At 40.1% G+C, this 576,716-nt stretch overlaps 11 protein-coding genes and 1 long non-coding RNA gene across 16 annotated transcripts; 5 read left to right on the top strand and 7 right to left on the bottom strand.

The window, feature by feature from the left end:
- Positions 1 to 20,163: 20,163 nt before the first annotated feature.
- On the bottom strand, positions 20,164 to 55,798 carry LOC124158002 (ras-like protein family member 12). Its single transcript, XM_046533142.1, has 6 exons — positions 55,565 to 55,798; positions 34,707 to 34,763; positions 31,459 to 31,532; positions 27,829 to 28,007; positions 22,062 to 22,243; positions 20,164 to 20,439 (listed from the first exon to the last, which is right to left on the bottom strand). Exons 1-6 carry the CDS (start codon positions 55,653 to 55,655, stop codon positions 20,225 to 20,227), a joined length of 798 nt encoding a protein of 265 aa, XP_046389098.1. The 5' UTR covers positions 55,656 to 55,798; the 3' UTR covers positions 20,164 to 20,224.
- A 4,061-nt stretch (positions 55,799 to 59,859) lies between these two features.
- Positions 59,860 to 92,329, top strand: LOC124158001 (golgin-84). The gene is made up of 12 exons (XM_046533141.1): positions 59,860 to 60,342; positions 60,497 to 60,701; positions 61,181 to 61,306; positions 69,019 to 69,178; positions 70,735 to 70,882; positions 72,540 to 72,659; positions 76,153 to 76,341; positions 80,013 to 80,181; positions 81,417 to 81,683; positions 88,186 to 88,264; positions 89,563 to 89,723; positions 91,655 to 92,329. The coding sequence occupies exons 1-12, from the start codon at positions 60,182 to 60,184 to the stop codon at positions 91,712 to 91,714; spliced, it is 1,845 nt and encodes a 614-aa protein (XP_046389097.1). The 5' UTR covers positions 59,860 to 60,181; the 3' UTR covers positions 91,715 to 92,329.
- A 21,884-nt stretch (positions 92,330 to 114,213) lies between these two features.
- LOC124156924 (putative nuclease HARBI1) lies at positions 114,214 to 115,367 on the bottom strand. The gene is made up of 2 exons (XM_046531399.1): positions 115,074 to 115,367; positions 114,214 to 114,968 (listed from the first exon to the last, which is right to left on the bottom strand). The coding sequence occupies exons 1-2, from the start codon at positions 115,253 to 115,255 to the stop codon at positions 114,686 to 114,688; spliced, it is 465 nt and encodes a 154-aa protein (XP_046387355.1). The 5' UTR covers positions 115,256 to 115,367; the 3' UTR covers positions 114,214 to 114,685.
- A 17,916-nt stretch (positions 115,368 to 133,283) lies between these two features.
- On the bottom strand, positions 133,284 to 134,267 carry LOC124156923. The gene is made up of 3 exons (XM_046531398.1): positions 133,986 to 134,267; positions 133,669 to 133,843; positions 133,284 to 133,558 (listed from the first exon to the last, which is right to left on the bottom strand). The coding sequence occupies exons 1-3, from the start codon at positions 134,202 to 134,204 to the stop codon at positions 133,440 to 133,442; spliced, it is 513 nt and encodes a 170-aa protein (XP_046387354.1). The 5' UTR covers positions 134,205 to 134,267; the 3' UTR covers positions 133,284 to 133,439.
- Positions 134,268 to 134,745: 478 nt separating this feature from the next.
- LOC124156922 lies at positions 134,746 to 135,425 on the bottom strand. Its single transcript, XM_046531397.1, has 3 exons — positions 135,267 to 135,425; positions 135,024 to 135,149; positions 134,746 to 134,925 (listed from the first exon to the last, which is right to left on the bottom strand). Exons 1-3 carry the CDS (start codon positions 135,388 to 135,390, stop codon positions 134,855 to 134,857), a joined length of 321 nt encoding a protein of 106 aa, XP_046387353.1. The 5' UTR covers positions 135,391 to 135,425; the 3' UTR covers positions 134,746 to 134,854.
- A 56,865-nt stretch (positions 135,426 to 192,290) lies between these two features.
- On the bottom strand, positions 192,291 to 193,201 carry LOC124156921. Its single transcript, XR_006864436.1, has 3 exons — positions 193,178 to 193,201; positions 192,936 to 193,017; positions 192,291 to 192,820 (listed from the first exon to the last, which is right to left on the bottom strand). It is a non-coding gene; the product is annotated as an uncharacterized LOC124156921 (long non-coding RNA).
- A 32,833-nt stretch (positions 193,202 to 226,034) lies between these two features.
- On the bottom strand, positions 226,035 to 410,326 carry LOC124158000. The gene is made up of 4 exons (XM_046533140.1): positions 410,077 to 410,326; positions 343,475 to 343,663; positions 245,858 to 246,012; positions 226,035 to 231,054 (listed from the first exon to the last, which is right to left on the bottom strand). The coding sequence occupies exons 2-4, from the start codon at positions 343,629 to 343,631 to the stop codon at positions 230,605 to 230,607; spliced, it is 762 nt and encodes a 253-aa protein (XP_046389096.1). The 5' UTR covers positions 343,632 to 343,663; positions 410,077 to 410,326; the 3' UTR covers positions 226,035 to 230,604.
- Positions 410,327 to 411,333: 1,007 nt separating this feature from the next.
- Positions 411,334 to 467,126, top strand: LOC124157999. Of its 2 annotated transcripts, none has more exons than XM_046533137.1 (5): positions 411,334 to 411,424; positions 418,244 to 418,476; positions 425,157 to 425,469; positions 436,379 to 436,534; positions 464,867 to 467,126. In XM_046533137.1, the coding sequence occupies exons 1-5, from the start codon at positions 411,340 to 411,342 to the stop codon at positions 465,031 to 465,033; spliced, it is 954 nt and encodes a 317-aa protein (XP_046389093.1). In that variant the 5' UTR covers positions 411,334 to 411,339; the 3' UTR covers positions 465,034 to 467,126. The 2 variants fall into 2 exon arrangements, with proteins under 2 accessions (XP_046389093.1, XP_046389095.1); XM_046533139.1 differs by lacking the exon at positions 464,867 to 467,126 and adding an exon at positions 451,895 to 452,538.
- A 15,429-nt stretch (positions 467,127 to 482,555) lies between these two features.
- On the top strand, positions 482,556 to 531,792 carry LOC124157998. Of its 3 annotated transcripts, none has more exons than XM_046533136.1 (6): positions 482,556 to 482,751; positions 485,576 to 485,805; positions 497,444 to 497,756; positions 504,337 to 504,492; positions 508,748 to 508,934; positions 530,028 to 531,792. In XM_046533136.1, exons 1-5 carry the CDS (start codon positions 482,658 to 482,660, stop codon positions 508,921 to 508,923), a joined length of 969 nt encoding a protein of 322 aa, XP_046389092.1. In that variant the 5' UTR covers positions 482,556 to 482,657; the 3' UTR covers positions 508,924 to 508,934; positions 530,028 to 531,792. The 3 variants fall into 3 exon arrangements, 2 of the variants coding, with proteins under 2 accessions (XP_046389092.1, XP_046389091.1); XR_006864673.1 differs by having other exon boundaries at positions 482,559 to 482,751; positions 508,748 to 508,980; XM_046533135.1 differs by having other exon boundaries at positions 482,560 to 482,751; positions 508,748 to 508,956.
- Positions 512,475 to 521,188, top strand: LOC124157996. Its single transcript, XM_046533134.1, has 3 exons — positions 512,475 to 512,872; positions 519,951 to 520,516; positions 520,930 to 521,188. Exons 1-3 carry the CDS (start codon positions 512,673 to 512,675, stop codon positions 521,142 to 521,144), a joined length of 981 nt encoding a protein of 326 aa, XP_046389090.1. The 5' UTR covers positions 512,475 to 512,672; the 3' UTR covers positions 521,145 to 521,188.
- LOC124158238 (putative nuclease HARBI1) lies at positions 524,996 to 527,322 on the bottom strand. Its single transcript, XM_046533427.1, has 4 exons — positions 526,888 to 527,322; positions 526,508 to 526,783; positions 526,111 to 526,411; positions 524,996 to 525,006 (listed from the first exon to the last, which is right to left on the bottom strand). Exons 1-4 carry the CDS (start codon positions 527,164 to 527,166, stop codon positions 524,996 to 524,998), a joined length of 867 nt encoding a protein of 288 aa, XP_046389383.1. The 5' UTR covers positions 527,167 to 527,322.
- Positions 531,793 to 542,145: 10,353 nt separating the features above from the next.
- LOC124157995 (vicilin-like seed storage protein At2g18540) lies at positions 542,146 to 576,466 on the top strand. 2 transcript variants are annotated; one of them, XM_046533132.1, is made up of 4 exons: positions 542,146 to 542,239; positions 556,990 to 557,064; positions 559,441 to 559,515; positions 574,987 to 576,466. In XM_046533132.1, exons 2-4 carry the CDS (start codon positions 556,991 to 556,993, stop codon positions 576,230 to 576,232), a joined length of 1,395 nt encoding a protein of 464 aa, XP_046389088.1. In that variant the 5' UTR covers positions 542,146 to 542,239; position 556,990; the 3' UTR covers positions 576,233 to 576,466. The 2 variants fall into 2 exon arrangements, with proteins under 2 accessions (XP_046389088.1, XP_046389089.1); XM_046533133.1 differs by lacking the exon at positions 556,990 to 557,064.
- The last annotated feature ends 250 nt before the right edge of the window (positions 576,467 to 576,716 follow it).

Genomic DNA, 576,716 nt, shown 5'->3' with positions numbered 1-576,716 from the left:
TAAGAATCAAAAAGCAATTACCTGTGCCTTCGCTATTCTTCGATTAACGTGGCTAGTAGTATTGCTTCCTCTTCAATATCAGAACTATTATTCACCTCCATTGTACATGTGACTTGCTGGATAAATATCTACCTCTACAATGGTCGGAGTTCGTCGGTTTTTCGCTCTCGGTATAAGTGCAACATTTCCCTAGTCGTGGCCGCTTAGGTGTGTGCACAGCGGTGCCCGCGCAGCGGGCGTATCTACCGCGCGGCCTAGTCCGCCACCGCGGCCGCTTAGGTGTGTGGGAGCCTTAAACGTGCAGTAGTCGCGATCAACGTCGCGACGATCGTGGTGTAAACGGGGTATCACATATGCCCGTTGATGCCAAATCGCATGTGTTATAGCATTTCGATATATTTTAAGAAAACGCAGATTCGATATATATCGAATATGGGACTACTGGCAAAACATATTCGCATTAGAAATTTTAAGCAATATCAATATGTACCCATTCACCAAATTTCATTGCTCCAACGGTAATACTTATCAAGATATGCCAATTTACGTATTCGGTAAAATAATCGAATCGATCATTCGATTATACTGACACCGGTACTATGAAGTACGCAAGTCAATTGGTTCATTTTACATATGTTGGTCGCTCTTCATTTTATGCCGGCACAATTATCCACCGAGATGAGTATTCAAAATAGTTATTAGCTTTCGATAAAATTAAAGAAAACGTAGTTTCGATATATATCGAAAGTAATGGTGATCTACGGAGTACATTTTACATAGTAATATTACGAATACAATAATATATCTACTTGGTAAATTTTATAGGCCTCGGTGTAATACTTTGCAAGTTATGCTCATTTCCGTTTCACCATTGCAGCAAAGCCACCTTCTAAGGCATGGGCCCATGTCAATGCAAAATCCGTATACATAACAAATGAGTGTCGCCTATGCGATACTGGTTTCGTAATGAAAAAATCAATACTTTAAAAAGTTATGCCGTGAGGCTTTACTGGGTATAGTCCTATGTTAGCCCTCCGCAAATTTCACCCGCCTAAATACATGAATGGGATAGGGAAATGCGTGTATTACTTCCGGGGACCGACCACCGCCCGTTTGGCGGGGAGGAATGGCGGCGCTTGCCGCGGGCTCAAAAAAATAATTTGGGAAAATTTCAAAATAAAATTATTCATTTACTATTACGAAACCGAATTAAAAAAGAAAATCCAAAAGGCTTGTTCCAACAACTTCGCGAGCTAGATAGCTTAATTTTCGTTCGCCAGCTCTCAAATCGAAATTTTTCGATTGTCCTATCTCGACCATGTTATTTCGATAATGCTAATAACTCGGAATCTATTCGACATACGAAAATTCCGAGATAGTAAAAAAATCAGGCTAAAAATTAGTAACAATGTATTAGGCGGCGAACGTCCAACCACTTTTGCAAGTTGGTCAAAAAAAATTCCAAAGTCGGTCCATAAGAAAAAAAATTGTCGATTTTTAAAAATTATTTCGACAGTGATCGAGAAAGATCGACGAAAAACTTAGGTATTAAAAAATCGAGCAAAAAATCTAGTTTACGTCAATGGGAGAAGATGTCTCTGAAACTTTTATTTACGACGATATTTAGGAAATAGTTTTAGTCCCATAAGGCTGCCATGTTAATTCAACTCGATATATATCGAAAAGTATCGAACATTTTCGAATTTTGAGATTTTTCCTCCCGATGAATTTTTTTTTAGTTTTACCACCGAAATTTTCATCTCGATCGGCCCGGTAGTTTGGGCTGTGAATTTGTATCAATCAGTCAGTCATCAATGAATTTGCTCTGAGATAATCCGCCCCTACAGAATTAGCAAAGGAAATCAAGTCCAGGCTCGTGGCAACTAATAGCATTTTACTTTCAGACATTTGGAAGAATGATCCAATAGCTCCAACTACATGCAATTTGCTTCATCAGGTAACTCATGCATGGGTATTTTTGATGGCTTCCTACTTCTTCAAGTTTAAATAACTTCATTTGCTGAATATGTCCAGAAGGTATTTAAATTCTTTTTAAAAATAGATATAAGAAAAAAACGATAAAATGAAAACATTTTCTACTTGCAACAAAAAAATAAAGAATAGGGTAGTTTCCTTCATCAAAGAAAACGAAAGGCATTGATTGCGATTCGTTACCCACCATTAGTGTATTCATAATATACAAATTATTTGGTTTTTGAAATACCGGTTTAGACGAATGGCAAGGGTCAAATTTTATCCTCATTTGAAAAAGGCCAGATTGGCGCCCATGCGATTCCACTCCACATGACGTCACAGGGACCTAGTTTCTACACGAGAGGATAGGAGTTATACATCGTCTGAGGTTACCATTGCATGCATGAGGCACAGAGCTCAGGGAAACATGTCTTAATAATCACCTATTAAAACTGGCTAAGGCCGGAAAGTTTTCTTCGTTTGATAAGGTATTGATAAACCTTTTTTAAGCCAAGCGCTACCATCCAGCAAGGTACTCAGCTACCCCTTAGCAGCCTGCGACGTATCACCGTTAAGCCTCGCCTCAAGGTCACCTCACCGGGCGGGAGGGGGAACCAGAAATACGACGTACGGAGATATTTCCCGGCATTCATACTTAAGCGTCGTGTTTTCGCGCGCTTGAAAATTTTCAATTTTCATTTAATCGCGAAAAATAGATATTGTCATTTAAAAATCTAAAAGTGTGAAATGCGTACTCTAGGAGTAATAATCTTTCGATTAAGGCATTAAAAAATAATAGGAAACCACCCTATTAGCAAATGATGAAAGAAATTAAATAAAATAATAACGAATAAAATATGAATTAACTTGTGAATAATACACTGTATGCAATTGCTAAAAAAACGATCAATATTTTCAACGTTTAACTTCAATTGCTAACGCGCACAACATAGACAAATACACAAAAAATATTGTATTGCCAACTGGCTGGTTGTGGCGAGCATTGGTTTGGCGTTGCAGCATCTGATCGCGCCTTCGACGCAATAAGCAATGAGGAGCATCCATCACCATTGAGCCCTGAGGACGATTGAAAGTTATTCTATTGAAACATCGCGATAGAAATTGGAACCCGGAGAAAGATTTATCGCAAAGAATGCCAAATTCGATGCCTCATAAAACACTCAAAATGTCAAAGGTAAGAAGTAATTGACCATTAAGCCTCTGATCAATGTCTGGCACAATAGGGTGATTTCCTATTATTTTTTTATTGCCTAAATCGAATGATTATTACTCCTGGAGTACGTATTTCACGCTTTTAGATTTTTAAATGACGATATCTATTTTTCGCGATTAAATGAAAAGTGAAAAATTTCAAGCGCGCGAAAACGCCACAGCTAAACATGAATGCTGGGAAAACTCCGTGTGACGTCGTTCTGGTTCCCGCTGCCGCAAGTGAGGTGACATTGGGGCGAGGCTTTGAGCGCTGATACGACGCAGGATGCAAGCAGGTTGTAGAGTACCCTGCTAGCTGGTTGCTCTTGGCTTAAAGAAGGATTATTAATACCTTATCAAACGAAGAAAACTTTCCGACCTTAGGCAGTTTTAATAGGTGATTATTAAGACACGTTTCCTTGAGCTCTGTGCCTCATGCATGCATTGGTCATCTCAGACGATGTAAAACTCCTATCTATTCGTATAGAAACTAGGTCCCTGTGACGTTACGTGGAGTGGCATCGCATGGGCGCCAAACTGGCCTTTCTCAAATGAGGATAAAATTGACCATTGCCATTCGTCTAAACCGATATTTCTAAAACCAAATAATTCGTATATTATGAGTAGCAATCAATGCCTTTCGTTTTCTTTGATGAAGGAAACTACCCTATTACCCCCGTATCCTACAGTACGGAACAGCCACAGTTAATATTCATTGTAGAAACTCAGTAGTTTTCTTCCAACATTTTATTCAACTATGCAACTCACCAATCAGCGGGGTACTCATATACTTACAATTGTTGGTGAAAATATTGTTCTTACTGTCCACGACAATGGTGTTGAGTGGTGAATTTAGTGGCGGAGGTAAATAAAATATCTGCGAAGAAGTGATACAAGTTTTACAACGAGAATAATTATTCAAGTGAGATAGTTGGCTAATTTGGTTGACTATATATTTGGAAAGATGGTGGAAGTAACCCCATAAGTTTCAATAGTAAGAGCAAACCACGCACCAAAGTACTTCATTATCTCTACTAACCGCTTGTTTATCACGTCCGCCAATCAGGGGCGGAATAAGGTCGTTGTTTTGGGGGTGGGAGGATCACTTTTCTTGGCGCCAATGTGGTATGCAATGACTCTCGGCATTAAATGCGTCTGAGGTCTGATGCACGCAGAAATAAGTCTTTTACGTACCTATTCATCAATTATTTTTAAACATTGTTTGTTACGCAAGTGAAATAAAACTTTTGATCCGTATGTTGTATATGTTTCCAAAATTTCCAGAAATCGCCCATTTAATACGACAGTGCCAGTGACAATGAACTGTGAAAGTGACGATAGTGCCGTTGTTTCCTGAACTCATTGTTGGTCAAGGCAAGTGCTGGCACCGGATCCAACACAGGCTTTGCCGTCGTTTGATAACAGCCAATCGCTGCCGGCAATCGTCGGTATTGTCCACAGCCATCCTTCCTCTCTTCTTGAAAAAGAAAATTCCCTTTCAGTAACAGAGACATTGGATCTTCATCTCCGATTCCGAAATTTCCAATTCAAATGGTCACACCGGGGCGATTGCCACGCCGCAAAACTAGTACTAAAAACATCGTCTTAATGTGTTCATGCCTCCTTGTTGATAGGCAATCAAATTCCGGACTGCCAAAGTTAATTATTATTCCTTCCAACTGATTATTTTTTCTTCTTAAATACCTAATAAATTTGACTTTTTCCAGCAAAGGACTTAGTTTATATGGTCCAAGGCAAATGACATGAGGCGCGCGAAGGCCGCGAGAACGTACGAGACATCAACAAGGAGTAGACATTTCCTGGATATAGACAGTTACTTATACCACTTATTTTATGAGAGCGCGACCCGGGTTTCAATAAAACCCGGGTCGCGCTCTTATAAAATAAGTGGTATAAGTAACTGTCTATATCCAGGAAATAATGGAATACCACATAGTTAACCAAGAGTTTGTGAAGGAGTAGACAGCTTTGAATTAGCCGCTCTTGCGCGGGATCCTTTTTCAGGACGAAGTTCCAGTGTTTGTAATTTTTAATCTATTTGTATCAAATCCAAAAACGTTCGAGAAGACCTTTTAAATTGAATTCATAAACAAATGGTAAAATAATAAATCGCAGCAAAGAAATATAACGACATGAATATAATTGGACAAATATAATGTCCGAAACGTTGGCAAAGTTTGGAAAAAATAAATAATATTTACAATTGACCCACATCTCGTGATCTAAAAAAATATATATATTAAATAAACTCAAATATCACGTATTATATCACTAACACGACCGCCCCATCCTCTCTCTTGGTAATTTAGGAAGGGAGAGTGAATAACAGAGGAAGTCCTCTGATGGCGGTCGTATAAGATGACATTTACGATGTTATATCAACAAAAAGAATTTTGATGGATTTATAGGTAAGAGGTAGTCGGTGGGTAAGGAATCTCGGAGTCGCAGATTGTAGGATAGATGGAAAATAGACGAGTTCCGTGTTTTACGGGAGGGAGAACAGTGATTGGGAGAATGTCGTTAGAACTGAAGTGGCTAGTAAAACCGGCGATCACCCATCGTCGCAAAGGAACGAACAATCTCAGGGGAAGTTCCCTTGTCTGGACCTCCCCTCGGGAAGACGGGGCTGGCCTTCCCCTACCGCCTCCCTTCCCCACCAACGTCCCCTGCGTTGGGGGCTTCCGATGTCTTTCCGTCTACCTTTTGAGCTGCTTGTCGTCCCTCCGGGTGATGTTGTGGTGTGTGTTGAATTCGCGGGTGATGGCGACCCAAGCCCTCTTCTTCGCCTCGCAAGACGCTGTGTCCGTCCGCTTGTTCAGCACGACGTCCTTGTACTTGCGCACCGAATCACAGAGTATTTGTTTCTCCACTTCGGAAAAAGACGCGGATCTCGACATGGCTGCACGGCTAAGATAGCGGGCGAGCGAAAGGCAGTCAGTCTCTTCGTCGTTGCTTCGCACTGTTGCCACATTTCCCCTCGCCAGCCCCCTGCCGGGGGAAGGCGATGGAGGGGCGGAACTCTCAGCAGCCTCACGGAAAGGCGACCGTTTGGGAGACTCCCGGGCGGACGGTCGTTATGTGCGCGATCTATATACATGCGCGCCATGGCTGCGGCCAGCGGCACCTGAGCGTACTCCCCGCTGCTCGTGGTTGGCGCCGCTGCACAGTGGGATGAAATCGAAAAAAGCTGGCAAGAAATCAAAACATGTATCGACTTTTTCATTAAGCACCGGAAGTGGTACATCATCATTTTAGAATGTCCAGGGCATGTAAAACTGAATTTAATATTTTTTCAAAATAATTTGTTTAACCTACGTATATAGCTGGCCAAAAAATCAATAAAAATCTATAAATTCTGAGTGCGCGATTTTTATGAAAAAGTTCTGTTTGTTCCCCAAGCAATGAAATACGATTAATAATTCGGAATTTTAAGGTTATTCATAGACATTACTTTTTCTTAACTAATTAAAAGCGAAATTTTGTTAAAGTCAATTGTTTATTTATTAAATTTATGATTTGTTTAAAATATCACCGTTTTTCGTTAATGTTTTATCTAAAGCTAGGATGAAGTATTTATCGCCGCTATTGTAAGTATTGTAAATTTACATATAGGAATAAATATACAATATGATGCGAATTAGAACTGCAATAGACTTGTAAAGAACATTCCAGATTATTTAAAAATACATGTTTTATTTACACGTCAATGCAGGCTTGATTTACTTCGTATTAGGTAAAGCTGTACGGTAAAGCCATGTTTAACGTTTATCCCAAGCAGCCAGTGGACATAACAATGAATTTTTTGCGTACACGTTTAGTTCAGTGCAGATCATCATTGGTCGCGTGAATTTGCTGTACCGGTGGGAACAAACTCACCACAACCCGTTTTGATCGTCTTTTATATACATCCGTCAGAGATAGGCGTCTTCTCATTGGTTATTATAGGAGGCCGGAGTCTTCTCATTGGTCAGTCTTACTGTCAGTGGGGGCATGCCCAAAGGACTCTCGGACGGCGCCCCTCCCAAAGATTTGAAAAAGAAAAAAAAAGAAATACCCATTCAATTATAATTATGCATCTAACGAACCAAAATATTTTTTTTTCAATCGCATACATCGAAAATGTAGGAGAAACACGCAAAAATAGCGCGAGATTTGTAGCCGTTGGGCGCTGGTCAGTTATATGAAGAGTGGTAGTGGTGGGGGCTGCTGGTGCTATGACGCGTCTAAGCTTGTGCTTTATGGAAGTCTTGGGACGCCGTCCGAGCATGCGCAGAACGACTACAGTGAGATGACATCGCCGCGCCGGCCGGCGGTATTATAATCTGGCGTCCACTTGGTGCTGCTGCAGTGTTGCAGAATACCTTGTTTTGCTTTAAATTTTATTATTATAAATATTTAAATTATAATGTTTTGAATTAAACAAATAGCTAGATAGCCTTAAAAACTCACTAAAATACACAAAATATAAAAAAATGTTGACCCTCCCGGTGAAGTGAGCCCCCCCCCGAGCATTTGACTCACGAGCCGCCACTGCTTACAGTTGCAATGCCGGTAAAACTGACGTTTTCAAAGATGGACTCAAGCGGTGCTTATTCCGTAGACCTCTCTGCTGAACCTTAACCGCACCGCGAAAGCATACGAAAGGATATTTAAGAGCGGTTATCTGCGCCTGCGATCAACATTGAAATGGCGAAATCCGAGATCAAGTAAAATGTCTTACCCATTGAGTTACGCCCACCTTAGTTGCCTGACCAGCTGATTACGTCGATTGTTTTCCTATTATTTATTTAGAATGGGATTTACTCCTCCATAAAATGTGAATATTCGCAGCGGAGAGGAAGCGTCAGTATTTTGATAACATCTTTGAGTGATTCGTTCAATAACTTTTTCCATTTCCCATGATGTTATCTATTATTCTCTCGTGAGACCTATTTGGTGCAGGCCGTTAGTGTAGGGGGTCCAGCGTGAAAAAGAACTGATATCGCATATAGACAGATTACAGAGGGGAGCAGCAAGAGTCGTAAGCAATAGTGTAGTTTCCTTCATCAAAGAAAACGAAAGGCATTGATTGCGATTCGTTCCCCACCATTAGTGTATTCATAATATACAAATCATTTGGTTTTAGAAATACCGGTTTAGACGAATGGCAAGGGTCAATTTTATCCTCATTTGAAGAAGGCCAGATTGGCGCCCATGCGATGCCACTCCACGTGATGTCATAGGGACCTAGTTTCTATACGAATAGATAGGAGTTTTACTTCGTCTGAGATTACCAATGCATGCATGAGGCACAGAGCTCAAGGAAACATGTCTTAATAATCACCTACTGAAACTGGCTAAGGTCGGAAAGTTTTCTTCGTTTGATAAGGTATTAATAATCCTTATTTAAGCCATGCGCTATCTGCTAGCAGGGTGCTTTGACACCTGCTAGCAGGCTGCATCGCAGCAGCGCACATATACTCGCTCCAAGGTCACATGACGACAGCGGGAACCAGAATGACGTCACGCGGGATTTTCCCAGCATTCATACTTAGCCGTCGCGTTTTCGCGCGCTTGAAAATTTTCACTTTTCCTTTAATCGCGTAAAATAGATATCGTCATTAGAAAATCTAAAAGCGTGAAATACGTACTCCAGGAGTAATAATCATTCGATTTAGGCAATAAAAAAAACAATAAGAAAGCACCCAATTCTTTCGATAAACGTAGCAGAGTAACTGAATTAGGTGATTCGGAATTTTGAATGGGAAAGTCTTGCTGATTGAAGGGAAATCTTTAGATGAAATTTTTTGCGGAAATTTCAAATAAAATAAATTTTTCCTCATGTTCAATATAATTTGAAAGAGCCTAATTACTATTACTGAAAGTATCACATGGATAAGATTAGAGAAATGGAGAGCAGAATCAATTGATTTAAAATGCCGTTTTTACGCTTTCAGCAGGGGGAAAAATAATAGAGATAGTTGAGCTCTAGGATATCTTAACCTGGTCTTTGTTATATAGGCTTTGTATGTGTAGTTAATGACTTATTATATTTTAAAATACTATTTACATGAATTTTTTGCCATTTTATTACTCTTGCACGAGTCACTTATAACGCTAACTTTTCGTTTATCAATTAGGAGCCAGTTATTACTATTATTTGCATGATACCATTTTAGTGTCCTTAGCACCCTCCTAGTTTCATGTCTGTCGTTGTCCTGACCTGGTACACAGTTGATGCTAAATAATTTTACGGAAAATATTTATGGGTATCTAGTTTAAAGTATACCGGGAGTAGGCGCGGTGATTACTTTTACGGGAGTCACCCGCAATGCACAATCGTGCGAAAGATCCACAGAGAAAAAATCATTCGCCTTGACCGGGATTCAAATCGGGGGATCCGGGATCGAATTCCGGTCAAGGCGAATGATTTTTTCTCTGTGGATCTTTCGCACGATTTATGGGTAACTCATCACATGAAAATTATTTTTCTCATATGGATTTTTCTTATTAATAAGTTATAGATTAAACTGGATTAAGCGTCCAATTGGTACCAAACAATAGCCTGGTTTGTAAAAAATGAAGCCATGAGAAAAATAGCTGCTGCATCATGTATCATCAGTATTGGTCACAAATGTAATTTGTTGTTAACCCGAATATATATATATGCCGGGTTAATATGCACACCTAATTTTTCTCGAGTGTTCCTAGGCATTTTAATTTCTTGCGATAAATTGCTGTCATTAAGCTCAGTACTGAACTTAATGGCTCTACTTAGTAATCAATGAAAGGTTACAAGAAAACAGTAATATAACTCAGAAAACAAAAGAAATGGTCGATTTGGTGATATATTGCCCACCAGATGCTTATGAGGAAAGAGGATACTGTTTGAGCGACCATTTCATTAGTTTAAAATTACACCGTAGTTACGTTTGGGAATTCATAAATTTATTGGAGGTATCACTCCCCAAGTTAAGTATTTGTATTGGTGGAGTCCCTGAAGTGCCTACAATGAACTCACCCGATGGAAAACCCGAGCAGACCACCAGCATCATACGCCGGGATAGAAAAAGCTCTTAAATAAGCCTTTGCGTATTTATATTTATCTCCTTGGAATGATTTGTTATTTTTATAAGAAACAAATCCAATGGCTTAACCAGAATATCAGCCTGCCTATATTCTCCCTTAAAGCACTGTCCTCTGCGGGTGATCATCCCTTCATTACGTTGGGAATAGGTATATCAGAAGGTTAAAAATAGATATCGTCATCTTTAAATCTAAAAGCGTGAAATACGTACTCCAGGAGTAATAATCTTTCGATTTGGGCAATTAAAAAAAAAATAGGAAACCACCCTATTATGGCCACAGTGTGGCCGAATTGTAGTTCATGTGGACTGAATTTATTTGTACTCAAGTGAGAATAGTTGATATTAGGCAGTATTTTTGAAAATTCAATTAGTTTTTTATTTGACTTATTTAGTCGATATTGCTCCCATTTGTCGCTCATATTGTGCAATCGAAGAATGATGGAGAGGAAATGGATCGAGCGTGTAAATAGTGAGGAAATTCTAAGAAGAGTGGGAGAAAAGAGAAATCTTCAAAAAACCTTAAGGAGAAGACGCGACAACTTAGTTGGCCACATTATGAGACATGTGATGGCCTGATGAAGACGATCGCAGGACAGGTGGAAGGGAAGAAGGGCAAGGGACGGCCTCGAATGAGTTACGTGGGACAAAGGGTTATAATGGAGGTGAAAGAGAAGAAATACGTCGCTATGAAAAGGCAAATGGATAGGAGGGAGGAATGGAGAGCTAAGTCAAAGCAATCTTAGGATTGTTTATTGACAAGTCTCCATTGTAAATTGCATAATAATCTCCATCTTTCATACCAAGTGATATTTTCTGCCATTTATCCGACCGACATGATTTCGGAGGAGGCACTAAGCTAGGTTATTTGAATGCATCTGAACGGCTATTCTAGATCCTATTAAGCGACCATGGAACACATTACATCTAACCATAGAGTAAGTATATACTTACTCTATGATCTAACTTGAGCTAGTCATAACCCAAGCCATTGATAGATAAGACCTTATAAACACTGCAGGGAAGCGAATTTGCTTGCCAAAAGATTTTCTATCTGTACTCTAACAACCTGAAATTAACGAGTAGTTGGAAGGTGATGGCTAAGTGACAATGAATTCATGTATTTTTGTGAGAGTCGAATTAATATGATTCCAATTTCTCACGCATACATAATTTAAACCGCGATTGTCAATTATTTCAATCATTAACTGACTTAGCGTAGCTGACTATAACTTTTTTTATTTCACCATTGCTCCAAATCCCAGAAAGCGTGGTTCTTTTTCATTTATTATAAAAAATCAGTAAAATAACCCTCAAACAAAATTAATGCGTGCCATTTGTAAAATAATGAGTATATTTATGTTGAGTGATTGAGTCGCGATGGAAACTCTGAATTGCTGCCTCAAAGGTACTTGGTGATACCGACCAAAGATAAAGAAATTTTTCGGTGGAGAATGTGACCGAGTCATTGCTGAAGGAAATGAATCGGGGAACAAAATATTGGAGATGAATAGTTGGGAGGGCCGCTGAACAAAAGAGGAGTGATACTCAGTGCAGGCAGTAAAACCAAAAGCAAATAACCGAGATTCTCGGTTATGAATTGCCATTTAAAAATCTAAAAGCGTGACATGCCTACCCCAGGAGTAATAATCTTTCGATTTAGGCAATTTAAAAAAATTGGAAACCACCCTATTGTGGCCACAGTGTAGCCGAATTGTGGTTCATATGTGGCAGTTATGGCTACGGTTAGTTTCAGCTTGACATATTATGGCCTGACTGTTGGTGCCATCCGGCAAGCCGTAGTTTGGCTTGCGAAACACATATGCAGCTATGGCAACAGTTTGAATTGTCCCAGGAAAGCCACGGGCTGTGCTACGGGCGATAAGTTTGGTTACGGTTGCTATTGATACAGGTTTGTTGATGAGTTATCAAAATGAGAGCTGGTTGATTTTATTGATATAAAGAAAGTGTCTTAAAGAAAGAAGACTGTATTTATTTGAAGAGAAAAGGCTTCCACAATATTTATTGATTTCATCAATTTCGGCGTATTTACGTGAGTTTACTGTGAGTACTGTGATGTTGAAACGTGGAGAAGATTAGATAGGCTACCGTCAGTAGCGTAGCGAAAAGAAAAACGCAATTTCTTTCCTTCAATAAAGAAAACTAAATATTGAAAAATCATAAATTTATAAAAGTTTTCTTTTACAAATGAAATTGTTTCTTAATGAAAAGTGTTAAAATTAGTTTAAAATCCTCTACTTAGTACCCTATTTTTTTAAGTCCACACTGGTTTTGGGCCTCTCTTGAAAGAAATTCCTGGCTACGCCACTAGCTACTGTAAATGTTGTAATGATTAAATATGTGATTTTAACTGTTAAAGTTGGTTATTTTTGCCATATTGACCTATAAGCCTAGTTAAATATCTGGAGGTGGACGTTTACCATGTTCCTGTCTCAAGTCCAAGGCAATATTGTAATTCTAGCCTATCGGTAATTGTTTTTTTATAGAAAGTAATCTGGACGATCATTGGTTATATTCTGTTATTTATGGTCTGTTTACTGCAATAATAAAGTACTTACAAACATATACATTTACTAAGTACTTTTCTTTGCATTTACCTTTCTGATACTCTATATCGCTAATCGAAAAATAGTTGGGGGTAAGGGGTGCCAACCAGAGGGCATTCTACCATATGTATTATTTAAATTGATTGTAAATAAAAATATTAATTTTTCATAACTTATTATTTTTGTGTTGAATGGTGGCCTTGATAGGCATAGCAAGGATTTAATGAGGTATTATATTAATATTAAAAAGGAATTATTATATTAGTATTTATAATTTGGGGTGGATCATTGTGGCTAGCCAAAATGTGGCCATCGTGTGGCTATCCACACTAAAGCCACATTATGGCAAGCGACACTTTGGCCGCAGTATGACCAGGGGTCAATACCATTAAGGTGCCATAATGGCAACCCACTATGGCCATAATGGCGTGCCACAGTACGGCCACATTGTGACCATAATTTGAACTTGGAGTTACATTTCGCAAATGTTAAAGGAAAAATTCAAATGAGATGGGAAATGGCGGCAGGCGTTGTGATCACATGCTTCAACCGGAGATCTGAAATAAGGTGAGGAAGCCGTAGACGTATTCAAGTTCTATGGCTTCAGCACCCTGCCCAACTCACCTATACAAAACCACGCTGTGCAAAATGCTCATGGTGCGGTTATTCCACAGCGAATGTGTGAAGTTCACTCATTCAGGGTAAGGCGATTGATTTTGACATATATTCATTGTGGGCTCTGCTCTTACCGAAGTGGGGTGTGAGTAAAGCATGAATCACACGATCATTTTTTTCGTCGCGAAAGTGATCACTCGCAAAATGATCGTCGCCGGCAATTGTTTTTCGCGATCACGATCGCGATGAGGATTCCCATTGCTATTTTTCATCACTCGTCCGGTCGCTTTTTCCGTCGCTAAAACCGTCCCTGAAACCCCATATCAGCCAATTGGAACGCATTCCCGTATGGAGCGATTGCAGCGCAACGTTTGACAATTGTGGGAACGACATAGATAAACAAACACGCTGTATATTTTCGTGGTGCGGGTCCTATGACAACGAGCTGTGGTATCGGAAGTGATGCGAAAGGCGACGGCGGGAGGGACCGTCTGATTCAGAAAAATGATCACTAGAGCGATCACTTTTCGCGACGAAAAAAATGATCGTTTGATTCTGGTTTAAGATAAATCACATGACCTAGCATGCATTAAAAAAAATTACCAGCAAAAAAAAAACAAATATGTCGTCATAAAAGATTTATTTTATGATCAGCAAAGAACATTCATGTGCTAAATGTACATTTGCTATTTATATAGAATTATCGGCATAGTTACTGATATTGATTGGCAGTATTAGTTATTTTTTTGAGCCATGATTTATTTATTTAATTAACATTTTCTCACTTTTTTATGCTTCAATAGGTTCGTCATTATTGAGCTGGAAGAATTAAGATTATTGTGAGTATGTTATGATGTTCTAATATCATTCCTCCTGGAATTTTTTAGTAGTTTTTATGCGATCGGTGTTGTGAGGTCCTTCATCTTTAATATTGTGTCGCTAAATTTCATTGACTTTGAAACAGCACATATTTTCGAATGAAAAATATTCCTTCTCAAATAAGTGGAATTTGGACTCTGACGTGTGTCAGCTGACAATTTGTCATCTCTCCAGCATCACCACAACACAGTCTCAAAACAGGAGTGTAATCGTGTTCCGTACTTAATTACCTGCCGTTAGAAGGAAGTGATGTTGAAATTCATATTGTTGCACTCCATCAGCAATCACTCCGACAATGGAAAGGATCTGTCTCTTGTGTAATTGAAGTTGGTAACCCAAACTGTTGAATTGATCTCTTCAATTTTATCCTGTGTGAGATTTGGCCTGCCCAATGATTGTTGTAACGCGTGTATCAAATGAAAACGTGAATTTCAATGGTTTCATTGACTGGAGGAATCTCTGCTGGGAGTTGTCGTTATGAAGTTTTGAGACCTCAGAATATCCAGAACCAGAATCCTTTGAATACCATCCATGCCTGTGGGAGATATATTATATGACTTATTAAATCGTTCCTTTATTACAACCGGATACCGGAACTTTTGCGATAGAGTCACGGATCAATCAATTCCATCTTCACGTATCTTCGATTGATATGTTGGTATCGTTTAGCCTGGCTCTGATCACCAGTTCAAGATAAAGTGCCGATCACAAAGGACAGATGCGAAGCAGTTATCCTTCTTGAATAGGACCATAAGGGACAGGAACGACCTACCAGCAAAACTATTTGAGCCCTTCCCGAAAAATATACACAGTTTTAAGAAGCGGTTGAAGAAGTAGAGACCAAGGGCTTCTTATAATGTTTTCTATTGTTTTTGCAAATGTTTTTCTATTGTTTTTTCAATGTTTTCTATTGTTTTCTGTCATCATATCTACATGTTACCACCAGGCCAATGGCCTACTTGTAACAATTTTAATTATAATAATAATAATGATATCTAACGATATGTAGCGATATCTAAGAGGTTACCTCGTCGGAAATCCGAAAAATTGAATTCTTTCAACACCACTTGTAAGAGTGAGGTATGTTCGGAGTGATGGTCATGTGGTCTAGCCTTACATTTTAACAAATTAAGAACATATATCCTTCAGATAGAAATTAAAAACAGAATTGGGCCAGGAAAAAACAGCATTTAGCAAGTTTAAGGAACTGGTGACAGCAAGGAACAGCTAGATGGATGTTAGGGAAAGATTTGCAAAATGCTATTTATGGAGTATCATATTGTATGGATGCGAAACGTGGACGTCGAAGAAGAGAGAGGAAAAATACTTGGAAAGCTTTGAAATATGGCTATGGCGACGAATGGAGCAGATTGAATGGAAGTATAAAATTACGAACGAAGAAGTACAAAGGAGAATAGTAGAAGAAAGAAGTAGGTACACTGAGAGAAATTAAAAAGAGAATGGCAAAATGGATAGGAAATATTTTAAGGAGTGACTGCGTGCAGAAATTAATTGTTGAAGGGAAGAGAGGAGAAGGCCCGTAATGCTAACGAAGACACACCTAGCCCATATACCTGCCATACCCGAAGCTATACCTGTCCCAGAAAAATAAAGGATTAAAATAACCTATGATGATCCTTCAGATAGACACGACGAACATCCTATTAGAATCCCAGTATGTTTCTAGGTCCGTCAGAAAGAATAAAACGAGAGAGATACTTTTCGTAACTGGAAGTTACAGAAGCTATATCAGTCCCTGAATAATAAAGTACGAGCGTGCTGCGTCCGCACCCAGCGGGCTTCCCCCGCTCTTTTCTATGCAGGTCCACAGAGGGATAGGCGCGTTTCTAATTTAAAAAAACGCAGAAAAAAAGGCAGGGTCTTATGTACAAATTTAATTGGAATGTTCATGTACAAATTGAGGTCAGAGGACCTCTTTAAACACAACATTGGAAGTAATTACACTATCCTCTGTTAAACCCACATGGTGACTCATACTTACGTATCAACAGGAGACTTGAATGTGGAATCAGCCTCATTTTGATAAAAGTTATTTAAAGAATGCGAGATATTGTTGCAAATGAACAAATGTATCAGTTTGTGCGCCGTTAACGTCAGGAATATTTACCGGTTTTTTTGTTTTTTTTTTCAATTATTATTTAAAAACCAATTTTAGGAAACAATTGCAATATTTAGGAAGTAAGATATTCCGTCGCATGTTCTCTGGTAAATTCTGTGCATTTTGGTACCTCATTTGTAGAGTTTATTGTGTATAAGTTGAGAAAAAGGTATCTATACAGTAGATATAATATAGAATAAAATCACCTATGATGTGATCCTTCAGATAGACACCACGAACATCCTCTTAGAATCCCAGTATGTTTCTAGGTCCGTCAGAAAGGATGAAATAAGAGAGATATTTTTTCGAACTGGAAGGTACAGGAGCTCATTGGCGGATTAAATGGGGGGTACAGGGGCACGTGCCCCCCCAACCCCTCAGACGCTTAAAAAAAGAAAATATTTTTAATACGGTTATCATTACGTTCGTTTTAGTTTGTGTATCACGGAGCCTCAATCGTTTAATTCAATATTAATAACTTTCAAATCAAAATATTTAGTGAATATATGTTCTACAGTATTTGTTGTATTTTGTTTTTAATCCCAAATAAGATACCTGCGAGACCCTTGTGCTCCTCCCAGAAAAAAATCCTAGATCCAATTCTGCAGGAGCTATGTCTGCCCCCGAATAGTGAAGGACTTAAATCACCAATGATGATCCTTCAGATAGAAATGACGAACATCCTCCTAGATTCCCAGTATGTTTCTGGGTCCGTAAGAAAGGATTATATAAGAGAGATATTTTTCTGAAAGGAAAGGCATCGTAAATATTTTTGTCCCCGAACAATAAAGGGCTTTCATTAAATTATAAGTGGAAATCGGTTGCCAAATTAATCCAACGCTTGCCTTCTTTTCTTTTTTTGTAACCGTCTGGTGACTTATAAAATCCCAAAACCGCCCGCCGCGGCGCGCCTCTCGCCTATGGAGACGTCTTGCGGGGTAGTTAGTTTGTATGTTTGATATGGTAACAGTGCTTGCCTACTGATCGAACATCCGTTGTTTCGTTGTTTGCATCCGGGTGAAGCCTTTGGATATCTGCAAATTATGATTTTCTCAATGAGAGAAGGCCACAGAGTAGGAAAAGAAGTACAAATAAAGCAAAATTTATTTTTATTTAATAAATAAACATTGGTTGGTAACTATGGCATGCACTAGCTTAGTTACATCAATAATAAGCTCTCATAAAAATTTTTTTTTTTAAAACCAGCCTTTTTATTTAGATTACAGGGGATGAGCAACGTTTATATATGACACAAAGCAAAAAAACTCAGTGACCCCGAAAAACCAAAAGTGACGTATTAAAAAAGTCACTATATTTATTAAATTTTCAGTGAATGGTAAGCCCCCTATGTTTCAAAATGCCACCCCTATGCTTTTAAATGCCTACTATGTGGATATGCCTAAAGTGGATAACTTTTACTGTGGTCGCAAAACACGAAAATCGACCATTTGGAACTTCTTAGATCAAAAACATGTTTTGGGGGGCTATAGGTTGACTGGGGGGGTGGTTAAAGGGGGGTTGGAGAGAAAAAGTTATATTTTCATGTATTGTCATCGGAAATGAAGAAGTGTGCAAAATTTCAGCGTTTTTGCTTCACAGGAAGTGAGTCAAATTTGAGTTACAAGATTTGTACCAGACAAACAGACAAACAAACAGACAGGTTGGTGAGTTGATATAAAGGCTGGAAAAAAATCAATTCATTGCAAAAATGGTTTTGTCAAAATTCGTGTCTCATCTTTTCAAGCAATTGACAGTTAAATATATTTATTTTTATTTTATTGTTGTAAAAAACATTTTAATAACCTTTCATACCTTTATGCATCAAATTTATGTAATCATATCCATCCATAGCCCTGAAGAAGGTATAAAAATATACGGAGACATTGGAAAAATGGCTTGATTTCTTAAAGACCTACACTGAAGACACCAATCAACGTACGTAGTACAGTGCAATACCTACCTATCCTAAGTGCGAGATATACTCGCCTTCAGGTGGCTACGCCGGGGTGAGCTCTACCCTCACCTATACTAACAAAATTTTGAGTTGAATGCGGCCAGATTTGTGATGAGTTGCGACGATGTAAAGTGCAGCGTTTCCAGTATGTTAGGCGAGTTAGGATTTGAGCCTTTCATAGAAGCGTTGAGCAAAGTCTAGGGTGAATTCACTCAGTAAATTCTGAGATTTTTTTCTTCGTCAACGCGAAACATATCCTTCGTTTACCGTCGTACCATGGTAGACGTGATCGCGAAAATAAAATTAATGAAGTTGACAGTAAAATAGAAATATTTAAAATGTCATTCTATCCTCGTGCATAATATCATGGATGAAAACGGTGCCTCGATAAATGAAATTAATGTTGTCACTATCTATGAACACTCATTGCATGTTTTTATTTTCCATTGTTCTAAACTTGCATGGGTTTGCTTTAGGAATTACTAGCCGTTGTCAAATTTTACCTTTTCATGAATGTGGACGCATATTTTTTTATAATGCGTAATATTTACATTGCCGTGTGGTGAGCATGTGGGAATCCTCTTGCATGCTGCGTGCGGTTGATTTATCAAACACCCTAGGGGTGGCTCGCAGGGCATTATGCAGATGTAGTTATGAAAAGATGCATGGAAAATTCACGTCACTCAATATTTGTTCTTCCAAGTTGACTCCAGATTACAGGACGCGACGCAATGCCGTTCGCAGAGGCTTTGGCATCACCTTGTGCTATTCACTTCTCACGATTTCTATAAACGTAGCAAGCCCGTTGGACCAAAATCGAGCCTCCGAAGTACCGTAAAACAATTATTATTCTGTCCAAAATTCCCGATGTGGTAAGTCGCACTCTAGTACTTTATCTTTACAGAATCGCATTTTCTGGGTTGAAAGACTAAAGTTAAACTCCAGTTTCGTGCTTAGAGATCAGAGGAAAACGTCATTGGACGCGAATGAATCACCTTCCTCAAACATCCCCAACAAGCACCCTACATTCCTTATTCCCAATGTCCTCTCAGAATTATATTTTCGTATCCCTAAACGTTTCTTATCTCTTATTGTGCCCAGTCTGAAATTTTATGGGTTTTCAACACTAGCTCTGTGCTTGGTCTTACGGGAATGTGACGCCAATTATTTTCTTTGGAAATCTTTTATGGTATGGTATTTGGAGGAGGCGACCGACAGCTTAGGTCATTTGCGCCATGAGGGAAGGGTGTGGAAGGGAGGGTGGAGAGAAACCGGGCGTCGGCATTAGCCTGCTCTTAACGAAGGGAGCCAAGGGGACCACGGCTTAACGTCCCATCCGACGGACGGAGTGTTGAGCTTAAAATGTCCTCCACACAATATTCAAGCAGGGATCCGGCAGTCTCTGAAAATTTTCTCTCTCACCACCTGGATTTGAACTCGGATCGCCTGCGTGGTAAGCCAACACTATAGCCGCCTCATCAACCCGATCCAATCGAAATATCGCTCCAATCCCATTCTTACCTCGGGGTGGAGTCATGCTGAATAAGCGAAATATCTAAGGGTATATCTGGCGCTCACTCTGCGTGTCCTTAATCCTTGCAGGGGTCGTAGCCAGCGGGGTAAGAGGGAGATCAGGGGATCCTAATCCCCCATCACGATATGTTCGATGCAGTCTTATTATGTGAGTTCCCCTCGAATTGAACCAGTATGTGCTGACGTTTACGCACAGAGCCCATCACTGATTTTTAAGTAGTCCGGGCCATTTGAGGGGGCGCCTCTGTTGTCTTCGGCAGTGTCCTTGCGGGGGGTGGGGGTGGCCTCAGGAAGGCGTCGGTGGCGAGGGCGGAGACGCCGGGGGCTGCGACGCGCCGCCGTTGGACGAGGACTGGAAGATTCCCTTGAGCGGGGCGATTCCCTTGAGGAAGGAGAAGCGGGGCCCGGCGTGGGAGGGCGAGAGGCCGCCCCCGGGGGCAGACTCGCATCTGCTCTCCTTCCGCCCCTTCTCCACCGCCGCCCGCCTGCGCTGATCACCACCTGCCACCGCGAAACAACACACAAGGCCAAAGTGAGAATTCCCTGATCGAAACAATCTCTTCCGTGGTGGGTAGGCCTACCCTCCGTTGTGGACATTGATACACACCGCATTCAGCAAGGGTATGCGGAGCGTATTTTAAAGTATCGGAGGGTAGACGAAGGGTAGGGTTACCCTTCCCTTAATGGAGGGTATACGGATGGTAAGAGGAGTTCCCCGGAATGATAGAAGAAGGGTGTAGATAGTGCTACCCTTCACAGAGTGTGGAGCGAGGGTTGTCGGAGGGTAACTACCCACCACGGTTGAGAGTTTCTTTATTAGGGAAAATTAATGTGCATTTGAAAGATCCATTTTCTCCAACGAGTTGGACCTCGGAACGATGGATAAAATAGCCACTCTCACCCGAAAAAATCTTATCCAATAGGTATATTTATAATTTAGATTCCGGTCGACTGGGCAACCGAATATTAGGAAAACTCGTTTTACGAGTACAATTCTCCACCCATTTGAAGAATAAACTTGAGTTTTCTTCGGTTTATTGGGACATTTCTATTATTAACTATTAGTTTCACTTTTTGGTAGTATGTTCGTATCCTTAACACTCTTCTCGTTTCTGGTCTAACCGCTTATTAAAGTAAATAAAAATAGCTATTTCGTAAAAAAATACTGAGCATGAAAATCAATAATTTCACAGCTAATACAATATAGTAATGTATCATGGTTTTATCATCCATTCAGGGAATTTGTTCCTTGAAATTGCCCTGAAATGTAAAAAAAACTCTAAATTAACCTTTTAGAATAACCCTTTCGGAAAAGCATCAGGTTACCTTTTCCCTTTTACACCTTTAATCATGTTTTAATATTACTCTTTTACACCGAATATGTTGTAAATAAAGCTACTTACGAAAACGTAGAATTTCATCATAGCGAGAAAACTTTGCTTCAAGTAATCGGAATCTTTCTTTTTAATTACACCTTTCATATACACACCTTTCAGTACAAATATCAATACGTTTAAACATAGCACATATGGGTATCTGAAGAATGCCTCCTTAACCTTAAGTTGAAATTCTTTTGTTTATATTCATGTTTAGCCTAATTCTTATTATAATTGTTATTTTTATTGATACACATGTGAATAAATGGTCAACTAAATTTATAATTGTGCCAAATCACAGTGTTTTCCTAATGTAAAAAATTAAAAAAATTTAAAAAAATGTTTGTTTGACATAATTGTCATTACGTATTATCACCTTAAATTCTTGTAATTAGTATGTTATATCTAAATGCGATTATTTATTTTTTTGTTGAAAATATTGTATTGTTTTTTTTCATGATCTTGGCGATTTGCACTGGTTGCATTTGTCTGTAATTATATTTATTTACTTTTTTACTTCTATTTATCTACCAAGTTGGAAATGTAGAAAGTGTAATTTTATTTTCTCATGGGTCCCAGTGCCTACGAAAAAAAAAAAACGACATTATTATAATTATTATACGCTTCACGATAAACGCGAGCGTTGTGGGGGGGGGGGCTCACAGGCTCGGGGCCCTCGACCTGGCCAGACCACCCCTGACTATGATATTCAAGTTGGACGCTTTAAGCCCAGCTGAAGCCACTGACCGTGGTTCTCCTCTATATGAAGCGACGAGTGTTGGAGATGCGGCGTCTGCTCCTGGGCGTGGCGTGCCGCTTCCCGGAACACGGATGCCACGGACTCCCACGAGCCCTCGGCCGCCGACGTCTCGAAGAACGGCGCCTCGTGGCGCTGCGCCAGGCGCCGCCCCTCCCAGGCGCTCACCTGCCTGCAACAAGGGGGAGGTCTGCCATTTGCAACGGTACCTATACCATTGGGGGTCACTCACAGCGATCAGAAGCAGTGGCGAAGCGAGGGGAGGGGGAGTTTGGGGTATAACCCCGCCCCACCCCCCTAGAGCTCAGAGAAATTTTTAAGTTTAATCCATTTTACTTAATAGGGTAGTTTCCTTCATCAAAGAAAACGAAAGGCATTTATTACGATTCGTTACCCACCATTAGTGTATTCATAATATACAAATTATTTGGTTTTAGAAATACCGGTTTAAAAATACCGGAATGGCAAGGGTCAATTTTATCCTCATTTGAAAAAGCCCAGATTGGCGCCCATGCGATTCCACTCCACGTGACGTCACAGGGACCTAGTTTCTATTCGAGTAGATAGGAGTTTTACATCGTCTGAGATTACCAATGCATGCATGAGGCACAGAGCTCAGGGAAACATGCCTTAATAACCACCTATTAAAACTGCCTAAGGTCGGAAAGTTTCCTTCGTTTGATAAGGTATTAATAATCCTTATTTCAGCCCAGCGATACCAGCTAGCAGGCTACTCTGATACCTGCTAGCAGCCTGCATCGTATCAGCGCTCACAGCCTCGCTCCAAGGTCACCTCACTTGCGGCAGCGGGAACCAGAACGACGTCACACGGTAGTTTTCCCGGCTTTCATACTTATCCGTCGCGTTTTCGCGCGCTTGAAAATGTTCACTTTCCATTCAATCGCGAAAAATAGATATCGTCATTTAAAAATCTAAAAGCGTGAAATACGTACTCCAGGAGTACTCTTTCGATTTAGGCAATAAAAAATTAATAGGAAACCACCCTATTGGATCACTATTACTTATATAATAGTGTTAGGATTAGGGATGGACGGATCCAGGATTTTTTTTCGGATACGGATTCGGATCGGATCCTTGATTTTCGGAGCCGGATCTTTCGGGTCGGATATTTTCGGATCCAAATGTATTTTCTAGTGATGGGTCGATTCCAAAATTTTATCGATTCCGATCCCGATTCCGATTCTGACATTTCGATTCCGATTCTACCGATACCGATTCCATCGATTCTGATGCCATAGGCTCCAAGAAAAATATCATTTAATTCCAGGCAACAAGAAAACCACTTTTAAAAATATTACTCTATGAAAGAGTCAGTTGACAAAAGCATCTTTCATATCATTACTATGTAATTAAAATATAATAGGTAGCTAAATTTCAAAACAGAACATACCTGAAAAGTGGTGCTACATGATAGGTATTACTTTAGAATATTGGCACTCATAATATGTCGACAATATATATATATCCAAACTACAAGGGAGAGCCCTGAGTACAGAAATTTTCATAGCTGTTATAAAGATTACCTACTACGTATATGAATCATGTAATATTTGGCCTTTTCAAATTCTCAAGCAGAAAAACCAATTATTCTACATGCTCAGCCAGCAGGTTTTGACGTCTCCATGTTACAGTATTACTGCCTGCAGAAAATTGCCTTTTGCTACACATGTGTGTTATTGAGGCAGTACTTTCCCACCAAAATTGCAAGATTTCGGAGACTTTGGAATTTTCATTAAAAATTATATCAACGATTTTTTTGGATCTTGAATCTTCATGGAATTCAAGTGGACGAAGTGAACAACTATAAAACTAAACTTTAGTTTTGTAGAGCCAAAAAAATGCTATACTTCAAGTCATTAAATCAACATTAAAATCTATTACTTTTTTTAAGTTCAAGAAAGAAACTAAACGCTACAGATGAATATCACATCGGACGGACGCAGTAATAAAAAAGGCTAAAAGAGCCTTGTGGTGTGAAAACTCCCCCTACCCCGCGGCTCACCTCGGCGAAGGTGGAAAGGGAAAAAGGGTATCGGTTGTTGCCTTTCATGGAAACAGTTCATTTTTCTCTCTCGTAAGCATGCTGACTTAATCTCTTCACTTTACTTCAATACCCGAGGCATATTTCTTACGCGTGGGATGATTCCGAAAAATATCCAATCCTTATAGTATTTTCACTCGAGTAATGCGCTAAATTGTCTAGTCGATCTATACATAATCCTTTTTAACATCCTCAGTTTAGTGTTTTAAGTCAACGAAGACGATTATCCATGCTTTAAATGACGATTTTCAAGACTAATGTTTTTAAAAACTTGAAAAATCGGCCTCAGCTACCGAGCCTCAGAGTTCTGCGGCGTGTAGCTCAGCCTTGACGCGCGATTGAAAAATCGCTCTTATTTCCTTCGTCGCAAACTTTTTTTTCAAGATTTCTACTTAGTACTCTTTAGAAATCTCTACTTTATGTTGTGGTTCACATTTTCCGAGCTATATTTTTCGTAAACGAAAGATAATGTCTACTTTACGTCAAATTTCACGTGAAAAACGGGTCGGCCATTTTGCGTTGTAAAACCAGACAGATGAGAGCCAAAATCTTCAAAAGTCATTGAAAGTACAGGCAAAGCACCAGATCAAAGGATTATTGCGTTTTTTATTCCACAAAACTCATACCAACGCAAAACCACTTGGATAAATTCAAAGATTTGTTGAGGAAAAACGATATCTCGCGTGGCATTGAAAAATTGGTCATGTTTGGGCCTCTGTATCTCACTTAAGGTTCGTATTTATGTAAAATGGCATATAAATCAATATTTGGTAATGATTTATGAGTATTTACGCTGAGTTTCAAGTCTCTATCCCCAAAAATGTCATTTTGGACTTTATTCCAGCTTTTTCCGATTTCGGATCAGTGTGCGCGGGGTAGGAAGACGATCGGCCGCCGCGGCTGGCGTAAAGGTATTCGGCGCCCACGTCGACAACTATAGTGTATTCGGCAAGCTGAAACTACCAGGCCAAGGCATTAGAATGACTTATCGGCTTTAAAAACTGCATTATTACATGAGTTCATGATAGCGCTTCCTGTCGGCAGATTGCTGGACCTACTAGCCTCGAAAGCTCTGTAACCTTAACTACTCGACTCGACATTCGTAATGCTACTCGAAACGCTCGAGTCGAGTACCAACTACTCGATTGACTTCAATTTTCGAGTACTCGCACATCCTAAGAAGATATGTGTTTTGTTATTACGATTACGTGGCGCGAAAATTCAAATGACTGTTGGAAACGCGGTCGTATATTTTGTTGTTTGAAGTACTACTGGAATCGGAATCGATTTTTCGCCTTGGCAAGTACTCGTTTTCGATTCCGGTTCTTGGCCGAGAATCGAGGAATCGAAGAATCGAGGAATCGAACCGACCCATCACTAGTATTTTCAAATTCCTTACGCTGAGATTCCCCCGATGATTGTTCAATCTCTTGGGAAGAGTCACACTTTGTGCCAGTCGTATTTTGCCTTTTTTATTTTCCACGGCTGAAATTCTCCTGCGTAACCTCTGCGAGAGCTTTCAAACAAAACGGTTCATGAGTAGGAAAAGAATCGCATGCGACGGCGCATTCGAAGAGAGAATCGGAACTCTTTCCACCCTTATGGAGCGTTGCATTCACTGAAGCTATTATTTAAAATTTCGGATCCAGATCCGATGTCTTCCCCGACTTTGGATCCGATGTATCCGATGAAGGGGAATATCCCCGGATATTTGGATCCGAGGTATCCGATCCGACCATCCCTAGTTAGGATTAATCAAATATCCCTCAGAAAGCCGTAAAACTCGCAATTTTGAACCATTGATCTTAAAATTTTTCTTAGAATTAAAGAAGGCCCCCGCAACTCCTGCTTACCCTGGCGAGTGTGCAATACCCCCAAAACCCCGAAGTAAACCCCCCCCCCCTAGCCTGCTGCACTCTTTTTAGCTGCGCCCCTGATTCAAAGTTTTCTTATCACTTTGATTCTTCAAAATTAAGTGTAATAATGTGCATGCTAGGGCGCATTATTTTAGCATGGAAAATATTGTTTTTAATAAGTAGTGGGATTGTTTCAATTTATTTCATATGTTTGGACATTTTTTACGGATGGATTACCGGGTATCCATCCGCACTAGGGATGCAAGTGCGTGTTATGTTTCGTAAAGGTATATATCTTTTTTTTTCTTCTTTTCTTTTTTCCCTTTTTTCTCCGTATATGCATCTATTGTGCCTTGTTGTCGTGTTTTTTTTACATTATTTTCATTTACAGTATTTCACGCTTTTAGATTTTTAAATGACGATATCTATTTTTCGCGATTAAATGAAAAGTGAAAATTTTCAAGCGCACGAAAACGCGACGGCTAAGTATGAATGCTGGGAAAACTCCCGTGTGACGTCGTTCTGGTTCCCGCTGCCGCAAGTGAGGTGACCTTGGGGCGAGGCTTAGAGCGCTGATACGACGCAGGATCCTAGCAGGTAGCCGAGTACCCTGCTAGCTGGTAGCGCTTGGCTTAAATAAGGATTATTAATACCTTATCAAACGAAGGAAACTTTCCGACCTTAGGCAGTTTTAATAGGTGGTTATTAAGGCATGTTTCCCTGAGCTCTGTGCCTCATGCATGCATTTGTAATCTCAGACGATGTAAAACTCCTATCTACTCGAATAGAAACTAGGTCCCTGTGACGTCACGTGGAGTGGAATCGCATGGGCGCCAATCTGGGCTTTTTCAAATGAGGATAAAATTGACCATTGCCATTCGTCTAAACCATGGTCGGTAGTGGAGTTTTATATGAAAGTGTGAAATTACCATTTGTAGTTTTTTTGTTATATATTTTCCATCTAAAGCGTGAATCACACACCATCATTTGATCCGTCCCTCTGAGTGATCGCTCGAGTGATCATTTTTCTGAATCACACGGTCCCTCCCGTCGTCGCTTTTTGCAGCATTTCCGATAACACCGCTCGTTGTCATAGATACCGCATCACGAAAATATATAGCGTTTTTTAATATAAGACACGGTCTCTGGCGTTACTTTATGGAACTGCTTCATCATAAAATAAAATTACTTTAAAATAAAATGTTCTATTCCACTTTTTATTTTAAATAGTACGACCCGGGTTTCTGCTTATCATGAAAAATAAAACAGCTTTACCCGTCATCAATATTCCTTCCTACCCCTCTATTTTCATATCCCCCCCTCCACCCAAGGTTACCTATTTAAGTGCAAGCCACCCACTGAATTGTACCTGATATTAGCATGATATGCAGAAACCCGGTATGTACTATCTTAAGTAAAGTGTGGAACAGAACAAAGATTAGAACAAAGTATTTTTATTTTATGATATATAGCGTGTTTATTTTTTCCTATGTCTCGTTCCCAAGATTGTCAAACGCGCGCTGCAATCGCTCCATACGGACATGCGTTCTGATTGGCTGATATGGGGTTTTAGTGACGGTTTTAGCGACGGAAAAACTAAGACGAGTGATGAAAAATAGTGATGGGAATCCTCATCATTGGAGTTATCGCGAAAAACAATTGCGCGCGACGATCATTTCCGAGTGTTCACTCGAAAATGACGAAAAAAATGGTCGTGTGATTATAAGGCTTATTCCTAAGGGGCAGGTAAGTATGTCTCTTTAACCCTCTCAGGGACTTGTGTCGTGGCTGGCACTCCCTGAGTGGGGATCGCCCTCACTCCTCTTCAGTGTCACTCGCCTGTATCTTTCGAGGTCCGACTTGTTTCCGACGAGCACCATGGGGGCCGCCTCTCCCTGGTGGCCCGCGATGGCGTCCATGTATCCCGCGGCCGTCTCGAAGCTCTCGGGGTCCGTGATGGAGTAGACGATCAGGTAGGCGTGCGCCCAGCGAAGGTAGCGCTCCGGGTCGGCGCCTCCCTGCCGGCCGAAGGCTCTCGTTAGATTCTCCGATCGGTGGGTATCTTTGTAGGACTTTGTTGGGCGTGGCAGTTGCGGATCCGAGATAGGTACAAAGGGGGATACGGGGGGGGGGGGGGGGGGGGGGGCTCGGTGAGGGGCCTGGGGGGTAACCTCCCAGTAGTAGATTACTAAAGAGATTACTAAAATTTTGAGAATTTCGAAGCTTATGACAACACTTTAAGGTTGTCTCATTACTAATTTTACGAAGAATAAAGTTTGTAAACCAAACATTTATGCTTTGGAACATAGGCTTCCGCAGCGAGATGCGTTGTTGTCGATGGCTTTCGGGAGCAGCTGCGTGTTGCGCTTTGTCATGCAGAGTGCAACACGCAGCTGCATTTCTATAATGCAACACGGGTTTACATTCGTCAACCGAACAAAATTACCATTTTATCTAGTGTAAATTAGACACCCCAGGGGGGAGGGGCAAACCCCCACAGCCCTCTCTGGATCCGTCACTGAGGTTAGGGTAGAGATCACCCCGGACTATGCCACAGGCGTGTGAACTTTACACATTCAGGGTAGTGGGGCCAAATTCCTTTCCCTGGGCCTCGTTGCACTTCGAGGATTTTGATTTGGGGTGTCCAGAAGCTTCCCCTGGGATTAGAATGCGGGACACTTCGATCAGCAGCCAAGTACTCGACCCCTGGACCGAAATTACGAGTTTTGTCAGGGGGAGCAAACCGGTTGGTACCAAAGTTTGCAACTCCCCTCAACTGATCCCCACAACTAAAATATGATACCTCTGTGAGCCATTTTTCGAGATGCAGTAGGTGAAATTACACACCGTATGTTGCTGTTATGATGTTTTATTTACTAAAAACACTTGTTAATAACATTAATATCAATACACAGCAATACACTTATGTAAGACTAATACAATTGATATGTTTATATTGTAACTAGTTGTAAATAAATCTTTATACTGAGTTATTGTAATAAGGTTTATTAAAATGAACAATAAAATCAAGCAATGTTTTAGTGGCATTATAATTTTGAAAAAATTACATAACTTTTTTTTAATAAGCTTATGCCGGCCCCTGAAATCTGTCGCCCGGGGCACGAGCCCCCTCTAATTCACCTTAGTAACGTAGCCTTCATTAAGCACTATGGGTTACCACGCTTTGAAAATGAAATTATTAAGACCGTATCTTGAAAAAAGCTACTTGGAATCAACTTGCTTTTAGTGATTAATTCAAGAGTGCTTGTATCGTACGGATTGACGGACAAGCATCAGACAGAGATCCTCTAGGTGTAGCAACATTATGAATTTTAACATATTCCATTTGTTACAGTCTGAACTTTAAATGCAGTGGCGAAATTTCAGTCTGGAACCATCGAGACATGGACTACTCAGGGGAGCCCTTCGAGGATACAACACACCGGGGCCGGGACCCACTAATTCAACTGATACGCCCGATCACCCGGGGAGGGGTTTGGATGGGAAGGAACAAGGAAAGAGGCGCCGCCGCGATAGGAGCCCGTCGACGCCTCTAGGGTAAGGAAAGGGTTGGGAGGGATGGGACGGGGTAAAATACCTGAACGCTATAGAAGCGGAAAGGGCCCACTAACTAGCATCAGCCATTAATGTGCCAACGATTTTGGAGGATTTTCGTATTAAAGAGAAAAACCCAGCGATCAAATCGTTGGATGCCAAATAGGGATACTGGGTTTTCGAAGGTCCTATTTTTTTATCATTAGGAATTAAATTCCATTTTTAAAGGTTGATGCATATTTTTCCGTCTCAACGTAAGTGATAAAACTATCCATTTTCCCAAGGATATTTCATCTCTTGGGGTTACGCATAATTGATCACAGTATTTAAGGGTCACATTATACTTGGATAGACAACTCTAGGGTGGAAACTGCCTTCTTTGAGGCACTACTGTGTTTTAATCTCTGCTTAAAAATTTACCCTCTTCTGTGGTTGACATTGGTAAATATCCAACTTTTAGGTTCAATGCAATCTTGAAAGAAGATGAAGTTGTTGAAACTTTCGCGGTCCACAAGTTGTCAATTGATAAAAATGTTTGGGTTAACTCGCGTCTGGTTGATTAAAAGTCAACGTTTCCTTCCCTCGGCCTCCTCGGATTTAATGTGACATTCCTGTGGCGTGCCTTCTTTAGGGTCGAGCTCTACCCTTATCAACTAAAGTCAACATTCGGTTTGGAGTGTCGAGTGATTAAATGTCAATAACGTAATCTAGTGGGATATCACATTAGTTATATCCTATTAGTTTTTATCCAAAGCATGGGCGTACCCAGCGAGGGGCAGGAGGGGGCAGCTTACCACATAGAAGCAAAAATCGCAAGTGTCTTTAAGGAAAATAATGTTTTTTCAAGCAAATAATTTTAAAAACTAATAAAGAGCTGTTACAGTATCCTTAAAATGTTGATTTCATTCACCTTTTCCATGCTTAAATCTTACCTACAGCTTGAACAACCACGGCTTGCACCCCCCCTTTAGTTTTGATCCTGGGCATGCCCTTGATACATAGGTTTTATCAATCAACAACATCTTGAAAGAAATTCAGTGGAATATCATGATATGCCAAATAATATTACGCTAATAAGCACATTTGTGTCAAGAAGATTATGAAGAGATTGTCACTGCAGTAGGGAATATTCAAGATAGTGCTTTTTCTGATGGAGTGAAGATAAAATTGAATTCGAGATCGAATCCATTCCTTTCAGCATTGGAGAGGAGTGGTGGCCTAAAAGGTAGGTTAATTGGCTGCTGATCGATGAGTCCCGGATTCAAATCACGGTCGGAGTCTTTTGACAGTCGCAAAAATAAATCCTTGATGTGCGAGGTAGCCAAGAGAAAGAATCTTCTTCCCCCACCCCGAATGTGTGAAATTCATACGTCTGTGGCGTGGCTTGGTTAGGATCGAGCTCAACTCAAGTCAACATTCGGGTTGAAGTTACGAGTGACTGTGTGTCAATTACTCAACATAGTGGGATTTTTAATTTTATCACTCTAGTACAGTAACAAAAGTCACTTTTTTTTAGAAAATTTGAACATCTTTAGCGCACGCACGTATTTTTAACCATAATATTGCGTGGCTGTTTTAGTACCGATAATAATTTTTGTCAAATTAAAAAGAACTTTTTTTAACGCGAATAACCATACCCAAGTTATGAATGAATTTTGGATATCATTTTATATATTTTAATGGAAATGTAGAATCAGTTAAATTATCCTAATCATTGAAGAGATGCTGTGGACACTGAATTAATATGTGTTTAGCAGTTGGAAAACTGCACAAGCATCGAAAGTTCGCAAAATTTAGACCATTACGACTTTCGCCATTGTGTATCACACTGGGATGGATCCCTCAAACCGCATTTACCTCCGGCCGTGACGTAATTTCATTCAGGCGGCGTCGTGTAACAAACTCCGAACTCACCTTATCGCAAGTGTCCATGACGCGAACGCACACCTCCTGGTCTTCGAGCACTTCATATTTGGCATAAGTGTCCTCTGGGAAGAAAAAACAATTTGACTAATTAATATGACGAAGATGTGTATATTATCCCTGGCATATTGGCAGTACCACAACAAATGTCCAGTCACAGAGCAGAGATGCGAGAACCTTCCTATTTTTTGCTACGTACAACCCAAAGCTTTGCGACTTTTCTTTCTAATTTTCAATTGGTTAACTCTGATAATGAATTTACTTAGCGCTGATAGTCAAAATGAAAGGGAGATTGATACCCAGTACCGCATTACTTGAGCTGAGATTATTGTACTTATACTCCCACTTGTCACTGTGCGCATTAAAATTATCTTAGTATAATGGATTCAAGTATTTACTTTGAGCTTAAGGCTGAATCTCACGCCCATTTTTTTAGTGCCACAGAGCGATAGTATCAGCGATAGTCAGATCCGGAGAAAACAGCAGACCTTATTCAGGACCACCTGGATCACTCCGGGGACTGGGCAAACGACTGGAAACTTCCAGTGAATGCTGAGAAATGCGAGCATGTCTGCTTTTCAAGACGTTCAAAAGCCGGTGATGGACCGCAACTATTCTACGGCAACAAATTGATCCCGAAAAGACTATCTGCCCGATATTTGGGTGCCGCTTTGGATAAACGCTTAACTTGGGCAACTCACATCTCTAATACCATAAAGAAAGCCACAACGCTTCCCTTTTTCGTCTCCTACTATCGAAATCTCCGCTGCCCACCAAGACGAAACTTCTGCTGCACATACAACGCCACTATTAAACCGCTCCTCAGCTAGGCCTCGCCCGTTTCGCTACACTCAGCCGCTACGCATCAGAAGAAGATCCAGGCGACGGAGAACGAATTGCTTCGAAAAATAATTGGCGCGCCGTGGTTCATCCAAAATCAAAACATCCGAAAAGATTTAAAAATCACTCCAATCCCAGCTAAACTCAAAACTGCACTGGAAAAATTCTCCCTTTCACTCAATAGAACTGATAGTGCACTTTTAAAAAACCTCTGGGGCTATCAACCTCCACTAAAACCTGAACACCGCCTACCCAAACGTGCCCATCTAATGTAATAATACAATAATAAATTTATTCCAACCATAATTTTAGACAATTAAAAAGTATTACAGGTATTTGATTGGAATGTAGGTGCCCCATTGGGAAAATAACTCGCTTTGGGGCCACCGAGTCCGAGCCACCTTCTCAAAAATAGAGTTCAATTGCACAGAAGAATTCTAGTTGCTGTTTTCGTCGATATAAATACCCAGATATTTTATATGGCTAACCAATTAAATCGAGAAACACTGACCACAAGACAAATAATTAACATTAATACAGTTAGTAAATCTATAATTTATCGAACTGTCAGATTCATCAGTTGGTTAGGCGAATGAAGTTGCTGTGTCGACAGCATAACACAGAATTGCTTCATTGAATATGGAGATATTCCAATAACAAAAATTGAAAAAAATTCTGTTATAGTTACCAGTAAATTTCTATAACTGAGGACATATTTTATGCGCCACGCCTACAAAACCACCCGGCAAATACAAAAAGTAAAAAAAAGAGACAGGGGAAAATACCTCTCTGGCTTTCTATATTCCCTCACCCCCATTCCACTCTTCCCCCTCCCCTTTTCATTCAACCTTTATCACCACCTGACATGAATTCTGGTTGCAGTGTTTATTGATATAAATACCCAGATATTTTACTTGGCTTACTCTTTCAATCAAAATGCACTGGCCACAAGGCAAAGAATTGACATTAAGTCTAAGACATACAGTTTGCGCATCTGTAATATATCAAACTGTCAGATTCACTATTTTTGCACAGAAATATACCCAGCATAACACAGAATTGCTTCACTGAAGTTGGAAATATTCCAAAAAACAAAAATTGAAAATTTTCATATTTATAATTACCAGTAAATATCTATAACTGAGGACATATTTCATGCGTCACGCACACAACCCAGTTAATACAAAACGAAAGAAGAAAATTAAAAAAACAGAGAAAAATGCTCTTGTCACTTGTTCAGAAGATCTGCCGTTGTTTGCACCCATACCTTTAAAATAGCAATTCTTAGGCAACCTTTGCAAGCAGCTGCTTTACATCCTAAATACCAAGAAGCCAATACGGTAGTTTCCTTCATCAAAGAAAACGAAAGGCATTAATTGCGCTTCGTTACCCACCATTACTGTATTCATAATATAAAAACGTACTGTAAACATAATATAATGTAGAAACGTTTCCCCTTCTTACAATTGACGCGGGGAGATCAAAACATTGTTATGCTTTACGTATTGTTGATAGCGTTTTAAAATGCACATTTAAAACACAATGATTTGTGACCCGTTCGTAGGATTTCTGCCCCAATTAACCAAAGAAGAGTCATGGTAATTCTTCAATCATGTTCTCTTCTTGGGGATCTGTCCAAAATTAGCGGCTGACCCGTATTATCCGTTGACTCGAATCGCCGCAGTCTGCTGTAACTACGACGATAGTGGTGGGTTTGGACCTCTGGGATGATGTCGCCCGTGGCACGAGCACCGAAAGAGTGATTTGAATTCCTTAATTTCATTAGTTAATATTGCTTATCTTCTATATTATTTCTACTGTATAGATACCTTTTTCTCAACTTATACGCAACCAAACTCTACAAATGAGGTACCAAAATGTACAAAATTTGTCAGAGAACATGCGACGGCATATCTTACTTCCTAAATGTTGCTATTGTTTCCTAAAATTGGTTTTTAAATAATTAAAAAAACACAAAAAAACGAAAACCGGTAAGTATTCCTGGCGTCAACGGCGCACAAACTGATGCATTCATTTGCAACAATACCTCACATTCTTTAAATAACTTTTATCAAAATTCGGCTGATTCCACATTCAAGTCCCCTGTTGATACGTAAGTATGAGTCATCATGTGCGTTTAACAGAGGATGGTGTAATTACTTCCAATGTTGTGTTTAAAGAGGTCCTATGACCTCAATTTGTACATGAACATTCCAATTAAATGTGTACATAAGACCCTGCCTTTTTTTCTACATTTTATAATTAGAAACGCGCCTATTCCTCTGTGAACCTGCATTGAAAAGAGCGGGGGAAGTCCGATGGGAGCGGGCGCATCACGCTCGTCTTTTATTAAAATTAGCCAGCGGCAGATCAATTATTGGATTTAAAAACTTACTCACCTAGGTATGGGTCGTACTCGTTGATGAATCTCTTCGTGATGTACCTGACGGTGAGCGCTGTAGATAGAAGAAGGAAAAAGAATTAATTTATAATTTAAAAGTGAAAATAATTCTGATGATGGACTGCCCAACTATGGAATTTACTACACGTATGGGGTCACAAATCCAAGGCTCATGGGCCATATGCGGCCCCTGGAGGAGTCAATTGCGGCCCCCGAAAATATCGGTGTATAAAAGTAATGACTTAGAGAATGAAAGCTCTAAATTCTATTTTATGGGACCAACATACCGGCAGAGAAACAAAAATTAAGAATATGCGAAACAATAGTGCGAAATAACTCGCTTTGGAATGTTCCAAAAAACTTCATGATATAGTGACTATCTCGAAGTTGAAACCTAGGGTCGGAATAATGAAGTTTGGTGGAACATCACAAAGTGAGTTATTTCGCACTTTATATATGTGGTTTTCCCAAGTGAAGCCTGAACACTCGATATATTAAAAAAAAAACAATGGTGGAAAGTATGATAATATGTGGGAAGAGAAATTCGACATTTATGATAAAAACATAAAAAGTTTATTCGAGACTGATAGTGATTACGTGAGTAGAAGGTGCAGAAAGAAAAATAAGGAACTTGATAATGTTAGAAAAGACAAAATCATGATGAATTGGAAAATTCCATCAAAATTTTGAAAAACACAAAAAAATGCCATCTTATGATATAAAAGAGTTGTGTGTATAAAACAATTGTAGTTGTGCAATATTAGGCAATGCCGGCGGCTCCGCAAAGGGGGAGGGGGGGCCCCCAAATGTCTCTACGTTCAACGCACCTACTCGATCCCCGACAATACCGAAAAAAATGGTTAACTAGTCCACAATAAAAGCATTCTATGAAATTATAGTGTTGTGGAGTACTCTCCCTAAATAAATTGGTAGATGTTCCCTCAAGATGACATTCAAGCGGCCGCAGCTGTTCGGGTTGCCTCGCCCTCTCAGCCTTGACGACGAGTGAATCGCGACATGTCTTATCCCGCCATCTCCTCTTCTCTAAATATAAATACGGCCGTCACTTGCCGCCTCGAGATGGCCGAGTGGGGGTAGCGGCTCCCCCTATTTTTATTCTAGGGCAGCGGATTGCAAGAGAGGGGAGATTTGGAGGAATGCGAGCAAAAGACTTCCGATTGCACTCCCTTCCCTCTTTCTCTCTCTCTCTACATCGAGAGCGACATATAGCGTGAATAGCGTTTCTCCCGCGGGGAGCTTTACTCAAGCCCAGTCTCACATGGGCGTTATTTAAATGAATGCCCTAAGAGTATGGATCATAATATATTGTAATTTGGATCTAGATTCCGGCAGGTCTTTGAAGAAACATGTGCATTCACCCATTTATTAGGATTTTAGTTAAATAAGACACTGAATTATATCCACGCGTTTCGCTGTAACTACATTTAAAAAAATTATCGTAGCGTCGCGTCGTGCGAAAATAAATTCAGTAGAAATATTTCGATGCCTTATTATAAATAAAATTATTAACTTCCACAACATCGTGCCACATATCATACCAGATACATGAATCGTAAATTTAACAAAAGTGACCAAGGTAAAAAATGAGATTGACTGTTACGAAACAAATGCGGTAGTCAACGATGAAGGAAGAGAAAAACGTCAAACGCGACGGAAAATGAAGAAGAGGAATATTATAAAATAACACTCGTTATGAAATGCTTGGAAAAAATGAATGCTGTCACCGAAATGGATTTTTTGTAGTCTTTTAATTTGAGCCTCCAATCGTTATAAAATCCCTTTCGGCGTGGATTTAAAGCATAGTTATATTTCGCAGCACATAAGTAAATAGAAAACAACTAATCATAACGAAGTCTGTCAAAATATCAAGAAATATCATATTTTTACAATATGTGTCCAAGAAATAACCATGTGATTCACATGCATTTAAGATAATGCGGACTTTTTTCCGACATTTTTTGGGACCGCAGGCGGCCGTGTCCGCGTTCTTTTAACAATCGATAAAGAAATACTATTCAAAGATTGAGACCTGCCGTTTACTCCTAATGGTAAAGGAAACCGTATTCATTGTATACTGAGTGAAACATTTTGCAAACAACACAGTACACATACAACACAGACAAATGCGCAAAATCATTATTCCGTTTTGGGGAATATTGGTTTACTGGTAGAGCTTCTGTGCGGGCCTTTAGCGCGGGCATTAATGAAGAGACGGGCGAAATTATCATTATCCCTGACGAGGTCCCCGGCTGAAGTTAAGAAAAATTGCCCCTTCTTACTATTGACGCGGGGAGATCAAAACATTGTTATGTTTTACATATTGTTGAAAGCGTTTTAAAATACACATTCTCTAGTAAGTGTTTGACAAAGACAATGATTTGTGACTCGTGTGTAGGCTTTTTACCCCCATTAACCAAAGAAGGGTCATGGTAATTTTTCAATCAGGTTCTCTTTTAGGGTATCTGTCCAAAATTAGCGGCTGGCCTGTGTTATCCGGTGAATCGAATCACCGCAGTCTCAGCGGTATCTATGGCTGCCCTGTGATTCCTCTGATTTTTTTTGGGGAGGAAACAGCAAATTTTGCTAATGACTGCTTTTGCGTCTCGGAAAATTCAGTGTTATTTAACGTTGTAACTTATTTCCAATTCATCTACCGAATTATCTTATCAAGTTACGACTTCGGGTGTGAGTGAACGAGGCCAATGTACTGCATCGACCGACTTCCAAAAACACAGCTCTTCGTAGCAAGATTTTTCTCTGAGCAATGTGTTCCATAAGAGTGTAGCATCCAGTGGTGTAGCCAGGAAATTCGTTCGGGTCCTCAAGCAGGGGCAAAATATTTGAAAAACAGGGTACTGAGTCGAGGGTTTTAAACAAATTTCCACAATTTTCATACTCGAAAAACCTTCATTTTTCAACGAAGTCTTTCGTAAATTCATGGTCTTTCAATTTTTTGTTTTCTTTCATGATGAAGCAAAGTAATTGTTTTTATATATTCTGTCCGGACTCCCCGGATACGCCACTGATAGCGTCTAATGATTTGACTCCTCACTTCTGTACTACTACTTTCTTTTTGTAGAGAGCCCTCCTCTCGCCTGTGCTATTCCTAATTATTTATTGATTCGTCCCTCGTTGGTAAGCCTTCAAAAATGCAAAACTTCCGGAAGGAATTTTACCTAGATGACGATGAGACCCAATTCGGTGGGGGAGAGGGGTGTTCGGCATAGCTACCTACGTCCCCCTTTCCTCGCTAAGGCCACTGGAAACCACCCCGAAATCATAACTATAAAAATCACTTCTGCCCGAAGACAGCTTCGTAAATTGAGCCGGAATCGTTGTCCTCTGGAGTCAACCCACTCAACGAGAACTCGGAAGATAGGAACTCTCTCTGCATCTGGACTGCGTCACGGATGTCTTCGCTGAGACCGTAAGATTCTCTGGTAGTGATCACCAAGCACTGCTCTCGAGAGGCCTTTTTCATAATCCGTAGATTATTTTTCTGCGTTCTCGGATCTAAAAATATTTCTACACTTCTCTAAAAGTTGGTAACATCGATTTGTTTAACGCCGACGAGGCGTCAAATAAGAGACAAGTCGTCCCTTTTACGCATCCTTTTTTACCTTCCACCATCTTCCGATTTATATTATCAAAGATGAACGCCCTCCTAGCTGCACACGTGGGATGCATTTTGCTGTATTCGAGGCGTGGGAGGGGGTGAAGCAAGCGGGGAGGGGAAGGGATCGGCCTACCGCTCTTGTATCCGCCACGCTGCGTGGGCGTTGGAATATTTTCTTACCAGGCATATTAATGATAAGTGAAAAATTTCAAGCGCGCGAAAACGCGGCGGCTAAGTATGAATGCCGGGAAAACTCCGTGTGACGTCGTTCTGGTTCCCTCTGCCGCAAGTTAGGTGGCCTTGGGGCGAGGCTTTGAGCGCTGATACGACGCAGGATGCTAGCAGGTAGCATAGTACCATGCTAGCTGGTAGCTCTTGGCTTAAAAACGGATTATTAATACCCAATCAAACGAAGATAACTTTCCGACCTTAGCCAGTTTTAATAGGAGATTATTAAGACATGTTTCCCTGAGCTCTGTGCCTCATGCATGCATTGGTAATCTCAGACGACGTAAAACTCCTATTCACTCGTATAGAAACTAGGTTCCTGTGACGTCACGTGGAGTGGCATCGCATGGGCGCCAATCTGGTCTTTTTCAAATGCAGTTAAAACTGACCATTGCCATTCGTCTAAACTGGGATTTCTAAAAGCAAATAATTTGTATATTATGAATACACTAATGATGGGTAACGCATCGCAATCAATGCCTTTCGTTTTCTTTGATGATGGAAACTACCCTATTCGCCCGTCTTCAAGCCATCACGGCAACGTTCTCCTCAGCCTTCCTCGAGTGAGTGTGTATACCACATGTCCATCTCTTATCTGTTCTGTTTGAAATAGCGTTCATTTGTTCCAATCCTCGATTTTTTTCTCCACGCGAAGCAGCTGCAGCAGGAGCGGCGCGAAAGACGCACGAAAAACAGAAGCAGAAGAAAACGCTTTCTTCGAGCGAAGCGCTTTCCGTCTTTCAGCAGTTCGAGAGGAAACCGACTGAAATGAATAGATCAAGTCACGGCAAATAGGCTAGCTCAATTATAGACATGAAGTCGGATTCAATCTGTAAACGAGTTTTTTGGTGTCCGCAATACGCACCTATTTCACCAATTTCCGAAACATTCCGTTTTGCGACTGTGAAGATATTTAGCAACGTTTTTCCAAGAGTCGTCTTTTCGTTGATCCAGTGAAATATTTTGGCAGTACATCAACGTATTTCTTCAGAATGACCAGAAGCCATAAAGCCACACTGACAACACTGCGAGAGGTAAAGAGTAAAGCCTATTATGTTGTTCAATCACTACGAATGACCTTGGTAGAATGGATGAAACATCAGGGGAAGCAAATTTTGGGATGAAGGACGGTGAGAATTATCTATACAATGCCACCTCCCATGGGCGTACCCAGCGGGGGGCAGCTTCCCCCCCCTCTTGGAAGCAAAAGTAAATTTAGATAAAAACGAAAGTTTTTAACAAATTCTCTTTAAATCCAAGAAAAGTGATATTAGTATAAAATATGAAATTAAAATAAAAACTTTTTTTCGGGGGAATTAATTTTAAAAACTAATAAAGCGTTGTTCTAATTTTCTTGAAATTTTGGTTTCCATTAGCTTTTCTGTGATGCTACTTGAACCACCCCGGCTTGCCCCCATCTAGTTTTTTTCCTGGGCACGTCCTTTCCTGTTTGCTTTTATGATACTTGCATGCGCTATTTAAAAACAATCGTCGTCCATATCGAATTTCCGTTTCGAACTCCTCCGTGAATGGGCTTATTTCAACTGTATTCATAAATGAAATAGTTAGTGGATATATCCTCCTGAGGTAACAGTATTTGCCTTTCGGTTTTACCACTCTCCAGCTGTATTGTTCGCAGCATATCTGTGCCTGCATCACACTGTTTGAACCAGGAGACAATGGACTTCATTGGAGAGATCCTTCCTGGTAGACCTCCTGTCGACCCAATGGCTTTGCTGGGAACAAATTTCAAAGCGTGCGCAAAACACGGAAAATTCTTTTCGTGTCACATACACCTTTTACAGTGTTTGCTCCATTTCCAGTGACAATGGCTGTCACTTTTTCATGACCAATGTTCCATTGTTCACTAACACTCAATAGCACCCAGGATAAATATTCTGAAGTGTGACTTTCTTTCAATCTCTATACACCTATTGTTGCATATACAATTTAAGTAGTGTACTGTTATGCCTTATTAGGTATTTGTGTACTGTCCACTCCACATGCCTATTGGCATTGCGATATTTTCGTAGAAGCTAAGAGCTCTTCTGTACATCAATGCCATGCATTCAAATTTTTCATCTATCATCATGATTTTTGTTCTGTTGGGAATCGAATATAGTGACACGGTAACTTACATAAGATATCCTTCATTCTCTGCATAAGATAAGGGTAAAAGGTCTTTGTAGATGATATAAGTTACGGCGTTGGTAATTTTCCCATTTTTTACTACCACCGTCTAGTTAAACAGAAGAATAGGTGTCTTCTAATAATTTCTATGGAAATTAACATATCAGGCATTGAAATTTGAAAAATTATTTTGCATCTTGAGTAGATGACAAGGTTATTTACAGAAAAAATAAGTCATAATATATTAGTTGAATTGTGTAAAAATTTAATAGTTGAGTCATGGAGGGGCCGGTAAAAAAATCACTTTAGTGCTAGAAGTTTTTAATGATGAGGATGAAAATCATCTATGGATAGTATTTAATAATTTTTAGACAAATGAATACTAAGGTTTACTAGAATATGAATTTGTTATGCAATCTATATACCTGAATAGGATTGGATTTACTTGAATGACCATTTAATTTGCTTTTGATGTGCTTGAGTATCAGATAAAGAGGACATTTCAATAGTTTATGGAGTCCTCCCTCGAACAAAAGCATTTTTGATGGTGCACTCCATAGGTTTCTCCACTTGCTTACAAAAATAATTTCATCTATGAGTCAAAGCTCCTGCTCTCAAGTTCCTGGCCTGTGAGAGACGATTGGATTTAAAAGTATACTAGAATACAATGGGGAACATACATATTTTTTCAAAAGTATAAATACTTACTAAAGTATACATAAGTACTAGAATAAGTAGGACCCTACCTCAAATGAACTCGATGAAAACCTTATTTACATATGCAATGGATATCATCTGCTGCTTGGGGGATGCAAACGACAGGCAGTAAATTGCGTTTTCCAGGTCTTAGTAAAAGAGACGGGTACAGGACCAGGGTGGGAACGGCCTCGGCGGGAGTGAGGGGGGGGAGAAGTTCCAATAGAGTGGTTTCCTATAATTTTTTTATTGTGTAAATCGAAAGATTATTACACCTGGGGTACGTATTTCACGCTTTTAGATTTTTTAATGACGGTATCTATTTTTCACGATTAAATGAAAAGTGAACATTTTCAAGCGCGCGAGAACGCAACGGCTAAGTATGAATGCTGGGAAAACACCGTGTGACGTCATTTTGGTTCCCGCTGTCGCCGTGTGAGCGGGCGAGGCTTTGAACGCTGATACGATGCAGGCTGCTAGCAGGTAGCAGATTTGGCTATTTTCTAGCGTCTGGGGGGGCACGTGCCCCCGTCCCCCATCCCTTAATACGCCTAAGTGACCAATTATTAGGGATGAGTGGAGTGCAAAGGGGTATATTTGACTTACGGAGCTAATGCAAACAAATGGTGGCCACGAAAATGACTTCATCACCTCGAACATAATTGCAGATTTTTATGCGACTTTTTTTTGGCAAAATTAAGCACTTTTTTCTCCGCTCTAGTCATGGAAATGGAAGGATAAAAAAAAACCATCGTCGTTCATTTCACAATTTCGTAGTAATGCTCTTGGTGTGAAAAGGATGAAAAATCCGAACCTAAGTGCATTCCATAATATAATATCGCGAATGAAAGGAGTAGATTTGAAAGTCCAAAAGCTTCGTTCAAAATTATGATAATTATAAAAGCGTAAAAACACTTATATAAGATGTGTTTAATTTCGGTTTAAATCATTCAAGCGGTTATTGAACGATGCCGTACATATTGTACTTGAAAATGATAATATAAAATTGCTGTAAAAATATGGTAGGTCATCTATAACTTTCCCCTGAGACCATTTCAACTGCTCCTTGAAAAATGTGGGACTATTCCAAACCCTTCAACTGCTTGGAGATCGCCCAAAAAAGAAACCGTCACCACGCTTTTTAGTAGTCGAGCGGCACTTCATTGAAAAGATACCGCCGACCTCGAAGAAGCCTCAAAGGAGATGGGAAGTGCGTTCTCCTTGCCATCAAAAATCATTGCCATGGAAAAGGAGTGATGCTATTATTGCCTACTGGAGACGGCCAATGTCGTTCTTTGCATAGATTCGATCTTTATGAATCAATTCTCTTGGGTGATTCGAGCAATTGATTCTGTCACTTCTGCATTTTGATTCTCGGTGAATCATTGAATGGAAAGAATTGCAGACTCACTAATAAGCGAGAGCGACTCACTCTTTTCTCAACAGAGACATTCAGACAATAAATAATCATGGTATTCTGATAACTGGAATAAACGATGGCCATAATTAACTGGGTAACCGTTTCTTTGAAGAAATTAAGAAGTTGGGTAAAATAAAGGAAGAATCTGAAATGGATTCCTGGGTCCTGTTAAAGATATCTTTTGACGGTAGTTTATCATACTTGTAGTAAACCTCGGAAGTTTGATTGGCGAGACTGCATATTTCAAAGCCAATACAATTAAATAAGAGTATAACAGTGTATCGTCTAGTCCACCGAGTAAACATCACTTTCTGAGTAAACCGGCAGTCGCAATGATCGAGTTGACGAAAACAGAAGTACAACTGATTGACTATCGATTTGTATTTGCTCAACGAATCATGAGTCTTTTGATTAACTCGATGATTCAATCATTGAGAACGGAACGATCGTGAATGACCCGTCATTGCTGACTCCTTGATCCCAGAACGCGATGTGTGTCTGTTTTTAGAGGATTGTTTTTAAAAAAATGCGTCACACTAATTTCGGAACAAAGATACAAATTCAGGAGTGATAAATGTGACGTAACGATGGTTTAAATTTCATCAATCCCATAATAGTTTTGGGCTGCTGAATCTGAATATGAGGTTTTTCAACAAAGTTTCGTGACGCAATATTACAAAAAATGACCAAAAACTGTTTCTTTTGGAATAAATTTTCGGTTCAAAATTAAGGTGCATAAAATTTTTAACAAATTTTATCCCTACGACTTTTTCCCAAAAACCCGTTTGAACTCCAATGTCTTTTGAAAATTGGCATTTTTTACTTGTCTCTGCAAAAAAACAGTTTCCCCGCAAATAATTAAACAATCCTTCGATTTTTGTATTTTAGTAGAAAATTATTGATTCCTAGTTTCTGTTTTTCGGCGATGATTGCAAATATATCCTTCAATGTCCAATAATTTTTCAAAGGACTCATTTCCTCTTTTTAGAAAACTAGATATCCTCCCTTGGAGGCATCTCTTCATTTATAAATTCTTTAGAGCTTTCTATAACTGTAGCGGTGAAAAGACCAAGCCACAAACTTATTACATCAGATCTTGGAAAAAAGTTGATATACTTAGGCCAATGACTTAAATTTATCGACAGTCATATCAATATTTGGGGCCAAAATTATTTATTATGTTGCCAATCAGTGTAGTAAAGAAGGGGAAAAGATGGGGATTTACATCCGCTGTTAAAATATTGCTTATGCGCTATGAGGATGTAGAGTTTTTGCTAAGAAAGGTAGCATAAAATGTTCTCAATACAAGGTATATTGTACGCATGCATATAATTGTTATGCGTTTCTAAAAGCAATTTAGTTACCACGTGTATTAGTATTGTGTGCATGTACATTACTGGTAGGTATATCACAATTGAATGCAAACGATAAGAAAAAAATCACTGAATTCACTGATAGCTGCATTCATTGATAGCAATAGTCCTGTATAAACTGTGATTGATGGTGGTCCCAAAACAATTTCACAAGGGGTACCTTTATATTCTGAAATGGTTTTTTGTTGTAATATAATTGCATAATAATGGAATAAATTTATATTATTTTTATAAAAAATACAAATTTCACATTTATAAATTTGTATAAAGTCGAACAGTTAATCATTTTTCCAACTGCCAAGAGTACGAAAAGCTTCTATTCATTCGACAATATATTCGGGTGTTATCTTATACGTACATTCTTATCGTCAAATGTTTGAAAAGCCTTAAGAAAGTTGGGGGTAGGGGTGGCTTGTTGAAACCTTAATTACGAATTAATTGTCAAAAATTAGCGGAAACTTGTTTTTAAGTCCAAATTTCAATCTATACTTATAATTTTGTCTACAAAACTCGAGTGTCGGATTAAGCAGCTCAAAATTCATAAAGAATAGATAAATGAAAACAACCCCAAACTTTCCTCTGAAAAGTACATCGTGGCTAAACTTAAAGTAATTATTTTTAATGCAAGAAGTCAACAAACAGCTGTGGAATGCATTTTATTTTCAAATTTAGGAATGAAACGGAGGCATTTATTTCTGATTTTTGGTAGAGATACGCAATAGAAGAAATTTTTAGAATATAAAAACCTTTAGAAAGGCAGAGGCATTTAAATTTTATCTCCGATTTGAAGAGCTAATATTGCCAAAAATTCAAAGCTAAACTTTCTTTACTATGGAGATCCTTAATGAGTATTGTACAAAACTACTCAGCAATTTTTTTTATTATCATTATATTATTTATCCTTACTATGAGCTTCCGTTATTGGTATCTAAGAAATCGTATCTTCACAAAAATATTCCTACTGGGGAAAAAATTTAGCCTGCCCCGAGATGTGCGCGGCCAGCAAACTTATTACTTCTTACTGTTGATTAACATTGCTAACTATTATATTTACCCTATTTTTTGTTTTCTGACCTACCGTTTTACTCTTCAACATTTTATTTGCTCAATTGTATCCATCATGCTGCGTGAGATGAGATGAATTACTCAGGCTTGAATAACTGCTAGAATGACGATTTTTCCAAATGGCACATAAAAATTTCAGCGATCTCTTCTTACATGAAAATGAAATCAATATAGACGGCGATGGCACAAAAGAGCGTGCTCCCATCTTAGTGACTACCCTTGACATTTTAAGACATGATTTCCACGTTTTTGATGGAAAATGCCTCTATTTGGCGTCATTTATCGCATGAAAAGCGTTTAATGAGGTGGTGTGTCGCGGGTTGCCTACAGTACAAATAATAATATTTTTTTCCGGGGACACGATAAAATGTCATTTTCTCGGTAGTTAAAAGACATATAGCCGACGTATTTGGTCTAAAATATCGATTAAAGTCCAAAGTTATACTCCATTGCAAAAAAATGAATGATTGCTCAAACCAAACTTAAATTATTTACATTTTTTAACATTTTTTGTCAAAAATTTCGAAATTTCAAGTCAAAATGGCGAATAGATGTTATAAAACTATTTGGAAAAAAATCATATTTGTAATACCCATCCGGGTACGCAACTTTTGCCGACTATTACGATTTGCTCCTAAAAAAAATTGGCAAAACGAGGTACCCTAATGTGTATTCACCCTCTGCAAAACACCATTGCTGTGGCTCGCAGGGTATTATGTAGATTAGATTTAGGGACCATGGTTACGTCATTCCCGTTGTCCGTGCATTGGGTGTATTCAAGGATGTTGTGGATATCTGGAGGCGCTGTTTCCGAGTTTTTATAGTGGTCAAATTTCCGCCATCTTGGTTTGACAATATTTGGACTTAGTCTGATTTTTGATGTGGATAAGTTTTGTCCTGAAAATGAACTACATTTAGTGAAAAATGCTGCCATAATCACCAGTACATAGCCAGTGATTGTAATCGCATTTTCCTCATCATTCGCGATACTTCTGTTAAAGTATAAACTCAGTCTCTTAGCCACTTTACTGGTGGGGATATCGTTGAAAGCATACGTTATTTCTGCAATCGCTTAAATACCACTATAAGTGCAGGTAAAAGACTAGTTTACTCTCGTAAATTTTATTTTCGGCCGAGCTGGTTGAAGAACGTAACCGTGGTGATTGATAATAATTTTTCCCTGAGAAAAGATGTTTCAGGCATAACTCCCCGATGCCTACTAATGAAGTAAGAAAAAAGGTTTTCATATCGTGCGTTCCATAGGTTATTTTAATGTATATTAATGAGTTACGACCAAAAATTTCACCAAATAGAAAGCATTGACCCTTATGGGATTGTGAGTGTTTTGGTCAAAGTGTGCGTGGCTTGTCCTACCCCAGCACCCCCATTCCGGCAACACTTCGCTCCACGCTCGAAACCAGTAGTAGTAACCTCCACATATTTACAACCTCCTTGGGTGCAGGGGTGCAGCTAGGAATTATGGCTGGGGGGGGGGGGGGGGGTTAGGTGCAACGGGTGCAACTAATACCGGTGTGTGTGGGGGTATGGAATACCCACCAGGATAAGCGGTAGGTGCGAGATTAATAAATTGAGGAATTTATAAGATAAATGGTTCAAATTGGTGAGTTTTACGGCTTTCTGAGGAATATTTTATTAACCTTTACACTATTCTATTAGTAATATCCAATAAGTGTGGTTTTGGCTTCTAAGATGGAAATAGTGCAAAAAAAAAGCACGCCAAAAACAAGGAAAAACAGCAAAGCTTTCACCTTCAATTCATCGTGGCTAAAATATATATCCAATATATCCAAATATCCAATAATATCCAATTAAGTAAAATGAATTAAACTTAAAATTTCTCTGAGCTCTCGGGGGGTTTTATCCCCCAAACCCCCCCCCCCCCCTCGCTGCGCAACTGCTTGGGTGCATCCCATAATACTGAAGAGGTGGAAATGTTCGCACTGGAGCAGTGCACGGAAGATACGGGCCCAAGGCAATGTGAGTGAGTCTCCCCCGAGTCGCGGTTTTGAATTTCCTCCGAGGTGAGCCGGAGAGTGACCGCTGCGCGTGTCCCGTGTCGCCCTTGCGTCCGTGACGACTCGAGGCGCGTGGCGCGCTTTTGCCCAGACCCCGTGACGTCACCCTCCCGTAACCATGCCGCCTACTACCGGCGGAAACGGGTAAAATCACGATTAACGCGGGGAAGGAATTTGGAACTCTAACATACTGTAAGTAAAAAATTGGAAAGTTTTCACCTATCATTTAATTCACACGACCTGCGATAGTAATTCCACATCTGCATAATATCCTTCGAGCAACCTGAAGGGTGAAGTATCTAAGGTTTTCCCGGCGAATATACTGGAAGAAGAGTTCTCGGGTTTCCTGCCGGGTTTTTCCAAGGGTTTGTCAGCACCAATGTTTTGAGGGCGAAGTCTTTTTCCGCAATTAAGGATGCAAGACAACCCCCACATGCACACCACACGGTCATAAAAAATTTTTACACTTGATAACAAAAAATACGTGCGAATTCACGCAAAGGCAAAACCTTCCAAAGGTTAGTAATGACTACAGAAATCCATGCTAGGTTAGAGCAAGAGAAAAATACAAAAATCCAGTGAGTCGTTCTAGCGAGTGACCCCATTAATCTTATTTATTGAGATACCCACGTTATTCTTAATATTATGAGCATAGGCGGATCCAGGGGGGGGGGGCACGGGGGCACGTGCCCCCCCCCCCCCCCCCCAGACCCTCAAAAATATGCAAGATTTTTAATACGGTCCCATTATCATTGCGTTCGTTTTGTATTACGAGGTATCCTTGTGCCCCACCCAGAACAAAATCCTGGATACGGCCTTGCTTGTGCCCCTCCCAGAAAAAAATCCTGGATCCGCCCCTGATTATGAGGATAGAATGACATTTTAAATTTTTCTGGTTTGCAGTATATTTCCTTTAGTTTCTTCCCGTGATCACGCCTATTGTAGTATGACAATAAACGAAGGATATTTTTCACGTCGTCAGAGAAATTACTGGTAAGAACTAGCATGGAATTTTAGCAGCGTCAGATTTCCATTGGCATGAAAGTCTGACGCTGCCAAATTGAGGTTCTCAATATATCACTTTGATTCTTTTTAATTTGCACAATATTAATTCCTCAAAATGTGTTCAGATGTATTTTTTTCAATTCTCGGTCGCATTAGGAAAAGAAACTGCGGGAAAACGTTTTAGCTGTGGCCAAAATGTTTAATCGTTCCTCTTTAATTGTTTTGACGGAGAAAACGACATGCAAATATGTCCTTCGTGCAGTAATAAAGTTAACGGATTCAGAGATAGTGACATATTTTTTAGCCATAATGAATTGAAGATGAAAGCTTTGCTGTTTTTCCTTGTTTTTGGCGTGTTTTTTTTGGACTATCTTAGAAGCTTAAACCACACGTTTTCAAGTTTTTTTTTAACGCTTGCTTTTTGTACGCAAACAAGGTATAAACACTTTATGATAAAGATATGATAGATTTTCATAAAAATACGAACTTAGGTCACCGTGTTGCCTTTATTGGCGCCGATATTAACCCATAAGATATCAGAATTCACTCACCCATTGTTAACTGTGGGGTATTACATTATAAGGCTTCTTGGTCTGTTAACTTTTACTTGCACCACTTCTTTTTTACTCAAAGAATAGTTTTTTTTTCTTCTTTTTTTCTGGCGTCGGTTTTAAAATTCATCCCTTCCTCCGTTAGGTAACTAGGTTACATAAATAAATAAGATAAATAAATAATATTTTACGCCTGATGATGATCATCATCACTGGTCAACAATACTAGGATTGGTTTGACGCAGCTCTCCACTCAGTTCTCCTATCAGCTAATCTTTTCACTCCTACGTATTTCTTCTCTTTCACATCTCTCTTTACTTGTTCCATATATTTTGTTCGAGGTCTTCCTTTTCCATTCTTGCCTTCCACCTGTCCTTCGACGATTGTCTTCATCAGGCCATCATGTCTCAAGATGTGGCCTATAAGGTTGTTCCGTCTTCTTATTAAGGTTTTCATGAGGCTTCTCTTCTCTCCTACCCTTCTTAGGACTTCCTCGTTACTAACTCGGTCGATCCATTTGATTTTCATCATTCTTCTGTAGCACCACATTTCAAAGGCCTCTATCCTTGCTTTCTCCGCTGCGGTCATTGTCCATGCCTCACTTCCGTATAGGAGCATACTCCAGATGTAGGTTCTTATAAATTGTTTCTTTACATCCATATTTAAGTTTCCCGCTGTTAGCAGATCTCTCTTTTGGTGGAATGCTCTCTTCGCCTGGGCTATTCTGCTGATAATTTCTTTCTTGCTTCTCCCGTCACTAGTTATCTTGCTTCCCAAATAACAGAATTCATCCACTTCTATCAGTTTTTGCCTCCCTATTTTGATGTTGGTCTTGACTTCCTCCCTTCTGCTGCATACTATGATCTTGGTTTTCTTCGTGCTTATTTTCAGTTGATATCTACTCATTACCCTACCCATATTAATCAGAATATTTTTCAAATCCTTCTCTATTTCTGCTATAACGGCTATGTCATCGGCAAATCTTAGCATGCTTATTTTTTCTCCATGGATATTCACTCCCAATGCCTTTTCTTTGATTTCCTTAATGGCTTTTTCAATGTAAACGTTGAAAATTACGGGTGACAATGTACAGCCTTGTCGCACTCCTTTCTTAATTCTTGCTTCTTCATAGCTGGGCCCTGATTTTATCACGGCTACTTGGTTTTTGTATAAACTGCGGATGATTCTTCTGTCATTATAAAGAACCCCAATTCCCTTTAGGATTCCAAGCATTGTTCTCCAATCCACGTTATCAAATGCTTTCTCTAAGTCCACAAACGCAACGAATGTTGGCTTGTTCTTTTCCATTCTTTTTTCTATGAGCAGTCTTAGGGCCAATATTGCTTCCCTCGTGCCTTTGTTTTTTCTGAATCCAAATTGGTCCTCATCCAAGTACTCTTCTGCTTTTCGTTCTATTCTTCTATAGATGATCCTTGTCAGTATCTTTGATGCATGTGTAGTAAGGCTTATGGTCCTAAAATCTTCGCACTTCTCCGCTCGTTTCTTCTTAGGAATAGGGATTATAATGTTCCTCTCGAAATCCTTTGGTATCTCACCTGTCGTATACATTTCACTTATGATTTTGTATAGCTGGTTCAACGTCTTCTCTCCTGAATTTTTGATTAGTTCTGCAGGAATGTCATCAATGCCCGACGCTTTATTTATCCTGAGGTCTCTTACAGCCGCATCAAATTCCGATCTTAAAATTGGGGCTCCCATGTCATCGGCATCCACTTCCCTCTCGTTTTCGATAGAATTCGTTCTGAGGCGACTTCCTTTGTACAAATCTTCCAGATATTCCTTCCATCTCTTCCCTTTTTCTTCGTTTTCAATCAATAGTTCTCCGTTTTTGTCCCTAAGGGTATTACATCTTACGCCCCTTTCCTTAAAGTGGTTCCTCACTATCCTATAAGCGGCCTCTACTTTTCCATGTTTAAGATTGTTTTGCACGTCTTCGCAAATGCTTTTCATCCACGTTTCTCTAGCCTTCCGCGCTTTACGACATATTTCGTTCCTTATCCTCTTGTAACGATTCTGTCCTTCCTCTGTTTTCGCAGCCTTGTATTTTCTTCTTTCTTCGATGAGATCTAATACTTCCTGCGTGATCCATGATTTTTTCATAACGACTCTTCTTTTACCAAGAACTTCCTCAGCTGCCGCCAGCAGACCACTTCTAATGGTTTTCCAACTCTCTTCCATTGGTTTGTTGGTCGGATCCTCCCCTATTTTATTTTCTACAGCCTCTTTAAAAGCCAGTCGATGCTGAACCTCCCTCAATTTTTCAACCTGCCATATGTTTTTCACGGCTTTCTTCAACTTTTTAAATTTAAGGTGGCATTTCATCATAACTAGGTTATGGTCACTATCGATATCTGCCCCTGGATAGCTTTTGCAGTCCTTCACCTAGTTCCTGAATCTTTGTTTCACTAGAATGTAGTCGATTTGGAATCTTCTGCGGTCTCCTGGCATCTTCCACGTGTATCTTCTTCGCAGGGGATTTTTGAATAAAGTGTTGGCAACCACTAGCCTGTGCTCCGTGCAGAATTCAAGTAGCCTTTCTCCTCTTTCATTTCGGTTACCCAACCCATATTTTCCAGTTATTATTCCGTCTTGACCTTCGCCGACGACAGCGTTCCAGTCCCCTAAAATAATAAGATTTTCTTCCCCTCTTACCTGCTTGATAACTTCCGCTATATCTTGGTAGACATGGTAGACATCTTCTACTTCTTCGTCTTCATAATCTGACGTAGGCATGTAAACCTGTACCACTACAGTAGCTACGGGTTTAGTATCTATCTTCACCATTACTATCCTTTCATTAAACTGCAGGTAGCTTTTAACACACATCCCGGCGCTCTTTCTAAGCATTATGCCTACTCCAGCATTACCATTTAGCGATCCCGTGTGTATCATTCTGTAGCTTCCACTCCAAAAGTCACCTTCCTGGGGCCACTTCATTTCGCTGATGCCTAATACATCGAGGTTCATTCTTCGCATCTCCACCTTCAAGTTCCCTAGCTTACCGCAGGTACGAAGTGATCTGACGTTTCATGTTCCTATCCGTAACATTCTATCTCGTTTGACCGATGTACCCTCTCGAGTAGTCCCCGCCCGGAGATCCGAATGGGGGACTAGTTTACCTCCGGAATATTTTACCCGAGAGAATTCCATCATGTCATTATATAAATTGAGTGGAGTAGCTACGACTCCTCGGGATGATAATGTGGTGGTTTCCCCTTGCCTTCCACATCGCAGTACTACAGCCGTTAAAGTAAATGCTACCACGCCCGTAGTGGAATGTGTGTCGCTGTACCGACCAGTATGGTCTCCACCATCGCACATGTGAAGAAGAGCTGCTGCCCTCTCCCCTGGGTGATTAGAGGCATAATTATTGGCGGCCCCCAGTCGCCAAGTCACGGTATCTTCACAGGTTTTCGTTTTTTTTAATGGCCTACCTTACCCAAGGGTAGCCCAATACCCCCTCAGAATACCGCCGCTTTTTGTCCACGACTGCTTATTCGACGAGAGAACTCGCTTATCTCGCAGCTAACCTCTATATCTAAAGGTCGACCCACCATCCGCAACCCGGTGGACGCACTCGGTGGCTTTAAGCCCAGCCGCGAGCTGATGATGAAAATGATAATAATAATATATTTATTTAACGGATCGATAGAAAACCCTTTATATAGTTGTACACTGATTACAAGTACTTAAAGTAAGAAAGACGCATCAAGGGTATAATGGAGAGCTTCAAAATAAAAATACCATAGTAATAGCAAAAAATGAATAGGACAAATTTTAAATAAGAATACAGATATGGCATTATAAATAGGCAAACAGTCAAGAAACATTACTTCTCACATATATTTCGAAGGTACTTGAAGAAGAAACAAAAAATTCTATGTCCCTTGAGATTTCATGAGCATCTCTCATTGCACGGTAAAGTGGCATGATGATTACTCATCGAAGCCCGGGTCGCTTTATATAAAAAATAATTGATATAAGTAAAAGTTAACTAACCAAGTTATGACCAATACGTTTTTCAAGATGAAGGTCAGTTTAAGCCAGTGTACAATTGAAGAAGGAAAATTATTAAGTCGTCACTCCTTCTGTGTTCCTTTTCGTTATTAAGTCATTGGTTTCCAAACTCGATAATTGAAAATTTCTGCGCCGACAGGCCAGCTCTCCGCGTCTGTCCTTTACCTCCGCCCGACCGCCGCAATTCAAGCTCACGCGATGAGCCCGGGATGACCGCGCGGGTGGCCCGCTCTATTTTTGACCAAGCGTCACGGGAATAAAGGTTCAACCTGAAGAAACACATTGTGCTTTCCCTACGCATGATATCAGTGAATCATATGCAGATTCTCTAACGGATGTCGATTCCTACATTTCGGTGGTAGAGTCGCCATCTTTTGGTATGTTATGGTATTTGGATGAGGCGACCGACAGCTTAGGTCATTTGCGAAATGAAGAAAGGGAAGGAAGGGTCGAGAGAAACTCGTCGACGGAACTAGACTGCCGTCAACGAAAGCGCCAATGGGACCACCGCTTGATGTCCCATCCGACAGACTGACTGAAGCACGCTAGCAGGGATCGGGCAGAGTCTTTGAAAAATCTCCGCAAATTTTAAGGGCTTCTAGTCGTACGCTAGGGAGGTTCAGGGAAATAGCACTCAAGCCTATTCTCTTATAAAAGACCGAGGGGATGGAGTGACCAAAAATCTAGATATAGCGAATGTCTTATATTCCTTTTTTCATGTCGTCTTCATTAATTTCACGCCGAACATGTTAACGCCTTTACCTCTACTATTACCAAGAAAAAAAATGCCAACTCGATAGCCGAAATCTATTAGCAAAATAACGGATTTAGAAGAGGGAGATATTGTGAAACCCAGCTAACCCTCTTTCTTCATGATATCATAGACGCGGATGACATAGTACATGTTCAAGTTGAAGCTATGTTTTTAGACTCCCGAAAGGCATTCGATAAGGTTCCGCATTCAAATTTGATCCATATATTGGAAGCATACAGAATAGATAAGAAAGTAATAGGATGGATTAAGGATTTCTTAAAGGATCGCCAACAAAGGGTTGTTTTGGGTGCAGTTAGCTCGGATACTACCCAAGTTACCTCAGGTGTACCCCAAGGAAGTGCTATAGTTCCTCTTTTGTCCCTTCTTACCACCACGGCCGCGAGAAAAATCCGCCTCTTCTCAGATGGTGTGGTTGTTAACAGAGGAATTGATGGCCATTGAGATTGTTGGGCATTAGAAACGGACCTCGCTGCCTTAAATGGATGGTGCAGTACTTGGGGGTTACAATTAAATTGTTACATTGACGCGACGACATAGCCCATAAGGTTTTAACTACCATGTCGTTTCCAATATGTTAGGCGAGTTACGATGGGATTCTTTACAGAGGCGAAGAGAAAACTATTGGCTAAATTTACTAACATAAGTAACTTCAGAGCAGAGTTTTTCTTTGATGGCGTTAAAACTGAAGAATATAAATGGAAGCAGCTCGACTCAATTGCAGTACCTCATTTACCTTACGCTTATGTTTTTTTTATGAAGCCGTGATGCTATTTTTTCTGTAAATTGGAGGAATGTGAGTGACATTACCGCAACACGGGCGTCGTGATCAAAACCGCCCCCACTGCCGAGACCAACACCGTTGGAGACGACGCGTCATGGAGAGCCTGTCGACCGACGAAAACAGTCGCTCCCGACGCGGCGGTCGTGCGGTCGGTCGTCCTGGACCATACTCTGCATTTCCCAAGCCTACCGCCGCGCCATCCAGGTGATAACGCTGCACCACAGTGCGCCGTGTGAAAAGCGATTCCGGCTGACGTCCAGCCCGCACTCGACTCACTCGGTTTGAGGAAGGTGCAGTGAGTGTGGGCGTCATATTTCGGGGGTGCATTTATAGAGAAACATTATACAAGTCTCCCAAATATTTCGGAAGGGGAGGGATTTGATTTAACTCCCCCCCCCCCCTCAAAAACGTTCCCACGCGTTGCGGAATTGGTCACATTACAAAACAGAAATCACTCGTTATATTGGGTGCATTCAGCCGCACTGACGGTTCACCGTGCAAGTGAGCGATCTGACGTCATGGGACAGAGCAGAGTGACGTCACTACCCTAAATATTCACCAATTTATTGACGGTAGAAACACCGCGATCACTTCCGATTACTGCGGATAAGCAGGGAGGAAAACAAGTGAGAGTCTGGGTACGTACTATTGCATTCGGCATGCACTCACCGAAGCATCTTTACGTCATGATCATTCGCTGAGAACGCACCAAATGCGACGGTACATAGCCTTACTCTCACTTGCTTTCCTCCTTGCTCTTAGACCATATAAACTACAGTATATACATCATATGGTCCCTGCTGTTCCGTGGCGATCGGAAGAAAGCGCGGTGTCTCTACCATTAGTAAAATGGTTACTCGTGGCGTCACTCTGCTAAGTCCCATAACGTCAGAGCGCTCATATGCTCAATAAGCGAAGGTGAGCGCCGAATGCACCCATTGTCTTATTATAGTGTATTTTTTTGGCTCGGATGGCACCGACGAATTATTTGATTTTTTCGGGATGTTAGTAGAGATTGATCCGACAGGGGCAGACCAGCACTGCGGTCGGGACGTGTTTAGCGTGTGCGCGGTCCCCCGCAGACGCAGCGGGGCGCTCCCTCCTCTCACTCGCTTCCTCGCCTGATTTGCCGCACCCGATGGCACCCACGAGCGCCACGTTGACTGCAGACGGCGCCTCCTGCTCCGGTTGCCGCGGCCCGCGCCGAGACATCCCGCTCCAAACTCAGGCTGCCACCGCACTTCTCCGCGAGACGAGACGGCTGAGGCGATATACTCGTCCGACTCCCTACTCGCGGGTTTTTGTTCGCTAAAAAAATTTCGTCACGGCCGACGTCAGCTCCACTCGTGGGAACGGCAAAGGAGGGAAACTTCGCCCCCTTGCTACGAGTTCAGAGACGGTAGAAACCTCCGATAAAACCAGCAACTTAGATGTAAGCGCTAACCAGGGGCGGTCCGCCCAGGTCGGCTGGTCAGCGATCGCCCACGGCCCCGAGCTCAGATATCCACAACGCTCGCGTCTATCGCGAAGTTTATAGATATGAAAGGTGTTGCGAAAAAAGAATAAGATTCTCAGAACAAAAGTTTTTTTTGTAATTGCAAATGTCTAAGTTTTCATTTGTAGCTTTATTTACCACATACTAAGTGAGCAAATGTCATTAAAAAAATAAATAAAATAAAGGTGTTAGAAGATTAATGAGAACTTGGCGCTTATTTGAAAGGGCTGTTCGAAAAGGTCATTTAGAGATACATTATTACTAGAACCACTAAATAATTAATAGAACCATAATACATTATTACAGTTTATAAGCTGTGAAATATTATTTTTCATAACTTTTATCTAGTTTTTAAGAGCCAGAATAGCGTCAAAATCCATTCCCGGGCATTCGATTTCCTAAAATTTTCCAGGGGAGTCTCGGGATTAGGAGGGGGGCCCTAAAATGAGTCCCATCTGAGGGCCCCCAATCACCCCAGACCGCCCCTGGCGCTAACTGCTTGATAGAACTTACAATTAGCCTCAAGCAAAGCTTCTTCGTTAGGATTTCTTGGGGAAGTACTTTAGCCTCCCACCTTGGAGTTGCCTCTGATTTCATTTTCCTGACGTATTACAGTCATGTCTTTGTGTTCAAAGACGAAAAAAGATGCTGATAAACCAGGGCGATGTTTCACCTTATTTACCATCGCGATATCGCAATTTTAATGTAGTGTGATGGTGGCGCTTTATCGTGCATGCGATAATATCACAACAATCGTGGCCATAGCTCATCGATATGCCACGACTATCTCTATAATACGGTGGTTTCCTAATTTTTTATTGGCTAATGTGAAAGATTATTACTCCTGGAGTACGCATTCCACGCTTTTAGATTTTTAAATGACGATATCTATTTTTCGCGATTAAATGAAAAGTGAAAATTTTCAGGTGGCCTCACACGGCGGCAGCCGCAACCAGATTGACGTCACACGGTCTTTTCCCAGCATTCATACTTAGCCTTCGCGTTTTCGCTTGCTTGAAAATTTTCACTTTTCATTTCATCATCATCACTGGTCAACAATCCTTGGATTGGTTTGACGCAGCTCTCCACTCACAATCAGTTCTCCTATCAGCTAATCTATTCACACCTACGTATTTCTTCTCTTTCACATCCTTCTTCACTTGTTCCATATCACTTTTCATTTAGTCGCGACAAATAGATACCGTCATTTAAAAATCTAAAAGGGTGAAATACGTACTCCAGGAGTAATAATCTTTCGATTTAGGCAATAAAAAATAATAGGAAACCACCTTATGTTACTGTCAATCACTTTCTGCTCCCTACGGAGGGCAAGAGAGGAGAACTTTCTTTCTTCCAAGATTTCAGGGTATGGAGCCTCCTGTCTCGTAGGGTGTCATGGCCTCCGTGAGAGCTCCCCGTTCGTATCAACTACAGGAAGTACATGCAGGGCCGGTATAAGCGGTAAGCAAAGTGCGCGACCGCGTAGGGCGCCAAGCAAAAACCAAAGCACCGGTTTTTAAGCCCTAAATATATCACCTTCAATATATAATAGCAAGCACGTTTTGAGTTCTCGCTGATATTTAAGTCTCGACCCTTATTCCTAAAGAAAAATTCCTATTTTTATTTATTGAAAAATATATGCAGAGAGAATTTCTACTACCTCTACGGTTATTTGTCAGAATGTTGTCCGCATGCACTAGAAAAATGTCTAGAACCGGCCCTGGAAGTAAGCGAATCTGTGAGCAATATAAATGCCGGGTGTGACTGTCAAAGGTTATCACTAGGTGCCTTTTACCGTTAAGTCCTCGAGTCACCACATTTTGTATTATGTCGAGAGAGAGTGTGAGGAAGGAATGGGGCAGCAGATAAGCTATTTTTTTCGATGTGAAATAACCATGGTCCTTAGGACCTTGGAAATAACCCAAGTGTGCGAACTTTTAGCTACAGTTTGATTTCAAAGTTACACCCAGGTGTGGATCTAAATGGGTTTGTGCGAAGAAACTTTCCACTCGCCTCATCCCAAAAAATTATCCCAGCAAATCGACATGAATGAAAGCTTTTATCGTGATTATTACAATAAAGGATTCTCAACCTGGCCTCCAAGTGTTTTACACCCACCTCGCATTTAAATTGGTTTACAGAATTCGCCACTCGCGTCGTTGACGTGCTAAGCGATCCGCATTTAATGGAGAAAAAAGCTATAATCTGGGCTGTTATAAAAAATTCGGATTCTTAATGATATGAACTATTTTTGTCTGTAACTTGTCCACGCCGTTCTCCGCAATGGCAAGTTCTATTCTTCTAAATATTGGAAAAAAGGTGGATTGCACGTAACTCTTCGCCGCACCCTTGAAAACCGATAAAAAAACGATCGAAGTGGCTGTAGAAGACAACTTCCTCTCTGGTGGAATGTAAAAGTGTCCATGGGCGGATTTAGGGGGGGAGGGGACACGGGGGCATGTGCCCTCCCCCTCAGACGCTTGAAAAATTGACTAGATTTTTAATACGGTTATCATTACGTTCGTTTTGTTTCGTGTACGGAGCTTCAATAATTTAATTTTATATTAATACATTTTATATTAAAATAAAGAGTAATTGTTGCAATAAAGAGTGCAGTAATTGTTGTATGTTGTTTTTAATTTCAAATATGGGAAGACCGTTAATTGCTTGTCAGACCCTTGTGGCACCCCAGAATAAAATCCTGGATCCGCCTTTGTAAGTGCCATTGTGTTTTCTGGTGTAAGTGAGCATCACAAGATTCTCAGGTGGTGCCGTGAGAGTGTATATTACTAGTATACAGTCTTTATGGGTGGTGCATTCGGTTTCGGAGATCATCTTAGCCATCGATCCAAAACCAATCCATTTTCGCCTTCATGTCAGAGGCGATAAACCAGAAACACCACTGCCCAAAAGACGGCTCTCGAGTACGTAATCAATGTCGAAAAATGGGTACCGATGTATACTGTGACGCGGTGTACTACTGCAGAAGAGTCTGATAAAAAAACCCAGAAAATTATTGTTAGATGTAAGCGCTAATAGTTTGATAAGGCCTGTTTACACGATACATTAACACGTACGAGTTAATGTACGTTTGCGTGAATGATTTTTGTGGACCGGAACGGAACATAAACGAATGCATGAACCAAATTAGAACAGGTTCTATTTTCTGTGCATGCATTTGCACAAGTTGGGTGGTTACACGGTGCATTTTGGCGTTCATTCTCGCGTTCATACATTTAGACATTAACCCGTACGTGTTAATGTACCGTGTAAACAGGCCTATAGAGTTGGTGTCAAGCAGAGCTTATTCGTCAGAATTTCTTGGGGAAGTATTTTACCCTCCCTCCCTGGAGGTACCTTTGATTGCATTTTACTGACGTACCATACTCATTTGCTTGTGTTAATTAGTTAAAGAATCTGCACAAATTAGGGTGGGATGGGAGGGTGAGTTATTTGACTGCATGGGAGGGAGATAGGACGGCCATGGATACACTTGGGTAGGACACTGCAGAAGTGTAAACTCAAAATCCAAAGAGAAGTTACAGTTAGCGCGTCGTTAAGAAGCCTTTATTTGACGTTTTATAAAGCTGAATCCATCTATGAAAAGCTTACGCTGGCGCAAGTTTTAGACCATACCACTATTAACCCTGTTTCAAAAGTCGTTCATAGTACATCAACAAGATTTTTTGTGAAAGCATGTGATAGCAATTACATCATGCTATACTCTTATTTCTGTGATTAATCTCAGTACTCATGCTAAAAGTGTATTTCAGTCATTTCAAATGTCGTCCATTTTCCTCCAAATAGCATGCTAACATCAGAATAATTACCATTCGTTCTCGACCACCTTCCGAGCAATAATTCAAACCTTCCGCCGCAGTATTGTGTCCAACAAAACCGGTGGTAACGGCAATCACGAGATTTAACGAGATAGGTGAAATTGAAATGGCCGCCAATAAGTGTTAAACGTGGTCGTGGTACAATGACAGAGGAAGTTAGTTGAATTTTTTGGTGCAATGGAACTGATACAATGTAGTCTTGAATCCAGAAAACCTACGCTCCAATCTCCAGCGTTTAAGAAGTTTTGTTGGGACTGTTATTCCTTCGTACCATTTTGTCCAAGTCCTTTCTCGTGACTAGGGATGTGGAAACTATTAACAAGAAGTTGAAAACCTAATGAGAGGCAAAGAAACGGCATTCAATTACATCTTTGCTATAAAAATCAGCTCTTTACCGTGTCATCATGTCGTGGTTGACTGGACTTGCAGGGAAGGCGGAGGATCTGTTGAACAAAATTGATCAGAATGCTGCTATTGCCCTTCAAAAGGGTGCTAGGTCACAAACTCCTGTCAATGATGCCTTGTTGTTAGAAGTTAGCAGCCAAGAGTACTGTGTACCTGAAAGGTAGTATTTTTTTATCAGTGATTATAATTACACTTGTATTTTTTCTTTATAATTTTTAAAGGGCTACTAAATGATAATCGTGCGATGTTTTGGTTTTATATAGATACGTTCAGAAGTGTCTATGTAGTGAGTGATACTCTGATTTAATTTATAGGGCGCCAGTGACGAGTAATTCTGCTCCACATCACAACGTGAGAAAATCACTACCAGCAGTGAAATCGTACCCTGTCCTCCCTTCATCTGGCGGCTCTGGAATTAGTACTGAAAGCAGTGGTAAACTTAAAAGCTCGACCGATGACGATGAACTGATGAGGTTTTTGAATTCACCTAAATTGGAGAGTAAACCAAGGAAGAAAAAGGTAAGACGCTTAAACATATCTACGTTAACGTAAGGTGGAGAATGGAACATTTTTATTTCATTTTATTTGTCCTACGATTTGCAGAAGCAAGTGAATCTATAAACACAAAAATAATGAATGACTATTTGCATTCTTCAATGAATTCATTCACACTTATAGTTCGATTGCGATTGAGTTTGCGTCAAAATACATTATATTCTTTTAAGGACTTGAGGGCGAAAGACAAATTATTATACAATGTAATTAATAATTACCAATGGCTATGGAACTGTTGATATTAATTTTGAGAGATAATGGTTCTGTGAATTATGGTCATAAGAGCGGGTGAAATGATTATGGAGATAGGCATTTAGTTCAACAATGCTGCGATGGCTTCTTTATCGTTTAATTAATGGGAGTAGCAATGGGATTTTTGAATTGAATTTGTTAATGCCACTGTGAGTTATTTTATAACTTTGTTGTATTGTTGTATCCTTAAGGAACCCATGGGAAGCAGTAGAAATGAGGGATTTCCATCGGCATCAGTTTCACAACCACCCCCTTTAGCAATTAATACTGTATCGGACTCCAAAGGACCCTTAGAAGTCAACGTGGACTCGAGCCTTGTAAGTCCAATTTGCAAATTATTTACTCATTTGCTATTATGTATCATTATTATTCATAGAATAAATTGTAAATAAGTGTTGGCAAATCATGAAGTAGATTAGGTGTCAGCTTTACTGGTTTACCTCTCAATTTATCCTCAATTTTATTTCATTATTTGGAAATGGTAGTAGCATCTAGTGGTGACATATAGAATGCTTTTTTTAATGATGCGGTATAGATGATTTTTGATGAAGTTAAATTGAACATGAAATCGAATCATCAAAGTTTGTAAGAAAAGTTATTCAAAGCAGGTATTCTTGGTGTAGCATTTGACTGGTTTAAAACTTATATATGCAACTGCTATTAATGTTTGAGAGGTATAGATTAATCCAGTGAAATTAAATGTATTACTGCTGGTGAATCACAAGGATCTTTTTGCGGTCCACTAATTCTATTAATTTATTTTAGTTCTTTATGTAATTTTAAATTTAAAAGATTAATCCAGTGAATTTAAATGCAATACTGCTGGTGTATCACAAGGATCTTTTTGCGGTCCACTAATTTTATTAATTTATTTTAGTTCATTATGTAATTTTAAATTTAGCTGGGACCTAACAGCAATTGCTGCTGGCAATTCCCAAAGCTATGGAGTTACTTGAAAAGAGGTAAAATATAAAATGCTTGTGACGCTTTAATAACTGGTTCACGTATAAACAACTAAATCTGAGTGATAAGACAAAATATATGTGCTATGATCTCAGCCATTTTTATTCATTACAATGGGATATAAGTACACCCATGTCTCGTATAGCGCAATTTCGATTAGCGCAATTTCGATATAGCGCAAATTCGTTCCTCGGGGAAACATTGCAACGCAGTGTAGCCTAATCAAAAATTTTAAACGCTCTCGTGATAAAACGTGAACTTGCGCTAAGTACACACGTAACTTCTATCAATTTACGCATATTAATATTATTTCTTGCCTCAAATCTTCTTTTTTGTTTATATATTAATCGAAATTCATTGCTGTGCAATTGCCAAAAGTATTACTTGTCATTGGGTCCAGATAGCCGGCCTACCGAAGATTTATCTCGTCTCCTTAACAGAATGATAATAAATAATTTAGATCGTTAATTAAGCGTGGGGCTAGTGGAAATGAATTTTTTTCAGCAATACGGTTTGAGACGAAATTTTTGCCGTCGTAGGTTACCGGGCAATTGACTTCCAGGTAGAGGGTCTACACTAAAGCCTTCAAGGTCATTGGTATTCACGGGGGAGAAATGGAGCAGTGGCCGAGTTGCGCATGAATAGCATCAACACATAAAAGGGTCCGCTATAGAGTCTCAAACACAATGGCTTCGTTCCCTCCCCGCAGTCATAGGCCTTCTGCGTCTCAGGAATACAGTTCAGCAGAAGAAGGTGATTTAGATAGAGCCATACAGAGTAAAAACCAAGAGAATATGGCAAAAAATAGGAATGCGTGTAGAAAAATCAAGAATTTATCAAGAAAAACCATAAACCTAGAAGAGGACTTGAGAGAGGTCAATTGCTTTGAAAATGGAGAGCGTCAAAGCGATATTGCGTGGAAGTTTAAACTCACGATGCCTTATTTTGAATAAAGACGAAGCTAAAATATCAGTGACCTCAGCCGCACCAACTTCAACCAAGCGGTCTACACATACGGAAAGTTCATGGTGAATCAGTACAAAAAGACGAGAGTGGTAATCGCTCCGAGACATTTAGTGAAAGCTCCGGTTGGTTCCAGAATTTAAAAGGCAAGCAGGTATTTTCAGTGCGGCGATATCAGGTGAATCTGCAAGTGTTGATAGCACAGTCACCGCAACATTTTCTGATGAACTCCAAGCTGTTATTGAAAGTGGCTCCTTTCCCCCTCAACTAGATCTAGTGTTGACGAGACGATATTCTTTTGGAAAAGAATGCATTCTCGTTCATTCATTTTCAGGGAAGGAAAACCTGGGTCAGGTTTCAAGGCATTTAAAGACTGTTTCACGTAGCTGCTAATGACTCGGAGGACTTCAAATTAAAATGATTTATCATTCATAAACTCCGCTAGCTATGAAATGGCATTTAAAGTAGCATTTTCCTGTCATTTCGATGAGCTACAAAAGGGCCTGGGTGACACAACAGTTGTTTTTAGACTAGTTTTAAAAATCGTCAACTGCCGGCAACGCATTACGATCCCCTGAGATAGCAGATGTTAGCCCACCCGCACGACAGGATGGAATTTCGAAAGCACGTAAGAATTTTTTTAACGTGAATAAAAGTCTTTGAATGCGTGAATACTATCTTTAAATATGTTTTAAACTATAAATATTTATAGAAATAATGTTTTCTAAGGCTTTTTATGGGAATATAGAGGTTTTAGAGGAAATTCAATATCAAAGACCTATGCTACCAGGAACGCATCCCTATCTTCCCTATGTTAAAACGCTCTCGTATAACGCAAATTCGTATAGCGCAAAGACCCCAAGGAACGCATCCCTTGCGCTATGCGAGACATGGGTGTATACTCTTTTATCATTCACCAAATAGCTCAATGATATCTTCCAAAAACTGTTAGGTATTATACGGATTGCTGAATGTAAGCACCTAAGAATATTTATTGTTAGCTGGGTAAAGTGGCATTTACGCATAAAAATGTTAATTATAGTTTGTCAAAGATCTTCTGTATTTAAAATAAATATACCATAAAATTCTTTCATACGATATATAATGCACTGGTTTAATCTAGAATAAGTTATGGCAATGTACTCTAAGCAAAATAGTTAGAACCATGATCAGTAGAAAAAATGTGTCCCCTCCTTCCTGTTATTCCAAAAGCATGAAATACTCCCTTTTTGACTCTTGTATTTTCATTAAATAATCAAGTTATTTAATATTAAGTGTAGAAAAGTCATTACAGTCAGTGATGATAGGCCACCCTACAGTTTACAAAGAAATTATTTTACAAAGCCTAGGCTGAACTTAACAATATTCAAATGAAGTTACACATGGGATCAAAAGTGTTCAAAAAGTTACTGAAAGATGTACAGAACGCTAATGGCTTTAGGGGCTTATTACGTAAGTCATAACTCCGGAGCTATGGAGCTATAAGAGTTATGATGGCTGCCATAGCTTAATTTGCGATTACAGTAGTCAAAATAACTCCGATAGGAGTTGCGAACTGGAGCTATCTCGGGGCTGGAATAACGCAGGCTTCTGACCCGTCCTTATGATAACTCCAGCCCGATTTCCTTCGCTTCTCAACTGTCATTTGTTGATTTCTGCCGTCGGAAGGTCGGAATCTGAAGGATTTGGCAATGGATGGACCAATAAACATATTTGGGGGAGGATGATGAGGGTGTTTGCGGAGTATGTAAGAAGAAGGAGGCATCTGACATTAGAAATGAGACGAATAAGGGGTTCCCACTATCCGATCGAATTATATGAAGACCATTTTCGAATGTTTTTCAGAGTGTCGAAAGACATTTTTCAATATCTCTGCCGGTCTCTGGGACCCACTCTAAGGAAACGCAGAATATCTGGACTAAGCGTGGAAAAACAGATAAATATTATTAAAGAATTTTCATTATACCACTATGGGCGTGTGTAATGTTGAATCTTCTTATTCTGCATCTGAGATATTCTGTGTTTCCTTCCTTACTGCGTGTAGTGTGGGTCCCAGAGACCGGCAGAGATATTGAAAAATGTTTTTCGACACTCTGAAAAACATTCGAAAATGGTCTTCATCTAATTCAATCGGATTGTGGGAACCCCTTACTCGTCTCCTTTCTAATGTCAGATGCCTCCTTCTTCTTACATACTCCGCAAACACCCTCATTATCCTTCCCCAATATATGTTTATTGGTTAATCCATTGCCAAATCCTTCAGATTCCGACGGCAGACATCAACAAATGACAGTAGAGAAGCGAAGGAAATCGGGCTGGAGTTATCATAAGGCATTTTCATTTTCATTATTGGTATTAAAAAAATGTGTCGGTGTGTGTGCAATTATATCTTCGTTCTGTGTAGGCATCTGTCGATCTCACTAGCACATTATTGTTGATTGTCAATGAAATATTAAGGTTTATCACCCCACATTTTATTAATTGTTGCCTCCCCGTTTATTCCTTGGTATACGCCAAGGGCAAAGCTTCTGTGGTCACTCATAAAATTAGTGAGCACCACGCACTGCTTCCTGCTCATTTTCTCCGACCTTTGCGGGTATATAAAATTGTATTCATTGCCATAATATAAACATGGGCAGAGAATAGGTTTGCATTCGACGATAAATGAATGACTGTATACAATGGATGACATTTAACTGTATATGAATAAGCTTTAAAGTATAAACATTTCAACGATGTAGTTTATATTAATTATTTCACGTTAACTTACGAAATACAAGTTTGGGACTCCATTCCGAAATTCACGTTAAACCCGTCTGCTCAGAAACATTTACTATCGAATACCTAAGCTCCTATTGGTTGACTCATTTCTGGAGATTTGCTTTCCGAATTTTCCATAGCCACTGTAGCTCCGCATTCTTTCGGAGACTTCTCGTAACTCCTGCCGTTACGTAATAGGGTTGGAGCTACAAATCAAAACAAATCCGGGCGGAGTTACAGATAGCTCTAGCTCCGAGTCAAAGTTACGTAATAGGCCCCTAAGGCTGTTCTCTAAGAATTTGAATATCTGGCTAAAAGAATTAGAATGTTTTGAAAACCACTTGTAATTCCAGGGGGGTGTTTCAGAGTCTCCCTTTCCGAGCGGATCGGGAGACTTGACGCGGATTCTATTCTAGTCACTTACTATCGGCCAGGCAATCCGTGCTTTTCAGACTGGCTTCCTATCGACTCAAGGCCGGCTTTCCTATCGGATAGAAGTCGAGTGGGCTAGAGGTGCCGGAAACTCATTCCCGTGGCGAGTGGAGATATGTTATATTGCTGTTTTTTATTAAGTATTTGGCTATAATAAAATCATACCACTTTATTTCATGAGTGCTGATATATGTGGATATTATGATAGAGTAATATAAGTGCAAGTGACTTTAATTCTCGTGTAAATTAGGCGATAAATAGGCAGACTGTATCACTGACGGTACAAGTTCGTTTGCGTTGTTATTTGGACGAGTAATTGGGCCAAAAGAACGTGAAACAAGTTGGAATGCATGGCGTAATGACTTACAAATATGCAGGTAGCATAATGCATTGAATACGTGTCCGTGGGTTAGGAAGTATAACAATTTGTATCGTTTGAAATGATTGTGTGTATGACTTGGCATCGTAGTCACATCGAAATTAGACGTGGTTATGTACCTAATTCAGTTGATTCCATGGTACATGGTATCAGTACATTCCATGTACATTCTAAATATTCATTTTAATACGAAATATTAGTTCAAGCATAACGGGAATAGCCACGATAACAGCTATACCGAAGCTCCCTCATGCCATCCTTTTCTTTATAGATTACAAATTTCGGCCCTCTATCAACAATTGACGGTGGCGCAGCGGGTTAAGGCAGTATGCAGCGAGGTAAAGATTATGGGTTCGATTCCCTTTTGCAGCGAATATTTTTTTCTTTGTGGAATTATCGCTCACTGAAATATAATTTTGAAGGTGTATTTCAAGGTGCATCAATAGCAACAATTTGTCATTTTCGTACCAAATAAGATAGTGTTATAGAAATAACCGAGGATGTGCAAAACAGATAACAAACTAACAAAATTATTTTGCGTCATTTTAGCGTACATAACTCGAGCCATTACTATTAATGGACACTATTCAACCTAATGTAATCACTGTATTTTCTTCCAGCGTAGCTCCACTTTCACGGAAAATTTGTAAGACGTTTACGGCATATCATGAAGGCCATAACATCATTTATGATGATCAATATTCATATTTATTTGAGATACTGAATGAAATTATGACAATTTGGTTAAACAATTGAGTAAGTAAACCATATGTTGTTGGAAAAAATAATGGATTTCGTGACTGCCTGTAGTTTAGTTCTTAAAAACAATCAACTATGCTCTCACGAGAATGACAGAACAAACTCGTTCCAAATTTTCCTTCATTCCCGTAATTTGCTCAAAACGACAGGGTATTACGTTAAAAAAAATTACATACGAACAATTCTAAAATTATTTTACCCGGCAACAGCGTCAATTATGTGACAATGTATCAATTAGCACGTATTTATGCCCGTATATACCTTTCGCCTCCCTTGTGAAGTATCAAATCTTGCGGGAGGTTATTTTCGCTGCTCACTTGTCACTTGAAAATTGTGACGTTTTCTCGTTTCCCGGAGGAGGATGACTGTTGACGTCATACCAAAAGCGGAACGCTTTCCGATAGTATGTGTGAAACGCACGGAAGACGAGCGTAGGATAGGTTCCCGATCGACTCGGAATGAATCCGTTTCCGACGCCGCCAATCCTACGAGACTCTGAAACACCCCCCTGGTGTGGAATCAAAGGTTACTATTTTCTTGCTACCAAATTTATCGCATTTATTATTTATGTAACTTATATAAATATACCAAATTGATGTTATAAATTTTATTGTATTTCCTGCAAATTTCTGATGTTATTATTAATGAAAATAAGTGTTATGAAGATTCTTGTGTAATTAAGATTCCCCAAAAACAAGCAAGACCAGGGCACATGTTACTTCCCCTAGTCTTACTTAGTACTTCCCCACATACTTCCCTTAGTCAACGGACTGTGCCCAAGAGAATCGTTATTCCCATCAGCCTTCCAAGTACTCTGATTAGTCCTCCTGGATCTCTTAATCCTCCTTTCAAATCCACTTTCCATTCTCCCCAATTTCTCCCTTCGTTTTACTCCTCCCACATTGAGTTTATTAGCCTAGGAATTTTATGGAATTTAGCATGTTCAATGAGGGAGTCAGAAAGGGTGAAACAAGTTAAAACTCATGTTGGAAGATACATATCAAGTTCAATAGGGTGGTTTCCTAGTATTTTTTTATTGCCTACATCTAAAGATTATTGAAAACCACTTGTAATTCCATGTGTGCATTCAAAGGTTACTATTTTCTTGCTACTAAATTTATCACATTAGTACTGGAGTGAAAGGTTACTATTTTCTTGCTACCAAATTTATCGCATTACTCCTGGAGTACAATTTCACGCATTTAGATTTTAAATGACGATATATATTTTTTATGATTAAGTGAAAAGTGAAAATTTTTAAGTGCACTAAAACATGACGGCTAAGTATGAATGCTAGGAAAAGTGACGGCGAAGTACGACATCATTCTTGTTCTGGCTGCCACCGTGCGAGGCCACCTTGGTGTGATGCTATGAGAGCCGCTACGATGTAGGCTGCTAGGAGGTAGCGCATGGCTTAAATAAGTATTATTAATACCCAAAGGAAACTTTCTGACCTTTGGCATTTTAATAGGTGACTATTAAGAGATGTTTCCCTGAGCTCTGTGCCACATGCATGCGTTGGTAATCTCAGATGATGTAAAACTCCTGACTTCATGTGTAGCATCTAGGTCCTTGTGACGTCATGTGGAGTGGCATCACATGGGTGCCAATCTGGCCTTTTTCAAATGGGGTTAAAATTGGCATTTGACATTCGTCTGATCTGGTATTTCAAAACCAAATAATTTGTATAAATTATGAATACACTAATGGTGGGTAGTGAGTTTGTCTATTGTCTTATTTCCAATTTCATATGGGTGACCATGTTCTTCGCAGGTGCAATCAAAAGATGTCATGTCAATTGCTGTTCCCATTGGGAGTGATGCATTTGAGGACTTCGGCATGATGCCATCTGGTGACACTAAGAGTAGTGAGCAGCTGGACCAGGATGAGGAAGCTTTCTCTGCTCGGATGAAGCTGAATGAGTCTCAGCAAGGTAAGTGGAAAATGTATATTGTTCTCTCAAATAAAGTTATTTAAATATGCGGTCCAATTGAGAGGGTGCTGAGGCCAACTGCCCACTTCGAAGGGGTCCTGAAACTGCCATTTTCCTTTGCTGGAGACATCCGGTGGTGATGGGACGTACATGGAACAAATGAATGTTGAATCTTAAGCTCTTCCCCCTCTCCCCTATTCATTATGATCAAGTCAACTATCCAAATACTGGTTTGATTCAGCTCTCCACTTTGATCTCTTATCCACTAGCCTTTTCATAGTGACGTATTTCTTCTCTTGTATGTACATCCTTAATAACCTGTCGTATGTAACTTATTTGGGGACGTCTCTAGCTCTTCTACCTGTGTGGCTGTCCTCCTACGATTGATTTCATCGGGAATAATGCCTCTTAATGTAGCCAAAGTTTTTCCGTCTTCTCCTTAAGGTTTTTAGAAGACTTCTCTTTTCTCCCCCTCTTATTGGCTCTTTCTCATTACTTGGTCAAACCATTTTATCTTCTTCGTTCTTTGGTAGTGCCACGTTTTTATTGCTTCCATCTCCCCTGATAACTTTTCAAAGTAGCAGAAAGCACAACGAGAAGAGGATGAAAATGTGTAACGTCTGGTGTGTACTTCTGATTTAGAGGTAGAGAATGGTATTTCTCTTATGTGCCCTTTAGGACACGCAAGATGGAGGACCTAGCTAGGTGGCAGTTGGTGTACAGTACATATAGGTAATTGTTTTGGTAAAAGGCACATTGAAGGGAAAAATTGTTTCTTTGAGTTGGGTTTGGGCTCCATACCGGTAGAATTTGCACCTTTTAGGTGTTTAGTGTACTGCTAATGTTTTTTTTACTTCATTTCTGTTGATTGTTTTGGCTATTGTGGACTCCGCTCAATCGAATTCCAACTTAGACGTGTGTTTTTTATAAGTGTTTCCAGTGGGGGCAAGATTTCTCACTTTGAGCCTACAGAAAAAAAATGATATTATGCCGTTTGTATGCTGTTATGTACACAAGGGGCAAATGTAAATCAAATGTGTTGTTAAAATAATTACTAAATTATGCCATGAGCTCAATGAAAGTCTCCATATTATTGGCTTCTCATAAACATCTTTGAAAATTCTTAGTGAAAAATGTGTGAAAATGTAATTAGGCAATGATAATTGGCTAATATGTGATGCATTATACTTCTCCAACGTACATTTACTTTTTATTAATCAACTGCTAACCTTTTCAGAATTTGAAATTGACCATTTATATTGATAATGAATTTTTACTGTATTTAATTGAAATACTGCATTCCTCCTAGTATGGTCCCCCTCTGAATGTATTCCCCCCCCCCCCCTAATTTTGGGGCTTGAGTTTCGGGAAAAAATTTAAAAAATGTGTTTGAATATAGTCCCCCCCTTAACTTTTACCACAGGCATTTTTGGAAAAAAAGGGGGGACTATATTCAGACATGTATGGTAGTTGAATTTTTCAAGTTCATTCCCACCTAATTTGATTGTGGTGTTGTCCTTCTATAGTTATCAGCATCTGACCTTACCTTTTCACAGAAATTGAGCGGCTCCGAAAGAGGCTGACTAGTATGGAAGTGCACACATCTGAGATGCAGGACATGTACTCCCGGGCAATTGAGGACAGCAAGAAGATTGCTGAGGCTGCGATTGCTGCACGCTTTCAGGCAGAGAGTGAATTGGACAGGTAACTAAAATAGTTTTGCTGGAAGGAACCTCTGCTCTCCTCTTTGATACGTCAGTCTTGACTTTAATATTTTTGAGTCGATAAACTCTTTTTAAAACGAAATCCTCGACTGGCCTTGACATGTTTTGAACTTAAGAATGTGGTTCCCAGGGATTGTTTTTGGGCATAATCACGTGATGTGTACGGCATACTCCCTATTATCCTAATGGCCAATGATGGGCAGAGGTGGCACGAATAATTGGAAAACACGAATAATCCAAAATTTCACTTTAATTTCATGTAGTTTTCATAATTCATGTTAATCAAACAATTAATAATTATTTACGCGTATTGTCTGTTATTTTAGGTTTGGAATTCTGGATTCTTTCTGGAATCATTTACTGCTATATTTTCCCGACTGCGATCTTATTAGCATGCTCGTGATGTACTAGTATTCCTACTGCTCCATGTAATACCTGGTTTCCGAAAACCGCACACCTGTGTCTGCGAGATCAAGCATTCAGAAAATTGGGTTGCACGAATGCTTAAAAACCGCCGCGTCACGTTGGAAACTGCTCTGTCAGGCACCATTCCGCATAGTTATGCCTTGCCCAAGTTGCCCGACATGCAACTGCTGCATCACGCAGTTCCTTGATCCCTGAACGCAATCGCACAGCGTGATGTTCGTATAACTTTAATTCGAATGAGCGTCTATGAAGGTAATGGATGATCACCCCATCGTGCAGCAGCGGTTATAGGAAACTAGGACTTTTGTCAACGCAGGCAAGTGCCTGGCTATGACTCATACTTTCTCTACTTCCACTTCCCTTGGTGGCTTCCATTCTACTATTCCCTTCCTCTCCAGTTTGACCTTGAGTAGTCACGGCGTAAATATGTCCGAGTGCGACGAAACTCCCAATTCTTTGGGGCATATTCAACGGAATGCGAGGCCGCGGCCATAATTGTGCATTTGCGATATGAAATACATACACAATTGTAGATGTTTGACAATATTTCTTTCAATTTGCGATTGGTTAACCATTAAAGAATCTTCTAAAATCAATCAAGAGTTTTTTCCCGCCCCTGATCATTGTCTGCATGCTAGAGCAGATATAAAAGTTAATTTGAAACATTCCCTGTCAGAAAGTAAATAAAATAATTCCCTTTTACAAAGAGGATTGTAATGGAAGTTATGAGGTCAGTTTAGCCTTGCATTAAAATGCAAACATCCTGGTGCTTTTGTATCCGATTAATTTTTTTTGTAAAGATCGTGGAAAACATCGAAGAAGAGTATAACTCATGTACGGGTAAGCCGCAACACGGATATACCACAGCCAGATAATAGGAAGTCTGCTGTATATGCATTATTTAAAATATTATCAATCATTGGGAAGTAATTTCTAGCCTCTTAATAAAGTTGAGTTGATGTTGTCTGTCACTGAGGTATGAATGCTAACTTTACGATCATACTTGATCATAATGTAATCCTTAAGGAAAATTTTCTGAAAATGTTTTTCCATTTTATGATCTCAAGTTCAGTGGTCCCAAGGTTGTAGCTGTTTTTAGTTTTTGCATCTCTCCTGCTAGGTTATGGTATGGATGTGAAACAGAGCACATGTTTCTATCTTAGCTTTGATATTGTGCGTGACTTTTTCATTTGTGCCATTGTTTGTTACAGATTGAAGAAGGAGTTTTCATATTCCATGGATGACAAAACTCGTGCCTTGGAAGGTCTCAAATCAAAGATGGAAGGAGAACTTGTGGCTGCTAACAACAAGACGAGCTCATTGCAAAGAAGGTATGGCTACATGAATTTATGAATTGATGTGGCTGAGTTATTGTCAAAGTTTTAACCGTCATATGATCTAATATACTTCATGAACACTTGTAGTCTTCCTTATATGATTTGAAGTGAAAACCAAAAGTTGGCTAAAATGTTACTGGGAACTGAAGATGATTGGAAGCACGCCTTTTTTATGAAGACAATGAGATTTTAAAACAATAGGAAGAGGAATTCTCTTTGTATGCTACAGAGAAGCATATTTGGGATTAAAGATGAAAAGAAATTAAAGATTAAACTCGATCTTTAATGACGTAGTTTACTGTTTAATTTTATTTTTACTTTTTTAAAATTTAGCATTTAACTATTTTGTTAAAATTCAACATAGTTTTATTCATTGCATTTATTTGAATTCCAACCCGTTCAAAATTATCACTAATGAAGAGGAAAATGAAATGGTATCTAAGAATGCAATATAGCAGGGTAATTGTTCAAGAATGTACACCCATGTCTCGTATAGAGCAAGGGATGCATTCCTTGGGGTCTTTGCGCTATACGAATTTGCCTTATACGAGAGCGTTTAAACATTGGGAAGATGGGGATGCGTTCCTGGTAGCATAGGTCTTGGGTATTGAATTTCCTCTAAAACATATATATTCCCATAAATAGCCTTAGAAAACATTATTTATATAAATTTTTATAGTTTAAAGCATCTTTAAAGATAGTATGCACGCATTTTAAGACTTTTATTCACGTTAAAAAAAATTCTTACGTGCTTTTGAAATCCCCTCCTGTCGTGCGGGTGGGCTAACATCTGCTATCTCAGGGGTTCGTAATGCATTGCAGGCAGTTGACGATTTTTCAAACCAGTCTAAAAACAACTATTGCGTCACCCAGGCCCTTTTGTCGCTCATCGAAATGACAGGCAAATGCTACTTTGAATGCCATTTCATAGCTAGCGGAGTTTATGAATGATAAATCATCTTAATTTGAAGTTATCCGAGTCATTAGCAGCTATGTGAAACAGTCTTCAAATGCCTTGAAATCTGACCCAGGTTTTCCTTCCCTGAAAATGAATGAACGAGAATGCATTCTTTTCCAAAAGAATATCGTCTCGTCAACACTAAAAACTAGTTGAGGGGGAAAGGAGCCACTTTCAATCACAGCTTGGAGTTCATCAGAAAATGTTGCGGTGACTGTGCTATCAACACTTGCAGATTCACCTGATATCGCCGCACTGAAAATACCTGCTTGCCTTTTAAATTCTGGAACCAACCGGAGCTTTCACTAAATGTCTCGGAGCGATTACCACTCTCGTCTTTTTGTACTGATTCACTATGAACTTTCCGTATGTGTAGACCGCTTGGTTGAAGTTGGTGCGGCTGAGGTCACAGATGTTTTAACTTCGTCTTTATTCAGAATAAGGCATCGTGCGTTTAAACTTCCCCGCAATATCGCTTTGACGCTCTCCATTTTCAAAGCCATTGACCTATATCAATTTGTCTTCTAGGTTTATGGTTTTTCTTGATAAATTCTTGATTTTTCTACCCGCATTCCTATATTTTGCCATTTTCTCTTGGTTTTTACTCTGCATGGCTCTATCGAAATCACCTTCTACTGCTGAACTGTATTCTTGAGACGCAGAGGGCCTAAGACTGCGGGGAGGGAACGAAGCTATTGTGTTTTAGACTCTATAACGGACCCTCTTATATGTTGATGCTATTCATGCGCAACTCGGCCACCACTCCATATCTCCCCCGTGAATACCGATGGCATTGAAGGCTTTAGCGTAGACCCTCTACCTGGAAGTCAATCGCCCGATAACCTATGACGGCAAAAATTACGTCTCAACCAGTATTGCTTAAAAAATAACTCATTTCCACTAGCCCCACGCTTAATTAATGATCTAAATTAATTCATTCTGTTAAGGAGACGAGATAAATTACTTCGGTAGGCCGGCTATCTGGACCCAATGACGAGTAATACTTTTGGCCATTGCACAGCAATGGATTTCGATTAATATATAAACAGAAAAGAAAATTTGAGGCAAGCAATAATATTAATATGCGTAAAATGATAGAAATTTCGTGTGTACTTAGCGCCAGTTCACGTTTTATCACGAGAGCGTTTAAAATTTTTGATTAGGCTACACTGCGTTGCAATGTTTCCCCGAGGAACGAATTTGCGCTATATCGAAATTGCGCTATACGAGACATGGGTGTAATGTGTAGGCCAAGACAAATTCATTCAAGCAAAAGTAGAGTTGAGTGGATTGCCCACTCTAATGACTGCTCTGCATTTTCCCCACCTCTCGCCGACTTCCGATCGTCGCTCGCTGTTGTTAACGCGCAATCCCACAGTAAAAGCGACCGCTCAACTGTGGGGGTGATGTGTCCGCATGCACGAGGTAATGGCGGTTGGACGATCGGGAGGTGCGTGGAGGAGGCGACAGTCGGTTTGTGGAGCGTAATAAAGCATGTCGTAGAATGTACTACTGACTCCTTAATTCATCATCCCGTTCCCTTGATGCGTCTCCAACGAACCCCCAATAGTCAATCGATTTACACCGCCCTATTTTCTATTTGTACCCTCAGATGACAATACAAACAGAAAGAAATATTCACCGGTGATATACTCTCAAGCAATTTTAGAAATATCTTTATTGAGTATTACATTGGTATTCCTTTATAAGCACAATGAGAAAGGGTGTTTAGTGCTACAGGACTTTAAACTTAAGCGGTCACTTTTTATGAGAAATAGTTTTATATCAAGGTTAATGTAAACCTTATTCAGTTTATATTTATGGAGAATTTCCCTACCCAGCAGAGAAGATTGAATGTTCAGTTTAAATATGGGGTAAAAAGTGAAATACAAAAAGAAGAAATTGGAGAATTTAATTGTTTAATAAGCAATATAAGTACTTATGCTATTTGTACCTGTGAAAGTCATTTGTCTCTACATCTGAATTTCAAGTTTTCATATGTAAGTCATCTTTCTTTAGCATGGAATTGGTGATGAAGAGTGGCTTTTAATATCATTAATGTATTTTTCCGTGGCAATTATGATCATGTTGCCAATTGTTGAATGTATAGAATATTTAGAATGCATGTACTTGACTGTCCTCCAGAATTCCCATCTGGAATCATTCAGACTCAACTTAATGCAAAAGTATTTTCATTGCAATAAGAAGATTATCTCACAGATTTGGTACAACTCTTTCAAATTTTTTATTTGCAATGATACCATTTTATCTGCCTCTGAAGACAATCAGTATTATTTAAATTCTTTCAAATACCATTTTGCAGCTACAGTGTTGTACAACACAGCATGTATAACCGTGGGATCAAGTTCAGGGGGAAAGTTTTGCTTAAGAATGTAGTTAAAAATAAAATATAATGGCATGAAAACCGGGAGTGGAAGAACAAAGTCTTGGTTTTTTTCAAAACCTTGTAGACACGCTGTTTTCATTTCAAGAAGCTGCTGCATCCGTCCTGTTTTTATTGTTCTACAGATATGAAGCTGTTGTTGAGGAGTTGCAGGCTGAGCGAGCGGAGCAGGAGCGCTACCGAGCAAGGGCTCAAGCGGTGCTGGCTGGCCGTGACCGTGAAATTGCGGAGTTGAGAGCAAGGGGTTCGGTGACGGAGCATGCCGCTTCGGAAAGTGAAACCTTTGAGAGGGAACATGAAGAGGAACGGCAGATGTAAGTTTCACTCTGGAAGTCTTTCACCGTTTTTGTGGTGCTCTTGGCAGTGCCAGTGTATTTAACGATACAAATGTCTTCCTACCATCTGTACAACCTCACTTTCCAACTCTACGAGCAAATTCACTGCATTGGTTAGTCAAAGTACTAACTCCATCCACATTTGTCTAGAGGCAAATTATTTTGATCTCTTACTGTTGTTTTCATTATGATGAAATTGTGTTAAATTTTTTGTTGCTAGATAATAATATCTTTTTTTTTCTTTTTAAATACTGGAAATGTCAATATTTCATTTAGATCTTGCTTCAAGTAGGAGAAAAGGAGTAAACCACGTATTGATATCACAATTAGTTAATTTGAGATATTAAATCACACATTCCTGAAGAGGTATACATGGAACCATTGTATTTCTAGAGATATATCCTAGGTTTTCAAAAAATATTATAAGATTAGATACTAAATAGCCAAGCTATCTAAGTAGTCATATTTATGAGGGTGCTAATGGAATCCAAGGGCATATGCCCATAGCTTTGCCATTTTTCATGAATTTCTGCCACAACAGAGGCTTCTAAGTTTTTATAACTTCAGCTGACATCACTGCAAATGTTTGACTTGGCCTCCTGTTTTTGAGCTTCTGAAATTGCATTTTTTTCAGGGCATATTATAACCTTTTCTTTACTAAAGACGAAAATATGCGTCTGGACGTTTCTTGTCCCGGTAGACGAAAGCAGCAAATTTTTGTCAGGGATTTTTCAATGCAGGTGAACGAATGCCTAATATATGTTTCCTAGCTCTCCCCCTTTTACAACAGTCGCGGGTGTGCGATGTCTTTGATTCGGGACCCAACACAGTGGGGCTTAGGCTTTACCCTCGAAATCCGGGAGCAGGTACCCAGACCCCTCGTATTATATTACCCCTCTTAGCAGTAAGGGACCATGGTCATATAATGGGGAACTTGCATGAATTTTTTTTATTTCATAGGCGGACAGAAAATTATTTTCTGAATACAACAAAGAAAACCGCATGTAAATCTGAGTTTTCCTTCGCGAGATATTTAATGATAAATATAACGAATTTTAAAGCGCGGGAAAAACTCCCTCACCCCCCAAGCCACTGCCGACGAAGCCTCGATGACGTCAAAGGTGCCTAAACATCACGCGAAGCTATTGTTGTGATTGTTTGTAATAGTTGCCAGCAGTTGTGAGAGCTTCGTTTGTTAGACGTGTTGATTATTTTATATTTAAAGATAAATATCCGACGATAGAGGCTTGGAAGCCCTCGTATTTTGCATTATTTGTAATATTAATATCTGAGTAAGGGCATAAAATATAAAACTGGAGCAGTTAAACCAAAAATTTGATAATACCTAAATAACATCGTTGTAGGAGTCTGAGCCACGGCCATTGGAAGGGGGATACGTTAATTGTAAGTTGATGTTATCGACGGCATATCATTCATTTAAGTATGTAATTAGAACGATTTTGATGTTCACTAATGTCCGCTTAACTTTTATATACAATAACTTCATCCGTTTATTCGTAGGTACCGGAGAATTCGTCGTTTAGGACTGTCTGTGCTTGTGTTATGGGGTGAATTCCAGTCAATGCAACTTTTGCTCGCTGATTGGAGACATCTAGGAACATTTTTGTGCCAAAATAGTGTTATTTTCAACGTGACATCTCCCGTTAAGCTACTGCTAATAATCACAGTGCCAGTGGTTGTAATGCACAAAGTTTGACAAGGTTGAAAAATATCGGCCATGAGTTATCAGTGTTCCATCGTGATTGAATTGTATAAAGTGCTACTACGCTATCGATAAATGTCTAACAGTAGTGTAAAAATTGTCAGTGGCGTGCTAATCTCCGTTGTTCACCGTAGATATGACATTTCACGAACACGCTATTGAAATAAAAACTGTGTCTGAAGTTTGTTATTCCATTATTTCAACGAATAGTAGTGAGAAATGTCACCTGTGTCACTTGTGTGGTATAATTTAAGGGTTTAAATCAGTGAATAAATAGTTGTATTCATCATAAGGAGTTCTGTTATTGTAAGTTGTACTTGATGAATATAAGAATGTGATAGTGACATCCAGTTTTTGATAAGAGTATTTGCCTATTTCCCACTATATTATTATGGTATATGCTAGTATATTGTTTATGGATTTACCTATATTATTGAAATAGGTTGTAGCTTGTGTGTGTGTTGGCAGCGGAACCGATTCGCGATCTCACATGTGGATTGTGTGCAGACTGTTTTGCTGTGAATTCGTACCGTAGGACGGATAGGACTACCTTCTCCGTTAATCCGGCGTTGCCAAATGCAACAGCACAGCTTACTCTTATGTCAACAGCACAGCTTACGATCGTTATCCTCCAGTATTACAAGTTTCTTTTACAACTCGATTTGCCGCGGACGTATAGCAATAATTTGTCTTAACAAATTCCATGAGGGTCGTGGCATCAATTTTTGGTGTCCTAAAAAAAGGCTGGTGTCCTAACACCCCATGCCACACGCCTTTTAGGCGGCTTGCGGGGTATTATGTAGACGTAGATGAATTTCGTGTGTACTATTCGAACGAGTGGCAACTTTATCATCCATTTTTCTGATTACCAAAACACACGAAGTGAAACGCTTGTACTTCATCATCCCGATGCCGCATTATTAATATCCCTAGTAATAATATAGGCACAATAGCAATAGGAAAACTTGCCCAAGAATAACAGAACAAAATAAAGTGACGATGAGCGGCTAAATACTCCCTCAAAACAAATTTTACACCATGCGCTCAGCGTATTTCCCTACTCCCTACGGTTGTTTAGGCACCTATGACGTCACGACTGGCCTCGGCAACGCTCGGGTGTCTTCGCGCAGTGGTCGGCTCAGAGAAATTTTTCTCGATTTTAAATGCAATTTTTTAATTTCTTTTGATGTTGAATGGAGAAACTGAAGGTATTTTTGCGAGCTAATGTATCCATTTGACTTATTCAAAATAGTTTTTAGAGCAATCTACGACCCATGCAAGTTCCTCATTGTTTATCCAGTCATTTTGCGAAATAAATATTTGTTCCTTTCTCAAAAAATACAGAGTGAGAATTGAATTATTTGACTTTTGAGCAGCATTTACAAATTTTAAACGAAATTCTACGATAAATATTAACTTATATATCGATTTCAGTATAAACATCAACATGGAAATTGTTGCTGCATTAAATGCATTAATATTGACGGTAGAGCTTCATTCAAAATTGGACAATTCTCAAAATAAAACGATGAATTCAATTCCAAGTCCACAAATTACATTCAAGCAACAATTATCCATTTAGCTAATTCACATAAACAAAGCATGATTGACCGAGTACCAATCCCACTGGTAGGGTAATAAATGTGGAAAGGAGGAAGCCCAACTACCCTCGGAGTCCGAGATAATGGGGGTCCCCGCTAGGAAGGGTTGAAAAAACTTGGTGCTGAGAGTGTGATTTTATCTGTGACACCCCATGACTAAGGCTCCTGCTCTCACCAACTCTTAAAACTATGAAAGATGGCAAGGCAGGTTTTCTAGCTGGAATAAATGAAACCTTACTTGAGAAAACTATGAACCTTTTCTCCCTTTGGGACTGTTTGTATTTGTGGGTGCATTGTGTGATTTGTGTTTTTTTGTATTGTGTCAGGTGGGAGGAGGAGGCTGTGAAGCTTCGCGAAGAAGTTGCCCGCTTGCGCGGCATGGCAGAAGAGGCCCGCAGGGAGTGGGAAGGGGAGCGCGAGCGGATGGAGGATGATTTGCTGATGGAAAGGGGTCGCAGGGAGGCTGCCGAGGAGCAGGAGAAGGCTATGCTGCAGGTATGTACATGCATGTAATGTGGGCTGTTTGGTCAGTGGATAGGTGGTGATTTTATTCGATCTTCTAAACGAAGAGATGCTTTTTTCCTTGGTGACGAATCTGTTTAATGATGTGGGGAGTCTTTTTTGAAACTTGACAACTTGCATTTATGAAATAAAAATGCTTGGGCCTGATGTGCAATGGTTTCCTTTTATTTAATATGAACAGGGTGAGCAGGTGAGATAAATCGAACTAAATAACAAAAAAACTGCCCAACTCTTATTGGGGTCATCAATTGATTATGTGGAGTACCAGCCTGTAGATTCTGTGACATTTCTTAGGGTATAATGATGATTGAGGGACTTGGACAAATGTGGTATTATTTGTGTGCTTGTTAGTGATTCCTGTTGATATCATGTTGTTTTCCTCATCAACCTTATGAATGGGTCAGAACTTGGGCGCCCTCGAAAATCTCGAGGGCACCCAAGTTCTGATCCCTCGTGTAATATTATCTGCTGTTAACAGATCGACAGATTTCCCTCTTGATATCTGTTTTATCAGAAAAATAGCAATTAACTATAAATAAGCATTAATTAATAAATAAACATTGAATGGAATTGTTTCTTAGCTTCATCAATGTCTTTTCTGGATGAATTTACTTCTCAATTTCATTGTATACTAACATTATTTTTCATTCCAAAGCGAGTTCTTCCACAAAATTTGGTTAGAAATAACAAAACACAGATATGCAAAGTGCATGAAAAAAATTATTACAGCACAGTACATTCCGTAATGTCTTAACCAATTTTCCATTTAATTCTAAACAACCAAACCTCACACTAATTTCTCCAGGCTCAGTGCTAAATTTTTCATTTATGTAGTGGTAGTGTAATCTCATGCTAAGTGCTCTGTTGCGATAATGTATTGCTAATTTTTTCTTTAACATGCTGTGTACCAGGGTATTCAAATGTAGAGGAATGATGTAAGTGGGTGGAGATGCTGAGATTTAATATATTTGGGCAAACTATGCTCTAGAAAAAAGTGGTGAGAATTCTCGCCATCCGTAATTAACATGTAAATATTGTGACCCTGGGTGTGGAGAACATATTTTTATAAATTTTTATAATTTTCAGGTTTTGATTTATTTTTTTCATTTATTGCTTGAGTTTTATTCATGGATGTGGTAATTGAGTCATAGTACGTAAAACGTTGCCATGTTTTTGGTTCCCGTCTCACTCTGGTCCTCCGTCATCAGGAGCTGAGGGGCGTTCGAGCTGAAATGGAGAGGCTGCATCAGGGGGAGATGGAGCTGCGTCAGAAGTTGAGCAAAGAGGAGGAGCGCAAGGGGCGGGGCAGCGATTGGCAGGGGGGTGGCCGGGCCTCGATGGTGCGTGATGCGGTGGACGACAGCGTCAGCGAGCGCATTGCGGCCCTGACGTCTACTCTTGTTGAGAAGCAGATACGAGTGGAATCCCTTACAGCCGAGAGGAATGCCCTCCGCCTGCAGCTGGAGAAGACTGATGTGAGTCTTTCAAATTATTTCTCTCTAACCTCTAAATGGGTGACTTTTGTGTAAACAGGCTGGGGCTTGTTCATTTGTGAAATTTTCTTCATTAATCTTGATTCTATTTTAACTTTGTACATGCTAATGCGTGGTGATAATTGCATCAGGATTCAATTATTTAATGCAAGTGATTGAATTTTCACCTTGTACTTCCCATCCTTTTCATTCAACTCAAATGGTGTCCATGCCTTTGTAGCATATTCAAGAAGAAATGGGAATACTAAAGTGGTATTCCGACAGTTATGTTTAAAAGTGACATTTGTGCTGGGTATATGCTAGGGATGATCGGATCGGATACTTCGGATCCAAATTTGCTGAAGACATCGGATCTGGATCCGAAATTTTAAATTTGTAATTCAGTGAATGCAGCGTCCCATCTGAGGGAGTGGAAGGATTTTCGATTTTACCTTTGCATGCCCCATTGCACTGCGATGCTTGGCCTACTCAATTGGTTTTTTAAGTAAGGTAAACATTTTTATTGACATAAAGGGACAGTGACATCATGTGCATTGACTGTGAGGTGAAACTAGGAGGAAGTGGAAAATCCACCTCACCCCAACTGAAACATTTGCTGGTGAAACACTAGTCAGTATGCGATGAGAAAGTGATAAAATTCTGGGGAAACTTATGTGAGAAATATCAAAAAAAAGTCAAGGGTTTATCCAAAGATTGAAACCTATTTTCATTTCCAAACGCAAGTGTAACAGTTTACATCCTGAGCGTGTAAAGATATCTTTATTAAAAAATAATTTGAAAGCTTATAAAAACGATTTTTAATCAGTAAAAATAATTAGACGTGTTTGTAAATCTAAATAGCATTCCTTGGATTGTATTTACCCAGAAGAAACTTGAATAATTTATTAGTTTAAAGCAAAATTCAATAGGATCTGAAAATATCCGAAGATCCGGCTCCGAAAATCAAGGATCCTATCCTGATCTGGGTCCGAAAAAAATCCCGGAATCGTCCATCCCGAGTATATGCCCAAATGTGTGGCTGTAGTAGGACAAAATCCCCTGCTCAAATATTTCCTTGTATGTGCTGTACTGCAACAATGGGGACATGCATTAAATTTGTTCATCGAGCTAGTAAGTCTCATCGAATAGCTAGTGTTCTCTTGAGTCCTAATATATGAGCCAAAACTCTTGTAGTACTCCACGAACGTTGTTAAATGCTTATTAAAAGTGCTCAAACATCACTTCAAAAATCGTGCATATTCCCCATTGATGCTGCATCAGAGTTCACACCTTTCAAACAGCCTTAACCCATCAGTAATGGCATTTGTATCTTCCATTCTGTGTGAGATATATTATTATAAATAGGGATAAAATAAGTAATAAGCCATATCCTTTTAAGGGGGAGAGTAGGCAGAAATGACATTGGTAGGTAGACCCTTGGAAACCCCCTTTGGACCCATTGGTCTGAGTGCCATGAAGAGGGCTGTTGGAATGAGTTGACTAACTAGTGAAACTTCTTATCACTATCTCAAATTATTTGCCTTTAGATGTATAAAAAATTATATGTTTAGAGTATTTTTTTTTTAATTTTCTGATTGGTTGGATTCCAAATGTGTCCCATGGTTAATATTTATTCACTTAGAGTTAGACTGCTTGAGCACATAGAAGATGATAGAAAAGTTGATAACTCATGGCGATGGGTTGTGGCCACATAGGTCTAGGGAAGGGGTAATTGTGAAAAGAAGGGGGGGGGGGGTGCCAGTTGTGTCTTTCAAGAAAGAAAGATTTTCAGTAGACTCTCGTTTATACGAACAATGGTATTACTAAGTTCTCGTTATTACGAAGCAAATCATTGGTCCAGACGAAAAGGCCTATCCAATCTATAGTAAAAGAAACGTTATTACGAAATGGCGAACCTCAGTCCTGGCCCCGGCAGTTACAAAATTAACCTTATTACGAAGTGCCGTGAAAAAGCAACGGCATTTAGGTATGCTATGTTACCATCATTGATGTATGTGTAAGTTCTCTTCTTGTACTGTGCCCAACAGCATCAATGGTGGTTCTTTCTTCAGTAGGAGATTCTTCAATGTGCACGCATCATCATATACAGTAAACTCTTGATTTTACGAAGTCAGTGGGACCGGAAAATTGGCACATCGTAAAATCGAGTTTCGTAAATTCAAACCTTTTTCATAAGTCACGAAAAAAATGTTCGCTTTTGTTTCTTCCGCCGTTTTTTGTCTTTAGTGGTCTTATTTAAATGTTTTCGGTGGTTATTTTCGGTATAATTCATAGAAAAGGCTTTTTGCTATCGATTTATGATGTGAAAAATCGTTAAATAATTATACCACCATAAAATTCCCATTTCTTGTTCATACTTCAACATCAACGATCGCTAAAGAAATTCCCGACCAGTTTAGAAAACGTAATCAAATAATGAATTGCAATGTTTATTATAAGAATTAACAGTAATAAATTTGTGGTTAGGAGCCAATAGCTACTATTAAGTATGCAAAAGATAGATATTTGTTTCTGACACCCACGGAATTTTAGCGGCAGCCGGCCTAACCGCCATTTATGTCGCCCTCTATCGCTCAGTGACGAGAAAAAAAGAAAAACAAGGGTCTTAGCCCGTTTCCAAAATAACCTTCGTAAGTTAATATTTCGAGTTACTTCGTATTTTCAGCAGAATGTGCTCTATTTTCACTGAGATTCAATTACGATCATAAATAACGTAGGATGTGATTATCTTCTGGCGAATATTTGAAGTAAGTTCTGTTTGAGTTCTCCGTCCGACTACTGTGTTCCATCATCTTCGCAGACGTTGCCATAAAATACTTAATTCTTCATCAGGACTGTATTCTTCTTACCGGGTTTGAGGTGACCTGTTCATATAGTATGTTTCTCTCCCTTTATGCCGACAGGAGCAAGGTTCCAACCGGAAAACGACAGGAGAAACATCTTACAGTATCGGAGAAATACAGATAGAAACGTTATTATCCACATTGATTGTTTTCCTACAAGAGACGTTTTATCATTTCTCAACGTGGTTAAGTATTGGTTCGCTAGCGTGAATTCCCAAAAAATGACACGCAAAAACCTGTACCGTCACCTCATTTAGTTTTCGTGTTCCTTTCTCCGCCGTATTGAAAGTTAGGCAAAGGATCATTGACATAGAGAAAAGATTTTCTTAGTTTTAGCACTAAAAAATAGTCGCGCCATAATCGTAAATAAATATAGTGTGGAAAGAGCAAAGAAATTAATTTCAATTGAAAAGTCAGCTGAGAAGAAGAGAGACAATTATAAGCGCGGCACCATTTTCCCGATAGTGGAAGATACTTCTTCCGCCTCTCTCCGGTTAATAACTTCCCCCCGTTGCAGGTAAAGATGAACCATGCCCTTCTCCACAATCGGGGAACGTTCCCAGTGGGTGGGGTGAATAAGAGTGGGATGGGGATTGCCTGAGGGAAGAAGTGTGGTCAGTACAAGCACTGGTGAAGGGGGCAGGACAAAGAAGGGTGGGGAAATGGCCTTCAGCTCTGCCTCAGTCTACTTTTGGGGGCCGTATTTTTTTGCGACGCACACAAGCACAGTCTCCTTAGGGAGGGAGTGAATGGGAAATGCTGGGGAAGGAGGGGTTTGGGATGCGTAAGGTGGGTGTCAGCAAGATCAGCCAAAGGCGGCAGGAGGGAAGGGACGGCTTTGGAAAGACAGAACCCCAGCATGGGAGAACGGGGAAGCGCGTGAGAAGAAAGTTCATGGTTAGACTTGGAAGTGCGTCTTCATTACGAGAAGCCTGAAATATAAATTGGCGGTAAATAGAGCCCAGTACTTAAGATATTTAAGTTGTTCATTCACAAAGGCCAATATATACACGAAAAGATATTATGGCGCGGATTGCATGTATCAACGTCCATTTCGGGATGTTATTAATTTCTGTTCCCATTTATAAAAGTAGCAAATAGATTTGAAAGAATGATAATCATGAATAAAAATATCTAAATCGATATCCAAACGCACATGAGCAAAATAGATGAATGTATACATACCGATCCATCGCAAGTAATACCGCTCAAGCTTCTTCCGGTATAGGACTTTAAAATCCTGGATAATGCCTTGGTCCAAGGGCTGGGACTTGCTAGTCGAGTTCGGGGGTAAAAAGAGGACTCGAACATTAGCCAATTTTAGATCTTCCACGTATTTATGAACGGTGGCATTATCCATTATTAAAACAATTTTGCTGTTCTCTCCAGCAATTTTTCTCTGTAGACGTATAACCGTTTGCTGGAAAATTTCTCGGGTCATCCAGCTGTTTTTATTTGCATGGTAAAAAATGGGGAGGGCTTCCAATTTTACATGTTTTAAGCACCGTGGCCTTTCAAATTTCCCAATGACAACGGGCTTATTTTGTCCGTGCCCGTTTGGTTGACGCACAGCCCCACAGTAACACGCACTTTACTCTTTTTCCCCCCATGGCACCTTTGCCCTTTGAAACCCAGGGTTGCGTCAGGTAATGCATTAAAAAATAGCCCAGTTTCAGGGGCCAGCGAGGGTGAGCTCGTCGAGGAAAGGGTCCCGGATTAGGGACCCTTCGAAGTGCTTCGGCGAAAAGTAGTCAAGTAGTCTTCGAAGTACGTTCACAGCAGTGCAAAGGGTTAATTAGGGGTGTACGAAATACTCCGCGCGACCTTCCTGACATGTTAAACTACGAATTATTGTCGATGCTATGTTTACGAACAGGCACTTAAATAGGGGCATAATGTCAGCCGCGATATTTTAACTGAACTCCTACTCCCCCTAAATTCCCACAGTGAGGTTTTTGGCGACCCATTTCTCTCCAAAGTTGCATTATCATTTACGATTTCGCACTTTTGATGGACCACAGTTGGAAGCGCTGATTTTTTAGCTGCTTACGCCGGCGTAACTAGTTTTGTTGACAAATTTTTCGCCGTAGTTCGTATAAACGAATGCCATTTGCTCCTAGGGACCGAGCCGAGGTTCGTAAATTCAAAAAATTTCGTATAATCGAAACTTCGTATAATCGAATAGCGCCATGTAATTAGCATAGGCTTTTCACCGGGACCGCAATATCACTTCGTATAATCGAAAACTTCGTAAAATCCTGCTTTGTAAAATCAAGAGTTTACTGTAATAAGCTTCATTCCTGTGAAATTATGGTGACCCACTCATTAACGCTTTTAAATTACAATCAGTATATCCTCTTCCAATGCACATTGGATATACGAACTTTCATAGATACAAACGTGCCAAAAATTAAAGCATGCCAGAAATTTCAAATTTGGCGCCTTTAGAGTTTGCCAATGCGACACGGCGTGGCATAGAGGAAGGAACTCACACTTAGGGCCCCCGCGCACTGGCAACTTTTACAAAGCAACTATTTAGTTGCTTTGAGGAAGTCCCTATGGAACACACGGCAGTTGCGGCAACTAAAAAGTTGCCCGTGCGCGGGGCCTCAGTCAATTTCGTGTGTTTCATTTGAACATCCACAAAGCAACTAAATAGTTGCTTTGTAAAAGTTGCCAGTGCGTGGGGGCCCTTAGGGCATAATCTGAACAAATTTTCATTTAATATGGTGTGAAGTCAGGAACTGTTCAGTGTTTCGCCAATTCTTTCTTTCCGCGGATGGCAATTATTTTTTGGCTCCGGCTACATTGCAAGCTAGATCAGCTTGTCACAGTCGTGAGCTAACGCACGATTGTGATGCACTGTTGCATTATGCAGGATAACCACTCTCCTCGATACCTTGTATAGGTTTAGCAACTTACGAGCATTGTCTCGGAACACATCTTCTTCGTATATCGAGGACTTGCTCATAGTTTGATTGCATATATTATGACTTGACTTTGAAGATTATATGTGCTGGAGATTGAAGGGACAAGAAATTTTGACAGTGTATGTTTTTTTTTCTTTCGATGATTCCTAAAAGAAACGTTCATAGGAACTTCGTTATTACGAACCTCCGGTTTTTCGGTCCCCTTAAACTTCGTAATAATGCGAGTCTACAGTAATACCATGTGGATATGTAAGTGGATGAGCCACTGAGAAGTGGGGATTGAGCACGCAAGTAGAGATTTATGGCAGTGGCTAGCACATGGGTAAATATACATGCCTGGCCATTTGTCGGTGCAAGGGGTGGTTGAGCAGGAGTTAAAGGAAAGGAGTTATTTTCTTTGTCGATTTGGATTTCACCTTATTTTTGTCACCCTAACTCTGCCTCACTGATTTTTGATATTCAGTCGAGCGTGTGTTTTTACTGTAAAATATTATTTGGTTTCAAGTTTCTTTCTATGACTAGAATAAATGTTTAAACAAAATTAAATATTCAACCATTGAGGCAATGCACTACAATGCAATAATTGGTGGTTGTCAAGTCATTGATGCCCTTCATTAATACATGAATGTAATATTCCTCTGGGTGTTCTTATTTATGAGATATGATCGATTAGTTAAAATCGAATTATCCTATTGTTTTCCTACTTTTCAGCACCTGTATAGAGATGCAGTGGCTCATCTTGGTCAAGGTTCAAGCAGCTCATTACCTGGACAAAATGACACAGATGATGGTGAGTAGAGGTCATACAAGGTCTGTCCCAAAAGTAAGGTAAATAATTCCAGGAAAAAAGATTAATTCCCGAGTAATGTGAAAGTGACTTGTAATGTGAAAGTCTTCAAAGTGGCTTTCTTCTGAGCTGGAACGCTGGCAGCAGTGCATTTCCCAGTTGCCAAAGGCACCGCTGAAAGTTTCCGTGGGGACCTTCTCTGAGCCCCATTTATTTGATTCTTTGATATCTTCTGGTCCCAAAATAGTGGCTCTGTCTTCCAGTTCCTCAGAAACAAGAAGACGCCCAAATCACATACGAAATAATCCCATCACTTCCACTCTGCTCTAAAAGATCATGTAAGATCATCATCAGTTGTCTGCTGACTGTGGTAGTGCCTTAGGGACCATTTTAATGCAGATCTTCTACATCCTGCAAATCTTATGTAACAATGATATATGCAGTACTTTTAGGGATATTATACTCATCTGCTTAAATTTTAACACTTGGGGATCAATCACAGTTCACGTCCCTTACTTTCCCCACATGTTAATGGGACATCGACGTTGAAGTTGACATTGTGAGCGTCCCCTCTGCCCTCCTGGAACATTCTGTCTCTGTGGTAAGGCATTTTTTTGGGACATGGTATCACCTCTAAAAGTTTCACTGAAATAGGCAACGTTCTCGGCATAAAGGAGCAAAAATCTTTATTGTCTAACACTGGTCTTTGAAATGTAGCATCTTAAAATTCCGACACTTCCCTAAAACAAGAGTTTGCACTAGAAGCAATTCAATCAAAGGCCTGCAGGCGACTGATGTGGGTATTTTAAAAATTCCTGCCACATTTCCACTCACAATCCACACCTAACTAGCAGACTTTCTTAAAATTGCAATTCATTTAACAACTCTTGTTATAGACGTGGTGTATGGTGATGTTGTTAGCTGTACTCATTGAGTCTTTTGAGTGTAGACTCTTCTCTGACTGCTAATTCTTGACTTTGAAAGTTATTTCTGAATATGATGACTGGTAGCACTTGTTTATGGAAACGACTTAAGTTTTTTTTTCTTCAAAATATGTTCTGTAAGAAGGAAATAATATGGAGCCTGGGAATATTTTGGTCTTTACACAAATGCCTAGGAAGCATTGAGAAATTAAATCGTGTAACTGGTAAATTATTTCCTTCTTGATCTGGCTATCACTCTTTTACTCATGTTTCATCACAGCTTTTGACTCTTATCTTTCAACTTAGGATGTTTAATAAGTGGTGAGGAGCTTAAGATCATGATTTGGTCCAAATGGGTGTTTTGTCTTGTCTTTCTAGTGAAGGCAAGGATCCCAGCTTTCCTATTGGAATCCCCTTTTGACACTGCTGTTGCGCGTAAGGTGAAGCGTGCGTATTCCAGCCTGGATTCAGTTGGTGTCCGTGTTGGCATATTTCTGAGGAGGTATCCGCTGGCAAGGACCTTGCTACTATCATATACAGTATGTATCAATACCCCTCAATCAGCTAATAACTTCTCCCTCCCCTAGTTAAGTTTCTGGTTGCACTGGTGGAAAAGGTAACTAAAGCTATGTATTTCCCTGATAAGGAGATTATTTGAATAAACTAAAATAAAGAAGTCACTCTTTATAACTCATTTTTGATAAATTGATTTTTTTGAATTGCTGGGTTAAATTCCTGGAAAATTAAAGGTGCAGTTAGATATTTAAAAAATTAGGTTCCATGGTAGATAAGTCATGTAGGGTGTCCTCTGACGAGGAAAACCAGGAACACTGGTGAAATTTTGGTCTTCTGGATTAACTGGCAAATTTCTTGGAAAAATGTGTTTGTGAAACATGCTGCATCTGGTGGAAAATACCACAAGTTACCATCTGAGATGAATTCTTGCGGCCTACTCAAAGTGATGCAGAGTTCTGCATAAATTTTATTAGAAATTTATTCTAATTTTCTGAGAAATTTAAATTCCATAAATTGGATCTTCTTCCTGTATCTTTCCTGATAAAGAATTTCTTAGGATATTTGCTTCTTTGTATTCATTTTCCGCATGATTTGAACTTTAAATTAATTATCAGTATTCTTTGTGCACGGGACTTCAATTCTGGGTCACGGCATCTTTTATATGGGCTATTTCACCTTCATGTTGAGAACATTTAAGGGAGCAATCTTTGGGATAAGGTGGGAAGGAGTGTCTGCCATTCCATTATTTGTAAAGATCAGGATAATGTGGTAATGCCTGTGCTGTTTTTTTCCCATGTGCTAATTTTTGAGCTGAAGTTCTATAGAATGTAATGACAGTTTATTTAACCTCGGCTAATTGAAGAATTTTGCTGGTGTAGATTAGTTTCCATTATCTCAAGAGGTAACTCTCAGCATTAAAATATTGTGACAAGTCACAACCTTTGGTCAGTAAAGTCCACACCATAAGCAATATTTCTGCAGAAATTTATGTTTCAGAGTGGATAGGGCTCAGGAAAACATAGGAATTCTCGTGGAAATCTCAGGGAACTTTATAGCATAGAATTTTTTGTGGAATCACTTTGAGCCTAATGTTTATTCCATAAAAGTTTTGGCACAGAGTAAACCACGTATTCATTATTGAGTGCAGGAACATTTCTAGGTGACTGGCATTGCCTCTTTCCGGGCCATTATTCTCTTAAAAGCACTTTCTGCTGCAAGATCTTGCATGGAAATTCTTGCTTGCAAATGGCGCGTAGGTAATTTATTTAGGAATACTGAAGAGTAAATGCTTATAGATTACAAATGCTTACAGATTATAAATGCTTATAGATTACTAAAGATGTGTGCTAGCAGTCTGTGGTCAGTCTTCATCGTGAGTTTTCCTCCATTATGCCGAATCCAGCTTTTCACCACTCTTCATTTAATAATACCTCGGTGCTAATACAGAAAGTTATAATTTTTCTTTTTTAAGTGAGATAGCCAAGAACTGTTGATGGCTAGTTTTTTTTTTAACGAGTACTATGCGTTAGATAATTTTGATTTTTCAAAAAAGTGCTGAGAGAGAAGATTAAATCATATGAAACCGTAGTAAATTGGTCTCTTTGTTTTGGTTAGTTTCTTGAAAACAAATGCGTTGAGGTACTAATTTTATTTTACCATTGGAAAGAGGAAACTTTTTCTTTTGAATAAGATCAATAAAATCGATTTGTGTGCTTAATTAAATCTTACTCAAATTACCTTACGGGAATTGAAAGGGTCCTTTTCATTCCATGTCATTCCAATCTTAACTTTTGTGGACATTTTAGAAGTAATGCTGATGCAGTGGCTGTTCTGACTCATTTCAAATCATTTAAGTATTTGGATCAATGATGCATTGGACTCTTTACAATTGCTTTATATGCAATCTTCATTTATTATTTTGTGTTGATAAGCATGGGGCCTATATCAATTACAGGTAATCCTCCATCTGTGGGTTGTGATAGTCCTGTTGACGTATACTCCAGACGTGCATTAAGCTGAGAGAGTGCCTATGGAAAGATATGAAGATGGCCCAATGAAGTTGATCTCACTCAAGTCCCGAGTGTTCTACGTTCGTGAGCCGTCTCTGGTTGTGATGATAACTATGATGACCCTTGAATTCAGCTGAAGGTACCTCGGCTCCTGTGTTTAATTTACACAATGTTGATCTGTGATCATGTTGATTCCTTATATCCATTTGTTCTCTAAATTTTGATTAGCACATGACCAATCAAGTTTGACTGGCATGATGCAATCCCTTGATTCCAAAAGAAGGATAGAAAGCTGTGAAATGAGGGAGAAGACCGATGTTATTGTGATGTGGTAGTGATGCACTAATTCCATCAAGTAAACTGTGAACATTGGGTTGAAATTTTGTACCTTAATGATCTATAAATTGGCTTAAATAAGCTGTATATTTTGTTAGCATTTTGTTAAGTAGCTGCGGGTTGTATTATGAAGCCTCGCAGAAAAATTTATTCTCAAATGTATTTACTGATAATCGTGGATGTAAATTACCCATATGTATATATTTATATTATTTATCATCAAATCTTTGTAAAAATGTGTGATATGTTTGCTTTACCTCTACATATATCTCCATCATTTATTCTGTTTTTGTTTTTATTGTGTAATGCATATTGATTGTTTATTTTCCATTTTATTACCAAGAAGTTTTATGAAAATTTTAAACACTGGAATCTGTATTTTTTGTTGTTGTATTATTTGCCCTAAACACTTCAGGAAGAAGTAACTTTGTATGCAGACACATGCAGTGGTGCTAAGCTCCATTCACCAATTGTGAAATTTGCCAAGAAAAAATAATTTGGGTTGGCTGAGATTTGAACATGGATCTCCTGATCGCCTATCAGGTATGGTATCAGCTACAACACTTAGTGCTTTTTATGCTACTGTGCTTTCTGGTATAACTGTTAGCACACCTGTCCGGCAATCAGGTTTTGAGTTTGATCCTGGTTAAGCCAATTGATTTTTTTCATTCCAAAGTTCATTCTTTGTGTTATGGTATGTTATTTGCCTTAAATTGTTTCGACATAGCACAGAGAAACATTAGGTTGGCCAGCACAACTGTAAACACTTGAAACCTGTGTAGTGCTTAATTGCCTCTCAAGAAGTCCCACCCCTGCGGTTAGGGGGTTGAAGAATACAACCGCAGTATCCCTGCTTGTCGTATGAGCCGACTAAAAGGGTGGATAAAAAAGGACACTTATCTGTTAGGCTTAGCTATAATAGCGTACTCTGTGTGTTTATTTACCAAACCCTGAATTTACTTTGTGAACTTTTGACTGAAGACTACGGTTGCATGAAATAGAGCAAGATCATGGCTAGGTAGTTATTCTTGTATATTATCATACTCCATGGGGCTTGAAGAAGATGCAAGTTCTGTGGTGGAAGAAGAGAAATTCAATGGAAAGGCGTTTGGATTAAATATGGTTGGAGATTTTTATCAGATATGGATGCTTTACAGGGAATGTGCATTGTGTATCTTTGTATGACTCAAATGCTTCTAGTTCATTAGAAAGTATCTTTGCCTAATATTTTCTATCTTAACCACTGTTCCTCAAGACAATTTTGTTTTATTTTTCATTCCAATTAATTCTGAAGACCGTTATTTGAAAATCTCTCCACTTTCCTCGCACGGGGGAAGAGGGTGATCTCTTCCCCCTGGAGCCCACCGAAGAGAACCTCTTAAAAAAACCTGATACGACTAGGGTAGCATCTGGACAGTCTTGTGGGCCTAAATGTCTGTGAGAGGTGATAACATCTAGCCTTAGCCCACGCATGTGTTAGCCGCGCATGGCGACCCGTGACGCAGGGAACGGGTATCTGGTGAAGTAGAATATGCAAAAAAAGAGATGTATCACTTAATTAAAGCTAGTAAGGGAACAAAAAGCGAAGAGCTATTGAACATTGTAAAATTTAACGAGCTACCTTGTAAGATCCTGGTGCACCGCACACTCAATGGTGAGCTGATCAACAGCACGTTCGTCATCCTCACTTTCTGTCGTGACAATCTCCCTGACAAGGTCTATGTGGGATACGAATCTGTCTCTGTCCGACTATCAACCCTTGTCTCATGCGGTGCCGTCAATGCCAGCGTTTCGGCCACATCGCTACTAGATGTGAGGACAAGGCCTACATATGACACGAAATGCCTAGCAACGCCTCACTTGGTGAAACACCTGTTCGGAGTAACATTTTTCTAGCCACATTGTGTTTCTCTTATATACTTTGCTAATCAAGAAATACGGGAGCTTCATAATATAACACACCCAAGCAACATATCCCGCGAGCTACGGGATGCCAAGCGCGCGGAGGCGCGGGATAATCTTGATGGCTAAGTGGAGCCTGGACAGGGTCCCCGGTGTCAGGCGGACTGTTGAGGCCGCGGTGTCAATTCGCACTCCAAGGTATGGTAACACTTGCACAGGGGACAACACACTTTTTACAATTGAAACTGATGCCTAACTCTTCTTCTAAAAATTTCACAATGTCAAACACTAAGATGCAGGCCGTAGGCCGATCACACGTGAACACTAAGAGCCAGTCGTCTAAATATGGAATGAGTACAGTTTGAAATTTGGTGAACACTTCTCGAGCCACTGCCCGCGCCCACCGCTGCATAATGGCGGGCGCGAGGCAGTGACCTATCGGTAAGCGCGTAAAACAATATTTGTCATCACACACTATCCCATAGAATCTAGCATGCTCCGGTTTGATAGACAATTGATAAAAAGCATCCTTAAGATCTAGTTTACATAGGAATGAGCCCGCGGGGATCATGCTGACAGCTTGGACCGCATCATTGAGCCGAAACTAAGCCTTATTCTAAAATTCCGTCCAAGGACCTTGGTCGTGAATGAGTCTATAACCGCCTGATGACTTTGGAATTAAATATGCTTTGAAAGCACAGTGGTTTTTCTCTCACGAGAATACGCGTAGCAACCATGCACTAATGTTTCTACTAGTTCGTCTGAAGGCGTAGAACGAAGGAATACATAAGGGGCGTTGGTGGGTTTGGGTATATTGGCACCAGTCAATACTAAGTCCAGTACAGACTCATCGTCGTAAGGGTAGACGCGGGGGAGTATCTCAAATTCTGGACTCACCGCGATTTGTTCAGAAGGCGGTCGTTGCAGGAGCTCGTGAAGGGGCAGCATATCCATGCCATCTAACGGGGGAATGTACCCGAATCCGGGTCCCCCGGTAACCGTGTCCTCTGGGGAGTCGACATCCTCGGTGTCTGAGGTCTCAAGGGTCTGGCTGTGCTGCGACGCGACGGAGGCGGTGTCGTCGTCGTCACTCCCTGAAGTTTCCTCAGAGTCGGCGACCGACAGGGAGAGGCTGAGGGCGACCGGGGCATCGGGCTCACCTGAGTCGTGCCAGCGGAGGAGATCGCCGTCCTCAGCGGAGGAGGGTCGTCCTCAGCCTCCCTGTCCACGTGTTCCGGTGGGCCCGGAGCCGGAGAGCCCGGCAGGTGTAACGCGGGCGGTGACGAGGGCTGCGCAGGAGGCACGGCCGTCGTTTCAGCGGCGTCTGGAGGCGAGGCTCGACCCGCCGCGTCGTCGACCTCGGAATCGGGAGGGCTGGCTTTGATTCCGTGCGAAGGACGTGGTGCTTGGTGCCCGTTCCCGTATCACTTCTCGTGGTCGGTGGAGCTGCCGTGGGCGGCAGCCGTAGCAGCTCGTGTGAGGCCAATAGCCGAGCTGCGGTGTCCGAGCCGTGAGTTGCAGCTATGGTGAGGATGCGTGCGCGGTTGTACACTAGGAAGCGTACGGCGGCAGGGAGGACTTCCCAGTCGGCCGCTATGCCGAGGAGCAGCGAGACCTCGTGGCCGTCTCGTTTTGTCAGTTTAACAGATGCGGAGTTATTACTTAATAGGTACAGTAACTCCAGACATTCCTGCTCATGGGGTAGTTCTATTGTATTTGGTGGCCTCTCTGGTCTAAGGTCTCAGAATCGGCGGTCCTCCGGGACAGCCTGCGTGGCGGGTGTACATGGCCGTACCTGTTGAGAGCTTGGGGAGGAGAGCATGGATTGAGTTGGTTCCGGCATCAGTGCCAATTGAGTGAGCGGTATGCCTCTGCTGGTGCTGGGGACAGGGTCCACGGGATGCGGCTGTTGGACGCTGACCGTCCCGGGGGCCCTGGTCTCACAATCAGTAATGGCTTTTAGGAGAATCGGCAACCAAGAAGGAGGCTCCTCTGCCGCAGCTGGTTGTTGCCAGGCTCCAAGAAGGCTTGAGGGCTCCGATGAAACGTGGGACCCCGTGGGCGAGGTATTTGGAGTCGGCGACGGGGATGCGTGCCGTGGTGAGCGGGAGCGCGAGCGGCCTCTACCGGCTCTGCTGCGGCCCCCCGGTGAGACGGGAGGGTTCGCTGACCCCTTCTTGACTTTAGGAGGCATGCTTCGCACGTACTAGCCGCTAGAGCTAGTGCCGCGAGCCATAGAGGAAGGTGCGTAGCACAGAGAGACCCAAGTCTGTCCCAAGCCCGAAACCATCTGCAAGTCACGACTGTCAAAGACAGCTTTCCTCGGCCACATATAGCCCAAACCGACCAAGATGGCCTGCCTAGGCTAGATTGGCAGCAGGGAGAACTGTCTTAGAAGGACGGTCGGCCAGATTGGCTTCGGTAGAAACAAACCTCCAGGACGCACTCCGCGTCGCATTCTTTATTAAATCCAGCATAAGGGTACAATACATTTGAGTCCAGAACCTTTCCTTACGGCATGCAACACCGCCTGGTTATCGATATACAATGTAACATCTTTAAAATCAAACTTGTCTAGCCACCGGTTGGGGAGACCGGTATAGAGCGCAGAGAGAGACTGGGCGCTTGTCCCAACCGCTGCCAACCCTTTAATCACGACTGTCAAGTCCAGCTTTCCCCGGCCTTATATAGCCCAAACCGACCAAGATGGCTAGATTGGTTGCAGGGAGAATTGTCCTTTGAAGGACGGTCGGCCAGGTTGGCTTCGGTTGGAACAAACATCCAGGACGCACCACGCGTCGCATTCTTTATTAAATTCAAGTACATTTCACTAAAGTAATAGTCTTCGAATATCCAGAACCCTTGCGGACCGCGTGCAGTACCGCTTGATTATCGATGCACAAGATCAAGTCTGAAAAGTCGGGTACGTTATTAAACATTACATTCATACCCTTGAGGGCTGCTGTACCTTCAGCATAATAAATGGGTTTCGAAGGCTTCAATGTACTCGAGCCCCAGCTGTTGGGACACTACTGCCCATTGGAACGGGGTAGCGTCCGCAAAATTTCTTTTACATACATTCATGACCAAAACAAATTTTATAATAAAATTTAAAGAATAACTAGCAATGAAAACAGTAATAATTCTTAAAAAAATGAACGAAAGTGCGTTCCGGCAGCACTCATTTTAGCAAGACGTAACTGATGTACATCATTAAATTGTAATAGCTCTCCTACACAATATGAGCATGTATGTAGATGTATATATGAACATGTAGATATATGTATATGTTTAAAGATGGATACAATAATAACATAGGAGCTTCATTTTATATACTTTGACAAAATGTGTATGTAGCGAAAGAGATTTTTCAGGTTAAATTCCAGGTAAGATGCTCCATGTCTCCTTCCAACATTTTTATGGGCAACTCATCCATTGCCCTCAGGGATTCAGGATCCAATGCCATTCTGATTCTCAAGATGCTGATAGGGCAACCACGGCAATCTGTATATAAATCTGGGGCACAAACAGATTGGCATTGGATCCTGAATCCCTGAGGACAATGGACGAGTTGCACATCGAAATACTGAAAGGAGATATGGAGCACACTACTCAGTTTGAAACCTAAGAATTATTAACAGCCATTATACATAGGAAAAAACTAAACATTACTTCAAATGTGCATCTATTGACCATCCAAATTAGTTCACCATGGAAACTATGGAATTCTGTGCTTCATATACAGCATGCACAGCAAAATATTAATTGTAATGGAGCTTCAGTGGAAACCCTCAACTGGTGAAAGTAAGCAAAACCTTGGAATGAAACATACACAGTAGCACTTTCAATATAATATTGCATGCCAACAGTATGACATGCAGAAAGCTGAAAACTAGGATCCCATGCAGTGACACTGTTTTGACACACGTTCATCACACTGAAAAGACCCCAATTTCCACAAGAGATCCCCAGCCGATTTGTCCTATATGGTAGAATCCACAGTTGAGGGAGCTGTGAATGCCATTGATTCATTGATGACACCTCCACAATCAGAGTTATCAATAGAACCAGGCAAAGATGATGTGCTAGGACCGGATGAGACTGAAGGGAAAAGTTAATTCTTCAGGTTATTCAACACCTCGCAATCATCTTCTTCATAATTTGCTCCCACAGAGTGAGACGCTACCATATCATTAAAAAATCAGGGACTTGAAAGCCCCCACAAAGTTGGTGCACGTTGGAGAATTATTTCGGAATCCATGGGAACTAATACACCCAAACTTATTCTCCAACGGGTCCTGATTCAAGTTTCCGAGGCTAAGATATTTCATCCCTTGTCTCCTTAAATTGACCCACAAATTCCGATAGTTACGCAATGTCCTCACCCAATTAACAAGGGAAGGTGGCCTCCTTTCCTTGGAGGTTAGGTCCTTACCGCTGCAAGTATATTCCATGGATTCCAAAGCCTGTATTGCCTTGGCCCAGAATTCCTGCGTCCCGAAGAAGATGATACTGCACACAGGAGAGGCTTCTTAGGAGGTGGTGCTCTCGACCTTCCATTGACACTGTCAAAGAGTTGGTCAAAAAATGACAGTAACTCTGAAGTGTCGGCTGCCTGGGGTTCAACACCACTACCAGCTGAAAATAATTAATTTATCTTGTTGTATTTTAATAAAGTGGTACGCGTACAGCAGGACTGCCAATTTGAAGTGCGCATATAACGACTAAGAATTAAATAAATAAATTATTAATTACAATTTTAAATAAAACAAAAACGCAAGAACCAACAATTATCCATCATATATTGTCATTCATGCGTTAAATATTTTAATGCCAGGTGAGTAAAAATTTTAATCGTCAATGAAAACGGATCAATATCACCTGGGAGAGAATTTATGAGAAAAGAGAGTCTATGGAATAGAGATCACTTAAAGATCAGAATTATCAGCTATTCACCAAGTGTGTTTATTTACGCACATCATATCAATAAAGTTTATTCAGGAATGACATGTCCCATAACAGTCAGCCCAAAAACTAAGGACTGACATAACTCTTTTCATCTATGGTACTCACATATCGCAGGTGACAGCCGCATTACAACTGAGAGCCGGTCGCTGAACACCTGTGTGCAGTATTTCACCTTCATCTTCTTTATATTATCAGGGACCACATGGAAGTCTGTTGGCTTTGGCAGATATCGCTTCTGACGTCAATCCATGGAAGATACTTGCGGCACATGACGCCAGGAAGCAATTTCAGTGACACCTTGGAGAGAAAATTTCAAATCTTTGGTGAGGAGGCCATTTCTAATCCCCTTCAGATAAACAGATAAGGAGGGTCATACAAAGAGATTATTTTCATGTCATTGACACAAAAATGAGGCCTGTATTCCTCTCCACGCCTGAGGACAGCTGTTTTTGTGTTCTCACATAGAATGTTCACTAGGGAACAGTTAGTGGGTACTTGGTCGCAAATTGTTGCGTGCACCGTGAGTCCACAATCCAACACTCGGCCTAGAACATCCGAGAGTAGCTCGGACAATGCCAGAGTATTCGCACTACCAGAATGAAAAACATAAGCCACAGGCTGCCTATACTTCCTATTCAGACCTCTCACCATGTACACTAAGGCCTTATCAGCGAATGCCCTAGACCTCTTCCCCCACCTAAATCCACTAACCCCTCGATAGAGTCAGGATGTTACTGGAAATCTAGATGGGGAGTCAAGGCCATCTCATCGAACATTAAGATACAATGCTTATCATTAATATTCACCTTCTTCTTCACCACCACATACAAATGATTAAACATTGCATCTTTAATGCCAGTTGAGATAGACAAATGTGATAGCAGCCTCAGTCGTGTCCTCCGAGAAGGAAGTATAAACACTTTAGACAGAAAGTCGTAGGCTCTTCCACTTCTTTTCAAAAGAGCAAGAGACCAAACTTTATAGTCTAAAGGAAACCTTCGTACTTTGTCTTTCCTCTGATACTGCATTACCTGACATTGTAAAAAGTTGGATACAGTCTGCGGGAGATTATCTATGAACCCCCAAGATCGCTTGTTTATATAGTAACGGCGAATGCGAGCGCCGCGCTGAAAGTTCTTGGAACATTCCCGATTTTCTCTACTGCGTGTTGTGGCGGATATTGGGCCACAAACTAATGGTAATCATTAATACAATCAGAAATAAGTGCATGTAGGTAACCATATGAATGACACATACCGTTGTACTTCCTTAAAAGTAGAAGGTAGCGCCAATGGTGTCTCAAATGAAGACGTTGAGTCTCACCGCCACTCACTGTTGGTGGACTCGGTGACATTATATTGGGAAGTGTGGTCGGACACAACTCTTCCGTCTCCTAAGCATCCACTTCCACTGATGCATCGTGCTCTTAAGGTTGGCAAACATGAAAAGAGAAATATATTAAATTTATTTTACAAATGGCTTATCTGGAAACGTACTAGGATAAAAAAGAATAGGTAGGTACCAATTATTGAAAATTAATGACATTTGCAATACCAAGGTGCCAGTGACATAGCGAGGAAAGAGCGTACAAACTGATTATTGAGAAATTTAGATTTAGCCGCATTTCCTGGATTATTTAAGAACCAAAATTTTTTTAGTACCGACAAAATGACCAAGAAAAAATGGATATCACTAAATAAATAAGAAAATTACCACGCGAAGTGGAGGCTCCAACTACTTCTGCCACCACAACATTGGGGTTGCACACTGCAACTGCAGGGGCTCTAGGAAGTCTAGATGGCAGGGCATCCTTTGTTGAGGAACTATTTCTTTTGTTTGTATCCATGCGCTCACTCCGGCCGGCCAAGGCAGTCAGTCAGCCTCGCGCAATCGTCTCGGAGACCATGTGCATTGAAATGATCTGCAGTATCTCCTGAATATGGGGCACCAACTTCATATTCTTTATTACCGTGTCTCCCCATTTATTTTGATAGGGAGGTTATGATTTCTTGAACATGATCAAAGCAGTAAGTGACCCCACGCTTTGCGCCATAGATGACCTCTTCTCCAGCCCTCACAAAGCACTCTGTGTCTGGGTGCCAACCCGAACATGGCGATTGGAATCCCCTTGGGTTGATCACCTGTCACCAATGCCAAGGTATCTGTTCCGAGACGTATCTCGTTCCTCCTCAAGTTGAAGGCTAACATCAACAATATTAATGGATTGGCTGTCCCTATCCATTCGTTGTCCCTATCCATTCGTTTGAAAATTTCCCACTTATATATTCCAAACCATAAAACCTAAATGAGGCTTGTACGATCTCCATGGTCCTCACAACTGGCAGCTCATGATTTCCTGGTAAGGTGCGCACCATGGTGGACTTATCTTTGACCTTCATAATAAATGCATTATTTTCGCCTCTTGTGCATTTCTGCCTAAGGGCACTGTGGGCCGTCCATAACATATTCATAACCTGGCAACTGGCAACAAGGTCAGTGAGCTCTTCTGGGAGTTTCAGTTCTCTCTTTAAGTACACATAAGCATGGAGGATTGCAGACATTACATTATTACGTTCCTCCTTGTTCGAACTGAATTTTTGTCTTTTAGCACTTGACAAAAGAATATTTGTATCAGGGTCCACATATTCTATATACCTCTTGTTAGTTCGATCGGGAACAGTCTTATCTATTTCCATGATTCCCTGTGACGTACCGGCCATTCTCAACTTATGATTTCTTTTGAAGCTGTTATTACTTTTGCGTCTGGGAGACCCTTTTTGGTGGGCGGCATGTTGAGGAACTATTTCTTTTGTTTGTATCCATGCGCTCACTCCGGCCGGCCAAGGCAATCCGTCAGCCTCGCGCAAGCGTCTCTGGTGGACGCGTGGGACAGTTCCCAATCCTTTCAAGATCCTTTTTTACTTTTTGCTCTTCTTACTAGTGTAATTTCATTAAAAGAATCCTGATAACAAACCAGCATTTAAATTAATACAGTCCATTATAATTCAATAACCAAACATCCTTCCTTAAATAATGTGTACCTTGCATGTAGTCCTCAATGAAGAAATGCCGAAAGCAAATTCTTTTGTTTTCGTAGACATTCATGGGATCCATCTCCATTAGATCCCTATCCCCATTCCTCCGCAGCCATTCTCCAAACCTATTGTGGCGGTCGGAATACGGATGAGGAAACCTAAGTACAATAAAAAATACATGATCATTTCAAACATGCAATTGCTGGGATAGTGCCCATTCCTATACTTCCATTAATGCTAACGATAAGACAATCTATTTTTATTATTCACTTTGGTGATAACCTGATGATCAAAAACTAAGTCAATGAAAGCAAAATTTGATAGAAATATGAATAAGCTCAATGCAGACCAGGCAATCACTTTCTAATGCAATTAGGTGTACGAATTCGATAACTATTTACGTGATAGTGATGTTCGGAAGTTTATTTACCGATGTAATTTTCTGAAATGATTCTCAAAATTTAAATAAAGAGTCAATGCTTCCTTCCCCAGAGAGCCGGGATGGAGAAATAATGCAACAATTGACGCAATATTAGCACCTTAAGATAACAATCGCCGTAACTTTTAAGGCGCACGGCCTATCACCCTCACACGGGTGCCTGAGGTTTGAGCCCCACGGAAGCCGAATTCAATTCAATCTTATGATTTTAGGGGTCTCTGTTACAACCCAACGCGATTCATTTAGGTCAGTCGCATCAGTAATTTTTTTCTCTTCTTATCTTGACATTATTTTATACATTTTATATAATATTTCGTGGAGTTTAGGTCAATGTAAAACAAGTTATAGCCAACGTTTCGATTTATTTTAAATCATCAGGGCTATGAAAGAAAAAACATGAACACTATAAAGTACAAAGATAACTACGATATACAATATTTTTACATAAAAATGTTACGATCGCGTTTTTTTAATTATACAATAATATAATTTTATATATATTGTGACAGTACCAATCGAGCCGCGAGTTGGGCGCCATTTATGTGACAGAGCGCGTCGTCACATACGTGATTTGGAGGGAGATAATCACGATCTTCTCGAGCAAAGGAATACTGGAGTCAAATCATCACTCATAAACATACAAGATATATTTTACCCTTCATGAATTGTTACATTTTTCACAGAAAAAAAAGAATAATACCCTGATGAGTATGATATGATTGAAATGATCCCTCTTCGCAACAAAAACAAAATAATGACGATGATGAGAACGTGATGCTTCCCACCCTCCAAAATAGTACAAGTTACAAAACAACAACAAAAATCTAATGTGAATTATTTGGGCCACTATCAACTTGTATCCTTGGATAAAGTTTTTTGAACTTGACTTTTCTGAGCACTTCTTAAAGTTATTTGAAAAGACGCGATGCACTATGGTCTTGGAGAAAACAATTTCTCTCTTCTGATTAGGGGAAATGAACGGTCGTCTGACCTTAAACAGATGATATAAGAATCGCGACTGCGACTTTCTTACAGTTTTCTGTTGAGGCTGGAACGGAGAAATGGTTTGTAGCACAAGAAGGTGAATCAGATGATCCACGGCACCGAGGTAACTCCTCTCGCACCGGGCGTGGGACACTGCCGTAACTCGTCCGGGCTGATGCCAGCGTTGGCCACCAAAAATACTCCGCTCTCAGCTATGATGGCGATCACGCACATCAATACTTTCCCCTAAGTCGTCCAGTCAATTATGCTCTCGATTCCTTCCCTTCACGGGCATTTATACTCCTCGGGAGGGGAAAAATCACAGGTGGAATTGTTTGCCGGGAGGGAGGGTGATTCCACTGGGGCCGGAAATAAGTGGGTCACTAGCTGGTCCTAGATAACTGGGGCCAACACACCGGCCACCACACACCTGACTCATTCACTCTCTCACATACTCACGTCGCAGGACGCTATGTCCGACCCCATGACTAACCCTTGCTCGAGTCGTCACGCTAACGTGAGCAAATACTAAAAATGCCCATTCGGCGTATAATAAGAAAAAAAATTACTTTCTGTACGGTACGCTACAATATATATATATTGTGACGGAGCATGAAAACGCCACATATTTTACTGGGTGGGGAGGGCATCAATAGTCCCGAGTACGGAATGATCGAACCATTATTGAGTACTTTGAGACACAAAAAATATATTTTCCACTTCAGACATAGCATACACACACATTTATCGAAATTAAATACCCTGATGAAGATGAGGTGAACGAAAAATGCACAATATGATATGATTCAATTGCCCCCCCCCCTCCAAAAGAATACAAAAAGAAACAATTTGTGATTTGTAGAATTCGTGGGCTGTTTACAATTTGCCCAAATTAAGTTTTTAGGCTGCTTTCGTGGTAACACTGAATCAGATTTCTGACAAGGAGTCTACAGTTTGGTGATTAGATACGGCGCACCGGGATAGAGAGAAAGAACCCAAATGTTTTGGCTACACAATTTGGGGATTAAATCGGGTCTGCGCTCGTCCCGCTAAACAGCACTCTCTGGTCACACCCAGAAAAATGACGACCATCAGGCACGTCACCAATCCTGTTCTCTCTCCGTCGATCAGGCTAGCGTTCTCACCCCGTCGACCAAACTAGCATTTCTCGCCTCGAGGCTCCCCTCTCCGCGGATTTATACTGATCTGGAGGGGGATGATACACAGGGGATGGGTTTTTTTTTTGGGACAAGAGGGGTTTCACTCGTGCCTCACTGTTGAGTGGGGCAACCACCGGTCCGTGCTGACCAACACAAAACACTTGTGAGTCACTTGTACCTCATGCCCGGGACATGACAATCTTTGTAGAAATGGGATGCAACGTAGCACATAATATGAAGGTTCAAATCACAGTCACTAAACATAGACACTTAAAAAGGAAACACTCACACGAAAAATATAACTGGGAGACTTTCGTAGCTGTAGCCACTTCTTCAGCCAAGGAGAAAATGAGTAGCTACTACTGCTACGAAAATGAGTAACTACACCGAGCTATCCAGGCTAATCTAATCTCCAGTGTTTTCGGCGGGGGTTTATACAACCAAATCCCCCTAGGGGTAGCCCCATGTAGGTTGGCCAAGAGATGGTTCTGGGCAGAGGTCCCGCCACGGACGAAGAATTCAACGCACACAGAAGAAGAAATGGAATTAAAGATGGTCACAGTCACACATACAGTAGGATAAATATAGCACGTGCGTTTCGGGGAACGCTGATCCCAACAAGAGGAAACGAACAATAGTGGTCATATACATTTCAAATTCACATTCACACAGGTCGCCACAGGCGAATATACAATCATAATAACATATAATAGAAATTGAAACAAAGAGATAGAAACATAAATACAGGACGATGACACTGTGGCGTGGAGATGGAATGAAGGCCGAAAACACATGGAAAAAAGTTCACCTGAACCGGGAATTGAACCACGGACCTTCTGCTTTCCGGGCAGATGCTCAGACCACCGAGCTATCCAGGCTAATATAATCTCCAGTGTTTTTCCGTGGTTCGATTCCCGGTTCAGGTGAACTTTTTTCCATGTGTTTTCGGCCAATACACAAAGAAATGCAAGGACCTTTTCATTCAGCATTCGCTCAAATATATTCAAAAATAAGAAACATCTTACATGAAATTTTTAACCTGATGAGTGAAAATGATTGGGTTAGTGATGAATGGATGAAATAATAAATGATATATGCAATGGGCATTTGAAATTACCATGAAACAATTAAAAAAAAAAATATCTAACAAAAGCCAAAATGTATGCCGTTAAGCGGACTTATTTCAATTATTAGACTTCGTTACACTTTTTATATCTGGGAAGTAATAAAGTCTGTCCCAATTACACATTTAAGTTCCGTTGCTGACTAAGTCCGAGCATAATGAGAAAAATCACCTAAGCGTCGAATAAATTGCACAAGGTGCCTTAACAGTGGCGTTTTGCTGCATACGGGGACAAGTACTCGGACACAGGGGTGGTATCACTGGGGTCAGGGCAATATAACTTTACGTGACCTGGATGACCGCCGGATGACTCCAGTCCTTGGTGCCGTGGTTCGGGATGGACGCAGGCTCGTCTATCTTTGTGCGGTCTCCTATTTTCTCGGAGACGGCAATTTGCGCGGCCTGGCTACCCCTGGAACCTCCATGGCGACCAACCTTTGGATTCCGGAGTAGATCGTCCGACTTGGTTTCCCGTCGTACACCGCTCGCTGCCTTATGTCCTCGGCCTCGTAATTTCACTTTTCTCTTAGTGCAACCACTTTCTGGATATCGCACAGTCAGTAACACCATTAAGAATTCTCCCCTTTTTCTTTATACATAGGAATGACCGCGCTGTAGGCGCGAACTTGACAGCTGTGCCGGTGAGATATTTCTCACCCTAACCAGCCAGTTAACAAATAAATACAGTAAATGGCGTGCGTGTACCGTTGTCGGTGTAGTGATTTGTTCGCGAGAAAGAGAAACTTAAAATTAGTCTAAACTCAGACAATTACACTATAATCTAAACAATAATAATAGACATGGCATTGCTTTGAGAAATCGATGAGTACAATGTTACATTGATTTTTTTCCCCTGCAGTGGTTTAATTCTTTTTTATTTTTATTTTTTATATATATTTTTTTCGATTTTTTATAGTATAGTATGTACTATCTTTTGTCATTTTTTTTGATTGGTTATAATTTTTTATTTATATTATTAGTTATTCTTCGTTAAAACTTTCGCGGGTGCTCGTCATGTTGAATTAAAACTTTTGGGCTATATCTGACGCGGCGACATAGCCCAAAAGTTTTAATTCAACATATTATTAGTTGTTTTTTTAAATGTTTTTTTGTATAATAATTTATATAAATTTTTTCAGGATTATTTTTTACCACTGCGGTATATATATTTTCTTTTGGACATATGCATACTAGAATTTTATGAAAGAGAGCCAGTTAAGGACAGTTAGCTGTAGAACAAATAGATTTAAATGCAGTTACGGAATAAGTTCATAATTAATTAAAGTGCTTAAAAATTAGTAATAGATATCGGTCTAAGGCTATAAGATTTGCAAGAAGATAGGAAAGACTCATAGAAGAGTGATTTGGTGAGGCAGTGTATACTTTGTCGGGATACTTGGGTCGTAATCCCATATGTCTGTAAGTAGTGTGTTATTCGTGCTCTTCAGCCTGGACTTGAAATTATTTACAAGGGCGGAAATGAAGTCGTTCATAGTGGGAATGTTGTGAGCGGAGAGGACGTCAGACATACGAATGAGTCGACTGATACGGAGAAGGTGCCGGAGAGACTTATTTTGGAAAGTTTCCAGTTTCTGACGGATGCTCTTATTTTTCGCATAGATCTCGCACGCGTATAGTACAATTGGGCGAACGATTGATGTATACAATCTGGCTATTGACTGATGGGAAAGGGGAGAGGTGGGGGAGCAGAGGCAAGAGATTGCCTGCCGGACTCCGATGGCTTTGGAGATAACGGATTTTAGGTGTTTGGTAAAGGTAAGCTTGTCGTCAAGAATGACGCCGAGAAATTTGTGCGTGGTAGCTCTTGGAATCTTTAGCTTGTTGATGTGTAGTGTGGTTTGCGGGAAGTGTTTTCGTCGACGTGAGAAGTGTAGATGTGTGCTTTTTGTTGCGTTTATTGTGATTTTCCAGGTTTTTGTCAAAGTATGCATAAGGTTTAAGTGTCTGTTGAGTTTCCTGACGTTTTCGTCTCCTGTACGTGACGACGCTGCGATGGCAGTGCCGTCAGCGTACATGTGTAGTGAGGTTCTGGGTGTACTTGGCATGTCGTTGACGTATAGTGTGAAGAGCAGCGGACTCAGCAATGAGCCCTGAGGGACGCCTGCTTCCATAGGCCGGAGGGAAGAGTTGACCATACCTTCGGCGACACAGAATTTTCTATTGTGGAGGTAGTCGGCGAGGAAATGAATGTCGGAGGGAGGGAATTGGAGAAGGTTTAGTTTGTAGAGAAGTCCCTTGTGCCATACTCGATCAAATGCGCGCGCAACATCGAGAAATACCGCGTCCGTCGTGAGTCCGCGATTGAATGCATGACTTATTTTCTCCACCAATCTCAGGATTTGGTGAGTAGCCGACATTTTTCGTCGAAAACCAAGTTGGTCTGGACGAATGATTTTTTCTGTGTGACAAAGGATTCCAGTCTTGCCAGGATAAGAGCTTCAAATACTTTGGATAAATTGGACAGAAATAGGTCGGCTGTTGCCTGGAATTTTGGGATCTTTACCAGTTTTCGGAATTAGAATTACTCTCGCGTGTTTCCATTTCGAGGGGAAATGGGTGAGAGAGTAGATGTTATTGAAGAGATCAGAAAGGAGAGCATTGAAATGGTTGCTGCGGCTGGCAAATCTCAACTGGAGGTTATTTATTTGATCTAGGCCAGGGGCCTTTTTGGCAGGGAGAGAGGCAAGAAGAGTACGGACAGATGAAGGGGAGGAAATTAAAATGTTATCGTTAATTACTGGGAGGCGATCACAAAACCAATTTACTTTGAATTCAATGGGGGAACGTGTGGAATCTATTGTAGTGACTGTTTGTAAGTGATCGGCTTGGATTTCTACTTTTACTACAGGATCAAAAATTAGGCCTTGGTCTGTGGAGATCGGCGCGTGTGGATTTTTTTGTTTATTTTTTAAGCCTTTGATAGTTCTCCAGATTGGGATAGAATCGTGAAATGAGTTATCAGAGTTTTCTGGTTTTTTATTTTCAAAAGTTAGTTTGGAAATATGATTTTCCCAGTATTGTTGATTGAGTTTAGCTATGGAGTTTTTGACGGAGTTGGCAAGTTTGTTATATGCTGCTTTGTCGATTTTGCTTCGGGACATTTGCCAGACACGACGAGCGGAGTTGCGGCGCTTGATAAGTGACACTAGGTACTCAGGGAATCTGCGGGATTTATGAACACGGGCAGGGAAGGAATTGGTGGCACGCTCTTTGGCAGAGGTGAGAGCGGAAGTAATGAATTCAGTTCGTTTCTCGATTACTTCGGGGGAGGGTTCGGAGATGAATGGTTGGTTTTCGAGAGATTGGTCTAGAACTGAGAGGAATTTATCCCAGTCAGTAACAGCAACATAACGAGGCGGAGAATTTAATTTAGAGAGAGAGAGTGAGAAGAGTAGAGGCATATGATCAGAAGTGAAAGAATAAACAATTGACGGATGGAAAAGAAAAGGAAGATTGAAAGAAATACCGAAATCTATTACGTCACACGTGGGGCGTAATGAGATTGTTGTAAAGGAGCGAGAATTGCAAAATCCTTTTTACGAATGAAAGAATAGAGAGTTTTACCGTTCGCGTTCGTTTTGTTGCTGTTCCAACTGGGATGTTTGCAATTCCAGTCGCCGAAGAACAGCCCATTAGGACTAGTAGAAAACAGGCGCTCAAGAGACTCAATGCTGATTCTTTTGCTGGGCATATGGTAGACAGAGTAGATGACCGGCTTTGGTGTTAATTTTGACTCCCAAGAGCTTCAAAGACTTCGGGATTGGGGGAATTGAGAAGGGAATGGGTTTGGTTTTTGCTGACTAGAACTGACACTCCGCCGCCCCTGGTGATGCGGTCCAATCTGTAGATGTGATAGTGTGGTGAATAAAAAGAATTATGCGGTTTCAAGTGAGTTTCTTGCAAAAGGATTATGTCGATGTTGTTGTCGACGGCATATTGAAAGAGTTCGAGTTTTTTTATTCAATATGCCGTTACAGTTCCATGAAATGACTTTAAGCTCGTTAGTTTGCGTGAGGTGTGTGTTCATTGTACGGATTGGAGAAGCATAAGTTCCTTGAGTAGAAAGATTTTCTTCTAATTGTCAGTGGTGAAGGAGGAAAGGGAAGACATGATTCCAGTGAACCACGTGAGTAGATCACTGTTGTCATTGGCGGCTGCAATGGTAGGAGCGGAAGTTTGAGGCTGGGAAGAGAGAGGAGGATATTCCGCGTTGGAGTTGACAGTGGCGGCGAACGAACGGGAAAGAGGCGGAGGAGGGATGGAAGTTTGGTTGTTGGCAGTCTTGCGGCGCGCGAAGAAGGCAGCCTTGGCTTCCTTATAATTCTCACAGCTGCGGTAAGTGGCAGGATGCGGACCGTCACATAAAGCGCATTTGGCCGGTTCTGAAGTTGGCTTGGTGCATTCACGCAGAAGTGAGTGAGCCCGCATTTGTGGCATCGGGCTGGCATTGAACAGTGGTTTTTAGAATGTCCAAATCCCTGACAGCGATGGCATTGCAGAGGCTGAGCCGGCTTTTTGTAATCAGTGATGGTGACACTAAGGTCAGTGACGTATTTAACTTCCATAAAAAGGGTGACATTGATTGCGGGATCTGTGGTGATGTGGCAGACATTGGTTTTGTAGCGGGCCACGGCGTTGAGTCCGTTTTGCCGCTGAGCGGGGGAAGGTCGGGTGGAGGTAATACGGGTCACGGATAGCACAGGAAAGCCTTGATTCTGAAGGTCTTTAAGGATTCGTTCATCCGCCACTGATGGGAAGACGCCACGCAGGGCAAATTCTCGGCGCTGGTTTTCGGCAAGTAGATAGGTGGAGAAAGGAATGTTTAGTCCAGTGAGAGCCGATTTAGTTTTGACAAAAGTCGTCGATGGACTGACATTTGATAATCGCCGGATTTAAACCGGTCGCGTGTGAGATCGGTGGCGAGGTGCAGATTGAGTTAATATTCCTATGTATTTCCGGCCATCTTTCCGTATCAGCAACCTTGATCGGAGGTATCTTAGGGAGCCTAGGAGCAGTAGGTGAAGCAGGTTGGGCAGTTGGAGGACTCGGCTCTGAAGGAGCGTTGTCAGAAGTAGGTTCGGTGGAGAGAATTTCATATTGATTCGAGATCGGAACGGTTGCAGAATAATTTTTTTTTTGAAATCAGTGGCGTAACAATGCGTGATTTGCTAGTCTGTTTTGTCCAAATTTAAACAGGAGGGACTTTAGGTACAGAATCGTCCAGGCTGTTACAAATAGCAGAATGCTGGCTGGCAGGGGGAGATTTGCCCAATGGGACTGACGAGACTGAGAGGTTGTCATCGGCGTCGGATGAAGGGCCGTCTTTGATAGAGTACTTTGTGATTCGCGGAAGGGCTCTGGTGAGCACTCCTGCAGCTCTCGCTGATCTCGCCGCAAGCTTCTCGGAAATGGAACGGAGTTCGGCGATTATTCGCGCTGTCTCGGGATCTTCCGGCGCCTCGGGTTCCGAGAGGGAGCCCTTGGCTACGGAATTGGCCGCCATAGCGGCCTTTTTGACGTTGGAGGGCAGGGGAGGGGCCTATTTCCCTAACCTCGGGACCCGGCCGTTTCCCCCGGACTGTGCAATGAGCGATTCTAACGGCTCTAATTCGTTCTAATGGTTGCCGTGCACAGGGGACGACACCCGAGGGTGAGAACCGCAGTGACCGAGCTTGAAATTAGGTACAAACTCGGCCAACCGCGGCCGAGCCCCGGTTGACCCCTGATCGCAACGGGAAGGGACTGAAGTTCTCTCCGAAGATTTTCGCCGAAGTCCGGAAATGGCCCTCTTAGCGACCGTGGAGTGCAGATCGCATTCAGTGAAGGTTCAGTGAAGTCCAAAAAAGGTCCTCTTTGGGTCCTAATTCCTTTCCTGATGACGCCTCTTTCGCCGTTGACGCGGCAGGACAACGCGCAGAGCGTGCCTGAGTGCCAGCCGAAGTCCCGTATGCGCCGCGTGCGGCCTCAGTGGCCCGGACGACTCAGCGCCGGTTGCCGCGGCTCCCTCGACGATGTCCCTCGGTGCGCTCACTCCCACGTTGGCGGCGTGCCGCGTCTAAGTGCACCAAGGTGCGACCAAGCAATGGAGAATAGTCAATTGGTGCAGCCCAACAAGTTAGCAAAGGAGAAGGGAATCATTCAGAATGAATCCCCCTTTTTCTTGCGGTGCATTCGGCTTATATACGTCTCCGAGGGAAAATAGGGGGTTCCGACGCACACGCATACACAAAAAATGAAAGGGGGATACCTTGGGCATTCCTCATAGCTGACCTTCACTCACACCGACTCACATTCACTCCACCTTGCATACTAGGGTAAAAACGGGGGGAGAGGATAGGAAACGGGTGAGGATGGTGAACGAGGGGGTGAAGGCCAGGGTTGGGACGGCCGCGACCGTCACAATATATAAATATATGTATATATAAAGTCTTGAGGAAAGCGCACTACGCGATAGTATAAATATGTAACGGACAAAATAAACACTAATAAAAACATAGGAACACATAGAAAAGGACACTCACAAATATATAAACAAATGTATATATATATATATTTATTTATTTTAAATGATATTATTGTATAAGAAAAAAACGCGATCGTAACATTTTTATTTAATAATATTGTATATCGTTGTTATCTTTGTATTTTATATCGCTCATGTTTTTTCTTTCATAGATGATGATTTAAAATAAATCGAAACGTTGGCTATAACTTGTTTGACATTGACCTAAACTCCACGAAATATTATAAAAATCAGTAAATTTACCATTTTCATATTATTTTATGGATTTGCAATACACTTCCAAATGAGTATGAACGACGCGAGTTAAGGGATTTCATTTCCCCACGCCGTCGTAGGCTTTTGTCTTGCGTCGTAGGTAGGAGCTTGAAGGTCCGTGAATTCATATACGAATACCAAGCGCTTCAATTATTCGCTGGAGCACCCTAAGACCGAATACAATGAACTAAAAGTTAATTACACTTCGAAGTTTATTCTCGTAAACTCCTCGACACAGCCCCAGAATTTTGTTTACGGTTATCGCTTATTTTTCCTTTAAATAGCATGAAATGGAAGGGCACGCGAAAGATATTTACAAGATTTTCTCTAGGAACAACATATTTTATTGACCTGAATCCTCTCTCATGGACGAAGGGAAGGTTTTTAATTCCTAAACAAAAAATACGAATGGTTCTTAAGTACCCAATGTTTAATTTCAGTTCCAAGACTTTAAATTTTCATTCCTGGCGTGCAATTGCATATTTTTTATCATTTACATAGATAAAATGTTTGAAGTAAGCAATATTCCTTCATATAGGGAATATATTCCCAATACTATAGTTGAGACCTACCAAATCCCATTTATTAACAGTTGCTTGAAACAGGCTAAAAAGACAGCCCAGCTGTCATGCGCTGCTGTAGGTGAAACAAACCCATCCCAGCACTGAAAACGGTGTCTCAAACCGAGATTTTCCGACTTCCAATAGTGCAACGACCCTGCATTCAGTAATCTGCTAAAGGCGTTCTCGATATCCTCTGTCTGTACTGTACCAGTTTAGAAATTTCGCTGTAACTTTATAATTTTTTCAATGAACAATGAACTTAGAAAAAAATTTAAATTTTAAATAAAATAAAAAAATCAAAATTGCGAACTCTCAACTTTTTCACGGCAACGAAAACACAGCTTATTTGAGCTTTCGAGAAATGTTGGTGCTTTGAATTCAAAACACATGTATTATATATTTTCGGCTCTTACTGCATGTGCAACTTGAACAATTTTTGTTGACTGTGCTGTGCGACTGTGAGACCTTTGATAGGGAATCATACTGAAATAACTCTTCTTCCTCGGTCTCCTCACACTGAAATACCGAGATAAAGATTATTTTATCTTCTAATGATAACTCTTTGTCTCCACTTAAATTTGAGGAAACAATATTGTGGGATGATGAATTCTGTTTATTGCTCACCGAAGTTCTCTCTTTGCATTCAGAATCGGCAGCGCAACTCTCTCCCAAACATTATCTAACCCAATGTCTGACTCCATATAGCTAAATTTGTCGTTCTGTAGGTTATAGTCGTCTGACCGATCGTTCTCCAACCAATTTGCGATGGATTCATCATTTAGAGCCATTCTTCACTAAAACAATGAAGAATAAATAATTTAAGAAAAATCACATAACCACCTAGCATGGGTCTCTCATACCCGGGGTAGTAGTGTTTTGCTAACCCGTGTCAAACGCGCGCACGTCCTACCCCGGTGAGCCAGAATATGTAGCAATACAGCCTCTGCACATGTAAACCCATAGTCTTCATTAGGTTGTAAATTATGAATGGATTTGAAATGAAAATGGAGAGCAACTATGGAAGGCAGAGTCAAACCAAAAGTGAAACAGGTAGGCATTGTGCTTTCAACCCACATACCAAAAAAACAAACACACGAGAGCAAAAAAATTACACAAAAGTTTAAAGGTAAAAAAGTTCACCTTACACTCTTAACACAGAAATTAGGCGTTTCACCTCCGGTATTTTTGAGATTGCTTGCGATTGAGGGTCCTTTACCTCTTCCATCCCGAACAAGGCCTTCTCAACTATTACCCACTGGCGGGCTTTGATGTGGGTATCTACGGTAAAGAGTAGTGATATGCGTAGAAAGTAGCAGCAAACAAATCTCTTGTGGTGGGCAGCGTTATGGGAGTTTTGTGAATAACAAAATAATGGGTGTGTATATTTCCCAAAGATTCGCCAATAATCATGGAAAAGGGCTGCACTGTTGAACCTCGTGCTCTATATCGCTCCTCCAGCCCATCACAGTGTTTTATTAAGTCATCAGTCTGAAATAGAAAAGCATTACTTAATTTCTTCCTGGTAACTTAATTTTTGACATTCAGTATAGGTCAGAAAGACAATCCCTCAATTTAGCAAAAAAAATTCAATTGTGATCGAAGATCTACCAAAATCTGGTAATTAATTATACAGATATTCCATAGTTAATAACCTCACAGAAAAGTCATCATACCTGGCCAAAGTGCCGCTGAATAAAAGCAGCGCGTTCAGCAGCTCCTCTTCGGTTTCTCATATTTGCTGCAACATCAGGGACATCATTCACAGCAATATCTGGTAAATCGTCCCTTTGCAATCTAGCAATATTGTGGAGGATGGCACAAGCTGAAACAATTTTCACCGTCGTTTGTAGTTTTGTCCTGAGTTTCATGGACAGGCAAGGGAATCCCCTCTTCCACACCCCGAAAGTTCTTTCCACAATACATCTGGTGGCAATGTGTGCCACGTTATACCTGTAGTAATTGGATGCAGTCAGTTAAATAGTAGCAGATGAAATTTTACCCTATAGCAATATTGATACAAATTTCTTGTTTGCAAAAATACCGGAAAGCATATACCGTCTTTCAGGAGCAGTCATTGGATTTGCCAATGGTGTGTATAAATAAGGTAGCTGAGGGTAGCCTCTGTCTCCCAACAAAAATCCTTTTAACTCCCTTCTTTCTAGCATCAATTTCAGTCTGCGGTTATGAAAGATGCGGGCATCGTGTGTGGAACCAGGCCATCTGGTTACTATGTCCATTATTTCCACGTTGGGTCCGACAACAACCTTGAGGTAATAAAAAGTATTTTATTTCAACATTAACCTTTTTTTCTACTATACAAGCATTAATGTAATAGTGATGGTATTCTCAATAAACGCATCACACCTATTTCTATGTTATTTATTTAATAATATTTATGGTAAAAGTTACAGGCTATATATATAATGAATTGTTCTATTTTTTTAAAGACGTACCTGGACATTCAGGGAGAACCAACCCTTTCTGTTCCTGAACCCTTCAGCATTATCTCCACCAGGGCTCATTATGGGTACATGGGTGAAATCTATGCACCCAGTAACTCCAGGGAATTGCCTCACTGCATAGAACCGCTGCTGGTAATCAGCTGTTTCTTGTTCAGTGCGTGGAGTAAAATCCATTCTCTTAGGTGGCTTACTATTTCAGTGGAGACAATCTACAATGTGTAAAGCGAGAATAATACCATCATGGCTGAAACATGCATAACTGTTCATTCATCTTCAATCTTAAATACTTAGTTAATTAAAAAACATTTTTATATAGAATGGACATAGAAACACAAAAAATGTAATTCAAATAATGACTTGGCAGATCGTCGGGCCAAGTGAAATGTTAAGGTGAATATAATAATGTTGAAACAACCAACCCACCTTAATGAGACGGGAGACAGATGGTTGAGAAACATTGGAAAGATCACCGCACACAACCTGAAAGTGAAAAATATTATTCAAATAATACAAATGGTATTTAAGCAGGCAACGATTAGAGTCTGGCATTCATGAAAACTGTTGAAGTATCCCATTAATTTAAAAATTAAATTTAAATGATTAGTTTTAGCAATCGTTGGATACAGCCTTATAAATCAAACAGGAGCTGGGAGAGTGGCAGATATCTTACTGCCTAATTACTAGATACTCATTAATGTGGAGAGAACACATACCTGAAAACTGCCGGTGGCATAAAATCTCAAACAAGTGACTCTCCTCAAAGAAGAGAGAGACTGGGCGCTCGTCCCGGTCACAGCCAATTTCCAACTCAACCGAGTCCCTTACCGTAACCTGCCTATATATGCCCAAGCAGCCAAGATGGCCGGCCTAGGCATATATTAGAGGAGTACGGTCCGGGATGGACGGTCGGCGAGATTGGCTGCAGACGGGACGAACCTCCAGGACACATTGCGTGTCGGATCCTTTATTATGGTTACAAACATATTGCAATATTCGTCATTTTGAAATAAAAGGCCTGTGCCCTTGCGGAGACAGGCTAATACAGATTGGTTGTCAACATACATAGTAAGTTCTACAAAGTCAGGTAACATAGGCAAAAGAAACAGAACCCCCCGCAAAGCAGCTTCCCCTTCAGCGTAATAAATAGGTAATTGATGTTGAAAGGGAATAATCCTTTCGTAGTCCAGTGCAGGGCAGACAACTGCACCCTGGAATGGGGTGGCGTCAGTATAGGCCCTGTAGTGGATCCCGTACGGAGAACATTTCCGTACCTTCTGGAAGATGCCATCTTCCCAGCATCGGAGGAGCCAGTCGGTCCGCCGGGCATAGCAGTGATTAATCAGGAAATACGGCAACTTCAGGATGTAAGCAATCCACGCGACATATCCCGCCAGTTTAGGAATGTCAAGTGTTCTAAGACGAGGAAGAATATTGATGGCTAAGTGCAGCCGAGTGAGAGAAGACGGAGTGAGCTGAAGGGTAGAAGAGATGGTGTCGATTCGAACACCTAGGTACATAAGGCGATGCGTGGGTCGTAAAATACATTTCTTAATATTCAAGGAAACACCTAAGGTCACTGTTAAAAATTCAACAATTTCTATGACAAGAACACGAGCATTTACAAAATCACAGTTCAGGACTAGCAACCAGTCGTCCAAGTAAGGGATCATACACACTTTGAATTTGTTGTAAATTTCCCGCGACACTGCGCGGGCCCAGCGCTGCATTATGGCGGGTGAAAGACAATGGCCCATGGGAAGGCGTTTAAAAGAGAAATATTGACCGCCACAGTAGACACCGTAGAATTTTATATGTGGTTCAGAAATTGGAAGTTGGTGAAAGGCATCGCGGAGATCAAGTTTACATAATAGCGATCCTTCCGGAATAGCACTAACGGCCATGGCCGCATCTTTAAGGCGAAACTTGGGCTTCCTATAGTGGGGAGTCCACGGAGACAGGTCATGAATGAGGCGATGGCCCCCGGAGGACTTAGGAATGAGGAATGTGCGGAAGGCACAGACGGGTTTCCTTCGGCACAGGACTCCCTGGAGCACTAGGGAATGGAGCACACGGAGAATGTCCGGGTCAGCACCGGGGTCATGGAAAACAAAGGGGAGCCGCGTCCGGCTTCGGCACATTGGCACCCAAGAGTGCGAGTTCGGTGACCGAGGGGTCATCGTATGGGAACGGGAGAATAGAAGGGAGCACTTCGTGGGAAACAGCCACTGGGAGTGGGGTATCCACAGTACCTTCAAGAATATCCGTTATAGGCCGCATGTCCGGGCCGTCGTCGGGGATTTCTCGCCATCCGCCAAAGCCTGGGCCCTGGGATGGAGTGTCCAAGGCGGGGTCCTCCTCTAGGTCTGGTCTGGTGGAGGCCGGTGAGGGCGGAGAGCCCGGAACCGTGTCTGCATCGTCGGAGACGGAGGTGGAGTCGTCGGAGAGGACTGTCGACTCCTGGTCGGAGTCGGAATCCGGGTGCCAATCAACCGGGTCTCCGGGCTCACCGGAGTCGTGCCATCTGAGCAATTCGCCAACGAGGATGTCGTCCTCCGCGTCAGCCTCCATTGATTCTGGTGGGCCCGGAGACGGCGGCCCCGGCAGGTGGAGCAAGGGCGGTGAGTTACTATGTGTTGCGCCGGCGGTGGTTGGGACCGCGGGCAGCGGCTGGTCTGCGGCCCCGATAACTGGTGGGCTGGAATCTGGAGGTCGGTCTGGCTGTTGCGGAGGGAGCCCGCTCTCGGATCACCTCGCGGATTATTTGCGGCCCCGGGAGAGATGCCGGGAGCCGCAGGACCTCGTTTGGGGCCGAGACGTGGGCGGCGGTTTGCCATCCGTGCGTAGCCGCAATGGCGAGAATCCTCGCGCGGTTATAAGAGAGCGTGCGAATGGCAGGTGACAGGCTGGGCCATTCTGCGGCAAGAGTAAGAACAAGATGGATTTCATGGCTGTCCCGGCGGGTCAGCTTGTTGGACTCACGATTGTTGGAGAGAAGCGTGAAGAGCTCCAAGACTTCCTGGTCTGGTGGAGTGGCTAGCATTCCGGGCGCGGGGGCCGGGAGAAGCTGCCGGAACGCCAGGTCGAGGGCTATTGGCTGCGTGCCGAGGATAGAAGAATTGGCCTGGGACGGCTGAGGCTGTGACCCCGGAAGAGGCGGTGGATCCTGGGAAGGAGGCAGAGTGACGATCGGTTGGAGCCCGATCTGCGTGAGCGGCACCGTAGAAGAGGTAGAAGGTCCCGCAAGTGCGCCTGCCCGGGTTTGCTGTTCCAAGAGCCGGATCAGGTTTGTCATGAGGGCATTGGCGTCCGAAGGCTGCGGAGAAGATCCTATCAAGGAAGGTGACGCTTGCCCCTGGTTTCGGAGTGGAGAAGAGGGCGGAATAGGCGAGGATCCCGGCGAGCGGGACTGCGATCGCGAGCGTCTCGTGGGCGATTGCCGCTGTAGGGTTTTCTTTCCCTTGCCCTTGGTTGCCATGGTACGTTCGTATCTTCCGCGTGGGAAAGATGCCGAGAAAAAGAAGAGAGAGACTGGGCGCTCGTCCCGGTCACAGCCAATTTCCAACTCACTTAAAGCATCGGCGGCAGGGGCAGCCCCCTAAGATGTATATTCTCCGGTGAAACGAGGGGTAGAATGGTGTCTCACAGTTTCCTTTGAAAAGCGGTATCTGACCCGAAATTCTTCTGCGGAAAACAGCTCCATCGGGTTTTCTCTCTCTCTTACATACCTCCTCGGAATGGGGATGTCAGCATCCAAGACATGTTGAATAAATTCATTGAAATCATCGTCTACTACCTGCTCGTTCATATTGGCAAAACTTGCTATTGGCTGTATTATAAAAATAATACTTGTTATTTCAGAACGACCTTTTCGCCCGCAAGGTGAAAAAGACAATGCTCGAAAGATGTTGGAGTAGGTAATTCGATGTAATAATGGGCTGAGGTTAATGAGTTAGCAAAATTCTCCCAACAAAAGAAAACGTAATCACTTTTAATTTATTTGCTAGTCCATTGTAGCAGACGCCAAACTGAAATTGTCGTCGAAGTACGTATCGCGGTGCCGTTGCAGACGAAACCGTACCGGGAAATCAGACGTAAAAATAATTATAAATCTATTGTCGTTAAGAATATAACGAACGTGTACGACTAATTGCGACTCTTGAATAATAAAATATGTGTTAACGAACCGAGAAATACGTGACATTGGTTCTATTACGTTTATAATTCTACATTTTATCATTTGGAAGAAAGCATTGCTTCTATAAGGAGGTAAAATTCCTTCGTACTTACCCATCACATCATCGCGGAGTCAATAATTGTTTGTAATCACATTCATAACTTTTATGAATTAAAGTAAATAGTTTTCAGAGGCATGGAATCACTCGAGCATAAAGTAAAAGTGATTATAGATGGTAGTTGCTGGAGCTGCAATACGACTCGCTTGACGAATGGTTAATTGCGAGTATTTATGGTTGAATACTCTCAATGCAGGTGTTAAAATTACATATGATAGTTTACTAAATAAACATAAATAGCCATCATTTGCTTAAATGGCTCATTTCGTAAAATATCTGCGATAATAAATTTGAATCGGTCAGCAGACGAAATCAAGCGGCCATGTTTTGTTGATGTAGCGAGCAAGTAGCATGGTGTGCAGGACACTACACAGTTATAGCGGACGGATGTACCGTTCCTCGGCTGCTACAGCATTGTTAGCAGCAGTGCTAGCGCTGCATCCATCCATTGATGACGTATGCAGCGGATCTTCTGCTATAGCGACGACTAAGAATACGGCCCTAAGACTCCCGTTAAGGACAACTGCGGGAAAGTGCTTACGTTATTGCAGTTTCTATTCTAAGGCAGCAGCATTTTTAATTCTGCAACACTAGTACCCATAATTAAATAACTTGGCTGCGAATGGCAATAGACTCCCAACGTGAGAAATCTTATCCTCAATAACAGCATACCTTAGCATAGCAAAGGAAGCCATCCAAAATATCCTTCCGTGAAGGCTTCCACGCTTTTCCCTTGGGGACTTTTAATGGAACTGTCGTCACCAACCCAGCAAATAAATGCAGAAGTTCAGCATCAGAGCACCGAGCTGCAATACATAATTCATTTTAATCACAAATAATCGTGCATAATATTGTATAAGGAAACTAGTGTAGGAAGCTCTTGCTGTTAGCCTACCTGGTATTGAAATGTTTTCAATTCTAAGCTGCTCTTTGACCTTCTCAGCAAATGGCTCCCAGTGGGTAGCAATTCTACTATATGCCTGAGGGAACAACTTTCTAAAATCACTCTGGAGCTGGAAAAATAAAAATTATGGCATTAATATTATGGCATTGAGGCAGATGCTGGAGCTAGCATATTTTTGAAAGATAATGAAAATTGAAAGATAATGAAAATTGAAAGAATTTTCAAGTTTTTTTTTTATGGGGTAAAGGTCATGGATGGTACCAACCAATTTGTAGCCTTCTGGTTGTTTCAGCACCGGATATATGTTTAAATATTCATATGTGGCCTCATATGCAGTGTCAGACCTTAATTTGGCCTGCCGGTGTCTCACAGTTTCCTGCCAGTATTTGTTGATGGTTTCCCATTCATTTAATTCAGTCTGCTGCAACTGTAATCTTTCTTCAACATCTAAAACATGACAAAGCACATATTACTGAGAATGAATTAACTACCTACCAAGAAATTTTAATCTCTTAATGTGGTCCAAAAATTGTTATCATTCATACCTTCATTACTAAGGGTGCATGGAAGGAGTCTTGCCAAATCCTCACTACCATCACAGGCTGCATCTTCCCCAGGTCTCTCAACCCCTCGTCTCGACTCCCTTAAGCCAAACTTTCGCAACTCCTTAGAAATATTGGTGTACTGGTCATACCGTTTCCCTGATGGAAGAGATGTTTTACCATCACTTGTTCGAGATGGGTTCTACCACAGCTCCTGCAAGCAATGCCATGGTACATGATATATGAAATTCATGATGGTAGTTTGAAGTTGAAGTAAATGAGAAATGAGTGAACTTACACAATCTTCGTTAAATTCTTGCCCCACACAGTCTGCCCAGAACCGAAAGCGATTAGGGGTTATGCTACACAACAACAAAAAATGTTAAAAGATTTTTTTTAATAAAAAATAAAGATTCAATAAAATAGCATTCACATTTAACTTACTCCTGGTTAGTGTCTAGCCCTACCTCATGCAAAACAATGGCTTTTGCCAATTTAAATTTCAGGGCCTGCTCCAGCTGATTTTTATTTTCATATGCAGCCAGAACAATTAGTCCATCAACGGACTTTTCATCAAGATTTCTTATATACTGAAACAGAATAAAAATACTTAATCAAACCAAAGATACTTCGAGGTCACTTTGAGGTACTGGGTGGAAAACATGTTACTTTCTCCAATTTTTTCGAAACCGAAAGCCAACAACACGATGACTCAGAAATAGTGCCCATGTCATTCACTTAATCACAGTTATATTCAATAACAACAAGATACCTAAGTGACTGGCTAGTATTGCTTGTTGTGCCTCTTCATAATACACAAGTATAAAACTATGGGCACATATAAAAAAATGCTGTTTCTATAATTGTAGAAGGAATGGTGACAAGACTATTACAATATTACACACTTACCGTGCTTTTTGCCTGGTTAACAGGGTGTGTTTGCGCTATTGCGCGATCGAAGTCAATGGTGTTGGTTAAAAATTCCTGAGCTGATTCAACCGTTTTTTCAGCATATTGATTTAACGCCAGATCAACAACCACGGAAGTATTCAGTGGATACGAAGTCGATTCAGATGGTGCCGACTTGCTGGAGGTCTCACTGTTTCCCTACAACAAATAGAAAATAATCTGAAAACTGTATTCTACTGAACTTTCATACACTTACCAAACTTGGTCCCTTAAGGAGATCATACATCAACAACATCGCTGCTCAATGCTTCCATGTACTTAATACGGTGGCCTGCCTTAGGAATGAGCTCTGGCAGCACCGAGGGAGCCACAGATGGCAGAGTGGAAAGCTGATCCGAACTTATCTCACTATCTGCACAAGACGGAAAACGAAACGATGAGAATCAACAAAAATGGCCGTAAGAATTGACACAAAATCGCAATTTCAAATCAACTCACCAGCAAACACCTGGATATAGGCTCCAAGTCCAGCCTTCAATAAAAATTTCTTCGTCCCGTCGTCCATTTTCACGAGAAGCAGGAACAGTGAAGACGATGTGGCACCTGAATCTCGAAAGAGTTCGCCCTTTTCGCGCCCAAGCCCGAACGTGTTGATGGCTCCTACGGCTGAACACAGAATGGTGGGTGCTATAGTGCTTCCTGAGAGCGCCACCAGTGATCGCAACTAACCCAGCAGAGTGCACCAACTACAACTTTGGTTATCCCACCCAAACTACCTTGACTGTACATGTTTTGTGTGACGCTCCGTACCTCTGGTTCTCACATCCAAATAATTAGTTCTGACGTCGTATCATTCTTGATGGCGCATCCAAACCTCCACGCCCAAAAGGGTTTAGGGTGTATCACCCAAACTTGTTTTCTCAGTGTAGGACCATCGATGTCTGGAAAGAATTCGTACGAAATGCGTCCCTTTTGGCTCGAGTCCCATCTGACTTGCCAATTTCCGATGGTTTGAGTTCTCAGTTCTTTTCTCTTCTCATCCCAGTCTGCATGCTGTTCTTTTAATTTTTGTACTTTTAATTTTTCTTCAATCATTAAATCAACTGGAATGGATCCCGTTAGTACACATAAAGCATCAGTGGAAGTTGTCCTGTATGCTTTAGCTAATGGAAGTATTTTAATTTCTCTGCACCCTTTTGATCATGTTTAGCGATTTCGTTCTGATATTTAATTCATCACCCCATGCTTCACAGCCATACGTTATTATGGGCAGTGCGACCCCATTGTATAATCTTAGCATTATTCTATTTTTTTTGACCATGTACATTCTTAGCCAGTTGTGTTATGGGAAGGAAAGTCTTTTTCATTTTGCCAGCTATTTCCCTGCAATGTGGGCTGAAATTCAGTCCTTCTTCGATATGTATTCCTAGGTACTTTACCACGTGTCACTATTTGATGTTTCTCTTATTCATCTTTACTATTGGAGGCCGTTTGAATTTTCCTTTTAGGAGCATCATGATAGTTTTATTCTCGGAAAACTATCCTGACAGGCAATGCTACTCTGTGTTCGTTTGCGGAGTAGCCTTGTTCAAGAAAGACAGTATGTTGTAGTACACATACGGTGTTTTCCTAGAAGCAGCCGAACCGCTTTTAATCCTTCTTTTTTCTTGACAAGAAGAGTTTTAAATGACGCCATTTCTTCTGAAAATTAGACCCTGAAAAACAAAAAAAAATATTGCACATATTGTGGGTCATAGTAAAGCAACAACTTTTGTTAATACTTTTATTATCATTAAGTAATCATTTTTTAAGTGTTAACTTTGTTACAAAAACTGAACGCGACATTATGCAACTTACAATCAGCAAATTTAAAACAATATATTCATATGATACCATGAATTAAATAAAACATACACTTACCATTTTGCGCTCGTTCATCATCGGCTGGAGAAACTTTTCGCCACTACAGACTTCCCACCGAGAGGGTCTTCGAAACGTACTTCCACTAATTCGAAAGAGGCCGCCATATTTTCCGTGTCTGTGTTGGTTTTCGTACACAACGACATGGCAACGAGCGTTCGGGGAGCCAGTAAGAGCAATTTGGCGCCGGTAGCATCTTGTGCCTCACCTATCTGGCGATGGCATCCAAAGCGTGGAGTAATGACGTCGGCGCCACCAAATGATGGCGTCACGACCTCGCTCACAGCGCTGTCAGCTAGAACAGCGATAGCGCGCTGTCAGCGCTATGTGCGTGGCCATATATTGATGAAAGGTTTTGAAAAAGGAAAGTCACTACAAACATTTCACTACTGTTCTATTTAATTAAAAAAGATCTTTACAGAATATTATTTTAAAAGGTAGCTGGTTACACAGATTATTAAATATAGGGATATAATAGAGAATATTAGGACAGATTATGTGATTACAGATGTGTAAAATTATTGATTTTCATTTGTTTCAATGTTTTATTCGTCCTTTGCATCTATTTCATAGGAACTATGCAATATTCCTTTAATAAGTTAACATGGAAAGGAATCAATATCACAGCCTGTCTCAAAAATGGATATTATTGTAGCGAAGACATTTATGAAGGTAAAGATAATTGAAGCCTGAAGCCATCTTTCCATTGATGTTAAAACATTAAGTTCACAACATACATTAGCAAAGGTTTTGAGGAACAAAATTTTCATTCTAGTTCCTTTAAAATTTGTTTTAAAACACCTTACAGAAATCATTACCCTGACAACTTCTAGCACTAATTACAAAACAAAATATGGTAAAGCAAACCATCATCTGGCGCAACTCCTGCTCTTTAAACTTTATTTGAATGTCATCCATTCTTTTTTGGTGCGCCAGAGCCTGCTCCTGCTGCATCCTTTGCAGTCTCAAGACCTCCAACTTCAGATCCTGTGTCTCTTCGTCTCGCTTCACTTTCCGCAGTTGGAAGTCATGGACCAGCTTTGCTGTGGCCAGCTCCACTTGTGCTGTCTCTTGCCTGAGGGCTTGAATCTTATCGCGGTGTGCGTTATAGGATTTCAAGCCCTCAAGCCGGTCCTGCAACTCTCTCTCTACAGCAGCTCCTCTGGTCATGCCACCAGAGGAGGATTGGTGTCCTTATCGGATCTCCCATCACTGTCGTGGCACACGGAATATCTGACGGTGGCGCCTCGACTACTTTGAAAAGAAAAAAGAAAAATTTATTGTATAATTTTCTGTGATAAATACATCCTTGTCTCTCTCACAGTTACCTTTTGGGCTATTAATGCAGAGCCTATTCACAATCTATTCTTTTAGAGCTGAGGGGACTCCACTTTGAAGTGACTTTATTGGCTCTTTAGGTTAAAAGTGACTAATACTTAGTGTTTGTTAGTGTTCTTCCGAAGGGTTACTAATGGCATAAAAGTACCTCATATGTGGGTGTGTTATCGCATTCTAAAAACAGTAACTACTCGTGGAAGCCATTCCATCTGGCCTTTCCATGTCCCCAGCCTAAAATCTAATTAGAGACCACCTCATTCGAGCGAGTTAAAGGTGTACCTAAAACCTCAACGCGTTATCATGGAAGCCATGGGAGGTGTTACCGCATTCAAGCAACAATACTCACTACAGGTATCCTCTCCGGCATTTCCATGTACCGACTCCGCAGTGTTCTCGGCGACCAACTCATTCAAACGAGGTTAAGGTCACTCAAGCACCTCAGTGCGTAATCATGGAATGCAGAATCTCATTTTACAAATTCTTCTTTCTACGCAGCTATATGCAGTACGTAACAATAAATGTTGAGCGAGAAGGATGAATCCGGGATTGGCGATCTTCTGTATTCATTTTATTAATTCTTCTGACACGATGTTGGCAGAATGGCGGCAGTGCAATATTCTTTCTCCTGGGACCAACACTGACATCTAATGCTCTTCGAAACCTTCCCAAGGACACAAAAAGTTTCCCGTGGGAGAAAACATCACTCGTGAGATCCAGGCCTATTTTATGCTAGGTTTGACCCTGGAGATTTATTTATTGTCATGCAGTACGCTACATTCAAGGGAAATTATCTCCTGATCATTTCAATTCCGGAGTTGGAGACTCGGAACTTATCCATGATACTCATATGAGCAGTTTCGGGTCGACCAGGTATCCTTGCCTCTATGAATCTTCTCGATATTTTCTCCACGAATAATTTGGTTCCATTAACCAATCCGTCTGTGAAACTAATATTTCTTATTAAGATGACCATACATCCAACTTTCAATTCTGGAATATGGTCCGGGACTCCTGTATGTGACACGTTATTCAACACATCCGTGTGAATGTGCACGTTATCTTCAGCCCCCGCGCATGAAGTACTGTCTGCGCTGCTTAAGCGCACTGCCTCGTTCGGCAACATTCTTAATACTGCAGCATTTATCTCTGCAATGGTTAGGTTAGTCCCGGATAGAATGGCTCTGCTGCAGCATTGCTCCGGATTGAGCAGCACATCACGTGGGTACACGAAATTCATAAGGTCTTCCAGTGACGCGGCGTTATTAATCTTTTTCAGCGGAATGGGACGATAAAATCCTATGCAAATGGATGAGAACTTGTTCTCGCCAACTGCCAGTACGAATGCTGTGTATTCTTGGCCCTCTTTAGAGCGGAGAATGGTACCGAGTCGTTTTTTGATGATGTTGGGCCAGAGTTGATAAGACTTGAGCGATGCCTCAATTATGTCGACCTTTGAACCATCGGGGATTATTGGTGCAACCTGCCTAAAGTCTCCGGCTAATACTATCACCTTGCCCCGAAAGCTTGTCGATTCTGACATACGTCTCTTAATACCTGTTTCTGTGCTATTAACACTTAGAAGCCCGGGGTATTTTCATATGCGGGTTGCCAGAAATCCGGGGGTTTTGTTTTTTTTTTTATAAAATCATGGTTTATTTGGATAACTGGATAAATTGCACGAACTGGATCATGCAACTGAACTGAACATACTAGATCTGGCACGAATTATATAGAAGAAATCCTATATTTTAATGTAAAAAAAGATCGAACTTCCTGTAACATAAATAAAAATGATTATGACTTATACAATACAACCACTTTTTGAAGAAAAATACGAAGTCCTGACATTGATTTCACTGTGTCTTGTAAAGTTATTCATTCATATCCAAGATATAATTTGCTTTTGTGTGGTAAAGTTTGAAGCAATCTGGCATGCATAATGCCACACCACAACAGGAACACCACCAAATTGTTTCTCTCCTAGTCACTTTTCCTGCACCCCGCACGGGGGGAGGAGAGTTATCTCTTCCTTTGGGGAGCCGCGCCCCCACGGACCCGAGCCCACCGAGGAGAAAAGCTCGTTAAAAAACCCCGTCGCTCGCTCGGATAGTGTCCAGACAGCATGTGACTCTGCTGCTCTGAGTAGCCGTAAGATCTGGCGTCCAGAATCACCCACGTGTTTGCCGTGCGTGGAGACCCGTACAAGGGGGAGAAGGGGATCCTGGTGCGTGAGTTCTCCGGCACCCAGCTGGGCGTCGGATACCCGGTATGGGCCGGAGTTCAACACCCCACTTCGGCCCTGGATTCCCCGCAAAACGGGCGGCCGAGAAGAGCCCAGCTCGGTCAATCGGCTCCTGGCGGCTGGGGAGCTTGGCGGCTCCTTCCGAGCGTACGCCAGGACGGGTTAGTGCTGGAGATATGGGGGTCTCCGTAGGGCGGCTGAAGGCGTGTGGGTTCGGAGGGCCCCCGCGCTGGAGGTTCTAACCCGAAAGAGACCCCTTTCGAAGGTTCCTATATCCCTTGGGTAGCCCTGGCGACCACACCGAATCTCGGTGTGGCGTCCCGAATGTGTGGCTCCGTGGTGGGTGGGGAGCCCAGGGGATGAAATATAACGTAGCATGGAGTCTGAAATTCTTCCTCCACCAAAGAGATCCCGCCCGGACACGGGCGGAGGAGAACAGTTATTCGAAAGAGCAAAACGGTTTCTGTCATTGAAATGCTCCAAGGACGGCGAAAATTTGAAAAAGGTTTCTCCCTCGGGGTTGCATTTTCTCCACTTGGCAAGGGGCCTCTTGCCTCTGTTGTGGGGTCATTGTAGCTTCCTTTAGTAGCTTAGAGGTGGCCTTCTTCCCTTAAATTCATATCTGCTAAAAATGAAAGAACTTCAGGGGAACGTAAGGATCTGAGACCTTTCGTTTTCCTCCTTTGTCTCGCTACAACCATGAAAACTTATGACTGGACGTTCACCTGCACTGGCTAAACTAAAAAAAACATGTACATTATGCTGCTTAAGGAATAGTTAGAGGTTACTTAAAATCAAGGATATAAACCTAATAAACTCACTGGATAAGGATGATATACCCTGCAAGCACTCAAGAAAGTTCTTCGGAAAATCAATTACTGTCTTGAGCCATTTTCCATCACGTTTTAGGGATTCTATTGTTCACTTTTGAACATTCTTTCCATTTCCTCACGTATTAAAAAAATCCTTTCAGGAATGCACACGTATTCCCATGGTAGAGAATACCTTCTCTAAGTTGGCATGCCCTCCTTCTGTTGACATAAACCCCCACACTGCACTGTCTGCAATTTTTAGGAAGTATTTAAGATTTCCCCGATCGTTTCCTCATTTTCCACACCTTAGTGATTGGGTTCGCTTATCATTGTTCTTTTCAATTTAAAAAAAAGGACACTAAAAATCCAAGCGCCAAACCAGAGATTTTGTGGATGTAGACAATAGCCTGAAATATCCATTATTGCTTTGTAGGCACGTTGTTCGATGGAATTCAAGAGATCGAATTTCTCTCAAGACATGCTGCCCGTCAACGATAAATCTCCCATTAATCAGGCTGATTGCTGCCTCAAGACCCGGATTATGCACTTCTTCTGTACTTAAGACCAATTTTTTCCCTGAAATACAAAACAAATCCATAGGTATTAAAGCATTAGTACAATATAAAACAATAACATCGTATTAAGCAACTTCGAAAATTGTAAATTAAGGGCGTGCTGCCATTCCCAGGTGGAATTATATCATTGCATTTGCGTAATTAATTAAATGAGTTCAGTATGCCGAATGCTCAAAGCTACAGCGAACGTGAACGGATTCAAGCTATTTATTTTCCTGGGGTACAAGTATTCTTGTTCCGAAGGTGATGTATCCCGAGAGTATTCTGCCCATCGTGCAGCGAAACTATACGAACTTTCGTCTCAGATAACCGCTGGGGAAAAGCTTCCATTGCATCTGGAGCCAAACAATACTTCCTGCGTCTACAAGGCTTCTAGGATGGGATTGAATTGAATTGAAAGTGAATTGTACTTAATCGCCTAATTTTTAGCCTTAATGAATAAGGGATACCTACGTTATTTTTTAGCAATGTCCTTTGTGCATGATTGCGTCTGCCAAAAACGGAATCTGTATCACACAGAAAATAAGGATTCTTCATTGCGTTTCATGGGTAGAGGAGAACACGGTAACTTATGGATTGTTTGTATGGAAAATCTAACAAAGGTAAGCGTGATTAGGATGCTGCAGGCTTATTAAAATATAATTTTGCATTCATTTGATGGCAGCGTTGACCTGTGAACTATACAAATATTAACCGGTGATTTATGGTCGATGGTATCTCAGCATCGATATTCTAGCTTCCACGGTCCATCGTTGTTAACAATAGATGCTCATCCCTACTACTGTTAGTGCGGCGGAAACTGAGTTTTCGTTGACCTCAGGGTAAGGATACACGCATGTATACCAGCTGGGTTCTTGCACGAGACCAACGCCAAATGAATTGGTCGTGTACTGTTCCCGGATACTCACTTACATCCATTACTCTCAAAGAGTAATCTCAAATCTTAAAGGAAGAAATGGTACTTGGTATATGGTGAAAAGTTTTATGAGTAACTGTAGGATTAAGAGTTAAAAAAGAGGAGGAACATATGAGATGAAATTATCTGAGCCTCATGCTCTGCAAAAATGAATTAATTAGGTATAGTTTTTTCGTAAGAAAACTGACCTCTATTGCACTCAAAATGGCATAATTGATAAAACTTCCCTTACAAAGTCTAAGCTCTTTTTCCCTAATTTAATGCTTTAATGTAAGACAGGAAACACCAAAGACTTATTAAAAAATCATCATATTAAAACATAGCATCAGGTTTCTGGATTTTATGAGATCAAAGAGAGTTCCAATATTGCTTTAGTGAATATCTTACGTGTAATAACATACATATGTAGCTCAACACCGTATAGCACTCATGTACTAACAATTAGGTATAGCTCATCAAAAGTGAAGGCATATGCCAATGTTAGGATAAATTGTTCGGCTGACTAACCATCGTCGGTATGCGATTGCAAGCAGTCTTGTGATGTTTTCTTTTAATATCTTACAATCTGAAACTTCAATGAATAAAATCCCTTATGATTCTTTTTCCCTTCCCTTCCTTCCAATGGCAACATGGAATGGCTATTACGACATGAGTGCAATCTATCGCCCACAAAACCCCAGGGAATCCAGCTAACGGACGAAATCTAAATATCAAATTGAAACTTAAAGTTAATTTACCAATTTAATTATCAAAAACCAATACTTAGGTCCTGTATAAAATTGTAACCTCAGTTGGATATCGTTCTTCTCTTGATTATTAGACGGCTTTTTCGCCCAAACATTATACAGGCGGTTACAAATGGCCATAGTGACGTTCTTCACACATCGGCATGCAGATGGTTGACTAACAGCCAAAAAGAAGTCCTGCGCTATGGCTCTTTGGTATCCTCCTCCGGCCAAGAATCGTTACCCCAGGTAGCACAGGGCGAACCGTCTCCCCCGAATCCTTAGAGACTGCCTACAGAAATCAAAGAGACCGTCTCCGGAGACGACAAGAAGACGCCGGGAAGATACGATGAAGAACCCGTGAAGAAATGTCAGCGCCGGCCAGGAGACGGTCTCTTTTACCGATCGACGCGCTACCATGGGATAACTTTGCGCACTACGTGAATAGTGAACCGGTAGCGCCATCTAGTGGCGTATCTAAGTACTACTGGCGTCCAGCTCCGGCGACCCGCCCATTTCAATTAGTTTACCCGGGAAATGGGTAACCAGACGACTTATAAACCGTGGTTCATGCAAACTCAACCTGAAAAATAAGCATATTACTTACGAAATTGGTAACACACGGCAGCTTTCAGCGTTGATGAGAATTGAGAAACAAAAATAACAACATACAATTAGCATAGGAAAAGGCAAAAAAAATTCTATATTTTCAAATATTGGTTTATTTACAAAAGAAATCACAAGAAGCCATATCAGATCATGACGGATATCCCCTATCTTTTGTTTAATGAAAGAAGTCCCGAGGCATGATGCTACTGAACCTGAGTGAACCCATGTCCACCTGAGTTCAGTAAGCAGTTGAATCTTGACGTTGGCATGCAAAGTGTCTTTCAATTTGACTGCCATTAATGTCAGATTATGTAAGTGAAGCTTGAAATATATCTCCCAATTGGATATCAATTGCATTTCACCAGTAAACTGAACATCAAGGGATTAAATCAAGGCCTGAAAAGTAAAAGCATAATACCAGAATTAAGAAACTCGATGACATGTATTCCCTCAGGTCAGCAAAAAAATCATGCAATGCTCACTAAATATAGCTAATCCATTTTGAAAAAAGTTTGATGCACAAGGAAAGGCAGAGATTTTTGGAGCTAAAAGGAATCACATAAAAGGATCATTCCGTGTCAGTACACCTAGGTCATGGCACTCACCGACTCCGATTTTTATGACATTGTTGTCACTAGCTACTACTACCTACTTAATGAACCATGTAAAATATTTCCTCCCTTACTCTCATACTTTGCAGGATATGAGGGGCCGAAGATTGAGATGTTTGCTCAGAAGTGGCGGTGGTGGGATTTAAATTCCTGAGTGCAGGGCACAAGGTAAAAAATTCATAACTCAGAAACCACACCACATTTGAATGAAATTTGGACTCCTTGTCTATCCAAGCAGGTAGCTTCCATATGACGTTTTTCATTCCCCATGCGTTGCTACTTAAGCCAAAATAATGTCAAAATTTGTTACTTAACAGATTTTTTGAGATGAAAAACATTACTTCATATTTTCAGAATTACCACCAAAAGGCAGAGTAGTTAACTCATCCAATTTTATTTTGAAATTGCAGATAAATATGTGCTCCATTATCCTGTGAAATAAAAATGGTATTGTTTTGGCTGCCACTAAGTATTTTACTGTTTTGTCTCCATGAAGGGGGATTATGGACACATACTTTAAGGTAATAAATATAAGTGTATCCATACTTTTAAGAGGATGCATTTGAAATAATGGTCAGCATATCATAGACCAAAGATGTAGCTTTGGTGAATGTGGCTCTAGTTCATATAATTTGTTGAGAACAACACTCGGCTTGCAGCAGCAGGGGAAAAGACTCGTGCACTGAAATTACGCTCTTTTCTTGGAATTTGCCTATTTTTTAGGAATTTACTTCGTGGAAAAAATGGTATAACCATACATAGGACTCTTACTGTGTATTGAAAGATAAATGACAATACTAATTTCGACAAAATTACTCAAAAAATACTCTTCAATCATTAAACTTACTTTTAAAGAGCGGTGAAATGAGTCCACCTGAACTGGTGTTTCACAAAGTAAGCCTCGCTTTCACTGAAGAAGTACATTGTTCCAGAACCCTTGGTGATGTCAGGGCTGACAGAGTCGATGTTCCCTGTAAACATAAATAGCTGCTCAAGCGCAGCAGCAGCGCTACATCGTAGTAATATAATAGTTTAAAATAATAATGCAGACTACATGTAAAGTAATGCATGCTGGAAGCGTCGGCAGAATCGATAGCAATGGAACAAAATTGCAACACAAGTGCAACAAATTAAGCACACAGAATGAAGGTTACGAATACATTCTAATCCTCTCTCACATGATCAAGTGATAGTACCCCAGCGGGAAATTGAATAACATAATGTGTATGGGCAGTCTGCATGCTCTCATCAATAGGCAAAGTTTAAAATAATAATGCAGACTACATGTAAAGTAATGCATGCTAGAAGCGTGAGCAGAATCGATAGCAATGGAACAAAATTGCAACACAAGTGCAACAAATTAAGCACACAGGATGAAGGTTACGAATACATTGTAATCCTCTCTCACATGATCAAGTGATAGTACCCCAGCGGGAAATTTACATTGAACAGCAAACAGCCATGTTGTTATGCATTCCTTGAAATGGAAGTGTATAGTGAACAAATTCTATGTAAAGTAAGTAATTTGAAAACCAACATAACATTATGATATTATAACATCGAATCATTCAGTCCGTCCCAGGGATCTCCTCATCCTGGTGCCAGTTTGACGGAACCACTCTCCGATTTTCTTATTTATCTTGTCTACACCCACATGTGCCAGAGCAGGTTTCTTACCAGCATCTGAAGAAATATGGAAGAACATACATATAACACCAATGGATGCAAAATATGTTATGCGTACGAGATCAATTTAATGAAGGAAGGAATAAATGGCAAGAGGATAAATGTACCTAGTATTGCTTTGTGCAATTTGGTATCACAAAACCTTTTTTTCATCACCCCGTCAGCTCCTACTTTTCCTGTAAGGCTGTACTCTTTGGCCACAGAATCCTTCAGCAGAAAGTACAGAAGTTTATAAACAAAGGACGCATCTTCCTCACTGGAGCGACGAGCAAGTTCTTTCACCTGAGAAGGAAGAGTTTTCATAAAAGTTAAAACTCTTGACAGATGAAGGAACTCTGTAGAGAGGATGCTTCAAAGACCACTTTGAATGGTGCACCTTCAAAATCATGGGTATTCTAAGGAAATAGCTTTATGTGTAACTCACCAATGCTTTATATAAAGAGTAATTACTCTGAAGCTGCTCCTCCAATTCTTCAAATTCCTCAATTGAGGACAAGGGGAACTTCTCTATGAAGGAAGGCGCCTCTTCACTACTGCTCAGATTGACTAGCAGCTTATTCCCTGTTTCCGCCATACTGGTGAGGGCATTAATTTTTTCCTCCAGCCTCATGTGCCTCCTTTCCCACACCACCTCTCTAATCATTAGTTTTTCTACAACAAAGGAATTCCAAAATTATATATATGAAAAGCAACAATAAAAGTCATGGTGAAAGAAACATTTCCTGACAACTGCTCTACAGATTTCTCGAGAGCAGACACTGACGCCACACAGTGATTTGATTTGCATGACACTCCTGCAAAGAAAACAAGGCTATAAATTTTCTCTCAATTACCATTAATAAAAACACCATGATATAGGTAGACAAAACTTCAGATACTCAATGTTAAATCACAATTCGTTGAGTCTTACTGCACCCAAAGTATAACTAAGGCCATTGTAAGTATTAGGAAATTTGCTGTGTTTAATTTATGATATTTAATGTATCACCAATTGCGTTAAGGTACTAATAACCTTCAAATGTTCAGCACATGACAACTAAAAACATACAATAAAATTAATGAATATTTCCAGCTTTGTGATTAAGAGAAGTGGCAGCAATAACGTATGTAACAAAAATTACCAAGTCAACAATTATTGGTGGATAACAATAAGAAACCAAAATTTAAGAAACATTTTACTTTCCCAAAATCCTATGGCCATGAAAAATCACACTTTACCTCAATACCAATGGTACATCATTCAAATTCTTCATCAGGACCCAAAACACTTACCACTTGTCTCCCCAACCAATTCTAAGTCACATCTAGTGGTGACAGATCTTCCTTCCCAGGAAATTTGGAGGTGGTGCCTGAGTTATCTATGTCTGAATCAACCAAAGAAAAATTGAAAATTAGTAAATTATGTTCATAGCTCTGTCCAGACAATCCATAAGTCACTTTGAAAGATATGACTAAACTTTACCAGCACTAGGGATATTAGGCCGTACTATATTTCCCTTTTCACGCCGAGGTACCTCAGACGGCAATGGAGGAGGAGACTGTATCCTACACGATGCACCACGAACATCCTCATCAGAACTGCTATAAGCTATCAAGGTAAAATAAACCAGGAAATAGTTTTAAAATGCACACCGACTGATTCATCCACAATAATTATAGCAATAGACAATATCACTACAGAGCTGAATAAAACATCAAACATTACATGAATGAGCCATCGCATGTAGAGATGGAAAAGTCTCCACATGCCCAACGATTTTCTCTGGGCGCCTCTTCCTGCGTAAACCCCTTCCCAAAGGTTTGGAGGCATCAATCTCCGATGACTCCATACATTCCTTTTCTAGCTGTGTTGCTAGCTCATATTTTCCTGAAAAGAATGAACAAATAGTTATTTTACCACAAAGTTTACTACTGACTTTCATGTTCAATAAACCTTGAAAGACTACCTTTCATCTAATATAAATACCTGTCCGAGATTTTTCGAACACTCGACAAATGTGTCTCTCCTAAGTGTCCGTTGGCTCTTCCCCAGTCCTTAGCCAGGAAGTCATCATCTTATATGAAGTACTGTGTGGAGGATAGAAGTATATATCCTCCTCTTCCCCAGGTACAACCCAGGTAACTGGTACTGCCTTGCACTCCCTCGTCTGAGTGAACTCCACAACTACCCACTCCATTCCTGTAAAAGATGTATATTCATCAATATATTATTCTCGAAAGCCAAAAATTCAAATCCAAACATGTTTATTGTAGTACCATGTTTCAAATTTGGTGCAATACTGTAGCAATGTAGTGCCGAGAATCCTCAATGGGAATGTTGACCACTTTGCATTCAATATCTTCTTCACGAAGTAGGACCTCCACATCACACAAGTTGCTTGCAAGCATGACCCCAACATCAATTGATGGAGATGGGGAGTCAAAATATGATCCCACAGACAAGAACTTTTTAAATATGAAGCTACGGTCACCAGCTTCGCAATATATACCATTTAATAGCCCTACATCACCACTTACTGTTTTTATACAGTTGTCGGGACTTTTGACACTTAACCTCCCAACCTTGGTTTGAACATAGCGGTAGCTTTCCTCATAGCTTGCAGACTTACTGCCACCACCCTTAACTTTGAAGTCACCACCAACACTGTCACGCTTCAATGTTTGTTGCCTTTCCTCAATAATCCTACGCACAACTGTTTGCATGGGAAGACGAGCAAGTGAGATTTTCTTCTTCAGCACCTGGAGGTAATTTTCATACTTAAATGCACTGTAAGAGTCCATGGCACCAAATTTCCTTACATCTGCAACCACATGTAACAAACAATGAACATTGTATGAGCAATAAGCTTGCCCATAAACTGTAGGAAACACTTGCACAAAGTACCTCAGTAAGGTGTCTGCATAGCTCAAAAATCTCTCACTTTTGCACAGAGAGCCACAAGCCAGTATTCTGAGGGCATAGAAGTATGACATGACATGCTTCTGTGCTGCTTCATTAGGGAAAAAGCGGGCAATCAATGGAATTAAATATAGTGTGATGTAGCGGAGCTCTGCTGCTTTCCAGCGTAACAGCTCACTTAATGGCCGTGGTTTACTATGAAAGCAATGGGGAGTAAACTTCGCTACACGAACTAACTCATTGTCCATGGCTATCCTCATTCTTGCTCTCAGCTTTGCCACACTTGCACCCTGAGTTAAGCACGTTAGCATTTTTCGAGTAACACCCAAACAAATTAAATGCATGTACTCAAATGGCACAATATGTACAATGTCAAAAGCTCTGAGGTGACACAATGGGGACTGTCCTGCATGGTGGTCCTCATCCTCCAACTTTCGGAATGTGTCATCATTCCTTAGCTCACTGTCCAACGTCAAGAAAACCATCCTACCTTCAATCCTTTCTCCCTTCACATAACATCGATGGCATGGATAATAAGAGTTATGGCCTTTTATCTGGAGCAGGAAAGCACGGGCAGGTGCATCACATATAAAAGAAGTCACATTCACTTTCACTCTTCTACCATCGAAAATCATGCCCTCATTCATAAGCACAACAAGTTCATTGATGAGGGGGCCGAGATAATCTTCCACAGATACTGGCTTAACTAAACTCCAGTATATGCCGACAAAGAAAGGATCACCGATGAAATTAGTAACAGAAGCCAAGATAGGCCAAAACTGACTTCCAGAACTCTTGGTTATTGGTATACCATCAATGTTGAACTGTAAATCAATTGAGTCTAAGGTGTGTTCCCTGGTTAACTGAGTCTTCAATGATTCAGCCACCCCAAAGTAGAAGAATTCCCCAGAACCAACTTTGCTTACAGCTAAGGACAGTGGAGTTTTTGTCACAGTCCTAACATCAGAAGGAAGGTCCTTGAAGCAGGAATGCTTTCTCAATATTTTCAGCAGAGAGGTGACTTTATGACGCGGAACATCCGCAGCCCATGCTGAAATTTCCTCCCTTAAATCACTGCATGACAAGCTTTCATCACAACTGTCATCAAATGAAGAGCTGGGGACAGGTGAATCAGATAATTCATGCGGAGAGGTTATTCCATTGTCAGAATCAGCTTCAAAAGAAACTGCTGGGCCTGTCATGACATCAGTTATGGCATCAAGACTCCCCAAAATCATCCTGATGGAGAAACTCAGCTCGCACTCTATTTCTTTGCTGTCGCTTTGACAGCAAGTGAAAGCTCTTGTAGCCTCCTTTAGGCATTCTTAAATGAATGAGCAAAAGAACTGCAAGTAAATGAACAGTAACAATAATGGTAATATTCATCTGACAATGAAAACATCAAGAATAAAACAGTGGTTATGCATCAGACAACTGAACAACTAAGTTTTGCATAGTATAGCTTACAATAAAAATATTGAAATCATTTCTTACTGAGTAGAGGAGCAATAACCTATGAAAAATGCCTAATTGTTAATAAATGTAGAATTATATACAGGCCTTCCAAAAAGTTGACTCACAAAGAATGCCTTCTACAAAATGAAAGACTTACGCCATCCCCACCATCACTTGGGAGACAACAATAAAAATTCATCCTTGAAGTCTCATTACATCCTATCACCATGAGTATACTGTCTTAGAATGCAAAGAAACTGCTCTTAAGTGGTTATTATTAGAAATAACCTTTATTAAGTCTTATATGAATTCGCTGGAATAGAGGGATCAACAACTTTGGCATTTCCACATAGTAAGGTATTGACACCGACCATGGTTTCGTTACAGAGTAACATTATCAAGGCGATAATGTTACTCTGTAACTTTGATAATGATAATGTTACTCTGTAACTGTAGAAACACCTTGATGTTACTCTGTAGTGAAACCATGGTCAGTTTCAATAAATTACTATGTAGAAATAGCAAAGTAGTTTATCCTAATTCTACTCCTTTGATTATGGATTTCCGCCAAGTTACGCCCGCTACCTTTAATTAAATGAATTCGTATTAAGGAGTATCTACATTCTCCATTATATGTGCATCATGTACTAATTTAATACTGTATAGGTCCATAATTCTACGAACAGCACCACACATTTCCACTGGGAAATGTCATTCATTTCAATATTTCTCTTCCTAATCCTCCCATAACCGTACCTTGCCAAACACCACTTAAGAGTACCTTCAATTAATAATAAAAAAAAGAGTACCTTCACAAAGAAATGAAGCAAAAGTTACTATGCATAAAAGTTTCAGCTTAACGTAACATTTTACCAGATTGGTTTCACTTAAACTGTCACGGGTAGAAACTTGCTGAATTAAATGCTGGTGAACGACTCATCACGGGTGAAGGGATAGACTCATAACTGAGCAGAATCATTCAACATCTACATTGTAGCCTTTAAATAACCTCTGATGGCATGGAGGTCAATCACAAGCATGCAAGCGGATTCCCACATACACACCACACGGTCACAAAAATGTTACATACACCAGAAAACTTCCACACTCCATACAACTTACACAGCCATTAAAAGGCAAAACTTGCCAACCACTCAAAGTGATTCGCCCATAAAGCTAAGACATTAGAAACATTGTCAGCACTATCGAATGAGATAACTGAATGCTTAGAGAACACACTAATGTATGAATATAATAAATTGGCTTTATCGGAACTGTCTAGTAATACTTCACTATCGTATCTCAGCGAACTACATATATTTTACCTTTAACTTCCTTCACATCAGACCAAAAATGATTTAGAGTTACCCCCTAACCGTCCAACAAGTGTTTCACTTTTAAAATTCGTGAATGCATTTTTGAACGCTTCCTTTTTGGCGGCTTTAGACAACTTACATTATTTAATAACTAACTCGATATAATCAGCATACAAATCAGTGCCGATTCTTACCAATTTAGCATGGAACTATGTAACCTTTTTGATTTTATCACATCCAGGTCATATAATCTCGGCGGGCTACCTTTATTTTATTGGCGACATAAATTTTCATTCCTGAAGTTATAAGCTATGGAAAAGCCCTTCCTTGTACATGAAGCATGTACCCCTTACATTTAACCCTATATTTATTCTTGAAGCGCTAGGAAAGCATTCCCCAAACAATCCTTGAACCAATCATATAATCAGCTCTTCCAATAATGAAAAATTAGTTCTTGTTATAAAAACGAGATATTGAAAGATGACTTAGCTGCTATAACCCAACGGTCACAGATTCCCTCGACCGTGCTCACGTTTATTACCTCATGTGGTATATTTATCGCTAATAAATCAAGAATACTTTCTACACTTAAAGGCAGACAAGCTATTGAAAGTCATGCATTTCATGAGAAAGCGTGAACATAGATTTAAGACCAGTGGTTCAACTATTCCTGTAACGTGCGTAACAAATTTCCTATTTCACCATTACTAAAAACAATGTACTCAACATTTTAAAGCTTATTCTCAAAGATTCTACGCTACGACCCCGTGGGTAAACAAAACCAAAACTTCATAAAACGCGTCTAGATTCACCATGTCAGAATACCAATTTCGACAAAAGCTTTCCAAGTACCCATCTAATTTACCCCTTTTAATGATTCTGAAACTGGGAAAGCATTCCTCAGATGCCCCTTCATCAAAATCGGCTCTTCAGCAATTAAAACTTGCCGTTCCGGAGAAATAATTTTCACAATATATAAAGAAACCTTTGCTATTATATTCCCCTGTCAAACACTAGAGAGGTAGCTAGCAAGCCATTACGAAGACTAACCCTATGGTCACAGATTCTTCGACCGTGCAAACGTTTACTACCTACCTCATGTGGTAAATTTACCGCTAATAAATCGAGAATATTTTCTCCTCTTTTAGTTAAAGAGACTATTTCAAACGACGCCTTTTACGAGAAAGCATGAGCAGCACAGATTTAAGATGAACAGTAGTTCTTTAAAAAAACTTAAAAACAGCAAAATTTTCCTCAGATGCGTTGCAAATTTCCTATTTCACTATTAAAAGCCATCGTTATCCGCATATAAGAGCTTATTCCCAATGGTTCCCAATCATAACTACGACCACGTGGGTATAAATACCACCACTTAAAACGCGTCTAGATTCACCAAGCAAGAATACATATTTCAAGGATAATAAAATTTAAAATACATAAATGTTATATTTTTAAAAACGAGATGATAAAATTCTTACCTAATGAGAATTCTCGAGAACGAAAGTAGCACTCAGCAACTCCACAAGGTAAGCCGCCTCAGCCAGTAGCTCAGGGATCTCTTTCCAAAGAACTAGGTAACCAGACAACCGCACCAGTACCGCGTCGACAAGAAAGTGAACGAGGGTTGCTGAAACTCGCTTTAGCAGCGTCCCAGCAGCGTGCTGCAGGCATGCTATGCGCATGCGCTGTTGATGCGCTGCAATTGTATGTTTCGCGAGCGCGTTGCGAAAAAGCGCTATAACCGCGCTTCATTCAAACGGAAACGAACTTGCAGCTGTGAAACCCCCGTGCAGCGCTGCTGCAGCTATTTATGTTTACAGGGTATGTTCGTTCTTTGATCTCGCGTATGAGATTGAAAATTCTAATATCATATCCAACAAATCGGTATCCAAAAACAATTGAAATGTTTCAAATGGCGTGATATTACCGAAATAGTTTTTCAAACGCTCTTGTAAATGTGCTCGGTGTTTTGAGGTTTCGTCTGATAGATGGGAGAAGAATTTTTTACCCATTTTATTTCCTCCGTGTTTTTTCTGCGCTTTTTCCCTTTGTTCGTGTTCAGTAGAGGCTGAGTTGGTTCTTCCATTCCGGGGATGGTTTTTGAATTATGAATTTCCAGCTTACCTACGATGTCTCTCGGTGTTGTCTGGTCGGTGTCGTTCAAAAGCATGACATCGTCGTTGATGTCTTCCTCGTCGGACAAAGGATCAGCATCTGGAGGTAGGACCACAACGTCAGTTGGAGATTCATCGTTCGCTTCGTCAGTTGCCCCAATTTCCTCTAAAACTGACACGATTTCTTCCACAGTAGTGAATGTCTTAGAAAAACTCATTTGTAGAAAAGTAACAGGAATCAGAGTATGTCAACCGAAAGGCTGGTCTGTGACAAGTGAATACTTCAAATATACTTTAAATAACGCAAATGCTAAAATACGAAAAACAATCATAATAATCCAAGAAAATCAACTTATGTACGTACCTTGAACACACTCGGAAAGAAATTATGTTCACAGGAGGTATCGATATGCAACCCGGGAATAAGATAAGGGAAAATGCAAGGATAAAACACGAGGATATCCAATGCCAAATAACTGGAAAATGGTAACACATATGCAGGCAAACTCTAGAGAGAGACTAAAAGCCAAGCGCGGCAGAAAGAAACAGACGGTGTCTCGCTCGAAGTTCCTCACGCAGATAAGCTTGTAGAACAATGTAGCAGCCCTTCTGCCCAACGTTGCGAAAAAGCAACATTATTTTCAACTCTGAAAATTGATACTTAGTAACTAATTTTATCATCGAAAATTATTCTCATGATCATTTACAAAGATTAAACTGTTATTATCAAAGCAGTGAATAGAAACAATGTTGGATAGGGCTTAGAAATTTTTTTTTCGTCTCAAAAAAAGTGCTCGGAGTAGCCATATTTGAAAAATCATAACAAAAAATAAAAAAATCTTAGAACCACAAATGACCAATTATTACGTAAAGTAAGTGAACTACATAGAAAAAAGATTGAGCTGCCTAAACAAATGTAAGATTCTAACTGTTCTCCATCAAAATTAATGTTGCGTTTTCGCAACGTTGGGCAGAAATGGGTTAAGCAAAACCACTAAAATATAACTCCAACGAATGATTTACAATGAACTTGAAGATTAGAGAACTAAGAAAGTGTTCACAAATGAATTTACCTAACACCGCGCTGGTTTTTTTATCCATGGTCATAGTTTGAAACTTAATAAATTCATTAATTCAGTCCTTCGAAGAATCTTGGTCATCACTACAATCTGATTCTTCTCCTTCACTTTCCTCTAAAACCAAAAGTTCCCTCAGTTCTTAAGGCATCTTCCTTGTTATTTTTGGCTTTGAATTCACGGTAGACGGAATATATGGATCTGACGTAATCAAAAGTCTTTGAAAGATGTCGTGATTTGTGACCACTCTTGAGTGCTTCCTGGTGAACCTTTGTCGAAATTTTCTGGTGTCCTTATTTCTTGCTTCTAATGCCTCTTCGGAAAGTTGCCCCAGTGGGAGAATTGCCTCCTTTGCAATTTCTCCTCCATGCATCAGTACTTAATGAACTGTGGTTGGCATAGAGTACCACGGGTGCAGCTCCACGTACAGTTCCGCCGTTCTCTGGCAGTATTGCGAGAATGCTGTATATTTTAGGCTTATTCCACAGGATATTGCCCTTAGAATGATTGCAAATTTTGATATAAGGTCAATATTTACTCCTGTATTAAAAAAATGAATAACTTCGCATTAACATCTACGGCACATTCTAAAACAGAAAAAAATATTTTTTAATTCCAGTTTAAGCGTTACTATTTCTCTGAAGTGATTTTCGTATAATACAATACCTGTTATATCAGCGGCCAGCTCTGGAGTATCGAAAAAACGTCTTGCTGTGTTGCCATCGTTTGTGTTTCCTGAGCCAGGCCTAGGCACATCCACAATCAGGCCCATTCTTTCCCTAAATGCCTTCTGAATACTAATCTTTTTGTTTTTCAGCTGTATTTTAAGATTTCCGCGGGCCTGAAAATATATATTTATTAGTATTTATTCATAAATCAGAAATATATTTTACTATTAACACATTTTTCGGCCAGTTTTGATGATTTCTCACCTGCCACTGTTTGAATTCAAGTCTATACGATATGTGCAATACGCACTCGAAAAACCGAATGTAACAGTGTAAAGTTGACAGGCCAAAGGAATACTTAGTCTCATCTATTGGTAGATCTTTTATTGTTTTTAAGTCATTCATCTGAGTGGATTTCCCCCCGCAAATGTAGCACCTCATTGTACCAGTTTCAGTTAAGGCATAACATACCTGAAATTTTTTTTTGTTTTTAAATCAGCAATATCTAACACTGTCCATTTTTCATGAAATTCTAAATAAGCATGAGTCTTACCTTCCCATCAATCATGGTTAGAACTAAGTTGAAATGAACAGAATAATTTCCCTATTTCCAATTATCTAAGGCATCTATCTGGCTTTGGATGTAATTTTTTTTCCGTCTTTGCAACTTCTTTGGTTTCCTTTAACTTTAACTCACTGAAGGCGAATGGGTCGGCAAAATCTGGTTGACGACGGGCGAGGATTTTTCCAGATAATCTCACCTATAATAGGGCATATACCATTATGCAAAAATTGTGCGGAAACCATATTGGCAAAAAAAGAAAAAAAGGTATGATACAAAAAACACATCAAACTCGTACCAGTTGAGTCATTCAGCAAGCGAAGAGCAACCATGGAGCTCATAAATAAATACTCATCTGAAGAAGTTGCCTCTTCCCACATCTGTTTGTACTGAGCATGGCCTGAACTTCCATCAAATCCATATTTGCAAATTAATGTGCAATTCGCTTCATTGCTGGATGGTAGAGCGGTGGAAACGCATGACAATATCCGCGATGCCGTATGATTTAATAAATCTTGTAATCTGACTTCGCACTTGCTTTCTGTAATGCGTATTTCCTCGGGATATGCAGCTTGTTTTGCGTTTAATACTCGTGCATAGCTGGGATATAGGTTGTGACCGTAACTAAGAGCGGCGCTTCTAATTGAATTATACTGATTCTTGGTCAGCTCAGTTGTGATGATCAAAGATAGAGCATCCTCAGGTGACATCTCCGAATGCGTCTCTTCTCTTTTCCTCCACTTAGTCATAACTCTTTTTGCTCTTGTGGGAGAAGATGTTATGATTTCTGTTATGAGTTTAGCGGCAGCACTATCCCCTTCCTCTTTCAGACTTAAGGGTGCTGCCAATGCAAGTTCAGCAGCAGAGGAAGAACTTCTAATACTTTGTACTTTTCTTCTTTTAGACCTATCGGAGGAAGTGCTAAAATCTTTTTTTTGGTCGCCCCACTGAACCTAATGAAACAATAATATAAATATATGAATTCCAAGTATAACCTTTGCCCGTATTATAGCGCAAAAATTGAATCATAAAATACATACCGGTCGTTGAAGAAGTACCTGGTAGATACTGATGGAGCGCGTCCGGGAAAATAATTTGCTCTTTGAGCCATGCATTATTGTGAGCTAGAAACCGCTCATTTTTTCTATGAGATTCTTCGCACCTTTTTTGGTAATGCATTAAGAACCTCCTTAGAAATTCCTGGAGACTTTCACGCGCTTCGATATGTTCCTCCAAATTCAAGCTTCTAGATAAAAAATCCAGCAGGTGTAATTTTTTATCGTAAAGTGACTTTCCCTTCATCTCGATTATCTTTTTATGTATCTCCAAACGAGTTATCTGATATGATTCCATATCAGTGCTGGACAACACCAAAAACCTGAGCATGGATCCGACAGTTAATAAATAATATGTAACAAAAGGTACACGATGAACAACATTCATAATTATAGTGCCAGAATATAAAAATGGCGAAAAAAGGCCAAGTTAGTCAAAGGAATATTATAACCTTCGGAATGAAATACGGAAAATTAGGAAGCGATAATTATGTACGGAATGGATGAATAGAGAAAAATAACTCACCTTGAGAATTGAAACTGTTGAGAAAATCAACAACACACGCCGCTGACCAAAAACGGAAGTACGACGGGATGTGAACAGGAAGCACTCCAATCCCAACGGGTCGCCGCATGCAGTTCTACGCGAAATATGACTTCCTTGTCATGTTTGCAGGTCCTTCCCCTTCGCATCGCTTAAATAATACCAATTAGCAACCTTATTACTGGCACAGCACCCATTCTTGATGGACGTCCCGATTGTTACTCCCACTTAGCGCGAACTGCGGTCTGTCATTAAGTTTTGCGTCTGGTCTGTCAAAAATGTGAAGAATGTTGCTCCGATTGATATTTAGCGTTAATTGAAAGAAGTGTATGGCTCAAAGTGCGGGGGCAGTGGAATGACGAAAAACTGGAAGATCTGTGTAGCGGAGACTATATTTTGGCATAAAAAAAGCATGTTTACCAGATTTACGCGTTCAGTAACATAGTATATCGATCCAATATCTTAGCAGTATCTTCAATTAAGTATTTAGGGTCAATGGAGACTATTTACTGTGCATAAAACGACGGACTTTAAATAATTAAGTTCCAAAGAAAGTGAAATATCCAACAGTGTCTCAGAGTCTCTAAGCCCCCGCGTCGCGGAGCCGGGACGTGAAGTGCGACAAAAAAGTTGCGCTCATTTCCGCAGCTGCAAACTTTTTTCCAAGATGTTTGCTTTATACACTTAAGCTATCTCTACTAAATACTCTCAGTAAAAATTGGAGAACTATTATTTGTCAAACTAAAGATAATGTCTACTTTATGTCAGGTTTTGCCGTAAAAATTGAGCAGCCTTTTGCGACATTATACCACATCGATATCAACCAAAATGTTTTAAAATAATGGAAAATGTGGAGAAAGTATCATATTACTGGAATATAATTTTTTTACTGCATTAAAATCCTTCCAAAACTCTACGAGCAGCTTAACTTCTAAGTTTTTCGAAGAAAAATGAGATCGGGCGTGTTTTTGGAAATTTGGTCGTGTTTGGTCCTCTGCATCTTAGCAACGGATGAGATCTATGAAAAACGACTTATTGTTTCATGATCACCTATCATTTTTGAGCATATGCGTCAAATTTCAAGTCTCTACCTCAAAAAACGCTATTTTGGAAATTTGTCCGGCTTTTTCCGATTTCGGACCACTGTGCGCTGTTTCCTTTGCTTGATTCTGGCCTGAAACACTTCTGTGTCCGAGACACAAGAGGTCTTCTTCCATGGCCTCAGATTGTGCATCGTTGGATGTGGGTGGGAGTGTATTATCCTACTTTTTCCCAGCATCCTCAGAAGTAGATTTTGGGGGTTTCTTAGGGGAAACCGCCTTAGAATTACTTTTCCTGTCTGTGACTTTACGAATTTGTTTTTTCTTTTTTTGTTCTCTTATGGGCATCTTCGTGCTCTCAATATGAAAATTATTATCAGTCTGCGTAGAGATGGTACATGTAGTTTTTTTTTGTGGTTGCGACTATTTGCGAAAATGATTTGGAGAATGTTGGGGCCATCTGTGATCGGTATTTCATTCGTGCCTCGGAATAGGGAATTCTTTCCAGGATCTTGATTTCCATTATCTTCCTTTCATCTTTCACTCCCAAAAACATCTCCCGACTGATAGCATTCCTACACTCAACTCGACTTTTCAATAAAATATAAAAATGTAAATGATACCTCTTGTAAATTATTGACACGTTAATGTAAGAACGGGCCTATTCCCCTTTATCAATTCCAGTCAGTGAGTGGTGCAAAATGGCCTTAGCCTCCGACGCACCCTATAAAATAAACTACTACTACCACAAACATTTATCCATCTATATAGTCATTCATACGTTAGATATTTTGATGCCAGATGAGTAAAATTTTTAATCGTCAATGAAAACGGATCAATATCACCTGGGAGAGAATTTATGAGAAAAGAAAGTCTGGAATAAAGATCACTTAAAGATCAGAGTTATCAGCTATTCACCAAGTGTATTTATTTACACACATCATATCACGAAAGCTTATTCAGGAATGACGTGTCCCTAAACAATCAGCCCAAAAACCAAGGACTGACATAACTTTTTTCATCTATGGTACTACGTATCGCAGATGACAGCCACAAAACAACTGAGAGCCGGTCGCTGAACACCTGTGTGCAGTATTTCACCTTCATCTTCTTTATCTTCTCAGGGACCACATGGAAGTCTGTTAGCTTTGGCAGATATCGCTTCTGACCTCAATCCATGGAATATACTTGCAGCACATGACGCCAGGAAGCAATTTCAGTGACACCTTGGAGAGAAAATTTCAAATCTTTGGTGAGGAGGCCATTTCTAATCCCCTTCAACAAATGAGGAGGGTCATACAAAGGGATTATTTTCATGCCATTGACACAAATATAATAACCCCTGTATTCCTCTCCACGCCTGAGGACAGCTGCTTTTGTGTTCTCGCATAGAATGTTCACCAGGGAACAGTTAGTGGGTGCTTGGTCGCAAATTGTTGCGTGCACCGTGAGTCCACAATCCAACACTCGGCCTAGAACATCCGAGAGTAGCTCGGACAATGCCTGAGTATTCGCACTACCAGAATGAAAAACATGAGCCACAGGCTGCTTATACTTCCTATTCAGACCTCTCACCATGTACACTAAGGCCTTATCAGCGAATGCGCTAGACCGTCTTCCCCCCACCTTAATCCACAAACACCTCGGTATAGTCAAGATGTTCATGGAAATCTAGATGGGGAGTCAAGGCCATCTCATCGAACATTAAGATACAATGCTTATCATTAATATTCACCTTCTTCTTCACCACCACAGACAAATGATTAAACATAGCATCATTAATGCCAGTTGAGAAGGACAAACGTGATAGCAGCTTCAGTAGTGTCCTCCGAGAAGGAAGTATAAACACTTTAGACAGAAAGTCGTAGGCTCTTCCACTTCTTTTCAAAAGAGCAGGAGGCCAAACTTTATAGTCTAAAGGAAACCTTCGACCTTTGTTTTTCCTCTGATACTGCATTACCTGACATTGTAAAAAGTTGGATACAGTCTGCGGGAGATTATCTATGAACCCCACACCACGATTTAAACCTTGATCTGCAGCTTGCAACCGTTGTAAGCTTTTTAGAGGATCGAGAAACTGCCTTCTTCAAAAGCTTATTAATCTTATACAAAGATTTAGCCTTGGGTGTCAATGACTTCGCTTTCCTGACACCAATTCGCTGGAGGACACCTTCCCTAATAAATAAAAGCGAACAGACTATGTATAAATCCACCAATTTATTTATAGGGTCATTCCATGTCAAGTGGTCTAATTTTCAGAAAGTGCCCCGCGCGACCATCACGGATTTTGATGAAATTTTGTGGTACTAATCCCTCATGTTCCAAACAGACACTGCTAAAATTTTATGTTCGTCGGTGCAAAATTTGTTGAGATACGACTGTCTGATTGATCCCATACCTCGATTTCGTACAGTATGACTGAGATTTTAGCAATTTTGAATATTATTATCTCCGCTATTATTTTTTCAAAAGAAACGAAACTAGGCTACTTTGTAGAACTTTTGGTGCTCTATTCAACGCAACTATTTAAAACTTTTGGTGAATCATTAGGACATGACTAATTTCCCACAAAATTTGACAAAAAAAATTGTTTGAGAAAAAAATTAAAATGTTGACACTGTACAGTTCCGACAATATTCAAGCCATGAAGATGAAACTTGGTGCACGATATCTTTACATAACATAGTTTTTAAAGCAAAAATTTTAAGCCTATAGGTCTTTGCATAATTTAATAAATTAAGTGTAAAGTTGCCGGTTTTTGTAAATTGGTCAAAAATAGGGTACCTTAAATCCACTGTTACAAAAATAGACCCTCTAGAAACGCTTTGAAACTAGTCTCATTAGAAAGAGCATGTTTTAAAGTCCCTAAAACACTGGGTCTGGTTTTTCATCGCGGACAAATAAGACTGGAAAAATTGAGACAAAGTTGATGGCGTTGCCATGGCAACGTCTTATTTTTTAAACCTGCAATTTGTGTTTTTTATTATCCTTATTCGTTTTTACAGGTTTACGTCGGCTTTATTATGACTTATTTTATTGTGTTGGTCCATGGTGACTTTGTCACTACCAGTTCAGATGGCTGATCTGGCAACCCCATCGCCAAGGGGCCACGCCCGATAGCCGTACAATACCAGCCACGGGTGGGTTTCTTTGTTCAGGATCCCAAGCCTGTAGCTGGTTGGGTTTTTCATATAGGTTCCAAAGCCTTGTGTGGGTATCTTTCCGGTTCCCAAGCCGTATATAATTGGGCAGCTTTTCCTAGGTTCCCAAGCCTAAAGTGGGCATCTTTTAGGGTTCCCAAGCTAAGAAAACTAAGAAAAACTAAGTCTATACAGTTCGATTTTATAACAATCTTCTTCATGTTCTATTGCATTCACGGTTGACTTTCTTTAACATTATTTCTGGGAATTTGTATTGTCGACCAGATGATGTTACTGAAGGTGCAGGAAGCAGAGTAATGAGGTGTTGTTCTGGAACCCAGCAAACGTCTTGCCTTGCAGGCCAAAAAAACGAATGAGCAGGACCTTGAGGATGCATAAATTTGATCAATGCGTCGTTTTGTTCGATAGAGACTTCAACAACATTGCCGACCCACCATTTCTTGTCATACATACATGCAACATAACATCCGGGAACTAGTTCAGACAATTTTAAATGCAAAGTGGCGGTATCAGAAATTTTCGCGACAAAATTGATTGTGTCATTTGAAACTTTGCTGACACAAATCGACTTTGAGTCAACTGGTACAAACTGGTGATGATCTCTTGTACCAGCAATTGTGCTGCTTCCTTGCCATCTGTCTTCTTGAAATTTCTTGCTTTTTTCGACCTCTTCTTTTGAAACATATATATATTTGATTCCGTTGATATGCTGCTGACAAAAATTAAATAGGTCTGTCGGCGTCAATATTTGATCTTCTAATGGTCTTTGCAAGCTTGCTCGGGCGGCCAGTCGCTTAGTCGTACCACCAACGCCGTCGCACGGCGACTTTCCATGGCTCGTGCCAAAAAAGTTCCATTCAGCTTTAATTTCAAAATCATTTTTGTGGTTGCACAAATTGACAAAATTTTTATAATTTTTGTACTGTGCTGCAGAGCCATCACTGAAGTAGTATATTTTTGTAACGTTCGTTTTAGAAGTCAAAAACTCGATAAATTTTTCGATAAACACGTGTACAGATACCGTATCATGTTGCATACAATCGGAAATAATACAACAGCTGATAATTTGCAGCGTGTCTGCTTCACCAAAATAATAAGCAACAAATGGATGTAATGTTGCTTGTGAATTCTCCCAGTGAAAGCCTTGGGCAGCGTCCTGGACAATGAATGAATAATTCTCTGCAAAATCCATTTAAACGATCACGTCTGTTTTCTTTAAATCTGCTTTCAACGACTTCAAATATTCGCTTTGATGCTTTGAAACGAAGTGGTGACTTGTTAGTTTCCAAATCTTGCTTACAAGTTTTTCGATGAAGCTGTCCAAAGGTAGAATGCTTGTTTCTAGCGTTTCACAGTCGGTGTGGACCCACTGTTTAAATTTGATCGATTCTTCGTAGTCCCTGTCCTTGAATATTTCTTCCAAGTACGCTATCAGCGCTTCTTCACCAGGGCACTTTTGGCATCGCTGTAACATACAGTCTCTAGCACTCAAGTCACACACTACCTTTTCCATAAGCATTTTATAGTCCTCTTTTACATTAGCGCCTTGTAGCATAAGCTTCACATTCTGATGTATTGTGCAAACACATACGGAATGTGTGCCTGAAGCACCGATGGTTACGCACCACTTTGGCCTGAGTTCACAGAATTTGGAGAAACCAACTTCAGTACCGTATTTGTTACGGTATGCCGCATATAGCTCCTTCAGATTACGCAGCAACAAGCGTTTTTGTTTTTGCACTTTAGCACCATCAAGTCGGACGGAAACAAAATCTTTTTTGCCGGGGCACATTCTGCTGAATTCGTCATCTTGGTAAAAATCGTGAATTCTATCAGCAACTTCTTTTGGCAGTGACTTGCCGACTTTCGCATCGGGTGTTTCACAAATGCCTTTTTCTTTCTTTATTTTTCGAGCCGTTTTAATCATTCGCTCTGAAACGCCAAATTTATTTGCTGTTTTTTCTATTGACCAACTCTTAGGAGCCAGAGTCAATAGTTTAACTTTCGTGGATCTGTCGGATATTTCGATTTTTGTTTTTATTTCTTCAATTAGGTCGACATAATCTTCGCACAATTTGCATTCTGTAGATCGACTAGGTTGTTCAACATCTTTAGCGACTACACCAGTAGCGGACGTTATTTTTTCTACTATCACATTCTGCACACGTTCAATTTTTCGTTTTACATAGCCAGCTTTATCTCTTCTGCTTATCCTTCGAATTTTCAATGGCGAAGTGCCTAAAGCTGTCAAACTTTGATTAATAGTATCTGATATATTTTATCTAAATCCTCCGACGACGAAGATGTTACAGTGGTTTCAATCATTGAGGCATACTGGGCTTTACACTTGGAGCAAATTTTTTGGCCGGGTTTAATATTAATTTTTGTTACTTTTTTGAAACCATCTGACAAGGCAAGGTCGATTTTTACAAGTCCTTGTTTAACAATGTGACCTTGTTTTCCGAACGGGTTGCAACAGGACTTTTGCTTAATTTCGTATTTGTCCAAATACATTGCTTGGTGATGCAAGCAGATTTGGTCATCGTCTACAAGTTCAACTTCTGACCGCCGAGCAATGAGTGTCTTTTCATCGGCGGAAAAATTGCGTACGTAATTGAGTCCTATTTCGAATGAATAAAATGAGCCCTGATGACACTTCGATGACAATATTTGTCCAACAGCACATTCGGGCATGCTATCAACAGATTTATCGACATCCATTTCGAATTAAATTACTTATAAATTCTAATATTGCAATTGTAACTGTAGCTAAGAACTATATGTATATAGTTGTAATTGTCATTGATCATAAAGTAATACGAATCTGAAAAAAAGATTATCTACATTAGTAATGCAATGTCACAGAATTATATCTCACAACACTACCTAAATGTCAATCATTGATAAAATAACTAACGTACTAAATGTCGGGCTTCAGATGTGACTACAATCATGTACGGGTGAACCGGAGTTTAAGCCCCTTGTTGCATTGGTGGCGATTTCTAGAACTATTTAGGAAAAATAAAATATATAAATATAATAATATATATATTCAATATAAAATATCTATCCACGTAAGATCGCCCGGGCGGGTTGGGTAGGACGGGTTGCACTAAAAGGAACGGGAAATCGTTTTATCAATGGTTTCGATAATGTTTTTTCGCAATAAATAGTTCCAGAAACCGCCGCCAATGCGACAAGGGGCTTAACCCTTTGAGTGCCACCGGCTTTTTGGTGGGTACTCCCAGAAGTGCCATGGGTATTTTGCTAATTTTGTAGGCCTTTTTTCAAAACTTAATAATTTGCTTATTTATAGCTATTTTTGCATAATTCTTTTTGTATTTAGGAGTAAATTCTTTCTTAAAAATAAAAAAATATTGCCCGTTTTTTCTTGGTCAAACGCAATTGTTGTAGCTTAATCTTGATTTTACGAGATTGAATTATTTAATTTTTCACTTTTGACCCAAAAATCGAGACGTAAAATCCCTTCTACATCAACAAAACGAGAGTTGACATAAAATTTCATTGTTTTTCTAGAAAACTGTCACATAATCGCAAAGAAAATTGCTCAAATTTTCAGTTTTTTTACATTATATTCTTGCAATGACAGTTGCATAAAATTCAGGAGATATCAAGAAAATTATAATACGAATATTTTCTCACCCATGAGTCTTAAACATGTGAAAACTGTATGACAGAGATATCTGGATAATAATGGCAAAACTTTGCGGTAATTATTACAAAAAAATTATTCACAGTTACACTAAAAGTTATTAAACATATGTTAGTTGACATTCATACAAAAAATTGCAACATTTCAAACTTACTTCCAAATGAAATAAATGAATGTAACGTTATTCACAAATATGATAGGAAACACACAGTCCATGTAGACTTTTCTACATTTAACACAAACTGTTCTAGATCTGTGGACGGGGCCGCCATCTTTCCTACTGCATACTACACAAACTTTTTCCCTCCTCCCTGGCAATTTCCGTATCCCGCATATTCCCGTTGACACTGTGTTGGGAGTTGACAGATTTGGCTTATTCTTTGTGAGAAACCATTCACCCTCAATGCTGTCTATTATTTCAGACATAAATTGCAATCTTGAAATTTTTTTCCAGGATTGCTTGATTTATAGATGATATAGGCATTCAGTACCATTCTAGAAACTACATTGAAAACTACTTTCTTCCAGTATTTCATTGATCTTATCTCATCTAAATAACCATAAAGCATCATATCCGAAGTATCAATCCCACCCATATACCGATTGTACTGCTCAATGTATTGTGGCCTTTCCTTTGGCAATGTTTGACCCTTTCGAACAACGTAATTGCTTTTGGCTATCGAGTTAGTTGAAAGTAATAACACTGGATTTTTCTGTGATTTTTTTTCTCGGTATCCAAGGAGGAGAAGCTCTTCCCATCTAACATACTTTTTTTCACCCACGCTGAATTTTTCTTTGAGGGGTCGAGGAATTCCTTTCCTATTACGTCTCAACGTACCAGCTAAAAATGTTCTTTTTTTGAACAAATCACGAGCTAAATCTATACTTGTGAAAAAATTGTCCACTACAACATGATACCCTTTCAAAAATAGTTTCCAGCAATCAGCAAATTGTTTACTACTACATGCCCTAAGCCGTGTTTTTTTATTTTTTCGCTGTCTTCTTTGGTTTTTGCCCCTTTATAACAATAAAATGCCAGACAATAATTCACCACAGAATCGCATAGCATCCAGAATTTTATTCCCCATTTATGATGGTGCTTGTTAGGCAAATACTGCAATAGCTGGGAGTGATTTTTAGTGCCTACTAATGACTCATCTATGCTTAGGTACTGATGAGGGGTAAAGTGGTGGCGAAAAACATAGTTAGCATGATCAACAATGGGAAGAAATTTAGCACAGGGATCGTAGAGTTTATGACCAGATGGAAATAGTTTCGTATTGTCTGTCAAATGGAAAAATTTCAGAATCAGTTGAAACCTATTTCTGGAAAACATCTTTCCAAACCAAGGGATAAAGCGAGAGTTAGTAGACCAGTAGGAAAAAATGGATGTTCTTCTCGTGATACCCATTTCCATGAACACCGCTATAAAAGCCCTCATTTCCTCCACTGTGACTGGACGCCATTTCTGCATTCTCGAATTTGGTGACAGTCCATCATGTGAAGCCAAAAACTGTTCAGCGTACCTGTTAGTCTCCTTCACAACCAAGTTCCAGAATGCTCTTGTAAAGAAGAGGTCGAAGTACGCGATTGGAGGAGAATTTTGAGGCGGAAGACGTTTGGGCCCAGGAGTTTCCAAGAATTCAAAATCTGGAGCCTGAGGTAAATCACAATTGTCCTGAACTGCAACAAATTCAGGAGAACGATCACTGCTTCCACCTCCACTTTCAAGTTCATCAGAACTGTCACTATCATCACTATAATCAATTCTTGCCGGTCTCTTCTTAGCAAATAATATCACACTTTCATCTGAGTCTGATGTCAGTTCCTCTTCACTCTTGTTTCGACGAGAATGGGCGCTGTCCTCACTTAGCACAGAGTTGTCGTCACCATCACTTAGCGAATTTATATATTCAACTAGTCGGTCATCATCGATACCAAGCGTAAATTCATTTCTCGACGTTGACGCCATTTACTGAATCAATGGGCTACTTCAATTTCGAGGAGGCAAAATGCGAACATAAACCCGCTCGTCGCAGAAGAATACTGGCTACGCAAACAGAACTCTGAGCTTTATATAGGTGGGGAAATGTCATTGTGTAGAAGATAGCAAAAGACGGCACACAATGTATTCTTTTATGCTCACCATCATCATATTTCAATTACTAGTGTCTTAGATGCCATGAAAACGAGGTTGGAAATCGGAGTCACATTGTCGACTCAGCGCTCCAGCTGACCGATACACATGCTGCGAGAGATAGCACGATATCAATTACATAGTATCTTCTCTTCTCTCTTTCGGTGCTAAATATCAAAAAAACGATTGAAATGGCACATTTAGCTACAAATGACCTGTTTGGAAGTAACTGAGCAGAGATATACCTCGTGTCTTCTTGTAACGATCATATATCGTTGCGCTGTGAAAAAGAATGCGACGCGCTTCGCAGGGGAGAACATTTTTCAAATAAGTTAAAAAGAAATAGGTGTTCGCAAAAAATAAAACAACTGGTAGGACTACAAAATAGGGTGTATAAGATGGTAGTCAATTGATTTTAGGTGACCAAACAATGTGGCTTATGAAGTACAACATCAAGAAGCTGTTTCGTAAAGACCTAAAATGGTCCTCGGAAATTTCCATCCGTCATATGGTCATAAAAATTTAAAAATATGTTGATCGTTGCAATTAACAATTCAAATTATAATGCAACGCGATAAAAAAGAAACCATTCTGGTATTATGTACAATAAAACATATTGATTGTTTGAAAAAAATATTGTTTTAGCGAGCTTCATAATAGACGACGATATATCGTCGTTGGCACTTCTGGCGCATTCTGCAAACGACGATATATCGTTGCGTGGCACTCAAAGGGTTAAACTCCGGTCGCGCCTCATGTACATATATTAATACACATTTCGAATCAAGTAGTATCAGAAGATTGAAACATTCATATGAGGCAAGAAGCACAATATCAATAACTTCATCTGAATGAACGGGAAAGACAATCATGTTGAAAATTTAAATTAGATGTTGCCATGGCAACGCCGTCAACTTTGCCTAAATTTTTCTAGTCTTATTTGCCCGCGATGAAAAACCAGACCCAGTGTTTTAGAGACTTTAAAACATGCTCTTTCTAATTAGATTAGTTTCAAAGCGTTTCTAGAGGGTCTATTTTTGTAACAGTTGATTTAAGGTACCCTATTTTTGACCAATTTACAAAAACCTGCAACTTTACACTTAATTTATTAAATTATGCAATGACCTATAGGCTTCCAATTTTTGCTTTAAAAACTATGTTATGTAAAGATATCGTGCACCAAGTTTCATCTTCATCGCTTGAATATTGTCGGAACTGTACAGTGTCACCATTTTAATTTTTTTCTCAAAAAACATTTTTCGTCAAATTTTGTGAGAAATTTGTTCAGTCCTAATGATTAACTAAAATTTTTAAATTGTTGCGTTGAATAGAACACCAAAAGTTGTACCAAGTAGCCGTGTTTCGTTTCTTTTGAAAAAATAATAGCGGAGATAATGATATTTAAAATTGCGAAAATTTCAGTCATACTGTAGGAAGTCGAGGTATGGGGTCAATCAAACTCCTATATCTCCGCAAATATTGCACCGCCGAGCCTAAAACTTTACCAGCATTTGTTTGGGACATGTGGGACTGTTCATACAAAATTTCATCAAAATCGGTGATGGTCGCGCGGGGAGCCCTAGACCACTTGACATGGAATGACCCCTAAGTGACTGGCTAGTATTGCTTGTTGTGCCTCTTCATAATACACTAGTATAAAACTATGGGCACATATAGAAAATGCTGTTTCTATAATTGTAGAAGGAATGGTGACAAGACTATTACAATATTACACACTTACCGTGCTTTTTGCCTGGTTAACAGGGTGTGTTTGCGCTATTGCGCGATCGAAGTCAATAGTGTTGGTTAAAAATTCCTGAGCTGATACAACAGTTTTTCCAGCATATTGATTTAACGCCAGATCAACAACCACGGAAGTATTCAGTGGATACGAAGTCGAATCAGATGGTGCTGACTTGCTGGAGGTCTCACTGTTTCCCTGCAACAAATAGAAAATAATCTGAAAACTGTATTCTACTGAACTTTCATACACTTACCAAACTTGGTCCCTTAAGGAGATCATACATCAACAACATCGCTGCTCAATGCTTCCATGTACTTAATACGGTGGCCTGCCTTAGGAATGAGCTCTGGCAGCACCGAGGGAGCCACAGATGGCAGAGTGGAAAGCTGATACGAACATATCTCACTATCTGCACAAGACGGAAAAAGAAACGAGTATTGAGCGATAGCATGGAAACAAGACGAATAAATTCTTCAGCCATACACCTTAGAGGTGGCTTGCAGGCCATTGCGCAGATATGCATACACGATTTCTACAGTTTCGACATTAAGGACTTAAGGATTAAGGACAACTGCGGGAAAGTGCTTACGTTATTGCAGTTTCTATTCTAAGGCAGCAGCATTTTATATCTGCAACACTAGTACCCATAATTAAATAACTTGGCTGCGAATGGCAATAGACTCCCAACGTGAGAAATCTTATCCTCAATAACAGCATACCTTAGCATTGACACAAAATCGCAATTTCAAAGCAACTCACCAGCAAACACCTGGATATAGGCTCCAAGTCCAGCCTTCAATAAAAATTTCTTCGTCCCGTCGTCCATTTTCACGAGAAGCAGGAACAGTGAAGACGATGTGGCACCTGAATCTCGGAAGAGTTCGCCCTTTTCGCGCCCAAGTCCGAACGTGTTGATGGCTCCTACGGCTGAACACAGAATGGCGGGTGCTATTGTGCTTCCTGAGAGCGCCACCAGTGATTGCAACTATAGATTTAGATTTCGCAACTAACCCAGCAGAGTGCACCAACTACAACTTTGGTTATCCCACCCAAACTACCTTGACTGTACATGTTTGGTGTGACGTTCCGTGCCTCTGGTTCTCACATCCAAATAATTAGTTCTGACGTCGTATCATTGTTGATGGCGCATCCAAACCTCCACGCCCAAAAGGGTTCAGGGTGTATCACCCAAACTTGTTTTCTCAGTGTCGGAACATCGTTGTCTTGCAGTCTCTGCATCCTCAGGATCCTGACAGGCAGCTGGTAGCTGGTATGGGGGTTGCCCCCCGCGGACCCTCCTCCACCCCCCAGACGATTAAAAGCGTTAGCTTATTTCCTGGGGGCCGCAATTTAATGACGTCACTTTCTTAAACTCATTTTCTTGTTTGTCCATCGACCACGGTCAATGGCCAGCTGTCCCCTTCCTCTATTGAGGTAGGGTCATCGGAATGAGTTTTCATACAGTTGACAATTGTACAATGTCAGTTGTTTTGTCAGTCCTGAGTTCTAGTTTCAATACTTAACTTCTTTTCCAGGATTTTTGCGGAAGTCATTTTAAGAAAATTAAATATTTCTTTTACAAGGCTTTTTGGTGTTATTTCTAGGCCATGTTCGGTTAAAGTTGTAATTAGAATTTCTCTATCGGTATTGAAGGCTTCACATTCTATTATTGTGTGCCATGAAGAGTCCTCTGTGTCTTTATCACAGATTTTGCAGGTGCTTACTTCAGTTAGGTTGAATTGTTTTAGTTTTTTATTAAAATTTCCATGACCAGTTAGAAATTGAACGACGTTTCTATCAAGTTCAATATGTCTCATTTTTTGCCTTTCATTGATGTCTGGAAAGAATTCGTACGAAATGCGTCTCTTTTGGCTCGAGTCCCATCTGACTGGCCAATTTCCGATGGTTTGAGTTCTCAGTTCTTTTCTCTTCTCATCCCAGTCTGCATGTTGTTCTTTTAATTTTTGTACTTTTCATTTTTGTACTTTAAATTTTTCTTCAATGATTAAATCAGCTGGAATGGATCCCGTTAGTACACATAAAGCATCAGTGGAAGTTGTCCTGTATGCTTTAGCTAATGGAAGTATTGCAATTTCTCTGCGCCCTTTTGATCATGTTTAGCGATTTCGTTCTGATATTTAATTCATCACCCCATGCTTCACAGCCATACGTTATTATGGGCAGTGCGACCCCATTGTATAATCTTAGCATTATTCTATTTTTGTGACCATATACATCCTTAGCCAGTTGTGTTATGGGAAGGAAAGTCTTTTTCATTTTGCCAGCTATTTCCCTGCAATGTGGGCTGAAATTTAGTCCTTCTCCGATATGTATTCCGAGGTACTAAACCACGTTTCACTATTTCATGTTTATCTTATTCATCATTACTATCGGAGGCCGTTTGAGTTTTCCTTTTAGGAGCATCATGATAGTTTTATTCTCGGCAAACTATCCTGACTGGCAATGCTACTCTGTGTTCGTTGGCGGAGTAGCCTTGTTCAAGAAAGACGGTATGTTGTAGTACACATACGGTGTTTTCCTAGAAGCAGCCGAACCGCTTTTAATCCTTCTTTATTCTCGACAAGAAGAGTTTTAAATGACGCCATTTCATCTGAAAATTAGACCCTGAAAAACAAAAAAAATATTGCACATATTGTGGGTCATAGTAAAGCAACAACTTTTGTTAATACTTTTATTATCATTAAGTAATCATTTTTTAAGTGTTAACTTTGTTACAAAAACTGAACGCGACATTATGCAACTTACAATCAGCAAATTTAAAACAATATATTCATATGATACCATGAATTAAATAAAACATACACTTACCATTTTGCGCTCGTTCATCATCGGCTGGAGAAACTTTTCGCCACTACAGACTTCCCACCGAGAGGGTCTTCAAAACGTACTTCCACTAATTCGAAAGAGGCCGCCATATTTTCCGTGTCTGTGTAGGTTTTCGTAGACAACGACATGGCAACGAGCGTTCGGGGAGCCAGTAAGAGCAATTTGGCGCCGGTAGCATCTTGTGCCTCACCTATCTGGCGATGGCATCCAAAGCGTGCAGTAATGACGTCGGCGCCACCAAATGATGGCGTCACGACCTCGCTCACAGCGCTGTCAGCTAGAACAGCGATAGCGCGCTGTCAGCGCTATGTGCGTGGCCATATATTGATGAAAGGTTTTGAAAAAGGAAAGTCACTACAAACATTTCAATACTGTTCTATTTAATTAAAAAAGAATTTTACAGAATATTATTTTAAAAGGTAGCTGGTTACACAGATTATTAAATATAGGGATATAATAGAGAATATTAGGACAGATTATGTGACTACAGATGTGTAAAATTATTGATTTTCATTTGTTTCAATGCATTATTCGTCCTTTGCATCTATTTCATAGGAACTATGCAATATTCCTTTAATAAGTTAACATGGAAAGGAATCAATATCACAGCCTGTCTCAAAAATGGATATTATTGTAGCGAAGACATTTATGAAGGTAAAGATAATTGAAGCCTGAAGCCATCTTTCCATTGATGTTAAAACATTAAGTTCACAACATACATTAGCAAAGGTTTTGAGGAACAAAATTTTCATTCTAGTTCCTTTAAAATTTGTTTTAAAACACCTTACAGAAATCATTACCCTGACAACTTCTAGCACTAATTACAAAACAAAATATGGTAAAGCAAACCATCATCTGGCGCAACTCCTGCTCTTTAAACTTTATTTGAATGTCATCCATTCTTTTTTGGTGCGCCAGAGCCTGCTCCTGCTGCATCCTTTGCAGTCTCAAGACCTCCAACTTCAGATCCTGTGTCTCTTCGTCTCGCTTCACTTTCCGCAGTTGGAAGTCATGGACCAGCTTTGCTGTGGTCAGCTCCACTTATGCTGTCTCTTGCCTGAGGGCTTGAATCTTATCGCGGTGTGCGTTATAGGATTTCAAGCCCTCAAGCCGGTCCTGCAACTCTCTCTCTACAGCAGCTCCTCTGGTCATGCCACCAGAGGAGGATTGGTGTCCTTATCGGATCTCCCATCACTGTCGTGGCACACGGAATATCTGACGGTGGCGCCTCGACTACTTTGAAAAGAAAAAAGAAAAATTTATTGTATAGTTTTCTGTGATAAATACATCCTTGTCTCTCTCACAGTTACCTTTTGGGCTATTAACCCTTTCGCTAACGCATTTTGGATTTTGATCCTAAAATTTTGAAACTTATATTTTTAGAACCAGCTTTTTTTTTTGAATTTTTTGAGTTGTGTCTGACCTCTGTAGCACTAATGGTTTTAAAAATACAGATCGTCCTCTAAATGGGACATTGGGAACAACAGCGCCAGTTCCGTGGTGTAATGATTTCCAAAGTCTTAAAGTATTTAATACTGTAGAGCAGCCCTGACAGTTAGAAGTAAATTTTAACCCTTCCTTTTTTTCAGTGAAGAATGTGATGTTACTGTAAAGAAATAGAGATAAATTTTTTCACTAATTTATATAGTAATAAAACCAAACTTCAATGTGCGGTGAGCAAGATAATGCTGCCTTTTTTATTATTTTCTTTCACCCTGTATTAAAACTTTTTCTTAAATTTCAATTTTTTCTGCAAACATAAGAATAGGAAAATAGGGGACGACGAAGAATTTTTGTTTACTTGATGAGTAATTGTCACCACCTTTATAACTTTTGTTATGTGCTCTATTTCTTCTTTCATTTGTTTGCTTGTCAGCTCAAACTTTTCCAATATCATGCAAATGTTAGACCAATAAAATACCAATAAATAAAAATAATCATCCATTTATATGATGAAAACAAGTAACAACAAATTGATTAGAAATAAAAATTTAGTGCTGGTTTTATTTTTTAAACATATTTTCTCTTTTCTTACAACGGCGTGACACAATTTTTACTTTTTCTCGTGATACTCATGGAAACAATTTTTCTCACGTGCACAACATAAATTAATGTTACATTTTGTGCATATTATATATGTTTTACTTTTGCATCCGGGATTTTTGCATCTGCCAGTGCTTGCGACATTCTTAAATTCAGGAAAATGTCCCACATTATTAAATCTGATGTCATCTATCGGTTTTAAAATTTGCTTCCTTCTTTTTGGAACTGTTGGTGAAATGACAGGGCAGTTGGATGGTCGACCGCGTTTCTTCCCTGCAGTCGATCCACAAAGAACAAGACTTTCCGCAACATAAAGTCGAAAAGCCAGCAAGTCTAAAATTTTATTCTTTGGCAAACCAATTGCTTCTGCATCTGATCTATAATTCAACCAAGAATTAACCACTGCAAGATCAAATGCATGGTTGGCCATCCGAAGTGTCCACTTCCTGGTTCGGATTTTTGTCTTGTAAATAGCAAGTAAAAAGTCGCATTTATCAACCCCTCCCATGCTTTCATTATAGAGTCTAATGCACTCAGGTCGATCAATTTCAATGAAGGCATTGGTAGCTCGATCCCACCGTTTACATTTGTCCATAGTCCCGATACCTTTATAGTTGGAGCCTACATTTACAGTGTTATTATCTAGCCACTTCGTGATAACCACTGACCCATCATTACTCCTGACCTCTTCGGCGTAGCCTCGTTTTTAGTTCTTCTTCACCTTTGGATCATCTGTGAGAGGAGGGTTTGAAAATCTATTGATTCTTATGGTACCAATGGCGTAGATATCTTTCTTCAGTAAATACTGGAATAAATGATAACTAGAAAAAAAATTATCGAAGTAGAGGCGGCAATTCTTTTGGTCAATGCGCTCTGCGAGTTGCATGACTACTGACGGCCCGAGACCAAAATCCTTGTATTTTTCTTGAATTTCTGTACTACTACCTTGGTATAAAATGAAGTCATATACAGTCCCACTTTCCCCGCAAAGTGCGAATACTTTTATACCCCACTTAGTTGGTTTATTCTTGATAAACTGTTTCACGTTAATTTGTCCTTTGAATCCAATCATTTGTTCGTCTACACAAAGGTTTGGCTCGATATCAAGGTTTTTACATTGAGCTCTGATAGATTCATAAATCGGTCTGATTTTCCAAAACCTGTCATTAGAATTAGCTGGTTTCCCATTCACATCTGTTACATGGAAAGCTTGCCGAATTTTATGGAAGCGATTACGACTTATGTTGTCTAAAATGAGTGGAATACTGAATTTTTGGTTCCAAAATAGATGTATCTGCGGGTAATTGAAAATACCCATAGCCAGGTTTACTCCGATAAAAACTTTCATTTCTCGCTCATTTACCGGTGGGAAATTAGCCACATTTGTTCGAGTCGCATAAAGGTTCGTTTTTTCCACCATGTCTTGCACCAAGTCATCTGTTATATAACGCTGAAAATATTCATAGGGCGATGGGAGACTTGTGACTTCTTTAGGCGGTAACTCATAAAAGTTTATGGCATGGGAGTCAAGAGGACCTTTTGTCCAAGAGATGGATTTTCTGTCAGTTAAATTGAGAGAATTAAAAATTTCCTTGCGAACTGCAGGATCAGGGTTTGGTGGCTGTCTTGGAGCCTGACTGCTCTGATGTGATTCACTGGTACCTTGACTACTTGATGCAGATCTTTCCCTGTTTTGCCGCTGACTTGTTGATCTCTTTTCTCTGGTCGAGGAGCTTGAAGCCTTTGAAGTGGACGGCCCAGGAATGTCCTCCGGTAAATTTATAATTTCGTACACATCAACATCATTATCATCTGATGGATTATCTTCATGGTCTCCACCTGATTCAATCAAAATCATTCATAAAACTCTGAGAGGAAAATAAGGTAGCTAATTGATTACACTGATCGAAGGTGACTCTTTTTCCACCTGTGCAAATGAAATTTATTACCAGCATCAATCAGATTTTCAGTTATCTATAGAGTTATTTTGGTTATCCGTAGATGCATCAATTATAGAGCTGGAACGTCATTTGGAAAATATCTCTCACCATTCCTTTTAAAATATGCAGCAAGCTTTCCATAGGAACGATGTCAACAATAAACTTCTTTTGGATAGTTATAACTATTTCTGTCAAACTTAATATCGTGGTAAAATTTTTTATAGAACCAGAACCTTTGTTTAGATCAAGATTACCAAGTTAATGTTCAATTTCGTTAACTGAAATCATTAGCGATGCTATAGTAAAAGAAGAATGTAATGAGTAGCCTGGAATAGGAGCATTATCATGTTTCCTATACACCGATGAAAAATATTTAGCAAATAAATTGGCTATCCCTTCACTTGAGTCAACAATTTGATCTTGAAAACACATTAAATTTGGTAATCTACCCGTACGTCTTATTGCATTTACATGACTCCAAAAGCGCCTAATATTACCAGTAATTGATGCCTCCAATTGAGACATAACTATTGTGGCAGATTTTTATCAATGTGGCACATTCAGACCTAATTTCTGAAAATCTAACATAATCACAATGTAAACCAGTTTGTTTATAAAGTGACTTTTTTACACTAATCATTTTTCTTAGTTCATAGCTAAACCAATGGGGATAGTTGCTGGACTTAATAGTTGTAATTGGAGTAAACTGTTGTAGACCTTGATATATTATTGAGTAAAAATGATCAAAGGCCTCATTAGTAGAGAGCTTTTCAAGTTTATTGCACCAATTAACTTTCAGTAAGTAATTGTTCAATGAGACAAAATCACATTTCTTGAAGTTAAATTAGACACTACAAAGTCCGTATACTTCATGTGACTCTTAAGAGTGCAGGAAATATTAAGTGCAGGATGATAGACGTCACAACTAAGAAGAGAGCAGCATTCCTGGGAAGTTGTCACTGAACATGTGTTGGTAAAAATTAAATCAAGTAGTTTATCAAATACCTTCTAATACTATCTACAGCTTAAGCAGGTGAATGATATCCGCAACACATATGGTAGAGTTCTAACAGGTGGAGTTATTAATGTTCTAGTCATTAAATCATTAGATTCCAAAAAATCCCAGGACACAATCTGCGGTAAGTTAAAATCACCCAGTAACAATATTTCAGAATATTTATCAGAATCATTGATATTTTCTAACGTTTCACAGTATGTGCAACAGTTTCAACAGGTTTTTGTCTCTCTAATGAAGAAATTTAAACTTAGTTCTGTCCCTTATTTAAATTTTATTTGCCAGATATTATGGATTTCATGAAATATATTGCTTCTCAACAGTATATATATATATAGTCATAAATAAGATGAGATAATTTAAAGTTATGAAATATCTGCTGCTAGCTGACTATTATATGGCTCAATTCTCTTCGTGTCTTACCTGAGTGGCATATGCCTGAAGATACCTCCATTATTGTGAACATTTTAATAAAACTGAAAATGTTTCTATAAAAACACAAAATAATCAAAGGAATTACAATGAATTATTTATGAATTAATTCTTCATAACAATGACATCTTCAGTGTGACAGAAGTCATTCTGCACGTTATCATTTATAATGAACACAGATTAATTTGTCTATTAGACGGTGGTTGGTTATAAATTCTGTTATTGAAATTATGGCCATGGTGAGTACTTTGAAAACAGGAAAGGCTTTGATTATTCACAACTTGCAAGGTATTCATAATTCCGTAAGGAACGATGAGATGATGATATGATAGCGTAGGGGCCAAACTTACGCTAAGAAGATATATCTTACTGCAAAAGTATGATTAAAATTTATCGTAATTATGATTACATTGTAGCCACAAAATGTTCCTAAAATCGCTCTGGTGGTCTACTCAATAGAAAGCCATTTCAATTGGTTTCACAATACAAATGAGAATCTTCGTTCCCGTGTAATAAGCACAAACAGGGTTAATTTACCACTATTTCTTGCAAAGGAACTCCAATTTCATTCGATCCACAAATAGTCATTCATTATCTCCGTGTAATTTATGGTTTACTCGTATCGCAGCACTCATAAAATTAACACTTTTACTTACTAAATATTCACAAATCGACGCGAGTACTTTTATTTAACGACACACAGATGATTGACCATATTAATCGTCAACGATTAAAACCGAAAATATTGGCTTCATCTTCGTTTTTAAGGCTAACCATCACTTCAAAACAAACGTAAACAAACCTTTCATCATACTCCACACTCGATTTTCCAATTCCGACTTTCGTTTGTTTCACTTTTCGCGTTCAATTGTTGGTATGAGAATTATCCACTAACGGGTATTCTTTATTACCTACATCACAGTATTTCGCTAAGAGAACGAAGTTACCCGAACTGTAGCGATAGGAGGAGCGAAAAGAACGAGAATAATCCGGAGAAAATTTTCGCTACGCTTCGAGTTGCCGTAGCGAAGCGAGGACCCGAGCGAAAGGAGAACGAGAATCACCGCCCAGGTCATATAATCTCGGCGGGCTACCTTTATGTTATTGGCGACATAAATTTTCATTCCCGAAGTTATAAGCGATGGAAAAGCCCTTCCTTGTACATGAAGTATGTACCCTTTACTTTTAACCCTATATTTATTCTTGAAGCGCTAGGAAAGCATTCCCCAAACGATTCTTGAACCAATCATATAACCCCGCACGGGGGGAAGAGAGTAATCTCTTCCTTTGGGGAGCCGCGCCCCCACGGACCGAAGCCCACCGAGGAGACAAGCTCGTTAAAAACCCCGTCGCTCGCTCGGATAGTGTCCAGACAGCATGTGTCTCTGCTGTTCTGAGTAGCCGTAACATCTGGCGTCCAGAATCACCCACGTGTTTGCCGTGCGTGGAGACCCGTACATGGGGGAGAAAGGGATCCTGGTGGGTGAGTTCTCCGGCACCCAGCTGGGCGTCGGAAACCCGGTATGGGCCGGAGTTCAATACCCCACTTCGGCCCTGGATTCCCCGAAAAACGGGCGGCCGAGAAGAGCCCAGCTCGGTCAATCGGCTCCTGGCGGCTGGGGAGCTTGGCGGCTCCTTCCGAGCGTACGCCAGGACGGGTCAGTGCTGGAGATATGGGTGTCTCCGTAGGGCGGCCGAAGGTGCGTGGGTTCGGAGGGCCCCCGCGCTGGAGGTTCTAACCCAAAAGAGATCCCCTATCAAAGGTTCCTATATCCCTCGGGTAGCCCTGGCGACCACACCGGATCTCGGTGTGGCGTCCCGAATGTGTGGCTCCGTGGTGGGTGGGGAGCCCTGGGGATGAATTTCTGTTTTGAGTCCATGGATAACAACTTTCTTCCTCCAATGAAAAGATCCCGTCCGGAAGTGGGCGGGGGAGAAAGTAAGTCTACCGCATGTCGGAAATTCCTTGTTATGAGATGTGCTAATGATGGTGAGACCCTGACAAAGGTATCTCCCTTTCTAATAAGACGAGTTCTGTCGGCAGCGATGCTCGGTGACTTAGAATCGGCCAAAAAATTAAGGGATGGATCACTGTTAATTAAAACCAGCAACGAAATACAAAGCGAAAAGTTATTGAAAATGACAAAATTTAACGAAATACCCGTTAAGGTCCAGGTGCACCAAACACTCAATACATGTCGGGGAGTCATTTCGCATTACGACCTGCCCTACGTCTCTGAAGATGAGATAAAGAGTGAGATGGCGTCTCAGGGTGTAATAGACTGCCGCTGTCTTAAGACAAAGAGGAACGGTGAGCTGATCAACAGTACGTCCGTCATCCTCACTTTCTGTCGTGACAAACTTCCTGACAAGGTCTATGTGGGATACGAATCTGTTTCCGTAAGGCCATTCATTCCTAGCCACATGCGGTGTTTTCAATGCCAGCGTTTCGGCCACATCGCTACCAGATGTGAGGGCAAGGCCACCTGCCCGCGCTGTGGTAAAGAGAAATACGAAGGTAACGCGTGCACCTCTGAACCAACCTGTGTGAATTGCGAGGGATCACATCCGGTTTACTCTCGAGATTGCCCCAAGATGAGAGAAGAGAAAAAAATAATGGAGATAAAGACAGTGGAAAAGCTGCCATATCATGAAGCCCGGAAAAAATATAGAACACTGATCGCGCCTACGTTCTCCCGTTCGTATGCTGCCGTAGTAGATAGTGAGAAAAATAACAATACAGACACGCAAGAGAAAAAATAAGGAAGAACATACCATTAAGAATGTAAAGCAAGCCAAGCCGGATAAGGCTACCAAGCCGGCAACGAAGAAGGGCACACCGCCGGAAAAAAACGAAGCTAGTCAGGGCTCTTCAAAGAAGAACCCAACCACAACACCCACCGTGGCCACGCAAAGCAGGCGTGGAAAATCTCAGTCCCCGGGTCCATCTGGTTCGCCTACGCGTAGCCAACCAGAGTCTATGGAAGAAGACGAATATATTTCCCCGCACGGGGGGAAGAGGGTGATCTCTTCCTTTGGGGAGCCGCGCCCCCACGGACCCGAGCCCACCGAGGAGACAAGCTCGTGAAAAAACCCCGTCGCTCGCTTGGATAGTGTCTAGACAGCATGTGACTCTGCTGTTCTGAGTAGCCGTAACATCTGGCGTCCAGAATCACCCACGTGTTTTCCGTGCGTGGAGACCCGTACAAGATGGATAAGGGGATCCTGGTGGGTGAGTTCTCCGGCACCCAGCTGGGCGTCGGAAACCCGGTATGGGCCGGAGTTCAATACCCCACTTCGGCCCTGGATTCCCCGAAAAACGGGCGGCCGAGAAGAGCCCAGCTCGGTCAATCGGCTCCTGGCGGCTGGGGAGCTTGGCGGCTCCTTCCGAGCGTACGCCAGGACGGGTTAGTGCTGGAGATATGGGGGTCTCCGTTGGGCGGCCGAAGGCGTGTGGGTTCGGAGGGCCCCCGCGCTGGAGGTTCTAACCCGAAAGAGGCCTCCTATCTAAGGTTCCTATATCCCTTGGGTAGCCCTGGCGACCACACCGGATCTCGGTGTGGCGTCCCGAATGTGTGGCTCCGTGGTGGGTGGGGAGCCCAGGGGACGAATTTTGTACGAGCGTATGGATAATAACTTCTTACCTCCAACAAAAAGGTCCCGTCCGGAAACGAATGGGGGAGAAATGAGAAACAATAAATTTCTTATAATGAAATGTGAGAAGGAAGGGGAAACACTAAAAAAAGTGTCCTCTTTCTTAATTCGTAAAGTCCTCTCTGCTACGGTCCCAGGTGATATAAAATCGGCCAAAAAGTTACGGGATGGATCCCTTTTGATCGAAACGGCAAACCAGGCGCAAAGTGAGAAGGTTCTCAACATGAAACTGATGCACGACATCCCAGTGACAGTGGAGGTTCACCGAACCCTGAACACTTGTCGGGGAGTTATAGGCCATTTCGACCCACTATATGTGGACGTTGACGAAATCAAACAAGAGATGGCATCCCAGGGAGTGTGCGACGCTCGTCGGCTGACAACGAAACGGAATGGAGAAATAGTAAACACCACCTCTGTAGTGCTTACATTTACGTGTGACCGGCTCCCTGACAAAGTGTTAATTGGGTATGAATCAGTGCCCGTGCGACCATTCATACCAGCCCCGATGCGCTGTTTCCAGTGCCAAAATCGGCCACATCGCACCGCGATGTGAGGGCAAGGCCACCTGCCCGCGCTGCGGCAAGGACAAGCACGATGGGGACAAATGTGCTGAAGCGGCCTGCTGCGTGAATTGCGAGGGTACGCACGCGGCTTACTCTCGCGATTGCCCGAAAATGAAAGAGGAACGGAAGATTATGGAAATTAAAACTGTGGATAAAATATCTTACCTAGAGGCAAGGAATAAGTTCAAAGCCCTTAGTGCCCCCTCTTTCTCGCGTTCCTTTGCCGCAATCGCCTCCGCTCCAGTTAAGAAGTGCACCATTTCTACGCAGACGGAACCTGAAAAGCAGATAGATGTATTAAAAAAACAAATGCGAGTAATAGTAGCAACAATAAAAAAACACCCATAACACCTCCGTAGTGTCTCCCAAAAATACAGCAAAGAAAACCACCAGAAAACCTGACCAGCGAGAGAAAACTCCCTCCTGGTCCCTCCGGCAAAGGTATGGAACCGATGCAGGAGGACATAGACGAAGATCTCTGTATTTCGGACACAGAGATTGAAAAAGTCAGGAATAAGGGAAGGAAAAGTCGCTTGAAGCGATGATTCCACAGATTTCCGGGCTAATGCTGTTCCAAGTTTCAATATTTATATCATTTTTTTTCTGTTTTTATCTTTCACCCTTTTTAAACCTTTTTATGACCTTTATATTACAATGGAATTGTAATGGATTTTATCGGCATAAGGAGGAGCTGGTTGTTTTAATAAATGATTTTAACCCTTTATGTATATGTCTACAAGAAACGCATTTTAAATCGACAGACAAGGGAATTTTAAAGGAATATAGTGTGACTAGGTTGGATGACTTGAGTGGGCGAAGAGCTCAAGGTGGTGTAGCAATAGCGGTCCGGGATACCCTACACACCTCCCGTGTGCGGCTAACCACCCCATTCCAGGCTGTGGCCGTCACCGTCTATGCACCGATGGAGGTAACGCTGTGCAACGTGTACCTCCCGGAAGATGCTCCGGTAAATGACAATAACCTTCAAGCCCTCATACGTCAATTGCCGCGACCCTATATTTTATTGGGTGACTTTAACGCTCATGATCCTCTGTGGGGCGGCCCTTCTGCCCAACGCAACAGAAGGGGACGGATTTTAAGCAGCTTTTTCCGAGATTTTAACCTCTTTTTATTGAACAATGGCGAGAGGACACGCTTTAACTCCTTTAACGGAGAATATTCCTCCATTGATTTGTGCTTATGCACGAGCAGCATTTTTACAAGACTGAAACTGTCTGTCCATACGGATCTCTGTGGGAGTGACCACTTCCCGATTTTAATCAAATCTGACGAGATTAACAATACGAATTTTATCCGCGAGGGCAACTGAATTGTCCACAAAGCCGACTGGTCTGTTTTTAAAAATTCTTTTAATTTCACGTACGATGCTCTTCGGGGCGGAACAAAGAACGTTGAGGTGGTAACCGCTAGCATAGTGGACGCAGCGAAACGTAGTGTCTCCTTATCTAAGGGCGCAATCCGTCGACCAGCGGTACCATGGTGGAATGAGGAATGCGCCGAAGCTATTAAGAAACGGAAACGTGCCCTCCGTATTTTTAATAAGTTTCCAACTGCCTCTAATCTTGCCTCATTTCGACGACTCAGAGCAAAGGCTCGACTAATTATAAAGGAGTCAAAGAAGGCCTCCTGGATAAATTATGTATCCTCCATCAACAACAGGACTCCACTAACTCAGGTCTGGAACAAGGTGAGGGCTATATCGGGAGCACGGCATGTTCACGGCGTTTCGTGCCTTGTATTTCAAGGTGTGACATTTCACACACCGAAGGAGATATGCGACGTTCTCGGGGAAGCGTTTGCCAAGACCAGCAGCGACGAGAACTACCCAGCAAACTTCCTATCTATTAGGGAACGCTCCCCACACTAGAAATTCACCGAATCGCACGCAGCAGCCGGATACAATGATCTTTTTTCCTTATGGGAACTGAAGTCCGCCATAGCGGATTCCAAAGACACCGCGCCAGGAGTGGACGGTGTCCTAAACATATTTCTTCGGAATATACCGGAGAACGCGTTGATGGATATTCTCCATACCCTCAATCAAATTTGGGTTAAGGGAAGCTTCCCTACAGCGTGGCGGGAATCCGTAGTTGTCCCTATCCCCAAACAAGGAAAGGATAAAACAGACCCAAATAATTATAGGCCAATATCCTTGACCAGTTGTCTATGCAAGACCATGGAAAGAATGGTGAACCGTCGGCTCGTTTGGTGGTCGGAGCTTCGGAACCTTCTTTCCAATATCCAGTGCGGTTTCAGGCGAGGTAGATCCACCACAGATCACCTCGTGAGAACCGAAAATTTTATCCAGGAGGCTTTCCTTCTGGGCCAGCATGTCATAGCCGTGTTCTTCGATCTGGAGAAGGCGTATGACCGAGTCAGGCGCCAGAAGATTCTGAATACGTTACACGAGTGGGGCCTAAGAGGAAATCTCCCAATTTTTATCAAACATTTTTTAGCAGACCGTGTTTTTAAAGTAAGAATAGGTAATCATTTATCCGGACCTTTTACACAACATAATGGGGTACCACAAGGCTCTGTACTCAGCGTCACACTCTTCGCCATTGCGATAAATGACGTTACAGAATGAGTCAGAACACCAGTGATGGGCTCCTTATTCGTGGACGACTTGGCCATTTTCTGTCGATCATCCACAATTGCCAGTGCCGCACGGGTCATCCAGCTGACCCTTAACAGACTTGGGGAATGGTCGAATCGAAGTGGATTTCGTTTTTCCGTTGAAAAAACGAAATGCGTCCACTTCCATCGTAAGCGGGCACAAGTTCCTCCACCAGAACTTCGCCTGAGCGGCCGAATTATACCTTATACGGATTCAGCCCGCTTTCTGGGTTTGATTTTTGACCGCCGCCTTAATTGGCGTGAGCACATTGAGTTTTTAAAAAACAAATGTTTGAAAGGTTTAAATATCCTGCGATATCTATGTAATTACTCGTGGGGTGCCGATCGCTCCACGACGCTTTTATTGTATAGAGCCTTGGTGCGCTCGAAATTAGACTATGGATGTTTTGTCTACTCCTCTGCCCGTTATATAAATAATATACCCACGCTTTATAAATATTTTTAACAGGCGGCCTAGGGCAACTAGACCCCTAAGTATTACTTTTAATAATTTTATCCTGGACAGTGAGTTTATACTCCCAGAAGTGCACCCCATTGGGAATTCGGAAAATGCACCTTGGCAGGTACCTTTTCCATAAGTCAGCTTTGTCCTCCACAAAAATCAAAAATCTTTGACAACTGCCGCGGAATACCAGCATAGCTTCCAGGAAGTAATGCACCGCCACCCCGACTTCATTCCTGTTTACACGGACGGATCGAAGTCGGAACGTGCGTGCGGGTGTGCAGTGATCTCGTCTCACCATGGAACCCTCAAGGCCAAGCTCAGTCCGCTGTGTAGCGGCTATACGGCAGAACTGTTCGCCATAAAGATGGCTCTGGATGGTATTAAGTGTAGCAACGCGTCCTTTATGGTCTGCAGCGACTCCATGAGCGCCCTGCAGTCCATTTCCAGTTTTTCTCCCAGTCACCCAATTGTCCAGGAAATTCAAAATAGACTACTTTCCCTTGCTCGGAAAAAAGTGAAAATCCGTTTTCTGTGGGTTCCTGGACATGTGGGTATTGCTGGAAATGAGAAGGCCGACTCGGCCGCGAAGGCAGCCAGCGAGGACGACGTTGCTGATTCTGTGCTGGTACCATATGAAGATTTGAAGGCGACCACAAAAAAGATTGCCTTAGAAAAGTGGAAAGAGACTTGGCGCTCTCTTACCGGAAATAAACTGCGCGCAATCAAGCCGGTAATTTCAGCGTGGCCCACGTCTGTCAGGAGGAACCGCAGGGAGGAGGTCGCAATCGCACGATTGAGAATTGGGCACTGCGCTTGACCCACTCGTACCTCTTCACCGAAGAGAGAATTCCACCCCTATGTGATGTTTGCGACTCTCCCATTACTGTGAGACATCTCCTGACTGAATGTGAGAAATACCGCTCTGTGCGCCATCGGCTGAAAATCGGAGGAGACCTAGGGCACATCCTAGGAGACGACCCTGATAGTGTCAGCCGAGTGATAAAGTTTTTAATAGAGACCGGGTTAATTAACAGTGTTTAAATTCCAACCTTTTTATAATTTGACAACCCCTTTTATTTCAAAACTTTTATGAATGTTTAAATGTTTTTTTTTTTTAATGCATCTTTTAAAATTTTTGTTTTTATAGATTGTCTGTGGTGCAAATGACCTTAGTTGTCGAGGCACCCTAAACACAAATACTACTACTCCTACGAATATATTTCCGAGTCAGAAATCATCCGGGCGAAGGCTAAGGAGAGAAGACGCATTAAGCGTTGACTCTCCTTCTGGCAGTTGTAAATTAATTTATCTATTTATTTATTTAATTTTTATCAATTTTTAATGGCTTTTATCATACAGTGGAACTGTAATGGCTTTTACCGACACAGGAAGGAGCTTACCATTTTAATTCGTGATTTTAACCCTAGTTGTGTTTGTCTCCGAGAGACGCATTTTTAAGCTACAGATAAAGGAATTTTAAAGGGTTTTTAATGTTTTTAGACACGACGACACCAGTGGTCAAAGAGCCCAAGGTGGAGTGGCAATTGCTCTTCGTGAGACCCTTTACACCTCCCAATTGCACTTGACCACTCCATTTCAAGCAGTAGCGGTGACAATCCAAGCTCCGGAGACTATAACGTTATGCAACGTTTACCTACCGGAGGGTGCGCCGGTCACGCGGTGCAACTTGGAGAACCTTACCCGCCAACTACCTAAGCCCTTTATATTGCTTGGAGATTTTTACGCGCATGACGCCTTGTGGGGTAGCACAAGGACCCAGCAAAACCGGCGAGGAAGAATTTTATCTAATTTTATTATAGATTCTAACCTTATTTTATTGAACAGCAAGGAAAAGACACGTTTTAACAGTTTTAATGGTGAGTACTCCTCCATAGACCTTTGTATTTTATCAAGCAGTCTTATAACGAAGACTAGCGTGGCCGTGCACGACGACCTATGTGGGAGCGATCACTTCCCGCTTTTAATTACAAAAGACCACTGTGTAAATGACAATTTTAATCGACCGGTTACCTGGCTTCCCCCTAAAGCCGACTGGGACCATTTTAAAGAATGTTTTAAATACTTACACGATAATAATCGGGACGTTGTACAAAACATGGAGCTCTTAACTTCGGCCATCATAGAAGCTGCAAATGTTAGTGTACCGCGATCTCGAGGTAAGGCAAAACGACCACGGGTACCATGGTGGAACGATGAATGTGCCAGAGCTATTAGTATTCGTAAAAAGGCTCTTCGAATATTTAATAAGTACCCCACAGCAACAAACTTGGTCTCTTTCCGCCGCCTGCGATCCAAAGCTCGTCGTGTGGTGAAAGAGGCTAAAAGGATCTTATGGATGGAATTTATTGCAAGTATTAACTATAAAACGCCACTTGCGTCAAATCCATTTTAGCTTCGAGACAGCCTAACAACGTGTCCTACTTGAAAATTGACGGCAATTTATTGACAACAGCGCCCGCCATTTCGGAAGCTTTTGGGCAGGTCCTGGCCAACACAAGCAGCGATGATAACTTTCACGGCTCCTTTCTCCACCGTAAACGTCAACACGAAACCTCTCGCCTTTCTTTCTTAGAAGGCGGTACAGATGCTCCGTACAACGACCCGTTCACCTTGTGGGAACTCACCTCCACCATCGAAGACACCAGGAACACCTCGCCAGGGTTGGACGAGGTACATAATGCATTCCTCCGTAATATTCCGGAAAAGGCATTGGACGAAGTTCTGCTCACTTTTAACCAACTTTGGGTTGATAGGGATTTTCCGTCATCATGGCGGGAGTCAATAGTGGTACCTATCCCTAAACAAGGAAAAGAAAAAGCTGACCCGAATAATTACAGACTTATTTCCCTCACAAGCTGCCTATGTAAAGTCATGGAGAGAATGATAAATCGGAGACTCATGTGGTGGCTGGAAATTTTTATTCAAAACTTTTTAACCGACCGAGTTTTTAAGGTACGAACAGGAAGGCATCTCTCACAATTTTATTCACTCGACAATGGCATACCCCAGGGCTCAGTTTTAAGCGTGACTCTCTTCGCCATTGCTATTGACGACGTAGTCGACTGTATTCAGGAACCGGTGATAGGATCTCTATTTGTAGACGACTTGGCGATATTTTGCCGTTCATCTAGAGTTGCAACAGCAGGACGGCAGTTGCAAATTACTCTCAACAGGCTGAACGTGTGGTCCAAGCGAAACGGATTTCGATTCTCTGCGAAGAAAACCAAGTGCCTGCATTTCCACCGTCTGCGTGGGATTCATTTCCCACCAAACCTTCGCCTGGGCAATGCTGTACTCCCTTTCGTTGAGTCATATCGCTTCTTAGGGATGATATTTGACCGACGGCTAAACTGGCGTGAACACACAAAAGACTTGCGGGAGAGATGTCTGAAGATTTTAAATATTTTACGGTTTTTAACTGGAGCGACTTGGGGAGCGGATCGCTCCTCAATGATTTTACTGTACCGCGCACTAGTTCGCTCCAGATTAGATTACGGGTCCATAGTCTATTCGTCCGGACGTGACTCCTACCTGAAACCACTATCAACCGTACACCATGCTGGCCTGCGCTTGGCAACTGGGGCTTTCAGGACGTCACCCATCCTGAGTTTGTGTGCTGAAGCTGGAGAACCACCTCTCGAAACGCGACGGAAGTTTCTAATGTGCAACTACGCTGCAAAAATTTTAGCGACGAGAAATCACCCAGCGCATAATGTCATTTTCAAACCACGATTTTTAGAAATATTTAACCGACGACGGAAAGCCACCACACCAGTAAGCGTACGGCTAAGAAACTTTTTAGACGAATGTCCGTTCAACGTTCCCGTACTATTCCCCGCTACTACTTCTAGACTACCTCCATGGGAGAAGACGAGACCGTTATGCGATACGCAACTCCTCAGACGTCTCAAGAGTTCCACCTCGGCCGCCTAGTTCAAGCAGCTCTTCAACGAATTCTTAGCCCTCAACCCAGAGTTAATTCCCGTGTACACGGACGGGTCGAAAACTGATTCGGCGTGTGCATGTGCCGTGGTCTCAAATCACCACGGTGTCATCAAGCGGAAGCTCAGCCCTCTGTGCGGCATTTTCGCGGCTGAATTGATTGCTCTGTGGATGGCCCTTCAGGGAATCCATCAAAATGACACACCTTATGTCATCTGCACTGACTCAATGAGCTCTCTGCAGACCATACTCCGTTTCTCTCCGTAACATCCCATTGCAAACGAAATTCATGTTGCCCTCCACTCCCTCCAAATGAGGGGTGCGAAAATCAGTTTCATGTGGATACTAGGGCATATGGGAATACGCGGAAACGAAAAGGCAGACAGAGCGGCGAAAGAGGCTCTATCCGATATAGAACGCAATACACTGCCAGTACCTGCAGGTGATCTCCAGGTAGCGTGGAAGAGAATCGTCCTAAATCAGTGGAAAGAACGCTGGTGTTCGCAAACGGGGAACAAACTCCGTAGCGTGAAACCTGACGTGTCAGAGTGGGCCTCTTCGGTCAGGAATACTTAGAGAGAGGAGGTAGTCATCACACGACTGAGGATAGGGCACTTCGCCATGACTCACTTCTATCTATTCACAGAAGAGAAAATCCCGCCTCATTGTGAGGAATGTGACTCTATAATCAGTGTGAGACATATCCTGACGGAATGTGACCTATATCGGGTATTGCGATATAGGATGAACCTTGTTGGAGGACTAAACGACATGCTTCGTGACGATCCTGAACGTCTTAGTCGGGTAATAAAATTTCTGAAAACTATTGGTCTGCTGAATGAAATCTAACCTCGTTACACAATTTGTATTCACGCACACACCTTTCTCACCTATTATTTTATATTCCGAGGAAATAAATATCCAGATTCCTTCAGGTTAAGGTTTATGACATGATCCTCCCAAAATGAATCTTTACGAATGGAATGATGCGGTGCAAAATGACCTAAGATGTCGACGCACCCTAAAAACAATAATAACTAACTAACTCCAGGCTAGCGCTGAGCTAGCGAAGCGAATAGCGCTGATGTATTAGCGCTATGTTCGGGTGAACGCCGTGCTGTTGCCAAGGGAACGACATAACACCGCTCGTATGTTTGAAAACAGTTTCAGGCGTAAATTTGGATAACAACCAAAATGGATATTGTGCTGAACATTTTATTTAATGAGTTGGACGATTATAATGACAACACTTTAAATGGCATAGTACCGGCAATTCGTCAGTTAAATGATGCCGCGAATGCTGTAAACATTCTTGAGGAAGAAGAGGAAACACCGGTCCGGAATGTGAACTATTATGAAACTATCATTCCCAGATATCCACCTAAAGATTTTTTTGACCATTTTCGATTGTCGAGAATTACCATGCAGGTATTTAACAATTTCCATGTATATATTTTTGATAAGTTCTTGGGGTTTCTCAAATTACCGCTAAAAGATATGATAATCGGGTAAAAAATGGGTTTAGTTCACATAGTGTAGATTTGATTGACGCTATTAGTTAGCGTTCATATTTAATCATTAAGTTCAAAATTTCAATTTTTAATTTTATTAATTTTTAAATAGTAGACCCTCATGAATGGGTTTCTCATCAATGTTTATTTTATTTTTCAGATTCTGATTGATGAAGTAGGAAATAGAATGGAGAAGCAATCGGTAATTCCGGTAGAAAAAAGTTCTATTTGCCGTTTGGATGTTGTCAAAACCGGAATCTTTTTTTGCATGCTGTGAACGATTCAATTTAGCCAAGAGTACAGGCCACCTAATATACGTTGATATATGCAAAATTTTAAGATGAATGATAAATGATTACATAAAGTGGCCAAATGTAAATGAATCGCATCTAATCGCCGAACACTTTGAACAAAGAACTGGTTTTCCTGGAATAATAGGAGCAATTGACGGGTGCCATGTTCCCATAAAGTGTCCTCAAAATAATGCTATTGATTACTTCAATCGGAAGTCATTTCATTCAATTGTATTGCAAGCAGTGTGTGATCATAGACTTAAGTTTTTATATATTTTTACAGGGATGCCAGGCCGTGTGCATGATGCTCGAGTGTTTCGAGTGAGCCCTTCATACGACCACATAAATCGTGAGGATAACCCCTTGATTTCTCCGCAATTCCATCTCTCATTAAGAATCTCCTTTTGCCATTTAAAGACAATGGACATTTGACAGATGAGCAAACAAATTTTAACTGTTCTCAGTGGAGCCAGGAGCAAAATTGAACAGGCGTTCGGGAGGCTGAAAGGGAAGTTTAGACGTTTGAAATACCGTGACACAAATGTAGAATATGCTAGTTCGACAGTATCAGCAGCATGTGTTTTGCACAATTTTTTGATTCAACATGAAGTTGATCAAAATTATGAAAACCCACCATCAGGAGACGAATAAAACATTGACGATGCTGTACATAGAAATTTAGCGGAGCCCCTGATGAGAAATGCGCCAACTGCAGCCGAAAAGAGAAGTAGAATAATGAGACGGATATTTTTCAACGTGCGCCCTAATATAATGTTGAATATGTTAAATGCTATTGAGAATAGGCAAGAGTTTTAAATGCACGGAAAATAAAAACAATGCTTAAAAATGTAATTAAAAAAATATGTTATTAAATGAAATCATACTCCACTCTGGTTAATACGTGTAATGTATTTAAAATATTGTGTAACCAATCATAAATAAATAAAAACAGGAAAATTTAAAATATACATTGAAATATTGGTCAACGATTAGCACTGTTCTTCTTAAATTCCTCCAGTATTTCCCTGAGCAAATTGTTCTTTTCTTCTTGAAGGTGAACACTCTTTCTATAAGTTTCATTCAAACTAACCAGTTCATTAGAAATTTTCTCTTGAACTTCAATGAATCTTTTTCTAAACTTTGTCAATTCTGACATTTTTCGACGTTTCACATCAATAACTTCCCTATTTTCACTAGTTTGGCTATTGCTGACAGGATCAGATAATTCACTGGATGTGGATGGTTTTGACTGTGAAGCACTGGCAAGCAAGGTTGTTTCTGAAGGCTGAACGGGAGGATGATTGGAAGGGAGAGAGGAAATGAGGTGTTGTGGGTGGATGGTAGCATCTGGGGAAAAATTTTCATCCATCGCTGTAAAATATGGCCAGCTGACTCTTGTACGTCCCGTTTTGTTTGCATTGTCCTTCACTGATTTGTATGTGACTTTTAAATTCCTAAATTCTCGGTCGCAGGCTTCTGGGGTGGTTTTGTGGCCAAACAAGTTTATTTCCTTTGATATTTTTTGCCAAATATGTTTTTTTTAATTTTTGGATCACGAAATTTTGAAGCTTCTTTCCTCTATTCTGAAATTAAAAGTTTGGTGCTGCTATCGTCCCATTTGAATGATAAATCCTCTGCTGAAGTGCTAGTTGTTTCCTGTTCGTTTTTTTTTCATTCCTCTCCTTCTCGCCGTCCAAAGATGCTTTCATAATTTGCGTTAAAACGCTGTTTCTGAACGAGTCGTCTAAAATGATAAATTAAATAGGGTTTAAAAATAAAATTCAAGATTGGTAATACATAAACCTGGTGCATCCGATAGCTTCACCGTAAAGCGATAGAGCGAACAGTTAAAATTGATGATTACCGGATTCCATCAATGGAAGCAACGCCGAAGATATTTTGGAATGGTAGGTCTTTCCACCGTGGGTAAATTCAAGAGTTATCACATCATCTTCGGCCATATTATTTTTTTAAAGTGTGCAGCTTCTCTTTCAACAACAAAAACCTCGAAATACCTCGTTCGAATAACCTCGTCTGCAGTAAACACGCTATAGCAACCAATCAGGGATCACCGCTAAGTCCGCGAGCATAGGAAAATTTCGCTGTTGAAAATGGCGTCCGCTGGAGGTAGCGAACTCCTCAGCGGAGCGTTCAATCCCGAGAAGCGCTGTTCGCTAGCTCGGCGCTAGCCTGGATGAACGCACCCATTCCCACTAAACCTGCATAAATAATTAACAAGATCATGCATTGCGAAGAACGGCGAGATTTCAAAGGGACGATAAGACTACAATATCGTAACAAGCCTTTTAAATGAATTGAAATGGGAATCCTAGATATCGCAGGGGGAATTTTTATCTAATCTCCCAAAAAAAAAAATTCCAAGTCAACAGTTACAGTGATGACTTAAACTATGTTGCGAACCCTAGCTTACTACTATTTTCTTTTTAGATGGTGAAGTTTTGACTACTACCCTATTCCAAATTCCTTTACATACATGATATGTAGTGCATAGTCAGTAATACTTCTCCCCCACGACACAACTTGGTGGCTTGCCGGGTGTTACGCAAATGTATTTTAATTGCTTTTAATGTCTGAAAAATATAACTTCTGTTCACATTAGTTTTGCTCATTGACGGGAATTCAACGGAGCTTAATAGTCCACGGAGTAACTAATAATAATGTCGACGGATAATGGCCATTCTTTGTGAACATATGAACCCACACAAACGGAGTTATTCGAGATAAATACTTAGGCACATCATGTAACGAATATTATCCTCTACGAGGAGAATAAGTAACGAATGAAAATATATTTAAATATCAATCATACGAGAACCAAATTCTCTATGCATTTAACGCCAATATCCAAGTATTTTGGGCACGGGAAGTGTAGCGCACACGCGAAAGCAGTATGACGATAAAGCCACAAAAATTGGCAGGGATATACCATAATTCAGTACTTACCTTAAACCGGAGATAAAAGATGCAGTTGAATAAGCTATAACACGAACAGGTACGAGGACAACAACGCTGTTTGTATGTAAATGTAGTAAAATAAAGTTCCAGTAGCGGATGCGTTTCAGCGGAGGGATCCTTTCCGGTGTCGGCGCAATCAATGGTATAACTATATCTATTAATTATTGTTAAGTTCGAGTTATACTAAACCGTATTACAACTTAAATTAGACAATAATTAAAATTTCTGCTTTGATCATTCAATCTCCGCAAACTGCTTCTTGGAGATAATGTTATTTCGGAAAAGCTAAGCGTTGACCTCGGAAAGAAGTGGGAGGGGTGAACGCTCGAAAATTGAAGAAACACAGGGAAAAGGGCCATTTCCTTGCGGTCTCTCACCCTTCTTCAAGAGACTGTCTCCCGTGTGCTAGGTTGGGACGGGACGAGAACCTTGGAATATTAAAAATTACAGTGCGGATATTACAAATTGAACCTTAATGAAACAAATATATAAGAAATTCGTAAGCAGTTGTTGCACATAAAGCAAGAAAGAAGATGCGTTCGCTTCTCGAGAGCTTTCACTTAAAAAGTTTCGAAACGCCATACCTGTAAAGTAACGCTAAGTCTATCCACACTTTCTTTTTCCCACACTAATCTAAACTTCCGTTTCCCAAACAAGAAAACTGAATGGAATCCACTTAAATGTTTCCTTACAGATAAACAATGTAATGTGCCTACACTCAAGTAGTAGTTCCATTTATTTAATATAAATTAAAATATTCACGCCAACGCAGACAGTTGCTTAAATATTTCCCCGAATTGATTTTTCCATCGATTCCCCAAGTGATGGGGAAAATAACTGAGTAAAAGATAAATAGTTCAAGGCATCATTTTCAAGGTTTTTTTTTTAAGATTATAGATCTTATCCGTTGCTAAGATACAGAGGACCGAATACGACCAAATTTCCAAAAACGCCCGATCTCATTTTTCTTCGAAAAACTTAGAAGTTAACCTATTAATGCCCACTTCGAAATGCCACATCCTCTGTGGGAAAATGACCACAAAATTGCTTAAACTTATGGACAAAAACACATCCACCAAGAAATTATTAATGCACAGAAACATTTTCGAGACTTCACAGGTCCACTGGATTCCACTTGATGAACCACCCCTTGTTAACCCCCATAAATGTCACTAAGAGCCAAGATTCAGGTGCATTGAACTGAATATAAAAATGTATGTTTATTGTTTGATACAACATTTGAGATAAAATATCACTCGACGATAGTTTCGAGATGAATACATTTTGATCACTCTGTAAACAATAAATTTCAGAGTGATGTTTGGATCAAGACTCGTTGGATCCAACAGAAATGCAACTGAATTCGATTGTGAATTACACGGCATAATTACAAAAGTGAGACAAGAAATATTGTTGACTGATATTGAGTTAATAATGTAGTATTTGATGGCAAGAAATAAAATTAGTAATCAGTATCTTATAATGTGATGCTTGATCGATGTACCAGTAATCAAAATTACAAATAATTAACATTAGAGAAAAAAGCTCTTGTAAGTATTTCTTATTGGTATAATACCAGGAATCTTTCACAGAACGCAAATCGTTCATTCTCTCATCAGAGAATACTTTTGGTTTTTTAAACCAAGTATAATAATAGAATAATAGAATTTTATTCCACTTATATTCAATATATTGCATCGAGAAAAATAAACCCTGTCATAATTGTGGAATATATAGGTACCCCTTAGTGGAAAGGTTTTGGGGCTGCCATCATACACTATTGAGAACATGACTGGTGCTAACATACATAAAAAAATACATTTATTTCGTTTAATTGAGTGATTTGTTTTCTAGACAATTGCAGTCGATTGTGAATTCACAGTAATTTACTCATGGATAACTTTCCTTAACACATACTATCATAACACACTTTATCTCATAACGCATAAGAATTACATACAATATACCTTTATTTGAAAACGTTTATAACACCTTTCTTAGCAGAAACTCTACTTCCTCATATTGCATAAGCCATTTTTAACTGCGGATATAAAACCCCATCTCTTCTCCTTCTTTGCCACATTTTTTGGCAACATACTACATAATTTTGGCCCCAAGTATTGATATGACTGTCTATATATTTCAGCCGTCAGTCTAGGTATATCAAAGTTTCTCCAAGATCTGATGTCATACGTTTGTGGTCTGGCCTTTTCACCGCTACGGTTATAGAAAACTCTAAGGACTTTATAAATGAATAGATGCCTTAGTGGGAGGATAACTAATTTTTTGAAAAGAGGAAATGAGTGGCTTTTACTATACGATCGCGTTATAACCCTGATAACCCTTTTTTGCGCCACTATCAATGGTTTAATGTTGATAAAATATGCTCCACCCCAGCAGGCTATTCCGTATTGCAATCTTGAATTAACGAGAGCATAATATACCATTCTTAACACTAATTCAGGGCATATGTATCTGAGGAAGTAGAAATTTCTTACAATGTAAATCATTTCTGATTTTAATTTATTTATGTGAGACTTCCATTTACAATTTTGGTCAAAGTATATGCCTAAATATTTTATGTGACTAACCTGTTCGATCCGAATACATTTATCACATGAAGTAACATTATCTTTTATAATAATAATAATAATTTATTTATTTGCCAGACGACAAGTATTGTAAATACATTGTATATGGCACGTCATGAATACAAAATCAAGCTATATACAAAATGCCAGTTTAAATTCAAAGGCAGTTATAAAGATAAATATTCATCAACGGAGTAGAAACATTTGGATAATAAAAAGTTTTTACAGTTAGTTTTGAAAGTCGACAAACTCATAGGAGCTTTAAGGTTCTTCGGAAGCTTGTTATAAAGCCTTAGAGTCATTGTTTTAAAGCCACAGATAGCTTTCTTAGTACGTACAAATGGGACATGCAAGTCTCCCTGCTGCCTAGTACCCTGGTTATGAATATCCGAGTTTAGCGCAAAGTCCTTAAAGTTTGACTTGGCATATAATAAAACAGAAAGTATGTAGACACAGAGAATAGGTAGCACGCGAAGACATTTAAACAAAGGGCGACATGGGGTTCTATATGGTTTGTTTGCAATCAAACGTATAGCTCTTTTTTGGATTTTAAAAATGGTCCCTGCATGGGGTGAAGAGCCCCAGTGTAGAATGGTGTATAGTAAAAGGGGGTAGAATTCCCCATAGTAAATAATTAGAAGAACATCAATGGATACAGTGGACCTAATTGATCTGATTAGGAAACACTTAGAGCTGAGATGACCAGCTTGATTAGAGACAAGTTTTTCCCAGGAAAGATGCGCATCGATATTCATTCCCAGAAACATGGTGTCGTCAACCTGTGGAATACATGTTCCATTTAGGTCAACATTAAGCAAACTTGGGGTTTTATTGAGATTAGAGAAGTAAATAAGTTGGGATTTTGTGACATTGAGATTAAGACAATTAAATTTACACCAAGTAAGAACCTGATCGGAGACAAAGTTGGCTGCTGTATGTAACCCTTTGACAGTTGAGGACGTTAAAATAAAATTGGCATCATCAGCATATAATACTGGGTGAATACCAGTTGCTGAGGATACAAATTTGGTGAGGTCATTTATGTATCATAAAAATAGAATTGGGCCAAGAATAGATCCTTGAGGAACACCTTGGGTCAGAAATTTCGGAAGAGAATTGAACTTATGACCATTCGACACCACTGAGACAATTTGAGATCTATTGGAGAGATATGATTCTACCCAGTGATAGGGAATACCTCTTATGCCAAAAAAGGGTAACTTATTCAGCAAGATACGGTGGTTGACACTGTCGAAAGCCTTGGAGAAGTCATAAAATATGCCAAGTACTTCCGTTTTGCGGTCTAGTGCTGTTAAAATTTTGTCGACTACCTGGGAAATAGCAAGACTGGTAGATCTGTACTTGCGGAAGCCATATTGAAAAGGTGATAGGAAGTTGTTTGACTCTAAATAAGAGGTCAGTCTTCCATAAATAGTTAATTCAAAAACCTTGCCAAACTGATTTATAAGTGAAATGCGTCGATAGGAGCTGAAATCGAGGATAGACCCCTTCTTCTTATAGAGTGGAATTACTTTAGACTCCTTTAGAGAATCAGGAAAGGCTCCTTGTTGTAATGAGGCATTAACAAGGAAAAGAAGAGGGGATTTAATATAATCATAAGACAGGCGTATTAAGTGATATGGAATTTCGTCAGTACCTGCACAAAATTTAGAGCAAGACTTGCGGATAATAGAGGTTAACTCAGTTTCAGAGCACGGGTAAAGGAATAATGAAGCTGTTGAACAGTTGGGTTGGTGAGATGTACGTCCAGGGGTGGGAGTTGAACCATTGGGTTGAGAGAAATGATCGTTAAATGCTGAAGCTAATTTAGATGGATCATTAATTAAATTACCAGATTCATCTTTTAACTGAAGGTGGGTGGGTTTCTGCTTCATTTTAGAACTGTTCATAATTTTCCAGATGACTTTGGACTTATTATCAGCAGAAGAAATTCGTTGGTCATTGAAGTTATGTTTGGCCTCTGAGATCATTTTTCTGTGTTGTTTTTTCAGCTCAATGTACTGAGATTTGAGTTCAGGGTTGTCGGAGTTTTTGCAGGTGTATGCAGTGTCTCTGAGGAGGCGAGAGAAATAACGAATTTCATTGGCGATCCAAGGATTACAAGGAGTGGGTTTAATTTTCCTACTAGTTACAGGGAAAGAGAAATCAAAGAAAGCTAAGAATTTTTTGTAGAAGCAATCGAAGCTGGAGTTGAGATCATTAAAAGAGTATACATCAGTCCAAGTCTCAGTTTGAAGTAATCTGATGAAATTAGCCGTATTTGAGGCCGACCAGGAGCGACCTATGCGATATGCAACCCGCGGAGTAAATGGCACTGAAAAATTAGCAACAAGGGGGTAGTGGTCTGAAAGGTCAGTCCTGAGAATCTTGGACACGAATAAAGTGGAGTCCAAAATGGTAACTATATTATCTGATAAAGAAGAGGAATGGTCTGTTACACGGGTGGGTTGATCAATGAGAGGGGAAAGATTATAAGACTTAAGAAGGCAGAGCAAGTCTGTCCGATCCTTAGAGACAGTAGAAAGATCCACATTAAAATCACCAGTGATGATTATTAATTGATCGGGCCTGGAACAAAGTATTTGCTCCAGTAAGGAGTAAAGATTTTCCAAAAAAAGTCGAAAACATCCTATAGGAGACCTATACACAGATAAATACACATGGAATGATAACCCAAGACGACATTAACCGAGGAGAATTCAAACACACGTTCCATCAACATGTGACTAACAGAGAGATTAGAAGAGGATGTTTCAAGTCCCTCTTTTAGCATTATCATGACACCACCATTCTTGAGAACTTTCCTACAATATGCGTCAGCAAGCACATAACCGGGGACTCTGAGGTAGGGTAGTTCACCATCCTTAAGCCAGTGTTCACAAATGCACACAACGTTCAGGGTCACTTCATCTAAAAGAGTTTCTAGCTCGCCCAGTTTATTACGAATGCATTGAACATTGGCGTGAAAAACAGAAAATTCACTTGGCTTACGCTGTTTTGAGTATGTAGCTACCATATGAGGATCACCATTGTTGAGAGAAGCACGCACGGCCGGGTCACGTCGGGCGATATTCCTATTAAGATCCTCAGTTGCTGAAATCCCCGATTCTCAGGACCTTGTTACACTGCAGGCAGCAGCTTGATTCCTTGTGACAGGCCTACTACACACACTAGGAACACTGGGGCTTGCCACTGCAGAGGTATTAAGCGGCGTTTTCAAGGTTGCACTGACGTTAGGAGAGTTGAAAGGTATTCCAGGAGGATAAAAGTTACCAATAACAACATCTTTGGGCCACACAGCACTGTTTAATACGTCGTTTCGTTGGGTAACGGGAATATTTAATTTGAAAGAACTAAGCACGTCATTCGATTGCAATTGCTCACACGTGAAGTCGTTCACAGGGAATTTTACTGAAAGAAATTTCAGTATGTCATCAGGAGAAGTTCCTGGAGAAACACGTCCGATAAAAATATTCATACGACGAGGAACTCCAGCAAACGGGCAGTTCGTGCCTGCTATAGAGTTGTTGCCGACAACAACTTTCGCCCGCTTTCGCCTTTGTTTCTTGGAAGAAACTATACGAAAACCTTCGTCACTGATATTGTTTGCGTCGCTGTGCAAGGTGTTAGCGTCGTCCCCGGTGTTTTTCGTGACAGCTTGGGATGATAATGCATCAAACGATACATTTACAGGCTCAGAACATTCTCGAGCGTCAGTGGTAGACAACACATTTACAGGCACAGAGGATTCTTGAGCGTATGCGTTAGACGCGTAGGAGGTAACAGCATTAGCAAAGGTCACCCTTTTACCAGATTTTGCCACAGTTTTGTGCTCTTTTGATCCAACCACATCTTTCAGAGAAGCCAATTCTTATTTAAGATGCTTGATGTCTTCGGCCATGAAGGCGAGAGAAAACGTGCTTAGGCGGCAACGAAAACATTTCCAAAAGAAGTAGTTAGCTTCATTTAAGGCCTTGAAGTAGATTTCACTCAACTTAGAGCACTTAAGGTGGAAAACGATAGGGCAAAAACCGCAAGAAATAAAATTTTCGCTCAAATTAATTGAAGTTTGGCAGGAGCCGCAGTTAGGCGAGTCTGTGAGGACGCCATCTTGATTCTCGACTTCCAATGTATATATATCCATACTTCTCGACTATAATATTTGCTCATTGGTAGTATACTTTATTTTTGTTTGAGATAGATTTACTCAAGCTAAACATGATATATTTCGTTTTTTCACTTAACAACATATAATTAGCCGAAAACCACATATTGAGTGTTAAAAGATCACTTTGTAGGTGCTCATATAGATCATCAACACTATTAACAGAATAACTTAGTGCAGTGTCATCTGCGAACGACGTTAATTGACCTTTAAACCTGCCAGCACATACATTGTTTACATATATTAAAAATAGTATGGGTCCCAACACAGAACCCTGTGGCACACCACAGGTGAGTCGGATCTTTTCACTGTAGCAATTTTTGAGACGCACACATTGATCTTGATCACAAAGATAACTTTGAAACCAATCATATGCGGTTCCACGTATACTCGCTTCCCATAATCGATTCATTAGTATCTTATGATGAATGAAGTCGAAGGCTTTGGTAATGTCTACAAACAAGCCAGCAACTCTACAGTTCTTATTCAGTCCGTCGTTCAGCTCTGAGCAGAATTTTAATAATGCATCTTCTGTACTCTTACCACTCATAAATCCAAATTGGTTTTTATTGAAAAAACTATGCTGATTTAGAAATTTAAGAAGTCTGACTTAAACAACTTTTTCTATTATTTTAGCAAATACAGATAATAAAGATATTGGTCTGTAATTATTTACGTTCATTTTATCACCTTTTTTAAAAATTGGTATCACTATTGCAGTTTTTAATTGTTTAGGAAGTATTCCAGTATACATACTTAGATTAACAATATGGGCAAAGACCTCCTAAATATTTGCATTTACTGCTGTGATAACTTGTGCAGAAATATTATCAACACCTTTAGATTTTTTTAGACTTTAATTGCTTAATAATGCTGCTTATTTCTTTCGCAAGAGTAGGTACAAAAACAGTGAGTCAATTGAATTGGAGGTTGGGAACATTTCTTTGTATTTATTCGTATTACTTTCAAATTAATTGTTCTGGGTCAATGCTTGAATTACTTAACCATAATGTGAACTAAATTCGTTTACAATGTCGTGGCACTAAGTGACAACGATACCAATTCTTGTCCTAATTTTTACATAATTCTCATTTCCTTGCTGTCCTCCCGTGAGTGAATCTAGAATGCGCCATTGCGCAGCTGTATTATTGACATTACTATCAAAAAGGTCACTAATATTTTTCTTTGTGCTTTTTAATATCATATTCTAATCTTTGTTTGTACGATTCGTAGTACCTATTTAGCTTTTCATTTTCAGGGTGTTTCCTCATTTTTTATACAGAAAATTTCGCCTAGAAATTCTCCCGCACAAAGCGTAAGTCATCCATGGCTTTTTCATCCCTCCCGATCTGTTTCTGTCTGAGACATATTCAGCTTTTTCAATGCAGCATTTGAATTTGTTTATAAATATTTCATAGGCTTCAATAACATTTTTTGGGGATAAACATTCCAGTCGCTTCTTTGCAAACTGTTATTTAGATAGTTAAAGTTTATCCGGCGATAGCTTCGATAACCTCGTTCGTATATGTTAATGGGTACATTAATATTTAAATTACATGATACAGCAAGATGGTCAGTTAAACCCCAATCGTCCGCTCTTCCCTCATACTTATAGTTATCTCTACTTCTGCAAAAAATATGATCTATGCATGTTTTACCCGTTTTGCTGATTCTAGTTGGAACTCGAATAAGCTGGTCCAGTCCATGACTAGCCATAAGGGTTTGATATTCAATGGAACTATCGTTGCCCCGCACGGGGGGAAGAGAGTAATCTCTTCCTTTGGGGAGTCGCGCCCCCACGGACCCGAGCCCACCGAGGAGACAAGCTCGTTTAAAAACCCCGTCGCTCGCTCGGATTGTGTCCAGACAGCATGTGACTCTGCTGTTCTGAGTAGCCGTAACATCTGGCGTCCAGAATCACCCACGTGTTTGCCGTGCGTGGAGACCCGTACATGGGGGAGAAAGGGATCCTGGTGGGTGAGTTCTCCGGCACCCAGCTGGGCGTCGGAAACCCGGTATGGGCCGGAGTTCAATACCCCACTTCGGCCCTGGATTCCCCGCAAAACGGGCGGCCGAGAAGAGCCCGGCTCGGTCAATCGACTCCTGGCGGCTGGAGAGCTTGGCGCCTCCTTTCGAGCGTACGCCAGGACGGGTTAGTGCTGGAGATATGGGGGTCTCCGTAGGGCGGCCGAAGGCGTGAGGGTTCGGAGGGCCCCCGCGCTGGAGGTTCTAACCCGTAAGAGACCCCCTATCGAAGGTTCCTATATCCCTTCGGTAGCCCTGACGTCCATTCCGGCTTGCGGGTGGCGTCCCAAATGTGTGGCTTTGTGGTGGGTGGGGAGCCCAGGGGATAAATAAAGGGTTAGTTTATGGATCACAATTTATCTCCACCTCCAAAAAGATCCCTTCCGGAAACGGGCGGGGGAGAAATGAAAAAAAAACAAGTTCTCGATAATGAAAAGCCATAAGGAAGGGGAAACGCTGAAAAAAGTGTCCCCCTTCTTAATCCGTAAGGTGTTATCTGCAGCAGTACCGGGAGACATAAAGTCTGCAAAGAAGTTACGCGACGGGACCCTATTAATTGAAACATCGCACAAGGCGCAAAGCGAGAAGATCCTTAACCCTAGAGTGGTGACGTGAATTTTTGGTTCACGAGTGGTGACGTCGGTCTCCTGGACCGATGTGGTCTCTTATGCTGTTTGGAAGATTAATTGAGTTAAATTACCTTGAATTGGCTTCATAACACGATATTGTTTAGCCAATTTTCAATATTTATTTAACATTTTCATTACATACACAATTTTTTTCAACTTTTATTCATTTTTATGTTGAAGAACAGGAAGAAATATTTATACATCGGTATCTTTTCAGTAGTGCACAAAAATAATGACACACAGCATTAATAAAAAATAGGGTTAATTTTAATTACATGCCATTTATCAAAAACATATTCAATCATACATAATCAGGAATCTGAATTTTTGGCATAACACCTTTCACATAGCAAGGTTACGTGTTCAAGGCAGAGAAATGAGCTGCAAATTTTACAAGAGTATCGTGTTTTACGATTCCTCTTACCGTCACAATATTTGCAGCGCCCAATCTGCCCTTCAGTAGGATTAGGAGGTAATTCTGATGGCTTAATGGTTAGTAGTTCATTTACCCGTAAACGAGTGATTCGTGGTATGTTTCCCATAGATGCACGATTCCTAAGATGTTTTTCAATCAGGGAAAATGCAATTCCTTCAACAAATTTACGCCGTACAAGGCTTTCTTTCTAATTGTTTATAGTGTTTATTACTTGAGAGTTTATTGTTGATATATTTAATAATGAATAAAACACGACCATTTGCCAACGCCTTGTTGGTCTAGCGCAATTGTAGTTAGCACATAACCTATCCACTACATCTACTCCACCTTTTGTGCTGTTATAGGTCAAAATGATATCAGGTTTTTTAGTTATTGCATCCACTTGGTCATAGTCGTGCATGCTTGAAATCAAAAGAACATTTTTTCCTTTTCTGGGGACATACGAAACTAATGTACAATTTTTCCTAAAACCAAACAGACATGATTTCACTTTACGTCCCTTTTCTTGAACGAATTCTGGTGGTAAGCCGCGTTTATTTTTTCTGATTGTGCCCACTGAAGTCAGCTGATAGACATTCAGCAGTCTCTCAAGAAGCTCAATGCTAGTGAACCAGTTGTCCATGGTAACATTACGGTTATTGTAATAAATTGGCTTACACAAGCGTTCAACCACGGCAAATGCTCTATTGTCCATTGAATACGGTCCTTCGGGTTGTTTTCCAACGTAAACCTCTAAGTTGGACGTGTAATGCATTTTTGCATCGCAGAGAGCAAATATTTTTATTCCATATTTGGCGGGTTTATTTGGTATATACTGACGAAACCCACAGCGACCTCTAAATGCCTCCAACTTCTCGTCTATGGTAACCTGGGCAGATAAGCTGAAATTATTTTTGCAGTTTTCAACAAACAAATCAAATATCTCTCGCACGGGGGCAAGCTTATCAACTTTACGTCTTTCATTTCTAGTTTCTTTGTCATCAAAAGTTAGATGACGCAACAGAAATCGGAAACGCTGAAGTGACAAGACAAGACGAAATATTTCAATTGAATTGCCTTTGGAACTGAAGAGGTCTTCGGCGTTTTGGTGATTACTTTTATTGATACCACAAAGCAGCAGCAATCCCATTAGTGCTTCAATTTCATGAACATTAGTAGGTCTTGCGTACGTGCTACGCCCGTAATTAGGAGAAACCTTATCAATGACTTTGTTAGTACAATCGGTAATCATATTTATTATTGAACTATCAAAAAAACATCGCCATGATTCTATAGCACTTGTTATTCCTTTCGTTTTCCCTCTAGGCCCAGGTAATTGTGTAATTATATTTTTTGAACGCGTTCTTACGCTTTGTTTTGGTGCCTTCTTTCTCCATATGGTGGTCCCATCTTTCCCGGTGAAGATATCATCCTCTTTCATTGCTTCTCCGTCGTCCATGTCCCAGTGTTGCTCCGAGTCACTGCTCTCTTCTCGCACCTCCAAAAGATCTTCTTCGTTATCGTCGTCGTCGTCATCAAAATGCAGGGACTCTTGTGGTTCTCTCTCTACTTCGGACAGCAACCGTGACACCCGCTGTTGTTCCTCTTCATAACTCATCACTCCAACTAATTTCAGTAATAAAAACATATTTAGAGGAAAATTGGATGCAACATATGGAAGAGTAATATACAGCATAAGGTATAAAAATTCAAAGGTAAAATAGCTGCGTAGCGTACTCACCAAGTTAGATAAGTGCAGTCTGAGCTGTCGCAAGAGTTGCAAAAGGAGATTCACAGAAAAGAGTAGATGGGCAGATTTTACCCTGTCGAGATAATGATAAAATTATAAGTTATTACATATAATGCCATTCATCTCGTTCAGTTATTATGAACGAGAGATAAATACTAACCAAAATAAATTAATTATTTGCGTGGAGATAATAAGCAATTTCCAATGAATGCACTTCAAAATTTATAACGTACCTGTTAGTGTCGTTGTGCTTGGATGTCTATCCTGGAAAGCGGCGTCGTTCCCCAAGAAGGTCTAACAACTGCGCGCACACAGTGACTGACTCGTGGAAAAAGGATTCCTTGGCCTTATATAGGGTACATGTAACTTCCAAGACTTGAAATTTGAATCCAAGGGATGGTGAAAGCGTCATCATTGTAATCTATTCTCATGATACATCAATGTTACACTTTCGGTCTGTGAGACCGGGCGTTTCCACTCCGGCAACAAAGTAAAATTTCAGAGCATGAGTGGTGACGCGCGGTCTCGCAGACCGAAAGTAGCAATAAGTATCAAATTACTCTGACGAAGTGATTTTTTCGGTCATGTATCGGAAGAGCAGCGTGAAATAGGAAGCTACTGAAAAGCATTAACTGTAACATTATATACTTCGCTTGAGACACCGATGAGAATTAATCTTCGGTCTGTGAGACCGGGCGTCACCACTTTAGGGTTAAAATGAAGCTGTTGAATGATATCCCAGTGACAGTGGAGGTCCACCGAACCCTAAACACTTGTCGGGGCGTAATTAGTCACTACGATCTACTGTATGTGGAAGTCGATGAAATAAAGCATGAGATGGCATCTCAGGGAGTGAGCGATGTTCGTCGACTAACCACAAAACGGAACGGAGAAATCACTAATACCACATCCGTAGTGCTGAAGTTTTCGTGCGACCGGCTCCCCGACAAGGTGTTCATAGGGTATGAATCAGTTCCCGTGCGACCATTCATACCAGCCCTGATGCGCTGCTTCCAGTGCCAGCGCTTCGGTCACATCGCAACGCGATGTGAGGGCAAGGCCACCTGCCCACGCTGCGGCCAGGATTCACACGGTGACTCCAGCAGTCCCAAGGGTCCGCAATGTGTGAACTGCGAGGGCGCACACCCCGCTTACTCCCGCAAATGTCCTAGAATGTTAGAAGAGCGTAAAATGATGGAAATAAAGACAACAGAGATAATAACATATTTCGACGCTAGAAAGAAGTACAGATCAATAACTGCCCCGACCTTCTCGAAATCGTTTGCTAAGGTTGTCGAATCAACTGTCACTAAGGCCTCAATTGGGACACAGACCGAGACTATCACCAAGAACGATAATAACACCATAGAACCTGCCAAACCGGAAAAGGCATCTAAACCGGCTGCTAAACATAATCCCACCGCTGTGGGTTCCCCTAAAAGGAACCCACCCAACCAAACCATTGGCGTAACGCAAAAGAAGCGTGAGGTTACGCCACCCCCAACTACCTCCGGCGTCACAAAATGTAAACTGAACCAACCGGAGTCAATGGAGGAAGACGAAAGTCTCTCAGAGACAGAAATCCTTCAAGCCAAGAAAAAGACAAAGAAGAATAGACTTCGGCGTTGAACACCCTTCACGCAGTTAAAGTTTTTATATACCTTTTACTTATTTATTTATCTTTAATCATGGCTTTTATTTGGCAATGGAATTGCAATGGTTTTTATCAGCACAAGGAGGAGATGGCCATTTTACTGCGTGATTTTAATCCAACGTGAATTTGCCTGCAAGAAACACATTTTAAATCAACGGACAAGGGTATTTTAAGTGGTTTTAACGTTTTTAGATTTGACGACACGAGTGGCCAACCGGCACACGGTGGTGTTTTGATCGCCACTAGGGAGACCCTTCATGTCTCCCGGGTGGCGCTTAACACGCCTTTTCAGGCGGTAGCGGTAACGCTGAACGGCCCCCAGTCGGTGACTCTATGTAACGTATACCTTCCAGAGGGGGCACCGGTGACCTTTTTTTACTTGGACGATCTTTTCTGCCAACTGCCCAAACCCTTTATTATAGTAGGTGATTTTAATGCCCATGACACACTATGGGGTAGCTCTAGGGCACAGTGCAATCGGAGAGGACGCATTTTATCGCAGTTTTTAACAGTCTCTAACCTGGTTTTATTAAATGACGGAAAGAAAACTAGGTTTAATAGTTTTAACGGCAATTAATCGACTATTGACCTTTGTTTTACTTCGAGCACATTAATGGACAAAGTCCAAATGAATGTTCACGACGATCTATGTGGGAGTGATCACTTCCCCATTACTATTACTAGAGAGGAAGATTTTAACCCCAATATTTTACGCCCTAGCAATTGGAGTATCCGGAGAGCCTACTGAGCTCTTTTTAAAGAATCTTTCCATTTTGCATTTAACGAAGGCCGCTGTGGTATCCAGAATATTGATTGTTTGACGAACAGTATCGTCGAATGTGCAAATAGTAGTGTGCCAAGGTCAGGACACGCCCGTTTGAGGCCTGCCGTTCCATGGTGGAACGACGATTGCGCCAAGGCTATTCAGGCACGCAAGAGAGCGCTAAGAATTTTCTATAAATACCCAACAGCCATCAATTTGGCTTCCTTTCGCCGCCTTCGAGCCAAAGCCCGAAAGGTGGTCAAAGAGGCGAAGAAGGACTCCTGGATGTCATTTGTATCCGGGGTAAACTGCCGGACACCAGTGTCGCAGGTGTGGAAAAAGGTGAGGAGCATCTGCGGTGACCACCATCAGTTTGAAGTCACATGCATTAAAAACAACGGCAACATCGTAACCTCACCGTCCGCCATCAGCGAGATATTCGGACGGCAGCTAGCTTACATTAGCGGCAACGCCAAATATGAGGACTCCTTCCTATCCTTGAAGAGACGCTGCGAATCGCACATGTTTGAATCAACTTTGGGCAGAGAGAAGCTTTCCACCGTCCTGGCGCGAATCTATAGTTGTTCCAATTTTAAAACAGGGCAAGGATAAATCCGATCCGAACAACTATCGTCATATATCTCTCACCAGCTGTCTTTGTAAGGTAATGGAAAGAATGGTGAACCGACGACTCGTTTGGTGGCTGGAGCGTCGAAACCTTCTTTCCAATGTCCAATGTGGCTTCCGACGCGGCCGATCGACAGTTGACCACCTTGTCAGGACAGAGAACTACATCCAGGAGGCCTTTGTCCTTCGACAGCACGTTGTTGGTATTTTCTTCGATCTAGAGAAGGCTTATGACCGGGTCTGGCGCCGAAAAATACTCTTGACGCTCCACAAATGGGGATTTAGAGACCATTTGCCAATATTTATTGAAATTTTTTTAAAGAACCGAACCTTTAAGGTCAGAATAGGCCGAGACGTATCGAAATCTTATACCCTGGAAAATGGGATACCACAGAGTTCCGTATTGAGCATGACACTTTTTGCGATAGCCGTCAATGACGTGGCGGATTGTGTCAAAGCCCCCACGATGAGCTCGCTGTTCGTGGATGACCTGGCAATCTTTTGCCGGTCGTCCAAACTTGTATCGGTAGCCAGACAACTACAGCTAGCTTTAAATAACCTAGGCAACTGGTCGCGGACGAATGGTTCTATATTTTCACCGGAAAAGACCAAATGTGTGCATTTTCACCGGAAGAGAGGTTACTTTGCCCCTCCAGTTTTAAAACTGGATGGCAGACCCCTTCCGTACATGGAGTCGGCTCGGTTCATAGGTATGACCCTAGACCACCGATTAAATTGGCGGGAACATGTTCAGTTTTTAAGAAATAATTGTCTTAGGACCCTAAATATTTTAAAGTTTTTAACCCACTCCTCATGGGGCGCCGACCGTAGCATGATGCTTTTACTATATCGCGCACTTGTTCGGTCCAAGCTGGACTATAGGAGTTTTATTTACTCGTCTGGCCGCGAGTCAATTTTAAGAACCTTGACGACGCTGCACAACACAGGATTGCGGCTCTCAACTGGTGCCTTCTGCACCAGCCCGGTGCTCAGCATTTATGCAGACGCTGGAGAGCCACCTTTGCAGAGCCGAAAAAACATCCTGATGTTGAACTACGCGGCGAAAATCCTAGCCTTAAGAGGTCACCCGTATTTTAACATAGTTTTTAATCCAAAGTTTTTAAGAATTTTTATTATAAGAACGAGAGCCACTAAGCCACTATGTATACGATTGAAAGAGTTCATTGAAGCATCCGGAGTACAACTCCCGGATGTAGCTCCAATCGTTTACCCCGACATCCCGCCATGGATAATTCCACATCCCAAAATTTATGATGCTTTTAAAGGACTCCAGAAAGAATACTCCACTACCTCAGAGTATTAGTGTCATTTTAATGAATTCGTGAGTCGCCATGAGGGCAGTCGACTCGTGTATACAGACGGATCCGAGTCGGAAGCCGCCTGTGCCTGCGCAGTGTCCTCTGCATACCACGGCATCGTGCAGACGAGACTTAGCCTGTTGTGTAGCATATGCACAGCGGAGCTCATCGCCATTAAGAAGGCGTTGGGGATGGTCGCCGACGATTGCAACCCTACCACCATCATATGCACCGATTCAAAGAGCTCGCTGCAATCTGTCGCCACTATTTTCCCGACGCACCTTATTGTGCAAGATATTAAATCGCCCTTAATAATAACTGTAAACGAGGACGCAAAGTGTCATTCCTATGGGTTCCCGGGCACATAGGAATAACAGGAAATGAAAAAGCAGATGCAGATTCAGCTGCAAAGGCGGCACTCACGCTGCCTGGCGGCACTCACGGCTTCTGTAACTTATCAAGACTTACTGATTGCCATGCGCAGAATAGTTCTACGGCAGTGGAATGAGGTATGGACGAACGTAACGAATAACAAACTAAGAATGATCAAACCGGTTACGTCAATGTGGCCCTCTTCTGTTGGGAGGAATCGTAGCGAGGAAGCCATCATTACTAGACTGAGGATCGGTCATTGCGCCCTGACACATTCCTATCTCTTCACCGAAGAGAAGATCCCCCCTCGATGTGGCTATTGTGGCTGTCCCCAGACTGTGAGACTCTTGACGGAGTGAGATGAGCATCATACAACGCGAGACCGGACAGGCGTCAGGGGCAACCTAGAATGTATTCTGGGCGATGACCCTGGCCGCCTATGCCGCGTCATAGAATTCGTTAAGAAAACTGGTCTTGTGAATTCGATTTGATTGGCTCGAAGTTTACATCAATATTGTCAACAGTGCCGCACTAAACTGAAATAATAGTATATGCTTATGTCGCAATTTGATTGCGCGTGGTGCTAATGACCTTAGCTGTCGACGAACCCGTAACTCCAAGCCTACGACTAGATTTTCTCTGCATCTTAATTAAATGCACAGGGCTCACTTTCAAGTTCATTATTTCCGTTTTCAACATCTCGATATCGGCCGCCATGTTGGAAATATTGAACTTCGCGACACAGCAGGAGAAATATTTGTGCGCTCATGCAAACCTAACACTGGAATAGCTTTACGCACAGAACACACGAAATCATGGGGCGTCTCGCGAGGAAATTGAATCGTGGTGATCAGGCGATCAAACTCTCTGTCACTAACGATTCTAGCCCAAACTCTTCCTGTGATCTGAGCCCATGAGAGATTCAAGTTTAACATAGACAACCAAAAATGGCGAAAACTGGCAGGAAGTTTAGAGACTACAAGGTACAATAACGTTGACAGAGGAACCAAGGACAAAGAAACAATTTCATTAATTTTTAACATGAAATTAAACCAATTCTGTCTGTTTGAGACGTCAAATGACGGCAAATCACTGAGTAATTGTTTGACATTTATTAACGCTTCAGAAACTGGCAATGTCTGAGAAGCAGACATTTCGTGAGAGCCGTATGTCTAACTTTTCTCCTCGTCCCTTGGACGAGGTGGAACCACTTCTGAAGTAATTCCCGTTCATTATTAGAAACTTTACTTACTTTGGACAAATAAGCCTTAGTCCTGGCCTTACGATCCTCGCCCGTGGTTAAATAATTTTTTTCGTACGGGTTGTCAGCACCTCCAGGCATTTTGAAAGATGAAGTGAAGAGAACGTGAAAATCTCTCACTCCTTGAAGAATCCAATAGTGCGAAATAGTGCGAGAATAACAACCTGCTATTCCAGTCTATCAAGAAAATTACAAAACTACAAGAAAATGTCATAGGAAATAATCTTAAGAACCGGCAGTCGAAATAAGATAAGATAGGAACCACCGAAATGTCAAATGGGATATGACCTCGAGGAAGTAACACGACCACTAAACACTTAATCCCTCACGAACCAAAAGCACTTAATAGAACATAAAAGAACTAACTTTTAAGAGGAAAACAACCAGAAACTGCAAAAGTGGAGATATAGTGGAGAATTGTCACCATTGTCCAGCACTCGGAGACATCGACGAAAGGGCAGGAAATCGAAACCACGTACTCTGCTACCAAAAATGTGGCATTAAGCCCCAGACACAGGGAACTCCGATCGTCTGTCACTAGCTGGTTGAGGGAAAGACTCCACAAACAAGAAATCAGCACTCAAGAAACAATTGTCACAAATTTACGAGTTATTTTCAATCAATATCCATTAGAAGTAAAAATATTCAAAATCAGAATTATCACAGAAAACAACGATGATAACTAATGATCTCATTGTAAACATTACCAAAAACTAAGTACAAGCTGTATAATTTTTCAGTATTCATCCATCTCAGCCGAGACATTATCCACCACGAACGCCCGAGCAAAAGAGGGCTTGCGTACTCCGAAACGTGTCAGGGTGGAGGGGAGGGAATTTGCAAAGGAGTGGAGGGGTAATAGGGCGATGTTCAACTTGGCTGCAAATCTGCCGGTAGACGCCCCTGTTGACTGGCACCACTGCAAAACGTCCGTCATCCAAGCCGGGGTTGGGGGAGAACCGCGTACCGCTGGGTTTTCTCTCCTAAATCTCCTGGGTTGGAGACATAACCAAGTGGGGTGATAGCTGGTTGAGGCAAGTCATTGGAGTTCAAGGAGGGGAAAGTCATAGTGGGATGATGTGTTGGAGGGAGAGAGAATTGTGATAGGACAAGTGGAGTACTTTTCATTCCAAACTGCATACTTATGCCTCAGAACCCGTATCCCCTTGATTGCCAAGGAGTAGGTATTCCTCCGCCGTACAACCTATATAAGTCTTGATCTCCAGGTGGGCTGGCGTCTGAGGGCAGCGTCGTGATACAGCGTTCGTAGGACAGCGTTCGTAGGACAGAGTTCGGAGACAAGAGTTCCAAGACTAAGAGACTTTGAGCCGAAAGGCCTTTGCGCGAAAATCCTTTACGCGAACCTTGCACCTTATATGCTTGCACTATATGTCGCTAAGGACTTTTCGCGCAAAGTTCTGCGGAGAAGTTCAGAGGAATTTCTGGGGGGGGGTACCATAAATTTTTGGGGGTGGGGGAACTGTTCTGGAAGCATTTAAGTGGATTTCATTCTTTTTTTCTTGTTTGGGAAATGGAAGTTTAGATTAGTGTAGAATAAGTACTGACAAAAGTAATACTATCAGTTATTGCTCAGATACCCCTTTGTTAGGCTGCCAAATTAAGTGTTCTTTTTCGTGAAATTAATTCTCACATTCCCCGTTAAAAGAACTTAATGACAGCCTTAAAAAACTTGGTACAATACTGAGAACGATATGCAAAAAATTGTAAAAATATTGGAATAACCTCCTTTTGTATTTAATCGTCGAAGTAAATCCAGAATTGGAAGGGTCCGCGATCACCTAGGTGGAAGAATGTGGATTTGGCGGTGTTATCAGGCTCTGGGGGAGAGGCTGTGTAATCAGTAGAGCTGATGGAAAATGGTGATTAAAATTCCTGAATTTCGATGAATAAAATGGTGGATTTCGTCGCAAAAAAGCGGCAAATAAATGAAATTTCGGTGAAAAAATGTTGAAGCATAAATAATTTAAAGCACAATAAAACATTCAGTGTAAGAGATATTTTTGAAAATTTTTATGTAATATTAAAGAAAAGGACACTAAGGCATATTTGAGTAATACAGCAATAGAAGTCATGAAATAGGAAGTAAAATAAATTATTGGTTCTTTCCGATCCACAATTCTGCCTATAAGTAAAATTGACTTTATTCGCAAAAATATAGTTCTATTAGTGTCTCCATATTCTCTGGTTTTAGCGATGTCCTTTTATCAGACATAATGTTGCTGTACGCTGAGAATGCTCTCTCGCTGTCAACATTAGAGGCAGGAATACTTATACAATAGAAAGCATATTCTGCATATTTAGGATAATCAGATCTAAGACTCTTAACAATTGCCATTAGGTCAACCTCGCCAGTAGCTGCAGCATCAATGACACATTTTTGGTTGCTAAATAAGCTTCAGTAAAATCAATTATTGGTAGATCACTAAGCTAGGGCAATTTTTTTATATGCTGAGAGACAGAACTATGATTTACATGCAGCCCACTTGCAATAATGTTCCTAGGATTGAAAAGTTGGCCCATAGCCTCCCAAAAGTCTTTTGCTGGGTCATTAGCTACATGAGAATTAAGTTTTAACACTGCTTCTTTTTCAACATTTGCCAACTGTGCTTCTACAGCTCTGGAGTGGCAAGCAGGTGATTGCAACAGGTTAGCAGTTTCTGATCGAAACTGCCGATCTGCAACTAATTGGAAACCATTTTTTAGGTCTAACAACTTAACGCTCAGGACATGAGAAAAAGGATAATTTGACCCTTCCAGTGTCTCTAAAAGTGCAACATTGGCTGAACAATGCTCAACTACAAAATTTGCCTGGCATTTCAAACCTGCAAGTTCATCTACAGTTAGGCACTTCAAATATCTGATAGAGGGGCTGTTGTCATTAGAGTCTTTAATTTCAAACTTGAAAAAATCAGCAAGGTAAGGGAGATATTCATCTATATATGCAACGGAACAATACCAAGCATTCCACCTAGTGGCAACTGGTGAGGGATACAGTTTTGGGGTAACATGTTTGTCTTCAAGAAACTTCAAATAATGATGTTTCCTTTTTCTGGTGTTAAGAAAAGCCATTTTAGCTTTCACAACACATTGATTCAGTTCAGGAAGTCCAATAGCCCACATATTTCCCACAAGATTGAGTTTATGTGCCCAGCACTGGACATGGATGAGTGTAGATGACGTTAGCACTTTCATAATGTCAGCACATTTTGTCATGTATGGGGCAGAGTCTGTTGTAAATGAAAGTACATTTTGATAGTCCACACCATATTTTCCTAATGTCTCCACCAAGACTCGAGAACACACTGTGGCGGTGGCACTCTGGAGCACTACAAGCAGCAACGAAAAGCTTGCTGCCTTCTTCAAGCAAAAGCACTTTAAATAAGACTACAAATACACACTGACCCTTTCTGTCAGTGGTTTCATCACATAAAATCACTATCTTTCTCCCTTTAACCACTTCAAGATTTACTTCTTCCTCCACTCCAATGTTTTTTAAATAAACATCCCTCAAAGTTTTAGAATGAGGAAGACTACCTGCCCCTGGAATATATTTTTCCATCCACTCACTAACAGCTGGGTGATCAACTTTAAACAAAGTTATATTAGCTTTCACAAATGCCCTCACCGTGTCTTTTGTGAATTGTTCTTTTTCTTGCCTTGCCCGTTTGCTCGCATCCAATGTTTCAGAAATCGAAGTCTGCCGTTTTGATCCTCCCTCAGACATCACCCTCTCCTTATTTGTTTCATGAGAAGCTCTGGCGTTGACATGCTTCTCACGTGTGTCTTTCCGGCTCCAGTCCACAATGACATTGCAAAAATTGCACATCATAATTTTTTTGCTTTATCAAACACATAAAATCCTTCTTTCTCATACTCTCGCACTCTCTGAAGCACTGTCACAACTTTAGGCATTATCAACCTCCAAGTATTTCTGAATATCCAATTACTCAGTCTTTCTGCCTTTCCTTATTTCCACAATACGAATACCATGAAGTGGGTCCTCTCACCAGCTCCACGTCACTGTTTTCTGTCGATGTTCAACTAGTGATACAATTCAAAAATGCTCCAAATGCAATACAGCTACAATGTAGTTACCAACGTGACTTTGTGTTGATAAGTCTGGCGATTTTGAAAGCGAAAAACAGCGCGCGGCGATAGACACCGGCATTCACCGGTGAGACGGAAAGCCCACTACGCGTCATTCACAAGGGAGACGGCTTGCCCGCTACGCATTGGCAAAAACCCTAACCTCACGGAGTACAGACAGAGAAAGAGGCATAAATTGGTAAATGAAATCCTTTAAGGGACTTCTGAACATCACATTCCGACACTACGTTTATTGTCCACTGCCGCAAGAGAAAGTGCGAGGAAGCGCTGCTTTTCCGATTAGTTTGCCGTGAGTTCGCTTCAGCTCAACTCGCGCTAACGAATTTTTAAAAAGCGTTGTCTGGAATGGTGACCTTCGTTGATGTTCTGATATTTAGGAACTCGTAATCAGCAAGTAATATTATAATATCACTTTATCGTTCCTCGAATTGTTCTACGTTTTTTAATTCATCTTTTCAGTACAGTGAGGGAATTTCTCTGAGTGCGAGATGAATTGTCCAGAGGTTTACCAGATACTTATGGTCTCAGTTTAAAAAATGAAAATCTATGCTTCAAAATAATTAACGCGATCGATTTCCGGCTTGTTGATAACTACAAAACATTTTGTGTTGATGGGCATCTTCCATACGCCGCATTCGACGAAATTTCGCGAATTATTAATGATTTCGCGAAATAGTATGGATTTCGCGAAAACGAAATGCTTAATATTCCACTTTTTTTAAGCGGTAATGCATCTTCGAGTGATAGCTCGGTTTTTTTAATCATCTGACGGAAATTTCGCGATTTCGTCAAAAACGAAAATAGCCTACCTCTAGTAATCAGGCTCTGGGGGAGGGCGGTGAGTCGTCAAAACGAATTAACTGCATGAGGACAAACAATCAACACATTCTTGGGTGAATAGTCGGAGGACGAATTGTCAGACGAAACGATTTCATTATCCGAGTCGTCGAAATATTCGAGCGATTTATCTGGTTTTTTGAAGTTGAATTTTTTCTTATAGTCTTGGGCACCTAAACAAGGCATTTCTTGGGCACCTAAACATGGCTTGGCATGCCCTTGTGAAAGACGGAAAAAGATATTAAGCGTAGGAATGTGGACTTACGGTCAGACGAACCCCCATGACTTTTAAGAGGACGCATTTCCCGCAACATGAGTAGCATTTCATTAAATGTTATTCGTTATATTAAAGTGGCAAGTCAAATCCATGAAGTGATATGAATTTGTATTTTTCGGGGTACATCATGCAAAGATGGCGATTTATTTTCCCTACCATTTCTTAGAATTTGTTCTTTATATATGATCACAGTCAACCTAGTAAACTAAAACTTATTAACTCACCTTTTCTTCCATAAGGTGATATTCACTTAGGTGAGTAGCCCTAAATGAGATGAAAAATATCGCGCACTGTGTAGATTCGGTTTTAACCTAATTAAATAACCACTCTTAAAGGAGAATACTTTAGCAACCCCTGAACATGTATGATTAGTATCAAAATGGTTAGTGAATTTTTCCTACTTTCTACTGTAATGTCTGTCGTAGTCATCGGTATTATGTAATTAGTACTTACAGTAACACCCCATTTTTAGGGCGGGAACATTTGTTCTGCTGGTCTCCTGTAGTTTACGTAACCTGTAGTGCAACGTTTTTTTAATACCGCCTTTGAACCTTCATGCTCCTTGGCTTATAATTTAGCGCTTGATTCTTTTTGCGTCTGCTCTCCTTCAGTTACTTTTTCAAAGTATTGTTACCTCAGTGGTGGCAACCAAGAGTCGTCAATTGTTTAACCCTTGTTAGAAAAATAATAATAGTAATTTATTACGCCTACATTTTGTTATTACATCTTTGTACAAAAAGCAAGAGAAGGAGCTTTAGGTGGTCTCCAAGGTCATAGGACCAGAATTGAGCCACCATCAAATAACAAAATGTATGCCAATAAACATAAAATGCAGTATGTAATACATGAGTGTTTTCGATAAATAACATCAAAATAAATTTTCAACTATTTCTTGAGAGAAGAGCCAGTCTTTAGCAAGTCTCAGCATTACATGCAAGGTTTAATTTTTTTTATTCTAGCAGGCAGTATCTTTGGCCCAAATATAGGAAACATCGTTTATATAAAGTTAACCTGGGTCTGTTTGCTACTATAAATGACTCAGTCATTAAATTATATTTGTCGCATCCACTCGGCGTATTTCCACTTCTGACAAAATAAATAATTTAATCACTTTGAATAAATACAAATGCCTTAGTGGCAACAAATTTAGGGCCTCAAACAACGGGAATGAGTGCTCATAGTAACGTTTTCACAATATTACCCTAATTATTTTTTTTTGCAAAACGAGTGCACACTTAAATGTGCTCATGTATTCACTGCCCCAGCAGATTATACCATAAGAAATTATTCAGAGTCCTCCACGACTCCCTCTATTGTTCCAATACCGCATTTCTTAGTGATGCTCTTAGGTCCTCGTAGGGAACCAGCGTTGAGGCAAACTCTTCGTCACTCGGAGCTTACTTGGACATAGCATCTGCTTTCTCATTCCCGGCTATCCCCTCATTTCCCGGTACCCACATAAAACGGATATTAAAACTCTTTCTCGTAAGGGTCAGCAGCAGGGAGTGTATTTCTTGTATGATCGGGTGCACGGGTGAGAAGCTAGAGATGGCTTGTAGCGAGCTCAGGGAGTCAGTGCATATGACGAAGGAGCCACCGTCGTCACCTAGGGCTTCTAGAGCTGTCCTTATAGCATAAAGCTCCGCCGTGTAAACACTACACATCGGGTGTAGCTTCGCTCTGATGTTCCCGTGGAGAGGAGAGAACACTGCACGTGCACAAGCAGAGTTATCTTTCGAACCGTCAGTGTAAACGGGGGTAGGTTTGGGGTGATTCCATCGAAACAGCAAACAGACGCTGGTACTCCGAGGGAGTTGTGGAAGACTTCAGTCGAGATCGTAGAAGAATATTCACCACCGGAGTGGGAGTGTTCCGAGAAAGAAACGGGATACACTTCGGGAAGCATATTTTGCAGGGAATTTTGATCCATGGTCCTTTCACTTTCATCAAGCCAGTAATTACTCCACAATTCATATAGTCCATTCAGGTTAGGGCTACACATTATTTCATGAGTGGGATCAGGTTCTTCATGTATTTGACTCTTTATAACCCCTTTTGAAGACAGATAAGTGTATCTAGCCATCAAGAACAGCTTAACCTTCCCTCTCAATCCTCCCTTATGGTTTAACCAATTGCAAACGCCGTTTTTAGGATTCGCTACCACCAAAGAATAATGATATTGATCACTTTTAATTTTGGTCATATAACCCCTATAATGTTTAGTGACGCTGTAATTAACTTTCACCTCTATAAACTTCCTGTCTTTACGGTCAATGATGTCCCAAGCGTTTGTTGGATTTTGTATTTCCCATTAACGGGTTTAGAGTCACTGTAACGATTCGGGTGTTGGATGTTTCTCTATGACGACAAACCTATATAAACCACATTCCATTTTATCAGAGGCTGTTAAGCTACTTTCTGTGGAAGCAGATGAAGAAGTGCTTGTGGAGGGAAGTGAAAGATCATTTCTGTGTGCAGTAGCCAGACTCAACTTTGCGCTCTTCAATATTCTGAACGCATCTCAAATCGTGGAGAATTTAACCTCGGGCATCGTGGAAGCTGCAACTGTAAGCGTTCCGCGTTCACGTGGTTCGGGAAAGTGCCCCGGGTCCTATCGTTGAACGACGAATGTACAAGAGTATTAAGCTTCGCAAGAAGGTACTTCGAATCTTTATTAAATACCCCATAGCGACAAATTTGTCCTCTTTCCGTCGTCTGCAAAAGCTCGATGTGTGGTAAAAGAGGCCAAGAGGCTCTCCTGGATGGAATTTATAACCATTATTAACCACAGAACACCCCTTTCACTGGTTTGGCGCAAGGTGAAATCAATTTCAGCTTCAGGACGACTCAGCAATGTGTCCTACTTGGAAACTTACGGCAATCTCTTAACAGCAGCGCCCGCCATTGATGAAGATTTTGGTCAGGTCCTCGACAAAGTTAGCGGCGACAGTGATTTTGATGCCTTCTTTCGTAACATTAAAACACGGCACGATTACAGGCTGAAACAATACAGCGCATTCTTAAGTCGAAATGGCATCCGCAGAGGACGAAAAATGCCGAAGGGAGTGACAAAAGCAGCATATCTCTGAGCCCTTTTTGTCATTTTAATTTGCCAGTATCCTTTAGATAGGTCAATCACCGTAATATATCTCGCATTTGCTACTGTCTCTATCCTTTGATCAATGTTGGGAAGTTGATAATATTCTGTCCTAATATTTTTATTTAAGCGTCGGTAGTCTACGCAGGGTCTTGGATCTCGTCCTGGCGATTCTACCAAAATCATCGGGGAAGCATAATCTGATTCTGCTTCTTCCACTATACCTAGCTCCATCATTTTCCTCACTTGAGTTTGCCGGGGGGACGTCCGATATGGCCTTTGTCTCACCGGCTCACTGTTTTCTAGCACGATATCATGGACTACTACATCCGTCACCCCTGGTGTAGCGGAAAAAATATTACTAAATTCTTGCACCAGGTTTTTAAGTTTCCCCTTTTCCTCTTCCGTTAGGTGTTCAGGTATGTGAATATCTTCACTAAGGGATTTTTCTTCACCGGAAACTATAGCGGGTATTTCCATGCCGATCTCTTCTGGTTCATCCATCATTTTTCCATCGAGATAGTTAACTTGTTCCGCACGCTGATAATATTTCTTTAAGAGATTTATGTGGAATACCTGCATACGATCTCCGTTCTCTGGAATTTTTACAATATAATTTGTATCCGAAAGCTTTTTTTCGACTATCCCAGGTCCATTCCAGCACATTGCAAATTTATTTGTCTTAAGCGGTGCCAGTATTAATACTAGATCTCCTGGCTGGAAAGTTCGTTGGACTGCATGCTTGTCATACCAAGTCTTCCTTTTCGCTCCTGCCATTCCTTGTTGATCTATGGCCATCTTCATGCTATTGTGGATACGATTAATAATTCGCAAGACGTACTCCACTACCGGCGTTTGAGTCTCCGCTGTGTCACCCATTTTCCACTTTTCATATAATAAAATCAAAGGCGTTCGTAAGTTTCTTCCATGTACTATCTCAGCGGGAGAAAACCCTAAGCTTTCGTTTACCGATGTTCTGATGGCGAAAAGCATCGCAGGGATTGCCTTTTCCCATTGTGTCTTCTCAACACAACTATTGCACTGTATTCTTATTATCTTCTTCATGGTACGGTGTAACCTTTCTACTTAGACTGAGGGTGGTACACAGAACTATGAACCATATGTATCCCATGTCTCTGCAAGAATGCATTTGTTAATGCACTCACAAAATACGACCCGTTATCACACTGAATCTCTTTACGAAATCTAATTCGACTAAACAAGTCTAAAAAAGCATCAATGATCGTTATCGATGAAACCCTCTTGAGAAGTATGGCCTCGGGGTATCGGCTAGCCATACACATTACCGTAAAAATGTATCTATGTCCGTTTTCTGACTCCGGCCAAGGGCCACAAATATCTACGTTTATTTTAGAAAACACTTCTTCTATTACCGGTACTATCTTCATTGGACTCTTCTTCATATCCCCGCCGACGCGACCGGAGTTTAAGCCCCTTGTCGCATTGGCGGCGGTTTCTGGAACTATTTTTCCCGCGCGCTATGGTTACGAAATATTATCAACAAATCGTAAGTTTAATAAATTTTATTTGTTGTTACATGAAAAATTATTAAGTGAAATGAAATTTAACAGAAAAATAGTACTTAATTGGACATTGTACGATTGTCGTCATCCACTTCATTGTCTTTGACCCAAGGGGTGTAAACTTTTATAACATCGTTTTTGAAAGCTTCAAAGGCGTCAGGGCCCACGGAGTGATCGTGGTATTTTCGCCACATGTATTCGTAGAGGTACGAATCGAAATAGTTCGCTTTGTGAGGAGTATTCTTCAACGTCCTCTTGATAGCCGACCATGTAGCTTCAATGGTGTTTGTGTGTGCACCAGTTTCAGGATCTTTGAAATTCAAATTATGCTGGACAGTTAAATGCTGAAAACCTTCGTTTTTCAAACAATCATAAGCCTTCCAGCAATCCGATATAATTTCAGTCCCTGGCAATATCCATTTTTTGATGACTCTAAGTAATTCGTCAGTTGAGCGATTATTTACCACTTGAAAAAAACTTTTTGGTCCCTCTTTCAACACCTCCAAACACCATTTCACCCTTTACATACCTTCCTCTTCCATACTTCATTTTCCCAAATTTGCTTTCATCAATTTCCACAGTCATTCCCACTCCTCCAATTTGAACACTTTCCTCAATCAACACAGTCTCACACACTTCCCTACAAAAACTACACCAATCAGTCACTGTTTTGTCTGTTACGTTCAAAAATGCCATACTGTACTTCTGCATACATTGTCCTAACCATAAACTAGTAATTTTTAGAATTTGACAAATACTCAGATGACTCTTGGAGAACCAAGATCCCTTCCTAACAGACCGTGAACATTCATGCGGATTAACTGAAGTTTGACTTTTACACACCCATTCATACCCATCAGTCTTCTTAGGCCTCTTCGTTAACTTCATTTTTCTTTCACACTTTGGACATTCATAACTGGACGCAATCAAACCTTCATTCATACACCACTCCAACACATACTTTTGTCCATACACTGGCAGTAAAGCGAAATATCCGCAAGAGTATTTTACTTCTTTCACCAAACATTCGTCCAAATTCTTTTTAAAATCGACTTCGAATTGAGTCATGTTAGAATGTGTTTTGAAATGGTAAAATTGATAAAACGTAAGATTTGTTGATAATATTTCGTAACCATAGCTCGCGGGAAAAATAGTTCCAGAAACCGCCGCCAATGCGACAAGGGGCTTTAACTCCGGTTTACCCTCCCCACCTTTCCCAACTCTTTGACATAGATCACAGGTTCTCACATAATTCTCCACGTCTCTATAACAACCGGGCCAATAGAAATATCGTAGCAATTGCTCCTTGGTTTTTGAGACTCCCAAATGTGAAACTGTTCCCTCGTGACAGGTTGACAATAGATCTTGTCGATATTTCCTAGGCACCACAATCAATTATTTTTCCTCCTTCAACCTATCGTACTTTATCACTAATAGTAAGCCATCTCTTACCACGCAGTCTTCTCCTTTTGAAGTCTTAAGTCCTGCTTTTTCTCTTAATTTCTGAATATCCGGATCTTGTCTCATTTCTTTGCGAAACTCTTCTTCTTCATTCTCTTGTCTCGCTTTTGTAGCTCTGGTTGTAACGGCGTATAATATTTTTGGCTGAGGATCTTGCGTCCTCTGTCGCTCAATGAGCTCTGCAGTTTTGTTTCCTAAAATGTAGTACCCTCTATCTAAGGAACTTCTTACTACCGTAGCCTTAGAGAATACACGCCCAAAACCCCGCACGGGGGGAAGAGAGTAATCTCTTCCTTTGGGGAGCCGCGCCCCCACGGACCCGAGCCCACCGAGGAGACAAGCTCGTTAAAAAACCCCGTCGCTCGCTCGGATAGTGTCCAGACAGCATGTGACTCTGCTGTGCTGAGTAGCCGAAACATCTGGCGTCCAGAATCACCCACGTGTTTGCCGTGCGTGGAGACCCGTACATGGGGGAGAAAGGGATCCTGGTGGGTGAGTTCTCCGGCACCCAGCTGGGCGTCGGAAACCCGGTATGGGCCGGAGTTCAACACCCCACTTCGGCCCTGGATTCCCCGAAAAACGGGCGGCCGAGAAGAGCCCAGCTCGGTCAATCGGCTCCTGGCGGCTGGGGAGCTTGGCGGCTCCTTCCGAGCGTACGCCAGGACGGGTTAGTGCTGGAGATATGGGGGTCTCCGTAGGGCGGCCGAAGGCGTGTGGGTTTGGAGGGCCCCTGCGCTGGAGGTTCTAACCCGAAAGGGATCCCCTGTCAAAGGTTCCTATATCCCTTGGGTAGCCCTGACGTCCATTCCGGCTTGCGGGTGGCGTCCCAAATGTGTGGCTCCGTGGTGGGTGGGGAGCCCAGGGGATGAATTCTATATACTTGGATGGCTGAAGAAACTCTACCTCCAACCAAAAGATCCCGTCCAGACGACGGGAGACTTAAAGTTCACGGCGCTAGTCAGCGCTACCTTGTAATGAGGTGCCAGAAGGAAGGGGAGAACCTGAAAAAGGTGTCCCCCTTCCTTATTCGCAAAGTTTTATCGGGTTTGGTTCTCGGGGAGCTGAAATCAGCTAAAAAGCTTCGCGATGGCACACTGCTCATTGAAACTGAAAATAAAGCCCAGAGCGAAAAGTTACTTAATGTTAATAAGCTGCATGATATTCCCGTCAGGGTCGAGGTGCACTCCACCCTAAACACCTGTCGGGGAGTTATAAGCCACTTTGATCTGCTGTACGTTGAGATCGACGAGATCAAACGTGAGATGGCCTCCCAAGGAGTCTCTGATGCTCGTCGACTCACTACAAGGCGCAACGGAGAGAAAATCGACTCGACATCAGTCGTACTCACGTTCGCGCGTGACAAACTCCCTGACAGTGTTTTTATCGGATACGAATCGGTCCCAGTGCGACCATTCATACCGGCACCCCTGAGATGTTTCCAGTGCCAGCAGTTCGGTCATATGGCCACGAGGTGCCAAGGCAAAGCCACCTGCCCACGATGCGGCCTGGACAAGCATGAGGGTGAGTGCAATGGTGACCAGCGTTGCGTCAACTGCGAGGGTGCTCATCCCGTGTACTCCCGCAAATGCCCGAAGCTGATAGAAGAGCGGAAAATAATGGAGATCAAGACGGTAGAAAAGATCCCGTACTTTGAGGCGAGGAAAAAGTACAGAGCTCAAGTAGCTCCTACTTTTTCCAGATCTTTCGCCCAAATAGCTTCCGCTCCTATCGCCAAAATCACCATCTCGACTCAGACGGAAGAAAATTTGAACAAGAAGGCTGGAGAACAAAAATCGGCCGCGCCGGCTAAGGCCACAGATCCGGCAAACAAGGATAAAGTCGTGGGAACGAAATCTCCAAATAAGAAACCCAACAAAAACAACGCCGGGGCTACACAAACCAAACGCGGGAACTCTCAGTCCCCCGGCCCCTCTGATAAGGCTCCAAAGAGCCAAACCAATTTAATGGAGTTGGAATACCTATCCGATACGGATATTTTAAAAATTGAGAGCAAAGGGAAGAAGAGTCACGTCAAGCGCCTCAAGCGCCCTTCGTGACTCAACTGCTCCTTTTAGTTTTAATCCTCTTTTATATTTTAATCATGGCTTTTATCGTGCAGTGGAACTGCAACGGTTTTTATAAGCATAAGGAGGAACTTGAAATTTTAATAAGAGATTTTAACCCTTCCTGTATATGTTTGCAGGAAACGCGTTTTAAAGATACAGACAAGGGATATTTAAAACATTTTAACGCTTTTAGACTGGACGATACAAGTGGCCAACGAGCCCATGGTGGAGTTTCGGTTTTTGTACGGGAGGCTCTTTACACCTCCCGAATAAATCTTAACACACCGTTACAAGCGGTAGCGGTGACGGTGCACGCTCCCGAGGCGATAACGGTGTGCAACGTTTACCTGCCGGAGGGTGCACCCGTCACCCGTTTTAATCTAGAATCCCTTGTTCACCAGCTACCTCAGCCTTTTATTTTACTCGGAGATTTTAATGCTCACGATCGTCTATGGGGAAGCACCCCGGGACAGTGCAACCGCAGGGGACGTATTTTATCAAGTTTTATTAGTGATTTTAACCTATTTTTACTCAATAACGGCGAGAAAACCCGTTTTAACTCTTTTAGCGGCGATTTCTCCTCCATTGACTTGTGTATTTTATCTACTAGTTTGGTCAACAAAATTTCATTTCGCGTTCACGACGACCTTATTGGAAGCGACCATTTCCCTATTTTACTCTCCAAGGACCGAAATTTTAACCCTGATTTTATCAGACCGGGCAGCTGGGTTATCCAGAAAGCCGACTGGTATAGTTTTAAAGAAAATTTTAAGTATATATGTGATAAAAACCGCGATAGCGTCTCCAATGTCAAATGTTTAACGGCAGCTATCATCAACGCGGCGGACATAAGTGTTCCACGGTCTCGGGGCATTACGTCGAGGCCTGCCGTTCCATGGTGGAACGATGAATGCACCAAGGCTATCCGTCTTCGTAAGAAAGCGTTGAGAATTTTCAACAAGTATCCCACGGCCAATAACCTGTCCGCTTTCCGACGCCTAAGAGCGAAAGCCCGCCAAGTTGTGAAAGAGGCAAAGAAGAACTCTTGGATGAAATACGTCTCTAGTATTAATATTAGGACACCACTAGATCAGGTATGGCGTAAAGTGAAGCAAATTTCGGGTAGCCGTCAGCAATGTGGGGTCTCCTACTTGAAAGTCAACGGAACCACCATAACTTCACTCCCTATCATCGGCGACATCTTCGGCCAGCTACTCACCAAAACAAGCAGCGACGAAAGCTACGACCCATCTTTTCGCTCTTTCAAGAGGCGCCTAGAAGCCATCCCTATTTGTTTTAAGGAGACGTGCATGACGGCAGATTACAACGTTCCGTTTTCTATGTGGGAGTTGCGTTCTGCCATCCAGGAATCACATGATACCTCTCCAGGACCAGACGAAATCCACAATGCCTTCCTTCGTAACCTCCCGGAATCCGCGTTGCTGGAAGTCCTGCGAATCTATAATCAACTATGGGTGGCAGGCACTTTTCCTTCATCCTGGCGGGAGAGTGTCATCATCCCCATACCCAAGCATGGGAAAGATAGGACTGACTCAAATTCTTACCGTCCGATCTCACTCATCAGCTGCTTATGCAAGCTCATGGAGAGAATGGTTAATCAGAGGCTCATTTGGTGGTTGAAACGCCGAAACCTTCTCTGCAATATTCAAAGTGGATTTAGAAGGGGACGCTCCACCTTGGACCTCTTGGTGAGGATCGAAAATTATATCCAAGAAGCCTTCATCCTCCGCCAACACGTGGTTGGGGTATTCTTCGACATAGAGAAGGCCTACGATCGGGTTTGGCGCAGAAAAATCTTACGCACTCTGCATGATTGGGGTTTTAGGGGTAACTTACCAACTTTTATTCAAAATTTTTTAACAAACCGTATTTTTAAAGTAAGGACGGGGCAGTTCCTAACGCGTCCCTACCCTCTTGACAACGGAGTCCCCCAGGGGTCCGTCTTGAGCGTGACGCTTTTCGCTATTGCGATCAACGACGTAGCTAAATACATCCAGACGCCGATAATGGCCACTCTATTCGTTGATGACCTGGCGATATTCTGCAGGTCATCTAGAGTGGCCAACATATCGAGATTGATCCAAATCACGTTAAACAAATTAGACCAATGGACCCATAGTAGCGGTTTTAGATTTTCAACTGAGAAAACCAAATGCGTTCACTTCCACCGTGTCAGAGGCGTCCACCTTCCTCCTACACTTCGTCTTAGCGGAAGAAATCTCCCATTTGTGGAGTCAATCCGTTTTCTGGGGCTAACATTGGATCAAAGACTCAACTGGCGAGATCACATCAATAATCTTAAGGCAAGTTGTTCTAAGTCTATAAATATTTTAAAGTTTTTGAATCACATATCGTGGGGAGCAGACCGTACCACCCTACTCCTACTATATCGCACATTGGTGCGGTCTAGAATAGACTACGGCTCCTTTGTTTATGCATCTGCCCGCCCATCGTATCTACGAGCGTTAAATTCTTTGCACAACGCCGCGCTACGACTCTGCACTGGGGCCTTTCGAACCAGCCCAGTTCCAAGCATCCACTCTGACGCAGGAGAACCTCCCTTGTACTACCGTAGGACTTGGCTGCTTTGCAGTTACGTATCCAAAATTTTATCTATGACGAGTCACCCATGCTACGACATACTTTTTAAACCTCGGCTTTTTAATGTTTTTAATCGAAGGTCTAGGGCAACGAGACCTGTAAGTATTCGTTTTAATGATTTTATTCTCGGATGTGATTTTAAACTACCAGACGTATACCCTGTTGTGTACTCAACTTACGCACCTTGGTTGACTCCCACTCCTATGGTTAATACGTTTTTACTATCTCGGCCAAAATCCTCCACTACTCCCTTGGAATACCAACTTGAGCATTTTAAGTTTCGGTGGAACCACTCCAATTTAATCCCCATTTACACGGACGGATCGAAATGTAACTCTGCCTGTGCATGTGCAGCGTTCTCTCCTCTACATGGAGCCATTAAGGCGAAGCTGCATCCGCTGTGCAGCATTTATACGGCGGAACTCTTCGCAATTAAAATGGCTTTGGAAGCCTTGAGTGACGAAAATGGCTCGTTTGTCATATGCACCGACTCCCTTAGCTCCTTACAATCCATTTCTGGCTTCTTACCCATGCATCCAGTTGTTCAACACATTCATGCCACGCTGCTGACTCTCATGAACAAGGGAATAAGTGTTTGCTTTCTTTGGGTTCCGGGACATGCGGGGATACGTGGAAACGAAAAAGCAGATTTGTTGGCCAAGGAAGCTCTTACTAACGAAGAGATTAAATCAACGCTAGTTCCGTACGAAGACCTAAGAGGGTCACTAAAAAATGTTGTACTTGAACAGTGGAGGGAGTCGTGGAGGACTTTGAATAACAATAAACTGCGAGGCATCAAACATACAACGTCAGCTTGGCCTTCCTCTACCAGGATCAATCGAAGGGAGGAAGTAGTTATCACTCGTTTGAGGATAGGGCACTGCCCTCTGACTCATGCCTTTCTTTTTACCGAAGAGAAGCAAGCTCCTCAATGTGACGAGTGTAGGTGCCCTTTAAGCATCCGACATATCTTGACAGAGTGCGACAAATACCGTGATGCGCGGACACGGTTCAATCTGGATGGGGACCTAGAATCTATTCTAGAAGACCACCCCACCAATCTAAGTAGTACAATTTTGTTTCTCAAGGAAATAGGTCTTTTCAACAAAATTTAAAAGCCTCCCTCTATTTCATGTTAAAAATTGCGTAGTAAATATCCATTTATAATGAGTGTTGAATCAAACGATTGAGTAGTGGTGCAAAATGACCTTGCCGTCGACGCACCCTTTATCTCAATTCTACTACTACTCTACGCCCAAAATCTCCCTCAACTTCTACTTCCGCCACAAGTTAACATACCGATTCCTCTTGCAACGGTGCCCTCACTCTAACGTATTCTCCAGTGTACATTTCAGGCTTTACATATGTACTTGCGACAATATCTATGGATGCGCCAGTATCACGTAAAATATTTAGACCACGCCCATTGAAATATATCCATTGGACATATAAGGGAAAAGTCCGCTTGAAGTATCTTCCCTTTTGACGGTGTCAATATTCTCAACACGGCACATATCCTCTGTCGATTCATCGTGATCAATCAAAAATTAAACAACTTCTGCGAATGTCACACAATGGCGGCATATGCTTCTGCTTGCAGACGTTTTTCCTCCGCTTCTCTTTCCCGGTAAGCTTCCAGCATATTCTGAACCAAGACCTCGTCATATTCAGCCGATTCCGCAATCTTCTTTTTTAAGTGGATGATTTTATCTGCAGTGTTCACCGTAGCCCCTTATTCTTCAGCCAAATATCTTAATACTTCCTTCTTAGCTTTCCCTAAGAATGCCATTTTAAATTTTTACCTCCTAAAAAAAAACCTTTGCCACCGAATTACCGACACAAAACCCGGCACTCACCTTTCTCGTTGGCCGCAATATTCCGCAGAAGAGTGGCTCGCCACGATGATTCCGGAAGCCGCTACCCGTCCGATCTTGGGAACACGCCAAATCTGCGTCCGTCCGTTTCTGTAGTCCACCGTTTCGGTACTCCGCCAGTTGTAGATCTCAGCGATTCTGGATCCCGCCGCTGCCACCAAAAATTCCAACCTCTGTGATGGCGCAACCCTTTTTTTTATATCTCTAACAATGAAAGACCATTATACTCTCTGGAGCTTTATTCTCTCTGCAGCCTCCAATATGGCTCTCTTCATAACAACAATGTAATGTTTATGCTCTTGGAGTATAGGTCATGATAAATTAAACTCACATTTGGCCAACGTTTCGGAGATTTATTCTCCTTCCTCAGGGCTCTGTGATAGAAAAGTTTCGTTAAGTTCATCTCTTCATAACAATCAATTATTTACACTCCGATCACCATAGCGCCCTCAACCCCCAAAACAGCAATATAAACATAAACATAAATACAAACAAAAATACAATTGAAAAAATAAATGCATAAAACTCAAAAAACACTAGGATCATCATCCAACATCAAGGACGCGACGTTACGCAATATTGCATCTTTTTTGTTATTATTTTATAAATAACGGTTCTCTTTAACGTGGTCCCTACCTCAATACTGAGTAATACTAGTCAAAGTTGAACTTTAAATTTATAATGGAGATAAACGGAGTGCTATATGATCCACAGGACGAACCCATAGGCATAGCAGTCGCTAGATTACCGAAACGTTACATAAGGGATGCTCAAAATCCCTTCGATTGGTATCACGAAGGGGAGTTTAAACAACGGAAGAGATTTACCAAACATTCTGTCACCCATGGTATACTTCCCCTTGATGAGAGACCTCTTAACAAGCCAAATAAGAGAGGTCTTCCTATTTCCCCGCCGCTGCAACTACTCACATGTTTGAGATTTTATGCGACTGGCAGTTTCCAGGTAAATGATTTATTATTTCTCTCCATCAATATAGTTTGTTACGACCGGCTCATATCTATCTGTTGAACTTTCACTTGGTCAGAATAGATTCTTGGAAAAGCAAAATGCTAGCAATAACTCTGTTTCTACATCTTTTACTTGATGTTCTTCTTTTGGAGTGTAATCCTTTTATCAACAGTTATACTTATTTGTTTATTTGTTTGGTGAAATCATCTTAAGTTTTTATAATTTCAGAAAGTATTAGGAGATACAATAAAAATTTCCCAACCTACAGTTTCAAGGATTATATTCAGAATTTACTCACTACTGGCGTCGCAAATGCGGGGTACAATTAAAATGCCAAGTAGCATTGAGCATAAGTTTACCACTAGGCAGGCATTTCAAGAAATGGGAAAAGGTAGAGGTGACGTTGGCCTGCCTGGAATTGATGGTGCAATAGATTGTGCGCATATCAGGTTGTCAAATGTACGTCTCAACAATGTTCACAGAACGAAATAGGAAAGGATTTTTTTCTCTAAATGTACAGGTTTGAAAAGTTCCAATATTCCTTTAAGGAGTTGATCATACTTTACTTTGTAACAAGCTATTTGAACTAGAGTTAGCAGTAGGAAACTTGGTTGATCATTAGGAATTTATTTACAATGAATTACAGTTCCATCAAAACTATCTTCATTCAAGCAATATGAATTTTAATGGCCTTAATGCTTGTGTATGGTGTAACAAGGAATATACATAACATTACCATCATTTCATTTAGGCAGTTGTAGGCCCTTCGTTGGAGTTTTATGACATTGCTCCTGAATGGCCTGGCAGTCAGCATGACAGCAGAATTTTTCAAAATTCAAGACTCCACATGCGATATGTTGAAGGTTACCTTGATGGTTGCCTGATTGGAGATGCTGGTTATCCCTGCCTACCTTTTTTACTTGCTCCCCTTGCCATCCCAGACACTGAGGCAAAGCTAAGGTACTTATTTGAGCTAATGGTAAAATCTCTAATTATCTTCAGGTCATACTACCAGCCTGTGATCATTCATTTAGTTGAAGTTGCCTTGTTAATAAAATTATTTATTAGACCCACAATCACTTAAATGCCAAATTTGAAAAACGTGCTTTTAATACTTATCATATTTCTGTAATTAGAGAAACCCACAAGGAAGTACTCCCTCTGTTATTTGAATTATGACATTATTATTGAGCTTAAGTTACTGGGGAAGGTTCTACCGCAAAGTGTATTCTTCATTTAATACTAATTTTTTGCAACTCTGTTTTTTTAATTATAGAATCAATGGTGGTTTATTGTTCAATTAAGTTCCTTTAGGGATTTGGTTCTCAACCTACCTTGTGTCATGAGACTTAAATAATTTTTTGCTGCCAACTTCTCCAAATGTAAAGAGCATAAAATTGTATTCATTGCTTTCGTAATTTTAAATATTTTTGCGATGGCCTCCAGCAACCCTTGTGAAAGGGTCAGTCAACAGCCCAAGTAGTAAAAACGGAGAGGTTGAGAACCTATACATTAAAGGAAGACCTCAAAATTGAATGTATAGTGGCGGAAAAAATTAACGCAAAACTCGTTGATGCCTGATAGCGGCCACTTCAGGAACTACTTGTCTTCCAAAATATTGCCCTCGTAATGCTCTCATTCAACCGGGAGTTTTAAGAGCAATATATCCCTTATACCGGGGAAATAAATATGCCCGTCGCATTATGACAAGGCGCAAAAGGTCCAGCTACGAATTCTTCGCCATATACTCCGAAGAGTGCTTCGCCCTCGACTCACCTAGCATGGAATCTACTCTCGTCGGGACATAGTGGACACAGCCGACATATTGGGCATTGAGACTGCCTTAGAACCCAATCGTTCCGATGGTGTAGTGGGTAAAGTATCATGTTACGAATCAGAGGTTCCACGGATCAAGTCCCAGTGACGGATGACTTGATGTTGCACACACACACACACACACTTTAAACATTTTTCTGACCTTAAAACTTCGCAATACCTATCACGATGTCCATAGGATGTTGCATGGCTATTTAATTCTTACGCGATTATTTATTTGTTGGCATTCAACTGCTAAATTGCATAACGATTTGGTCAGTTGACTGTGGAGTGAATTTTGACTACAATTTCCGCGTCGTCCAAAACCAGCTTCAAGGCCCCTAACAAGCATTAGCTGTATATGAAACTCGCTGCGCTCCGCGCGCTCGTTAAGGGGCTCCGCCCCTTAAAAACCCCGGTTCCGGCTTCGCCGTCTACATTTGTGGTCGTTCGAAGAATTTTAATTCGAATAATCTCACCTCGGCTAGGGGCCGGCTTCGCCGCCCAGGGGGTAGGGAAGCGCCCTACTCATTCCTCGGAACGGCTTCGCCGTTCGTCGTTATGGGGCGGCTTCGCCGCCCAGGGGTTCAGTATGCCCCCCCGGGGCTGCCCCGCTTAATACTCGGAACGGCCTCGCCGTTCCTCGTCTGGGGTCGGCATAGCCGCCCAGAGGGCGAGGGCATTTCGGAACTTTTTCTCCGTTATTCGTTTAAGGGGCGGTTTAGCCGCCCAGGGGTGGATGGAGCCCACAGCGCCTGCGCCGCTTGAACATCGGGGCAGCTTCGCCCCCCGGGGGTTACTGAAGCTCCCGCTCGCCTACGCCAGTTACTCTTCGGAACATCTTCGCCGCCTTGGGGATGAAGAGCCTCCAGCGGCTACTCCGCTAAGTCCTCATAAATGGTCTCCTCCACCGAGAGGGGTGCTCAGGGGGATTCGGGGTTTCAATGTGTTATACATGCGGTCACCAATCTTCCACAGTGATTATGCAGCGATGATTGTAAAGTGTAGTGCAATGCGGCGTAATAAGTTCGACAAGTACGCATAAAAGAAGACTTAATGGGAAATATTTCATTTTTGCGGGGGATTCCAACGGAATACCGGGGGTTTTATACTTGTGTTAAACCAGTGGTCACAAATCGTTCTCATAAATTGCGTGCTGATAAGTCCTAGGGGTCCGAAATAGAGGCGGAATTCTGACGATTCTTTTACCCGGAGAGGCAATTTATTAGAAATGTTTTGGGAGGTTTCACGGGGTTATCGGGGGTTTCAATTAGTAGTAGTGGCACCGGCTAAATTGTGACGAAAACTACTCGGAAAGGCAAATTAAAATTTTTTTTTTGGCGAAGTTCCAAGATGTGATCGGGGGTTTTCTGGTATTTTTTTTCGTATGGTTTACGGTGGCCCGCCTTCACGAAAAATTCTGGATCTAGAGCTCAGAGGGGACGGGTAGTTCGGCGTAATGTTTGCGAGAAGTTCCCAAATAGGTGACTTAGGCCCGTATCGTCAGTCGCTTCTTTAGCCATCCTTCATCTTCCTCGGCTCCTAAAGGATAGATTTCAGTTCGAGAGACGTCCGAAGGTCTTCTTCAGCGCACTTTGCTGGTGAAGGACTCCTCGCCAGCGTAGGTTGGTCTGACCCAACCTTCACATCCACTTCACAACCATTTCATCACTTTAAAGATTTTTAAACAGCCTTACATAAAAGATAGGTTGGTAGAAATGATTTTGTTTTTATTATTTGTGATGGCGATAACGTTTTAATTTTGTTTACGTTCATTTTTCTGTTTATTTCTGCTTTACATTGCAATGTTATCCGTAAGCCGGTGCATCAAAGGCAATGATTGAACAGCGTATTATCATGGATATTAAAGCTGTAAGGAGATGTTTGTGTATTTCGACACATAAAAACCTTAATTAGAGGTATTCCTGAGGCATAATCATTCGCGATCATGTTGAATGACATGTGATAAAAGTCGTCATACTAGACTCAATCCATCACCCAGCACGTTAAAATCGTCTCTACATCGATGTAAAAAGCCTACAAATAAAGTTTTCTTGCGCATCTGCACTAGAAATGGATATGGAGTAACTACGTAATGCAATTGTGTGCATCAAGTATTCTTCTTAAGCTAAGAAAGGGAAAGTTTAGTCACATCTTATTCACATTTCAACGCAAAGGTTGATTATTTACATTAATAAAATACTATTGCCTTTGTGTATGGAGATATTACAGGATCCGATTTAGCCCAGTGGTTAGCGCCCGTCGCTACCAAGCGGAGGGCCCACGTTCGATTATGCATTGAATTTGGTGAATTTTTTTTTTGCTTTTTTTTGCATTTCTTTAGCATAAACTTACGTTAAACTATTAATTTTATGATTTTAAATCAGGATAGTGTTTTCTGGATTGAAAATCTTTCACGCGCACTGTGCACGCTACGTCGGTTTTATTATCTTTTGCTTTTGATAGTTTATATCGAACTGCTGTGGCCATTTCGGTATCAATTACCAAACCAGTTTGATATAATTTATCAAACTGGTTTGGTAATTGTTACTAAATTTTTCAATGTGCCATATGACGACCGAAAAGTGTGATAAATTTCATCAGAATTCGATAGTTCTAACTAAACCTTTTTTCCGCGTACGATTACTTATCTCGGCAATACTTGAGGAATTGCCAAAATCAAGTGGAATTTTATTCGGAAAGGGAATGATGGCTTTAAAATAAAACAACACGTTGGCAAACAACTTTTTGCATTATATTACCTACACCCCAGGAATTATTTAATCATCATGTTGGCTTACGTTAATGCTGGATTGTTTAGGTGTACGTTTCGACTACTAAAGACTATAGTTGATATTTACTAATCATCTAACTGAGGAAACTTGTTGCTTTTTTCCCACTCTTCGGTCTGTTGTATATTTGATGTATGAATTATCTATGAATTTTCGGTGAATTTAATTTCTGATTCCAATGCAAACTGTCACTGCGTCCGTTTTCTTATTTTCTTGAATGTCCCTATGTTTGATTACCAAATTAAACAGAAAAACTCTTTCCGCGTTACCCATTTGCTCCATTTCGGCATATTTTGTGGCCCATGTGACGCTAGGTGAGTTATGTTTTGTCTTTGTTTGACTGGATGAACGGATCTCAGAACCGGACATTCCATGAGCGACGAAAATGATCCAAAAGACCAGCTTAAGTCGGAAGATAAAGAAGAGCTTCACTGAGGATCGTCTCTCGAACGTAATCGCGTCCTTCGCGAAGGAGGCCGCCGAAGGAATCCTAAGTGAAGACGAGATCTGAAGGAGCGACTGACGATATGGGCCTTAATGGCACATTTTACATTTCGGGGGGTTTCAGGGAATACCGGGGGTTTATATGTGTGTACTCCTGGCGGTCACCATCCGTTCACATAAATTCCGTGGGGATGAGTCGTTTGGGTAAGAACCAGCGGTGGAATAGTCACGAAAAGTACCCAAAATGGTAGAATTGTATGCTAAATTTTTTTTTGGGGTGTGAATGTGGGTTAACCGGGGGTTTATAGGTTTTTACAGCCAGGGGTTATCAATCGTCCACATCAATTCCGTAGCGAAAAGTGGTAAGGCTTGGAAATGTGGCGGAATTGTGACGAAAAGTACCGGAAAAGGCTACTAATATGCAAATTGTAATTTTTTAGGAATTTTTAGGGGATTTAAAAATGACTATGTTACATGGTAACATCTATTTACTATCATATCTAAGAGAAGTTGCCCCTATGACATACATATTTCGAGAGTAAAACAATAAAAAGTAAATCTCTCCCCGGAAAAAATTATTAGTGCCCGCCATTTTTTTTTCGCGGTTATATCGATCAATTCATTTATTAAATATTTATGATTTCAGAAAGATGATGCATAGATGTATGTAACTACAAAGTTTGAAAGAAATCGGTGAGGTATAAATTGACAAAATGCTATGTTAATCATTTGGAAATCGTAATTTTCGGTGATTTTCGGAATATTTTAATTTTTTTCTGAGTAACCAAGGACGACGAAAGAAAATTGTTACCTACATTTCGTAGATGATGTTGTGAAAATATATAATAATCATTTTCGTTGTCCAACTCACAGAATTAGGCCGATGGCAGTGGAAAATATTAAACATTTTCCGAGAAATAGATTTTTGGACGCCATTTTGAAAGCGTTTAACTTAGACATCAACTTCAAAAATTACATTAGTAGGTGGCAACATTTATTGGCTTTCATAATATACAACAACGGTCCGTATGACGGCAATTTATCGCCTGTACAACGATAAATAGTAAACGAACTCCCGGGAAAAAATGGGAAGTGTCCACCATTTTTAATTTTTTGTTGGTTTATCGAAGGCAATATTGTAAAAACGTTTACTTTTTCTGAAACAAAATGCATAGTTTTATGTAAATACTAAGTCTGAACGAAATCAGTCGTGTAAAACTGGACGAAATCTTGTGTTAATCTTTTGGAAATGGTACTTTTTGGTGATTTTTGGTAAATTTTAATTTGTTTCTGAGTAACCAAGGACGACGAAAGAAAATTGTTACCTACATTTCGTAGACTATGTTATGAGCATATATAATAATCATTTTCAATATCCTACACCTATTATTACGACGAGGGGACCGGAACTTATGAAATATTTTTTGAAAAACCAATTTTCGGACGCCATTTTAGCAGCATAATGCTTAACTATAAAATAAAAGCATTACATAATTACGTGCCCAAGTTTATCAGCTTTCAAAAAATGCATTGACAATCCGTGTGGCACGCACGGTTTGCACGCAGTAAAATAAAAACCGAAATACGGTCCCCGGAAAAAGCGCGATTTCGGCCATTTTGTCGTCCTTGCGACGACACGTGGCGGAAACTTCCTGTTTTCGGATTTTTCCTCCGGATCATTTCGGGTTCCCCGCACGCCAGCCAAATTTCAGCTCTCCAGCACTTCTGGAAGTGGTCGGGAATTTGTATCCATCAGTCAGTCAGTCACCACAAGGGCTGTATATAGATAGGATGTGTCACGGTCTACTACTCTTCCCACATTTCAAGGGAAAATTCCTCGGAAGTTCTGCAGAGCTGAGCTTTTGAATTTCGCTTGGGAATATTCTTCGATATTGGCAGAAAACCCGTAGTACGGATTTTTCCGAATTCTATCATTTATTGATTTATAAATTGTTATCTCATTTCCCGTGATGGCCTGAGTAACTCCCCTTGGGAATTCAGGAAGTCTCTGGAGTGCATCCATCTCAGTAGAACGGACTATGTCCTGTCCATTTAGCTCGTTCCATGTTGTACGGTGTGAGTCCTGTCCATTTAGCTCGTTCCACCAGTTGTTTTGCTCTTAGAGAATAATCAACAACTCATTCCAATATCTTATCAAATATGTTTTTAGCGTTTCATTCATTGATGTACCGTCCATACTCCTTGAAAATCATGCCGATAATTTGTTCGTCAAAGTCCAGATCCATATCAAGTTCCTCCACAAAATCTGTTTGCAGTCTTTCCTTAACCCTCTGTGTTTTAGGGATCCCCGACACGAGTCATGGAGATGAGATACGATAGAGTAACTTCCTCTCTGAATTTCTCATACATTCTGTTAAGACGAGTACAATTCTAATTTCAATTCTAATACAAACTCGGATGAGAAAGTAAAAGAAAGGTGCTATTTCGCTGTCGTCCGACCGCACCTTGAATATGCAGCGAGCGTATGGGATCCGGTGCAGAAAGACTTAATCCGCGAACTTAATAAAATACATGCTGCTCGTCAAAAACTGCTACGGGTGTACAGACAGCGTTACGCAGATGTTAAGCGAATTAGGCTGGGAGCCGCTGGAGGCTCGGAGGCTGCGCGCTAGGCTTAGATGGCTTGAACAAATGGGAATGGATATCTTTATTAGAGCCACGCTGTATTTCCAGGTCCTATAAAAGCGATAAATTAAGGGAGATTTTTTGCCGAATATATATGGGAATTCGTTTTTCCCCCGAACCATAAAGGACTTTAATAAACGCTGGTCCCAACCTCGTTAGAGCACTTCATTTTTTTTTAGCTGTAAACGGCTGGTGTCCTAACACCCCCTGCCACATGCCTTTTAGGCGGCCTGCGGGGTATTATGTAGATGTAGAATTGCCAAGAAACAAGGAGGTAGGGTCATTGCTGAGGAAATTCTAAGGGCCAAAAGGATGAGGCCAACGGGTGCCATTGAAAGAGGCCAGGTCTTGGAGGCTAATATCCTTAAGGTACTATGAGAAAAAATGTATATCAACATACTGAGAAGTAAGTTGGAGTCATCAACGACGAATATTGATTTACTTACCTGCGAATGGGGCGGCAGATCGGAGCTGGGCAATGAGCTGGACTATGATGCAAAGGTTGACAAAGAGACAAAGAGATCGAATACGACGAATACTTTATTTAAAAAAAACTTAATATGACAGTACACTACTTTCATTCACACCAACTTTGCCTGTAAGTCTTCATAGAGGAAAGTTATCTTTCCTTTTTCTTACACATCAATAGCCTCGGTGGCCGAATATCCATAATACCATTACCTAATCACTTAGGATCATATGACCAATCATGCGTTGACATTGAATGTCTTCTGCGCGTCAGCAGCTTATTGAGTTATTCATTCTTATTCCCGTATTTTTCATCACAGAAAATTTGTCGTATTTTACTTACAGTTATCACAGTTTCCTATGATTTTTCCTTCTTGTGCTTTGTTAGTGACGTTATTGCTTCGTGCTTTCAATACTGAGACAAGTTCCCGTTCGTTGATACACATGTTATCAGGGTAAATACTGCAAAAATACTATGAGAGCTGTTGACTTTCTTTCAGCCTTGACACAAATGCGAGAAAAACTTGAGGTTCTATTTACCATTCACGCCGTGAAAAGAGGTTAAGTTTTTTCCTCCTGGGTGTGATTCCTTGGAGACTCAACTCTCCGCAAAAATAGTAATGCGTGCGGTTAACATATGTGTAGCAAATAGTTAAAATGGAGCTTAGTCGTGGATAGCAAAATATTTGAATGAGGTTTTTTGTTTTAATTGTGGTTATAGTGTTCTGATTCAACGCTGAAAATGTATTTATACGTTTTCAGCATTGATATTACGTCTAGGCAGCGTTTTATTGCTCAACATTTATTTAGCAAAACTGTGTTGCATTTTCCTGCTATTTAGCTTGCTTAATCTAAGGTCACACGCTAATGCTATGGAGAGTTGCGAAAGTTCTTCAATCCGAAACTCCGGAAACTCTGTGAGGTTTAGGATTTGGTTTCGATGAATTATCTTTCATCTGTGATGAAATTAACAGAAGCTTGTTCATACGTATGGACCCGACGTTGAGATTTTCTATGAATCTTATTTAAAGTCAATAGTTGTTAGCATAAAAATCTTCCTATTTGAGAGTATACTCGTTATTTCGAATAAATATGCAAAATCTAGTGTTTAGAGCAGACCCTACTCATGAGGACAAGCGGTACGTTAACAATTTCAAAAATGATGACGGATTGTGCGATGTTTAAGTTCACATAAGGAACTGGTAATTTAGAGAATTGAAGGGGGAGATTCATAGGTGTCTTTGGAGGACTGCAGCGTTTCTATGCTAAAACGTCGATCGTACGTCATTGTGAACCGAAGAGGAAAGGTAGTCGTCATTTAATTAGTTTTAAACTTGATTTTTTTGTTTCATATGTTAAGGAAGAGAGTTGAGGTTAAAGGGAGGAGAGTGAACGGTACGTTTCCCATAAATTGGTACCTCCAAACTCCTTGTTATGTTTTGATGCAGTGTATAATCAGTGAATGTGACTTCGTGGTAATTTTTTTTTAACTATCAGTTTAGGTATGCTTATATATTTTCTTGCGAGCTACTCGAGAAAAAAAATCTGCAAATTCCATGGCATTGTGAAATAATTTTTAGTTTTTGAGGAGCTACTTCATATAGCGCAGTAAATAACGAGGATAATGTAGCAAAGGCACTAAACACAGCAAGATTTCTCCCACCGTGCATCTATCTCACCAAAAGTTTCGGCATGTATTTCACTAATCACATATACCTCAAGGAAACTGATGTCCCTAACGACATTATCGTAGAAAGGATTGATTTTACGAACAAGTGGTGGATAACTTTTCCAGGGATCTGGAAGCATTCATAGCATCCATTCCTGTTCTTATTTGTTCTCCTTTCCCGACCATTTCCTTGAATCAAAAGGGAATGTTTTCCTTGGAGCGTTCAAGTATTAAGTAAGCAAATTTTTAGCCATTTATGACTCCCCCCCACAATCCGAGCCAAAATATGTAATTGATGGACCTCTTCCTCCCTTGCTAGCGTTAGATTTTTTCGACCTTTTTTATTTTTATTGTATATTTAAGAAACCTAATATGTATTCTAAACTATTTTTTTAAAGCGTTAATTCAGCAATTTCACATTATTACCATCAAAGTAGCGCTATTATGTACTGAAGTGGTATATAACAGTAAATTTCATTCATTTCAATATGTATTGAGGAATCACTTTTTGTACGCGTAACACTGTTTACTGTGTGGGCGTTCTGTGTAGTGTAGGAAAAATTGCCCCGAGCGTTAAAACACAGTCGAACGCTGTAATCCATCATTACGCCTTTCATCGCTATAAATTAAGACTTTCCTATCTTACATAGCAATATCCCCCCCCCCCACTTGTAAGCAAAAGTATGCAACCTTGAAACTCCCCTGCTTAAGTGTTGTCCCCCTCTTAAGTGTTTAATCGAGCATCATCAGTTTCACTTTAGGTGTCGATGCATACTTTACGGAATTCATGGGTAGAATCTATGGAAGACTAGTGAAATCTCAAAGGAAGACATTCTTCGTTATTTAATATCCTCAGTGACATTGCAACAAGCAACTTCACCCTTTGCCATTTGTTCTCGCTGCTCGGTCTCCAATTCATTTTTTCTACTTCCATTGTCATCGAAATGGTCAGACTTTTTGCTTTCAGTCTATCTGCTTGCTATATTGGCTTAGAGACTACACCTTGCTATTCGTGCTTGCTCGTGGGTTCCTAAAGGTCCTTTACCTTCGGGCGGAAGGTATCTCCAAGAAATTTCTGGTGCATGTAAAGTGTTTGAGGGGGCAATTGTTCAAAGTTCGCTATTCTATGTTTTCGTCTTGTTTCTGTTAGGCGTCTCCCTATTTTGCCCACCAGTCGAGAGAGGGCCAGATGCCGACGACGGGTTTCTCTCCACCCTTCCCTCCCTAAGGCGAAAATGATTTGAGGTGTCCGTCGCCTTCCCTAAATAGGTTACTTCCTTTTTCAATCGGTAATAATTGTTCATTACGGAAATTTTCGTCCTTAGTCAGGTTTTCTTGAAGTTTACTGCAAGAAAGTCTGAGAAAAAAAAGTTGAGCAAAATGGACATCTAATTAAAAAAATAACGATTTCCTTAGTGCATATGTGAATGTTTGGAAAATTTCTTTTCATTCTTGTGGATAGAAAACCTTCGAATTTGCGGGTCCAAGTAGCCCCTGGGAAATCACATTAGGTACTACAAATATATGGAATTCTAATTTTCCTGGATAGGTTAAATATCCTGCTGCCACAATAAATCTAAATACATTCATAAGTAGCGAATAAATTATTGTATGGGTTGATTGTGTAACGCGATTGATATATGGTTGAGCTTTAAAAATGAAATGTCGGGCAAGTGTGGCATGTGTGAATTATTTATATGCGGTAGTTACCTATCAGCCACATTGAATTTGTCAATTCCTTTACCTGATTCCACTCACTAGATATTTAAAGACAATTAATCTACTCATATTGACTGTTGCATTGAATTGCATATAATATCCACGCTTTGTTTTTCCCTTTTACAACCCCGTTTTATGGTTTTTGCTTGGGGAAAAACAATTTGATAGTCACATAAAAAAACTCACATCCTTGATTATTCGTCCGTTCGCGACAGTTTTCGCTTTTATTTTAATTCAAGAGTAGAGGCTGCTCTCATATTACTCATAGGAGTGCTATTTGAGTTCTTCATTGATAATGTATAGTATATTGCCTGCACGGGCCGAAAATATCTACTCAAAGCGTCAGATGGTGTGGTTATTATTGTTGTGTAAATACGACGGTATGTTAAACACACCCAGTAAATTAGATATATTGAAAAACTCTCATCTTTATTTTAAGGGTAATTACGAAGTGAAACGTTATTGTATCGGAATATACTCGCAAAAAGGTAATAGTCTTCTGTACTTCATCGCGAGCAATTGAAAAAAAAAAATCACTTTTCAAGTATGTGGGCCTTGATGCCAACTGTTTTGCTCTGGAGTTGCAGTCTTTAGCTGATAGGCGCCAAGAGAAACAAACAGAAGTATTTTTTGCTTAGAGACTCGACGCTCGGGCATCAGTATTGTGGGGTCAGTCGTTCATGTCTTCATTACGAGTTAGCCGCTACGACCGTGAATTTCTCATCACCACTTCCAGGCCTTTCTGCTGCCTTTCGTCAGTGCATGCAGCCGAAGTCTTCGTAGGAGGCTGGTGCGCCATTATTGCTCGGGTCTTTTGCTCACAGCGTAAGTAGCAGCAGCAAGTGACTTGAACCAGGCTGGTAGTCCTCTTCGAGACCTGCTTCCGAACACGTAATACGGCCGAGCCTACACCCGGTAGTGTGCAAGAGAATGGGGAAGGAACAAACAAACAAGGATGCACGCGATGGAATTCGAGGAATATTTCCGAAGTGTCCCGGCTGGAACGACCGTCTCTCGTCACCAAATTCGCACCGGGGCCAAACAAAGAAGATACGGCGCAATCCCCACGGGCTTCTTTCAGAGGCGCAGAGGCGGGTTGACGCAGCGCCAATCACCCGGTAAGCAAGCCGACCGGAGGCGAACGCAGTCTTGGTCGAGCGGAGAGAGCACGGTCGTAGCTGGTCGCTCGGATTTCGCACCCCGGGTGTCGCAGGTTTTCCTTCACATCGAGCTCTCTCAGCAGCTCCCCGAGACGGCGGGGTCTTGGTCCTTGTTGTCCTCAGCGGTCGCGCCCTCCCCTCCCGGCGACTCGTTCCTCCTGTTCTCGGGGTTGCTGAGCACCGACTCGACGAAGGCCCTCGTCTCCTCCTGCAAGAGCGACAGCCTCCACTGCAGCAGCTGATTGCGGCGCATCAACTCCACCGTCCGCACGGTAATGCCCAGCAAGCCCTTGGACCCGCGAAGGCCGCCTTCGCCCGCCTCCCGAGGGCCCTTTGGTCCTCCGCAGGGCCACGGCCTCCTTGCCTCGCCGAAAACTGCCGAGCAGCACGAAGATGGCGCCTCCGCGCAACCCGTCGTGGAGATCATGTCGTCACCGGAACTGGCGTCGTGGCCCGAAGTCGCCCGGCTCTGACACCACGTGGCGGACACGCCCCCCCTCCTCCGCCTCCGTCGGGCGAACGCCACCTGCGGGAAGAAAGAGATACAGGGGTAAGTACAGATGATCAATTTTGTTGGAAATATAAGTATCAGCGCAGTAACAGACGCATTGACGTCTGTAATAGTTGTGCTATTTCCATTGATAAAATGGTGTGGTATATTTAATTTTTTTCTAAAATTTAATCAGTGCTCAATATTGTATATCATGCATACCTTTATAACTTTTTACATGCTCGAATTATTATTTTATGTTCCGGTACTTAAACATCTACCCTGTTTCTGTACACATTGTTTATTTTGCGATGAAAGGTAGTTATTTCTTTGATTTATAATGGTGTCGTTAACCGATAGGTACATAGTTCAGTGTGATTGAATACGCAATGTTTTGATTCAATCAAATACTTTTCATTTTATTATTATCTTGTGCTTGTATTTTCAATTTAAGGAATTTTACATTAATTGTTGGCAATAGTCATGATTTTTTTTCAAATATTTATGAAAATTTTATAGATAGATATATGTTATAGCGATACTAAATAGGTAAATAGATATATCATAAACGTAGTTTATTATTACGAATAAAGATTCTTCACAATCATCATAAATATTATTAATATCTGTCTCACAATGGAGAGAAAATCGGTGATCACGTCTTCCTCTAGGGATTTGTACCATTTCTATCGAAAGAGCTTATTCTTGATTTCTCTGGCATTAGAACGGGTCGCCTCAAGGTTCTCTTTGCTCTAAATCTCCGAACCGATCCTCTAAGTGTTCATGTATATGCCTTTCCAACAAACTCCTTTCAAATGTCCCCTAAAGCAGCATTTCGCATGAAATCAGCTGTGGCTGTGTGGTGATAGATTGTTTCACAGCTTTCGTTGTTTAATACTTTAATCTTCTTCATTCTTCGTCATCACCGCATTTATACAGGTAATGTTTCAAACCTTGAGCTCTATGAGCCATCTTCCGTGCTTAACAATCACCATACTGGCTCTGCCTCGTGGAGACTAAATTATAATGTTCATGTATGATAAAGAATTGAAAAGGTATGGTAGGTACTTTTTACACAGAATTTATTTAATTCGACCGGTTTCGTCGCAAAGGGACAAATCTTCAGGGACAGTTTATTTTGTTGTTTATTTGGTTGTTTGGGTAGGGTAATGGGTGCTTAAGGAAGTTCGGGGACCGGTTGAGGTGGGGTTGGAGCGTCACTCAACTTCAGGGGAATTTCCAAGAGGGGGAATGGTTGACAAAAATATTCTCATTAGCTAAAATTCCATTCCTAACGTGCTTTCTTATCTCTGACTCCTCCAAGCAGTCCATCCTTCTTCCCTTTTTCTTAAGGTGGGGAATTTCTGGGACAAAATCGTTCCTGTGGTCAATCTCCCATAGGTGCTTCGCGAAATGCGACTTGTGTATCTCCAAGTTTCTTAAATGTCTTTTTTGTTCCTCTGTTCTTACTCGAAACGAACGTCTAGTCTGGCCTATGTAACAGGTCTCACAGTCACTGCACTGGAGTCTGTAAATGCCTCTACTATCATTAATGTCAATTTTGTCTCTGGTATTGCTTAATAACGCCCTTAAGTTTGATGTGTTGTAATATGTAATTTTAAATTCTTCTCTGGGAAAGAGGTTGGCGGTTGCCTGTGAAATACGTCCGTAATAACTGAGTTTGCACCAGCGTTTCACATTTTCATTACGGTTGGATGATTGGTAGATAAGTTCCTGTGCCCGGAGGGAGCATTTCTTCCTGAACAATTTATCGATGACGCTTCCTTCGTATCCGGTTTTTACTGCAATGTGTTTGATGGTTTTTATTTCCATGGCGAGGCTCTCGGCAGACAGAGGGACGTTGAGTGCTCTGTTTAACATGAAATGAAAGGCGGCTAACTTATGAGAGGGGTGGTGGCGGGAGTCGGAGGGGATGACATGGTCTGTGGAAGGCTCTTTCCTGTAGATGTATGATCTTAGGTTGTCCCGGCGTATCAGGTGCAGAAATGTTTCTCGGGGTTTCCACCGGTCAATGTTCTCCATGTCTCCCGACGTTTCGAGAAGCGACTTGCTGTTCATCCTCAGGGGATCTTCTGAATGACCCAACCCAACCCTTGGATAAAGTTCAAATTTGACTAAGGCCATAAATAATGTGATCGTTAGAACAGGTAAGGTGAGCTCTGCGGTCTTAAAAGTGAAACAGTAAATCGTATCCAATGACCGTAACGTTAGGGATCACGTCACAGATACGAGACAACTCACTGCGTTGTTATGCTGGGACGGGAGGATTCGAAGCAGTGATCAACCCCAACCTCTCTACCACAAACCCTTCAGAAGCACTCCCTCGACTCGAAAGAAGCTTTGAGAGGGTTGAAGGGACCTCGCTAATACCTCGTTGAGATACCACTTACACAGGTACACACAACACTCACTCCTCCGGGGGAAAATGTTCGGGCTCGAGCGATGGTATGGTTACCCTTCCAGGTTATATAATTGTGATTAATTGAGATTGATTGCCTTAATAAAATTGATCCATCCAATCACGTAAGTATGATTTACGAAATCATTGCTTCTTAAGCTCCGATCGAAATGCTGACTTCGGCCCTTTCTTCGCCATCTCAGCCGTATGCATTTGGTTCTGGGTCAGCTGATTTTAAGCGTTAATGCTTGCAGAATGGGGTAAAAATAGCCCACGATTCGCGTTTTTTCCCTTGTCTATGAACTGCGCTAATGGGTGCAAACATTTATCGCGATGAGTGAAAATGATCGCAGGAAATACACGTTCCAAGTTGCAATCCTCCCCAGCGCACGTCTGGCTCTCCCGTTTCTCGTCGAGCCGGTGTTTTTTTTCCGTCCACTTCTCTGAAATAATTGCAGAGCTTGCGTCTGCACAATGTTTCATTAAAACATCGTCAGATTCGATTCAATCACATCCTCATCAGAATGCACGGAACTGTTGACGTCAATGTCGACGGGGAGTGTGGAATATAAATGAAGTTATCCGAGTGTTCCCGTTAAATTCGCCAAATGAGCAACATTCTCATAGTTAGAAAATTAATTGATGACCTTGGATTTGCTTGCACAGCAGTCGTTCAGGTCGTTTTATTGCGGGTGCAACTCGGCTATCTTGGGATTGCGAGGCGATTTTTCGTTACCCCGCAGTTTGCGGTGCTTTATATTGAAAAATTTCAAGAAATGATGACCGCATTTGGTGCGCCAGGTCAGGTCTACCTGCGGTTTTCCTTGTGCGACGATTTGGAAGCGAAACATTTGAAACGGTGGGAGGGATAATATGTTGGATGTAATCAATGTTCCGTGGGTTGACATTGTTGGAATCGTGACGTGGCCAATCGTGGTATTGAAAATTCACTCCGTTGAATTCACTCACTTACTGAGGAAGTTGGTGTTTGGCACATGTCAGTTTAATGAAAATCTCTAAATAAACCCAAGTGCCCTTAATGGACTCATGTGTAATACCTGAGAATGCTTGTAATGCTTGATAACACGACATGCTCCTCTTCAGGCGAATCTTATCCACTTTCGTCCTCTTAATATGAAGATTCACTGTCTTCTTCGAAATCGGATGGAATGTATGAATCATCGGAGTCAGAACTAAGTTGAGATGCATCTGAGTCAGCCATCTCTTCTAATTTTTTTTTGCCACTAATAACACAAAAATAACTGCTCCACAAAAAGACAAGCAAATTAGACTCGTATATCTAGTGTCACTCGTTTATTAGCCAAGACTGAAAGTTCTTCTCTCACTGCAAGGAAAATTTTTTCACCATTGTACATGTAAGGCCCTCCGCTCGGCTCGACTAATTTGAAATTCGACGTGTGGATTACATCAGTGCGACAAGGCCACTGTGTGAGAAGCTATGCCGCACAAGATTAGTCAAAAACGAAACTATCAGGGGATTAGCCTCCTAAGGGTTACTTGCAACTCCCAATTGTGGGTAAGCGGCCTGCTTACGATAATCACTGCACCCACGAGTGGGTCTGCCTGCAATAAAACTGTAAGCAAAGCTTCACCTATGCCAATAATAATTTGGTTTCTTATCCGCAGACTATGGAAATAATAGATGCAAAGGTTCCGCCCCAACCACCACCCCTCTCCTAGGAGGCGTGAGGGTGGGTGCGGAATATCCTCAGCCCTAGCCTTTTCTAAGCGCCAGACAAGTGCGGTTAGGCCTGTCTTGAGTCTCTACGAAATCCCATGGAACGTCTACCCCGAAAGGCGAGAGAAATTGGAAAGCTATTGTTTCGTATCGGGTGCTACGGACTGAGCGGTCGGTCGCCAGCGTCACAAAGGTAGAGGTTTTCCCGGTTCTTGTGGGGATAATCATTTTCGCGACTTTCTGAAAGCATAGAATCTCTAACAATGGCAGTAGGAACGAGATGTTGTTTTCCTCCCGCTGCATTTTTTTCCCAAAGCAATAAAACCGAAGTAAGGCATCACAGCGAAATAGGAAGAGTGTAATGAAGGCTCAGAAGATAAATTCGAAACAGTTGCAAAGAAACTATGAAATACCTAATTTTTTCCGATACTTTTATTAATGAATACTTTCATTCTGGTCTTATAAGAAGATTAAATAACCTATTTCATCGTTTCCAATTCTAAAAGCACGACTCATTTATTCATTTTGAAGGTATTTAGGTGACAGTAAATAAATATCGAAGAATATAAAACGTGTAATACGTTGTTGTATATGCAAAAGGGATTAAGTAATAACTAAATATCGGTGCATAGGTTTTCCAAAATTTATTGCAATTCATCATTTTCAACAATACCGAAGAATTGTGCATTAATTTTAACATGATTGGATCGATTTAATTTTTATGAAAATTGACGCCCACGGGGAAGAAACGGCAAATTTTACGATACGAACGTGTTAAATGCTCAAAGATTAGCGTAGTAGCTTCGGACACTCACAGGCATAATCCTCGAAGTTCGTTTTGACACAGAAGTTAACTTGTCCCCATACCTAGAATGTGTGACATCCACACGTCTGTGATTTAGTGCCGGGTGTGCTCTACCATCACATATCCACGTTAACCTTCGGGTTGAATGACTGAGTGATTGGCTACTGTGCTAAATACGCAGTTTAAATTCCCTATTGTTATTATCTGAGCCTACTAAAAGCAATTAAATTTTAATTTTTTAAATTTATTGTGTATTGATTATTATACAGTTTATGTTGAAGAATATAATTTATTGCAGATGAGATTGTGCAAAATTTTAAGTAACTGTAATGGCAAGTTTTATCCTACTGATTACTTTTTCGAAGATGAATTAATTATAATAGTAATAAATAATTACGAATTAGGTAGTGTAATTGCAATTGAGACCGATTACATTTTTCTAATACTTCTCCAATTGTGGGAAGCAGTGCCTCCGAAGCCCACCCCTTCCGTCCATGTTCCTCTGCAGTACCGATCTTCCCGTTACGCTCTCCCCCCTTCAACTGTCTCGGGCAGTGCACAGATCGCGTGTCTTCAGAGCGACCACGGCGCCACTCACGTGCGAGAAGGCCGCGCCACATGGTGGAGGGGAGATGCGAAAAAATAGTCCAGGTGCACTTGGCGATACGCGGTGGTGTAACGGCACATGTCAATGCAGTTGATTACCACGACAACTTGTCCTGCCTAGGCACTTCTCTTATTTGTTGCGAGCGGTCTTGACTCCTTATCGCCTGCCCTGTTTCAATCTCTTCCGTGGGCGTACTTAACGGTTGAATTAAATTCGTGCAAATCAACATTAGGTCGGATTCTTATTAATGAGGTGCTTCGAGGTTCTACTGCCATTCGCGCATTTCTATATTTTAGCTTTTTCTGAAATATGCTTTAGAAGCCCCCTAAAAACCTTAAGCGGACTACGGGACAACTTAGTTGGCCACATTTTGAGGCACGATGGCCTGATGAGGGCTATCTTGGAAGGGTAGAAGGGTAAGGGTATGAGTTACATAGGACAGTTTATAAATTATGTAAAAGAGAAGAAATGCGTATAGGAGAGAGGAATGGAGAGTTGCGACAAATCAATCTTATGATTGTTGACTAATGATGATGATGGTACTTTTACAGTATCTTTCTCGACCTCATCATTTATGTACCCATTACAAACATCGATTATAGGTGGAGGTTTATAATATCGTCGAGAAATAATTTAATGATTTCTAATCACTCAAACTGACGAACTACGCTAGATATGTTTAATAGAAACATATTTTCATCGGAAAATATTGGTATAAATATATCATTAGAAGATTTTAATAAACATTGGAAAAATAATTATTTTTTTTTAAAGCCTAGATATCTGCGGGAAACTGATATCAAAGTCTATGTACTCAGGCTTGTCGCGTAAACCCAGCCTGATGTCTCCTTGCTTTTTTAACATTCGTCGCACTGCTCTGTATATCTCTGTATCTAACGAATTTAATTCTTGACCACTGAGGCAGTATGGCTCTTCTTTGGTCATTTGGGTCTCTTCATTGAAATAGGTACCAGGTTCAATGCTTCGCCAGAGTTTCAATAAATTTACTTATTATCTTATAGGCTATAATAAAACCGTTAATTGATTAGGCAACATTAACAAGAGATAAAGGTTGGTAACAATCTTACGCAAGGGTTATAGAATTAATTTTTTTCTTATTTTATGCGTGATAATATTTTTAGTACAATAGCGGTGATATCATGGTGACTTAGAATTTTTTTATGGACATTTAAATGAAAATAATCCTTTCGTGAAATATTAGTATTTTATAAAAAGCATAATAGCGACAAGTTAATAAATACTGGCCTATTTAAGTTGGGAATTACTGAACAAATTAAATTATAAAACGTTAACCCAATGCAAATAATTGTAGAAAAACAATTTTTATGTACAAATATGCCAACCTACGGATGAGTAAAATAGTTAAAAACCATGAAATTTCACGGTAGAATAATATACATGTCAAAAAAAGCAAACCAAGTAAAATCCAATACGAGTCCATTTTGATACATTGTAGTGACTCACAAAAATGAAAAAGGTAAGATAATTATTATACTACGCATACGCATACACCCATAAAATCGTATCACTTTAAGCAGTTCTACTGCACTTAAAAGGTATTCGTTTGAATCCCCTCTTATTTTTTCATATTATTTTACCATTTAAGAAAATAAATGAAGCAAAAACTTTCTCCGTTGACTTTGCGGGCTCGGTGATAATAATCACCTTGAACGGTGTAAGCTGATAGCGTTGTTAACTGGGGAGATTTAAAAAAAAATGTACATTTACTTGTACAAAATTTGTATTGTGTATCCACTGAGCGAGTATTCTCCAGAGCTAAAATGCAAAATATTGGTAGGTTTCCAATGAGCCCGTCATTCTTGGTTCAATTGAACCAGATGTAACAAGGTGGTTAAATTTGAATACTTGATGACGTCAGGCTTTTGTCTCTAAAAATAACCGTGAGCTGAATGAATGTCTGTTTATGTCATCCCGCAGTCTTTGCTAATGTGCTTGAAGGACGGCAATTTTTGCCTGCCAGTGTGGAATTGTTATGTAATGGAGTCGAGCCTTCCCGTCTGTGCTTCCCTCGCCCGGAATAATCTGGAACGATCGAAACACCTTCCCCCTGGGAATAACCTATAAACAAACGAATGGAAGCTTAGAATTCGGAAGTGTTTCTGAAATTACATCACAATTGTTCGCATTAGAGTTTAATGGTATCTATTGCCATCGTATTCTGACATACTTTGTAATTCCTGGATTGCCTTCACGAAGTAGGTCTGAGGTTTCGGATCGTTGCATTCTTAATCGTGTCGGATATCATTTCGCCCTTGTCTCAATCCATTATAAGTTTCTTTAAACTGTCTTTCGTATGTTATTTATTGAAGTATTCTAACAATTAAGATATATTTCCATCGAATATTTACGAAGTATTCGGGCAATCTCCCCTCCCTTCATGGACTCAACCTCTTCAATTCGCAATACTCCCTTTCATTCTATCTTAAAATCTATTTTCACCCATCTTCTACTTCGTTTACTCAACATTCTTCCCTCTAACATTGATTTCAACATCCCCTCCCCGCTAAGTACTGACTCCATCCAAACCTTCTACCTCCCCCATATCTCATTTAGAAGCTGCCTCTCCTCACCCACCATGTCCAGCACTTCGTCGTTTTCCCTCTCCGTCCATTTTATCTTCTTTAGTCTTCTCCACACTCACGTCTCGAAGGTCTCCATTCTTTTCTCGTTCCCAAGTGTCCGTGTTTCTGCGCCCGATCAGTGTCTTTCATATTGAGGTTAAAGATAAAGAGACCCGAATTTTCCCATTTCTTCATCCGTCGCCTACTCCTAGAGCTTTCGAGGCGATAAAACGATGGTCTTAACCCTTTCCTGGGTGAGCTGATGGCGTCACGAGCTCTAGCCGAGCAGGTCACCGTTTCTCCGCTACTCCTCCGAATCACACATCAGCCTCATTTGGTGCGCTATTGTTTACATTGCTGTGATGGATTCCCTCTCTCAAGCAGTGGTTCTTTGGAAAAGAGTAATTGAACCAGAACTCTAATAACGTCACCAACACATGAAAACGGGGGCGGTAAATTTCGCATCTTTTTATTTTATTTTAAACGTTTGACAGAAAAGCTGACTAATTCTTTTTCTTTTAGTCGTGGCTTGTCTGTCCTTCCCATCTACCGAATCATTTTACTGAATTTTGGAAGCCTCAGGGAAGGACTTCATTATCGAATATTGAGTTCAAATCATTTCATTTTTATTTTTTTTAATTTGGGGGGCTATATAGAGACTATATTTACTTAAAAATGAATGTGTATTTAAATATGGTTGTTAAAGATTCAAATACTGATGAAAAGAGGTAATTCCGTCGTGTAGTTACTACCTTAGCTCTGTATGCTTCCTACTCTCTCTTGTTGAAAGCAAAAGTAAAAACTACTTGCGTGCTGAAAAAATCAAATAAAAATTGATAGTAATAAAAAATATAAGAATTAATTTTTATGATTTATGAACGATTTTCCTCTGTGTGGAATTTTCTCATTTGGCAAAAAAAATTAAGTCCCTCCTTGTCACCACCCGACCGAGTGAAAGAGAAGGAAAGAGCAACGAAGCCTCGCGACAATCCGCATTACAACTGTAATACCTGCTCCCCCAAATTTGAAACAGTTAATCTCTTTCCTTGTCCTTTTTTCAAAAAAGAAAAGCTTCCAGTGCTCGAGGGAGCATTGAGCGGTCGAACACGATGGGTTTCACTGACATGCACGGATCGTCAATGCGCGGGACTTGAAGCAGACGACGAGAGCACGAGAGAAAAGGACGCCTTGTGAGGTGGCACAACGCGGTAAGGTTTAATGAAGACGAATCGACTTTTGGCAAAAATCTCTGATTATTCTCCGATGGAGCATGCGCGAAATAGGAATCCTTGAGAACCACTGATAATTACGTAGCAAATACTAGATGTTTTTTGGAAAATTAAGGAATGCATGCAGATTCGTATGTGAAGACGATGATGGGGGCATTTAAGAAAGGTATTAGACCTTGAAAATCATTTATTGGGCTTTTTTTGCGACTTGCTCTGATGTCTATTAGACACAGAGACTAAATCACAATGGCGCTAACATTCAATTGCCATTGTTGAAATGTTAGTAGGGAACCCGCGGCAGAATGGAGTATCAAGTTCGAAAAATTAAAAAACAAGCACAGAACGGTTTTAGAAAATTATCTCACATTTTTAATAGACCTTTTTAAAAGGTAATGAACACAAAAATTACAATAATGGATTAAAAAAATTTTTATTATATTTTTTCCAAAATCAAAAAATTATGCCATTTGCCCCGTTCTGCCTCAGGTATGGGGCGGAATGGGGTAGTGTGAAAATTGATTACATAGACAAATTAATTCAATAAACATTAAACAACAAAAAATTAAACAAATTAATTAAGAAAAAATCAACTTTTATGTTATTGTCTTTTAGTATGAATGAACTTTTAGGGGCCGTACGCTTATACTTACAATTAGTATTTTTTGAAGCCTAATCACAACATTCACTCACAAGTACAGAATCATCTGCTTCGCTATCCACTCCTGCACACGAGTTGCTACAAATTACAAATGGAACAAGCGACCCAGCCTTCGATTGATTTTTAATGAAAATCGCCGCAGTATAAATATAAAAGAGTTGTCTCGTCATTCCATCATTCTTTTTTCCATTTTCTCTTACTTCCCCGTTCCGCCCCGAGAACACGTTTTCGCCTACCTAGGAACAGACACGCGAAAATAACATGTATTCAGACGTTCAATGATACGAAAATAACGACATTGAGACGTAATTCAAAACATACCAAGAAATAACTGTAATTTAAACGCTTTAATATGATTTACCATCGATAAAAAATCTTCCGAAGTTAGAAAACAACGGCTAAAATTCACGCAACTCATAGTTCACTTGTTAGCACTCGATTAACTTAACCAACATGGCCGCATAAGATGAGCAATAACAGATTAATCTATTTCGAGTACTCTCTGATAGTTGACAGAACCTCCTTGTCGTAAAAAAAAACCCGAACCTCATTCTGCCCCGGCCCCTCGTGCTACCTCGTGTTCCCCTACATAAAAATTTTAAAATCTGCAATTTATTAATTTCGCTTTATTTTTTGCAATTTTTTTGTCCAATTGTCGTATTGTGAGATTAGAGTTCCCTTTTTCACACAAACCCCCTTTAACACCTAGAACGCAAACATATACCCCAAAAATTCTTTGCTTTTGTTAAGCGGTTGCTTGTTTATAATAACAATAAGGGTCCCACCATATTGTGGATTTTGAGAATAAACAGTGGACCCAAGGAGTGAAAGCCAGGCGCGAGGGGCATTGTGGGTGAAACCGTCGGAGTGTACGGACGCGCAAAGAAAGAGCACGCAAGTTTTTGGTGGAGGGAAGAGTTCCAGAGTTAGAAAAGGAGAGTTGTAAAAGGAGCTGGAATGAACAAGGGTAACGGGAGATTTTACAACAGGACGAGACGCAAAAAGCTGAGGGCCCGCCAAGGACGAACACCACGCAGGCTGAGAGGATTTTCCAGACCACAGAGGGACAAACCAACTTCGAATCGTCGAATAATTGTGTTGTACAACTATAAACTTTTATTTTCATATAAGATATAAGAACCCGTAAGGCAAGAGGTTTTAATTGGCCAAGAATTAAGTTTGTGACATTTATCCCTTTGTATCAACTAATTGGATTTTGTGAACAGTTTTAAGTGATGAAGTGTGGCAAATAATTAGAAAATAATCGTAAAAGAAGGAATACTTACTCATATACCAAAATTGTGTCCATATTAGAATATACAGTTGGTCATGACCTAATTAATTTGATTATTTAAATTGTCTGTAAATTGAATATTTCATTTTGTCAAGGAAATTGCAAACGTATCTGTAAAACTGCAATGTTTCATGTATTTTCTTTTCCGACGAGCAAGCTGGGGGCAAAGTAATTAAAATATAAGGTAAGAGAAGATATCGAAATCGTGGTTTCTTAACAGGTAAAAGAATCAATAGATTTTCGTGTTAAATGTTTATCCACAACGTGGGGTATAATACAATGCAGAAGAACAAAAAATTTCTTGTCACAACCGCTACGGCAATATCAAAGCGGACGCGGTCATGGAATCGTGAGTGATGAGATAACTTTCGATTGCGATAACATTCCTCGCAAATCTTCTACTGCTCGGTCGTCACGCGTTTGACCTAAATCCATGCATTAATTTCCATTTCATTGGCCTGTAGCACTTACTTTCCTTTTTCTCTCCACGGGGTCTACCTCATCCCAAGCCTTGGGAATTACGGGATCACGCCTATCCTTGCAAATCATCCATCTCCACTTGAATATACGCCTAATATTTCACGCAGAAAAAGGATATTCGGTGTTTTGATTAGCATTAAATTGAAGAGGACCAATTTCAGTTTTTATTTTCAGCAAACGAGACCACTCTTATATGACATAAAAGCGGCTGTTTCACTTAATTGGCCTCCGAAATGTTTTAGTGTACTCAAGTTTCAGGGCGAGGAAACGTGTTATGAGACGGCTCAAAAATATCCCGATGAAACCGAATTTTCTTGATTGGTTGATGATCTTGTAAGTAGGGAAGTAATTTGGCTTACGGAGATAACTAGAAATTAATTTATCCTCCCTGCGATTGATGGCCACGCTTTCTGATTTCGGGATTAAAAGAGGAAAAAGTTTCACCCAGGAGTGTAGCTGATTAAGTGAATGATATCCACTTATTCTTTATCAGAAAGGTCAATTATGGAAAGATCAGCGGTATCGGTTGTTAAGCTCGTTTATTTTAATTTACGAAATGCCGGTGCCTATCGGACATGTCTACAAACTATGTTTGCTAAAGTGCATGATTAACGAGAGCCAATCTCAGCATTGCATGAAGAAACGTTGTAGTAAATTACTCTATACGACACCTTAAATGAAAATGTCAGATCATCGTAGCGAGTAGTGACCAGTACTTTGTACAATTTTTACCAGGGGTATTTTTTCAGGTTTCGACTAGTGTAAGGTTTACCAGTATATTATATATAGGCATGAACTGTCGAAGCATCGCTTGAAATTTTAAAGTTCAAAACAGTACCAGAAACTCATTTGGTGTCCATGATAAGGGGTCTAAAATTATAACATTATTATTTTCGAATTCATTTTTGACAAACTCACTTCCAACGGGACACCTCAAAGGTGTCAAAACGAGCTTCGAGTATATATGGAAATGCAATGACGTATAATAGCTGTAAAAATAGTTTTATTTCATGTATGTTTGGGAGTGAGAAATAGATGAGGAGATATTGTTTCCGAGATAGCTATTGATGATGTGAGTGACTTGAAGGTTTTCTTAGGGGGCGGAGGAAATGAAAGTATCATTGCGGTGGCAGAGGAACCGCCTTGGCTCATTGAAAGTTCCTTACCTTGCCCCGAATTAGGCGTTTGAAATCGCTGATGACTGGATAGATATGCCTTTTTTTAGTGAGGAGGAGATTCAGATTTGAATTTGCAGTAGCAGATAGAATGGAGTGTCTTATACCCCCAAACTTATCATTATGCTGCTTGGTCGGATAATGGTTACAAATCCTGTATGCATAACTAGGGCGCTTACATTAGGTACACACACCAGTGCCTATATATAAAATATCTTGCTGTTTAACAGCCCTGTACAGATAGATTTCAACTCTCTTTGCAATTGTTCCTATTTCTAGATGGTTACACATTTGATCCATATCTATCCATTTATTTATAACCTATAGCATTTCAGTTTTTTCTCAAAAACAATTTAATTACCCTCTTCTTAATAACTTAGCCTCTACCTAGAATGACCGCTCTTTTCATAACCAACATTGGTCGAGAAAAAACTTCCAAATCTTCTTTTAGATTAATCAATCATTTAAACGAATTTCAATTTAAAACCTACCAGTTAAAACTCGATATTAACATCCTGATTAGCATCCGCAAATAGGTATGATATCTGGAGGAAACGTCCGAGAGCTAAGACCATTCACGCTAAGAAAGGAAGAAATCAGGAGCCCTTCCAGTGCATACCCATTCCATTAAAAAGTAAGTATAATTGATAATCCTGATACTTATTTTTTTTCCTCCAAATCCCAAATTAAAGAACTCTTGCCCTCACGCCCCTCGCACAGTGAAAATGATTTATTACATTCATTGCCTACAACAAAGTTGGAGATTTGCAAAGCCAGCGTGGGATATAATGAATATGGAAATGAAATTGAGGCAAGGCCTGCTCTTGATGAAAGGCGCTGCGGAAATTACCGTTAACTGTCACATCCGACGGAGAGAATGATAATGGAAGTGCCACTCACAAATCGCCAAACTAAGGATCTGGTTTCCTTAAAAAACTCCCCCCCCCGGAATTTGAACCCGAGCCTGCGGGGTGAGATGCCATTCCGCTAATTCGATCTTTATCCCGAGATAAGAATTTGGTCTTTAAAGGGAAGATTTAGATTCACGAATTTTGAACCAACAAGAAAAACTCTGTGCGCTTCCGCAGGATTATTATTTCACGACCATGGTTCCGTTGAACAGTTGACACCATTAGGTGAGCATTTTACAAAACACATACACCACCCTCCTTGGTTTTGCTTTCTGCTAAACATGTTCTGCAAATTGCTCTCCTGGTTATCTCAACTGTTCAGCGGAACCATGGTCGTGAAATAAATTATCCTGTGGAAGTGCTCAAAACTTTTTCTCGCTAGTTTTCAACCGGAACCATAGATTCCTCCGAGTTATGCTGGATACCATCTTATTTGTAGCTACACAAATGTTGACGTTTAACACCGGAGCGACGTTTTTTTCCCTATTGATTGGGACGAATTAAGTGATTTAAAGCTACCTATATTATTTGGGATCGGAGGAGCAATTTAAACGCAAAAATTGGATCACAAAAGGGCCCATGCTATTATTTTTATTCTAGCCACCACACAACCCGGGAGTGGAACTCTCCCCTAACCTGAAAATGTTAATTTCTTACGACTCAGAATGAGCTCTACCCTCACCTATCCAAACCAATCATTGGGTGAGATAGTCCCCTTTGATTCTAGCTTAGACACAACCCAGGTCAAGGAACTGCCTCCCCACCCCAAAAGAATCAATTTACCCGAAAAAATTAAATTCACACGACTGTGGCTTAGTTCAGGGTGAACTCCACCCTCACCTATCCAAACCAACCTTCGGGTTGTTACACTGGATGACGTACTCCCCTTCATTCTAGCCATAACACAAGCCGTGGTTCCGATTGTTTTTTTTTTTGGATGCGATTCGGGCGTGACTCACCTTCCGGAGTATGAGATCCGTCGCGGATGGGAATGGTGGTGGTGCGGCCGCCTTGGGCCTGGGTGCGGGCGATGCCGCAGACATGTCCGCTCCTCCTCTTTGCGAAGTTCCTCCACCCGCGCTGCTGCTTTTGCTGCTGCCGCCCTCGCCACCACCTGCCACGGGGAGAGACGGGGTGAATTAAGACGGGAGCGCGAGATGAACGTCGTTTAGTGTCGGCTGTGAGCCGGCGAATGATGTAGCGAAGATCCTCCGCCCAGAGCCGTAGCCGAGCAACGTGGTCGGGACACCCCGAAGGGGGGAGGGGAGGCGCGGCGTTTCCCGACGCACCGCCCGCCAACGTGCCCCCCCGAGTGTGCGCAGTCGCATTCATATAACCGGCCTTTTGTGGGGCCTCCTCGCACTGAAACGTGACGGCGGCCGTGAGTCTGTAGCGGCGACATGCCCTCCAGCAGCCGGTCGCCAACTCTATTCCGGCCGACTCCGATTCGTCACATTGCGATATATCTCTCCCATTTCATGGCCCCACCCGAAGACACTTCCAGGAACGGTGCCCTTAAACTAACGTCCACACACTCTTCTACATCTAAAAACGTTGTGTGTGTCTGGTGAGTTATTTTCGTTTGAAGAAAATTAAATTTTGCCCAATAATAATAGTACTAAATAAACGGAAAAAGTCTCTGACATTCCTAGTTGGCCCACATTTTGCGTTCATTCCAGATTTCCCGACGGTCTTCGAACTTGACGAAATGTTGCCTTAACACTCAAAGGCCATAGATATGTAAAGAAACTTATTCCTTAATTGTATAACTCTAAATTGTGCATGGAAACATTTCTTAACCCCTCTTAGCGATGCAATGCAAAGGTGGTATTCCAATTGTGGAAGCATGTGAGTGAGCACAAGCAATTCGGAAGCTTATCTAAATACCACTCCGAAAGCCACTCAGTGGGCGTGTGGCTGTTAGCACACCAGCCCTCGTTAGCAAATAAAAAGGAATAGACCCTACGAAGTTCTGCCGAGCATTTATTGAAGTATTCTATTGTTTGGGGGAAAACGAATTCCTATACCTATCCCTTCGGAAAAATATCTCCCTTAATTTGTCGTTTCTGTCGGACCTGGAAATATAGTGGAGTTCTAGAATGATGTTCTCCGATGTAACGGTTTCTGTATTCACGTAGCAGTCTTTGACGAATCGCGCAGCTTTCCTTTGAATTGTATAAAGTTCGCTTGTTCTCTTGCTGCCGCCAGGTCAAATTCCGACCACGTCACTGCTTGATATTTATAGGGCCTTCACTGGAATTGGAAGGCTTTTCATTACGCTTTGAACTTTTTTAATTGTCGAAAATTCTGAAAAGCCATGGGAAGAAAGGCGCATTCGAAACGAAAGATCTTATTTCTATATCAGCACTAACTCTATCTCTGGCATAAAGTTATAATGGGGATTAATGAACTCAAACCAATATTCCTCGAATATATGTGTCCTATTAAAGTAACGATTTGAGTTATATGTGGTATGAATTCCCGCATTTATAATAAACAGTTCATGCAACACTTTATAACTCTTGCACAAGGGCAATATTATGTCCCGCAGAGGGTTTAAGTAGTCTCTGTTTGAGAAATGAAGTTCATGCGAACTAATTCAGCTGAGTGTTTTTACTGAATTAGACTACTGTAAATGTTCTTCTATATTATAATGAATATATTTTTGTTCATGACCTCTTGTGAATTATATTTTAAGCTAATATATTTTTAAATATAAACTCTTGAGGTCTTGGCCATTTAGAAAAGGTACATTGGCCGGCGTTTAGATTTTTTATCCAATTTGAAGCCCTTTTATACGAAAATATGAGAGGTTTAGTAATAAATAGTATTTATTGCACCTCCTATCTTTTCATAATGTGTGTCTCGAAATTGGAAAATGGATTTCCGAAACTTCGTCAAGTACATTTTTTTATATATATGACCAAAAACTCGAGAGCTGATTTTTTAAATACACATCTACAGACCAACAATACAAATTCACATCTCTTGCCTACTCTTTTCTATGTAATTTTCTGCTGAATCCTGTTCTCGTAATACATTTCATCTTCGTGCTGTGTCACGAAAACTGCTTAATTGTGGAAGGTTTATCTTAATCTCTTATTCGGGCGTGTTACATGCATGTGCCTTGGACAAAAAGTTAATGCGATTAATCTCTGCAGATTGGTAGGATTTCATCACCACTAAATTATGTTCGCTGTCGATATCTGCCCCGGAGTAGCTTTTGCAGTCTTTCGTTTGGTATTTATAATCTCTGCACCCACGAGATGTAGTCAATTTCAAATCTTCTCACTCTCCTGCCATTTTCCAAGTGTGCCCTCTTCGGTTTGCATACGCAGTTGGCCGTATTTGTATTTTAGAGGCTTTGTTCAATTGAAAATATCGTTCGTACCACTGCTCTTCATGCGTTTTAAAATAAGTTAATTTATACTATATTTCGTGCTACCGCAGTTCATTCAGTTACAGGGGTATGTAATGTTTTCATTTTTGAAGTTACTCATCTTTTTTGTTGCATGAATTAAGAATAGACATTATTTTTGGAAAGGGTATTCATAAAATGTTTTAGCTGCATTAAACTTCAACAGTTTCATAGAGTTTTACTCCAAGCGGTTTTAAAAAAATCGAATTGTCTATGTTTTCCCTGCGCAAAACTTCAAGCATAAACTTATGCTGTCGAGTGGCTATGCCTTATCATAAAAATCGGGGAGGGGGGGGCTCAATGGAGAGGTGCCTATAGCCGAGGGATTCTCCTCTCTGCTATATCGTAACTTTGGGTAAATCCGGCCCTTTTAAAGTCTTTCGTTTGATTTTATAATCTCCGCACCCACGAGACGTAGTCAATTTTAAATCTTCTCATACTCCTGGTATTTTCCAAGCGTACCTTCTTCGGTTTTCATTAATGTTAGCGTTAATGTACCCATTAGCAGGGCCGGATTTACCGTAAGGCAAAATAGGGAGGTGCCTAGGGGCGTCGCAGCCCAAGGGGCGCCTTTTGTTTGGCAACCGGCAACAATCTGTACTGGAGGCGTGAGTAATCAAAATGGAGGTCCGCCTAAGGTTATCTGCAGCTCTTATTTATTATCTAATGTTTTTATTCGTGTATTTTTTTCCAAACTTATTTTTCTGGAGCAATGAACATTTTTTTTTTGGCAGGTATTCAGTCGTATTGTGTAGGGATGGACGGATCCATGATTTTTCTCGGATCCGGATTCGGATCGGATCCTTAATTTTCGGAGCCGGATCTTTCGGATCGGATGTATTCGGATCCAAATGCATTTTCAAATTCCTGTTGCTGAGATTCCCCCGATGATTGTTCAATCTCTTGGGAAGAGTCACACTATATGCCATTCGTATTTTGCCTTTTTTTATTTTCCACGGCTGAAATTCTCCGACGTAACCTCTGCGAGAGCTAAAAATAAAACAGTTTATGAGTAGGACAAGAATCGCATGCGACGGCGCATTCGAAGATAGAATCGGAACTCTTTCCACCCTTATGGGGTGTTGCATTCACTGAAGCTGTTATTTAAAATTTCGGATCCCGATCCGATGTCTTCCGCGACTTTGGATCCGATGAATCCGATGAAGGGCAATATCCGCTAGCATTGTGCTATAGTTAAAACATCGAGAACGAAAGAAACGGTTTTGCTGTGGCGAATGGTCAATTGGGAATTCCACTGTAAATGGATGATTATGCCATAAAAAATATCCTCCACACTGGAAATTATAACAGAAACAGTTCTTCTCCAACCTGCGTATTATTTGCAAAATTCCACTTTGAAAATTGCATAGTAATCTTGCGCTCCAAACGACCCATCGTCATGTTTGTTGATCGTGACATCAGAGTCCAGTAAACAATACGTTTGCGTAGTCCCAGTCGACTATTTGTCCCAGTTAAAAAAAAAAACTACGTATCTCTTAAAATATTTTTCTCAGTACAATTTTATTCTCCAAGCTCTATATTACTAGTGAAAGAGATAGCTGACTTAATTTTAGGGCTCTGTGAGACTCTCGACCGCCCGAGAGTCTCGACGGTCGAGACGAGAATTTCATTTCTCGGGATTGTCGGGACGAGACTCGGCGCGGCGAGAGTCTCGCCTGGGTCGAGAGTCTTGACGAGACTCGAGAAGTCTCGCCCCTTCGAGATTTCTCGACACCCGTCGAGACTCCCGGCTCCTCGATAAATAATAAAACTATTTCTATTTTAGAAATTGAAATTAATTTAACAAAAATATTATTTTAAGACATGTTATATATTTCCAAAACCAAAAATAGTTGTAATATAAGATCGACATTGATAACTTAAGCACATTTTATTATTTAATTAACCAAAATTGACAGGTAACTATGAACATTAGTTACCATAAATAAACAGTACAAAAAGAATTATATAAAATTCTATAGAATTAGACTTTTTTGTAAATTTACAAGTGAATGTTTCTTATATGTTATATTACTATAATAAGATACATTGATGTAACCATTTAACATGCCTATGTATCAAAATTATATGCTCAATTTCATTTTAAGCCCTGATAATGGTGTGTAAATAAACGGAAACAAAACGGCAAAATTTACATATCACTTTAAAAACCTATACTCCAAGATTCAAATTTTATATTAAATATTGAGGTCAGGAAAAGGAAATAAATTTTTGAGCAAATCTATCGTTAGGAACTCTATAAGCATCTTGCACACTCTTTAAAAAATTGAATGCAGAGAGTAAATCATTAAATAAAATATTTTTATAATGTTTATAAATTCGTGAAAGTCATAAGGGATACCTTAGTAAACTCTATCATCGACTGATTGCGGTATTCATAGGAAATTCTCGCTTTGCCCGGGAGTCTCGACGGGTGTCGAGAAATCTCGAAGACTTCTCGACTCTCGTCAAGACTCTCGACCCAGGCGAGACTCTCGCCGCGCCGAGAATCTCGTCCCGACAATGCCGAGAATTGAAATTCTCGTCTCGACCGCCGAGACGAGACTCTCGCTAAGCACTACTTAATTTACGTAACATTTCAATTTTGTGGCTTCTCAACTCCGCGCCGAGAAATATTCATTGCCGGAGAAGAAATACGCGATCATGAATTATTCTACCTTCAGAATGTTTCCAGAATGCGCCTTTACGAAGTCGGAGACAGCCGCTGTGCTATACGTATGCCGTAAAATCTGTATTTCTTTTAAACCTTTATAAAAACTATTCACAACTGTTTTCCACAGACCTTTCAAGTTATGAATTAGTATTGTCGCAACTATTTGTTATCGTCGTTGCTATTTGTTATTGCCATGGAGCGAATCTTCTTACTCGCATTCTGATGTCACAGGGCGTTCTTGTAGGGCGGATGACTTTAGTTATTTCCGCGGACTTAGAAGCTCTGCAACAACAAGAATGTGGAGAATTATGAAGTCATATTTTGCATACGTTAATGACTTTAACTTAATGATCTATGCATGTAAAAAAATTACTATTTTAATTTTACGAGCGTAATGCGCCCGCTACCAGCGGTCTTCCCCCGCTCTTTTCCATGCAGGTCCATAGAGGGATAGGCGCGTTTCTAATTTTAAAATGTAGAAAAATAAGGCAGGGTCTTATGTACAAATTTAATTGGAATGGTCATGTTCAAATTGAGGTCAGAGGACCTCTTTCAACACAACATTGGAAGTAATTACCCTATCCTCTGATAAACGCACATGATGACTCATACTTACGTATCAACGGGAGACTTGAATGTGGAATCAGCCGCATTTTGGTAAAAGTTATTTAAAGAATGCGAGATATTGTTGCAAATGAACAAATGTATCAGTTTGTGCGCCGTTAACTCAGGAATATTTACCGTTTTTTTTAATTATTTAAAAACCAATTTTAGGAAACAATAGCAATATTTAGGAAGTAAGATATGCCGTCGCACGTTCTTTGATAAATTCTGTGAATTTTGGTACCTCATTTGTAGAGTTTGATTGCGTATAAGAGTTGAGAAAAAGGTATCTACTATACGGTAGAAATAATAGAGAAGATGGAGAGCGCCCACTTTGAGTGTCGCCCGGATGGAGACTGTTCCGCTCGTCTGCTGGGTTCGCCCGTTGTCCTTGTGCTGCCTTATCGCCTCGTCCGCAGGCGCCGCCGTGCCACGTGCTCCTTAAGGGGATTCCTCCTCGCGTGGTTGACTCATCTCGATCAAATGCACTGCGGCTGCCTCGCTCGAGTGAAATCAGCCGAGCGGAAGGAAACGTACAGCAGCGACGAGAGCGGTGGGAAGCGATAACTATTATCGGCTGCCAACCTTATAGTCCTGTCGAGGCAGGGGCGCAGCTAGGAATTAAGGCTGGGGGGGGGGGGTTTAGGTGCAACTAACACCAAGGTGTGTGGGGGTATGGAATACCCACCAGGATAAGCGGCTGGTGCGAGATTAATAAATTGCGGAATTTTAAGATAAATGGTTCAAAATGGTGAGTTTTACGACTTTCTGAGGGATATTTTATTAATCCTTACACTATTCTATTAGTAATATAAATCCAATTAAGTAAAATGGATTAAAATTAAAAATTTCTCTGAGCTCTGGTGGGGGTTTTAACCCCCAAACCCCCTCCCCCCCCCCCTAGCTGCGCCACTGTGTCGAGGAGCTTAAAAAAAGGGAAAAATGCGTGGTCGCGAACTTTTTGCGCAGTGATTTCGCCGACCCTCTTTTAAGTCTGAATCACACGGTCATTTTCTTCCGGGCCTTCTCAGCAATTTCTCCGGTGGAAAAAAATGACTGTTTCGCGCAATCTTTTTTTCCGCATTGGCTCTAGGGATGGTAATCCCGTCCGTTTTCCCATCACTCGACAGGTTTTGCCGTCTCTGAAACCATTGCTGGTACCGTCTTTCAGCCAATCAGAACGCTTGGTGATTTGAACAGTTATTTTTGGGAACAGTAACGCCACGCTTGGTGTGAGCAATGTAAGGAGGAACGTGGAGAATGGCTGTGTGAGTCAGACAATATTGATTACGCGATCACTCTTCTGGTCCATGAAATACTTTCGATGGAACTATCGGTCTGAGGGACGAAAAAAATGACTGTGTGATTCAGGCTTAAACAATCCGATGAAGCTCCATTATGATCCGGGGTGAATGGAGATCGGGGGATTTTAAAGTTATTTTTTGCGTTGATTTAATACAATTGGAAGCACAGTGTGGCGAAGTGCAAGATCACCAAAAGCAATTTTTTTGCGAAACCGTGCGTGTTCTCCCTGTATTTCGAACTCCAGAGTACGAAAATGATACTCAAAACATATTATCATCCATAGTTTTTCACTGTTCGCACACATAAACTTATAATTATAATGCAATGTAATAATGTAAGAAAAACTTGTAAACTGTAAGTGTGGAATAGGGTGAAAGTTACCATCAGAGTTGTTAGTAAAATGGGACATCGATGCAAGTTGATCGGGTTTGGTGGAGAGCAAGATGCAAGATTGTGGTGCTTTGGTAATGGGCGTCTTCTACTGGTGCCTCACCGTGAGGTGACAGAAATGCCACAATAAGGGAGAAATCAGAAGTTATGCAACGATGACTAAAAAATCATAGGGTGAAAGATGTTAGTGAACATTAGGTTCCACATTCCCTGTACGAACCTATCCGTACCCAGCCAAACGCTCTACCCAACAGACCTACATGCACCCTAAAAACCACAAACCCGACTATAGAAAATATCTCTCGGCAAACGCTGGGGTTTTTGATCAATCAATTGGGAATACTGTTCATTTTATTTTATTTAATAAATATCCATATTTTCAGCAGAGGACAGAAAAAATTATATTTCCATTCGTCCACAAAAATACATTACTCTGCAGAGAAATAAGCATAAAATTCAACGCTTAAAATTCAATTTAACACGTTAGTTAATAGAAAGTATCAACAAACCGTGCATCAGTTATGGATGGATTAGTTTGTCCGGCCATAAGAATCGATGACGAATTGAAGGTTTACTGCACATATGATCGTAGGGACTTGGTCCAAGTATACGTAGTTTTACGTAGTAAAGGCGATTCGTATGTACTAACTGTATGTGCTGATGACGATTAATTACATCTTGAATATCCGAATACCTAACGTGTAACAACATTCGTTGAAATCTCTCATCAAGTTTAATGACAGGACCCTTTTTATCTTCCCTAGGGATATTTATTTTCCATATAGACTTCATGATGGATTCCATCTCCTCTTTGTGTTCTTATTATATTCATTGTTGTTGGCTTACATTTATTTAAACCTATGATTATTCATATTCCATGTAGGTACTGTTTAAATGCATAAGTATCTTCGATTTTAGTGGAGCACACGATTTGCGCCGTAACCATGTGTGATACGAGCTATTGAGTGTCATTTTCGAATTTGGGAGGCAGACATATGCAAGAAGAACACGCTGATGTCCATAAGGATCCTCGGTGAAACGTCTAGGCACTGCGAAACAAGAGTACTCGCGGTATGAAACGACCTAGGGAAAGAAACTTGACTCCGACCCTTGCAGTCTAAAATTCACACTCCAGTCGATAGGTCAGGGGTGAGCTCTCGCCAGGGGCGGTGTGGACAGGTCGGCGATCGCCGAGGGCCCCGACGCAACGTTTGGGGGCCTTCACAGCACTTGCGTCTATCATGGAGCGTATATGAAAGGTGTAATTAAAAGACTCATATTACTTGAACCAAATGTTTTCGCAATTATAAATTTCTACGTTTTTGTTATTTGCTTTATTTACAAAATACTCCGTATAAAAAGATTAGGTAAAAAATAAATAAAGGTGTCAGAAGACAAAGCGTTTCTGAAAGTTTTTTTTTCGAAAAGACCGTTTGAGTTTTATTTTGAGATTACAATACAGTTTCAAAGAACAAATTTAGTTAGAAGATAATACAATTATAATACATTATTAAATGTTATTAGCTATGAAATTCTCACGTTTCATAGTACCTACTTTTGATTACGAAATTTCTATTTTTATTAACTTTTATCTAGTTTTTAAGAGCCAGAATAGCGTTAAAATGCATTTCCGGGCATGAAATTTCCTAAACTTTTCCTGGGGAGGTCCCCCGATTCCCCCGGTAGGGAGGGCCCCTAATCACACCAGACCGCCCCTGACTCCCGAATAGACCTCCCGAGAGCTTGGTGGCCTGGCGTGTAGAGAGTAGGGATGCTAATCGAGGTGTCCCTAGTTCGAAACCCGCTTGAGGCCTGCGGATAGACATCCAAGCGAGAGAAGTTAGCGCCATTAATCCCATCATTTAAGCATTCAAAACCTGCGGCTCTATTAATAAATTTCACAATGGTAGGACCAAAAGCAGTACAGATTGTGTAATTGTGAAGTTGACTGCTATAGCAGTCGGCAGTTACAATCGACTTGTGCGTGTAGACAGTCATGAGAAGAGAGTACGTATCGATTGATGACGTGGTCGATCTCTTTTCGATCTATTGGCAAAGCTGAAGCGGCTTAAATTTGAACGCATTAGAAATCTATGTATATAACGCCAGTGGCAAACGTTTTTTGGTTTTACGTCGGTGAAAAATTATAGTTACGTCACACTTTTTCAATTAATTATTTATGAGGTTGAAATTTTCAGGGCAATCACAGTAGCCCTTGTTAAAAAATTTTCTGTATCTCATGTGTTAAAAAAATTAAATCTAAGATAATAATCCAAAGGAGAAATAATAAAATTTCATTTATGAAGTGGTAAATCGCCAAAGAAAAAGACCGGTCGTGCAGGAGGATTGCGTCTTTTTGGTCCATCTTATTTTCGCCGGCTTTGCGATCGGATACTTCAGTGACCTTCAGGGACTTTTATGTCCTGAAGAAGCCGACTGCAACGCCTGAGAAACTGTCGTGCAAGATAAGATGCACACACGTGGTCAACCTCGAAGAAGATATTTTCGAACTATAAATGTCTCCAGCTGCAAAAAGAAGAAATATATTTTTTTAAACGAAGGAAACATATATATAGATCGCAAATCCCGCTATGGAAGCTCGTTAATCATTGGTTCGCTAGTTCATACTTCCTAGTCAAGGCTTCCGCTGGCAAGCCCATTGGCTGGCACTGTATCTGGTCGTTTGGAAGCCGGCCACGTTCATCAGGTGGTCTAGTGGTTGCTATATCGGCGCGCGCCTTGGTGTTCCACATTATGCTGGCCTTCTGTGCCCTTGGAAGTGTTGCCCTTCGAACCGCAGAATGAGCGGATCAGCAAGTTGAGGTGTGTTGCGTGCATTATGCATCCGACTGCATTATGCATCGCGGACGGAATGCACGTGGCTTTGTCATCGACGCAGGAAAAGCAGCGTCTCCAGTTCTCGACGCCAATTAAAGCAAAGAATGCATTACTGTGCGTAAAACTGAACCAGGGGAGGGTGGAAGAATTTCGGTCGTTCGCTCTAGCGCACCCGAAGTGTCGCAACTTATTGAAATAATTCGAACGGAAAGATTGTCACTTCGAAAAGAATCCCACGTATTTTATAGTCATTGTCCCGTGAAGTTCGAATGATGGAGTTCAATGGTGGACGAATGACTCTGCGCCGGCTGGGGTCCGAACCCGGAACTCCAGAATATTCGAATGATGTTCCACCCGTTGAACTACCGAGGCATCTTATCCCTGCGAAGTTTATGTGAACTAACGGGTGACTCCGTAAAAGGAATCCGCTGGCTATTCCTCAGTTATCCTTCCAGTAATAGGGTAGTTTCCTTCATCAAAGAAAACGAAAGGCATTGATTGCGATTCGTTAACCACCATCAGTGTATTCATAATATAAAAATTATTTGTTTTTAGAAACCCCAAATTAGACGAATGTTAATGGTCAATTTTAACCTCATTTAAAAAAAGCCAGATTGGCGCCCATACGATTCCACTCCACGTGACGTCACAGGTACCTAGATGCCATACGAGTAGATAGGAGTGTTACATCGTTTGAGATTACCAATGCATGCATGAGGCACAGAGCTCAGGGAAACATCTCTTAATAATCACCTTTTAAAATTGCCTATGGTCGGAAAATTTCCTTTGTTTGATAGGGTATTAATAATCCTTATTTAAGCCAAGCGCTACCTGCTAGCAGGGTACTCTACGCTACCGCCGTGCTCGGCAGCAAGCAGCCTGCATCGTAGAGGCGTTCATAGCCTCGCACCCAGGTGGCCTCACACAGCAGCGGCCTGACGTCACACGGGCTTTTCCCAGCATTTATACTTAGCTGTCGCGTTTTCGCGCGCTTGAAAAATTTCACTATTCATTAAATCGCGAAAAATAGATATTGTAATTTAAAAATCTAAAAGCCTGAAATACGTACTCCAGGAGTAATAATATTTCAATATATGCAATAAAAATAAAATAGAAAACCACTCTATTATCTCATTCGTTTAAAATAAGAAATCACGAAAGCCAACGCCCGCTTTTCTGGAGTTGGCGATGTCCTAACGTATATGTTACAATTAATCGTACCGGGAGAATATTTCAACGAGGGCAACAGCATTACAAACGACGAACCACAAGAAGCCCTTTTCGCTAGGCAAAGTAGCCGAGAATCGGTGAACCGCTTGGCATGAGCTCGTGACGTTATAAACTCATCCGCGAAAGGGTTTAAGGCCGTCGAGGTTTTTGCTACGGATGGCTCCAGAAGTATGAGACGGATCGGAAAAAAACAGAAAAATGCGAGTCTGTTTATTTCTCGTATTCTATCATAATCGACGATAGAACGAAATGAATGAGCGAGCCCATTGTGAAGTGGCATTTGGAGGAAGCGAACGATGGATGGTCTAGGTCACTTTCTCAGAGAGGGAAAGAAGGGTGAGAGAAGATACTCATGCTCTGGATTTGCATTGGGTTGTGGTGTGGTGACTTGAGTGATTTGTAGCCTAGTTTTTAATTCCAGAGAGGGAAGATTAGAAAAAAGCAGATTTGGCTTCGGCGCAAAAAAAACAAGAGGAGAGGAAGAAGTCATAACTATCCCGAATATGAGTTATGAAGTGAAACACTGCACTTTCCACATAAACATTTATTAAACTACAGTCGACATGTTTCGCTGCACTGCAGCATTATCAAGACTAAACCAAGAAATTAACCATACATACAAAATTGCACACTCGCAAACATTTGAGAGGGTGAGGGTGGAAGGAGGGAGGTTGGTCTCCCAAAGTTGTTGTTTTTGTTTTATTAATTTTTACTAACAAATTCGCAACAGCGAATTCAATCACGTCGTCTCATTTAACTGCAATCCCCCATCATGGCTGGGCCATATCTCCAAACAGTTTACTGCTTTTTCTACTCCCGCTGCACCCCGCACACTTAGCCATCTCAGTATGAAGTTCCTCTCAATTGCAGTTTCCTCCTAGCCTCCCCACTGTCGTCCACTCATTAATCCTTTTCGTCATTATATCAATTGAAATGAAGATGACCTTTCGCAGATTCTAAATTCCTAATGTGTTTCTCGTTCTATAATTGTGGACACAGACCGCAAAATTAACTGCGTTAAAAAAAACAGCCGAAGTCTTTAGCATAATTGATCATGAGAGGTTAAAATTAATCAAAGGTTAAGAAAAAATATTATTTCCATCAACAGGGAAAGAATATGTCTTATCGAAAGAGTTAAACTATCCATGTACTTCCTCCACAAATCACCACTCTTTTATCGTGAGCATACATGTTTCTACTAAGAGGGGCCATGAACGGAGAAACCTTGGGAACTTAACAGAATAAATATTAAAATAGAAGCGACCGGGAAAATTAAGCATAAATAATTCTCTGTCGGTGGGCTACGCTAGGAAGACTACCAGATGAAATGGTGCAGTTTTGGGGAAATCTACTCAATAGGTGGTTGCGGTCCTGGACGCCGCACAGTGGGTTAGAATCGAAAAAAACTGGCCAAATCCTCAAAAACGATTTTTTGGAGCTAGGAAGTTGAAAGTTCGCGCTCACATTTTCAAATTTGCATTATTTGTTTGCAAAAATTTTCAATTGTGCATAACTTGCCAGATAATTTCTTTCCTTTGCCTTCACGTTAACAATATATTCGAGGTCAAAGTTGAACAAAGTGAGCGAAAAAAAGACCACCTTCGAATTTTTCTTAACATAGCCAACTTTATCCTCGTGCAGTGGTTTTCCTAATAGTTTTATTGACAAAACTATTACTATCTTAATCAACACTTCTTTTCCTCTTCCATTTGGAGGGATTTTGAAGATTTTATTACATCATTAAACATGGGTATATAACGAAATGGCGGAGCCTTTTTTCAGCCAATTTCTATTACATAAACGTGGAGAAAAAGTAAATACTTCCGCCAATCAATTCATTTGAAAATATGTATGCGAACTTTCAACTTCGTAGCTCACAAAAATCGTTTTTGAGGATTTGGCAATATTTTTTCGATTCTAGCCCACTGTGAGCTGTTTCATCTTGATGCGTATGACGAGGGTGATTTCTGCCCTTGGGACCAGGGGGCGTGCGGCTGTTTCTTTTTTTTCGCACCCAGCGAGTTTATTTCCACCGGGTGGCGTCACGTGGACGAGTTGAGAATGTTTCGGGGCATTTCAAGTTCCACGAATAATGCGATGCAGGCCCGCGGACCGAGTTTTTTGTTTTTCCTCGCGTGGAATTTTCTCGAGTCCTTCTTGGGGAGGCGAGGTGTGTTTGATTCGGATAGCGGATAATCTCGAGCAGGTAAACAACAAGATGTCACGTGGCTCGCACACGAGCGATATTCACTTGCAAAACCTCTTGCGGAGATGTGAGGGAGAAATTGCGCGCAGTAATCTTCCTGGAATCTTTGTAATTTTAATAATCCAACGCTCTTGCCAATGAAATAAACATCGTTACGTATTCCTCGTAGAGTAATCAAACCAAAATAAGGAATCCATCAACTTCGAGCAATTTTGGCTGTAACCGTTGCGTGCCACTCTTTTCTCATTGATCTTTCCTCCCTGATTCGCAAAATGCAAGTAATTCTTGTCATCGTACCCATAAACCCTTCGGGCCCCCTTCTCCAATACCCTAATATACCTGGAGAAAACGTAACCTAGATATAAATAACTGTAGGCTGTAAAATACCAACAATCAGAGTGATAACTTGGAATTAAAATTCTTTGATAAGTTAAGAAGCAAAGCCTGCTCGATCGTCTTCACAATATTCAATTATGCACTGGAAAAATGGCTTTGTGATAATCCATTATACTACTCAATTCCAGAATACTTTCATCTGAACTTTTCAGCGGTTTTGTTTTAAATGACTTGTTGATGTGTTGTATGCAATAATGGGCAATATCTTCGTGGGCTTCTCCACGCCATGGATGAAAAATGATTATTATTATGACACGTTTTTTAGCTCCATTCTCCGCTTATTTCGAAACGTGTGCTCCGCGAAGCCAGTGTCTCATAAAATAATTTTTTGACGACTCTATTTAATGTCGATCAATATCATTTCGCTTTGGTACCTCACCTGTAACTGCGATATTGAAGTAGATGAGAGAGCTGCATCGGTATAAAATTGTTGCATGATTTGAAATGGGGCTAGTATTTTCACCTATTTTATAGCTGAAAATGAAGGTAAAGAAGTGAGGAAAAAATTCATCAAATGATACATATGGAGCGTATTTCTACATGGGTGCTTAGCTTGGGCGTTGATAGGCGCAGAGAAGTCAGGAGTGGAAGCATTCGAAATGTGGTGCTACCGGAGAGTGATGGAGATTAGATGGATCAACCGAGTAAGTGACGAGGAAGTGCTAAGAAGAATGGGAGAAAAGAGAAGTCTTCCAAAAACTTTAAGGAGAAAACGGAACAACTCAGTTGGCCAAATTATATGGCGTAGTGGCCTGATGAAAGCAATTGTAAAATAGGACGAGAGATGGAAGGGCAAGGGATGGCCCCGAAGTTGTTACATAGGACATATTATGAAGGATGTGAAAGAGAAGAAATACGTCGCTATGAAAAGGCTATCGGATAGGAGAGAGGAATGGAGAGATGCGTCAAACCTATCTTCGGATTGTTGACTAATGATGATGATATTCCTAGTATCTCAATTAATGCATTCTGATTTAAAAACAAGGGCTTACAAATATAGGAGAACAAAGAATTCAGGAGGAAAACATGTTGGATGGAAAATAGAGATACTGCATAGCTCTGGTTCCAACACACTGTAACGAATGAGCAGAGTATCGTTTACTGCTAACAGGGTAATCATGACCGCCGTAGGTAATACGTTCGGCTAAGATTGCAGAAGCAATACAGAATAGTCGTGATCTAAAGTGGCGTCGAATAAGCCTCCATTAGATCCATGTGTCTTCCGAGAGATTGGAGCCGCTATTGCTTATTCCTTAACCGCTTTATAACAGGCGTATTAATAGTGAGCTTCTGTCGGAACATTCGGCAGAATGGTGTGGTGATTGAAGAAGGCTATCGAGAGCTCATTGGGCCGTTGGGTAAGGTTGAGAGAAATCTGACGTCGATGTTATGCATGTTTTCGTGAAATGTGCCGAGCATATTAAGTCCCCCTTCAGTCCGGCTGACCATGAAGTGGCCTGAACTAAGTGAAAGCACTCATTAATTGATGGGGTTGTAAAATTAGTATAGCCTATTAATACAGAGCGTCTGAATAGGTTGCCGCTATCCAGATCATGGGGGTTTGTGATCCTCCAATGTTGTTGTTCGTTACATTCCCCTGCTCTTACGGCCTTAAATGCGCTGTTTTCGGGGCGGTGAAAAAAATGAAGTTTGTCTTCTTTCTGCAATTGGAGACATTTAGTTAATATAATTGATGTGTGAGGTTTTACATCCTAAAGGTAACCATCCCGGTGCAAGCAATTACGTTCGGGATCACCAAAATCTTACATATTATTTCTTAACCTTATATGAATGATCACGTATAAAAATTTAATTCCTCTTAAGATCTTAAGGGAAATTAAAATTGCTAAAAATTTAATTCCTCTCATGATCTTCAGAGAATTTAAATTTTTAACTTTAATAATTTATTAGGCAGAATATCTTTTCCAGGTTTAAGCGCGACGGTTTATCTTATTTTGCACGACAGTTTTGCGGATGTTGCAGTCGGCTTCTTCAAGTACCTGAATCTTCTCTGCAGAAGCCGACCATATATCCAGCGTAACTGTTGCCCAAAAGAAGATAAGACCAAGAGGACGCATACCTTCTGCTCCCTGCAAAATTCCACCCTGTAATTCCAACGTGTAGAAATACCTCTCCTCACAAGTGTCTTTGGATTTTATGTTTATTTAATGTTGATGCTCTGCATTCTAATCACGGCCAATGAAAATGTTTTTCCTCCTGTGGAAGTTTCGCCTTTAAACGCTGCGAGTGTCTGCAAACGGTTGATCCTCGCAGTGCGGTGTGCCAATGTGTCGGATTTTGCATCTCGGACGATACGTACTGCCGGACGTTTTATCGGATCTATCAAAATAAATTGATGTATTCTAATACTCGGCAATCATTAAATTTCTTTTTCAGACAATTTGATGTGTATTTATTAACTAGTTCAGCTTAAAAAATGTATAGAAACCCGCAAACGTAAGTATTAAAAGCTATTGCTTCATTATGTGTTTTTCCTAAGTGGCTACATTTTAATAAATTCTTCTCAGTATTTCTCGCTAGTTACCTAAGAAGAGGGTATGCACTAAGAGAGTTATGAGTGTTTAAACCATGTTCATCTATGTTCACCAGGACACCAACCGTAAACAAATGAAAAGGATATGACCAATTCGTTTAACACCAGTGTAACGCTTTCTGTACGCTCGTAACAGTTTTTGACGAATCGCGCAGCTTTTCTTCGTATTACATTATTTTCGCTGATTACGTTTTTCTGCTCCTAATCGCATATGATCGCTGCATACCCAAGGCGTGGCCGGACGAGTGCGAAATAGCACCGCTTGTTTACTTTTTCATCCGAAAATATTCCCACGACACGCTTTTACGAATCCTAGCGTCTTCAGGGCTCTTCCGCCAATATTTTTTAGGAGTGTTCCCCACGATAGGTTCGAAATTATCGAAACTCCCTGGTATCGCTCAATCGATCGCCTAAGTATTGACTGCATCCACATAATATGCATCGGGATAGGGGGTAGCGACCTATGCAAGAAATTTACCGCCGTGCATTTGCTCATACTAAATTCAAGTCCCCACCATTAGTTCCACGCATGAACGTTGTTTGAATCCGATAATATAATTTCAAAGTCGGCGTGATCACTAATTCCTCGATATATGACAGTGTCGCCAGCAAGTAAATTTATTTTTTGTATTTTATTGCTAATTCGGGAGCCAATGTAATTCATTCAGGGTTCCCACTCAGCCGTGAAAACCTTTAAACCGTGAATAAGCCGTGAATTTCGTCGTAAAACCGTAAAAAAATCTCTCAAACTTGATTTTAAGATCGTAGAACTGCTATTGACAGATTAAAAGAAAAATGGATGTTTCGATCATATTTCATTCACACTTTCCTATTCGAGTGACGTCCGTTCGAAAAAAGATCACCTGACTCATCACATTTCTTGGAAATTGGTTGTTTTAAGTGTCCACACTTTCACAAGTTAACTGTCTCATCTCTCCGCATGTATTAAAACGAGGGAACTTCCATTCCAAACAGCCTCAACTTTATTATTGTCCATGGTTCTATTTATTGTTATTACTTTTATTCGTGGAAAGGTTGCTAGGGCCTCTTTATTTCGCAAAAAATGATATTGCTGGCGAGGATTCGAAATTAGTTATTTCCATGAATGTTTATTAAATGATTATTATGTAGTGCAGACATAGCCATGGATTTATCTGGAGTCGTCTTTTGAAGCGCAATTATTGCACCGTGTGCCATGATGACACATTGACCTTAAGCCAGTACCAAAGCAAGAATACTGGTAACCAAAGTGTTCATTAACACTTGCGAAAATTCAGACACTTCTTAACTTCTCTGGCACCCTGGTCCCTCCATTTTCCCTCTCACAACCTTTAGCCGGAGCTGAATTTTGTAAAACGATATGTGACTTTAGGAGAAATAGCACTTTCATTGCTGCGTTATCATTCACGGTGTCTGTCGCGTTTGTTAAATTTTTAGTCAACGTGCGACCGATGATTGTCACGTGATCAATATTTCTGCCTAAAATGGTTTATCTACAGACTGTGAATTTGAAGTCATTTAGACCGTGAAAACCTGGAAAAAACCGTGAATTTTATAATTTAGACTGAGTGGAAACCCTGTTCATGTACAGCTGCGGTATTTAGATTTATTCTATGCTTGGGATTAAATTAAATTAGCGAATTTTACTTTCTGAATCTATTTCCATCATGGAAAAATTTCACTCAGTCCAACCTTGAAATTCGGTTCCAAATTCCGATTTGAGACGATTTATTCCTCTTCTGGTAACCAAACATATTTGAAACGGACCGTGATGAAATGCAATTGTGGAGAAGGGAATGAATGGTTGTGCAACGCTCCCATTGGGACAGTGGCCGCTGCTTGCATACTTCCGCCCCCCCCCTCTTCAAACGGCCAATTCCCCCTTTCCCTCTTCCTCCGCACCCGGCTGCACGACTGCCAACGTGCGCCGCACCCCAAGCACGTGGCGGGAGCGCCGTGGGCGTGGCTAGGGTGCAGGCAGACGCGACGACAGCACTGTGAGAGCATTGCTCCTTGAAATTCCCCCACGGCAATTTCTCTCTCCTCGCACTCCTGGGCCTTCATTCCGATCATTTCGTCGCCAAATAGTAAATTGATAAATATGTTCTTTTTAATGAGTTTAAACCTCGAGAGTTCATTTTTAAATTATACCTTACGACACATGGATTCCTACGCCAAAATGCAGAATCGACGGAATATAAGGATCAACAACTTTGCTATTTCCACATAGTAATTTATTGGCACCGACCATTTATTCGTTTCAGAGTAACATTATCAAGGTGAAAAATGCAGGTAAATTGAGAGTATATTACTCTGTAACGTATCCATTATTCGTATTAATCCGTAACGAAACCATGGTCGGTGTCAATAAATTATTATGTGGAAATAGCAAAGTTGTTCATCCTTCTATTCCTGAGATTATGGATTTCCACCAAGTTACGCTCGATACTATTAATTATAAAATGCAGAATGTTTTAGGAAATATTCTCCTTTTAGTACTGAGACTTTTTTCGTTCATTAACGAAGGACAATTTAAGACCCCTAAAAATGAGAGAAATAGCCGGTCACTGTATGGATAACGAGGGGTAAAAACAATCCCACCCGATTCCTTGAGAGAGGCATAAAGTTAAAAAGGCGTGTAAGGCATTTGGCATAAGGTTTAGCCACAGCTGACGTATACATTCTGAAGGAAACGCGCAGATCCATGCAGCATAAGTGCGCGGTTGGAATCAACTTCGTTCAGTTAGGAATGACGAAAGATCCCTCCGATATACAATTTTAAAATTCTATTTATATATCTTCTTTCGATTACCTAACGTTTTTACTTCTGTAGCTATTATGTTGGAGATAATCTTATTCAACTTAGTTTAATTATCAACTTAGCTGTTCTCATGGAAGCCGTCGTCGTTACATGTACTTAAAGGCCTTGAATATATAAGTAGCCTGCCGATGGCTAACGGATTTCTGAGCTTATTTGTTATTATAATTATTTTCATCGATAACAACTAAATTCTCCGATTTCTTCGCTTACTCGAGCCAGCGGCCGTTGTGATAAATTTAGACTATTCTCTACAGATCCTTAATTTTTTTATTATTTCAAAAACATTGTAGACTTACTTTTCGGAACTTTAATTTTCCATGAAATGTATCTCACGTCTCAAATAAAATTTAAAGACCTATAGTCCGATAAATAGTGTAAAAATAAAATAAAAGGTGAAGAGGATGCTTGTCGCTTCTGGCCCCTTAATTCATTGATAACAGACTACCTTCTTCCATTAACTACTATTCTAAATATCTTCCAAATTTTGTTCCTTTTTTCATCCCTCATCTATCTCGCACTATCTCCATCGTAATTTTCCCCCTACGCCTCGAACCACCCTATGAATGCTGCCATTCTTTGTTCTTTATTTCATAATAATGTTGAATCTTCTATAATATTTTTACTGTATAGATACCTTATTCTCAACTTATACGCAACCAAGCTCTACAAATGAGGTACCAAAATGTACATAATTTATCAAAGAACATGCGACGGCATACCTTACTTCCTAAATATTGCTATTGTTTCCTAAAATTGGTTTTTAAATAATTAAAAAAGAACAAAAACCGGTAAATATTCCTGACGTTAACGGCGCACAAACTGAAACATTTGTTCGTTTGCAACAATATCTCGCATTCTTTAAATAACTTTGATCAAAATGCGGCTGATTCCACATTCAAGTCTCCTGTTGATACGTAAGTATGAATCATCATGTGCGTTTAACAGAGGATAGTGTAATTACTTCCAATATTGTGTTTAAAGAGGTCCTCTGACCTCAATTTGTACATGAACATTCCAATTAAATTTGTACATAAGACCCTGCCTTTTTTCTACATTTTCAAATTAGAAACGCGCCTACCCATCTGTGGACCTGCATTGAAAAGAGCGGGGGAAGCTCGCTGGGAGCGGGCGTAGCACGCTCGTATTATTTAGTTCTTTGTTGCTTCCGTTTTTATTACTATTTGTTTATTATTTTCTTTGTTATTTTGAGTCTTCTGTAATTACCCTTGTGTTGTTTTTGGACTGCTTTTAATTGTTAAATAAGTACGTACGAATATTGAATTGGCTCGATTGAAGTATGCTTTTATTTCATCTTCACCACCCGAAAACATCGCATTAAAGGCCTTTCAAACGCTGGAATTTAACAAATTACGACGCTCAACGGTCACAAACAACCACTCCGCGGATAGGGGCAACCTACCCAGGCGGTGCTCGAACCCGTGACCTTCGGTTTGGCCGTCGAGGACTTTACCCCAACGATGCCGGTCGCGTTTGATGATCTTTTTAGTTTAAAATGGTTGAATACCATTTTGTATCAGTTCTTGACGCAACTAGGCGTTGCTCTTAAACTGGGATGATAATCTTCTTTCCTTTTCCAGCAGCTGTCGGTGTCAAGTTACGTAAGGGTTAATCTAATTGAAATCTTTGCATCGCTAATCGCGTGCGGGGTGACATTGAGAGGGAACGACGAGCTAGTGCCTGGAACTCATGCTTGACAAGCTTACTTTATTTGGATTCGCATTCATTTCCACGTTGGAGGATTTGTTCCTCGAGGGTAGGAAAGAACGATTTGAGTCTCTTTTTCTTCTTGGAAAACTCACCGTTGGGAATGCCTCCTTCCCCCTGAATGGAGGGCATACCTCAAGGAACACAGTGGGAATGTTTTTACCGTTCGTTATCCATAGAGTGACGGGCATTTCTCTCATTTTTTTAGGGGTCTTCAGTTGTCATTCTTTCACAAATGAAAAAAAAATATTGTAAATGGAGAAAATTTTCTAAAACACTCTGCATTATGGCGTAGGAATGCATTTGTCATTACCTATGTTTACTTTTAATATGAAACTCTCCAGATTTAGATAAGTTATTTAAAAAAACATGCTTGCTGACGTTTTGTAAATTTATTTTCCATTTTCTAGGCGTATCATCTAGAAAGATTAGAGATAAAATCAATGCAAAATTGGGTGACAATTCATTTTGAAATGCAAAAAAAAATCCAATGAAACATTTTAGCTTATAGATTTAAAGTGAAAAAAAAAGATAAGTAAATTTAAGGGACATATCTTTTATCTAGTCGTATAGTTTGTTGGATGCTATTGCAAACATTATTATATTAATATTTTTTAAATATTTGTTAGTTGATATGTGACAATATTTTATTATTTTGGATACTTAATACTTAACCACTTTTGTTTTTGTCGTATCTCCCACATTTTCTTATAATAAGCCTTGAAAATGGAAAATAAACTTCCGGAACGTCGGCAAATAAGATTTTTCATAAATTCATAAGATTCCTCAACAGTTCACATTAAAGTATAAGAAAGCTGTTAACATCTAAGAAATGTATTAATGCTGATGTATATCTTTGCGGAATTTTGATATCCTTTTAGTTAATTTTTTGTTTTAGATATCGGTGGAGTTAGGGAGTATAACGCCGAAATTTGAGCACTGGCGGCTGTTTCTCTACGGTGGATTTTAGTAAACATCCGCGGGATTGACTCTTGCCTATAGGATGTGGTCTAAGTTTTGCCATGCCGTATTACGCACAGTGGCGTAGTCACGGGGGGGGGGGGGGTTTCCAGGGTTACAATCTCCCCACCCCCTTGATCCTTTAAAAGAGACGCCAAAAACGAGTAAGATGGTCTCAATAAATAACTTAATAAATATTCGCACAAAATTACTGTTTTTAAGTCGTTAAAATCTCGTTTTCAACATCAATAATCCCAAAACTTTCCGGGATACTACCCCAATCTGCCCGGTTTTTTTTTCCATACACTCCAGAAGGGCCTCGAAATCTCCGGTAAACCCCCCTATTAGCCACTAATTACGCTTACTACATCATTTATGCTATGTCATTCCATAAGCCACAAAAATATGCACTGTATAGAGGTGTATGCCTTAATAGCTGAATGTTCTGAACCATTCGGCAAATACTTTATGCATAGTAAATGATTTTATGTTTCAAAATCAAGGCTCGAAAATATCAAAGCTATCAAAGCATCTAAGGTCGGGTGAAACCCAGTCGGAGTGGTCTCGCGTATAAAATAACCCTTGCGGGCTTTATTAGTGTATCCACCACCCTTGGCAGAGGTGAGAATAATATCGTAGTCTAATAATGCAACCTAATGGTTTATTTGAAACATTTATTTCTCTCATTTGCGCAATAAAATATTAATTTGGCAATTTATTATTTAGAATGAACGTTCAACTTCGAAGGCAAGTAAACCTCATGTGTTTTCAATAAACTCGATCATTAATACTGTTATTATTGTTCTCATGTGTTCTCTTTCTTCTCCCACGTTAACGACATTGTTCGCTCTTTCGTTGTCAGCTTTTTAAGAAACTTCGTACGTTTTGAGTTTAAGTTCGAGTTTTTCCTTTTTATGAAATAACTTTCCTATTACATCATGCAGGAGCGCCAATGCTTTAATTGGATGCGTCTAAAATTGTATTAATGATTATGTATGCTATGATCAACACGCTCCATTTTATTGATAGTGTATCTACGGAACTTGCTATTATTCGCCAAATCATGCCGAATCCATGATGATATTGTAGGTTATCTCACTTTCTTACGTAGTAAATGTTGTTTGTGGTATTAGTAACGATATTCTGTAAAAATTCATCGTTAATTGGATCTGAAATTCGACGATAGGATTATGGCTTTGCGGTTAACACCGCCCACCGGAGATTCACCACCCAATTTAGTTTTTCGTCTTAAAATATTGTTTTTATTAAACATCAAATTAACCTATTATTTCTCCGAAACGAAATTCTGGTTGGTACTGCTGGAAGACATGAAAGTTTGCCGTCTCGCCATCCTGCTAGAGTATGCAACTATAGTAGCCTTGCGTGTTGCGCGGATTGCATAAGCGTGAGGGAGGGACTGACTTATGCTTCCATCCTATCCACCACGCTTGTTAAGCCTGTATGAAAACGGATTCTGTCAAAAGTATTATGTCGCTAAATATCTAGAAGACCGCTGTCTATAATTTAATTATTTATTACTCGCGGGACCAAATAATGTGAAAGGAACAAACTTCGTGCTGCTGATAGTCAAACACCCAACTCTGCTTACCTCATACTACTGCAACCGTCCTTATCGGAGAATCTCTCTAGCACTTGTGGATCAGAGTCCTAAGTTTGGACCAATGGGCAAGCCCTTCAGCAGAAACCCCCTCTTATCTGTGAAGCGGATGGAATACCGGTGAGTACAAACTTCGGTAACCAGCAAGGGAGCCGCTAGGGACTCGGAGGCTGCGCGCCCGCCATATATTGCTTGAGAATAAATACCTTTCAGAGCGACGCGGAGAACAACATATGGGAACAACACTGTATTTCCAGGTCCGACAAAAACGATAACTTAAAAGAGATATTTTACCGAACGGAGAGGTATGGGAATTCGTTTTTTCCCCGAACAACGAAGAAATTTAATAAATGCTAGTGGTAGTTCTGTTTGAGCATTTGCTTTTTATATGTGAACGGCTGTTTTTCCTAACACCCCCTGCCACTCGCCTTTAGACGGCTATCGGGGTAGTTTGTAGATATAGATGAGTGAATATAATCGTGAGCGATTTTTCGACTCTCGCGTATGCGACCAAGATTGTGTTATAAAAATAATTCCCCACCACGTGATCCCTTGAAGGTCTGATTGGCTGATTCCGACGAATTCCGTTGTTTATTTCGATTGTCGTTTGTTATTTCCATTACATTTAATAATGTTCTCGAAGAAAGAGAAATACAATATCATTGGTTTACAAGTATTGCATTAGCCAAATTATATTCCAATTTATTAATTCATTGCTTTTAATGTTCGCCCAACATGTTGGGTGTGATCTTTCATCATGCATACGTACAGTTCACTGAAATGCTTATTAAATGTTAAACAAATCTTTTTTATTGGCGAACATGCACAATGATTTGTATTCACCCTTGGTAGGTAAAAGGATTTTTTTAACCTACTACGAGTACAAGGAACTATTATTCTTATTTCTTTTAATAACTCGTCACAAAATATTTTCGTAAGATTCAGGCTTAATATAGAGGATGAATTAATGTTGCACACATTCTACTGTTCCTCATGACGATCTTTGACGGCTCAATGAAATGATAAACGGTAAATTAGGATGTGCCCAGAAAGTCAAGTAAATATCATCAGCTTTCAAATGTGCTTACAAAACCATTTCAAAATTAATTTTTATTCAATAACTTCTATTAGATAACTTATATAACAATAGGCTGGAAGACCAGGAGACTCCTCGTATTGAAAAATAGAAAGGCTTAAAAGAATATCCCCGTTTTAACTTTGAAACATTATAGTAAACTACCAGCTGGGTACGGACATAGGCAAATACATACAGATGCTGCCTGCTAGGCTTAGATCGCTGAAACAATTAAGAATAGATATAATTCAGATCGATACAGGAGAAGAACATAGGAGGATTTAGGGGAAGGGTACGGGGGCGCGTGACCCCCACCCCCAGACTCTTGAAAAAAAGACAGAATTTTTTTATATGGTTATCATTACGGTCGCTCTATTTTGTGTATTACGGAGCATCAATCATTAAATTTCATAATATTGACGTTCATATTGAAATAAAAGAGAATATATCATAAATTAATTGCAGTATCTTATCTTTTATCTCGAGTATAAGGAGATCGTTTGTCTGTCAGACGCTTGTGCCCCCTCCGGAAAAAAATCCTGGTTTCACCCCTGCAGGAGAACATCATGTTAGAACACCAATATATTCCCACGTCCGATAGAAGCGATAAAATTAGAGAGATATTTTGCTGAACAGATAGATATGGGAATATTAGGAATAAACTCTAAATGTATGATGTATTAAATTGGTGAAATATTTTTTACGTCGTGCGATATTTCTAAGAAAGTTTTTTTTTTGGATTGACGCGTTGTCATGGTCTCCAAATGACTTGGTTTGCCGATGGCTTCTCTACTCTTTACTTAAAAGAGACCCATGTGCGTGTGATTAGCTCGTAACGCAAAAGAGTGCGCCGTCAACATGCCCCGCACCCCGTGAAGGCGAGGAAATGCATCGGACCGGAAGCGTGGCTTCCCCCCTCCACCCTCCCACTCCCCTCCCCACCCTCCTCGATATCACGTGCGCCTGGCGTTCGTCGCGTATTGAAACTTGATGGAGTGGGGGCCCTTCTCAACACCCCCCCCTCCAGCGGGTGGTTTTCAATCCGTCCGCGAGCTGCTTGCGAGAGAGCATTAAAATTCCACGAAGTGCGAAGCATCATATATCGTGCTTTGAGTTCCAGCTTTAACGTTATTGTCGGTTTTTCTGTCTGCTTTAAAAGTGAAAAAGAGGTGTTGGGTTTGGAACGCAACCAAGGTGTACCATATGACGGGAACCGTGAATGAAAATCGCAAACATGATATGTGGCACGATGTTTTGAAATTTATAAATATTTTAAATTTATGCAAGGCATTGCAATATTTAAAAAGAATTTATTTTCGGACGACGGACGTTGACATAACGATATTCTCTAGTGTATCATGTGCAGTCGAGTTCTTCCTTCCTCCCGACGTTACAAGCTGGTCAAAGCGTGTTTTTTGTGTTCTAGTCTGTCGAAGTTCATCATCTCACGTTTACGGATCCCAAAACAAGGTACACGCTGACTGCCATCCAGCCCTAGGTATACTATGAAGGGACTGCTTCCCAAAACTTGAAAACGAAGTTGAAGCAAAAGTTTTAATGGAAGAAATGATAAAGATACCAAGGCGCTTACCGAGAAAAAAAAAGTTTAGTGAGTGGAGAATATTTATCAAGGAGGTTGTAAATATACTGGAGGGGGCACCACTGGTTCCGAGCGTTGGGCGCAGTGTGGCAGGAATGGCAGGGGTGCTTGGGAAGGACAAGCAACGCCCACTTTGAATACCAAAACATTGATAATCCCATAAGAATCAATGCTAACTAGTTGGCGAAATATTCGGTCATGATCGATTTTACGTTAAAATAAACTATCGCAAGCGAACACAGTAAACCTTTTTTCTATCATTATCGGAAGGCTTCCTGAAAATATGCTTCGAATGTCTTTTCCCAAGGAAAAATTATTGTCAATCACCACGGTTCGGCTGTGCAACTAGCTTAGCCGAAAATAACATTTTACAAGTGTAAAATATCCAGTCCCCTGCACTTCTACTGGTAATTAATTTGATTACAACCAATGGAAATCTTACGATTGCGGACCGGTCGCTATAATAGTACGAAAGTATGTTCACGACGATATATTATCATCACGACGATATATGGAAAAGTTTAATATACGCACTAGTATGACGAACGATCGGAAAACTCCGACGACAATCAAGAAGTAATTGTTGCATTTTTAATTTATAAATCAGGGGCGATATAAGGAATAGAATACTTGATTATATACGTACACTGTTTGACACGAAAATGGTAAAACCAAGAAGGCGGAATTCCGACCACGCTTAAAACTCGAATACAGCGCCTCCAGATGTAAACTCCAGAAACGTCCTTGATAATTATAAAGAATTATGTTGGCAGCCGTAGAAAGCTTGCTTAAACAGTTCAGAATTGGCCGATTCTAGCAATCTGAAAATGTCATTTTTGCGGCGTTTCACGTTCCCAGACTTGTCGTAAACAATGTAATTGGACTGGGTACAATTCCTCCAAATACATGCGTACAATATGTTTGCCAAGAAATAAGTAAGGGGAGCACACAAGACATTTTTTTGGCAGACTCCTGAAGGATTCTATTAAGCGTGTTTTAGGAATATTTTCGGATGAAAAAGTGGAGAAGTGGTGCTATTTCGCACTCGTCCGGCTACACCTTGAATATGGAATCCAGCGCGGACGTACTAAATCCGTGGATTTATTGAAGTACTTAGAAAAGCTGCGCGATCAGTCAAAAACAGCCACGGGCGTAAAGAAAGCGTTACGCAGATGTTAAAATAATGAAGCTAGGAACCGCTAGAGAATCGGAGGCTGCACGCTAGCTGGATGGAGAACTGCGTCAAACCAATTTCACGATTGTCGATTAATGGTGATTATGTTGCGTGATTGTGAATTTCAGCAATGAAGATTTTTTCGATGAAAACGATGTCTTCGAAGAGTTAAAATCAAACCTTTGCTTTTGAGTTCCGTTTCCGAGGTGAATTAATCTCAGGGAACATCCTCTGTGGCATATTTTTCTTCGTCCCCTCTCCTATTTGTTGTGTCGCAGCGTTCTAGAACAGTCTTTTGTTGGAATGAGATAAAAAAAAGCGTGAGTGTGCGAATCGCTTTCTATGCTCAATTTCGTCGTCGAGCCGATTTGTCTCGGGCCGGAATATTTCAGCTGTCAGTCGCTTCGTCCTTGCGGATTCGTAAACAGTTGGACGTCGTTGGAGGCTGATGCATCTTTCATGAGATCCCTCCCTCCCTCTCTCTGATCACTGCTATTCTCTCCTTCTTTTATTTCCCCGTCTGGAGGTTAGGAGGCGAATTCGTCCCTTCAAGCACACCATCCCGCTAATCTTCGTGCCGATATCACGAATTTTGATTTTTATAACGGAAGTACCTCAAATTTCAATTCCAGGCTGAAGGGCAACAATACTACACACTCCTTGGAGATATTTTGAGATCACGACTCAAGAAGTCCAACTATCTACATACGAACCTCTACGAATTAGTCTTTTATGAGTCTATTCTATCTTAACCTCCTTCCAATGGTCGGTTTTATTTATATTTTTTTAATTTCAAAATAATCTATAAGAAAATAAAATGCAAAAAATCATTATAAAAATTCACAACAGCGAGTGATGATTTATTATGATGATTTTTTGCATTCGCAACAGCAAATTTATTATGATTAAAATGTAAAAATATAATCAAACGAAATTATTTATTCGATTAAAAATAAAAACAAAAGTAATAATCACTGTCCATGGTTACATTTTCCAATCGTGCTTTGCTGATATGGTTTAGTATCGAATGATGAATTCGTTTCGAAGATGAATCTCTCCAGCGCACTTGTCATCTTTGCATGTTTTTTCTCCATGTTGATGTTTACTATTTTTTGGATTCAACTTTAACTTTTTATAGTTTTCATCGTTTATTCATAGTGAAGCAAAAACCCAGTACTACTTCACAAACTTTTATTTGCTGCCGACTAGTTTCGACGAATAAAGCGTCATTATCAAGACAGTGTCTCTCCCCCTGTTTGTCTTGATAATGACTCTCTTGGTTATCCCTCGTAACTAATCGACCGTAAATAAAGGTTTGTGGAACGGTACTGGGTTTTTTGCTTATCCATGTCACTCGTACACCCAGTCACGCCCATATCAATTGATCTCATTTTTTCATTTATATTTGTGAAAGCTGCAGGTTATGTTTTTATATTCAATGTAAAGGTCAAATCGGCTGTGTTTTTGAATAATTGAAATAAAAAATATACAAAAATTATGGTATGACGAACACCTGTGCCAAAATATTTGGTTATTTTTCGCGTAGTCAATTTTGCGGTCCATAATTGTGGACTGGTATGTACATTAGGAGGTTAAAATCCTTATAGTCATTTAGGTTATAACGGAGGGGTAAGAGAGGTATGTGAGGGATAAGATAGGCCGAAGGAGCAGCCTGCATCCGTTGCAGTCCGGTGTGATCCGGTCCTCATCCGTCCCATCCCAGTGAGAGGAAGCGACTGTGAAACAAGTGGCCGGGCGAAGTCACGAGGAGGCCCCTCTCATTGCGATGCGAGCTCTGCCTGTCGTCGAGTGGCCGAACCACGTGCTTGCAAGAACTGGGAGGGGGCCCCGCCTCCCCCTCCCGATATGATCTCGGGGCGCGAACAACTCCATCCATCCACCCACCACTGCAGGAGTGCGGCCTGTCCATTTCGCTGGGCACACTCAAAGAGACTCCGATGACTATCAATTACTGCTTGTTACACGTGGGGATTTCCACCACCACCATCAATCTAGGTGCACCAAGGAATACAGTCCAGCTGGCAAGAGTTTTCCGATGACAGTTCAAATTTATTTTATTTTGTCCGTGTATTATACTTTGTTCTTCTATATTGTAAGTTATTGTCACACTTATGTTTCATAATGATAATGTTTCAGAAAAATTATTTATACTTCATTTTGTTTTCTGGCCTGCCTTGAATTTAATTTTTAAGATGGTAACTTCCATGCTGGTTTTTTTTATTTTAACCATTGATGATACCTAAAGCTCCATTAATTTTGTGTTGTTAACAAAATAGTGTACATTTAAGGTTGGAGTAATAAAATTCATTCAAATTCTTTCAAAAGGAGGGGCGGGAAACCCTGCACCAGCACGGCTCTCAGCCAATCGCTGTCCCCCAAACGCACCTCACACTATCGCCTAGTCAAACAACGTTGTCACATGCACATGAAGCACTGAAACAAGCCTGAGCCACCAAAACAATCCCTTTCTGCGAATCACCAAAACAAAGGATTCTTCCTGTGAGTCCTTAATGCTCGTCGTCCCTTCCGGCTCCCTTCTTAAGGTAAGCCTTTTGTTTACATGTGAGGTGGGCGTTTCCCTTTCTTACCAGGCAACATTGCCCCCCTACCCTTAACTAGACCCTCATGCCTGTCATCGGACAACTCTAGGCGGCCGGACTGTAGGTTTGGAATTTTTATTGCACTGAGTCGCGTTGATTAGTTTTTAATACACACAAATTATCGACGTATTTGTACATTTGCTTGTTGTGTCTTTTTTTTTGTTCTTCCATCAGTTTGAATCTCTTGTTTTCAAGGCATGAAATTATCGTAACGCGTGGATTTGATTGCATCAAGCGTGGTAAACACGTCGATGTGGACTGATTTAACAGTAGACTATTATGCTCGACCTGTGGACAGTGACTGCGAAGCACTGTGAAGAGAATGGTTCCCTGATAGTGCTTCGCCGTCACTGTCCACCCACGCACACACAAGTCGAACTTCACAGGCGACTGCTGTAGAAGTCTGCTTCGACAGCTTTTAGTCACTCCTCAAATGCCGCACATAAATACACCCAAGGATGAAATTCCCATGCCATGAAAAAGTACTTGATTTAGCCGGGATACGAACCGGGATCCCGCGATTGCTAAGGAATTATTCTACCAGAAACAGCAATAAGCCGTCTTCTTCCAAGGCGAATCTCGGGCTCTCTAATAGAAAGGCTTGGTGGTGCTTTTGATAGCGTGCTTGCCTGGCAATCGAGAGATCCGGGTTCACATCCCGCCTAAACCAAATATTTTTTCATGGCGAATTTCATCCTTGGTGTACATGACTTTGCACCTGCGCGCTCGCCTGCGTGCTTGTGTTGCTCGCCTGCCTTGTTTCACGCAGAGCTTTGTTATCGTATATAAGTTCACTGAAGTTGGAAAATCTGCTGCTAACGATTATCATTGCATAGACAATGAACGTACTATTGTGGTCCAATTAAATTTTGGAGCAGTCTTCCTAAAATTTCACAATATGCCACTTTTCGTGCGCCATTATGCTGACTGAAGACATGAATAGCAAAATAATCGGGTACCAATGGCATCTTTTCTGTTGTGTAAGCGGCTATTTTCACCGAGGTTTCCCATAAAAAAGAAATAGAAGTAATTTAACAGTTTTTGTTCTCTGCATACTTTTTAAGGGATATGCTTTCGTGTGTAATTGAACAGATTGCTTAAGAAATCATGGATGAGCTTTTTCATCTTGTATTTTAAATAAGTATAGTTTAAAATTTGTGGGTGGTAAAAATATCAATGACCAATCAATGGAATTAATTCATAAATTTCGGTATAACATTGATATTGATGCTCTCGACGTTGAAGACTCTGTACCCTTGGGACGCATCAAATCAACCGATCAAATGCCTGAAATCGGCTAGAAATACAAAAATTAAAAAGGTAATCAACGGAAAATGGCGTGAGTGCATACTTAGGTCAAAATAGAAGAAAAATTATAAAGATGATATCCGCAAGGTGTACAGAAATCAAGGCCAGGTCCATTAAGACGTGGAAGAAAACAAAAAATACTTTCATTCTCACATTTTTATACCGAATTGAACTGAATCGAATCGCTTTTAAAAAAATTCGAAACGAATTGGCTACATTATCGAATTCTTTAAAAAACCAAATTAAAATTGAGGAAGGCTAGCTAAAGTGAAAGGTACACTTCACCAGACTAATTTCACGTAGGTTTCTATACTAAGACAACCCAAACACATGATAATGCATATTTTGTAAAATGGTGGTCATCCATTTCCGCATTCATAGCATAGGTTGCCGAAAAATAAACTCAAATGCGAGAGTGCAGTCGTAAATGAGCTGATAAAATGGAAGGGAGGGTACGATCGCAGAGGGGGGAGTATTGTCCGGACAAACACCTATCAGTAGAATAACATTCGACGTTAAAGATAATCCCACGAAGTAGGATAAGTAATATTAGGACAAACGTAGGCACACGCTCGGAATAAATATGAATTTGAGGGGTAATCTATTTCCGTGCATAGAACGAAAATTGGAAAGGCAAAATCCGTGGACGAATAATAGGGTATGATTGGCTTTCTACGACGATAGCTTTTGTTTTCACGCTCGTCATTACGATTGGGAATTTTATATCCACAAATACTCAACAATGTATAGCAATATAAACTCTATGATTATATCCATTAAATTTGATACTCACGTGAAGTATCTGGATCTCAATATGATGAATTAATATGAATTCCATTTGATAGCTTGTTTCCATTTCCCTTATAATATAGTCATAATGAAGGCGATGGGACGTCACTTTTGGCCTTAGCGTCGGTCTCTGCGGACTTATCTCATTATTTGTCGCGTTCAGGAGCTGTCCCCCAACCAGCCAATTGAAAGTGCAACAATATTTTATGCGCATTTCTCTGTGTTGTGTGAGTAGTGTGATGTTTGTGTTAGCAGGAGCTAAAATATTAAACATTGAGAACATAAATCAGAGCTTTTTTCGAAGCAATCGCACAGCGAGCACTGAGCGGGGAGGGGATGTTGAAAACAGTGTTGGTGGGTAGAATTTTGTGTGAACGAGGGAGGGAATAGAATTTTTAGATGGTGAAAGGGAGTAGGCTTCATTGTGAATGGGAAGAAATTAAGGGAAGGAAGATTGCCGGAATACGTGTTATGAATTCCTTAGAAACCTACCTTAAAGGTGGAATGCTTTATTATGGCATTGATTGTTGTTTACAAAGTAGATATTTTTTAAATTTCTATTGTTATTATTCAACCCGACCTGAGTACTCGCTTGTTTTATATACGCATAAATACCCTCACAAAAGCATTAGAGTGTTATTATTCAACAAAGAATCTTTTTAAACAATGAATCTGGCATTGAATCTGGATAGATGGATATCGAAATTAATATGATGCTGTGATATGCTGATGTGATGCTAAGAATTATGAATTATATATTTGAATTGAATTGTACGCACGTATTTGGATGTGTGTATTTTGTCATTTGGTTTGTGTTATCTTCATATATTTTATAAGTTAATATGTATGTATATCCTTCATTATGTTTTTAAGCTGCTTTTCACTTTTTTGTTGCGCGTAGTAATTTTTCAATCGTATTTTCAAGTTTTTTTTTAGCATTCTTGGGCCATGTACCTACTTACTCTTGAGAGTACCTTCCCCATGCGTACTTACAAAAGGGCCACCTCATAGCCCCGTCCGTCTTCATGTATTCCGCCCGTGTGCGTTGCGCAACCGTCCTCGCGACACATCAACAAACGGCGAGAGGACGATCCTCAAGAGATGACATCTCCCCCTCCCTCCCCCCCCCCCCCCCCCCCCCGATTGGCCGTCGCCCAGCGACCCAAGAGCAGCACGTGTTCGCCCCCCTCACCACGTGCTGACTCTCCTCCACCTCCGCCACCCCTCTCCATAACTTGTGGAGGGGAGGGCGGGCGCCCCCCCCCCCCTCCCGTTTGCTTTTTATCGACTTGCACTTGTGTGAGTGTGGGTGCACACGTACATATATAAAACAAGCGAGTACTCGGCTCTGTCCGTCAGTCGCCTTCGGGCGCTATACGAGGAAGGAGACGATGACGATCCGTGTATTCTCGTCCCTTTCGGAATTGGATCGTTTCGCTGCGACCCGAAATCGCGGTTCATTAATAGAATTCAGTTGATGGAAGAGAAAGATAAGTTCATAAACATTTAGACCGACGCTCCACTCCACTCAGTTCTCCTATCGCCTTATACGTAAATACTGTATTTTAACTCTTAAATAATTCCTCCGATTTAGATACATCACCAGGTAAGATAAGTTACGACGAAAAAATCTTCCTCCTTTAGTCGTTCTCGCGTAATTAAAAAAAATACGCGAAAGTTGCCGCCCACTATTTATGAGTTGGTGACGTCATCAGAGCTATGGTTCAATTACTCGAATTTTGTTAACTGTTCATTGAAGGAAGGAATCGGTCCCGAGAATGTCGACACCAGCGAACCACGTGAGGATGAATAAACGAAGCTGAGTAAGAGGTGGTGCACCATTCGGTATTAACATATCACGACATCAACTTTCTGCCAAAGGGTTTACGCCCTCGATTATTCACCGAGAATTGTAAGAGGAGTAGTAACCAATAAAATCGGAACACGGAAAAGAAACAACACGGATCTCAAAATTTTTCAAATTTGATCAAAATCGACAGTTAAAAAAAGAACTTGGTGCACGAGCTGATTCTCTTTAAGAATATGGGACACGGTAAAGTTCGACGGTATATTTTCGAAATGGTTTCCGGAAAAACACACGAGGCTCCCAAGGTCGGGAATATTGCCAACTGGAAGCCTAAATTTAAAATCGGTGATCGAGAACAGCCATTCCCAACTAGTGTGGCTCATGATAAATGGATCAGGGAAATAGGTTTTCAGTTTCCAGCGGAGAAATTAATTTTCGACGCGGAGGAATTAATTTCTCGTCATCTTACGAATCCAGGCTTATGATATGTGTCAGTTTGTAGACGTAGCATTAAATTTTGAGTCCATCTTCCTCCCGCGTTGCGTTTTGTCAGTTACAACAGTATCGTGCAACATTGCTGACGTTGACGTTTTTTGGACCGTGTGGTGTGCATGTGGGAGTCCAATTGCATGCTGCATGCTGGTGAATGATCACTCCCTTCCATACACCCTAGAGGTGGCTCGCAGGGTATAATGTAGATGTAGATTGCTGCATGGGCGTACCCAGCGAGGGGCAGGAGGGGGCAGCAGCCCCCCCCCCCCCCCCATTGAGGAAAAAATAGCAAATTTTTTAAAGGAAAATAATATTTTTCAAGAAAATAATTTTGAAAACTAATAAAGAGCTGTTAAAGTTTCCTTAAAATGTTGATTCCATGCTTAAATCTTACGTACAACTTGAACCGTAGCCTACGTTATTCTTAACGCCGACCAACGTGAGCTGTAAACGGCCAGAATGAGCATATCTGGAGTTAGTTCCAATTGTCGCCGCTGGTGCAAAGTTTTGAGAACAAATTTCGTATGGAAATGAATGGCGAACGTTTGAAACAGACGCTATTTATGCCAAAATCAGTTCTCTTTCGTGATTATGCTAAAATTTACCATATTTATTTTTGGCGCTTATTTTTGGTATTTTTAACGTGATAATGTTTTCAAAATCACGCTTGAACTACCATGGCTGTCCCCCACCCCTAGTTTTGATCCTCGGTACACCCTTGGTTTGTTGCTCGAGTCTACAGGTTGTAAAAGGCTACTCAGAAGTAACCCTAAAGATGGACTAACGAGGAGACATCGCGAGAGCGATGTTCGGGATCTGAATGCCGATGTTATTTTCCGAAACTGCATGGGTAATGTAGAAAAAGTGTCACGGCATTCTTCCACATAGGCCCGGGTTCGAGATATATTCGCACTAAAAGATTTCGCGCACGACTTCTCCATATATTTTAGAAATCACCGTAAAAACTCACGCATTCGTTTTATTTATTTACTTGGCGATTTTTTAAAAAAGTTTACGGATTTTAAATGGAACTCCGAATTGTTCCTTTTCCACGCGGAAATTGTAAGCTTTTGAGCCCCGTGAAATCCTTCATTCGTATAATTCAATTTATGAAAGAAATTGATGCGCTGAAATGGGAAAGGAAATAAGTCACTAAATGTGAATTTAACAGCAGATGGAAGAAAGAGGTTTGCCAACAGTGTGAATCTTACATTGCAGTAAAAACTTCGTCAAAAGGGTAGTTTCCTTCATCAAAGAAAACGAAAGGCATTGCTTGCGATTCGTTACCCACGATTAGTGTATTCGTAATATACTAATTATTTGGTTTTAGAAATCCCAGTTTAGACGAATAGCAATGTTCAACTTCAACCGTATTCAAAAAAGGCCAGATTGGCGCCTATGCGATGCCACTCCACGTAACGTCACAGGGGCCTAGTTTCTATAAGAGCAGATACGAGTTTTACATCTTCTGAGATTACCATGCATGCAAGAGGCACAGAGCTCAGGGAAACATACCTTAATAATCACCTTTTAAAACTGCCTATGGTCGGAAAGTTTCCTTCGTTTGAAAAGGTATTAATAACCCTTAATTAAGTCAAGCGCTACCTGCTAGCATCCTGCATCGTAGCGGCGCTCATAGCTTCGCACCAAGGTGGCCTCACGCAGTGGCAGCTGGAACCAGAACGACGTCACACGGAGTTTTCCCAGCATTCATACATAGCCGTCGCGTTTTCGCGCGCTTGAAAATTTTCACTTTTTATTTCATCGCGAAAAATATATATTGTCATTTAAAAATCTAAAAGCGTGAAATGCATGCACCAGGAGTAATAATCTTTCGATTTAGGCAGTAAAAAAATTATAGGAAACCACCCTATTGGCGGCAGTGGCCTTGAGCGTTTTCGCCGCGCGGGTGGTCGAATTTTCCGGAACTATTCGCCCTCCGATCGATCACATCAGCTGGTGGGTTTGCCTCATTCATTGTCACACACGCCACAGGTGCACACGTGACGCCCTATCGACGATCCGGGGTGCACCCACCCTCCCCGATGGTCGATTGGCCGGGATAAGAGGATGGCAATCTGATAAGCGGAAGGACAAAAGATGAACGAAGACCACCCACGAGTCGAGAACCGCTTCGGGCATAGATCACTGACGATTGGCGAAGCAAGCAGAGAAGAGGTACAGGGTGGAAAAAGGAACAAAAAATATTTAATGAACTTTGGCAACACGACGCGACGCTTGGAATGACATCGGCGTATGATGCCTGGCGTAATCATACAACGCTTAATACAAAAAATTCGTCGTATAAGTGAACTTATACCAAATATGATGCTACCTTTTTTGTTATAATCGATGTATTAACATATTAATCGTCGAAAAGAAAATTTTTTACAAGCTGCCCTTATCAAAAATATGCTAATAAATAGGCAAATAGTTACAATTAAATTGAATAGGTACATAACATTCTAGTAAAAAAATATAAGCGACATAAGATGTTGTAATACCACTGATAAGTAGAAATAAACAAAGAAAAAGACAGAAACAATCTCTCTTTTTAATGGTCATCCCTTACTGTCGCATCCGCTTTCATAATTATTCAACATTTTCTACCAGTTCTCATTAATATTTTCCTCGGATGTAAAAGCACGACATAGGCAATCTCATGTCTTCTCAAAGTATTTTAAATACTGAGTACACTGCCTATTTTGCCGGTCACGGTATCATCAGGTATACATTTCGGCGCATGCTTGATAACTGGCGAAACCGGTAGTGCACTCGGTAACATTAATCCTGTGGTTGCAATTGATTCAAATAGCAGTACCTACCAGGGGCGCACCTAGGAATTAAGGCTAGGAGGGGTTTTAGACGCAACTAGACCAGGGGTGTGTGGTATACCCGCCAGGATAAGCGGGAGGTGCGGGGGCTCTTCCCCAGAAATTTTTTAAGATAAATTGTTCAAAATGTTGAGTTTTATGGCTTTCGGAGGGATATTTTATTAATCCTTACACTCTCATATAAGTATATTAATCAAATGAAGTGAAATGGATTAAACTCACGAGTTTATCTGAGCTCTGGGGGGGGGGGGGTTTATCCCCCACAACCCCCTTCGCTGCGCCACTGGTACCTACGTCTCTGAGTTATTCAATCCCAAGGTTGGTTTGGGTACATTACAGTAGAGCTTCAGAAATTCGGTCTAGATGTTGACACTAAAGTGAGAAATTCAAACACTCAAGGTATAGGGGGGACCAGTACCTTTTCCTGGACCACTTCGGATTTCGATTTTGGAAATTTGGTGATGTCCGAAGGTTTTACCTGGGATATAACCTGGGATCCTTCAATCAGTCCTCTACTGGTAAAGCCACTTGGCAACCAAGCACTCCATGGGGAAAAGAAAGGTTTAGAAGAATCAGAACTACAACTTTTTGGAAAATAAAAAAGCGTTTGGTTATATGAGGTTAGCAACAGACTGCTGCTCATGTGTTGACAAGAATATTTATTGATGGCATCGTTATCTATGCAATTGGAGTAAAGAGTTGCAGTTAAGTCACTCAATTAATTATTTTGAGATACAAAACGCCTTTAATTAAGCAAATATTTTTTTATAGCATTTATATTTTTATATCCGAAAATGTGTGAGTTTCACATTTAAGTCAAATCTACACTGCGATTAATTTCCTCATAGAGGAAGAGTGAACATCATGCTTATATCGGGAGAATCAATACACATTTCTCCGTCCAACTAAGGGTGGGAGTGGGCAAGCTGTGCAAACATTGTAAGAGCCATTCCATTGGGAAGTTGCCAGAGTACCCACTGTTACAAATTGTTGCAGAAATGCAGGTATGAATAAATGTGGCTTTGATCTGATTATGCTTCCCCGCTTGGAGTTTCTGGGTGAGAATTTCTGTAGGGTAAGAAATCCGCTGGATCGAAGGATTAACCGCATTCCTCCTGTCGTCATGGGGATACAGCTAGTGACGAGGATTGATTGTTGTAAACGCTTCTCTTTCTGATTCTGGTTCTCACACTCCCGTCTTAATGGATGTCCGCCCAATCAGTCGAGCCGATTACTCACGATAACGTCCTGAAAAAACTTCCGTTTCGCTTACATTCCTGATAGTATCATACAGTTGGCGCCCTTAGAAGTTTTATGTAGGATACCCGAAGTAAGCTCCTTTAGTTGTCAACTGGTGTGAGTGATAGAGTAGTCCATCGAATATTGCAGATAAGAGTCCGCGTATTGATTTATAACGCACTTCCGAGCCAAATTAGCATTTTAAATTTATCTCCTTATCCGTAGTAGTTTAGCGGACAGTCGTGAATGAAAGAGTATTTGCAGGTTCCCCTTAAAAGCTTTGTCAATTACTCCGCATTTTCGCACTCGATGTTGTCACGTCACTGTCAAGCGCTTTTTGCTCTTTCTCATTATTTTTCACGCCAGAGGCGAAGGAGTTGTTTGTGTTAGCGGAAGAATAAATATTAAACATCGAGAACGTGAATTTAAGTACTTTAAAAACAATTGCGTACAAAAGTTTTTTATGAGGCAGATTTTTGAAATTTCTATTTTATACCTTTTTTGTTATTCCTTGATATATTTTACTTTTTGTTTCATATAGCAATGTTTATAGTTTTATCATAATTTTAGTCCTTTTTTAATAATTCATATACAATAAACACATTCAATAAATTACATTATTAAAACTGGAAGAAGGAAAGACCTAAGAGAGGCTCATGGAAGACTCTATTTATGAGATAGTACGTAAATTGTCGGAAATGTTGGGTCATAATTCCTAATATCTGTAATTAGAGAGTTTGCTCCGAGCCTGGACTTAAAACTGTAAAGCTGTGTGTTGTGAACTGATTTAGTGTTACGGGGATTTTTTGAGAAGGAAATCGGAAATTCAGGTTAACTTTGAAAGGTTCATTATAATGGAGGGATTTATTTTGGGATATTCCTAGCTTTTTTATGGAGTATTTAACCTCTTTTCCTCCGTAAATGTGAATTAAATATTGTAAGTCAATTGAATATTGTGCTACAGTTAACAAAATCAGATTTTTTATGTGTATTAATACGTCTGTCCTGCTGATAAATATATTTTTTGTTATATTTTGTCACGTATTAAGTTTCATATATTAATGGAAGGAATACTCGAAAATGATGAGACAACATCGCAACGCATCGCACGCGGTGTATTTAATGAAGCTTGTGAGTGGAACCTTCAAAATCTGTTTAATTAACGATGAAACGATTCCACCAAATATCCCCAGAAACAGTAATTTTTTTATTTTAGTTTAGCAGAAATTTATTACCTCTGCCCATTTATGTGTGGAAATGTGGATTGTGCCTTCTCGGCAAGCTCATTTTGTTTATTGGTCGATTCGAAGACAGCTGATCGGGTGGCATTTGTTCTTTGCCGAGCTGTCATCTTAGTTGACTCCCTGAGACATGGTTTCCCTATTAACAACAAACCAAACCAAATAAACCAAATAAATAAAGGAATTCGGCGACCAATACAGTGAGGTTCTTTGGACTTACTTTCAGCTAACTCTCCACCGAATCTTGAGTTGAATCTTTTCTATTTATCTTTTTAGCCGTTATATTTTAGGTGGCATTTCTTAGTTTATGTTTGTATCGAAAGATGGATTTTTCCTAGACTTCCATTTGCAAGAACTCGCTATTCGCTGGTATAATGAAAATACTGTAGTTTGAGATAGCATCCATTGATGTCTCCATGCTTCTGGGTTTCACCGCGTGGATTTTCTTTGCGACGACAGTTTCTCCGGTATTCCATCCGGCGTCTTCAGGTCGATGATGATCATGATCGACCTGAAGACGCCGGTTGGAATACCGGATAAACTGTCGTCGCAAAGAAAATCCACGCGGTGAAACCCAAAAGCATGGAGACATCATCTAGACAACGCCGCGGAAAACTACGCATCAACATAGTCTCCATTCTTTACCCAATCGTCATCCAAGTTGATAGAGGTGTTATTCCGAAGAGGAAACGTTAGGCATCACTCGGGGAAACTAAGGGATTTGTCAATTTATAGCCTGCTATGTAATGCTTACCAAAACTAGCACTTTTTTTTCTTAATTCTTACGCCTTTGTGATTCTGCCGATATATCTGACCCCATCTATCGAGGCATGAAAGGTATTGTAACTTATATTTAATTTGATGTGGGTGCTTAATGAATGCTAATGGAATGTTGCCAAGGAGTTGTTGAGAGGGGAGTGTGGATTATTGAGGGGGAAGCCATTGAAAAAGGAGCTGAAAGGAGGGAGATGAGAGAAGAAAATCGTATTTTTAAAGGATAAAGAGCTTTTTAGAAAAAAAAACAACTGTCTGATGTCACGGTATTCTGGTAGGCACTTATTAGTGTTTGCTTGGATTGGTTCGGACATTTAATTTTTCATCGTCTGCTGAAAATACCGCTAATAGGGTAGTTTCCTTCATCAAAGAATACGAAAGGCATTGATTGCGATTCGTTACCCACCATTTGTGTATTCATAATATACAAATTATTTGGTTTTAGAAATACGGGTTTAGACGAATGGCAATGGTCAATTTTATCCTCATTTAAAAAAGGCCATATTGGCGCCCATGCGTTGCCACTCCACGTGACGTCACAGGGACCTAGTTTCTATACGAGTAGATTGGAGTTTTACATCGTCTGAGATTACCAATGCATGCATGAAGCACAGAGCTCAGGGAAACATGTCTTGATAATCACCTATTAAAACTGGCTAAGGCCGGAAAATTTTCTTCGTTTGATAAGGTATTAATAATCATTATTTAAGCCAAGCGATACCAACTAGCAGGATACTCTGCTACCTGCTAGCATCCTGCGTCGTATCAGCGCTCAAAGCCTCGCCCCAAGGTCACCTCACTTGCGGCAGCGGGAACCAGATAGACGTCACACGGAGTTTTTCCCATCATTCGTACTTAGCCGTCGCGTTTTCGCGCGCTTGAAATTTTTCACTTTTCATTTAATCGCGAAAAATAGATATCGTCATTTAAAAATCTAAAAGCGTGTAATACGTACTCTAAGAATAATAATCTTTCGATTTAGGCAATAAAAAAATTATTGGAAACCACCCCATTAGGATGACATTTAATCGGTCGATTGCTTTCGCATCCAATCGGTGTTTTTGTGTGGAGGAGCCGCATATATGTATATGCGTTGGCGGCTGGTCGTCCGCTAGTCCGCTAATCCATGCCGATCTCTCGTCGCCCCAAGGCCAATGACACGGAAGTTGGCGCCGCGCCGTGCGGGAGTACAGAAAGTGGTGCGGCAGACGGCAGGCGAGCGGCCGTAGGCGAACGACCTTCATCTGGAGCGGCACCTCTTGTAAGAAGGAATCCCGCCAGCCACTTATTATTCCCGCTCCCTCTACTCAACCAAAAAATATTGCACCCACCATCAGCAATTGAAGATAACTTCTACCGCTCCATTGCGAGTTTTCGAATCGACTCAAGCATCAGCTACATCCTGTACGTGCATACTGTATTATCGTCGCATTCCAGTAAACTTTGGGGTGCACTCAATCACACAGTGATTCAATCCGAAGGTTGGTTTGGGTTGGGGAGGGTAGGGCTCACCCCGAATTAAGTCACAAGTTTGTGAATTTCGTTCATTCATGGCGATGACGGGGGGGAGGGGGAAGTTGCTTTCTGTTAAATGTCTCCTCGTCCCCATGGCCTTGTCCCTGTGTGTCTAGGGATTGCATGGATGTTCGTGATCGTGCCACCTAATGTAATAATTTGTTTGGCTCCACCGCTTTAAAGGCCATGCATGTGCAGTTTTCGCAAAAATATAATATGACAATTTCCTTTCATAACTGTTATGTAAATACTGCGAGGCACACCGTAGTGCTACACAGCGCTAAGCGCTTTATTTTTGTTTACATTTTGATTACGGCTGCATCGGTGTGCGCCGACAAAGGGCGCACCGACGTATTTCCCGGTTTCTTAGGACGTCTCGAAGATTTCTGTTAGTACTTGGTAGGTATGTTTGCAAAATTGGTATGATTGGATTGGAATCCGGCCTCTTGAGTTCGCCAAATTGCTTCATTGTTCGAGTTCCCAAATGAACGTGTTGGTACCATTGCAGTAGTGAGCGGTGTTCGCGAGTTAGCGAGCGGGTGATGGGAGAGGTAGCGTTCAAACGACCGTAAGTAACTGCCTGTCACTACGTATGCCCTGATGCAAGCATGCGAACATGAAAAATGTCCTGTTTTTTTCCTGGCGCTCTTGTCTGCAACCATCAGAAGTAATAGAACATGAAATGCAATGAGTAAAAATTCTCCTATACCTGGAATCGAACCTCTGACCATTAAATTTCTGGACTATTGCGCAGACCACTATGCTATCTAGGTACCTGAATTACCGCGGTAATTGTACCGAGACTCATGGTACTAGATGTTATGCAGTTAAATTCACATCGATTGGCTTGAGGAAAAATTCCCCTGGACCGGGAGTCGAACCACGGACTATTGGCTTTCCCGTTTAGATAGCATGGTGGTCTGCGCTATGATCTGTTAAGGTCTGCGGTTCGATTCCTGGTACAGGGGAAATTTTTCTCAAGTCAATTCATGCGAATTTCCCCGCCGTTCGCACGACAGAATCTAAATATTAAACAAATACGCAAGTGCCTCGCGTAAAACGGAGATGAGAAAAGGTACCTAGTCTATTTGAAGCGAGAGGTAGCTTTGTCCTAGTTGCCCTCGCCTCTAAATCGGCACTCACGCCTACATGCAATGCGCAACATATTTCTTTCCCTGTATGAAAAATCGCCGTTTCTCCCTTTTTTCACGAAGCAGGCCAAGATGATGATAGTTTTTCATCGGTGTCATGCCACGCCGATACAGCTTCAGGGGTTTACGCAAGTGCCCGCTTACATTTTATTTCCGTCATAACGATCCATTCCTCGTCACTTCGTCTTTTGCACCTCTTTGAGTGCACTTCCAAGGATAATTGGGAATCTTATACCTGAAATTCCATCGGCGCGCAAACTAACGCTTTCTTCGTGATGTAAATCTTTCCCCGGCGAATGATTTGCGTGACGTCTTGTCTGCATTTCCCACCGTTTCAAATCAAGAGAAAACGGGATACCGTCAAATTAGTCTGCCCTTCCAACAATTTCTGGGACAGGCTAGCTAAGGAGGTCATTGCGATCAAGCTTAATAAAAAATATTTTAAATGGAGACACGGAGTATAAACTTGGGAATGCAAGTGTATCCCATTTCAACGAAAGTAAAAAAAAAAACATACAACTCCTCCTTTTTATGTGATTTGGCTAGATCTTTCCGACCGACCAGGAGTAACCTGATTGTTGTGACTGTTGTGATAGTTACATCTCAACGTCTTTTGTTCCGTCAAACTTATTCATTTACCCTGATGACGACGGATGAGTCGTCGAAACGTTGCTGAAATACAACCGTAGAAAAACTCGAGAAAACTTCACGCTAACGCTTTTTTGCCTTTCAATTAGCCGTTATTCTCATGTTTTTATTTCGCAGTCCTATCAAAATCACCTGGTAATTCACGTTTTCGTCAAAATAGTTTTCGACGTGACGCAATAGGCAATTAGACAATGGCTCTGAAGTAGTCAAGGAAACCTTTTAATCTCAAAAGGACGCAATTCATCTTAGAATCTTGAATGACGTGAATACATGCATTCCCTTCCTCCCGGCATGCATTTAAGGCCACTCACGTTCAAAGCGTGCCGATACTCTATTGCACGCAGAGGTTAAAAATGTGCAAGATCCATTAGCTTTCAGAATGGAGGCAACTCGTTCCTTTTAATGACAGCAGACATGAAAGAGTTGCTCCGGTTGAGTACCCGGGAGTACCTTGAGCATGGTTGGGATCATTAATTACGGAAGCCAATGGCAAACTCGAAGGATAATGGTAAGTCAACAATCTTGACTGATCTCATATTACATTGCGAGGCTCTCATTAGTTCTAGCGCGCTCAACTCAACACGAAATTGCCGTGTGTATCACAATGAATTGAGTTTGTTGATTGTAAATCGACTATTAATTAAACATCGATTGAATTTATGGAGAAAATAAGTCGATAGCATCATGAGATGCGCTCGGAATAATTTGAGCGTGTAAGAATCACCAGTCAGTCACGGTGCATTACACAACTTACATTACGGACATAGAACTTTTGTGGTAATTGGAAGACACTCTGCTTGGCGGGGAAGGAGGCGTGACGCTATTTTTCCCGCCCTGGGATGCGTGGGTCCAAGGAGCATTTCTGAGAATTCGGACCATGCACTGCGGTACCCGCTCCTACCCCCTTCCTGCCACCCGCACCCCCAGGAACTAGATATCATCACTGGTCAACAATCCTAGGATTGGTTTGACGCAGCTCTCCACTCAGTTCTCCTATCAGCTAATCTTTTCACACCTACGTATTTCTTCTCTTTCACATCCCTCTTTGCTTGTTCTATATATTTTGTTCGAGGTCTTCCTTTTCCGTTCTTGCCTTCAACTTGTCCCTCGACGATTGTCTTCATCAGGCCATCATGTCTCAACATGTGGCCTATAAGGTTGTTCGGTCTTCTTGTTAAGGTTTTCATGAGGCTTCTCTTCTCTCCCACTCTTCTTAGGACTTCCTCGTTACTGACTCGGTCGATCCATTTGATTATCATCATTCTTCTGTAGCACCACATGTCGAAGGCCTATCCTTGCTTTCTCCGCTGCGGTCATTGTCCATGCCTCACTTCCGTATAGGAGCATACTCCAAATGTAGGTTCTTATAAATTGTTTCTTTACTCTATATTTAAGTTTCCCGCTGTAAGCAGGGGGAAACTTATAGGGCAGAAATTCTGTCCCGGTTGGAGAGTTTTTAGGAGTACAGAGAGCATGGTGTTTTAGTGCTTGGGCAGAACGAGTTCGTCGCTCGGGGCTTCTGCGATTTTGCTCCTGTTGTCCTTCGATAGTTGCTCCTGAAAACCCCCCTTGCCTGAATTTCTATCTGCGCGCCTGATCAGAAGACGAATACGGCCACGCGCTCGCAAGACGACACTAGCAAACCCAGCGAGCACGTGAAAAGAAGAGGTTTACCCAAAAAAAAGCACTCCTTGACACGCGCCACATTCGAAACCAACGACGCGAAGGGAAGGTTGTTGCATGAAATTCGTTTTTTATGTTCTGGGATTTTTTGTCGTCACCGTGAATTCTCCTTTCATATCTCTTCATCCTATTTACCTCCTTTTTTATCCAAATTCCTCGATAATGTCTAGTGGAGGGAACATTTTTTATTTCTCCTGAAAAATTTACCTCAGCTTGCGAGAATTTTCGCACGAAATTGGAATAATTAAAGATTATTGGCCAATATTACTGCAATCATATTTCATTTTCTGCTCGTATTATTATTGAACACGTGAATTATTTGTTAAATTCAGGTCCAACAAAGGTGAAATAATTGAACTAACATTTCTCACTAATTTATGAATCCATTGTATATATACGCCATAGCATTTTTCAAATCGGCCATAATACGCCGAAGAATACGATCACGCGTTCGGATGAGTGGAAGGGTGTTGCATGGAAACAGTTTGTTGATGATCAGGGCATTGTTTTTCATAATTAGTGGGCTAATTTTTCTTCATCCTTCTGAATGTCCGTTTTTTGTCCGAATTTGTCGACGTCCTCAAGTGAACGGAACAAATTTTAATTCTTCTGATCGTTTTAGGTGAAAATTAGCATGCTTGCCTTCAGCATTATATTTATCGTTTAGAATTAATTTTAATTTAAATTAGCATCAGCATGCAAAAAAAGAATAATTGAATCTTATCGGCCAATTTTTCTGAAATCATAGTTCATTTCCTGATCGTATTTTTATTGGACTACTATTAATTCTTCCTGCTCCCTCTGCTGCACCAAACACATAGCATCCACGGTACCTGCACTCAGAAATCGTAGCTAACGCCAACTGTTCCATTGTGAGCGTTGGACTCGAATCGAGCATCGACTACATCCTATGCATACGTACTGTATTATCGCCAAATTCCAATATGCTTTGGGGTTAAAAATAGCATGTTTGAATTGGCTGACAGTGATGGAACCATTGAGCAATAAAAACCAATATTTCTGTGGAAATATTTAACTCTTATTGAGCACGTGTATAGGCTAGTTTCCTTCATCAAAGAAAGCGAAAGGCATTGATTGCGATTCGTTACCCACCATTAGTGTATTCATAATAGACAAATTTTTTGGTTTTAGAAATCCCAGTTTAGACAAATATTAATGGTCAATTTTAACCTCATTCGAAAAATGCGAGATTGGCGCCCATGAGATGCCACTCCACGTGACGTCACACGGACCTAGATTGTATACGAGTACGTAGGAGTTTTACATCGTCTGAGATTACCAATGCATGCATGAGGCACAGAGCTCAGGGAAACATCTCTTAATAATCACCTATTAAAATTTCCTATGGTCGGAAAGTTTCCTTCGTTTGATAAGGTATTAATAATCCTTATTTAAGCCAGCGCTACCTGCTAGCAGCCTGCATCGTATCAGCGCTCAAAGCCTCGCCCCAAGATCACCGCACACGCCGACAGCGGTAACCAGATTGACTTCAAACGGCGTTTTCCCAGCATTCATACTTAGTTGTCGCGTTTTCGCGCGCTTGAAATTTTTCACTTTTCATTTAATCGCGAAAAATAGATATCGTCATTTAAAAATCGTGAAATATGTACTCCAGGACAGATAATCCTTCGAATTAGGGAATAAAAAAATAATAGGAAACCACCCTATTGCAGCAACGGATATATTGTACCAATTGACTTTCCCCCTTGTTCCATGGCATTGGCATTTGCATGTACTTCCTTCTCCATGAAAAAACGATGTTTCGATTCCTTCTGACTTTTTCCATTTTAACGCTACAACTGTACGTCTATTCACCCGATGTACAATTCGGTTCATCATTTGTATGAGTGACGTGGCAGTTTGGCTTTATCAGAAGCGAAGAACCTAGTCTTTTAAGGTGTGGTGAGATGTAAGGTGAAGGAAAACGTTCACTTTTCATTTAATCGCGAAAAATAGATATCGTCGTTTAAATATCTGAAAGCGTGAAATACGTACTGCGGATAATATCATAGAGATAATCTTATTAAAATGAGACATTGCAATATTTCCACTCATAGTTTTATTCTCATACAACGCGTTTCGTCGTTACAAACAACATTATCAAGTCAGAAGGACGGAACGCGTCGTGTAAGAATAAAACTATGATTGGAAATAATGCAATGTCTCATTTTAATAATATTACGAACTTCCACCACATCGTGCCTAACATCATACAAGATATAGAGATAATCTTTCGATTTAGGGAAATGAAAAAAAAATAATAGGAACCCACCCTATCAGGTATGCTTCTCAATATTGGCCCTCTGATGATTGCAAACCAAAACAAGCAGACAAAACAAGGGAGCACGTGGAGAGAAGGCGATTACTCCTCCTTGACTCTGCGGCCGCTTTCCGAATCCGACCGTGCGCGCGCGCGTTTGAGTGAGGAGGAGGAGGAGAAGGAGGGGTGGTGGTAGGGGAGGGCGTTGCATAAAAAGCGTTTGTTGATGATGCGATGCAAGTGGGGATGGGGGCTAACACGTGTCTCTGGGAACGGCAGCGCGACCCCCGGGGGCCGGCCGCGCGCGGGGGCGGAAGGAAGGACGATGCCCTTCCCCTCTTCAACTGCTGCTGCAGGGGGATGAGGGGAGGGCACACTCAAAGCGGCCATTGGCTCAAACCCCCACCCCCTCCGCGTGAAAAGAGGCGAGGGGAGGGGTAGGGGGTCGCCAAACCACGAGGTTGACCTACTTTTAGACCCCTCTCTCCCCTCCGCCGCCGATTCAACTCCAAAGTAGGGGAAGGAGGAATGGGGGGAGGGGAGGCGTTTGTGTACATACAAAGTGGAAGGGGGGACGGATTAGTGGATCGGCGAGTTTTACAAGGAACGTTGTAATTACGCGGGCCGATGGGAGTCAACACTTGTAATGGCGCTTTTCTTAAACATACGATAAAAAAATTCGAGGGTAGGTCTTTCAGTTTCGGTGATTAAAATACAGAAATATATCCGTTCCGATGACATCATTCCGTTAATTAATTATGCATTTAAAATGATTTTAACCCGTCCTTGAGTAATAACTACCGCAATCGAAACAGAACAGTTTATTTAAATGTTTATATAATATAATATGGGATTCAGAAAATATTAATAATTGTTAGAAACTATGAGTGACATTGTTAGGTGTATAGCACTGGTATCAGATAGGAAAAAGGGTGGAAATGAACTTAACCAACATTTTTCTGACTCAACCTTTCTCTAAGGATATAATCTCGTCGGCATTTCGCTCTAAAACGATAAGATATTATCATCCATTAAAAATGTCAAGAGTAGGTAGCCAGTTTGGTTGATTAAAAAATCATTCTTTGCCAACATTAAATGAATTCCATATTCAGGGCTACGTAGAAGGAATCATATTACATACAGCATCTCCTTACGTAGCTTACTTGAGAAAATCGATAAAATTTTAAAAGGGATAATTACCTTAGAATTTGTGAGAGTGGCATAAAATGATTTACAAGAACATGTACGTTTTGTACATGTTTTTATTAAAGACAGGCTGGAACGGCATTCACAGCTCGTGAATTTGTGCATATTCTTTGCAGCATAAATATTTATCAGTCTATTTTTCTCTATATTTGGATATACTTATCTCACTAGCGGAATTAAATGGAGTGTGAGGCATTACATCTAACATTTTTGTCCCAGGAAAAAGAAAACAACTTACTCCTAGTTAAGTCATTCAGGCATTATTTCCTTCGATACCGGCATACTGTGGAAATACTTCGACCAATGCGTTACCTTCTTAAATGATGCATATTAGAGGTATACGTAGCATTTTTTAATAGAAATCGATAAAAAGTAAATACGTCTCAAAAATCAAATAATTATTCCGTGTAAAATATTCTGTTATAATTCACTTAATGTAACCAAAATAATAGGCTCCTTATCCACGTTTGACCTTACTAAACCAACTTTTATTTCTGGAAGCCTTGGAATGAAATCTATCTATCGAAAATCCTTGAATCGTATGTAAATTATTATCATCTCCTTATTCATACATGCGCCATTTCAAATCCTGTTTAACCCTCCTCCAACTTCTGTGTTTACTCACTTATTCTCAAAAGGCGAGCTTCCTCCTTCTAATATTGGTTCTCCTCTTATAAAGGCTCGCTAGTGTTTGCGGAAAAATTCCTCGAGTGTTCTCGCTGGCGACTAATTATGGCCTCCCTAATTTCTTCGTCGAGTTCGTTCTCCTCGCGAATTTGTGCGCGGCGCATATTCTGGTCTCGTGAGGAGAGGTCCTCGGGAATTGCGTCATCTCCGGCCCAAGCAATGTTGATACTTGTTGGTACAGGACTGTCAAGGTTTTTGGTTTGGTTCGGTTCAATGATGGGCAAATGGAATCTCCCTCGCTTCATTAATCGACTTAAATGTTGTCAAAGTAATTTAGTGGAGTCTGTGGGTGAGTAATATATAAGAAGTGTAGCTCGTCAGTTTGGGTGATATTGAAAAATCTTTCCATTTTCAGGGCTAAATAGAAAGAATCATATGAGGGTGCAATATCTTCATCACATAGCTTATTTTATAATATCTTTACTATTTTAAGAGGCATAATTACCTTATTTTAAAATTTGTTGCACATGCCAATATTGTTCCTGCGTCATATTTGGACTACTACTATTTGATTGCTTGGTTGCATCCTCATATAATTCTTTCCACGTAGTCTCGGAGATGGAATAATTAAACTTCGAAACGTTGGCATGGAATTTTTTTTCCTTCAACCTAACTGAGGGCATATCCTCGATATTTTATGGATAAAATAATTATATTTCCATCAAATTCAATACTTACGAAAAAGGATATGCATAAAGGCTATAATGAAATCTACTTATAAGTATTTCACTTGCTACCTTTTTCCATTTACCGTTAACCCTTTCTAACCCAGAGCTGTTTCTGGGAGAAATCAAATTTGAAGATTTTTCATTTTGAAAACTCGAAAATTTAACACTCAATTATAAGTATCGTGACAGCTAAATATTTCGTCATTAAAATTTACTCTACAAAATAGTGGGCAGTTTAGCTACTTCCTAAATAGAGCTGAAAGTTTAAACATTTTCGATGTTGCTTAGAAGCAACATGGGTTATTAAGGGTTAAGATATTTAATTCGGGATCTAATGTGAGCCTCATGCTTTTGGTTGGTACGCAGTCACCTCGCGCGCTCTAGTGCATAATAACAGGGGATTTGAATCGTTACCATCTCCCGAAGTTCGCGCGTTGAAAACTCTGAAATCTTGATTGGACGCTGAAAACATGGCGCGCTGATTCACGTTTGCATCGGCTTGCACGAATGAGTTTTTTCTATTTATCATTGAGTGAGAGAGAGTCACGGAAGGTGATTTTCGAACACGTTTTCGTGTCATTCAACTTTGGACGAAGCAACGGAACGGGGCCAAGGAAGCGTGGATGGCCGCCGAATTCGCGGCACCACCGAGAAAGGGAAACAAAAGCCAAACGGTGTCCTTCTTAATATAATGCATATAATTGCTTGGCTATCTTTCGTTCTGCCGTTTCCCCCACCAGGAAGAAAGCTGAAGAGAAGTACATATATGGGGGCAATGTCCCCGGCGGCGAAGGCCGTTGCCTGGAGATTGCTCAGAGTAAAAGTAAATGGGTATGACTTTCGCCTGCGGCACATAAGACCAAGATTGGAACGGCACAATCACAGACGATGGACCACATTCCAGGAGCTGACTCAATCCATCAGACCTCAATTTACCTCGATGACTCGGATCATTGTCTCAAGTTGAGTGCGAGGTCGTATTTTCAAAAATAATTTCAACTGAACTCACTTGAGCGAGAGTAATCGAAGATATGAGGGAAAGCACTAGGCAATAATTTAATATAAAAGTGAATTTTCGAGAAAATGGAGCTCAACTCTTTAAAACCATGAGGGAAGGGTAGGGAAGAAAGGGTGGAGAGAAACCCGGCGTCGGCATAAGCCTGCTCTTAACCAGGGATGGCAGTACAAACTAAACGAATGTCAAAACCATAGGCGGATCTAGGGGAGGCACGTGTCCCCCCTCCTCTCCCCCAACCCTTGAAAAATATGTAAGATTCTTTATACGGTCCCATTATCATTGCGTTCGTTTTGTATGGCGAGGTATCCTTGTGCCCCCCCAGAACAAAATCCTGGATACGGCCTTGCTTGTGATCCCCCGAGAAAGAAATCCTGGATCCGCCCCTGGTCAAAACCAGTAAAATTTCAAAAGCTTCGTTCTTGGTAGAAAAATGTAGAAACGAAATGTATAAAAACCCGGGGAAACTCAGGTTCGAAACGTAATCGGAGTCCAAACTACTTCGGGTCGAAACTAAACTGAAACGAATCGCAGATAACGTTTCGGACCGGATGGACCACGTGCTTCACTTTTGGGATCGAAACTCAACTATGAACAGCGGAATTTCGATTAATTTAGTTTCATTCCCGGGACTAAAGTTTCGTCCCGGGTCCAAACTAAACTCCTTGGTGATTTTAATTTCGTGCGGAAACGAAACTAAACCTAGGCCTCGTATTTTCGTTTTCCTCCGTGTCGAAACGAGACATTTTCGTATCGTTTCACTTGCCATCCCTGCTCTTATCACAAGGCGCCCGAAAGGGACCACATCTCCGTCCCCTGAGCGACGGAGAGCTAGCTGCACTTGAATTGCCCTCCGCGAAGCAGGCATCGCGTAGTACCTGTAAACTCTCCATCACCAGCGGGATCTAAACCTCGGACGACGAGGTGAAAAGCAAACATTCCAGCAACCACATCAACCCGATCGTCCTTTTATCTAGACTCTTACTGCTCATTATCTCCAAGGCAACAAAAGCTAGCATTACTGGAGTACAATATTTTACGTGAAAGTGAATTTACGAGAGACATATCATTTCAAGAACGTGGGGCTAAGGACACCTTGGAACTTGGCGACTCAATTTGAATGGGGATTCAAGGTATCTACTCCACAGTCAATCTGAGCGATCTTTGAGTCATTATGGGAAATAGGATAGTGTGAAATTCGTACTACACGAGTAATAATCTTTCGATTTAGGCAGTAAAAAAATAATAGGAAACCACCCTATTGTCCATGAAGGGAGGGGAGACGGCCAGAATGCTTCCAAAATACTCGATGAAAACCTACCTTGGTCGGTAGAATACTTTAATAATAATATAAGCTTTTTTTCCTCTAAAACTTTTATTCACGAGAGCAGTTTCAATGTATTTCGTATTATGGTCTGGTGACGGTAGTGGTACAGGTATTCGACGATACTACGAAATTTATTGAATCCGGTCGTGCGAATAAAATCTTTGAGGAAAATCGTCAGTAATTTCTAATTTTGAAAATTTCAGATTGATTCGTTTTCTAATGATGAGAATATACTTCTCTTTGCTCTTCGGCTAATTCTATGAGTTCTTCAAGCCCACAGCCCATGTAGTGATCGGTGTAAACTCAGTCATTACTGCAGGTGGTTTCCACTGGCATAACAGTGGATAATATTGGATGGTATTAACATAAAGGCAACAGACGAAGTGAAGTACCTGGGAGTTACGATAACCTCGAACCTCACGTGGGGAACACATAAAGAATATTTGCGGCATAGCCCTGAAGAAATTAGGATTCGTCAAGCGTATTGTGGGAAGATTTTCGGATGAGAAAGTAAAAGAAAGGTGCTATTTCGCTGTCGTCCGACCGCACCTTGAATATGCAGCGAGCGTATGGGATCCGGTGCAGAAAGACTTAATCCGCGAACTTAATCAAATACATAGGAAGGCTGCGCGTTTCGTCAAAAACTGCTACGGGCGTACAGACAGTGTTACCCAGATGTTAATCGAATTAGGCTGGGAGTCGTTGCAGACTCGGAGGCTGCGCGCTAGGCTTAGATTGCTTGAACAATTGAGAATGGATATCTTTAAGAGCGACACAGAGAACATAATATTAGAGCTACACTATATTTCCAGGTCCGATAGAAGCGATAAATTAAGAGAGATGTTTTGCCGAACGGATAGATATGGGAATTCGTTTTTCCCTCGAACCATAAAGGACTTTAATAAACGCTAGTCCCAACCTCGTTAGATCGTTTATTTTTATTTTTTTTTAGCTGTAAACGGCTGGTGTCCTAACACCCCCTGCCACACGCCTTTTAGGCGGCTGGCGGGGATGTAGATGAACACATACCAAATTGACCTCCGATCATGCAGTCTAAACGGTTTAATGTCTTGTATGTTAATCTCTTGTGATATCACTGCGGTTTAATCACGTTGATTGATAAATCCATACATTCTGCCATGCTGTCTGTCAGTGCACGAGTTGATTCATCGTTTTTCGCGTGTAAACATTAGCCTTCAACGTCTCCTTTCTTATTGTGCTTCCGCGCCGGTTGTTGGTTTAAGACAACAGGCGGTGGCAGCTGAAGGGTGGAGACATTGGAACCTCGACACAGCGGAAACCTACGTAGTCAATTAGCCTTCAACATCGGAGTCTCATCAGCTAAGTTCTGAAGTTCACTCTGAACCAAAATCACAATTGACGAAAATAATGCGGTACGTGGAAGAGAAATGCGAATTCTAAACGTTCCCAAATTCTTGATCCCGACTAGCGATAGAAAAATGTCGGTCAAAAATCGATTTTTCGAGCAATCGATTCCTAATCGAAATGAAAAGCTCAATTAGAGCTCGTTACGCAATCAACTTCTGCGCGAAAGGGTAAATTTTTGACAAAAATCCCCATTGCTGCCATTCTCTCGTAAGTTTAAAATAAATTTCAAAATAAAAAAGGGAAAATTGCCACTCATTTATCATGAGTTGTTGACGTCGTTAGATATCTGTTTCATTTACTTGTTTAGGTAGGGAATTCATAGCGGGAAACACTTGCTCCAAAGAGTGAAAAGTTAAACGAAGAACGTGAGATTGAGGCAAAATTCCGAATATTAAAGGGGCGGTGATTCTTTCGACATGAGCGCGTTACATCGTCAACTTCTGCGCGAAAGAGTAAAATTTCGACAAAAAAAACTTCCCCATGCAGCCATTATCTCGTGAGTTTAAAATAGGTCAACGAGAGAATTGCCACCCATTTTTCATAAGTTGGTGACGTCATTAGATATTAATCCATTTACTCATTTAGGGAGGAAATTCATAGCGAGAAATATTGGTACAAAAGAGTTCAAATAAAAATGGCCCACTTGAGAACGATGCACAACGTCGAAGATTTAAAAGGCGATGAATAGCTCGTCACGTCATCAACTTCTATGCGAAAGGGTTTAAGGCCATGGATTCTAGCCACCAATAGCCTAGGAAGCAGTCGTCGGATCGATAAACAGAGAAATGCGGTGTGCAAGAGGAAAATTGAACACTGCGACCTCAATGATGAAATATGAAATGAAAAACTCAATTTGGCCTAATAATATCTCCCAACACTCGTCCACCTTGCAAAAATGAATCACTGGAGGAAAATACGGGCCTCCTCATTTGCCAATCTCGCATCGCAATCGTTAATGAATAAAAATTGGCATGCGAGTTCTAATCGTGGAAAGTGGTCGTATGAAAAGGAAAAGAATAACCCGTCAATGTCATCGAGGGGTTTAATTTGCTCGCTGAATTTGATCGAACCCAGTTTGTGCGTGCGTTATTCCCAGGTGAGATGAAGGCGAAATTGAAGTTCGCTGCGCGCCGATGGACGTGATGGGGTTCACTGGGGACAGACGGCAATAAATCCGTGCGGGAATGGTGAGGCAACTCTTGGAAGTAGGTGAACTCTTCTTCTCCGGGAGCAATGGCCGGCGTTCGTTGGCTTTTAAGTTAGGTAATAATTGCCCCGGGGTTATCAACCTCGGTGATCTGGCTCATTCTGATTAGTTTTAAACGTCGAAGGACGCACAATCACTGCGAGGCTCCGTGAAATCTCTACCAGCACGGTATGTTATCACGTGATTTTGACATTCTCTGGATGACTTCGAAGAAATCAACGAAGTGAACGAGGAGACTAACTATTGAGGTCGATTTGAGTGAGAGTTTTGGGGGAAATCAAGGGATATATACGGCACGGTGGAATGGAAAAAAAATTATGTGAATGAAAATGCATTTAAATTTGAAATATTGAGAACATTTGTGAAAAAAGCATATTTACCAACGTTACGGAATTTTATTTTCCATTTTAAAGGCTCACAACATGAAAATATGAGAGTTACAATGAATAAAAAAGATGGTGAGGTTTTATATTTAAAATAGTTGAAATTCAGTTGATTTTTAATAAGATATTTTTTGCCGTGTAATTAATTTTTAATACTCGACCATTTTTTTTGCTTTCTGTACCTATCATATTTTCATCTAATTAGCCTTGAAATGCAAAATAAAATTCCAAAAGAACAAAAAAAAATTCATCGGCAAATATGTTTTTTTTACGAATGACCTAAACCTCCATATTCCTAAGGTATAGATAAACAAAAAATCAAGATTAAAAGAAATATAATGAAAATATAACTGAAAACCTTTTTCAAAATTTCTATATTCATTCTAACAATAGAGTCGGATTTGAATTCACTAGTACATTTAAAAAAAAACATAGTTTTTGCTGCTTCACTCATACATTGTGCCTCTAGTCTTCACTGAGTCGATCGTGATGACACTGAGAAAAAACCGCCTTTGAAATGATTATAAATAGGAAAGCATTTCCAAAAAAATATGCCTTAAGTGTGACTGCCGTTGAATACCTACCTGCAATAACATATTATTGCACATTAGTTACAACCATTTCCAATTGAAAAGTCTATGCGGGCGAAAAGTGCGCAAGTCGATTTTTTTTCTCTTGACGATTTTGGGGAAACCTCGGAATTAGGTTTTTTTTCTCAAGCACTTATTAAAAACATGAAGTTCGCCACCATTTAGAGCGATTTCTTATTTGCCTTATGGTGTATATAATTTTTGAAATGTATTATCAAAAGTTCCATAAAAAGTTTAACCAGCTATCTTCCTTTTCTAATCCACTTCCGCTTGCATTATCCACTCACTAAAATTTATTAGTCTCTTTCATCTTAACTAGTTTAATAAAACATAAGATATTTATAAAATAATAACAGTAGAAATTAATTGATTCAGGAATATCACCATAGTTGCATGAATTTGACTGTAATTAACTGGATATTACTGGGCGTTCTGGTATAATTTTTAATTAATTTTTTATGTCCTTCCTTGTTTTTGGTGTTGGGCCATTCTTTTACAATTTTCGTATTGCTAAAATTAAAAAGAAGAACTTTGTGCTTTAACATTAATATTTATTCACAAATTTACGACCATGGTTTCAACGTTAGACGTCATCATCAGGTTCGATGAAATTAGATATTTGTATGTATGGTAACTCTAAAAAATTGAATGACCCCTATTTTTTAGGGTTTCATACACTTTCATGATGGGGAGGGAAATTTCGAAATTACTAGTTTTTCATTTCGTTTTGTAATTTTTCATCCTATTTTTATTGAAATATAATTTATTTTTCTTTATTAAAGCTTATTTTTCTGATAAATTAGATATTTTTACGTATGACGATGATGACGTCTAACGTTGAAACCATGGTCGTGAATAAATATTAATGTCAAAGCGCAAACTTCTTCTTTTTAATTTTAATAATGAATCGCTTTCACCAAGTTACGCCTCAAACAATCAATTTTCGTGATGGTTTTCATAGCATTTGCCTCGAAGTCAAGGAGACTGGGTAGCTGCATAGGGCTCTATGGAAACGAGCGATACTTCCGGACTGGAAGATGCATTCTCATGCAATGTTCCTCGGGTTCGCCCCATACTAGTGCATCACTGTCCACGGCTGACCGCTTATCTTCCCCCACCACCTTGTGCGTGCACGTGGCGGAGTGGCCAGGCGCGCGATAGTTGTGGCACTTCCGACGTAATGCTAGATTAGGACTGGCACACACTCCTATTTTCGATGTCTCTCGCTCTAGGGCTCTCGGAAATGAAACGGGACGACTCGCAATTCCCCCCCCCCTCCCGTGCCCCACTGACGCCGCTCCTCCCAGAATGCAACGGCGCAGTAAGCAGCGGCACGTGTAGCCCAAGGGATGGAGGATGGACGTATTCCGTGATGTAGCAGGGGGGGAAGGTCGTTGCAACGGGAGCAGGTCGATAGGAGGAGGCGAGCGCTCTTTGGAGCCTACAACATGTGCCTACCGCGACCCTGGAAAGCAGAGGCGAGGGGAAAGGTAAGTGAGGGTTGAAGGCCGCCGCGTCGGGGAGGCTAGAGCACACACACACACACACTATCAGAGATGGACTAATTCGATCTTTTCAAATATTAGGTCCTTATTATTTTCTCTTCTTACCTTGACCTCGTTTAATACATGTTATAATATTTCCTGGAGTTTTGGTCAACGTATTTTATGAAAACAAGTTATAGCCAACGTTTCGATTTATTTTAAACCATCATCAGGGCTTCAATATGTTCTAAGTTTCCTCTTGTATTTTTTGGACTTCGAAAATGGAAAATTTAAGAAGAAACACAAGAGGAAACTTAAAAAATATTGAAGCCCTGATGATGGTTTAAAATAAATCGAAACGTTGGCTATAACTTGTTTTCATAAAATACGTTGACCTAAACTCCAGGAAATATTATAACATGCATTACGTCCTAATGAATTAAGTCGCCATGGTGATTCGATCGGTTCGTTCTTGTGATTCTCTCAATGAATCGACAAAATCGTCAATCTCATCAATCCGCGAGAACGGCTTACAATGTGATCGATAGCGACTCGAAGATGGAAAATAATACTGTAGAAATGCGTGTAACCAGTGGCGTAATTATGGGGGGTGATGAGGTGGATAGATTCCCCCCCAAAGCCTCAGAGAAATAAAAATAGTATTCAAAACTAGTGTCTAGTTTGGACACATAGTAAACTTTAACGTAATCTTTCAATATAACCCTGCATTTAAGTGCCAAAATAATGTAAAATGTATTTGCAGGCATGTCATTTTTAGAAAATTTTCCCAAACGCGGAGGTTGGGGGGGGTCGCCCCTCCCTGTCCCCCCTCATCCCCCCAAAGCATATTCCTAGTTACGCCACTGCGTGGAACTATAAAATTTTTAATGTCTTTTTAAAATTACCCTCCCAACAAAAGGAACCATTTTTTAAACAAGTTCATTCGATTAAAGAATCATGGAAACCACATGATTGTGCATGTATTATATTTCATTGTGACTTCATAACGTGCCATTCACTACATTTCTTTTGACACCAAACGGTAGCCTTTTTCTGCACAGATAAAACGTAATTAATTAATCACTATAACTCAGGAGTTTACTATCAGGGTTTAACCGGAAGTTGTAATGATCGAATTGATGAAACCGGAAGTCTTAGGTCATTGTAATGATCGACTTTTTTTGGCTAAATGACTCGTGAGTCGTTTGATTCACTCGGTGATTCGATCACTTTGAATGAATCGCGACCGACCCATCGCTAGGGGACACGGGATCTATGACGGTTGGGTGGGGGGAGGGAAGGAGTGGATGAGGTCAGGAGTGGGAGGCACCCTAGTATGCACCCACCCTCTTTGCACCCCCTTCCTGCCCCCGCTGCTCCTCCCCCTCCCGTTGCAGATGCTGTAAACGGCCTTCGTTTCACTATGACGTCACGCTCGCACGGACGCCAACTCTGCAGATTTACATTCAAGGTCATGAGATGGACTGTAGCCACACTGATCGATGGCCCGATGTAGCCACCTTACCTCACATGTAGGTTATACACGTTCCTAGTGGCGCCGTATTAAAATGCTCTATTGGGTATTTTATGCACTGTAAAATAGGTTGGTTTCCTATTATTTTTTTAATGTCTCCTGTCTTATTACTCCTGGAGTGCGCATTTCACGCTTTTAGATTTTTAAATGACGATATCTATTTTTCGCGATTAAATGAAAAGTGCTCGCGATTAAAAGAAAAATTTTCAAGCGCTCGAAAACGCGACGGCTAAGTAGGAATGATGGTAAAAGTCCGTGTGACGTTAGTTAACGTCACTTGGAGTGGAATCGCATGGGCGCCAATCTGTCCTTTTTCAAATGAGGTTAAAATTGGCCGTTGCCATTCGTCTAAACTGGGATTTCTATAACCAAATAATTTGTATATTATGAATACACTAATGGTGGGTAACGAATCGCAATCAATGCATTTCGTTTTCTTTGATGAAGGAAACTACCCTATTTATCTCTCACGCTTGACCAGCTTTTGAACTTGTTATACCTCTCATATTATGATAAGCCTTGAAAATGGAAAATAGATTTTCGAAGCGTCGTTTTTTATACAGAAGAACCTAAACTTCAGGGGTTCATGTTTAGATATAAAAAAGAGTTCAAGAACAAAAGAAATGCGATTTAAATATTACTGAAAAACTACCACGAATTTTCTATATTAATTCTAATAATAACGTGGAATTCGCGCGTCCGCACCAAATTAAAAATCAATTTTTTCTCCTTCACTCAAACCGACTGTCAATGCTTCTCCGTGGTGATCGAGTTGATCGAGAAGGGATGGAAAAATAATACCATCAAAATGAGACACGTTTTAGAAAACACGTTTTGGTGATTACCGTCGGTGTAAGCTAAGAAAATCAATTACACTCACTCCACGACTAGGGCACAAGATATCTGGATAGTATTGCAAAAGAGTTACGAAAAATTTGGGTGCAAAGCAGTGTGAAATTCATTTTACTTTTTTGCCAAGTAGCATTTTCGTGAATTTTAAACAGCCCTTGTACTTCGAAAATGTTTCTTAGTAAACTCAGAATTGCTCTCTCGCACAAAAGTGAAAATTGTTGTCAGCTGTAATCGCTTACTTCATATTCTGCATGGATTCCTTGAATACCGCAACATAAAATCAACTGGTGATTTACATAAGTGAAAGAGAGAATATAAATTATTTTCATCGGATTAACCTGGTGCAATACGGGTGGAAAACAATTGCAAACTATAATGTGATGGTCAAAATAGCGCGTTGTATCCGAACAACAAATTCCTGAAAATTTAATTATTTGTCAACAAAATTAACTCTTACTAGAGGCGATTTCTTCGGATTATGGTGAAAATATTAATTTTTAAAGGAGTTGTCGTCGTTTTAATCTATTTTTATTCGAATAAGTAAAGAATCTTTCAATCATGGTTTTATAAATAATTTAGGAAGAGGGAATTCTTGCGAAGGGCGTTATATTGCACTAATTCAAAATTTATTAATATTTGACCAATAAAATTAGTATATTAATTAAGTATAAAGTGATATCTGTCAGAAAAATATTATTTAAGTTTATATTTACGTCATCTGAAGAACTATCTTGTTGACTACGAACGAAAAATATCTGAAGTTTTAATCATTTATCAGCTAATTAAACTCTGAATTGGGTCGATTTCCTCGAGTTATGGTGAAAATGTTCATTTTTATAGGAGCTTTCATCGTGTTATGTTTTGCACAAAAATATCTAAGTTTATATTGGTCATCTGTACAACTGTCATCATTTCCAGGGGCGCAGCTAGGAATTAAGGCTAGGGGGGGTTTCAGGCGCAACTAATACTGGGGGGCTTGGGGTATTGCATACCCGCCAGGGTTAGTGGTAGGTGCGGAGTAGGGCGGATCGCAAAAATCGATTTTTTTCAAATCCATCTGGCCCAATGAAAAAAAGTTGTGGGACCGATCAAAAATAAGGCCTGAAAAATTTGAGACCTGTACGTGAACCCCTGACCCTCGCTCAAATGCAATTTAGGGGGGGAGAGTCAAAATTCGAAAAATAAAATATTTTATGCTCATTCCCTATAGATTTTGCCGAGTTACTGCCCTTTTAGGGCAAAAATTTCGTGCATTTTGACGTATCTGCCACCGTTTAGCCACAAAATGCCTAATTTGAGTCCGCGTCCGCGAAGAAAATATTCCAACGCCCACGCAGCGTCGCGGATACCAGAGCCGCAGGCCGATCCCTTCCCCTCCACGCTCGCTTCTCCCCCTCCCACGCCTCTATTGCAGCAAAATTCATCCCGCGCATGCTGCTAGGAGGTAGTTTATCTTTGATAATATAAATCAGAAGATGGTAGAAGGTAAAAAACGATGCGTAGTGAGACGACTTGTCCCTTATTTGGCGCCTCGTCGGCGTTAAACAAATCGATGTTACCAACTTTTAGAGAATTGATGAAATATTTTTAGATCTGCGCACGCAGGAAAGGAGACTACGGTCTATGAAGACGCCTCTCGAGTGGCTATGAAGGTTTGAGAACTTAGGTTATGCACTTATATTCCGGTATTGTCCGACAGCTGTGACTTAATGGATTAATAAGGGTTAAGGCCGCTGCGTACCCTCCCCGCTACCCTCTCGAACGCCCCGGATGCACCAAAATTCACACCAAGTGCGTCTTTCTTCGTTAGTCTTACTAATATTTGATGTATCAGCATCGTCCAGTGAGGAACAATCACGAAGGAATTACTCAATTACCTGCTATATATGCGATATTTTTGCGTGTAAGTGCATGGAGGAGCATAAGGTTCCCCCAATGAAGAAGTATTTTGAGAGACAATCTGACGAAAAGAAAGATGATGGCTGCTGGATTGAACCCTAAATTAACTCGACAACTGAGGAAAAAAGGGAATTGTAGGACAGCGTTGAGTCATCATCGTCAATTCTTGTACGGGAAAATAGTATCAAAAATTTTCTTCATCAATTCATCCGAAGAAAATTAAACTGGCGAGAAATAAGCCGATTTTTATCTCTACTTTCCTCATGAAATAAACATTAAGGACTATAACCTCAAATTGGAACTTCTTCGGGGAAAATGCGTCTGCCAACTGTGATAGAGGTATATGCAAGAACCAAACAACAGCAATGATCGTTCCCGCAACTTTAGCTGACGCAAAAGTCATAACTTCGTAAGATACATCAAAGCTAGTGTACCAGAATTACTTACGTAGACAGAAAAAGATGCTAATTACAGTGAATAAGAAAAGAGATATGTCATCAAAGGGCCTTATTTTATTGGAATGAAAGACTATACTCTTGTCTGATGCAAAAATGGAAGAGGACTTATCAATACAAGTTTAGAGGGGAATGTGTGGTGTTAGCTGAAGAAACAGGGTCCTACTTTTGGAGGTTTGCCTCCCCCATCTGAGGATTAGAAAAAGTTATAAAATCTGCGGTTATCAATTCCTTTCCGAGTGAAAATTAGATACACAGAATTAAAAAGGATTTGATTGTGATGGTATCAAGCGAATACCGCCCAAAAAGGAGGCATCATCCCTTTGCTAAAAGCATAATTCCAACATCCCTTCCAGTGTGGGTAGACTCTTCTCGGGATTCCCACCGGGTTAATTTTTCCATAATGGCCAACATTTCAAGCTCCGACTGGGGGCTCATCCTAAGGGATAAATTTTGTTGAACCCCGAAAAGAGTTTACCCATATAATTCGCCGGGAAAGCATCAAATCGTATTTCATCCCTTACAGTGGTCTATTTGCTGATTGCACTATGTTGAGTTGGATTTGCGACATAAACGTTGGGAGGGTAATCTAGGGACCCAATTTGCGTTTCCTGAAAGGATGCGTTTGGTGATCAATCCGAGATTTTTTTAAATGCTGGATTTTAATATCGACGTAAAGGACTACACGCTGATGATATATAGGAGAGAGACTCCGGTTCCTTGGGCTATATCTGAGCTTAGCGCTGTGGTGTTTAAAAATCTATTGATGAAAGCTCAAATTTGAATTTCAATATTCCTTTAATTATACATACGTACGAGAGATTCGCGAAAGAATTTACCAAAACTTTGTTGACAGCAGTAAAAGACGAGGAATTACACTAACATAAGAAATACAGACTGGAAAGCAGGTAATTGAGTAATTAATTCCTTCATGATTGTTCCTCACTGGACGATGCTGATACATCAAATATTAGTAAGACTAACGAAGAAAGACGCACTTGGTGTGAATTTTGGTGCATCCGGGGCGTTCGAGAGGGTAGCGGGGAGGGTACGCAGCGGCCTTAACCCTTATTAATCCATTAAGTCACAGCTGTCGGACAATACCGGAATATAAGTGCATAACCTAAGTTCTCAAACCTTCATAGCCACTCGAGAGGCGTCTTCATAGACCGTAGTCTCCTTTCCTGCGTGCGCAGATCTAAAAATATTTCATCGATTCTCTAAAAGTTGGTAACATCGATTTGTTTAACGCCGACGAGGCGCCAAATAAGGGACAAGTCGTCTCACTACGCATCGTTTTTTACCTTCTACCATCTTCTGATTTATATTATCAAAGATAAACTACCTCCTAGCAGCATGCGCGGGATGAATTTTGCTGCAATAGAGGCGTGGGAGGGGGAGAAGCGAGCGTGGAGGGGAAGGGATCGGCCTGCGGCTCTGGTATCCGCGACGCTGCGTGGGCGTTGGAATATTTTCTTCGCGGACGCGGACTCAAATTAGGCATTTTGTGGCTAAACGGTGGCAGATACGTCAAAATGCACGAAATTTTTGCCCTAAAAGGGCAGTAACTCGGCAAAATCTATAGGGAATGAGCATAAAATATTTTATTTTTCGAATTTTGACTCTCCCCCCCTAAATTGCATTTGAGCGAGGGTCAGGGGTTCACGTACAGGTCTCAAATATTTCAGGCCTTATTTTTGATCGGTCCCACAACTTTTTTTCATTGGGCCAGATGGATTTGAAAAAAATCGATTTTTGCGATCCGCCCTAGTGCGGAGGCCTTCCACCAGAAAAAAATTAAGATAAATGGTTCATAATAGTGATTTTTACGGCCTTCTGAGGGATATTTTATAATCCTCACACTATTCTTTAAACAATATTAATCCAATTAAGTATAATAGATTTAACTTAAAAATTTCCGTGAGCTCTGGGGGGGTTTTATCCCCCGAAACCCCCCCCCTCGCTGCGCCACTGATCATTTCCGTTACTCGTTTGTTATCACGTGGTTTTTTCTCTGAGTTTCCTATTTCGCCAAGCACAACTCATTTTTCCTCGTGGCGACCGCCGACGTAACCGCCGTCACGTCGATTGTGTGTCCCTCGGATAAAAGTTTCCGTTGGGCGTGATGGCATAGCTCTCCGTACACTTCGGCGTTGATTTGCGTCCTAGGCACGACACCACTGGCCTCGATGAAAAGCCATTTTTATAATATTGCCCAACAGAGCGTTACCAAAGAGGAATTAAAAGACTGGGAATTTTTTCAGTGAGTTATTCAGCTGAGCACTCAAGGCGAGATTTTTTTGGGGATTAAACATGACATCATCCCAATCAAACCCGAAAAACGAAGAGCTAGGTCCTCTACTGCTCCTGCTAAACTTCGTCTGCTTTCGTACTAAAAATTTTACACGGGCGAAAATCTCGAAATAAGTACATTCTGTAATGGGTCGCCACTGCGCGAATCAAAACAAATGACTTTCTCATGCGTAATTAAAAAAAAAAACAAACTTCTTCTGTCACAGACGGCAACCATCGAGGTTAAAAAAGCAAATTATATAAAGTATCAGCTGTTTGAGCTGACCTCAGCGAATTTTCGCGTAGTTAACGGGATTTTATTTCAATTGGAGCATTGTTAAGACCCCAAAAATTAGCCCGTGGGCGAGACTTAATTTTATTAAATTTGCTACCATACTTCCCATGGTGAAACGAACCTAATAAAAGTTTTGTCAAAATGGCAACTGTATCTCAATGGCAATAAAAATGTTCTTAGGATCAGAGAAGTATCGCCGTAATGTATACATCAGCTTGTTTACAACTATCCTCGTTTTCTTGCACTCACCTTCAATTTCTCTCTGTTGTAATGGCACTCCTCTTCTCTCATTCCTATTGTTTCCATTGCTTCTATTGCTCCATGTATTCTCTAATTTACTCTTTTAGTCTTCCTCTTTCAAGTTTTTCTGGAGGTCTTCAATCCAATATTTGCTTGAGCAATCTGGTATCAACCATACTGTTAACATGGCCAAACCAGAGTGGTTGCTTCATTTTTTTCTCGTCTACTATATCTTTGTTCAATGCCACCATCTTCATTATTGAATCATTCTATCCTTATGAAGTCTACTCTTTCTCATGTAATCTCTCTCAGTCGTCAATAACGCATTCCTGTTTTTTTCCTTAATACCCTACACCTCTGCTCCATATGTTATCCCACTTTCTACCATTGTTTTATATATATTCTTACTTTCGTTTTTCAGCCAATTTTTCGGTACCATTAAATAGATTATAGAGCTTTTATGATAGCTTTTCCCTTCAAAATTCGGTTATCACCGTAATATTCAGGAAGAGTAGGTAAAAATGTCGGATTTTTCAAACGCGTTCAACAGAAAATATATTTCCGAGAAAACCGGTTTCTTTTTGCAACTGTCAGCTATGGTCTTCATTTAGAAGAGCATGTTTTGCAATATTAGTGAAGCCTCCTCAGTTTAAATGCTACGAGAATATCTTGTCGACAATCGAATGCTTGAAATGAAAGGTCGAAAAAATGAGATGGCTTCTCGATTTGAAGTGAAACGGGACATTCTATTTCCGCTGAGTACGAGCGAAAAAACTGAGGCAGTCACTTGGGCGAAGTGGTTTTTCTAGTGGTCCCAGAGTCTAGGACACTATCAACGCCGAAGAGTAACGGGAGCCGATAATGTCATCACGCTCAACGGAAACTTTTATCCAAGGGACACAATCGACGTGACAGCGGCTGCGGCACTCACCACGAGGAAAAATGAGTCGCACTTGGCCTGAATGGGGTACTAAGAAAAGAAACCGCGTGATATCAAAAGGCTAGGCGAAATGACGACAGTTCTAGATATGAGCAACATAAACTTGAATTGATTGGATTTCGAAATGGAGCTTACTTTTGCTGTTTTGAATTATGGCAGCGGTGGAAATTATGACTATTTCAAGTTAATTGCTCGGTGGCTGCGTCTGGAATGTTGAGCACTGTATTGATTTTATATGAAAGGATATTTATTCAAAAAAGGCCCAACGAATACTTAAGAAAATTTGATTAATGACCCGTTTAAGATCCAGGGATAATAATTTGCAAGAACCTAGTTAATTCTCGTTGCAGTTTCGATATGATTGCATTCATAGGAAATGGTTTGAATGCAGGAGTTGAAAGTTATTAAAAATTTCTTTAACTTTTGGGAATAATAACAAAATAATAAAACGCATTCCAATTCATGATTACTAAAGAGGAAAAATTAGAAGCAAGCCTCAAGTGGATGAAGTGAAATCCGATGCTTTCCCGGCGAATATATTCGAAAAAGGCTATTCGGGCTTCCAGCCGGGTGGTCTCCCTCCATTCTGCTCAAGTGGATGTATTTTAATTTTGTACAAAAAAAAATTGACGTTATCCAGCGAATGCGAGCAGGGCATTTCATGGCTAAATTTCTTACGTACTTTTGGTAATAGGGTAGTTTCCTATTATTTTTTATTGCCTAAATCGAAAGATTAGGCAATAACTCCTGGATTACGTATTTCACGCTTTTAGATTTTTAAATGACGATATCTATTTTCCGCGATTAAATGAAAAGTGAACATTTTCAAGCGCGCGAAAACGCAACGGCTAAGTATGAATGCAGGGAAAACTCCCTGTGGCGTCGTTCTGGTTCCCGCTGCCGCCAAGTAAGGTGACCTTGGGGCGAGGCTTTGAGCGCTTATACGACTCAGAATGCTAGCAGGTAGCAGAGTACCCTACTAGCAGGTAGCGCTTGGCTTAAATAAGGATTATTAATACCTTATCAAACAATGGAAACTTTCCAACCAGAGACAGTTTTAATAGGTGGTTATTAAGAGATGTTTCCCCGAGCTCTGTGCCTCATGCATGCATTGGTAATCTCAGACGATGTAAAACTCCTATCCTCTCGAGTAGTAACTAGGTCCCTGTGACGTCACGTGGAGTGGCATCGCATGGGCGCCAATCTGGCCTTTTTCAAATGAGGATAAAAATTGACCATTTCCATTCGTCTAAACCGGTATTTCTAAAACCAAATAATTTGTATATTATGAATACACTTATGGTGAGTAACGATTCGCAATCAATGCCTTTTGTTTTCTTTGATGAAGGAAACTACCCTATTATTCTTAATGCATGGTATAGTATTTGAAAGAGGCGACCGACAGCCAAGATTTTTTGTGGCATGCGGGAAGGGGAGGAAAGAAAGGGTGGAGAGAAACTCGGCGTCGGGATTTTCAGTGAAACGCATTTGAAAAATCCGAATGTTCATCCCGGATATTACGGTGATCACCGAATTCCGAAGGAAAGAACGATAATAAAAGTTCTTGATTCTGTATTATGGGGCCAACATATTGGCAGAAAAACGAAAGTAAGAATATTTAAACAATGGTAGGAAGTATGAGAACATGTGGAGCATATGTATAGGTTATTAAGGAAACAGACAGAAATAGGATATTAACATCCGAAAAAAGAGGTACAGAATGATGAAGTTAAGAATTCGTTAATGTGCGAGTACTCGAAAATTCGAGTCGAGTCGAGTAGTTGTTCGAGTAGCATTACGAATGTCGAGTCGAGTAGTTTCTGTTACAGAGCTGTCGAGGTCAGTAGTCTTTATTACTATTGTGCAGATGCCTTTATTCAGGGCTATTTCAAGCCGTTTGAATACACACATTAATTAAAATTTCGACATATTATTAGGGGTTAATTAATTTAAACTGTTCTTCAACTGTTTAGGATACATTAATTTTCATTTATCTCCTAATACTGACACAATTATCATCAACGTTCCCATTTTTTTCATTTTTACATCAAGCTAAGCATTCAAAATAGAAAATTCACAAGAGGATTGGAAAAATGAGAATATGTCGGAGCATGCATTTCTAGTTCAGGATTTGCCAAACTCGACTCGGTTCGATACTATCGAGTATTTTTCGACTCGAGATCAAAACGTACTACTCACACATCCCTATTAAGAATGGTACGATAGCGAGGGTTATGGAAATAGATAAAGATGCAATCGACGAGGTAGAAAGAGAGCAAATTCTGAGGTTTGGCCATTCTTTGCTCTTAACGAAAGGCGCCAACGGGACCACGGCTCAACGTCCCATCCGACGGACGGAGAGCTGTACTTTGAAATGCCCGCCATTAACCCTTAATAACCCAACGTTGCTTCTAAGCGAGATCAAAAATGTATAAATTTTCAGCCCTTTTTGGGGAATATCAAGACTACACATTATTCTGTGGTGTAAATTTTAATGAAGGAATATTTAGCTACCGTGATAAACATGATTTGATGGAAAACTTTAGAGTTTTCAAAATGAAAAATCTTTGAAACTTGATATCTCCCTGAATTAGCTCTGGGTTAGAAAGGGTTAAGTACTCGAGTGAATATCGGGCAGTCTTTGAAACCGCCGAATTCGAACCCAAGCCCACAGGTTGTGAAGCCAACACTCTAGCCATCCCGACCCCCTTCATTTTTTCTTATTTTATTCTACCATCGGAACTTCACGACTTTCTGTTTTTTTGCATTCCCATGGACACCCGTTGCCTCTCACCCGATTTTCGTGACTTGGATAAAGGCGCGATCGATTTAAGTGCATTATCCCACGACGCTCGCTTTTCGGATGGCGAATTGTCGTTTCTTTTTGAGTGATATTATCGCCTCGGGCGTTTCCCCAAGGATCTCGCGCGGGAATAGGGCGCACGTGGCGCGTGTCAATCGCCCCTCTATCCCCCCCCCCCTCTCCCCGCTTTCTCCGTTGCACGCTCCGCGGTGGATGGCGGCGAGTCTCACCTCTCCCGAGGCTGCAGAAGGGCGCCCATGCAAGACCGCTTGATCTCTTTCCGTGGGGAAATCGTGTCTAGCCTCCTCCTCTCCCCCCACTCCTAGGACAGACCGCCACCACAGCCTTGAATGTAGGCTACGGCCTGAAAGATACGTCTAGTAGCTATATTATTATAGTATTCTACCGATTAAGGTAGGTTTCCATGGAGTGTTCAAGAAGTGATCTGGAAGCCTCCCTTTCCTCCCAGCACTGCCTTCTTTAATTCACTATAAGGCCTACTCCCTTTCAATCTATCTAAAATCCTATTCTTTTCCTTCCCCTCCCTCGTTTCCCTAACATTCTACCCTCTAACACCATTTTCAACATCCCCTCCCCGTTAAGCACTAACTCCATCCATACCTTCTGTCTCCTCCGTATCTCATCTAAAAGCTGCCTCTCCTCACCCACCATGTCCAGCACTTCGTCGTTCATTTTCCTCTCCGTCCATTTCACCCTGTCCATTCTTCTCCATACCCACATCTCGAATGCTTCCAATCTTCTCTCGTCTTTTTAAAAACATTTTTTGTGATGGTAATAAATTTTAATTTTGTAATTTAATAAAAATAAAAGGAAACTGTACGAGAAATAAAAGCTTTGGTTCTCAATGTTTGGAGGGCTGAAAAACATATTGGTATAAGTCAATTTTTGTTGATTTTGAGATATCCATGGCAACAGACCGCAAAATAGTGTATCTACCCAGAAATACAATGGTTCAAGTCACGTCATATTCGGGTCCACCAGGTAGCAGCACATACTGGGAGCCCTCAGCACAGTTTTAACTTCTTTGAAAATTATTATTATTTTATTATTGAAAAACTATAATTTTTGACGTACACCAATATGTTTCTACGCCCTCCAATAACGTCCCCAGCAGAAGAATCTGCCACCGAAAATAAATTCTGATTTACCCGTAAATTAATGTATATGCACACATATAAGGGTACGTGTAAATTAGCTTAGAAATAAATTCTGATGGTTAGAAATGAATTCTAGATTAGTCTGATGAATCTGTGAATATTCACTTATAGCGCGCACAATTGATGCCAATGCAAATCTGATTCATATCTATTAGTTATTGTAAATTGTGCAGAAAACTATGTGCTGGATTTTTAGCTATTGTGCACCGCTATGCATTTTTAGGTAATTTATCCCCTGGTCTTATAAAATTATAAGCATTTGTAGTACTCTACCGTTGGCAAATGTAGGTTAGTTGACCAAAAAAAACCAGTTCAATGAACTATTTTCGGGTCTCTCTCCGGGTGAATTTCTCGACTTCAGTCAACGTTTTGACGACCGAATAAATGGCTATCATCTACATACCATCTACCACGCAACCCACATCAACAGGCGTGTGGTGGGAAATGTTCGGACATACGTCTTTAGCAAATAAGAAGGAAGTACCTACAGGGTTCTTAAGGAGTTCCCAATAGTATTTATTACTAATTAAATAAGTAATTAATGATCGCCGATGTTTTCATTTCTAGTGTTTTATTTCAATTTTACCGTTACAAAAGACACCCTGAAGAGTCTAGGCAAAAAGATGAATTTCGTGAAGTCAGAGCAAATACTTTGAAAAACAATTATGCAACAACCCGGTCATGATTAGAAAGAAATTAATGAATACTCTATGCGGAATTAACGTGGCTATATTCACAGAAAACAGTCGAGATTCTGGAATCGAGGTGCATCGGCCATGTTATGCATTCATTTTACTTGGGAAAAAAGTGAATAGTGAGCGTGACGCCCTGAAGCTTTCTTTTTTTTTTATGTAGAGTTAATGAATTAACGATCCACATAACTGGACTCGAGGCTTGACGCGTGGCATCATTTAATGAACAGGAAATAACATTTCGCGAAAAACGCTGCACAGTTGAATACGGAATGACAAGATTCGTTTGTAATAATGAACGGAGATCCCTATAATGGTGAATGTTGTACGAAATAGGCCTTTGGTTATATTAAAAAAAAGCTATTACACGTAATCTCCTAGATTTCGGTGATCTTCACCAGTTGATTCCTAATATCGTATACTCCTAGGATGCCATTCGCCTAAGAAAAATATTTAGCTTAGCCGGGATTCGAACCGGGATCTACTGATTGCCGGCCAGATAATCTACTAGCCTGAGAATAACTTAGGAAGAAGATGGTTTAGTTGTGGAACTAGAAGCATACCTAACATACTGTGATCGGTAGATTTGGGTTCGAATATCGGCTAAGATATTTTTTTTGTTGGCGAATTTCCTCCTTGGTTGAGCAAATAAATTTGCACTCGCAGGGATGCCGACTTACAAAAAATATTGGGGGGCCCAAACCGGGGATCTTGCCCCGGGAAATTTTATAAGCAGCGAGTTTAAATTTTCTAAGCATTTTAGAAGAACGTGATCAACATTAGAACCCTGATAACTCGAATCTTCATATCTGGACACTCCGGGGAAAATCGACAAGACTGACACATTTATTCCTCACGCCCATAACGAATTTTTGAGGGGGCTCGGGGCCCCTCAGGCCCCATGGAGTCGGCGCCACTGTGCCCACGTGCTTCATGATGTATTTAAAAAGAATGCTATGACGCTGCTCTCCACTCAGCTCTCCTATCGGCTCCTGAGTTTTAACACCTACGTAAATATCTTGCGCTACGTCATCGTTGGTTCTTTGCAACTCATCCGTGGCCTTCCTCCGCCGTTCTTCCCCTCCATTTGCCTTTCAACGATTGTTTTCATAAGAACCTCGAGTCTCATTATGCGGCGGATCAAATCGTCTCGTCTTCCACCCAAGGTTTTCAAAATACTTACCACCTACTCTCTTCTCTGAATTTCTGCATTGCTCGCCAGCGATGGCTCGATGGTGAATCGAATCGAAAATGCTTCGTTTCGACCTTCACGTTGGTCCGCGATGGTGACACCAGTGGCGTAACTATGGACGGAAATAAGGGGATACATCCCCACCCCAAAAGCCTCAGAGAAATTTTAAAATTATTCAAAACAATTATCTAGTTTTGTCATGTGACAACTAACTGCATCTGATTAAAATTCAATCTTTAGTACCAAAATGATGCAAAATGCATTTCCAGGCATGTCGTTTTTCAAGCATTTTCCCGGACTCCTTGGTGTGTGGGGTCGCCACCACAGGCCATCCCATCCCCCAGGCCCTATCCCTAGTTACGCTACTGATGGACACATTACAGGCTATTGCAAACCACTTAATTTCATTGGTGACTGTGGTTACCAGTGGCGCAGCGAGGGGGGGTTTTGAGGATAAACCCCCCCCCCCCAATAGCTCAGAGAATTTTTTAAGTTTAATCCATTTTACTAAATTGGATTGATATTACTAATATAATAGTGTAAGAATTAATAAAGTATCCCTCAGAAAGCCGTAAAACTCACCATTTTGAACCATTTATCTTAAAATTCCGCAATTTATTAATATCGCACCTACCGCTTATCCTGATGGGTATTCCATACCCCCACACACCCCGGTAATAGTTACACCTAAACCTTCCCCCCCCCCCCCCCCAGCCTTACTTCCTAGCTGCGCCCCTGGTGGTTACAATATATTTTGGACGTACATTTCATAACATTTTTGTAACATTTTTAAGACTACAACTCTCCAGATTTACCAAAGGTTTTCTTTCAATATTATATATTTATCCAAGCCTTATTTCATATCAATAAATAAAAATACACATTTTTCCTATAGCTGTGAGCTCCAGTTGTAGTTTCACTTTACCATCGATAGTACCATAGCCATTGAATGCAAAGGTGAATACTCAAGAGTAGTATTTAACGAAATTATTCGCAAATGCATCACGCGAATTGCGGATCGCGGGACTAACTCTCGGTAAACACTGAGTGTGTAACACATGGCAGGTATTACGTTAAGCGTAAAAAAAAGAAATGGTAACAGTCGTTACCGGTTAATTAGTCGTATATATTCAGTATTCAAGTTGATTTGATAGCATCAGGCAACCATGAACCAATTGAGAAACATCATCGTCACAAGTTTAATGCTTGGCGAAAATTTTGTAAAATCTATTCACATACGACCGGTTTTCAGCGAGCTCCGTGCTCGTCGCGTCTCATAATGCAGGCTGCAGGATGGAACCGGTCTTATTGGAAACGCGCTTTGTGAAGTTCTCTTCTTGGGTAACGCTTGTGCCGTTACTGTTTTATCATTCCGCGCGGCGCCAATGTCGCAAAATGTGCAAGCAGGTCACATGGAACACTCTCTCCCTCCGGCGAATGCACTTACACGATTCCGTCCTTGTTAAAAATAGGATCGTATTTTTTTTGTTCCATGATCTATCCCGTTGCCAAGGTGTTCGTCGTCATGTTTTCTCCACGCTCGCACGATTTTCAACTGTTACGAATCACTGAAGATAAGACAGGGCGCGCAACAATGGGCAAGAGTCATCCTTCATTGTTGTTCTCCATCGATTTCCTAGTAATGATATTTCCTCGCGTTGAAAATCCTCGGATATGACATATAGCTTATCGCATATCGATGGCTTAGTTCTAACAGCACGTATCTAAAAATTCGGCCGGTTTGAAACAGGTATCTTAGACGAAGTGTAATAACATTAAAAAATATAATATAAGCAAAAAAAAACTCTTCGTTTGCAAATGAATGCCTCTTTTTCAGTTTTATGAACTTTTGGTTTTTTTTTAGGGCGCAAGTAAAAGAATTAATCGGTTTTTTTTGCTCTCCTGAAAAGTTGCTCTTTTTGAGGTATGTGTAGTTAGACCAACATTAGAGTACGCACCTCTTGTCTGGGACCCACATTTTAAAGAAGAGATCAAGAATTTGGAGAAGGTGCCGAGAAAAGCTGCTAGGTATGTGTTGGGAAAGCATAAAAAACGGAAAGTGTTTCAGTTCTAAGGTGGGAGAGTTTACAAGAGAGGAGGAAAAGAAGCAGGCTATGTGGCATGTTTAGAATAATGAGTGGGGAAAAAGCATGGAAAGAATTTGGGAAGGACATATCAAAACCCAGCTTTGTTGGAAAAAATGATCACCAGTTCAAGATAAAGTGCCGATCACAAAGGACAAATGCGAAGCAGTTCTCCTTCTTGAATAGGGCCATAAGGGACTGGAACGATCTACCAGCAAAACTATTTGAGTCCTTCCCGAAAAATTTACACAGTTTTAAGAAGCGGTTGAAGAAGTAGGGACCAAGGGCTTTTTATAATGTTTTCTATTGTTTTTTCAATGTTTTCTATTGTTTTCTTTCATCATATGTATATGTTACCACCAGGAAAATTGCCTACTTGTAACAATTTTAATAATAATAATAACTTAGCCATCGATATGCACCATGAGGATAGGGAAGTTTTGTTGTAGAGAAACCCGGTGCGGCGTGTGATTTATACTGCTCTCAATGTAAAATCTCCGCTACCACCGGGATTTGAACCGGAGCCCAGCAGGTGAGAGGCCATCACTTAAGTCACCACAAAAAAACTGTTACTATTTCCTCGTTTCAGATTCTTATGTCTAACCCTCTTACCTGGGAAATCCTGCCTGGACGCTCATATGTGCATGTTTTAGGCACACAGAAAGCGTTACGCAGATGTTAAACAAATTACTCCGTGAGCCGATAGACACTCGGAGACTGCGCTATAGGCCTAGATTGCTTGAGCTATTAAGAATCTTTCAGGGCGATACGTAGGACCCCACCATATTTCAGGGTCCGACAGAAACGATAAATTAAGATAGAAATTTTGCCGAACGGATAGGTGTGGGAATTCGTTTTTCCCCCGAACAGTAAGAGTATTTATTTATTTATTAAATTATACAAACACAGCCAAAATGGCCTTTACATTGAATACAAAACATAAAAACTGCACCTTTAACAAATAAAACTATTTTAAAAAACTATAAAAAGGATATAAAAAAGAAAAAAAAAGGGATTCAGTAGATGGCTTTTCGAAGCTGCCTCTTGAATAATCTGATGGGCATTGAAAGATCCAGGGAAGGGTGAGTACTCGAAATGGCATTGAAGGAAGTAGGGAGTCTGTGAAAAAGTGATCTCTTAGAGAGAGAAAGACGGAATTTAGGCTGGTGTAGTAGGTGGTCATTACGGAAGGAGCGGGTGGGAATGTGGAGTGAAAAAAAGGCAGCATATCTGAGGATCGGAACTTGCCATTTAAGGCATTGTAAATGAAGGAAATATCATGGAAATTCCTACGGGAGGATAGTGGGACCAATGATAGGGCAGACATTACTTCAGAGCGAGAAGAATTACGGAGGCGAGGAGCACGGTGTCGGACTACTGAAATAAAGAAATTAACTGGGCGTTCAAGAATTTTAAGGTTGGAGGTACTGGCAGTGGAGTAAATAACGGAGCAGTACTCGAGGATTGGGAGAACGCAGCCGGTGGAAATAGCTCTCATGGCGATTGGATCGGTAACAGAAGTGAGTCGATAAAGAACTCTCAAGACTGACATGGCCTTGGATAAATTATTTGAGGTGCGGAAGAAAAGTTAGTTTGGAGTCGAAAGTAACACCCAGGTCATTGATGGAGGAATCTATCGGAACAATTTCATTAAAAATAGTGTATTTACTAAATGCTTGGAGGAAATTCATCAAATCCTTTTTATTTGTTAGCGGATGGAGTTTTAGTACCCCCTGCCAGCCGCCCATTGAGGCGGGGTGGTATGCAGATGTTGATGTATCACTTCTTGAGGTGGCCGTCGCTGACACAGATAAAGAACCTACGCCGCGGCGACGCCGTCGGCGAAACTGAAAATTAGACTATCATTGTCAAGAAAATACTCTGTACTAAATTTTATACTCAATATTAAATCTTAGTCTTGATTTTTTTTATCGTTAGTGTATAATTCACGTCGTGGATATTATCGGTGTGAACGCCGCTAAAATGGGCTCGGATGTTAATGGTTTTATGAAATAGATATATCAGCTGTGTACATACATACATCCCTTGTTCCAACTTACTTACAATGACTATGTGCAGGTTACATCATATTCAGGAACAAGAATTGAGGTAACCTTTATTTATCGAGCATAAATTTCGAATCTGCAACTTTCTGAGCTGCATCGAACATTCATTTTAAAGCTTAAAATTTGCAGGATAGCGTAAATTATTTGTTTTATCAAAGGAAGATGTAGGTTAAACAGTTTGGCACTTTTTCCCAACTAATTGTGTTTAAATTTCGGTACTATACGTGTGTACTTATGGTATCTGGAAAATTTTAATTAACATACGAAAATAGCCCTTCTATTTTATTACACTTTATAAAGCAGTCATTTATTCCATCCACAGTTTACGGAATTCAAATAGGGGTAATATCGGTGATCATATAACCTTTTGAAGTACATGGCTTATCCTGCGCACTAGGTAGGTATTCACTGACAGTCTCGAGTGCGCTCACTTCCAGGCTGACCTTAGCAGACTAGGGTCCCTATTACTATCACTAGTAGAAATAGCAGGTATTTTCCTAATACCCATTACTCGTCATGTGTTTCGGAAAGAAATTTCATTTTTGGGTCCACGACGTATTTTCGGGGTCTCTGGACCACTGTTCGCCGCTGCCATCGAAATGTTTAGTGTCGGCGCTCATGTGTAATCAGCGACAGTTACAATCGACTTGTGCGTGTATACAGTCATGAGAAGAGAGTACGTATCGATTGATGACGTGGTCGATCTTTTTTCGATCTATTGGCAAAACTGAAGCAGCTTAAATTTGAACGCATCAGAAACCTATGTATATAACGCCAGTGGCAAACGTTGATTTTCCGTCGGTGAAAAATTATAGTTACGTCACAATTTATTATTTATGAGGTTGAAATTTTCAGGGTAATCACAGTAGCCCCTATTCAAAAATTTTCTGTATCTCATATGTTAAAAAAATTAAATCTAAGATAATAATCAAAAGGAGAAATAAGAAGTGGTAAATCGCCAAAGAAAAAGACCGGTCGTGCAGGAGGTTTGCGTCTTTTTGGTCCATCTCTTTTTCGCCTGCTTTGCGGTCGGCTACTTCAGTGACCTTCAGGGACTTAAATGTCCTAAAGAAGCCGACTGCAACGCCTGAGAAACTGTCGTGTAAGATAAGATGGACACACGTGGTCAATCTCGAAGAAGATATTTTCGAATAATGCCTCCAGTTTTTCAGTCAATTTTTTTAACTAGGGGGTGATTAGTAATCACCCCTTTTGGTTAGCATGCAACCACCAATGGTTGGTTCCCCTTCCAGCGGTGGATCATATCTACTCCAGTATCCCTTCACCCTTCCGATCTGGGCCAACCGAGCCGTGTCGCCGCATGTGAGGAGGTTGCTGGACTGCAGTGAGTGCAAGACCTCATCAATTATTATTATTCCATGAGTGCACGTTTCTCCCTCCGGCCTTGGTTCATGTCCCCTTTCTCATCCCTCAGTGCACTGCATTCTTCTCCCGTTCGCAATACGGTAGTTTCCCTCATCAAAGAAAACGAAAGGCATTGATTGCGCTTCGTTACCCACCATTAGTATATTCATAATATACAAATTAATTGGTTTTAGAAATACCGGTTTAGACGAATGGCAATGATCAATTTTAACCTCATTTGAAAAAGGCCAGATTGGCGCCCATGCGATGCCACTCCACGTGACGTCGCAGGGACCTAGATTCTATGTCTGTAAATTTTCGATGAGAAACTCCCTCATGCTAAGACTGACATGCCGCGCTTTTACACTAAGTTACCCTGAGGACGGTTGAGACCCACTTCTAACCAGCAGATTCAAATTGTCTCAGGGTTAAAATTTGAAGAGAGTGCACAGGCCCTTGCTGGACCCCTTGGACGGGCGTTGGACGTCCATGGCCAGAGGGTGCTAACACAATGCTGGTGGAGGACTACCGGGTGTGTGGAATATAACGAATAAATTTTGAAATTTTAATCCCTACACTCTTGAGGTTGAATTGAATATTACCAGAGTGCGTTATATTAATTTAAACTAGGGATGGTCGGATCGGATACCTCGGATCCAAATATCCGCGGATATTGTCCTTCATCGGATACATCGGATCCAAAGTCGCGAAAGACGTCGGATCTGGATCCAAAATTTTAAATAACAGTCTCAGTGAATGCAACACCCCAATAAGGGTGGAAAGAGTTCCGATTCTATCTTGGAATGCGCCGTCACATGCGATTCTTATCCTACTCATGAACCGTTTTGCTTGAAAGATCTCGCAGAGGTTACGTAGGAAAATTTCAGCCGTGGAAAATAAAAATAGCAAAATAGATTGAACAATCATCGGGGGAATCTCAGCATCAGGAATTTGAAAATGCATTTGGATCCGAATATATCCGGCTCCGAAAATCAAGGATCCGATCCGAATCCGGATCCGATAATAATCCTGGATCAGTCCATCCCTAATTTAAACTATTATTTTTTTCACTCAAGACGGTGTGTATTATGCTGTATAATGAGACGACATTGAAATCAGGCTAACTGCTCAACATTGGTATTCTGATTGTAAATTTTGTCATTTTCGGACCAGGAGGGCGGCAATGATTTCCTGGCTGGAGGGCACACCGGGATACGTCCCGGCGGCCCAGCACGTGGCTTGGAGTGCACCATATCGAGGCTCTACGGGCAAAATTCTAATCCTAACTCCACGAGAGGTAATATTCGTTAAAAATTACGTTATTATGCTGTAATTTTCGGGGTGTACAGAGTAAAAATATTCAAAATTAGTCCGCCTAGTAACTTGTACGAAAAAAATACTCCCAAGAATATGACAAGGTATAATTTCGAAATTTTGAATGGATGGCAATGCGGACAAAGGCCCACTCCATTTTCACCGCAAATTTCTGGGTAATGGGATTGTTTTTGTTCTCTTTTGAAATGTGCTTCTTTGTGGTGGAGAGGCGTGACAGGAGCGATGGAATCAAGGTCAGAAACTTTCGAAATGTGGTGTAATAGAAGAATGATGAAGATCGTGGAATGGATGGATGTCGTGTGATTAATGCTCGAGTTCTAAGAAGAGTAGGGGGGGGGGGGAAGTGTTTTGAAAGCCTTTGGTTTGATGACGAGAGAATTTAATCGGCCACATTATGAGTTACTAGGTTCTCATGAAAAGTATCGTGCGCGGCAGTGACGTAACTAATGGGAGGGTATAAATCCTCCCCCAAAGCCTCAGAGAAAAAAAAGAATATTTGAAGATATTGTATAGTAATGACATGTAATAACTGCATCTGTTAAAAATAATAAAAAAATACTTTATTTTTTACTCATCGGGGTGACAGCATGATATGCAGTTACCTGGGTCGTACTATTTGAAATAAAGTTTGGAATATAACAAAGTATTTTTTATTTCCAACATGAAACAGTTCCATAAAATTACGCCGGAGACTGTCTTTTACATTAAAACTGCATCTGCTTAAAGTTAAAACTTTAGGGCCAAAATTATGTAAGAGTGTACATATTTCGAGGCACGTCATTTTTCAAAAACTTACTCTTCACCCCTTCCTCACCCCTCCCCCCGTCGCGTCGCCACCCCTAGCCATCCTATCCCCTAAAGCATATTCCTAGTTACGCCACTTTGCAAGGGCAGGTGGATGGGAAAGACGGCAGAGGTAGTCCACGGATGATGACAGAGGATGTTAAAAAGGAGGAATACGTAGATGTCGAAAGATAAACCGATAGGAAAATTTAGAGGAGAGCAGCGACGTGATGTGGCGAAGTAAAAGTAATCAAATTATTGTTAACGATTGCACCTTAGGTTATTTTTACGTAGGTATAATAGATGTGTCTGAGAAAATATAATTTCACCTGCAATATGCTCCAAAACTGGTGAGATTAATCGTCACATTTTAGTATTCGAAAGTGAATACTTTAATTCCCAGCGGTTATTCGAAAGTAAGCTCCCGCTACAATTATGGAAACCTCAAGTGTAGATTTTTTCCGAATGTTTGAAGTAAAACATTTTAATGACTTAAATTGCATTTAATAATAATTAAAATTCTGGTTGGCATGTTTGTACTCATGGCTTGGGGAAATATTGACGGCGATTGCATCGCATCCTGGCAATTAAAATTAAAAGATATCGTAATTATAATTCCTACTGATAACTTTTTCAAACAGCAATTGTAATTTATTACAAATTTGACTGTGTAAACGTTATTCGTCCCGATTAAAATGTGTTCCTATCACTGGTCGAAAGCTGCGTCAATAGGGTAGTTTGCTTCATCAAAGAAAACGAAAAGCATTGATTGCGATTCGTTACCCATCATTAGTGTATTCATAATATACAAATTATTTGGGTTTAGAAATCCCAGTTTAGACGAATGGCAATGGTCAATTTTATCCTCATTTGAAAAAGGCCAGATTGGCGCCCATGCGATGCCACTCCACGTGACGTCACAGAGACCTAGTTTCTATACGAGTAGATAGGAGTTTTACATCGTCTGAGATTACCAATGCATGCATGAGGCACAGAGCTCAGGGAAACATCTCTTAATAATCACCTATTAAAATTACCTAAGCTCGGAAAGTTTCCTTAAGCCAAGCGCTGCCTACTAGCAGGGTACTCTGCTACCTGCTGGCAGCCTGCGTCGTATCAGCGCTCAAAGCCTCGCCCCAAGGTCACCTCACAGGGCGACAGCTGGAACCAGAAATACGTCACACGGAATTTTCCCATCATTCGTACTTAGCCGTCGCGTTTTCGCGCGCTTGAAAATTTTCACTTTTCGTTTAATCGCGAAAAATAGATATCGTCATTTAAAAATCTAAGAGCGTGAAATGCTTACTCCAGGGGTAATAATCTTTCGATTTAGGCAATAAAAAATAATAGGAAACCACCCTATTCATTTCCAAGCCTGAATCACACGATCATTTTGTCGCTTCAGAGCGATAGTTACAGGGATCGCTCCAATGATGGAGGACGACGGCCATTTCTCATAATCATTATCCGCGATGGCTCCAAGGATGGACATTCCATCCCTTTTTCCACCATTCGGATTTTCCCTCGATGGAACCATCGCTGGTACCGTCTCTCAGCCAATCACAACGCATGACCGCTAACAGCCATTGTAATGCCGCGCTTGGCTTTTAACTGAACGGCAGTTTAGCATATGATTTAGGACGTGAATAAAAAAAATTAAATTTTAAACACAATTTTTTTATTTTGAAATTACAAAAGAAGAATTGTTTCTTAGGTATAGTATTAATAGAAAAAAATGCATTCAGTCAGAGAAAAGCCATATGAAAAATATCCTGAGCGTTGAAAGGGTGAACATGTGACAGAGGATATGAATTCACGTCTGTTTATAAAATTTATATTTAAGCATTATTTTTTAATTTGAAATTACTGAAGAAGAATTATTTCTTAGGTAACGTATTAATGGAAAAAAAATGATTTCAGTCAGAGAAGAGCCATATAAAAATAGCCTAAGCGTTGAAAGGGTTAGCATATGACTGAGGCGGTGAATTCACGCCCAATTAAAAAATATAAATTTTTAGCATTAAATATTTTTTTGAAATTACTGAAGAAGTTGATTGTTTGAGGCGTAACTTGGTGAATGCAATTCATTATTAAAATTAAAAAGAAGAACTCTGAGCTTTCACATTAATATTTATTCACACATTTACGACCATGGTTTCAACGTTAGACGTCATCATCAGGTGAACTCTACCGATTTCCATCACATCCTTTTATGTTAGTTACCTTCCTCCCTACCCCTCCTAGCCTGGTATAAAAGGATGTGATGGACCTCTGTAGAGTTCACCTGATGATGACGTCTAACGTTGAAACCATGGTCGTAAATGTGTGAATAAATATTAATGTGAAAGCAAAAAGTTCTTCTTTTTAATTTTAATTACAGAAGAAGAATTGTTTTTAGGTAAAGTATTAATAGACAAAAATGTATTCAGTCAGATAAAAGCCGTATAAAAATTAGCCTCAGCGTTGAGAGGGCTAAATAAACGGAAGGTGACGATAATAATCAATGGTAAAAGAGACGGTGGGGATGAGCGTATGATTCAGAAAACGATGGGTCGAGGGATCACTCCTTTGTTCCGTGATAACCTATCGCTAAAGCTATCACTCTGAGGGACGGTAAAAATGATCGTGTGCCTTAGACTTTAGTATTGATGACTGCGAATGACGATAAATATTATAAAAGAGCATTGTGTCTCCAATAAAAAGATCGCGCAAGCGGGAGGGATGAGTCTTTTTAACCCTTTCCAACCCTGAGCTTCTTCTGGGAGAAATTAAATTTCAAAACTTCTCATTTTTTAAATTGTGAAAATTTTGTACTCAATCATAAATATTGTGGCAGCTAAATATTTCGTCATTAAACTTAACAGCACAAAAGAACTCGTAGTTTAAATCGTTCTTTAATAGAGCTGAAAGTGTATACATTGGATGTCGCTTAGAAGCAACATTACGTCATAATGGGATATAATAGCAGCTTTCCGATCGGAATCAACACAATTGCACACAAAACTATGCAAAAATTTAGAAGGTGAACACCCGCCAAACGCCCGTGAAATGTGTTCGTAGTAACCCTTTTTCATGTGCACAAACCGCACCTGACGAGAATAATGAAAGGGGTCAACTGCGTGGCTCCGGATTTGGCACCGGAAGCACCAAAATGGCAGCCGCCGAAGAAGGGACTTTTTGTGTGTGTTGCCGAATGGAGTGAGGGAAGTAGGGGAGGGTGTTTCTCTTCACAGATATATACAATAGATTGGCAGTGGGAGTGGGGGGGGTGAAGCCATGCCTTTCTGCTGGCGGCCATGTTGCTTTCACCGACCTATGCGTTTGCGTAAGTAGGGAACTGGGGGAAAATTACATTGTGAAAGATAATGGCGCATTGATTAAGGCTATGAACTATAGAAAACGTTGTCATTTTCGTTTAAGATGTATCCAATTAAAAAGAAAGGGACCGATCGTGACACTTACGTGGTAAATTAACCAATCTTTGAGCGGAACATAACCGTGACGAAGTTATGGAATTGGTAATATAAGCTGAGCTGAGATTAATACTAATTCGGTTCCTGCTCAATATTATGGAATTGGAATCCAAATGCATGAGTTATCTCGAAAAAAAATATTGTGTCCCAAATGTAGAAGGGGCGTAGCAGATGGGGAAAATGGTTAACTACGTCGTCTGCTAGTGTAGGAAAGGTAGCCTACAATCGTGAATACATGGTATTGTTCACCCTTAGATTTACCACCGACATTGTCATACTATTCAAACAAAATAATTCGAAAATTCCAAAGGTTTGATGCTTCCACTTACTGTATTTTTGTTGTCAAAGAGTTGTTGCTCAGTTAGAGTTGTCAATTAGACGAAAAACGTAGAGGCAATGCTACCTAACCTTTCACTGCCATAAGTAATCGGGCCAAAAATATTACGTAATTAAATTTGATTCAACCTATTTAAACCCATTATGATCTAACTTTCTGAGCAAGGCATGCTGCTTGGTGCTGTAAAATGCTTTTCTGAGATCGTAAATAGTCAATGCGATTGAATTCCTATCCTTAAGCACCAGAAATATAATTTACATTATTTTATATAGGCAGTGTTTTGGATTTCCCCTCACGATCACCCAATTGCGAACTTGAAAAGAAGCTATTGGCTTAAAAAACTCAACGATTTGATCCATTATCATCAATAATCAGTTTCATGTTGTTATAATATTCGAAGGGGAAGCAGACTATAATATAAATCTTACATCATGAGGGGGTACGTTTTTAATTAGAATTTCTATCTTACCGGGATAAGTGATTATAACAGACACCATGTTCTATATAGAAGCCACAAAATGATCAAATACCTGATAAGTACTACATGGAAAGGTTGAATTATAATGAATGTGACCGCGTCATTTCACCGCGAGCACATGCAAACCATTATTTAGGCGTTCAGTTTCTCGGAATTTCACTCAATAAATATTAAAAAAGTCAAAAATTATGCTTTTGAAAGAAATTCGTTAAGTTTCCAGATAGAGTTAAAGGTTCATAACACACGCTCTACATATCTAAATAAATAATAATACTACAACGGAAATAAAATTCCGATAAAATGTAATGATGCAACAGCGGAAAGTACATGACATAATGGAAACTGGAGAAAGTCTTTTCTTGGTAAACACAGAAAACACAACTGAAAACATCATGATGATTCCGTCATCAAAACACAGACACCGAGACAGAGAATGCACATGTTACCGATCCTAGAGATATGAAGCTACTGCATTTGAAATGATATCGCTTTCCAGGGGCGCCGACTTATAAAAAATATTGGGGGGGCCCATACCGCGGGTCTTGCCTCGGGAAATTTTCTAAATTTTAGATGAAAAATAGTGAGTTTTAAAGTTTTTTAAAAGCCTTTTCGAGGGGTCATATGATCAATATTAGAACCCCGAAAACTCGACTCTCTATAACTCGACACTTCGGGAAACTCTACAAGCCTGACACATTTTTTATGTCATTCTTCAATTCTTATAAAATTAGTCATTCTTCCATTTAAATCAACCGGGAGGCAGGTTACATCCCTCTTGGCCCGCCAGTTTGTACCTGAAGGTTCAAGCACCGGGAAAAGTTCAAAGTGTGTCGCAGCCCCGAAACACTATCACGATTCACACCACTTTTTTCAGTTAACCTGTTTAATACCGTAATAATTATTTGTTTTATATCATCACTGAATTTATTTTAAAAGGTAACTATCGTCAAACAAGGAAAATAAAAAATACCAACATATTTTTGTGATTTTACAAAGCATAACATAGCTTAATTAATTTCTTGTATTATTGGGGGGGCTCCGCCCCCCAAACGAATTATTGAGGGGGCTCGAGCCCCCTCAGGCCCCATGGAGTCGGCGCCTATGTCGCTTTCAGAAACTCCGGTAAATATCCGCTTCCGTCACACACCTTTAGAATTTGTTTTCGAGAACAATTTGCAATTCAGCAAAAATAACGTCTCACAGTTTCATGATGCTATTTCTACAACTATGTGAATTTTGCCAACAATAAATTTAAAAAGGTAGAGCATAACCTGCACTTCACGTGATATAAATTTCGTGGCGACACGTACAAAAAAAGGCATTGGAAAATATTTTCATGCTCTGTGAGATGGAAGCGGAGACATTACTGAACGCAAACCATGCTTTCCTTATATCTATTATTTACGCGTGTAGAGACACATTTTCGCCCCCAGGAAAATTTTCCCTCGTAGTATACTTAAATGTGCACCCCCACATAACGCAGTGGTTCACCATTCTTCTTTTAAAAAGCTTCAAAAGCAGGAAAAGTAGCCTCTCAAATACACGTGTGTTAATGGCACATGAGCAACGGTCGGTGAAAGCAAGATGGCTAGTTGCGCAAAATTCTTCTGCCGGCCGGCTTCAGCGCCACCGTGAGGAAAGCATAGGCACTGCCAATCTATTGTATATATCTGTGTTTCTCTTCCACCCCCCACCTCCAGCGCCCGGGAATGAGGTCAGCGACGCCACAGCCGAGGGAGGGGAGGGCCCGCCGACGGTACGTACACGTGGACGATGCATCCAGGGGGTGGGGGAGGAGGGGCGGGAGGAGGGGAAGGCCGAGAGCTGCGCTTTACAACGATGACGGGCGATGCGGTCCGTTTCCGCTCATATGCGGTCTGTCGCCTTAGGGACCGCCGCGTGCAAAAAGTATTGTTATTTTCGGTGTTGCTGTTGTTTTAACTCACCCCTTTCCAGTTATATTACCTCCTGATGATTACCAGGAAAACTCGAAACCGGTATTTTTTTAAATAAATACTGTGGGGAAAATATCTAAGTACTTAAGTTTATTTTTAAATCTATCACCATTCCACTAAGACAACTCGCAAACCATTGATTTGGAACTCAATTTGTATTTTGCCTCCCACTGCGAAAGCATTCGGTGCCGACCTTTTATATAGTGCTGCTTTTAACTGCGTCCACTTGAGTTGATGGATGAATATTATAGCGCGGAATTAGGAATAACTTTTATTTTTCAATTCTTCAATACACTTTTCATTCGGATTATTTTATTTTTAAATTCATAATAATCCTCTTCCATTTCACCAACGGAAATTACCCATAGCAACCAGATGTAAACTTTCTCTTAAACAATTTAAAATGCTACTCTAAAAAATGATGGATATTCGTGCCAGCAGTATTTTAATTTCATTACAAAAAATAATTGATATTTAATTCCATTAATAGTCTAGGCTAGTCGATTATGTATAAAAGATGTTTGTTTATTCGAGGTCAACATACTCCGGCACAGTTCTAGCAATCACTATGCAAGTTCGCAATTGTATGCATTTTTTCAAGGAGAATGTTTTTGCGACTCTAATTTGTTATGACCATCGTGGTGGTCCTTAAGCTGAGCATCGGTCTCAGTGTGAATGTTTCATTTTTTTCTTTTTGCAAGTTCGTACCTTCAATTAGGAGAGAGATTAAGGATTTTTCGAAAGAATGTATCAATTATTGACGTTTATGATTCTTTCAATCAATTTTCTCGTTCGATTCGTATATTAATTAAAATATCGTTTTACTTGGAAATCCTTTGAAAAAATAGAGTTTCCTTGACAACCCGAATATGATAATTATAAATAGTGAGTGTAACCTTGGAATTTAATACCAAATTCTTCGATTTTTTAAAAGATGATTACATTAATAATGTTTCTCTTGGTGTATCCACTTTCATTGACGATTCCTTGCTGTATCAACTTGCTGTAATACGTTTTATTCGATACTTCAGTTTTTTTTATATCTAGGTGCATCAATAAACACGATTATCGATTCTTTTGTAGGGATTAGAGGCACATTGACGCATCACTATACAGTCCAAGCCAGAAGTACTCCGAAATTGTGTGGTTTCAATGGCTTAATGTAAATCCGATGTAAATAGCGGAAGAATAGAAGAAGTAAAGTGACCAATTATTTAACAAATTGCGAAAATAATTCAGTCACTTATATTTTACTCTTCAGTTTTTTGCGGAATTTAATTGCACAAAACTTGCCATTGTAAATAAAGGGCAAAAGTGAAAAAATATCCCGCATCGAAAAGTAATTGTCCATAAGATGTTGAAATGAAGGTGCTTTCAATGATACCTACACATAAAATCGCTAGGTATGATTTTGTAATGTTTGAGCTACAACTCGTGTTTCCTCACTTCAAAGTGACTCTATTAAATTCGAGGCCAGCTCTTTAAGGTGTTGAAAGACGTGTTGTAATTTGAGAAGGAAATTATAATGCATACAATAGCATTCATATCATCCCATACTTCGCTTTTAGACTTTCCAAGTGATATGAACTCGCGTAAAAATGCAAATGAAGGATTGAGATGATATTAAATAGAGTTAAGGTGTACCACATCAAAGAACAGAATAATGAGTTTTATCTTATTTTTGAAAATACTAATCTGAGAAATAATGTATGTCTCCCGCTGACGTACAGATGGATTCTTCACAACTTCTGCCAAAATTTCATCTTCCTCCCTAAGAGTCACTAGCCATTGGTTGATCTATGGGGGGGGGGCAGAAGGGACGATTAGTTCCCCCCCTGGGTATTCAATTTACACTAGATAGAATGGTAATTTTTTCTGACCCCCACTTAGCCCTCATACAATTTAACAAATTGCGAAAATTAAAAAATTGAATAAAATAATAAATAAAAAATATTAAATGGATTATTCGCAAACAGAGATAAATAGATAGATAAATAGAGATAAGTAGCCGTTAGCCATGAGAAAGAAGCCTTTCCAAAAGTACGAGCATCGAAAACAAAATGTTTCATTAACTTTTTTATAGGCCCATACTTAAATAAGAAAACCTCGTCGTAATATATAGATATTTTTCAAGCATTTTAAATGATCCATCGGCAGATGATTAAAGCATCCCAGTCTACGTAACGTAGGTTGCGTTTCTCTGTAATTCTCGTTATGATGTTTTCAAAACGAAGATGAAAAAGAAGAATCAGGAGCACAACGTGTGTCTCCTCGGATATCTACTTCACGAATTGCGGATCGACAATGGATAGAAAGAAAATTGGCGGCAAAGTACTGATGCCTTCGGTTCCATAGGGAGAATAATAAATCATTATATCTATGTACCATGGATTAACTGGAGCCTGCGACGCCTTACCTACTTATTCTAATAATCTCGGGCGCCAGGTCTAGGACAAGACATCCTACGCCGTTACAAGCCTGCTGCCAATGCTGGAGCTTAGCGCAGCAGATAAAGTCGCCATAATACAACGTGAAAGATGAACCGTCGAGGAGGTCACTACGCGGAAATTCATTACGTTGATGGGATCAAAAAACACTTAATTTTCCATCATCATTCATATATTCACGTCCAACGGTTCGTGGAGTTTTATAGCGCCATTTTAAAGAGGCTCTTACGATGCCATACTCGGTCTACTAATTTAAGGTACATGTACAATATACAGAAACCCTAAATGAATCTTCTCTGTTTAGCAACTGAGTAAGGATATTCAACTCCAGCTCATACGTCGGCATGGCCTCGTTGTCCACAATTATCAAGAGCTATATTTTATTCAAAGAAATATCTGCGGACTATCCTATGGCATATCTTGAGGAAATAAACCACAAAGGAAGTGGTAGATCACAAATTCGGAGCACATCGGTTCAGGGGCGCAGCTAGGAAATAAGGCTAGGGGGGGATTTTAGGGCGCCCCTTGGTACGGTCACAACAAATATGTACACGACAACCTCAACATTAAAATAATACCACAATTTTTACACGACACCGCAAAAGCCTTTGAAAACTCCCTAAAAAGAAGACAAAATACACTACTACAACCAATCTGGAATAGGGTGGTTTCCTATAATTTTTTTATTGCGTAAATCGAAAGATTATTACTCCTGGAGTACGTATTTCACGCTTTTAGATTTTTTAATGTCGATATCTATTTTTCGCGATTAAATTAAAAGTGCAAATTTTCAAGCGCGCGAAAACGCGACGGCTAAGTAGGAGTGCTCGGAAAAGTTCGTGTGACGTATTACTGGTTACAGCTGTCGCCCTGTGAGGTGACCTTGGGGCGAGGCTTTGAGCGCTGATACGACGCAGGCTGCCAGCAGGTAGCAGAGTATCCTGCTAGCAGGTAGCGCTTGACTTTAATAAGGATTATTAATACCTTATAAAACGAAGGAAACTTTCCGATCATAGGCAGTTTTAATAGGTGATTATTAAGGTATGTTTGCGAGGGGGGGGTTTATCCCCCAAACCCCCCCCCCTCGCTGCGCCACTGCATCGGCTCGAATTTCGGTCTAGGCAAATAGTTTTTCCGCAATAGATTTGTATCCATAGTGGAACTCCATTTTTTTTCGCCACCTCTAAGGTGTTTGGCAAGAGGCGACGAATCATCAACATGGAAGATGACCCTCGCACGATCATAAAAATACTACCTACGCATTATGCCGAATAACACGTGCACATTCATTCAAAGGCAAAAATTGCACGCGATTAATAATTGATACAGCAAGTATATCCATGCAAGGTTGGAAAACTGCAAAAAGATAAACATGCAATGCGTTGCCATAGCGATTGACGCCATTAATATGTTATCAATCGAGACAGCGGCGCAGCGAGGGGGGGGGGGGTTTGGGGGATAAAATCCCCCCAGAGCTTAGAGAAATTTGTAAGTTTGATCCATTTTACTTAATTGGATTAATATTACTATTATAATAGTGTAAGGATTAATAAAATATCCCTCAGAAAGCCGTAAAAATCACCATTTTGAACCATTTCTCTTATAAGTTATTAATCATTTCGCACCTGCTGCTTATCCTGGTGGTTATTCCATACCCCCACACACCCCGGTATTAGTTGCACCTAAACCCCCCCTCCAGCCTTCATTCCAAGCTGCGTCCCTGAATCGAGAAACCGTTGCTATCCTTAATAGTTCGAGGAAAGAATGACATTTTAAATCTCTCTGTTTTGTGGTATGTTTCCTTTACTTTCTCCTCGAGATTACGTCTATTATAGTACGACGGTAAACGAAGGATATTTTTCACGTCGTTTTGGAAAAATCTTCTCCTAATTTATGGAGTAAATATTTGGACCGACGCTCCTGCAAAGATTCCCACCCTGATTAGCCTAACATATTGGAAACGCTGTACCACCACACCGGACTGACCCAACCCCTCACCTCGCCACCCTTTGCGTGGCATTGCATATGTCTGACCACTTTCCCTCTTGAAATTAGTAAGACTTCCGTACATATCTCCCGTGGATGCGATGGCGAAGATGACTACGGCTCCAAGGCCAATTGCCACTGCCGCTCCCGCCATCCCATTGATGAAGGCGTTACACAGGGAAAGCGCCGCCTGCCTCCGACGACTTTATACGTCATCGCACATGCACGCTCGTTTGTTGCTGTGCATTTATTTTTCTCTCTCTCTCCCTCTCTCTCTCTGTCGAAGGTCACCTCGTGCGCGCTTCCCTGACGTCACATACGCAGACGAGCGTGGGATTTACCGACACCGCCCCTTTCGCTCGCGTGCTGGCTGGCTGGCACGGCAGAAGTATTAAGACCGTTTTACACGGGGCACGTACTTGCTCAATATGAAGGTGTGTACGAAGGCTAACGTATCACAGCGATTAAATTCAATGTAAATATCACTTGACACTCTGTTTTATTCTCAATCCTATTTTACATCCACTTCAAGATGGCTCTCTCCTTAACAATCCATTATTTATTCTTTTATCACCATAGCATCGTCTCAAACAAAGAAATAAAAGAAATCAAAATAAAAACAATCATGCTCACAAATAAACAAAACAAACAACAAATGAACTTAAAAACAGAAAATAAACTAAACATACACAAAAGTGATTTTGGTCATGAAGACACATTCATCAAGGCTCAGTCAAAATTGCGTCGTCTAAAGCGGTGAATTGCCGGAACACATGCAGGAATGCGTGGACGTGAGGTGGCCAAATAGCCCCTGTTCTAATTTCGTTCATGCATTCGCGCAATTCCACGCCATTTTAGAAATTAATGCAGTTCTAACCTGCGCAATTCCGTGCCCCGTGTAATACGGCCTTAACGGTGGTCGGATTATTGCGATGATTGATGCTTGCAAGACGCGATGTTTGCAAGATTGAAATGTGGGCCGGCCAGGTCGGCGAGGGCCCCCACAACACTCGCGTCCGTGATAGTGAAGCGGACGTAAAACCTTTGGACGAATAAATTAAAACTTCGTCTTCCCACTGACTTTTATCGAAACACGAACATGATTTCGTTGGTTATCGTCATCTTCTGGTTTCATCCATGGACGTGTTTTATTGAAAATTCTGTGAAAAAAATAAAGTTTAAATTTATTCATCCAAAATGTTTAGCACACAAAGTATCACCGGTAACCAACAAATTCACCAAAATGCGAGTGAAGTTTAATAAAAAAGAAACTCGGGACATTTTAACAAAAGATTTTTTTGCTGTCCTGAGTTTTCAATAGTTGCTTTATTTACAATGTACTCAAGAGTAAAATGATTATAAAACTAATAAATTAAATAAAGGTGACGGAAGAATAGAGAGAACCCGATGCAATTCACCGGAAAAGGTTATTCGAAAAGGGAAAGTTATTTGAAGGGATTTTAGATTTCAGTGCAGTTGTAAGGGACAAGTTCACTAAAAAGATGATAAAGCCATAATGCCTAATTATATTTTATAAGCTGAGATATTCTCACTTTTTATGGTATTCTTTCTTATGAAATTGCCTTTTTTCATTAACTTTTATCTAGTTTTTAAGAGCCAGAATGGAGTCAAAATCCATTTCCAGGCATGCAATTTCGTAAACATTTCGTGGGGAAGACCCCAGAACCTGCCGTTAGAGAGGGCCCTCTTTACGGAGCCCCGGCCGAGGACCCCCGATCACCCCACGCCGTTCCTGCATCTCGGTTTAACAACTGTTGACAGTACGTATTATAAAAAAAAGATGAAAACACCCCAGAGGTTGGGCAGAATCACAAAACACAAAAAAAGATATAAAAAAAACACTCACAGTACTAAATTTTCGGCCCAACCTGGGGTATTTTTATATTATTTACCTCGTCGAGGAACTTTTCGAAGTATTTATTACAAAAAGAAGTATTTCACCAACAGGTTTCACGCTGTAACGTGAAAATCAAATGTAAAATATTTAATTTTCGGAAGAAAAAGAAATAAGCCCGTTTCCGTTAGAAGTTTTGAAGGTAAAAATGTTTATTTTTAATAAAAAAAATAAGCGTGAAGGGAAATACCCCTGACATATTACCTCATAACCTAAATAGTCAAAGAGGTTTTCAAATAAGCCGAAAAAAATATTTTTGTCCGCTATTTTCCGGATCCAGGCCAGTGTGCGCCGGCGTGCGGTTTCAGAGGAAAAAAAGAAACAAAACGCCGTGCGGTGGAAAAAAAAGACAAAAGTGCCATTGCGAAGGGATGAATGTCTCCAGATGGTGTTGGCAAACCTGGTTGCGAAAAACACCCGTCAGCAGGCACTATAAGCCCGCTACCTCGCCCACACCAATGTTTCTTCTCCAATTCTGAAGGAAGTAGGTACCAAAAATAAACCGCGTCAAATAACGTTTTGGTGAAAATCGCTAAATACTCCTTCCTTTGTTTTTCTCTACCGACTTTATTAACGAAAAAAAGAATAATTTGACTAACCTTGCAACATTTCTCGCAGTTTCATTAGAGAAACCGCCATTTCTACGAGGTAAATCATGTAGTTGCTTAGTTATTCGTCAATTTATACGTTTATTCCGCGTCTATTCTGCAAAAAAAACTTTTTGAAAAAATTCGTGATGTCGTGGTCGTGAAATGAATCTTTATGCCATATCGTATTTCTTTCGAAGGCATTATTAAATTAATAATTTCACTGAAACGCAATACGTTAGTTAAATGAAATTGGCGCTAATGTCGGTTCATATGGCTGGGAAAGGTACTACAGTAAAAATGCTTATATTGAATATGTATCGTACCATTAATCACAACTTTTCTTCATAACATCAAATGATCTCAGCTGTTAAAATATGAGAAGTGTATCCCCTTAAACCATTTAAAATAGGAATTTAAGTCTCCGACATCGGTTTTAATTGGCTTCAGGAGATTCTTTTATAAATTTAATTTTAACCAATTAACAGCTTCACCCACTTTGTTTTGTGAAGGTATTTAGATGGTGCCTTATGAGCAAATCATGCGAAAAGTTGGAATTATTGTTTTGAATAGCGACGAGAATGAACCTCCTCCAAAAAAAGAAATAAAGATGGTGTAAAAAGATGAAGCTGCCAATTGTGCAAGGGTGATACTCCCAGATGGTCTCAGCTATCTCGTTTCGAGAAACACCCATCAGATAGAGCCAGCCCACGCAAATTTCGCAGAGAAGAATGCTTTACGAAGAAACGAGGTAAAGTTCCATTTCGCGAAATTTTTAGAATATGCCCATATTTCTTTTGTTTAAGTTTGTACATTAGTTCGATTATATCGGCACTAATATCGATTAGAATTTCTGGAAAACGTGTCATTCGAATAATATGTTTCTTCAAAGCTTTTCGGATTAAAATCAACATTTTGTAAATAGCACACGTGCAGATGTAAAATTAGATAATCTTTCATTTTGGAACGCGTTGTTACATTAAAACATCCGACAGAAACGATAAATTAAGAGAGAGATTTTGCAGCACGGACGGGTATGGGCATTTGTTTTTCCGCCATAGCAACAAAGGACTTAAATAAATGCCATGCGTAACTTCGTTCGAGCACTTCCTTTTTATTTGTTTTTTTTACGAGTAATGTCCCACCAAACCCCGCCACACGCTTGTTGAGGCGACTTGCGGGGTAGTATGGAGATGTGGAATATTCTTATGCATTCAAAATTTGCGTCTTAATTATTATATTAACTTACTTACCGTTTACTCCAACGATTTAGTTTCCCAGCAACTGCCGTTTGTTTTACAACCTATTACTTTCAAGGAAGATAACCTCCTCATCCCCTTCATTGTATTCAAATAAAAAAACAATTAACCCAAATGGCCGTAAATAAATTGCCGTCAAATAAAAATAATTAAACCAACAAGTTCTTCTCAATCGAAATGCTTTGGTTGAGGAAATAATTCTTGGACCCGCTGTATAGTATTCCTTTATGACCATACCGTGTGATAAAGTAACGGTACCATTGCAGGTCAACTCTTCTTTTTTACCTTTCACTGATAAAAAATCCTTTAGGATATGGGTAAGTTTCTGCTAACCCACTAAATACTTTATCAGAGATTACTTTTTATTCACTAAACCGATTCCGATTTAGTGATGTTATATGTGGAACCGTCTTTTTATTATTAAAGCACATAACCCTACTGAAATCATCCGTAGATTTATGCAAAGATTTTTTTTTGTCTTCTTTTAAGAAAATAACAGCGGAATAGACATAGGCGTATCTTTACTGAGTCATTCGCTATTGCACTTCAAGTAAAACTTCCCCAGAGGAAAAATCTTACGTGTGTTGGCCGGCATCGCAGTCAATTTTTTACGTGGATGTAGCATCAAGTTGTATTGTTTAGTCTTTAAAATAAAATAGTCATCCATTGGAAATGAGTAGGCAAAAAATTTAATGTAAATGTGATAATTAAATATAATTCAGGTTAACTCGTGAGCAATTTAAGACAGATGAATAATTATAATACGCAAATGGTTGCCAAGGTCACAATATTCCAATATATTGTGTGTGGCCTTAGAACTAACATAAGTACCTAATTCTGTCACCCCTTGATTATTTGAGGTCTCTCTCGGTTCGATTAGATTTGAATTTATTTTCATTCTATCATTTTTGCTCCACGGAAAATAAATCCATAAAGCCAATTACTTGAGATACGAAAACTCCGATAACAGCTTTTCGATCGACTTCGATTTATTTTCTTTTCAACCCCAGCTCGTCTCGGAATAACACCTTTTCACAATCTCTGATGGATGTTCATCCAGCAGTTCGAAAGACTAATGCATATGGAAGTTTTTCACTCCTCTTTCAAGGAAAGATTCTCGGGCTTCACGGGGTTCGAAGTTTACATCTAGGGAATGAAAAGGGCGCGAGCAGTGCACTTTGGGGAAGACGGCCTCGAACGCAATCAGCGAAAAGTGAAGCCTTTATAAAATCGAGATGAGGAGTTCGTTTTCATAAGCTTTCATTTATTGCTGATTGCTTTTTTAATCTCAATTTAGGCGTTGTTCGAAATGAATACTATTCTCGCTACTGTGGGAGATATTAATTATCACTGCTGCAGTGTTGTATTTTCTTTAAAATATAAATCACAAGATCGTTTTTTTCATCCGTCATATCAATGGCTAAGTTCTAACTATACGTATCTCAAAAATAGCAGATTTTGAGGAGAGGAAAAAAAACATTAATATTTGTTAGTTGCACACTGAAATTAAAAACCAAAAGTTCGTAAAATTGAAAAAGAAGCATTCATTTGCAAACAAAGAGATGTTTTTTGCTTTTATTTTATTTTTTTTGTGTTATTACGCTTTGTTTAAGATGCCTGTTTCAAACGGGCCGAATTTGAGATACGTAACACGCTTTGATATTGGAAAATTAGCAGGGATCCCAAAATACACACAAATACACAGGGATACAAAAAATATTGGAGGGCCCAAACCGGGGATCTTGCCCCGGGAAATTTTATAAGTAGTGAGTTTTGAGTTTTTTTTTAGCATTTCAGAAGTCATATGATCAACATTAAAACCCTGATAACTCGAATCTCGATATCTGCACACTCCGGGGAAAAACGTCAAGCCTGACACATTTTTTCCTCACCCCATAACGAATTTTTTTGGGGGCTCATTCCCCCTCAGGCCCCATGGAGTCGCCGCCACTGAAAATCAGTCGTTTTCCAATGCGTCGGCCATTACGACTACAATAATCTGGTGTAGATCCCGACCAGTACCAGAACTTCGTTTTCAGCTTCCGAATATCATCGATCTTCCCCGTTGGGTTTAATGTTTAACGCCTCGCCCATCACCTTCAACGTTTTAGCGAATGATTTTCAGAATTACTCCGAAGATGATGTGCGACTCACCAGTCCAAACGTCGGTGGATTTTGATCACGTGCCAAAACAGCAGAGGATGCATAATTCATTTTCAGCGACCGCCGCGCCGCCGGCGGCAGCGAATTGGCTTTTGAATATTCAATTGTCATTCTAATCGCTTCCCAACTGTCAGTCGAGACGAACGTGCCAATCGGATTTAATTGACTGAAACACTTTATTAAAACACTCCGGTTGGATCATAAGTTTTCTCTGGTCCTGCCCACCTCATGTCACGGAATGATTATTATTTATTGCCTTCGCGCTTTGCATATTTTACAATTTTATTATCTCTTGGTATCGTAAATTTACAGCCACAAGTTCAAATTGGTTTTCTTATTCTTTCAAGGTAAAATTGCTCTTTTAAATGCTCGCTGAAATTCGAGTCTGAATTTGGCGAGGTAGCAAAACGCAGAGTTGAAACATTTGAAACTTCATCTTCCGCATCATTACCATTGGAGAAAAACAGTTACAAAATAAGTACGAGAATACGCATCACTCATCATTTAAAAAAAGTCCCATCAGTGATTCAACCCGATGGCTGGTTAGGGTGGGTGAGGGTAGAGCTCACTCTGGACTAGGTAACAGGGGTGTGAGTTTTACGCATTCAGGGTAGGGTCAGCCAGTTCCTTTCCCTCAGCCACGCCCCACTTCGAAGATTTTTTTGGGGTGTCCGAGGGCTTCTCCCAGCGATCGAACCCAGGACTCCTTGATCGGCAGCCAATCACTCTACCCACTAGGCGACCACGCTTCCATTTCTAAATAGATTTGGATAAAATTCGGACACTTTTCTTTCCTCCTCAGCATTTACCATAATGAAAATAACGTTTACAATCTTAATAAACTACACGAAAACAAACGCTATTGTCGTTGTTAGCCAATCAGACTCATCCAATCCATCACGTGACCTAGGTGTTTGCCGATTTCATTGTCGGCCCAATATTCGCTTTTGTTCACATACATTCCCTATCACGAGCCATTCTCACGTGACCTATTATTGCCTGTTCATAGCATGTGACTTATGGCATGTCCGTCGTCCGTATCTACCTGCGTGTTCCATGTGCGGCGCGGCCTCTGCTTCCTTGTCTGCAGTGATGGGGTGCGGCACGCGGCGGGTGCGGATCCCGGCCGCGCCTCCTCCGTCCTCCGGGTGCTTGCGGTGGAAGTCGCTTGGACCCCCGCGGCACCAAATGGTGGGCGCCATGGCGCCTCTAACTGAAGTCAGACGAAGGCGAACTGAAATGACACACAAAGAAGAAAAAAGGGATTAGTGCTGGAAATATCGAAATTTTCGATTAAAATCTAAGATCGATTTTCGGAGAAAGATGCCTCGTTCAGATTACGATTGTTCCAGCAATCGTCGGAACAATCGTGCATTCACACGACGATGGTTAAAACCTGTGCTGCACTCTAGTGCTGACATCTAAAGTGAACGACAAATTGACGGTTAGCAAAGCTGTTGAGGTATGCAGGGACAAGATATTACTGTGTTCATCGTGTATTTACCGAATAAATTTTCTTCCGCCCATATTCTTCCTTCCTAGGACAAATCCATGAGAAAAATAGAACTTCACGAACTTTTCGTCTTTCTCTTGTCGCTTCCGTATCAGCGCCTAACCATCGTAAAGTGGCAACGTTCGGAACTACGTTAACTATTGTCAGGACATGAATTCACACGGCTAGTTCGACCAACTATCGTTAGGACGATCGCTCAGACAATCGTTATGTGAACGAGGGAAGACGATAGAGAAAATCGAGATCGAGCCTTGATCTCCGAGTTTCGACTTTTCGACTTCGATCTTGACCATTTTGTTTCATCTCAGCAGCGTCACTAGGTAACGGCGTATTATAACGTCATCCGTTCCATGTGTAACAATTTTCTCTGTGGTCATAAATATTGAAAAGCCACGCCATCTCGACCATCAAGAAAGTATGCCCATCTGGTGATCTTGATTTTAAATTTTAGTGAAGCAGAATGATTCCACGCGGTCATCTCTAAACTTTTATGTACGTGCATCTGTAAATTTCTACAGCTTGAAGTAGGTATTCTAAGCAGATTTTCTGAGATTTTTTTGTGCTGCTCAAAAGTGTATTTTGAATGTTTTTCTAATGAATTCCTAGCATGTTTTGTTCATACTCTATTTTTTAAAGGACCGTCGATTTTTTAATAAATCGATCTTTCTGTTCAAATGTCCATTTTCGTTAAAAAAAATTCGAAGTTTTCAATTATAAATTAAAAGATTAATTTTTTATTAATTTTTTAATTTAATTTTTAATTAATCTTTCAATTTATAATATTTTAATTTCAAATTTAAAAAATAATTAAATTTTCATTAAAAAATGGAATATTTCCCTTTGTGTGATTATTATTTACATTGGTAAGAATGCTCTGATGAGAAATATGTTCAACATGACCCGGAAATCGGCATTAAAAATATGTCCGAGAATGATTCAAATCGATTTGGATAAAAAGTATTGAGGAAAAAAAAACACCCCAAAACTGGACAAAAGTGGGACGTCGTTCAATAGGAAAACTTGTCCAAAAGTCACTGTAATCCTTTTGGATGAAATATTTTTGGAAGGTGAATTATCATCATCGTCATCATTAGTCATCCTAAGATTGGTTTGACGCAGCTCTCCATTCCTCTCTGCTATCCGCTAGCCTTTTTATAGTGACGTATTTCTTCTCTTCTTCATCCTTAATAACCTGTCCTATGTAACTCATTCGGGGCCGTCCCTTGCCCTTCTTCCCTTCCACCTACCCTTTTACAATAGTCTTCATCAGGCCATATTGACTCATTATGTGGCCAACCATTGGCGGATTTATTGGGGGGGGGGGGCTAAGGGGGATATGGCCTCCCCCCCCTTGGACATCCAATTTACACTGGATAGAATGGTAATTTTTGTTCTGACTCGCAATATACTTCTGGGAGCCCCCCCTTGTCCCTACCTACCGCTACTGTGGCCAACTATGTTGTCCCTTCTTCTCCTTGGGTTTTTAGTAGACTTCTCTTTTCTCGCACTCTTCCTAGCACTTTTTCGTTACTTACACGGTCAATCCATTCATCTTTATCATTCTTCGGTAGCACCACATTTTAAATGCTTCCACTCTTGACTTCTCTACTTCTAGAAATGTCAAAACCTCGCTTCCATAGATCCTCGCTCTGATTAATTGCGGAAGGTGAATACCGTAGTACATGAAAAATAGGAATCTGGAAGCCTGGAAAATTTGTTCGTAGAGTAGAAATAGATTTGTTTCCCTTCCAATGACGCAGCCAATGCCCCTTCAACGCTCGTGTTAATAAAAATTTTTTGTACGTATTCTTCAGCTGTTTTTTGTTTTTGTTTTGGTGGCCTGACAGCAGTTAAACAGGTTTTCCGCGGACTTTCTGTTGAACGTCGGGCACACACCACTTCCGTGCAAGTGATTTCCTCTTATCAATTTGCGCTCCTAAAATCCAGTCTCGCCTTCTAGAAATATCGCGGAAACGAAAAGTTAAGGGAAATGTAGCGATTCGCTTCAAATCGCTTCCTGGTTCACGGAACAGCATCAGCTGATAAGATAATTTGTTGTTTGACACCTGTTGTTTCTTGGTACCGGTCGTAGTTACAAAAATATGCGATTTTTTTCTTTTTAATTTCCTTATTTTCGTCTTTTCCTGCTGATACGAAAGCCAGTTGTGAGCGCACGCCGCTTGTTTGCTATGGAGTGCGGTGATTATTTCCACTGTAAAATGTGTAACGGGTATGGAAATGTCCTTTTAACGACACTGATACAGCCCATTTTTATCGAAATGCTAGGTGTTAAATACGCACAGCGAATTCTGCGTCGAGCAACCGGTTGATATTTATCAATTTACCTTCACCTCCTCCCGAAAATCGCATTTAAGGCGTTTACTTCAGCTGATCTTAACGATTAATAACGATGGACTGTTACGAACGAACATATTCAGGATAGAGGCAATCTATCCAGGCGGGACTCGAACCCGCGACCTTCGAATAGGGTAGTTTCCTTCATCAAAGAAAACCAAAGGCATTGATTGCGGTTCGTTACCCACCATTAGTGTATTCATAATATACAAATCATTTGGTATTTGAAATCCCAGTTTAGACGAATGGCAATAGAGTATGTGCACATTTTTGGGAAGTGATCTTAAAAAAGAATTTACACCTCAATTAGGCAAAATTCCGAGTCTGAGAATAGAGAGGTACTTTTTAAGCGAGATATTAATTATTAAAATTTGCAAAATTAATGATGCGCTGAAACACCAGTCGGCCATATTCTCAAGGCTGTGACGTCATTTTGTTCGACGTGTTCTCAGGCATTCCTTGTTCTTTAGGGTGAGCCCCTCTACAGCGTATACTGAGTTTGGAAAGAAGCCATGGAATGCCTTATGAACTAGATTTAAAGTGTGTACATGCCATCATCTACATCTTTTAATTCATTTGTTTCTCGGTTACGCTGACGACAAGACTCTATCAACTTTTCTACCTCGAACTACCTAATCGTATTTCTTACTCCTCGATTCTCGCATTTGCATTCGTTTGCAGATTTATAGTGACATTAAAATTAAGAGACACTTAAACAGTGATGATCCTTGAAAATAGTACGACTTAATTCGTGAAAACTAAGTCACTAATTAGTAACTAACTTAGTAACTGTACCCGTACTACTAACTAAAAAACGGAAAATTAATTTTCGATAAAAAGTGATAGTTTGGGTATTCAAAATGTTTGTAATTTAATTCCAAACACAGTGATGCTAATATTTTCCAAATCGGATGTGAAATAAGCTCATTATTACGTATCACATGCAGTGGCGGCTGGTGGTAATTTATCTAGGGTGTGCATTAGAGCAGATATAGGATGATTTAATTATATTATGTTAATCCTAATCCATGAGCGTCATATTTCGTCGTGATAGAATACATAGCAAGCAAAACACATCACTGGTACACTCTACCCTAAAATTGCATGAACAGAAATAATATTAGCATGTATGAAAATAATTATTCTCAACACACCTTTACAAGTGACGGTAGTTGAAATTCATTCTCTTTTCCTTACACCCTATGAGGAAGTAGTGTAGAAAACGGCTATACAGATGGCTCTGTAGACGGACTAGGATCCTGGGCGCAGGTAGTGTAGGTGGCGGCTACACCACTACACTACCTGCTAGTCAGTCACCAAAAACATGCGCGTGCGCATTCGCATGGTTTTGAGTCTGCTCCCATCGCCCCTTTGAACAGCACATACCCCCCCGCTTACCTCGTCCCGCCAGAGCTCCCTCAAGCGATCGCACAGACCGAAAATGCGCCCGGCGTGATGCCACGGGATCGCACACTTGTAGAGCGGTGAATTCGAAAAGGAGATGGCTGTGGCGTTCGGAGGCTCATGTTTCTTGCATATGCAGACAGTACTTTTATCCTTCGCGTTGCAAAGGAATAGTTTTCTTTTATAATTTATTCATCTTTGGGTGTGCACTTGCTAACATGCGTATACGCACGCGCCGCCACTGATCACATGTTGGGACTACTTTTTGGAAATGCACCGCGCGCAGGGATTCCTCGCTTAATGGATAGTCATAACCGTCATAACCGGTCATAACAAGGCACTTGTACCTTGAAAACCAATAAACTTATGCTGTGAAGAAATATAAAATGAACCAATTATTAAATTGTGCTAACAAATGCTTCGAGAAGCATATTGAAACCGAATGAATGAAAAGTAATCGTCTGATCTAACTATCAAACATTTGATTTCCAGCCCGAGAGATTTCCGTCATTCATCCGGACCAAGTTTTCAATAACCAATTTTTAGATATACCTCACAAATGCTATTCATAAACCTCAACCAAGCAAATGTACATCTGACTGACATATCTCTGTTAGCGAACTGAAAATAACTTGTAGAAACATTAAGATAATCAGAACTCTGCTTTTGAATACATTAATTCTACGAAAGAACAAATACGTCGACTAAAAGTGCGTTTTTTTTAAGAAATTAAGATCAGATTACTGCTTAAACTGGACCAAAATGTAACTTCAGTTATTTGTGCTTACGTTTAAAACCTTAAATAGCCCAGAAGAAGAAGAACCCAGCTCATAAACGGCAATATAATAATTAACTATGGATATTCATCCAGTCACCACGGGCCATAACTGAATATGAAAAATTATTTTTCGCGGGTCAGTAGGTTAAATAATAATAGAATAGAAAATAGTTAAATAGATAAATTAAATTATGATCGGTATTTGAAATGACAATAATACAAATATCGATAGTTATCTACCTACCGGCACTTTTACTTCCGTAAACCTTCGAATCGTGCTAACAAACTTTTGGCCAATCAATCAATTTGTAAACAATCTTACTTAATTCACTTATGTTAGACCTAATTTCCGATGAGGTTTCCCGTCCATTTCTCTTTATTATGAATGAGACAAGACAACAAAAAAGCTCCAGTTCAACATTAAAACTTCGTGCCGAGGCATGTAGGTATAGTCCAATATAATCAGCACGGTCAATCATTGAAGCATCCACCTTCGGGATATTATTTGAAGAAACCCTCACGAAACCTGATTCCATGATAAGCACTTAAACTTATTTCCCTTTACATACATCAGATCCACCAATTTTTTCCAATGCACACGTAGTTATTGAATCATAAACGCGATCATGACACGATAAACACCTTGCACGCTGATGAGATAGACCAGAATGACGTCACATACCGAGGAGCCAATAGATGAGCGTTTTCGTCTGCCTAATATCGTTGCGAAAACAATGCATATTAAATAGTAATTATTAAACAAACTAAGCAACAATTAATGCTGTTAATCGAAAGTAATGATATTTACGATACACTTTATCGAATAAACTGCATTTCAATCGTATTCCTCCCGAGTGCACATACTCTATTGTCAATTTTAACCGCATTTGAAAAAGGCCAGATTGGCGCCCATGCGATGCCACTCCACGTGACGTCACCGGGACCTAGTTTCTATACGAGTAGATAGGAGTTATACATCGTCTGAGATTACCAATGCATGCATGAGGCACAGAGCTCAGGGAAACATGTCTGAATAATCACCTATTAAAACTCCCAAAGGTTGGAAAGTTTCCTTCGTTTGATAAGGTATTTATAATCCTTATTTAAGCAAAGTGCTACCCGCTAGCAGGGCACTCTGCTATCTGCTAGCAGCCTGCATCGCAGCAAAGCACATACCATCGCCCCAATGTCACCTCATACGGCGAAAGCGGGAACCAGAATGACGTCACACGGAGTTTTCCCAGCATTCATACTTAGCCGTCGCGTATTCGCACGCTTGAAAATTTTCACTTTTCATTTAGTCGCGAAAAATAGATATCGTTATTTAAAAATCTAAAAGCGTGAAATGCGTACTCCGGGAGTAATAATCTGTCAATTTAGGCAATAAAAAAATAATAGGAAACCACCGTATCGGCTGGCCGCGGACATTGCCTCGCCTCCACTGAGGCCGGCAAGAATTTTACAGTTGGTAAATATCACATAGGGTTTTCATAGTAACTTGATTTGCACAAACACATCTCTGCATTAATGCCAGGTAATATCCACCGACTGGACTGCGGCTTTTTTTCACGGGGCAGACCGTGAAGTGCGCAAATTCCACAGAGGAAAAATCTCCTGTTTATAAGAAAAAAGAATCTCCGCAGAGGACGAAGATACCGTGGTAGTACCTGGCCTAAATGCGTTTGATTCGGGTTCGAAGCCCGGGTTAGGCGAACGATTTTTCACCTGCGGAATTGCATTCGCTTTTGTTTTTGCTTGAATCAAAACCTGATACTTAAACAAATAATGTGTCTCCGGAAATATAATGAGTTCATCATGGAAAGTGGAAAAAATAAGTAAATTTTAAGGATTGTGGCAACATAGTTTGACTAACGAACCTTTTTATGTCACTTCTTCGTGAGTCCCAAATTTATTGGGAGTAATATTTTATCTTGGAATAGATTTAAATGTGTTTACGAAGAAACAACCAATCATCCTTCTTTTCTATCAAGGAAGTGGTGTGTGATATTCTTCATCCTTATCGCTTAAACCTTTTAGTGCCAGCCCATTTTTCCTGGTTTGCTCAAGAATGCCTTTTGGCCTTTTGTGGCTGAATTTGAAGGTTTGGTCAAAAAAATTATATAAAGCCTAATAGGCATTTTCTGAAACTAATTTTTTATTTCATTGACTCTCAATACTTACAGGTATGTTGAAGCATGACAGATACTAAAAAATAGAGACAAAATCTACACGAAGCGCAAAAAATAAAAGGCATCAGTGCAAAATGAGCACGGCCGATGGATCGGCCCTTGGTACTCTTCGCATATACTGCGCGGGCCGATGGATCGGCCCCCTGGCACTAAGAGGGTTAAGCCATTTTTCACACATTTCCTTTCATTTTTCGGAGGTATGGGAGGATTTCACGATCACTTTTCGACTACAGTGAAGCTCCGTCCCAGCTTCTCCAAGATTCCGAAAAACGTGGGCATATTAGTTGCGAAATACCCCCTTCCTTCCTCTCTGTGTTTTTATGCACTATCACTGAGTGAACCAAGCTTTTCGTACTGCACAGACGCTGCGAGCCGAACGAGGAAACCAATTGCCTCGCGGAATGCGAGAACTGTTTGTTTTTCCTCCAGCGCCGCTGATATTGCCTTCCTGTTTTTCCCACCAGTTTGCACTGCTGTTGTGTCTTGAGTCATGGCGGTTACGTTGTGTCATTGACAGGAATACACGCGCTCTCCGCGAATAAAAAAGAAAAATCACTGAAAGAAGAGAAAATCTTCCACGAGGCGGACGACCACTACACAGACGTCTGAGACAACGGTGGGGATATCAGAAGAGTGCAGAAAGATAATGCAAACGCTCAACGTAACACCGGAGCTGATGCTGCAAAGGGACGGATGTCTGTTGGCAAGGCCAAAAAACCGTTTTGGGTTTTGAGTGGCAGCGTATAAAAAAATTCGTTAAAAACATAAGCTGGCGTGTTTCACCACTTCATGGATCCACGTACCTATCAACACAGGTTATTGTAACGAATAATATTTATGCAATCACAGTTAATTTACTATACATACATATTTTAGTGTACATTATGTTTTGCTAATAGGACACTCCGTTTGGAGATCTGCAATTATTGCATAATGGCCTTTGAATGCTTTTGAATCCATTATAATTTTTAGTGAGGATTATATTGATAGAAAACAAATCAACACTAACGCCAAAAAGTGATTCCTATTGAAAGTGAATTTCGTTAGAAAAATACATTTAGAAATGTATTATGTACATATATAATATATTATGTCTATGTATACGATGAAGGTTTCCACTGCGACTACTAATTAAATTCATTACTATTTAATTATTCTTGTTGTTATTATTATTAAATATATATTATAATTATTAAATATCTAATAGGTAATCCCTGTTTGGAATATGCTATAATCTTGATGTAAGGATGCTCATGAACTTTGTACAAACGACTTAGGAAAATAATTGATTATTTTTCTTTCTACTTCCAACGAAAACTAATTATATTTTCATAACTTAGCCAGGGTACTGCATTCGTGGAATGCCAATCATGGAAACACGACGATTTTTTTTTAACGGAGAATTCTTCCTAGAAATACAAAGAAGATATTTCAACGTATACAGAGTATTCTCTTGGTCATCTGCAATGTGTTTGGTAGCGAGTGAATTTTCTCCTCGTGCCATATCCCAGAGACAAATTACTGAAATGAAAATTTCACTGGGCGAAGTCAGTGGCGTAGCTATGGGGTTGATGAGGGGATATATCACCTCCCCCCCTCCAAAAGCCTCAGAGAAGTAAAAATATATTTTAAACTATTGTCCAGTTTTGACACATAATAATTGCATCTGCTTGAAGTTAAATGTTTAGTGCCAAAATCATGTAAAATGTATTTCCAGGCATGCCATTTTTCAAAAATTTTCCCGGAATTTTTCCTGGGGGTAGGTGCCACTTTAAGCCATCCCATCCCTTCCCAATCCCCCAAAGCATATTTTTAGAAAATAATAAAGTTAGAATGTTGGGTAAACGAGGGAGAGGAAGGGAGAGGAGAATGTTATTTTTATAGGTTGAATGAAAGGGAGTAGGACTTATTTTGAATTGAAGCGGAAAGTCAATGAAGGGAGGGGAGGCTGCCAGAATGCTTCTTAAGTACTCCATGGAAACCAGTCTTAATTGTTAGAATTCTTAAATAATGATAAATAAGCTATAATAAGGGCTGTTAACCAAATTTTATATTCCTATCGAAGTGATCTATCAAATGCATAGCTTTTCAGTGATATTCCTGTCAGTTTTAGATACTATTTAGCAAAATATTGGGGAAAAAATGTCTATCGATCTGCTCTTCTAGCCGCCCTGCGGACATTTTTGAAATCCTATTAAAAAGTGAGCCTACTGTCTACTGGCGAGAAGATTAATCAACTCTCCATAGGGTGGCGAATCTTCTAAGATACGTTTTCCGCTTGCGACTGGAGTTCCTTCCCATCGAGGTGAAGAGTGTCAGTCCTTCCCAGAACTCCTTTTGTTTATTGGAAGGAGGGGAGGGGAGGCTGCTTCCCCTCCGTTTCCCATCCCACCGCCCTCTGCCGAACACGTGCGGCCCTCGGGGCGAGGGGAGGGGGTTAGCGTGAGGGGGGGAGGGGCTCGCACCCCCTCCCTCCTTCCCCAACCCCCGCTGGCTCCGCCAAATTTCCCGCGCGCATGTTTCGCCGCCTGCCGCCTCGCCGCCGTGTGGCGATACGGGAAGCCAGCCCACGACACTCCTCCATTGTGTCTTTTTTGTTTGTTTGTACCCGCTGCGGCGACGAGGAAAAAATCTTGGGTAAAGTGAGACCGGGGGGTGCTGCGATTCTCGGGAACTTAAAAGATCGCTCTTTTTTTTATTTTAAGGTAATGGATATTCACGTTTTTTTTCTATCGATTTAGCCGAGTTTTCTCGACCGGGGTAGATTCGAGCTCTCCGGTTTTGGGGTCGGTGGGAACAGCTGGGATGTCTGGGCCCTAGTTTGGTGCAGAGTGCCTCCCAAGGCCACCGGACTGTCTGGACCTCTCCCCGCTCGGGTTATTTTGCTAAAATTAAGAGTTTACAGTGGTTTTTTTAGGGATATAAAAAACTTAAACCTCTGTTTATTCTACGAGCGGGTCTCTCAGCATTTTGGTTCGCACTACCCCAATTTAGTTTTTTTTAATAACTCAAAATACTTATGCCGTAATTCGTAAAATATAGGAAGGAGGCGGTGCTATTTCAAGCCGGAAAAAAGCATGAGCACACAATTTTGCGAGTGTAGTGTTGTTTCCTGGTTTTAGAAGTCATCTGCCGAACGTCAGACGATCAGAGGATCCTGTAGAGGCAAAGATATCATTCAACGAATTAATGTTTTTCCTCTGTATTTTGTGGGGTGGGGAAACATTTTCTTGTCAATTATTGATCACCCCTGTTAGGAGACATATATTCCTTCATATTATCTCTATCCGCACGACGAAGGGATATGTTATGTCACCAGTATTTCAAACCTTGAGAAGGAAAAAAATGCAATTGTTTTCGAGGGACCGCGATCATCAAATTCATTCATCTGCACCACGAATGGTCACCTTTAGATTTTGGTAAGTTATGTCATGTTTTTTCACGGCCAAGGTTTTTCTCGCGTGGTCTCGACGCCGCCATGGCGACGCGACAATTTCGGCGTTCAGACATTCGCGGATGTCCTGCCTCGCTGAGGAATGTCGGCATAAAGGCAGTTGAAGTTCGTTATATTTGCTACAAAATATCGAAGATTTTTAATTCAATGAATCTGACAGAGGATTGAATTCATTTGAGAGTAATACATTTTCTATCACCGTGAAGTTAATTTCGAAATGTAAATTGGTTAAAAGATATGAATCCGAGAGAACTTGTTGGCGACAGAGAAAACATTTTCTCCTCCGGGTAGTTGGCATCGCAAATTTTGGGAAAATGGGGTAAATCTGCGAAGGCAGCAAAATTTAATGAGTCGATTCGCTGACTTAGAAATTCATTCATCTTGTTACCGAATTAAAACAGTTTTAGACGTCGTGAAGCTGTCTACTGAACAAATTTTTTTTTTAATTTTTTTCTTAGCTTCTTCCTTTTTTTAAGCTTTTGCTTTTCTTTAAGCTTTTTAAGCTTAATTGATTTCTTTTAAAACTCTCAATTATTCTTAAAAAAAGTTGAGGAAGTGGGGGTTGGTGTGGTGGCTAGAGTATTGGCTTCTCACCCGGCAGGCTCGGGTTCAAATCCCGGCGGCGGCAGACAATTTTCAGAGACTGTTCGATCCCTGCTTGAGTGTTGTGTGGAGGACATTTCAAGCGCAACACTCCGTCCGTCGGATGGGACGTTAAGCCTCGGTCACCTTGGCGCCTTTCGTTAAGAGCAGGCTAATGCCGACGCCGGGTATCTCTCCACCCTTCCTTACATACGCCTCCACCAATTACCAAATATCCTAGTCACGAAGCGAATATTTTAAGGTTATATTCCCTTAACAGTTGCAAGAAATACTTATTTCGGAGTCAGTAATTCAAGAGATAAATTTGAACGAGTTATCCTAATTCGGCACGAGAACTTATAAATCGTTGGAAAAGTATCGACTGGACAGTGATTAGTCATAAAGAGAGGATGAGAATCAATTTCAAGAATATACAAAGTACTCTCAATAAACCTGTGGAAAAGTGCCATCTCTCTTTTCTTTTAATACTTACAGGATGTCATGCCACTATATTTCGCCTGCTTCTTTCTCTTTTAATACTATAAAATGTACCTGTAAATTAATGTTTACGCGATCGGATAGATTTTTTTTCGCGATACTAAAATGCCCAATTCGATAGCTCCCCGTTCAATAATGCTGGGCATCAGGAAGTTGGATAGGTATTTTTTACGATGATAATTGTGATGAAATAAATCACTGCTCAGCTTTGCCTCATCTGCATTTCAAATACCTGTTGTACGACACTTGCCGAATGAATTAATTTACTTTAAAGTGCGAACACTGACTCATAAATATGCGCAATTATCTATAATTACCGCGTGGCGTCTCCCTCGGATATGCCTCTGGTGGGCCACTGGAGAATTGCTTTCATAAAATATAGCTTTCGCTCTCAACAGACGCTCTTGTCGCTACAGGCAAATTCGTCGTCCAGGGATTATCGTCATGGCTGCACCTCTAACTTCCCAGGCATGTCAGTCGCGGCGAGCCAGGGGCTCAAATCTTCGAAAGATACGCTATCAAGCCTATACCATCCAAAGGACCTTCCCGAAATGTATCACCCTACACAGATAAACCCCCAGAAATTTTTGTCTGGGTACTGTCTATCTCTCCAGAGATGAATATCGACCCTTACTCATGTGTATTCAACGATATTTAGGTTCTGTTCAAAATATTCATAACGAGGGAGGAGTATGCGAATCCTTAAGAATCAGTTGAGATATCTCATATATAGCTATATTATTTCTCATACATTTCCATCGAATTGTATCTACCGTGTGACGGTGTATCCCTCATGAGCTGAATATCAAATCATAGTCATGTGTAGAGAACGATAAATTAGGTTCTGCACAAAATATTCATAATTAAGAAGTTGTATCCGGATCCTCAAGAACCAGATCTGATTTGACTTATATACTTATATTATTTCTCATAATGTTCCTTCGAATTATGTCTATGGCGTTTCGGTCTTTCTCTCAAGACCTAAATAACAACCCTTACCCACGTGTAGTCTTTGATATTTAGGTTCTTTTCATAATATTCATAACGAAGAAGTAGTATGCGAATCCTGAAGAATCAGATCTGATTTGACTCATTTTATTTCGCATACTATTCCATCTTATCGTGGAATAATTTGACTGGTATTTTCATTGCTGTATTGGGAGTGATGCGGAGAGTGGAAACCATGGTAATGTATACTAATAAAAACTTATGAGAATATCCTGTGAAAAACAAGTTTAATTTTTCATCCAAACCGAGTGATATTGTTAAACACTGATACTTATGATAAGTTATCGGAGAATCCGGCCGAAAGAATATTGCTCGCTTACAATATCAGGGAAATGGGCGGAGGAAGGTCGGAAACAGCTGACGACGGCGTGCGTCAGGCGATCGTCCGTTGTTTCCGCAATGCAAGCACTACTCGTGGACAAATGGCTCTTTCGCGCTCTTCCTCGGCTGTGGTGCGTTCCAAGAAAATTGCGTCAAAGACGTCGACGTTGCCGCAACGGCAGAGAGAGAGGGAGAGAACTTTATTTACCGGAAACTCATCCGTCATCAGTCACTTTTGCTCGCGCGTTTCACAAATTCACCCCGCCTTTAAAAATCCAACCTCTAGTTCTTCAATTCTTCCTCGCGTCAGCACCCTCAAATGTGTCAATATCATCCACTCCACGCGTTAAGGGCTGTCGTACGTCGGTTGTGCAACGAAGGGACCACTCGCAATGTGGGAGGGTAATTCGCGGGTTATTGGAAGAACATTGGTCATCGGCCAGCACGCCAGACCGGCAATCCGGGTTCAAATATTTTTTCATTGGAAAAAAGGAAAAAATAAGGGAGCTTAGCCACATATTTTTTCTTGGCGAACTTCATCTTGGTGCGCACAAAATTTGCAACCGTGCGTGCGATCGCGTTTGAAGCGACTTGATTCAAGCAGTGCTTTGGAATTCGTCGCCGCGGAACCGCGCAAATTAGGATTTCTTTCTCCGACACTGGAGCGCAATAGGCGGCTGGATGGCAAACAAAAAGTTGGGGCCATTATTAAAATTCCCAACTTCATCATTACTATGGGAAATGGGCAATGAAATTGAGACACTTGAAAATATAGTTTCCATGGGTGTACCCAGCGGGGGGGGGGAGGGAACTGCCCCCTCCCCTAGAAGCAAATGTAAATTTAGTTCAAAACTAAATTTTTGAAAAAAATGTTCTTTAAATTCAAGGATATTGACATTAGTATGTAATATGTAATTTAAACCGCTGTTATAATTTTCTTGAAATTTTGGTTTCTTAATCTTTTCTGTATTATAACTAGAACGACCACATCTTGCCCCCATCTGGTTTTGATCCTAAGCACGCCCTTGATAGTTTCATGGAAATCATGGTACTACTCCTCCTTCGTACGTGCTAAATTTAATAGAAATAAAATTTACAATAAAAAATAATAAGGGATCGATTGAACCGTTAGTTAATTATATTTTTATGCAAAGGCCTTCATTGATGACTCTGAAGCAGTTTTAAAGTTTTTGCAAGCTGGAGTATCACCTGTCCGACAGCATTTCCTAGACCAGTGATGGGAAAAGTATTGAATGAATGTGATATGGCTCAATTGAAATTAAACTGTCAAATTTGAAAAAAAAATCGGTAAACGATAACAACATCTTTCGTAATCTCTATTGGTAATCGATACTTTTAGAAAACATTAACTTTTTACTTGTAATCGAATCCAAAGCTTGTGAGAATAATCGTTAGAGTTTAGTAATAAAAAGTGAAAATTTGAGTTTCACGGGCGCTGATCGAAGGACGGTTCTAGGAACATTGTCCTGAGAAGTAAACTTTTTGCGGAACATACTTATTTCTTATGCCTAAAGCTCCTAAATCAAACATTATTTAAATGCTATTTTATGAAATGGATGGAATGTACCGTTTATTTTTACGCTGGATGAACAAAATAATGTAGGGTCCCGTGGTATCTGGATTAGTGACCTTATAATCCCTTGCGCATGCGCAGAAACCGAAAAATCGCTAATTTAATTGATCTCTGCATTTCTCCAGGGTTTTCTTCCGCGTCAGATTGTTGGTTGACAACAGTTTCGCACCTTCGACCTGAAGACGCTGGCAGGATAGCCAGCGAAACTGTTGTCAACCAAAAATCTGACGCGGAAGAAAACCCTGGAGAAATGCAGAGATCAAACCATCGCCGCGGAAACCTACGCTCCGCTAATTTAATTGTTTGAATATATTATTGAAATATTAAAATATCTACCGTATTTATTATAATAATATTGCGACTGAATTTATTTTCACGAGTGACGCGTTTCGTTGTTACCACAACTTATATTCAAGTGCGAAAACAGATTCTGTGTAAATATATAAATGTTTTATTAAACTAATATTAATAACTTTGACCACACCGTGCCACATATTATACCAGATTCTCTTATTTATATTTTATCGAAGGTGATGACTTCCGAATCTCCCCAATGAGTGTAATTTTTAAGCTTGAGTAATAAAAAGTGAAAATTTGAATTTAACGCGCGCTGGTCGAAGGACGGTTCCAGGAACATTGACCTCGTATATATATTAAAGTTGAGTACGTTCTCTCTCAAATTCCTTGTACGTTATTCTCGAATATTGACCTATTTCCCTGTGGCTATTGATAATTTAAAAAATAAGTAAAAAATTACTATTACGCGACTGTAGAAACATTTTCTTTCATCTCTGGTTATTTCGCGCGACCTTTTCTATCGATGTCAGAGGCTTTGTGACCGACGAGAAGCGAAGAGAAGCACGCAAAACTTTTGCCTCGGCGCGCTATTTTAAACTTCAGGTAGGAAGGAGTAAGTGGGTCACGGCTCAGGGTTCAGGATTGGCAGCAAGACGAGAGAGGATTTAGAATGTGGGTTGACAAAGATCTGTGTTACAATATAAAGAGACCAAATTGTGGCCAGGAAAAGATTTTCCGACGATAAGAGGATACCGTCTTTGGGTCTGAGCTTTAAGCCACCTTGTTACTCTTCCGCCGAGTTACAGATGGTGGATGGACTTCTTGATATAGAGGAGCTGAAAATCAACCCAAAAAGAAGGGGAATTGTATGTACATTTTTATCGAACCCGCGACCTTCAGTTTGGTCGTTGGGAACTTAACCCCGCCGCCACCGAGGCCGGCAATACGGGGAAACTAAGAATGATACGCTCACCTATCGTACAAGAGATCGTTGAAATAGAAAATTAAATTTAAGAGCCATTTAATTATAACCACTTTATTATAACTACTTTGCATGATTACGTATAGAGAAGGGGACGTTGAAAACAATGCTATAGGGTAGAATGTAAGGGTAAACGAGGTAGAGGACGAAAGAGAATAGGATTTTTAGATGGAACGAAAGTGAGTAGGCCTTATTCTGAATAGGGTAGTTTCCTTCATCAAAGAAAACGAAATGCATTGATTGCGATTCGTTACCCAACATTAGTGTATTCATAATATACAAATTATTTGGTTTTAGAAATCCCAGTTTACACGAATGGCAATGGTCAATTGTAACCATATTTGAAAAAGGCCAGATTGGTGCCAATGCGATGCCACTCCACGTGACGTCACAGGGACCTAGTTTCTATTCAGGTAGATAGGAGTTTTACATCGCCTGAGATTACCAATGCATGCATGAGGCACAGAGCTCGGAGAAACATTTATTAGTAATCACCTATTAAAGTTACCTACGGTCGGAAAGCTTCCTTCGTTTGATAGGGTATTAATAATCCTTATTTAAGCCAAGCGCTACCTGCTAACTGGGTACTCTGCGCTACCGCCATGCTCGGCAGCAAGCAGCCTTCATCGTAGCGGCGTTCGTAGCCTCGCACCCAGGTGGACTCTCACAGCAGCAGCCAGACGTCACACGAGCTTTTCCCAGCATTCACACTTAGCCGTCGCGTTTTCGCGCGCTTGAAAATTTCACTTTTCATTTAATCGCGAAAAATAGATATCGTCATTTAAAAATCTAAAAGCATGAAATATGTACTCCAGGAGTAATAATCTTTCGATTTAGGCAATAAAAAAATAATAGGAAACCACTCTATTGAAGAGGAAGGATCATGAAGGGAGGGGAGGCTACTGGAATGCTTCTAAAGTACTCCATGGAAACCTAATTTAATCGACAGAAGACTTAAATAATATTAATAAGCACGTACGGAGGAATATTGTGCCCCTCGGAGTAAATGCACGAATTTAGGAAATCACGGCACTAAAAGATTTCACTTCATGTTTTCCGCTTACCCGCGAATACCTGATATACTAAGGGAAATTCTGTATTCTGGACTTGATAAACTCGGGGATTTCTGAGCCAGGATCCTGGATATTTTTTCACTCAATGTAATTAATCACACCATTCGCTAGATCGACAAAATGCATGAATATTTTGTTTTCCTTTTTTTTCATTTTATGGTTTCGGTTTGTTGGTCCTTGTTTCTCCTTTCAGGCATTTCGCTAGTTTTTTTGCAATTGCGTGGATATCCATCCACTTAATTGCAATCTTGTATGTGAGGGCTCACACCCCCAGTTGCCACGTGCACGTGTTTCGGCCTTTTTATTTTCGATGACTAAGAAGACTATGAGTAATACTGTCGAGTCCAACCTTCTATTAACTCTCTTTCCAATAACATTTGAGTTTTCGGTTATCAGTTAGGCTTTTCTCTCGCCGTTCCACAAAATAAATATGCGTTTGACATCTATCCTTATCGCTTTCAATTTACTGAACAACAAGATAAAAGTGTTCTCCAAAATGAATGTGCTAGGCTGAATTGAAACGTTCATTTTAAGAAAATGAATGATCCACTAATCCTCGGACGAGGACTAAAACACAAACATATAGTTATGTTACACATTATTCATCGGTCAATTCTATTATATTGCTCTCCATTAAATATATCCTTCCATTAAAAATCTCTCCTGATGATTTCATTACCGTCTTTGAAGTGGTTAATAAGGTGACGAAAAGCTTTATTAAAGGTGAATAAGCGTTCTCTTCGTCTATTCTTTCCATTTGAACGACAATTTATTTTCTCTATTTAAACCACTTATGGACACAAACAAAAACAAACGTGACACAAACATGTCTCTTCACCAATAATAACCCGATTGAAGTACCTATTCAGGTGTCAAAATACTCGTGACGTATTTGCATGCTGCAATGTTGGTCCCCCTTGTGCTTTCACCCCCTGCCAAACACCTTTCTGGTGGTTCGCGAGATATTACTCAGAGGTACCATCCATGGAAGTCAAAATATCAAAATAACAATAAAAAGAATATGGGTAATTCAATCCTTATATAGGCCGCTTGCAGCCGCAAAGTAGTATCACAAAAAAAACACTCCATTCACGAGTAGGTATCGTGAATTCCTAGTCCAGAAAATCGTATGTGTAAAAGTTGAGCCTCATGCAATGCCTCCCTTCACGGACCTCCATCTTCAAATCACAATAAGTCCTACCTGTTTTCATTCTATCTATAAAAAATCCTGTTCTCTTTTTCCTCCCCCTCGTTCACCCATGTGTATTTGAAATTTCGTGAATCAGAATAATCAACTCGTATGTCGGAACACCAGTCTACAATGGACGAAATTTCAGATACTATTATACCCAAGGCTGAAATTTTATGCGTACGATTTCGTCGACTAGAAATTCAAGATAAGTCTGAATGGAATGATTTTTTGAGACACTCCTTCCCGGTTTGGAGCGGTCGATAGGTATTCTGAACCCTATAGCCTTCTTCCTGCTCTTTGGGCTAACGGCAGACTTGTTTCCTTTTAAATAAAGTGATTTGGCTACAAGTACGGCATTCATTTTGTAATAACTCGACGATTAGCTAAAATTTACGTTCTTCACAATTTCCAATGGTATTACGAGCGTTTTATCAGTTTTATGTTAACATTGCACCCTCATTTTAGTAGTGATCAACATTTTTCATATTCTTACAAGTACTGCAACCAGAGCCTCTAAAAAATATTTGTATTTTCAAATGCAGTGGCAAAGCATATAGCTCGGAAACTCGATTTATTGTGGCTGTCGGCAGATATTGTTTCAGAAATTTTCAAGAGAGTGAAATGCTCTTCATTTATCGCAACAAATTCCTTAAATTTTCTAGATATTTCTCGCAAAGCAGACGTCCCACGATTTTTTTCATAAAAAAAACGTTTGAATCACTTGAATCTAAATCTATATCAGTTGAATCTAAATACCTCCATGTCACACAAGAGCACAAAATATTGGAAGATTCCGCGGAGGGTATTATCATAGAGTAAGTATATAAATTTATAGTTTTATCCAAATTTCATACGCAAAATGCATGGACCTATATTGTAGGATACGTAAGTTAGCAGGCGATTGATTTTTACACTGCAAAATTTCAGATTTTTGGTCCAAAAAATATATAAACGCACATAACAACGTTGAAACTGAGTTACGAATACATTAAAGTTTACCAGTATGGAAAAATTTACAGTAAACGTTTCCTGCAAGTTTCAACTTAATACTAAGAACAGTCTGCCGGCAAATGGATTAGGAATATAAACTCTGAAAAGTCAAGTTACTAGCCGAAATTCGAGGAAATATTTTTATAACAATTGTTATAAACAAAATCGAATAACTATTGTCTCCACTAAATGCAGCGACCCTTTCTGCTTCAGAATATATTTTTAGACTTGTGGAACGAGCAAATTCAAAAAATCGCAAAACATTTTTCCTCGCCATCTCATTAATTGATCCAGAACTAAACCATAACTGTAGACGATTTTTGTACGTGCGGTGATCCCTCTATATATACATACTCTATGGTAGCACTTATGAAGCTTATGTTCTTCTTACAGCTCTTGCTATACTTACTCTATGGTATTACGTAGAAGTTGACGAAATACAACGTGTTAAAGAGGCAGGTATGAGCTTCGTCTTAAAGCGGTGTTTTCTGCTGGGCATTGTGTGCGCGGCGCGGATACTCACAGAAGGAAAATTAATACAACAAAAAAAAGCCGGAAATTGAAAGAGGTCCTCGAGTCGTGCCGTGCAGAGAGCGTGTTATGTGTTTCCCCCGGGCAAAAAAAAAGAACGGGAGTGTAGCAGCATTGGAGCAGCAGCGTCCTGACTTCGCGGCGTTCATTGGCCTGTGGACGCGAAAGCGCTTTCAAAAAAAAACGAGGTGCGGCGCCCGCCTTCGCTACGAGAAACTAGGAGATGGATAGATAGAATAGATAAGGGGAGCGTGATGAACGATGGGAATGATTTGGCAATCGCTTGGGCGGCATCGTCAACAAGCCTTCCTTCCCAGAGTTCCCCAGGGATTAACGCCCCCATACAACGCCCCACTCCACCACCAACCCCCACCTACCCCCTCCTCTCTGCAAGCAACAGACACGTGGATCCGTTGTACGAATATTCGGCCTCCCCTCCGCCCGCATCCTGCACTCACACACACACACACTGCTGCTTGTGTTTTGTGCGTCTGCCTCCCCTCCCCTCTTTCCGCTCTCCGCTCTCCACGTGCAGTGCAGTTCGGAGGAGCGACCTCCATCCACTTTCTCCCCCCCCCAACCCATCCTCCCGATGACGGGATTTCCGTAAGGGCCCCTCCGCGGAGGCGAATCCGCCTCCTAGGCCGAAACCCAATCCAAAGTGTACCATCTCTGTACATGGGAAGGAGTACGTACCAGGGACGCAGCTAGGCTGTGGGGGGTTTAGTTACAACTAACGCCGGCGTGTGTGCAGTATAGTATACCCTCCAGGATAAGCGTTTGGTACGTTTGATTAATAAATTACGGAATTTTAGAGATAAATGGTTCAAAATGGTGAGTTTTACGGCTTTCTGAGGGATATTTTATTAATCCTTACACTATTCTATTAGTATTATCAATCAAATTAAGTAAAATGGGTTAAACTTAAACATTTCTCTGAGCTCTGAGGACCTCCCTCGCTGCGCCGCTGGTACGTACTACCATAGAGTAAGAATATACTTACTCTATGGTACTACCCACAAGGGGAGTCCATCAATGGTCACCACCAGCAGGGGCGCAGCTAAGAATTAAGGGTAGGGGGGGGGGGGTTTAGGCGCTACTATAATACTTTAGGGTGTGTAGGTATTGCATACCCGCCAGGGTGAGTGGGAGTTGCGGGGGCCCTCCTCCAGAAATATTTTAAGAATAATGGTTCAAAATGGCGAGTTTTACGGCTTTCTGAGGGATATTTGATTAATACTAACACTATTCTATAAGCAATACTGATCCAATTAAGTAAAATGGATTAAACTTAAAAATTTCTCTGAGCTCTGGGAGAGGGGATTTCATCCCCCCCCCCCCCTCGCTGCGACACTGCCAACAAGGTAAGTCCATCAACGGTCACCACCAGATCTCGTTCACATTTTGCTAGGTATTACAGGAAATAGATAGCCATGAGGTTTAGTTTTTGTTTCAGCCGCGAACGCTCAATAATTTCCGAGATATTCGAAACGGAAAGTGCAAGGGAAACGCAAAACTTTTAACCAATTCTGGAAGCACACGCCAGGTGAACTTAACTAGTTCAAATATTTTTCCATAAGCTTTCTGTATAAGGCTTTTTAACCCATTATAGCCCAGTGTTGCTTCGAAGCAACATCAAAAATAACACACATAACACATAAAATATTTAAATAACGAGATCCATGATTAAAACACAAATGGTAATTCCACACTATATAATTTAACACTTAACGACCGACCATGGTTTCCATTTATTTCTATGAATTGCCATTTGTGTTTTAATCATGGATATAGCAGTATTCCACGAAATTAAACCTGAAACGATTTTATACTCAATGATGCGATATTTAGCGGCCACGATGACTATGGTTGAGTGCAAAATTTTCAAGTTTTCAAAACGAAAAATCTTGAAATTTGATTTCTCCCAGAAGCAGCTCTGGGTTAGAAAGGGTTAACTTTAAAGCGAATCATTCTTTATCCAATTTATCTCACTTGAAATACTTTTTTTTACGTAGTTTCGAAAACGCGTGCAATTACTCCTTTCCCGAAATAAGTGTGCTCTTTACTCCTACGCGACGTGCTTGAGGAGATATAAATAACTCCCTCTGGAATTCGGTACATAAATACGACTCAGTGTTCATAAATACGAAAGTGTTCTCACGCAATTGAGAAATTCCCAGAGATTTCCAGGTTTCCAGGGGAACGACTTCGTTCTCCAGATTGTTATTCAGCGCTAAAATTTAGTCCAGGTTCCTCGCATCCAAAAACAGAAATTTCAAAGCTCGAATTAGGCCAAAGAAATGCAGGAATTGGGTGGGCAGTGTCACAGATATGATAGGATATTTTGAAATAGAATATAGTTTGAAAATAGAAGAACCTTAAATAGGTTTTGTGTGGTCTAGAATGCGTTTATAGAAGATCGGGCTTGGGAGGAAATGGGTCAAAAGCTGGACTCACTCTGCTACATAAGGAAGAACGAGAAGATATTCAAAATTGAGTTCAAGAAGCAGATAACGGACATTTCTTAGGAATTCCTCCCGGCCAGAAGAATGAAGAAGTGGAATGACAAGACATTCTTAAGGATCTTTCCCGCAAATATAAATTTTTTGAATTGTAAGCGTTAATCGATTCTTTGCTGAAGTCATTGTTGCTCATTAGGCGGCGTTGGAAAGTGGGTTATTTAGTTCAGAGTTCATTTATTAATAGTGTCGTATTCGTATCCATTGGTTTATTTTTTTACTACGGGCGTATTTTCTGTTTCTCTAATTTGCTCTTGGATTGGTAGGTTTCTCATTCATTTTTTTCTCATGTTACCACCAGGAGAAAGCCGACTTTTGGCAATATTATTACATAAATAAACAAATAAATAAAAATAAGCTTTTTTAGATAAATAATGCTCGTGGGGAAGAAATTACTGACCGCATAAATAGTTATAAAAATGTTCATACTGTACCTACGTAACATCAGGAAATGATAGAAACTCATCTATAAAAGAAAATCAACAAAATAAGATGAGGGTTAAGATAGAATGAAAGAAAGTAGGTCTTATTGTGGGTTGGAGTTGGAAGTCCACTTAGGGAGGGAAGACTGCCACAATTCTACTTAAACAATCCATGGAAACACACCTTAATCGGTAGAATACTATAATAATATTAATAAGCACGTACGGAGGAAGATTGTACTCATTTGGAGTAATTGCAGGAATTTTGGCAATTACGGCAAAAATATATTTCACTTCATGATTTTCGCTAACCTGGATAAAACCTGAAGACCTGTAACACTCAGGGAATTACTGTCTTTTAGATTAAAAAAAAATTGCCTTCGTTGTCTGTTACATTGGGCTAAAGTGGAAGAATAAAAATCGGCTCCTAAATAACACGTTCCACGTTATGATGTTCCACACGATTTAATATTTTCCCTTTCTTCATCCCGTCCTTATACGCTTACTTCCTTTGGTACCATCTCTATCTCCCGTACCCAGTAACCTTTGCTATCTAGTCTCGCCTTGATTCTCTCTCTGTAGACGGGACACAGGCTGAAAAGCATTTGCACACGTGACGTAATCCTAGACACGCGTTTACATCACTTTTTTTTTCGACCGCCTTGGCTAGAGCAAACGAAAATTTCGAAACTTAAAACATTCCGGACCATTGGCCACAGTTGATTACGTAAGTAACCGCAGTCACATACCTAATTGAATATCCGACTCGGACAAAAAAGATCGTGTTCAATCGCCAACCGCGGTCGTCCGACTGTGGTTTGAATTTCAACTGCGGTTGGCACTAATATTGCCGTGTCTATCATAATGACACCGACCCTTAATCTGAGCAAATGTGTGGCGGTATATTTCTTGCGGAATTCGTCCAAGTCTAACCATGTTTATGCAGTGGATGGCATTAACATAAAGGCAACGGACGAAGTGAAGTACCTGGAAGTTACGATAACCTCGAACCTCACGTGGGGAACACATATAAAGAATATTTGCGGCATAGCCCTGAAGAAATTAGGATTCGTCAAGCGTATTGTGGGAAGATTTTCGGATGAGAAAGTATAAGAAAGGTGCTATTTCGCTCTCGTCCGACCGCACCTTGAATATGCAGCGAGCGTATGGGATCCGGTGCAGAAAGACTTAATCCGCGAACTGAATAATATACAAAGGAAGGCTGCGCGTTTCGTTAAAAAATGCTACGGGCGTACAGACAGCGTTACCCAGATGTTAAGCGAATAAGGCTGGGAGCCGCTGGAGACTCGGTGGCTGCGCGCTAGGCTTAGATTGCTTGAACAATTGAGAATGGATATCTTTAAGAGCGACACAGAGAACATAATATTAGAGCCACACTATATTTCCAGGTCCGATAGAAGCGATAAATTAAGAGAGATGTTTTGCCGAACGGATAGATATGGGAATTCTTTTTTCCCCGAACCATAAAGGACTTTAATAAACGCTATTCCCAACTTCGTTGGAGCACTTCATTTTTTAATAGCTGTAAACGGCTGGTGTCCTAACACCCCCTGCCACACGCCTTTTAGGCGGCCTGCGGGGTATTATGTAGATGTAGACCCGTACACCTCACCGGCGAAGGATAATCGTGGAGAGGAACAGGGCAGCAAGCATAGGGAGGATTGGGGCACATTTTGGAATACATTTTTTTGCGAAAATATTAGCGGCTCAAATCAATTTTTTTGCAATCCTTAGTTGCCTTGACCCTTCTGAATAGGGTGGTTTCCTATTATTTTTTATTGCCTAAATCGAAAGATTATTACTCCTGGAGTGCGTGTTTTATGCTTTTAGATTTTTTAATGACGATATCTATTTTTCGCGATTAAATTAAAAGTGAAAATTTTCAAGCGAGCGAAAACGCGACGGCTAAGTATGAATGCTGGGAAAAGCCCGTGTGACGTCATTCTGGTTCCCGCTGTCGCCCTGTGAGGTGACCTTGGGGCGAGGCTTTGAGCGCTGATACGATGCAGGCTGCTAGCAGGTAGCGCTTGGTTTAAATAAGGATTATTAATACCCTATCAAACGAAGGAAACTTTCCGACCTTAGGCAGTTTGAATAAGTGATAATTAAGAGATGTTTCCCTGAGCTCTATACCTCATGCATGCATTGGTAATCTCAGACGATGTAAAACCTATCTACTCGTATAGAAACTAGGTCCCTGTGACGTCACGTGTAGTGGAATCGCATGGGCGCCAATCTGGCCTTTTTCAAATGAGGTTAAAGTTGGCCATTAACATTCGTCTAAACCGGTATTTCTAAAACCAAATAATTTGTATATTATGAATACTGTTGCATGCACCCCCACATGGCCCTGCTTCTGGTCATGCCTGCCTTTGGGGGGCGGTGGGCTGTTATCAACATCATGATGAATGTTGCATGCACCCCCACATGGCCCTGCTTCTGGTCATGCCTGCCTTTGGGGGGCGGTGGGCTGTTATCAACATCATGATGAAGAGCAGAGCCCTTTGGCCTTTTATCTACGCAAGAGGAGGATGTGTCCCCAGTTCTCTCCAGAGAGAGGAAGCGGCCGGGCTGGATCCCTCCGGCGTCTCGACGAGCTGGAGTAATTAGAGGGGACCTGTATTTTACTCTCAATAAATACCCTCACTAGTATCCAGCGGGAATTTTATTCATATTTTCCCCGATTCTCGACCACACCCGCGAGTCAGGAGGCAGCCACTCGACTCTTGCGACTCGCGATTGTCGTTACGTCCCGGCGAAGGCGTCGGGATGCGACATTAAAACTGGTGTCAGGTGTGGGGTATTTCGAGAATCGTCGTCGTGGCCGCAGTGTGGAGACCTGAGAAGGCCACCGAAGAGCCTCACTGAGAAGCAGAGGACATCAGGCGCTGAGGGAGACCTGAGAAGGCCACCGAAGAGCCTCACTGAGAAGCAGAGGACATCAGGCGCTGAGAGGGGAGGCTCTACCGACTAGTCGCCGCCACCCCTGAGATTTCGGCATCACCTCATCGCAGCGGTTCGTCTAGAGAGGAAGCTGCGCTGAGAGAGGGTACAAAGGAGAAGTCGGCTTTACTGTAAGTAAGCCACCCTGATTCCTTTCCTCTGCCCTTTGTATCGCCCTTACTAAGTTTGTCTGCTAATTGTCATAATGTCCGTCACAACGATGACTAGCTCAGAAGGCCTTGATAGCCGCGGAACGTTCTGCAGTATTTCGGAAGCCATAAAGATTGTTAATAAGCCATTCGACGGGAACAAGAAAGAACTCCGGGAGTTTTTAGAAAACGTGGACGTTGTGTTTGAGTTAGTAAATCCGATCGATCATGACAAATTATTAAAGTTCGTGAAGGCTCGGATAACGGGGGATGCTCGTTCAAAAATTCTCGTCAGAGATCACGCTCACACGTGGCCCCAGGTGAGAGCTATTTTAGAAGAAAACTATGCTATAAGACGTACCCTAGACTATTACGCATGCGCAATGTTTAACTCCAAGCAAGGTCCGACGGAGAGCATTGCAAGTTGGGGTAATCGCATAGATTCTATGCAAACGGAATTGAGGGAAGCGGCCAGACGAGTATCTCAAGAGGAAGAGATCGCCGGCGCTTTAGCCTTAGTTAACCATCTCGCGAAAGCTTGCTTTGTTCAAGGGCTGGCTAATGAGCGCATACAAACAATTGTGAGGAGTAAGGGAGAAGTTATACTATTGCCTGCTGCGGTAGAAGTCGCCCTAGAAGAGGAGAGTGCCATATTGTCACTGAAAGAAAGAGGGAATATGAAAGGATATTTTAAATGTGAAAATTGCGGCAAGCCTGGGCATTCAGCGCAAAAATGCTACCTTAAAGGGAAGGTAAACATGAAAGAGAAGGAGATAAAAAAGGTAGAAAGTGTGAAATGTTTTAACTGCGGGCGATTAGGCCATTTTTCAAGAGACTGTCGCAGACCAAGAGCCAAATCCTCCGAAAATGGATCGCCACAGCCGCGTCAAATTATGGATGATAACTCGCGGTCGCTGAATGGGAAAGGAGATAAGAGCTTTCGTCTATCGGAAGTAAGAAAATTGTCGAAAGGGCCGAGTCGCTGTGACGTAGCCGATACGATAACCTTCCAGAGTCGAGAGAGCAAACGAGGCATCTTGCGTCTTCTAATTGATACCGGTGCAGATGTGAGTATTATTAAAATGGAGTCCTTGAAGGGGGAAACCAGGTGTTGGCCGGAGGAGTACTTGCTATTAAGAGGCATTACTGATAAGCCCATCAAGACAAAAGGGAAAGCGGCTATATTATTGGAGGCGAAAGGGAAGGAGATGCAACATGGTTTTCATTTGATAGAGGGAGCCGATGTTCGTCTTGAAGTAGATGGAATTCTCGGTAGGGACTTCCTGAATGATCTTGGCGCAGTGATTTATTGTACACAAAAAAGGGTCTACATGAGAGGCCTACTCATGGACTTTGACTCAAAAGAATCCATGGAAGACGTAACTAAGGAGATTAGAAAAATATCTATACCCTCCCGAAGTGAAGTGCGAGTAAAAATTCCTACTGCATCCACGGGGGTGGGAGTGATAAACAAGAAAGAGATAAAAGAGGGTGTCTTCTTAGCATCAGCTTTGACGGAGGGGAAGATGGGAGAGTGCATTGGAAGCATTTTGAATATCAGCGATGAGGAACAAGAGGTAGAGATTTCCCCTGTTGAGTTGGAATCTGTGGATACTGATATGAAAGAAATTCAATGCAATGTTGAAAATAATTTGTCAAGGAAAGAAGTTTTACGGAGTTGCTTAAGGCAAGAGCATCTGTGTGATCTAGAAAAGAGAGTGATCACTGAATTGTGCGAAGAATTCGCAGATTTGTTTTATTTGCCTGGAGACAAGTTATCGCACACTAAGACGTTGAGTCACGAGATTCCCACTCCCAATTTAAGAGGAGCCATTAATACTCGACCCTACCGACTCCCTGAATCTCAAAAGGAAGAGGTAAAAAGGCAGATGGAGAAAATGCTAGAAGAGGGGATAATTGTTCCCAGTAAAAGTGCATGGAACTCCCCAATACTCGTTATACCGAAGAAAGCTGACGTTACGGGAGATAAAAAGTGGAGAATAGTGGTGGATTTCAGAAAATTAAATGAAGAATCGGTGGGCGATGCCTATCCATTGCCAAATATTACAGACATTTTGGATCAATTGGGAAAGGCACGATATTTTAGCACATTAGATTTGGCAAGTGGGTTCTACCAAATCCCGTTGGATCGGAAGGACCAATTTAAAACGGCGTTTAGTGCCTTAGGAGCTCACTATGAGTTTCAAAGAGTGCCGATGGGTCTTAAAGGAGCTCCTTCTACTTTTCAGCGCCTTATGAATACGGTATTGAGCGGTTTACAAGGGTTACACTGTTATGTTTACCTTGATGATATAGTTGTGCATGGAGATAGCCTAGTTACGCACAATCAGCGCTTGAGAGAAGTGTTCCAAAGGCTAAGGGAACACAACTTGAAATTGCAGCCGGAAAAATGTGAGTTTCTTCGCAAGGAAGTGAACTACTTGGGGCATGTGATTTCAGAGACGGGGGTCAAACCAAATCCCTCGACTGTGGAGAAGGTAAAAAATTTCCCCAGGCCGGATAAAGTAAAAAGGCTGAAGGAATTTCTTGGATTGGCGGGGTATTATCGCCGCTTCATACCGGGGTTTGGACTGATAGCTAAACCTCTACATGATTTATTGAGAAAGGATGCAGAGTATGAATGGAAGGACGAGCAAGAAGATGCTTTTAAAAAACTGAAAAATCTTTTGATTACGGAGCCAGTTCTTCAATACCCAGATTTTTCACGCCCATTCATTCTCACGACCGACGCGAGCAATTACGCGTTGGGGGCTATATTATCTCAAGGCATCATTGGGCAGGATCCGCCCGTGGCTTATGCAAGCCGTACGCTCGGTAAAGCTGAGGTAAATTACTCCGCGACGGAGAAGGAAATGCTAGCCATCGTATGGGGAGTTAAGTACTTCCGTCCTTATCTTTACGGCAAAAGATTCACCGTAGTCACAGATCATAAGCCGCTGACTTGGGTATTCAATGTAAAGGACCCGAGCTCTCGGTTGATGAAATGGAGAATCAAATTGGCGGAATACAATTTCGATGTGGTATACAAGAAGGGATCGGAGAATGCTAATGCTGACGCGTTAAGTAGAATTTACTCTTTGGATGCTGAAGAGAAGACGGATGGTGTTGCCAATCCATGCGAGGAAAGAAAAAGAGAAATATTGAAGCAATATCATGACTCACCTCTTGGGGGACACACAGGAATGAATAAGACGTACAAACGAATCAAGCAGTATCATGCTTGGAAAGGAATGAAAAAGGACATAGAAGAATACATTCAAAGATGCGAGAGTTGCCAAAAAAATAAAATCACTAGGAGGAAAACTAAGATGCCGTTGGAGATAACCACTACGCCTGAATGCGTGTTTGAAAAATGTAGCCTCGACATCGTGGGACCCCTACCCGTTACAGATGACGGAAGTAGGTATTTGCTCACTTTTCAAGACGAGCTGTCAAAGTTTACGGAAGCAATCCCAGTAAAAGAACAGGATGCAACCACAGTGGCAAGAGCGTTTGTGGATAATATCATCTTGAAGTACGGTGTTCCTCAAACAATTTTAACTGACCAAGGCACTAATTTTCTAAGTGAAATATTCAGTAATACATGCCGATTACTAGGAATAAAAAAGTTGAAGACCTCAGCGTATCATCCAGAATCGAACGGAGCCCTAGAGCGAAGTCACAGAACTCTGATAGAGTTTTTACGTCATTTCATCTCGGATGACCAGACAAATTGGACAGAGTGGGTGAAGTACGCCATTTTTGTGTATAACACTACACCGCATTGCGCAACGGGATTCTCTCCGCATGAGTTGATGTTCGGGAGAAAGGCTAACCTCCCAGGAATATTGCAAAAGGACCCCTCAGTTCCCTCGTACACGTATGACGACTACGTGAAGGAATTGCGGGATAGGATGCAAAGTAGTCACATGAGGGCCCGAGAAGTCTTACTGAAAGCAAAACAAAGAAGTAAGGAAATTTACGACAGGACTACTCACTTGGAGATATTTAAAGTGGGCGATAGGGTCCTGTTGCATGACGAAGCCGTTAGAAGGGGGCGTTCAAAGAAATTATCTTCTCAGTGGATCGGTCCGTATGATGTCACAGGGGTGGACGGAGTGAATGTTACGATAAGAAGGAAGAGGTCGGAGGTGAAAGTCCATGCCAACCGGCTAAAGCTATTCTTCTAATCTTCCGCAGGATCCTAAAAATGGAGATGGGAGCCTGCATCTTCCTCTGTTTGAGTCTCGCGACCATCGGAAAGGGGGAAGACCACAGAATAGAAGAGTACAAACAATCACCTGGGCTGTATTACGATTCACAAGGAGAGGCGGAAATGTATAGTAGTGAATGGAAATTAGTCACCTACGTAAATGTCACTCAACTGGAAGGAAACTTGGCCGTAGTAAATACTTATGCTTCGTTAACTGAAGACTTCTGCAGGAAATATCAGAATGCTTCGTGGATTCATCTGACTGGGTGCCGAACTACGTTTCATGGACTGAGAAATGATTTGAATAGAATTTATAAACTAAAGGACATAATGGAGCAGTTAACTTCCCGTTCGAGATCTCCTGATAGGCGAAGAAGAGGCCTTTTTAATTTTATAGGGGAAGTAAGTAAAGTTCTTTTTGGGACCCTGGATGACGCAGATGCATTGTACTATACAGGGCAAATAGGTAACCTGGAAGCTGAAAATAAGGACCTTCTAACTATTGTGAAGAAACAAGTAACTCTCATGAAATCCACTATTTCAGCTGTCAATCAGTCATTAATAGACGTCGAGGGAAATGAGAAAATACTTTCTGAAGGATTGAGAAGGTTAGAAAATTATATTGATAAAACAACGGGAGAGCTGATTGATCATACAAAGTATATTATTTTGGTCTTATCAGGGAACGAACATGTCCAACAGTTAAGTCAAGCCATCGGAGAACTCTCCTATCAGTATAATGCTGTGATAGACTCACTAATAAACGCGCAAAAGGGAGTGCTGCAGCCACAAATTATTAGCCCAGAAGAAATAATGACTATGTTTGACAAGCACAAGGCAGACATTCCTAAAGACCTAACCCTACCTTTCCCTCAAAGTGTGGCTTACCGAAGTAAACTTCTCAAAATGCTAGAGCTGGATGTATTTCTATCTAATCACGTATTGGGATATGTTATTTCAATTCCTTTGAGTAACTTAGTAAGATTTAATGTGTACCATGTAATACCATTACCTATTAAGATTAACGGCACGTCAATGAAGTTTATTTTTATCCAGCCGGAGAGAGAGTATCTGCTGCTAGATAAAAGTGGGAGATATGTAACAAAACTTTCCAGAGAAGATTTTGCTGATTGTAAATTGGTGAGTGCAAATGCACGATTGTGTAAGCAAACATGCCCACTAGGACTTGTGCACGTGCTTGATGATTGTGAAACTCAGTTGCTTCTATCAGCTTCCTCAATACCATTAAATTGTGATCGAAGAATTGTGTCGTTAGAAAAAACATTCTGGACTCGTTTAGGATCGAGGGAGTGGTTATTTGTTTCTCCAGGACCTGAAAAGGTCACCGTGCTATGTAAGGGTGATGACCCTTACGACGTTACCATAAGTGGCACAGGAAAATTAATGTTTAATGACTATTGCAAAGGTTATAGCACTGGTGCTATTCTCCAGGGTGATATAAACCTTAAATATAATAATTCCAAGGATGATGTAATACCTCCTCTTTCATTGACCTTTGATTGCTGTTTATCAGAGGAGGATTTAGTATCTTTTGCGAGATTAAAATTAAACTTGCCGTTTTCGCCTTTGATTCGGCATTTGGATGACTTAAAATATGCTAGTGTAAAGGTCTCGGAGGTGGAGCAATTAATTGAAAAAGAGAGTTGGGACCAAGCTCACATCTATGAGCACAAGAAAATTTCTACATTTACTTATGTATCTTTGATTCTCATATTACTTGTAATGATTTATTGTTGTTGTTGTAAATGTTGTTTAAAAAGGTTGATCCCGTATTCAGATGACAGGGGACGCCGTGAATGTAAAGATTTATGTATAATCTTTAAGCCAAAAATTGTTAGTAAGGTGCATACATCTACAGAACAAATGCATCAAAGTCCACCATCTGATACGGTAAATCTACCGCTGGTACCCCTTCCGGGTTCAAGCCAGCAATTAGTATCGAGAACGGGTGGTAGCAATACGCCACAATCGGGAAAACGTTAGTGCTTTAACTGTGTGTATTTTTTTTTCACTTTTGTATCAGTGACTCCAGCATTCATGTTTTTTTTTGTGTGTAACATGTATGTATATCTGCTTGGCATGTGTGCAGTTTGTCGAGAGAATCGTGTGGAAGATTCTCTCTGGTAAAAGGGGGAGGTGTTGCATGCACCCCCACATGGCCCTGCTTCTGGTCATGCCTGCCTTTGGGGGGCGGTGGGCTGTTATCAACATCATGATGAATGTTGCATGCACCCCCACATGGCCCTGCTTCTGGTCATGCCTGCCTTTGGGGGGCGGTGGGCTGTTATCAACATCATGATGAAGAGCAGAGCCCTTTGGCCTTTTATCTACGCAAGAGGAGGATGTGTCCCCAGTTCTCTCCAGAGAGAGGAAGCGGCCGGGCTGGATCCCTCCGGCGTCTCGACGAGCTGGAGTAATTAGAGGGGACCTGTATTTTACTCTCAATAAATACCCTCACTAGTATCCAGCGGGAATTTTATTCATATTTTCCCCGATTCTCGACCACACCCGCGAGTCAGGAGGCAGCCACTCGACTCTTGCGACTCGCGATTGTCGTTACGTCCCGGCGAAGGCGTCGGGATGCGACAATACACTAATGGTGGGGAAAGCATCGCAATCAATGCCTTTCGTTTTCTTTGATGAAGGAAACTACCTATTCCATAGAAAATTCCCCGATAAATTAGAATAGGCGAGCATTGTGCAACTTAGCATTTTCTGGACATACGACATTTGTCCCCGTCCTCCTGCATTCCGGGAGGATTATGACACTTATGTAAATGTGCAGAAATGGCAATAATAAATAAATGATCGATTCAAAATACATAAGTAATACATATTGCAGTTATTTTTTATCATACTATTTATTCGATTTATGGTAGCAGTAGTAAATTTAAACAAGGGATTCACTCTTTCTTTAAACAAAATTGGATAATTCAGTTTCAGAACAATATCTTTACCTCTATGATACTAATGTCTTCTTGTTGAGGGAAGAAAAATTTTAAATTGGCCCAATTTTCGCATGAATTTTTAATCATATCCATATATCATCATACTCATTACTGCCAACTTTCCCTGTGTGGTACAAAAGAGGAAAACCATTCCACATGTCAGATTACTTTAAAATATTATACTGTACCTGTCCTTGGAGGCAAATGCTTTCATTTCATGTTTTAATAATGCAGATATTGATGAATTCTCTACGTCGTCAAACCGACTATATTTCCTGGTCAGGCAGAAACGATAAATTAAAAGAGATATGTTGCCCGACAGGAATTCGTTTTTTCCTAGAACCATTAAGGAACTTAATAAATGACAGGCCGAACTCTATTAGAGCATTTCGTGTTTATTTGTCAACGACTGTTGCCCTAACAACGCCCGCCACGCGTCGTTTGAGTGTGCTTGTAGGCTAGTATGTTGATATCTTCTTAGTACGAAGTGCACATTATTCAGACGATCGCTTTATTTGATCATCCCAGCCCCATGACACTTCCTATCCCACTCCATTGGGAACCCATGGTCTTTTATTGAAGTCGTTTCCTCAACCTGCCGCACGTTTGCCGGGGCGGCGCCACGTATTCTGGAGGGCAAGAATTAGCGGGTAAGTTAATTTCCGTATTGTTGAGCGCATACTACAGGTGAGTGGAAATAGTCATTTTTGTAATTAATTAAGATTTAGTTTTCATTTATTTTCGAATGCTAGTCTTCTGCATTATTTCATTATTGTTCTACATTAATATTTCATGGATATATATCGCGGATTTACTGAAAAAAGGAAAATGCCGTGGACGTGTGTGGTACCGCGTTGCACCACTGGTTATGGCCACAAGACTTCGGGGATTTCGCTTTTTAGAGTCCCCAAGGACCCTGAGAAGCGATGAAATAGCTGTACGATTCCTTTTTTTGGTGTGCTAAAGCTCCAAAATTTATACATATTTTAAATTACAGGTTCTGCTGTTCCAGTGGTCAATGTTATTCACAGTGGAGGAATGAAGTAACACTGAGAAAATTCAAGATGTGCGACGGCTTTCATCAACTATTCATCATTCTCTCCTACTAAATCGAATCTCTTAGAATGATTAGTAATTAGAAATAGAAATTAGTAATAGAAAGAATTAATAGAAATGTTAAATTGTGAGTACTTAAAATTTATTTTTCATGACATTACCTTGCATTGATTGTATAAATAATCTCAGTTTCAATAGCATTGTGTAATCATTCCGGAAATGTAGATTTGATGTGTGTGTACATTATATAAGTTGGAAAAATGTGAATCGTTTTCATTCTTAATACCTCTTTCGATGATTTCTTTTAATGCAGCTGTTATCGATGGTGCGTGCAACTCTCATGAAAAGTACATTTACCGCGTATTAGCAGTATTAGCCTGTGGTTTCTGTCGTACTACTCATCTTATTTTTGGGCGAGGGATAATATTTCAGATTTGTCAGCACCTGAAAGTGATCAGACATCCGCAAATCGGATTATATCCATTGCACTGTTTTCGTGGAAGTTTATTCGGAAATTATTTGCAAAATCTCTTTCGTTCTTATCTTTCATATGGTATTTTACTTCCTTAAATCTCAAATTATTCCTTTGGTGAGTAGGCAAGCATCGTTATAAAATAGCCTTTAACGGTAATAATGGTACTTCCGGAAATTATTCACCCTGTTCAACGATTAAATATGCCTATTCTATACCCGCAAAATGTCCCTAGGATAGAATCATTTTTTTAGGTTTGCTGTGCCCTGCCATTATTATTATCACTTGATCGAGACTCAGGAGATTAAAAACATTAACATACGTCACTTCATAAGAAGTATTTCACTTCTGCCTTGGTAAGAAGCCGTTTGCGTTTCTGATATTATATTTGTTAATAGTGTTTGAAAGCAAGGAATAACATCTATATTCTTATAAGGCCGTGGAAACATGCCGATGGGCTCAGAGGCAATGGTGCGTACGTAGCTTCTATGACAACTTATATTAACGTTTACCACAAGATAGCTATAAATAACTATTTCCTTAAATATACCTTTCCTCACTACAAAAGGTTTTAACTGCTGACAATCTTTCGTTATGGCTGTAACTGATTTTACAAAGGTATGGAAGCAGACGAAGCTGAAATCCAACGCCTTCCATTTGATTAATACTCACGTATGAGAACAATTTATAGGTATTTTTCGCTATAAGATGTTAAGTGCATATGAACTTGTTAACTAGTAACCACTGTCGATGTGTTTATATTCATTTTTGCCATAAATTAGTTCATAATTACTGAAGTATCGTATACAGATACGTAGGAAACTTGCCCTTCAGGATAGGTGGCGCCCCTACCGGCCTCAACGGGAAACGGCTTCATTAAATGACCATGCCTGAACGGAGAGTGTCCAGACCTTCTCATATTCTAAGACCGTGGATCATCCTCATTATTACAGACTTTAGCGATAATTACTAAAAGAAAAACAAATGACGACTACGAAATCTTGATAACTGCCGCTGCCTCTGGTGTTAGTTCAATGAGCGAAATCGATTAAAAACATCCACGCAATACTGTGATACAACTCTACGAAGCTCGGTTCGTGAAGGCAGAATTTTCGCGTCAATATAGCGCATGAGAAATAGACATAAAATGCGCCAATAATCACGCCATGTGAGTAATTAGGAAACTAATTCCCTCGAGGGAGAATATATTACCTAAGGCAATTCACGCCGTCTAAAATCACTCTCAGCTGATCGAAGATGCACCAAAAAGACACTTAGTGGGTTGCACGAAACCGTGCATTGACGCACGAGGCGAAGAAATTGAATTGCTTTCCTCTTGCTAAACTTGGCATTGAAATATGGTGCCAATAAGCGCTAGTCTCCATATGAGGTAGGCTCATTGTCGGAGCTCAAACAGCACGTGTAGCGAAAGCAGAAAGGTGGTTTGTGTTAAAGGTCAATATGGTAATTCATTTCGTGGTACAAGTGTTAGTGCTACTGAGCTGGGAGCCTATAAACCCGCTGTTAAAAAATTAGACTTAGTGTGGTAATTACATTTGGAGCTTATTCTAAATAATTCTTTTGGGCGTAATACAACTACGAGACTCAAATTACCTTGGTGGACAGGATTACGTTTGTCAGTTTTGACAATAACATTTCAGAAAGTGTAAGTTAAAATAAGGCATTGCAATATTTTCACTAAATTAATTTTGGCACTCGATGTCACAACAACATTTTCAAGGCCCACTACAAAAGTTTTGTTTGTGGTAACTACGCATGCGTCTTGTGAAAATAGATTCTGTTTGAAATATTGCAGTTTCTTATTTAACTAAAATTAATAACCTCCAACATATCGTGACACATTTCACATATGCTATTTCAGAAAGTCGTTGCTTTAAATTAAAAAAAAAACTACTATGAAAAATCAGGTTATAAGAGTAGGTTATCGCTGCACACTTAACTAAGACTTAAAACAAGATTCTCTAAAGCTAGGTATTACAGGTGTGCAATAGCTCCTTCGCACAGTAAGTGTTGCATCCAATTACAAATAAAGTTCTCTCATGGGCCATCCGTATCTGTAAAAAATCATAATTGTTTATAGATTTTGTTTAGATAGAAAACTGAGGATGCTTGTCCTATCGGGTAACATTTTTTTGGCAGCAAGTTTTGAGTGGCATAAAGTATTGGATAGGAACTTCCATGGCTAATAAATGCTCTTCTTAAAAAAAATAAACCAAATACTTTTAATTAAATCTATTACCTGTGTATTTCAAATCACAATATCTTCGCTGCAAACCTATAATGTTGAAGTCTTCAAACGCTCATACAAATATAATCTGGCCTGGCTGTTCTTGCAAGAGAATACTGAAAGTGTTTATATAACTCATACCTAGCGAATTTATAGTTATTAGTCTACTGATAAGAAGAGTAAAAATGTTTTCGTGAAAAGAGGAGCATGATTTTTAAAAATTTCTTTCTAATGTCATACAGCTAGAGTGTGAAAGATATTATTTATTTGTAAGATCTTTTTGAAACTATATTTTGTTTTACGTATTAACATCGCTGATTCCACCATCGCTCATCATACTAAGCTTTCTGCAATTGACAGATTTGATTCATTACCAATGATAATGATTTGCTAACAATTGAAGCATTCTAATCTATCCTAACTTTGATCCCGTGACTAAGTTTTTCGACGCCGAATTTGAAAATGTCAATGATGGTAAAAAGATATTTCTATCTTTTCAGCTCACTTCTCAATTAAAATCTAGGTTTTCAAATACAGCTTAAGAAAAATTGTTTCGAAAAATACATAGGGGTGCTTGAAATGTCCATCTGGGCAACGGGGTTTGTAAAAATAATTTGGATATGGGAGTTGTCACTGAAACTGCTACAGTAAGAAGGCAAGGTACACCGAAGAGCGTGATGCTCAAAGTTTTTCATAATGTAGCACATACACGGTGAAGACTCAAATGCGCAATGTTGAAAATGCCATCGTCGAAAAACACTCTTAGGACGTTTAATTATGACCAGGGTGATGGACACGATGAAAGCATTGTACAGCATGCGTCCACGAGTGATTCTCATTGACACTGAACTCAATTCAACGAAATGGTGATAAGCCCAAATCCCCGTGGGAAGCAAATAAATAAATCACGCATCTGGCCATCTTGGGAAGGACCTCGAGCATTTAAATTCACGATTAAGCGTGTAAACACCAAAGTTTTTCTCTCCGATTTAATGTCAATCGAACATTAATTTAAGCTATGAAATATTGGAACCCTAGGCGAGAGTTTAAGCAATATCCTCGCATTCGATTCAATTTTCCGCATATTCTTCTGAAAAACACTAGCGCTGGTCGGCCATTTTGTGATGACCCGCTGCTTATAGTAGCAGATAGTGTTCAGTGATGTGTCTTTAGGTCTTAAGCATAAAATTAGAGTTATTATACGAACAGCAAGAATTGCGGAACAGCAGCCATTATTCATAAGATTTAAAATCTTACCTTTGCGGCATTTATGTGCATTCAAAGTATCAGGAATATATTAAATGGGGAGGTCCTAATAATGAACCATACCCATGCAAAAGTAAATAAAGAAAAAATCACGGTATCATCGTTCCAAGCTAGAGTGTTGGAGTCTTTAAATACTCGCACCAATTCAGTATGGCCCGGCTGTTTTTGCAGGAGAATATTGAAAGTTTTATTTTTTTAACTCTTAGCTAGCGATTGACTGGATAAGCAATCCAATTATCCATACTTTTTGTTGTAATAATTTTCAATTTTTTGTTATTGTGCACTGATTTTGATGTTTTTGTAATAATGAACACTTTTCTGTGATTGCCTGGATGCTTAAATTTTTTTGTCTGTCTTTGCTGAATTAAGTATCGGATGGCAATCCTACCAAAAGAATCCTCTTTTGGGGTTCCTAATTTCATTCTATTATAGCTTCAATTCTATTTTTTGCATCGCTACGCCTGTATTTCTCATTTTATAAATAAACTGTTATCATTTATCGTAAAAAGTACACTCACAAACCATTATTCTTGTTGCGGATACATTAACGTAAACAATTTCCTTATTTTCTGCCGTAAGAAGTGGGCATTGTTCATTGCATTTCAACTTTCAAAAAATATTTTGTCCTTCTAATTAAGTTTTACGGAGGAATTAATGAAATTAATGAAATAATATTTTGATGAGTAGAATAATATGGATTATGTAAAATAATGGATGGAGAGATCGTGTGTTAATTCATTACTATATATTGATCGGAATCCGATTCCAAATTAGGAATGGAAAATTCAGGTATTGCAAATGGGTCAGTGCTTCCATTGTTGTCGGCGGAAAGGTGTGACGACACTATTGCATTGTTGCGCGCATTTTTGAGAATTTGGTGAGAGAGGGAGATATAGAGAGGCGACCTTTGTTAAAGTGTGCCACTGCTGGTGGGAGATGTTTCCCACCAGTGCGGAGCCACGTGTAGCGCGGGCAGACAAGTGACGGCGTCGGCGCGCCCCTTAGCCAATCCATCGCAGAGTGGACGGACCATCGCCAACGATTGCGAAACGCTCTTTCCGAACGGCGGAGGAAGTTGGTTGGCGCGGAAAAATTTAGCTGCAGCTGTCTCTTGCCAAGCAATGAGCAATACCTTGTATTGTAATGGAGATGTGTGGAATAATTAATGCGAGGACAAAGACTCGTACAAGGAAAGATTGACGCTGATGGAGTTGATCTGCCGAGGTCATTCATTTACTGGCATTCGATAAGTTGGAGCGAAAACGCTGCATTCCTTTTTTTTCATCGGGATATTTTCGTTGAAATGTTATTTATTTCTATGATCATTATCTAGTGATGTCATTGAGAGTGTATATATATTGTTCTTGACTTCTTGCTTACATTTAAATATGAACATTGAGGTTTAGGTCATTTATTAAAAAATTCATTTAGAAAAAGCTTTTGCGAAGTTTCAGAAATTTGTTTAACATTTGCAAGGCTAATTATGCATAAAGATAAGGAGTACAATAAATACAATAGAGGTAAAGCATTAAAAATTAATTTAACGTTGCAAAATATCCAATAAATATTTAACAAATAGATTTAAAATATAAAAAAACAAACCAAGAAAATGTACGTGACATACCTTTTATGTAATTGTTAAGCTTGTTTGTTAGTTGCTATGTTACAATATTATGATTACATTTTATATATCAACATCGATTTGGATTAATTAGAATACAATGTAATTTGCTTAAACCATCTAAGTCAATCCTTTTATCATAAATTTTGGTTGCATGCTTATATGAACCATTGCTATAAATAATTTCTTTGATAATTTACATTCTTCATCTAAAATTTCGGTTTTTTCAAAATAGAAAGTGTCGTTGTTTTTAATTACATGGTTAACAAGTACACAGAAATGTATGTCATGTTTAAAAGATGGTTTGTGCACATAGCTGCTTAAACAATGGTTAAACAATGGCTAAACATATTTAGCTGTTACAATAATTATGATTGAGTAGAAATATTTCACATTTTTATTATTAGAAGTCTTGAAATATAATTTCTCCCAGAAGTAGCTCTCTGTTAGATAGGGTTAAAAATGGCGATAGGATGAAAAGTATTGTCATGCGTACAAAAAAACAAACAGACAAACAAACATGGTATTTCAAATAAATTTATTATAAAAACGAATGATAAATAGTGGAAATGTATGTAGGTTTGATGGGGAATGAATGCCTGTTGCATCTCATTCACTAGCCGCTTCATTCACCGTCCCAGTTTCCCCGAGCTACGTTGCCCCGATGTTATTGATGAATGCATTCCGCGAGGCGCGTAGGCGTCGGTGGCGCCCATCTATATCCGGGCGCCTGCGTCCGCCTCCTAGAGCTATGCTAGATATCAAAGGTCAGCAGACGTTTCTGCGGACCCCTTTGACACCATTATCCTATCCTTATGGAAAGCGTGTCAGGTTCCGGAAAGGCTAATCCGAAAAATATATGCACGTGCGTCGTTTTTATGAAAGTTTGAAAATGTGCTCTTCCAAATGTGCCGCAATCGACTGACAGTCACAAAAAAATAAACTTGCGTTGCTGTGTTTGTTTTGGCATCGTGCTTTAAAAAGTTCTTAATTTTTTGCACGCTCTTGTGATTACACCGCCGCTCTAAACATATGGAGTTCAGAGAAATAATGTGGTGTACGTGGTAGCTGCCCCCCCCCCCCCCCCCCCCCCAGAAGCAAAAATCGCAGAAGTCTTTAAGCAAAATCAGTACTGAATTGAAGCGAAAGCATTCCACAAATTTTTATTTAAACCCACGAAAAATGATATGTATGAGTATAAGATATGTAACTAAAATAACCTATTTTTTCAAGGAAATAATCTCATGAACTAATGTCACAACTTGGCTTGCTCCCCCCTAGACCATGGCTGCCCCCCACCCCCTCCCCCCGGTTATGATCCTGGGTACGCCCTTGTGCTTATAGGTGTATCTCCTAACATCTCCTTATGTAGATTCGCGCAAAAATACTAAGTAAAATTCTGCTTTCACTTATCTACATCTACATATTTTCTCGCAAGCCGTCTCGAAAGGCGTGTGGCAGGGGGTGTTAATTCACCAGCCGTTGACAAACAAATAGGAAATGCTCTAACGAAGGTCTGCATTGCATTTGAATGCCCGTGTCAAAGAACTTTAGAGTTTGCATGCGACCTCAGGGAATTTGTAGTGGGGCCTTCGAGAAGAGCGTGTAGAGATGATGTTATGTTCTCATCAAGATGTCTTATCACCATGAAAGCGATTATCAGATGGGTAATCGAGGAAATGCCTTGGCGTGTTCTATTATTTTTATATTACTATAAAATATCATTATCATTTATATTAACGAAACTATTACTAGTCGCCCATGTGGTCGGATGGTGACATACAGCACAATAATATTAGTATGAAAAGTCCAAAATACAATATATAAATTATTAAATAAAAAAATAAAAAAATCCGAGTATCTACTATGAAGGGCTTCAGTATTTCCTTGTGTAGGTAAACCATATTCATCTTGCATTTCTCGATGTAAGAAGAACAATTTTTAAGCGCATTTGAGAATTGTGAGTCAGGAGTATTAGTAATCACGATGTTATAATAAGAGAGCATGCGTAATCGATTGTATTATTATTTACGCATGCAGTGTGTTCGTCGTGATTAATTCAGGACGCGAGCGACCCTCATCTCATCCGAGCCAAGTGCATTGTGGGAGAATTGGCCTCCAGCGGACGTCACCGCGACCTTCGGGTGCACTTCGATTGCGCGGCACGTGGACTGGCTCAGTTCAGAATGAGCGGCGCCGAAGCGCACGGAATCACACCGTCGTTTATTTATTCCGTCACTGTGAGTGATATGCCTCCTTCAGATTACGATTGTTCCAGCAATCGTCGCAACAATCGTGGATTCACGCGACGATGGTTAAAACGGTGATTCTGCCGAATTCTGATAAACTGCTCTTATTGTGATGGATGTAGCACATAGTGAATAATTTTTGGATCCCTTCTTATCGGGCTTAAAAATAAATCACACTCAAATCTTTCCACTTTTTATTCTAGATACCACCGTAAATCAGCAGCACTATAGTTGGCTGCGATTTGCTGTGCACGATTATATGTGATACATCGGGAGAAATAAAACATGAAGTTAATAAACTTTTGAATCCTTCCGATCAGATAGGTGCGCGAAATATTTCAAACTCATAAGCGCTCGCTTTTCACCTCGGCTGCTATTCAACTGTTCAATTGTGTAAACGCTACCACCTATGGTTACTTGGTTGACGAATTAGTTATCTTGTAATAGAGAAATTATTAAAGAATATTCTAAGAAATATTGTAAAATAATGTTGGTTGATAATATTCTAAAATTCTATTCTAGCGTAAAAAATAGTGAATTCTCAGATCATACGAAGATATCTCAGGAAAATAAATTTCAAAATGTATCCATTGCTGTGATAAATAAAATTAGCACTAAAATTTAAAATCCAACTTTATATCTCTTTTCTTACACTATTTTAGATTTTCAACGGGTTAGGTGTAATAATGTAGAGATCTGCATCAAACATATTGCAGGACTTTAAATGCATCCTTGGGGCCTAAATCCATGGGCCTTCTTGCACTGAACAGGCTCCCTACTGATTTTAAGCACGAAATGGACCCAGTCCTGTTCAAAAGGAAATTAATAACGTTTTTAAGGAAAGAACAGTTTTATTCCGTAAAGGAATTTTTGGGGAAAAAATAATCATATTGTATATGGAATAAATTTTATGTACTTTATGAACTTCTCTTGGTCAAATTATGGTGCCATACACTTGTGTATTTTATTTTATTATTGTTTGCAACATTTATATGTATATGACGTGTCCTATACACTCAACTCGTGTATTTTTTTACTGTGTTCAGTGTCCGCTGGGCAAATAAAGGTTACTACTACTACTACTACTACTAATACATGCTAAGCTGGTTCCCTACGAGGACTTAAGAGCATCTCTAAGAAATGCGGTATTGGAACAATGGAGGGAGTCGTGGAGGATTCTTAATAACAACAAGCTCCGTGGCACCAAGGACATAGTAGCAGCGTGGCCCTCCTCAGCTCGTAGTAATCGGAGAGAGGAAGTAGTACTTACACGATAGAGGATAGGGCACAGCCCTTTGACCCATGCGTATCTCTTTACTGAAGAGAAGGAACCTCCCCAATGTGATGATTGTAGGTGCCCGTTAAGTATTAGACACATCATGTTAGATTGTGTTAAGTACCGCGAAGGGCGATGACGGATTAATCTAGGGGGACACGTAGAAGCCCTTTTAGGAGACCACCCTACCAACTTAAACCATACATTTCAGTTCCTCAGAGAAATAAATATTTTTTTAATAAACTCTAATTATGCGCACTCTTTGTACGAAGACATCATATGCAGTGGATCACTTTCTACATAAGTTTTGTAATTAAATCACACGGCAGTGGTGCAAAATGACCTAGCCGTCGACGCACCCTAAATCCAAACACTACTACTAATACATGCTAAGCAAAGGTCATATAACCGGAATTTACTTTTATTTTTCAAAAGTGAGGTCCCATTGACAACTTGACTCCAGCAGTCGTGAGTCAACCTTCTTAATAATTTTTGAATTCCTTTCTATCAAAGGTCACGTAAATCATGAACATGTATTTCCAGTTTTTATTTCAGATACTAGTCAAACAGCACTTGAGTTGACTTTGATTACACGTTTATATGTGACATTGCGATAAATGAAACATGAAGTTAAAAATCTGTCGCGTACTTCCGATCAGATAGATCATCAATTAAATCAAATATATCAAATTCATGCGAGCGTTCACTTTTTATTTTGGCTTCCATTCAACTGCAACGAATGTGTATTTGGAATTCGTTGAGTAAACGCGACCCTGTACGGTATTGCTTTAAAGTTAATAACCTTCGTGATTCCCACCATCTAACATAAATTAAATCATGCTCATGTATTTCCAGTTTTTATTCCAGACACTAATCGACCACCGTTAATGAGCACCACTTGTTGGCTATGCATACCCGTTATTGAATGACATTACGAGAAATTAAACGCAAAGTTTCATTATCTTTCCCAGACTTACGGCATGTACGTTAAATATGTCGAACTCACGAGTGTCCACTTTTTATTTCAGCTCCGCCATGAATTTTTAGAGCTAATTTATTGAGTACCTATTCACTACCATTACCTATGCACTGCGATAAATGAAACACTAAGTTGGAAATCTTTCGTACCCAGCCTTTACAAAAAATATCCGCCTGTCATGCGTACCAACGTCATGACTGTTCAATTTTTACTCGCGTCCCTATTCAAGCCACTCAACGTGAGTTATGAGTGCCAATCATATACACACGCAGTAAGGCACGAAACATATACAACGAATACGCAGTCTTTCAAATTCTTCCCATCGCTCTCCTGGAAGAAATAAAATTCATCATTCCACTTTTTATGAAATATATCAGCCAAGCAGTACCAATGTTTTTATGCAAACGCAACTGTCTATCATGATGTGAGAAATGAAACTCCTATTACTCGTAAAGTTATGACCCTCCACTTAGTATCCTGGATACTACTCAACAACCCTGAAAAGGCAGTATTAATTTATTGCGTAAAGAAATATAATGTACGATTTTGCTGGAAATGAAACCCAAGGTAAAATATCGTTCGAATTCTTTAAATCACTCGCGCAACGTAAATCAACCTCATGACTGTTCATTCTTTATTCTTCTAAGTACCTCACGACTCACTCCCGTGAATCAGCAGAAGGCAGTTTGAAAAATAATGAAATAATTTTTTCAAATATGATTAGTTTTGCGACCTCAAAAATCAAAATCATCATCCATGAAGGAAAGGGATACTGCTAAGATTCTTCGTCTATACTCAATTCGAAACCACCTTTAATCGGTAGTATTCTCCATTGTCATATATGCCAATCCGTGCATAGGTCATGTATTCGCGACAATGCAAGATATTGCGAGAAAGGAAAAACGAAGTTAGTTTTCTTTTAAATCTTTCCTTTCCTTTAAGACGAATCGATTAAACTTATGACAGTGAACTTAACATTTTAGATATTGATCAACCACTGCAATAAGTCGTATTATTTTTATTGTGATACGTGCAATGGTAATGACCTTTCTAACCCTTCCGATAACACGCGTAAAATGATTTTCATATCATTCTACAAATTATTCAAGATACTTCTCACTTACCATGATGTACTATCAATTGTGTACTTATTATGACGTACTATTAATTGTGTGCATATTATATATGATACTTCGAGAAAGGAAATTAAGGTACGTAGTAATTTTTCGAGCTCATCAAAATGAATTTAACTCATTTAGTACCCGGTGGGAAACCCAAAAAATATTTCTATGTAACGTGCGCCAAGAATTGTCATCAGTCATTGTATCAAAAAGTATTGTCATCATGACTGTCCAGTTTTCCACCGTTATTTTCTTTCTCGCACAAGAAGTGATTGTGTAAAATAAAAACAGCTCTTCGGAAAGCGTTGCCTCCAAAGATATCTCCACTTTTTCACGTTCCTCAGACATGCACCCATTCGTATCCACATTATATACTTTGCCATCATCTGTGGGAACAAGAATTCCGTTGAATGAATTTCTTTGTCATTCTATCTGCTAACCGAGGGTCATCAATGGATTGGTATTGCTGCAATACCTGGATTTGCACGTGGAATATAATCGCGTGATTGAAGCTTAAATGCTATCTCACAATAACTCAATTTGAGCCCGGTTGTGAAACCAACAGAGGAGCTTAAACTAGTCCGCGAAAAAAGGGGCGTGCTTTCCTAGTTTGTAGATAGTTTCTTAAAAGAAATTGGATATATTTGTTTATAAATTTTTGAAAAAATTTGATTTCTATTGCGGTCTCAAAAACCAAAATCATCGCCAATGAAGGGAGATGATACTGCCTGAATACTTCGTCTATACTTCGTTCAAATACTACCTTAATCGTTTTGAATTACTATTGGCCTCAATTGGCCTTATTGTACTTAATCGACCGTGACCTCGGCGGCGGGGGGGTAAATTCCTCACCTGCCAAACCATAGGTCACGGGTTCGAGTCCCGCCTGGGTAAGTTTCCCCTATCCAGGGCATGGTTCGTGTATGTTGAATTGTTTTATTTTTTTGAATACCCCGATATAAAATGGCCAATATGAGCTGTATTCGGTGGTTTGGGAATAAAATAAAAGAATATGCACTTTAAGAGTGATCTGAGGTTTCCGCGGCGTTGCTTCATTAGAGTCTTCGCTTCCGGGCTTTCCTCCGCGTTGGGTTGTCCATAGGTGCTAATCCGAAAAGCTATAGAGATAGCTAAGCATGCTGAAAACTGCAACAGAGAAGACTACTACACATTAGCCAACATATGGAAAAGGGTCTTCCAAATCAATGACCAATCAGAGCCCACCTGAGAACCAACCAATCAGAACCGACCTCTGATTCCCCAAAGTACCTATATAGGACGGCCAAATTCAAAATCCTGCTTCCCCGCCTCCCCCTACGAAATCATTCACCGCTGCCGCATACTCTGACTCCTTTCCTTGCCTTCCAACCAAACAACCTTCCTCTGTTCCATTCGCCAACGAAAACCAAGACCTCCTTTCGTGGTTCTTAGGCATTAATTCACATTTATCCTCTCTTACTTCGATAGCCGAAGAAAATCTTTTCTACTGTCACAACTTCTCAATATCCATTTCCAATAATTGTCCAGGCTACAGGGCATAATTAAAACTGTTACAGACATTTCACCAAACACAAATTACTCTGCCTTAATTATTATGCACGACTGTGGGCCTTTCGTACGTCTTACCTCCTTCCAATCACAGGTTTTAAATTGTCCTCGCTTTTTCGAGGCAATTATTATTCCATTACCTTGAAAATGGAATTTCAAAAGAGATAAAAAAATAATAAAAAAATAAAAATAATAAATATTTATCTTTTGTTGTTTACAAAGCACATATTGTCTAATTTTAAAAAAATTGTTAAAAAAATATACATGCATATATTCAATATGCCTATGTTTCAAAATCTTTCCTTTTCTACACAAACAACATTTTGCACAGACAAACGATACACATGTGCAAATTTATTTATTTTATTTTTTAAACTGGCTGGTTGTGGTGAGTTTTGTTCTCACCGGTACAGTAAAACTATACGCGCCTTCGGCGCTGACGTTGAGTGAAGTCTGCATCGCTACTTCTGAACTGATGACGCCAGCAGGATGGCTGGGGAAACTGTCGTCACCTATGGACAACTCAACGCGGAGGAACGCCCGGAAGCCGAGTCTCTTAATATGCACTTTAATAATCGTATCCCAATCCGTGTAAGAATAGCTTGGGCAGCCCTCCCTGATGCAACCAGCCGAATCGCGCACAGACAGGGGCAGAAAGGGTGAATTGAGTCGTGAGAATAAGGGGTCGAGGGGGCGGGGGCGTTCGCCTGTGTCCCCCCCCCCCTCCCCCCCCCCCCACCGCTACCCCCCTCAGAATCTAAAACGCGATACAGGCGTCCACGTGTGTAACTTTGGTTTGACCATAGCGTGGGGGGGGGGGGGTTGAGGGGGTTTGGCCTTCCCCCCCCCCCCCTCTCTCCTCTCGCCTTACTCTCCGCCCGTGCGCCTGCATGTGTTCATTGCGCCTGCGTGACTCATTTGTCGTGGGTGTCGTCAGGGAGAGGTCGAGGACGCCCCCCGCTCCCCGAAGCCTCTTTCTCTCATATAATACCTCACGTTTATCATACCGCGTTCGCTGAAGTAATGTCGCGGGATTTGGGTATCAATGGAACAATGAAAGGACCAAACAAACGATTCGGATAAATTATAAATGGAGAAATATCATGAGAATTATTTAAAAAGACATGCATGTGAGGAATAACAACTATCATTCATAATATTTCAGCAAATTAATAATTACACAACTGCTTTTTTTTAATGAATAACTTAAATCCATGATAAAAACTCAAATGGTAATTAACACCTTAATTAAGTTTTTGTTTTTCGTCATGGATACATCGATCTTCCGCAAAATAAAGCCTGAAACGATTTTATGAGTGAATAACTTAAACTTTGTTTGTCCACAGAATTTTTTTTTATTAAATCGCGACCATGGTTTCGACTATTATCGTTCTTTTGGTGATGACGAGATCACACTAACGCACGTTAACATGGCTGTCTAAATTTTCAGCCAGCCGAAATTTAAAATCTACTTCCTCCTACGTACCTTTTCTTTAAAGGGTGGACTTCGAACGATGTTTCTCTGACATTCATGGAACACGTAATGTCTTCGTTACTCGAGAATTGTTAACTTCAATTATGACTGGAGTGGTAGCTAAGTACCGTGAGATAAGCGAGCTTAATCTTTGACTAAACCTTACTGAGCAATCTCCTGTTGAAAATTACCCCGGCTAACCCCGAACAATCTAATTTCAAGCAAGGTAATGACACAGCGTGTATATACTCACTCCTTGGCAATGATGCTTCTAATAAATGCAACATATTTATAACTTGGCGCGGATTTAACTTATTTTCAATATGGCTTCCAGGCGAAATTCCCATCGCAATATTATAATGGTGTATTTTCTTGATGTCCTCTCTGTACTCCTCGGCAAATATATTATTTTTCTCTAAGCAGTAGGTTTATGAAATTACCATCGACGAATTTTCGCAAAGAAAACTCGTGGAAGAAAGTAGATTTTTGTATGTGTTGAGGATCAAATAAGTTTCCCGAGAAAAAGAATGGCAATGCTCCCGCCTAAATGTCGTAAAATGTTTGCATAAAAAATCTGTTGAGTAATTAAAAGGGCAAGAAATGTTCACCATCAAATATTTTTACTCGTAAGACTCAATGTCTCACAATTCTGGTTGCCCCGCCAACAGCATTAAACTCTGCACGTGTTGTTCGATGAGGGCGCCAAAGGCAGTGCTGACGGACCATGAAACCCAGTTCGCAAGTAGGACGGGACGGATATCGGAATAAATCACACTCATTCTTCTATCTGAGAAGTACTGTAAGTCACCCCGCCCAAGAGAGCGACGGCAATGACTGTTTTATTCTCTTATAGGTCTCAACCGTGGAAACCATAATCTTTCCTGCGGGAAATCGGACTGATTTTTCACTAATGCGAAACACTAAATTTGTTTTGTAGCCTCATGGAATAGGGTAGTTTCCTTCATCAAAGAAAACGAAAGGCATTGATTGCGATTCGTTACCCACCATTAGTGTATTCATAATATACACATTATTTGGTTTTAGAAATTTCAGTTCAGACGAATGGCGATGGTCAATTCTAACCGCATTTGAAAAAGGCCAGATTGGCGCCCATGCGATTCCACTCCACGTGACATCACAGGGACCAAGATTCTATACGAGTAGATAGGAGTTTTACATCGTCTGACATTACCAATGCACGCATGAGGCACAGAGCTCAGGGAAACATCTCTTAATAATCACTCATTAAACTTGCCTAAGGTCGGAAAGTTTCCTTCGTTTGATATGGTAATAATAATCCTTATTTATACCAAGCGCTACCTGCTAGCAGGGTACTCTGCTACCTGCCAGCAGCCTGCATCGCAGCGGCGCACATATCCTCGCCCCAAGATCACCTCACAGGGCGACAGCGGGAACCAGAATGACGTCACACGGCGTTTTCCCAGCATTCATACTTAGCCGTCGCGTTTTCGCGCGCTTGAAATTTTTCACTTTTCATTTAATCGCTAAAAATAGATATCGTCATTTAAAAATTTAAAAACGTTAAATATGTACTCCAGGAGTAATAATCTTTCGATTTAGGCAATAAAAAAATAATAGGAAACCACCCTTTTACCAACCATGGACGAAGCACAAAAGAAATAGCCAGTAGAATAGTGCAGGCGAATAGGGTTTCCTTCGAAAAGAAGAATCTTCTTACAGCTGAGAGTACAAGCATAGAAGTAAGGAAACGATTCATCAGATGTTACATATGGAGCGAGTTTCTCAATGAAAGCGAGGCTTGTATGATGACAGCTACAGAGAAGTCAAGAGTGGACGCATTCGAAATTTGGTGCTACCGAAGAATGATGGAGATAAAGTGGATTGACCGTGTAATTAATGAGGCAGTGCTGAGAAGAGTTGGAATAAAGAGAAGTCTTCAGAAAACTTTAAGGAGAAGAAGGGACAACTTAGTTGGCCACATTATGAGGCATGATAGTCTGATGAAAACGATCGTAGAAGGGAAGAAGGGCAAGGGACGGCCCCGATTGAGTCGCATAGTATAGGTCAGGGGTCTCCAATTTACTAGGCCGCGAGGGCCACATTCCAAGTTCCGAATCGCCCCGCTGGCCGGATAGCAAATTTGCCGATGACTGAAGTATTCGATTCCAACGTCTACTGAATATCCGGTGGCGTATATCTTATTTTCGAACAGTTGAAGGCGACTTTGACGCGCAGTACAGCGCTGCAATGCTCCTAGCGACGTCTCACAGAGTTAAACGAGCGAGAATCGCGCGCTACTTGAAACGAGTGCGCGGGCCGGGTGAAAGCCCTCCGCGGGCCGTATTTTGGAGACCCCTGGTATAGTTTATAAAGAATGTAAAAGAGAAGAAATACGTCGCTATGGATACGCTAACAGATACGATAGAGGAATGGAGAGCTAAGTTAGACCAATCTTACGATTGTTGACTTATGATGACGAGCAGTGTGGACCTAGGGTTGAGGGGAAGACTGGTGAAAAACACTATATGTGGAGTGTTGTGTTGAATGGATTTGAAACTTGGACATAGGGAAGAGGAGATAGGGATAGGATGAACGCATTTGAGATGTGGGTGTGGAGGAGGCTGAGGAAAGTGAGGTGGGTGGATAACGTTAGGAATGGGGAGGTGCAGGAGAAGAGTTGGGGAGGAAAGAAAATGCCCCAATGCAGTGTACTGAATTTTCGTAGAGAATCATTTTGAAGGCAGATACTATCCGCGGAAGGGCTTACCCAGGATCAAGACTAGGTGGGAGGGGCAAGCCATGGTTGTAGGTAAGATTTAAGCATGGAAAAGGTGAATGAAATCAACATTTTAAAGAAACTGTAACAGCTCTTTATTAGTTTTAAAAATTATTTGCTTGAAAAAATATTATTTTCCTTAAAGACATTTGCGGTTTTTGCTTCTAAGGGGGGCAGCCGCCCCCTCCTGCCCCTCGCTGTGTACGCCCGCGTGTATCCGCGAGTCCTATCCGTCGTCCTGAGAACTATGCAAAAGAGAAAGGGGAATTAGATCGGGTATAGCTTAAGAGGGAATGGGATTTTCAGCGGTCGAGGGAAGAGCGGAAGGAGGAAAGAGAAGTTGAACGACGAAGAGAGGATAAAAAGAAGGTAGGCAGATATAAGGAAACCAAATATGTAGTAGGCCTTTGACAAGAGGAGGAGACAACTTGGTATATGGAACCTTCTAGTGAAAGGCAGAAAATTGGTTGATAAAATAATTCATCTCTCTCAGTATAATGTAATTCTGACGTATCCGCGAAAACTTAACAATTGTTGTCTTCATAAGGATTCTCTATGCAAATTTTGATATAAATTTATTTTTATGCATAATCATTTTCTTGTATCGATTTGTGTACAAGTGGCATTTGCCGTGCTAAATATTAGTTCAACAGAATGTAAGGCGACGCACATATTATCCATAGCACTATACAATAAATATATGAACATCTTGCGATATTTGTGCACCTCTGTAATGACGTGAGGCTTTTGAGATTGCATCACCGCTTTAGTTTGATGTGACGATCCTAGATCGACAACAATACCTCCGCTTATTCAACGTCACTCTCCGTTGTTTAGACTTTCGTCCAATCAAAAGCCAAGCGTGGCGTAGGAATGGATGTTAACGGTCGTACGTTCTGATTGGCTGAAAGACGGTGCCAGGCGATGGTTTCAGCGACGGAAAAGGATGGTACGTGCCGGTTGAAGGAAAAAAGGGATGGCGTTCTCTATCCCTGGAGCCATCGCGGAAAATGATTGCGTGAAACGGTCGTTTTTTCGCCATCATTGAAGTTATCCCTGGAGCCATATATGTATCAACTCTATCACTGGAGCTATGGCTGGGAAAGGACGGGAAAAAAATGATCGTGTACGTAATTCAGACCTGAGGAAAAAAATCCAATGTTTACATGATCGAAGGCTCTAAACCAAAACAAAAGAGCATCGAGCTACGTGATTCGCGGTCGGCTCGACACGTGCGCCCAGCCGCCGTTGCCCCGGCAACCCCCCTCCTCTCTCCGTCTGCCTGTCTGGTCTGGAGGTGTGGGGGGGGGGGAAGGGGGGGGTGAAAGGCATCTCGGACGAATATCCTTTCGCAAGCCGACCGCCAGAGGCGAATTGATAGAGAGAGACAGTTTAGGTGGCAGATGAGTAAATATCGATTGTCTGGCGTGCGACACTCGCTTCCGGACACCCTCCGCCACTCACCCATGCATCAGCGTACGCACCTGCCTATGGTGACGTAATCTTCCCTATATAACATCTATATCTATCATCTAGTGGTTAAATCATAAGTACTGCAGATTCCATTTACGACGACCCAAGAGTGCCATGCCATTATTATTAAAGTATTCTTCCGATTAAGGTTGGTTTCCATGGAGTGCTTAAGAATTCCCTTCCATCATGCACTTCCCTCTTCAATTCGAAATAAGACCTACTCCCTATCTAAAAATCCTATATTTTTCCTTCTTCCCGTCGTTTAGTTAACATTCTACCCTCTAACACCGTTTTCAACATCCCCTCCCCGCTAAACATAAAGAAATCGCGTGACTTGACTTGATCGGTAGTCAAACCCGGATCTGCTATTTCCCAGGCAAGCATGCTCAAGTTACTCCACTTGATGTATTTTACGTGTCAGGTTTGGAAATGAATTCTACAGGACGAAAGGCATTGATTGCGATTCCTTACCCACCATTAGTGTAATCATTATATTTTTTTTTGTTTTACAAATCCCAGTTTCGACGAATGTTAAATGTCAATTTTAACCGTATTTGAAAAAGGCCAGATTGGCGCCAATGCGATGCCACTCCACGTGACGTCACAGGGACCTAGATGCTATACGAGTAGATAGGAGTTTTACATCGTCTGACATTACCAATGCACGCATGAGGCACAGAGCTCAGGGAAACATGTCTTAATGATCACTTATTAAAACTACCTATGGTCGGAAAGTTTCCTTCGTTTGATAGGGTATTAATAATCCTTATTTAAGCCAAGCGCTACCTGCAAGCATCCTGCATTGTAGTGGCGCTCATAGCTTCGCACCAAGGTGGCCTCAAACAGCGGAAGCCGGAACCAGAATGACGTCAAACGGGCTTTTTCCCAGCATTCATACTAAGCCGTCGCGTTTCCGCGCGCTTGAAATTTTTCTCTTTTTATGTAATCGCGAAAAATGGATACATATCGTCATTTAAAAATCTAATAGCGTGAAATATGTACTCCAGGAGTAATAACCTTTCGATTTAGGCAATAGAAAAATAATAGGAAACCACCCTATTCAGAATTGAACCTCGGAAAAGCGGCTTACAAACAGCTCGGCTCAATTCTTGTGTCTTGCGTGATGCAGTTTATCGTCTATAGTTTTGCAGAAGAACAATAGATGGCGTCCAGCCCTCGCGAAATTTTTCTATGCTTTTTTTCTTCTTTATTGCTATTTTTTCTCCAAATCGGCCATTAGGATTGTGGTACTATGGCATCATTGCTGTGAGTCTTTCACAATTAGGAATACCCTGCTGTAAAAATAAAGTGAACTTTCGAAAGTTTGTGGCAAAACTTGTGATGGAAGATTTTAATAAATTTGGGGAGAAAAAAAAACGCATCTGTTGCATTGAAACGGTGGTTCACGTGAGCTGTTAATATGGTGGCAAGATTACGTTACTTTGTACATGTTTCTCTGCGATATCGTTCTGCTGAATTTTGATGTGAAACGAAACATCAATTTTTAACTGGGCTCCTCACACCGCACCTCTCGAGATAAAGTTTCCGTGGTATTATGTGCACGTAATAATACCTACCAGGATTGTGGTACTATGGCATCATTACCTACTGCGAGTCTTCAACAAATAGTCCAGCTCCTACCGATAAAAATACAATTTCGAAAGTTTGAGGCAAAACTATTGATGTTTAATTAATTTGAGTGTCCTTAAATGTCTGAAATTGTACAATTTAATTTTATTATCATTATTAAATTGTTACAAGTAGGCCATTGGCCTGGTGGTAACATGAACATATGATGCAAAAACTTCTGGGAGACTTCAATAAACTTGGAGAGAAAAAAATCGCATCAGTTATGTTGAAACAATTTGGCAGGTATTTCCAGGTGTGATAAATTCACTCGGAGACTTTGAAGAGTGTCATGTGGCGTCACCCTTGTAATGCAGCAGCGCCACCTCTCGTCTTCCATTGCGACGCGCTAATCTGCGTCTGGCGATATGCATCCCCCGCGGTGTGACTTCGCCTTGACCCCCCTACCCCTGCCCCCCCCTCCTTGGGCGCCCTTGGTCCTAAAAGCGACGCTCCACGTGGCGACCCGACGCCTCTCAACCCTCCCACCCACCCAACCAGCCCCATAGTTCTTTGAACGGCGACGCGCTAAGTCCTGAGAAGCAGGCTGCCGCGGCGTCCTTCTTTACGTAACCACTGTCCGTATTGGTGTCATAAGACATCAATTCGAACTCAGCATGCAATGCACGCTATGTTAAGCCACGTTTATGGAAAAAAAATTGCAACAAAACCTTATATATAAATCGTTCTTATATTAATCTCTCGGCTAAACATTATTTCTAAATGGCTCCTGGAAATTTCTCCTTGGAAGTAGTATTTTTTGAGTACCAACTGTGACGATAGATGCTTGTTTCTTCCAGATACTCATTATTTACCTCAAGATAGTTTTCTTTTCTGCCTTCCTCCTTTTAGCAACTTTCCCTTTCTTTCACTCCTCAAATAAACCCCCCTATCCTTCCATCAACAACTCCCTAACGACATCAACATAAGCTCGTATATATCAAGCGTTACGCATGGTTTTTGCTTTCATTTAGTATCTCACTTAGTTAACACTGCATAGTTAAGATAAAATTGTGCTTTCCAGGTGCAGTATGGGATACTTATCACTGAAATATGTTCTAAACATTAGCATTAGTTCTCAACTATTTATCAAATTAGCTCTCAACTAAACAGTAGCTCCAAGAAGTTTCTCAGCGAAAGTAGTATTTTCCGGGTCAGGAAAATAACAAACTTTTCTTTCTACAACATAACCTCTAATCGTTTATGTTCGATACACTGTATCATTTTAAATAATGGCTCGGTTGAAAATGATACTGACAATGAGTATCGAAACTAAACTTGAAAACGAAACTAGTCTTGAAACGAAAAAGTCTTGAGAATGGTGCAGTGCATCGATACTTCGGATTTGCATTCAATGGGTCCCTCATCTCGCCATAACGATCGATAACATTTTTTTTAAACTCTTGGTTAGGATATTGAAATACACGCTTCCAATTTTCCAAATTTAGAAAATTTATGACGACCTAGGTTCCAATGTCACTACATCTTCTTCAACGTGATCTTCGCGTTAAAGGTGATTTGGAGACAATGAAAAGTAGGTCGTGGAAACAATCGTGGAAAAATTGCATGTATTTACTACAATATGGAAAAATTTCATTCCAACGCGCTTGTATCTTCGGATATTATTCTTGGTTAAAACTCAAAGCGCCGAATAAATAACTACACACAGAAAATATTTACAGTATTAATAACCATAACATTATTAACTATTAAGAGCCTTGCGGCGGGCTCGCTGAAAAGATAATCGAATGATATTGGCTTATTTAGTCGCGACCTTATTCACCAGACGTGGTTTAATAACACGTAATTCATGGTGGATTGATTTTTATGTCACGCGCGGTATTGAAGTCTCACCTGTAATTAAGTGCTTGTGACGCTGGAAGAAAAATTAATGAGATTTTCCATTATAATTCACTGAAAATTACGAACGATATATCCACTTAATGACGTAAATTAATCGGTTCTTACGTCCGACGCGAATTCAGAAGATCCACTCGCTTTGTGAATAACCCGATCATTTGGAAGAAAGAAATTTTCCCCTTGGATAAAATAAGTAACCATCTGTAACATTGTTTTTTGCAAGGAAAAGAAATAGCTGGGAACATAATAGACGAAATAGACTTTTGACGAAATCAATTAATTAATTTGGAAAACTTTTCCCGTTACATGAATATTATTATTCTTTCTCCTTACACTTTCTTTATATCAATAGACTCTACCCAACATTCTTTGATAACTCATCAACAACAACGCAATAGTAACAGTAACCGTGATTAAATTACAAATGTTAAGTTTCCAATATCAACAATTTTCGCTCAATAGCGGGTGACTTGGTAAACGCACGCCCCAGTCTACTCCGCGGTTATTTCGTCGATTAATGCAGTGTAGATAGACTTATTTACGACACATTCCAATTAAATGGACTTACAAAGAATATTTTCCTCGATGGCGACTGCGTAAAGTTCTCGTCAGCCAAGCCTAGAGCCACGAGTTCGAGTCCCGCTGGGGTGAGTGCGCAATAACGTATCTGCGGTGAAATTAGTAATCAACCCGCAAAAAAATATTGAAAAACAAAATGGAGAAAACTCATAAACAATGCCCCATAAAATCACTCTGTTTCAGAGTTCTACAAGTCGGAGTGTTTGTGAACATAGCAAAAATTCAGACCATTGTAAATAAGTGTCTTTCCATTTTTAGATTCATATGTTGATTTAGACAGCGATATGGAAACATTATAAACTCCGATTCAAATTTAATGGCAGCATCAAAAGAATGTCCCATTATGAATTAAACCCAACTTGGAGTGAACTTCCAGCTATAAGCCGATGCGCCTGAAATCATTTCTTCAAAAAAATAATAAGAATGGTAGTTTCGGTCAGATGTAAGTGCATACTAACAATCGGGCAAAAATTAGGTTGGGAAAGACGAAGTTGTGTGCATTAGTAGTGGGAGTCTTTGCAATAAAAAAAGAAGAATATTGTGGTATTTCTTCCTCAAGAAGATAATGAATTATTTATCTCCTCCGTACTGAACTCGATAAGCATTATTTTATGCTTATTGTTCAATCTTTTTATCGTAGTAGGCTGGGTCCCGTAACGTTTGCTTTGACGTCATGAGAATACGGATGGATTGATTTGCAATTTAGTTAAAACATTTACGTCCAATTTTTTTGATTTACCGCCAGAGCCCCGCCTCAAACGTGTGATTCCATTGACGTAATAATCGTTTGCGGAAGCACGAGGCAGAGGTAAGAGGAACATTTTAACTTTATTAATGGACGCTGGGAGTTTTATAGAAAAAAAATTCCTCTTCTTTTATCCGTATATACGTGATTTTTCCATTAACATGTATCAATTTGTAGGCGTCGTCATGCTCTTCAATATAATTAAACATGTTTAAAGAATGAAATATTTTCCTTTATGTCCTTGAAATGAAAATGGAGTTTGGAAAAGAGGAGAGGAAAATAACGTCAAAAGCGTTTCAACTACTTCTCCCTCTGGTCACTAAACCCTGCATTCTGTATCTCGCACTTTATAGTTGACTGGCGAGTTGAAGTCGGGAACAGATAAAACCTTTGACAACATAATTTATATGTATCGCATATTCATGGATAAAGCCGTTGCGGCCAATGCTAATATTTATTTGAAATTTTAACGTTAACCGAGTAAAGAAGTTCTTCAATTAACAGTTTTGCGTGAGAGCAATCTTGAATTCAAAGTTTAAAAATCAATTTTTAGGGAACCCAAAACAAAAAAGCCGTGCGGCAAGATACACGAAAAACAAAATTTCAGTTTAGAAAATAAATGCAACTTTTTTATTTCGTATATAACTTGAATACGGTATTTTCATTAAATTTAGTGAAAATCTTCCGTTTAATCAACAAAACTGTGGTCTACTCTAATGTTTCTTAGTTATTTCAGGTTTATCTGATAAAAACTGACTTATGCCACTGCTTGACTGCATCGCTACTTTTATAATGTATTGTCTTCTTTTACAGCGGCTAGGGGGATCATTTTGATACTTTTTCGATTTTAGATGAATGGCATTTGGAAAACAGAGGGCCATAGAGTAATTTTATTTTTATCATTTTGTAGGTCAATAATGCATCTAAAAGCTATAATTAATTTATTTAATTTTATTATTTATTTAATAACATTCGTAGTGGGCGTAACTTGCTGGAAATCCATAATCGCAGGAATAGAAGGATCAACAACTTTACTATTTCCACATAGTAATTTATTGACACCGACCATGGTTTCGTTACAGAGTAACATTATCAAGGTGAAAAATGCAGGTAAATTGACAGTACAATTGACTTGATAATGTTACTCTGTAACGAAACCATGGTCGGTGTCAATAAATTACTATGTGGAAATAGCAAAGTTGTTGATCCTTCTATTCCTGCATCTAAAAGCATATTATCAAATTCTCTATGCATTGTATGGAAATATCGAATTTCTGCGGCTTTGAGGATCAAATTGATCCCTCTACAATAAAAAAATTTCATTTCGAAAAATGGAGATTCTCGTATGATATTTAAGTTCTAGGCTCTTCTATGAGCCACAATATTAGCTTGTAACATCTTGAGATGTTGTTACACGTGAAATCAGTATTCATTAAATGATGTTTACTAGACGATGGGATTGACTAATTGTTTTAACCTGCATAATGGAGATGGAGCCTTATTTACTCTTGGCATTACCTTTACCATGGCAACCAGAAACTTACATAGCTTAGTTGCGGCTCAAAGACCAGGAAAGTCAAAGTTCTATGGTTCGATTCCCTGTCCAGGGAAATTTTTTCTCATCGCAATTCATGTTTTTGCATCGCCGTTTAATCGGCAAGATTGAAATATTAAACGTTAATGCAAGGTTTTCGATTTTAAGTACCTTAGCATTTTAATCCATACTCATCGAGGCACGAATGATTTTAATTTTTCCCATTTCATTCAGAACAGTATGTCATCAGACTAGGGCGTACCCACGATCATAAATTGGGGGGGAAGTCATGGTCTAGGGGGGAGCTAGCCAAGTTGTGACAGACATTTCAGCATGGAAAAGGTAATGAAACCAACATTTTAAGAAAGTTATTACAGCGCTTTATTAGTTTATGAGACAATTTCCTTTTAAAAAAATAGTTTCGTTTTAGTTACATACAATTTTTCGTGGGTTCAAAGAAAATTCGTTGAATACTTTCAATTCAGCACTGATTTTACTTAAAGACTTTTGTAATTTTTGTTTTGCAAAAGGGGTGTGGGGGTTTTCTGCCCTCCCCTGCCCCTCGCTGGATACGCCATGATATCAAATCTAATGGCGATATTCATCATATACTCCACAAGAATAGGTGACTATCGTCACGGGAGAACATATGCGGTGTATTTATAAAACAAAATAAAGGCCGCACCACGATAAGATCGCTTCATGGCTCGCATTTAGTCAGCGAAGGTAGGTTAAACGGATCGAATGACTATGGGCTATTGGCTAGTTTATTTGAAATGAATAGTATCGTTTTTATCTACTCGGAAGCGGAATGTGGTAGCCTAGTGAAGCGGTTACCAGCCTTTTTTCCTCCCGTACCCCTCTACATATCTGTACACTTACCTAACCCCCCAAAAATGTAACGTGCTCATTTTATTAAGTACATAATTTCACTACGGGTAGACGACACGCTCAGTTATAAATAATTGTATAAACAGAAAATTTGTTTTAAATACCCTATATAATATGCATACCCTGGTTAAGACTCATGGACGTAGCCAGCGGGGGCCAGAAGGGGGCAGCCGCCCCCCCCCCCCTCCTAGAAGCAAAAATCGAAAAAGTCTCCAAGGAAAATCGGGACTGGATTGAATAGAAAGTTTTGAACAAATTTTCTTTAAAGCCACGAAAAATGATAATAGTGTAAGACACCGAATCATAATTGTATGAACTAAATGAACTGTAATAATTCTCTTAAAACGTTGGTTTCATTCATCTTTTCTATGCTAAAATGTTACAACTTGATAAACCTGGCTTGCATCCCCTCCCCCCCCCCCCCTAGTTTAGATCCTGGGTACTCCCTTGTTAACACTTACGGAGCGCCATTGTTGCCAGGCTACTATTTATTAGGTATCGTAGCGATCGCCATTGCCTATTACTTTCGGCGTACCTCCTACTGGTTCGTCGCGTATACCCAAGTGGTATGCGTATCACTGATTGGGAACCTCTGGCCTAGTGGGTAGAGTGTTTTGTTTGCTGACCGTTGGGTTACGGAATTGAACCACGAGTGAAGTCTTCGGACTTTCCCAAAACAAAACCATCGAAGTGCGACGGTACACATGGAAAGGAACTTGCCCCCCCTGCCCTGAACGAGTGGAGCTCACGCGCCTGCTGCTTAGTTCCAGGTGAGCGCTACCCTCACTTATCCAAGTTAAACTTTCAGGCTGAAGCATTGAGAGAGTGAATTACTCGAGAAAGCTACACCAATAGCATGACAACTGGTTACCGGTAGCGTTTTGATAAATATTCTTTTTTACTTGAGTTAATTGGAAGTTAAAGGAAATAATACCAGAACTTATAATTAAAGTATGGTTCTCCCCAGGAGTTAGGCATGGATAACGCCAGCAGCAGACAAATCGAGAGTGGAGACATTGGAAATGTTATATTACAGAGGAATTATTAGGATCTAATGGATCGACCGAGTTAGTAATGAGGAAATCCTAAGAAGGGAAGGAGAGAAGAGAAACGTCGCGAAAACCTTGATAAGACGACAGAACAACCTTATTGGCCATATTTTGAGACATGGTGGCCTGATGAAATCGATCATCGAGGGGCAAGTGGATGGCAAGAACGGTTACGGAAGACATCGAACAAGATAAATGGAGCAGGTAAAGAAGGATGTAAAAGAGAAGAAATATGTGGGTGAGGAAAGATTAAGCCTGAATCACATGATGATTTTATCCGTCATTTCCGAGTGATCACTTTCGCGATTACTAGAGTGTTCACTCGCAAAATGATCGTCGCCTGCAATTGTTTTTCGCGATCACAATTGCGATGAGGATTCCCATCGCTATTTTTCATCACTCGTCCGGTCGTTTTTTCCGTCGCTAAAACCATCACTAAAACCTCATATCAGCCAATCGGAACGCATGCCCGTATGGAGCGATTGCAGCGCAACGTCTGGCAATCGTGGGAATTACATAGATAAACATAAACACTCTATATACATTCGTGATGCGGGTACCATGACAACGAGCTGTGATATCGGAAGTGATGCGAAAGGCGACGGCGAAAGGGACCGTGTGATTCAGAAAAATGATCACTCGAACGATCACTTTTCCCGTCGCGAAAAGCGATCGCTCTAGTGATCATTTTTCGCGACGAAAGAAAATGATCGTGTAAATCAGGCATTACCTCTAAAGAATCAATCGTCTGAATTCCAGATGGCCAAGTTGATATCAACAGAACGGGTGGTATGACAAACAATATTGACCAATCAAAACCGGTGAGGGAGTATTAGTTCTCGAACACCTTTCAGACCAAAATTTTTCTGTTTTCACCTTTTCCCTTTTACTGCAGTGAATATAACGCTTTCGTACCTGATTGGGCCTCCTCATTGACTTGTTATTTATTTAATAAAAGCGAATGAAATGTCTGATCAAGCATCATTTCCAAAAAATTACAGCTAAGTATTCAGTTAAGTTTCATCTCTATAACTATGTTTTCATTAATTGCTTGAGAAACGGAGTGTTGCATTCATCATTTGTAGTAATTGTTGGCCGATAGAAGAGGGAGCATTATTATAGTCGTACTTGAAGTGCTGGCAGGCAAATTTGTTGCCTTCAACCGCAGCAATTTTCCAATTTTTTTAATAGTCTAAATCGAAAGATTGTTACTCCTGGAGTACATATTTCACGCTTTTAGATTTTTAAATGATGATATCGATTTTACGCGATTAAATGAAAAGTTGAAATTTTCCTGCGCGCGAAAGCGCGACGGCTAAGAATGAATGCTGGGAAAAGCCCATGTGACGTCATTCTGGTTCCCGCTGCCGCAAGTGAGGTGACCTTGGGGCGAGGCTTTGAGCGCTGATACGACGCAGGATGCTAGCAGGTAGCACAGTACCCTGATAGCAGGTAGCGCTCGGCTTAAAAAAGGATTATCAATACCCTATCAATCGAAGGAAACATTCAGACCATAGGCAGTGTTAATAGGTGATTATTAAGAGATGTTTCCCTGAGCTCTGTGCCTCGTGCATGCATTGGTAATCTCAGACGATGTAGAAGTCCTGACTACTCGTATAGAATCTAGGTCCCCGTGACGTCACTTGGAGTGGCATTCCATGGGCGCCAATCCGGCCTTTTTCGAATGAGGTTAAAATTGAACTTTAACATTAGTCTAAACTGGGATTTCAAATACCAAATAATTTGTATATTATGAATACACTAATGGTGGGTAACGAATCGCAATCAATGCCTTTCGTTTTCTTTGATGAAGGAAACTACCCTCTTACAGTGTGTTTGGAAGTGAAGTGCTAAGATCGCCCCGGCATCGGTTTACGTTCTACTGCGTTCCCTGAATCCTTTGTCCGGAGAAGTTTTGCTTATGCATGTTTCTATTTTTACGAGGGTCAAACCCTTCATTTTATTAACAGATTCCGACCAGATAACTCCACGAACTCTTCTGCGTCAGGTTACTTTCCCAGCAACACATTATTTACTTCGAAATTAGGGTGAGCAGACCGCTCTGTATTTTTACGAATCGCTTGCTTTGACAAACAGCTCTCTTTCATCCTTTAACAAATTATTCTTGTAGTGCCTGAATGTATGCATCGTTTTACCATTGGTAATCGGATAGTTCGCCATTTTTATTGTTAAATCGTCGATTGCGATAGAGTATGAAAAATAAAGGGACCCGTATTTTTTCAGTCTTTCTTTCCGTCGCCTATTTCTTGAGCGATTAGCGGCAATACGTCGACGTCCTTAATCCTTCCGCAGATGAGGTGGTGACGTCAGCGAATCTATCATATCGGGTCACCACATTTCATCTACTTCTGGGCTAGTGAAGTGTCAAGTCGGTCTTTTCAGTGATGTCGATCATCGCTCAACATTCACTTAACTGAGTCATTCGCGAATGGTCAGTCGTCCGTCACTACACGTGCGTCAATCACCACCGAAGTCGGTCGCAACCGATGTCGGTCACTAACTATGTCAATAATGACCGATATCAATCATGACCGATATACATCGCGATATATGCAACCGTAAAATCGCTCAAGCCCGATATCAATATCATGACGAAGGCGAATGATCGAGGAACGACTTCCGTTCTTCAAGTTATCCGTGCTGCAATATATCACACCAAACATCTAGACCGCGCATGTCGGTCGCTCACCCATCATGCCTCGTTCACATTACGATTGTCCGAGCGATCGTCCTAACGATAGTTGGCCGACCTAGCTGTGAGAATGCATGTCACTCTCGCGTAGTTCCGAAAGTTGCCACTTAACGATGGTTAGGCGTTGGGAGACCGGAAACGGAAGCGACAAGAGAAAGACGAAAAGCTCGTGAAGCTCAATTTTTTTCATGGATTTGTCCTAGGAAGGAAGAATATAGGCGGAAGAAAAGTTATTCGGTAAATACACGTTGAACACAATAATATCTTGGCCCTGCATACCTCAACGGCTTTGCTAACCGTCAAATTCCCGTTCACTTTAGATGTCAGCACTAGAGGGAAGCACAGGTTTTAACAATCGTCGTGTGAATGCACGATAGTTCCGACAATCGCTGGAACAATCGTAATGTGAATGAGGCATCACTATTCGGCGCCTCGCGCATCGATCGACCTCGCGTGGTTCTCTGTTTATGGTGCACTCTTGAACGACTCCTTCCCTCGATGAGTGGATCTGAATGAACGAGTCAATGAACCGGAACTCACATGACGTCAATTACTCGTGAAAAGTGGGCGGCATCATTCGCGTTTTTCTTTTTTTCTTTGAAGCAATGAGAGAGATAGAATGGCGGAATGAGCAAGATTATGTTTTCGTCGTCCCCATACTTCAGGAATAGGAAGTATAGGCTTTCCAGAAGCCACTAACCATAGGTTAACCCCATTTCAGCACTAACGCCGCTATTGGCGGTAAATGTAGTTTATTTCAATCCCGCCCCGTGAACGGAACTGAAATGAATTCATATCAATTTCCTCGATAGAAAATTCCCCCGAACCGGGAACCGAACCACGGACCTTGCGGTAGTGACTTTTTAGTCCATATAGATTTTGCGTTGTCATCTTTGAAGCATTGGCCTAAATACTAAAAGTTAACTCCGCAGGAAATCGATAAATTGTAACCAGAATGAAATAACATGGTAGGCGTTGTGGCCTGCGCAGTGGCCCCCACAAGTCAAAAGTCCGTTGTTCGAATCCCGGGCCAGGGTAATTTTTTTCAGGCACACTAGCATTATAGACATTCAGTGAAGTGAGGTAACGAGGTAAAATACCTCATATTACTGTTAGCGATTAGATCTTGCGTAATTTTTACGGGTAATCGATACATTAAAAAAAAACACTTTTTATGTGTCATCTACTCCAGAGCTCGTACGTATAATCGTTCCATTTTAATTATCAAAAGTGAAAATTAAATTCCACGCGCGCTGATCTAAAGGCAGTTCCAGCTGTATAATCCTCATCCAATGCTGTACATTTTTGGTGAAACATATTTATTTAATTAAGCCTAAAGCGCCTAAATCAAACATTTTAATTTCTATTCTATGCAATGACATCAAAAATAATTAAAATACTGGTTTTTAATGGTAGTCCTCCCTGATTGAGCAAACATTCAATGCAATTGCATCATGTGCAGGAGCAAAATTAAAACTAATTGTAATCCTTCTGATTACTTTTTTCGAAGACTGGTTTGTATTTTTAATTACTTGCAATTTTTTATAGTGTGATTGTAATTGATCCAGATAATTTTTTTTCCAGTTATTTTCACCGCGCCGAATCCATTGAACTCGTGCCATTTGCACTCACTTTTCCATAAAAGTCCCTGAATTCGTGTGTCCGCGTTTACACCTGTTCGCGCCCCCTGTTAGCGAGACCTGAGGCACACTGCCTGGACGGAAAGGGTGTCGCTTTGAAAGTAATTCCAGCGGTTGGTCCTCCATATTTGCGGAAAAAAAACTTTGCAAAAATGCATTTATTGGCTTCGAGATAATATATCATTAAGGGTATTTCACGATTATAGTCAACCGGTTGTCAGTGGTGAGCCGAAGTCATCGCGCGTTACACATTCGAACGAAATTAGCGCGTACTGTTGCCGTAGCTAATGTGCAATACGAAAATTTAAAGAGTATACTTAATGATTGTATTTTAAGTATTGCACTCGTGTGTATTCTCGAACGCTGACAATTTCAATAATTAAGGTTTGCAACTTAGAATTAACTCGCTGTATATTTTAAGTTTCGTCGATATCGCCGTGCAAACGCCTGCGAAAAATTTCGAAATATCCGTCAGCATTTCAAAATGAGCAGATTTTTAAACCATCAATACTGTAATTTATGCTGTTTACCTTCGACGATGAGGTGCCATTGTGTGCTGCAATTGCGTTAAATTTTCGTTTTTTTGCCTCAGAGAATACTGAAAATTTTAAGCGTACTGTTAACTTGGTTGATCAACGAAGCATTTTCACTGAGGTAATGAGGCCCCCTATACATAATTGCAGCTGTAGACAATGAGCTCTCGTTAGCTTTAGAGTGTACTCACGAGTGCGCTCTTACTTAAAAATTTCAATTAAAAAATTACTTACATGCTTTTTATTTCGGTGTTAAATGTACTTGACTTTCAGCAACGTTGGACGCTAATATCATACAAATGCAAGCGACGATTTCGACACACAATTCGGACTTCCGGGCGATTGTTATCGTAAAGCGTATACGAACTGATATTTCCATTCGACGTAAAATGAGATTCACTCTCAGCAAAGTGTGGCATTAGTGCCGTTGCCGCCACCAAAAGTAATTACTACCGTTAATGCTCTCACGGATGGTTTTTCTGTCGGTGAAAAACGAAGCTTCGCCTTCTGCAAAGTTTGAAGCTGGTTTCGGGTAAATATACGTTCGAACAGGAGCGTAGTAAAATGTTCTCCCTAATGTTTACCCGTCAACGAAAAATAGCTTGGCGATAGTTTCCTGAAATACACAAGTGATCATTTCGTACCACCATGGACAACCAGACGATCGCAGTCCTAAAATGTTTTTTCCCGGCTGCGGGGTAAAGTCCTCGCTTGTCAAATCGTGGATCGAGAGTTCGAGTCCCGCCTGGGTAAGCTATGTTTGTGAGATATATAGTTGTTGTCAAATTTTGGTAACCCCCAACGCTACTTGATGTTCTAGGGGCACTTGGTGGCAAATTAATGAATATTTATTTTTTTCCCACCGGCGAAAAATTTTGCGGCACAGTTTTCACGTTTGCTTGGAGCATTAATTTGTATGCAAAAATAAGTTCGGCTCACCAGAGAGTTAACGGGCGGTCGGCATAGACTCCGCAGCCTCGCAAACGTGCCTTCCGAAGGCAGGTCGTTTCGGTCCCCGGACAGTCGCAGCGGCCTTCCAAGTCGAGCACTTCCGCCGAGAATCCAATCGTGTGATCACACTAACGACTCCCGGCTTTCATAACACGCGCCCGACCGCTCGCTCGAGAACCGCTTGCACTCCCAGCTCCCGTGATATTCCTTTCGCAGAGCAAAAGCCAACTGCCGCCGAGAGCCAAAGGGATGGGGGACATCTTTTTCCCGCTGCGCCCTCCCCCCCTTCGATTCCAACTGCAACCCTTCCATCCCCCTTCCTTACACGTAGTTGGTACTTCAACCGCGTGAACGCGCTCGGAACGCCATCGACTCTAGAGCCATCTACGAAACTATCTCATGACAACTCGTACAACATCTGAAACCCTGTGACGTCACATGGAGTGGCATCGCATGGGCGCCAATCTGGCCTTTTTCAAATGCGGTTAAAATTGACCATTGCCATTCGTCGAAACTGGGATTTCTAAAACCAAATAATTTGTACATTATGAATACACTAAATGCCTTTCGTTTTCTTTGATGAAGGAAACTACCCTATTACAATATTTCGCTCACAATCAGTGTTGTGTTTCCACTACATATATGAAACCGTAGCAATTCTGTTTCGCATTGGTTTTTGGGGTTGCTAAGATTCTAGGAGCGGAAAAAAAATCACTTGCGAGTAAGATATTACCTACCAAAAAGGTCACCTCCGCGGTAAATCATGGAATAAGGTAATTTCCCAACTTCCCTGCCGCTTCTGCGACAGGCGAAACGTACCTACATCAGACATCCTAGCTACCCACGATCGATTAAATATTTGAAAATATTTAACGCCACGTATGTAAGAGCTAGGCAAAAATGTTTTAGTTATCTGAAAAATTATACATATCAAAGCTTTTCGCCTATGATATAGGACAGCTTCAGAAAAATTCGATACCCAACTCCGTGAAGAATTCACTCCTGCAGGAAAAGAGAGCTTCGCGAGGCCCATCATAGAAATCGCGGGTAAAACTGAGTCAAGCTGTCATCATCATGATCGTCGTCGTACTGCCAAACACTTTGGAGGGTGGTGATCTGTGTGAGCCGTGGGGATGAGGGAAACACAAGGAGGTTGTAAATATCAACAACCTCCTCGGGGAAATATGATAAACCGGGATAAACCGCTATGAATTATGGGGTGAATCACGCACGGCGCAAGGCGGTTTCAGCATGGCTGCCGGTCATTTGTTAATGTGCTTGTCTGCGATTGTTTTGACGATACTTGCCCGCCCGGCATCATTGACGCAATTTGATTGTGAGTAACAGTTCATTCTTCGTATTTACTACGCGCGTGCGAAGTGTTAGTTCCCGTGCCTTCGATGTCGATGCCTTATTGTGGAAGGTATGTGCTGTGCATACCAAGTATTTGGTATGTTCATCGGAGCTGTAATTCGATATAGACGACTTCATCCTCAAGAGACACTAATATAATTGTAATAATTTCATCTTCGGTGTGTGTGAGAATTGCTTTGTTAGTGAATTGTTCGTTAAGTATTGATACACCGAGAAAATATCTTTTCCTGTAGAAAAGCATTACTTGCCGCTGACAGTTGGAAACTGTTTTTGATAAATGCCGTTCTATTTCACTATTACATTAATTCTTTATAAGGGTCGTTGGTTCTTATCTTAACGAGGAAGTGATACATCGTTTACATCGGCGTCCGTAACACATGACGGCAACCGATCAAATCAAAAAGCAGCTAAGTGATGGGACTTCATTTTATGCAATAATACAACATCATTAACAATAATAGAATGACAATTGATAAAAATCAGTGCAGCGAGATACAATGATAATATGCCCTTTTTAATGGCAAGTAAAGTTGTAATTATGTAATGCTACGTACATAAATTTTAATTCTCCTATTACAATTGATCCCGATACCTTCAACAATCACTTTGTCAATTCCGTGGACACCACATTATCAAAAATCACAAATAACAGGTGTGATGCCTTAGCACTACTCAATAAACACCTGATATCCCCTCCTAAATTTCAGTGGCAATGGATTAGTACGAGGGATATTTTCAATGTAGTAAAAAAATTTAAAAACTCCACCAGTCGTGACATCAATGGGCTTTCCAATGATCTGATTAAGTCCATAATACATATTATAGCTCATCCTCTATCTATTATTATTAATGCCTGTTTTTCCACTGGATACTTCCCAGACTCCTTAAAATATTCTAAGGTCATACCTGTCTTCAAAAAAGGAGACACTACTCTTCCCAACAGCTATAGGCCCATCACCATTATATCATTGATCGCTAAAATAATAGAAACTATTGCCTATACACAAATTCTAGTACACTTTGAGAAACACAATCTCTTCACCCCTTCCCAGTTTGGATTTCGCCCGGGGAAATCCACTGAATTGGCAGTTGAGTCAGTGGTAAAAAATTTATCAAGGGCATTTGAAGACAAGCAATGTGTCTCACTCACACTTTGTGATTTAACCTCTGCCTTTGACTGCGTCAATCATGCTACCCTCCTGCAAAAACTCCAATACTACGGCTTTCATAACAGTGAGCTGAAATTCATGACCTCTTACCTCACTGATCGAAAGCAGATGGTACAAGTAAATTGTAACCAATCTGATTTTCTTCCAGTGAAACATGGAGTTCCTCAGGGGTCCGTCCTTGGTCCTCTCTTGTTCCTTATTCTAATCAATGACCTACCTTACAATCTTTCTATGGACTGCATGATATATGCAGATGACACCACTCTGGTGCAGAAATGCAATACTCCTAGCCAAGTCAGACTTCTTACAAAAAAGGCAATAGAAGAATCTCAACTCTGGTTTACAGCCAATAATCTCTTTCTGAACAATGGTAAGACACAACATCTTACATGCTGTCTTAAAAGTACTGAGCTAAACAATGATCCTGTCAGGCTTCAATATTGACGCTAAATTGACATGGAATTCACATGTTTTCCTAGTCAGCAAAAAACTCTCTAGGGTTTTGTACTTATTGAGGAAACTTAAAACCTGTATCAATGAAAAGTACATGAGATTAGCCTATTTTGCTTTTTTTCATAGTATTCTTGCCTATGGTGTTCGACTCTGGGGACATGCAAATGAAACCAAAGAAATTCTAAAACTGCAAAAAAAAGCAGTGAGGATTCTGAGTGGTGCTGGGCCCCGTGACCACTGCAGGCCAATTTTTAAAAACTTTCATATCCTCACCATCTACAGCCTCTTTGTGTTTCGCAGCATTATGCACATTAAAGATAACTTAGATACCTACCCCATTCGATCCACCATCCACTCTCATGACACTAGGGCTAAAAATAGCCTAAATACTAATTACTGTAGGCTGTTTAAGACCAACAACCAGTCTGACAATTTGGGAGTAAAATTATTTAATAAATTACCTAGCAAAGCCAGATCAGTGAGCATCACTAGACTGAAAAATGTGCTGGAAAAGTGGCTGTGCAATTATCCACTGTACTCAATTCATGAGTATTTTGAGCTGGACTTTTCTTCTCTTTTATTTTAAATGTAATCTTTGTAATGTATGTGTTTCTAATGTTTTGATCCAATGTACATGTTTTGTATGTTTCGTTGTATCGAATGTTTTCATAAATGTGTTGTATACAGCATCCGCGAGGGCCAATCCTCGCCGTGGATGAATAAAGATAAAGATAAATTAAAATACAAAATTACATATCATTGTGAAACAATGCCATAAATATTTGACGGCAATTAGTTATTTTGCAAGTATGGAAACCGTAGCATTATTTTATGCAAAGTGAAAATATGTGAACATTTTTCAAGAAATTTACCTGAATGAAAACAAGAAACAATTTTTTATGAAAAGCTTCTTCTTTATAAACATTAAGGTTAAGAGTATCATACACATTAGGATTTAGTTCCTTTTTTTATCAATTATAAAGAATTTTGTCTTACTTACTCTCCCTCAGTTATTGAACGTAAAGATTGGCGGGTAAAGGTAAAGCTGAGATGAGATTAGAACGGGCTACATCATGCATTTTCCCATGGCCAGTTCTAGCCATTTTTATAGTGTAAGCGAACAACGTCCCCTGCCCTCAACCTCTAATCTTCTTGTTTGATTCGTACAAAAAATGAGACCAAGAGCTCAGGCACCCCCTTTTGCTTAGTGCCCTATGCGCCACATACTTTGCTTACTGCTCAAACCTGCCCAATTTTGGATGTATACACGGTGCAATATTGATGGTGAATGTGTTCACGCATCTACCTGTGCAGGTAAATGCATCGTGTAAACACGCCTCTAGTCCATCATTTATTTTTCTAATTGGATTTTACCATTTGAAACTTAACCCTTTTGCTGAGCTAAGATCGAAAATATTCGGCAGCACGTTTCTAAACCCGGGAATGAAAGCCAAAAATGTCTGTCAGAGATTCTCCTACGTAGGCGAATTAACCCTAACAACCAGTGACGTGAAACATTTGCTACACTACCAGTGGCGTGTGGTCTGGGAGACAGCAATAAATCAAAAATTCATCAAATATTGCTACGCCATTTTTATTGTTTTGTTAAATTTTTCTTTGAATGCTTAACTATTTTAAAACTTATATTAAAATTTTTACACTCCCAATACGAACCGATTTGTCATAGAAAATTGTGATTTGAAGCAGGATCAAAAAACTGATGACAAAAACACTAATTGAGTTATAATTATTATATTTATGTATCAATATTTCGCCAGATTCAAAAAAGGCCTTAAATGTTAAAGCTGGAAGGCTAAGCAGTAAGTAGCCATGAAATTAATCCCGCTTATTCCTTTTCTTGATGCATTCTTATGCTAGTGACGTGTGGTCTCACAGACCGCTAATCGAGTTCAATTGCAAATTTTCAGAAATTAATAAAAGGAACGTTAAATTTAAAGAGTGGGATGTCCTTGTTATGCAAAAATATGAAGCTAACGAGAATTATAGATATTTTGAAATCTTAATTTTGAAAATATTCATAATTTTAGAAACGCAGCGGTCTCTCAGACCGCACGTCACCGGTTAAGGGTTAATGCCGAAAACATGGTCTTCATATATCATGTAAGGTCCATGGCCGAAAATATCCGTTTCCTTGCTCTCCCCCGATTATGGCAGTCTCGGGTTCGTTAAGTCTTAGTTTCAGGATCCAGAGCAGATGGAATTAGGCCTTACGCTAGCATTCCAAGAGCAGGTACATACCTGGACCCCTCGTCTTGAATTACCCCTCTTTGTTGTTAGGGACCACGGTCATAAATTTGTTCATTAAGTCAGTTTGCGTAATAAATAGTTTTTTACTTTCTTAAAAAATATATAATTGAATTCTTAGTCTTTTGAGCAGCATTTACAAGTTTTAAACGAAATCTTACCATAAGTATTAAATTATATCTCGATTTCAGAATAAACATCGACATGGAAATTGTTAATAATAATAATAATAATCTTTATTCATCCACGGCGAGGATCGGCCCTCGCAGATGTTGTCAAGTTATCGTATACAACACATTTATAAAAACATTCAATACAACGAAACATTCAAAACAAGTACATTGGATCAAAACATTGGTGCATTAAATCTGTCAATATTTACTGCAGACTTTGTTCAAAATTTGACAATAGGGAGGTTTCCTATTATTTTTTTATTGCCTAAATCGAAAGATTATTACTCCCGGAGTACTCATTTCACGCTTTAAGATTTTTTAATGACGATATCTATTTTTCGTGATTAAATGAAAATTGAAAAGTTTCAAGCGCGCGAAAATGCGACGGCTGAGTATGAATACTGGGAAAACTCCGTGTGACGTCGTTCAGGTTCCCGCTGCCGCAAGTGAGGTGACCTTGGGGCGAGGCTTAGAGCGCTGATACGACACAGGATGCTAGCAGGTAGCAGAGTACCCTGCTAGCTGGTAGCGCTTGGCTTAAATAAGGATTATTAATACCTTATCAAACGAGGAAAACTTTCCGACCTTTAGCAGTTTTAATAGGTGATTCTTAAGAGATGTTTCCCTGAGCTCTGTGCCTCATGCATGCATTGGTAATCTCACATGATGTAAAACTCCTATCTACTCGTACAGAAAGTAGGTCCCTGTGACGTCACGCAGGGACGCCGACTTATAAAAAATATTGGGGATCATGCCCCGGGAAATTTTATAAGTAGTGAGTTTTAAGTTTTGTAAGCATTTGAGAAGAGTCATATGATAAACATTAGACCCCTGATAATTCAAATATCGATATCTGGACACTCCGGGGAAAATCGGCAAGCCTGACACATTTTTTCCTCTCAGCCATAACGAATTTTTGAGGGGACTCGGGCCCCCTCAGGCCCCATGGAGTCGGCGCCACTGACGTCACGTGGAGTGGAATCGCATGGGCGCCAAACTGGCCTTTTTCAAATGAGGTTAAAACTGACCATTGCCATTCATCTAAACTGGGATTTCTAAAACCAAATAATTTGTATGTTATGAATACACTAATGGTGGGTAACGAATCGCAATCAATGCCCTAAATTTAATTTATTTCTTAAAAAACTAGGTACAATTATAAACTAATAGAATTTCTCCACTAAAAACATTAAAGATAGTTATATCACAATAAACTTATTAATTCATTAGCTCTTATAAAATCGAGAAAACAAAATAATTTTAAAAAATTAAATAAACCCTGATACAAAAGGTACTATAAATAAAATATACTTTGTAAAAAATTTATTTTCGTTTTCTTTGGTGAAGGAAACTACCCTATTCTCAGAAAAAACAAGGAATTCAATTCAAAGTCTCCAATTTACATGCAAACAACAATTATCCATGTAGCCAATTCATATAAACAAATCAAAAGTTGTCTGCAAAACGATGCTGCTGGTAGAGTTATAAACCCGTATTGGAGGGAGCCCAACTGTTGAGATAATACGGAGTCCCCGCTAGGGAGGGTAGAAAAGGGTTGGTGCTGAGAGAGTGTGATTAACCACGACACCCTTCTTAACGAATGTCCTGCAAAAATGCACCGTACAGAGGGGAGGGAAGAGTCTCTTGGGGCTCAGTCCAGCAGTCATGCTTAGGAGAGAGCACCTCCGTCTCGAAAGGGTTAGAGAAAGCAAAGAAAAAAATGTAATCTTGTAGCAATTATTGAAGTCTCTTGAATAAGATCTCAATTGAGAGCTCAATTGGTATACATATTTATTTCAAATGTTTGCCAGAGATGTAATTGCAAGGACTCTTGACATACATTATTGCTGTAATCATTATTGCACAAATTGTTGCGAGTCAATCATTTGGTTGGGTGGTAACATAAAACTTATAAATGTAATAAGACCAGAATAGAAAATGTGATTGATTACTGATATGTTGAGGGGAGAATATATTTTGTATTCGTGATTTAATTTTCTATTGGTGCTATGTTTTTCTGTCAGGCCTGAGCATTTTCCTTTGAGTAAATAGTGATATTGTTTCCAATGTATTTAAAATGTCTAGGAATGTCGTTGTGTTGCTGGATTCCTGGGTGTCCACATTCAGGATGCAATTGTGTGTTCTGTATTTATTCATGTAAGCCGCCTTTTTGGGCGTGGTCTATTGTAGGAACTCATAATTCATTGGTAATTCGATAAATTTAAGTTATGGTACCTTGATTATGAAGTTAAATAATCCCATGTAATTCCTGCGAATTCCTACATGAAAATTGGATGATTCACGTTAGCCGCATACCCCCTAATTTCTCACCGGCATATCTGAAAAAAAGGTGCGCGGCTGCTACAAGTATATACGTTATGTGCTTGCATAGCTTTATATTTTTTCTTTTGTTTTTTTTCATTTCTTTGTATTAACTGAGCCTTGCTGTAGTGTTTTTTCTTCATACCTCTTTCAAATGCTTTATCCTGATTTTTTGTGAACTTGTATAGTGTGATTTATTATCATGGGCCAAAAAGGCATGTGTGCAGATTATGCGATTTCAGGAACGTGAAACTCATGCGCAGATAATCAGCAACATGGATAGTCCACGTAACACAGATTATCTGCACTCGTATGATCTATACACATGTAATTACTGTGGATGTAATGTTAGAGGGACTCTGATACCTAAAATCATCATCATCTCTCTTCAAATTGCAGATGGCTCAGTGACCAATCGGGTGTGCTATCATCTGGAGATGAGGAAGCTGTCCATTTCGTTCACTAGGCCACTGCTCTACAGGGAGCTTGGAGGTTATGGCGAATACCCTGGAGAGTGGAGGAGCTTCTCGTGCCAATGGAGGGTGGATGGCAAGGGAAGTGGCCTTGGCGTTGTGGCCGTCATCCAGAGGCTGCGGTTTCGTTCGGAAGGACACTGCATCGACCACATCACAGTGAGTGGACTCCATGCATTGGGTGATGTATGAAACCGTGGACCAGTGGCATAGCTATGGGGGGGGGATGAGGGTGATAGATCCCCCCCCCAAAGCCTCATAGAAATAAAAATAATATTCAAAACTGTTGTCTTGTTCTGACTCAAAGTAAATTTTAACGTGACCTTTTAATTAAAGCCGAATTTTAAGTGCTGCAATTACGTAAAATGTATTTGCAGGCGTGTAATTTTTCCAAAATTTTCCTAAAAGGGGGGTGGGTAGGTGGGAGGTCGCCCTTCGCCCATCCCCCCCCCCCAGAGCATATTCCTAGTTACGCCACTGCCGTGGACTGATTCTCGGTTCAGAAATATTCGTTAATGCTCAACTAAATGCTGAGTACATATGGTAATTAATATGTTATGGTAATTTTCCACTCCCCATACACGATGATAGTGCATATTGGAAATAATAGTAATGAATAAATCTGTACAACGTTATGCGTATTATCAGATGATGATACGATATCCTTTATCATGAATGATTTGTAGCACAACGTGGTTGAAATGTTTTAAGGCTATTTTACACTGGGCACGTCATTGCACAAGTTAGCACTGAAAACATTCGTTGAAATTGCGAGAATGCGAGCTTGGAATTAGAGCGGGGGCTATTTTGCCATCTCGCTAACATGCATTCTCGCATGCATTATAGCAATTAACCGCTTTGTATGACACAATTTTGACGGCACCTTCATAGGTACATCGGATTGTAAATGACGTGCCTTGTGTAAAACGGCCTTTGGACGTGCAGTAAGTGAAACATTGCTCAATAATTGCACTAACTTTTGTGGAAATATTGTGCAATATCTAATTTAATAAATATCATGGTATCAGTTATATAATAATGGCAACATTGCATCTTTTCTTTGTTTCCATGGAGTTAGTCAGAGTAGTTGACGTTTCAAGAGATGGGTGTTTTGTTACTCGCTGGGCTATTGGAGAACCACTACTCGAATTCATTTCTAGTACTATCATTTGACTTTATTTCAAACCGTTCCATGCTCTTTTCCCATTATTTCGCTATGTATGACTGCTTTGCCTTTGATATGAAGGCAGGTAAATTAAACAGTGGTGTTCCCACTCAACCGTGAAAACCTTACAACCGTGAATAAGCCGTCAATTTCGTCTACCGTGAAAAAAACCTGGGAAAAGCCGTGAATTTTGTCATAAAACCCTAAAAATGTCTCAAAGTTGATTGTAGAACTACGATAGACGGAATTAAAGAAAAATCGATATTTCGATCATTATTTCAAGGTGAGTCACTCGCAGACACTGTCCACGCATTTAGTATCTGCACACGTATATTCGAAGTGCAATCATTGGTCCTTGTGCCATGACGACACATTGACCTTATGCCTGTGATTGGAAGACCGTTAGCCAAAGTGTTCATTAACACTTGCAAAAAATCAGACACGTCTTCACTCCCCTGCCACCCTGCTCCATTTGCCCACTCACAACCTTCAGCCAGCCCTGAATTTTTCCAACTATAGGTGACGTCATTTGAGGTAATACTTTCAGTGCTATGTTTGCATTCACGGCGTCTGGTGCGTTCTTTTTAACTTTTAGTTAATATGCAGCCCGTGATTATTATGTGATCAATAATTATATCAAAAATGGCTTTTCAACAGACCGTGAATTTGATGACATTTAAACCGTGCAAAAACCTGGAAAAACCCGTGAATATATAATTTAGGTAGACTGGGAACCCTGTTAAAATTATTTCGAATGGAAATCGGGGAAATTAAAATTTTGGAGAAATCCCAGCTAGTGGTGAACCACATTCCAGGGCCAACGCTGCACTTATTGGTAAATGCTGTATACAGTACACTTATCCGATTATCCAGGCTAACGACGGGGAGAGGTGGCACAAATAATCGAAAACACAGATAATCCAAATTTTACTTTGATTTCTTGTAATTTTCATAATTAATGTGAGTCTAACAATCTATTATTATCCACGCACACTGTATATTATTTTAGATTGCTTTGTGGAATTGTTAAGAGCTCTCTCTTCCTGACCGCGAAATTTTTCGCGTTGAAAACATGATTGTACTCCTACTGCTACATGCAATACCTGCTTTCTGAAAACCGCACACCCGTTGCTTCAAGGTCACGGATTCAGAAAAGTGATTTGCACGAATGCTTCGAAATCACTGCGCGATGTCGGAAACTACACTGACAGGCACCATGCCGAGTAGTCGCGCCTCGCACAAGTTGCCCGGGATGCAAATGATGGGGGACGAGAATCCGTAATCACTGAACCCGATCCCGCTCGGCGATACTTGGAAAAGAGGAGCACAGAACTCCCGTGAAGGCAAAGGGCCCGCCATCGTGCAGTAGCGTTTATAGGAAACCATGACTCTAGGCAAATTGTCTACGCAGACGAGTGCCTGGCTATGACTCATGCCTTCTCCACATCCACTTCCCCCGCTGCTTTCACTTCCACTATTCCCTTCATCTCCAGTTTGGTCTTGACTAGTAAACATGCCCGAGTGCGACGAAATCTTGGGTTCCCTTGGGCCGCATTCAACAGCATGAGAGGCCATGGCAATAATTGCACATTTTCAATATGAAATATACAAATAAAGATCGTAGTTAACATTTCACTGAATTTACGAATGATTAACCATTGACGAATCTTCTAAAATCAATCAAGAGTTTTTTCCCGCCGCTGATTGTCATCTACAATGCTAGGGCAGATGTCCAAGTGAGATTGAAACATTTCTTGTCAGCAAGTAGATAAAATAATTCCACTTTAAGAAGGGGATTCTAATTAAAATAATTACCGTGGTGTAGCAATTAATTACAAAAATGCAAATATCTTGGTGCTTTTGCACCCGATTTTATTTTTTTTAAAAAGATCGCAGAAATCTTCGAAGGATCGTGAACTCATGCATGGATAATCCGCCACCCGGATAAACTGCAGCCGAATAATCAGGAGTCTGTTGAATTTCCTGGCTGCGATGTGAACTGAGGTAAAATTTGCATTGATTGACTTGGGAAAATAATTGTTGGACAGGGGATCAAACTGCAGGCCTTGGGTTTTCAGTGCCAAAGCTAAATCCACTATGCTCTCTAGTCCTTCAATTACCATGGAAATTTTACTGGGATTTGTTGGGCTAGATGTTAGAATTTTTTGCCATGTAAATTAAACTAAATTTCAGAGCCGTTCACATGGCGAAATTCAAATACATATCCCACACATGTTGCCAAGCTCACCATTAGTGAAGAAAACAAATTTTTTGAACATTTTTTATCGCAAAATTTTTTGTTTCTTTCATTTTTGATGAAACCCATACAATTGCGATATTCTTTTATGGTAAATTAAAGTATCTATCAATCTATCCATTCAAACCTTCTGTTTACTCTAGAGTCCTGCAAAGCACCTCCCAAACTCGCCAAGTTTCACTTGGCTTGCGGCAGAATCAAATGTATGCACTTGAGTTTTGAGACCATGGTCAACAGCCGGGTACAAATGGATTCCGGCGACTTGTCAACTGTTCTCTTACAAAGTTGATTTGCTCAAATCTGTGACTAGGAGGAGCTTTCTGAGGAGCAGCCAAAAGTGTGGCGAGATTTCTCGGGTTGCATGGTAAGTATGATTGTACTTGATGATTCGTGGTTGAACTCGATGATGACGAACATGCGCGTGGCCTAGTTTTCTTCCTATGTTGCTCTAACCTACTCCCTCATATTGGTTTCTTCTCTCACCATGAGTTTGGAGCAAGCATAACCCGTTGCTTTTACAAATTTCAATTACTTGGCATAGTCAATGGGATTAACCAATTCAAATGCCTTAAATGTTTTTTCAATAAATTCACTTTATGTCAATTTATTGCAATCAAACCAATTTCATTGCTTCTATTACTATAATAGGACTCGGTACTAGTGCTCACATTACTCCCGCCTGAAGGGGCTACTGTTTACAATGAAATGAAATCTGGGTGAAGGATTTGGTGTCTCCTTCCTCTTGCTGTTCCTTGCTGCTTCTCAATCACCTTCCTCGTTACTCGCTTCTCCGTCTGGTCTGGCAGGACTTGATCTACTTCGCCATTGCAAAGGAAGGAGACTGGAGTGGCTGCATCTCTCGTTCTGTCATCGTCATCATCATCACTGGTCAACAATCCTGAGATAGTTTTGACTCAACACTCAATTCTCCTATTGGCTAATCATTTCACACCTAGCTATTTCTTCTCTTTTACATCCTTCTTTATCTGTTCCATATATTTTGTTCAAGGTCTTCCTTTTCCATTCTTGCCATTTACTTGTCCCTCAATGATTAACTTTGTCAGGTCATTTTGTCTAAAAATATGACCAACAAGGTTGTTCTATGTTCTTATCAAGGTTTTCACGACGCTTCTCTTCTCTCCTACTCTTCTTAGGACTTACTCATTACTAACTCGTTTGATCCTAATTATTCTTCTGTAACACAACATTTCGAAAGCCTCCACTGTGGATTTCTTGGCTGCTGTCCGGCAGGTTAGTTATGGTTAGTTACTGCACAGCCATTGTGCACGCTTTTGTTTATGTTTCCATGGTAGTTTTGCATCCTCTTAAGGGTGAAACCGCTTTGTCAGGCTCCTTCATTGCACTATTGAACTATCGGCAGGATATACCTTGGCAGAATTATCATCTCGTCAAAAATCCTAAGATTGGTTCGATACAGCTCTCCACTCTGTTCTCTGGTCTGCTACTGTTTTCACACCTACTTATTTCTTCTCTTTCACATCTTTCTTTACCTGTTCCATATATATTGTTCGAGGTCTTCCCTTTCCGCTCTTGCCATCTTCTCGTCCCTCAACATATCAACATGGTCAACAGCTTAGTACAAATGGATTCTGGTGACTTGTCAACTGTTCTCTTACAAAGTTGATTTGCTCAAATCTGTGACTAGGAGGAGCATTCTCACCTTCATCAGGCCATCATGCATCATGATGTGGCCTATAAGATTGTTCTGTCTTCTTATTAAGGTTTTCACGAGGCTTCTCTTCTCTCCTACTCTTCTTAGGACTTCCTCATTACTACCTCAGTATATCCATTTGATCCTCATCATTCTTCTGTAGCACCACATTTGATTTCTCTGCTGCTGTTATTGTTCATGCCTCACTTCTGTAAAGAAGCATACTAGAAGTTCTGATAAATTGTTTCCTTACTTCTCTGTTTTAAATTTCCTGCCTTTGGTAGATCTTTCTTGTGGTGGAATTCTCTCTTTGCCTGTGCTATTCTGCCAGTATTTTCTTTCTTGCTTCTCCCGTTGCTAGGTATCCTGCTTCCCAAATAATAGAATTGGTCCGCCTCTAGCAGCAGATCCAAGATTAGGAGAAGGGGTAGGATGTGGGGCCCTCCTCTCCTGTATACATTCAACAGCTGAATGAAGTTACCATTTTTATCTAGTGTAAATTGGATACTTTACAGCGTGCAATAACCCCCCTGTTTTTTTTTTCAATTTTTTAAATTTTCTGCATTAATATTCTTTCATTAAACGGCAGGTAGCTTTTCAAAAGCATCCTGGCGCTCTTTCTAAGCATTGTCCCTACTCCAGCATTACCATCTAGTGATCCTGTGTGTATCATTCTGTAGCTTCCACTCCAAAAGTCTTCATCTTGGGGCCACTTCATTTCGCTGATGTCTTATACCTCTTATACATTGAAGTTCATTCATCGCATCTATACCTTCAAGTTTTCTAGCCTACTCCAGGTACGTAGCAATCTAATATTCCGTATTCGGATCACATATTTATACTGTTCATGTCGTCAAGGCACGCTTAGATCAACATTTTGAAGACCAGAGGAGGGGGTGGCTCTAGTTGACCTGAGTGTAGGGCGTGATAAGCGGAGGGACACAAGAACCATCTGGCATGAAAGTTTATATTTTCCCAACCGACAACCATGGCATGGGAACTTAGCCTTTGGCAACGGCGGCGATGAGATGACTATGTTTGAATGACAACAACGACTGCCATATGTTTGCCTTGCACCTTGGGCCAATATATACCATAGACATTACTAAGAATGACCTTCTGTCATTGCCTGTTAGAGAAGTAATAATGCACAGAATAGGGCAATTCCATTTATGACAGAATTACCTTTAGAGAAAACTATGCAATAGGTTTTTTCGATAAAATTGTAAAATACAAAAGAATTTCAAAACTTCTGACTGTGTATTATCAAAAAACATTTATGAAGGTGATATTCATATATAGGAACAAAATTTATTAACGAAATACCTTCTAAATATGCCCAAAATTAACATGTGACGGAATTATTGCCAGGTCAGCATCCTAAGTGTAATGATTTCTAACATCTTCAAAACTGTGAATTGAAGTATGTTTTGAAAACTTTTAATAAAGCTTTGAATAATGTTCCAAATACTGATTTCATAAAATTCAATCATTTAGCTTTTGATTAATCAAGATAAAATATTTTCAGCCTAAATTTTAATTGCAGAGAAAAAGTTGACATTATCCTGGAAATGCCCAATAGCACACAGTTGTTACACGAGTAATGGTTACATTTTTTCAAATTTAAGGACTTCAAGTAAAAAATACCTGAAAAGTAATCATTACCAGTGAGTCAATTACTCCCCACCTCTGGTTTTAGGATCCGCGACTTCATTTGTCTAATCAATTTTGGTTTTTCTTTTCAGTTCCGTGAGAGTGGGGCACGGGACTCCAGCAGGAACATTTGCGGCTCGATTGTGTTTGGCATTCCCGTGAACCAAGATCTCAACTTTATGTCCGCCACAATCTCCCCTACATTGCCCCCCACCCCTCCCACGACCCCTTCTCCTCCACCCTTGAACGTATTCGTGTTGAAGCACAACCCGTGGCGGGCGCACGCAACACAAGGAGCAGTCATCGACCCACAGGGCGAGCTGATGACGTACGTCCATGTGGCAAACCGGCCTCTCAATGGAGACAAGCGGCTCCTGCTGACCGTCGCCTACACTGCATTCCAAGGTGAGCCCTGAGGTTCTCATTTTGAGTCTTAAATTCAGTGGAGTTGGGGATTGAGTAGACTTCAAGCCGTTTTATTGAAGAAATTAGCGATAAATTATTCGTATATGGAGCACTTGATATGAGATTCAAGTATGCATATGTAAAGGCTGCATTCACGTGAGAAATTAGCTTGTGACCGTGTGAAATTAGCACGAAAATTAGCATGAAATTTGGTTAATTTTGAATTCATCATCACTGCTCAACAGTCTTTTGATTGGTTTGACGCAGCTCTCCACTCAATTCTCTTATCAGTTTATCTCTTATATTTTCACCCTCTTTATTTCTTCTCTTTCACATCCTTCTTTGCCTGGTCCATATATTTTGTTCGAGGTCTTCCATTTCCTTTCCTGCCATCTACTTGTCCTTTAACGACTGTCTTCATCAGGCCATCATGCCTCAAGATGTGGCCTATAAGGTTGTTCCGTCTTCTTATTAAGGTTTTCATGAGGCTTCTCTTCTCTCCTACTCTTCTTAAGATTTCCTCTTTACTAACTCGGTCCATCCATTTTATCCTCATCATTCTTCTGTAGCACCAATTTGATTTCTCTGCTGCTGTCACAAAAATATTTTGAAAGAACTTAATGGAACTCAGCGGAAAGTAGCAGAGATTATCATTACATTTAAGCAGGTTACCACAGTAATTTTGCAGGGTTCCCACTCAACTGTGAAAACTGTGAATAAGCCGTGAATTTCGTCCACCGTGAAAAAACCTGGAAAAAGCCGTGAATTTCGTCATGAAACCTTAAAAATATCTCAATCTTGATATTAATACTACCATTGACTGATCAAATTCGATATATTAATCATATTTCATGGTCAGGCACGCGTAGACTCTTAGTCTCCGCATTTCTCTACACACGAATATTCGAAGTGTAGCCATTGGTCCGTACTATATGATGACACATTGACCGATATTTTCCATTTTAATGGCGGAAGTCTGCTATTTTGTCTAAGCGTTTCAATTTCAGTGATGGCTTGGGATGGACTTGTATTCGAAAAAGGACGAATGAAATAACTTGCATTTCTAATGGACCCAGAATGAACCATTTATGAAAATTATCTGATTTGTAACTCGAAGTTCAGTTCCCACACAAAATTAGGGCACATGCCATATGCTTCGAAATATGAGTTTGCCATTGGAATTTTACTTAAGGAAACATTTCTACGGCAAATAGGCTTTCAATTTATAGCAATAGCTCTCAATAGACTACTCTCACCTCGTTTAAATTTATGTGAATAATAAAGTAAAAGTGAAAATAATGTGTTTCAGCAGGTATTTATTTTGTCTTTATATATTTAAAACCAAGTACATTATACAGTGGAACCCCGATCTATCGTTCCCGCATTGATCGTTTTCCCACATTCATCATTCGCCGTTCCTGGTCCCAAATAAAGTTCCATAAAGGAAATGTAATTTTTTCCCGCATCCATCGTTCCCCGAAGTATCTTTTCCCGCATTGATCGTTTGAAGATCGCGGTCCCGTCGTATAATTTTCCCGCATCCATCGTTTGACGAAAATGAGACGAAGTGTTTACAACATGTTGTTTGAGGCTAATAACGACAGACACCCCCAGGAGATTGAATTACTGTAGGGAGAAGCTGAGTGCCGTGTGATAGTTACATTAGCGCATTTCCCAGGATCCGCTATCCCCCTCCAGTCAGAACTTGCCTCCCCCCTCTGAAGCTTTCCTCTTCTCCGAAATACAAAAAGGTCTCTGCTTGCACAGGGATCGTATTACGAAGACTTCAGCTTCGAAAAAAATATCAAGTTACACGAGAACAATAGAAACGTGTTTCGCCCCCCCCTTTTCTCACCCACTGACCTTTTTCAGCCTAACTGCTTCAAAGTTCCCAGTTTCTGGAGGTCAACTGCTGCATGAATCACCTATTAGCACAAAAGGTGTCTAACAATAAATTTCGGCAATTGGCATTATACTTTTATTAGATTGAAATATTTGTAAAGTGCACGTAATTCAAAAAAGAAGGAGACCAAACACGATGTATTTATAACGTTATTTAACCCTTTCACTCCCAAGCATTTTGCAATATGCATACCCAAAATTCCCAAGGGTTTTTTTATGAAATTATTACTACTTTTCGTAAAAATTCTCATGGATTTATTTTAGGTTTTATAGACATGGAAAAAATCACACAAATGTAAAAATAAATGACGTTTTCAAAAATGTTAATTATCATTATGTATAAATTTTAGTTTTGCAATAATAAATTTATAAAATTAAAACTATAAAATGTTTTTACGAAAAACTTAACTTTATGGCTTATTCATTCATAGTATTTTTTTCATTTTGCTGTTATTGAAAATTGAATAACATTAAAATTTAGCTTTTAGTTAGATTATCTAATTTTTTATGCATAAACAAAAAAAATTGTTGTCATAAAAATTTAATTGTTTAAATCTGTCACAATCACTTTTGAGCAGTGCCTAAGCCAGTCTTCTGTAGAAAAAACAATGAAATATGTATATATTTATATATCTAGGCCTTAAATAATACAAATTATTGCTATTTTAAATTAAAGCTAAAGGAATTGTTTAAATGTTAACATTGCATTTATTTAAACAAATGAATGACTTACGTATACAATGTTATTTCTATAAAAACGAAGGCAAACAAAGTATGATGAAAATTGTTTAATGGAGGATTTTTCATTATTTGTTCAAGTTGTTAATGAAATAAGTACATAGGTACACTTTTGATTAGTTTCTAAAAATATCACATAGGAATAAATTTTGACTTTTGTTCACAATCACTCTTTTAGCACTTATGCTTATGCAAACACTCCCCATGCAAACCCCTGTTGCATCTGACGCACACTGTTCTGGATCTTCTTCTTTGTTCCTTTGTGCTGCAGACACAGCATCTGTATTCTTTTCTCCCACCCAGTTTCCTTATTCCCGGTGAAATACGGCCCCTCACTTCGCACTCTTCCCTGAAATTCAACCACTCAGCTCCTAAGTTTTCAATTACAGTGCAACCTCGATATAACGACACCCCACGGTGTACTTATAAACACTCGCTATAGCGAATTGTCGCTTTACCGGAGGTGGAGCAAATAATAGCCAATATACCTGTTGCGAACAGATATACAGGAACAGGAGTGGTGCGGCGACAGATAAACATCTATCCGATAAACGTAAGCATAAATCCAGACGAAAGGCGATGTTTTTTTGCATCACTAAATTTCCTTACTCAAATAACGACTAACTATTCAAACAATTTATAAGCGCCGCACTGAATAAAAATCATGCAGAGCATTGTTTCATCAATCATTATATTTATCGAACGACAGTTTACCACATAAATTTGAGACTGAGCACTCCATTAACTTCATTTCTAACAGATCGCTAGCAATAACAGAGGTTAAGGAGTCTTGATGAAAGTCTTCCGGCGGTGAAACCCTCGCTATGGCGAGAGCCAACACCGAAAGGGTCTCGTAAAAACGAATTTTTTAACACGCTTATTATAGGGTCAATTGACGGTGCATCGGCTATCTCTCGTAATAGCGGGGGTGTCGCTATAGCCCGTACTCGCTTTAACGAGGTTACACTGTATCTAACAGATCGCTAGAAATTATAGAGGTTAAGGAGTCTTGATGAAAGTCTTCCGGCGGTGAAACCCTCGCTATGGCGAGAGCCAACACCGAAAGGGTCTCGTAAAAACGAATTTTTTAACACGCTTATTATAGGGTCAATTGACGGTGCATCGGCTATCTCTCGTTATAGCGGGAGTGTCGCTATAGCCCGTACTCGCTTTAACGAGGCTCCACTGTATACTAACTGTGTACATAAGTCTTGTCAGAGGCTTTCCAGGTTCTTTGAAATTTTCCTTATATATTACGTAGCTATTCAAAACCATCCTACCAATAATGTTGAACGCTACTTTCTTCCAATATTTTAATGTTTTCCTTTCATCTAAATATACATAGAGCATCATGTCTGAAGAGTCTACACCTCCCATATACTTGTTATATTCCAAAATTACTTCCGGTTTCACAGTTTTTTTCTCGCTGCCTTGTCTCAATTTTGTCACTTCACTATTCCTTGCAGTCGCCTTACTTGAAAGAAGGATCACAGGTCCTTTTTGAGAATTTTTTTCCCTAAATGCACTGGCTAGAATACAGCCGGAACGGCAAAACATTTTTTCCCCAACGGTGAACTTCTTTTTGAAAAACTCGGGCAGAAATTTTCGGTTTTTTCTAACAGTTCCTGTAATATATGTTCCCATTTGGTAAAGTTTGTTCACTAAGGGAACTGACATAAAAAAATTGTCCACAAAAACATGGTAGCCTTTGTATAAATAATTGTTCATCTGAAGGAGTTTTAGTACCACTGTATATCCCAGGCCATGTTCCTTCACCTCCATCCTTTCTTCATCATTTGATCTACCTTTTTAGGTAAAGAAACCTAAGCAATAGTTTGATACAGCATCACACAGCATCCAAAATTTGATTCCCCAGTGGTGATGGTGCTTATTTGGCAGGTACTGCAACAAACTTGTACAGTTTTTTGTCCCTACCAGACTTTCATCTACACTCAGAGTTTCGTGAGGGGTGTAATGGTATCTAAATACATTATTTGCATGGTCAACAAGGGGTTGGTACCTGATGCAAGGGTCATATCTGGGATCGTTACGGGCCGTACATTTTTTAGGGTCAACCAAATGAAAGAATTGCAAAATTTGCTGGAAGCGATTCCGCGGAAACATTTTTCCGAACCAAGGGGTACTCTGAGAAGGCAAAGTTGACCAATATGAAGCTATGGTGGGCTTCCGTAAAATTCCCATGTTCAAAATACAGGCTAGGAATCCTTTCATTTCTGCAATTATAACTGTTTCCCACTTCAGTGGTCGTGATGATCTTCCTGAATGAGAGGTAATGTTTTGTTTTGCATATCTATTTGTTTCAGTGACGAAGAGGTTCAAAAGAAGGTCCGTAAAAAAAAGTCTAAAATAAAGAATTGGTGGCGAGTTAGGTGGTGGGACTTTCTTGGGTCCACTTACTTCTTGGAACTTAAACTTAGTGGGTATTTGTTCTTCATTAGCTTGTACTTCCCTCCATTCTCCGTTGTCACTGTCTTCATCAGTGTCCAGCTCACCCGAAGACTGAAACGAATGCTGATCTCTATCACTATTATTCCCCGACTCACTGTCACTTTCGTTGTAGTCTGATTCACTTGCATTGGATGAACTGTCTAAAATTTCCAAAATATCCTTGTCCGTTACGCGTGACGGTCCAGCCATTATTGGTGATATTTTTTGTTTTTTGGAAAAATATCACTCACACCACTAAAAAAAGGCACAAGACTTTTATACGCAGATTTCGCTGCAATGATGAACTGATCGCAAATTCAAGTGACTCAATGCACAGAAAACACAACGCGAAGAAAAGTATCCGACCTCTGATACGCGCGAGTTGATGCAAACTAAGCCGTCGGGACTCCGCATGCAAACCATTACATTTGTAACTGATGACGCATTCTCAGAAGTTGCCCACAAAGTAGGTGTCAGCAAAGCAGTGACACAATGAATCACTTATGTAGATAAGGAAGATTAGGATAAAAAACTGTGAAGCCATCACTTTCACGGCAACTATTCGGCGACGTTATCGGCCACTTGCTGAGGTTCACTGAAAACATTTTATTCGCGCCCCACGCACGATAATCTTACCCTTAGTGTACTCTTCCTGTAAACAAGAAGTATTGTTTCCTTGTGAATAAAATGTAATAATGTAAGTCAGATAAGACGATTCCTTTGAAATGTATGTCGATACCGAAAAAGGATTTGATTGTAATAAGGAGACGTCGAAATATAATTGAAGCGGGCGGGAGATTAGAGGTTAGATAAAATGTTACATCGTGGAAAGAACGGAGTCATACGCACCAATGTATTACATGAATAAAGACGAACGTGATGTAGTGAAGTGAATAAAAATGAATCACGCGTAAAAGCGTGCCTAAGCTTGTTGAGAACATCATAAGGTCATTCAGCCGTGGCGGCAATTTACAAGGAAAAAAAGGAGTTCAATAAGCTGTCAATTTACATAAAAATTGCAGAAAAAGAACATTTAAATTAAATATTTATTAAAATTTATCCTCAATATAACTTATAAACGATAATTAGCAACAATGACGTACAAATTTTCTAATTTCGCTTAGTTATAAAGTAAGAATTTCGACAAAATGAGTCAGATTTTACAAAGAGTTAAAGAAATAGCGTCCATTAAAATATTAAAAGTATAAATTAAATTATATAAAAATACCTAAGGATAGCAAAATATGTATAGATTTATTATAAAAATAAATTAAATAATAACACATCATAGTTTATGTGAAATATTGCTCTATTGGGCATATTGGGTAGGAAGGCCGCGGCCAATATATCGGCCGCTTGGGAGTGAAAGGGTTAAGCATTTAAAACAAGAAAATAGTTGGAAAAATACAATGATGATTTCTGGTGAAACTCGATATCCTCGTAGCTGAGCTTCTCGGCAGTTAATGTGGAATTTTTCCGGAAACAGGATATCAGGTTATTATCAGTTATCAATTTATGAGTTATACTACAAGTCTCAGTTGTAAGAGTTACTGAGGAAGGGATGTCTTCTCAAGATATTTTGTTTCTCCTTGCTAACAATCCGAATTCATTTACTCATCTGGCGCTACGATAATTAGAAAAGAATGTGTAAGTTGCCTTCTCTTTAGAACAAAAAATTTCATGGCGCAGTCATATGTTTATGCTTCACCCTCTGCAGTATGTTCTGCGTAAGACATGCGCGATAGCATCAGTTCCGAACTTCACCTTGCACTTTCCAGGGTGGGTTGACTTCAAACTAGCGAGTGTTTTTCGAGTGAGTTTAATAAAGTAAGGTTTCATTTTTTTGTAGTTTTATTTTTATCCGTCTTCGGACCATCGCCCTTCTGAAAAAACAAGTGATTACTTTAAAAGATGGACTGAAAATAATTGAATATGAAGAAAGCATCCGGGATAGAAGCGTGTGAATATTGGAGAATGCCTCGGGCTGTCCACTAGCACATGACGGTAGGGGTGGGGGCAGAGCGGGCTACCAGGTGAAAACAAGAAGTGGGATGAAGCCGAGGTTCAGGCGGGCGTGCCGCTGACGATTAACGCAACATTGTTCACGCTTTACACATGGCCTAAATTACATGAAAAATATATTTATTAGACGAACATTCCAAATAATTGACTTTTTTTGGCCTATATGATCCATCTCACCACCAATCACTGCGCCGGCGAAAGCGGTTGTTTTAGGCATAACATGCACATTGCTCTCGTGAATACGTGTACTGGAAATGGCGTTTCATGGATTTTCACATCAGAGAGAAATCCATTATAGCAGGGTAAATGCCGAGTGGAGAGCAAACATTTTTAGTGAGGTGGCGTGTTCCTTTAGGATATTTGAAAGAGATATTATTCGAATCAACAATATGACCTAAGTGTCTCAATAAAGTACTAGTATTCCTGTAATTGGCCAAAATCTTCTTTGAATCCTTTAACAAATATCATAAGTACGCGCCAAAATCCTGCGTTTCCTGGGACATAGGCAACCTATCCAAACATTCCCGCTCGATCGTTTTCCCGCATTCATCGTTTTTTTCGCCCATCCCCCTGAAAAAATGATAGATCGAGGTTCTACTGTAATTATATGAAATTTATTGATTTATTACATTCTATAAACAATTTTAACAAATATTTTCCACGATCTCAGAAAGATTGGGTAAGGGAAATTTGGTTACTGTGCGGTAATAACAACGTGCGCAAAAAAACAATCTCTGGGCAAGGAATTGAAAAAGGACTTCCGGTGTTCAGACGGAAGAAGGTCCTAAGGGCATTCGCATATTAAAGGAGGCCATGGTATTTGGCGTCCGGGCAAGAGCGCGGTTGGGTTGGGCCTTTAGTTGGCCCTGAATTTTGTAATAGGTGACGTCATAACAGTTATCACTTTTCATTGCTGCGTTTACATTCACGCTGTCTGTCGCGCACGTTAATTTTTAGTTAATATACGGCCGGTGATTGTCCTATTGTTGACTTTAAACGGACCATGAATTTGACGACATTAAGACCGTGAAAACCTGAAAAAAACTGTGAAAACTTTGAAAAAAACCGTGAATTTCATTATTTAAGTTGAGTGGGAACCCTGTTTTGATTCTAGTAAGAAAAATACCTATGTTACGAATTTTCTCTGGAAGGCTTTACTTTTTTTTAGTGTCGACCTTTTGGTTAAAAAATGTCCTCCGTCCCAAAATTTCAACATCCAAGTGTCAAATGGAGGTGGAAATTGGCATTCCATATTCTTTTGATGAGTGTATCAAATGCTTGCATATGTTCAGTGAAATTAAATTAAAAAACTACCACTGTCGGCTATATGGAGACTGATCCCTTTGTGAATGGCTGTAGAGTTACCAATGATGACAGTCAGTGGAGAGATCTTAAATCACTGGCCCATAATGTCTCCTACGGTCTACCATTGTACATATAGGAAAATTGAAACAAGGATATTTTGAGCAAAGTGACCTGTATGGAAAAGGAATGAGGAAGGTGCATTTTACGAAAGTGAAAAGTACATTTCCTGAGGCATAGTTTCACATTGCTGGCTATTCGAAGACGTACCATCGCAACATAACATACAAATTATTATTCTACTCTAGAATGACATATGGGATTGTGATATGGGGATCTTCATCACGACTTAATGACGTGTTTATCATCATGGGCGTACCCAGGGAGGGGCAGGAGAGGGCAGCTGCCCCCCCTAGAAGCAAAAATCGCTAATTTTTTTAAGGAAAATAATACTTTTTCAAGCAAATAATTTGAAAAACTAATAAAGAGCTGTTACAGTTTCCTTAATTGTTGATTTCATTCACCTTTACCATGGTTAAATCTTGCCTACAACTTGAACAATCATGGCTTGTTTCCCCACCCCCTAGTTTTGATACTGGGTACCCCCTTGTTTATCATTCAAAAGAAGTAAGTGAGAAGTACATATGTGCAATTTAAAGTATCATGCTCATTGCTACCCTTTTTTCAAAGACTCGAAATGCTTACTGTGCCTAGTGTATATATGTATCAGTGTGTCATGTATGTCAAAAAGCATAAGGTTAATTTTATTAGCAAAAATACAGGGTTCCCGCTCAACCGTGAAAACCTTAAAACCGTGAATAAGTCGTGAATATCGTCTACCGTGAAAAAACCTGGAAATAGCCGTGAATTTCGTCATAAAAACCTTAAAAATATCTCAATCTTGATGGTAGAACTATGATCGACTGATCAAATTGGATATGTTAATCATGTTTCACGGTCAGGCACGCGCAGACTCGTAGTCTACGCATTTGTCTGCACACGAATATTCGAAATGAATTAATTGGTCCATACCACGGTCCGTAGTATATGACACATTGACCGTTATTTTCCATTTTAATGGTGGAAGTCTGTTATTTTGTCTGAGCGTTTCAATTTCAATGATAGCTTGGGATGGACTTATATTCGAAAAAGGACGAATGAAATAACTTGCATTTCTAATAAACCATTTACGAAAACTACCTGATTTGTAACTCGAAGTTCGGTTCCCATACAAAATGAGGGCACATGCTATATGCTTCCAAATAAGAGTTTGCCATTGGAATTTTCCTTAAGGAAACATTTCTGCGGCAAATAGGCTTTCAATTTATGGCAATAGCTCTCAATAGACTACGCTCACCTCGTTTGAGTTTATGTGAATAATAACGTGAAAGTGAAAATAACGTGTTTCGGCAGGTATTTATTTTGTCTTTAGGTATTTCAAACCAAGTGCATTATAATTATATGAAATTGATTTTTTGATTTAATACATTCTATAAACAGTTTTAATATTTTCCGCGATCTCAGGAAGATTCGGTAAGGGAAATTTGGTTACTGCGTGGTAATAACAACGTGCGCAAAAAACAATCTCTCGGCGAGGAATTAAAGAAGGACTTCCGGTGTCCAGGCGGAAGGAGGTCCTAAGGGCATTCGCATATTAAAGGAGGCCATGGTATTCGGCGTCGGGGCAAGAGCGCGGTTGGGTTGGGCCTTTGGTCGGCCCTGAATTTTGTAAACGATAGGTGACGTCATAAAAGATATCACTTTTCATTGCTGCGTTTACATTCACGCCATCTGTTGCGTACGTTAATTTTTAGTTAATATATGGCTGGTGATTGTTTTATTGTTGGCTTATTAGCGTACCGTGAATTTGACGACATTAAGACCGTGAAAACCTGAGAAAACCGTGAATTTCATTATTTAGGTGGAGTGGGAACCCTGTAATAGCTTTCATCCATATGAGACAAGGAGAAGAAATGACACTCATGTCAATCTATCTAACTTATCTCTGACATCTAAGGGGCCTGAGTCCATGTGCACGAAATTGTATTACAAATTACCTGAAGGCATAAAAAATTTAGATAGTTTTATGTTTTTAAAAAGACTGTTTCAGAACACTTACTAGATAAGTGTTTTTATAATGTATAAGAATATCTTTATAACGAATGGTGACATTTCCTTTGTGAATATGTTCTCTTCTGACATTGTGCCCTGCATTTGTACCTCCATGTATCGTGTGCTCCTAGCAAATAAAAATATTATTATTATTATTATTATAACACATTTATGCATATTTTGGAAAGTGGAAATATTTCAGTTCCAGATCGCTACGTATAAAATTTTGATTTTGTTCTGTGGCTGAGGTAAAGCTGGAAGATACCTTGAACTAAGTGAGAGAAATCTTTGAGGCCCAGTCATGTTATATGTATTGAAAACCATGTGAAGCGAATTCCTTTGAATCAATGGCTACATGTATTTTTCTATTCTATTCCTTTTTCAGTTTGTGATGGCAGCAGTGTGCCATCTTTTCTGTTTCACTGTGGGTATGGGCTGTGCATCTCGTGGAAGCTAGTCAATGACGGTGTCGTCAACTGCCCATTCGGCAATTGCATCGATGAGGGTAACTGCTCTCTCGCCAAAGAATCAGAATTCGCAGGTGAGTGTACTGCAGGCCATAGCACGGCTGTCTTCATTGAAGAACAGTGTGCTGAAATATTTAAACATAGCATGCTGGCTGGGTTTACATCAGGGATTTCAAGTGAAACGAAACAAAAATGTTTCGTTTTGACCCAGAGCAAAACGAAAATAAGAGGCCTAGGTTCAGTTTCATTCGTGCACAAAATTAAAATCACCAAAGAGTTTAGTTTCGCCCTGGGACGAAACATTACTCCCGGGAACGAAACTGAATTAATTGACACTCCGCCACTCATAGTTAAGTTTCGATCCCAGAAGTTGAGTGGAGAAGGAAAAGAGGGAATAGTTTTGACCTATTATGTGTGACATACGTGTAGAGAGGTTACAACATTGAGCTTAACCTTTTCCCTACTAAAGACGCATACAGTAAACTCTCGATTATACGAAGTCAGTGGGACGGGAAAATTGGCACTTCGTAAAATCAAGTTTCATTATTTCAAACCTTTTTCATAAGTCACGAAAAAATGTTCGCTTTTGTTTCTTCCGCCCTTTTTTTGTCTTTAGTGGCCTTATTTAAATGTTTTCGGTGGTTATTCATGGTAGAATTCTTAGAAAAGGCTTTTTGTTATCGATTTATGCTGTGAAAGGTCGTTAAATAATTATACCACCATAAATTTCCCATTTCTTGTACATACTTCAATATCAATGATCGCTTAAGAAATTCTCGACCAGTTTAGAAAACGTAATCAAATAATGAATTGCAGAGTTTATTATAAGAATTTAATGTTATAAATTTGTGGTTAGGAGCGAATAGAAACTATTAAGTAAGTGTAAGATAGATATTTGTTTCCAGCACCCACGGAAATATTAGCGGCAGCCGGCCTAACCATACTCTAAGGGCCTAACCACCAATTATGTCGCCCTCTATCGCTCAGTGACGAGAAAAAAAAAGAAAAACGAGGGCCTTAACCCGTTTCCAAAATAACCTTCGTAAGTTAATATTTCGAGTTACTCCGTATTTTCAGCTGAATGTGCTATCTTTTCAATTAGTTATTTTCATTGAGATTCAGTTACGACCATAAATTACGTAGGATATGATTATCTTCTGGCGAATATTTGAAGTAAATTCTGTTCGAGTTCTCCGTCCGGCTACTGTGCTCCATCATCTTTGCAGACGTTGCTATGAAAGACTTTATTCTTCATTAGGACCATATTCTTCATACCGGGTGTGAAGTGCTATGTTCATATAGTATGTCTCTCTTCTTTTATGCCGACTGGAGCAGGGTTCCAACTGGAAAACGACAGGAGAAACATCTTCGATTATCGGAGAAGTAAAGAGAGAAACCTTATTATCCACAGTGATTGTTTTCCTACAAGAGACGTTTCATCATTTCTCAACGTGTGTGAAGTATTGGTTCACTTGCGTGAATTCCCAAAAAGGACAAGCAAAAACCTGTACCTTCACCTCATTTAGTTTTCGTGTTCCTTTCTCCGCCGTATTGAAAGTTATGCAAAGGATCATTGACATATAGAAAAGATTTTCTTAGTTTTAGCACTAAAAAACAGTCGCGCCATAATCGTAAATAAATATAGTGTGGAAAGAGCAAAGAAAATAATTTAAATTGAAAAGTCAGCAGAGGAGAAGAGAGACAATTATAAGCACGGCACCATTTCCCTGATAGTGGAAGATACTTCTTAAGCCTCTCCGGTTAAAAACTTACCCCCATTGCAGGTGAAGATGAACCATGCCCTTCTCCACAGTCGGAGAACGTTCCCAGTGGGTGGGGTGAATAAGAGTGGGATGAGGAAAGAAGTGTGGTCAGCATAACGAGGGGTGAAGGGGCAGGAGAAAGAAGGGTGGGGAAAGGGCCTTCAGCTCTGCCTCAGTCTACGTTTGGGGGGCGTATTTTTTTACGACGCACTCAAGCTCAGTCACCTTAGGGAGGGAGTGAATGGGAAATGCTGGGGAAGGAGGGGTTTGGGATGCGTAAGGTGGGTGTCAGGATCAGCAAAATGTGGCAGGAGGGAGTAAACAAATGCTTTGGAAAGAAAGATCTCTCGGCATGGGAGAACGGGGGGGCATGCGAGAAGAAAGTTCATGGTTAGAGTTGGAAGTGCGTCTTCATTACAAGTAGCCTAAAAATAAGTTGGTGGTAAATAGAGCCCAATACTTAAGATATTTAAGTTGTTTATTCAGGAAGGGATACATATGCACGAAAAGATATTACCCAAAAAAATTGTAATTTTTTTTGCCTTTTGCCCTTCTCCATCGCCGCTTCCACCATGGTTTCGAACTTGCATAAATGGGAATTAAAATGGGGATCCAAATCGTTAGCCAGATCAAAATATCTTAGTGTTTGGAGGGCAGCGTATACTTCTTTTTTATTAGGTGAAATTACTTCCTCACTTTCATCTTCGTCGTCACTGCTATTATGACTAGTCCCGGCCGCTGCTTCATCCAACGTAGGTACCGGCGTCGCATTGTCGCAAGCCTGGATATCATCGTCTAGGGCAATATAATCGTTTGATGCTGCGTGCTGTGCTCCTGCTTTTTCCAAGTATTTTTCTAAATCGTCTTTTAAGCCTATAATCTCCTCCGCGATTTCATCCGCTGCAGCTTCCTGAAGGTATAACCTAACGAATCAACCATAGCCGTGATACCGTATAAGCGCGTGTAAGAGGCGCACCTTTTTTCCCAGAAATTGCACCCGAAAATGGGGGTGCGCCTCTTACACAAACTTCTTATCTTCCCCCCTCCCTTTCCCTGGTCGCTAGCCCAAGGGGAACTGAGTGGCCTTGGTTTTCAGTGTGAGTCAGTCATCTGAAACCCTGGGTCAAAAACAAGCGGCAGGCAGGGGAGTTCCTCCCTTAGTGACGTATTTTTAAAATGCGCCTGTTTGCTTTTCTTGTAAGCATCGGGCCGTCATGTCAATACCCCAGAGGTGAATATGGAAGAAATCGTGCGGGGTATTTCGCTCCGGAGGGTGCGTTAAATTTACTGCCACGAGTGGGCATCCCGCGGCATTTATACTGCATATAGTAATCGCTTATCAAACGTAGAGAAACGCGTAGTTTTGAAGGACATATCTGGTTAATAGTCAACATCTGTCTTGCCGAGCAATTTCCATTACGCTGAGGACCTGATTTTTCAAAAGTCATCTTCAGACGCTAATATGAGGATTTTTGCAACTGAAAATTATAATGGTGTCAAAACCTGCGGTTTAAAAAATTCGAACGAGTGTGTTCATTGTTAGACTGAATGGTGGATAGAAGAAATCGGAAATGCTTATAAGGGAAGAGCGCTGAAGGAGAGGTCGAGGGGAAGGAGTGCACTCCCTTCCCTCCGTATTTCAAGCAACGAGGCTATGAGCGAAGGAGCAAGGGAAGAACACGTCCGATCTTGCATGTGACGTCGTTGCCTTCAAAGTGAAGGGGCGAAGGCGCAGCAATGTGATATACGCAGTTTGCATTGCCTGAAGTTTCCAGTCCGTCTCGACTTGTTTGAATGCGCTTATACAATGAGTCCTCGTTTAACGTCACATACCGTTCCTGAAAAATGTGACGATAAACGAAATGACGTAAATCGAAGCACAATATACCATAAGAAACAATGTAAAAAGTGAATATCGGCTCCTAGACCTCACAATTCCTACGCGAAAAAATTTTAGCGTATCATATTTGGGCCATTTCTTACGATGGGAGTGCCAAACTATGGCATAAACACGAGTCCCTGTCTTCATAGACGGCAATACCAGCAGCGACGTACATCCTTCTCCATTTTTGTATCTTCCCGCGTTTGTTTTTTCGGCTTCGCTATGGTGGTCACCTGGGCATCATCATCGCTGAAACATCGTCGCAGTTACAGGAACCAAGATTATTGAGAACACGGTGAAAAAGTGACGACAAATACTCTGAGTTCTACATGGAAAAATTCCTAGAAATCACATTTCAAGTTCCAGAAAACCGTTATGTCAAGTAAAGTTTGCTAAAACTTTACTTGACATTTACGCACTTAACATTTGCGCACCTACCTAAGAATTCATTTAGCAGAAAATTTGCTATAAACGTAATCGAAATTGACAATAAACACACCGTTTTACACTTCGTTTAGACTGACTGTATTACCGCCCACAAAACGAACAACCTGCAACGCCCGCCGCTTCGCATTTTTTCTCGCGCGAAATTTAAAAGACCTGACCAGACCTGACGTTATCGCGAAGCAAAGGTGCGATAAACGAATGACGGTCTCAAAATTTTCGTGACGTTATTGCGAAATGACGTTAAACGGGGTGACGTAGAACGAGGACTCACTGTACTACGCTTGTTTCTTCCGAAATTGTGCTGTTTGGACTATGTTGAATATTAGTAGCCTTGTTTTAACTATAAATCTTTGTGTCAATCAATTAGAGCTTAAAAAATTTTAATTCTGTCAGATATACGTCGTGTTAGGTCTCATTCTTTTTAGAACCTCGTGCGTGTCATACAATTGCTGAAAGATATCGAGATATCCTCGAGCTCAGTATGTGACTCACCTAGCATTTGCCCTCCAGAAACTAGGAGAATTTAACCTGGTAGACCAAAAATGTCAGTTGGTGAGATGGGGTAGGGATGAAACATGTTTCTATTGTTCTCCTGTAACTTGATGTTTTCTTATTTTCCAGTGGGGTCTCGGGAAGGAAAAAAAACGGCAGAGGTATTGGCCGATGGAGGGCCGAGTGTGGTTCCGTTAAATCTACGACGTGGTTATTATCCTACAGCGCTGAGATTGCCCCAATTGTTGTCCAATCTCTTGGGAAGATTCATGCTATGTGCCTGTCTTGTTTTGCCTTAAATTTTCCACGGCTGCAATTCTATTGCAATACTCCTGCGAGAGCTTTTAAACAAAATTGTTCGTGAGTAAGACTAGCATTGTAGAGCAACGGCGTATTCGAAGAGAGGATCGGAACTCTTTCTACTCCCTCTTATGCCGTTATTACATCCTTACTCTGAGGCTATTACCGCCGTAGTTATCAAAATAAGGCGCACATTTCGACAGTCGACTGTTGAAATTCAAGGCATACGTCTGCAACACCGCATGTTTGGATAAAAAAATGCCGCACAATTTTTTTTTCTTTATAGCTTTGATGCTCAAAATAGGGGTGCGCCTCTTACACGTGTGAGCCTCTTACACACGCTTATACAGTATTATAGCGGTAGAATTACTAGTAGGCTCGTTGTATTAATTACCAACCTCGAGAACATCCTCATGATGCGCTATCAAAGGGAATCCGGCCGATTTCAAGCAATTTGCGATTGTAGTGGAGGAAATCAAGTACGTCTTTGAACCGTGTTTCTGCAATGAAAAATAACAATTTTATTAACTTGGCCATTTGAGCAAAGTTAACAAAATCGTTATTTCTCATCGCAGAAACACGGTTCAGAGACGTACTTGATTGCCTGATTGGCAGGAGTGCGATGCAAACAATTATTTTTTGATGATGGCATTGATTGATAGATTTTCAAAATGCAGTCAGAGCGGTCACTTTTGGGGAGGGAGGCCCCCGCTCGGAGGGTCGAGGAGAGGGGCCAGCGAGGGTGAGGTCGTCGAGGAAAGGGTCCCGGATTAGGGACCTTTCGAAGTGCTTCGGCGAAAAGTAGTCAAGTAGTGTTCGAAGTACGTTCACAGCAGCCTGACTTGCAAACGGTACGTTCACAGCAGTGCAAAGGGTTAATTAGGAGTGTACGAAATACCTCGCGCGACCTTCCTGACATGTTAAACTACGATGTATTGTCGATGCAATGTTTACGAATAGGCACGTAAATAGGGGCATTTTGTCAGTCGCGATATTTTTACTGAACAACTACTTCCCCTAAATTCCCACCGTGAGGTTTTTTAGGCGAACCCTTTCTCTCCAAAGTTGCACTATCATTTACGATTTCACACTTTTGATGGACCACAGTCGGAAGCGCTGATTTTTTTAGCTAACTACGCCGGCGTAACTAGTTTTGTTGACAAATATTTTGCGGTAGTTCGTATAAACGAATGCCATTTGCTCCTGGGTACTGTGGCATCCCACCCCCGACTCGCGCGGATACCACAATAGAACCGGGGGGAGACGTCGCACAAAAACAAAAGAAAATATACAAATCCGCAAAGATCCCTCCCGCATGGGACCTACGGGACAAAACTATGCCACTCTCTTCTCGTAATTCACATAAATAAAAAATATTCCCCTTCTTTGGAAATAATTGCGGGTGGGGGATTCACGATTCAACCTGATGGGTGACGTTCGGGTGCTGTTGCACTCGTCCAACATGCATTTACGGAAAGGAAAACGGACGGGGCGAAAGGAAGGGTGAGGGATATTTTCCCTGGGGTGACCCGTGAAGGAATCAGAACAAAACACTTACTCAACACTTCGACTAAACAAAATATAATTCAAACAAATAAGGTTGCATATGACAAAAACAAAAGAAACCCTCTTATACACTTATGAAGTATGAATTGGTGAGAGCCACTTATGAAACATCAATGATAAATAAAAAAAAAAAGAAACAGCAACCATATAACTTGGTTTTGAGATGAAAATCAATATAGCAAATGAGAACAACAAAATAAAGTTCGGTTGTGAACACGTGAATATGATACAATTTTAATGATTTCTTGACTGGGGAGGTAAATGATAGTCCATCCCAACGAATGTAAATTTTGGTGCGAACGTTAATTTTACATGGTGATTAATTTCACTTTCACTGAATAACGGGTGCGTTCCGTGACTGTTTGTCTTAACACTTGGCAGGAGACAAGAGGAGGGCTTTGGGGGGGGGGGGGATAGCTGCAATCTTACTTTATCGTTGTCCGAGTTTGGACCAGGTTGGATCCAACAAACTCTCGTTCCATTTACTGCACTCTTTCCTCCCTTGTTGGAGGAAGCTGCATCCGGAACGGAGGTAATGCGTCCTCTTCAGCCGGTCCTTGCTCCTTCGGACAGGGGGGGGATTCTTCTTTCAGATCAATCAGTCTGAAATGATCTGTTTGGGCCCCTCTTCTCCTTATGCCGTGCGTCGCACTCAGATTTCGGGCATGGGCTCCGCCCGACAGTCACTTAAGAATTCTCTCGCTTCTCTTACGCGCACCACCTTTTATTATCCCTCAACTTGGGGTGGGGGTAATGCACAATGAAAAAAGGGGGAGTAACACGCCATTCACTCAGGAAAAACCCGAGCTCCCCTCCTCCCACACACACACACTCACACACAACCATGCAAAAATCGGTGTAAACACATTCATCCACACTTACTCATCCACGCTTACCTCCACGGGCAGTGGTCTGGGGGGGGGTTTGGGAAAGGTCTGTGGAAAGAGGGGGTAAAATGGTAGGGAAGAAAATGCGCCGAGTAGAAATGCACTGTAATGGGGCTTGAACCATTACAGTACCGAGCCGAGGTTCGTAATTTCAAAACATTTCGTATAATCGAAACTTTGTATAGTCGAATAGCGCCATGTATTTAGCGTAGGCTTTTCGCCGGGACGACAATATCACTTCGTATAATCGAAAACTTCGCAAAATCCTGCTTCGTATAATCGAGAGTTTACTGTATATACGTGTGGACGTTTCCTGACCCGGGAGTCGAAAGCCGTATATTTGCGTGTGAGATTTTCCTGGCCAGGAGAACGAAAACCGTATAAATACATTTTCTAGCTCTCCTCCTTTTAGGACGGTCTCGGGTTTATGTCGTCTTTGTCTCAGGACCCAACGCTGTGGGGTTTAGGATTTACCCTTGGAATCCGGGAGCAGGTACCCGGACCCCTCATCTTTTATAACCCCTCTTAGCGGTAAGGGCAGCGGTCATACAATTGTTTATCCAGTCAGTTTTCGAAATAATTATTTGTTCATTTCTCAAGAAATATAAACTAAGAATTGAATTATTTGTCTTTTGAGCAGTGTTTAAAATTTTTAAACAAAATTCTACGTTAAATATTAACTTATATCTCGAGTTCTGTATAAACATCAACATGGAAATTGTTGCTGCATTAAATACGTTAATATTGACCTTAGAACTTCGTTTTAAATTTTACAATGCTCAGAAAAAAATGAAGAATTCAATTTAAAATCTGCAATTTACGTGCAAGCAACAATTATCCATGTTCTGAATACATATAAGCGATACATAAGTTGACCATGAACCAATGCCGCAGGTATGGTCGTAAACCCGGAAAGGAGGGAGCACAACTACTCTCGGAGTCCGAGATAATGCGGAGTCCCAGCACGGAGGTGTTGAAAAAGGTTCTGCGAGACCCTTCTTAATGATTGTCCTCCAAAAATGCTCCGTACCGCGAGAAAGAAGAGTTTTGGGGCACCGTACAGCAGTCATGCTAAAATGAAAACTCTGCCGTCTCGAAAGGGTTAGAAATCGAGTGGCCAGTTTGCGCTCACCGATCTCCTGTTAGTGGTGAAAATACAAGAGTGCCTTGCATCTAATGTTAGTTTCTACCTTAAGTAGTTTTCACTCCAATTTCATTTCAACCCTGAGTTTAGCTCCCTGGGTTTAAATTAGTGATGGGTCGGTTCGATTCCTCGATTCTTCGATTCCTCGATTCTCGGCCAAGAACCGGAATCGAAAACGAGTACTTGCCAAGGCGAAAAATCGATTCCGATTCCAGCAGTACTTCAAACAACAAAATATACGACCGCATTTCCAACAGTCATTTGAATTTTCGCGCCACGTAATCGTAATAACAAAACACATATCTTCTTGGGATGTGCGAGTACTCGAAAATTCAAGTCGATCGAGTAGTTGGTACTCGACTCGAGCGTTTCGAATAGCATTACGGATGTCGAGTCGAGTAGTTAAGGTTACAGAGCTTTCGAGGCTAGTAGGTCCAGCAATCTGCCGACAGGAAGCGCTATCATGAAACTCGTGTAATAATGCAGTTTTTAAAGCCGATAAGTCATTCGAATTCCTTGGCCTGGTAGTTTCAGTCTGCCGAATACACTATTGTTGTTGTCGACGTAGGCGCCGAATACCTTTACGCCAGCCGCGGCGGCCGATCGTCTTCCTACCCCGCGCTAACTGGTCCGAAATCGGAAAAAGCTGGAATAAAGTCCAAAATGACCTTTTTGGGGATAAAGACTGGAAACTCAGCGTAAATACTCATAAATCATCAGTAAATATTGATTTATATGCCATTTTACATAATTGCAAACCTTTAGTGAGATACAGAGGCCCAAACATGACCAATTTTTCAATGCCACACGAGATATCGTTTTTCCTCAAAAAATCTTTGAATTTGTCCAAGTGGTTTTCCGTTGATATGAGTTTTGTGGAATAAAAAACGCAATATTCCTTTGATCTGGTGCTTTGCCTATACTTTTAATGACTTTTGAAGATTTTGGCTCTCATCTGTCTGGTTTTACAACGCAAAATGGCCGACCCGTTTTTCACGTGAAATTTGACATAAAGTAGACATTATCTTTCGTTTACGAAAAATATAACTCGGAAAATTTGAACCACAATATAAAGTAGAGATTTTTAAAGAGTACTAAGTAGAAATCTTGAAAAAAAAGTTTGCGACGAAGGAAATAAGAACGATTTTTCAATCGCGCGTCAAGGCTGACCTACACGCCGCGGACCTCTGAGGCTCGGTAACGGGGGCCGATTTTTAAGTTTTTTAAAACATTAGTCCTGAAAATCGTCATTTAAAGCATGGATAATCGTCTTTATTGACTTAAAACACTAAACTGAGGATGCTAAAAAGGATTATGTATAGATCGACTAGACCATTTAGCGCATTACTCGAGTGAAAATAGTATTAATAGTACTAAGGATTGGATATTTTTCGGAACCATCCCGCGCGTAAGAAATTTGCCTAGGGTATTGAAGTAAAGTGAAGAGATTAAGTCAGCATGCTTAAGAGAGAGAAAAATGAACTGTTTCCATGAAAGGCAACAACCGATACCCTTTTTCCCTTTCCACCTTCGCCGAGGTGAGCCGCGGGGTAGGGGGAGTTTTCACACCACAAGGCTCTTTTAGCCCTTTTTATTACTGCGTCCGTCCGATGTAATATTCATTTGCAGCGTTTAGTTTCTTTCTTGAACTTAAAAAAGCAAGAGATTTTAAGGTTGATTGAATGACGTGAGAAGTATAGCATTTTTTTTGGCTCTACAAAACTAAAGTTTAGTTCTATAGTTGTTCGCTTCGTCCACTTGAATTCCATTAAGATTCAAGATCCAACAAATCGTTGATATAATTTTTAATAAAAATTCCAAAGTCTCCAAATTCTTGCAATTTTGGTGGGAAAGTACTTGCCCAATAACACACATGTGTAGCAAAAGGCAATTTTCTGCAGGCATTAATACTGTAACATGGAGAAGTCAAAACTTGCAAAAGATTTGGCTGAGCATGTAGAATAATTGGATTTTCTGCTTGAGAATTTGAAAGGGCCAAATATTACATGATTCATATACGTAGTATGTAATCTTTATTACAGCTATGAAAATTCCTGTACTCAGGGCTCTCCCTTGTAGTTTGGATATATATATATATATATATATTGTCGACATATTATGAGTGCCAATATTCTAAAGTAATACCTATCATGTAACACCACTTTTCAGGTATGTTCTGTTTTGAAATTTAGCTATTATATTTTAATTACATAGCAATGATATGAAAGATTCTTTTGTCAACTGACTCTTTCACAGAGTAATATTTTAAAAAGTAGTTTTCTTGTTGCCTGGAATTAAGTGATATTTTTCTTGGAGCCTATGGCATCAGAATCGATGGAATCGGTATCGGTAGAATCGGAATCGAAATGTCAGAATCGGAATCGGGATCGGAATCGATAAAATTTTGGAATCGACCCATCACTAGTTTAAATCCATTTAGTTTCGTTTCTACATTTTGCTCCTGGGAATGAAACTATTGAAATTTCAAAGCACTGCAGGAACAAGTGACTTTGTACGCATTCACACGCACGGGTGCAAAGTAAAATACACCAACGGATGAAGTTCGCCATGAAAATTATATTTGACTTAGCCGGTATTCGAACCCGGATCTCCCGATTGCTGGTCAGGCGTGTTAATCAGTTCCACCACCAAGCCAATTTCTCAGAGTGAACTTCAGAGGGATGGGTTTTACCGAACAAGATGCTGACGTCACGCCTGAGAAAATGGTTTGGTGGTGGAACTGGTTAACACACCTGACCAGCAATCGGGAGATCTGGGTTCGAATCCTGGCTAAGTCAAATATTTTTCATGGCGAACTTCATCCAGTGGTGTATTTATTGAAATTTTACTGGTTTTGACTTTTGTTTAGTTTCGATTGCCATCCCTGGCTTTCATATTTTTCTCTGCATAGTGTTGGTCTAACAATAAGTTTCATTTCAAAATTAGAGTTGAACATGAAAGATGTAATGATTCAAAGACTTAAAATGATGTTTTCGATATTTTTAAAACTTCTGGTTAACTAATAAAAAAACTACTGTGACTAACTGCAAGCCTCTCTACCCATGCCTTGACCTTTTTCTCACTCTCACATTTGTCACTTTAAATTTAGTGTACTTCCTCTTTCAATCCATTTCCTGGAAGCATAACTTGGAACTACATACTGTGACGGAACATGAAACGCCACATATTTTATAGGGTGGTGAGGGCATCAATAGTCCCGAGTACGGAATGATCGAACCATTGTTGATTACTTTGAGACACAAAAAAAATATATTTTCCACTTGCATAACATACACACACATTTATCGAAATTAATTACCCTGATGAAGGTGAGGTGAACGAAAAATGCACAATATGATATGATTCAATTACCCCCCCTCCAAAAACAACAAAAAAAACAATTCGTGATTTATATAGAATATGTGGGCTGAGTTTACAATATGCCCAAATCAAGTCTTTAGGCTGCTTTCGTGATCACACTGAATAATATTTCTGACACTGAGTCAATAGTTTGTTGAAAGATACGGCGCACCAGGACAGAGAGAGAGAACCAATGTTCTGGCTACAGAATTTGGGAAGTACTTCGGGTCTGGGCAAACAAGCACGAGGACGGGTCGCTAACTGCGACGTTCTTACGGTTTTGTCGGAGCCTGAGCAGTAGAAGCCGTCAATGATGCGACGAGTTGGACCCAAGTGTCCGCAGGATTGAGGGCTGTCTTCCTCCCAACCTCTGGGCGTTGGTCCCATCTGTCGCTTGTCTGCAATCTTGCTCTGCTTCTGGCTATCTCCATAGAACAATCTCGTCCTCCAACAGCACTTTCTGGTCACCCCCAGAATGATGGCCATCAGGCACATCACCACTCTCGTTCTCTCCCCGTCGACCGGGCTAGGATTTCTCGCCCTTAGGCTCTCTCTCTCCACGGATTTATACAGTAAACTCTTGATTTTACGAAGTCAGTGGGACCGGAAAATTGGCACTTCGTAAAATCGAGTTTCGTAAATTCAAACCTTTTTCATAAGTCACGAAAAAAATGTTCGCTTTTGTTTCTTCCGCCGTTTTTTGTCTTTAGTGGTCTTATTTAAATGTTTTCGGTGGTTATTCTCGGTATAATTCATAGAAAAGGCTTTTTGCTATCGATTTATGATGTGAAAAATCGTTAAATAATTATACCACCATAAAATTCCCATTTCTTGTTCATACTTCAACATCAACGATCGCTAAAGAAATTCCCGACCAGTTTAGAAAACGTAATCAAATAATGAATTGCAATGTTTATTATAAGAATTAACAGTAATAAATTTGTGGTTAGGAGCCAATAGCTACTATTAAGTATGCAAAAGATTTGTTTCTGACACCCACGGAATTTTAGCGGCAGCCGGCCTAACCGCCATTTACGTCGCCCTCTATCGCTCAGTGACGAGAAAAAAAAGAAAAACAAGGGTCTTAGCCCGTTTCCAAAATAACCTTCGTAAGTTAATATTTTGAGTTACTTCGTATTTTCAGCAGAATGTGCTCTATTTTCACTGAGATTCAATTACGATCATAAATAACGTAGGATGTGATTATCTTCTGGCGAATATTTGAAGTAAATTCTGTTTGAGTTCTCCGTCCGACTACTGTGTTCCATCATCTTCGCAGACGTTGCCATAAAAGACTTAATTCTTCACCAGGACTGTATTCTTCATACCGGGTGTGAGGTGACCGGTTCATATAGTATGTTTCTCTCCTTTTATGCCGACAGGAGCAAGGTTCCAACCGGAAAACGACAGGAGAAACATCTTACAGTATCGGAGAAATATAGATAGAAACGTTATTGTCCACATTGATTGTTTTCCTACAAGAGACGTTTTATCATTTCTCAACGTGGTTAAGTATTGGTTCGCTAGCGTGAATTCCCAAAAAATGACACGCAAAAACCTGTACCGTCACCTCATTTAGTTTTCGTGTTCCTTTCTCCGCCGTATTGAAAGTTAGGCAAAGGATCATTGACATAGAGAAAAGATTTTCTTAGTTTTAGCACTAAAAAATAGTCGCGCCATAATCGTAAATAAATATAGTGTGGAAAGAGCAAAGAAATTAATTTCAATTGAAAAGTCAGCTGAGAAGAAGAGAGACAATTATAAGCGCGGCACCATTTTCCCGATAGTGGAAGATACTTCTTCCGCCTCTCTCCGGTTAATAACTTCCCCCCGTTGCAGGTAAAGATGAACCATGCCCTTCTCCACAATCGGGGAACGTTCCCAGTGGGTGGGGTGAATAAGAGTGGGATGGGGATTGCCTGAGGGAAGAAGTGTGGTCAGCACAAGGACTGGTGAAGGGGGCAGGACAAAGAAGGGTGGGGAAATGGCCTTCAGCTCTGCCTCAGTCTACTTTTGGGGGCTGTATTTTTTTGCGACGCACACAAGCTCAGTCTCCTTAAGGCTCAATTACACTGGGCTAGTTTACACGCTACACGCCGGCGACTAAACAAGCTGGCTTGTTGGCGAGTGAGCTTGTTCCCGAGTACACTGGGTTTTTTCCACTCGCTCAGTAGCCAATAGGCTAGCGTGTGGACACCACCTGTTTTTGCCTTCATCCGTACGGTTGAGTGTTTACTAGTGGTTTGTGTTCTGTAGTGTGCAAGCAGTGCCCATCATGAAGTGGAATGTGAGTAATATTTCTTTGTTTTTACAAGTTTATGAACCGTATGCTGCATTGTGGAACGTAAAACATAAAGACTACTGCAATAAATCGTTGAGAGATACGTTGTTTCAACAACTCATGTCTGATTTGGAAAAACATAAGTTGTTAGGGTCAATGGATATGAAGCAGGTTAAGGCTAAAATAAAGGCCCTCAAAGATGTCTATAGAGGAGAATTGGCTAAAATTGAGAAAAGCAGGAAGAGTGGCTGTGGGACGGATGATTTGTATGTATGTACCTAAGCTACAGTGGTTCAACGAAGCAAGTTACTGGAGTGAGGTTTTGGCAACTAGAAGCAGTACATCAAATTTGGTAAGTAAATTTATTAACACATCAATGTAGCATAGTACAAATGATTTTTTGGTGCTCAGATACATTGTTTAAGGTTTCTTTAGTCCAAGTTTCTCCCATTGCCAGGGTAGAGGATTAACTTCCGTGAAGTATTTCATGAAATCTTGTCTGACTTCCATAGCAGTTTTACTTGCATTGCTATTGCCTCGTATGTTTACTGGTTGTATTATGTTAGTTTCTTGCCTCCATTGACCTGGTGTAACATCTCCTGTGTACAAATTTTCTCTGTCCACTGCTTGCTGTGGACAGTAATAGCCTGGGGAAGTTTTTCGAAGCCAGTTATGCAAACTGCAGGCAGCCCAAACTACTCTATCAACTGTGCCGGTTTTTAGTTGAATTGGTCGGGAGAACACTCGAAAACGCCAGGTTAGTATGCCAAAAGCATTTTCTGAAACTCGCCTGGCTCGGGATATCCGATAGTTAAATATTTTTTCTTCATCACTGAGTCCATGCTTACTAAAAGGCTTCATCAGATCAGTGCGTAATGGGAAAGCATCGTCTCCAATGATAACAGAGTTCTCAGGAAACCCAATGGTTTGATTTTCAATTGCAATGTTGAGAGTACTATCCCTAAATATTGCACTGTCGTTTGCTCTGCCATTTCCTCCTACGTCTACATATGTAAAACAGTAATCAGCATCCACCATTGCAAAAAGTATAATACTGTACGCTTTCTTGTAGTTGAAGTATTCTGAACCTGAACAAGGAGGTCTTTTGATGACCACATGTTTGCCATCAATCGCCCCACAGCATCTGGGGACATTCCAGCGTTGGAGGAATAACTTTTCAATTTTTTTCCAATCCTCAACAGTTTTGGGCATCTGAAAAACGAAAATAATTTATTATAACTTCTTTTCCAGCTGAAATAAGTAAGTAACATATTAGTACAGTCTTTGTTGTAATTGTTGTGCCTCTTTTCAGGACCTAAACCAGTCTGAAAATTCAGAACAAGGTGTAGAAGAAGAAACTGATCCTGATGAGCCTGGTATACCAGAAAATACGCCGGCCAAGAACAACATCACCAAATCGTCTCCAATAATGAAGCCACCTGAACCGCCTAAAAAAAAATTTAAAAAATCTGTAGATGTAGCAGACAAAGAAATATCGCAAGCTATTCAAAAATTAGATGAAATTGCAAACAAAACTACTGTGGACAAGCCGTATGACGAGTTTGGCAAGTATGTAGCTGCTGAATTGCGTCAGTTACCTACGAGAGCAGCCATCATACTACAACAAGAAATACAAAAGTGTATCACCAATAGTAAGTTACAGTTATTGGACAGTGAAACAGCTCCAGAACAATTCGGTAGATATCTTGAATATCCTCAATCAGTTGCTTCTAGCGACGAGGCAAGCAGTAGCTCAAGGCAATCCCATGATGGCGAGGACATATTGAGATCATCAGTTTTGCAGTCGTTTTCAACATTTCAACAGCTGTATTAATTTTCACATGTCAACAGAATTTGTGCTTTGGACAAATGGTGTATTAAACGACTGTATTAATTTTCATGTTGTCAACAGAATTTTTGTTCATTAAAAATTGTTTATTATATAATTTAAAACTTGGAATGTGTTTTTATAATTATTACGTCATTTTAAAACCAATTTTTGTCATTCTGCACTAAAAACAGCTGTTTATGACACTAGCGTTGAAGTGCTAAAGTGGCTCTTTTTCTCCCTAGGTAAATAAACATCATTTTGATGATCTTTATATGTCGAGGGCAACGACCTTTTGACACTTCTGTTGTGTATTTCAGTTTTGCCAGCTGTTGTTGTCGGTTCACACAAAAATGGCCACGGCCATGAGCTCGTATCAAAAAGTGTCACTTTTGGACCTAGTGATGAAATATACTATTATCAAAACAAGGGATGTGAAAATTAATCTAAAAGGGTCATTCCGAAAAAAAACAACCATTTCTAATTTAGGATGTTTAAACATTACAAAATACTGTACTTATCTTTTGCTTTACCCATTTTTTGCTTTCATTTTCAACTCGGGTATAGAAAAACTCTTGAGTGTGTATATAGGGCCTATATATAATTATCATAAGAAATTTTCACTTACCTCGATGAATGGTCGAAGAACACAACAAATTGCCGTAAGTACATAGGGTATGAACTTTGATATTGTTGTTTCTGGTACTCTAAATAAGTACTCTAGAGACTTGAACGAATCACCAGTCGCTAAATAACGTAATGTTATCTCTAGTTTTGTGGTTACGGGGATTGCCATCCTCAACTTTGTGTTCTGTTTTGACAACATTTCCTGTACCATTTCAAGTAGTTCATCAAACTTATCAGCTCTAATTCTTAGTAAATTTCTATAACCTGCAGGGTCCTCGTTCTTCAATTCTTTAACTAATGCACTTGATGCGCCAAAACGAAAACGTCTTTCTACCCATGGTTTCACCCAAACTTTCCTATTTTTTCGTTTTGCACTATGTCGTCTTATTAACGCGTTTTTTAGCACTGTTGACACGACTACCACTCCCGCGAGAACCACTTCTTCCGACATTTTCTACACAACTGCTTCTTGTCGCTTGTGCACACGCCACAAGCAACTGTGAGTACACTTGGCTAGTTTGCAATCGCATTCGCTCAAAAGCAGACAAGCAGCGTGTAAAGTCGCCGGCACCATGAGCTTGTTCAGAGCTTTTTTAAAAGCAGCGTGTGAGCGAGTGCGGTGAGTACACTTGGCTAGTTTACAATCTCATTCGCTCACAAGCTGGCTTGTAGCGTGTAAACTAGCCCAGTGTAATTGAGCCTTTAGGGAGGGAGTGAATGGGAAATGCTGGGGAAGGAGGGGTTTGGGATGCGTAAGGTGGGTGTCAGCAAGATCAGCCAAAGGCGGCAGGAGGGAAGGGACGGCTTTGGAAAGACAGAACCCCAGCATGGGAGAACGGGGAAGCGCGTGAGAAGAAAGTTCATGGTTAGACTTGGAAGTGCGTCTTCATTACGAGAAGCCTGAAATATAAATTGGCGGTAAATAGAGCCCAGTACTTAAGATATTTAAGTTGTTCATTCACAAAGGCCAAAATATACACGAAAAGATATTATGGCGCGGATTGCATGTATCAACGTCCATTTCGGGATGTTATTAATTTCTGTTCCCATTTATAAAAGTAGCAAATAGATTTGAAAGAATGATAATCATGAATAAAAATATCTAAATCGATATCCAAACGCACATGAGCAAAATAGATGAATGTATACATACCGATCCATCGCAAGTAATACCGCTCAAGCTTCTTCCGGTATAGGACTTTAAAATTCTGGATAATGCCTTGGTCCAAGGGCTGGGACTTGCTAGTCGAGTTCGGGGGTAAAAAGAGGACTCGAACATTAGCCAATTTTAGATCTTCCACGTATTTATGAACGGTGGCATTATCCATTATTAAAACAATTTTGCTGTTCTCTCCAGCAATTTTTCTCTGTAGACGTATAACCGTTTGCTGGAAAATTTCTTGGGTCATCCAGCTGTTTTTATTTGCATGGTAAAAAACGGGGAGGGCTTCCAATTTTACATGTTTTAAGCACCGTGGCCTTTCAAATTTTCCAATGACAACGGGCTTATTTGGTCCGTGCCCGTTTGGTTGACGCACAGCCCCACAGTAACACGCACTTTACTCTTTTCCCCCCCATGGCACCTTTGCCCTTTGAAACCCAGGGTTGCGTCAGGTAATGCATTAAAAAATAGCCCAGTTTCAGGGGACAGCGAGGGTGAGCTCGTCGAGGAAAGGGTCCCGGATTAGGGACCCTTCGAAGTGCTTCGGCGAAAAGTAGTCAAGTAGTCTTCGAAGTACGTTCACAGCAGTGCAAAGGGTTAATTAGGGGTGTACGAAATACTCCGCGCGACCTTCCTGACATGTTAAACCACGAATTATTGTCGATGCTATGTTTACGAACAGGCACATAAATAGGGGCATAATGCCAGCCGCGATATTTTAACTTAACCCCTACTCCCCCTAAATTCCCACAGTGAGGTTTTTGGCGACCCATTTCTCTCCAAAGTTGCATTATCATTTACGATTTCGCACTTTTGATGGACCACAGTTGGAAGCGCTGATTTTTTAGCTACTTACGCCGGCGTAACTAGTTTTGTTGACAAATTTTTCGCCGTAGTTCGTATAAACGAATGCCATTTGCTCCTAGGGACCGAGCCGAGGTTCGTAAATTCAAAAAATTTCGTATAATCGAAACTTCGTATAATCGAATAGCGCCATGTATTTAGCATAGGCTTTTCACCGGGACCGCAATATCACTTCGTATAATCGAAAACTTCGTAAAATCCTGCTTCGTAAAATCAAGAGTTTACTGTACTCATGTGGAGGGGAATGATGCACTAGGGATGAGGTTTTTTTGAGGTGAGAGGGGTTTCACTTGTGCCTCTCCGTCGAGTGGGGCAACCATCGGTTTTTTTCAGTCTCGGGATTTGATTGTTCCATTTAAGTGAAATTAATGTTCATTATATTCCCCCAAACACATTGTAGCATTTTATGCAGGAGGAAAGAACGAGGGTAATTCCTCGGAGAGATTTTAAAAAGTTTGTAGCTTGGCTCTTTTGGAGTGATCTTAGCTCCTTTCAGAGAGCTGGAAATCACGAGTCGTTCACTGTGAACATGGCAGACTTTTGTTTACATCTATCGACTCGGGTTGATGTTTTTAATACAATACCTACGACATAAGATACGAGGCAGCTTTGATATTCCAAGAGTTTCATCCTATAAATATCTGAGCAAACACGTAAAATATGAAATAAGTTAAGCTGATGGGCACTAATCGTTGCGTAAGTAACAACAAAGTTCTCCAACATCCGTCAATCGGTAAAGATGTATTCCTTTCCACGTATTCAAAGTTTGACGAGGAAAACTTAATTCCAGCTAAAAGTGCCATTTTAAATGATTTTCGGATTTCAACAGGTATTCCTCGATAATATGTTCCGCTGCTGAATTAGTGTGAATGCGTATAATAAATCTACGCCGCTATGTCGTTGATGATTCAGTTATCATATTTAGCTGCAATCATTTACATATACTCTGATGAATTCGGGATAATGTAGGATACTTACTTAGCATCATTAATTAACTTCTCTACTTGCATTAATTAGGTTACATGGTATTCGGAAATGTGTTTGTTGGCAATACGTTTTATGTTTAAGGCAAGATTGAAATCAGTGGAACTGCAGCTCATTTCATAAAACTTTTCAAGTCGAGTAAGAAGGACGTAAGCAAATCCTTACAGAATTTCTGTTTGAAATGAATGTACACTAGGGCGGATCGCAAAAATCGATTTTTTTCAAATCCATCTGGCCCATTGAAAAAAAGTTGTGGGACCGATCAAAAATAAGGCCTGAAAAATTTGAGACCTGTACGTGAACCCCTGACCCTCGCTTTCGCAACTTTAGCTGACGCAAAAGTCATAACTTCGTAAGATATATCAAAGCTAGTATACCGGAATTACTTACGTAGACAGAAAAAGATGCTAATTACTGTGAATAAGAAAAGAGAGGTGTCATCAAAGGGTCTCATTTTATTGGAATGAAAGACTATACTCTTGTCTGATGAAAAAAGGGAAGAGGACTTATCAATACAAGTTTATAGGGGAATGTGTGGTGTTAGTTGAAGAAACAGGGTCCCACTTTTGGAGGTTTGCCTCCTCCGTCGGAGGATTAGCAAAAGTTATAAAATCTGCGATTATCGATTCCTTTCCGAGTGAAAATTAGATACACAGAATTAAAAAGGATTTGATTATGATGGTACCAAGCGAATACCGCCCAAAAATGAAGCATCATCCCTTTGCTATAAGCATAATTCCAACATCCCTTGCAGTGTGGGTAGACTCTTCTCGGGATTCCCACCGGGTTAATTTTTCCATAATGGCCAACATTTCAAGCTCCGACTGGGGGCTCATCATAAGAGATAAATTTTGTTGAACCCCAAAAAGAGTTTACCCACATCATTCGCCGGGATAGCATCAAATCGTATTTCATCCCTTACAGTGGTCTATTTGCTAATTGCACTATGTTGACTTGGGTTTGCGTCATAAACGTTGGGAGGGTAATCTAGGGACCCAATATGCGTTTCCGCAAGGATGCGTTTGGCGACCAATCCGAGATATTTTTTAATTGCTGGATTTTAATATCGACGTAAAGTACTACCCGCTGATGATATATTGGAGAGAGACTCCGGTTCCTTCGGCTGTATCCGAGCTTAGCGCTGCGGGATTTAAAAATCTATTGATGAAAGTTCAAATTTAAATTTCAATATTCCTTTTATTATACATACGGACGAGAGATTCGCGAAAGAATTTACCAAAACTTTGTTGACAGCAGCAAAAGACAAGGAATGACAATAACATAAGAAATACAGACTGGAAAGCAGGTAATGGAATAATTCCTTCGTGATTGTTCCTCACTGGACGATGCTGATAAATCAAATATTAGTAAGACAAACGAAGAAAGACGCACTTGGTGTGAATTTTGGTGCATCCGGGGCGTTCGAGAGGGTAGCGGGGAGGGTACGCAGCGGCCTTAACCCTTATTAATCCATTAAGTCACAGCTGTCGGACAATACCGGAATAGAAGTGCATAACCTAAGTTCCCAAACCTTCATAGCCACTCGAGAGGCGTCTTCATAGACCGTAGTCTCCTTTCCTGCGCGCGCAGGTCTAAAACTATTTCATCACTTCTCTAAAAGTTGGTAACATCGATTTGTTTAACGCCGACGAGGCGCCAAATAAGGGACAAGTCGTCTCACTACGCATCGTTTTTTACCTTCTACCATCTTCTGATTTATATTATCAAAGATAAACGACCTCCTAGCAGCATGCGCGGGATGAATTTTGCTGCGTTAGAGGCGTGGGAGGGGGAGAAGCGAGCGTGGAGGGGAAGGGATCGGCCTGCGGCTCTGGTATCCGCGACGCTGCGTGGGCGTTGGAATATTTTCTTCGCGGACGCGGACTCAAATGAGGCATTTTGTGGCGAAACGGTGGCAGATACGTCAAAATGCACGAAATTTTTGCCCTAAAAGGGCAGTAGCTCGGCAAAATCTATAGGGAATGACCATAAAATATTATATTTTTCGAATTTTGACCCTCCCCCCCTAAATTGCATTTGAGCGAGGGTCAGGGGTTCACGTACAGGTCTCAAATTTTTCAGGCCTTATTTTTGATCGGTCCCACAACTTTTTTTCATTGGGCCAGATGGATTTGAAAAAAATCGATTTTTGCGATCCACCCTAATATACACGCTTGCTTTATTAGAAATACAAATACCTACTGAGTTAGAAACATAATAACAAATAATAATAACTTTTAAGGACAATACCATACCGAAGTCGCAGGCGACTCGAGCAACAACATCAAAATATTCCTATGCTAACCAGCCGAAACATAAAGTATGCGAAAGCCTCCGTGCTCAAGTTATAATCATATAAACGAATAAAAGACTAAAATACCTACTGAGAAAGTGACTATTTTGATCAAAATTCGTTAGCTTGAGAAGCACATGAAAGCAGCTCAGAGTTACAACAACAATAAATTATTAAAATTATCGCATTCAACAGTCGAAGTCTGAATAGTGCAGTGGAAGAATACTTGGCTGGTAACGGGAGGGGCGGCATTCAAATCCCTCCTCTGCCAAAAATTTTTTTATCCTCCTCACAGCCGTATTTTATTTTAAAGTTTTTATATTTTTAAATGCATCTTTAAGAGGGTACCAAATGTTGAATTTGAGCATTTTTTTACAACAATTTCTAATTTAAATGATCGTGCGACAAGAATCCTGCATTGTTAGCACGGTAGGACGAATCATTGCGTTTCCCTTGAGGGAACTCCAATCAGAATCACTGGTGAATGTGATTCCCAGTGTTATAAGGTTTCCTTTACAGGTCTGTAACTGCTCAACATTATTAACCTTTGGGATGAGAACCATTGTAGTAATCTAAGGTTCCATATACGTAATTTCTTAAATAGATCAATAGGGAAGTGCACTAATTTTTTTTTATCGCTGAATTTGAAAGTTTAGCCTAAAAAAGAAACATTAGTATAGTCACTTTTATTTCCTGCATCTGGGGTATGCACTTTAAAACGTTTTGAAAGTCGGAAAATTTCATGTTGCGCTGAAACACAGTGCCTCCATCTTGATTGAGATGTGACGTCACAAGGCAGTAGTCACCAGTGGAGTATCGCTGTATTCCGTCGCCTTCTTTAGCGCGGCGAGAGTTTCCGGGAATCGGTGGAGTTTGCTTCCTAAAAATGTTGGTTAGTACGGAAAACATGAATTCAAAAAAGAATTATAAATGATTTTTTGTTCCAAATTTCATCTCGACGTCGAAACAAAAGCCGGTAGAAGATATTCATTCCCGTGCCTTAAGCACCAGCCATACGGAATAAATGGTTCAAGGCTGCTCCTGACTCTTACCTATCGATGATATTCTGTTTTGAAGATCATTTGAAGGTATTGTAAGATCAAAATGATATTTATATTATAATAATTTACTTAATAGGTACCTCAGTCATATCAGAAAGTGTGTTGAGTCAAAATATATCATCTTCCGCGTAGACCTATGTAATGTATAAACTGAAAGTAGTTTGGTTAAAGAATTATGGCGCGACTGTTATTTTACACGACCGGGCAAAATGCGTACTTTGCGCATGATATGTGCATATATGGTAACAAACGATTTTTGTTAAAGTTAATCTTTATTTGTTGAAATTAGTACATTTATAGGTGATACAGATATAAAGGTACACGGCAGGTCGCGCGGCGTAATTTATACTCCACTGGTGACGGGTTCATCTTGCTGATCTAAAAAATTAGCTACAATACCTCGAACTTTGAAAACTCGCAATATAGGCAGTCAAAGTACATTGTAAGAATACACAAGACCATTCTAGCCCAGAATGTACGTACAATGTTGAAATCCTTGGTTTTCAAAGATTGACGTATTTTATACGCCAGCGCGCCCGGTCCATGGTTATCAACTTTTATTTCATCCTATTTGTTAATTGAAATTATATTTCGGAATGGTTCTTTTAGAACTGCTACTGAGGTAAACTGGTAGGTTCTGAGTACTAGGTACTGAGTAAGTACACTCCCTTTGGAGTAATGTGAATTACAAGTGTTCGAGATATATGGCATTTTATATTCGTTTTGTGTTCTTATTAATTATGTCTGTACGCATATTGTTGCTTTCCGCGAGCCTTTAATGGTATGTGCTCTTGCAAGAGTGGTTTTGATTTTTAATGTGGAAGTTGGTCAGAATAAGCAAAGGAAAAATTAACATTTTAGCGCACACCAACCCTTGTAGTAGTCGTATCTCTGCGTTTGTAATGACTCTGCTAAAATACCTGAACGCCATTATGATGATAAAAAAATTGGCTCATGTCTATGATTGCTGCAATTAAAATTAATGATAAACTTGACGCCGTATGATCACAATGAAGACAACAAAATATACTGTTATGACGAAGACTTGAACCCTGATTGTCAGGGTGGGAGTCGTACACGCTATCACTACCCCAACTGAACCATCGGGAAATGGAGGATATTTTGGATTTATATATGACTTGTGAAAGTACCGCATGAAAATTAATTAATTACAGCCTAACTAAGGCCCTAATTGAAAAAAACGGAGCAAGGTACATGGTCTTCCCTTGTTAGCCTTAACGCCTCGCAATTCTATGGAGCGTTGAACCTGTCCTCCTTTTTCAAAAATTCAGTGACCATAAATACATCAAAGTTTGGTATACCATTTATAAATCGTTGGAATTTTCCTTCTCCCAACCAAGATTTGAACCTTTTCTTGAACCCATCCTGGACAGCAAGCCATAGCAACAACCAGCCAGCACGGAAATAAGGCTAACATCCCATGATTCTAGTTGCGAAGGGCGAACGTTCCGGCCGGCGTGAATACATACGCAACGAATAAGTCTTGCAGTAAACGTCTGAAATAGGTTTATTAATTTGACTCAGTTGTTACAAAAAAAGTTTTGGCATGATAAACGGCATTGTGCCAAAATATACCCAGCGAAAAATAAATACCATCATCTATTTATTTAAGATTCAATGTGCTATTTGCACTACTCTTTCCAAACTTGAAGTTGACACGTAAATGAATATTAATATATTACGCAATGATGAAGTCATGTACTCAAAGGAGATTCAGCCACATACATATTCTGAAGATATTTTATGACAGCAAAAAACGGATACCCTCAAATTCAGTAATTTTTCTATGCAATAATAGTGGTGGAAGTAACCGGCGTACAAGCTGCCTTCTGCTACTGCCTTGTGACGTCACGGCCAATATTCAACATGGACACCCGTTTTAGCGGCCTTTGAATTTTTCCATATTTCGGACGGTTATCTCGAATCAAGTATTCACTATTAGGATTTGAACTGTGGTTTTACGACATTATGTTATTCTGAACTCTAATTTAAAAAATGTTTTTGGTGCATTTGAAACACTAGTGTACTTCCCTATTATAGCTGATTAGGAAGAAAATTATGAGTGATATTTTGTAAATTTTGCAGCGATTATGCTGTCCATCTATGGCAGTGGTTCCCAACCTTTTCTTGTTTGAGGCACCCTTGGAAAGCCTTTCAAAAGTTCCCGGCACCCTTATAAGGAAATAGATATTTAAAATCTCCGTAGCTTTTTTATTATTATTTATTTATTTGTTTCATTTCGAGAGTTTGCATGCAACAACACCTTATACCTAGTCCTAGATGATATGAGAATACTGTTTACACTGATTCTGCCTAAATAAAAAAAATAGTATTACGATACAAATATGTCATGTGAAATTTTGGCGGCACCCTCAAAAGATCTCACGGCACCCCTTAGTGCCGCGGCACACCGGTTGGGAACCACTGATCTATGGAGTATGCTGCCTAATTGTCATCAACGTGTCGCCATTTCCTACCAAGTTAATTTTTCCAGTAAAGTTTTTCAGAATAATTTTACCCTTTTCCGTTTCGTTAATGAGCAGTGATGGAAACTTTTCTTTGAAAAATTTCAAGAAAAAATCCCTCGATAGAAAAAGGCATAAATTAAGTGAAGAATTTTACTTTTAAACTTTAGGCCTCAATATTCTACAATCAGTGTTTTTTTAATACAGGAATTTTGATGAAAAGGGACAGAATGTGAGTCCAGCTGATCTACTAAGTACAATCCTAGGAATAACCTATGTAATGGTAATCCTTAATCGTGCATGCATCCTGGCGCTTATTTTTAAATACAGGAAAGGCTTGAGGTATTTATCAACTATTCTTCTAGTGCGTACTTTTATTCAAGCAAATTATGGCATCAACATGTATATGATAGAGCTAAAAATTGGCCCTATTTACACTATTTTGGAAGTTTGTGAGAATCACTTATGGCCTGCAAGTTTTACTCCAGGTAAATTGCTTCCTCGTCCTTGGCTGGTAAAGTTACGATAAAGATGTAGGGCAAGACGAGGTGCAGGACCTATCAGCTGACCAAAACTACGGCCCGGGAGCACCCGATTCAGCGTTAAGAGCTGAGGGAGCGGCTAAATTCTGCGCAAAATATTTTACCTCCCTAATCGATAGTCTGGAATTAAAAAAGGTCGAACATTGGTAGAAATTGACTTTCAATTTAATCTCTGTCCGTCGTTGTTATAGGAAACCTTACCAATGGAGGCATACATGGATAGGGAAAAGTCGTACTATTAAGTCTCTCTTTAAGTTGGCTTTCCTTAATAATATAATAATGACCTAAATATTAAAATCAAAACAATAACTAATTTATTGTAACAAAATAGAAGATTAATGCGATATGATCGCTAAATATGTTAGTGCTGTCGTAAAAATTTAAGCCTCTCCTAGATATGAAAACAGTAAAAATAAAGACACATTGATCTGATAGCAACGATGAGGCCAAGCGATTTTTTGTGGCAATCAAAATTCCATTTTTTCCGAGGAAACATTTCCATTGGTGTAAATATATTTATCCTATTAACAAAAATTGATAATTAATGAAGAAGAAAGCTTATGAAGCTATCTTTATCACCTTCAACCTACGTAAAGAACTATTTAATGTCAATCATTGCTGTTAATGTTAATTGCCGGCCTCGGTGGCGGCGGAGTGAAGTCCTCGCCTGCCAAACCGAAGGTCGCGGTTTCGAGTCCCGCCTGGGTCCAGGGCATGGGCGTATGTGAATGTCCTTCGTTGTTAATTGTTATTGCCCCATTGTAAAGGCCGTAAAATGTGCTGTTTATGGGGTAATGGAAATAAATAAATAAAAATCAAGTAAAGATGGTGGAGTCGAAAGAGTCGTATTTTGTTCCGGAAAATTGCCAGTTAATTTTTTTTTCATTTATTAATTCTCCTATATCGAACAAATATTTCAACAACTTAATATAAAGTCTCCTGAATGACGTTGAATCCCTAACAATTTTTACGAGCGAGTTGATTTCCTTGTTCCTAATGGCGAAATCGTGCCCCCAGCCGGCCTTATGGGGTTTACCATTGGAAGCCAGGCCTCATAGGTACCCACTCTTTTAACGGGTAAATATTTTCAATTTTCTACTCCAGTCAACTAAGAGTATAAAAATAATCTCAAACGCCGCGACGACGCAACAACATCGACGCTCGTTTACTCAAATGAGCATCGTAATGATTTCCTACGTCTCCATCCCGTGTCACGATGACCCGTTAGTGAGTCGTTCCCGAGCTACCATGAAGATTCATACCCAGATAATGATCATTTACTGGTGGCCAGAAATCGACAATGGAGCAAAAGTGGCGCCGCTCGATTTGTTGCAAGACTTTTGCAAATGATAGTACATCACCTTGTGCATTTCATTCTATTTTAATTTTGTGTTGCCAATTCCCGTTGATAATTATTCTTGAATACATACATATTTACTTTCAACATGATATTGTTATTGATACATGTTATCTTTTTAGTTCCTTACATATAATATCTCTTTTAGAGAACGTTTAACTTTCTTCATATTTCTTAGAATTAATTTTCAATATTTTTGCCTGGTTTTGTTACGTTTCTTGATGAATTTAACAGATTTTTAAACCTTTTTTTGAAGTTTAAAATAAAAAAATATGTGGTGTCGATACATGCACCTCGAACGAGTGATCAACATGGAAGAATGGAAACTTTTGAGTCAAATTAATGGGTAAATAGTGGAATTTGAGATTGAGATTGTATTTTCTGTCAGAAGCTGGTGGTTAAGCATTTAAAGTGATACTTCATATATCAATGTAGGTGCAGTATTAACGTAACGTATACGGAATGAGAGAAAAAGACACTTCTGTAATAATATATATGATGAGACTTTGTTCCATGCTGCTCATGCAGCTTTCTTGAAAGAGCAATGACAGGCCATAGTCCTGGCGGCTTCGGGAACTCATTTGCTAATGGAACTGAACCTTATTGATGGCCTTGTAGAAATTTTGAATGCAATAGGATACGATGAAATAATGAACTAAGCCATTGTCATCGATGGAAATAATAAGCCTTTTGTTATATTGCATTAGAATGCAAAATACTGGTGTTTTTGCGACCTATTTTATTTTTTCAACCTGTCTGTTACTCAAAGATGGCGGAAAACATCAAAGGAGGGAGGATTATCACAATCTTTTAGAATGCCCTTCATAAAACATACATAATTACATATTTACACTACTTGTTGACAAGAATGTTTCAAGTTTCCTCTCAAATGTCTGTTCTAGTATTGCAGAAGAAGATAAGAAGGGGAAAACTCCTGAGAAAGTTTCCCCAGACTTGCTCTGCACATGGAAGTGAATGTTAAAAGCAGTGAGAAATTCCTAGAGGGAGTCTTAAACCAAAGCTTTCCACATTCGTATGGATTTAGATCACCCAGCAATTCTTTTTTTTATTTTTTTGCAGTGCGGATTCTTGATCACTCAACTTTGCCAAAGGACCCTGGAGGTGTGAATCCAGGCTTTGCAGCCATGATTGCCATCGCAACCGTCATTGGCATCAGTTTTGGATTTCTCCTCGCACGCTCTTATTTCCTGCGGAGGCTCAGGGACAGGCAGGGGTCGCAGAGATAGGGACCATAATCAGCATAGAGGTTATTGGGTGAAGCAGCCATATGTATTACATGTTGACGACTGTTAATGTAATTACATCATGTTATGACCTCGATAATTGAAGTGTGTAAGCTTGTTAAGGAAGTTGATGTTGACCATCAGCCTTTGACTGAAGGCACAGAATAATTTATTCTGATTAAGTAATTATTTACATGCAGGATAAGTTTTAGCTTTTCTACAGAAGTATCTGTTGACTGGTATATATCCCAGACAGGCAAGTGCCATGGGAAATGTCATGTTGTTATATTTTTGATCTTGTTGGTGAATGATTCCAGCTGCAATGGTGGATTAAAGACGGATGAATTAAAGAAGTTTCTAATTTTTTCAATAGATTTTTTTGCTTTGCATTTTTTCTGACAATGGTGCAGAAAAATGTAGATTTTTTTTTCAGAAATTAACTAGTGTAGCACTTTTCCTTGACTACCGGTTAACATAATGATACAAATCTATCGTGATTATTAATTATGTGAGTGAGTTTGAAATGTTTCCATTTCCATTCGTTTTCTGTTTAGTGCTCAACACTTATACGTATGTATTTTCACTCACAAAGCAATTAATGCTTCAATTCAATGCTTCTTCAAGCACCCAATTATAATTCCAAAGACATTATTAAGCTATGAGTTTTTGGGCGTTGTTTTCTTAGTGGGTCATACCAAATGTCGTAAGCATGTTCTTCATGGCCCTCCCAACAATTTTGATCATCTGGGCATTTGAACATATGACCAATGGGAAGTTCTCGTTCATGAGCCCCTTCGGTTGACACAGAGTGGGACGGGTAGCTCGAAAGAGATTTTCACTTTTAAGATTATATATAATTAAACATATGATATACTTTCATATATTTTTAGGAAATCTGTGTTCTAATGAAACGGTAATACTGTGGCTGGTTTCCCAAAACCATGGCACTAAGATATAAATGATTGTTAAACACTGATTCAAGAACTCTTCACTTAAATAACACACTGCCATTTTTAATATTCAGCAAGAGCACTAGCAAAAAAATATGCATAAAACATAAGGAGAACAGAAAGCAAGCAAAACCAAAAGAAATGAATGGAAATGCACTACATCACAATGAAATAATAATAACTATAATGAAAATATTACATAAGCACTCATACTTAATTTGGTGTTGTTAAGCAATTGCAAAGTTGGTAAATTTAGGTCCATATTGTCCTTTTGTTAAGATGTCTGCCATCAGTTTGTTGGAGCATACTTAACAGTAATATCACCATTCACAACTTTATCATGGATAAAATGGTGTCCGATGTTTATGTTTTTGTATCTTCGATTAACCATTGGATTTACAGTGAGTCTTTCAGCCTCTTCATTATCGTTGCATAAAATCACACTTTCTTTAACAGCAAAAAGTTCCTCAAGTGCGGCCTGTAAAAAGATATGCCCTCTTTGCAGCCTTCCTGCAATATTCCCATTTTCCAGTCCTTGAAAGTGCATGTTACATTCATTTTAAATGTGGAAAAAAATTGATTCAGTTCTCCACTAATTCTGATCTTCATGTTTACAGCTCAAGAGGGAAAAATAACCTTTGCTGTTTCTCTGTTAGAAGTGAAAGGTTGAAATTTGGACCGCAGGAAATGGGAATTAGATTTAATAATAAATGGCCAACTGAATACATATAACAAAAAAATACACAGTGCCAGCCTCATCAAGGCAAAACTTAAAGGGTGTTTACTCAGGAAAATATATTACTTTATATCCAAGTTTATGAGAGACTACTCTCCAGAGACTTAAAGAGTTAATATTAAATGTATAGTTTTTATCACTCATGTGAATTTTGTCTGTGATTTGATACCAATTATAATATATACCGTTAAGCTGATATTGCAAATATTTTATTTATGTAAAAATTTTATGAAAAATATGACTGCTTGTACTGAATTTATTATTCCTACTAGGTATGTAGATAACATTTTTCTCAGCCATGCTGTGTGTACCTGCATTTTTTGTTTTGACATGCCATATGTGGATTATATTTTTTTGATGTATCCGATCTAACATGGCAAATAAAGCATTATAATAATTATTATTTTAAACCTATGGTTTGCCATAGTTGTTGTCTACGTATTCTGACAAATACCTCGATGACCTTAGCCCCCTAACTACCTCTTGTTGTCAAATCATCACTAATGTGTCGTTCTCCTATCCACTGTTTCTTCAATGCACATCTCCATAAGGTCTACAAGGCCATGTAACAAGCAATGTGCCAAGCAAGAACAAAATATTGATGTACAGAGTCAACGAAAAGTCTCCTTCATCATACAACATGACCCTTTGGTAGTGCCTAGTAACCAGGCCCGTCGCTAGCTGATCTGGCACCCGGGGCAAACTGGGATCGTGCCCCCCCCCCCCACCCGATAACATTGATATATCTGTAATCGGGAGATTTGAAAATATAATTGAAAACATTTTCATAATAAAGATATTTTATTGATTATGAAAGTAAAGGAGCTCTTTCGTTGTGTTGGAGAGAGCTGAGAGCGCCACAAAGCGGATAACGTTGTTAGTCAAAATTTAAAAAAAAATTTAGTCGGCGAACACTTGCTGCGCCCCCAACTTGCTGCGCCCAGGGCAAAATGCCCTGGTTGCCCAGCCTCGCGACGGGCCTGCTAGTAACCATGATTAAGTTGCAAGGAACATCATTAAGTTATCATACACTAATTTTACAATGCCTTGGTGGAACAAATAATATTATATGACTATATTCTATAATATTATATGAATATAATATTATAGAATAAAGACATTAATTATGGAGTGCATAGCATTTGATGAATTCTAAATCATTAGTTATGATAGGTATTTATTCAATATCAATTCATCAGTATCACGCTTAGATATGAGCTAAAATTACAATTAAGTGCATGATTACTAATCTATACATTTGTATACAACCTTCAAAATTAGTTGAAGTTGAAATTACTGGCAATGAGTGAAATTTATTGCCATAATTTCAAAGTGATTTTCTCAAGCATTGGAATTGGTTCCAAACGATGAGAAGGTGCTTCTTTCATTGCAGTCACTTTGGAGCAAGGCAAAAGTCAGATAGATATATTTCTCACATCCCAGGAGGATTGACATTTTTTTAGTTGATCGCAAAACTGCTGATTAGTCGAACTTTTTTTCCAAACTTGAACTGTGTATTGAGAGTATGCAGTACATAATGAGATACACATTTACTCATGGTGGTGGGTGGCATGGGTATTTCATTTCTCGAAAAAACTTAAAATATACTATAATCGTCTCATGCTATGTGATGGAAATTATTTAGATAAGTAAACATTTGGACTGTGAATTGACAAATGTTATCTTTATTACACCAATATACATGAGCATGAACAGAATATATATTTTGGTCAGGTAGTTGGCTTGATAAAGGTAAGTTCAATGGCTGTTCAATAAGAGGATAGTTATTTGAAGCAATCAAAGGTCAGCATAGGTCAATTTTGCCATTAAGAAAGAAAGGGTGGAGAGAAACCTGGTGTCGGTTTTGGCCAACAACAGGTTTGGCCCGAATGGGAATTCCTTGGCGACCATTTCTTACTCTGCCTCCAATGTGGAGGGTTTCCATGATATACCAATCAATTTGAGAAATATTAGTTCCAGATTTGTGTGATTTAACCAAAATTATAGAATTGAAATGGGCTGTACATAGGTAATTCTTTTCACATCTATCCACAATGAAATGAAAAACAAATCGCATTCCCCACCAATTTATTTTAAACTAATTTTAATTTTTAGTGAGCTGTTGAAAATTAAATTATTGGGCGAAACGATATCTTTCTATATGTTGTTCCATGACATCTATCTGCAAAAAAGGTGGCTTTATCCACAATCATTTCATAGGAGTGCGCAAATGAAGACGTCTCAACTGATTGCCTTTGTATTGCATACTTTTATGTGGTCACCTACACATGGGATGCAATTGTGACACTTCACACAGGCATATTCAGCTCCAGCAACTCCTCTCTGTGGCCATTGATAGAACTAAGATTATGATAACAATTTGCATTGGGGTGATCCCACCCATAATCACTTCTTATCACACACAACAGTCCAACCCAAAGGTTTGTGTGGTTAGGTGAGAGTAGGGCCTACCCTAGCAAAGGCATGTGTATCACACAAATTAAGGATAAGTGTACTGATCCTACCTTGCACTTCGTGGAATTTTTTGAGGCATCCGAAGGCTTCACAAACCTGAGGCACCCATTGCAGTCCTGTATGAGCTGTTTAAAACATTCTGCTCCTATTCTACTACTTATAAAAGAATATCTATATTTAATCTCTTATAGAGGTATTGCTAATTTCTCATACAAAAATCTTGACTTAATACGCAGATCATCTTGAGCCATGCAAAGAATTTTTCAGGGTGTAAATATGGATTTCAGTATCTGGATTTCCTTGGGGCGTGAAAGAACTCTGTCAATTGAATTTTAATCAATCAACCTTTGCATTAGTTAAAATGAAATATATTACCCCCCTTGGTTATGCTTCTCTTAACACCATCACGTGGAGAGATAAATTCTTCCCCATTAACTCAAATGAGAAGCAGCTTTTGCAAGCACCCAAATATAAATATCAATTTTCATTCCTTGGAGAAGTGATAACATACTGACAAACCAAAGTGTTGCCATATGTATTTCTGTAATGAGACAGCGCTCCTATGGCAATACTGGAAACTTAAAGCAAATGCAATATGAAATGGGGGCAGTTGAAGATACTTTATGAAGCCAGGCCATGGGTGTACCCAGCGAGGGGGGGCAAAGGCAAAACTGAATTTAGTTCAAAACAAAAGTTATGAACAAATTTTACTTTTGAAGAAAAACATATTAGTTTGGGACATGGAAATAAAATAAAAATCATTATTTTTTCAAGCAAATAATTATAAAAAGTAATAAATTGCTGTCATAATTTCCTTAAAATGTTGGTTTCATTAACCTTTTTTGTGCAAAAAAGTTACGACTTGAATGACCACGGCTAGTTTTATCCCCTCCCAGTTTTGATTCTGGGTGTGCCTATGCCCCAGGCATTTGATAATATTTTCGTTTAGTCGATGATATTATAGTTGAAATAACGTTGATTTTGTGTTTTTTTACATCTATTAATACTATGCATTGAAGTAGATCTATATTTGTTCTTTATTGATACCAACCTTTCCCTTGGGCTACAACCTTGTCGCGGTGGAAAGGCTTGCGCGCTCCTATGACCCCTAGAGCTGCACTGGCGGGATTAATTCTAAATTATTCCCGGTAGGGCCACCCATGCCAGATAGGTCGAAGGGTAGGAGCCAGACGAAAGGTAGTCCGCGTGATGGTGTCACGTGAAAAACACTGTTGGAATGGAAGTGGGAAACCCTACCAACTATCTCTTCCCTGAAAACATGGAGTACAACCAAATGAGCCTCGGAATCTCATCGCCCGGGACCCGTCCGCAAAGGGCGGGTGTCGGGCACGGCAACGAGGTCGGCAAGGTCCTCGGGGTCGCCAACATGCGAAATCCTTGCAGAGACTTATCATCATCAACACCAGTGGCAGCAGCAATGAAGAAAGAAGAAAAGAAGACCAAGAAGATGGAGAAGAAGAAGTCTGCTATAAATGTGGGGACGTGGAATGTGAGGACTATGATGAGGGCGGGAAAGTTAGAAAATATCAAAAGGGAAATGGATAAAGGGAGGATAGATATCTTAGGATTATGCGAGGTGAGGTGGAGGGATGGGGGGGACTATTGGAGTGATGGGTATAGGGTTATATATAGTGGAGGGGAAGAAAGCCAGCGAGGGGTAGCTTTAGTATTAAACGGGAAGATGGGTAAGCGTGTGGTAGGTATAGACCAGGTAAGCGATAGGATTCTGGTGGTAGAATTGAGGCGCAGCCCACCAACCTTGTGGTGGTCCAAGTTTACATGCCCACTAGCAATCATAGGGAGGAAGAAGTAGATGAGGTGCATGAACAGCTCGAGGAAATAATTAGAGACACACCGGGTAAGAAAAATCTGGTAGTGATGGGGGACTGGAATGCCTCAGTCGGGGAAGGGAGGGATGGAAACGAAATAGGAGATTTTGGTCTAGGAATACGGAACGACAGGGGAGAGAAAGCAGCAGAATTTTGTAGGAGAAACAAATTATTCATCACAAACACGTGGTTCAATCATCATAAAGGGCGAAGGTACACGTGGAAAAGTCCAGGGGATGCGGGGAGATATCAAATAGACTACATTATGGTAAGACAGAGGTTTAGGAACAGTGTGAAAAACTCGCGCAGCTTCCCTGCAGCGGATGCGGATTCGGACCACAATCTAGTGCTCATGAAATGCAACGTAAGATTCAAAAGACTTATGAAAGTTAGGAAGGCGAAGAAATGGAACGTAGAAGCCCTGAAGGGGAGTATGAGGAGAGAATATCAGGAGCTAGTGGACATTAGTATACGGGAGATTGAAAGTACCAAGACGGTAGAGGAAAGATGGGATAATATAAAAACGGGAATAGTCAAAGCGGCGGAGAAGTCAATTGGTTACGTTGACAGTAGAAGGATAAAGAAGCCGTGGATAACGGAGGCAATGGTAAATGAAATGGAGGAGAGGAGGAAGTGGAAAAACGTGGACACAGAACAGGGCAAAAGAATGTATAGGGAATTGAATAATCGATTACGACGTGAAACTAAGAGGGCAAGGGAGGCTTGGTGGAAAAGACAGTGCGAGGAAATGGAAAAGTTCCAGAAGGATGGAGAAGTTGTATGCCAAAGTGAAGTCGCTATCGGGCGGCAAAAGAGGACAAGCCATGTCTAAAATTAAGGCTAAAGATGGGAGGATGCTAACCGAGCGAGAAGAGGTACAGGGTAGGTGGAAGGAATACGTGGAGGACCTGTATGACGGAACGAACAGACCAGAGAGATTGACTCTAGAGGAGGAAAGTGCAGTGGAGGAGGATAATCTTGGGCCGGAGATATTAGATTCAGAAATAGAGAGATCACTCCGTGATATGAAGGCTAGGAAAGCAGTAGGCGTGGACAACATCCCGTGTGAGCTTCTGAAGAATCTAGGGAAGGAAGGTAAGAAAAGGTTTTTCGAACTAGTGCGCAAGATCTATGAGGAGGGATGTTGGCCGGAGGATTTCGTGAAGACGGTTTTAATTCCGCTTCCGAAAAAGAAGAAAGCTGTGGAATGCAGAGATTATAGGACTATCAGCCTAATATCCCATGTGGCTAAAGTAGTGCTGAGGATATTGAATAGACAAATGGAGGTGAGGGCAAACGAGTATTTGGGCGAAGATCAGTTTGGTTTCAGAAAAGGGAAGTCAACTCGTGATGCAATAGCAATAATGAGGACCCTCGTGGAGAGGAACCTAGAATATGAGCAGGACGTATATGTGTGTTTCGTGGATTTTGAAAAAGCGTTTGATAGGGTGAACTGGGTAAAGTTAATGGATATTCTCAAGAGAATAGGTGTAGACTGGAGGGATAGACGACTGATTTGTAATCTGTATATGGCCCAGACTGCGCAAGTGAGGATAGCGGACGGAGAATCTGGGTGGGCAAGCATTGGCCGAGGTGTGAGGCAAGGCTGTCCTCTATCGCCACTGCTCTTTAACGTGTATGCTGAAGAGATGGTAAGGGAAGCGTGGGATGAGTTAGAAGCTGGGATAAAAGTGGGAGGAATGATGTTCAAATCAGTGAGATTCGCGGATGACCAGGCGTTGATCAGTCAGTCAGCAAGGGGGCTTCAGGCCCTAGTGGATGTGTTATACGAACGTTGCAAGGAGTTTGGGATGAGGATTAATCACAAGAAAACTAAGGTAATGCGGTTCTGTAAAGCATCACGAGCGAGGAATGTGAGACTCAAGATAAAGGTGGGTGGTGGAAAACTTGAGCAGGTTGAGCAATTCAACTATTTAGGCAGTACGTTAGAGGAAAACGGATACAGTAGTAAGGGCATCAGGAAGAGAATAGCATTAGCGAAGGAGGCGTTCATGAGCAGGAAGGAGCTTCTGAGAGGATCGTTGTGTAAGAGTTTAAAGAAAAAATTAGTGAAGAGTTTGGTTTGGAGTGTAGCTCTCTACGGTGCGGAAACGTGGACTCTGAGGAAAGAAGACGAGAGAAGATTGGAGGCGTTCGAGATGTGGGTATGGAGAAGAATGGAGAGGGTGAAATGGACGGAGAGGAAAAGGAACGACGAAGTGCTGGATATGGTTGGCGAGGAGAGAAAGCTTTTAGATGAGATACGCAGAAGACAGAAGGTTTGGATGGAGTTAGTGCTTAGCGGTGAGGGGATGTTGAAAATGGTGTTGGAGGGTAGAATGTTGGGGAAACGAGGGAGGGGAAGGAAAAGAATAGGATTTTTAGATAGATTGAAAGAGAGTAGGCCTTACAGTGAATTAAAGAAGGCAGTGCTGGAAGGAAAGGGAGGCTCCCAGATCACCTCTTTAGTACTCCATGGAAACCTACCTTAATCGGTAGAATACTATAATAATAATAATTGATACCAACTAAGGTTTTACAGGAAGGTAGGCTTTCACAGTGAGAGGCATCAATGTCAACAGCTTTCGGGAGCAGCTGCGTGTTGCGGTTTGTCGTGCGAGCTTTCGCATCCATTGCAGGCCGCATCATCGCCTGATGACATCGAAGGTTTTACAGGGATTACAAATACCTAACTCAAGTTTGCAACTCTACTCCTTTTATCATCACAGAGTGAAATAAGGTTGCCTATTCTGAGTGAGAGAAAGTGATAACATGATGGCAAACCTCATATTTATCAAAAAATATTTATTTTTGAGTCTAGGGATTTAACAAATAATGATAGAGTGAAATATAGTTTCCTATTCCAATTAACAGAAAGTGATAAAATTGAGGCAAACCTCATATTTAAGTACAGATATCTTATTTATTAGTTAAGGAAACCAATAAATGATGATAGAGTGAAATATATTTGCCTATTCCAAGTGAGAGAAAGTGATAATAATGCGGTAAACCTCTTACTTAAATATGCATATCTTAGTTGTGTGTCAAGGGAATATATAGTGAAATATAGTTGCATATTCTAAGTGAGAGAACGTGATAACATGGCGGCAAACCTCATATTTAAGTACAAATATGTTATTTTTTTAGTGAAGGGAACCAACAAATGATGGTATAACGTGAAATATGGTTGACTATTTCACATGATAGAGAGTGATAACACTGCGGCAAACTTTGAGTCAAGGGAGTCAACAAATGATGATTCACTTATAATAATAATAACAATAATATTTATTTATCACCGTTGGCATAATAAAATGCATGGTTACATCAAGGTTTGCGTATATAAAATGAAGTATAAAATGCAAATGACATTAAGAGACACGTGTACCATTCATATATACATAGTAACCTGCCTTGGTGGGTGGGACTGTGGGAGGGTTTGTTTGGAGGTTTCGTCCTGGACAGACGGGTCGTGGGTTGGGAGAAAGGGAAGATGGGGAGAACAAAGAAGAAAGTGGGTGTGGGGTGGGTTTCTATTGCTGAATGAGGGCTGGTGTGCACAAAATAACGAAGGCTTATGCTGCAAGTTACGAGTTCAACAAAACATTTAATGCACAAATCAATCTTGAAATATACAATAAAACACGTAAATTCATCGTTTCTCTTGACCTAAAAAAACACTACTGGCTAGTGAAATAATAATGAAAACAAAATTAATTGGTTCCATCCAAAAATAAAAAAAACAATTATCAATCAATAAAAGATCAATTAGTCTAAAGCTCTGCTTTTAACATGTGCCTGGCATGAATACAAAAAATAAACAGGTGAACTATAAAAAACGCAATATTAATTTAAACACACTGTCCTAAATACTACAATTATTCACTCACTCAAGGGGAAAACAGGAGGGCAAACAAAAATAAAAAAATGCAAGGAAATATTTTCACGATTCTTCTGATCTTGAATGGGAGATAAAGGGCTTCTTCGGGGATCTTCTGATTTCGATGGGGGACGGAATGTAGGGTGACAAGAGTACTTATCGGCTCTCTGTGTCATGGATGGAGATGGCTTCCTTGGCTGGTTCCAGTCAGGGTCGCTGCGTCTACTTTCACTGTGGGCTGAGAGAATATTCAGTGGGACGACGTGGGTTGACCACCTTCTCGTTGGCAATGGAAATCTACCGTTCCTTCTCCTGTTTCCAACTTTAGCCAGTCCTCTCCTTTCTGTCAATCTCCACGCCTCGTTTATCTTTCTCTCTCTTCCACAGGACTACAGGCATGTGCCTCTGATGGCCAACATGGCCTCCGGCTGCCTCTCCATGCCGAACAATCCTCTAGCCGGCTGTACTCTGGTTTTACAACCCCGCGAGGTTAACTTGTTGGGGTTGGTAGGGTGAATCCAGAATGGCAGGTTTTCTCCAAATCATCCATGGGGGGGGGGGGGGGTTTGCCAAAGTTTGTGGAGGGTGGGGGGTGGTGAATTGCATCACCCTCCAATCGCTGCTTGCAGGTGTTGTTTTCTTGGGGGGGGGGGAGGGGAGGGGGCTGAGGTGAACAGACCAGAGAGATTGACTCTAGAGGAGGAAAGTGCAGTGGAGGAGGATAATCTTGGGCCGGAGATATTAGATTCAGAAATAGAGAGATCACTCCGTGATATGAAGGCTAGGAAAGCAGTAGGCGTGGACAACATCCCGTGTGAGCTTCTGAAGAATCTAGGGAAGGAAGGTAAGAAAAGGTTTTTCGAACTAGTGCGCAAGATCTATGAGGAGGGATGTTGGCCGGAGGATTTCGTGAAGACGGTTTTAATTCCGCTTCCGAAAAAGAAGAAAGCTGTGGAATGCAGAGATTATAGGACTATCAGCCTAATATCCCATGTGGCTAAAGTAGTGCTGAGGATATTGAACAGACGAATGGAGGCGAGGGCAAACGAGTATTTGGGCGAAGATCAGTTTGGTTTCAGAAAAGGGAAGTCAACTCGTGATCTGGTTTTACAACCCCGCGAGGTTAACTTGTTGGGGTTGGTAGGGTAAATCCAGAATGGCAGGTTTTCTCCTAATCGTCCATTGGGGGGGGGGGGAGGGGTTTGCCAAAGTTTGTGGAGGGTGGGGGGTGGCGAATTGCATCACCCTCCAATCGCTGCTTGCAGGTGTTGTTTTCTTGGGGGAGGGGAGAGGGCTGAGGTGAACCCGGCCCTTGTCACGTCCACACGGAAAATTCCCGTACTCGGGAAGCGGGCGGAAGAATCGTGGGAGGAGGAGGAAATAAACTGCACTTGGGCTCATTCACCTCACACACAAAATCATGTCAGCCTTCCGTACCTCGTGAACGCCAATTTGAATACCCATGAACCGTGCCAAGTGATCACCGTTTAAATATATATACAGGGAAAATACTAAAAAAGGAAAACCATGCAATACATATTATGATATCATATGTTTTAAGTCTTCAAGGTATTCCCACACAGCACATCGTTGCCAAAGGACGTACACTGTGCGTCCGGCGTGTACTCTCACTCCCAGGATTATCAGGACAGCCAGAGGACGGCTGGAATTCAGTGACACTGTAATAGCACCTTTCAAATAGGAGACTTTTAACCCTCAATTTAAACAAAGCAGGTGAAGAGACAGCTCATCTGGGATATTATTAAAAATTACAGAGCCAGAGAGGCAGGGGTCTTTCTGGCAGAGAGAACTTGAGTATTGCTGAGTGTGTATATTATTTCTGGAGCGGGTAGAGTAATTGTGGTTAGAGGCATTTGCAGGAAGTTTGTCCCAGTTGGAAGTATGAAGCAATCACATCATGGGCGTACCGAACGAGGGGAGGAGGAGGCAGCTGCCCCCCCTGGAAGCAAAATTGCAAATTTCTTCCAGGGAAATTATATTTTTTCAAGCAAAAACTTAAAAAAACTAATAAAGAGCTGTAACAGTTTCCTTAAGATGTTGATTTCATTCACCTTTTCCATGCTTAAATCTTACCAACAACTTGAACAACCACAGCTTGCCCCCCCCCCCCCTAGTTTTGATCCTGGGTACGCCCTTGAAGCACATGTCAAAATTTATAAAGAAGGCAGCGTGAGGATTTTAGCATTTGAAAAAAGAGGCTTGCCTGGGGTTCGTATGGAGACTTGAAACATTGACTTGATGGCTTGCTTTTGGGCAGAAAAAGCTCTTCTTGAGGCAGTTGAATTTCCCCAGAACAAAATTCCATAGGATAAGTGAGAGTGTATTGTGGTGAAATACATCTTTTTCCTAGTATCCTGAAACACAGCAGGTGCTAACATTCCAATAATATAGGTGACTACTGATACTTTGCTGATTATGGCATGAATGTCTGAATATGGCACCAATCTAGGGTCTCAGAAATGATAAGCCCAAGGAACCTAGTATTTAATATAGTGTTTCCGTGTGGATTTTTATTATTACTGGGAAGGAGATCCACCTTATTGGATCTCTTATGTAGGAATTGCAGAAAGACAGTTTTTTCTTCATTGAGCATGAGGTTATTATTGCTACAACATTGTTGCATTTCGTTGACAATCACATTTCTCGGATGGATTAGATTTTGGGGACTCTCAGCCGTGATAATGGCAGATGTATCGTCTACATAGAGAATTAATTTGGTATGGGATAGGTGGTTCAGAGGGTCAATGATGAACAATAGGAATGGGAGTGGTCCCAGGAGTGACCCTTGAGGTACCCCACGGGAGAGTTTCATTGGACTGGATTTAACAGTCGAATAGCAGACAACTTGCACCCTTTCACTAAGATAGGACATAATCCATTTAAGGGGCAAACCAACGATGCCAAGAGGATTGAGCTTATTTTTTTAAAATGTCGTGGTCAATGAAGTCAAAAGCCTTACTTAGGTCAAAGAAAATTCCAAGGGTGAATAGTTTGTTGTTTAGGCCAAGAAGTATTTCATTAATGAAACTGCAGCAAACTTTTCGCATCAAACTTGTCGCATCACACCTGCTACAAACTTGTCAAATCAAAGCTGCTGCAAAATTGTCACATCACACCTGCTGAAAACGTGTGGTGTCACACCTGCTACATACAATAGGAAAACACATAGGTTCCACACCTACCATTTCTGTAGTGACACTTGCTGAGGAAAAACTGGCTTAATATTTCCACTAAATAAAATGCTCTCCTAATTAATGATCAATTTACAACAACAAAATTGAAAAATTTCCACTATCAATTGTTAGTCATTTCACATGCACAGAATTTGGCTGCAAAATTTATTTAATAAAATGGGCAACAAATAAATGCTAAAGAGTTTATTTTTCTCATTAATTATGTACATGTTGAGGTAGCGGTGGACATACCGAAGATCTAGTCATCGATAGTTAGTGATTATTAATGAAGTGAATGAAATACTTACAAACTGAATAGGAACCATCAAAGACAGAAACACTTACAAAATTTAGGATCCCCTAATAATAATAATAATAAAAATAAATTTATTTCACCATTGGCAAATTAAACATCTGCAAGGCTAAAGTCAATATGAGATACCAGCATACATACATGATTGAATATGAGATACCAACATACATACATGATTGAAAATTTTCCAGGTTCTTGGGAATTCTCAAGATAATCATTTCACTATATGTACAAAACATTAGAAACAGAGCTGAGAGGGTTATAAACATACTAACAGAAAGTATGGAAAATTATAGGCATTCAAGTTGCCATCTAGAAAATTTCCTTTATAATGCATCCTCCAGGTATTCATTAATACTGTAATAGCATTTTTCAGCTAGGAGGCTTTTTAGTCTCCTTTTGAATTCGGAAGGTGATTTGCAATTTTTTATTTCATCGGGAACTTTATTGTATAGGATCGAGGCAGAGTGGTAGGGACCTTTTAGGCAGAGAGAGCTGGAATATTGGTTGGAATGGATGTTATTTCTAGAACGGGTGAGGTGATCATGGTAGGTAGAGTTTTGAAGAAAATGGGAAGGGTTAGCTTTGACAAAACAGGCACATGTAAGGATATATAAAGAAGGGAGGGTGAGGATTTTAGATTTAGCAAAGAAGATTTTACCGGGAGTGCAAATAGGGACATGGTACATAGCTTTAATGGCTTGTTTTTGGGCTGAAAAGGCTCTTTTTGCTGCAGGTGAGTTTCCCCAAAACAGAATGCCATAAGAGATATGGGAATGAATTTTCGCGAAGTATACCATTTTTAAAGTATCCATTGATACAATCGGATACAACCTTCTAATCATAAATATACCCACGGAGATTTTTTTGAGTACGACTTGTACGTGAGGTGCCCAATCAAGGTTGGTGGAGATTTGAAGTCCAAGGAACTTTGTGGTGTCAACATCAGAGGATTGTGAGATTTTGTCTATGTGAGGGATAAGATCCTTTTTGAAGGAGTTTTTATGTAGGAATTGGAGGAAGACAGTTTTCTGGTTGTTAACTATCAGTTTGTTCCTTTTACACCATTGATGCATTTCATTGATTGTGAGGTTAGTCCGGTCAACAATATTTTGAGCATTATTTGCAGTAATGATGGTCGAGGTGTCATCCGCGTAGAGAGTGATTTTAGAATGAGACAAATGAGTAGGGAGATCGTTGATGTAGAGCAGGAAAAGTATAGGGCCAAGGAGGGATCCTTGAGGCACTCCCCTTGTGGATTTCATGGGGCTCGATTTAATACTTGAGTTGGTGCTACTGCATTGATAGCATACTGTTTGATGCCTATCTCTTAGGTATGACATGATCCAATCCTGGACTGGACCAGTGATACCAAGAGCATTTACCTTATTTTGCAGAATGTTGTGGTCGATCAAGTCAAAGGCCTTGGTGAGATCAAAGAAGATTCCCACTGTGACTAGTTTATCATTGAGGCCCTGTAGGATATTATTTATCAGCTCAAAAGAGGCCGAGTTAGTAGATTTTCCAGCCCTAAAGCCATGCTGGTTTTCATGAAGTAAGTTACAAGTAGTTAAATAGTTGTGCAATCGCTTGAGGAACACTTTTTCAAACAGCTTTGAGAAAACAGATAAGATTGATATGGGTCTATAGTTATTTGCTTTGCTGTTTGAGCCTTTTTTGTGCACAGGGATTACGCGCGAATGTTTGATGGTAGATGGGAACTGGCCTGAAGAAAAGGAAGAGTTTACTATCTCAGCCAATGGTGTAGCAATGACATTAGATGCCGATTTTAGTATGGGCATAGGGATATCATCAAGCCCTGCGGAATAAGAGTTATTAAAAGAATTTATAGTCTGTACAATCTCGGAAGGAACAGTTGGAGAGAGGAACATTGTGTGAAGTGAGGGGTGACAATGAAATTCACTGGGAGAGGGGGTATTTGCATCAAGTTGCGAAGCAATGTTGCAGAAATAAGAGTTGAACATGTCTGCAATTTTTTCAGGGTTGGTGAAAGTCTGGCCATTGAAGTTCATGGATGAGGGGTGGGTTTTATGGGAGGAGGCATTCGTTAAGTTACTAATTACTTTCCAAGATGATTTAACTACATTTGAAGAGTTGTTGATGTAATTTTCCACATGCAATCTTCTATGATGAGAAAGGAGGGTTTTAAACTCTTTTCTGGCCATAAGATACGTTTGGCGTAGATTAGGATTGTTGAATTTGTATTGAGAGTGGAGAGTGCGAACATGCTGTGACATTGCTTTGAGCTCAGGTGAGTAGATTTTCGATTGATAATTTGCTTGCTTTTGCATGATTTTTCGGGGCGGGAATGCAGAGTTAAAATAAGATATAAAAATATTATAGAAGGCATTGAATTTTTCATTACATTCCGAGGCCAGAAACACATCATCCCAGGACTCTTTAGCCAGGGCAGTTACAAATTCCATCATTGAATTTTCAGAGAAGATTCTTTTCATGGAATAGGTTGGGGAAGAATTTTTAATGGGATTATCAAAAACAATGGTCACATTGAGACCGAAGTGGTCAGTTAGGCCAGTGTCATGCATTTGGCATAGTAGTTTTGATTCAGAAATGTCAGTTATGAAATATAGTCGATGAGGGACTGACATTTGAGAGTAGTTCTTGTGGGGTCAGTGTTGATAACCTATAGTCCAAAAGAAGTGAGCCACACATGGTGATGACTAAAATACAGAAATCTTCAAAAGGTAAAAACAGGCTTGAAAAATTCAACCTTGAGATGGCAAGGAAAAGTCAAGCTTGAAATAATGCTCACATGCTCTGTGGGTAGTAGCAGGTTTGATATGGCAAGTTTGCTGCAGGTGTGATATGGCAAGTTTGCTGCAGGCAGTGGTGCAGCGAGGAAGGGTTTTGGGGGTTAAACCCCCCCCCCCCCCCCCCAGAGCTCAGAGAAATTTTTTAGTTTAATCCATTTTACTTAATTGGATTGATAAAATCTAATAGAATAGTGTAAGTATTTATTAAATATCCCCCAGAACGCCGTAAAACTCACCATTTTGAACCATTTATCTTAAAATTCTGCAATTTATTAATCTCGTACCTACCGCTTATCCTGGTGGGTATTCCATACCCCCACACACACCGGTATTAGTTGCACCTTAACCCCCCCAGCCTTAATTCCTAGCTGTGCCCCTGGCTGAAGGTGTGATATGGCAAGTTTGCTGCAGGTGTGATATATGGCAAGCCTTCAGCAGGAATGATATGACAAATCTGCTATGGGTGCAATATATATGGCATGTATTCTGCAGGTGTGATGTACAAGTCTACGGCTTGTATATGTGTTCACATAACTTGTAAGCTTTATTCAAGCTTGCACATAGCTTTCAAGCCAGAATAGGTTTGTCACAGCAAGTTTGCTGCAAACTTGCCACGACAAGGTTTGTCGTGATAAGCCAATGACAAGTTTGCTGCAAGTTTGCATGCTATCTGGGTAGGGATGGGCGGTTATGAGAAAAAAAAACTGTTTTAGCTTAACCGGTTATTTTGAGTGAGTAGAGTACTTGAGCATTAAAACCGGATAAAAAAACAATTTTTTTCAGGTTATATAACCTATAGCATTGCGTATTGTATATCTTCGATTCTTATATGAAAATGCTGCATTTTTGAACTTCGTCCTGCTTCTTGAATACCGTTCTCCGAAAATCTGGTCGGGAGCATGAAGTACCTAGATTCTCCGACAGAGGGCATTAATCCAGTTATTTTTCCCAGGTTTTTCCGTGGTCGTCCAGGAAATAACCTAGTACACGCGAGGAGAATAAACCGAAATCGGTTATTTCGCAAGATTTTACATCTGTTGCACAAGGAAATAACCGGAATTCCTGAAGACTGTGCGGAAAAAGTATACCAGGTTAATTCACCTGCTGAAAAGAAGCGAGCACTATTTAGGTTTATGGTCTCAGAGTTTGTAATGCTTAGGTTTTATCACCGGTTGTTTTTACATAACCGCCCATCCCCAGTTTTATCTGAAAATAACCGAGGACCCTTATCACTGTTGAGCAGAAAAAATTTCTAGGTAGGTATTTCCTATTTGCCGCTGCCACACGGCCCACTGACTGAGGTTTTCCTGCGCCTCTACCGGCCACAGAGCACATTAAAACCGGTTTTTTTGACATAACCGAAAAACCTTTTGGCCGGTTATAATGTAGCGAATGTAGCATTCATTGGAACACACGGCCGACGGCGATTTTAATATGGCTGATATGGCTGCAAATTACTTGTGGATGTGCTTATCTGTAATTATGTTGACGATATCTGCCTGCACGGCATCATTGACGCCCAATGATTGTGAGTAAAAATTCATTCTTCGCATTTACTACGTGCATGCGAAGGGGTGGTACCCGATGTTACGATGTCGATTCCTTATTGTGAAAGGTATATGGGGGCGTGGGTGATGGTGAACGTGTCAACACAATTACCTTAGCAAGTAAATGCATAGTGTACACACGCCCCTAGTCCATCATTTATTTTTAATTTTTGCCATTTCAAACTTTCAATAAGAAAAGAATAAATGTAACCTTGTTGAAAATATTGAAGTCTCCCCCATTAGTCAACAGCTATGAGAGCTCAAATGGTACATTTATTTTACATATTTGCGAGAGATGTAATTGCAAGGACGTATTGGAAAAATCCAACGAAAAAATATTTAATTGAACGGTCCAATTGAAACATTTTTCTAATATATTCAATATCATCCAATACGGTAAATTTATAAGATAGGATATACTTAAAATCTAAATTTCACGAATTCCAAATTCTAAATAAGTAAAATATGTAAACTGAAATTAAAGTAGAAATCCTTTGAAGCATTATCTTAAAAACTAATTTTCCACATCTTCCACCACTTTCAACAGAAGAAAGAAAGCCCTCTTGTAAGAAGGACAATTTTTATATGTATTTGAGACTAGCCTTGGAGGCTCCATTTTTCAAATTTGATCTTACCATGCGGTATAATTATAAAAATTTGACCTACTTGATAGGTATCTCCATGCAGAGTCACCAGTATATATGCTTCATAGATACCCTTAATTCGTGCTTCTCTTCTCCTTAACCCAAATGGTCTTCAGCCCAATCACTATTGGAAAATTCTTATAAGAAATTGGGTATTTTTCTTTAAAGAATTTTTCTTATAAGAATTTATAGGGCGCTTTTCTTATTAGAAATTTTCTTAAAGGAAATTGGGAATTTTTCTTATAAGAATTATTCTAATAAAAATTTTTATAAGAAACTTTCTTATAAAAAAATCTTATAAGTATTAATTGCAAAATCTTATTTATAAGAAATTTTCTGGTGGAAACATTTATTATAAATATCATATCATCATCCTTGAAACACTTGTGCAAACATCTACATAAAAAACTATGTAAGGTTTACATCCCTGCGAGTACAAAGTTGGCATAATCCTAAATAACCTGGCTAACCTAATCCAAATATGGACGCCTATATATCTGCACCCTGATTATGTAACTGTGAGAAGGGTGAGATCGACATTGCTGAGGGAAACATGATACTGACGACGGAGTCATCACAGCGATTATGTATCCGTGAAAGCACTTTCTATCACCCTGTTGCCGTCGTCGGCCTATCACGTCCAAAACTGATGGTGACACCTATCTATAACGGCAGCCGGGACATCGGATGTCAATTTTTATAGAAAAAATATTTAATTACCTTAGTGAGCGTTTTTACATAACTGTCATATTAGGGTTCAAATATTCAATTTGAGGTAAATGGACCTTTCAAAGTCCTGACATGGTGTAAATATTCCAAATTTTAGTAATCCGTACCTGTTTCTCCCCATACTCCAACCATTTTTTACGAAAACACCGCGGAATTGAGCTCTCGTTTCATATGAGCAAATGATTCCTTTTACAGAGCCATTCTATTATTGAATATTTCGCAACTAAGATACGATTTTTCTATGAAAATTTCCAGTTAACCATCCTCCCCAATCATGACTGTGTCTTTCCAATCCATTTCATCAATACTTGAAAGTCACATGTTCACGCAGAGGAATGTAATGCATCAGTGCATTTTTTTGGTGTCAGTCAGTGACGATTGACATACATCGTTTACTGCTGACCAAAATCGAGGGATGCGAGAGATAAATCATTTCGTATCCAAATCAAGTCCATCCAAAGAATGAAAGATCAGAATTAAAGAATTCCCCAGTATTCACCTGTTTTTGTTCCTGAGCACTGTCACTGACTGACATTTTAACCTTTGGTATTGCTCAAGTTTCAAATTTCGGTGCGTGCGCTTCATTGACCCCGACTGGTACACTAAATTCGTGGCATAATATGTTCCTCGAGTAATAATGTTATATCAGTTTTTTTGTTCTTAGTAAATTATTTTTTTATACAGCGGAGTATTTTATTATTTTGCCAATTGTTGACTTCGGCATGCCGCGTATCACTGTCACCTTCATTGTCGTCGCGTCGCTTCGGTACGTTTGTTGTGAAAGCGGGACATAGGAGCAGAATGATTGTTGAGATCTGAAATCCTTATTTGTAACATATGTCAGGATTGATTAAGATGGCAAAGACGGGAGCAGAGAGACAGCGTGAGCATCGTGAGAGGAAAAAGCAAAGCAAAGGGGTGGGGGGGGGAGGGAGGGGGGGTTGGTAGGCGGGGTCCGGACCCCCTGGCTACGCCACTGTTAATTTTCTTTTATATGAATTTCTGTGTTCAATATATACATTTTGCAATGCTCATTCCATGAAAAAGAAAAATTAACGAGCATCAAATCACATGTGTCAGTCAGTGACACTCCATTTTTATGACCAAAGAGAGGAAACCATTACTTTCGCAAAGTCTAGATTTCGCATACGTTTGGGCAACACTTAGAACCATGTTACGTATTTCGTGGATTTTCTTTATCTTGCATAATTTCAGAGCAATTTGAAGAAAGTGACAATGTCACAAAATGGAGTTTCATTTTTGTCTGTCAGTAACGATGACTTTGAAGTTTAAAATCTCCGGTTCTACAGGGGTCACAGGGTGCAGAAGATTCTGCTAAGGCTTATCTGCACACGTTTAATCCGGAGTTTACTGTAGATGTAATGTTTGAGGGAGTGTGATAAAATCATCATCATCTTTCTTTAAATTGCAGATGGCACAGTGACCAATCGGATGTGCTATCATATGGAGAAGAGGAAGCTGTCCATTTCGCACACTCATCCAATGCTCTACAGGGACCTTGGATCTTTCAGTGAGCACCCTGGAGCGAACGTCTTCTCGTGCGAATGGGAGGTGGAGGGTAAGGAGCTTGGCCTTGGCGTTGTGGCTGTAATCCAGAGGATGCGGCTTCGTTCGGAAGGACAGTGCATCGACCACATCTCGGTGAGTGGACTCCATGCAATATGGAGGTGTATGAAACCGTGGACTGATTCTCTGTTCAGAAATATCTGTTAATGTTCAACGAATTACTTAGTATGGTAATTTAGCACTCCCCCATATTTGATGATAGTGTATTCTGGAAAATTATAGTGATGAAAGAAGTCAGTTCAATATAATGCGCATTGTCAGATGGTGATACGATATCCTTTATCATGCTTGATTTGTAGCTTAATGTGGTGGAAATCCAAGGCTATTTTACACGGGGCACGTCATTTCACAAGTTAGAGCTGAAAACATTGTTGAAATTGCGAGAATGCGAGCTTGGAATTAGAGCAGGGGCTATTTTGTCATCTCGCTAACATGCATTCTCGCATGCATTATAGCAATGAACCGCTTTATACGACACAATTTTGATGGCACCTTCGTGGGTACATCAGATTGTAAACGACGTGCCTTGTGTAAAATGGCCTTTAGACGTGCTGTAAATGAGGCATTGCTCAATAATTCCACAAAATTTTGTGGAAATATTATGCAATGTCTAATTAAATAAATATCATGGTATCAATTATATAGTTATGACAACTTTGCATCTTTTTCTTTATTTCCATGGAGTTAGTGAGAGTTGTTGACATTTCTAGAGATGGGGGTTTTGTTAACTATTCTAGCTGTGCTACTTAGGAAGCACTATTTGAATTTGTTTCTACTTCTGTCATTTGATATTATTTCACGCTGTTCGTTGGTGTTTTCCCATACTGCTCTGCTACTGATATGAAGGGAGGCAAATTAAAAATATTTGGAATGGAAATCGGGGAAATTAAAATTTTGAAGAAATCCCAAGCAGTTTTGAACCATATTCCAGTGCCAACACTGCACCTATAGCAGTAAATGTTGTATATTTCCTGGCTTCCACATGAGATGAGGTGAAATTTGCATGAATTAATAATAATAAATTCGTTTATTTCGTGGGCCTTGTGGCCCATGAGAAAATTATTGTACAACTTTTTCAAGTTCAGCATGACATTACAATCATAAAAGAAAAGAAAACATGAAAAGAAATGCAAAAGATTCACTCGTTGCAGATCGCCGTTAACTTACGGACAATTCGGCAAAACAATAATAATAATAATATGTATAATAATCGACGGAATATTATTTGCACATTATGCCTATCCATTTATGCAACTTTTATACTGAATAGGATTTTTGAGTTTGCTGGGTGGCTGCTGATTTATGATTCTTATATGAATCATAATTAACGATGAAATGTTACTAACAATGTAATAATATACATATTATGTCAATATTATAGTAATAGTTTATGGCGGCATAATATTTAAATATTATGTGCATATTATTCGCATATTATGTGCATAATCGACGGAATATTATTTGCATATTATACCTATCCATTTATGCAACAGTACAATTTTTGTTCGTTCACCTCGATCGGCCACATATATATATATATATATATATATAATAGATTATAAATAATTGTATGTTCACAGGATATTAATGCTTAATTGGAGGAATCAAATAGATATTCGTTAACAGAATAATAATTCTTCTCATGAAGAAAAGATTTTAACTTCCTTTTGAATGACTCCATTGACTGAATTGATTTCAAATGCGCAGGAAGTTTATTGTAAATTCTGAGGCCCAGCTCGCGTGGGCCCAGCTTTGATCTGTTAGTCCTAATGGAATGATAATGAAGGTTATTACAATTCCTAGTTTCATATTTGTGAACATCACAATTGAGCATAAACAAATCAAGATTATAACGTACAAAAATTAAAATTGATAATAAATATACACACGGGAGTGGAAGAATGTTAAGTGCTTTAAAAATAGGCTTGGAGGGAGCATCAAAAGGTTTTTTTGCAATGATTCTAATTGCACGTTTTTGTAATGTGAACACCTTGGAGGCATGAGGGGATGAGCCCCAAAAAATTATATTGTATGACATTCGAGAATAAAAGATACCGTAATACAATGTAAGAAGAATATTTAAATCAACAGAGTTCCTAAGGTGTCTTAATAGATAGCAGATTGAACTTAGTTTGTTGGCTAAGAAGTCAACATTCATCTCATAGGACATATTACTACATAAGTATGCACCAAGGAATTTTGTGTGGGACACATTCTCAATAGACTTTTTATCCAATCTAATTAGGATGCTCTCGAGAACATTGCTATTACCACAAAATTGAACAGTGTGTGTCTTTTGTGTGTTTAAAATCAATTTGTTAGCTGTACACCAGCTTAAAATATTATCATTTGCATTTTTAGAGCTCATAATAATGTCATTTTGAGTTGGAGAAGAAAGTAAAATATTCGTATCATCAGCATATAATATGACTTTAGAACCTGGAATATTACTGAGGGAATGAGCTAAATCATTTATGTAGATTAAAAATAAGATTGGGCCTAAGATTGAACCCTGAGAAACTCCTACGGTGGTAGAAGTACTTTGGTACTGCCATTTACAGACAGTGAGACAGCCTGTGTCCGATTGGTGAGGTATGACTGAAGCCATTTATTGGCAATGCCTCTCACTCCAAAATAATTAAGTTTACGAAGTAGGCGAGAGTGATCCACAAAATCGAATGCCTTGGAGAAGTCATAAAAGATTCCTACAGTTTTCTGCTTGTTGTCAAGTGAGGACAAAATAAAGTCAGTGGCATGGAATAGAGCAGATGTAGTAGAGCGATTTTTACGGAAGCCGTGTTGATTTAAGGAGATTAAGGCATATTTATCCAGGAAAGACATTAATTGGTTGTAGAATACTTTTTCAAATACTTTAGATAAGACATTTTGTTTAGCAATTGGCCTATAGTTATCCAAATTATTGGGGCAGCCTTTATTTTTATATAAAGGGTTACTAATGGAATGCTTGAGAGAAGATGGGAAAATCCCTTGAGTAAGGGATTCATTAATCAGAAATAGAAGAGGTTCCTTTATGCATCTATAAGAGAGATATAATATTCTCCCTGGGATGTGATCAGGGCCCGAAAAGTTTTTGTTAGCTAGGGTTGAAATTATAGCTTGTAAATCCGATTCCGTACAAGGATGAATAAAAATTGAAAAAGCACTAGACTCTGGACTATGGAGCAAGTTTGCAGAAGAGGTAAGAGAGGTGGGTAACGGTGGTGTAATTGTAAAAAGGTTACTGAATTCATTTGCTAAATTTGTGATATCAATGTGTGCATTATCACTGGATTGAGCTATTCTAGGGAGAATGTGCTGATGCAACTTTCCCGTTGACTCTCGAATAATATCCCAAGATGTTTTGGACTTATTACTAGATGAAATTACCCTCTCATTGTTATAGGATTTTTTGGAAAGTTCCAATAATCTCCGATAATTCTTTTTTTTGGCCCTGTATTCATCATGAAGGAGAGGACAATTTGAGCATTTAACTCTGGCAGAAAGATTTTTGAGCATGACAGAAAAGTGGCGAATTTGGTCAGTAACCCAAGGTTTTTTATGCGATAAAGCAGCTCTTCTCATAGGACGGAGGGGGAAGGCAACATCGAATGAGTGTTGAAGACAGTCATGAAAGTATTGAAAACTTGCTTCAAATGAATGACTATTATATATAACAGACCAGTCAGAGGATTCCAATAGGGATATAAATGTGTCAATGTTTTCTTGCGAATAAACTCTGGTGAGATGTGAATGTTGACAATGTGTACGTGGGTCTACGTTTAAATAAGATAATACGGGAAAGTGATCAGATATGGTGGAGTTGAGAACTTTAGTATTTACCTTATTTAAGTGTATATTAGAAACAATATTATCCAACAGTGATTGTGAATTTGGTGTAATTCTGGTGGGTGTAGCTGTAATCGTAGGCATTAAATTATAGGATTTAAGCAATCTCAAGAAATCTTTAGATGAATTATCATCAACTAGTAAATTGCAATTAAAATCACCGGTTAGAATGATGTGGACGTTGTTACCAACATTATAAAGTTCATCTAATAAATAGCCAAGTTTATCTAGAAACACTGTGAAGTTACCAAGTGGAGATCTGTACACACTTAATATATACAGCTTCTTATGATTATTTAAAGCTAAACAAGTAACACAGCACTCAAAAGTTCGCTCTTCATTTAGCTGCAGACTAGAAAATTGGTTTGACACAATTGTTAGATTAGTTTTGACGAATATGATGACGCCGCCGTTTTTATGATGAGTACGGGCATACGCATCTGCAACGATATACCCATGAAGTGAGATAGTAGGAAGTTCTTGTAAGGTCAGCCAATGTTCACAAAGACACAGCACATCAGGTTGAAAGGTATCTAATAAGGCTTCAAGTTCGAGAAGTTTATTTCGTAGGCACTGTATATTTAAATGCAGCACGGAAAGTGATCGTTCTGTCACGAGAGGTAGCGATGTTCCTAGTCAAGAGGTTGTCTCAGCAATGGATGCAGAAGATTCATCGGTGGAGTTGAGCTCACGGAAGAAATTTCGTTTGAAACGAAATTTGTTGACCACGGCATCAACAGGCCAATATTGCAAATCAAGAATTTTTTCAAGATCAGTGGAATCTACTCCTATTTTAAAAGAGCCAAAAGAGCTTTTGAATATTAATGAAAGGAAAAATATCATACTGCGGAATAACTGACTAATTATTACAAGAAATTAAGACAATTATTATGACAATAGTGTCAAGCAGACAGTATTTTTCAAAGAAAAGTAAATAACAAATTAGTATAACACTCTAATTTAACACAATTTTAAACTCAATTTTCTGCAATAATATGTTTGAGCCAAGAATATGTTTGAGAAGATTATTGTACAACTTATACAAGTTCAGAGTGACATTACATTCATAAAAGAAAAAATGAAAAGAAATACAAAAGATTCACTCGTTGCAAACCGCCATTAACATACAAACAATTCGGCAAAACAATATTAACTCAAGGAAAAATATCATACTGTGGAATAACTGACTAATTATTACAAGAAATTAAGACAATTTATTATGACAATAGTGTCAAACAGACAGTAATATAAAAATAAATAACAAATTAGTATAACACTCTAATTTAACACAATTTTGAACTCAATTTTATGCAACCATATGTTTGAGCCATTCGATTTAACACCGTTTTAATTGTACTTCAATCAATTTTAAACAGACTTTTGAATTGCCATGGGAAAATAATTTCCAGGACCGGGGATCAAACCACAGACCTTTGGTTTTCAGTGCCAAAGCTGAGTCCTCTATTTGCTCTCGTCCTTCAATTCCCACACAAATTTTACCGAGGTTCATTGTGCTAGATGTTTGAATTTTTTGCCATGTCGAGGGGTAACGTGCATGGGTCGTCAATTGCTATAATAATTTTATTTTGAACATGTAAAACGGATATAGGTATTAGCTCGCAAAAATACCTGAAGTTCCTCCATTTATCATCAAAAGGAATTTAAAAAATGACTTTAAAAGTCGAGCAAAACTTCTCTCAGCCAACTACTGTTTGTAGACACCCGAGCTTTGCCGAGGCCAGGCGTGACGTCATGTGCCTAAATTGCTGTAGAGAGTCGGGAAATATGCTGAGTGTGTGATGTAAACATTGTTTTGAGTGAGTAATTAGCAGCTCATCATCTCTTGTTTATGTGCTACTATTCTTGGGAAAGTTTTCATATTGCTATTGTGCTGCAATTAGTACTTGGGATATTAAAAATGCGACATCGGCATGATGAAATAGAAGTGTTTTACCCCGTATATTTCAGTTATCAGAAAAATGAATGATGACGGTGCCGCTCGTTCGAATAGTATGCCTGAAATTGATGCCCTCATGTAATTTGTTATGACAAATCATAGCTGCACATTGGCAGAAAGCTCAAACTAAAAGAAACTTGTAATATTGGAGGATAACAACCGGTTTAATTATGCTAAAATGCCTCAATTTTCCTGGTCAATTGGGATGTTCCATGCTTCGGTACATTTTCTAACCATGTACCAATCCATGTATTCTTATGTCATGTAGTTTTATGTTTAGGCCAAAGCTTATTACTTGACACACTTGTAGATATTCAAGGGTTCTTCGGAAAGTACCTATGTTAAAGATTGACTCATGGAAATAGCTGGTGTTGGCCTCAAGAATGATATACCAAAATGCATTTAGATGAATTGACTATAATCTTCTATATTATTTCTACTGTATAGATACCTTTTTCTCAACTTATACGCAACCAAACTCTACAAATGAGGTACCAAAATGCACAGAATTTATCAAAGAACATGCGACCGCATATCTTACTTCCTAAATATTGCTATTGTTTTTAAATAATTAAAAAAAAAAACGATAAATATTCCTGACGTTAAATTCTGGGAAGCTGCCAAAAGTGAGTCAAGATTTCTTGGGTTGCTTTGTAAGTACGACGGTGCTTGATGATTCGTGGTTGAACTTTTCGATGATGAACTTGCGACTTGCATAGTTTTCTTCCAATATTGCTCCAGCCTGCTTCCACGTATTGGTTTCTTCTCTCATCATAACTTTGGAGCAATCGTTATCTTTGCTTTTACAAATTTCAATTATTTGGCATAGTCTATGAGGCCAACCAATTTGAATGCCACCTATTCTTTTTATATAAATTCTCTTTCTCACCATCATAAGGCTCCGCAACCAATTTCTTGGCTTTCATTACTACAAAAGGACTCTCTACTAGGGCTCACATTACTCCTGCCTCGTGGGGCTATTGTTTACAATAAAATTAATTTGGGTGAAAGATGACGGGGACTTGAGTGTGACTTACCACTTGACTGTCATCTCAGCTCTCCATATTTCTTGGCACCTCGCCCTATCGTCCCTCCTCCTCCGGGTCAGTGTCCAAGGCAGCGCCCCCTCCTGCTGGGGGTTCCTCTCGCAGCCTTGCAGCTTTTCAATCACCTTCCTTTTTACTCACTTCTCCGTATGGTCTGATCTGACCTAAACAACGTTCATTTGTGGAGCCAAGAGTGGGGACTTGAACTTAATCTGAGCAAATGCATGGCTGTACATTTCTTGCGGAATTCGTCCAACTCAAACCATGTTTATGCAGTGGATGGTATTAACATAAAGGCAACAGACGAAGTGAAATACATGGGAGTTACGATAACCTCGAACCTCATTCGTTTATCGCACCTTTGCTTCGCGATAACGTCAGGTCTGGTCAGGTCTTTTAAATTTCGCGCGAGAAAAAATGCGAAGCGGCGGGCATTGCAGGTTTTTCGTTTTGTGGGCGGTAATACAGTTAGTCTAAACGAAGTGTAAAACGGTGTACTTATTGTCAATTTCGATTACGTTTATAGCAAATTTTCTGCAAAATGAATTCTTAGGTAGGTGCGCAAATGTTAAGTGCGTAAATGTCAAGTAAAGTTTTAGCAAATTTTACTTGACATAACGGTTTTCTCGAACCTGAAAAGTGATTTCAAGGAATTTTTCCGGGTAGAACTCGGAGTATTTGTCGTCACTTTTTCACCGTGTTCTCAATAATCTTGGTTCATGAAACTGCGACGATGTTTCAGCGATGATGATGCCCAGGCGATGATGCCGAGGTGGCCACCATAGCGAAGCCAAAAAAAACAAACGCGGGAAGATACAAAAATGGAGAAGGATGTACGTCGCTGCTGGTATTGCCGTCAATGAAGACAGGGACTCGTGTTTATGCCATAGTTTGGCATTCCCATTGTAAGAAATGGCCCAAATATGATACGCTAAAATTTTTTCGCGTGGGAATTGTGAGGTCTAGGAGCCGATATTCACTTTTTACATTGTTTCTTATGGGATATTGTGCTTCGATTAACGTCATTTCGTTTATCGTCACATTTTTCAGGAACGGTAAGTGACGTTAAACGAGGACTCACTGTATATAGAATATTTGCGGCATAGCCCTGAAGAAATTAGGATTCGTCAAGGGTATTGTGGGAAGATTTTCGGATGAGAGAGTGAAAGAAAGGTGCTATTTCGCTCTCGTCCGACCGCACCTTGAATATGCAGCTAGCGGGATCCCGTACAGAAAGACTTAATCCGCGAACTGAATAAAATACAAAGGAAGGCTGCGCCTTTCGTCAAAAACTGCTATAGGCGTACAGACAGCGTTACCCAGATGTTAAGCGAATTAGGCTGGGAGCCATTGGAGACTCGGAGGCTGCGCGCTAGGCTTAGATTGCTTGAACAATTGGGAATGGATATCTTTAAGAGCGACGCAGAGAACATAATATTAGAGCCACACTATATTCCCAGGTCCGATAGAAGCGATAAATTAAGAGAGATGTTTTGCCGAACGGATAGATATGGGAATTCGTTTTTCCCCCAAACCATAAAGGACTTTAATAAACGCTAGTACCAACCTCGTTAGAGTTTTTTTTTTTTTTTTTTAAAGCTGTAAACGGCTGGTGTGCTAACACCCCCTGCCACACGCCTTTTAGGTGGCTTGCGGGGTATTATATAGATGTAGATGTCTGTCTTCTACGCTGTCTGTCTGATCTATTTCACTGAGCCCAACCCCACTTACTTGACACCAAATACGTTCTTATGTGGTGAAAACCACGCTGAAGGAAGTAGACTGGCTTATAAAGTTTTTCCGTCTTTTTATCAAGGTTTTTATAAGGCTCTCTCCTCTCCTGCTTTTCTAAGGACTTCCTTATCACTAACTTGGTTGATCCATTTGATCCTCATCATTCCTCTGTAGCACGTACCACATTTGTTTTCTCTGCAGCTGTCATTGTCAATGCCTCACTTCTGTGGAGACGCTTATTCCAAATGTAAGTTCTAATAAATTCTTTTCTTGCTAATACGTTTAAATTTCCTGCTGCAATTAGATCTTTCTTTTGGCGGAATTCTCTTTTTGCCTTGGCTATATACTGATAATTTTTTTCTTCCTTCTCCCGTCGCCACTTATCCTGCTTCCCAAATAAAAGAATTCATCCTCGTACAGCAGCAGATCCAGCGTACGAACAAGTGAGGGATAGAAGGTCCTCCTCTCCTGTATATATTTGACATTTGAACAAAATTATCATATTATCTTGTGTTTCAATAGCCGCGTACCTGCCGCCCGCCAAACAATAGTAGGGGTCCATTCGACGGCGAGCGCTATAATGAGTAACAATTCTCACTTCATTCTGAAAATTTAGCATATAAAACATTTCTAACAACTACCAAGTTAAAAATAGACTAATTGACAGCAATAAATGTAAGAAGAACAACGTTTAGCTCTTGGAGTACTCAAAATTGATCATAGAGGTAGACAGGTAAAACTCTACTCGAAGTAGGAACCTGGGAAACTCTTCGAAGTCGGTATGTTTAAAATCTTTTGCTTCGGAAATGAGTTCCCTTTACTAGGACGCCAGCATCAGAGTTATATCACTCCTATTTGGATGGATCTCGGCAACGGAAAGAATAATTCGAAGCAAGGTAAGCTAGCGACATGAATGTCAATTTAAGGCTTATTCTAAAAAAAGCAGTCTAGTAAAAAAAACGTGTAACGCCTGAAATCAACAAATCTGAAGAAGATGGAACAAATTACAAAAAATGGAGAAAGTGGCAGGCTGGAAAAAAAATTACTCATTCCGAGCTTCGAACCCTGGCCTTTCAAAACGAAAGCGCGATACGGTACCACTGGGCCAAATCAACCTTTAAACAATGGGCGAAATTTTAAAATTAAATTGAACGTGACCGTATTTTTAAAGTTTTAAGTGCTTTTTTCTCGGGCGTATTTGGACAAAACCCTTCAGCAGTATTCCTACCTAAGTGTCTACTTTCAATTAAAAAGGGTCTCATCTTCTTTCTTGACATCAGTTAGGCAAAGTCTCCTTGTCATTGGATTGGCCACTGTCCAACTGTACCAGTTTTTGTTTCCCAATTGTAACATTAGTCTTCACTTCTTCTCTTCTGCCTCATACTAATATCTTGGTTTTCTTTGAGTATATTTTCAGTTTATATTTACTCATTACCCTAAACATAAACCAGAATTTTTCAGAAGTCTTCTGCCTCTGTTATGATAGCTACCTGTTTCATCAGCAAATCGCAGCATGCTAATTTTTTCTGCATTAATATTTACTCCTGAGGTATACCTATTTGTTAATGGGTTTCTGGATGTACACATTGAAAATATGGGTGACAAATCACAGCCTTGTCTCCCTCCTTTCCAAATTCGTGCTTCTCCTGAGTCAGGTCCTGGTCTTATCACCGCCACTTCGCTTTTGTGCTTGATTCATCTGCTGCTCTCGTACTACCACATGAGATTCTGATCTTAAAATTGGGATCTTAGAGCTCTCCTGTCTTTTCAATCCACTTCCCTCTCTCTTTCAATAGCATTTGTTCTTAGCTGTTTACTTTGTATAACTCTTCCAGATATTCTTTTATCTCTTCACATTGTCTTCGTTTTCAATCGTTAGTTTTCCATTTTAGTCCCTTAGGGTGTTACATTTTTCCTTAAAGTGGTTCCTCATTATCCTCTGGGCGGCTTCTACATTTCCATGCACAATGTTGTTCTGTACGTCTTCACAGATATTTTTCATCCATGCTTCTTCAGCCGTCCTTGCTTTATGACATGTCTCGTTTCTTATTCTCTTTGAATCTAATTTCATTGCATCACATATAATGCTTCACATCTATACCTTCAAGTTCTCTAGCCTATGGCAGGTACAAAGCAATCTAACATTCTATATTCCTATCCTTAACATTCTATCTCATTTGACCGATGTGCCCTCTCAAGTAGTCCCATCATGGAGATCCTAATAGGGGACTAGTTTACCTGTGAAATATTTTACTCATGTCATGATATAAAAATTAGTGGAGTGATTGTGATAATGATTTTGGGGTTTCTCCTTGCCTTCCACATCGCAATACTGCAGGCTTATTCATTAAAATAAATGTTACCACGCTTGCAGTGAAGTGTGTATTGTTGTACATACCAAGGTGGTCTCCACCTTCAAACACATGAAGAAAAGCTGCTGCCCTCTACTTCAGGTGATGAGAGGCATAATTGTTGACAGCCTCTAGTCGCCAAGTCACAGCATCTTGAAAGGTTTTGGTGTCATTAAAATGGGCTGCCTTACCCAAGGATAGACCAAAACCACCACAGAACACTAGCACTTTTGTCCACGACTGCATATTCGACAAGTGAACTTGCTATCTCGAAGTTAACCTCAATATATAGAGGTCGATCCACCATCCTCAACCTGGTGGATGCACTCAGTGGCTTTAAGCTCAGCTGCGAGGGTTTGGGTTAAGGACACCAAAGAATTGATGCTCAAGTGAATGAAATCTCATAAAAGTTGGTTGGTGATGAGTTCACAATAGAAAGCAGAGAGAAAATCGGTCCAGAAAATTTTGATTTTTCCCATGTGCTCAAGGAGATGCTGGCCCCATTTTCAAATGATTACCTCGCACTTTGCAACAATGTATAACATACAGATAACAAAGAGTTGACCTCCTGTCGTTGCCTAATGGATCGGAAATATGTAATACTCAGAATAACACCTGCATAGTTATTTCACTAGTAATAGTTACATTTTTTTTAATGTGAGGACTTTGAATAAAAAATACCTGAAAAGTAATCATTACCAATTAGTCAATCACTCCCCTCCTCTGGTGTTAGGATTCACGCCTTCATTTGTCTGATCATGTTTGGTTTTTCTTTTCAGTTCCGTGAGAGCAGGGCATGGGACTCCGGCGAGCACATTTGCGGCTCGATGGTGTTCGGCATTCCCGCGAACCAAGATCTCTACTTTCTGTCCCCCACAACCTCCCCTTTATTGCCCCCCACCCCTCCCACGACCCCTTCTCCTCCACCCTCAAACAAATCAGTGTTGAAGCACAACCCGTGGCGGGTGCACGCAATGCAAGGAGCGGTCATCGACCCGCTGGGCGAGCTCACGACGTACGTCCACGTGGCCAAGCGGCCTCTCGATGGGGAAGAGCCGCTCCTGCTGGCCGTGGCCTACACTGCATTCGAAGGTGAGCCCAGAGATTCTCGATTTGAGTCTTTAATTCAGTGGAGTTGGGGATTGAGCGGGCTGGTTTATTGAAAAAGTTAGTGATAAATAATTGGTTTGGAACACTTGGTGAGATACATGTTCAAGTATGTATTGGCTGCATTCGCCGGAGAAATAAGCTGGTGACTGCGCGAAATTGGCACGAAGCTTAGTGTGGAATTTGGTCAAATTTGAATTCATCGTCACTGCTCAACAATCGTGTGATTTCTTTGATGCAGCTCTCCACCCATTTCTCCCATCAGCTCATTTTTTTGCAGCTACGTATTAGTTTGCGCATCCTTCTTTACCTTTTCTATATAATTTGTTTGAGGCATTCCTTTTCCGTTCTTGCCATCTACTTGTCCCTTTACGATTGTTGTCATCAGGCTATCCTGTCTCAAGGTGTGGCCCATTAGTTTCCAGTCTTTTTATTAAGGTTTTCATTAGGCTCCTCTTCTCTCCTACTCTTCTTAGCACTTCCTCATTACTAACTTGGTCGATCCATTTGATTTTCATCATTCCTCTGTGGCAGCGCATTTCGAAAGCCTCTATCCTTGCTTTCTCCACTGCTGTCATTGTCCATGCCTCACTTCTGTACAGAAGTATACTCCAAATGTAGGTTCTTGTAAATTGTTCCTTTATTTCAATATTTAAATTCCCCACTGTAAGCAGGTCTCTCTTTTGGTTGAGTGCTCTCTTGGCTTTGACTATTCTGGTGATATTTTTTTCTTGTTTCTCCCGTCACTAGTTATCCTGCTTCCCTAATAACAGAATTCATCCACCTCTACCATTTTTGGCTTCTGTCTTTTTATGTCAGTTTTGACTTCTTCTCTACTTCTGCTTGCTAATTTCTTGGTTTTCCTTGTGTTTATTTTCAGCTGGTATTTACCCTTTACCCTACTGTTATAACCAGAATATTTTTCAAATCCTCCTCTGTGTTTGCTATGATGGCGATGTCATCGGCAAATCTTAGCATGCTAATTTTTTCTCCATGGATATTCACTCCCAAGTCCTTATCCTTGATTTCATTGATGGCTTTTTCAATGTAAACATTGAAAATTTCACGGGACAGCAAAGCCTTGTCTCACTCCCTAGATTAAACTCTCATTAGTAGGAACAAAGTTATTACAAAGTTCTTGTTATTGCGAAGCAAATTGTTGATCCGGATGAAAAGGCCTATCCAATCTGATGGAAAAGAAACCTTATAACAAAATTTTCTTTATTGCAAAATTATGAACCGCAGTCCCAGTCCTGGAGGTTACAATATGAGTTTTATTTCGAAGTTCCACTAATAGGCAGCAACATTTAGTTGGATATACACTACGCTGTTTTAATAATGGCACCACGTTTAAGTTCTCCTCGTATATTGTACCTAAGAGCATCAATTATAGTTCTTTCTTCAGTATACACGCAATATCATATAATAAGCTTCATTTGTGTGGAATTATGGTGACCCTCTCATAACCGCTGGTAAATAGGACGTACAGGTAGTCCTCTTCGAATGCATTTTGGATTTACGAACTTTAAGAGATAGGAGCATTCAAAAATTTTAAATTTTGAATGTGTCTTTCGATTTGGCCAATGCGACGCAGTGTGACGTAGAAGAAATCACACTTTGCGCATAATCTGAACCAAGTATCAATGAGTCCGGTGTTAAGTTAGGAACTGGTCAGCGTTTTGCCTGTTCTTCCATACCCTGACGAGTGATTTTTTTTGGCTCCGGCTGTGTCGCATGCCCAGCTAAATCAGTTCATCACAATCGTGAGTTTGTGCACAATTGTGATGCAGTGTTGCATTCTGCATGATAACCTTACTCCTCGATGCCTTTCATACAGTGCGGCCGGCTGGAGTTGTCCATTGACAGAACAGAAAGAGGGGCGGAAAACCCTGTGCCAGCACGGTTTGCAGCCAATTGCTGTCCCCAAAAAAACACACCTCACACTCTCGCCTACCCCTATGAAAAAATTGTATAAACCTGTATAAAATTTGTATACATTCTTATACAATTGTCATGGCAATATATAAGAATGTGTGCAAATTTTATTCAGGGTTATACAAATTTTTCACAGGGGTATTCATTCGGCGGACGGACTGTAGATATATCAACTTAAGAACAAGGTCTTGGAACGCTTGTAGTTTGTATGTTGAGGACTTACTGTATTCGGGAAAATTACGCCTCGATTGCATCATTCCACATCCTTCTATTGAGATACTGAAATGAATTTTCTTGTTTTATATATTTATGCATAATTTAATTGCGTATATATTATATACTGTTTTTTTTTTTTTCGATGATTCCTAAAGGAAACATTCTTAAGAACTTCATTTTTACGAATCTCTGGTTTTTCAATTCCGTTAAATCCGTTATTACGAGTGTCTACTGTACTTACTTCTTCACAGCTGGACCCTGTTTTTTTTCACTGCTACTTGGTTTTTGCATAAACTGTGGATGATTCTCTTCTCTCAGGATTCTCAGTACAGTGCGGAAAAGAAACAGATTAAGCTATGGAACAGCTCAACTCAATTACAAAACTCCATTAGTGCGGCAGAGTGCTGTTGTAGTTCTGTCGAAGAATGATTCATGACTTACAGTCCACCCTCATATTTTTTTCTTTGAAGCTGTGACGTTAATTTTTTTCGCTAATCCTAATTTACATTTAATGCCAATTTTTTCTATGAGCCAGCAATTAGTAGAACTGTCACACATTCACATAAAATGAATTTAAGACATTTTACTGATCTCAAATTTGAGCTATGAAAGCAATTTATTGATTGCTTTGAGCACATAAATCCAACAACCTCACTTATGAAACTTACAGTGGACCACCATAAAAAGTATCATAAGTGAGAAAGTTTCATGACTGAGGTTTAATGTTCTGAATTCTTGAAACACTTTTCAACTGTCTAATTTAGTGTTAATTTTAGTTCAGGGAAAATTTCTCGGGCATAATTGTTAGATGAAATTGCAATTAAGTTTTCATTTAGGTTGGTGCATTTGGATTAAGAGGTTCGCCCAAGTATTTGAAGAGAAAAGTGGTTATCATTACCAAGGTTTTGCAACGGAATTTTTGATTTAATCAGTTCAGGTTGCTATGCTTAAGCATTTGGCTTGTGAATTATTTTGCCATTAATTTACTAGAAGAGAGCCCTCAAAATTAGTCAACACAAAGCGTGCCGTAAGCATAATATTACTTCATAACAAGCTTTGTGAAGATTGCCATGGTCATAATATTACATCCATCTACCTATTTCGTTTCCATATCATTCTTAAGACTTTGGTATTAAAATGGTGTAATATTTATGCTCAAAAGGTCTGTTATTTTTAAAATCACCCACTAGATGGGGGAAGTGTCCACTGAACGTCTAGTTGATGGAATGTTTTATCCACCCACAGGCACTGGGTCGCATCCGTACCCCTTTGTTGGGCCTGGTGGCAAGTGATTCCTTTGGCTATAATCCAACAAAATCTCATCAGTGGGGTAGTCCCTTTTTCTTTTCCCCTCCAAAAATAAGCACTCCTCTCCCTGGGTTTGTAAATCCTTGAGTCAAAAGAACCATTCGTCCAGCTTCCAGTGATCTTTCTTGTCATCTGGGATTGTAATGTCCTTTTGCATGGTGATGCTTGGCTTTTTACATCATTGTGCTTTGGGAGCCTTGATTGTGTGGTCGTGGTGTAGCTTGTATTGTTGTTCTGTGTGCAAATTCGCTAGTTCTATTGCCTTACTGTGCTTCTCATGACATATATTTGAGCAACATGGCCCCATTGCAAATTTCTTCCGGTCACAAAAATATTTTGGAAGAACTTACTGGAACTCAGCAGATAGCAGCGAAGATGATCGTAACATTTAAGCAGGTTACCACAGTAATTTTAATTCTAGTAAGAAAAATATGTTACGAATTTTCTCTGGAAGGCTTAATTTTTTTTTTTTTAGTGTCGACCTTTTGGATAAAAAATGCCCTACATCCCAAAATTTGAGCATCTAAGTGTCAAATGGTGTGGCCTGAGTTGGCATTCCATATTCTTTTGATGAGCGTATCAAATGCTTGGGTATGTTCAGTAAAATTTAAAAAAATACTGTCGGCTGCATGGAGACTGATCCCTTTATTAACGGCTGTAGAGTTACCAATAGCCGATGATGATCTGAGGAGTGACTCCTTATAATCACTGGCCCATAGTGTCTACAACTGTATAGGAAAGGTGAAATTAGGATATTTTCAGCTAAGTGACATGGATGGGAAAGGAATGAGGAAGGGTAGCATTTTACCAAAGTGATAGGTACATTTCCTGAGGCATAGTTTTAACATTGCTGGCTATTTGAAGATGTGTCATAACAACACATTTATGCATATTTTGGAAAGTGGAAATCTTTCAGTTCCGGATCACTACATAATAAAATCTTGGATTGGTTCTGTGGTTGAGGTAAAGCTAGAAGATACCTTGAACTAAGTGAGAGAAATCTTTGATCAAAGATTTCTGAAACAACAATGCCTGTTCGCTGTCCGTTTGAAGTCTGTTGATAGCCTGTTGGAGATTAGTGAACAGAGTATAAACAGCCAACGAACAATCTCGGGTCACTCACAAGTAGGAACAACTTACGAACAGCCTACCAACAGTTTGTACTCTGTTTGCAGCTTGTTCCTTAACAGGCAGGCAACAAGCATTTCGGGAACAATAGTGAACAAGCTTTTAACAGGCAGGGGCCGGTTGGTAGTATGTTTCACCGAACAGGGAATGAACAGACAACAGTGAACAAACACTAAACACCCTATCGATTTACGTCAAAATGATGCCTGTTCGCTGTCAGTTTGGAACCTTTTGGAGATTTTGAGAACAGATTATGAACAACGTACGAACAATTGTTTTAAGTTTCGGAATTTGGACAACAATTTGGATTAATCCAAATTTAATTGAGTACAAGGAAGTTTGATTGAATCCAAAGAAAATATTATCTACTTAAACAGTAATTATATACGGTTGAATTCATTATCACGATTACCATCAACCACGGATGACGGTTATTGAAGTGAGCACGCAAATTATATTAGCTATCTGCTCGGCTTACGCACGTTAAATACTTTACTTCGCCAATTACAGGCAGGGGCCGTATGTTTCAGCCAAAGAGTATGTACTCTGTGGTTTCAGCGGACTGGGAACGAACAGACAACAGTGAACGAACAGACAACAGTGAACGGAAAGTCAACAGGCAAGGGCCGGTTCATAGTCCGTTTCACGGTACAGGGTACGAACAGAAAACAGTGAACAGCTAGTGAACAGGTTCTCAACAAGGACGGAAAGATAGCGTGGTGCTGCTACCTACCTATAGAAGATAGCAAACGCAAACAATGACGCCAATAACCGATACCGTTATCCGGACAGTTTACGAGCACATGGTCGACTGTATTGTGGTGAAGTTGTTGGTTGCGGAGAAAACAGTTATTTATTTGATTATTATTTAACCTGTGCTAAATGCCCGCAGTGACGAATTAAGTAGGTAATTCGTGCATCCATTCAGTGATAGTGAAAGTCGTGAAGTGATATTTGTTCTTGAGTGTGTTTATTTAATAATTTATTGTGTCTCTTAAGTTTTTGAGCAAGTACTGAGATTTGTATTGTATTTGTATTATGCGTATGTGCGTTACGTCGCCAATAAGAACCAACAAACATTGTCAGAGGACTGTCTTTCTTGTAGGTTTGTTTGTGAGAAGTGAAATCATCGTGTTCATAAATATTCTTTAAAGGCGTGTTTCTCTTTTAAAATCACACGTATTATATTGACATAGTGCAGAATCCGAGTTGTATTAATTTAAGGAAGTACATATTTCTTTGATGAAGGCATGTGAAATATTTGTTGATGTAGTGGTTGTTCTGTTAATGATGACAAAGCTTGCTTTTCTGCAACTATTCAAGATTTTTATAACTAATGGAATATGTGGAAAAGCACAATAAAAGTTTTTCTTACAATCATTAAAATGAATTTCAACTTTTAATTCTATTTTAACATAAATTATCTCTTGTCTATTATGTCCAACTTAGCAACAGCGAACAGTTAAGGAACAAAGTATGCGCATAGGGAGAGAACAGACAAATAACCATCTTCCCACATTGTCACAGACAAGGAACAGACAAGGCGTTCCAATTTACATTCTACGAACAGTCGCCTGCCTGTTCTCTCTTGGTCAAGGAACAGGGAACAAACAACCAAAGAAAACAGGCAATGAACTGACAGCGCACAGTCCCCTGCCTGTTCATTGTCTGTGGTCCAACAGGTAAGGAACAGAGAATGCCGCTTTCTTAACAGGGAGGGAACAGACAAGTAACCCTTTTCTCACAGACAAGGAACAGACAAGGCGTTCCAATTTACATTCTACGAACAGTCGCCTGCCTGTTCTCTCTTGGTCAGGGAACAGGGAACGAACAGCCAACTGACAGACAATGAACAGACTTTATTGTTACAGAAATCGACAGGGGAGGCCCAGTCATGTTATATGTATTGAAAACCATGTGAAGCAAATTCCTTTGAATCAATGGCTTCATGTATTTTTCTATTCTATTCCTTTTTCAGTTTGTGATGGCAGCAGTAAGTCATCTTCTCTGTTTCACTGTGGGTATGGGCTGTGCATCTCGAGCGAGCTGGTCAATGACGGTGTCGTCAACTGCCCGTTCGGCAATTGCATCGATGAGGGTAACTGCTCTCTCGCCAAAGAATCAGAATTCGCAGGTGAGTGTACCGCAGGCCATAGCACGGCTGTCTTCATTGAGGGACAGTGTGCTGTAGTATTTCAACATAGCATGCAGGCTGGGTTGGTGTATTTTTCTCTGCTTAGTGTTGGTCTAAGTTATCATTTGCAAGATTAGAGTTGAACATTGAAGATGTAATGATTCTAAGATTTAAAATGATGTTTTCGAGGTTTTTAAAAATTCTAGTTAACTAATAAAAATTTACTGTGACTAACTGCAATTGTCTCCACCCACACTTCGACCTTTTTTTTACACTCTCGTTTGTCACTTTAAATTTAGTGTACTTCTCCTTTCAATGCATTTTGCGGAAGGATAATGTGGAGCAACATATGTTTTCATCCTTCCCTCTTCACATCTTTCAAGGCATGCTCTTCCTTTTTGGCACTTCTTGAGTCACAAGGGAGGCTAAATTCGATCTTTTTGTGCCTTACATTGTGGAGAAAACTAAGGTTACCCTTAAAAATATTTGCAGTAACCCAAATTTATTTCATTCAACAATTACAGTGAACTCCTTATTATTGATGCACAGATTATCCATGCATGAATTTCACCTTTTTTTATGTTTTTCCCATTCTATTAAAAATAAAAGAAAGTCAAAGACAATATCACCAAGATTATCACATTTTAATTCATGGATACACAAGGCTTATTATTTCCCATAGGTTTCTCTCTGTTTCTTTGATAATTTAAGATGACATCAATGATGACATGATGAAGCTGAGTGACAATAGCCACCTTGAGGCCTGCGATGAGAGTTATTCGTAATATCCTGCTTCATATAATCGAGAGTTTACTGTATTTAGCTTTGAATGATTACTTCGCGTAGCATACTCTTTGCGTAGGACATGCAAGCTGATATATGTAACATGTTCTATATTTAATCCCAATAAATTATTATTATTATTATTATTATGAAAAAATTACCTAACCCACCTGTACGCAGCCATTGTGAAATCTATCCAAACTGAAAACAACAACAAACAGCTGAATTCCATAATGAAATTTTCGAAGCATATAAATGTATCCAAGATTTTAGTAAAAATTTTAAATATAAATAAAGCCATTACTTATATTTGCAAATCAATATTCCATAGAAAACAGAGAAACGAATAAAATCTCCTCTCCTTCATTGGTTGTGAAAACTGTTCAGAAAGTTTTTCATGCTGGAAGAGGCGGAGCTTCCAAATAGCTCACGCAAGAAATGGCGCGGTGCTATTCCAAAGAAAATTATCACACCCCTTGATTCAGAATACGGGGTTGGTATAATAACGACCCACAGAATAGCACCCGCTATTTATTACACCCCTTATTCAGAATAGCAGCTCAGGTGCAATACTCTGTCCGGCAGAAGGGATGCTAAGCCGTGGTCCCCTTGGTGCCTTTCCTTACAAACTGGCTAATCCCAATGCAGGATTTCTGTCAACCATACCCTCCCTACCCCATCCTCATGGTGCAAATAACCTCAACAGTTGCTTGCCTCCTCAAAATACCATACCAAGGATAATTCAGAACACATGGGACCCAGGAGATCACGAAATTAAGATTTTTATGGTGTTTACATCACTTTTCCAAAGTGAGCAATTTAATAAACCGCAGAACCGCCACTACTACTGGGAGTGATGAATGAACAAAAATAGCTTAAGAGCCCGGAAAAATCTCCCCTCTTGAATGCCTGCTCATTGAAAAATAATATTCAGATGAAATTTTATCATGACTAGATGGAATTACCAGGTAGTGCTTCTCTATCGGCATCCTTCCACAAATACAGCACCGGGACCCTCAGCTTATTAGCCACGCGATATTTCTTCACGTAATGTTTTTCTTTCCCTTTTCTGATGACAGCTCCAGAAAATTTTTGTATTAAATTGGATCTAATGGTGCCAAGCCATTCCTGATTGTGAGTCAAAACGAAATGTTGTATCTTTCATGTCTTGAATTTGACTTAAATGATTACATGATGACTTACCATGTGAGTTATTCTCTGAGGGTATTCACTCCCGTTCGTTTAAAAATAAAAGCCTTCTACTTTGCAGAGTTAACCTCATGGCTATTCAAGGTCCAATCAGGTTTCATTTCAACCCACGGAGATACAAATTGAATCAGTTTTGATCAGCGTAAGCAGCTTTCCCTCGGCTCCATTTGTCCTGCAGATGTGGGGTTAGCCTGCAGAATGAGACAACGCATGCTGCTTATATCATTGTGTTGAATCACCATTGACTTACCTGCGTACTAGAAATACGATCATCGTTTTTGAATAACCATGGAAGTCAAAATTTTGGTACAGGAAAATTTTTAAAGGCTCATTTTGGAGTTATATCATGCAGGGATGACTTAAAACATAGCATTGGCAAAATTCTAGAAAACCTTGCGTTCGCGATCTATATTCCTTAGTTCATAATTCTGGATAAACAATCATCTACTTTAATTACAATTCATATGTAGTTAACGGATCTCTAATTATTGAAAACTTATTATTCTTTATTAGCATCTCCGTGTAATGTGCGCACAGCACGCCCCCTCATGTGACTAAAATCATTAGAGATGAGAAAAACGAGTCATTCTCTTGAAAATGCTCCCAGTAAGGGGAGTGAAACGTCGAGTAGAAAATGTTACCTGCGTAGCAATTCCCGATCAAGCAAGCAACAAGATTGATGAAAGAAGCTGCAAAAATCTTGTGAGGTATTTCATGCTGTGGGACTGGAAAAATATGTTTTTAACCAAAATAGTCTTTTAAATGAAAAGTTTTATTACCAAGGTTGGAAATACATGGGTTCATATGGGGTTTGTGATGGCTCAAAGAACTTCTTGTGGAGGTACCTCACCGCTCACAATGTAATGCAGAGAGCTGCTCGCACAGTGCGAATCAACAAAGCCTTTCTGGGTCGAGGGGAGTGGAAGAAAGGGGAAGAGGGGAAGGTGGTGAGGGGGCATTTCTGAACAAACATTTAAAATGAAACATTTAAAATGAAACATTTCCCAGATCACAATTTGAAAAATTGATTTCAAAACTATCACGTGATGCATAGTCACAATGTTTCACAGGTGATATAACTGAGGAACCATTTCTGCTCACTATGTTATATCTTTCAAGGAAGACTGAAATTAATTCCGTCTCCTGTGCTTAGAGATGACGGCAATTTAAAAAATTCTGTTTGGAGAAAATATTCTCTCCAAAGCTATAAGATCATGTGAACAATTAATAAAAAAATTCCTTTATTAATCGTAGTTGTTTGTGTCAGAACAAATTTTCATTTTTCTCTTGCATTATTTTCATAAATTTGCACTTCCCCAAAAACTTTTACATGAGACTCTTCCATCATTTTTCTTTCACAATTCATGGGACATGCAGGAGATAGAATTTCGATAATGGTCATATGAGATTCTTTTGAGTGATTCCCAAAAAAATTAATCAGGAGAATCCTTCAAGCGGCGTGAGAAGGTGTGCAGTGGGCTACCTGCAAAAAGTGCCATATGCTCCCTTTGACCTGCCAAACATGTGATGAGCCTGACACGGAAAATGTTTGTGAAAAGAAGTCGGGTGCGCATGGAGTCCGACTTCCACCGCACACGACTCCAACACGCACAGATTGCGCGGAGGGAGTCGTGTGCGCATAGAGTCCAACTCCCATCACACACGACTCCAACGTGCACATTACCTATAGGCTGAGGGAGTCATGAACACCAGAAGACTGACTTTGCCGTGCACAATTTCAGCGCACAGTGTGCGTAGAGGGAGTCGTTTGCGAAGGGGAGGGAGTCATGTGTGGAGGGGAGGGAGTCATGTGTGGAGGGGAGGGAGTCATGTGTGGAGGGGAGGGAGTCATGTGTGGAGGGGAGGGAGTCACGACTCACCAAATAAGACTCTCGTCTCTCAGCAGTGAGTCGCACATGTTAACTGACTTGCTGGCACAGTACCCATGACTGCATGTATGGGATTATTCACAGGACCAAAAAAACGGGGTGTGAGTGAGGTCATCGTATAACTGAGGGCCGAGGATGTGCAGTAATTACATATTTTAATTACTTACCGACAAGGAATGTTTCAAGTTTACTGTCAGACTTCCAAGATGATGTGAGGGGGAAAAACTCCTGAGAAAGTTTCCCCAGAATTCCTCAACATATGCAAATGTCAAATGTTAATAGCAGTGAGAAATTCCTAGAGGGAGTCTTAAACTGAAGCTTTCCACGTTCATATGGAGTTAGATCACCTAGCAATTCTTTTGTTTGTTTTGCAGTGCAGATCTTCAATCGCGCAACTTCGCCATACGACCCTTACCTTGAAGATGTGGGTCCAAGCATTGTGACCATTATTGGCATCATTTTCATCGTAGTCATCAGTTTTGGCCTTCTCCTCGCATGCGCTTATTACCTGCGGAGGCGCAAGGACAGGCAGCGGTCGCAGGAACCATAATCAGCATAGAGGTGATTGAAGGATGAAGCAGCCGTATGTATTACATGTTGACGACTGGTAATTTGATTACATCATGTTATGGCCTCAATAATTGAAGTCTCTTAGCTTGTTAAGGAAGTTGATGTTGACCATCAGCCTTTGACTGAAGGCACAGAATAATTTATTCTGATTAAGTAATTATTTGCATGCAGGATAAGTTTTAGCTTTTATACATAAGTATCTGTTGACTGGTACATATTCCAGACAGGCAAGTGCAATGGGAAATGTCATGTTGTTATATTTTTGATCTTGTTGGTCGATGGCATAGGCATAAATGTTGGCATGACGTCACCTGAAATGGTGAATGAAAGATGGCTAAAGGAATGAAGTTGCTAAAGTTTTCAATAGATTTATATTTTATATATTTTATTTTTTCAATATTTTATTTTATATTTTGATAATAGATACAGTAAAATTCGGTTATAACGCGGGTCTAGGGGGACGTAGTTTACACCCGCGTTATTGGACAACCGCGTTATTACGGGAAACTGCGTGGGAAGCAATAAAAAAAATCCTGAAAGGTAATTTTTATAGCAAATTTATTTGCCTAATACATTATTAAAATATTTATTTTATGTTTTAGACGTTCTACTTTAACGGGAGTTACTAAAATACTCTGATATTTTCTTTTGCCGCGATAGTTGACGGTGTTTCTTTGTCACGTAATTTTTTATGCTTTGCAAGTGCAACAGATGAATACTATGGCAATCACTTTGTCCCTCCAACCAATTCAATTCACTTATATTATGTAATAAATGGCCAATTTTTGGCCTCTCGACCTCACATTCGTCTTCTTCATTCTTGCTCTCATCTTCCGATGATGCAGCTGTTTTTGCGCGGCTCTGGACTGCAGCCACAATTTCTTCGTCACTCAGACACGTCAAGCAGATAGAGGAGTTTCCTCGTCTTCACGAACCCAGGCCTTGAGATCACTCACAAATAGTTTATTAGAAAGAACATCTGAAGCTTCACGTGCATCCTCTTCCGTGAAACCCAAAAACTTGTCTTCGTCTTCCATGCTATCGCCCGCTGTATACTCGCACTTTGACCAGCAATTTAGAATTGTAGCTGAAGTTATTTTGTTCCATACCTATCCAATATTATAAGCCATATTCTTCAGGGTGACTGTTTTCAGATATTCTTGTACCTGCAATTCTGAATTTATGACACTAGTGAGCAATTCCCGCCGATAGTGGGCTTTAAATGCTCTGATTATCCCTTGATCCATGATAAGAGCTGTCGTATTTTTTGGTAAAAACAAAGCCACTATTTTACCATCCCTTGATATCAAAAGCTCAGAAGACGGATGGACCGGACAGTTATCTAACAGAAGTAGTGCCTTCTCTTCTAACTTTTTTGATCTTAAGTGGCTCTTAATTGATGGAACAAAATCTTCATGGAATCAAGATAAAAAAATGTCTCGAGTAATCCAGGCATTCTGACTGTTTTTGTAATTTATGGGTAGTGCTGTCATATTAACGTACTTCGAGAACCGAGGACTTCGATTTTTACCAATACACAGAGGTTTTAACTTGTGACTTCCTGATTTGTTCGCGCACAGTAATAAAGTCACTCTTTCTTTGCTCATTTTTATTCCAGATTTATTTGCCGACTTCTTAATATCAAGTGATTTTGTTGGAAGCAATCTGTAGTAGAGAGCGGTTTCATCGCAGTCATACAATTGCTCTTCAGTGTACTCACCCTCATCAATCATCTTGCGTAAAGTCCCACAGAATATTCTAGCTGCTTCACTGTCACTAGAACGAGATTCTCCTTGCATGTTAACTTGCGCTATCCCGTGGTGAATTTTCCACCTCGATAGCCAGCCAGCAGAAGCAACAAAATCATGAGCACCACCAATTTGTTTATTTAATTTAATTGCCTGTGCTTGTAAAAGTGGACTGGATAATGGAACACCTTCACTGCGCTTCTGAACAAACCACGTAAACAAACATTCATCCACATCACCAGCAGCACTCAATCTGGCCTTTTTTCTATCAAGTCCTATTTCGTCATCCACTTGATCAACAAACGATTGTAATTTATCTTCTTCTTTCATCCAACCACGAATAGTTCCTTCAGGAACACCAAACTCCCTGAATAAACTTGATTTTGAATCACCGCATTTCACTTTGTCGATTATGCCCAACTTTTCTTTAATTGTGTAAGTTTATCCTTTTGGCAGACATCGTTTTAACCCTAAAATCAATGAAAATTTTCGTAAAAAGTAATTTTCATATTCATAGTAAGCCTAAGACAAAGGTAAAACAGCTCATTCATCATTAAATGCTCGAAGCCTGTGGGCATTGAGTACCTACTTTGGTTGAGCGCCACGGTGCGAATGTACGAAAGAGAATTATCTCAATCTCCCTGAATCTCGAAAATTATTATAGCCGTGCAACACACTTTTCAGCTCGAGTTCACAAGACACAATGACCGATCAGGAATTACCGAGTTTTTTATGGCTACGAAACAATGTATGGAATACGTCGCCAACTGCATTAATACAGTCGCTTGAAGTAGTGCCGTTGCGACGCGTCGGTAGTCACGCCGAGATAAAATTCGCCACCAAGTTACCTACCTCAAAAAAAAAGGTCAATGTAATCATTTCGGGAGACATGGTGAGACCCGCGGTATATCCGGCACCGCGGTAAAGTGAGGCGTGTAATAACCGGAAATTTACTGTAATAATCTGACAATGGTACAGAAAAATATAGAATTTTTTCAGAAATTACCTCAGGCCAGAATGGGGATACACAGATGCTGATTCGGTCGACGGACGTGGCTGAACCTCCCTCCATTATTGCGAGGGAAATCAAAAAAGACTAAGGCAAACAAAGGTCACACTCACAAAACTGCACACGCAGGGGAGGGTATCGTGGGTATTTTTGGAAAAAAAGGGGGGGACTATATTCGTGCATATATGGTATATATTTATTTTACTGGTCCCATTAAACTATCCCTCCGGATTGACAAGATTTTCCACAGGATTTATTATAGGATGGGTATCTGGATTCCCATACACACAACTAAGTATGTTAATCAGCAGCCACGGCTTAAAGTGACTGGGCCGTCAAATAGCGGGTGACACCCCTGGAATCAGACTTTTAATTGAATCATAAGGGTAGGGATAGGGTTGACCCGGGTTCATTGATAATTGCGATAACGTCTTGAGTAATGCACTTGAAGGATGGAAAATTAACGATGTTGGCCTTTGAATTGTGAACAATATTATGATTTCTACGATTACATTTAATGAACTACAAGATTTATGGTTCAACGTCGTCACCTATAACACACACTTCCCACGCACACGGCTAACCCTCAAAATACCCTCAAAAACCAGGCATCGTCTCCTATAAATGCCCTATACATCATCGGCTTCATCCCAGAATGCAATTGGGAAATCTGTTGGTTTGGTTTTGATATGTTAACTGTCCATTTGAAAAAGTTGAGCAACAAGTAATCTTGGTAAAATGAGCAAGCACGCTGCTGTGACTCCAAAACTTAGGGCCGTATTAATAGTCGTTCCCCTTAGAGTCCCCTAGGGGCCCCCTTCCCAAGGGACTCCAAGGGGAATCTTCAACGTCGGTATTAATAGTCGTCCCCTTGTAGTCACCTAGTAAGGGGACTCCGAACGTGGTAACTATGGGCCGTAACTATGGGCCGTAACAACAACAGAGTTGTTTATATGCAATAAAGAACTCGAGATGGCGGCTCGAAGTGCTGCATTTACAGCTACAGAGAAGAATATATTGTGCAATTTGGTTGAAAAACACAAATCTTCGATTGAAAATAAGAGGACGGACAGCGTGCAATGCGAGGCGAAGAAGAAGGCGTGGCTTGCGGTACAAAGTGAGTTTAACTGCCACCGCGATGTTGTCAGAAGAGATGTAAGGCAACTGAAAAGGTAAATAAAAAGGATATGCAAGTAAAGGTAAGTTTAGGATATCTCTTTCAGGTTTTTATCTGCTGGTTAAATGATTTTACGTAGTTTGTAATACAATGTTAAAGCACACCCTCGCCTTACCGGATTCGGCATTTTCTGCCGATTTCATAATGAGATTTCAGTGTAGTGAGAATGCAGCTTACCTATTAAGCAACAGAGTATATGAAGTGAAGAAAATAAACTGTGCATCCTTTCTGAGAGGATCCAGTAATGTGGGTTGGAGTAATATGTGGAATATATTACGGTATGAGTTTTTTTTCGTGCTGACGGGTGCATATTTATTTGTCTATTACGCCTGAAAAACGGTTTTTCCGTAATGCGGGTGCTTTTTTGCTCTTGCGTTATTTGCTTAGTTATTGTATTAATTGCTTCGGTTTGATTAGATGTGAATTGGCTTATTTTAATGCCAATGAATAATAGTCTTCAATATGCCTTGGAAATTAGCTAGGGTAAATAGTGCTAGTGTTTTGATAGCTGGTAATATTGCATTATTAGTTTAAATGATATTATCCGTTGAACTCGGTGCAAATTCTGTCGAAAATTATTTAAATAGAAGCTTTGGGAGGCAGTGGGATAAAATTTATTTCCATGTGAACGACATTTTAACATATAAGTTTTCGAAAAAAATATGTCGTTTTAAGTCACAATGCTACATTTTCTGTGATGACCTCCTAACTTAAGAGCATTTCAGAAATGTGTAGAAAGCCAGTCGAATAAGAGATTTAACGCGTTATAAAGCTCAGATTTCCCATTTCTTCTTTTTAATGAATGCAATAAAATGACTGGGAATGGACTTTTCATAACATTTGCAAAACCAGTAACATAGCGGGATGAATATTATAACCAAGAAAGGAAATTCATGTTGTACATTTTGAAGCAATATTTATATTTTATTTATTTATGTGTTGAATCAAATGTTTATAACAAGTTATGAAGTTCATGTAATTGAAAGAAGGACTAACATCTTTGGATGTTGAATCCATGTAATTGACTCTTGGTAACTTGCCAATGGATACCCCAGCAGCAGAGAAGGTTGTCTCAACGTTGTAGCAACGTTACAATGAGGAAACATACAAGTTGTCACAACGTTTCTTAAAATTGTCACAACGTTGCACAACGTTGTGTCAACGTTGTCTCAACGTTAAAGTTCCCAGGAAACAACGTTGTGACAACATTGTCTCAACGTTGTCACAACGTTCTGACAATATTGTCTTACCGTTGTCACAACGTTCTGACAATATTGTCTTACCGTTGTCACAACGTTGTTTCCTGGGAACTTCAACGTTGAGACAACGTTGAAACAACGTTGTGCAACGTTGTGACAATTTTAAGAAACGTTGTGACAACTTGTATGTTTCCTCATTGTAACGTTGCTACAACGTTGAGACAACCTTTCTGCTGCTGGGGTAGTTAATTTGTCCAACAAGTTGCTTACATGTTGAGGGCTATGGCCACGATAAAACCAATGTTTCCAATTTTGGAATGCTGAATGAGAATTGACCCAGACATGGTCCAAAATCAGCAGAAAAAACAATGGTAATATTTGGAGTAATTTCTCTAAAAATAGGTTGTATCGCATAATGGAAGAGTATAAGCAAATCATAAACATCAGTTGAATTCCTAATTCACTTTCATATACTTTACATAGAAAAGTATTACAAATGCTAAGAAATTCATTAGTACATTCCAATATTTAAAGCAAGAAATGGTGACCACTTATTGTACATGAAAGATGGTATAGCTAAAAACGCCCTACATTCACACCATCTTTTCTAATTCACAAAAACTTTTCAAATAGTTTCAGAGTACAGAAATGACCTTAGGCTATAAGTATTTAAAAACAAGTTTGTCATACAAATGAAAACCTGAAATAGCTTTCCTCATTAAAAATTGCTTTTGAAAGAGTCAAAATAGTGATATTAATCAGTAAAAAGTAATAGCTCAATGTGTAGGTGTATGACTTCATCAAAGTTCAAGTCAAGTTGGAATAGGAACACTACCATAAAAACAATTGCATGTGGCCATCAGCTATACAGAGATCACACTTGGACTATCCCAATTGTGTACTCGAGGAATAATGGATATTTTTATCCAATTCCAGAGGTTTACAAATGATACTTGTTTTCCCCTGTAGTAAGAAAGGACTAAACATTAATCTTGAGCGAAGTAGAATTGGAAAATGCTAGTATATGTAAAGCCTATAAATGTGAAATCATATGGCATCTACTCACATAAAAAGTGGTGCGTCTTTAACGTAGAGAGTAGGAATGAAAAAACTTGAATGAGGTGAATACAAAATTTAATAACATTCTCTTGTTACAAATGAACTTGAATTACAGCAACATTACTTATCATGAGCTAGGAAACAGCTTTAATTAAAATAGGCACTTACTAGCTATTGCATGGTATAAATGAGGGAAGAAAGACTTTTCTTCCCTTCTGTTTGCCTTTTGTAGAATCCTTCCAAATCCCTCAAAAGGGTATCAACCGCTGAACCTTTTTGGTTGCTTCATCACCACCAAGATGAGTAGACTGTTAAAATTTGTATTAGCCAGATTTTAAATGCATTTTATTGTCATCCATTTTCACATAGTGGTTTTTTTGAGTGTGTTTTCCACGCCAAACTCTTGTATAGAAACTAAATTAACTCTGTTTAATTCATTTTCACATTATGCATATCACCATTCAGATCATTCTTTTCTATTGACCAAGTTTATAATACAATAACCAGTTTTTAGCATTAGAGTAATGTCAAAGCAAAGAGTTTGAAACAAATGAAACTAATGCAATGTGGCCCAAAGATTTTTCTTTAGTTTTTCAAAGTTTAGGGTCATTCCATGTCAGTTCACCTAGGCCATGGCACCGACTCAGATTTTTATGAAATTTTTGTCACTAGATACTACCACCTATTTCATTACCCCGTGCAAAAAATATTTCCTCCCTCACTCTCATGGTTTGCAAGATATGAGGGGTCGAAGCTTGAGATGTTTGCTCAGACGTGGTGGTAGTGAGATTTAAATTCCAGTGTGCAGGGCACAAGGTAAAAATTCATAGCTCAGAAACCAAAAATAAACATTTGAATGAAATTTTGACCCATTGTGTATCCAAATACGTAGCTTCCTTAGTAATCCCTTTCATCCCCCCTGTATTGCAATGTTAGCCAAAATAATGTCCAAAATTGTTAATTAACCGATTTCTTTAGCTCAAAAACTTTTCTTCGTATTTTAAGAATAATCACGAAAAGGCAGACTAGTTAACTCATCCAATTCTTTTATGAGAGGTAAATATGCACTCCTTAACACTTTGAGTTCCGGCTGCTAAATTTAAAGCCCTACTGAAAAATCCAGCCATTTTTTACTATATTTGTACATTTTTTAAAACATTAGCATCAAAAATATATTTATATCGATGTTCATTTCAATAAAAAGGACTTTTCTCTTCTTTATGAATGAGTTGAATAACATTTATTGCTAATTCTTAAATATATAATTTAACAATGAAACCTACTGTTTTTGAAAAATAAAAAAGTTGTAACACCAAAGTTGTGATGTACCACCATAGCATGCATAATAATTTTTTTAATACGCTCAATTTGAACTATTTAAAGCATGGAAATCATAAAAAAGCATTGTTCCAAGCAAAGCATTATAAAACCTGGATGACAAAAAGGGTCAATGCACCCTCAACGAACGGTCCATTGGCCCAAAGAATTTTCACACTAAGTGGCCTAAGATGAGGTTGCCGGTAGCTGCAGAGGACTTTTCGTCCTCAAGACATAAATTGAACTCTTTTTCCATCGAGCAGTTGATTTTTGAAAAACAGAACCCCTAAGCAGTAAACTGGAAAAGTACCACGGACGAAATATTACGGCTTCACGCATACAAAGCCAATTAAATGGAAAGACGTAATATTACGTCCATGGCACGCAAAGTGTTAATACTATGAAATAAAAATGGTGGTGTTTTGACTGCCACTGAGTATTTCAGGTTTTACTTTTTCTGCCTCAGTGAGGGGGATTTGGGACGTGTAATATAAGATAATAAGTATAAGTGTATCCATAGCTTTATGATGATTCATTTGAAATAATGGTCAGTAAATCTAAGACCAAACCAGAGCCACAATAGTGAACTTGTTCATATAATTTTATAAGAACAATACTTGTCTTGTGGCAGGTGAGATGAAAAGAGCCCAAATGGCTTGGAAATGATCTGTGAAATTATGCTCCTTTCCTGGAATTCACCTATTTTTCAAGAGTTTAGTTTATGGAAAAAATGGTATCGACTTACATTAGACTCTTACTGTGCATTATAAGAGAAATGAAAATACTAACCTAAATTAAAGTATCTAAATAATACACTTCAATCAACTACACTTGGTTTGTCATTGCTAAAACAATGTGACGCTGAAGTTTTCATCTGAACTGATCCTCTTTGCTCCTATGGGTTCTGGAAGAATGTCTCTTCGATGAAAGAAGCTGACTTTGCACAACACCAGTTCAGCCGGACTCATTTCACTTTTATGAGTGAAGTGTATTATTTAAATAATTTTATTTAAATTAGTGTTATCATTTACCCCACAATGCACAGTAATAGTCAAATGTACTTTGATACCATTTTTTTTCAATAAAATAAACAAACTATAAGCAAATATCTCAAACGATGAGCCACCTCTGGGCAAACATTTCAAACTTCGAACCCTCATATCTTGCAAACTATAAGAGTGAGAAAGGAAACATTTTACAAAGGCCATTAAATAGGTGGTATTAGCAGGCGACAAAAATTTCGTAAAAATCCGAGTCGGTGGGTGTAATTTCGAAAATTTCCTGGGTGAATTGACCCTTTACTAAATTCCAAAATTTTACTGTGCATTCTTATTGACATTCTTCACATTCAATGACTGCGTTGAAGTAGCGTACTGAGTTTATAAACTTAACTATTCTCAACAATTACGATTCACGGCGCCATGAGACGAAAACTGTCCTCTGATTAAAATTTCCAGCTAATCAGATATTGTCGTTGTGCTAAAAACAATGCCTCATTGTTTCGCATTATATATTTCTGTGAAAGCGCGCAGCCTACAGCCTGAAATTTCTACAATAGGCTACAGTTTCTCCATTGTAGAGATTCCAGCCTTATAGAATCGCGATTTCACAGTAAACATTAAATTTGATAAAAAGTAAGCTTTGGATTGTAGTGTAATTATAATATCTGATTAGTTATTAAAGTTTAAACCCTAGTCTACCAGATATATGCGCAGGCAACACACATTTAAAAAATCCACTTGGTAAAAATAGTTCACAAAAATATGAAAGTATAAACTCTGCCTAATATGAATCAACACTAAAAAAAATTACAAACCCGTTCGGATGATACCCGTTCGGAGGATCTGGAAGGATTCCCCAAAAGTCAAACAAAACACCACAAATTCCGATGGCCATTGATTCGCAGCTCAATGCAAATGATTGCTACTCAATTGGGTTGAGAGTAAAACCAAGAATGAAAATTGATGCACGCAAGAAAGTAAACAAAGCCAATACTGGCCAATACATTATCATGCCGGCGGCCATCTTGTATCGATGGCACTTCGATAGATCGACAGTTGTAAAACATGGGCGGTAGTTTGAAAATCATATCAGAGGATATGAAATACGTGAGAATGAAATCATATCTAACATACCGCTTTCCACCAAAATTTACTCTCCTTGTTGAGATATTTCGCTGTGGCCATAGAAATATCTAACACCGATGAGGAGTGTTTATACTTTTCTTTGTACATCTACATCGTATTCATTGATGTGAAATCCTTTTAGTTTTTTTTAAATTTTAAATGGGTTTATTGTTTATGAGTGTTAATTATTTTCTATTGTCTATCACCTATGAAGTTACATGTAGGAATATGGTTAATGGGTTCTCCCGTAAATAAATTTTTGCAGCAGGTATGATATGACAAATCTGCTATTAATGCGATATAGCATGTCCTCTGCAGGTGTGACGTTTAAGTCTATGCGTAGAGAAAATCATGGCTAGTATGAGCTCACATAGCTCGTAAGTTTTATTCAAGCTTGCATATAGCATTGAAGCCAGAATTAGTTTGTCACAGCAAGTTTGCTGTAAACTTGCCGCGACAAGGTTGGTCGTCACAAGCTGATGACAACCCTAGGACAAGTACAAGCGTTTGTCGCAAGTTTACATGCTAACTGTGTCAGCGATCGTCCTAGGGACAGGGTAGGCCCGGGCCCACCCAAATTAGACAGAAACATATAAGAATCGAAGTCTAAAGTTAAACTTCATTTGTGTTTTTTGCGTTCTTTGCCCAGATGATTTTCGGACTTAGTTTTTTGGCACCTTCGTTGAAAATATTCTAAATGGAATTGAATGACGAAAGTCAATGCATCCCCAAAAAAGCTGTTTAAAACGCGATTCATGGACTTAAGAAGTTATTAAACCTTAGATTATGGAATTGGAAATCTAATAGGCAAATGAAAATATTGCCCACAATGTTGCAAAGTAACGTTGCCATTAAACGTTGTCCAAACGTTGCGTCAACGTTAACATTACAGTGCAACATTTGTAACGTTGCTACAACGTTGAGACAACCTTCTCTGCTGCTGGGGTAAGCATTCAGGTAGTCTAATAATGCTTGCATTTTGCTTCCCGCATTTTTGGCTTGATTTTAAATAAAATATGTTTTCATCCTCAGCAAGTCACTTTCGCACAGATCTTAGGTAAACAGCTCTACCAACTTTTTCTTTTTAATTAATGCACTGGCATAAAATAGAAGGGAGTTTCATGCCTAATCCCGTTGTTTCAAATGCAAACTCCAACCCGCAAGCCATTCCTTTCAGTAGTGATCTTTTTACATAACCATAATGTTTCCTGATAAATCCATTCCTGGTCTATTTATCTTTTGGTTAGGTTATCTGCTGTTGAAGGAAGTGATGAATGATTTATGTACCTGATTTTAATGCTGTTAATGTGATAGTTTTGTGCTCTGCTCATTTTGCATTCCTTAATTGCATCTGTTTTGGCCTTTGTGTTAGATGCTGGGAAAAGTTGAAGGGAGAGGTGAAGAAGAGAAAAACAGCGGAGGTACGTCATAGAATGGGCACAGGAGGTGGACCCCCCCTGAGGCCCTTCGAGGACCCAATCACTGCCCAAGTGGAAAGAATAGTTCCCCACTTGGATGTGGTGATTGATGAAACCCTGGACAGTGACTACCATCATCTGGCCACAACCTCTAAATCCCTGCCCATTCCTTCCAGTGGTCATGACGTTACTCCCGACCCTGTTAATTCCAAGTCAACCTCCACCTCTCAACCCATTCCTTCGTGCAGTAAATTCTATTCTTCTACTCCCGTTGCTTCCTCTTCAACTTCTTACCCTCTGCACAACCGTTCCCCGTCTGATTCTCTTCCCAGTCCTGCTCTGTCTCCCTCTCAATCTTCCCATGGTACCTTATCCCCTTCACGTCTCTGTTTTCTGCCCATCCCTGTGACCTCCACCGACCAAGCCCCTCAGCCCTTATTGTGTCGCACCACCTCATCTCCTGCTGAAACATCTCCTGGGACTCGCCCTTCCGTCAAAAAACGCAAACCTTCCTCGAAGGGTAAGTTCTCTATTGCTATGAATTGTCAAATTGTCTGCCTAAGGCATAGAGAGATCACCTTAACCCAAAATTACTCAATAGACTATCGGAGGTCAGTTTATCATAGTAGTCCACCCATGGAATGTTATCCCATCCACTTTGAAAACTGAAACTAAAATGATTTCGGGCTGTTATTGAAAATTTCATTTTGAATGGAAGTGGATGGGATGTTTACCGCAATGAAACTTTTCAAGAATGAGATATCTCTCTCCCTACCTCAAATCTGGAATTCTTTCCTACTAGCACAGCTTCACTGTACCAGTAGATAGTAAAAATTAACATGCTATTAGCTCTATTTATTTATTTTTTACTACAAAATGATGTATGATATATTGTTGTTAATTTATACATAACTGCTTCCTGGATGCTTTCAGCCAATACTTCCTTGGGCATTGCTGAGAGGGAGTTAAGGGCCAGGTTGGAAATGATGGATGAGGAGCGGAAATATATAAGAAGATTATACGAAATGAAAATAAAAAGGTCCCTCGAGAAGGATAAAATAATAAAAGAGAGACTGAGGCAAGCTGTGGCTGCTAGAAAGCTGACAGAAGCACAACTCAAAGAGTTTTGTGGGGAACGTGTCCCCTAATTTGTATATTTTATTTTTGTATAATATATTTTCAAATTTTAAAATTTGCATATATATTTATTCCTTCAACTTGTTAAATACCTATCATGAAAGCATGAGATAATGGCTGAAAATAAGGAGATTGGTGCCAGATATTAAGGGAAATGGATTTGGAACAAGTTTTGGTATACAGCAACAGCAATATAGGTTTCATGGGTTGGTAGGATTTATTTTCTGGATTATATTTTCCACTTGCCTTGACCACAGATTTAAACTGAAGTGCAGTATTCTCTTCAAAATGATTTTCCATTAAATATAAAAGCTGGAAAGATTACACTTATGCCCATTGCTATGATCAGACAGCTAATATTTGATAGCGAGAAATTGATTTCCATAAAATGCATGATAGGTGCAGATCAAGGGAAAATTATGTATACACATGTAAAGAGTTCCAAATTTTTTATTAATTTTTCTTTCAGCAATGTAGCATGTTGAGTTTCACATACCATGAATACATGATTACAAGGTGTAAGAAATAACAATATTGAATTGAATTGAATTTTTTATTTGTCCACAGTGATACAATACACTAGTTACACACTAGGCAGGTATATAGGACACGTCAAAATATCAAATATTAGTTTAAAGTACAATATACACATCGAATATAAAATTTTACACTGTGAAACCTTACATGCTATGTACTCAAATATTCATTAATGCTATAGAAGCATTTTTCAAGAAGATAAGTAAAAACAATTTTTTTAAATACAAGTATTCTATTTTAACATTTTATATAGGCAGGCAACTTATTATATAGTTTCATGCGCATTGCACAGGGTCCTTTGGTGGTATGGGTAAAGATTTTTTGTGTGACATGTAGATCATTACACTTTCTGGTATTGTAGGAGTGCATAGTATTATTTTGAATGAAATCGCTAAGGTGTTGTTTTGCATAGATTACAGAGTGGCATATGTATATACAAGGCACAGTTAACAAATGTTGATTTTTAAATAGATGTCTGGAGTGAGCTCGGTGATGCTGTTTAAGCATTACCCTACACAATTTCTTTTGAATTATAAAAACATTATGCAACTTAGGTGAGGAACCCCAGAGCATGACACCATATGATATCCTAGAGTAGAACAGACTATAGTAAAGCATCTTCAACACATCTAGACTGACAGTATATTTGATCACAGACATCAGATAGAAAACAGTATTTAGTTTTTTACATAAGAAATCAATATGCGTTTCCCATTTTAAGTAAGAATCGACATAAATACCAAGGAATTTTACGTTTTTAACCATACCGAGATCAAAGTCATCATGTAAAGGAGAATTTCTATGTGAGAAGATTGACACTTGTGTTTTTTCAGCACTTAGAACCAGGTTGTTGTTTGTACACCATTCAGTCATACTTTCTATTAATGAATTTTTGGATCTTAATAATTCAATCTCAGTTTCACTAGATGTTAGAACACTCACATCATCAGCGTATAAAATACACTTATTATTAGGGTTTTCCATCAGCTTATTGGGTAGGTCATTGATAAATACTAAAAATAACAGTGGACCTAGTATTGATCCTTGTGGTACACCTTTGTCAATCTCCCTAAGTGAGGATGAGTAATTTATGCCATTTTGTCGAATGGTTACCTTCTGTTTTCGTCTAGATAGGTAGGTTTTTAGCCAATTTAAAGAGATACCTCTGATGCCTAGTGATAAGCATTTTAACAGCAAGAGTTCATGGTCCACAGAGTCGAAGGCTTTTCTCATATAAAAAAATATCCCCATAATTTTTTATTTTCATGTAATTGTTCAATTGTAAAGTCAACCGCATCAAAAAGTGCTTGTACAGTAGATTTCTCCTTACGAAAACCAAACTGATGAGATGAGAGCAAGTTGTTGATCTCATGGAAATCAGTCATTCTTTTACAATACACATATTCAAAGACTTTTCCAAAATGAGAGATTATAGATAATGGTCTATAATTCCTAATGTCGTCTCGGTCACCTTTTTTAAAGATTGGGACAACTTTAGATATTTTTAGAGACTCAGGATAAAAGCCTTCTGTCAGAGATTGGTTCACTAAAAAGAGCAAAGGCTTTACAATAATATCCCTACAATCTTTTAATATCTTGCCTGTAATTCCATCAGAATCAGTAGACCTTGTCCTTCCTACCTTAATTAGATAGCAGATTAGCTCATCTTCACTGCAAGGTTTCAGGTACATTGACTTAAAATGTCGAATATTATATTTTATGTTGCTCCTTTGGGGAATAAGGTTAGTATCTGGCAGATTCAAAAATGAGTGATTAAATGCATTAGATACATCAGAGAAATCAGTAAGTAAATTTCCGGAAATATCATGCATTAGAGAGGGCAGGATGTCAACGTTAGAACCAGTATTACATTTAATGATTTCCCAAGCCGCTCTAGAATAGTTTGCTGCTATGTAAATATATTCATCATTATACTGTCTTTTTGCTTTCTTGATCGAAATTCTGTATTGTTTTTTAAGGCACAGAATTGCTCACGTAGCATAGTATCCTTTGAGGATTTGACCTGAATTGACATCTGTCTTATTATGGTAGACATATTTTTAATATCAAGTGTTAGCCACGGTTTAATTTTATTACAAGTACTCCTGGGTTTTACACGTTGTAATGGAAAGGCAATGTTAAAGCAAGAGTTGAAAATATTATTAAATTCATTGAAGTTGTTGTTAACATTTTCTGACGGATTGAGTTTTGCCCAATTCTGATTATTTAATAGTAGTTGAAAATAATGAATGTTGGAGTCAGTAAAATGTCTAGCATAGCGACAGGGATTTGATGGCTGTGGCATTTTTGGAATTCTGAAAGTAGAAATAATTGCCATATGATCAGATAAAGCTGGGTCAAAAACTTTTGTATTTACATTGATTTCATTGTAGTCTGTGAAAACATTATCAAGTAACGTCTTACAGTTATTAGTGATTCTAGTAGGGGTGTTGACGAGTGGAGTAAGATTAAAGGCATTTAAAATGTGCCATAGTTGCTTTTGCTCTTTCCCTTCTGCTAATAGATTGCAATTAAGATCGCCTGTAATAACAAGCTACCAACTGAGAGACATTAAAATGAAGGGTAATACTTAGGCTTCGACGCCAATTATTCACCAAAAAACATTATAGACTACAAAAGTTGAATAGTGATAGGCACCTAATTAGCAGAGGTGACCAAAATCTCTAAGATACAAATTTGCTGTGGCACAAACACCGATTACTGAGACTGGGGAGGTAATGGTGCAGAATGAAAACCATTGTGTTTTAAAGGTTTAAGGAATTACATTCCCAAAATCAAATATTACAACTAGTATGCTGTATAAAGACCCCCCTGCCCCGTATGGGGACCAATCAGGGATGGGCACGCGCTCTCTCAGTCCGGCGCCACCGTATAAACATCGGACAACCAGAAGTACTCTCCATTTCAGCCTGGCCTTAGGATGCCTGCAGCAGTTGGTGAAACGTCACCATCAAAATGACAACTGGGACGGATCCCAGAAATCTATCCAACTGCGAATGTGAGTCCGTGGAAACTTACATCAGAAAACTGCTAATAAGTTGATCATTTCAAGAGAAATGTGTGAAGAAAATTTTACCCCGGTACCATTGAATTTTTGTAGCATGGATGCATCTCTTGTAAATCAACTAAATATGAATAAAAATTTGAGGGGCCCTTAAAATTCTTCTTAGTAAGTTCAATTCAATTATTTTTTAAGTATCTGTTTACACAAACACAATGCTACCCCCATACTTAAAACACTTGCACACAATATAAAATCAACTGACAACTGGCTGGTTAGGGTAAACATGGTTCACCGGGACAGCTACAACGTGCCTGCGGCACGTAATGCGTTGAGAATGTGAGTTAGAAGATTCTTCATGCATTTCCTGCTATATCAAATGAATCATCTCCTGTTTGCACAGTATTGTACAGAGAAAGAGGTATATTTTATAGCAACTCAAATGCTGAATGCATATTGACATCTGCCTTTTAAGTAAGATATCCCCCAAAATGTTAAGGAGGACTAGTAATCAATTACAAAATACATATTTCTTCATGGAGCATATCAAGTTGACAACGAATATTAGCTAATCCATCATCAAAAACATGAATGAAAAGGCTGACATTGTACTAAAAATATGAATATCAAGAAAAAACAATCCTAGGCATGTATCTATGACACTACAAAAGTTTTTTTTGGGAAATACATCGGAAGCTCACTCAAGACTAATGTACATTTATCTCTGTTGTGAATTCACTTAAACGAGGCCTTCCTGTATACACCCATGTACTTATGATGATTTTGATGATAGCAAACCCTTTCCTGACAGAACTTTCAATTAAATAACATGGGCTTTGACCTGCAATAGGTATGTATATGATCGCAACTACCTCTTAAAAATATTAAATCACAGTTGATTTAAACAGGATCTTGAGAAAATAATGGAGAGATCAAAACTTATAGTGCACCATGCACACAAAGATTAGATAAAATACACAAAACGTTCATACCCGAATAAAATAAGGGTGCATTGCCAAAATAAACCCATCTAACAAGGAGAGTGGCCTCAGACATGATTAGATGGAATTTCTTCCAATGAAAACGATTTCTAACTTTCCACAAATTAAATTTTATCTAACTGCTAAGTTGGTTTACATTTACTAATACGAGATGGTAATAGCAGAAGAATGGGTAATAAAAATAAATTAGTGAAAAATTGCCAATCGTTCCAAACACTAATTATCGATTAAAATGCCTATCAATAAAAATTAGACGTGCATTAGCACCATTAACATTTGGTGCAGGTGGCATGTCATACCCTACTTCTTCTTCCCTTTCTTCGACCTCATCTGGCTCTGGTAACTTCAATTTAATTGCTAGATTATGGAGAACTCCAACTGCACAAACTATGGCGGTCATATTTGGTAATGAATTACCTAATCCTCTTTTGAGGCAGGGAAATCGCCGCTTCCATACTCCTATGGCTCTTTCTACCGCATTTCTGGTCTTTATATGGCTCCTGTTGTATCTCTCTTCAGCTCTGCTACCTGGTCTCAGTATTGGAGTAAAGAGATACTCACGGCATGGATAGCCGGAATCCCCAATAAGGATTCCCGATACTTGGCCACCTTCCAACCTAGCTCTAATGCTCGAGTTATCGAAAACTCGAGCGTCATGGCACGAACCCGGTCTCCGAACCACTAAATCCATAATTACTAGTTTGGAGTTCACGATAACCTGAAAATCAAAAGAAGGAAATTACTTAAGGCCACCATACCACAACATGAAGACAGACAATGCTGTTATTACATGCAACAGATTTCATGAACATACCTGAACGTTTATGGAAAAATATCCTTTCCTGTTACGGTAAACCTCAGCGTGGGCCCCACCAGGGTTTTTAATCATTATATGGGTTCCATCAATGGCACCAAGGACTCCCGGGAAACCAGCTACTTCGTAGAATTGAAGCGCATTTTGCGCGACTTCCTCTGCAGTACTGGGTACCTTAACGTACTCGGGAAGTCGTCGAGCGAAGATTCTTGATACATCTTTCACGATCAGCGACACACTGGGCTGACTGATACCGTGCAGATCTCCGCAAACGACCTCAATAAATAACGCAAAAGATAGTTTAATAGTCAGAGCTAGTATATTTATCATTATGTAGCCCTGGCGTTAGGAATGACTTGAAGGAAGTAAGTCTTACTTACTTGATAGCTGCTCGTGGCGTAAAATCTCAACGCTGTTAATAATTTCATTACAGGTGGTATCGGGAGCCCTCGTTCAGAATTCCGAACGAAATGAGGTCGCACCATTTCAAGCAGGGGCCCTCTCACGGCTTCCTTAGGAAACCGGTACCGCTGCAGGAACTCCCTATCCCTAAAAAAATCGAAAGGATTTTGCGCATCACGGACGTAACGCTTCTCCAATCTAGGATGTTGGTTCGCCAATCTCTCCAAACGACGAACAAAGGCCTCCAAGTTGTCCATCGTTGTTAAAGATATCCCAAATGGGGAATGTGAACGTAAATTCACCGAAGTGATGCACAGGAAAAGGTTGAGATGAAAGGGATAAGGTGAAATTAATGAAAATGAGTGAAAACGAAACGAATTGTAAATGGGCGAATGAGCAATGTGACAGGGTGAATAAATGGTATGGTATGAATTGGTATGGAGGTGAATAAACGTATAAATGAATAACTTTTTAACGAGAGCACAACAGCAACTAACGTATTGGAACAAGCCAGAACACGAAGTCAACAAAACACCATAGCAACCAAAGCTTCCTGTTTGCAATTTCAGTAGTTCGAGTTTTCTCCGCTTCGTGCACATGTCGCAAGGTAAGGCTCCCTCCGCTCCCAGCGTAAGGGACTGCAAGGGGGCCCCTACAGCCTAGGGGACGACTATTAATACCAGATTCGTGTGTGGGGGACCATAAGGGGATACCTAGAGCTAGGGGACCCCTGGGGGTCGACTATTAATACGGCCCTTAGTCTCACTGATTGAGTAGAAATGGCAATTGTTAGCCATTCAGGTAAGCAGTGGAGTAATAAGGGTGAGAAATTGAATGATCAACGAAATAATTTGGGACTTCACCATGTACATCACACAATGTCAACTGACGACCACCATATTAGTACGGGGGAAAAAAAAGAGCGTTAGAAGAAACATACAAGAATCAAAAATAAATTCCCGGCACTGCTAGCAAAAAAAACACAACTGCCAGCACAACACTTCTGACCTTATGTCAACAGCAATAACAGCAAAGTAGGATAGCTCAGAGTTTATGACCAAAGTCGTTCGAAATTGGAAATAAAAGTGACATGTGGTAGCAAGGATTCCTACGTGTGTTCTCCAGACGTAGTCTCTTCCAAGAAAAGATCCCGGATGCATAGGTAGGCAAAATTGAGGGCAAATCATTGTAACTCACGATGGCCCATCAGCACCTCACTGATTGTACCTCTGATGTCAGGACTCATTTTCCTTGCATAGTGGACTCCCTTATCCCGGCTTTTTTTCTTTCTCATAGGTGGAGCTGTTGATTCCTCCTGCCTTTAGTTGCTTGCGAATGGTGGTTGGCCAAGTATGAGTTGCAAATGGTGTGGATGACAACCCCACAGATCACTCGTGTGAGCTATTATTTACAGCAGACTCAAGATTATCCGGCTGCTGCGGTACATCCGTGTTGCGGATTATATCCGTGCATGATTTTCACTCTCGCTCAATATTTTCCACGATCTTTATAAAAAAATAAAATCGGACTCAAAATCATCAGAATTACTGCATTAATGCTAGGATACACTGGGCTTTTTATTTCCGTTAGAATCCCCTTCGTAAAACGGAAGCAATCGCGAGCTAGCTGCATTCACGGAAGCGTCGTATTCCCATTTTCCAAGCCTCTCAGTGTGCGACCACGCTCCGTGATCACGGATACACGTACCGCAGCAGTTGCAACCCGGGCAACTTGTGCGAGACGCGACTGCGTTACGTGGTGCCTGACAATCTAGTTTCCGATGTCGAGCAGTGGTTATTTGAAGCATTCGTGCAAACCACTTTTCTGTATCTGTTATCACACAGCCACGGATGTGTTATTTTCGAAACCAGGCCTTATATAGAGCATTATTAATGCAAGTACAACCATGTTTGTTATCGCTGCTTAAAAGATTGCGAAGTGGCGAAGAAAGCTCTCAATGAGTCCAGGAAGAACTCTAAAATAACAGAATAGCTGCATAAATAATAATACATTGTTTGTTTTAGGTAAGTTATGAACATTGCAAGACATTAAAGTGAAAGTTTGGGCTATCCGTGTTTCCCAATTATTCGAATCGTCTCTCCCCATCATCAATTAGCCCATTAGGATAATCGGAGTGCACTGTACTTAGGTTGCAGACAGCACAGTAAAAAAATGATAATGAGAGAGCTTCATGGCCTGCGGCAAGGGTTACAGAAGCTTTGTCCCTACCCACAGTGGACTCAGAGCACTTCCTTCATCGTCTGCTATATCACAATTCATTTGGTCGAACCGGGCGATTGGAATGGATGTATTAATCTGGATTTTTTTTTCACCAGTTTTTAGCTTCACACAGGTACAAAAATTGAATAATAAATGTATCAACACAAAATAATAAGTACAATGAAATATTTTAATCCAATCGTAAAATTGCCATTATCACTCCCATTCTTTAAGTGGTGAACGGCAAAACTTTGTGATGGCAACAGTAAGATTAATCAAAGGCTGGCAATAAGATAAATGATTGTTGAACACCTATTCAATAGCACTTCATTTTAATAATACACTGCCATTTTTAATATTCAGCAGGAGCATTATCAAAAAATATATTTACATAAAACATAAGAACAGAAAGCAAGCAAAACCGAAAGAAATGAATGGAAATACAGCAAATCACAATAAAATAATGATGATAATAATAATGAAAATATTATAAAAGCACTCCTACCTAATTTGTTGCTGTAAGTAATCACAAAGTTGATAAATTTAGGTCCATATAGTCCTTTGTTAAGATGCCTGCTATCAGTTTGTTGAAGTATGCTTAACAGGAATATCACCATTCACAACTTTATCATGGATAAAACGGTGTCTGATGTTTATGTTTTTATATCTTCGTATAACCTTTGGATTTACAGTGAGTCTTTCAGCCTCTTGATTATCTTTGCGTAAAATTTCTTTAACAGAAAAATGTTCCTCAAGTGAGGCCTATAAAAAGATATGGCTTCTTTGCAGCCTTCTGACAATATTCCCATTTTCCAGTCCTTGAAAGTGCATGTTACAACTCATTTTAAATGTGGAAAAAAATTAAGGTCTCCACTAATTCTGATCTTCATGTTTACAGCTCAAGAGGGAGAAGTAACCTTTGCTGTTTTTTTCGAAGAATGGAAAGGTTGAAATTTGGACAGCAGGAAATGGGAATTAGAGTTAATAATAAATTGCCCATTGAATTTAACCAAAAAAATACAAAGTGCCAGCCTCATCAAGGCTAAACTTAAAGGGTTTTTACTCAGGAGTATTTACTTTTCTATCCAAGTTTATGAGAGACTACTCTCCAGAGACTTAAAGAGTTTATATTAAATGTTATATATATGTTTTGTATATATAAGTTTATATATATGTTTTTATCACTCATGTGAATTTGTCTGTGTTTTGATACTGATTATAATATTAACCTGTTTACTGGAAAATTTATTACTTTCTATCCAAGTTTATGAGAGACTACCTCCAGAGACTTAAAGAGTTTATATTAAATGTATAGTTTTTATCACTCATGTGAATTTGTCTGTGTTTTGATACTGATTATAATATTTACCTGTTGAGCTGATATTGCAAATATTTTATTAATGTACAATTTTATGAAAAATATTACTGTTTGTATTGGATTAATTATTCCTACTAGGTATGTAGATAACATTTTTCTCAGCCATGCTATGTGAATCTGCATTTCTTTTTTTGACATGCCATGTACGGATTATATTTTTTTGATGTATCCGATTCAACATGGCAAATAAAGATTATAATTATTTTTGAAAACTAATGGTTTGCCATAGTTGTTGTCTACGTTGTCTGACAAATGCCTCTGTGACCTGTGCCCCCCATCTACTCCTTGTTGTCAAATTGATACATACATGGTGTTCTCCCCCTCCACTCTTTCTTCAACGCATGTCTCCATATTTGGTCATCATGTATCGTGATGTGTGTGACACACTTGTATCCTCAATAGATAAAAGAGTCTTCTTTTAGTAGAGATGTCTGCTAGAGCTGTGTCGTTCATGAATTAATCGTTCAAAATGAATGATTCAAGGGCATGAAACTGAATGAATTGAATCTATGTTTTCCTCTCTAATCGTTAAAAATGAATGGGAATTGATGGAAGATTCAAATCTGCCGAATTCGGCTGGACTGCGCTGATGAAAGGTGGTGAATCATCTTTTGATTCTGACGAAGGGCCGCACAGTTGGGCAAAAAAAAGAACTCTTCACCATAATTACCGTTGATTTGACTTGTGATGACTGCCATTGATATGTGGTATGTATTTTAGTGTGACAGAACTAAATACACACTGAATTCGTAGAATGTGATGAATGCTTTTTCACGGTGTAATCAGTGGTGGTTAAGAGAGCTTGTGAGCTGGCTGCAACTAGACTCCCAAATGGCCAAAATGCGCATGTTTTAATGCCCATCTTTCGTTCAGATTCAACAACGTTTTGAGTGCCTATAGAGCGTGGAGTTTCCACTCCACGCAAAACTTCATTGCTGGGAAAGAGTTTTGCCTACAGCATGTTCAAATGATATTAACGTCTGCTTCTCGGCAATCGCCGCCTAATTCAAATCACTACAACCACGCTCTCTTTCGATTCCATTCTCTTTTTAAGTTTGCTATTTTTGGCCTTTCACAGTCATAGTAAAATAGATGTAAACCTACCTTAACTCCCCATAGGGAACTGGTACGCACCAAATAACCGATTCTGAGAATTAATAGATGCCTTTATGCGGGCAAAGTCCCCTCTTCCGCATCTGATAGGGTAGTTCCATTTGTTTGTCATTTGGAGGGAAGACCCACCAAGGCTTTTGGGCAGTAGACAGTAGGTTTGGCATATGCCATCTTATGACTAAAAAAAGTTACACATAATATTGTCTTGTATATGTGTATAATCAGTTTCAATAAAACTATCTTAAATTTAAATTTTGCATGTAACTTGATTATTTTTCAATACGATAAAAGTATAGGTAGCTCAAAATATCGTTTGTGCCCCCCCCCCCCTTGAGCGTTTTCTGTATCCGCCTCTGGTGGGGTTACCTTAGGTCAGTGGTGCAGCGAGGGGGGGTTTTGGGGGATGAAACCCCCCCCCCCCCCCCAGAACTCAGAGAAATTTTTAAGTTTAATCCATTTTACTTCATTGGATTGATATTACTACCTAATAGAATAGTGTTAGGATTAATAAAATATCCCCCAGAAAGCTGTAAAACTCACAATTTTGAACCATTTATATAAAAATTCCGCAATTTATTAATCTCGCACCTACCGCTTATCCTGGTGGGTATTCCATACCCCCACACACCTCGGTATTAGTGGTACCTAAACCTCCTCCCCCAGCCGTAATTCCTAGCTGCGCCCCTGCCTTAGGTAGATGCAAATAAAATATAGCAAATGTTAAAAGGTAACAATAATATTTATTGGGAACTAGTACAGTCTTTTATAAGAATAACATAAATTAGCAAATATGTCAGTGCTGCGTAAAATATTTCTTGAATGTAGTTCTTCATGAACGCCTGCATAAAAAAGAATAGAAAGAAACATAAAATTAATTAACTTCATTTCAATTGTTTCAGACATTAATTAAAGGAGACAAAAACCTTACAAAAATACAAGAAAGTTTTGTGAAATGGTTGGACTTAATGATTTTCAAACACCATGAGATATGACTAAAATAGCCATGAAGGAGTGTTACACTGTCAAACATAATTTTTTTGGGAATATCAAAAAAAAAAAAAGTTAGATAAGACAGAAAAATGATTGTATAGATACTTTCAAAATTCAAAACTTTTGTGAGAGAGAAGACATAGAAATACAGCTCAGTAATTTCTTACAAGATAAATTCCCTGAAACAGTGGCAAAGAGGGTTTCAATGCCTGGTCTAAATTAAAGAAATATCACACGAGATCAGCAGAAAAATGTGTGAAGTTAATTTCACTATCAGAACACAATATGCGATTGAGAAATTAAAAAATAAAAGAATCAATACAAAATGTTGAAACTATTTCAGGTTTTCTGCCAGTTAGAGTAGATTTGTATTGAACATAATATCTATTCCTCTGTCATTCACGACCGGTTACGGTTGTAAGAGAAATTTGTAAGAAAAACTGAAGTACACAATATACCCACCCGAAAACATACCATTGATCTCCATATCCCAAAACATAGCACGTCTCATGTGAATAAATCGTTCATAGTAACCGCCTCACGAATGTGGAACTCTCTCCCAGGCCAAATAAGAATCATTACAAGCCTCAATAAACTTACACATAGCACATATGGGTTTCTAAAAAATGCCTCATTAACTTCAAGTCGAATTCCTCTTGTTTATATTCATGTTTAGTCTAATTATTACTGTTATTTTTATTGATACACATGTGAATAAATGGTTAACTGAGTTTAGAATTGTGCTATATCACAGTGTTATCCTAATTTTTTGGTTTCTTTTTGAAATAAAAATATTGTTCGTTTGACACTATGTATTGCCATAATGAATTATCGCCTTGTATTCTTGTAATTACATAGTCTGTTATATCAAAGCGTGATTTTTTTCTTTTGTTGAAAATATTGTTTTTCTGAATTGTTTTAATGCTATTGGCGATCTGCACAGGATGCATTTGTACGAAAAAAATAAATAAAAAATGCATTATATTTATTTCTTTTCTTTTACTTATGTACCAATGCTGAAAATGTAATAAGTTTATTATGTCATGGGCCTCAGTGCTCACGAAAATAAACGAAATTATTATTGTTATTAGTCCCCTATTCCGCAGCATTTGTTTCCTTAGTTAGGAAGATGACCTTACACTCCTCACTGGCGATGAACCCATATTTGTCTATCCCCTTCCCCTCTTATCAATCATTCTTCCCACCGAATCATCAGGGGTGTCCGCATGTGGCAGTGGCACTGCGAGGCACAGCGTTTTGGGGGATAAACCAATTCTGTAAAATGGCTCCCCCAGAGCTCAGAGAAACTTTTAATTTTAATCCATTTTACTGAATTGGATAAATATTACTAATAGAATAGTGTACGGATTAATAAAATATTCCTCTGAAAGCCGTAAAACTCACCATTTTGAACCATTTTTCTTAAAAATTTTCTGGGGGAGGGCCCCGCACCTCCTGCTTACCCTTGCAGGTATTCCATTCCTCCTATACCCCCCAGTATTAGTTGCGCCTAAACTCCCCTCCCCCCCCCCCCCCCCCCAGCCTAAATTCCTAGCTGCACGCCTGTCACGCAACTAGCAGAGTACTGAAGCCATCGTGGGGTTTGATCCAATCAAACTTGGGTTCATGAAGTTAAAGGGATCAAATAAAATAATAAATGCATCATTTGTATCAGATTAATACCGGCACCCACCGTTGACTTTTTAATCGAGAAGAATGCACAATGAAATAAGACATTTGTGCAATTGGAAGATAATTCCGCTATCCTGAAAAATCCGCAAGCATCTTCTGGCACCGCCCCAAATCCAACCACATTAATCTCCACATCGAATTTCTCCAAGTCCTTGTTCACTTTATTTTCTGCTAATTATGAAACAGCACGGGTGACAACTAACGCCCTTAATATGCATGTAATTATTCAAGGAGTACGTAATTGCTGACAAGACACAAAGAACACTGTATGAACTCGACTGGATGCGATGTAAACCCATAGTCCCTTGGTGCCTTTTGTTACGAGCACCCTAGAACCATTGCTAATTTTCTATCCTCTTACCCCTATTACCTAATTGAAGTAAATAACTTAACAAGGTTGGACCGCGACTGAATATTTTAATGCATCTATTATTTGCTCAATAAGCTAAAAGAAACTGCTATATACTTTCTACACAGCTTCTTATTTACCCTGATAGAATGCAACTAATTCCATGTAGGAGGTGGAGCCAACTAGGTATTTTAAATTATTTTTTTGGATATATGTATTGCCATTTTGCTGCCATTGATAACTAGCTCTCTACTAAACTTTTTAGCTCATGTTCGAGCTTAATCTTTAACTGACGTTTAACTGTCTCATAGGATAGCAACAAAAGGCAAAACATGTGAATAACGTGCAATATAATTTTACTCATACATAACCAGACTAGACAGTGTAAAACTAGGCTCTTTCATCGGTGATTCGACGCATGATTTACGAATTCTTTTGAAAGTCATCCGTTGTTACTAATTGTTCAATATGCGACTCGTGTGAAGGATAATGTAGACCTGAAAAAAAATTCAATTCAAGTCTCACAAAAAAATGGGACACACTGCTCGCGCAAAGATTTATAATCACCTACTCTGTGAATTAAAAGAGGCTGCTACAATTATTAAGTTCAAGAAACTTGACAAGGCTTTCCTACTCGAACAAGCATGCTATATAGTACTGCAGAATACTTTAATTATAATGAGAACTAATTTCTCATTCAATAAAATAAAGACAACATACATTTCATCTTTTTAACATGTACTTTTAGTTATTTGTGTTTTTTTTTTCAATATGTACAAGGGTTGCCCAGGAAATGGTGCACCACAATCGTTTTCTCAGCCGACAACTACGGTGCGAATCCGAAACGTTACGCATGCATTATCTGAAGTTTCATGTGTGCGCATGCAAAATATTTGCCTTTGCCGACTGATAGTTTAGCTGTAGGACCGTTTGAAAATGCCTTCTGTATTACAATTAGAATCTGTGAACTATGACTCAGTAGGGGATTCAGAAAAAACTCAAGAGGGGGGCGCACAAGATATCTTGAGCTACCTTCACTTTTATCGTTATGAAAAATAATCAAGTCACATGAAAAGTTTAAAGAAAGTTAAATTTAAACTTTCTTTATCTTTGCAACTTTGATATATGTTACAAGCAGCTTGCCAGGATTGAATTTCTCACTTCAGAGAGACAGGGGCGCAGCTAGGAATTAAGGCTAGGGGGGGTTTTAGGCACAACTGATACTTTAGGGTCTGAGGGTGTGGAATACCCACCAGGGTAAAGGGGAGGTACGGGGGCACTCCTTCAGAAATTTTTCAAGATAAATGGTTCAAAATGGTGAGTTTTACGGCTTTCGGAGGAATGTTTTTATTAATATTTACACTATTCTGTAAGTAATATTAATCCAATTAAGTGAAACGGATGAAACATAAAAAATTTTTTGAGCTCTGAGGGGGTTTTCTCCCCCAAAACTCCCCCCTCGCTGTGCCACTGCAGAGAGAGAGAGAGAGAATGTGGAGAATATTCACTAACGATTGTGCAAAGTCTATGAAGCATCTGCTGTCAACAGGAGTACAGTTATATAGTTGCTGGGCTCAGGGGCGGAGCTAAGAATTAAGGCTAGGGGGGGGGGGGGGGTTAGGCGCAATTAATACTTACGGGTGTGGGGGTATTGCATACCCGCCAGGGTAATCGAGATCTGCAGGGGCCGTCCTTCGAAAATTTTCTAAGAATAATGGTTCAAAATGGTGAGTTTTAGGCTTTCTGAGGGATATATGATTAATCCTAACAATATGCTATAAGTAATACCGATCCAATAGGGTGGTTTCCTATTATTTTTTTATTGCCTAAATTGAAAGATTATTACTCCTGGAGTACGTATTTCACGATTTAGATTTTTAAATGACGATATCTATTTTTCGCGATTAAATGAAAAGTGAAAATTTTCAAGCGCGCGGAAACGCGACGGCTAATTATGAATGCCGGGAAAAACTCCGCGTGACGTCGTTCTGCTTCCCTCTGCCGCAAGTGAGGTGACCTTGGGGCGAGGCTCTGATTGTGAGCGCTGATACGACGCAGGATGCTAGCAGAGTACCTTGCTAACTGGTAGCGGTTGGCTTAAATAAGGATTATTAATACCTTATCAAACGAAGAAAACTTTCCGACCTTAGCCAGTTTTAATAGGTGATTATTAAGACATGTTTCCCTGAGCTCTTTGCCTCATGCATGCATTAGTAATCTCAGACGATGCAAAACTCCTATCTACTCGTATAGAAACTAGGTCCCTGTGGCGTCACGTGGAGTGGCATTGCATGGGCGCCAAACTGGCCTTTTTCAAATGAGGATAAAATTGACCCTTGCCATTCGTCTAAACCGGTATTTCTAAAACCAAATAATTTGTACATTATAAATACACTAATGGTGGGTAACGAATCGCAAACAATGCCTTTCGTTTTCTTTGTTGAAGGAAACTACCCTAAGTAAAATGATTTAAATTAAAAATTTCTCTGAGCTCTTGGGGGGGGGGGGTTTATCCCCCAAAACCCCCCTCCCTCGCTGGGCTCAGAGGACGGGGACACCTAAAGGCTGTCCTCCAAGATTTTGCAGCGGCCAGGAAGACCATCCACAGCTGTCACACGTGACGTGTTGCAGCGAGCTGATGTTGCCATTGTCACGCAACTGATGCTAAGAGGCGGAGCCATAAATTCAGAATCATATGTCAACATATTAACAGACCTCAAGATGCGCTCCCAGCGACTTCGGAGCCGTACCAACGGAGGAGATGTTTTGATTCAACACGATAACCCTCGGCCCTACGCAAGTTAGAGGACTTATGAACACATGGCAAAACGGGGTTAGACGGAGTTACTCCATACAGTGGTGCAGCGAGGGTGGGGGTTTTGGGGGTTAAACCCCCCCCAGAGCTCAGAGAAATATTTAAGTTTTACCCATTTTAATTAATTGGATTGATATTAATAATAGAAAAGTGTAAGAATTAATTAAATATCCCTCAGAAAGCCGTAAAGCTCACCATTTTACACCGTTTATCTTAAAATTCTGCAGTTTATTAATCTCGCACCTACCGCTTATCCTGGTGGGTATTCCAAACCTCCACACACCCCGGTATTAGTTGCACCTAAACCCCCCCCAGCCTCCATTCCTGGCTGCGCCCCTGACTCCATCCACCCTAGATCCCATCGGCGGATTTCGGGAGGAGGGGGCACGTGCTCCCCACCAGACGCATAAAAAATAGACAAGATTTTGAACACGGTTATCATTACTTTCGTTTTATTCAGTGTATTACGGAGCATCAATAATTTAGTTTAATATTAATAACTTTCATGTCAAAATAAAGAGGAAATGAGTCATTGTTGCATTTTGTTTTTGGTCTCAATCGTGAGAAGATCTGCCGGACCCTTGTGCCCCCCCAACCCTAGAAAAAAATCCTGGATCCGCCCCTACTACAGCCCTGATGTTAGGAAATGTTCCTTTTTGCACTCTCGACATCCGATCTTTTTATATCACCATTTATTTTACCACACCATTTTGTACAACAACAACAATGGTACCCCAAAAACATGACAACTAAATAAACAACCATTCAAGTAACATAGAAAACAAAAGAATAACTATATGGAACATTCAACACCTGACTTGGCTCACTTTTACTTCCGCTTGTTTGGGCCATTACAGGATGCCAATCGTGGAAGACATTTTGAGGACGACGAGGGCGTGATTCACTTATTGTTAGTGAAGAAATGGCTCCGTGACCAGAACAAGGATTGCTACAAACAGGGCACATACACGCCCGTGTTTCGCATTGGAGGAAGGCCATGGAACAGGACGGAGATAACGTGGAAAAATAGAGTGCGTTAATGAAATATCATTCTTTCGTGTGTGTAATTCTCATAATGTGCAATCTTCTATATTATTTCTACTGTATAGATACCTTTTTTTCAACTTATACGCAACCAAACTCTACAAATGAGGTACCAAAATGCACAGAATTTATCAGAGAACACGCGACGGCATATCTTACTTCCTAAATATTGCTATTGTTTCCTAAAATAAGTTAAAAAAAAAACAAAAACCGGTAAATATTCCTGACGTTAACGGCGCACAAACTGATACATTTGTTCATTTACAACGATATCTCGCATTCTAAAAATAACTTTTATCAAAATTCGGCTGATTCCACATTCAAGTCTCCTGTTGGTACGTAAGTATGAGTCATCATGTGCGTTTTCAGAGGATAGAGTAATTACTTCCAATGTTGTGTTTAAAGAGGTCCTTTGACGTCAATTTCTATATGGTTATTCCAATTAAATTTGTACGTAAGACCCTGCCTTTTTTTCTACATTTTAAAATTAGAAACGCGCCTATCCCTCTGTGGACCTGCATTGAAAAGAGCGGGGGAAGCCCGCTGGGAGCGGGCGCAGCACGCTCGTATATAAATTATTAATAAAAAATATGGTGCGTTAACTTGTGGGAAACCCTCGTACTTTGTTTTTGTATTGACACATTCCAATCTCTGAAAGTCCTCAACGGAATAATCAATTATTATTATTATTAACGGCAATCAGAATGTTAGATTTAAAAAGTCGTACATTACCGTACTTATCGAGAGAGCTACGCCCAAGCGAAATTTGCCTTGCCCAAAAGTATCTTCCGTCGCCCTGGCGATTACGGATTGTTGAACGGGATACATAAGCTTAGGCAGCCGAGAAATTTACGACGACACTAATGTCTCACTGGTGGAATTTTCTCCCCTCGGATGTGGCCTCGGGATCTAACGATAACAGTCTCACTCCCGCAATGATGCCTCCGTTCCTAGAATTGGCGCCCGTTCCTTCGAAATCGCCTCTGGAACGCACTATATCAGAAAACGGCACTTTTTTTCCGGGAGCCGCTCGTATAAGCTCGTCTGACGCTCGCTCGACACGACGCTCGCGGTCCCGATTCTCGGGAAAAGAGTTCTTTCCTAAGAATTGAACGGATTCCCATCAGGAACCGTTCCCGTGATGAACCGCCTCGCGAGGAGTCGGTCTCGCGAGAAACAGCTGTTCCGCATCTTTCCCTGTTATCTCCTTATTCGCGCTGCGATGACAACTCGCAGGAATCTACACAGTTTTCGATTGAATCTTCTATTTTTTTTCTTTTCGAAGCGCGGGACTTCGGGCCAATCTTTGAAGAAAGTTTGTGATTCCAGGGGCTTTGACTTGGACAGACTGTGAAATGTTCGTGGAAATCTTGTTCTTATCGATGAGGATGGCCTTTGTGCCACTCTGATAGTCGTCCGATTGCATTGTTTCAAGTGTCCAAAAATCTAAGCGTATCTCTTCTGTCATCAGTCTTAAGACCTGATCCGTGCAGAAGCTTTGTAAGGCTCTTTGCTCGTTCGTAGCTGTCATCAGGGGCGGTCTGGCGGCAGGTCTACAATCGCCGAGGGCCCCGAGCTTATGGGGCCCCCACAACGCTCGCGTATATATTGAAGCGAATATGAAAGGCGTAATAAAAAAGAATCGTATTACATGAACCAAAGTTTTTTTTTACAATTACAAAATTCTGAGATTTCTTTAGTTGATTTGTTTATGACATACTAAGCATAAAAAGACGATACCAATATGAGTATTAGGGCAATTCCATTTGTGACGGAATTACCTTTAGAGAAAACTATGCAATAGGATATTTCGATTGAATTGTAAAATACAAAAAAATTGTAAAACTTTTATCTGTGCATGACCAAAAAACATTTGTGAAGGTGATTTTCATTCACAGAAACCAAGTTAACTATCGAAATACCTTCTAAATATGCCCAAAATTAACAAATGACGGAATTACTGTTAGGTCAACCTCCTAAGTGTAATAATTTCAAACATCTTCAAAACTGTGAATCGAAGTACAGTTTAAAAACTTTTAGTAAGACTGTGAATAATATTTCAAATATCGATTTCATAAAATTCAATCAATTAGCTGTTGAATAAACGATTTTAATTTCTCCTGGTGAATACTTCTGACGAATATTTCTCGGGTTCTCAGCCAGGTTAATGCTTTTACATAAGCCGACGTTTCGGGAGAAACACGGCCTTGAGAATGGGAGACAAGTCGTCTCCCGAAACGTCGGCTTATATAAAAGCATTAACCTGGCTGAGAACCCGAGAAATATTCGTCAGAATTAGCTGTAGATTTATAAAGATAAAATATTTCCAACTTAAATTTTAATTAGCGAGAAAAAGTTGACATTTTCATAGAAATGCCCATTAATAAAATAAAGTTGTCAGAAGATAAAAGAGAACATTATGCTTTTTTGAAATGATTATTCGGAAAGGTTTTTTTTTAGATTTCGGTGCAGTTTCAAGGAACAAATTCACTAAATGGATAATAGAGCCATAATACATGATTAATTTTATAACCTGTGAAATTATCACTTTTATTAGTATTTTTTCTAACGAAATTGATATTTTATATTAACTTTTATCTAGCTTGTAATAGCTAGAGTAGAGTCAAAATTTATTTCTTGGTCATGCGATTTCCTAAAAATTTTCCGGAGGAGGACCTCCGAATGTCCTCCGGTTAGGAGGGCTTCATCATGAGCATCAATGGAGGCCCCCCAGTCACCGAGGACTGCCCCTGGCTTTTATCAACGGATCGCGCCGCTTTCTTCAGCAATTTCGGTCCACGAATAAAATATTTCTGCTAAGTAGCATATTTATTTCACTCGAAATGAGGTTAGGAAATAAATAGCTACAGTAGTAGCTAATTTGTTTACTTAAGTACCTACTGAGCGGAACGTTGTGAATGTGAATTAAGGGGGTGAGAAGCGAAGGGAACAAGTAATGTTCTTTTTTAACAGACTTAGGTATGGAAATTGGTAGAATAAATATACAAAAACTTTTTGGGAGAGTGATGCGAGTGAGTCTCTGTTCTGTGCTGACACCGAGCGGAAAATCAAACGCACTACTAATTACATGGTTGATTACGTTTCTTTTCTTTACCTAACTTCTGTACCTAACTCTGTTTAGAAAAAAATCACTTGTACTCCTGGACTATTAGGTACCCACTCAATTGTTTACGTATGTTAATTGCGCGTTGGCATTAGTTAATGTGTACGAGAATTGCCATGAGAAATAATTCCCCTGGACCGGGAATCGAACCACGCACCTTTGAGTTTCCGGGACACTACGCAGACCACTACGCTAGCTAGATTCTTTAATTCCCATGGAAATTATACCGAGGCTAATCGTGCTAGGTGTGTGGCGTCAGGATTGGAAATATTACACATAGTTAAACGTGTGTCGAGTGTTTTCCCTGGGCGGACTATGTTTTTTTCTGCCTCTTGGATCGGTTCAAAGGTGGTTGCGTCGAGGACTGTGGCATACCCCTTCCTCGTTTTAATCCTCGCGCGTACGGAGTCGGCTCACTTTCGTGAACGATCGGATCAGAAGAAAAAAGATTCGGTCGTCCTCGAGATAAAGGCAGGCGTGCCGACTCGCGGCCACGCAGCTCCGCGTTAATCATTGGCTGGGAAGAGGGCGTCGGAGTAGGAACGTAGTCTCGCATCTCGTCGGTAGGTTTGCCTAGCGAGGAAAGCCGTCTTACACATCACAGGGTGAGTTGAATCATTTAATATTGAGGATTGCTGTTGTGCTTTGGATATCTTAGCGACAGCCTTACTTCATAGTGATAATGGAGACTTAAAATTCCGCTGTATTCCAATGCCTGTGCACTTTACAAGGTTTTAGCGAGGATTTTTTTTAGAGTTCCAGATATGTTGCAGTGAATCTCATTTCTACTTGATGATTTTGGTGAATGTTTCTATGATAAGTGTATGGATTCCGAGAATTACATTAGGGTTAATTGGCTGCACAAGGGACTGAGTACCGTCAGCTCGAAACAAGTGTGATATCAATCGTAGGATAGGATAAGTCGCATCATTCAAAATGCTGAGGATGGCTTTAAATGGACTGGCAGTGTCTTCGTTTGTTAACCTCTGAATGTGCGAGAGTGGTGTGGAGTGTCTTCGCTTTTCAAATGGAGCCCAGTTTTAGATTTTTAACGAAGAAAAGTTTTAGTTTCTCGTGAAAGCGTATTTCAGTGAAGCTCCTTTTACACTCATGTGTACCTTTTTCGAGTTTGCTCATTGTCTCGGTGAAAAGCGGAGTGATTCTGATGTGGGGGTTGATTGGCAAGTGCCGACAGTGCGAAACAAGTGTGATATGTGTGATAGAGTAAGTGGAATCATGTTGAGGATTGCTAATTCACGCCGGCAATGGCTTCGTCTGTGGACCTCTGAATGTGTGGCGAAAGGGGTGAACAATCTTCGCAGTAGGTATTCCAAATGGAGCAGTTTTATTTTTTTTCGCGAATTAGTGATAGGGCGAAGATGAAAACATATTTCATTGAATCTCCTTCACACTTTCTTGTACCTTTTACGAGTTTGATTACCGTTTGCCTAAATATTAATTGTCGAGCGCCGGCAAGTCGAAAAAATTGTGATATATTTTAGAGTGAGTTGAATATTGCTATGGTCACAGGCTGTCTTCGCTTGCAGCCCTCTGGGTGCATGGCGATGGGTCCCATATCTGTAAAGCCTGAATCACACGATCATTTTTTTTCGTCCCTCTTTGTGATCACTATCGCGATCACTAGGCGAAATGATCGTCGCCGGCAATTGTTTTTCGCGATCGCGATGAGGATTCCCATCGCTATTTTTCATCACTCGTCCGGTCGCTTTTTCCGTCGCTAAAACCGTCACTAAAACCCCATATCAGCCAATTGGAACGCATTCCCCTATGGAGCGATTGCAGCGCAACGTTTGACAATCGTGGGAACGACATAGATAAATAAACACACTGTATATTTTCGTGATGCGGGTCCTATGACAACGAGCTGTGATATCGGAAATGATGCGAAAAGCGACGGCGGGAGTGACCGTGTGATTCAGAAAAATGATCACTAGAGCGATCGCTTTTCGCGACGGGAAAAGTGATCGCGATAGTGATCACTTTCGCGACGAAAAAAAAAAGATCGTGTGATTCAGGCTTAAGACTACAGTCGCCGCAAAAACGGTAGAACGGGTGAACTTTAAGCATTTGTACGAAATTCTGCCGAAGCTCCAAAGGGTCGTATCATGTATCGTTTTACTCATTGTTTATTCGACTACAACAATGGATCATTAAACATTGCTTAAACGTAATAGTTTAGCTTCTACGGTCGAAAGAGTGGAGAAGAACACGCGAAAAACAATGAAAACGGATAAACGGTCGTCTTCCTCATCCTGTCACGGGCAAAATATTCAATTGGTGCATTTATTTGTATTTTGTACACAGAGAACAACACATTCGCATAATATAGAGCTTTTTAGAATTACATTTTACCCGTTCCTTGATTTTTAAAATGGCCGAGAGGTAGATTTCAATTTCAGAAGTGTAGAAGATTAAATGAATATCGAGGTTACGTTTTTTTATGAAAAAAAAAAAATTCCAATCTTTTCTTATAAGGAAATGTTGATATTAGTCCATTCCTTAAAATAACCCACCATGACGAAAATCGCCATTTTGATAGCGCGTGCATTTCCGCGGGGCGATTTTCGCTTTAGTAGTATATTTTAAGTAAGAGGAACAAAAAGAAACATTTCCTTACATGAAAAGATAGGAAATATTTTTTAAATAAAACATAGTCAATTTCGATATTTATTTACTCTTCTACACGTGGGAAATTGAAATCTACCTTTCGGCCATTTAAAAAATCAAGGAATGGGTAAAATTTAATTCTAAAAAGCTCTTCATTATGCGAAGGTGTTGTTCTCTCTGTACAAAATGCCATTAAATGCACCAATTGAATATTTTGCCCGTGACAGGATGAGGAAGACGACCGTTCAAATGCTTAAAGTTAAGCGTTCTACCGTTTTTGCGGATATAATAGTGACCTTCGTAATGTTCCATTTTGTGTTTTTTTTACTCATTTCACGACGAGTTTTAAGAATTTCTCATGAAAATACTTTGCAGTAATCACCATTATACTTCAACGTATTTTTATTGAGTTTGATGATTCCTTCATCGGATCGTTTGCGAATTCTCAGAATTAGAGTAGGAATAATTGGCTTCACAAAGGACTGAGTGCCGACGAAGTGAAAATATACTAAAGAGCAAGTTTAATAATAATATATTTATTTAACGGGTTAATAGAAAACCCTTTATATCGTTGTACATTGACCACAAGTATTTAAAGCAAAAAGAAAAAAGATACTTACATCAAGGGTATAAACGAAAAATTCAAAATAGAAATATCATGGCAATCGTAGCAATTGAAATTAGACAAATTTTAAATAAGAATATACTTAAATATTACATTACAAAAAAAGGTAAAGCAGTCGATGTAGAGGGAGTAATTATTTGGTAGATAAGGAACATGAAACTAATTACTCAGTCTGGTATTCACCAAAGGCATTTTTAAAGAGAGAAATGATAATAAAGTTGAACACTTTATGTAATTGTTCAAAACATAGTATAGAAATATAACACCAAATTGTTTTCTTCTACATCGAAGACTATTCAGGTTTGAGTAATTCATTACAACGTCATATTCTCCTTTCTTTCTTGAAGTAGAAAACTTATTTGAAGCAAGCCTTAATAATTTCTGTTGGAGCCTCTCCGCGGATGATTCATATTTCCCATGAAATGGATTCCATATCGTTGAAGTTGAAGACTACATACATAGACTCGAAATGTCGTCATTTGTGGACCTTTGAATATGTGTGAAAATGGTGCAGAGGGTCTCAGTCAGTAGCGTTCCATTTCGGACGCACATTTAATTTTTTTCAAGCGAACCTCCGTTTTAGTTCCGAGCCAAGTTTTCGAGTTTTTCATGTTTCGGTAAATTTTTAGCGAATAGGGTAGTTTCCTTCATCAAAGAAAACGAAAGGCATTGATTGCGATTCGTTACGCACCATTAGTGTATTCATAATATACAAATTATTTTGTTTTAGAAATACCGGTTTATACGAAATATATATTTTATCCTCATTTGAAAAAGGCTAGATTGGCGCCCATGCGATTCCACTCCACGTGACGTCACAGGGACCTAGTTTCTATACGAGTAGATAGGAGTTTTACATCGTCTGAGATTACCAATGTATGCATGAGGCACAGAGCTGAGGAAACATGTCTTAATAATCACTCATTTAAACTACCTAAGGTCGGAAAGTTTTCTTCGTTTGATAAGGTATTAATAATCCTTATTTAAGCCAAGCGCTACCAGCTAGCAGGGTACTCTGCTACCTGCTAGCATCCTGCGTCGTATCAGCACTCAAAGCCTCGCACCAAGGGGGCCTCACACAGCGGCAGCGGGAACCAGAACGACGTCACACGGAGTTTTCCCAGCATTCATACTTAGCCATCGCGTTTTCGCGCGTTTGAAAATTTTCACTTTTCATTTAATCGCTAAAAATAGATATCGTAATTTAAAAATCTAAAAGCGTGAAATACGTACTCCAGGAGTAATAATCTTTCGATATAGGCAATAAAAAAATAATAGGAAACCACCCTATTCTCAGGATTCTTAGATGAAGTTTTGTTTTTTATGCTTATAGGATCAAGTGTCGTAAAAAAACGTGTGCAATATCATAGTAACCTTTATATAGTAACCTATATCATAGTAAAGTTAGGATCAGGGCCGGTTTTAGAATTTTTTTAGTTTTAGCGAACAACATTCTACTCTTCCCCTTAAAAATAACCTGAGAGGTAGTAGGAATTCTCACTGGATAAATTTTAAAATAAATACGAATACGACTTCAGGAATAAGGGTCGAGACTTAAATATCAGTGCGGACTCATAACGTACTTGCACTTATATACTGAATGTGATGTTTTTGAATGAGCTTAAAGGAAAAAATGAATAGAGCTAAATAACCAATTCTAAGTGTACCTATATATATATATATATATTGGAATAGAAAAAGGACGAGGACAACGGCGCTGTGGTAGGTGGAAAAAAGCCAGAAATCAGAGGGTAAAAATGCGGCCTGACTGGGACTCGAACCCAGAACCTCCTGGTTGCCGGCCAGGTGCTCTACCATATATATATATATATATTGGATCGAGCGCTTATTTTTATTGAATTTCTCTGAATGTTTATGATTGATTATGTGGACTGGCTATGTTTTAGTTAAAAGTCCTCTATATGTGTTTCTGAAGACTTCTTAGCTTTAATTAAGTTGTTATTAAATTTAGGTGTGCTATCTGATTTCATTATACAAAGGAAAAGTTGGTCATTTTGTTTCTTGCTCTTTTATTTTAAGAATTTACGGTGGATGATACCTCCTCATTTACCTTCTAAACCATAAATGTTCATGTTTTAGGACTTTTCTCCTCTCTAAAACCAAAGAAGAAATATAAAATGCTAAAATAATCCTTTGCATCCCTCTACGTTATCGCAAAGTGATAAAAATAAGAGGGGGGGGGGGGGGCACCCCACGAAAATGGTGGGTGATGGAGGAAAACGGATGTCGTATTCAGATTCAGGAAGTCATTCGACGTAAGTATCAGTAGGAATGGTATCAGGGCTTGAGAAAAACTATTTTTTCCGTCCATCGCCCTCTTTTTTTATAACGCTTTTATAAACTCGCTTTGTTGTCATGGAGGCTTTTTGCGGTGATTAAATTGACGATCGGTTTCCGTGTTGATTCCGCGTCGATTCATTTTTGTTGGACGACAATTTCGGGAACATTCCAGCTCCCGTCTTCGGGTCCAAATAATCTGCAGAGCTTCTATTATTTACATAAGAGGCTAGTCGTGATTTCCTCGGTTTGAATTCCATCGTTGGAAGAGCCGTTTGTAAGATAAAGCTAAAGCCAGTATGACACTTCCCAATTTATTGGCCAATTCATTGGATATTGGAATGTGGTCCAACTGACACACGCTAATTTCTTGTCCAATATCCTTTTCAAAATATTGGACACAATTTATTGTCCAATTTGTAATTTTTGAACAGGTTCTATTTTCTCGCGGCCAATCTCCAATCAGAAGTCAGTTATGTTGACTCCTAGTGGCCAAAACAAGAAGCTCTTCGCAAAACATCAGGTTTGGCTGTAAAACATTGGATTTGTTTCGAAAATTCGCTCGAAGTTTCTGAAATGTGGACGAAAGAAGTTGTTTCACTATTGATAGAAGCGTACAAATCACGCGAATGCTTATTCAAACGTACATCTACATCTGCATGATACCCTGCGAACCACCTCTAGGGTGTTTGGCAGTTGGTGATCAATCACCAGCATGCAGCATGCAATTGGACTCCAACATGCACACCACACAGTACAAAAAACGTCACGCATACTAACAAATTATACTAGGTACTTATATGCTGTTAGAAATAATAATAAAATTAAGAAACATGCATTAAGTTTTACATAGGTTAGTTGGCTACACCACAAGTCATGCAATCTATTTATGAGTTCTATCGCTGCCGTTATAATCTCTTATCGATTGTGGAAAAAAGGACATTCTGAATCTGTCTGTTCTACAATCTATCTCTCTTATTTTATTTATATGATCTGATCTTCCGTAGTATGTTGGCGTCCGTAAGATATGGGTAACATCGTCAGAAAAGACACTGCTTTTGAATTTATCTAAAAGGTGTAGTATATTTTTCAATCTACGGTCCGACAGAGATTCCCATCCGAGTTTATCTAAGAGGTCAGTTACACGTAAAATCATCGAAATACAGTGGCGTTCTCTAGCGGGACATTAGTACACTATTTTGGGTAATATTGGTATAGATATCGATACGTGTCATACGGTACATAACGCCCAATATTTTAAACAATATTGCGCGCCGATTTATTGGCCAATAAATTGGAAAGTGTCATACGGGCTTCAAAAGGATAGCCGTCCTCCTCCGTTCCTTCCTTAATTCGCTATTTCTATCGCCTCCCTCATCAGCCGAGGGATATATTTATTTTCTCTGGCGATGATTTTTGATTCTTGGAATAGTATGACGGGGTGCATATAATTTTTATTCTAACATTAATAGCAAAACAGTCTGGCATAGGGAATGGAAATCAGAACAGGAAAAACACGACACATGGAGGTTGTTATAACCATTTAGACTATGAGGGTTTCTGAGTGAGAAGTGATACAGGTTGGATCACAATTGTCAACGTTAAAAAAAAGATATTAGCTTATTGAGGACGGATGGCTTATGTGAAGAGATGCCTATAATATTGTTTGGTGATTTTAATAATGATCTATTGGAATAGATGGTTAGTAATTTCGACAAAAAATGTAAGTACAAGAAAACGGAAAAAGAAGCGCCAATTTTCTTCCGAAAAGCGTGTATCTCGTGTGACATGAAATTAATAACGCTTAATTGTATGTAAAAGACCATTATAAGAACCAAATACTCCAGTGCTTCAACCATGACAACTTCTAATGTGTGATTACAGCATTCCACCTCATAGCCCTCAACGAAGAGCCTCTTGAAGTCTTAATTGAACTCCAAAATGTCGGATATGGAGAAAATTACCTCACCCATTATTCACAATTGAGAAATAAATCAGTATTCGCTTCACAAAATTGCTGAATTCACACCCGTTTCGTTCACCGCCAGGCTGAAGCACTAGTAAACACACCAGCTGATCATCTCTATCTCATTTCTCAAATTGGCCACCAGATATCAGCTACTTCGATCCCTCTTGCCAATAAGATTAGTCAGGTGCAAGGTGATAATATATGTGGTGATATAGTTTATATCACCTTGAGTCAGGCGCGCGCTGATTTCCTCGGTTTCAATTCCATTGTTTGAAGAGCTGTTTCAAAGATGAGGCTAAAGGATATCCGTCCTTCGTATATTGAGGATCTTTCCGTGATTCGCTATTTCTATCGCCTCCCTCATCACCCGATGGAAATATTTATTTTATCTGGCGATGATTTTTGATTCTTGGAATAGTATGACGTGCCCAGTTTCCGGCCATGCATGCTCTGCAACCGCGGAGAGGCGAAGTTTTTTTTCTTTCCGGTCGCCTTACGATGTTCATCTATTCTTCATTTGAATGAAGGCAGTGGCGTAGCCAGGAATTTCGTTCGGGGGGGGGGGGGGTCCAAAACCATGGGGGTAAATGTTTGAAAAACAGGGTACAAAGTAATGGTTTTAAAACTAATTTTAACACTTTTAATAATCGAAAAAACTTCATTTGTTAAAGAAATATATTATATATTCATGATTTTTCAATATTTCGTTTTCTTTTGTAAATGAAAATAACTATGTTTTTATATATCGGGGGTGTGGACCCCCAGTACGCCACTGAATGAAGGAGTGTATGAAGTATCGTGTACATGCGGTCAACCATACATCGGGCAAACACCTAGATCTCTCAAACTGTCGTCCACCGAAAATCAGTCGACGCGGCATAATCCCGGAAAGCAATCATCAACTCGCTTAGTGGGTTGTCATCTTTTCCGGGTCAAATCTTGAAACTCAATTTTAACCCACCGTCCGATTAGGTATCGAGCTGAAATTTCAGGATAACTCCAAACCAGATGACAGTGCAATATTCTAATACCATCATTAATGATTTTAACCGTATCTATGGATTATTATTCAGAATTTAAAGTTAAATATCCATATTAGCTTAAAAAATTGCCATCAAAATCCGAAGGTGGCGCTGCGATCATTTAAAGGAACGAAAATGATAGAGTCATGTAGCAATATATTTGTTTACATCAGTGTTCATTGCAAAATTGATTGAACAAAAATTAAATCGTATTCTGTTCAGTTAATTTATTTAAAATATTGTTTTTTTATAAAAAATTCTCATTAATATTTGTCCTGTCACGTCATATAAATAGTGTGGTAGGACATCTTTCCTCGTAGGCACATCTCTTGACGCACACTGAGAGAAAGCACAACTCAAACAATAGGGTAGTTTCGTTCATCAAAGTTTGGTGGTTTGTTTGGTGGTTTGAACTCCCGTCCAGTGGCGCTGACTCCATGGGGCCTGAGGGGGCCCGAGCCCCCTCAAAATTCGTTATTGGTGTGAGGAAAAAATGTGTCAGGCTTTTCGATTATCCCCGGAGTGTCCAAATATCGTGGTTTGAGTTATCAGGGTTCTAATGTTGATCATATGACTCTTCTAAAATGCTCAAGAAAAAACTTAAAACTCACTACTTACAAAATTTCCCCGGGCAAGATCCCCGGTTTGGGCCCCCCCAATATTTTTTGTAAGGCGGAACCCCTTCTCCCGTCATACATCATTTTGCGTTATTTGATCAATGGGTAGAATTTTCTTCTATGAATTGTTACATGCAAATACTCATATCTTGGAAAGGAATGATATTTTGCACAAAATATTTTGGATTTTTCTTAACTATGGTGGTAACTAGAAAGTGGAGAAAAATAATTGAAATCTGAGATGGTGAGCGTGGGGAACCCGAAAATTTGTAGAGTTGACGTGGAATCATCCAGAGAATACGTGGAAAATAGAAAAAAATGTGATTAAAAAAACCTGGTCTCTCGTTCTCCGAGTCAGTGCCTATTACGGCATCATTCGTGGGCATAATTACTCCATTCAAGGAAAGCATTGCACTTGTTAAGGCCGTTTTACACGGGGCACGGAATAGGGTAGTTTCCTTCATCAAAGAAAACGAAAGGCATGGATTGCGATTCGTTACCCACCATTTGTGTATTCATAATATACGCATTTTTTTTGGTTTTAGAAAAACCGGTTTTGACGAATGGCAAGGGTCAATTTTATCGTCATCTGAAAAAGGCCAAATTGGCGCCCATGCGATGCCACTCAACGTGACGTCACAGGGACCTAGTTTCTATACGAGTTGATAGGAATTTTACATCGTCTGAGATTACCAATGCATGCATGAGGCACAGAGCTCAGGGAAACATGTCTTGTTAATCACTTATTAAAACTGGCTAAGGTCGGAAAGTTTTCCTCGTTTGATAAGGTATTAATAATCCTTATTTAAGCCAAGCGCTACCAGCTAGCATCCTGCGTCGTATCAGCGCTAAAAGCCTTGCCCCAAGGTCACCTCACTTGCGGCAGCGGGAACCAGAATGACGTCACACGGAGTTTACCCGGCATTCATACTTAGCCGTCGCGTTTTCGCGCGCTTGAAATTTTCACTTTTCATTTAATCGCGAAAAATAGATATCGTTATTTTAAAATCTAAAAGCGTGATATACGTACTCCAGGAGTAATAATCTTTCGATTTAGGCAACAAAAAATAATAGGAAATCACCCTATTACAAATATATATTTTTTAAGTTCATTACATTTTTTAAAACTTTTATTTTATTATTATTATTATTATTATTTTTATTCTTTGTTATTATATATTTTATTATTTTTTTGTAATATTTGATTTCTTTTCCTTCTTATTGTTTATTTTTACTCTTTTTAGTATTATTTTTTTTTAAATTCACAACGTCACAACGGTGAAATTCAAGTTATACTAAATGCATTTGAAAGACCTATGATTGAAGGAGGTTTAGCAATAGGATAGACTCATAGACGACACCTGATTTGTTCCTTTACCTAAAATTCCTACCATGTTACCATGAAATCCAAGTTCCCCACTTCCCTGGGAGATTACTATCCTTCCTTAGCAACGCTGGCTGGCCGGCCAGTGGCTAATAATATCCTGAGTATTACCTGTACTTCCGCCCAGAATGGTGTACTCATTGACTTCATTTTCATTTCCCGTAGCATCTTACAAGATCGCTTATCGTTCTGGTTAATCATTTGAGTATCTTCAGAGTTAATTCTTCATTTACGTCTGCACACTTCCCCGCGGACCGCGTGAATCGGCATTTTGCGGGGCAGTGAGGATAATATATGTCTTTACTCTGTAAGATAACGCAATTTAAGAATTATTTTTAAAAAAATAAAGGTAATACTAGGTAATTTATTTAAACGCCCAGTTTTTTAACTATTCTCAATTTTACACGAAAAACAAACAAATTATTACATCCATCCGTTCGGCAAAGTATCATTTTCAATATAACGTGGAAATCGAGTTCTTTTCCTAGAGCAGCGGTTCCTAACCGGTGGGGTGCGCTGGGGTCGGGGGTACGCCGAAAATAATCGGTAAGGGTGGACGATACGATCCCTAGCCTGGCAACAGTGGCGCGCCATAACTCGACTAATCCAGAAAATATGTATGCATATTATACGAGGCATTTAAAACAAATTTTTTGTTCGTACAATTCTTTATAACTAAAAGTGTCGCATACCCGTAGAGAAATCATGTAATAAAATGTACTCGTTACATTTTTGGGGGTACAATATTAGACAGTGGGGGAGGGGATGAGAGGATAGATACCCACCCCCCCAAAGCCTCAGAGAAATAAAAAAATTATTATTAATATTATTGTCAAGCTTTGACATATAATAACTATATCTGCTTAAATTTAAAATTGTAAATGCCAAAATGGTGTAAAATGTATTTGCAGACATGCTATTTTTTTCAAAACATTTTCCCGGGATCCCCGTTACCTGCCACAACCCTAGACCCCATCATCCCCCCCAAAGCCATTCCTAGTTACTGATCAAATAATTCCTGGAGTCATATAAATATGATGCAAAAAGTTGTCAGCCAACGTTTGAATTTCTTTAAAACCTTCATCAGGGCTATGAATGAAAACATGAGAACAATATAAAACACAATGATATACAATATTGCGACATAAATAAAGGTTACAAAAAAGTTTTTTTTACAATGATATAATTTAAAAAAAAGAAGAGAATACCAAAAATTTTGACTAATAATTTAAATAAAAATTTTGATTAACATTTGTTTATTGATAGTAGGTAACTAAGCCATTACCAAACCTAGTTACCATTAATTCAAACTTTATGTTTCACGACCCCTTATTATATATATATTTTTTTTTAGATCACGAGATGTGGGTCAATTGTAAATATTATTTATTTTTTCCAAACTTTGCCAACGTTTCGGACATTATATTTGTCCATCCTCAGGGCTATAAAAATGATAATTTATGATACAAAATTAGTTAAATACAGGCAATTTTACAGTTGTTATACATTAAAATACATGGAAATACATATTCAAAATTTACCTTTAAGTCTGATGTTGTTTTTATTTATTTATTTACAATTTGGTTGCTTGGATTTCTTTCTTTGTTGGTTATGTCATTTATTAAATTATGATAAATTTTGCTAAGGTAAGTAATGTCTGTTCTTTTATTGCAGCTTTTTTTATTTCTGGATATGTGGTACATTTCTTTGAATAATCTTTTTGATAAAACTGGTTCTGTATCTAAAATTTTGGCCTCTTCGAAACGAAATGAGTGACTGTTTGTAATTGCATGATCTGCTAATGCACAAATTTGAATTTTGGTCTTAATTGATGTTTTATGTTGTGAGATCCTATTTTTTAAATATTGACATGTTTGGCCAATATAATTTTTATCACAGTCTTTACATGGAATTGAATAAATGATATTGCTTCTAAGCTGCATAGGGGTATTTGACTTAAGTTTAGAATATATGAGTTTATGTTGGGTTTTATAGTTTTTATGTGCTATTTTAAAATTTGTTTTTTTGAATACTTTGGTAATTTGTTCTGATAATCCATTTATATAAATCATTCCTCGATATTGGTCTGTATTTGTGTTTGATATATTTGTTGTAGTTATTGTATTGTGAGTCTGTGAAGATGATTTTTTATTTGAATACAGTATGTTATTGATTAATTTTTTTGGAAAGTGGTTTTTTTCTAAAATATTACCAATTATTTTCAAATTTTTTTTATGGAAAATCTTATCACTTAAACTGAGTGCTCTAAATTTGAGTGCCATGGCCGTATTTATTTTGTGCTTTAGAGGGTGGTGGGAAAGAAAATTTAGATATCTATCTGCTTTATGCGGTTTCCTGTACCAATCTATTATTATGGAACCATCAGAGTTTCTTTTAGTGATCATATCCAGAAAAGGAAGTTCATTATTTTTTTCTTTTTCTATTACAAATTGCAATTTAGGATGGAAATCATTGAAATGTTGTAAAATAGTGTTATCTTGTATATTATTTGGTATTGCTAAATATAGGTCATCAACAAATTTGTAGATGAAAGGTATATTAAAAGGTATCTTTGGTAGCACTGTATCTAATAGTTTGTTCATGGTGAGATCTGCCAAAATGGTTGCCACTGGGGATCCCATAGGAACACCATTTTTTATATGGTATTGACAATTTTTATATTGTAAATACCCCTGGTTTATACATAAATCAAAAAGTTCAAAAAAATCTTCTTTGTTTAGAGTTGTATTTTGGTTGAAACGTTGGCAAAGTTTGGAAAAAATAAATAATATTTACAATTGACCCACATCTCGTGATCTAAAAAAAAATATATATAGTTACCATTAATTTTGATTAATTAAATAAAAATAAATTTTGCTAAGGTTTTCAGTGTCTGTTTTTTAATTACATCTGTTAATTGATTTAGATGTATGCATCATGTGCTTTTTTGCATTATTATATACATGACATATACTTCAGGAATTATTTTATCATAAATTAAATGAGGTCAAGTTAAGAAGAAAAAGAAAATCCAATCATTCCTGGTTACGCCACTGACTATCTAGATATTAGGGCGGATCGGAAAAATCGATTCTTTTCAAAATCATCACGCCCAATGAAAAAAAGTTGTTGGATCGATAAAAAATAAGGCCTGAAAATTTTGAGACCTCTGCGTGAACCCCTGACCCTCGCTCAAATGCAATTTAGCGGGGTAGGGTCAAAATTCTAAAAATATAGTATTTTATGGTCATTCCCTATAAATTATGCCGAGTTACTGTCCATTTAGAGCAAAACTTTCGTGCATTTTGACGTATCTGCCACCGTTCAGCCACAAAATGCATAATTTGAGTCCGCGCCCGCGAAGAAAATATTCCAACGCCCACGCCGCAACGCACGCCCACGATACAATAGCCGCAGGCCGATCCCGTCCCCTCCCCGCTCGCTTCTCCCCCTCCCACGCCTCGAATACAGCAAAATTCATCCCGCGTGAGCTGCTAGGAGGGCGTTCATCTTTGATAATATAAATCGGAAGATGGTAGAAGATAAAAAAAGGATGCGTACTGAGGCGACTTGTCCCTTATCAGGCGCCTTGTCGGCTTTAAACAAATCGATGTTACCAACTTTTAGAGAAGTGATGAAATATTTTAGATCCGCGAACGCAGAAAAGGAGCCTACGGTCTATGAAAAGGCCTCTCGAGTGGCTATAAAGGTGTGCGAACTGTGGTGACGCGCTTCTCTTCCATTATGAGTGTGACTAAATCTAGTGTATCTATTAGATAGGTATGTTCCTATAGAGGGGTATGGGAGGAAAAAAGGTTGGCAATCGCTGTCATAGGATGCCCTCTGTGCCACCCTGATTGCAATGCTTCAAGTGTCTATTAATCTAAGCTTATCGCTTCTCTCAACATACGAGAATCTCTCATCGTAATGTAGCACGACCTGATCCGTGTAGAAACTTTGCAACGCTCTTCTCTCGCTCCTAGCTGTCATTGACAAATCGCGCCGATTTTTTTAGCGATTGGGTGGTTTCTTATTTTTTCTTTTAATTGCCTAAACCGAAAGATTATTACTCCTGGAGTACGTATTTCACGCATTTAGATTTTTAAATGACGATATCTATTTTTCGCGATTAAATGAAAAGTGAAAATTTTCAAGCGCGCGAAAACGGGACGGCTAAGCATGAATGCTGAGAAAATCCCGTGTGACGTAATTCTGGTTCCGAGTGCCGCCGTGTGAGGCCGCCTTGGTGTGAGGCTATGAGAGCCGCTATGATGCAGGCTGCTAGCAGGTAGCGCTTGGCTTAAATAAGGATTAATAATACCGGTATCAAACGAAGGAAACTTTCCGACCATAGGCAATTTTAATAGGTGATTATTAAGAGATGTTTCCCTGAGCTCTGTGCCTCATGCACGCATTGGTAATCTCAGACGATGTAAAACTATTGATAACTCGTATAGCATCTGTGCCCTTGTGACGTCACGTAGAATGGAATCGCATAGGCGCCAATCTTGCCTTTTTCAAATGAGGTTAAAATTGACCATTAAAATTCGTCTGCACAGGGGTTTCGAAAAGTAAATTATTTGTATATTATGAATTCACTAATGTTGGGTAACGAATCGCAGTCAATGCCTTTTGTTTTCTTAGATGAAGGAAACTACCCTATTTCAGTTCACGAATAAAATATTTCTGTGAAATAGTGCATTTTCTTCACTTAAAATTAGGTTAGGAATAAATCGTACCATATTCCCAAATCCACATTATGCACTCAGCACATCTGAATCCTCTCATTTTGGTTTGCCTAATTCTTTTCAGGATGGAGAAATCGAATGGGAGTTCACCCAGCGGCAAACCCAGTGCATCGGAATCTTCAGACGGGAGTAGCGAAAGGTAACACATGGAAATGGTAACACGTAGGGGAAGGTTGCATAAATTTTGAAAAGAAAAACGAATTTACTCAGAATAAGTCACTTAGTATAAGTTTTTAATGCTGCTTATTGCATTGGCCGAGGTGTGAGGCAAGGCTGTCCTCTATCGCCGCTGCTCTTAAACGTGTACGCTGAAAAGATGGTAAGGGAAGCGTGGGATGAGTTAGAAGCTGGAATAAAAGTGGGAGGAATGATGTTGAAATCAGTGAGATTCGCGGATGACCAGGCGTTGATCAGCCAGTCAGCGAGGGGGCTTCAGGCTCTAGTGGATGCGTTATACCAACGTTGCGAGGAATATGGGATGAGAATTAATCACAAGAAAACTGAGGTTATGTGGTTTTGTAAAGCATCACGAGCAAGGAATGTGAGACTCAAGATAAAGGTGGGTGGTGAAAAACTTGAGCAGGTTGAGCAATTCAAATATTTAGGCAGTACGTTAGAGGAAAACGGATACAGTAGTAAGGACATACAACGGATACAGTAGTAAGGAAGAGAATCGCATTAGCGAAGGAGGCATTCATGAACAGGAAGGAGCTTCTGAGAGGATCGTTGTGTAAGAGTTTAAAGAAAAGGTTGGTGAAGAGTTTGATCTGGAGTGTAGCTCTCTACGGTGCGGAAACGTGGATACTGAGGAAAGAAGACGAGAGAAGATTGGAGGCATTCGAGATGTGGGTATGGAGAAGAATGGAGAGGGTGAAATGGACGGAGAGGAAAAGGAACGACGAAGTGCTGTATATGGTTGGCGAGGAGAGGCAGCTTTTAGATGAGGTACGGAGGAGACAGAAGTTATGGATGGAGTTAGTGCTTAGCGGTGAGGGGATGTTGAAAATGGAGTTAGAGGGTAAAATGTTAGGGAAACGAGGGAGGGGAAGGAACAGAATAGGATTTTTAGATAGATTGAAAGAGAGTAGGCCTTACTGTGAGTTAAAGAAGGCAGTGCTGGAAGGAAAGGGAGGCTCCCAGATCACTTCTTGCGTACTCCATGGAAACCTACCTTAATCGGTAGAACACTATAATAATAATAATAATTATGATGAGGAATATCGACTTCTCTCACAAATTTTGGGGACAATCAATCACAAGTTGAACGCATGTATAACAATTCAATTTCAAACCTCTGTAAACGTTGCGATTTACGCAACCGGTTTCCTAATTGTACCACTGGAGACCAAATTAGGAAATGATATTTCAACGACAATGAGAGGCAAGTTATTTAAGGTTATTTTTTAGATCCCTTAACAGAGTAAACATTTGCATTAAAATACCCGTAACATAAGGAAAGAAAAAAGTTTAATAAGTCATATCTTTGACATTAATTATAGGGACCAAGGCTTCAAGTCCCATCTGACGGACGCAGTGCTTTACTTGAGGTGCCCTTCACAAAGCACTCAGAAAGGAATTACTCGCGCAATAATATGGTGATTTCCCATTATTTTTTATTGCCTAAATCGAAAAATGATTACTCCTAGAGTACGTATAACACGCTTTTAGATTTTTAAATGACGATATCTATTTTTCGCGATTAAGTGAAAAGTTAAAATTTTAAAGCGCGCGAAAAAGCGACGGCTAAGTATGAATGCTGGGAAAAGGCCCGTGTGACGTAATTCTAGTTCCAGCTGCCGCCGTGTGAGGCCACCTTGGTACGGGGCTATGAGCGCCGATACGATGCAGGCTGCTAGCAGGTAGCGCTTGGCTTAAATAAGGATTATTAATACCCTATCAAACGAAGGAAACTTTCCGACCATAGGCAGTTTTAATAGGTTTTTTTATTTAATGTAAAACTCCTATCTACTCGTACAGAAACTAGGTCCTTGTAACGTCACGTGGAGTGGCATCGCATGGGCGCCAACCTGGCCTTTTTCAAATGAGGATAAAATTGATCATTACCATTCGTCTAAACTGGGAATTCTAAAACCAAATAATTTGTACATTATGAAAACACTAATGGTGGGTAACGAATCGCAATCAATGCCTTTCGTTTTCTTTGATGAAGGAAACTACCCTATTTTCAGATTAAGCAGAGTTCGTGTTCAATATTGGCATATCCTCAAATAAAAAATAGGTACTACATTTTGGAATATTGGATGAAATTTTCAAATTTGAGGCACAGATAAATACTGAAAATGGTCCACTTTGCATCAAGTTTTGAACTATGAAATGGAGTTACTCCGTTCCTGCTTCAATCGGAATTCAGTCAATATTTGTCTGGCAGTTTAAGAGGGTTGAGTTTTATATTCATAGGCAAATAAGGACAAGGAATCGTACTATATTCCCATATCCTCAATATGTACTCGGCACATCTGGATCCTCTCCTTTTAGTTTGCCTAATTCTTTTCAGGATGGAGCAATCGAATGGGAGTTCACCCAGCGGCACACCCAGTGCTTCGGGATCCTCAGACGGGAGCATTCAAGGGTAAGCCGTGGAAATATATAGGGTAGTGAAACGCCTAAGTGTTGGTAGGTATGATCTTTGTGATTGATTATGAAGGCCTTTTTACACGATACATTAACACGCACAAGTTAATGTCTAGAGAAAAATTTCGTGCTTTCCCGGCATTTCGTCCATTCTCACTCGACACGCACAGCCCTGAGGACGATGACCGAGTCAGACATCGAAACGTCGGCTGCTATGGAGTTCCTGACCCGGTGGCGATCCCGAGAACTCTTCACTAAGTCTCTTCGCCGTGAAAGCACGAAATCTTTCTTCACCTACCTCTAATGGGAGGAGGAGATACACCGCAGCATTCGGATCTTTGAACAGCTGCAGAAGGATAAGGCGAGCCTTCTGAGCTCTCTTGCCTTTTTGATGAGATGTCGAGGTGAAGAAACGGTCCCTACCTTCGCCCGGCTATCGCCCACTATCGGTGAAGTCACCTGCGGCCCAACGAATTCTGCGGCGGACAAGCCTAGCATTGGTATTCAAAAGGTTAGGCAAAACCATCACGCCAGCCAATCAGAGCATGCCGCTGACGACAGTCAATCAGCAGTCACCTGACCACCAGAGTGACTGTATTCACTCGACATTCACAGCCCTGAGGACGATGACCGAGTCGGACATCGAACCGTCGGCAGTTATGGAGTTCCTGACCCGGTGGCGATCCCGAGAACCCTTCACTAAGTTAATGCCTGTTTGCGTGAATGGTTTTTCTGGACCGGAACGGAACGTGTACGAATGCACGAAACAAATCAGAACATGTTCTATTTTCCATTCATGCATTCGCACAAGTTGAGTGGTTACACGGTACATTTTCGTTTTCATTCTAGCCTTCATACATTCAGACATTAACTCGTACGGGATAATGTACCGTGTAAACAGGCCTTCAGAGAAGTGATCGATACATTATTTCATAAAGCGTACGTTTCATGGTTGGGGGTCAATATCGACGAAGTTAGGCTTATATCTGGTTCACATAGCTAAATTGGATATATCCATGGAAATTTATCACTATCTTTGCCACCATCGTCTTATTCTCCGGTTAACAATCGCAGGATTGGTTTGTCGCAGCTAAGGGCTTGGCGTACGACTGCTTGTGCTCAGGCCGGGTTTGGGTGGCCCGGGGCCCTTTATGTTAGGAGGACAAAATACACATAGAGCTACGCGCGCGACTCCAACGACACCGCTTGGCGTACGACTGCTTGTGTTCGGAGCCACATTTACAACGCTAAAGGATTTAGTGTTTTGTCGTGTCCCGACTCCACGGTGCAACGACGATCGACCCGAGTGGCTAGATTCTGATAGGGTTATTGGTACTTAAGGATCGAAATACGAAGTGATGCTACATCTACATAATACCCTGCGAGCCACCTCTAGGGTGTTTGGCAGGGGGTGATCAATCACCAGCATGCAGCATGCAATTGGACTCCCACATGCACACCACACGGTGCAAAAAGCGTCACGTATACTAACAAAATATACTATCATATGCTGTTAGAAATAATAATAAAATTAAGAAACATGCATTAAGTTTTACATAGGTTAGTAGGCTACACTACAAGTCATGCAATCTATTTATGAGTTCTATCGCCGCCGTTATAATCTCTTATTGATTGTGAAAAAAAAGACATTCTGAATCTGTCTGTTCTACAATCTATCTCTCTTATTTTATTTATATCATCTGATCTTCCGTAGTATGTTGGCGTCCGTAAGATATGGTTAACTTCGTTAGAAAAGACACTGCTCTTGAATTTATCTAAAAGGTGTAGTATATTTTTCAATCTACGATCCGACAGAGATTCCCATCCGAGTTTATCTAAGAGGTCAGTTACACTAACAAGACATTCGTAACGACCTTCCTCATACCTGGCAGCTCTTCTTTGCACGCGTTCTAACTCTGTTATTATGCCTTTTTCATGAGGGTCCCAAACACTGGCAGCGTATTCTAAATGTGTTCTGACGAGGGAAAAGTGGCTAATTTCTCTCACTTTGTCGTCGCACTTTCCTGATATTCTTTCAACAAAACCCATTTTACGATTAGCTTGACCGGTTATTTCTCGAATATGTTTATTCAACGCTAGCTGGAATGCTAGCGGGAAAGAGACTTTTATTTCACAAAATCGTACAGACTACAGAACCCTGGAGAAGCATAGCCTTCGGCAGAGTGAGCTAGGTCTCTTCTCCACGAGGTCCATGGATTCAGGGGTTTGTATACTCTGATTCCTAGAAAGGGGGGAGGAGACCATTATACGTTTCTGAGGAAGGGGAAGGAGAGGGAGAACTTAAGCTGCGCTGATTTATCCCCCATCTAAAAGCAGTGATAGTATCTATGACCCTTTTAAAACAGTGAGAGTGCTACATTTATCTATCACTCTTCCAAAACATTTGAGAGTAGCCTAATGCAGCCACTAATGGCTCGTCTAGACGTAATGCATATGGCTCGTCTAGGCGCAATGCACAATGCATGACAGTTTGTTTATCAGCTGCGTTTATCATTTATTAACGTCAATGTTGGTGACTACTTGTTAACCAAAGAACAAACCAGCTTCACTTCAAAATTTCATCATACATGATGTTTTTTTTAATTTTGTGAGATTTACCTAGATATTGACAGAAGGCTCATGCTTAGTTTGAGGCCCAGGGAAGGGGCGCAGCGAATAATTAAGGCTAGGGGGGGTTTTAGGCGCAACTAATACTTTGGGGTATGGAGGCATTGCATACCCGCCAGGGTAAGTGGGGAGTTTCGGGGGTACCTCCTCCGGAAAATTTTAAGATTAATGGTTCAAAATGACTAGTTTTACCGCTTTATGAGAGATATTTGATTAATCCTAACACTATTATGTAAGTAATACTAGTCCATGATGCACAAAGGTTAAGAAAACACTTAGCTGTTTCACAAAATAAAATATATTGCGACCGGTTTCGATACAGCGTATCATCATCTGGCCAGATGATGATACGCTGTATCGAAACCGGTCGCAATATATTTTATTTTGTGAAACAGCTAAGTGTTTTCTTAACCTTTGTGCATCATGAAGGAGTTTCACCATGTTACGGCAACCACCATCGCATTTAATACTCGTCCATTAAGTAAAATGGATTAAACTTAAAAACTTCTCTAAGCTCTGGGGGGGGGGGTTTATCCCCCAAAACCCCTCCCCTCGCTGCGCCACTGGACCCTCGGGCCCCCCCTTTGACCCGGCCCTGACGAAGCTTTCAACTCAATTCTCGTGCCAGCTATTCTTTTCACACCTCCTGTTCCACATTCTTTTCTATACATGTTATCATCCGGAGTATTGCATCCTCCGAGCTTCTATCCACTCTTCCCTCAACGATTGCCTTCATCAAACCAATATAACTCATAATATGGACAATTGAGGTTCTCATCTACATGCAAGCCGTCTGAAAAGGCGTGTGGCAGGGCGTGTTAGAACACCAGCCGTCTACATATCAAAAATAAATGCTCGAAATAAATTACGACTGGTATTCATTAAAGTCTTTTATGGTTCGGGGAAAAACGAATTCCCATATCTATCCGTTCATCAAAACATCTCTCTCAATTTATCGCTTCCGTCGGACCTCGAAATATAGTGGGGATCTAATGTTATTTTCTCCGTGTCGCGCCTGAAGATATCTATTATCAATTCTTCAAGCAATCTAAGCCTAGCGCGTCTTCAGGCCCTAATACAAATCGATAGATGTTTGTATGTAAGACTAAAATTTGCTCAGATTTGATAAAATATTTTTAGGCTGGAAAGAAACCCTTCTTTCGAAAAAAAAGGGAATATGACGTGGTTTGACCTTTGTAGAAAAAAGTTACAAAACAAATGGCGTAAAGCTATGAGAGAATTGATGGGAGTGTATGGTCTGACTGATAATAAACACGTAATAAACTATCCCAGAACAAAATTCATCGTATTTTACTCCTACAATTTATAATTGAGCCAACAGTACGCAAGTTTTCCGTGGAATATATAATTTTGTAACTTTATTTTAGAGCAAATTTGAATTTCATCCACAATGACATTAATATTACAGTTGCGATCAACATCTGGCCTATGCTTTGTCTATCATCGCTGTGAGAGCCCATTTAAAAATTCGGATTTTTTTAGAAATATCGCATAAAATACTCAATTATTTCTATCGTCATTTGTTGAATGGCCATTGGAGGAGCGTATTGATATTGGAATTTCCGTGTGCGACTCTCTCTACGACTGCAGGAAGAAATCTCCGTAAATTCGTCTGCGACCATGGGTTGTGCCCTGTGGTTGTGCCGAATAGCGCCATCTGCAATGTGTCTGTTCCCTTTCCTCCATCCGCTGACGTCTGTTTACTCTTAAATCGTCAGAGATACCAACCCTCACCAACTCCCTCGCCGGCCATTCTCTGAAACTCCCTGGTTGCGTGGGTGGCTCTCGCTTGACTTGCAAGGTAGTCGGTGCGTGGAGCGAATTACACGCATTTCACTTTCATGAGAATTTCAAGTCATACAGATTTCACAGATGATTCTTTCATCCTGAATAAGGATCTGGAGTTACTTTTCCTCTTCCTGGAGCTATATTTTTATTTTATGCTTCATTTTTCTCAATCAACGCTAATGCCGGGTCTACACTAGTAACTTAAGTGACTACTTAAGTTGGCTCTGTATTTAAGTTGGTAGTGTATGTGTCACCAGCTTCATTTAAGTACACCTCCACTTAAGTCATCTTAGAACCCAACTTAAATCGCGTAGGCAACTGTTTCCGCACGGTTGAAGCTCTTCATGTGTTGTAAATGGCACATAATACCCATCTAACATCATCCCGTTGATTATGTTCTAAGTTGTGCTGTATTGTATGATGTGGTTATTGAGCGTTCTATTTCGTTAGTTAATTTCTAGTGTTGGGGATATTAATTCGACTAATTTATTTTGTAGAGTTTCTCGTCTTATTGTTGGTTTTATTTCCGTGAAAACTAATTGCTATGCCTATGTTGCTCACGGTGAAACTCGATTTATAAAACTTAGAAACGTTTTAAGGAATTTTAAGACTGACAATGAGACGACGGCAGAGGATCCGGTAAAACCGTTTATTTTCCATGGTGTCATAATCGAAAATAACGTAAACGAATGCACTCAGTAACTTCCCACGCACTGTTATTGAAACTATTGCATAGGGCTTTAATGTTAGTCCTGGGGATGCCGAGGGAGATAAGATGTGGCGATTTCATTGGACGTGGGAGGAATAGGGAACTTGCATATAATTCAGATATAATCAATAGCCCCAAAATTATATAAAAATATATGTTTGCATACCTCGGTGAAAGTTTTTTATTATTTTATGAGGTGGTTTGCGATATTTAATGCATCAAAGTTCACGAGAATTTTCAAATTCAAGTGAGAAGCGAAAACGCCCGATGATTGGCTGGTAGAAAAGTGACGTCATAGTTCAGTACGAGGAGGCACGGCGGCACGGCCATAGTAGATGTTGCATACTTGAATACATGCGACGGCGTGGTTATGATTCATTTATTGAAGTGCAGACGTATCGGAGTTGTCCAATGTGACTTCAGGGCTATTATTTGATCTATTTCTCCTCCATTGAAAGCGATAAATTGCGTAAAGATGAAGGAATATGGTTATTCTTAGGCTGATCCTATCAAGCTTCCTGTTATTGATTCCATCATGATAACAGGGTATTTTAATTGACTTCGTCGGCGCCGAAAGTCGATGCCGAGAAATGGAAAGGTAGCTGATGTGCATCTGAAATGTTTTATAGTTCATAACAAAGTGAGACTTGCGTATAATATTGGCGAAAGCGTATACTCATGTGAAATGTGTATTCTTTTGGCAGTCCGGTAGAGAGTATTATGGTGAACTTATTTTTCAGCTCGAAGCAGTCAATGATGCTTTCAACTTAAAAATACCTTGCCTGGAGGGCGACAGGAAGCTCTGAGGAAGCCAGACGATTAATGTTTCAATTTAGTAGCGATAATAATATAGACGAAATTCCAACACAATCTACCATCTTGTGACTCAAAAACCCCGAAGCCACTTCCTATTCTGCAGAAAGAATCGGTCAATCGCACTTCGATCAATGTAATAAACACAACGTCTTCAGGTGTTAAGAAGTTACTTTTGTAATGAAATCCTTCCTAAAGTAGCATTAAAATGTGAATGTTTTCCAAACAGAGTCTTTAATACATTTTGGGAGCTTTTCTCACGATATATCTGAAAACTTCTCTAAAGGCGAGCTCATCGTCATTGCGATCGGTTGTCACTTAAAAATTCCGTATCGGAAATCCTAGACGGATGACTTTCGACGATGACCGTGATCACCTGCACTTTCACTATCACTGGTCCCCGTGGTGAAAATGTCATCCCAATCCAATTTCTATTTGGTTTTAACTGGGGAAAGAGCAACATAGAACTGCACATTCTTTGGGCAACTTTGGCTTTGATTTTCCCTCAAACACCCCATTTCCCCTGTGGTGCACATCAGTCCTATCTTTATACGATGGCCTGACAACCTTTAAATGGATCCTTGGTTTATCCTGACAGCAAACTAAATGGAAATTGCTGATCCACACATGTCCATTCTTATCTCCATAGTTTCCAAATCAAAGGCCGCGGAACATTCCTCTTGTGACTCAACTTTTTTTTTAAAAGCAAGCAACGGCGTAGAATTAAATCAAAGAATGCTGCGATTCATTTTTTGTGACCACCTCTGGATTCCATTCTTTTTCCATCTACAACTTCCTTTATCTTTCGGGGTAAACTATGGGACAAGATAATGTTTAAATATTTTCATTAATTTATAACAAAATATAAGTTCTAAAAATACCCAAAAGCCATTTTATTAATCCGCACTGATGAGTGTAAATTAATGTGGAAGATGAATGCTGTAGACATAGTAGTTTTCCTTAGGTTGAGTTGCAAAGTTCATGAAGTTGACAAAACGGCTAATTTTTCGGTGCGCGGGGTCATTTATTGCACTGACCATGTCTACATTTTTCAATTTTTTTGTAATAAAATAATCAGAATTTAGGATAAAATTTCCTTTAAAATGACGTATAGTTCATTATTATAGCATGTGGTGAAGCCAGGATATAAATTTGCTAAGTACAGCGGCACATCATTTTGACGCCGAGAGTAGAAGAAAACGCTGTCTTCTTGGCTGGCACTCGAATGCATGAGGATCAACGTTGCTCTATATTTTCATATTTCCTCCCTTGATTTTAAACATCATGGAATTTTCTAAGTCCTTCCGTGACTGAAAATGAACAAGTGCCATAAATAATTTGAGTCCATCGTAACCATCGAGAAACACCTATCTCGATTTTTGTTGTGAAGTTGAGTTTTTATTCTACGGCGGCCGAATTATCGAAAAATCTCAGTTTTAAGTTATTCAATCAATGAATTATGGAAATATTATTTATATTAAAGTTATCTTCGCTCACATAGCACACGGGTTTATCATTCCGTTTATTATACTCTTATTTTTCCGTAACGCTCATCCCGACAGACGGCATGCATCGAGGTTTTTCTTCTAATTTCCTCATTGGAATGCAGACGAAAATTTTTTCTGGGGTGTTATTGCACAGAGGAACAATGCACCACTTGTAATTTTTCCTTATTTCACCCATGTTCTCCTTTAAACGCAACGTGGCTCTTCCAAACCTGCAGTTACTGGGCTTGAATCTTGGACTCGTACTGAACTATGACGTCACAGCCAAAGATTAGTGGGGGCGGTATTTTTTAGCCCGCGAAACTCGGGCGACTTTTGGGAGTCATTTTCTAGAGTATAAACTGAATTTTAAGCGGAAAAAAGTATATTGCGGTACTAAGTGTGTACTGTAGTATATCAGCATACTGTTTATAAAAAGTATGCAATTTCCCTATTAATGGTTGAAATTTAACATCAATGGTTTTAATAAAGCAGTGGAATTTGACTAGCAACAAGTGTCTTTGTTTACGTTATGAATATGTCATTCCACGAAGTCACGCTTAGTAATTCTAAATTCCTCTGGCTCCATCACCTCTCGCCATATAGCGTTCCCTCAGTAACTGAAATCGGTCTTTCCTTTTAACCTTCTAAATCCAAAATGGTTAATTCACGGAGTTTGGAAGTTTATTTCAAATAATATTCGCTTTGGATCAAAGAATCACTAATTGCTCTCCTAGACCTTCATCTGTCAACATAACTGTTTCCTAATCACGGTGCTGAAGTCGACTTAAAGCTCAAGTGTAGCTACCGCACCACATTTAAGATTATATTTAAGCGAAGTCACTTAAGTTAAGTGTGTAGTGTAGACAAGGCATAACGTGAGACGGGATCCGGGAGAACGTGAGACGGGGAACGCCACCGTGCGGTCACAATTGACGTTCCCGTGGCCGGAAAGAAAATTGACTAACGCCCGCGCAGTGGTTTTGTTTGTGGTCTTCAGCTCTGAAGACCTTGTCCCGGCCTTTACTCATGCGAATATAATTTTGTCTGCATGGGGGTCGCACTTATGTTATGTGGGTAATACATTGTTCCTTTTTTAAAATTAAACTGTTATCTATTGCCAATACTTGTCTGCAGGGGAAGCACTTATTCTTTATTGTGCATACCTGAAAATGTTGGTGCCAATAACAAATCGGTGACATATTTATATTGCGAGTCAGGTCTTCCGGAAAGAAAAAGGTAACTTAAGACTATCTGTAGGGACCGCGTTAGGCTTTTTGGACCTATATTGGGTAGTTTCCCGGTCAAGGCGGATGATTTTTTCTCTGTGGATCTTTCGCACTATATTGGGTACGTAAGCGGGTGGATGAGCGGAGCGCGAGCAGTATTTTCATTTAAAATTGTAGTCCAGCTCATATGCTCAGGCACTTCGACTGAGGGGGTTCTTACTGTTCCCCCGTGAAATTTTCCTTGCGGGGACCGTCTGCGATACATCCGCGGAGGAGACCGTTACCCCACCCAGGAGAAACTATCATTTGACTCTTCATTTTAAGATACCTATTGTTACATTTCATAATTCCCTACAAGTTGTTATTTCTTAATAATATCATAATGCTTATTTCATAATAACTTACCAAAATATGGCCCTTTTTCTATTTGTGAGAATAATTGAATCTAACATGACGTCATTAGGACTCTCCTAGTAAAAAAAGTCCACGTCTGCATTGGTTTCTCTTCAAAACAATGGCCATTTTTAGTTTCTATCCCGTAAAAACCCCTAAGAAAATTATTCCAATTAGGTATAGTAATTCCATCTATTAATGGAATCCAGATGGTGTCTGTGTTGGTGACGCATAATCAGTGTATGAACATAGACTGTACCTTGATTAACATTTCCATGTTTCTCAAATTAATAATAAAATAAATTAATTCGTTGTTCTAGGAGTCTGAACTCCTTTGGAACATAGTGCACATCAATTTACAAGGTGTGCGTTAACAATAGACATAAATGTAACAAAAATTGTTTCAAAAATAATTAAAAAACAACAAATGAACATTAAACGTATCAATAAACAAATGAATCAAGTAACTCTGTCGATAACAATTAACTCAGTCAGCATTAATTTGTCACTGGATAGTAAGTGTGTGATAGTCTTTCTCTTAAATATTTCCAGTGAACCACTGTCTTTCACCTGTTCCGGCAAATGAGGCAACAACTGCTTATGATTGCTGGATTGTAGTTGTCCGAAACTGGGACGCATGCAAAAAACACGGCCCAAGTCTTGTTACAACATTCGTTTTTTTACAACTTGGGAGAGAAATATCCATTAAATACATAGGGTTTCCAAATTTGAAGAGATTGAATAAGAAACAAGCCATTTTGTATTTTCTCCTTGTTTTAAGATCAAGCATGGAGAACCTTTTAAAATGCAGAGTAATGTGCTCATCTCGCCGTAGATTAAAGATGAATTTCACACAGGAGTTCAACAGACGCTGTAGCTTACTCTTCAACTCCTCAGTTAAGCCATTTAACTCAAGAATACAGTAGTCTAGGTGAGGAAGAATTAGTGAAATAACTAATTATTCTTCACCTAGGCAACTAAAAAAATGCGAAAATAATAGCATCAAACAATAATAAAATATAAACATATGCAAGATTTCGACTAGAAGGAATGTAAAGGAACAAGTCGGGACTTCGGTTTTATAGTGATTTATTCGGGTGAACGGAGTACACTTATGGGTGGAGCAGTCTCATTAAAACGCCTTATTCTTAATTTTGGAGTGCTCTACCGTCACCTATCCAAACCAAACTTTAGTTTAAATTGCTTAATGAATTACACTGCTCACCAAACATTAATTATGGAAAATACACCAATACACCAAAATGACTTATTGTTAGCTGGTATACGAACCAGAATCTCCCTATTGCCGGCCAGGTCAAATATTTTTTCGTGGCGGACTTCATCCTTGGTGAATCTAACTTTGCACCGGTGCGCGTGACTGCGTACAAAATAACTTGTTTCACGCAGTGCTTAGTTAATAATGGGTTATCATCGACTTAAATTTAAGGCGACTCATTGCATGTTTTTATATTTCCGTTATTCTAATCTTGCATGGATTTACTCTAGGAATTACTGACCGTTGGTAATTTTATCCTCTGCATGAATGTACACTTATTTTTTGTTGTTTGCTGTAACATTTGTGGGGACCGTAAGTGGTACCATCATATTTTGTATTGTTGTCAATGCTTATTTGTTTAGGTACCTGAGTTAGAGACTGAATTGCTAAAGGGCCTTGCTTGCGGAGCTGAAATAAATTAATTCAATAAACGAGGAGATCTTCTGATTTATCCATATCCACATATTTCGATACCTCCACTACACAAACGCTCAACAATCGCCCTCCGAATCAAATCGATACCTCCGCTGCAAAAACGCTCAACAATCGCTCACCGAATCAAATCCGCTCATCCAGTTGCCCAACAATACGAATCCGCTGACAATCAGCTGGCAGTAGCCGGAGCATATACGCTCACCTCCAATTCTCCAAGCTTCGGAGAAATTAATACAAATTTATTGCTTGCTCTTACAATTATAATTCTCAATTCGGTCTCGTTTTACGTTATCCCATTGTCGATCACGTTTGCTATCGTAATTCAAGTCAATTCATATCGATTCGTATCGATTTATCACGACCGTGTGGGGTGCATGTCGGGGATCCCCTCGCGTGGTGCTTGATGCTGATTGGTCAAACTGAGCGAAGGGTGGATCGCAGGGTATTATGTGGATGTGGAAACTGAAATCACGGAATGCGACCGCGCCATCCTTCGTCATTCGCTCCCAGTGTTTTAAGAGCGCAGAGCGTCAGCTGATTCACAATCTTCCCCGGCGTCTCCTCGATCGCATCCCTTCCTCCACTCAGGAATGCTAACGACTCTCAGGGGAGGTCCTCCTCCCCCCCCCCTTTCACCCCCCCTCAACCACGGCGCCACCTTCCCCCACTCTCCTCTCGGGGCGACAAAAGACGACAAACAACACACTCACTCTCTCACTGGTCGCCTCGAGTTTCCACACCGTCATCGGATTCCGTTCAAGATTCGTTGAACAAGCTGCTGTGTTCCGGAAGACAGAACGCAACATAGAGTAACAAATATAGATCTCCGACCCGAGTGGCTAGGCCGAAGACTCGAAGATTGGGTATAGGCTCACGAAGAGTAGAAACTCAAGCCTTGGCTTTGGAAGACGTGAAGTATGCGGGAAAGCTAAGCGTAAACTTGGATTTGTAAAAAGAATTCTCGGTAAATGCCCGAAAAAGGTGAAAGAAATAATCTACCTGACTCTAGTGAGGCCTCACTTGGAATATGCTGCTAGCGTGTGGGACCCTTACGAGGCAGGACTAATAGCTGAAATCAATCGAGTACAGCGCAGGGCGGCCAGATTTGTGATGAGTTGTTTCGACAAAAAGTGCAGTGTTTCCAGTATGTTACACGAGTTAGGATGGGAATCTTTACAGGAGCGTAGATCGAAGTAAAGGCTTACCTTACTTAGGAAATTCGAAGAAGATATTTTCTCAGATGACGTGAATCATATCCTTCGTTTACCATCGTACTATAGTAGACGCGATCGTGAGAATAAAATAAAAGAAATAGACTGCAAAGCAGAGAGATTTAAAATGTCATTCTTCCCTCGTACCATTAAGAATAGCAACGTTGTCTCAATTGATAGGAATAATGGCGTCGCTCGCTAGGACTCATTGCATGTTTTTTCATAGTTCTAACCTTGTATGTATTTGCTCTAGGAATTACTAACCATTAGCATTTTTTTATGAATAAGCTTGTATATTTTTCTAGTGTGCGTAATATTTCTATGACCATGCGGTGTGCATGTGGCGGTCCTTTTGCATGCTGCATGTTGGTGATTTGTCACCCCCTGCCAAACACGGTAGAGGTGGCTCGCAGGGTATTATGTAGATGTAGAAGATGTTTATTAAGCCCTGGCCGGAGCATAGCATGGCCTCCGGCTGCACCTTAGAGATTGTTCCCCGAGTACACAAGTTCAAAATATGTTTATTTCACGAGAAAACAGGTACATAAAATTTGAAATAACAACAACAATAAATAAAACAATCGTGAAGCTGGCCTAGGCTTGCGCCTCTTCAATTCTGGAATATTTATACGCTTCTCTAGGCCAGGATGCTGAAGTGGGTGGCGTGATGGCTGATACACTAGCAAGCATCTTGGTTTAACGCGTCGTTATTTAGGCCCCTATTAGCCGAGGCAACCAGACGCGACACCGGTGGCGCATCTGCTTGCCTCGGCTAATAGGGGCCAAGGTTGAAGGCGCGGTTGTGGGGCTCAGGCGACTGGTTTCGGTGGAAAGTCTGGTGGCGTGTCTGGTTGCCTCGGCTAATAGGACTCATTTGATTCTATGCCCCACGACTGACCAGTTCCACCGGACGCGCCACCGGTGGCGCGTCTGGTTGCCTCGGCTAATAGGGGCCAGAAATGAAAATTTGAAATTTAACGTGACTCCCAGATTTAAATGAGCACAGTTCCTGCTCAATTTGTGTGAAATCGACTAATTAGAACTCATGTTCGTAAAATTGCGATTTTGTTTGATAAATATGCTGTCACATTGCTATTATTTCATGAAGAGCACCCGAATGCATTTTAGCCCAAATTAAAGCCTTAAAGTTATGAACATAATGGGTTGAATTGGACTCGAAAAAAAATCATTTGGCTTTGCGGGCATTCGAACTCAGATCTCCCATTACCGGTCAGGTACGCTTCAAGTTACAACACTAAAGCTAAAGAAATAAACGATTTTAATCCATTGAGTTACGCACGCCTTGAAAATGGTAGACAGACAAGTCGCCTTCCGAAGCGTCGTCCTTCACGACAGAGTTAACCTGGTTGAAAACCCGTGAAGAATCCTTCAAAGATAATGAAATGTCTATTGCTCTTAGGCACTTGGTCCACTAAGAACATACAAAGGTGTACCAGTATTAGGTACCTAGATATATTAGTATCAGAGCTCGAGTACACAGAAAAATTGATTACATGCAATAAATAATATAATAATGGCAACAGAAAATACAAGGATATTGGTAAAATTATTTTTTTTCTTGTAATTACATTTCATTAAACACTAAATTTTTGAAAAATATCTGTGATTTACAGTTTTTGATTAGTACTATTCCATATCCTCGTCCCAACGGAAAAGGATTTATTAAATGTAGCGGATCGATGCGGTGGGACTATTTAAAAAAACCTGACGACATTCGAGTCGCAGCATTTCAGATTTTCTCTTTCTACCAAGACGTAAACAATTATCAGACTAGGTTTTCTGACACAGGTGTAAAGGTCACAAGCCCTTATTATGGTGGGGGAGACGATGATCGTGCTAGTGAAGCCACTGGTTTTGAAAATTTCGTGGTGGAAGATGAGTTGATGGCTTAACTGCTAACATACCTGACACCGGCGATTCGTAGTTCCGGATCCGTATCACGGCGAAGGTTTTTCCACGGCAATTTTCGCTCATTAGCACCCGTGTGCGTGACCGCGTAAAAAGTTGCTAGTTTCATGGAGTTGTGGTGTTACGTCATTAAATCTTCGAGATTGTGAACGTAAGCCCCAGACACAGGGAACTCCAATCGTCGGTCACAAGCTGGTTCAGGGAAAGACTCCACAAACAAGAAATCAGCACTCAAGAAACAATTGTCACAAATTTGCGAGCTATTTTCAATCAATATCTATTAGAAGTAGAAATATTCAAAATCAGAATTATTACAGAAAACAACGATGATGACTAACAATCCCATGGGAAACATTACCAAAACTAAGTACAAGCTGTATAATTTTTCAGTATTCATCCATCTCAGCCGAGACATCTATCCACCACGAACGTCAGAGCAAAAGAGGGCTTTCGTACTCCGAAACGTGTCGGGGTGGAGGGGAGGGAATTTGTGAAGGAGTGGAGGGGTAATAGGGCGATGTTAAAATCAACTGCAAATCTGCCGTGTAGGCGCCCCTGTTGACTGGCACCACTGCAAAACGTCCGTCATCCAAGCCGGGGTTGGAGGGGGGAACCGCGTGCAGGCCGGAATTTTCCCCCTCAATCTTCTGGATTGGAGACATAACCAAGTGGGGTGATGGCTGGTAGAGGCAAGTCATTGGAATTCATGGAGGGGAGAGACATAGTGGGGTGAGGTGTTGGAGGGAGAGAGAACTGTGATAGGAAAAGTAGAGTGCTTCTCACTCCAAACTGCATTCTTATGCCTCAGCACCCATTTCCCCTTGATTGCCAAGGAGTAACTATTCCTCCGCAGTACTACCTATATACGTCTTGCTCTCCAGGTGGGCTGGCGTCGGAGGGCTAGCGTCGTAGGGCAGCGTCGTAGGACAGCGTTCGTAGGACAGAGTTCGGAGACAAGAGTTCCGAGACTTAGAGTCTCCGAGTCTTTGAGTCGAAGGGCCTTTGCGTGAAAAGTCCTTAGCGGGATTTCTGCGGATAAGTTCGAAGGAAGTTCGGAGGAATTTTTGGGGAGTACCAGAAAAATTTGGGGGGATACACTAAAAAATGCCACTGAGTGCTTTGGAAAATGTCCGTCGCAGATTAGGGACAAGGTCGGGTGGTCATCTCTAAGACTGTGGCTCAGTAAGCACGGCCTTCGTTCCCTGCAACCAATGAGTTGACTTGGGACTTGTATACATCGTTCAGAAAATTCTATCTGAGATACGCATCGGGGTAAGATTGATGGAGATAATGGTAACTTTTCACGCTGCACGTGACGTTAAATTGGCTTTTTCCATGCACACATTTTTTGTCCGATCCGTAGGTAAAACTGCACCGGTGAGCAACCTCACCACAACCAGTCAGACGGATTTACAATTTTAAAGGTGTCGTGCGCATATGTTCTGTTGTTGTATGAAGTGTTGTTCGTGTGAAAAGGAAAATGCTCTGAAAGGTTAAATACATATTTCCCATCTCGCAGTTTGACACTAATCTGTCGTACGATCCTTTTTCAGCCGGAGCGGGCAAGATTTATACAGGGCTGGATCAACGGACACGGTGCCAATGGGCGGAAACGCCACTCACCTCCATATGCACAACGCCGTGGAAGTAGTAAGGGAACGCGGCCTCGTGGAGAGGACGAAGGAGCTTAGGGAGGATGAAAGACGGTTTAGTGAGATGCAGGCCGAGTTCTTGAAGGCACTGCAGGTCGGCCTGCAACAGAAGATGACTGCTGACCGCGATGAGAGGTTTCAGATGGCAGAGATGGAGGAGAGGGAACGAGACAGGAGAGCCAAAGAGGATGAGAAGATGAGAAGGGAAATAAAAGAGAGCGCTGATGAACGGAGGAGGGAGGCGAGGGAGATGAGGGAGGAGCTCTACAAGCGCGAGGGGAAGATGCGCGCGGAGGTGACCGCGGCGGCCAGGGAAGTGGAAGAGAAACGAGAACAGGTGCACGAGGAAAGGCTGAAAAAGGAGGGCGAGACGAGAAAGATGGAGGCGGAAGGAGAGCGGAAGGTGGAGGAGAAGGCGAAGAGGTTGGCGGAGGAGGCACGGAAGAAGGAGACGGAGCTGAAGGAAGACGAGGAGAGGATGAGGGAAGATGATGACAAGGCGAGGAAGGAACTGGAGGCGAGGCGGAGGGAGAAGGAGAAAAGGGCGGAGGAAAGGGACGAGAAACGGAGGAAGAGAGAGGCCGAGGAGGCGAAGAGGCTCGAGGAGGAGAGGATGAGGAGGGAGGAGGCGAGAAAGCAAGAGGAGAGGGACGAGAAGACGAGGATGGAGAAGGAGGCGCAGGCGAGGAAGAAGAGGCAGGAGGAGGAGGAGCAGTACAGGAGGGAGAGGAGGAAGAGGGAGGAGGAGGAGGAAAGGCGGAAGATGGACGAGGAGAAGGCGGCGAGGGAGAAGAGACACATGGAAGCCAAGGAGAGGGAGTGCAAGGAGGAACAAGAGAGGCGCGAGGCCGCGCTGAGGGAGGACCTTAAGAGGGCCGATGAGGAAGCGAAGAGGATGGAGGAGGAGCAGAGTGAGAGGGAGAGGGTGCGGCGCGAGGAGGCGGAGAGGGAGGAGAAGAGGGAGAGGGAGCGGTACGAGCGGGAGGCGAAGAGGGCGGCCGAAGCGCTGAAGGAAATGCAGGAGGAGATCGCGAGGGTCCAGAGGGACGAAGATGAACGGAGGAGGCAGAGAGCCAGGGAGAGTGAGAAGATGCATGCCAAGAGGATGGAGGAAATGCACCAGAGGATGAGGGACCTCAACAAATGAGCGGTGCGGGGCAAATAGCTGTACCTGCGAGTCGAGAAGCAACCAGTTTACACGAGGAAATTTAATCAGTGGCGCATGTGTACCGTTGGCTGCGTAAAATGTCGTTAGTGTGAAAAGGAAACTTAGAACGATTGGTTGAAAAATAATTTGCAATTTAGCAAGGAAGTGAGAGATGGAAGAAAGATATCGATGGCTGAGTTCTATAACAACACGTATAAAAAAAGCAACTTTTCAGGAGAGCAAAAGGAACGATTTATATTTTTAATTGTACACTGAAATTAAAAAATAAAAATTCATATAAGTGAAAAAGAAGCATACATTTTCAAACAAGGAGTCGTTTTTTGCTTGAATTTTATTTTTTAAATACCATTCACTTTGTTTAAGATGCCTGTCTCTAACCGGCCGAATTTTGAGGCACGTGTTATCAGAACTTAGCCATCGACATACAAGTCCGGCCGGCGAGAGTTGTCCGATGACAGGCAGA

The sequence above is a fragment of the Ischnura elegans genome, chromosome 4 (genome assembly GCF_921293095.1).
Source record: "Ischnura elegans chromosome 4, ioIscEleg1.1, whole genome shotgun sequence".
Taxonomy (NCBI): Eukaryota; Metazoa; Arthropoda; class Insecta; order Odonata; family Coenagrionidae; genus Ischnura; species Ischnura elegans.
The sequence above is the reverse complement of the archived record's forward strand: the minus strand, read 5'-3'. Positions and strand labels throughout refer to the sequence as shown.

Coding starts and splice junctions, on each gene's coding strand:
- LOC124158002 (XM_046533142.1), bottom strand. CDS start 55,655: ATGTCTCGGCGCGGGCCGCGGCAACCGGAGCAGGAGGCGCCGTCTGCA. Junction 34,764..55,564: donor CATCGGGTGCGGCAAATCAG/GCGAGGAAGCGA, acceptor TTCTATCTACAG/CGCTCACCGTCAGGTACATC. Junction 31,533..34,706: donor CGAGTACGACCCATACCTAG/GTGAGTAAGTTT, acceptor TTTTCTTCCCAG/AGGACACTTATGCCAAATAT.
- LOC124158001 (XM_046533141.1), top strand. CDS start 60,182: ATGTCGTGGTTGACTGGACTTGCAGGGAAGGCGGAGGATCTGTTGAAC. Junction 81,684..88,185: donor TGCAGCTGGAGAAGACTGAT/GTGAGTCTTTCA, acceptor CCTACTTTTCAG/CACCTGTATAGAGATGCAGT. Junction 89,724..91,654: donor CCTTGCTACTATCATATACA/GTATGTATCAAT, acceptor TATCAATTACAG/GTAATCCTCCATCTGTGGGT.
- LOC124156924 (XM_046531399.1), bottom strand. CDS start 115,255: ATGGACATAGTAACCAGATGGCCTGGTTCCACACACGATGCCCGCATC. Junction 114,969..115,073: donor ATGACTGCTCCTGAAAGACG/GTATATGCTTTC, acceptor CAATTACTACAG/GTATAACGTGGCACACATTG.
- LOC124156923 (XM_046531398.1), bottom strand. CDS start 134,204: ATGATTAGAGAGGTGGTGTGGGAAAGGAGGCACATGAGGCTGGAGGAA. Junction 133,844..133,985: donor ACTCTTTATATAAAGCATTG/GTGAGTTACACA, acceptor CTTCCTTCTCAG/GTGAAAGAACTTGCTCGTCG. Junction 133,559..133,668: donor ATTGCACAAAGCAATACTAG/GTACATTTATCC, acceptor ATATTTCTTCAG/ATGCTGGTAAGAAACCTGCT.
- LOC124156922 (XM_046531397.1), bottom strand. CDS start 135,390: ATGGAGTCATCGGAGATTGATGCCTCCAAACCTTTGGGAAGGGGTTTA. Junction 135,150..135,266: donor ACATGCGATGGCTCATTCAT/GTAATGTTTGAT, acceptor TTACCTTGATAG/CTTATAGCAGTTCTGATGAG. Junction 134,926..135,023: donor GCCTAATATCCCTAGTGCTG/GTAAAGTTTAGT, acceptor TGGTTGATTCAG/ACATAGATAACTCAGGCACC.
- LOC124158000 (XM_046533140.1), bottom strand. CDS start 343,631: ATGGCGCCCACCATTTGGTGCCGCGGGGGTCCAAGCGACTTCCACCGC. Junction 246,013..343,474: donor GCCGCACATGGAACACGCAG/GTAGATACGGAC, acceptor TCCCCGTGGCAG/GTGGTGGCGAGGGCGGCAGC. Junction 231,055..245,857: donor CGGATCTCATACTCCGGAAG/GTGAGTCACGCC, acceptor TTCTTCCCGCAG/GTGGCGTTCGCCCGACGGAG.
- LOC124157999 (XM_046533137.1), top strand. CDS start 411,340: ATGGCTGCCGGTCATTTGTTAATGTGCTTGTCTGCGATTGTTTTGACG. Junction 411,425..418,243: donor ATCATTGACGCAATTTGATT/GTGAGTAACAGT, acceptor TTCAAATTGCAG/ATGGCTCAGTGACCAATCGG. Junction 425,470..436,378: donor CGCCTACACTGCATTCCAAG/GTGAGCCCTGAG, acceptor TTCCTTTTTCAG/TTTGTGATGGCAGCAGTGTG.
- LOC124157998 (XM_046533136.1), top strand. CDS start 482,658: ATGGCTGATATGGCTGCAAATTACTTGTGGATGTGCTTATCTGTAATT. Junction 482,752..485,575: donor ATCATTGACGCCCAATGATT/GTGAGTAAAAAT, acceptor TTTAAATTGCAG/ATGGCACAGTGACCAATCGG. Junction 504,493..508,747: donor CAAAGAATCAGAATTCGCAG/GTGAGTGTACCG, acceptor TTTGTTTTGCAG/TGCAGATCTTCAATCGCGCA.
- LOC124157996 (XM_046533134.1), top strand. CDS start 512,673: ATGGCGGCTCGAAGTGCTGCATTTACAGCTACAGAGAAGAATATATTG. Junction 512,873..519,950: donor GATGTAAGGCAACTGAAAAG/GTAAATAAAAAG, acceptor CCTTTGTGTTAG/ATGCTGGGAAAAGTTGAAGG. Junction 520,517..520,929: donor ACGCAAACCTTCCTCGAAGG/GTAAGTTCTCTA, acceptor GGATGCTTTCAG/CCAATACTTCCTTGGGCATT.
- LOC124158238 (XM_046533427.1), bottom strand. CDS start 527,166: ATGGACAACTTGGAGGCCTTTGTTCGTCGTTTGGAGAGATTGGCGAAC. Junction 526,784..526,887: donor ACGCCACGAGCAGCTATCAA/GTAAGTAAGACT, acceptor TTATTTATTGAG/GTCGTTTGCGGAGATCTGCA. Junction 526,412..526,507: donor ATTTTTCCATAAACGTTCAG/GTATGTTCATGA, acceptor TTTGATTTTCAG/GTTATCGTGAACTCCAAACT.
- LOC124157995 (XM_046533132.1), top strand. CDS start 556,991: ATGGAGAAATCGAATGGGAGTTCACCCAGCGGCAAACCCAGTGCATCG. Junction 557,065..559,440: donor TCAGACGGGAGTAGCGAAAG/GTAACACATGGA, acceptor AATTCTTTTCAG/GATGGAGCAATCGAATGGGA. Junction 559,516..574,986: donor TCAGACGGGAGCATTCAAGG/GTAAGCCGTGGA, acceptor ATCCTTTTTCAG/CCGGAGCGGGCAAGATTTAT.